Consider the following 576716-nt stretch of genomic DNA (forward strand, 5'->3'; position numbering starts at 1 on the left):
GAGGGTATTGAATGTGGTTATGGCACCGGCGGAGGGAAGGAAACAGAGGTGATTGTGGCATTGGAGTCCAAGAAAGCGTTTGACCGGGAAGAAGGGGGGTACTTGATGGCAGTTCTGGAGCGGTTTGGGATTGGACCAAGATTTGTGGACTGGGTAAAGCTCCTGTATAAGGAGCCAAGGGCAAGTGTCCACACAAATACCATCAGCTCGGAATACTTTTCTCTCCACCGTGGGACTAGGTAGGGATGTCCTATGTTCCCCCTGCTGTTTGCGCTCTCGATTGAGCCATTGGCCATCGCATTAAGAAGTTCGGAGGTATGGAAAGGGATAGTGTGTGTGTGTGGGGGGGGGGAGGGGGGGGTGGATATAGCATAGGGTGTCCTTTTATGCCGATGACTTATTATACGTGTCGGAACCGAGTGTGTCAATGCGGGGAATACTGGAGCTGCTTCGGGTATTTGGATCTTTCTCATGGTACAAATTAAATCTAGGCAACAAAGAATATTTTGTAGTATCTCGGCGGGTGTTGGGGGCAGGGATGGGGGGAGGCTGCCATTCTGTAGGGCAGGGAGTCACATTAGATATCTGGGGGTGCAGGATGCTTGGGATTGGGGGTGGCTCCGTGGGTACAACATTTCTGGTTTAGTGGGGAGGATGAAAACTGATCTGGCAAGACGGGATGGTCTCCCTCTGTCATTGGTGGGTCGGGTACAAGTGGTTAAAATGAACGTGCTGCTGCGATTTCTGTTTATTGTCCAATGCCTGCCGATTTTCCTGCCAAAGGCATTTTTTAGAGAGATTGAAGGGATGAATACTTCGTTCATATGGGGAGAGAAGGTGGCCAGAATTAGAAAGGTGCTACTAGAGAGAGTAAGACAGGCAGGGGATTTGGGTCTTCCCAACCTGATGTATTATTACTGGGCGGCGAATGTGGAGAAGGTGCGGAGCTGGGTCAGGGGGGTTGACTCCCAGTGGGTCAGAATGGAGGAGAGTTTGTGTAGGGGGTCGGGATTGAAAGCACTAGCAACAAAAAGCCGCTCCCGATGGCCCTGGGGAAATACTCAGGGAGTTTGGTAGTAGAATTTGGAGGCAGTTTCGCCAGCACTTCGGGTTGGGGAAAGGTCAAGAGAAATGCCGATTCAGGGGAACCATAGATTGGAGCCAAGGAAATGAGATGGAAATTTTCAGAGATGGGAAGGGAAAGGAATTAGGACACTAAAAGATTTGTTTCTTGGGGGTCGGTTTGCAGGATTGAAGGAGCTGGGAGCGACGTACGGGCTGGAACAAGGGGAAATATTTAGATACATGCAGGTTTGAGTCTTTGCCAGAAAGGAGATGCAGAGCTGCCCGGTAGAGCTGGCTTCAACATTGCTGGAGGAGGTGCTGACTACAGGGGGACTGGAGAAGGGGTTGGTGTCGGCGGTTTACGGAGCTATTTTGGAAGAGAAGCGCTGGAAGGGATGAAGACAAAGTGGGAAGAAGAGTTTTGAGAGGCTATGGAGGAGGGGTTCTGGTGTGAGGTGCTCCGGAGGGTGAATGTTTCCACCTCGTGTGAGAGGTTGGGGCTGATACAGCAGAAGATGGTATATGGAGCACACCTCACAAGGGCGAGGATGAGCCGGCTCTTTGACGGGGTAGAAGATGTATGCGAACGTTGCGGGGGGTGGGGGGGTTCCCTGCAAACCACGTTCATATGTTTTGGTCCTGTCCAAAGCTGGAGGATTATTGGAAGGAGGTTTTGAGGTTTTTCGGGTAATCTGTAAAGTGGTGCACATGAAACTGGATCCAAGCCCTCGGAAGGCCATATTTGGGGTGTCAGACCAGCCGGATTTGGAAACGGGTGCGGAGTCAGATGTTGTAGCCTTCGCCTCGCTAATCACCCGAAGGCAGATCCTGTTTGGGTGGAGATCAACCTCTCCACCCTGTGCCCTGGCGTGGAGGGGGGACCTGCTGGAATTCTTGAATCTTGAGACGGTCAAATTTGAACTGAGGGGAAGGATGGTGGGTGAAGGGACCTGGCTATTTCTGATATGTAAAAGGGTAATTGATTCGGCCATTTTAATGTAAATACTAAAACCCAGTTTAAAATCCATTTTAAAATGGATTTCATCATATAACTTCAAGCATAACTTAGATTACAATTACACACAGCTTGCAGAATTTGCAGTGGCAAAGCACAGAATTTGAAATATCTAAAAAGCTAGCTCAAGTTTATGCAACAATATACTGAAGGTCAAATTGACATAGTGAGCTCTGCCATTGTTCAAATTAACAGAATCGCAGAGTTCAGCACATACCAGTTTAATGATAAGAGCAGAGTTTGCATTGCAACAAACATTTAAGAATTCCACATGCAACATTTATATTAATTTTAAAAGTTCAACTAGTTAATGTTGCACATTGATGATTGACAACTAGCCATCCAACCAAATGTATTTGAGACCCATCCAAGCCAATCAGCAATTTGCAGGGGTAGGGGTAGGGGCAGATGGAGTCAGACTGATAACATTCTCCTCATACATAGAGGTTCGGGAAACCATTTTCTATCCAGGATCACTCTATACTTTTCACTTAACTACTCGCTATCCTTATTTCGTATTTTTATTTTTCCACTCTAACTCTTGAAGTTTGCGTAAGCTGTTTTGCTTTAAGCAAAGAACCATTACTGTATTTTTGAAAGTTAATTCTATTGTAAACCATTAAGCCAATTATATCTCTCAAAGTCTTTTGCTGGCAAGGGCTTTTTGAGAACACTTGATTTGTAACCACAAGAAGATCTTAGTCTCTCAATTATAATCAATAGATACAATAAAAGATTTTTATTTCGCATCCGAGAAGTGTAACTTAAATTCTTCTGAGTTTTGAAGTGTATATGAGACTATGCTTAAACTGCACAATAGATTCCTACAGGGGGGTTCTACAATTCATGGGCGTTATTTATTATGCACTTTCGAGAATTGGATTACATCAAACATGGGGGGGGAAAGAGTTTTCGCGGAGGGAGACTGTATATGTTAATGGTGACTATGAGTGATTCCTGATTCCTTTTGGCCATTTGTTTATGTTAACATGCGGGCTAATGTTTGGGGGTTTGGTGGGAGGATGGGATTGTTGTTATTGATATGGGGATTGACGTTACTGGTGATTGTTTATTGTTGGGTGTAAATTTGGGAGAAAATGTGAAAAAGGAGAATAAAAATATTTAAGGAAAAAAAGAAAGGAGCGAGGATTGGGGAAGGCAGGTGAGAATTTAAAAAAGGAGAACAGACAGGCAACGGACATAGGAAGGGGCTAGACCAGCCCAGCGAGGAGGGTCTGGTGGGCGTGCCCCTGCACTCCGGAATTTCCCTTTGTTAGGGAAGGCAGAAAGCAAGGGGCACCACAGCACGCCTCCCGGCTGGGAGGGAGTGCTAAGTCGGGGGGGGGGGGGGCTTAGGGACCGGAAAAGGGCGACACAGGGAGGGGTGGAACGTGGGGTGGGATACGACGGGGAAAGGGGCACAAAAGGAACAGAGAAGGAACAACGAGCTGAGTATCGTACAGTCCTTGGCATGGGAGGAACTGGCTGAGGAAACAAGGTTATAACCTGCCTGCTTACCACTGGCTGGGGTCTAATGGGAATCCCACAATCCTATAGGAGTATGAGCTTCCCCAGTGAGGGGAGCGGTGAAATCATTAACAGATTCCCTGCATAAATAAAGCTGGCCAGTTTGGAACCGGCTAGAGGAGAGTGAGCAGCATGGGAAGTTGCTGCTGCTGCATATATATATTATTGTAAATAAATGTTATTTCTTTCTATCCTTCAACTTGTGCTGAATTCTTCGTGGACCTCACAAAACAGGCGACGAGGGTTAAAGTGGGTAGCTGTCTACACTGCTGAAGCCACCTCCCTGGATTTTTGTTGAATACAGGTTGGAAGTTGTTTTCTATTACACCATGCTTCTGTGTGGACGTTTGGATGACAGGATGAGGAAGTCTTGTGCCAATCTCCAGACGCAATTCTGCAACTCATCCGCTTCATTCTAGATCACAACGTCTTCACCTTTGACAACAAATTCTTCATCCAGACGCATGGAACAGCCATGGGGACCAAATTCGCGCCTCAATATGCCAACATCTTCATGCACAAGTTTGAACAAGACTTCCTCACCGCACAGGACCTTCAACCGACGTTATACACCAGATACATCGATGACATTTTTTTCCTTTGGACCCACAGCGAAGAATCACTGAAACGACTACACGATGAAATCAATAAATTCCATCCCACCATCAGACTCACCATGGACTATTCTCCAAATTCTGTTGCATTCTTGGACACGCTCATCTCCATCAAGGACGGTCACCTCAGCACTTCACTTTACCGCAAGCCCACAACCTCACGATGCTCCACTTCTCCAGCTTTCACCCAAAACACATTAAAGAAGCCATCCCCTATGGACAAGCCCTCTGTATACACAGGATCTGCTCAGACGAGGAGGAGCGTAACAGACACCTACAGATGCTGAAAGATGCCCTCGTACGAACGGGATATGGCGCTCGACTCATCGATCGACAGTTCCAACGCGCCACAGCAAAACACCGCACCGACCTTCTCAGAAGACAAACACAGGACACCACTGACAGAGTACCCTTCGTCGTCTAGTACTTTCCTGGGGCGGAGAAACTACGACATCTTCTTCGCAGCCTTCAATACATCATCAATGAAGATGAACATCTTGCCAAGGTCATCCCCACACCCCCACTACTGGCCTTCAAACAACCGCGCAACCTCAAACAAACCATTGTTTGCAGAAAATTACCTAGCCTTCAGAACAGCGACCACGACACCACACAACCCTGCCAGGGCAATCTCTGCAAGACATGCCAGATCATCGACTTGGATACCACCATTACACGTGGAAACACCACCCACCAGGTACGCGGCACATACTCGTGCGACTCGACCAATGTAGTCTACCTCATACGCTGCAGGAAAGGATGCCCCGAAGCGTGGTACATTGGCGAGACCATGCAGACACTGCGACAACGAATGAACGGGCACCGTGCGACAATCACCAGGCAGGAATGTTCCCTTCCAGTCGGGGAACACTTCAGCAGTCAAGGGCATTCAGCCTCTGATCTCCGGGTAAGCGTTCTTCAAGGCAGCCTTCAGGACACGCGACAACGCAGAATTGCCGAACAAAAACTTATAGCTATGATCCGCACGCATGAGTGCGGCCTCAACCGGGATCTTGGATTCATGTCGCATTACATCCACCCCCTACCATCTGGCCTGGACTTGCAAAATTCCACCAACTGTTCTGGCTTGAGACAATTCACACCTCTTTAACCTGTGATTATCCCTCTCTCTGGATCTGTAAGGACTTGATTACCTGCAAATTCTCGCATTCCAAGCATTGTCCGGCATCGCTCACTTTGTCTATATAAATGTTTCTGGATCATACCTCTCCAGTCACCTGAAGAAGGAGCTGCGCTCTGAAAGCTTGTGTTTGAAACAAACCTGTTGGACTTTAACCTGGTGTTGTAAGGCTTCTTACTGTGCTCACCCCAGTCCAACGCCGGCATCTCCACATCAGGATTTAGTGTGGAAGACGGCATCCTCTTGCGGGAGACACATGTAATTGTCCCGGAAAAAGGACAGGAGCTGATACTAAGAGACTTGCACAATGGGCATCCGGGTGTGACCAAAATGAAAATGTTGGCCCGGAGTTATGTCTGGTGGCCAGGCCACGACACCGACATTGAGAAGGTCGCCCAAAACTGTTCCATTTGCCAGGAGCATCCGAAGCTTCCGCTGGTCGCGCCCCAACATCACTGGGAATGGCCAGGGCAGCCTTGGGCGTGCTTGCATGCGGATTTCAGTGGCCCTTTTCAAGGATCTATGTTCCTGCTATTAATCGATGCCCAGTCTAAATGGCTGGCTAGAGGTGCATAAGATGGCAGGCACAACGTCCTGCACAACAATCGAGAAGATGCGTTTGTCTTGCAGTACGCATGGCCTCCCCAAGGTGCTGGTCACGGACAACGGCACTCCGTTCACAAGTGAGGAGTTTGCAAGGTTCATGAAGATGAACGGCATACGCCATATCCACACAGCTCCATACCACCTGGCTTCCAATGGGTTGGCGGAGCGCGCAGTGCAGACATTCAAACGAGGCTTAAAGAAGCAGCCTTACGAGTCAATGGACACAAGACTGGCTCGGTTTTTGTTTTCAGATAGGACCACCCCACATGCAGTGACTGGGGTAGCTTCCACAGAACTCCTAATGGGCCGGAGACTTCGCACCCGCCTCAGCATGGTTTTCCCGGACATTGGCGCAAACGTATGCCGCACCCAAGAACGGCAGGGACATGGTTTTTCTCGGCATCGTCCGATTCGGCAGTTTGCGCCCGGTGACCCAGTGTTCGTTTGGAATTTTGCTGGTGGTGCCCAGTGGATCCCTGGCGTAATCTTTCGCCAAACAGGCCCTATCTCTTACCAGGTGCAAGCCCAGGGTCGTCTCCAGCGCAAGCATGTAGGCCACGTTCTGTCCAGAAGACCATCCCTTCCAAAGGTTCCCCGCCTCCGGAGCTCATTTCTACAGCCACAGAGACCAGACACAGTGGAAAGTATTCCTCACAATCTTCCTCTGGTGCCGCACTCAAAGTCTGCGAAGGTCGTGACAGAACCGTGTGGAGATAGAGACGCCAAGATGACGGAGGCAGCAGCCTCCAACTCTGAGATGGAGACATAGCACGCCTCAGAGGGGGAATCTTCGGGCCCACAGGCCGTGAATGTACAACCGTTACGCCATTCATCATGGAAGCGCCGTTCTCCGTCTCATTACACGCGGCCCGATCCAGCACCCCGTGCAAATGGTGTCCGGCCTGCGGCAAAACGAGTCCAACGCCCTCCTTTGCCAGGGTCTTTGTGGATTCCTTGGACTTTTGGGGGGAGGGATGTTATAACCTGCCTGCTTACCACTGGCTGGGGACTAATGACAATCCCACAATCCTTTGGGAGTCTGAGCTTCCCCAATGAGGGGGCGGAGAAATCATTAGCAGATTCCCTGCAGAAATAAAGCTGGCCAGTTTGGAACCGGCTGGAGGCGAGTTAGCAGCAAGGGAAGTTGCTGCTGCTGTTGTGTATATATATGTTATTGTAAATAAATGTTATTTCTTTCTATCCTTCAACTTGTGCTGGATTCTTCGTGGCCCTCACAAAAGCGCCCCAAGCAGTCACTTTGGAAGGTCCCTGGGCAAAGGGAAGCTCCTGAGTGCAGGGGCGTATCCACGTGGCATACACACAGTTGGCAGCTATGTTGGGTGCCCCCTGGACAAAGGAAAAGCCCAGAGCGCTGGGGCCCACCCTTATGGTGAGAACGGTGACTGTGGCCATTTTGGATGACCCCCTAACAAAGGGAAACTCCGGAGTGCAGGGTCATGTCCACCAGGTAAGTAGGATCGATCCCGCAAGAACGGGGGGAACAAAAAACCTCCAACAGGATTATCACATTGTATGTCGGGGCCCGATGAAAAATCCAGATTCTTCGCCCATCTGAAAGCCGACATTGTCTTCCTGCAGGAAACACACCTGAGGGAAAAGGACCATCTGCAGGTAAGAAAGGGTTGGGTGGGACAGACGTACCAGTCATGCTATGGGACAAAGGTTAGGAGAGTAGCCATATTGATCAGTAAGAGGACGAGGTTCAGGGCGACAAGGATGGTTACGTACCATGGGGCGGTGTTACGTCACTGTCAGCGGTGTCCTAGACAGACACCAGTAGTCCTGGTTAATGTGTACTCGCCCAACTTGGACGACACAGGCATCATAAAGAAGACCATGGCGGAATTCATTGACATTGACATGCACCGACTGATCAGGGGGGGAGACTTCAACTGTGTACAAGATCTATTGACACACCGTTCAAACCCCAGATCGGGGAAAAAGACGGGCACTGCCAGGGAGTTTGGTGAATTGATGAAGCAGATGGGGCGGTGGACCCACGGCAGTTCCTACACCCCAGTGAGAATGAATGCTTTTTAAAAATAAATTTAGAGTACCCAATTCATTTTTTCCATTAAGGGGCAATTTAGCATGGCAAACCCAGCTACCCTGCACATCTTTGGGTTGTGGGGGTGAAACCCACGCAAACACGGGGAGAATGTGCAAACTCCACATGGACAGTGACCCAGGGCCGGGATCAAACCAGACCTGCCGCCGCGAGGCAGCAGTGCTAACCACTGCGCTACCATGCTGCCGGTGAGAAGGAATTTGTGTCTATTTGCCAGTCTACAAAGCATACTCGAGAATTGACGTCTTTGCAGTGGGGAAAGCGGTGCTTCTAGGAATAGCAAGAGCGGAATATTCCACAATAGTTATCTCTGCCCAAGCGCCAGATTACATGGATGGGAGGTTGGCGACGGGCCGTGCCCAGCGCCCCACGTGGAGGTTGGACACGGACCTACTGGCCGACAAGATCTTCTGTCAAAAAATATCAGATGCCATAGTTGAGTATGTTACAAATAACCAGAACGGGGAAGTCTGACCTTCCACGTTCTGGGAGGCACTGAAGGTGGTGATTAAGGGAGAGATTATAAGAACATAAGAACTAGGAGCAGGAGTAGGCCATCTGGCCCCTCGAGCCTGCTCCGCCATTCAATTAGATCATGGCTGATCTTTTGTGGACTCAGCTCCACTTTCCGGCCCGAACACCATAACCCTTAATCCCTTTATTCTACAAGGCACAAAGAGATAGGGAAGAGATGGCTGCAAGGTAGCAACTGATTGACTCCATCCAGGAGGTCGACAGAAAATACTCCGAGGTAGAGCTTCTGGCAGAGATAAAAAGCTACAAATGGACTTTAACCTGCTATCCACTCGGGAAGCAGTGCACCAATTCCGCCAGACACGGGGGACCTTCTACGAGCATGGGGGAAAGGCTGGCCGCCTTCTGGCTCACCAGCTGAGAAAGCAGGCAGCCACAAGGGAGATAGCGCAGGTGAAGGAAAGCAGAGGAAAACTAGTAATCGAGCAAAAGGAGATCAACCGAACATTTGACACCTACCGAGCGCTGTACACATCCGACCCCCCGACGGAGATGCGGAAATGAATCAGTTCCTCAATGGATGGACATGCCAGTCATGGGGGACGATAGGAAGGGGGAATGGAAAGCGCCAATAGGACTGGGAGAGATCATGGAGAGTATCAGTTCTGTGGTGAATGTGATTCACACAATATATAGTTGCCAATATCACTCCATGTATATATGTTCGTTATCTACCCATTGTAAGTGCAGTTGCACTATCCGACCACCAGGGGGAGTTGCTCTGGGAGTACGCGAGAGTTTGTACTGGGCTCCTCCCTTGGCTCCGCCCAGGACTCCTCCCCCTGGGACCGATGTATAAAGATCAGTGCCTTAGAGCCAGCCTGCCAGTTCACCTGAAGTTCAACGACGAATAGGCTGGCTCTATTGTAAGTGTATTAAAGCCTCTGTTCAGATCCAACTAGACCAGGGGTGGGCAAACTTTTCCGTGCAAGGGCCACATTCAGAAATTCACAATTTTAAAGGGCCGCATAGTATATTAAGTAAAATAATTATTTCACCCGGTTATGATTCTCGGCGCCTCATATAGAACATAGAACAGTACAGCACAAAACAGGCCCTTCGGCCCTCGATGTTGTGCCGAGCAATGATCAGCCTACTCAAGTCAACGTATCCACCCTATACCAGTAAGTAACCCAACTTTTAAAAAATGACTTGGTGGGCCGCATAAAGACCTTTGGCGGGCCGCATGCGGCCCGCGGGCCGTAGTTTGCCCACCCCTGAACTAGACGTATTCGCTGAATTGATGGTTCCATCAATTTAATATACTTAAGAAGCTGCCGAAGTAAGCATGGAATCGCTCTAAAACCAGGACGTCTAGAACTCGATCCGCAGGATGCAGAGGTGAAAGAAACCTTCTGCCACTGGCTAAAATATTTTAAGGCCTACCTGGCCGAAATCAGCACCGCTGAAACTACGGAGGAACAAAATCTCAGCCTACTGCATGCGAGGGTAAGCCACAGAATTTCTACACAATTAAATCCAGCCGGTTCCTACACCGCTGCGCTGGTGATTTTGGACAAAATGTATATTAGGCCCATGAACATAGAACATAGAACGATACAGCGCAGTACAGGCCCTTCGGCCCACGATATTGCACCGACATGGGAAGTCAAAAACTAAAGGCCATCTGACCTACACTATGCCATTATCATCCATATGCTTATCCAATAAACTTTTAAATGCCCTCAATGTTGGTGAGTTCACTACTGTTGCAGGTAGGGCATTCCACGGCCTTACCACTCTTTGCGTAGAAAACCTACCTCTGACGTCTGTCCTATATCTATTACCCCTCAATTTAAGGCTATGTCCCCTTGTGCTAGCCACCTCCATCTGCGGGAGAAGGCTCTCACTGTCCACCCTATCTAACCCTCTGATCATTTTGTATGCCTCTATTAAGTCACCTCTTAACCTTCTTCTCTCTAACGAAAAAAACCTCAAGTCCATCAGCCTTTCCTCATAAGATTTTCCCTCCATACCAGGCAACATCCTGGTAAATCTCCTCTGCACCCGTTCCAAAGCTTCCACGTCCTTCCTATAATGAGGCGACCAGAACTGTACGCAATACTCCAAATGCGGCCGTACCAGAGTTTTGTACAGCTGCAACATGACCTCATGGCTCCGGAACTCAATCCCTCTACCAATAAAGGCCAACACACCATAGGCCTTCTTCACAACCCTATCAACCTGGGTGGCAACTTTCAGGGATCTATGTACATGGACACTGAGATCCCTCTGCTCATCCACACTGCCAAGAATTTTACCATTAGCCAAATATTCCGCATTCCTGTTTTTCTTTCCAAAGTGAATCACCTCACACTTCTCTACATTGAACTCCATTTGCCACCTCTCAGCCCAGCTCTGCAGCTTATCTATGTCCCTCTGTAACCTGCAACATCCTTCCACACTGTCTACAACTCCTCCGACTTTAGTGTCGTCTGCAAATTTACTCGCCCAACCTTCTGTGCCCTCCTCTAGGTCATTTATAAAAATGACAAACAGCAACGGCCCCAGAACAGATCCTTGTGGTACGCCACTCGTAACTGAACTCCATTCTGAACATTTGCCATCAACCACCACCCTCTGTCTTCTTTCAACTAGCCAATTTCTGATCCACATCTCTAAATCACCCTCAATCCCCAGCCTCCGTTTTTTCTGAACGAGGTCTTTGCCCGCCATGTGTTCACGATTCGCCGACAACGGGCTACTGAAACTTTAGCTGAATTTGCACGCGAGTTGAACAATCTCTCAAATGACTGCAATTACCAGGCCGTAACCGTGGCCGAACATAGGGAGCTTGCTGTGCGGGATGTTTTTGTGGCGGGCCTTCGATCTCGCTATGTACGCCAGAGACTATTAGAAAATGGGGCCCAGGGCTTAGAGACTACCGTAGAGGCTGCTATCACAATGAAAGTTTCCTTCCGCAGCCTCAACTCGTTTCCCACGGACCCCGTTAACCCCGCATGGGCCCCCGACCTGAGGACCCCCCAAGCCTGTGCCGCAAGGCCCCCCAGCTATCGCGCTGCCACAGCCGGTCCTACTGCCCCAGTCAACTACTCAAACTATCCAGCTGCTCCAGCTAATAACTCAGCTCCCCCCACCAGCTACTCAGCTCGCCAAACCAGTTATTCAACTGCTCCAGCCTGCCACTAGTCAGCTCCCCAAACCAGTTATTCAACTGCTCCGGCCTGCCACTTCTGTGGACAAAGCCAGCACCCGCGGCAGCACTGCTTAGCCCGATCCGCGACCTGCAGCAGCTGCGGGAAGAAAGGCCACTATGCTAAAGTGTGCCTCGGCAGAAGGGCCCCAGCCCTCAACACCCCAACAGTCCAAAAACATCGCCCCCAGCACCAGCAGGCCCGCGGGGCCCGAAACGCTGCGGCCTATGCTCAGGCTCCGCCCCCTCCTGCCACGTGCGATGCATGGGGCCGCCATCTTGGCAAACCTCCACGTGGCCGGCCACGTGCGATTCATGGGGGCCGCCCTCTTGGACGCTATCTTCATCACCACCCTCCACGTGCTGCGATCCACGGGCCCTAGCTGCATCCCCAGACTCAAACAGCTCATCGGAGGAGTCACCACATGGCCCGCAACTCAGCGCAGTGTTCCTGCATCAAGCTCGGCAGAATGCAGCGGCATCTACTCGACAGGACGCCCGATTGGAAGAATTCGACTCCCCTGGGCACCCACCACGCGGCCCGCAACTCAACACGGTCACCCTCGACCAATCTCGCCCCAAGTATCTGAGAAATTCGATGACGGAGGTCCAGATCAATGGGTCCAACACGTCGTGCCTCTTCGACTCCGGGAGCACAGAGAGCTTCATACACCCAGAGCTGGTAAGACGCTGTTCCCTCCCTATTTATCCCGTCAACCAAACTATCGCCCTCGCTTCGGGCTCCCATTCCATCCAAATCCAAGGCCGCACTACAGCAACGCTAATGATTCGAGGCGCTAGCTATTCCAAATTTAAACTGTATGTCTTGCCCGACCTCTGAGCGCCACTCCTCTTAGGCTTGGATTTCCAATGTAATCTCAAGAGTCTCACCCTCAGCTTCGGCGGGCCCCTGCCCCCACTCACTATCTGCAGCCTCGCCACGCTGCACATCACCCCCCCCCCCTCCTCTCTTCGCCAACCTCACCCCGGATTGCAAACCGGTAGCCACACGCAGCAGGCGGTACAGCCTGCAGGATAGGGTATTTATCAGAATGGAGGTCCGAAGGCTGCTCAGTGAGGGGATCATAGAGGCCAGTAACAGTCCCTGGAGAGCTCAGGTGGTGGTCGTCAAGACCAGGGAAAAATTCCGCATGGTCGTCGATTATAGTCAGACCATCAATCGCTTTACGCTCCTAGACGCGTATCCCCTCCCCAGAATCGCAGACACGGTAAACCAGATCACCCAATATCGGGTATTTTCCACGGTGGATCTGAAGTCTGCATACCACCAGCTCCCAATCCGCCCGGAGGACCGCCACTACACGGCGTTCGAGGCCGATGGCCGCCTCTTCCATTTCCTCCGGGTTCCCATCGGCGTCACTAACGGGGTTTCGGTGTTCCAACGAGCAATGGACCGAATAGTAGACCAGTACGGGCTGCGGGCCACGTTTCCGTATCTGGATAATGTTACCATCTGCGGCCATGACCAGCAGGACCACGACGCCAACCTCCATTGTTTACTCCAGACGGCCCAAAAATTAAACCTTACATATAATAAGGAGAAATGCGTGTTCCGCACAAACAGACTAGCCATCCTCGGCTACGTCGTGGAGAACGGAGTCCTGGGCCCAGACCCGGACCGCATGCGCCCCCTCTAAGAACGCCCCCTCCCCCATGGCCCCAAGGCCCTCAAACGGTGCTTTGGGCTCTTTTCGTACTACGGCCAGTGGGTCCCCCAACATGCGGACAAAGCCCGCCCACTCTTCAAGGCCACACTATTTCCCCTGTCTGCGGAGGCGCGCCAAGCCTCCAGCTGCATCAGGGACGACATCGCCAAAGCAGCCATGCGGGCGGTGGATGAATCCACTCCCTTTCAGGTTGAGAGCGACGCCTCAGAGGTAGCGCTAGCAGCCACTTTAAACCAAGCAGGGCGGCCCGTTGCATTTTTCTCCCGTACCCTACCCACTTCAGAACTCCGACACTCCTCAGTCGAGAAGGAAGCACAAGCCATCGTGGAGGCTGTCCAACACTGGAGGCACTACCTTGCAGGTAGGAGGTTCACCCTCATTACCGACCAACGGTCGGTCGCCTTCATGTTCGACAACTCGCCAAGGGGCAAAATTAAAATGACAAATTCTTCGGTGGAGGATTGAACTCTCCACCTACAATTACGATATCAAATATCGACCGGGGAAGCTCAACAAGCCCTCGGATGCCCTATCCCGCGGGACATGCGCCAGCGCGCAAATCAGCTGCCTAAAAGCCATCCACGATGACCTCTGCCACCCAGGAGTCTCCCGGCTCGTCCACTACATCAGAGCCCGAAACCTGCCTTTCTCCAACGAGGAGGTCAAAGCGGTCTCCAGGGACTGCCCGATCTGTGCGGAGTGCAAACCGCACTTCTATAGGCCAGACAGGGCCCACCTGGTCAAGGCTTCTAGGCCCTTTGAACACCTTGTGATCGATTTCAAAGGGCCACTCCCCTCCACTAACATAAACATTTACTTCCTTAACATTATTGACGAGTTCTCCCAATTCCCCTTCGCCATCCCATGCCCCGATATGACCTCCCACACAGTCATTAGGGCCCTGCATAGTGTCTTCACCCTGTTCGGTTTCCCCAACTACGTGCACAGCGACCGGGGTGCGTCCTTTATGAGTGACGAGCTGCGTCAGTACCTGCTCAACAGGGGCATCGCCTCGAGCAGGACTACCAGTTACAACCCCAGGAGGAACGGACTTGTGGAGAGGGAGAACGCGACGGTCTGGAAGACCGTCCTACTGACCCTCAGGTCCAGGAAGCTCCAAGTTTCCCAATGGCAGAAGTCCTCCCTGACGCGCTCCACGCAATTAGATCCTCCCTGTGTACAGCTACCAACCAAACCCCCACGAGCGGCTCTTCATTTTTTCCAGGGGGCACTACCACAGGGGTCTCACTTCTGGCGTGGCTGAGGACGCCAGGCCCGGTTCTCCTAAGGAAGCACGTCAGGGCGCACAAGACCGACCCCATTGTTGAAAAGGTGCGCCTGCTTCATTCCAACCCACAGTACGCATTTGTTGAGTTCCCGGACGGTCACCAGGACACAGTATCCCTCCGGGACCTGGCACCCACTGGATCCAGCCCCCCATCTACCCCCACCGAGGAACTCCTTTCCCCGTTCCCTATGCGGCCGCCCCCTTGCGCCCCCGATTCTGCGAGCTCACCCCACCAGTCCCGAGCGCCAGCACCAGCCCGCCCCCAGTCTCTATTCGACCAGGAGGTGTATGAGGCTCGGTCAAGACTCGCCCCGGAGCTGGCAACCGTACCCCAGACCTCGACGCCCACCCAGCCACCGCAAGAGGCTGCAACACCGGTGCTCCGCAGATCAAAACGGACAATTCGTCCACCGGACAGACTGACTCTTTGAACCATCACCTCCGCCGGACTTGATTTTTTTAACAGGGGGCGAATGTGGTGAATGTGATTCACACTATATATAGTTGCCAATATCACTCCATGTATATATGTTCGTTATCTACCCATTGTAAGTGCAGTTGCACTATCCGACCACCAGGGGGAGTCGCTCTGGGAGTACGTGAGAGTTTGTACTGGGCTCCTCCCTTGGCTCCGCCCAGGACTCCTCCCCCTGGGACCGATGTATAAAGATCAGTGCCTTAGAGCCAGCCTGCCAGTTCACCTGAAGTTCAACGACGAATAGGCTGGCTCTATTGTAAGTGTATTAAAGCCTCTGTTCAGATCCAACTACACGTATTCGCTGAATTGATGGTTCCATCATGTTCCATGCAGACAGCGCAGGTGGCAGGACCCAGACTTCTAAAAGAAATTTGCATCAACCCTGGCCTCGCACTTATGAGATGTGTTCGTAGATTCACTGGCAAGGGGCACCCGGCCTCCAACGCAGGTCACGATATTGGTGACACCCAAAAAAGACAAGGACCCAACAGAATGTGGATCATACAGACCCATTTCATTGCTGAATGTAGACACAAGGGTATTCACAAAGGGCCTGGCCAAGAGATTGGAGAACTGCATACCAGATGTGGTCACAGAGGACCAGTCAGGCTTTGTCAAGGGTAGGCAACTAACTATGAATATCAAGGGGGGTGCTGAATGTAATAATGACCCCTTCCGAGGAGAGAACACCAGAGGTGATTTTCACAATAACTTCATTGCATTGTTAAGGTAAGCCTACTTGTGGCACTAATAAATAATAATGGTTATAGATTGTTATTATCATCTCCCTGGACCCAGAAAAGGCCTTTGACCGGGTCGAGTGGAAGTACCCTCATCGAGGAGTTTGGGCTAGGGACAGGATCCACCTCATGGGTGAAACTCTGAGCAACGGCCGAAGGCGAAGTGTTCAGACCAACACCACCAACTCTGAATAGATCCAGCTACACACAGGCACAAGGCAGGGATGCCCACTGTTCCTGCTCTTGTTCGCCTGACAATTGAACCATGGCGATCGACTGTGAGACGCAAATAGCTGGGAGGGTATACAAAGAGGGGAAGAGAGCACAGAGTGCCGCTCTTGGCGGATGACCTGCTCCTCTACGTCTTGGACCCACAGAACGCCTAAAAGCCAGGCACTCCCTGGACACAAACGGGGGAGGGACAGAGCTGGAGGGACTACCATTCAAAACTAGCCCAAAACAATTTCCGCTACCGGAGTCCAGATAGCCCATGACTGCACAACGGAGCACAAGTGGAACCTGACCAGTCTGGCAGAGGAAGTAAAAAAGGACCTACAGAGATGGGATGCACTCCCGCTGTCCCTGGCGGGGAGAGTGCAGACGATCAAATGAACGTACTGCCTAGGTTCCTCTTTCTGTGAGATCCATACCAATCTTCATCCCCAAGGCCTATGTCCACAAGGTAGACAAAATGATTATGGCGTTGTGTGTCTGTGTCTGTTGGGGGGGGGGGCGGTGGTGGTAAGAACCAGAGGACCCTAAGTCGACACTGTCAAAGGTGGAAAAACATGGGTGGTCTAGCTTACCAAATCTACAGTACTACCACTGGCAACCACAGCTGAGAGGGTGTGGCCGCCCATGATTGCCGAGAGGGACCATTGCCTGACATGACATGGATGGTATGGCATGCTGGACAAAGATCGATTTTACCTGCTGGATCACACAGCCAGCAGTTGCGTTGGGCAGAACTGCGCTACCCCTGCGTGGTAGTTTGAAAAGTAGTTGATGACATTCAGGTAGTCCTCCCTCAAAAGTGAAACAAGTCCATACCAACTTTGTACCACAGGCTGGCCAAAATGTCTTCCTTTTGCATGGGCTCCTTGCTGTTGGCCTGCGCAACATTTTTGACAGGTATCTGCTCCACCATGCCTGCTATGTCCAGGGTGATACCTGGCCAGTATACCGTTTCCCGGGCACTGCGTTTGCATTTTTCAATGCCCAAATAAATGTCCTTTGTAGAGCTTTTTAGAATGAGCGGCCGTAGCAAGTGGGGGATGACAATCCTGAGCTGGCTTAAAAGCAGACCATCCACCTCACTGAGCTCGGCACAAACATTGTAGTAGATGGGGCAGGAGCCTTTTGGCCAACCTCCCTTTGTAAAGCATCGGATCCTTGGCCGTATCTGCCTTGATGAGCTTCGATTTCAGATATCGGTAGTGACGTAGCTACCATGTTGACATGTACTTGAACTTTGTCCCCTCCTGGACAGACTTCATTTGCAGATTGCAGCTCGAGAGTACATCTGCGACTCGCTGTATGCGGATGACTTGCTGTTGTATGTAGCAGACCCGGTGGGGGGGAATGCCGGAGGTGAATGGAGATTCTTGCTGAGTTCGGGAGTTTCTCGGATATAAATTGAACCTGGGCAAGAGTGAGCTGTTTGTCGTGCACCCGGAGATCAGGAGGGGGGATTGGTAGACTCCCGCTAAAGAGGGCAGTGAGGAGTTTTATGTACCTGGGGGATCAGGTGGCTAGGAGCTGGGGGACTCTCCACAAGCTCCATTTACTAGGTGGTGGAGCAGATGGAGGAGGAATTTAAAAGGTGGGACATGCTGCTGTTGTCATGGCGGGTAGAGTACAGTCCGTTAAAATGACGGTGCTCCCGAGGTTTTGTTTTTGTTTCAGGCCTCCCCATTTTCGTTCCGAGGGCCTTTTTTAGGAGGGTGAACAGCAGCATTTCTGGGATTTGTTGGGCGCATGGGACTCCGAGGGTAGGAGGGTCTTTTTGGAGCGGGGCAGGAATAGAGGGGGGCTGGCGCTGCCCAACCTCTCTGGGTACTATTGGGTGGCTAACGTCTCAATGGTACACAAGGGTAATGGAGGGGGGGGGCCAGCATGGCAAAGGATGGAGATGGCGTCCTGCGGAGACACGAGCCTGAAGGCACTGGTAACGGCTCCGTTGCCGCTCCCTCCACGAGGTACACCACGAGCCCGGTAGTGGCGGCCACCCTCAAAATGTGGGGGCAGTGGAGGCGACACAGGGGGGAAGTGGGGGGCTTGGTGGAGGCCCCGCTGCGGGGGGAACCACCGGTTTGTCCCAGGGAACATGGATGGCGGGTTCCTGGGGTGGCACAGGGCGGCCATTAGGAAGTTGTGAGACCTGTTTATTGACGGGAGGTTCGCGAGCCTTGGTGAACTGGAGGAGAAGTTTGAGCTCCCCCCGGGGAATATGTTCAGGTACCTTCAGGTCAAGGCGTTTGCTAGGCGACAGGGTGAGGGGTTCCCTTTGCTGCCCCAGCGGGGGGTAATGGATAGGGTGCTTTCAGGGGTGTGGGTCGGGGATGGGAAGGTGTCTGACATCTACCAGGTATGCAGGGGGTGGGGGGAGGCGTCGGTAGAGGAGCTGAAGCTAAGTGGGAGGTGGAGCTGGGGGAGCAGATTGAGGAGGGGACATGGCGGACGCCCTGGAGAGGGTGAACTCCTCCTCTTCATGTGCAAGGCTTAGTCTCATCCAGTTCAAGGTGCTGCACCAGGCCCACATGTCCAGATCTAGGATGAGTAGGTTCTTTGGGGCGAAGACGGTGCGTCAGGTGTTCGGGGAGTCCAGCGAACCATGCCCATATGTTCTGGGGCATGCCCGGCACTGGAGGAGTTCTGGAAGGGGGTGGCGGGGGACGGTGTCGAGGGTGGTGGGATCCAGGGTCAAGCCAGGGTGGGGACTCGCGATATTTTGGGGTTGGGGTGGAGCCGCGGTGCAGGAGGCGAAAGAGGCCGATGTCTTGGCCTTTGCGTCCCTAGTAGCCCGGCGGAGGATCTTGCTGCAGTGGAAAGCTGCGAGACCTCAGAGTGTGGAGACCTGGATTAATGACATGGCGGGATTCATTAAGTTGGAGAGGGTTAAGTTCGCCTGAGGGGGTCGGTACAAGGGTTCTTTAGGAGGTGGCAGCCTTTCCTCGACTTTCTGGCTCAACGATAAGGTACTAGGTCAGCAGCAAGCAGCCACCTGGGGGGAGGGGGGGATAGGGGGGGGTTAGGGGATAGTGTTAAGTTAATTTGCTTATTGTTAATTTATTCTGTTGTTTATTGGGGTTGGGGGGGGTTTGTTATATGCATTGTTACGGGTGGGGGGGCTGTTTATTATTATTATTGTTTTGTTGATATATATTTTTCAAAAAGTCCAATAAAAATTATTTTTAAAAAAAGAGAGTACATCTGCGACAACCAGAAAATTTGTCTGGTGTGTAGGTCAAGTTGAAGTCATACCGCCGGAGTTTCGTTATGAGCAATTGTATCCACGGGGACATCTGACATAGGTTTTTGTGGACTATCGCAACCAGCGGCCTGTGGTCCATCTCAACTAAAAATGTGGGAAGTCCATGCACATAATCGTGAAACTTTTCAAGTCCCGTGACAAGTCCCAGATTTTCATTGTCAATTTGTGCATACCAGCGCTCTGTGTCCGTCATGGCCCTCGAAGCATCTGCTACCGGCAGCCAATCTCCACTCTGTTGCAACAGCACTGCTCCGATCCTATCCTGAGATGTATCCGTGGAGATTTTGGCCGGGTTGAAGAAGGCCAGGACGGCCGCCGTCATTAGGGAAACACAGAGAGCTCTCCATTCCACTCTTGTTTCGGTGACCAGCTGGGAAGACCACACCCTTCTTAACCGATTCCCCTGAGCTGGTGACATCTTGGAAGCAAGGTTGAGAATTAACTTTACCACAAAAGTTGATCATACCCAGAATTCACAGTACACCCATCTTTTATCTGTGGACTTCGGCATCTTAATGATGGCCTTAATTGTCTCATCATCCGGCTGCACCGCTTTGATGATATCCATCTCCTCGAAAAGTGATGGCATCCATGCCAACTTGGCATTTCGCCTGATTGAGTTTGAGGCCATTTTTACTGACCCTTTGGAGCACTATGCAAGAGCCGTACATCACGTTCCTCATGCTGGAATACCCAGATTATGATGTCATCAACACAGACACGGACACCTGGGCAGCCCTTCCACTATGTGCCCCAATGGACCCGATTAAATATTTCCGATGCAGAGATGATTCCCGAAGGACATTCGCTGAAAACAGGTTCCGGCCAAAGGGTTATTGGAAAAGTGCTGCAGTCTTGTACATTGCTCCATCAAGCTTGAGCTGCCAGAAGCCCTGCGACGCATCCAGCTTTCATAATGCATACCATCAAGTTCAGCCAGTCCGTGAGCTCTTCGCTGAGCCAACTGACCCCGAATTGTCATCTGCTGCAGCTCATATTTGAATTTCTCCCTCAGCGATGCAGCACCGGTCTCGTGTCCTCCTTCAGTAGAATGCGGCAGGTGAACGGTAGGGTGTCAAACCCATGAAATACCTCCGGATGTGTCTTGGAGATGGTCTTGGAGATGTGTCAGGGGGCCTGTCATGCAGTCTGCAGTATACACCGTTTTGACTAGCCGAGCTCTTCACAGGCCTGCACCCCAATGAGCAATTCACGCTCCACCTCTATCACAAAGAATCCATATTTTGTGCGTTACCCTCTTTGACAGTGACATCCAGCTCGCATTCTCCCATGATCGTGATCTGATGACCATTGTAGTCCTTGACAATCATTCCTGCTGGATCAATGTGAGGAACAATCTTGAGTTGCTGCACCACCAAGAGTGGAATCAGGTTAGCTCTTGCTCCCGTATCAAGCTTGCACTTGATGGGCTGGCACGGTGGTGCAGTGGTTATCCCTGCCCCGGGTCACTCCCCGTGTCTGCATGGATGTCACCCCCTTCAACCCCAAAAGGTATGTAGGGTAAGTGGATTGGTCACACCAAATTGCCCCTTAATTGGAAAAGAAATGTGATTGGGTAATCTAATTTTTAATAAAGCTTGCACTTGATGGCCATTCCATTGAGCATTACCAGGATCATCCATCTGTCCTCGATGGTTCCCACATTTGCCTCACTGTCACTGCAGACTGTAAGCATCACTTCTTTGTCCAGGCTGGCCGAATCGCTCGACTCATTTTTTAGAAACATATTCACAGTGGCCAGGTGATTGCCCCTTTTATCCTAGGCTCTTCTTCTCAGCCCGATCAACTGTGCACCGTCGAGCAAAGTGACCCTTCCTGCCACACTGGTAACAATTTCTTTTGAAAGCAGGACATCACCACAGCGAGTGGCTGTTGCCACAGCTTGGGCACAAAATGGCAGATGGGGCTTGCTGCCCATAATGGCCACCCCCAACGAGACCACGTGTCTTGTGATGTTCACAATGGCCTCCCCCATCAAGACCATGTTTTGTCTGATGTCTCATCGGTGTGTTGAAAATGGCTGCTCCCATTGCGAGCACATTTCTTTCGACACTGTGTAGCAGCGCGCTCAAAATGGCCATCTGTAACGGGACCACATGTGTGTTTCGCTGCATACCAGTGTGCTCAAAATGGCCGCCCACATCAAGTTCATGTTCTTACTAAACTGCGTCTCAGCATATGTGGTAGCAGAATCATTTCCCGGATTGGCACCGACACTTACTGTGTTGAAAGCCCCGATCCGCTGTGCAGAGAGCTCACTTGCCTGATGGCGGCATCCAGCATGAGGTTGTCTTCCCTTAACAACTGTTCTCGTAGCGCAACATCCGAGATCCCATAAAAGATTTGGGCTCGGATCATTGAGGATTGCAACTGTCCAAAATTGCACGACTGGGCCTTTAATCGCAGATTCTTGGCAAAATTGTCAAAAGAATTACTTGTCCTTCTTGGCGCGGGAATGGAACACATATAGTCCAAAAGTTTCATTTCTTTTAGGATAACAGTGGTAATCAACACATCGAATCACCTCCTCGTAGCTCTGCTCGTCGTTCTTCTCAAAGCCGAATGAATTGTACAGTTCAAGTCATTAGCAGCAATGCAATGCACCTTTCACAGGCAGTGCCTGTCGGCCAGGGGCCAAGAGTAAGAGTTCAAACTGCTGCTTAAGACCTCGCCAGTTTGAGTCGATTGCCGAGACTTGAAGCCAGTGGGGTACCTTCAAAACATCCATCTCGCACTTCATCGTCTTGCGTTGCGTGGAGTTGCAAATCCTTAGATCACCAGGTTGGTAGACTGGTTGTTTGTCTGGTTACTTCTATTCGACTGGATGGTTTGTCTTTCTGTGGTTATCTTTAGTTCTTCAGCATACCTGGTACCATGTTCGATGGATTCCCTGATTGCTATAAGTATTTATTCTTGACACGCAGGATGGTAACCATGCATTTCTATGTACAAACAATTCTGTCTATGTTACTGTGAAATTAAGGAGGAAGATGTCCCCTTGTCCGTCCCTCAGTATATAAATGTCGTATATAAATGCGACTCGACCAATGTAGTCTACCTTTTACGCTGCAGGAAAGGATGTCCCGAAGCGTGGTACATTGGCGAGACCATGCAGACACTGCGACAACGAATGAACGGGCATCATGTGACAATCACCAGGCAGGAATGTTCCCTTCCAGTCGGGGAACACTTCAGCAATCAAGGGCATTCAGCCTCTGATCTCCGGGTAAGCGTTCTCCAAGGCGGTCTTCAGGACACGCGACAACGCAGAATTGCCAAACAAAAACTTATAGCTAAGTTCCGCACGCATGAGTGCGGCCTCAACCGAGATCTTGGATTCATGTCGCATTACATCCACCCCCCACCATCTGGCCTGGATTTGCAAAATCCTACCAACTGTCCTGGCTTGAGACAATTCACACCTCTTTAACCTGTGATTATCCCTCTCCCTGGATCTGTAATGATTTGATTACCTGCAAATGCTCGCATTCCAAGCATTGTCTGGCATCTCTGACTTTGTCTATATAAATGTTTCTGGAACATACCTCTCCATTCACCTGAGGAAGGAGCTGCGCTCCGAAAGCTCGTGTTTGAAACAAACCTGTTGGACTTTAACCTGGTGTTGTAAGTCTTCTTACTGTGCTCACCCCAGTCCAACGCCGGCATCTCCACATCATATATAAATGTCTGTATGGGTGTCTGGTTCCACCTGCTGGCAGGAAGTCATAACTGTCCCTACATGTATTGGTGAGTGGCTAGGTACACTGGTGCTGTTATATACAAATATATATATTGGTGCAATTATGTGCAGTTATACATAGATATGCCTGTATGCATATCACCACATGATGGAGGACCTGGACCTAGCGATGGAACAGGAGCTCAAGCATGTCCAAATTAAACACTTTCTGCAATGTTCCCCAGGGCCCCAACTGACACCCTCCTGGAGGAGCTAATCAACACGGACAATAAGGAGTGGGGGGGGGGGGGGGGGGGAGTTGTGGGAACTTATATGGACAGTTGCTAGACAGGCTGCTACCACTGGACAAACACAGACGGAAATGGGAGGACGAATTGGGGACGGAAGCCGGTTGGGGACTCTGGAGTGAAGCACTGAGCAAGGCCAAATCCATCTCCTCCTGCGTTAGGCAGGAGACCTTATGCAGCTTAAAGTGGTGCATGGAGCCCACCTGACTAGAACCCGAATGAGCGGGTTCTTCCCGGAGGTGGAGGATAATTATGAACGGTGCCAGGGAGGCCTGGCACACAATGCCCACACATTCTGGGCCTGTTCCAGACTTGTCAGGTTCTGGACAACTTTGCTTGAGGCGATGTCCAAGGTTGTGGGGGTAAGGGCAGAGCTATGCTGCGAGTGGCAGTTTTCGGGGTATCGGACCAGCCAGAACCTCATATGGGGGATAGGGCTGACACCCTCGCTTTTGCATCCCTGATCACATGCCGGAGAATCCTGCTCAGCTGGCGATCGACAGCACCACCCACAGCTGCAGACTGGCTGGCAGACCTGGCAATATTTCTCCACCTGGAGAAGATCAATTACACCATCCGAGGGTCAGACGAGGGCTTCCACAAAGCATGGGGGGCATTCATCAGCCTGTTCCAAGACCTGTTTGAGGCAAACAGCGACTAGGAAGAGAGGGGGAGGGACGAGAGAGAGAAAGACAAGGGAGGGCACGCACAAGAGGCAGAAGCGGGGGCGGGGAGGGGAGGAGAAGGGATCCCAAAGAAGGCACAATGTGAACCACCGGGGGCAAGCGGAGGGAGCTTCCCCCCCCCCCTTCCCCAACACCGAACAACAAAGAATAAAACCCCCAGCGGGGGGGGAGGGGGGGGGGGGGAGCAGAACATGTCTCCAACAGGAGAAGAGGAGGTGGGGGGACCGCTTGTAAAAACCATTGTACTTAAGACACAAACTGGCTTGTAAATATCAGACACACTTGAGTTGCTACTTTGTAAATATAATGTGCTTTATATGTTAAACTGTTAAAGTTGGAAAATGCCATTAAAAATATTTTTTTTAAAAGATAAGGAAGTAAAAGAGTGCTTAACACAGGTGTCAGGTAGAAAATACAGTTGAGAACCAAGAAGGGTACAGAAGGTTCAGAGGGGAGGTGTAAAAGCACATTAGAGACGCAAAAAGGGATGAGAAAAGGCTGGCAGCCACATAAACAGGAATTTCAAAATCTTCTATAGGCATATAAATAGTAAGAAGGAGGTTTATTATTATTAGGGTAACCTGCCCCCCCCCCCCCCCTCCACATCCATCCTCACCAGCATGGTGTATCATCCCCCCCCCCCCAAATAAACGATACACCATTTATGGAAACGAGTAGTAATTCTCACTTGCAGGGGTGGTGAATCCCGGAAGCCATCCTGGAGACCCCTGCCTCGAATGGGCTGCAAATATATTTTTGGGAAATGTTTTTATTGTAATTTTTAACCATTTTTATACAAAGCATACAATAACACAAGGATAACAACCAAACAGTAAGAACCAACCCCCCCCCTCCCCCCCCATTCCCCTTACAACACTGTAACCTCACCACTAAACCCCACCCCGACTCTATCTCCCCAACCCCTAACAGCTAACATCAAGTTACGCAGCCATGCCAAGGGGCTTGGCTGTGTAGTCAACCTCCAGCCCAAGAGGATCTGCCTCCTTGTCACAAGCAAGGCAATGGCCAGGACATCGGCCCCTGACCCCATCCGGAGTTTCCGAAACTCCACTCACAAGTGGGCAAGGCTACAACCCAATGCCCAGAATTGACGACTTAGTATCAAAATAGGACCTCGAGAAGCCCACCAGCTTTGAGCATGACCAGAACATGTACACATGGTCACAAGCCCCCTCGAACACCAATCACATCTATCCTCCACCCCATCGAAAAACTGACTCATTCTAGCCTCGTGAGGTGCTCAAAACACTACCTTTAACTGGATGAGATTCAGCCTCCTCGGTGCCTCGCTCCAAACCTCCTCTTCCAAGACTGGCCCCAGTTCCTCTGCCCACTTTGCCTTCACACCCTCAACTGAGCATGTCTCCTCCCCCACTCTCTGCTGGTATATGCCCGACATACTACCACCTCTAACCTTGAGCAGGATTACGTCCGCTCGAGCAAGGTAGAAGGTTGCTTCACCGGGAAGGCTGGAAAATGCCTTTGACCCAGCTACGCACCCGAAGATACCTTAACCCATTAGTATAAAAGGTTCATATTTCTCCTTCAGTTCCCCCAGGCTAGTGAGCCAACCCTCTAAGAACTAATCGTCCCACCTTCTCTAAATTTGCAACGGAGCTACTACCACTGAATTAGCCGAATGTTTCTTCAGCACCATCAGGAGCGGAGCCATTACCAGCGCCCAGGCTTGCCCCTCTCACAGACTCCACTTAAACCGGGACCTATAGCTCCTCCGAATCACTCTAGCAGCTTTTCAGCATTGGCCGTCCAATAGTAATACTGAAAGTTTGGTAAGGCACAGTGGTTAACACTGCTGCCACACGGTGCCGAGGACCCAAGTTTGATCCTGGCCCCGGGGCACTATCTGTGGAGTTTCACCCCCACAACCCAAATCTGTACAGGTTAGGCCACACTAAATTACCCTTTAATTGGAAAAAAAGAAATGGGTACTCTAAATCTATAATAAAATAAATAAATAAGTCTAGTTCACATCCAATGATTGCATCAGATGCCGTGGGCCGAGAGCATCGCGTTCCGTTTGGCGCCTGCTCTAACCCAGTTTAGGGGCTCTCCCAATATTCTCCAGGAATAGCGGGAGGTGCGCAAGGGACAATGTGGGGGGGAGAGCTATGTAGAATTGCACCCAATAAGACTGAACAAGATGGAGATCTAGTAAACCACCTCTTACCACATACTCCAAGACCCTACAGTCACTATCAGCAACACACCCCTCCAATCAGTACAACATGTTGCTATCTTGGGAGTATCCTCTCCAATAGCACTACGCTGGATGATAAAATCAGCCACTGCCTGATAAAAACAAGCTCAGAGTTTGTCAGGCTTGGTTAGACTTTGGAAAGGGCGTTTGTCTCAGAATAAAGACCACAAAAGAACACTTGGATAACCTACCGGAGTCACATAAAGCAACTAGAAGCATTCCACCTTCGCTGCCGAGGTAGCTGCAAAATCAGGTAGCAGGACAAAATCCCCAACACTGCGTTTCTTACTAAGTGCTGCATGCCTAGCTTCAAGAGTATGCTCATCACAGCTCAGCTTCTTCATATGGTTCGCATGGAGGATTCCTTTATATCAAAGGCAGTATCTACAGGCAGGTGAGCAGTCACTATCACCTCATCTCTGAAATTTAACTGTTGACCTTATTGTTCTGATTGCATCATATGCTGTTTATGGCTGGAACATTGATATGTTGACAATGGAAAGTTGACACCATGGTCACATAATAAGGAAACAGAAAATAATGAAAGACACTTTATAACTGATTTTTTAAAAATCCATAATTTTTTTGGAGCGGCCAAAGAGTTAGTTGATCGAAGAAGACGACACTGACGGAAGAAATCCTTATCCAGCAAAAGAACACAAGAATTATATGGAGAAGTAGGCCACGAAGCCCTTCAAACCTGCCCCGCTATTCAGTATGATCATGGCTGATCTATGCTGGCCTCACTGATTTTCTGTGCCATTTCCTCATAGCCCTCTATTCCTCGATATATCAAATGTTTATCCAACTTCACTTTAAATACTTCTAATGATCCAGCCTCCACCACCCTCCGGGGCAGAGAATTCCAGAGATTCACCACCCTCTGCAAGAAGAAATTTCTACGCACCTCAGTTTTAAATGACTGTCCCTTTATCTTATAACTAGGACCTCTTGTTCGAGTGAAACATCTCACCATCTACCTTGTCAAGCCCCCTCAGGATCTTATATGTTAGAATAAGGTCACCCCTCACTCTTCTAAACTCCAAGGAATACAGATCCTGACAATTTAGTCTCTCTTGATCGGACAACCTTCTCATCCCAGTAAACCCAGACAGTAAAAGGGGCGAATATGTTTTACCTGCTATGACATTTCTTCACTAAACAGGCTCCACCACAATTTAGACTAAAAGCCAGACACCTCCAACCTCCATTTGTCTTCAAGAAACCAGAAGAAAATCTTTCAGACCTGCAACATTTCAACCATCATCTTAAAATACTGTTAAAGAAGTGATCTGTTTTTGTCTTACACTTTTAGTAATTTAAGTGCATGTTAATTTTCTAGAAATCACCTGGAGTGCATTCCTATGTGCTTGGGTGGTGAGTGTTTGTTGCATTGTGCTTTTCAGGTAAAAGACGGGCAGCTTGAAACACTCCTTCAGAAATACATCTTCTTGCATTCAGTTGAGAAGTGTCCATTAGGATGTTTGAACTAAAGTCAAAAATGAGCTCTGGAGCCAAGTGGCCCAAGAAGAATCCAAACTGAGCATGAGTTGATTATTGGTGAAGTGCCGCTGTCAGGCATACAGACAATGCCTTTAGTATTTGTTGACAAGAGAATTTTTAAAAATGTTTTTTATTGGATTTTCGAACATAGTATATTTACAGATGTGCACAAAAGAGAAAGAAAAAACTGAGAAGATATTATGCACAAGATAAAAACAACAACGCTGTATAGTTAGCAAAATCACATGATTAACAAGTAAAGAAAAACATGTAGTGGGTGGGGTAACTGGGCGGGTATATATACATCGAGGTACTGGGCAGACCATTCGAGTACATCTGTATGCCTGTCTTGTGCATTCTCTCATTTTTATACATTTTTTTTGTCCAGTACAGAGTGAACACACCCCGGCAATAAAAAAAATGGATCTGGGTAGTCGGGGGGGGGGGGGGTTGCTTACTTCTCCCGGCTGGCCTTCGCTGCCGTTGTTGCGCGTTCGCCTCTGCTTCGGCCGTTCGTCATTTCTTCCTCCTGTACATTCTTACTCTGTTACTGTGTTTGCCGTGGTTGTTGTCGTTTCCTGTTCTCTCCTTCCAGTTTGTGTTCCCTTATCTTCCTCCCCCCCCCCCCCCCCCCCCCCCCCCCCACCCCAACTGGCCTGGTTCCCCTCTATTGTTCTGTGCCTCCTCTTTTTCCTTCTTCTCCTCCTCCCCCACTCTCCTTCCCTGCAGTTCTTTTCTGCTATCCCCCTGCACTGCTCCCCCCCACTCCGCCTTCTCATGCCTTGGCTCCTTTCCCCTGGCTACTTGATTATTCTTCAGCTTATTCGTTGGCTACAAACAGGTCTTGGAACAGATGGGTGAATGGCTCCCACGTTCTGTGGAAGCTGTCGTCCGACCCTTGGATGGCGAATTTGATTTTCTCCATTTGGAGAGATTCTGATAGGTTGGACAGCCAGTCTGCAACTTTGGGTGGTGCTGCCGACCGCCAGCCAAGCAGGATTCTACAGTGGGCAATCAGGGAGGCAAAGGCAAGGACATCCACCCTTCTCTCCACGAATAGATCTGGCTGGTATGATACCCCAAAGGGCTCCATCTTTGGGGCTGGAGGGCTCCACCCTCATCCCCACCACTTTGGATATACCCTCAAAGAAGGCTGTCCAGTACCCAACAAGTCTGGGGCACGACCAGAACGTAGGCATAGTTAGCCGGGCCTTCTTGGCACCGTTCATATCTGTCCTCCACCTCCGGGAAGCAGCTACTCATTTAGGTTCTCACTAAGTGGGCTCTATGTACCACCTTTAGCGGTGTCAGGTTGAGCCTTGCGCACGTGGAGGTAGAGTTGACCCTATGCAGTGCTTCACTCCAGCGTCCCCACCCTATTTCGATCCCCAGATCTTCCTCCCATTTCTTTCTCATTGCGTCAAGTACAGCGTCGGCCCTCTCTACCAGTTGTTCATACATGTCTCTACAGTTTCCTTTATCTAGGATGTTCGTGTCAAGGAACTCCTCTAGTAGTGTCTGTCATGGGTACATCCTTGTCTCCTTCCGTAGGAAGTTTTTAAGTTGCAGGTACCTTATTTATCAATTAAGAGTCGATGGTTTGGGCAGTAACTGGCCTGACTGGATTTACAAAATATTAGATGACAGCATTTGCCCTACTTTTTCTGGTCAGCACATACCTGGGCAGATTTCCACAAGTACTTGTGTTATAGCTATACTGGAACTCTATTTGTTGAGAAGCATGGCTCATTCTAGCCACACAAGTCTTCAGCATTAGTTGGAATAGTGGGAACCTCAGGTAGTAGCCAAGACAGATCATCTACTCTCATACTCTGACTGCAGATGGTGGTTTATGCTGGATTCTGCCATTGTTAAGTCTGGAGATTGTTCATAGAGTCCCCTCATCCAATTAGTTTGTTGTTTGCCACCATTTGTAACTGGAGCTGCAGGACCGTGATCTGATCCATTGGTTGTGGGGTTGCTTATCATTGTCACAGCTTTCACTGTTCAGCATGTGTTGTGACTTCACCAAGTTGGTACCTCATTACTTGGCACATCTGATGCTGTCCTACACTGAACCAGAATTGGTCAGCTGGCTTGATGGTCATGGTAGAGTGAGGGATATTCAGGGCCACCAGATTATAGCTTGTGATGGTATATAATTTCACTGTTATCTGGCTCTGATCAATGCCATTGAACACGCTGGTAATGCCATTCAAAATGGATATCTTTTAATGTTATAATAATATTTTTTATTATTGTCACAAGTAGGCTTATATTAACACTGCAATTAAGTTAGTGAAAATCCCCAGTCGCCACACCTGTTCGAGAAGTAAACATGGAACTTCATCTCCATAAGGAATGTGCAGTAATCATTTATACCACTCCTGTCAAGGGTAAAAACATTGGTAAAGTTGAGGACCATTAGGTTTTTCTTCAAGTTTTTCTCTCACCACCCCCATGCCAGCACAGTCTGGCAACTGAGTCCTTCATTACTCAGCCCACTTGGTCAGTAATGGTGTATTAATGATGGACATTGAACTTCCCTATCCAGGGTAATTTTGTGCCATTCCAAGTGCTGTCAGTGTAGAACAACTGTTTGATCATCAGAAAGTGTGGTAACAAAGAGATTTTCTTACCCATGTTTGACCTGATACCACTGCACAGGGTTGATATTGATGACTTCAAAGCCATTCCATCTGGACTGTGTACTACTGTGCCACCACCTCTACTAGGTCCTGTCATTGGGGCAGGATATATCACAGATTACGAGGAGCAATGTTGGAAATTGGCTGCTCACATACCATCGAGAGTAGAAAGCTGTTGCTTTTGATATATTGGAAAGATTTCCCAGTTTTGGCACAAGTCTCCAAATATTACTGAAGATTTTTCTGTCGGGTCAAATGGACTGGCACCTTTTGTCATGTCAAAATCAGATACACAGTTCAAAGTTGAATGGTCCCTCCAGTGTTCTTATTATGTTTCTTTGACACAGCTGCGTGACTTGCTCAGCCCATTTTACAGGGCAGGTTTCCTTTCTTAAATGGAATCAGCTGGAATTTACATAAATCTGATACCTTCAGTGTCACCAAATGTGGAGACTTAATTTTAAAAACATTAAATTAAAATTCAAAAACTATCATGGCAATATCTGAACTCAGGATCCAAATTATTAGCCCAGACCTCTGGACTGCTGGTTCAGTATTATAACTCAGGGGCTATCATACTCACAGGTGATCAAATAAAAACTTTAAGCATGTATATATGAAGCTCAAAATGTTGATGAACTATTGACACTCGAATTGTCAATAAAAGCATTTATTCTACATATAAGGTCTTTTGGAAAATAATAGTATAAATGTATCTTCATATAAATAAATGCAGAGTTTGTACAATTCTATATAAAATAAATTGTTTTACACTTTACAGCAACTAGATAAACAAAGAAGCAGTTATTAAATACAATAGGATATATATAACAACCCTCAAAGATCAGAGATGCTCAAATTCTCATTAATTCCAACTGATCTGATGTATATGCCAGCCATTTGGACATTTTGCATGTAAAAGTAATCCCAACAGCTTGTTAAAAACAGCTGTACATCTTAATTAAAGTGTAGAAGTTAAGTGATTAGTGCTGTTATATATTTAACATCCCTGCCTGTGACATTTCTCTGGTGCTTTGTTCATCTATTTCCAAATTCAGAATTCTTTCCCCAAAATAACCCTTCAATTTTACAACACAAGGTTAGACAAAGGAAAATGGTATTTGACCGAGTTGAAATAATCCTCTATGCATATTAAATAAAACCTGAAGGGAAATGCATAGTAACTCACTGGTGCCTCACAATCCTCTTGCTTCATGATTCTGGACAGACTAGGAGCAGATGGTTGGTTTAGAAATGCCACTCCAATGACCCATAATAAAGGGCTGTAGCAAAGCGTTCAATTCATAATTTCATTAGAGGTGGGATTTAATTTGATATTCACAGCTCTCTAATAATAATCTTTATTATTGTCACAAGTAGGCTTACAGTAACACTGCAATGAAGTTACTGTGAAAATCCCTGAGTCGCCACACTCCGACACAGAGGGAGAATTCTGAATGTCCAAATTACCTAACAGCACGTCTTTCGAGACTTGTGGGAGGAAACCGGAGCACCCAGAGGAAACCCAGGCAGACAGAGGGAGAGCATGCAGACTCCACACAGACAGTGACCCAAACTGGGAATCAAACCTGGGACTCTGGCGCTTTGAAGGTACAGTGCTAACCACTGTGCTATTCCATTCATGTCATAAAAGGATATGCCTTCTAAAGTGGCATTATGAATATCTACAGTAGGGCGGCACAGTGGTTCGCATTGCTGCCTCATGGCGCTGAGGTCCCAGGGTCGAACCCGGCTCTGGGTCACTGTCCGTGTGGAGTTTGCACATTCTCCCCGTGTTTGCGTAGGTTTTGCCCCGATAACCCAAAGATGTACAGGGTAGGTGGAGTAGCCACACTAAATTGCCCCATAATTGGAAAAAATGAATTGGGTATTTTAACTTTATACAGAAAAGAATATCTACAGTGCTCGAGTATTGCTGAAAAAGAGACATGCTGTTCAAGCTTTTCAACTTGCACTCATCAGGGCAGATGCAAGAATGCTAAATTTCAAGGGGAACATGAATTTATACTGCATGAGAAATGGGATACTTCACAAATCAGTTCTGACTGGTTGAGGTGTTGCCATGGTGAATGAACCAGGAAACAATTGTTCTCCTCTACTTTTATTTATTCAGCAACGGTGCAATGACTGAACATATTTCTTTTGCCTGTAGGGGACAAGTCCTTGCATATGAATACATATAGCTTCTTGCAAGTGAGCCTGGCTGATCATTTTAAATTGGTTGTTAGTGCAATTCTTAGCACACTTGGGATTGTTCAGCAAGTGCTCCTGAAACGTGGAATCACATCCAATGTTAGACGTTAGGTTCTGCGTTTTGCATGCACGGGTTTGTGGAATATGGTCAGTACTCTGCCTGTTTCAAATAGTCAAACGGATATGCTGTTTTATATGATCCACCAGTTGTTGAGATATAGAACCCATGTAACTGGAATTATCCCAGCACTGAAATACATGTACCACATTAATCATTTGTATGGAGGCACAACATCTTTTTGATTTGATGGTAGCATCTTGTTAGTGGAAAACACCACTTGGCATGCCTCTGCATGATGGCAGAATGAAACAGCTAGCTTCACCTGTTACTCAACTTTGGTATTCTTGCATCTGTTCTGACAAAGGCAAGGTGAACAGCTTCGACAGCTTATCTCTTCTTTTCAGCAGTACTCAAGTTCTGTACCATCAAGCAACAAATAATACTGTGGACGCAGCCCGTCTTCTACAATACACATAACCAGAACAGACTTATATGAGAAATATATGGATCTTGTTCAGGGAAATAAATAATTTTCCTGTTATTTCTTCTCACATAGTACTTTTAAACTATAAATAAAACTTTCTTTAATTTACACATTTTAAATAATTTCCTGGAAGAAACATGATTTTCAAGCACAATGAAACATATTGGGCAATTCTTAAAATGAAAACAGAACTGAGAAAAGTGGTAATGCGGATTCACCTTTAAGCGACTTTTAAATAACGCATGTTCCACATACCATAGTTAGTTTAGGTAAACCAATCTGGAGAACATCTGTAATAAGCAACCATTTAGGTCTTGGCAACCCAATTACTATCCTGCAAGCTTTAATTCTTTTGACTACAAGAACCATTTACTATAAGCTTCCTCTAACTAACACTTTTCCACTTTCTTTATAATAGTTGTACGATTGTCTTAAATTTATGCACAAATATATGCTTAATTGTAAGATAGGACAGATGAGAACTTTATTCCTATCAAGAGGAAAATACAAAACTCAAAATTGGTACAGAACAGAAGGTCTGTCAGGTATATCTTAATTTAAAAGTGATTACTACACTTGAGTGTGAATTTGCAATTATACTTCACATATTCATGAATGCTAACTTCTTCTAAACTGTATCTTAATAAAAAGTGGGAGCACCCACCTGTCTTAACGTCTAGATAAAAACACAAATTTGCCAAGGGTACAGTTTATTCTCTACAGTGGCCACTTGTCTAGTAACCTGTTCCAATTGATAGCAAAGTATGATGCATTCATGTAATCTTTCAATGAATTTTGTTTGAAGGTTCAAAATGATAATCTCAGAGTGGAAGGTTTTTATGAACTGTTACATGCTGAAGCTGTTTTTACATTTATCTAATTGCTTTTCCATTTTAGGTGTTTGAAACAAAAAGGCACGTTTTATTACAAAGCAAGGGGAAATTAAACAAAGGATAGACAAAGTATCATTGATTACTTGAAACAGATTGTGTGATTATTTATGACATTGCTATTTGTGGTACATAAATTGGATACCGGGTTTCCTGCATTACAGAGGAGGATAAACATCAAAAGTACTTAACTGGCTATTAAGCATTTTGGAACGTCCCAAGGTTATTAAAGGCAAGATTAAAAATGCAAGTTCTTTGTTCATTTGATTAAATGAGGTATAGCAATCTCACCAAGGAGCTCAAAACTCTTGCAGCAAAACCATGTTTAATAGAACGGTTTTCGTAATTTAAAGGTTCTTCAAAGATTAGTCGATCTAGCTCAATTGCAAATGAAGAGCAGCTTGATTGCATCAGAATATTGAATAGTCATTCAGAATACGAGAAATTCCTGTCCAGCAAGGTAATGCATCAGCAAGGCTAAAGAGGTTAGTTTGTTTCTTTAATCTTTCCCTATATCCTGATTAATGGAAATTTTGAATGTGGATAGCAGTTTCTCAAAGATAGTAACACAAGGAAGGTCCATTCAAAGGATATTCCAGTCCAGGGTGCACTTGGTTTAAATAATAGATTCAAGTGAGAGTTATTTTCATGTGTCATTCTGAAATTTGTACAAACTTCACTTATGGGTGACCATGATTTTTGTTTTATTCGTTCTTGGGATGTGAACATCACTAACAAGGTCAGCATGTATAACGCATCCCTCATTACTCTTTAGAAGATGGTGACAAGCGTTCTTCAACGGCTGCTGTTTAAGTCGCAAATAATTAGTTTTCAATTAATGGAGAGAAAAGAAACCTGCATAAAATAGCAATACTGAAATGTGCAATGGGTTAATCAGAATCTTAATTTCTGTACCAAAACAAGTGGTGTGAATTTCAAGAAATAGATACCAGGCGTACAAGGTTAATTGAACTTAAAACATCTAGATCGGGGCAGATTTTGATTTGAGAGTTCTAACTCTAGACAGTGAGATGCAGATAATTTACCAAATATGACATGAAAAGTTTTGGAGAACTTGAAAGAAGCTTTGTTTGACCCATTCTTTAAAAAGGCGAACAAGAATTAACTACAGTCATCGGGAAATTACATGATAAAAGTTGGAAAGTGTATGTGTATGTGCGCTACAATTTTCCAAAGGAATGAGTCCCGTTGCTTTTTCATTTCTGTATTTAACTTGTAATCATATGCGGAATTAGTAATTTAAATCAGAAGTTTTGACAACTTTGCATTTGTATGGATGAAACCAGTTTTGTTCAGCTCTGACGTGCCTGTGTTCATTATTCATGGGTTATTCTGGTTCAAATAAATACCTAAAGCCAACACATTTGATGTACCAAAACCACTTCTGGTAAAATAATTAGTGAACGAGGTTATGAAGTAACAATCATAACCGAGTCTCTAATAAATATATGTAAAATAAAAAGGATAATTTTCTTTACCCATTGCAACTACGATGGTGGGTTAATTCTGCAGGTAGCTAATATGGACTGGCTAATTTATGATGTGGCTGAGCTACACGGTACTTTAAAATTCATAAAAAACATGAATCTAATTCAACATAAATGTAGGCCAGAGGTGTATGAGGCATTTTTTTTTCCTGTGAATTGTTTCCTGATTCTGCGTCAGTATCACATGAAACACTTACCTACAGTCTTCACTTGAAGGATTTTGCATGATGTCAACCTGACAATTGCAGCATAACAGCCCTTAGTGTGCGATGAAGATAGTTTAACATTTTTGATTTAAAACCATATTGTAAGATCATGAGTTTGAATAGAACACTAATGACTGAAATGTAAGTAGCTGGCCTAGCAGTATCTATTAAATTTCAATCTTGCTGTACAATCATGTGCCAATTTGATACAACTTGGTGATACATAGTTACAAGTGTCCATTTGCCATATTTAGACAATATTAAAAATGCATGCTCCTTTGAGATGCAAGTATATTTAAGAGAGTTTCTGGCCACAGCTAAGAGCTGATTTACTGGTGTCCAATATTTAGCCAGTGCTCGCTTCAGTCATTTTTATTAGAAGCATAGTTTCCACAATAATGTTTATGCTGGTGGTTACATGGTTCCTGGACACATTCACATTTATCAGAAGAAAGATATCAATATCACTTTTCCTATCTTGACATTTATGTTTTCTGAGTTGATATGGCAGAATTGATGAATTCTCACCGTCCATACCATTCTTATGTTTTCTTACAGTGAAGTCTCATTTGTTTGAGGTCTCGAGTTTTCCTCTTCAAGCAACGCAATTCTCTGTTTAAGCATTCTCACTTGTGTTTCATGTCTCTCCACCATGGCCATCATTTGTGCTTCCAGTTTTTTCAATTTGTTTTGATGTTTCTTCTTTGCTTTCTCATAGGCAGCTACTAAATTACTGCAATTAAAAAGTCAAAATAATTTACAAATTATAAGTGATGAAACCATATCAATCAATTTGATATACATATTTGTATGAAGGTTGAATTTTAGAAACCAATTCTTTTGGTCAAAAGTTATGAGGTCAACACATGGGTAATGGGGCAGCACGGTGGCATTGTGGATAGCACAATTGCTTCACAGCGCCAGGGTCCAGGTTCGATTCCGGCTTGGGTGACTGTCTGTGCGGAGTCTGCACGTCCTCCCCGTGTGCGCGTGGGTTTCCTCCGGATGTTCCGGTTTCCTCCTACAGTCCAAAGATGTGCAGGTTCGGTGGATTGGCCATGATAAATTTCCCTTAGTGACCAAAATTGCCCTAGTGTTGGGTGGGGTTACTGGATTATGCGGATAGGGTGGAGGTGTTGACCTTGGGTAGGGTGCTCTTTCCAAGAGCTGGTGCAGACTCGATGGGCCGAATGGCCTCCTTCTGCACTGTAAATTCTATGATAATCTATGTAATGTGGTAGAGTCTTTCCTTCTGATTTCCCTTTGTTCCCATTTCTATCGCTTTCTTTTATTATTTTTGGTCCGTGGACACATAATCGGAATGCGGACAAGCTGGCAGGGCAGTGTGTCCCACAATTTGATTTTTGGCGATGAGAAGACAGACTCATCGGCGCATGGGAATCTTAAGGACCAGCTTTGAAGGAAGTCAGTTCGATTGGCTGACTGGCAATCTGTGTGCTGGCCAGTGACAATGTTGTGGCTGACAACTATCAGTGATTCGTTCCTGCGGGATGCTTCTGAGAGAGAGCTGGGCAGAAGTGATTAGACCTTGAACGAAGAAGGAACTTTCTCACTTTCTCTGAAGTAAAAGACTGTTTTTCTCATTCTAAAACTGATGAGTGTCTGGCACATGTTTACTACATAGTTGATTCTTGCCAGAGAAAATCCTCTCAAGCTTAGAAAGAAGCAGCATTGAATCAAAAGCTGGAACTCCATTTTTGTCAGTTTAGTTATATTACTTTAGCATTTGTTTTCTTCCCTCTATGTTGCATGGTGGTATAATGATTAACATTGTTACTTCACAGCGCCAGGGACTTGGGTTCAATTCCTGGCTTGGGTTACTGTCTGTGCGGAGTCTGCACATTCTCCCCTCGTCTGCGTGGGTTTCGTCCGGGTGCTCCGGTTTCCTCCCACAGTCCAAAGATGTGCTGGTTAGGTGAATAGGCAATGCCAAATTGCCCTTAAGTGTCCAAAAAGATTAGGTGGGGCTACTGGGTTACGGGGATAGGGTGGAGATGTGGGCTTTAGTAGGGTGCTCTTTCAAAGGATGGTGCAGACCCGATGGGCTGAATGGCCTCCTTCTGTACTATCAATTCTATGATTCGATGATACTGTTAAATAATAAAAGGTTATTTATGTTAAACTTGCAAACCTGGTGATTACAGTTTATGGGCTCAGCCAAGGTCTTCGGGCTGTTTAGAATAACATCCAATTTCACTTGTGTTGCAACTCCGGGTCAAGTGGGGCTGGAATTGACCGCCCACTAGCCCAGGGTGTCGCGGTTATTCATGGTTGGTTTCACTTTTATCTTTTCAATTGTAGCCTGAGCATTGAAAACAATTGCTTTCCTCTTCCCAACTCCACTTACCTTTTGGTTCTGAAATTTTTGGACTGTGACCCCTGGAAAAACTGGGGTCATTTTATACGAGGTCTAGGAATGTCTCTTTTGGACAAAACATTATGCAGTCAATTTTAACATGAAAATTGACTTTTATCTGAGTATATATGGTAATTCCCTATTAAAATGTAGCACAATTCCCATATGAAGGGGCATTTGCCTTATGGACAGTGCTTTTATCACATACATGAAGCAGACTTTATAGAATAAATAGAAATCAAGACATCCAATTCATGTACCATTTATACAAAGAAATAAAAAAATGACTCATAGCTTTTTTTTTACTTGTACTGTCAGCACTACAATGCAACTGTATAGAGCTATAAAAACTGGAGAAGTGCAATCTAGTTTTAATTCTTTATTTAGTTCCCATTAACAAGAAATAATACTGCAATAAAATAAAGGTATTTTTTACAATATGCATTTGGATTTATTTTCAATTTGTTTTGCTGCCCTGTCTCAGCATCAATTGGGTAGAAGGTAAAACTCCTGTTTAACAACATGCTTTAATACAAATTACACAGGTTAATTTTCTGGGACTTTAGGTTGTGGGCAGGGTTAAGGAAAATGTCGATTTGAAGGAGTCATAGATTCGAACCAGGAAGGTGGGATGGGAATTTTCAGAGATGGGAGGAGAGGGGAGTTAGGATATTACAGGATTTGTTTCTGGGAGGCTGGCTTGCGAAGTTGGAGGAGCTGGGGGAGAAATATGGATTGTGGCAGGGGAGATGTTTAGGTATATTCAAGTCTGAAATTTTGCCAGGAAGGAGGTACAGAGCTTTCCGATGGCGCCGGCTCGCACATGTTGGAAGAGATATTGACGGCAGGGGGAATGGAGAAGGGGGTTGTGTCGGCCCATAGTGGGCTAGATCTCGAATAACGAGTCAGAATACAGGAGGGAGATAGAGAACCTAGTGGAGTGGTGCAGAGACAACAATCTCTCCCTCAATGCCAGCAAAACTTAAGAGCTGGTCATTGACTTCAGGAAGCAAAGTACTGTACACACCGTGTCAGCATTAACGGGGCCGAGGTGGAGATGGTTAGCAGTTTCAAATTCCGAGGGGTGCACATCTCCAAAAATCGGTCCTGGTCCACCCACGTCGACTCTACCACCAAGAAAGCACAACAGCGCTTATACTTCCTGAGGAAACTAAGGAAATTCGGCATGTCCACATTAACCCCTTACCAACTTTACAGATGCACCATAGAAAGCATCCTATCTGGCTGCATCACAGCCTGGTATGGCAAATGCTCGGCACAGGGCTGCAAGAAATTTCAGAGGAGTTGTGAACACAGCCCAGTCCATCACACAAACCTGTCTCCCATTCATTGGACTCCATCTACACCTCCCGCTGCCTGGGGAAAGCGGGCAGCATAATCAAAGACCCGTCCCACCCGACTTACTCACTCTTCCAACTTCTTCCATCGGGCAGGAGATCTGAGAACACACACAGACTCAAAAAGCTCTTCCCCGATGTTACCAGATTCCTAAATGACCCTCTTATGGACTGACCTCATTAACACTACACCCTGTATGCTTCATCCGATGCCGGTGCTTATGTAGTTACATTGTATACCTTGTGTTGCCCTATTATGTATTTTCTTTTATTCCCTTTTTTTCCCATGTACTTATTGATCTGTTGAGCTTCTCGCAGAAAGATACTTTTCACTGTACCTCTGTGACAATAAACAAAATTCAATCCAATTTATGTGGTGATTCTAGGGGAATCATAGAATCTACAGTGCAGAAGGAGGCCGTTCGGCCCATCAATTCTGCACCGGCCCTTGGAAAGACCACCCTATTTAAGCCCACCCCATCCCTGTAACCTCACCTAACCTTTTTAGACACTAAGGGCAATTTATCCTGGTCAATCCACCTAACCTGCACAACTTTCGACTGTGGGAGGAAACCGGAGCACCCAGAGGAAACCCACTCAGACACAGGGAGAACGTGCAGATTCCGCACAGACAGTGACCCAAGTCGGGAATTGAACCTGGATCTGCTGGAGTTCTTCACACTTGAGAAAGTAAAGTTTGAGTTGAGGGGGAGGATGGAAGGGTTCCACAACTCATGGGCCTTGCTCATCATGCATTTTCATGAATTGGATGACATTGAATATTAGGGGTGGGGTTTGGGGGGGGGTTAGAATTAATAAGTTATTGATGATTCTTTTGTTTTGGTGTTTTGTATTCAAAATGTTGGGAACTGTTTGAGAGTGGGTGGCATAAGGGGATTGTTGGCTGGGGGATTGCCATTGTATTTGTTGTTATTTCTGATTAGCTGTTATTGTAAATTTTGATGAAAATGTGAAAAAGGAGAATAAAAATATTTAGAAAAAAAGTTATTTTTATGGTGCACAGGACAGCCTTCTTTCAATCAGATTGAGATACATTAGGTCTCCAACTTTAAAGGACAATATTAATGCTCATTCTGACATATCGTTCCCCTAAATTGAAATTGGGAGAGTGATCTTAAAAAACAAAGTTTGACTTAGTGGGTAAAGGCACTGCTTAGTGTAGCATAAAGCCATACAGATCAAAAGGTCCAAGGTCCTATTTGTAGTCTGTGCCAAATTAACCAAACAACACCATGAGGATAGTTAGGGTACAAGAGACCTCAGCACCCTATGGAGAAAGAAACAGGTTAGAAAATCAGCTTCTCTTTACAGTCATCTTGACTGTGCCAGAAATTGTCTACACCATGTATGGACACGACCATGATTGGCCAAATAGGCTGTTGACACCATGGTCCAGGCACACACAAAGAGTAGCCCATGGACACAGTACCAGACAGCTATCAACATAGCGAACTATATCAGAGCACGATGCTGTGCCTTCAAGAAAGGAGGTGAGAAGAAAGTGTCTTTATATTAGGAAAAAGAAAATCACAAAATGATGTACATTAAAACAAGAAGCACAAGCGAAAGGTGCTTGTTTAGTTGGGATTCTGGGTCTGGCAGCCTTCTTCTTGTGCTTTAACCAGAGGGCTATCTCCTTGTTATTTACATTATTGTATTAAGTTTCATTATCACGGGGTAAAAATGTGGACCCACTAAGCATTGGATTTGGGCTGGTTTAGCTCACTCGGCTGAATCGCTGGCTTTTAAAGCAGACCAAGCAGGCCAGCAGCACGGTTCGATTCCCGTACCAGCCTCCCCGGACAGGCACCGGAATGTGGTGACTAGGGGCTTTTCACAGTAACTTCATTGAAGCCTACTCGTGACAATAAGCGATTTTCATTTCATTTTCTTTCATTTCATTGTATACAACTTTCATATTGCTACTGTGAAAATAAAAAGGCCATAAGGGGAAACTGTTGTGTGATTCTACTTGCCTTGCTGATAACCAATATCTAAACATTATATTTGATCACCCCAGTGCCAATCCCATTTGAAATCAGCTAATTTTGCAAGACCTAAACTAACACATCATCAACTATTTTGCTAGGATTAGTACTACATTCAAATATTAGTTCTGTTCTTTTGCAATTCCAAATCCCATACCTGTTTGCTCTTTTGAGGTCATTAACAAATTCTGCAGACTGTTGATGTCGCACTTCACTGCTTTTTGTCATTCTTTCTAAAGCAGTTACCAATTCCTGCACACGAGATTTCAATTTTTTCTCTCTGTGAACCAAAATACAGGAATAAATAAAGTATTGCAAATTTTAGTACAGGAATAGATCATTCAATCCATCATACCTAAGCTGATATTATCTCCCTGACTGGAAGCATCTACTCTAGCACTGTTACCCATGCTCTTTTTTCTTTATTTTACCTCAATGTTTACCTAATTTCCTGTTAAATACAATGATTGGGTATGGCTCCAACAAACACAATGTTACAATCCTAACTGATGTTATTTCTACTGCACAAGTCACATGCCAGAGTGAACCCCGAAAGATCCGAGCTTATATATATTTTTTAAGAAACTAAACAAATTCACAGGAGTCTGCTAATTAACTTTCAATAATAAGAATAAAATATTTCTTGGACAATAAAAAGGAACTCTATTACACGAGACAAATAGGTTGGAAAGATCTCAATACAAACAAGAAAATGATTCAAATATTCAAAATACTTTTACTCCAGCTATATCTTTATAGATGCATTAAAAAAATCAGGAAGATAAACAAATTTACCATATTTATCTTATAATTTAACGATTCAGAGTAAGTATTCTGTACATGTGAATCAACTGGCAAAATGTGGTCAGACACACCACACATCAAAGTAAATGACAGAAGTGACCCAAACAGATTCTGTGGATTTCTCAACAACACAGTCAAGACACTTGGATAGGGATGAGGGTAACCCTCGCGTTAAGGTGCTAAATTGGGGAAAGACAAGTTATGATAACATTGGACAGGAATCGAAGAATTTGGACTGGGTGCGGCTGTTGGAGGGTAAATCAACATCGGACATGTGGGGGTCTTTCAAGTGACAGTTGATTAGGATTTAGGAAAATCCTGAGAGAACGAAGGATAAGCACGAGAAGTTTAGGGAGCTTGGATAACAATGAATATTGTGAACCTCATCAAAAAGAAAAAGGAGGCTTTGTACGGTCTAGAAGGGTGGAGACAGTCAAAACCCTTGAGGAGTATAAAGAAAGTAGGAAGGTACTTAAGCAGGAAATTAGGAGGGCTAGGAAGGGTCATGAGAAGTCCTTGGCAAGTAGGATTAAGGTGAATCCAAAAGCTTTTTATTCATATGGTGGCCAGGGAAAGGATTGAACCACTTAAGGACAAAGGGGGAATCTATGTGTTGAGCCAGGGGAAACGGACAAGGTACTAAATGAGTACTTTGCATCAGTGTTCCCCAAAGACTTTGTGGAAGTTGATTCTTGGGTAGGGTGTGTGGACAGTCTGGGTCATGTTGACATTAAAAAGGAGGAAGTATTAGTTGTTTTAAGACATTAAGGTAGATAGGTCTCCTGGGATGGGATTTACCACAGAATACTGAGGGAAGCAAGGAAGGAAATTACTGGGGCCTTGACTGACATCTTTGTATCCCCATTGACTACAGATAAGATCCCAAGAGGACTGGAGAATAACTTATGTTGTACCGCTGTTTAAGAAAGGGAGCATGGATAATCCAGGAAACTATATGCCAGTGAGCCTCACGTCGGTAGTAGGTAAATTATTGGAGAGAATTCTCTGGGACAGGATTAATACCCATTTGGAAACAAATCGATTCATTAGCAATAGACAGCATTCTTTTGTGAAGGGAGGTCATGCTTCACTAACTTGATCATGTTTTTTGAGGAGGTGACAAAGATGATTGATATGGGGTGGGCGGTGGATGTTATTTACATGGACTTCAGTAAAGCTTTTGACAAGGTGCCTCATGGCAGACTGGTACAAAAGGTGAAGTCACATGGGATCAGAGGTGAGGTGGCAAGGTGGATACAGAACTGGCTTAGTCACAGAAGGCAAAGGGTAGCAGTAGAAGGATGTTTTTCTGAATGGAAGGTAGTGACTAGCTGTGTTCCACAGGGATCGGTACTGGGGCCTCTGTTGTTTGTAATACATATAAACCATTTGGAGGAAAATGTAGCTGATCTGATCAGTAAGTTCGCGGATGACACCAAGGTTAGTAGTGGCAGTTAGTGTTGAGGATTGTCAGAGGATAGAGCAGGACATATATAGGTTGGAGACTTGGGTAGAGAACTGCCAAATGGATTTTAATCCAGACAGATGTGAGGTAATGCATTTTGGTAGGTCTAACGTAAGAGGGGAAATATACCGGAAATGGCAGAATTCTTCCAAATAATAAAGTCAGAGAGATCAGGGTGTGCAGGTCCACAGATCTTTGAAAGTGGCAACACAAGTGGACAATGTAGCCAAGAAAGCGTACGGAATGCTTGCCTTCATCGGACACGGCATAGAGTATAAAAACTGCCAAGTCATGCTACAGTTGTATAGAACCTTGGTACTGCCGCACTTGTAATATTGAGCACAATTCTGGTCGCCACACTATTAGAAGGATGTGAAGGCTTTGGAGAGGGTGCAGAGGAGGTTTACCAGAATGTTGCCTGGTCTGGAGGGTGTTAGCTATGTGGAGAGGCTGAATAGACTTGGACTGTTGTCATTAGAGAGACAGGGGTTGAGGGACGACCTGATAGAGGTCTACAAGATTATGAAGGGCATGGAGAGTGTGGATGGGTAGGCACTCTTTCCTTGGGTGGAGGGATCAGTCACCAGGGGGCATAGGTTTAAGGTCCGTGGGGCAAAATTTAGAGGAGATGTGCGAATCAGATTTATTTTATTTTATTTGTTTTTTTAGCACAAATGGTAGTGAGTGCCTGGATCGCGCTGCCAAGGGATGTTGTGGAAGAGATATATTAACGGCGTTCAAAAGGCATTTCGACAAATACATGGATAGGATGGGTATAGAGGGATACAACAATAGGAAATGCTGAGGGTTTTGGCCTAGGGTGGTATCATAACCGGTACAGGCTTGGAGGGCCAAAGGGCCTGTTCTGTATTGTCCTTTGTATCACACCATTAGCCGACATGTCTCACTGAAACTCTGTCTTTCTCGCATGGGTTTCTGATCTCCACATTTGAACTTTTCTTGGAATTCTCTTAAAACACCGCTCCCACTTGGGTGGTTTCCACAAGGATTCACCTCCAGGGTTTCAATAAAGGTTGAGCATCCGATATCCGAAATTCCGAAAACCAAAAAGCTCGTAAATCCACACTTTTTTTTGAGCGCCGACGTAATGCCATGAGTGGGAAATCCCACAAGGCTCTAGGAAGGACCTCGGGTGATGCGCAGGTTCCAAAGCGCCGCAGATGCACGGATCCCAACATGCCTCCAGCCATGAGTGCATTAAATTTGTGTATTGACTGTGATTATTGTGTTGAAAATGTCCCCTTCGAACATTATATTCTGAAATCCATAAAATTTGAATCCGATACACCTCAGTCCCAATCATTTCAGATAAGGGATGCTCAACCTGTATCACCTTCTGAGATTCCTATCCTCCGGATTGCAAAGTACATTTAATCTTCACCTTCCAAGCATATACTCAGACTTTCGGCTATGTCAAGCAGAATACCACAGATTCAAAGGGGTATCTGTACCCTTACAGCCCGCAGCACAAGAGTCACAAACCTTTAGCTGCCCTCCCCAATCTTCTGGGCTTATAGTCAACGTTTATTCAAATCTTCTCCCCATTCTTTAAATTGGGAGATTTTTTCTCTGTTTTGTCATTTATCCTGACTCAGTGGGATCTATCAATTATCCCTGTATTCATCCCTACCAAGAACTGTCATCTGGGACCTCTTTCTGTCTCACTCCCTGATGTTGGACCTTCTCCGTGTCCTGCCCCTGGGACACCTTCCAATAACCTAAATGAACCCTTCATAATTTTAAAGCTTATTCATCTCCTCTTTGCCTTCTCTACTTGTGGAATAATTCCAACATCTTAAGTTCCTTCTCAAAACTATAATTTCTAGTCCTTGGTAATATCCTAGTATTTATGTTGAGTGCTGTTCAATGGCTTTGTTTTTCTCTAAAGGGCCATGTAAATCTGCACATAGTATTTTTACAAAGGCCTCATTCATTGCCCTGTGCAAATTTTGCTTTTTTTTTTTGCTCCATTACTCTACTCTCCTACTTACAAAATGCCAAATTGTTTTTTTATTGGCTTGGTCAAGTTGGATTCAAACTTCCAAAAAGATTCTGGGCGCGATTTAACAAATTGGGATGTTTCCTGGTAGTGGCAGCGCTGAGAAACACAACGCATTTAAACAGCACTCAGGTTCAATAGAGTGCCTCAGCGGGGAACACGCGGCCAAAGCTGCATATTGCCCCATTTTCTGCAGAGGAACTCTGCTTGCTGGAACCCCTCAGTGTAATGAGAAAATGGCGCCCGAACTCCAAAGCCCTTGACGCGACCCCTGACACCCCCCAAGCTCAACTATGGGAGGGTCCATGTTTGTGGGGACTAGTGCTGAACGACACTCACCTGAGGTGTTTGAAGCGAAGGGGATAGATCCCAATGCTTCGGGTTCCTCGGGAAACTGCATATTAAAGTGAGACGAGCTGTCTTGCTTTAATATGCAGATTTTCCAAAAAGTGATTTACATAGTAACATCTCACGAGATCGGGTTAGAACTTGTGAGCATTGTGAGCCGGGTAGATCCCTGGAACAGAGTCTCCCGGCTTCTGGCGGCTGTGCTGTGCCATGGCGAGCAGCTTTTCGGGCGCAGCGTGCGCACTCGATCACGGTCAATGTACTTTCACTCCTAGATTTACTGAGCTTGCCCTCACTGCTTTCCGCTCTTATTTATATAATTACAACCAAAGCATCTGCAGCAATGGCTTCTTTTCCCAACGTAATAAGTCCATGGAGGCAGAAGACCCTTCACCAGAATCCCTTTTATTAAACAAACCAACAGCTGTACGACCATGTGCATTCAGCTTGCTGTCTACACTGGGAGTGCAGAGAATCTGACACTCCCCGTTATATACAGAGAAGAGGTTCCCTGATTGGCCCACTAATCAGGGAACTCGTATTCCAATTGGCCAATCGCAGAGGCCTGGTCAAAGTCATTCCACCCAGCCTCACTTTACTTACCCCAAAAGATTCATGACTTTGTTTGGCCCCTTTCTCTTCTTTATCTACATTTCCATGCTAGCACATCATCTTCAGACATGGATTTAGCTTTCAAACGTATCCTGATAAAACCTAGTACTATGTCTGCACCACTTATTTTGAGCCCTTCACCTGTCTCTGTATTGTCAGATTGCTTATCTAATATTCAGCCTTGATTGAGTCACAATGGATTTCCGGTGGAGGCGATGCACTGAGCAGTCACACCTCAGGTTCACACCTCAGATGGTTCTCCTTTCATCCATCACTAAAAGGGAGAAGAGGAACAACAACATGCCAGCAAACGGGATCTGAAGAAGCATCAGGGATGGCAGGGGGGAGGCAAGGCCAAGAGCAACAGGTGGATGAGACTACGGACCCATGAGGCAAGGAATCCCCTGCCACCCCAGAGAGGGAGACCACCCCCCTCCCCCGCCCCACCTGGAGATGGATGGAAGACGTTCCTGACCAAGGAACTATAAGACCATAAGACATAGGAGTGGAAGTAAGGCCATTCGGCCCATCGAGTCCACTCCGCCATTCAATCATGGCTGATAGGCATTTCAACTCCACCTTCCAGCATTCTCCCCGTAGCCTTTAATTCCTTGCGACATCAAGAATTTATCTATCTCTGCCTTGAAGCCATTTAGCGTCCCGGCCTCCACTGCACTCCGCGGCAATGAATTCCACAGGCCCACCACTCTCTGGCTGAAGAAATGTCTCCGCATTTCTGTTCTGAATTTACCCCCTCTAATTCTAAGGCTGTGCCCACGGGTCCTCGTCTCCTCGCCTAACGGAAACAGTTTCTTTGCGTCCACCCTTTCTAAGCCATGTATTATCTTGTAAGTTTCTATTAGATCTCCCCTTAACCTTCTAAACTCCAATGAATACAATCCCAGGATCCTCAGCCGTTCATCATATGTTAGACCCGCCATTCCAGGGATCATCCGTGTGAATCTCCGCTGGACACGCTCCAGTGCCAGTATGTCCTTCCTGAGATGTGGGGCCCAAAACTGGACACAGTACTCCAAATGGGGCCTAACCAGAGCCTTATAAAGGCTCAGTAGCACATCGCTGCTTTTATATTCCAACCCTCTTGAGATAAATGACAACATTGCATTTGCTTTCTTAATTACGGATTCAACGTGCATGTTTACCTTTAGGGAATCCTCGACTAGCACTCCCAGATCCCTTTGTACTTTGGCATTATGAATTTTCTCACCGTTTAGAAAGTAGTCTATGCTTGGATTCTTTTTTCCAAAGTGCAAGACCTCACATTTTCTCACGTTGAATTGCATCTGCCATTTCCTGCACCACTCTCCCAAACTGTCTAGATCCTTCTGCAGCCTCCCCACTTCCTCAGCACTACCTGCCTGACCACCTAACTTCGTATCATCGGCAAACTTCGCTAGAATGCCCCCAGTCCCTTCATCCAGATCATTAATATATATGGTGAACAGCTGCGGCCCCAACACTGAACCCTGTGGGACACCGCTGGTCACCGGCTGCCATTCCGAAAAAGAACCTTTTATCCCAACTCTCTGCCTTCTGTCAGACAGCCAATCCTCAACCCATGCCAGTAGCTCACCTCGAACACCATGGGCCCTCACCTTACTCAGCAGCCTCCTGTGTGGCACCTTATCAAAGGCCTTTTGGAAATCCAGATAGACCACATCCACTGGGTTTCCCTGGTCTAACCTACTTGTCACCTCCTCAAAGAATTCTAACAGGTTCGTCAGGCACGACCTCCCCTTACTAAATCCATGTTGACTTGTTCTAATCCGACCCTGCTCTTCCAAGAATTTAGAAATCTCATCCTTAACGATCGATTCTAGAATTTTACCAACAACCGATGTTAGGCTAATTGGCCTATAATTTTCCATCTTTTGTCTTGATCCTTTCTTGAACAAGGGGGTTACAACAGCGATCTTCCAATCGTCCGGGACTTTCCCTGACTCCAGTGATTTTTGAAAGATCTCAACCAACGCTTCCGCTATTTCTTCAGCCACCTCCCTCAGAACTCTAGGATGTAGCCCATCGGGGCCAGGGGATTTGTCAATTTTAAGACCTTTTAGCACCATCTCTTTTGTAATGGCAACCATACTCAACTCAGCCCCCTGACCCTTTATAATTTTTGGGATATTACTCATGTCTTCCACTGTGAAGACAGACGCAAAGTACTTATTAAGTTCTCCAGCCATTTCCTCGTCTCCCATCACTAGCCTTCCAGAATCAGTTTGAATTGGCCCAATGTCTACTTTGGCCTGTCGTTTGTTTCTTATGTATTGAAAGAAACTTTTACTATCATTTCTTATATTACTGGCTAGCCTGCCTTCATATTTGATCCTCTCCTTCCTTATTTGTCTCTTTGTTAACCTCTGTTTGTTTTTGTAGCCTTCCCAATCTTCTGATTTCCCAGTGCTTTTGGCCACTTTATACAATCTCTCTTTTTCTTTGATACATTTCCTGACCTCCTTTGTCAGCCATGGCTGTCTAATCCCTCCCCGGATAATCTTTCTTTTCTTGGGGATGAACCTCTGTACAGTGTCCTCAATTATGCATACAAACTCCTGCCATTTTTGCTCTGCTGTCTTCCCCACTAGGGTCTGCTTCCAGTCGATTTTCGCCAGTTCCTCTCTCATGCCCTCGTAATTACCTTTATTTAACTGTAACACCATTACATCCGATTTTGCCTTCTCTCTTTCAAACTGCAGACTGAACTCAACCATATTATGATCGCTGCTTCCTAAGTGTTCCCTTACTTTAAGATCTTTTATAAAGTCTGGTTCATTACATAGCACTAGGTCCAGAATAGCCTGCTCCCTTGTGGGCTCCATGACAAGCTGTTCCAAAAAGCCATCTTGTAAGCATTCCATGAATTCCTTTTCTTTGGATCCACTGGCTACGTTATTTATCCAATCCACCTGCATATTGAAGTCCCCCATGATCACCGTGACCTTGCCTTTCTGACATGCCTTTTCTATTTCCCGGTACATGTTGCGCCCCTGGTCCTGACCACTGTTAGGAGGTCTGTACATAACTCCCATTGTGGTTTTTTTGCCTTTGTGGTTCCTCAATTCTACCCACACAGACTCCACATCATCCAACCCTATGTCGTTTAGTGCCATAGATTTAATTTTGTTCTTAACTAACAAGGCAACCCCACCCCCTCGGCCCACCTCCCTGTCTTTTCGATAGGTTGTATATCCTTGGATGTTTAACTGCCAGTCCTGAACACCCTGCAGCCATGTCTCTGTGATGCCTACCACATCATAATCATTCACGATGATCTGTGCCATTAGTTCATCTACTTTGTTACAAATGCTACAAGCATTCAGGTAAAGTAACTGTTGGTGATGAGAGGGGCAATAAAGGTGGAGATCCAGGTGGCAGTCATGGTGGCTGTGACAGAGGCGTGGCTGTCATGCGGACGGCGATCAACAGTCTGGGGAAGAAGCTGGAAGCTCAAGGGAAGACGATCCAGGAACTTGAGAAGGAGTTGACGGACCTAAGCGACAGGATTGTTGATCTGGAGGCTGAAATTAAAAGGTTGGTGATATCCCAGGGGAGCCGAAACAGGAAGGTCGAGGACTAGGAGAACCAGTCCCAGTGCCAGAATATACGGAACGTGGGCCTGCCAGAAGGGATTGAGGGCAGGGACCCGATGGACGATGTGGCCCAGACGCTAGGCAACCTGGTCAAGAGGGTAGCTTCCTCAAACCGCAACAGCTCGCTCCAACCGAAGCCCAAAGCAGGGAGCAGCCGAGGGCAATAAATGCCAAAGTGCATCGGTATCAGGACCAGGAGAGGATACTGTGTTTGGCTCGGCAGCCAAAGGTGAGCAAGTCGGAAAGACACAGGATCCGGTTCTACCAGGACATTGGGACAGACCTGGCAGGGTCGAATACAACCAGGCGAAATTGGCCCTGTTCAAGAGTGAAGTTAAGTTTGGAATGTTGTTTCCAGCCAGGCTCTGGGGTCATGTTCCAAAATAAAGAACATTATTTCAATACAATGGCGGAGGCGGACGAGTTCATGTGAGCGAACGGCCTAGACAAGAGGTAGGCGAGACAGTGCTGATGGCGAAACAGAGGGGGGAGAAAAGGAAAAAGAAAAATAACAATGATGGACCTATACCATGTTTGCGCAGGACAGTATTGCCTCACTGTGAACAGAAGTGTTAAAAACACAGGAAAGGGCAAGGGCAGCGGATTGCAGAAGAGGGTGAATAGGCAACAGCAATCTAGCATGCATAGAAAAGAGATAAGATCAGCCCCGGGAGAGTGGCCACCACATCAGCGGAGATAGCTAGCAGAGGAAGTAAGAGAACAAGGGGGCTGCGGCAGGGAGGGAGCATTTGGCTGGGGGGGGGGGGCGGGGGAACAAAGGGGCAGGAATGGGGAGTGCAAGGGGGGAAATAAGGAAAGGGGTCACGGGGTGGGGGGAAGAGGAGAAAGCGGGTGGTGGTGAGGGGGGGGGGAAGGGGAACACAAGGGAATTACAAGGATATGAAAGGTTTGATTTTCAGATTGGCTTCAGCAGGTCAGGTCCAGGTTGAGGGAACAAGATGGTGCCGCAAGCAGCCACTTTGGTGGGTCCTTAAACAAAGGGAAACCTTGGAGTGCAGGGGTGCGCCCAGATGACGTACACACAGTTGGCAGCCATGATGGGTGCCTCCTGGACAAAGAGAAACCCCGGAGCGCAGGGGCCCGGCCTCATGGTGAAAACGGTGACCGTGGCCATTTTGGACGGCTCCCCAACAAACTGAAATCCTGGAGTGTAGGGGCGTGTCTACAGATAAGTATGCTTCATCCCGCAGGAAGCGGGGGGGGGGGGGGGGGGGGGGGGGGGGGGGGGGGGCACAAAAACTCTCCCACCAGGATTATCACCTGGAATGTCAGGGGCATAACGGCCCAGTGAAAAGAGTCTTCGTACATCTGAGTTTGAAAGCCAACATAGTCTTCCTCCAAGAGACGCATTTGAGGGAGATTCACCAACAGAGGGTAAGGAAGGGCTGGGTGGGACAGACGCAGCATTCATGTTACGGGATGTGGGCTAGGGGTAGCTATCTGATTAGCAAGAGGACGGTGGTTATGTTGACAAGGAAGGTTACGGATCCAGGGGGACAGTACGTCATGGTCAGCAGTGTCCTAGACGGACCAGTAGTCCTGGTAAACTTGTTTGCTCCCAACTGGGACGACACGGATTTCATAAAGAAGACCATGGCAGAAATCCCCAACATCAACTGTAGCCACCTGGGGTGGCTATGTCCCGATTCAAAATGGGCACTCGCAAGGAGTGCAGGGAAAGTTGGACAACACCAGAGAAAAAAAGCAGGTGCAAGGTTTCCTGTGTATTAAGATTTGCAGAACCCAGACAGAACTGAAACCAATAGTCATTAACATATTAATGAGCTATCTCCAGGGTCAAAAAGAAACATTGAAACAATCGAGACCAGGACAGACTCCCCAGCACCAGTGGGAGCCAAAACAAAGGAAGGCCAACGGCCACATAGGGCCCGCCCAACGATCAGGGAACAACTCCGGTATTGGAGAAAATCAATAGGAACGATTGGGACATGGTCCAATTAATTGTCACCAAGTCCGGGGTCCGCCCAGAAGGGCGCGAAACCCCTGGGGACTATAAGATAGCGTCCCCAAGTTCAGTTCGCTCTCTTGGAAGCTCTTGGAAGAACTCTCACGTTGGTTTTGGCTCTCAGCACCGAGAGGCCCGCCAAGCACCAGCCAAGTAAGTCTAAGGTCAACGCACGCTACGAGATAGACGCTCCGAGCTACTATTCCGTACGAAGTTCGAAGCCAGCAGCATCAGAACCGGACAACGGCCATTGTTCCTCTGACTGGGTGGGCCACTCGAAGCTAAGTATAGGTTTTAGTAGCAGTTGTAGTTTAGCAAATAAGAGTTTATGCATGAGTAGTAATTGACTGTGTGTATAATAAATGTGTATTGATTTCAAACTTACTAACTGGTGTATTGAGTTATTGATCAGTACTTGGCTTTAAACCCTGTGGTGGTATCAGAAAGATACCTGGCGACTCTCGAGCAAAGGTAATTAAAACAGAGCAAATTAAGGGAAAGCATAAGGAGCAACACAACACACACCGACTGATCATTGGGGGTGCGGGGGGAGACTTTAACTGTGTACAGGCCCCATTGACAGATCAATCAAACCCCAGAACGTGGAAAAAGACAGGCATGGCTAGAGAATTGGGAGCATTCATGGAACAGATAGGGGCTGTAGACCCATAATAGTTCCTACACCCTGGTGAGAAGGAATTCTTGCTCTTTTCACCGGTGCAAAAGGTAAACAAGCAAATCGACTTCTTTGCAGTGAGGAAATCGGTGCTTCCAGAAATAGTCAGAACCGAATACTCCGAGATAGTCATCTCCAACCATGCTCCACATTACATGGATATGAGGTTGGAGACATGCCGCACCCAATGCTCCGCATGGAGGTTGGACACAGACCTCCTGGCCGATAAGGTCTTCTGCCAGAAAACATCACAGGTCATAGGCGATTATATATTTTTCCGCAAGGTGATGACGAGGTGCCCTAGGGCCCCGAGAGACACATTTGTGGAGGAACTGCTGGACGTGGACAGTAGGGAGAAGGGAACTGTGGGGGCATGTACGGACGACTTTTGGAAAGGGCAAGAACACCATTAGACGGGGCAAGTGAGAAATGGGAGGGCAAACTTGGGACGGAAGTAGGGCAGGGTCTCTGGCTAAAGGCACTAAGTAGTGTCATGTGAAAGTATATTTAAGAAATGGATGTTTATCAAATAGCTGTAATGGATGTACCTTTAAGAAATTGGTGTTTATCACATATCTGCAGTGATGTCAGTGTGTGGGTGGAGCTGAGCTGTACCTCTGCTTTTACTTTCACTGAGCAAAAAAAGCTGGTGTGGGTCTGTGTATTTTAGGTTTGTTTTGGAGGAGGAAGAAGCTGAAGTCACAGCAAGATGCATTGTTCTCTCTCTGCGATGTAAAGACTGTATCCAGATCATTTGAGGATTTCAAAGTAATACCTGTTTCTGTAGAAAAATTTAAACCTGCTGGCTTTCTGTAAATAGGGTCTTTTGCTCTTATGGATGTTGTTAGGAAAGTTATGACGGGTTACTTATAGAATATTGTATCTGTGGGAATCTGTGGTTTTGCTAGTTGTTAAGATGTTTACTGTGGGTTTATAAAGTGTTAACTGGATTCATAAATAAACATGGTTTTGTTTTAAAAGTGCTTTAGATCTCTGTTGCATCACATCTATAGAATAGCCCTTGTGCTCCCCATAACCACAATCTTAAAAGTCGTGCGTCAGGTGAATTCCATGATAAACTTTGGTGTTCTCTAAACCCTGACGCGTAACAGTAGGGAAACTCCACCTCCTCTTGCGCAAGGTTAAGCCTCATGCAGTTTAAAGTGGTGCACCAGAATCCAAATGAACAGGTTATTCCCAGAGGTGGAGAATAAATGTGAATGGTGACAGGGAGGCACGGCCAACCACGTCTACATGTTCTGGGCCTGCCCCAGGCTTGTTGGATTCCGGACAGCCTTCTTCGGGGTGATATCCAAGGTTGCAGGGGGTAGGGTGGAGCCGTGCGAGAGAGTGGCAGTCTTCAAGGTGTCGGACCAGCTAGAACTCCATATGGGGAAGGGGGCCGATGCGTTTGTTTGTGCTCCCTTAATCTGGGAATCCTGCTCAGCTGCCAATGAGCAGCTCACCCTCAGCTGCTGACTGGCTGGCAGACCTTTTGGAATTTCTCCACCCGGAGAAGATTAAATACACCATCCGAGGGTCGGACAAGGGCTTCCATAAAGCGTCGGGACTATTCGTCAGCCTGTTCCAAGAGCTGTTTGAAGCCAATAGTGATTCGGAAGAAAGGGGGAGGGAGAACCTATGAGGGCAGACAAAATTGCAGAGCAGAGGGACAAGGGGGAGGCAAGGAAGGAACCCAGGGAAATAACAGGAAGGGGCATAGCTGAGCGGTGGGGGAATGGTTGGTAAGAGAGAGTGAGCAGAGAGCCCCCCCCCAGTGAAGCCAAAGGGGTAACAGCAAAAATCACAAAATGAAGGAAACAATGCAACTCCCATGGCGAAAATTGGGCCAGGATGGAGCCCAACTATCAACAGGGGAGATGGGTAGCAAGTAAAGGGGGAGGGCTGATATAAGGGGCACATGTAAAATTGTACATAATAATGAATGTCTTATTCTTTAAATATTATGGGCGCGATTCTCCGCTGCCCACGCCGGTTGGGAGAATAGCGGGAGGGCCTCCCGACATTTTTCACGCCCTCCTGCTATTCTCCCCCCCCCCCCTACCCACGTCACGAATCGCCGCTCGCCATTTTTTACAGCGAGCGGCGATTTTCCGCGGCTGATGGGCCGAGCGGCCGGGCCTTTACGCCCGTTTTCTCACGGCAGCAAACACACCTGCTCGCTGCCGTCGTAAAAACGTGTGCTGGATGCCCATTTGGGGCATCCAGAGGCCCGTTTGGGGCGGGAGAGCCACCGTTGTGCTCGGGAGGGGACAGGCCCGCGATTGGTGCCCACCGATCGTCGGGCCTGCGTCCAAAAGGGACGCACTATTTCCCCTCCGCCGCCCGACAAGATCAAGCCGCCACATCTTGTCGGGCGGCGATGGAGTAATGCGGAACCGCGCATGCGCGGGTTCAGTCAATGGCGTGATGACGTCACCCGCGCATGCGCGGGTTGGAGCTGGCCGCGTGTCATCTTGGCGCGCGGCCTTAATGACGGTCGTGAAGGCCGCGACGCCATGATTCCCGGGGTCCCGCTCCTAGCCCCGATGTGGGGGTAGAATCGGGTCCCGGGAACAGGCGTGAAGGCTGCCGTGAAACACGGCCAGTTTCACGGCAGCCTTTACGACTCTCCGCATTTGCGGAGAATCTCGCCCTATGTTTTTTATATGTCTAATTGTTAAATTGTTAAAACTGGAAATGCCAAAAAAAAATTTGATTTGAGTCACAACAAATATTGGAAAGACCAAAGCTATTGTCTTTGGGCTGCTAATAAATGAAAGTCAGCAAAATTTGTTCTAGGCAAATGGTACCTGACTAACAACTGAATTAATTGAAGTAATGACGATGGTTGTATAGTTGATGCAAAGGGTATTTGATACGGTAGTACATTTTAAGACTCGTTAACAAAATGGAAACCTGTGACATTAAAGCAGTAAATGAACTGATACCAAATTTGCAATGCAACGGAAATCAGAGTCATGGTGAACAGCTGTTTTTCAGGTGGGAGAGACGTGCTTTCAGGTCAGTGTTGAGACCATTGCTATTTTCGATAAATATTGGATTTGTGTATACAGAGCATATGGGGGGGGGGGGGGGGCACAGCAGCACCGGGGTTAGCACAGTTGCTTCACAGCTCCAGGGTCCCAGGCTCGATTCCCGGCTGGTGTCGCTGTCTGCGCAGGGTTTGCACTTTCTTCCCGTGTCTGCCTGGGTTTCCTCCGGTGCTCCGGTTTTTTCCCCAGTCTAAACATGTGCAGTTTAGGCAGATTGGCCATGATAAATTGCCCTCAGTATCCAAAATGTTTAGGTGGGGTTACTGGGTTACAGGGATAGATGGAGGTGTGGGCTTAGGTAGCGCGCTCTTTCTGTAGGGCCGGTGCAGACTCGATCAGCCGAATGACCTCCTTCTGCACTGCAAATTCTACGATATTTTCCAAATTAGTAGATGACATGAAACACGGCAATGTGGTTGACAGTGACGAGGTTAGTAACAAACCTACAAGACTTAGACACAGTGGTGAAATGGTATAAAATCTAGCACAGAGATCTATGAAGTGATTCATTTTGGTACGATGAATGAGGAGGGCCAATATCAACAAAATGGTATAATTTTCATGGCGATGCAACAGGGAGACCTGGAGGTGTACATACACAAGTTTTTGAAAGATAAGTTGAGAAAGCTGTTGAAAGACATATGGCATCCTTGGCTTTATAAATAGGAGCAGAGTACAAAAACAAGGAATTTATGCTAAATCTTTGGAAGAATTGAGTAGGCCGCAGCTAGAGTATTGTGACCAATTTTGGGCACCACAATTTCAGAAAGCATTTTAGAGAGGGCACAAAACAGATTAATGGTATCAGGGATGAAAGACTTCAGTTATGTGGACAGTTGAGGCATTGGATTTTTCCCTCCAGAGCATAGAAAATTAAAGGCAAATTTGGTGGAGGTAGTCGAAATCTTGAAGAGTTTTGGTGAAGTAAAGAAGAAACTGTTTCCAGCAACAGAATTATTAACAATCAAAGGAAACAGATTTAAGGTAATTAGCAGAAGTACTCGAGTTGAAATGAGGAAACTTACTTTTACCTAGAAAGTTATGACTCAAATTCAACAATACTTTTCAAAATCAAATAGGATAAATGCTTAAAAAGAAAAAAGGTTTCAGGGCTATTGAAAAAGGGCTGAGGAGTGGGAATTATTGGATAGCTCAACTTCAAGAAGGCAACAATGGATCCAGACCAAATAAATTGGAGTCAAAGGTTGGTAGGAGAATAGTTGATGAACAACGTGCTTTTAAAAAAAATATTAGTTCACAGGATGTGGGCACGCTGGCTAGGCCAGCCGCCCACTTCTAATTGTCCCTGAGAAGTTGGTGGAGAATCGGGTTTTTGAACTGTTGCTGTCCCTGTGATAAAGGCACACCCACAGTGATAGAGATAGAGATAGAGAAATACAGCACAGAACAGGCCCTTCGGCCCACGATGTTCCGCCGAACTTTTGTCCTAGGTTAATAATAGAATTTTGGACAATTTTTCATGGCCAATCTACCCAACCTGCACATCTTTGGACTGTGGGAGGAAACCGGAGTACCCGGAGGAAACCCACGCAGTCACGGGGAGGATGTGCAGACTCCACACAGACAGCGACCCAAGTCGAAATCGAACTTGGGACCCTGGAGCTGTGAAGCAATTGTGCTAGCCACAATGCTACCGTGCTGCCCTTAAGAAGTTAACCTACACTCCATTATTCTACCCTAATCCATGTACCTATCCAATAGCCGCTTGAAGGTCCCAAACTTTTCCGACTCAACTACTTCCACAGGCAGTGCATTCCATGCCCCCAACTACTCTCTGGGTAAAGAACCTACCTCTGACATCCCCTCTATATCTTCCACCATTTATCTTAAATTTATGTCCCCTTGTAATGGTGTGTTCCACCCGGGGAAAAAGTCTCTGACTGTCTACTCTATCTATTCCCCTAATCATCTTATAAACCTCTATCAAGTCGCCCCTCATCCTTCTCCGTTCTATTGAGAAAAGGCCTAGCACCCTCAACCTTTCCTCGTATGACCTACTCTCCATTCCAGGCAACATCCTGGTAAATCTCCTTTGCACCTTTTCCAAAGCTTCCACATCCTTCCTAAAATGAGGCGACCAGAACTGCACACAGTACTCCAAATGTGGCCTGACCAAGGTTTTGTACAGCTGCATCATCACCTCACGGCTCTTAAATTCAATCCCTCTGCTAATGAACGCTAGCACACCATAGGCCTTCTTCACAGCTCTATCCACTTGAGTGGCAACTTTCAAAGATCTATGAACATAGACCCCAAGATCTCTCTGCTCCTCCACATTGCCAAGAACCCTACCATTAACCCTGTATTCCACATTCATATTTGTCCTTCCAAAATGGACAACCTCACACTTGTCAGGGTTAAACTCCATCTGCCACTTCTCAGCCCAGCTCTGCATTCTATCTATGTCTCTTTGAAGCCGACAACAGCCCTCCTCACTATCCACAACTCCACCAATCTTCGTATCATCTGCAAATTTACTGACCCACCCTTCAACTCCCTCATCCAAGTCGTTAATGAAAATCACAAACAGCAGAGGACCCAGAACTGATCCCTGCGGTACGCCACTGATAACTGGGCTCCAGGCTGAATATTTGCCATCCACCAGCACTCTCTGTCTTCTATCAGTTAGCCAGTTTGTTATCCAACTGGCCAAATTTCCCACTATCCCATGCCTCCTTACTTTCTGCATAAGCCTACCATGGGGAACCTTATCAAATGCCTTACTAAAATCCATGTAAGTAAACTACATCCACTGCTTTACCTTTATCCACATGCTTGGTCACCTCCTCAAAGAAGTCAATAAGACTTGTAAGGCAAGACCTACCCCTCACAAATCCGTGCTGACTATCCCTAATCAAGCAATGCCTTTCCAGATGCTCAGAAATCCTATCCCTCAGTACCCTTTCCATTACTTTGCCTACCACCGAAGTAAGACTAACTGGCCTGTAATTCCCAGGGTTATCCCTATTCCCTTTTTTGAACAGGGGCACGACTCAGGGGCAGTGCTCTTAGGAAGGTCTAGGATTTTGATAAAGCAACAGTGATATAGTTGCAAGTCAGGATGGTGTATGATGTGGAAAGGAACTTGCGGGTATTGGTGTCCCTATGCGTCTACTACCCTTGTACTTCGAAGATAAGAGGTTGTAGGTTTGGAAGGTGTCAAAGAAGCCTTCGTGTGTTGTTGCAGTACATGATGCAACAGGGAGACCTGGATGTGTACATACACAAGTAAATATTTACAGTGGTGGATGAGGTACCAATAAAGCGATTGCTTTGATCTGGATGGTGTCGAGCTTCTGAAGTATTTACAGAACTATTCCCGTCTAGGTAAGTGCACAGGATTCCATCACAGGCCTGACGTGTAGATGGTCGACAAGCTTTGGGGTGTCAGGATGAAAGTTACACGCAGTAGAATTCATGGCCTCTGACGTGCTCTTGCTGCTCTGCATGGCTGGTCTAATTCAGTTTCTGGACAATAGTACCCCCCCCTCCCCCCCAACTTCCAGGATGTTGATTTGGGGAAGGGGGGAGGATTCAACGGTTGTAATGCCATTGAATGTCAAAGAGAGATGTTTAGATTCTCTCAGATAGATGACTTAGATAGTCATTGCCTGCCACTTGTGTGGCACGAATGTTACTCGCCACTTATTAGCTCAAGCCTGAATGCAGTTAGGTCTTGCTACATATGAACATCGAATGCTTCAGTATCTGAGTTATTGCAAATACTGTTGATCATTGTACAATCATCAGTAAACATTCATACATCTGAGCTTATGATGAAGAAAGGCCACTGATGAAGCAGCTGAAGATGGTTTGAATCAGAACACTATTCTGAGGATCTCCTGCAATGATGTCCTGGAATTGAGATGATTGATCTCCAACAACCACAACCATCTTCCTTCGTCCTAGGTATGACTCCAACCAGTGGAGTCTTCCACTTGATTCTTAGTGACTTCAGTTTTGCTAGGCCTCCTTTATGCCACACTTGATCAACTGCTGCCTTGAAGTCAAGGGCAGACATTTTCAACTCTGGAGTTCAGTTATTTTCTCAATGTTTGGACCAAGGCTGTCTTAACGTCAGGTGCTGAGTGGCCTTGGTAAAACACAAACTGAGTGCAGTGAGCAGGTAATTGTTCAACAAGTGCCACTTGACAGTGCTGTTGAGGAGCTCTTCCATCACTTTGCTAATGATAGAGAGTAGACTGATGAGGCAGTAATATGCCAGGTTTGCTTTGTCCAGCTTTTTGTGGGGCAGGACATACCTAGGCAATTTTCCACATTGTTGGTTCGTGTCAATTTTGTAGTTGTACTTAGCCAAAAAAATTCAAACAAGTTGAACATGATATGGTCTTCAACTAATCCGTGCTGGATTTCATTATCCAGCATTTGCTGAACTGGCTATTAAGTTTGTCCCGAATTATCGTTTTTAGAAGCTTCTCCACCACCTGGAGTTAATCTGACTGGCCTGTAGTTGCTGGGCTTGTCTTTGCACCCTCTTTTGAAGAAGGGTACCACCCAAGTCTAAGGAAGATTGGAAAATTAGGGCTAATGCCTTTGCAAATTTCCACTCTCACTTCCCTCAGTATCCTAGGATGCATCACATCTGTTTCTCGTGCTGTATCAACCTTTGAGTACAGATAACCTATCCAATACGTCCTCTGCAATTTTAAGACCTTCAAGTGTCTTGATAACCTCCTCTCTTTCCATGAGCTATGCAGAATCTTCTTTCTCAGTAAAGACAGATGCAAAGTATTCATTTAATATCTGAGCTATGTGTAAATCTCCAATGGGCCCCATTGCTCCCTTTAGAACACAGAACATTACAGCGCAGTACAGGCCCTTCAGCCCTCGATGTTATGCCGACCTGTGAAACCAATCTAAAACCCATCCACAGTATTCCATTATCATCCATATATTTATCCAATGACTATTTAAATGCCCTTAATATTCGCTAGTCCACTACTGTTGCAGGCAGGGCATTCCACGCCCTTACTACTCTCTGAGCAAAAGAACCTACCTCTGACATCTGTCCTATATCTATCTCCTCTTAATTTAAAGCTATGTCCCCTCGTGCTAGCCATCATCATCCGAGGAAAAAGGCTCTCACTGTCCACCCTATCTAATCCTCTGATCATCTTGTATGCCTCTATTAAGTCACCTCTTAATCTTCTTCTGTCTATAACAAAAACAGCCTCAAGTCCCTCAGCCTTTCCTCATAAGATCTTCCCTCCATACCAGGCAACATCCTGGTAAATCTCTTCGGCACCCTTTCCAATACTTCCACATCCTTCCTATAATGCGGCGAACAGACTGCACGCAATACTCCAAATGCGGCCACATAGAGTTTTGTACAGCTGCAACATGACCTCATTTATTACCGTATAACCATTTATATGCCAATGGAAGATTTTTGGATCCACGGTTATGTTATCTGCTGGTCTCTTCAGAATATCTCTTGGCTTATCTTATTTGCATTTTCAATTCCCCTCTGAATGTTCAATGGTTCTCGATTGTATTATTTACTTGACATTGATTTTCATCTGCCAGCCTCGATCAATTTCTGCTCCTCCAAAATCGTGCTGTATGAATCACATCCCACATTGAATCCTGCTGCTCCCTGGCCCTTCCTACGTGACTTACATTAACTCCTCATGCCCCAATATCTCAAATATGATATCTTCATTTAGTTTATTTTTATTTGATTTCAATCCCTTAACTATATTGGTAATCTCATAGACTTTACAGTGTGGAAGGAGGCCATTTGGCCCATCGAGTCGACACCGACCCTTGAAAAAACATCCTGTGCCCGTAACCCACCTAACCTTTTTGGACACAAAAGGGTAATTTAGTGGCCAATCCACCAAACCTACACATCTTTGGACAGTGGGAGGAAACCGGAGCACCCGGACAAAACCCACGTAAACACGGGGAGAAAGTGGAAACTCCACACAGACAGTCACCCGAGGCCTGGAGCTGTGACTCAGCAGTGCTAACCACTGTGCCGCACGTGTACTAACCAGGCCGGAGTCTGCTTAGCTTCCGAGATCAGATGAGATCGGGCGTTTTCAGACTAATATGGCCGTAGGCCGTCGCCTCCATACTTCACCCCTTTCCTATGTACCAAACAGTCCTTGGCACAATTTATATATTTGAGGATTGAAATATCACGGTCATTTCTATTAGTATTTTCCGGAATCAAATTCCTTTCTATAACTACTTCCAGCAATAATTTCAAACATAGCATTTCTCAGAGACAGTGGGCGCGATTCTCTGGCCTCAATGCAAACAGCCCGTTCCCGTAGGCAAAATTGGTATCCTGCTGTAGCGTAGCGAGAATCTAATTCTTACCACTGAAGCCCTATTTCCATACAATTAATCAGAGCGACCCCATATCCTACGGCCTCATGTGATTCAAGTGGTCAGGCTGGCGCCGATTAGTACTCCTGGTGGAAGGGCTTCTGTGGAGAACCAAGGAGGTGAAGGCAAAGAGCCCGCGGATGCTGGGCGTACCGCTGGGCATGCTGGGGACCCTCGGCCAGGGGTGGGGGGGCAGCCTCCGTAGGGGTGACCGCTATGCGAAGGTGGAGGCAACCGAGCGTGGCACCTTCATGCCAACCCCTGGATCATGTGCACCCGTTCCTGGGGCAACCCTTGTCCTTGCGCGTCTGCCCCACCGACCACCCATAACCCCTACCGATTGCCGAGGCCTCTGGCCGTGTGGCTGAAGGCTATGGCTAATAGGGGATTCGCAATTGTGGTTAACTGAGCACCACACAATCCAAGTGGATTCTCGTCGGTGGACGGGCCATGTAGCATGTGGGAATTATTGCCTAGCATCCCAATCAGACCGCGATGCATCACCACCGTGCCTGGGCACTGCAGGAAGCAACACCCACACACAGCAGCCAACATCCTAACACCCAGGGGATGGGACACAGCTCCAGGAATATGTCTACAGCCGGACGTGTGCGAGTGCAACAGGGACGGGACCTGCACCCGGTCGAGATTACTTTATCTGCGAGTGTCTAGGGTGCATAGTCTGGGGACCGTTGATGGGGGGCACGCCGAAACCGGGAATGCGTGGGGGAAGGGGAGAGGGGAATCAATGGGAGTATGTGGGTCCCAGTGTGGGAGCCAGTCATACACCCTCTCCCAATTCCTTACAGATATTGAACACTACGGACGGTATTTTGGATCCCGTAGAATAGGCCCTCGTGGTGCTACTGATAGGCCAGGCAGGCAGACGCCGGCAGCAGCAGCGTCTGCAGATGCTCGAGGCAGCAGCCCATGTGCGGACCCCACTCCACCAGCTGACGACTTGGCGACCCATCAGGACAGGGAGGGACCCAGAGAGGGAGGACTCAATGGCCCATGGTGTCCAGGCGTCGCTGGTCGTTTAAACAGATGACGGACAGCGTGTGCGGCAGGATGCTCCACCTTAACAATGAGACAGTACAGCATCTATGTCATGTCCTTGCGGATGTGGCACCACATGGAGGAGGAGGACACCTGCTCCCGGTGGCCGTCAAGGTCACTGCAGTCCTAAACTTTTACACTTCGGGATCATCCCAGGGCCTGAGTGGGGACCTGTGTGGCATCTCGCAGGCCACAGCCCACAGGTGCATCCGGCAGTTCACGGATGCCATTTCCCCATGCGGAAAACGATACTAACTTTAACACGGATAAAGCCCAAAAAGGTGTCCGGGCAGCAGGAATGTCCGAGTGTCCGCCACTGCCGGGATGCCTCAGGTCCAGGGGAACAGGACATCATTTCTGGCCTCCACTTTAAGGAGCCTCCACAGGTCTGCATCCCCGAATCTTGGGAGCAGGTCATCTTGGTGCCATGCCTGCTGTTTAAATGCTGCTCGATCTTCTTAGCGGGTGGGCTGGCAAGCGTGGCCCAGGCGAATTGGCTGGCGAGCCTTCAATTGTGGCGAGAAGCCCATGGGGCCTCCTTAAGTGGACAAATTAATGTTGAATAGTATTTCTGGCCTCGTCGTGCTGAGCATTGGAAAGTTTGCGGCAATTCCCCCTCTCTACCACACTGAGAAACCTTTCTGGAAAATTTCAAAATTTCCTATGGAATGAAATGCCCTTCGAATCAAACAGTTCTATTACTTCAAACAATCTTTATTGTTTGCAACTGAACAGTATCTACCCCTTTTCTTGCCTGCCCATACAATATTTTCTTCCCCATGCACTTTAGAGATAGTTTTAAACAAAAATAAACAATGCATACTCTCAGATCAAAAGCAAGTCAATTTCTCTGATAAGATTGGATGTGGCTCAACCAAATCTAACTCATGAACACTCACTGAATTCAATTACTTTAGCATTCAAAACAATCATGCAAATCCAGCTTACATTTGGAACATTAAACCACATTAAATATTAAATATTCATGTAATTAGCTGGATTCGCATCATATCGCTGATTTATTAACCATTCTCTAAAACAATACCTAAAAACTGACCTATAAGAAATGAACAGAAATTAAAATATTGCATACTGCTTATTTAATTAAAGAAGTTTAAAATTTGCTGGCTCTGCACATAGACCTTGAAAAATGATACAAGCATTACTGCAATCTGGCATTACTGACACCTGACTGGCATCAGACTATTTTAAATGAGTTAAAAACTGCTTTAAGAATTTAAAACTAGTCATCAACAGCAAAGGAAAATTTATTGAGAAAGACAGCAACATGTGCAGACTGAAATCATAATCTAGTTCTGTTAAGAAAATTAATAATGCATTATTGAACCATTAAGTTAAATTCAAATCCATATTGTGATGAATGCATATATGAATATATACATATTGGATTATATGTATCGGGTGCTATTGGGTGCAGTAATGTTTCTTAAAATCCTGGTTTAAAAGACAGGCAAGCACTGTGGTTACAGACAGTACAATTAAGATGTTGCAGAAGTGAGATCATCGTTATTTTTGCTTAAAAGGAGAGATTAATGGGTTTCAGTTATGATTTCTGGGGAGTAGATAATTAGAAACATGGTGTGTAAAACTTAAGTAATCAGATTTGAGTAGGATAAAGATGATGTAGTAATGAGAGGGGCTAGGTCTATGGCAGAGAGTTTTAGTGTCAGTTCTGCCAGAAGCTGTGAACTGAGCAGCAGCATTTGCCAAATGTTGTGAGGTTAAGCAATAGTCGAACCAATCAAAAAGATATCTCTCTTCAAGCAGTCTTTCCAAGACATCTCTATACAGCAAGTATCTCTGTCCGCTAATTCGCTAATTTAATTTATAAGTGGCTTTTGACCTGTGATGGGCTTTGTTTAATTGAAGGTAAAGAAGATAAGATACAAGTTAGTAGTAAACAAGGTTTCATTTTATTGTTCAGAGTTGCTTAACTGTTAAGTGTAAACTATTTCTTTCACGGTTTTAAGATAGTTTAAAACTGTGGTAATAATAAAACTTGTTTTAATTCATCATATTGCAATGTGCATGTGGAATCATTCCTGGGGCGAAGTATTCTGTTCCTCACAATTTTACAAATGAAAGGAAATTGTTGGGGTTTCATCTGGTTTCCTAATATAAATTGGGGAGTGGTCCAGGATCGTAATAATGTCTAATACTGGACCATTTTCTGCCAGTATTCTCTGAGCAATCACGTTATTGGCCAAGTCTTTCTAATTAACCTAATTTGCATTTGTAATATGGCATAATTAGCAAAATAAATTATATTACTACGCTTAGCAAATATACCTTTCAAGGCATGGGGTGAAAGCATACATTCTATTGCCCAATATTAAGAACAGCAACAATTTGTACCCTAAAACAGAGGTAACACACCAAATAAATCCAAATGCACTGCAGTCAAATTGAGCTAAGGGAACACAAGTTTAGACATCGACACATTATGGCAGTTTGGCTGCACAAACTGATGCTTCCTATTTTTGTTAAATTATTTAAATGGAGTTCTCATGCAGTTTCAAGCAAGTAGGAAAGAATTCCAGGAGGAGTTTGTTGGAGAACATTACCTCACTTGGAGGAGCAAAATTGCTGCAGTGATTTCTCCTCCGTAGATGAAAAAATTTAATGGAAATAACAATAAAATTGAAAATATTATTTCGAATCAATATTTTGCTTTGATCTGTTTCTAACAATTCAACTTGTTTGATAAAATGCATTTTTAACAGTTAAACATGACCAATTTTCTGGTGTATTGTGTGGAAACATTTGCGTGCGCACCTGAAATGTTTCCTGAGAATAATGGTGACAAAGTATTTCATCAGCAACAGGATGATCTTATGACAAGGAACAACAGTTTACATGACTTAATTTTTCTGAAATCAGGATTCATCTCATGAAAACGCCACTCACCGTCTCAATGCATTGGTTAGCTCAACTGCAATTTCACTGTCATTGTACGTTTTGAGTTCAGTTAGTGCGACAGGATGTGCTACTCCATCACTGCATTCCTGATGGAAAGAAAGGAAGCGAGAACATAAATGAGAAATAATAACTCTTTGGAGTGAAATCATGACATCAATGACATCTTCAATTAAGGTTGTTTTGAATGAACCAATAAGGTTAGAACTTACCTTTATTTCAGGTTTTATTCAGTTTAATTTCAGTTTTAAAATTCAGATATCCGGCATCTGCATCTATTTTAAGGTTTACAACTGTTCTACAGAAAATCTTATGGAACAATGATGTTCAGCATCATTGTTCAGCATACTGCATCACCAGCTGCTTAAAAAATTAAATGTTTCACTTGCGATCAAATCATTTTTTGCTGCACCATATTCTGAATTGAGACATTTTTTCTTAATTAATTCATGTGATGTGCATGTCACTTGCGAGGCTTGCAATTATTACCCATCTCTAATTGCCCTTGGGTGGGTGTGAGTTGTCTTCTTGGACTGCTGCAGTTTATATGATGTAGGAGTAAGCTCAGTGCTGTTATGAAGGGAACTCCAGGATTTCGACCCGTAAATAGTGAAAGAATGGCGATATAGTTCCAAGTCAGGGTGGCATTTGACTTTGATGAAAACCTGCAGGTCGTGGTGTTCCCCTGCATTTGTTGCCCTATTCCTTCTAGTTGGTAGAGATTTGAAGGTGTTGTCGACGTTTTGGGGAGTTGCTGCCATAATGACAAACATACCCTAAATTCTTCAGACAATGCACCATTTTTAATGAAGAATTATACTTTTAACTGAAATAGTCACACATGAATCAACTCAAATGAAATGCACTGTTTTAAAGCTGACTTGATGCTGACAGTGGGTCCCTGAAATAGAAGAGTTTTGTTTCCCAGGATTAATATACATTATCTTAATGTACATAGAAATATAAAAAGAAATAAGCTACCATATTGTATGTTTGTCAAACCACAGATCACTTCAAGAATTGCCTTCCCTTTGGAAGCAAGGAACATATAGGTTTATATGGAAATCTCAGACTTCTAGCAAAATCATTGGTTCTTCTTCAGAGGTATTTTATAATCTAATCTGGCACTGTTTGACCTTGGTGCTCCTCTTCTAAATTATCAGCAACTTTTATTCATATTTTGCCATTAATACAAAATACACCCATGGGATACCTCATACTGACATAATCAGACATAATCAGCCAAAGGAGGAGACGGTAAGAGAGATAAAAGAAAGCTTGATTAAGATGGATTCTAAGGAGAGTGATTAATTGAGAAGCAAGATGAAGAAAGGGAGGTTGGAACACAGAATATGACAACATTTTTGTACCTGCATGTGACATTTTAATGATCGGTTATCTGGGCCCGTAAGCTTTTCAGACTTCTCCTGTTTCTAGCTTTTGGCCATATACAAAGTACTCTGTTCTATCCTCATCAGGTCCAGAGTGGATAACCTTACATTTGCCTGGACTGAAATCCATGGACCACAGTTTTACCTACTCAAGTAATCTATCAATATCTCCTTGCAGTATTACATTTCATTTGTATTGCTTACAATACCACTGATCTTTGTGTCATTGGCAAATTTAAGTATGTAGCTTTCTATCCCATCATCTTAGTCATTAATAATATGATGAATCGTTGAAGCTCTAACACATGGAACTTATGGGTCACCCTAGTCACATTCTGCCAACAAGTGAAGAGGGCACTCAGAGTGCATGATTACAATTATGTGTCTCTTAGCTTCAGATTTTTACAGGCTGGTCAATGCTCTGTAGCTACAAAGCTGAAGAAAAATCTTTTTATTGAGAGCTTCCATCTCACTGAGGAAGCTTCAGGCTAATCCATATCCAGCAATCTGCTCTGAAACTTCAGCTCACATTTCAACAGTTGTGGCAAATTGCAACACAGCAAGTGAGACAATCCACAATATTTTAAAACAAATAACTTCTAAATAAAACAGCATTCTTAAAAATTTGTCTTTCTCCCCTTTAAGAAATTCTAAGTCCGGATCTTCGCCAAAAACAAATTATTTCCTCCCAAGGCCACACTTAATCAGTGCACCATGTTTTGTTGAAATTTGTCCAGTTAGCCTGACATTAGTAGTGAGGAAGATGCTAGAGTCTATTATAAAACACGTGATAACAGACCATTTGGAATGCATGAATGGGATTGGACAAAGCTAGTATGGGTTTATGAAAGACAAATCATGCTCAACAAATCTACCAGGGTTTTTGGGTATGTAACTAGTAGAATAGATAAGGGAAAACCAGTGAATGTACTACATTTGAAGTATTTCAGAAGGCTTTTGGATAAGGTCCCTGATGAGAGGATAGTGGGCAAAATTAAAGCTCATGAGATAGGGGATAATGTATTGGCATGGATCGAGAATTAGTTGACAGGCAGGAAACAGAGAGTAGGAATGCTTTTCCAAGTGGTAGGCAGTGACTAATGGGGTACCGCAGGGATCAGTGTTTGACCCCAGACAAAACTGTGCGGAATTGTGGGTCGTGAGGCAGGTGCAAGGTAATTTAGGTAAGCTGAATGAGTGGGCAAATACATAGCAGACACAATACAACTTGCCCACTTGTGAAGTTATACACTTCAGTGTGAAAAACAGAAAGGAAAAATATTAAAGGGTGATGTAGTGGGAAGTGAGTATGTACAAAGGGATCTGGGTCTACTTGTACACCAGATACATGGAGGATGTTTTCCTGGTTGGGAAATCTAGAACCAGGGGACACAGTCTCAAGATACAGGGTAGAGCGAGGGATAGGTTGACGTATTTGAGGATTCAGATAGCGAAGGCGGCGAATGTGGACAAGGTGCGGTGGTGGTGGGAAGGAGAAGGGGTAGAATAGGTTAGGATGGTGGAGGAATCTTGTAAGGGGTCTAGTTTGAGGGCTATGGTGACGGTAACGTTGCCAATGGCTCGGAGGAGATATTCAGGTGGTGCAGTCCACGGTGAAGATATGAAATCAGTTGAGGAGGCATTTTAGGGTGGGACGGATGTCAGTGCTAACGTCGCTGTGCGAGAATCATGGGTTTGAGCCGGGGTGATGGATAGTGTATACAGGAGGTGGAGGGAAGTGGGGCTGGTCAAGGTGAGGGATTTGTATTTGGAGGTAGGGTCGGCCAGTCTGGAGGTACTAAGGGAGAGGGTAGAGCTCCCAAGGAGGAGTGAGTTCAGGTATCTATAGGTTAGGGAAATGGCGCAAAACGTCTGAAGAGAGTTCCCTAGGTTGCCAGGATACACCCTGCTGGAGTGACTGCAGCTATAGAAAGGGAGGGAAGAATTGGGGATATGTACAAGCGACTGGGGGACCAGGAAGGCGAGCGAGTGGTGAAGATCGAGGAGAAATCGGAAGCGGAGTTGGGAGGGGAGATCAATTGGGGAGTATGGAGTGAGGCACTGCATAGGGTAAATGGGACCTCCTCTTCTGCAAGGATGAGGCTGATAACAGTTTAAGCTGGTGCACAGGGTGCTTATGGCTTGGGCGAGAATTTTGGGGTTGCGAAAAATTGAGAAGATTCTGGGTGGGCGGTCTTGTCTTGGATGGTGGAGGACGAGGTGGACCCAGACTCTTTTGTGGTGATACTTGGGGTTTCAGAGAAGCCAGAGCTCGTGGAGAGGAGGAAGACTGATCTCTTGGTCTTTGCCTCTCTGATTGCACAGCAGTGAATTTTGCTGGAGTGGTGGCCGGCATCGCCACCGGGGATAGCGGCTTGATTGGGTGACCTGTACGATTTCCTGCGATTAGAGAAGATAAAGTACGAGTTATGGGGCTGTTCAGGGGTTTTGAGGAAAGGTGGGGGATGTTTGTGACCGTGTTTGAGGGGCTGTTCGTTGCGGGGGAGGAGGGGGTGAAAAAGGGGAAAAATCTGTACAGACTGTATAGTTGATTGTTGGGACATATGTTTCCCAGGGTGTTTATTCGCTGTGACTGGTTTTGATATATGTTTGTAATTTTTTTAAAAAAATGATACAGGGTAGACCATTTAGGACTGAGATGAGGAAAGATGTCTTCACTCAAAGGGTCGTGAATCTGTGGAATTCTCTACCTCAGAAGGCTATGAAAGCCAAATCAATGAATGTATTCAAGAAACAGGTACATAATTTTTTAAGATTCTAATAGCATCAAGATGTATGGAGAGAAAGCAGGAAGATGGCATTGAGATAAAGGATCAGCCATGATCATACTGAGCAGGTTCGAAGGGCTGAATGGCCTACTCCTGCTCCTAGTTTCTATGTCCATTTGTTTTTGAGGTATATTGTTTACAGGCAAAAAGGGTGAAAACATTACTTCCTCCTACCTGCATATTACGTTAACATAGGCAGAAGTGGAAGTGGATAGTAGGTAGTAAAGAACAAAAGGACGTTATTCGGCTCATTGAGTCTGCATCAGCTCATTCAAAGAAATAGCCAATTAGTCCCATTCCACTACTGTTTTCTCATACCCTTGCACTTTTTTTCCAAGTAGTTATTCAATTCCCTTTTGAAAACTTTTGTTGAATTTGTTAAGTAATGAATTGTAAATCCAAACCACCGGTTTTGCAGAAAAACTTTCTTAGGTCGACTCTGACGCTTTTGCCAATCACCTGTCCCCTCTCTTTATTGATCATTTTAAAACAATGATGACTTTAACATCTCCATCAAATTTATAACACAACTTCTCCAGTCTGTTCACACAGGTGTAATTTCTAATTCCTGGAACCATTCTAGGAACCTTTTCTGTGCACTCTCTAAAGCCTTCATGTCCTTCCTAAAATGTAATACCTAGAATTGGGCACAATATTCCAGCTGGGACTAAACAAGTGTTATATAGGTTCAGCACAATTCCTTGCTTTTGTACTCGATGCCTTTATTTACAAACACATTATCTTATATGCTTTACTTTTTTTTTTAAAATTTAGAGTACCCAATTCATTTTTTCCAATTAAGGGACAATTTAGCAGGCCAATCCAACTGCTCTGTACATCTTTTGGGTTGTGGGGCAAAACCCACGCAAACACGGAATGTGTAAACTCCACACGGACAGTGACCCAGAGCCGGGATCGAACCTGGGACCTCGGCACTGTAAGACAGCAGTGTTAACCACTGCGCCACCGTGCTGCCCAATCCTATGCTTTCCTAACCTATACTACCACCTTTTGAGGCTGTTGCACAAACAGCCGTAAACACTTTTATTTTTGCATCCCCGTTCTCAACCCCATTAAAATGCCAAAATTTTCTGTCTCCCTTCATTCTTCCTACAAAATACGATAGGTGTTGCCGGGTGGAGCGGGTGGGGAACGGCGAAGCAGTGGAGGACAGGGAAGGCCTGGGGAGGGGGGGGGGGGGGGGCGCAGTGGGAGGAGAGCCGCCAAGGTGGGGAAGGAGCATGGAGGGACGGGGAACGGGTGTGGGGGACGGAGAGCGGGCGCAGGGGAACGGGGAATGGGCACGGGGGGGGGGACAGGGAACGAGCCGCGGGGACGGGCTACAAGCGTGTTGGGACGGGCAGTGGCTGTTTTCCTGGTGAGCAGGCATACGCTTCCATGTGCTGTCGGCATCAAGATGATGGCTGCCATTGCGAATGATATTCTGGACGATGATCCCAGCTCCCTGGTGCTCACTTTGATGAACTGTGAAATATCCACGGGAGAATGGTAGAAGTGGAGAAGAGAATCCTGTTATTTGATAAACCAATTTCCCTGATTAGGGTTTGCCTTTGGTCCTTGGAAATCCTGCTGCATGGTATGTCCTCTATCTTGACTGACTCGGAAGAGGGAGCCAGACGATGAGTGTTTGTGAGCCTGGTCCCTTGTGAGGAATTCCTGACCAATTCTGAGAGTTGGCTGTCAGGCTTTCGTAACCTTGATTTGAAGGCTGGGATGTGGTATCCAGTCATTGAGGCCTGGGGTTGGTCAGCGATCAGACCACTGGACATCGGTTGTCCTGTCCTCGATGCTCGTCGTGAGGGGTTGGAGGCGACTGGTCGCGCAGAGTGATCCCCTCAGCCGTGGCCGAGGTTCCTTGCTGCCTGGGCATTGGGGCGAAGGCATGGCGGAGGTGAAGGCGCTTCATTCAATGGTGCTATGGAGGGATCCTGAATGCTGCTCGCTGATCCCAGCATGGCTTTGGCATTTCCAAGAAACATGGATTGTTCTATCATCCTGCAGTTCATCAATAATTCTGGACATTATTTCCGCACAATTATGCTGTTGATTTCACGTTATTGACTTTTTTTCCTGACAAGACCGTGAGATATATGAGCAAAGGCAAAGGTCGCCTGTTATCCTGTTTTGGCGAAAACCATACAGATTTGGTAATGTGACATGTGGTTTGTGCATATTCTTGCCTTTTTCGTTTTTTATTACATGTAACCCTTGCATTTGTTTTTTTTAAAAATCATTTTTATTGAGAAATGTTGATTTTATACAACATTGACGCACCTTAGTAAAATACCGAAAATAACAATAATATTAACAATCATATACATTCGCCCCATCCCCATGAACAACCCAGCATTTTAACAACAACGCATATTAACACACCATAAAGTTACAGAATAAACACTACAATAATGCAACCCCCCCCCCCCCCCCGGGTTGCTGCTGCTATTGACCCAGTTACCTATCTCTGAACCAGGAAGTCCAAAAAAGGCTGTCATCGTTTATAGAACCCTTGTATTGATCCTCTCAGGGCAAATTTGACCTTTTCCAATTTTATAAATCCCGCCATGTCACTGATCCAGGTCTCCACACTTGGGGGCCTTGCATCCTTCCATTGTAACAGAATCCTTCGACGGGCTACTAGGGACGCAAAGGCCAGGACACCGGCCTCTTTCGCCTCCTGCACTCCCGGCTCTACCGCAACTCCAAAAATCGCGAGTCCCCACCCTGGTTTGACCCTGGATCCAACCACCCTCGACACCGTCCCCGCCACCCCCTTCCAGAATTCTTCCAGTGCTGGGCATGCCCAGAACATATGGGCGTGGTTCGCAGGACTCCCCGAACATCTGGTGCACCTGTCCTCACCCCCAAAGAACCTACTCATCCTAGTCCCGGACATGTGGGCCCGGTGCAGCACCTTAAATTGGATGAGACTAAGCCTCGCACATGAGGAGGAAGAGTTGACTCTGTCCAAGGCATCCGCCCAAGTCCCGTCCTCTATCTGCTCCCCGAGTTCCTCCTCCCATTTAGCCTTCAGCTCCTCCACTGACGACTCCTCCACCTCCTGCATTACCTTATAGATGTCAGACACCTTCCCCTCTCCTACCCACACCCCCGAAAGCACTCTGTCCATCGCCCCCTGCGAGGGCAGCAAAGGGAATCCCTCTACCTGTCGCCTAGCAAACGCCTTTACCTGCAGGTATCTGAACATGTTCCCCTGGGGAAGGCCAAATTTATCTTCCAGTTCCCCCAGGCCCGCAAACCTCCCGCCAATAAACAGGTCCCTCAATTTGCTGATGCCCGCCCTTTGCCACCCCCTGAATCCCCCATCCGTGTTCCCCGGGATGAACCGATGGTTGCCACCCAGTGGAGCCTCCATCGAGGCCCCTGTTTCCCCCCAATGCCATCTCCATTGTTCCCAGATTCTTAGGGTCGCCGCCACCACCGGGCTCGTGGTAAACCTCTTAGGGGAGAGCGGCAACGGTGCTGTTACCATGGCACCCAGGCTCGTACCTCTACATGACGCCATCTCCATTCTTTTCCACGCCGCCCCTCCCCCCTCCATCACCCATTTACGCACCATTGACACATTGGCTGCCCAATAGTACCCCAGAAGGTTGGGCAGTGCCAGCCCACCTCCATCCCTTCCTCGCTCCAGGAACACCCTCCTCACTCTCGGAGTCCCATGTGCCCACACAAAACTCAGAGTACTGCTAGTCACTCTCCTAAAGAAGACCCTGGGGATGAATATGGGCAGGCACTGAAAAAGGAACAAGAACCTCGGAAGCACTGTCATTTTGACGGACTGCACCCTCCCCGCCAACGACAATGGCAGCATGTCCCACCTCCTGAACTCCTCCTCCATCTGATCTACCAGCCTGGTAAAGTTATGCTTGTGGAGAGTCCCCCAGTCCCTGGCCACTTGCACCCCCAGGTACCTAAAGCTCTCCCCTGCCCGCCTAAGCGGGAGCCTACCAATTCCTTCCTCCTGGTCTCCAGGGTGCACCACAAACACCTCGCTCTTGCCTAAGTTTAATTTATAACCTGAGAAGGTCCCAAACTCGGCTAGTAACTCCATCACTCCTGGCATCCCTCCCACCGGGTCCGCCACATACAGTAACAGGTCGTCGGCATACAACGACACCCTATGTTCCTCTCCACCTCGCACCAAGCCTCTCCACCTCTCTGAATCTCTCAATGCCATTGCCAGCGGCTCGATTGCCAGTGCAAACAACAAGGGGGACAAGGGGCAACCCTGCCTGGTCCCTCGGTAAAGCCGGAAGTACTCCGACCTCCTCCTATTCGTAGCCACGTACGCCATCGGGGCCTCATATAACAGCCTTACCCATCTAATGAACCCTTCACCAAATCCAAACCTCCCCAACACCTCCCATAGGTACCCCCACTCCACTCTATCGAAGGCCTTCTCCGCATCCAGTGCCACCACTATCTCTGCCTCCCCCTCAATCGCCGGCATCATAATGACATTCAGCAATCTCCGCACATTCGTGTTCAGCTGCCTTCCCTTCACAAAACCTGTCTGGTCCTCGTGCACAACCCCTGGCACACAGTCCTCTATCCTGGTGGCCAGGATTTTTGCCAGCACCTTAGCGTCCACGTTGAGGAGAAGTAGGGGCCTGTATGAACCACACTGCTGGGGGTCCTTGTCCTTCTTTAAAATTAACGAGATCAGCGCCCGTGACATCGTCGGGGGCAAAGTCCCCCCCTCCCACGCTTCATTTGAGTGTTCGCACCAGCAAGGGGCCCACTAGATCCACAAACTTTTTATAAAATTCCACCGGGAACCCATCCGGCCCCGGTGCCTTCCCTGACTGCATCTGCCCGATCCCCTTAACTAGCTCCTCCAGCTCAATCGGCGCACCCAACCCCTCCACCTTCTCCTCCTGCACCTTCGGGAAAGAAAGCCCGTCAAGGAACCTCTCCATTCCCCTCCTCTCCCCCGTTGGCTCCGACCGGTACAGTTCCCCGTAAAAATCCTTGAAGACCTCATTCACCTCTACCCCCTTCCGCACCACATTCCCACTCTTGTCTCTCACTCCAGCAATCTCCTTAGCCGCATCCCGCTTACGCAGCTGATGAGCCAGCATCCTACTCGCCTTTTCACCATGTTCGTACACTGCCCCTTGTGCCTTCCTCCACTGTGCCTCCGCCTTTCTAGTGGTCAGCAAATCAAATTTAGCCTGCAGGCTGCGCCTCTCCCCCAACAGTCCCTCCTCTGGTGCCTCTGCATACCTCCTGTCCACCTCCAGCATCTTTCCCACCAGTCTATCCCTCTCACTCCTCTCCCTGTGTGCCCGGATGGATATCAGCTCCCCACGAATTACTGCCTTCAGGGCTTCCCAGACCATCCCCACCTGAACCTCCCCCATATCATTCACCTCAAGGTACGCCTCAATACTTGCCCGGACCCTCCTACACACCTCCTCCTCCGCCAACAACCCCACATCCAACCGCCACAACGGACGTTGGTCTCGCACCTCTCCCATCTCCAACTCTATCCAATGCGGAGCGTGGTCGGAGATTGCAATGGTCGAATACTCGGCCTCCTCCACTCTCGGAATCAGTCCCCTACTCACCACAAAGAAATCTATCCGAGAGTAGACCCTATGTACTTGGGAGAAGAAAGAGTACTCGCGTGCCCTCGGCCTTACAAACCTCCATGGATCCACCCCACCCATCTGGTCCATAAACCCTCTCAGTACCTTGGCTGCCGCCGGCCTCCTACCCGTCCTACAGCTGGACCGATCCAGTGAAGGATCCAACACCGTATTAAAGTCCCCCCCTATGATCAGACCTCCCGCCTCCAGATCCGGGATCCGTCCCAACATACGCCTCATAAAGCCCGCATCGTCCCAATTTGGGGCATACACACTAGCCAGTACCACCTTCTCTCCTTGTAGCCTGCCCCTAACCATCACATACCTACCCCCCTTATCCGCCACCACCTCCGGTGCCTCAAACAACACATTTTTCCCCACCAGAATCGCCACTCCCCGGTTCCTCACATCCAACCCCGAGTGGAAAACCTGCCCCACCCATCCCTTCCTCAGGTGGACCTGGTCCGCCACCCTCAGGTGGGTCTCCTGAAGCATTGCCACATCCGCCTTTAGCCCCTTCAGGTGAGCCAGTACCCTCGACCGCTTCACCGGCCCATTCAACCCTCTCACATTCCAGGTGACCAACCGGATCAGAGGGCGTCCCGCCCCCCTCCCCCGTCGGCTAGCCATAGCCCGTTGACTGCCCGCCCCAGGCCAGCACCCCCTGCTCGACCCCGTCCCCATAGCGACAACCCCTCACCTCTGTCCCCCCAGCCCCCACCAGCTCCTTCTTGACCCTACCAGCAGCAACCCGGTATTCCCCTTTCCCCCCCTCCCTTCCCCCCCCAGGCTAGGAACCCTCCCAGCCGCGAACCGTCCTCCATTGTACTTCCGTGGGTCAGCTAACTTCTGCTGACCCCGGAAACTCCCGCCAATAGCCCGACCCCTCCCGAAGTGGGATCATCCCCCAATCTATCCCTCCTCCTGGCACCGCTCCAGCGCGGGGAAGAACCAGTTAAGGCCCCGCCTCCCCCGTCACCATCTCCACCCCCCAGCCCCGCAGCACGGGAAACCAGAGGAAAGCCCGCGCTTTTGCACTGCCCCACCACACCCTTCTGACGCAGCTCCCAAATATCAGCCCCACTCCATACCCCCACTCCGGCATAGAATACAACATACCCCCCCGACCCTCCCCTCAAGATACACAGCCCAGACAATGTCCCACAGCACAAAAACAAAAACATAGCAGAACAACCCCTCCGTAAATAACCATATCAAAATTGCAAAAGTACTAAAACAAGAAGAAAACAACAGAAGAAAAAGAGAACACAGCAACAGCAGAATCCAGCACTAATATCTTACAGCCGACCTCGCAACCCCCAACCCCTAGTTCAAGTCCAGTTTCTCCGTCCGCACGAAGGCCCACGCCTCCTCCGGGGAATCGAAATAATAATGCCGGTCCGAATAAGTTACCCACAGGCGCGCGGGCGGCAACATTCCGAACTTTATCTTTTTTCTATAAAGCACGTCTTTCGTCCGATGTAACCCTTGCATTTGTAAGGGGGGAAAGGATTTTTTGCATCCCTACCTCGTTTATAGAGAAGATGAATAGAGCTATGGTTGGGTGGTGGGTGGCCGGTTGGTAGGGTTGGATAAGTCCACACTTGGGATTGAGAAAATCCCCCAGTTAGAGCTCAGTGTATCGGATTTTTATTTTGCATTTATGTTACTTTGAGTCTTGTGAATCCATGTTTTATCTCTTATGAAAGCCCGGGCAGATAGTGCATCCGAGAGAGAACTGGGTTCCTTGTGATCCTTTTTTATGGTTGGCCTCTCCAGAGTTGTTGGGAGAGGAAGGAAATGAATGGTGGCACACGGTTGGGTATGGTCGGTTCGTCTTTGCTCGATTTGTTGGAGCTGAGAGTCTGTATGCTGTGCACCTGCGATTTTGCAGCTCTTCTTCGGTTTGAGAGTAGACTTAATGGGGAAGATAGGCACCCTTCTTTATGTGGTCTTTTCTGGTGACTTCCTGAGTAGCCCCTTCTTGTAGTTGTCCATTCCCTGGGAAGGCAGTGTTTTTGTTGTGGCAGTGCTGCTCCATCCCTCCTTGCAATGGCATCTGACATTATTTCTGTTAATTCAGGCGCTCCTCCCTTATGGGGATTTGTTCTCTTTAATTGAGTGGGCAGCCTATTGTTGTCTATCAGGTTGCAGGGGGTTTTCCTTATATCAGGGAGGGAGGGGGAACAGGGTATTCTTCTTCGCCTCGGTGATGGAGTCTCCTCGATTGAGGAATGTATCGGGCCAATTGTGTTACTATTCTTCTGTCCTCTGCATCTATGTATGTTGAGACATTTCTGCTGTGCTGCACCATTCCTGTGATTTTGTTGCGTTATTTGTTAAAATGGAAAACTTAAATTAAAATATTCTTTTAAAAAGTCAGGTTAAGGGGGGTCATTATCATAGATCAGAGAGGGTACACAGACAGATGAGAGAAACTAAAGACATAGCTGCCAGAGTTATGATGGGGGAAGACTCTGTGATGTTTAGCTCAGTGGACAAGGGAAAGGAAGAATCAGCAGAGACGGATAAATTAATGGTCTCAATCTTAACTGATTAAAACATCCACAAGCACATCACACTTATTATTGGAGGCAAGGCTGAATGATGCATTAAGAAGGAACATAAGGAGCTGGTTGATACTGAAGAAAAGCCAGAGGTTATCTATGCTTTCCTGAATAATCCTGAAGTAGTTTTGGCAGAATAGAGTACGGCCCAATAGTGCATGATATGGTCTAGCCAGATCTGGTGATGGATGGTTAAACCAGCTGTGCATCATATATGTTTAAGTCTGTGTCCCTTATTTGAGCATGCAAAGAGTGGGACCAAATGTGAAATCCAGAGATGGGAAGGTAAAGGTTTCCTTGGGACAAGGACATCCAAGGTAGATTGACGGTTTGATAGATCAACAGCTGCAGAAGCACTGGGGTGAATGAAGCATACAAGCCATGTAGTTATGATGTAGTAATTAGTGTTGTGACTTGGGAACGTGTTTTTCTAGCAATGGACTTACAAAAGAAGCGAGTTGGAAGGTGGTAGGGAGATACATTTAGTCAGAAATGGTCTTGTCTGTGACTAAGACATTATAGGAGTGGAAATGCAGGAAAACGGCAAAGTCAAAGAAGTGATCATGAATATAGGTTGGAGGGAGAGTTACCAGGGCTCCAGCAGTAGGCACACAAGGTAAGTGGTTAGTGAATTCAGTGAAGAAAAGGCGACGAGAGATGAAGCTTGAAATCATAGCCACTCTGCTGAGGCTGGGGGAGGAAACTAGGGAAAATATCTTGGGGAAAAACTCAGAATGGGGTTGGGAAGGGAAACAACGATTTTAGTGACGAGGTAAAAAGGAGGAAAAAGTTAGTGGTTAGAGGACAAGTGGAGTAGGAAGAGACTAGGGTGTGGTTTTTGTGATGGTGAACACACCACCACAATGGCAATTCAGGCGAGGGAAGACAGCACAAAGCAGAGGAAATGAAAAAATGAAAATGAAAAACGCTTACTGTCACGAGTAGGCTTCAATGAAGTTACTGTGAAAAGCCCCTAGTCGCCACATTCCGGCACCTGTCCAGGGAGGCTGGTACGGGAATCGAACCGTGCTGCTGGCCTGTTTGGTCTGCTTTAAAAGCCAGCGATTTAGCCCAGTGAGCTAAACCAGCCCCATGGAAGTGTGGAATGTTTCGATAATGGTCATGTTCCTGTTACCCAGGAGCCAGTTTCCATCAGAGCAATAAAGTCATGAATGGAAAAGGAATTGGTTGTGAATAAACTAGCTTTCTGGAAGGAAATTCAGTGGTAATGATTGGAAAGGTGGTGAGGCAAAATAATCAGGAGAAATGAAGGGTAGTATGACTGGGTGACAAAAAAAGAGGATAACATAGAAAAAGGTGGATGTAAGTAAGTAATGGGTTCTTACACAGCAACAGCCACAATGCACGCATGAATGGACTCAGTACACTTCGGATTACATTGGTAGAGTGCAGAGATTCGAAGAGGCAAGACCCAGTTCAAAGAGAACTTTCTGGAGACTTCATATAAATTTCACTTCCAATTCCCAATTATTTGAGAGCCATCTGCTGACAGTGTGTGGGTTTCTCCATTCAAGGATGCCCGGAAAGTGTTCTCCGATAGGACGGAGGATAAGGCGTCAGGAGAAAATTGGGATCGTGATCGGTATTGGTGCCAGGCGCCAACCCAATCGCAATGCTCCAACCCCCTGATGGCAGGGAAATGAGGAACATCTTAATAAAAGCAAATGGCTCTTAATTATCTATTTGCATCTATTTAACGGACACAGTGCCCTTTTGCTCCGGCCTCCCTTGATTATCCGGCCAGGAACCACGTGGGAGCAGATCACTTGTGGTCTGAACCAGCGTGGTCCTGGCATGGTGGATTCATGGTGGGTCTTTGGCCCAGCGAAAGGTCCACCACGCCAGGGCCATGCTGGTATGGACTGAGGGCCATGCCCCCCCCCCCCCCCCCCATGATGCACTGAGGGCCATGCCCCCCCCCCCCCCCCCCCCCCCCATGATGCACTGCCTTCCCACACCTCCTCTATCAGAGCCTCCCTCCATGCCCGGAACACCCCTACTCCCCAGAGACCCTGGTAACGGGAGACCCCTGTAATGGGAGGACCCCCCCCAAACAGGGACCCCTGTGATGGGCAGACCCCCTGCCCCAACAGGGACCCCCCAACAGGGCATCCCTGTAATGGGAGGACACCCAACAGGGACCCCTGTAATAGAGCAACCGCTCCCCCCCCCCCCCCCCCCCCCCCCCCCCACGCAGACCTCAAAGAGATTTAAGTGCAGAGATTGGAATACACTTAGTGCCTGGAACTCACTTCCATCTCTTCTATATGGTGAATGTTCACAAGCATTGGGGTTTCACCACCTAGACCACCGAACCGTGGTGAGAGATGAATGAATCAAACCTGCAGATGATTTGTAGAAGCGGTCAATCACAGACCACTACTAGAAAGCTATGAATGGCTTGCAGCTAATGGATCTGCGGGAATCAGATGCAGGTCACACCTGTTCTCCTTCCAGGAATCAACACCTTGTGCTACAAGGTAAGTGTTAACAGCTGTAATTCTTCTCACTGCCTGTCTGGACTCCGCTCTAGCTTCCAGACAGGGGTCTCATTTCTGTGGGGGACGGGGGAATCCCTAGGAGGGGGGGGGTAATCCCCTATCACAGGGGTTCCTATAGGGTGGCTTCTGCCTGCTGTTGCATTGTTGCATGCTGATGGGGCCTTGCGGCATGCCTGGAGCACTGGTATGCCATCCTGCCCCAAGGTGTCTGCTTCCAGGTACCTAAACTGGTCCCAAAAGTATGGAAAACTGGAGGTTGCCAGGAAAATCCCAGTCAATCTCCTCTGATTGATCTCAATTAAGTCCTTAATAATACTGAATAGCTGCTTGCGACATGCAGGGAATTAGCCCTGCCAACCCCAATGGCACCTCCCCAAAAATGGCCTGGAGGCAGAATGGAGCTGAGGAACTAATTTTCAACATCGGCCCATCCATCCTCCAGCCTCTGGGGCGTGCAGGGGGAGCATAAATTCAGCCGAGTTTTAAGTTGTTTAAAGCGGAATTTGAGTTGATAAGTGAAAGGAGAGTTTGTGAGATTTGTGAGAAAGAATTGGTGATGAAAGTGAGAAAAGTTTTCAGAAGCGCATAAAGGAAAAGAAAATCTTGACAATGTAGAGAGTATGGGTATGCAAGATCGAAGCAGTTGATCTTGAAGGAATGCAGTTGATTGTTCTAAAAGTACATATAACGGTTAAGGCCTTCCAGTAAAATCTCAAAGAAATATTATACCACAGCAATTATTTGTAATCTTGTGATGTTTCTCTACACCTTTTCTTCTGAGTTGGTACAAGTGAGACAGGGTGAAAATAAAGTTTAAAATAGCAAGGTTAATAAGTGCCAGTAGAAAACAGAACGAATGATTCAGAGAAAAGAAGATAATTAGAAGAAAATATTGTAGTTGGTATCAGCAGGTTGAGAGCAGCAGCACTTTTCCAGTTTTCTAAACAGCAATGTTATATTATCAGGATTTTTACACAGCTTTTATCAACTAGACTAATGGTGTTATTTACTTTAACTTGTTTATCCTTTCCTCCACTGCTGGTTGAGCTGAGAGATTGCATACGTTGCTCCTTTTGTTCTTCTACTTCCGATTTCAGGTGTTCAATATGTACTAAGTAAGCTTGTTCCTGGGCTTCACGAGTGCTCAGCTTCAATTCAAGTGCTTTCTTCTCCTTTTCCATCAAATAAAGCTGAGCTTTGAGTTCGGCCATTTCCTCCTTCAAACAGAAATATGTTTCAGATCATAAAAAGATGTACTAGCTTGTGTCAAATATATGTCAGAAATATTCAAGCTTTGGCTATAAATCAATATATCAAACTTGTCTGGTGTAGATTATAGCCACTAATAAAGGGACTTTGACCTCATTAATACCTTGGCTCCACATGCAAAAATATGGTAATTTGAGCTGTTGATCCACAGAATTCTAATGCCTTCCAGTGACATTTCGCATGGGAGCAAAACTCGACTATAGCATTGTGGTACATCTTTCTGAAGAAAAGTCATATTTGACTCAAAACGTTAAGTCTCTCTTTTCACAGATGCTGCCAGACCTTCTGAGTATTTCCAGCACTTGCTGTTTTTATTCGACAGACCTGTAGCTTTCACATGGCACTGCTCAAAATTAACATGAGGGAGAGACTGAAGTAGTTTGCCGGCAAGTACAGTATGGGGCCATGGAGCAGAGCAGTTACACAAAAGGTAACTAGAGTAGGGATGCAGCAAAATACAATACTTCAGTTGAAGCAGAGGTGAAAACAGACTGGTTTATTTTTACTCAGTATCTAGACACAGCAAAATTCAAAACCTGTGCGGGTAGAAACTTTGTTCCAATTGAGCATAATGTATCCCAGCTTAAAGTGGTCAAATTCAGACTGGTTGACAACTTTGGCCTGCATCTCTGGTCTGTACAAAACATGATTCTGAGCTCAATTTTCTACTTAATTGCCTTCCTCCCATGAAAATATTTCTACTCGAACCACTAAAGTAGTTAAAACAACAAATATTCTCCAGGTCTCCTGGTCAACAATCCTATCTCAACCATCTCAACTAAAACCAAAAACTGATCAGCTTGTCATCACCTGATTGTTGCTTAAGGATCTAGCTGTATAAAAAATGGATACTGGGGTTTGCATACAAATGTCACTGCATTTCAAAATAATGATTGCATTGGAAATATGTTAAAGGATTTGACAAATGTAATTCATATCTTACAGCTGTTTCAATCCTTTTTGCTTTACTGGTACTTTTTCAGCCTCGCAAGTTATTAAATCAAGCAATTGTTTCTTTGCGGTAGCAGTTAGCTTTCCAGATTAATGTCTACTTATTCTCTCCTCTTCATATTGTTCGGTCCTATAAATCATAGTTTCCAGTTATGACAAATCATCTACACCTAAAACATTAATCTATCATTTCCCTTTCAAGATGTTGCAGAACTCTTGAGCGTTGGGCATTTTCAGTCATTTCTTTATATCACTATTTAATCAAAGTATCCATTGTTTATTGGTATCACATAGCAAGGATGAAGCCCACCACTTTACTAAAATCAAGGTATTTGGAAAACAAATATGGATTGTAATATTTAAGATAAATGCATAAATTGTTAGCTTCAAGTTTCAGACACGATTCTGACTTAAAACATTTTTCAAAATAAGCTGTAATGATAAATTTGCGACTTGATCTGTTGAGTACTTCAGTACCTTCCATTTTTGTTTCATATTAGCCCGAGTTAACTTTAGGCAATGGTTTTTAAATGCAGTAAAAATTTCAGTAGATTTTGTAAAACAAGTTGTTACAAGGCTAAAAGTCAGTGATTCTTCACTCACCTTCATAGCCATGAGTTCCTGCATTAGAACTGCATTCTCCAAATCAAGTCGTTGACTATCTCCCCGAGGTTTAACATCATAACTCAGTGGATCAATATGAATACTTTCCAGCTCTAACATAGTTAGCTTGACTGCTGCTCTGTCATTCTTAAGCTGCTGAACATAATCCTTTAATCTCTGTTCATCTTCTTTTGTAAACTCTGTATCACAGCTACTAGCAGTTGAGCTTGTAGTACTGAAGAGACAATTATAATCAATGTATTATGGATACAGTATAATTTTTTAAAAAATACTGGTTAAATACTTAGTCTGGACTACTATCAAACATAATTGTATAATTGGTGAAAAAAGAGACATGCTTTTGAAGCTTAAATAAAAGCAAATGACTGCAGATACTAGAATCTGAAACATTAAAACAGAAAATGCTGGAAAATCTCAGCAGGTCTGATAGCATCTTTGGAGAGATAACAGAGCTAAAGTTCTGAATCTGGATGACTCTTCATCAGTCTAACGAAGAGTCATCCAGACTCGAAACATTAGCTCTGTTATCTCTCTACAGATGCTATCTGATCTGCTGACATTTGCCAGCATTTTCTGTTTTTGCCTTCAAAGCTTACTGTCTTTCATTCGTCAAGTCAGCCACAAGAATGCTTAATTTTAAAGGGAACAACATTTATGCTGCAAGAAAAAGGTATGCTGATTGCGTCACAAGTTGGCTCTGATTGGCTGTGATGTTGCCATGGTGAATGCACCAAACCCCATGCTTTTGTTTATTCAGAAAAGGCACAATGACTGAACATATCCTATGGCCTGCAGAGAACAGGTCCCTACATGTGAATATATGTAGCTTCCAGCAACCATCAGTGAACTACAGTGCGAGCCTGTCTGATAATCTTAAATTGGCTGTTAGTGTAATTTTTAGCACACCGTGCCAAATCATGGAATCACATACGATGTTAGATGTTTTGCGTTTTGAAAGCATGGGTTGGTTGAGTAGTCATAGAATACCTACAGTACAGAAGGCCATTCGACCCATCAAGTCTGCACCGATCATCTGAAGGAGCACCCTACTTAGGCCCATACCCCCGCAGCCCCACCTAACCGTTGGACATGAAGGGACAATTTAGCATGGCCAATCCACCTAACCTGCACATCTTTGGACTGTGGGAGGCAACTGGAGCACCGAGGAGGAAACCCATGCAGACATGGGGAGCAAACACAAACTCCACACAGTCACCCAAGGCTGGAATTTAACCTGGGCCCCTGGCGCTGTGAGGCAGCAGTGCTAACCATGTGCCAGTGAGTACTCTGCCTATTGTGATCAGCCAAAGGGCATGCTGTTTGACATGATCTGCCACCAATCATTGCAATGGAAGACCAACGTATCTCATATCACCGCAGCACTGAAATTCATATGCCACATTACTCATTTGAATGATGGGAAGAATGTATTTTTCACTTTATGGCAGCATCCAAAGCATTCAGGTCCAAAAGTGGCAGCTTTCTATCCATACGTGTATGCATGATACAAAGCAAGCAATGATTTGATTGGGACAGCCACACTTTCAGACCTGAAAAGTATCCAGTCTATCTCAAATTACTCTGGGAAGTTGAAGTATCTTAAAAATTCGAGCAATAGGTGAAGCCAGTGGTTTCATGCTGCAACTTTGTAGTGAGAACACGAGTAGTCATGTGAAAAAAGTTCTGCTGATCATATGAGTAACGTAATAAATTAATTTCAGTGCCAGATATGTAAGACAGGAAAAAAAGAAAATAAAGAGTAGTGCTAAAACTTGAATTAGAATTTGAGAGAAAATGGGAAGCCAAAATTCTTGAACTGGACAGAGAAAGACTTTGATTACACAGAGTGACTAGCTGGGAGATTTGACGATGAGTGAGCTTTAACTCTGGCTTTGATTTGGAAAGGAATATGTGCTCAGTGACTAAATTCAGGAAGACGAGACTTGAAATGTACTTAGTCTCACTGGAGAAAATCTTTCCAAAGTTACGACGGCCAACAGAAATCTGGTTAATTTTATTGGTGCGTTTTGGTAGAGAAAGCGTTGGAGACTTGTTTGACCCTTTTAGATGAATAGTATGTACAGTACAGTTAAGATTGCATACAAGTTCTAGAAGTTTACAGACAAAAGTTTAGAAACCCAAGGAAGAGACAGAATCTTACTTTTGTGGAATTTGCTAGAGAAAAAGAAATCGTATTTGATGCTAAGCTAAGAAGCTTGAGCAGCATTTTCAAAACTCGAGAGAGGTGGATGGAAGAATTTAAAAACAGGATTCCTTTTTGAATAAGGTCCTCCCTAGAAAACTATAAAGGCTCCAGATAAGAGAAAGTATTGTCATGGTTGATGGTTACAAACTATCCCATAAACATAAAGGTAAACCTTTGTTTGCAAACTCACAAAAAGCTGCAAAGATAAAAGAGATGTGTTGATGAACACAGAACACCAGTTACACTCAAGGGATAGGAGAAATGAGAAGACAGAGGCTCCTCAGAGCAGTACGGCGGATAACCGTGGTTTGAAGGGACAAGATTTTCTTTGTGATAAGAGGTCATGTGAAGTCAGATTACTGATGATTAAAACTCAAAACAGTATGAGCATAACAGTGTGCGTATGTATGGTGTGACTACAGAAAATGGTGCACCAATAGCTTTGAACATATTTACTGTTAGTAAGTCAAAAATTGTTCATATTTGGGTGAAGTTCCCACATCTTTGTCTGGTGAAGCATTCTAAGAGATACAGTGTCAACTCAATCACTAATCGTAGTCGGTGATGCAAAACTCCTCTAGAAGATGGGGCAGCATGGTAGCATGGTGGTTAGCATCAATGCTTCACAGCTCCAGGGTCCCAGGTTCGGTTCCCGGCTGGGTCACTGTCTGTGCGGAGTCTGCACGTCCTCCCCATGTGTGCGTGGGTTTCCTCCGGGTGCTCCGGTTTCCTCCCACAGTCCAAAGATGTGCGGGTTAGGTGGATTGGCCATGCTAAATTGCCCGTAGTGTCCTAAAAAGTAAGGTTAAGGGGGAGTTGTTGGGTTACGGGTATAGGGTGGATACGTGAGTTTGAGTAGGGTGATCATTGCTCGGCACAACATCGAGGGCCGAAGGGCCTGTTTTGTGCTGTACTGTTCTATGTTCTATGTTCTAAGATGCACTATTTAGGAATATAGTGATTAAATATATTAATCAAGGGTGTTTAACAGCTCCATTGCATAAAGTTAATTTAAAAGATGGTGTCATTTTTGACATTGTAACTGGGGTAATTGTGTCAAAGTTGCCTAATAATGGTGCTACTTTCATACTAGGAATTGACTTTGCTGGAGATAAAGTCCTACCATCTCCAATAAAGTCCAATTAAATGGACTTTAATTAAATGTATTTCATCAAATACATTCAGAGCTCTGGAACTATCTGTACTCCTACTATGAAAATGACAGTTCTAGCCAAGGATATGTCCAAAGGGTCAAAAGCTCAGATTCCCGAGATTAAAAAAAACACTGGGACATCAGACTGGCATGGAGTTACAAACAGCTAGAAATGAATTGAGGCTATCTGAATCTGGCCTGCAGGCAGGCACTAAGCCATATGTCTCAAAAAGAAACAAAGGAAGATGATGTTTTATAACAAAATGACCTGGCTGAAACAAATTAAGATACTGTGGAACTCCAAGGACGAATGAGAGTTTTGGACCATAAATTAAAACTTCAGAATGACAAAACTGCTACTCCATTGAGGGAATAATTGAGCAAAGTTTGTGCTGAGAGGAGAAAAGAAGTTAAAACGATTTGTGAAATGGGCTAAAAAAAAAATGAGTATCAAGATATTTTGACAGAGCATTAACATGACCTAAGGAAGTTCTTAGTGTAGTGAGTAAATATAGTGAATACAATGGCATGAAGTCACTTGTGGGGTTGATGTACAGGCCCTCTAACATGTAATCATACCCGAGGGCTGGGTATCAAAAGAAGAAATAGTGGGAGCTTGTCAGAAAGATACGGCAATTATCATGGGAGATCTTAATCTACATAGACTGGAATAATCAGATGGGCAAAGGTAGAACAGATTTGACATTACTATCAGATCATCCATGATCTTATTAAACCGTGGAGCAAGTCCGAATGGTGAATAACCTACTCCTGATCCTTTTTCAAATATTTATATAACTGTGGAAGCAGATTGTTGGTTGTTTTAAAAGTTAAATTTGGGTCCTTTTTGAATATATAGTGCAGAAGGAGGCCATTCGGCCCATCGAGTCTGCACCGACCCATTAAAGCCCTCATTTCCACTCTATCCCCGTAACCCAATAACCCCTCCTAACCTTTTCGGACACTAAGAGCAATTGAGCATGACCAATCCAACTAACCTGCCCGTCTTTGGACTGTGGGAGGAAACCAGAGCACCCGGAGGAAACCCACGCAGACATGGGGAGAACGTGTAAACTCCACACAGACAGTGACCCAGCAGGGAATCGAACCTGGGACCCTGGCGCTGTGAAGCCACAGTGCTATCCACTTGTGCTATCGTGCTGCCCACGGTAGTTTTCTGCAGTTTAGAGTATATGTTGCCTATTGAATAGTTGCTTAGGCAATGTTGTTTTTAGTTTGTTTGTTCCAGTAAAAGTCTTAAAACGTGGAATCATTTTGTATGATCCTTTAATCAGTCACAGGAAATGCAATTTGTTTTCAAAAATGTTATTGGTCTCGACAGGATAGCAAAACGATGGAGGTTGCTGTCCGGTTGACTCCGAATGAAGGCAAGTCTGATAGTTTCACTGATATTACTACAGCAACATCTGGGACAATCATGCAGATTGTCACAGTGCACTCCAGTAATTGTGTGTCCATAGAAAATGTCTGATAATTGTAACTCCTCTGGCTGCATGTCCTTTTTACATATAGAATAGGTCAACAGGAACAAGTATTCTTTATAAACAGATTGTTAAAAGTTCTAAAGAGGGGAATGAAGAAGAATTCAAACTATAACCCCAAGAGAGGACCTGAATTGTACAGGAAAACCTCTTGGACGCATTAATATTCTATAGCTAAATTTATGGTGAAGCTTCGTATTCTGCCTCCAGGAATTATGTAATAGTTGTCATATTTATGACAGCCAAGTTTCATTTTGGGGCGAGGAAATAGAATGAAGGGAATCAAGAGTCAATGAAAAAAAATTAAATTTCATTTGTGCTGGCTTATCAGAGGCTCTATTTTAATATAGGGAATGAGAACATCTTCATGATTTCTTTGGGAGTAACAGAGTTGAACCAATAAGAATGCCTTTAAAAAACGAACTGGCTGCAGTGTAACATTCTGAAATTATAGGTAGAATTTTATCAAAACAGATCTGCAGACAGTCAGAAGGCCAATAGTGGGTTGGGTACACGGTGGCACAGTGGGGTCAATTCCAGCCTTGGTTGACTGTCAGTGTGGAACATAAAACAGAGAACATCTAGTGCAGAAGGAGGCCATTTGGCCCATCGAGTCTGCACCAACCCACTTAAACCCTCACTTCCACCCCATCCCCATAACCCAATAACCCCTTCTAATCTTTTTGGACACTAAGGGTAATTTAGCATGGCCAATCCACCTAACTTGCACTTCTTTGGGCTGTGGGAGGATACCGGAGCACCTGGAGGAAACCCACGCAGACACAGGGAGACCGTGCAGACTCCGCACAGACAGTGACCCAGCGAGGAATCGAACCCGGAAGCCTGGCACTGTGAAGCCGCAGTGCTAGCCACTTGTGCTACCGCGCTGCCGTTATGTGAGCAGTACGGTAGCACAAGTGTAGAGTTTGCATGTTCTCCCAGTGTCTCTGTGGGTTTTCTGCTAGTGCTCCGGTTTCCTCCCACAGTCCAAAGATGTGCAGGTTAGGTGGACTGACCATGATAAAAATTGCCCGTTAGTGTCCAAAGATCTGTAGGTTAGGTGGGGGTATGGGGGTAGGGCAGGGGAGTGGGCCTAGGTGGGGCATTCTGTCAGAGGGTCAGTGCAGACTAGATGGGCTGAATAGCCTCCTTCTGCCCTGTATGGATTCTATGATTTTATGAGACAGGCTTTGCTGTGACTCTGGAGTTCAGCCAAGGTATTAGCATCTCTCTTCCAGGTTTTCTGATTAGAGGGGGCTTGGTGAAATGTAGAATTTGTAGTTAAAGGAATCCTGACAGGGGGCAGAATAACTGAACTGTACACTAATTTATTTGGCTTCGGTAACCATTAGAATGGAATAGAGATCTGGGAATGCTGCCCATCCCAACCCACGCCATCCTGGCCTCAGACCCTTAACCTGGGGGATCTTGCTGTGGGATCTGAAGGGTTATAATGTGGCAATGTTTGCCACGGATGGGAGGAAGAGGCTAGTCTCTCAACCAAACAAATGAGTAAGGGGTGTGGGCCTTGGAGACAGTGTCTCAAGGGTTTCAAGGACCTTAAGAGGGTAGGAAAGATGAGTGGCATAAGACTTTCAGGTACCAAGTCCCACACTCTGACTTTCCCAAGTTTCTTTACACAACACACCTCAGACCAACATAGGGCGCTGCACATTATCCAGGCACCTCTGCATAACCCCAGGTAAACAGCCAATATTGACATTCACCCTCATATTTGCCCGACTTACACCTATGTCTCACAGTCACTCTCCACAAATGTTGCCCTTCTTTCCTCCACACACATCTACTTTTTGCACTTCAAACTCTGCTTTCTCACCTTACAGAAGAGAGCACAAAACTTCAGGGATAGGCAAACTAACAGGATGGAGAGCTCCAGTGTTAGCCACTGGTAATGGATACCCAGCTAGTCAACTGAGAAGCAGGTGTTATTCCATGAGGCAGCACTGATATGGCATGAAAGCTTAAATCTTCAGAATCACTGGTGCTCACGTGTCGAGAGCTGATCCTCTGTAGACACACAAATGCTGCACATTTTCAAGTTAGATTTGTGTGACCAGTCCCCCTGATCTGTGGGGCAACATGTGACTAAGCAGAAAACAGCTGGTTCCATGAGGCTACAAGTGACAGCACTGATATGGCATGAAAGCTTAAATCTTCAGAATCACTGGTGCTCACGTGTCGAGAGCTGATCCTCTGTAGACACACAAATGCTGCACATTTTCAAGTTAGATTTGTGTGACCAGTCCCCCTGATCTGTGGGGCAACATGTGACTAAGCAGAAAACAGCTGGTTCTGCTGCTGCTGTGTTTCCTCTTGTTCCTCAGCAAAGGTACACAATGGAGCTTCATTAGCAGCTCTGAAGCCACAGCGAAGACTGTCAACAGGGAGTGAAGTTCAAGGAGTTGTCAAGCAGCACAAGCAGATTTACAGAAGCATGCTGTGAGCACCAGTCTCTCACCTAGGCATGGCTATTTAGTTTCACGGTTTGAAGGCTTCCCAGTCTGTTAGGTTAATTGGAAAAAGCAGCCCCCTCTGTCCTCTTGTGGGTTCCTCCGGGTGCCCCAGTTTCCTCCCACAGTCGAAAGATGCATGGGTTAGGTGGATTGGCCATGATAATTTGCCCCTTAGTGCTGCCCGTGATGTGCACAGGTTAGGTTATGGGGTTATGGGGATAGGGCAGGTGGATGGGTGAGTGGACATGGGTAGAGTGCTCTTTCAAAGGGTCGGTGCAAACACGATGGGCGGAATGGCCTCCTTCTATGCTATAGGGATTCTAAATCAGTGCACTAGCTGTTAAAGCTGGAATGTAAGCGTAAATCTAGAGTTAACCATCTCTTTGAATATTTAGACAACTTAACCAATGGGGATTCACTGCTTGTCTGCAGCCCAAGTTGGTTAAACTATTAAGCAAATGGGATCAGAAAGGGTTCCTGACCAGGGTCACTTTTCAGGATTTAACCTGCGTCTACAATCAAAACTTCCTCTCCTTGTCAGTTCAATTTTTGACCTATATTTCTCACCTGGTGTGGCTATGAGAAGATAGACTTTCCCATGGCTGTATATTACATCCTGTTACAGTGCACGCTCCACCACAGCTACCATCAAGTTTCATTAGTAGCGCTTTTGCAGCATTCTCTGCTGTCTTCCTGCAATCATGTGCTCTCTTTAACATCATTGTTATGTTTTCCTCGCCATTTTGATCACCTGTTCAGACGAGATGATCGTTATATTATGAATGACAATAAAGACAAAGTAGCAACAGTGTGCAGAATGACTGAAACTTCATTTTTTGAGTTTCATAAATTCAGCATCAGACAGATTGGGATAATTTTTCCAAATGGTCATTTGTAAAAATTGAACGTTTAACGATGCTACAGAACTAAGTTATGAATGCCAAAGTTGAGATTTAAACTGCATAACCACAACTAATTTAATTACTTTTAATTACTGGCGAGATGATAATGTTGTACTTCAGAACTTCAGTGTAATGCACCGCTATCTTACAGGTTGAACGTTGACACAAACAAATTTATAAAGTGAAAGGTGGGAAGATGTTGGTGGTGGCAGCCCAGGTTTTACTCACTCAGAAGTTACTGGCTTCACAGTAACAACGGTGAAAGCACAAGAGTAAGATTAACTATTGGATTGCATAAACACAGGTAAGATCTGACACTCCATACCATAACAGGTCAATTTCACTATTGATGGAAGGAAAACCAACTTTCTGTGGCAACATCAAGTCACAATTATGAGGATTGATGATTTCATATTTTTGGGAAATATTGGGTTAGTCTGCAAAAGTGTCCGTTTGAGTGTGTAAATCAGTTAATCATACTGGGGAATGATTAATAGGTACTTGTCGAAGAGAGTTGAGGGATACAAGGGGTAAAAGTGAGAACTGATAAGTGACAATTTGTAATAAAAGGGTATGGTGAAGTGGACTGAAGTAAAGGGTTGGGGGTTTAAACATTTGCATTAGAAGATAGATAGGGACTTGGCTTTCCAGCTGTTAAAATTCAAAAGGGAGCAAGGAACCTTTACAAATTACAAGGGTTTTGTAAGTAAACAAGAGAAGGTTATTAATTTTTAATTGACTCGAAAGGAGAAGCAATAAAAAAACATGAAGTATCTTTATATTTTGGAAAAGCTGAGTTCAAAGAGGTGCTGATGACAATGGAATCGAAGATGAAACTGGAATAGGATATTTAAAGAAAGATGTTGAGCTGAATTGGGTTGGCAGTGTGGTGGAGTGTAAAATTTGAAGCGGCCACCCAGAAACCAGGAAAGACTTTGTTTCAGAAAGGAGTATTGTTTCTGAGTTTTCTTGGATAGCCACAGAACGGGGGAAGCACCTGCGAAATTCTGTGGCATACCATTACTTAACATTACAGCAGCTTTGCCTCGAGTAATATTATGAGTAATATTACTAGAATTTTAGAGATAACAATCTATAAAAGAGTTTTGGCAAGAAGACGTCTAACTTGTGTGTTCTGACTAAGTGGGTTATTTTGGGAAGGTTTTGTAAGATTGTTCTAACCGTGTAACTTTAATCATGCATGCTTAAGCTTTCTTTTCTTGTCAATGAATCTTTTAGTTTTTAAAAGTTCCAAAGTGCTACTGGAGTTGCATGCTTCTAGGGGTCTATAGGCTTCTCCTCATTTTCAGAACACAAAAAAAAGGTAATCAGTAAGACAAGTTTCCCTGTCCAATTTGGATTGCTCAGCAAAGAACATCTTCTGCGGCCATAACACAATGTAGAGAATTACATACATTTACAGCACAGAAACAGGGCACTGAACTTAACTGGTCTGATACATGCCAAAACATCAAGATCTTCTGCAATATTTGGGGTGACTGGTCCCGTCAACTATTTCAGCAAGAACATGACAAATGAGTAATTCCATGAGTAATGGAATTTCAGCTTCCTTACCTCTCCCAAAAAAAAAGGTAGAGGGAAACTTAAAAAGTTAAACATCATTAGGCAACAAAATTAAAGATAGACATGACATCAACAAAAACCACACCCTCACCCACCCCACTTCCTGCAAGTACACTTTCCATTTTCCAACTTTGTCTGTTGCATCTGTTCTGCTTATGCTATCTTCCCAACCAAATATTCCCCTCATAGCTTGGGGCTTCTCTTTCATAGCCTGTGCTTCTGTTGTCCCAGCCCCAAGGAGCTTGGAACTCCTTGTTCTCACCTTCTGTTCAACCAGTCTCAATATTCAATGGATCACTTTTTGCCATCTCTAAACCCTCCTCTCCAAATTTGCATTTCAAAGCCTCATGTCATTCCCTACCACTGTAGTCCACTGCTCCGGCACTCCCAATATCTCCTATCCTTCCTATTAAAGTGAAGGAAATGCAACATCTCCAATTTTATACTCTCCCTTACTACCATGATAGGACCTGAAGGTCCCCCAGATTAAATAAAGCCATGCACAGGCTTCAACCACAGTCCATCTGCCAAGCCCTGTGGCAATAGAGGACTAGGGTCAGGGACAGGGCTGTGAACCTGGAGTTCTAGTCAAGGAACTTTACACAGGCAATAGATGTAAAGGTCGTCAGACCTGCTGACAGACAGAGATGTTCTTGGGCAGCAACATTTAAAAAAAATATATTTCATGGAATGTAAGCATTGCTGATAAGGCCAGCATTTGTTGCCCATCCCTAATTTCCCTTGAACCAAGAAGCTTACCACACCATTTCAGAGGGCAGTTAAAAGACAAACATAATGTTTTGGTAGTGGAGTCACATGTAGGTCAGGCCAGGTGAGGATGGTAGATTTCCTTTCCTAAATGAGATTAATTAATCAACTTTTTTGTTCACAACAATAGGTAATGATTCCATAGTTAGCATGACTGAGACTAGCTATTCAATTCCAGATTATTAATTGAATTTAAATTCCACCAGCTGCTGTGGTGGGATTTGAATCCTCGTCACCAGAACATTTAGCTTGGATCTTTGGATTACCAGTCCAATGACATTACTGCCACCATCTCCCCCTAATACTGAACAGTCCTCTTCAGTAAACCTCCTGTTCACCCCAAATGTGAAGGGGGCTGGAAAGGACGCCTTAAAAATAGACTGCCCCACTTTTTCCTGGTTAGGGTACACCTCCCAGCAGAATCACCATCATTTCAGTCAAAGAAAGGAAACTTTACATTTTTCTACTTGGAAATTTAGGACACACATGGATAATTTCAATTGTGACATCCAGAAAGCAGAACTGCAAATGTATCACATGAGCTATTAAGACTCGCCGATCTCAACAGGACCTGCCTTTCTGGGGAGGAACAGCTGAAGGGACATGCAAGGGGATGCACCTAGAGGAAAGGAAAGAATGACAGTGATTCCCATCTCCATGGAGTTGGTTTAGTCATTCGGAATAGGATCTTGGATGCATTTCAAGTACTCCCTAACGGCATAAAGGGAAGACTCATGGCACTTCACTTATAGCTCAGCCAAAATCATAAGAACATAAGAACTAGGAGCAGGAGTAGGCCATATGGCCCCTCGAGCTTGTTCCGCCATTCAATGAGATCATGGCTGATCTTTTGTGGACTCAGCTCCACTTTCCGGCCAGAACACCATAACCCTTAATCCCTTTATTCTTCAAAAAACTATCTATCTTTACCTTAAAAACATTTAATGAAGGAGCCTCAACTGCTTCACTGGGCAAGGAATTCCATAGATTCACAATCCTTTGGGTGAAGCAGTTCCTCCTAAACTCAGTCCTAAATCGACTTCCCCATATTTTGAGGCTATGCCCCCTAGTTCTGCTTTCACCCGCCAGTGGAAACAACCTGCCCTCATCTATCCTATCTATTCCCTTCATAATTTTAAATGTTTCTATAAGATCCCCCCTCATCCTTCTAAATTCCAACGAGTACAGTCGCAGTCTACTCAACCTCTCCTCAGAATCCAACCCCTTCAGCTCTGGGATTAACCTAGTGAATCTCCTCTGCACATCCTCCAGTGCCAATATGTCCTTTCTCAAGTAAGGAGACTAGAACTGAACACGATACTCCAGGTGTGGCCTCACTAACACCTTATACAATTGCAGCATAACCTCCCTAGTCTTAATTTCAAGTACTCCCTAACGGCATAAAGGGAAGACTCATGACACTTCACTTATAGCTCAGCCAAAATCAATGTGCACTGTCATCATTCAGCACATATGCCTCGGTTTTGATGAAGTGGTTGTATTCGGACCTTGAAAATGTCCTCTCTGCCATTCAAAAATAAGGAAAGAATCATCCTTCTATGGAAATTAATGACAGAGTTAATTGTGACTCCGAAATTTGGATTAAAACCATTCAAAAAAACGGAGTGGAAAACCCAATGCAAATGGTGTCCAAACACCCACTTCCACCAGAAGGACAAAACCACATGAAGGCATTCTAGGTCAAAGCATTGGCAACTTGAGGATGTCATTTATCGGGTCAAAGGTCTAAGTGATATCAGTATCACTCCGTACATGCAGAGAGGACTGATGCCTGTTGAATAAATCAACTTGGTTGGTGATAAACCTCCACCTCGCACTACAACAGCACAAAGTGCAAGAAGATGATCATCAATGCCTCAGCCATAAAACAGCCCGACCAAAGAGAGGAATTCCAAATTAATCTCATAACCATCTGGAAAATCTTCACAGAGCCAGCTCACTTTCAGAACATCTGGATCAAATAAAGCCAGACGTTCTAGACTCTTGTTCCCAGACAACTGGCTTCAAGCATTGTCATTACCAAGTCAAGTTCGGTAAAAAAATAATTTTTTATTGGAATTTTTTACAGAAAATATAAAACATAACGACAAACAATGCAATGCAACAAAATAACCCATAATAACTGTAACACTCCCCAGACTGTATCAACGCCTGTATCACATCCCCCCACCCCCCCAACCCCAATGAACAACAAAAGAACTTAAAAATAAGTTAAAATTAAATAAACAAACATAGTCATCGTTTCCCCCCCCCACCCCTTTTCCCTCCCCCTACCGGGTTTCTGCTGCTACTGTCCCCGTACCCTATCGTTGAGCCAGAAAGTCGAGGAAAGGTTTCCACCGTCTAAAGAACCCTTGCACCGACCCACTCAGGGCGAATTTGACCTTCTCTACCTTAATGAAACCAGCCATGTCATTGCTCCAGGTCTCCACGCTTGGGGGCCTCGCATCCTTCCATTGTAGCAAGATCCTTCGCCGGGCTACTAGGGACGCAAAGGCCAGCACACCGGCCTCTTTCGCCTCCTGCACTCCCGGCTCCACCCCCAACCACAAAAATCGTGAGTCCCCATCCTAGCTTGACCCTGGATCCCACCACCCTCGACACCGTCCTCGCCACCCCCTTCCAGAACTCCTCCAGTGCCGGGCATGCCCAGAACATATGGGCATGGTTCTCTGGACTCCCCGAGCACCTGACACACCTGTCTTCACCCCCAAAGAACCTACTCATCCTCGTCCCAGTCATGTGGGCCCGGTGCAGCCCCTTGAATTGGATGAGGCTAAGACGCGCACACGAGGAGGAAGAATTAACCCTCTCCAGGGCATCAGCCCATGTCCCGTCTTCGATCAGTTACCCCCAGTTCCCCCTCCCACTTAGCTTTCAGCTCCTCTACTGACGCCTCCTCTGCCTCCTGCATAACTTTGTAGATATCAGATATCTTCCCCTCTCCGACCCAGACCCCCAAAAGCACCCTGTCACTCACCGCCCTCGCGGGAAGCGAAAGGAATCCCTCCACCTGCCGTCTAGCAAATGCGTTAACCTGCAGATACCTGAACATGTTTCCCGGGGGGAGCCCAAATTTCTCCTCCAACTCCCCCAGGCTCGCAAACCTCCCATCAATAAACAGGTCCCTCAGCTGTCTGATGCCCGCTCTGTGCCAACCCTGAAATCCCCCATCAATGTTCCCCAGGACGAACCTATGGTTCCCCCTTAACGGAGCTTCCATCGAGCCCCCCACTTCTCCCCTTTGTCGCCTCCACTGCCCCCAAATCGTGAGGGTAGCCGCCACCACCGGACTCGTGGTATACCTCGTAGGAGGGAGCGGCCACGGTGCCGTCACCAGGGCCCCCAGGCTTGTATCTCCACAGGACGCCCTCTCCATCCGTTTCCATGCTGCCCCCTCCCCCTCCATTACCGACTTGCGCACCATCGACACATTGGCTGCCCAATAATACCCCGAGAGATTGGGTAACGCCAGCCCCCCCCCCCATCTCTACCCCGCTCTAAGAAGACCCTCTTCACCCTCGGGGTCCCATGCGCCCAAACAAAGCTCATGATGCTGCTAGTCACCCTTCTAAAAAAGGCCCGAGGGATAAAGATGGGCAAACACTGAAAAAGGAACAAGAACCTTGGGAGAACCGTCATTTTGACGGACTGCACTCTACCCGCCAACGATAGCGGCATAATGTCCCACCTTTTAAATTCCTCCTCCATTTGCTCCACCAGCCTGGTAAAATTAAGCTTATGGAGAGTCCCCCAGCTCCTGGCCACCTGCACCCCCAGGTATCTGAAACTCTTCACTGCCCTCTTAAACGGGAGTCTCCCAATTCCCTCCTCCTGATCACCCGGGTGTACTACAAATACCTCGCTCTTGCCCAAATTTAAATTATAGCCCGAGAAGCCCCCAAATTCCGCTAACAGCTCCATCACCCCCGGCATTCTCCCTTCTGGATCCGCCACAAACAACAGCAGGTCGTCCGTATACAGCTATACCCGATGTTCCTCCCCACCCCGCACCAGACCCCTCCATCTCCCTGACTCCCTCAACGCCATAGCCAAAGGTTCAATCGCCAGTGCAAAGAGCAAGGGGGACAGGGGGCACCCCTGCCTGGTTCCACGGTAGATCCTAAAGTACTCCGATCTCCTTCCATTGGTAACTACACTTGCCATCGGAGCTGCGTAGAGCAGCCTCACGCATTTGATGAATCCCTCCCCGAATCCGAACCGCTCCAGCACCTCCCACAGGTACCCCCACTCAACTCTATCAAACACTTTCTCCGCATCCAGCGCCACCACTATCTCCGCCTCCCCCTCCACTGCCGGCATCATAATAACTTTTAGCAGTCTCCGCACATTCATGTTGAGCTGCCGTCCCTTGACAACTCCTGTCTGATCCTCGTGTATCACCCCTGGCACACAGTCCTCTATCCTGGTGGCCAGGATCTTCGCCAGCAACTTAGCGTCAACATTGAGGAGCTAGATAGGCCTGTATGATCCACACTGCAAGGGGTCCTTATCCCGCTTCAGGATCAGAGAGATCAGTGCCCGCGACATCGTCAGGGGCAAAGCCCCCCCCCCCCCCCCCCCCCCCCCCCTCCCATGCCTCATTGAAGGCTCGCACGAACAGGGGGCCCACCAGATCCGCATACTTTTTATAAAATTCCACCGGAAACCCGTCCGGCCCCGGCGCCTTACCTGACTGCATTTGTCCAATCCCCCTGGCTAGCTCCTCCAACTCTATCGGCGCCCCCAGCCTCTCTACCAGCTCCTCTTGAACCCTTGGGAAACATAGCCTGTTCATGAAGCTCTCCATCCCCCCTCTCCCCATCGGAGGTTCCGACCGGTACAGTTCCTCGTAGAAGTCCCTAAAGACCCCATTTACTTCTGTCCCCTTCTGCACTACATTCCCACCCCTATCCGTCACTCCACCAATTTCCCTAGCCGCATCTTGCCTGCGGAGCTGATGCGCCAACATCCTGCTCACCTTCTCCCCATACTCATATACCACGCCCTGCTCCACTGTGTTTCCGCCTTTCTGGTGGTCAACAAGTCAAATTTGGCCTGCAAACTACGCCGTTCCCACAGCAACCCCTCCTCCGGTGCCTCCGCGTATCTCCTGTCCACATCCAGGAGCTCTCCCACCAGTCCCTCCCTCTCCTTCCTCTCTCCTTTCCCTGTGGGCCCGGATGGAGATCAGCTCCCCCCCGAATCACTGCTTTCAGAGCCTCCCAGACCATCCCCACCCGGACCTCCCCCGTGTCGTTGGTATCAAGATACCCCTCAATACTGCCCCGGACCCTCCTACACACCTCCTCATCAGCCAGCATCCCGACATCCAGGCGCCAGAGCGGGCGCTGGTCCCGCGCCTCCCCCATCTCCAGATCAACCCAGTGCAGAGCATGGTCTGAAATCGCTATGGCCGAATACTCAGCATCCTGCACCTTCGGGATCAATCCCCTCCTCAGGACGAAAAAATCAATTCAGGAATAGACGCTATGGACATGGGAGAAAAAGGAATACTCCCGCGCTCTCGGCCTCCCAAACCTCCTGGGATCCACCCCTCCCATCTGGTCCATAAACCCCCTCAGCACTTTGGCCGCCGCCGGTCTCCTACCCGTCCTTGAACTGGACCGGTCCAGTGGGGGATCCAGCACTGTGTTAAAGTCTCCCCCCATGATCAGGCCCCCTGCCTCCAGGTCCGGAATGCGGCCCAACAAGTTCCTCATGAAGCCAGCATCATCCCAATTCGGGGCATATACATTAACCAGCCACATCTTCTCTCCCTGCAGCCTACCCTTCACCATAATATATCTGCCCTCCTTGTCCGACACCACCTCAGCCGCCTCGAACGCCACCCTCTTCCCCACCAGAATCGCCACCCCCCGGTTCTTCACGTCCAATCCTGAGTGAAAAACCTGCCCCACCCACCCCTTCCTCAGACGAACCTGGTCCGCCACCTTCAAGGGGGTCTCCTGGAGCATAGCCACGTCCGCCTTCAGCCCCTTCAGATGAGAAAATACCCTAGTTCTCTTAACCGGCCCATTCAGCCCCCTCACGTTCCAGGTAATCAGCCGGATCAGAGGGCAACCCGCCCCTCTCCCCCGCCGGCTAGCCATAGCTTATCGACTGCTCGCCCCAGGCCAGCTCGCCCCGCCTGACCAGTTCCCCATGGCCTCTCCTCTACCCCCCCCGGCCCACACCAGCTCCTTCCTGGCCATTCCAGCATCAACCCGGTATTCCCCCCCCCACCAAGGCTAGGACCCCTCCTAGCCGTGACGCACCCTCCATGGTACTTCCGTGAGTCAGCTGACTTCTGCTGACCCCGGCAGCTCCCGCCAAAACCCATCCCCTCCCGGCATGGGGTCATCCCCCTCTTGCCACACCTCCTTGGCACCGCCAGCGGGAAAGAAAACCAGTAGAGGCCACGCCCCCACCTCCAGCTCCAGCCCCCCTGCCCCGCAGCGCGGGAAACCAGAGGAAAGCCCGCGCTTTCACACTGCCACACCCCACCCTTCTGACGCAGCTCCCCAAAATCCAGTTTCACCCAACCCCCAGCCCCGTACAGAAGAGAACATATAAAACACATACCCCCAACGTTCCCCACATACATACCCAACAGACAAACCCACCCGGAAACAGAGCAAAAAGAAAACCAGCATTAAAAAAACACGTGTCAAAATTGAAGAACAGCAACAGCGAAAACAGCAACGGCCATAATGTGTCCCCAGACCCTAGTTCGAGTCCAGCTTCTCCGCCTGTACAAAGGCCCACGCCTCCTCCGGGGACTCGAAGTAGTGGTGCCAGTCCTTATATGTCACCCACAGACGCGCAGGCTGCAGTATTCCAAATCTGACCTGCTTGCCATGCAGCACCGCCTTCGTCCGGTTGAACCCGACCCGCCGCTTTGCCACCTCCGCACACCAGTCCTGGTAGATTCGCACTACTGAATTCTCCCACTTGCTGCTCCTCTCTTTCTTGGCCCAGCGCAGCACACACTCCCGGTCACTAAATCAATGGAACCGCACCAGCACCGCCCGCGGGGGTTCATTTGCCTTAGGCCTCCTGGCCAGCACTCTATGAGCTCCCTCAAGCTCCAGGGGCAAATGGAAGGACCCCGCTCCCATCAACAAGCTCAACATCGTGGTCACGTACGACGGGAGATCCGACCCCTCCAGCCCCTCCGCCAGGCCCAGGATCCTCAAATTCTTTCGCCTCGTGCGAACGTCCAGCTCCTCCAAGCGGTCTTGCCACTTTTTGTGAAGTGCCTCGTGCAACTCCACTTTCCCCACGAGGACCACGGCCTCTTCCTCCCGCTCAGCGGCCTGCTGCTGCAACTCCCGAATGGGCGCCTCCTGGGCCGCCTGGGTCCCAAGCAGCCTGTTGGTAGTCGCATTCAGGGAGTCCAGCAACTCAGCCTTCAGCTCCGCAAAACAGCGCAGAAGAGAGGCCTGCTGCTCCTGCGCCCACTTCCACCAGTTCTCAGGTGTTCCGCCGGCCGCCATTTTGTCCTTCTTCCCCCGCTTTTTTTAGGGAGCTGCTGCAGCTTTTTCCTTTGCCCCACTCCGGGTGAGTACCATAACTTATGGGGAATGCTCCTCTAGACACCTTCCCCCTCCGGGATTCGTCGTGACAGCGCCGTTTGGGGCCCTCAAATCAGCCCAAAAGTCCTTAAGTAGCGGGAGCTGCCGAACGTGCGGCTTAGCTCCGCATAGCCGCAACCGGAAGTCCAAGTTCGGTAAAAATGATACTCAAACACAAACTTCCTGGAACAAAAAGCAGGAGACTTAACTGCCTGGCAGAACAATCTAAAGTCACACTCAAGGAGGCAGCATTCCAAAAGCTCAACTTTATACTGAAAGACAAATTCAGAATATAAAGGACATGTGGTGGAAAGAGAGAGATCACAATTTATGCCATCATCGTGACATACAGTTTTATTTGAAGTCACCAGGGCTATCGCTAGACTGAGGTCAAATGAACAAAGTCCTCTTCATTCACAGGATGGTTTCTCTTCTTTAACGATGATAATGGCATCAATATTGGAAAGAACATTTTGAACAACTCAATCCTGAATCCATAATGGTGGCTAACACCCTCCAGGCTGTTCCCTCAGTACCCCTTTGTAGACTACGTGGATGAACCACCATCCATTGAAAGATGCTTACACACACTCAAATAGATTAAAAAACAAAAAGGTCTATAGTTCCAATGGTATTCCAGCTAAGGTCTTCAAAGCTGGTGGACCTTTGCTTAGATGAAAACAATATGCACTCATCCTACCGTAGGTCAATCTTACATGAAAAGAAATCCAAAACTTGATTATTTTGCTACTTTTAAAATGACAAACCAAAGAAAGATCGCCAATACAAGCCACAGTACCACTCGATTGGCCCTTTGTTCTGAAAGATGTTATAGGAATAAAATAATTTCTCCCTCAGCTGGTGGAATCTCAAACCTCATTGTACAGAAACCTTGCAATCAACAAAAGCAGAGGAAATGCAGACAAACTGGCTCTCTAACCTGAACTACCACAAAAGAGAGAGATCAAAATTTGTTATATCAGAAGAGATGATAATAGCCACCTCAAATCGCTCCAAAGGGGAAAATGGAATTCCGGCCAGAAGCACAGAAACTGATTAAGCTGCAATTAACCCATTAATGAGCAATGTCACATGATCCAACCTTCTGGCCTTTTGGAGAGTTTTAACATCACATCTTTGGCCTCACAGGCAGAGTGCTATTTAACATCCAACCAGTAAACACCAAGAAGTAGAACTCCACACACAACAGCCTGCTCCTCATAGCCCGTCTCTGCTGGAAGATTTTCTACCATTCCCTGCAGACCTGATCCAGTCTCTGTATACCAATTTCATCTTGTGGTATGAACATCAAGTGTTGAAGAAAACTCTACAACTCCAGTCTTCAACCAGCTGAGCTCAAGCTCCTACGCAGAAGAACTCCTCACTGGACTCTGACTCTGGAAATCAAGTGAACTAATCTTCATTTGTGGTTCTTGTACTGTTAATACCCATAATTGCAACACTTTGTACCCCCTTTATGCGCATGTGTGTTGTGGAGCAGGAAGTTGCGAACACTTCTCTCTCCCTTTTTCTCTCTCTCCCCCCCCCCCCCCCCCGCCTCCGCCAACACGTTGGTTTTCAATGATAAATGAACGAACCATCTGAGCTAATCATAACTCTAGTTTGCTCTGAGTTATTCGTAAATTGAATCATACAAAATGAGGATTTGGGAAAACACGCCATAGCATACTTTAAAAACAATACAAACCACTTTTTGCTTTTGGACATTTGATGAGGAAAGAAAACAGTTTACCCATCTCTCTCCTGTCTGTAAGACGGAGAATAAAAGAGAAAAAGCTTTCTCCTGCAGCCCACCCCCAGGAATTCAACAAGGAAGACATGTCATGCTGTAGAAACTACCAAGGTGTTTTCCTCGTCCAAAGCAGGGAAAATCCAATTTCCTGTTGCTGAGTAAATCCTCAGAAACATAGTGGCTTTAGTCCAATCAGAGGAACCTCCCCCAACATGGTCTTTGTCCAAGAAAAATATCAAGAACACCACCAAGGAATTCCTGACTGCACTCATTGAACTGATCCGTGCATCTGACTCAGTAAATCATAAGGCCCCTGTGGATTATGCTCCAACAATTTGGATGTCCTGCAAATTTCATCACAATTCTGCAGTTGCTTCATGATGATATGACTGAAACTGTCGAGTGGGAAATCTGAAACACACATCTTAAAAATTTAGACTAGGGTCAAGCAAATCTGTGCAAAAGCCCCTGTATACCTCCAACCTACCTGCCAGACTATTCACCTCAAAGATCAACTGCCCTCTGGTATCAGTAACAAATACTATCTAGATGGAAAGCTGTAACCTCAGGTGCTTCCATGCTGGAACTAATGTGGCCACCATATATTATTCTCTTCGCCTAAGAATCATTCCAGAGCTCAAGCAGGGACTTGCGTGGCATCTTACAACTACAGCCCACAGTGCATCCATGAAGTCATGGATGCCCTGTTTGCCTGGGCAGCTAACTTAATAAACTTTAATCTGGACAAGGCCCAACAAGATGTCCAGGCAGCAGGATTCTCTGCCATCAATGGGATGCCTCAGGTTCAGGGCCTAACAGGTGGCACGCTCAACAGGCCGTCTGGGAATGTCCTACATCAACAGGAAGCGGTTCCAAATCCAGCTTGTGTGCAACTACCATATGAAGATCATGCCCATGTGTGCACGCTCCCAAGGGAGTGAGCACAGCAGATATATCCTGGGCGGTCGGATTTCTCCGGCTTCTTCGAGGACCCATCCCAGGATCGCCGGTGGGCTCTGGGGGGATAAGAGGTACCCGCTGAGGACCTGGCTAATGACGCCAATACCAAGGCCAGTGATCGTTGCGGAGGCCCGATACAACGAGGCCCATGCGTCCATCCGGGTTGTAATTGAGCCGTGCATTGGCCTCCTCAAGGTTCCGATACTTCGACCGCTCTGGTGGTGTTCTCCAGTACATTCTGCAAAGGGTCGAGCACTTTGTGGGTGGTCTGCTGTGTCCTCCACAACCTGGCACAGCAGTGGGCCGATGTGGAAGAGGAAGAACAAGTGGCCACCACCGAGGAGGTGCCAGACCAGGAGGGGCTGGAAGATGAGTCCGGGAGGACTGGCAGGACCAGCCAGTGGATTGAGTACAGGTGGCAGCAGCGAGGGCCCGACAAGCCTGGAGGGCGAGGGAGGCCCTCTTCCTCTTCACATAAGATGCGCTCTGGTCTGTCATTTCCCTGTGTAACTGCACTCCAGGGTTATGTGACTGTGTCGGCACTGTCAATGGGATCACTATAGAGGGCAAGGGGGTGATGATAACCTGCAGATAGTACTCAATCTATGGCATAGTCTGACACCTGATTGTCTGCTGAGTGCTCACTCACACCCATCACCTGCACATGGTGTGCTGCAGGGGGAGGGGGAGGGGGAAAGAGAGAGAGAATGCACCTTCGCCTACTACGATCCTCCCCCGCAGCGCCCACTCAGTGATCCTTGACCTGCTTAGCGTTCTCTGCTCTATCACTGCACCAAGGTGTGTCCCCAGAATGCACCTCAGAGGTGGAGGCAGCCTGATGCCTATTGTGTCCTTTGGTGTTTGGTGCCCCTGGCGAGCGTCCTCTGGAGCTGGAAGGCACCCGGCCATTTGTGCTGGCACATGCCTCACGTGCCACCCTGTCCCAGGTGCTGACTCCGAGAAGCGCCGTTGTCAGGGTGGTGGGTTTTGGGAGAACTGGTGGGCGCCATCGCCAATCAATAGGGTGGCTCTGGGTTGACACCCAGTGCCCCCTCCGGCTGGTCGGTGCCCATAGGGCCCTGGGGTTCACCTCGAGGCGGAGGGGCAGCTGGATTGAGCCCTGTGTTATCTGGCTCTGCCAGCCATGGCGGCTCCCCTGCAGTGTCTACACCCTCGGCGACGCTCCTCAGTGACTGGGACGTGCTTTGTAGCGTCCTGGCAATGCCCACCTGCAACTGGGTCATGCTCCGCAGCACCTCATCAAGGTCCAGCTGATACTGACCAGCTCCTTAGTTTTGCTGACACTGAGGGAGAGTTGTTGTTGCACCATGACGCTAGGTTCTCTATCTCCCTCCTGTACACACTGTTGTTTGAGATCCGACCCACTGTGGAGTTGGAGTCGAATTTTGCCACACAGTTGTGTATATAAGTATAGCAGGGGGCTAAGTACGCAGCCTTGCGGGGCTCCGGTATTGAGGACTATCATGGAGGAGGTGTCATTGTTTATCCTTTTTAAAAAAATATTTTTTATAAATTTAGAGTACCCAATTCATTTTTCCAATTAAGGTGCAATTTAACGTGGCCAATCCACCTACCCTGCACATCTTTGCACGGGGAGAATGTACAAACTCCACACGGACAGTGACCCAGAGCCGGGATCGAACCTGGGACCTCGGCGCCGTGAGGCTGCAGTGAACAGAAGAACATAAGAATTAGGAGCAGGAGTAGGCCATCTGGTCCCTCGAGCCTGCTCCGCCATTCAATGAGATCATGGCTGATCTTTTGTGAACTCAGCTCCAGTTTCCGGCCCGAACACCATAACCCTTAATTCCCTTTAGTCTTCAAAAAACTATCTATCTTTATCTTGAAATCATTTAATGAAGGAGCCTCAACTGCTTCACTGGGCAAGGAATTCCATAGATACACAACCCTTTGGGTGAAGAAGTTCCTCCTAAACTCAGTCCTAAATCTACTCCCCAGTATTTTGAGGCTATGCCCTCTAGTTCTGCTTTCGCCCACCAGTGGAAACAACATCTATCCTATCTATTCCCTTCATAATTTTAAATGTTTCTATAAGATCCCCCCCTCATCTTTCTGAATTCCAACGAGTACAGTCGCAGTCTACTCAACCTCTCCTCATAATCCAACCCCTTCAGCTCTGGGATTAACCTCGTGAATCTCCTCTGCACACCCTCCAGCGCCAGTACGTCCTTTCTCAGGTAAGGAGACCAAAACTGAACACAATACTCCAGGTGTGGCCTCACTAACACCTTATACAATTGCAGCATAACCTTCCTAGTCTTAAACTCCATCCCTCTGGCAATGAAGGACAAAATTCCATTTGTCGTCTTAATCACCTGTTGCACCTATAAACCAACTTCTTGCGACTCATGCACTAGCACACCCAGGTCTCTGCACAGCAGCATATTTTAATATTTTGCCATTTAAATAATGCTGCCCACTGCGCCACCATGCTGCCCTGTCGTTGTTTATCCTGACTGATTGTGGTCTGTGGGTCAGCAAGTCCAGGATCCTGTTGCAGAGGAAGGAGTCAAGTTCTAGGTTTTGGAGTTTGGATATGAGCTTGGCTGGGATTATGATGTTGAAGGCAGAGCTGTAGTCAATGAATAAGAGTCTGACATAGGAGTCCTTGTTGTCGAAATACTTTTAAGGCTGAGCGTTGGGCGAGTGAAATAGCATCTGCTGTGGACCGGTTCTGGCGGTATGCAAATTGTAGTGGATCAAGGCATTCTGGAAGTGAAGAAATTTCCCCTCATCTCAGTCCTAAAGGGCCTACTCCATATGCAGAGATTGTGACCCCTTGTTCTAGAACCCACCCAGCCAGAAGAAACATATTCCCTGCCTTTTGTCTGCCCAGCTGTGTCAAACTTTTACATGTTTCAATGAGATCTCCTCTCATTCTTCTTAATCCAATGAGTACAGGTCTAGTTGACCCAATCTTTCCTCATTTGACAATTCTGCCATCCCAATAATCAGTCTGGTGAACCTTCACTGCACTCCCTCTGTGTCAAGTATATCCATCTAAGGAAACAAAATTGCACACAACACTCCAGGTATGGTCTCACCAAGGCCCTATGTACCTGCAATTAAATATTCTTGCTCCTTTTAGCACAGTTGGCTGGATGGCTGGTTCTTGATGCAGAGCTAAGCCAACAGCACGAGTCCAATTGCCTTACCGACTGAAGTTATCCATGAAGGCTCTGCCTTCTCAGCCTCGACCCTGGCCCGAGGCATGGTGGCCCTCAAGTTAAATCACCACCAGTCAGCTTTCTCTCTCTCTCTCTCTCAACTGGGAGAGAATCCTATGGTCCTCTGGGACTTCGGTGACATCCATTTATTTATTTCAGTGTTATTTCATTTCAGTAATATTTTGGATGACCTCAATTCTACAAAGGATGGAATGTAGGAAACTGACCACGAGTGTGTTGAAATAGTCAATGTGGCAAAGGAATGAATGAGCGTTTTTCTAAATGCTTAAATGTAACCTCCTCCCTCCCACCCACCCCCCCCCCCCCTCCCCCCACCACCACCACCAAGCCTCCCTATCATTTACATGCTATCATTTTAGATAATGGAAACTTTCTTACGCCTTTTTAGAATCCAGCCCCAGCATAATAGCTAAAAATAGTTTCTGAATGATAGCGAAATAGAAACTATATTTATGTTTCCCTGTCCATCACATCTCTCATCTTTGCTCTCATTACCAGGTGCCTCAAACATTCTTTTCCTCCTACCGATCATATTTTCTCTTCTTCTACATGCACCACCCAAGTTTCCAACAGCCTATGCCTGCCTGCCATTTTCTCACTTTCCCTCCATGGTCAAGGAAGGAAAAAGTTTGTCCACCATAATTCCATCTGGATAGCATAAGGAGCCGAACTTGATCTAATTTACCAGTAAAGAAACAGTATTTTCATGGTGTGAAGCATGTACAACAGTTTATCATAGAATCGCTAGTGCAGAAGGAGACCATTCGACCCATCAAGTCTACACTGACCTTCCAAAAAGGTCCTATGTCCACTCCCACATCCACCCCAGCCTATCCTCATAACCTAACCTGCGCAATCCTGGACACCAAGAGGCAATTTAACATAGCCAATCTACCTAACCTGCACATCTTTGGACTGTGGGAGGAAACCAGGGCACTCGGAGCAAATCCACACTGACATGAAGAGAACATGCAAACTCCACAGACAGTGACCCAAGACCGGAATTGAAACCGGGTCCCTGGCGCTGTGAACCAAAAGTGCTAACCACTGTATCACTGTGCTGCCCTGGGACAGTGGATGCTGCACTCAATCATTTAAATATATGTCTTACACTCTGAACCTCCCTTGTCTTCTATTAGAGGCATAGTGCTTCCTAATCTCTCTTGCTGTCCAAGATCTGTAATTTACTTTGCATTTAACTGCTTTATTGTTTATTAGCTCAGGATTGAAAATGCAGTACAAAAAAAAGCCATCGGGTAAATGGTTTAGAGGTTGTGTGTGTGTGTATGTGGACAGGTGGGGGAGGGGGGGGGGGTGTAAGTAGTTAAGAATTGCAACACTGGGGTGGAAATACTGAGGTGGTGGGCTTGTTGCTTGATAACGATTACCAACAGGGATGGAACACCTAAGCAATGACCCAGGTTGGAGTTCATTTTTGCTGCCTGCTGGCAGGTGTTACCTCCAAATAGCAGGCAAGGGAATGTGTTGGAAATCTGGTAGGGGAGCAAGTTAAAACCTATGATCGGCAGAACTAGGAACAACAGACACTGTATTGCAGCCTAGTGTTAGGAAGCATGAAAGACATCCTGCGTTATCTGTATTAACATATAGGTTAAAGCACACGGTTGTGACTCAATATTACCATATAGTTTTGATATACAATACATGAATACGTGACATAAATATCATGCCAAGGGAAGCTCATATGCCCTGGAAGTGTGTACAGTACTGCATGCAAAACTTTTAATATATTCTATATGATAGAAAGATAGATAGAAATTGAACATGAATACTTTGTTACCCACCAACTGATCCAACACCTGCAGCCCTGAACTGACCCAGAATGAGTCCTTGTTCACTCTCAGCCAGGGCCAGCAGTAACTCATAGGCTTCTATGCACTGCTCACTGGAGATACAAACACACTCAGTATAAATGTGAGCAATTATATTTCACAATAAAAATTATACCATCATTATATTGTGTAATTGAATAGCAACCTGCAATTCTACCATTACATTACAGAGTGTATTCACAATGGCCACAATCTCATGGTAAATATGACAGAGACAATTTACAGGAAATTACAAAGAGCTGCATAAACTATAGAGCAGTGATGATGGGGGACATCACAGACCATAGAGGAGACCATGGCATAACACAGCAACCAGATAGCCTCATGGGAAGTGGAGCTGCTGATGGTGGAGGACAGGAACAAAGGCCTGAGGACTAAGGTCGAGGACTTGCAGAATGACTCAAACCTCAGGATCGTGGGGTTGCCAGAGGGGATGGAGGGCCCGAAGCTGACTGAATACTTTGCTGCAATGTTAGCAAAGTTGTTGGGAGGGGGGGGGGGGGGGGGGGGGGGGAGGAGAAAGGGGGGAGAGTAGGATTCCCCACACACCCTCCCTCCCTTAAGCCGCACAGGGATCACAGTGCTCCTGGTGAAACCACGGACAAACAAGCCACCACAAGCAGTGACAGTGTGCTTTTATAGCTATCGGATGAAGGAGGGGGTCCTGAAATAGGCCAAAGAAAATCGAGAGGTGCGGTGGGAAGGCAGCAGTATTTGTATATACCAAGACATTGGAGCACAGTTGGCGGAGAGGGGTACGGCCTTCAACAGGGTGAAGTCAGCACTGTATAAGAGTGGTGTACGTTTTGGTGTGGAGCATCTGGCAGGACTGAGAGTCACGCCATAATTCCAGGGCTCATTTGAGTCTGCAGAGGAAGTGGAGGCTTTTGTTAAAGCACAGGGACTTGGACTGAACTAAGGGGGTTTGAATGGGACTTTGATGGGGGTTGGGATGGAACTGTTTGGGGATGTTGTATCGTTTTTCTTCTTATATTGATATGTTTAATTGAAATTTATGATTCTGTATGGAAGTGGAAAGGGGGCTGGGGGGGGGGGGGGGGGGGGCGTGAGGGTGTTATGGATACGAATTAAGGAAGGAATCCGGGTAGTTTGTAGCCCAAAATGGAGGATGGGGATGTTAATGGGTTTGGGTTTTGGTTATTTGTTGGCAGAGGGAGGGGAGTGAGGTTGGTCATGTGGAATATGCGGGTTTGGGGGGGGGGGGGCAGTGAAGTCATCAAGAATTTTTTTCTCATTTGAGGGCTGATGTGGCCTTTTGCAGGACACCCATCTGAGGGTGAGAGACCAGTTAAGCTTTGGAAGGGATGAGTGAGTCATGTATTCCATTCGGGCTTTGATAGCAAGGCGGGGGGTTTGGTAGCATTCGATTTCAGATGGGGAAGGTGGTATCGGATCAGGGAGCTGGATATATGATAGTTATGGGACGTTGAAAGGCAAATTAGTGGTGCTGGGAAATGTTTACACTCCAAACTGGAACGACATGACATTTATGAAGAGGATGTTGGCCGCTATACCAGGCATGGAAGCGCATCAGTTGATCTTCGTGGAGGGGGGGATTTGAACTGTGTTTTGAATCCCAAATTGGACCGGTGTAAGCAAAGTCTTGTGCCCCTTTAGTGTTAGCGAAGGTATTCACAGTGTTTATGTCTGAGATGGGAGGAACAAATCCGTAGTTGTTTCTGTACCAGGGGGGCAGGGAATTTTCCTTCTTTTCTCTGGTGCATAAAGTCTATTCGCAGATTGACTTTTACTGAAGGGCAGGAGTGCCAGGAGTGAAGAATGCGGAATATTGCGTGATAGTGATTTCAGCTCATGCTCCAACCTGGGAGATACGATATTGGGGACTGGCCGACTGATCGGCTGACATGAAGTTTGGATATGGGGCTGCTGGCAGATTTGGAGTTTTGTGCTAGGATATCAAGGACGATCAATGAATATGTGGGGTTTATGAAGAATGGGGATATTTCACCCTCTTTTCTCTGGGAGGCATTGAAGGCGGGGGTGAGAGGGAGATAACGCCTATAAAGGGCAGATAGATAGAAAGGCAAGGGACGAACGCAAAAACATTGGTAGATGTGATCCTGTAGGTCAGGGGTGGGCAAACTTTTCCATGCAAGGGCCACATTCAGAAATTCACAATTTTAAAGGGCCGCATAGTATATTAAGTAAAATAATTACTTCACCCGGTTATGATTCTGGGCGCCTCATATAGAACATAGAACAGTACAGCACAGAACAGGCCCTTCGGCCCTCGATGTTGTGCCGAGCAATGATCACCCTACTCAAGTCAACGTATCCACCCTATACCAGTAAGTAACCCAACAGCCCCCATTTTTTTTTTAAATGACTTGGTGGGCCGCATAAAGACCTTTGGCGGGCCGTAGTTTGCCCACCCCTGCTGTAGGTCGATGGCAGGTACCCAAGGGATCCCATCCCAGAGCTCCTGGCAAGGAGGAAGAAGCTGCAGATGCAATTCGATTTGCTGTCCATAAATAAGGCGATGCGCCAATTGCGGCGCTCAAGGCGGGGGTAATGTACGAGTAGGGGGAGAAGGCCAATTGTCCCTTGGCTTGCCAGTTGAGGCGGCAGGTGGCCTCCCAAGAGATTGTTCAGATTCAAACTCAGGTGGAGGGTTGGTGTCTGCGGCAGATAAAGTTAATGGGGTATTTGAGGTGTTCAGTAAGAATCTTTATAGGTCGCCTGGAGAAGAGTCGGATATGGTGGAATGTTTGGAAGCTTTGGAGTGTTCTTAGGTGGAGGAGGAAGACCAGGAAGGGTTGGAAGAGCCTTTGGGTGCAGCAGAGATCCCGACAGCTATTGGGCGAATGCAAACTGGTAAGGCACTGGGTCATGATAGGTTCCCAGTTTGCAGGACGGTTTGTACCGTTACTAGTGGAGATGTTTGCGGACTTTAGTACAACAAGGTTCTCTTCCCAAGGCGCTGATGCAAGCACCCATGTTGTTTCTCTGAAAAAAGGATATGGGCCCGATGAAGCGTGGGTCTTAACACCCGATTTCCCTTTAGGGCCGCAGGGTGGCACAGTGGTTAGCACTGCCATCTCACAGCGGCAGAGACCCAGGTTCAATTCAGGCCTTCGGTGACTGTGTGGAGTTTGCACATTCTCCCAAAGTCTGCATGAGTTTCCTCCAGGTGTTCCAGTTCCCACCCCCCACAGTCCAGGTTAGGTGGATTGGCCACGTAAAAATTGCCCCTTAGTGTCCAAAAGGTGAGGTGGGTTATTGTGTTACGGGGCCAGAGTGGAGGCGTGAGCCGAGGTAGAGTGCTCTTTCAGAGAGTTGGTGAAGACTCGATGGGCCAAATAGCCTCCTTCGGCACTGTAAGAATTCTAATTATAGATGAAAAGATTTTGGCCAAGGTACGAGCATTAAGCCTGGAGCAGCGTCTCCCGCAAGTTATGGGGGAGGATCAGATGGGTTGAGTTAAGGCTCGGCGACTGTCATCTAATATGCGATGGTTGTTAAATGTGGTGTTATCCCTGGCGGAAGGGATGGAGGAGGCCATTGTTCCACTGGATGTTGAGAAGGCCTTCAACAAGGTAGAATGAGGGTATTTGTTTGCGGTACTGGACAAGTTTGAATAGGGCCTAAATTTGTGTCGTGAGTGCGGTTGTTATAAAAGGCTCCGAAATCCAGTGCCCACACGAAAAACTTGAGGTTGGGGTATTTTCAGTTGAACTTGGGTACGAGACAGGGGTACCATATGTCCTCCTTTTGTTTGTGTTGGCAACAGAACCTTTGGCCATTGCCCTGAGGGTTTCAGAGAGGTGGAGGGGAATAATGAGGTGGAGGGGTGGGGTATGGTATAACGGCAATGTTGAAGCGTTTGGCTCTTGTCCTTTTTTTTAATAGATTTAGAATATCCAATTAGTTTTTTTCCAATTAAGGGGCAATTTAGCATGGCCAATCCACCTACCCTGCACATCTTTGGGTTGTGGAGGGCGAAAGTGAGAAGCTTGGTAAGAAGGGTTAAGGCCAAATTGCAACGGTGGGATAGTCTCCCTTTGCCCTTGGGGGACAGAATTCAGTCGGTCAAGATGAATATTTTACCATAATTTCTGTTCCTATTCCAGTGTTTGTCAGCTTTTCTACCAAAGTCCTTTTTTTGAGGGAGTTGAGAAATTGATTTTATCCTTTATTTGTACAGGCAAAGTGGCGAGGATTCATAAGACACTCCTTCAGAGGGACTGGCAGTCAGGGGGCTTGTCAAACGTGATATACAATTACTGCCGGCAAATGTGGTGAAGGTACAGGGGTGGTGTGGGGATCCAAAGGCGACGTGGGTACGGATGGAGTCACAATCACGTATGGGGTTGGAGCTGCAGGCTCTAGTGTCGGCCTGGCTCCCATTCTCACCGGTGAAATATTCAACAAATCTGCGGGTCGTCTCCACGCTGAAGGTATGAGATAATTTTGGCAACATTTTTAACTGATCAGGGGTGAGCTGGCAAGATGGATACAGAACTGGCTAGGTCATAGAAGGCAGAGTAGCAGCAATGGAAGGGTGCTTTTCTGATCGGAGGGCTGTGACTAGTGGTGTTCCGCAGGGATCAGTGCTGGGACCTTTGCTGTTCGTAGTACATATAAATGATTTGGAGGAAAATGTAACTGGTCTGATTAGTACATTTGCAGACGACACAAAGGTTGGTGGAATTGTGGATAGCGATGAGGACTGTCAGAGGATACAGCAGGATTTTGATCATTTGGAGACTTGGGCGGAGTGATGGCAGATGGAGTTTAATACGGACAAATGTGAGGTGATGCATTTTGGAAGGTCTAATGCAGGTAGTGAATGGTAGAACCCTCAAGAGTATTGACAGTCAGAGAGATCTCGGTGTACAGGTCCACAGGTCACTAAAAGGGGCAACACAGATGGAGAAGGTAGTCAAAAAGGCATACGGCATGCTTGCCTTCATTGGCCGGGGCACTGAGTATAAGAATTGCCAAGTCATGTTGCAGCTGTATAGAACCTTAGTTAGGCCACACTTGGAGTATAGTGTTCAATTCTGGTCGCCACACTACCAGAAGGATGTGGAGGCTTTAGAAAGGGTGTAGAAGAGATTTACTGGATGTTGCCTGGTATGGAGGGCATTAGCTATGAGGAGCGATTGAAAAAACTCGGTTTGTTCTCACTGGAACCTCAGAGGTTGAGGGGCGACCTGATCGAGGTCTACAAAATTATGAGGGGCAAAGACAGAGTGGATAGTCAGAAGCTTTTTCCCAGGGTAGAGGTGTCAATTACTAGGGGCATAGGTTTAAGGTGCAAGGGGCAAGGTTTAGAGTTGTACGAGGCAGGTTTTTTTTTTTACACAGAGGGTAGTGGGTGCCTGGAACTCGCTGCCGGAGGAGGTGGTAGAAGCAGGGACGATAGTGACATTTAAGGGGCATCTTGACAAATACATGAATAAGATGGGAATAGAGGGATACGGACCTAGAAAGTGTAGAAGATTTTAGTTTAGACGGGCAGCATGGTCAGCACAGGCTTGGAGGGCCAAAGGGCCTGTTCCTGTGCTGTACTTTTCTTTGTCCTTTGAGCCGGTATCAAAGCTGGCTCCGAACTGTCGGAATCATATGTTTGAACCATAGAATTTACAGTGCTGAAGGAGGCCATTCAGCCCATCGAGTCTGCACTGGCCCTTGGAAAGAGCACCCCACCCAAGCCCACACCTCCACCCTATTCCCGCAACCTAGTAACCCCACCTAACCCTTTTGGACACCAAGGGCAATTTAGCATGGACAATTCACCTAACCCGCACATCTTTAGACTGTGGGAGGAACCCGGAGCACCTGGAGGAAACCCACGCACACACGGGGAGAACTTGCAGACTCCGCACAGACAGTGACCCAAGCCGGGAATCAAACCTGGGACCCTGGAGCTGTGAAGCAACTTTGGTAACCACTGTGCTACCGTGCTACTCACGTTTGAGCCTGCAAGGTTGGATTCTACGTTCGGGGGATGGAAAGAGAAAGGTTGGAAGGAATGGGGGATCTGTATTAGAGGGACGGTTTGCGAGTTTGGAAGAGTTTGAGTCATAGAGGTTTACAGCATGGAAACAGGCCCTTCGGCCCAACCTGTCCATGCCGCCGAGTTTTTACCACTAAGCTAGTCCCAATTGATGCATTTGGCCCATATCCCTCTATATCCATTTTACCCATATAACGGTCTATTGCTTTTTAAAAGACAAAATTGTACCTGCCTCTACTACCACCTCTGGTAGCTCATTCCAGTTGTCAAGAGAAATTTGGGTTCTCGCGGTCTGATGCATTCAGATACCTACAAGTTCGCTATTTTGCGAACTGGATCTTTCCGACATTCCCTGTGGCGCCGCCAGCCTCATTGGTGGGGAGGGTTCTTTCAATCACAGGATTGGAGGAAGGGAATACCCTCAGGTATTTATGGAAGGATTATGGCTGAAGACGAAGTATCGGTGGAGGGGTTTATGTTCTAAGCTCGTGAGGTTCTGGGTCTCCTTCTTTAGCATCATGTTGGCGATTCTGCAAAATGAAATAGAGTCCTGTCCCTTAGTGGCCATATTTGGGGTGTCAGACTTGCCAGAGCTCTATACGGGAGCAGGGGCCGATGTCCTGGCCTTCGCTTTGCTGATTGCTCAGAGGCAAGTGCTGATGGGATGGAAGCCAGCTGCTCCACCCAGTGCCTCAGTATGGCTAGGGGATCTTATGGAGTTTTCAATACCTCAAGAAGGTTTAAGTACAGTGTGAGGGGAGCAATTGAAGGGGGTTCTACCGATGATGGCAGCTGCTTATCCTCCCTAACTTTAAAGAGTTGGTCACTGTTAGTTGTTAGGGAGTGGGGTGGGATGGGGAGGTGGGGGGGGGGGGGGGGGGGGGGGGGATTCTGATCCTTTTGTTTTTCTTTCACTGGGAGGGTGGAGTTTTATGTTTTTATTATGTATAAATTGGAAAACATTTGAGTAAAAATATGTATTTTTTAAAAGTGCGAAAGGAGAGCGAGGAAATGTTTTAAAGCATGTTCATGAGAAATTTTATGACCAGTGTGCTTATGCCCTGCGAGGAAGGAGGTATTGCTGGATCGGCTTCTGAGGAACAGATAGGGCAACTGGATGAAGCATCTGTGAGGGAACAGTGATCATAGATCATAATGTACAGGTTTGCTATGGAAAAGAGCAAAGAGGAAGATTAATTTAACTGCGGAAAGAATGGATTTGTCCCAGGTAACCAACATCAAAGATGGCAGGTAGAGCCATAATAGTTCAAGGGACTGCCTTTAAAGAGACGATTGTTCAGGTACATTTGAAGTAAATTCTCACGAGGGGGAAAGGTGAGGAAAGCAAAGCCAGAGCCCCTTGATGAGGTGATGAAGAGTAAGATGAAGTAGCAAAATGGGACACATGAAAGCTTAAACTACAAGTGATAACCAGGTTAAATATAGAAAGTTCACAAGTTCATGAGGGAAGTACAAAATGAAGTACAAAAGCAAAGATGGCACTGGCTACTAATGTAAAATGGAATCCAAAAGTCTTCTGTAGACATTTAAAGAGAAATGGGGCAGAAGATGAAAGGCGTGACTAATGAGGTGTGAGAAAGGGGATCTGTACATGGAGGCAGGGGGCATGATTGAGGTATTTAATGGGTGCTTTGCTTCTATCTTTACCAAGAAAGATGCTGCTAATGTAACATTGAAAGAGGAAGTTGTCAAGATGATGGATAGACTAAAATTGATAGAGGAGTTATAAGCTGGTTGTGAGTTGATAAGCTACCATAACTGAATTTGAGGGAAGTAAGGGTAGAATTTGCAGAGGTGTTGGCCATAAAATTCAGAGGTGGTGCCAGAGTGCTGGAGAACTACCAATGTTACTCCCTTGTTCAAAAAAGGTTGCAAGGATAAACCTATCTATCCCACAACTCCATGTTTGAATCTTTCCATTTAGGTTTCCTGCCCTGTTAACAGCACTGAAACTGTCTTAAAGTCAAAAGTAGTTCTGTAACTACCACTGTGGTGGATTTTTTGTTAATGATTGGTTGGTTATGTTGATAAAGATAAACAATGCCCATCACCTGTGTAAGGGCTAAGAGAGAGCACAGAGTCATCTAGGACACTGAGCGGGTAGTTTGGAGGCAGAGATCTGTAATGATGTGAATAAACCTACTAACAAGGAAAATATCTGGGTCTTGTTTCACACTTGACCATCTGGATTGGGTCCATTTAATATTTCCCTCCTTGTCCTCCTCAACCTTTCCAAGCCTTTAAAAGCCACATCATCTTCCTCCAATACAACGCCTCTCCTGTCCAACTTAGCAGAATCGACCTCACTTGGTTACACTCTTGTCTATCAAACTGTAGTCAGAACATCCAACAGTAGGGTCTCTTCCTGCTCCCACACGCTTAACTTTGGAGATTCCAAGGATATACCCTTACCCTCATCCAGTTCCTGCTGCCCACTGTTAGCATTACCCAAGCACATAGGCCAGCTTCCATACATATGCTCACAGCACCACCGCACAACCTCTCAACTCTTCCAGTGCACGTGATGTCAACCATGCTTATGAGTTACAATTTCCACCAGTGAAACCATCATGAAGACTGTAGTCATCAATTTTGGATCCCCATAAAGTGGCTCCTGAGCCGAACCTCGAAACTTAAACCGTCGCCTTAACTAAGCATGTCTACATCCATTTCTACAACATCACCTGCCTCAGTTCACTCTGATCTATAATTCTGTCCCCTCCAGACTCATGATTCCAAAGCGTTGTTGGCCTGCCTTTCATCCTCTGAGTTAGTGGGACCGGTTTTGGCAAGGGTTTTTAATGAGGCAAGGGACAGAGGGACCCTGCTGCCGACGATGTCGCAGGCCACCATATCACTGATATTGAAGCGGGGTAAGGACCCGGAAGCGTGCGAGTCATACAGGCCAATCTCCCTGATCAATGTACATGCCAAGCTCCTGCCGATTAGAATTGAGGACTGCGTACCAGAGGTGATTGGGGATGACCAAACTGGGTTTGTGAAAGGCAGGCAGCTGTTGGCCAACTTGAGAAGATTACTCAATGTGATAATGATGCCCTCGACGGGCAAGGAGGTAGAGGTAGTGGTGACAATGGATGCCGAGAAGGCCTTTGAACGGGTGGAGTGGGGCTATCTATGGGAGTTGCTTGGACGGTTTGGGTTCGGGGAGGGACTGGTGAATTGGATCAGGCTATTGTACCAGGCCCCAAAGGCCAGCGTCAGGACAGACAGAGAAGTGTCAAAGTATTTTAGACTATACCGCGGGACCAGACAGGGCTGTCCACTCTCCCCGCTGCTGTTTGCGCTGGCCATAGAGCCGTTGGCGATTGCGCTGAGAGCCGCAAAGGGATGGAAGGGGATGGTTAGGGGCGGGGTGGAACATAGGGTCTCTCTCTATGCGGACGACCTGCTCCTGTATGTGTCGGACCCATTGGCCGGGATGGAAAGTATACTGAAAAACATTGAGGAATTTCGGCCAGTTCTCAGGGTACAAATTAAATATGGTCAAGAGTGAAATGTTTGTGGTGCAGGCAAGGGGCCAGGAGAACAGATTGTGAGGGCTACCATTTAGGCTGGTTGAGGAAAATATCCGGTACTTGGGGATCCAGGTGGCGCGAGACTGGGGCAGGCTGCAAAAGTTAAATTTGGCCAGGGTGGTGGAACAAATGAAGGGGGAGTTTCTGAGATGGGATGCACTCCCGCTGTCGTTGGCAGGGAGGGTGCAGACTGTAAAGATGACAATCCTCCCTAGATTCCTGTTCATTTTTCAGTGCCTCCCAATCTTTATCCCACAGTCCTTCTTCAAAAGGGTTAACAAGATGATCATGAGCTTTGTCTGGGCAGGAAAATCCCCGCGGGTGAAGAAGGCGATGCTTGAGAGGAGCTGCAGCGAGGGAGGGCTGGCATTGCCGAGTCTGATTAACTATTACTGGGCGGCTAATATCGCTATGATAAGGAAGTGGACGGTGGGTACGGGGTCTATCTGGGAGCAGATGGAGGCGGCTTCGTGCAGGGGCACCAGCTTGGCAGCCCTGGTCACGGCTCCTCTACCGCTGCCGCCAGCCAGGTACTCCACCAGTCCGGTAGTGGCGGCGACCCTGCGGATATGGGGCCAGTGGAGGAGGCATGTAGGAGAGGTGGGGGCGTCTGTCTGGGCGCCAATCTGCGACAACCATCGGTTTTCCCCCGGGAGTATGGATGGGGGGTTTCGAGCATGGCGGTGAGCGGGGGTGGGTGATATGTTCCTGGAGTGGAGCTTTGCGAGTTTGAGGAGCTTGGAGGAGAAATTTGGTCTGGTAAGGGGAAATGATTTCAGGTACCTGCAGTTGCGGGACTTTGTCCGTAGACAGGTCCCATTCTTCCCACGCCTCCCGCCAATGGGGATCCAAGGCAGAATAGTCTCTAGAGGGGAAGGAGGAGAGGGTAGAGTCTCTGATATTTATAAGGTGCTCATGAAGGGTGAAGGGTCCCAGACGGAGGAACTGAAACTCAAATGGGAGGAGGAGCTAGGCGGGGAAATGGAGGACGGGCTGTGGGCAGAGGCCCTGGGTAGGGTAAATTCGACCGCAACATGTGCCAGGCTCGTCCTGATTCAGTTTAAGGTCGTTCACCGGGCCCACATGACGGTGGCTCGGATGAGCAAATTCTTTGGGGTAGAGGACAAATGCGCTGGGTGCACAGGACCAGCGAACCACGTGCACATGTTATGGGCATGTCCAATGCTTAGGGGGTACTGGGAGGGATTTGCGGGCGTCATGTCCCGGGCGCTAAAAACAAGGGTGGCGATGGGTCCAGGGGTGGCAATTTTTGGGGTTTTGGAGGACCTGTGAGTCCAGGGTGAGAAAGAGGCCGATGTTTTGGCCTTTGCTTCCCTGATAGCCCGGCAACGAATATTATTGGCATGGAGGGACTCAAAACCCCCGAAGACTGAGTTGTGGCTTTCGGACATGTTGAGTTTTCTGGGTATGGAAAAAATTAAGTTTGCCTTGAGGGGATCTGTACAGGGGTTCGCCCGAAGGTAGCAACCATTCATTGACTTCTTTGCGGGAGGTTAGAGTAGAGTAGGAAGGATAAATTGGTGGGTAGTGCCGATGGGAGAGGAGCGGGCTTGTGCAGTATGGTACAATTGAAGTATTGATTGTACGTGGATGTTTGCACATTTTTGCCTTTTTTGCTTTCTTTTTGTTGATGTCTGTAACTGTTTACAATGCCGAAAAACTACCTCAATAAAATTGTTTGTTTAAAAAAAAAGAGGCCGTTTGGCCTGTTATGTCTGTGCTGCCTCTCTGTGAAAACAAGTCAGCGAGTCAGTCCCACTCCGTAAATCAGTGGTTTTCAACCACTGTGCAAGTGTGGCATATCTTCCACTCAGCCCAGCCTCTGACTTACATGCCCATATATGGAGCTCAGAAAGTCCATGTTTTGGCAGCTCCAAATTTTTAACCAAACTTGTTTCTAATTTACGGAAAGTAAAATATGAGCAGTGAACTACTTGAAAGTGAAGCAGGAAAGTAAATCAGAAACAAGTTTGGTAAAATTTTCCAGCACAGGACTGATTTAGGAAATGGCTCAACGCTCCAGAAAAGAGAACAAAAATATATTAATGGGAATCCTGGGCAGAATTGAAAGGACAAAATTCCAAGAAAGCGCACGAAGTAATAACCCATTTGGGGTTCCACAGCACCATCTTCTTAGTATGGAGATGTGCCAATGTTCGTACTAGAAGCACTGCGGGTATCAAAACGAGAAACTTGCAATAGTTTTCTTCCTCAGGCCAGCAATGGTGAAAGGGATAGGTGTTCCTAAAGTGACGTTAAATGGCAGGAACTGAACACACAAATTCCAAATGACTGTGTGGAGTTTATACTTTCTCCCCGTGTCTGCGTGGGTCCCCTCCAGGTGTTCCGGTTTCCTCCCACAGTCCAAAGATGTGCAGGTTAGGCGTGTTAGCCATGCTAAATTGTCCTGAAGTGTCCAAAAGGTAAGTGGGGTTACAGGGATAGGGTGGGGGATTGTGCCTAGGTAGATTGCCCTTTCGGAGGCTCGGTGTAGACCTGATGGGCCAAATGGCCTCCTCCTGCAATGTAGGGATTCTAGAAGACAAAGAGTTGCTAAACACACCCAGGGATTACCAAATTTATTAGTGGGATCTGGTGGAGGGAAATGGCCCAGACCACTGACTGCAGTTAGTCAGATAAGTCGAAGCTGCCCAAACATGGGCTTCCTGAGTTACATATACGCTATTCCACTTTTCAGTGCAATGAGAAACAACAATGGCTTTTTTTTTTGATTAGTTACATTATTTCTTGCCCATTGGTGTTTTACAATTTCTAAGATGTAACAATGAATTCCTCATAGGAATGTTTGGTATATGATATATGGCTAAACCAGAGCTACTGGAAGTAAAACAAATGTAGTTTGGTGTTTAGGTTGGTGATTTTCCCCTCTATGCAGGGGCGGCACTGTAGCACACTGCTTAGCATTGCTGCCTCACAGTGCCAGGAACCCGGTTTAGAGTCCGACTTCGGGTGACTGTGCGGAGTTTGCACTTTCTCCCCGTGTCTGCGTAGGTTCCTCCAGGTGCTCCGGTTTCCTCCCACAGTCCAAAGTCCAAAGATGTGCAGGTTAGGCGTATTAGCCATGCTAAATTGCCCCAAAGTGCCCAAAAGGCAAGTAGGGTTACAGGGATAGGGTGGGGGTTGTGCCTAGGTTGGGTGCCCTTTCAGGGGCTCGGTGCAGACCCGATGGGCCGAATGGCCTCCTCCTGCACTGTAGGGATTCTAGAAGACAATGAGTTTCTAAACACACCCAGGGATTGGACTTCCGGTGACGGCGGGCGGGAGGCAGCTGCGCGTTGGAGGGCTCCCGTTCGGGAACGGCATTGTCGGGGATTGACGCCCGGTCCTAGGGGCAGCGAAGGCGGTAAAGGTCAGGAGAAGGCACAGGGAAGGGATATGTTGAGGGCCAGTAAAAAAACGGCCGTGAAAACAGCTGAAATCCGTCGGGGAGTAGAAAGGTCACCGCGGGGTCGGTCAAGAAAATGGAGGCTGGAGCACCAGGGGAGGCCGCATTGCTTACGGCTGAAGAAATAACTACGGTGATGGCTGCGGAATTCGAAAGGTAGTTTACAAAATACATGGAGACAGTGAGGAAGGAGATGAGGGCGGTTTTGAGTGTGCTGGTGGAGGAGGCAATTTCCCCAGTGACAGCGATGGCGAGCGCAGTGGCGGAGGTGCGGAAGCAAGGGGAGGCGCTGAAGGAAGTGGAGGAGACATTATTGCAGCACGGTGATCAACTTAACCTCGATGGGGAAGGAGATGCGGAAGGTGATGGAGATTAACAAGGAACTGCGAGGAAAAATGGAAGACCTGGAAAACAGATCCAGGCGACAGAATTTGAGGATTGTGGGACTGCCCGAAGGAGTTGAAGGGCCGAGGCTGACTGAGTATTTTGCTGCGATGCTGGTGAAACTATTGAGGCCTGTACCAAAGGCCAGTGAGCCACCAAGGGTAGTGACTCTGTGCTTCCGTAGGTACAGTGTGAAGAAGAAGGTCCTTTGCTGGGCCAAGCAGAAGCGGATGGTGCAGTGGGCTGGAGCTGGTATCCGTGTATACCAGGACTTTACGGTGGAGCTGGCGAGGAGGCGGGCTGCTTTTAATCGGGTGAAGAGGGCACTCTACATTAGCAAGGTGCAGTGCGGCATTGTATATCCAGCGAAGCTGAGGGTGACTTACAAGCTCAAGGCGGAAACAGCGGAGGAGTTTGCGAAGGCAGAAGGACTGTGGCAGAACTGAGATATTGAGAAATGGCCATGTGCCGATGTAACCTCATGACTGTATTTTCTACCTTTTTTTGTTTCACTGCGTGCGGGTGTATGTGCTAAAGGAGTCAATGTTGTATATATTTGGACAAGGGAAGTGATGGGACTTTCACTCGAAGTGAGGGTTCTTTGGGGTGTAGGTGGATATGCGGGGTTTGTGTGCTGAAAGGGGATTTCTGGGCTTTCCTAGGGCCGGTAAGGGGGAAAGGGACCCGGGCGGGGGCCTCCACACTGGCCGGTCTATGCCGGCCAGTGAACGGGAGTGAGGTGGGGGGAGGGGCTGCGGCCATCGGAGCCTGGCAGAACAGGGTCCGAGTGTTCTAGCCGGGGTGGAAAGCTGGGGGGAAGGAACCGAGATTGGGGAGGGGAGGAGTTTCACAAGAGGCAGTGGACGGGAGGAGTTGGGGAGGAGGATGGGGGGTTTACAACTCTTGGGTATCATGTATGGTACTCTTTCAGAGGTTGGATGGCGGTGTGTGTGTGGTGGTGGTTGGGGGGGGGGGGGGGGGGGGGGGGGGGGGGGGGGAGACTCTATGGTGACCATGGGCGGTCCTGGACTCCTTTTTTCTTTTTCTCCATTGATTTTTGTTTCCACCGTAGGAGGGTTTGTTTTATTGGATGCATATATTGACAGGTGGGCCGTTGTTTGGGGTGGTGGGAGGATGGGATCGTTGTTATTGTTAAGGGGATTGATTTTGTATTTGTTACCGTTTGCTGTTTGTGAGTGGGGTGTAAATTTTGAAGGACAATGTGAAAATGGAGAATAAAAACATTTATTAAAAAAAACACACCCAGGGATTACCCACCTTTGTCTGTTACATTCCTGGACAATTGGAGCATTCTCCTTTTGGCAAGATTTCTCAATGACCTTTCCAATCTGTTAGTTCCCATTAAGTGTTCTGTCCCCCATATCCCACTTTTCTCTGGTTCAATAATTCGCTTAGCACTTTTAATATCTAATAGCATCCAGTTCTGAAGAAAGATTAGTACCCTGAAACATTTACTCTGCTGTTTCTTCTTTCACAGATGATGCTCATCCTGCTAGATATCTGCAGCATTGACTAATCTTTTTATCAGAGTTACATTGGATTAAGTATATTTTTCCTCAAATTATTTGTCAAGAATATGAAGGGTCTTAGACTGGGGTTGAAATTTCAGATTAGAAAGTTTTGTATCAGTGCATGAAGAATAGTTTCAATTCCTGAGTTCCTAATTTGTCCTCGAATATTCCTCTGATGGAAGCTTAGGCCACTTAACAATAAAGTCTTCCGGTGGGAAAGATTCTGGAACAGGCCGCAGGACTAGAGTGCTTCAAAACATGTCCAAATAACACTAGGGCTCTGTCCAATTCAAAGAATTTCCAATCTCTGACCCCAGATCAGCTAATTCCAAATTGTGGGTATTTCCAAACGCCAGAGGGTTTCTCCTCATCCCTGGTGGGATGGCCCACTGTTCAATACCCAACCTCGAAAGCGGGGAGACATGTCAAATCTGGTCTTGCCCAGGCGAAGTGACATCATGCAAATCTGGGTTATAAAATCTTCCCCGGATTAAGAGACTCTGCTCACAGAGGTGGACCGAGATGTCACATTACCATTATTGGTAAGATGCATTTTGGTAGATCAAATCAGGGCAGGGTCTACTCAGTTAATGGCAGAGAGTTGGGGAGAGTTACAGAACAAAGTGATCGAGGGGTACAGGTTCATAGCTCCTTGAAGGTGGAGTCGCAGGTGGACAGGTTGGTGAAGAAGACATTCAGCATGCTAGGTTTTATTGGTCAGAATATTGAATACAGGAGTTGTGACGTCTTGTTGAAGTTGTAAGACTACACATGAATACTGTGTTCAGTACTGGTCACCCTATTATAGAAAGGATGTTAAACTAGAAAGAGTGCAAGAAGAGATTTACGAGGATGCTACCAGGACTTGATGGTTTGAGGGACTGGATAGGCTGGATAAGGAGAGGCTGGATAGGCTGGGTCTTTTTTCCCTGGAGTGTAGGAGGCTTAGGGGTGATTTTATAGCGGTCTATAAAATAATGAGCATAGTTAAGGTAGATAGTCGACAATTTTTCCCAAAAGTAGAAGAGTCTAGAATTAGAGGGCATAGGTTTATAAAAGAGACCAGAGGAGAAATTTCTTCTTGCAGAGGGTGTTGATCGTCTGGAATGGGCTGCCAGAGGCAGTGGTAGAGGCGGGTACAATTTTGTCCTTTAAAAAGCCCACTGTTCAATGGGCAGTTAGACAGTTACATGGACAGGGGTGGGTATAGAGGCTTATGGGCCAAATGCAGGCAAGTGGGACTAGCTTAGTGATAGAAACTGGGCTGCATGGACAAGCTCGGCCGAAGGACCTGTTTCCATGCTGTAAACATCTATGACTCTGTGCTGCTCGCAGTAATCTTTATTAGTGGCACAAATAGGTTACATACTGTGAAAATCCCCTAGTCGCCACACTCCAGCACCTGTTCGGGTACACTGATGGGAGAATTCAGAATGTCTAATTCACCTAACGAGCACGTCTATCAGGACTAATTTTGTATTTCCTTCATTTATGAACTTTCACATTGAGAAATGTAGACTTAAAGGAATACTAAAAACAATTGAAACCTTTAATGGAAAACACCTTTGAATTGTGTACATTTTGAATAAAAACATTGCATTTTGCACATAAATGTTGATAATGCTTCCACTGAATACTTCATAAACTAATGAAAATTGCATTAAATGGTGCCTTAACATGTTTTGAGATTTTAGAGATACAAGGCTTGTGCACGACAGCAGCTAAGTTGGAGAATATCGGAGGTGTGCCTCAAGATTTTTATAGTATGAAGTTATACTGTGACAGATAAAAGGATGTGAACCACTGGCAAAACAATTTCCTGTCGCCTTGAAACTCTTTTCTCTTCAGAAAATTAACCAAATTCCCCTTTGAAAGCTGCGATTGAATCTGCCTTCATCACCTTCTCAGGCAATTCATTTCAGATCCTCACCACTTGCGTAACAATATTTTTGCCAATAACTTTATATCAATGTCCTCTAGATCTCAATCTTTCCACAAATGGAAAGAGTTTCCTCTCTATCTGCCCTGTTTGACCGCTCAGGACTACAGGAGGGAGAAAAAGTCAAAATATCCAAATTAACATTTAAAAACAAAACTGAATATGTTAATGAGCTAAGTGTATTAGTAAAACTGGTTTCAGTATTTTCTGTATTTACCTGTATTGCAGTGCAAGTCTTAATGCTGTACTATTGGATTCATATTTACCAACCAGCATACTCATTCTTTCAGCATTGCTTTTACATTCTTCCAGCGTTATAGTTAGAAGGTCATTCTGTGATTTTAGATGTTCAATTCGACTACAGAAGAAAAAGACAAAATTCAACATTATCCTGAATTTAATTAATTAGCTGTTTTAACCCAAGTTATTGAACAACTCCAAACCCATAACCACAATCATCTAGAAGGGCAGCAAACACATGGGAACATTACAACCTGGAATTTCCCCACAATGCTAACTTGAAAATATGTTATTGTTCTTTCACGGTCACTGGGTCAAAAACACTAACACCACATGGACCACAGGAGTTCAAGAAGGCAGCTCACCACCACCTTCTCAAGGGCAGCTACGGACAGGCAAATGCGGTCTAGCCTGCAACGGCAACATCCAAAGAATGAATTTTTAAAAACTATCATGGAACAATTAATGAAGCACAGAAGTTGTGATACCAAAAAAACAACAGTTTACATCTGTTAATTTTTTTTTCCAATTAAGAGGCAATTTAGCATGGCCAATCCACCTACCCTGCACATCTTTGGGTTGTGGGACTCATGCAGACACAGGGAGAATGTGCAAACTCCACACGGACAGTGACCAGAGGCCGGAATTAAACCCAGGTCCTCGGTGCCGTGAGGCAGCAGCACTAACCACTGTGCCTATCAATGCTGTCCAATAGCTTATGTTTCTAAAGTGCCGTTACATAGTAAGATAATCACGGTGCTTCAAAGAAGCATTAGTATTAAAATCTTGCAGCAAAAAAAAGGGGCCATTTGGCCAGTCTTGCCTATGCTGGCTCTTTGAAAGGTCTGTTCAACTTTGTCCCTAACAGCAAATTTCTCTCCAAACTCTGAAAATTACTTCCCATCAAATACATCTCCAACTTTTCAAAATTTCCTGTGGAATTTAATTCCATCACTCTTTCGATAGTGCAGATAACAACTCTTTGAAAATATGCTCACGTCCCTAGTTCTTTTATTTAACACTTACCAGAGGATACAGATTTTTCCAACTTGCTCTATCAAAACCCCATAATCTTGAAAACCTCTATTTAAGTATCCCCTTAACCTTTTCTGCTTTAAGGAGAACAATTCGAAAATCTCTATTCTCCGTTATAACCAAATTCCCTCGTTCTTGGAATCATCTTGGTAAACCTCTACTCTATCCTCTCAAGATCTTGACACGTGATGCCCATAATTGTTCACAATTCTCCAGTTGAGGTTTAGTCAGTGAATTGCAAACATTTAGCATGACTGTCTAGCTGTATATCCAATACCATTATTTACAAAGCCAAATATCCCATATCTGAGATATGATCCGAGATTGATCTGAGACTATTTAGCACAGGACTAAATCGCTGGCTTTGAAAGCAGACCAAGGCAGGCCTGTTCAATTCCCGTAACAGCCTCCCCGAACAGGCGGCAGAATGTGGCGACTAGGGGCTTTTCACAGTAACTTCATTTAAAGCCTACTTGTGACAATAAGCAATTTTCATTTTCATTCCATACACTTGTGTAACTGCCAATCAACTTACTTTGCCATCTGCAAGCATTTGTCAACATGCACCCACAGGTCCCCCCATTTTTTCATATCCCTCAAATTATTACCATCTAGGTTATACGGTATCTCTATGTTGTTTTCCAAAATGCATTACTTCATACTTATCCACTTTAAATTGCATCAACCAGGTGTCGATAAACATAAATATTGGTGGCGCTACACAGAACTCTCCAGAGACAGACAGCTCACAGTTGCCACCTGCACAGCCCATACAGCTTTTCTCAAGAAGATCGTGTAGGCTGTGCAGGTGGTGATCCACTCTTCTGGCTGACCGTGGGGAATTGAAAAAATCTGTGAAGTATTACTCCAATTACTGTGCAAATGAAATGTTCCCCCATTGTCTTTGTGCAAAGTTAATAATTACAACATCCATAGTGCACCATTTTGTTCAACATTGTTGGAAAGAAATCTACATTTCATTTAGCTTCCAGCCCTTCCCCATTTTGTCAGTCTTACATGCCCCCTTTGTCAATCAAGCAGATGGTAATCTATTCCTAAACCTTTGCTAATGGCAAACTGAACCAAGTGATCGAGATAGACATGCGTTATCCACTTCCCCACCTCAACCTTAAAGGAAGCAGGATCCAAGAATGCACAGCTAATTACAGGCATGATCATTTATGAAGTTGTGCATGGGGTCAGAGGAGCACTTTGTCAGTTGCAGCCAGATCATGTAGTATCAAGCTATACCATTGGCACTGCTTAACTAAAAATAACTATTTTCTTCACTGTTCCTCTTAAAACTAACTTCAAACAGTTGAGTGTTTTACCTGTTCAGTCTTTCAGTTTCCACTTCAAATTCACGGATCTTGCTTTCAGAGATAGCTGAACCATGCGAGTACAGAGTCTGAAAGATTTCTTGAATATTGGAGCAATCTTGCAAAGAATGCGCGAGATGTTCTGCCACACTACTGGACACCTGTGTAAGGCAGAACAAAAACTTTATCTGATCTTTGTGAAGTATGCCATTACATGCAGATGCATTAAATCTTAGTGAAATGTTACCAGGACAGCAGGCTGATTAAACAACAGCATTACGGAGGGATATTCTAGATTCTAATGGATTATCGAGCAATAATTATTAAGGCAGGAGGACAGAAAACAATAGACATAAGGTACTGGACATTTTTTTAAAACTCTTCGCTTTTTATTTTTCACACACTGAAAACCAAAATGCGATTTTGTTCTCTCTTTTGCCAACAACCAGGAAAAAACCTGAACTAATGCACACGATATCTTAACATTCATTTGTTGACTTGTTCGTTGATCTCTTGTGGCACTGCACAAAATAATCAAGACATAATCAAGAGGATGGAGTTGGATGGATTGGAAGTGGATACAGTAAACACAGGTAGGGGGACTGGGGAAGGGGGGGAGGGGGCGAGAGAAACAAAAGAGGTAGAAAGGATCATGGATGGAAGAGAGGCAAGGAGCAAAGTGGGCAACGGAGCAAAGTGGGCAAGGGAGCAAAGAAAGGTTATGAAGAAGAGAAGGCGAGAGGGGTGAGGGAGGAGAGAGGTATAGGAAGGTATTAGAGGTATTAGACAGCATCCCTATTAAGAAAATTCTTGAAGAGAAAGGGTGGGTCTGATGACAATGGTAAGAAAATGCAACCAGCTGTAATCTAACATTACATGGCATTCTGCTGTTTCCAACCGATCACCAAACATCGTGTTGACAGTACTCTTTCATAGATTATAGATTTTACAGTGCGGAAGGAGGTCATTTGGCCCATCGGGTCTGCACTGGGCCTTGGAAAGAGCCCCCAACTCAAGCCCATGCCTCTACCCTAACCCCACAACCCAGTAACCCCAACTTAACCTTTTTGGACACTAAGGGCAATTTAGCATGGGCAATCTACCTAACCCGCGCATCTTTGAACTGTGGGAGGAAACCGGACCACCCGGAGGAAACCCACGCAGACACTGACAGGACGTGCAGACTCTGCACAGACAGTGACCCAAGCTGGGAATCGAAGGAGCTGTGAAGAAACTCTGCTAACCACTGTGCTACCGTTAAAATATAGTATCTTAAAATTCTTAGCTCGCTCACTATTTAAAATATATTACAGACATCAGTAATTAACAAAACTGAGAGCCAATATAAATGTACCATTGAAAGCAGGATATGTACCACAGATATAGTCTACTTGTGACAATAAGCGATTTTCAATGGGATGCTGAATCTATTTTCTCAGTACTATAACTGATCCTGCTGCCCCAATGCAAAAGAGAGAAGGGTTGGAGGACTCAGCTTGTGTGGGCAAAAAAAAAAGCATGGTTTCCTCTACTGATTGCAATCCAGTGACCCTTACCAAAAGTGTGCATGTGGACATCAGATTGCACTTGTCTATAATGTCTTCCATGAGACAAAGCCTACTGACACTCGTTGACAAGCTCTATTGACATTGGGCTGACAAATCTTCTTGAATTTGTAATGGAAGTCACTTGCAAAAAATGCTTATAAAATAACAGTCTGCACCTTCAGGGGAGATGGAACAAATGAAAAAAGGGAGACGTGAGACATGCACTCTACTTAGTTTGATTTGCCCTTGGCTCACATTAATAAAATTACATGAGCAAACTGCCGCAGATGCTGTAAATCTGAAATTAAACACAAAATGTCAGAAATATTCAGCAGGTCTGGTAACATCCGTGGAGAAAGAACAGATGAAATGAAAGACCTGAAATGTTAACTCTCATTTCTCACTCCACAGTACTGCCAGATCAGATGAGTATTTACAACATTTTTCTAACTGTAACAAAATTACATGTTACATTTGTTTTTAATCAACTAGTCTGAATGGCCCTGAGAGTGGTGGTAAGGTGAGTTAGTGAGTTAGGGCACGACATAGACAAACATCTAATTCCAGGATATGTACAAACCAAACTTGTGAAGGGAGATAACCTTTTGTTCTTGTAGATAGATATTCATTAGTTACCCTATTTTACTTCACAGGTGTGCTCATTACCTGAACACAAACCTAATACTACTTTTCAAACCTGAAGCTGGAGTTGCTTTCCAACATGTCTGCAACCATCAACAGGGTTATCCATATATTCTGCTCCCTAAAACACTGCCCTTCAGAGATATTCCTGCTTTCCATGGAACCTACATGAAATAATTTGCCTTTACATCTGCACAATTCATTAAGCATTAATCATAGCAACATTTAATAAAACAATGCTTCAATTTGCAATAAACATTTTCCAATCAAAAATCCGAGATCCTAACACCGTTCCTGCTTAACAAAAAGCACCCACTGTAAAATTTCTAAGCTTCGACAATATGCTGTCACGATTGCTTTGATTAGCCTATGTAAATTGTGTTCAAAATGTAATATGTTTTCAATAGTCTCAATCATTCTGATTTGATTAAGTTTTATTCTAAGTTTGACTCTAAGTTTACCAAACTCCTTCCTGTGTTAAATTCCAACAGACCTGTTTAACATTCATTCTTTTCTGAAACAAAGTAATCCTTTCAGGCTGAAAATCCCTGTGTGGGGAGGACATAAGTCAGGTTACCAACAGCCAGGGGAGCAGAAATCTGGATAAAAGCAAAACCAACTGGCTTTTGAGTCAATTTGTTCTCTGGCTTAAGCTGGACAGTGAAGAGTTAGGTAAACTTCTCATCACCACTCCACATACAGCTACAGTTTCGGGAGCTGGAGGAAAAACAGCATGGTGTGGCGAGTTGCCAGGCTGCCACAGGAATTCTGCACAGTACAAAACTCAAGGTGTAGAAGTTTCAACAAATGCTGAAATTGAGCATGAACTGCGTGTGTACCTGCCAAGGACATATTACTGATGTTGCAGTGCTGGGGTACCGATTCCAAAGGGGACAGATTCTCTCCAACTACAGGTCAATATTTTCCTTAAAAGAAAAATAATGGACAATTTGATGGAAAAGTTTCTAAGCGTGGTAGCAAGCTGGAACAACCACAAGCTTTCCAATACTCAACCTGGCGAGGTCGTCACTGATACCAAATGCTAATTGGTCCACTTAACGAGGCTCCATGGGCCTCACACCGCAAATGATGGTCCTGCTGGCTGATTCACTGGGTCAGCATCCACAACTGCCCGCTAACAAGGGGGAGCTGCGCTGAAACCAATCCCACAGAGCAAACCCCACACAGAACGCAGTCAAGCCCCACAATTCGGTGATGCCAACCTGGCCAGCATGTTGGACGTGATCGAGTCCAGACAGGATGTCCTGTTGGCTTGAGGGGCTTGGAGGGTCAGCCACAGGGCAGGCAGTGTCACCTGGGAGGAAGTGGCAGCGGCCGTCAGCTCGGGGAGTATCACCAAGAGGACCGGCACCCAGTGCCGTAAGATGATCAAAGATTTCCATTGTGCCACACGGGTGAGTTGGCACCAGCCCTCAGGTATTGGCCCAACCTGCCAACCAACCCCCCACCCCCTATCAATGATGCACCTAGCACAGCAGACGACCATGCGCCTGGCACAGCCCCCAGCCAGCACTTTACCGTGCCCGGCCCACCTATGTCCAGCATTGTAGCCTGTGCCTGCACCCTCCCACGCACCCATTCACAGTGAACAAAGCGTGCAGCTCACGATGCCCTCTCTGTGTCTCTGAAGGAGATATTGGCCCACAACAGACAGGAGAGGGCCAAGATGGCTGGCAAAGTGCCGGACATCAGAGTCCTCAACTCCTATGAGGAATGGGCCCTGGAGAACAGAGGCGTGGCCGAGGACAGATCGACCACCGATGTTGAGGCTGGCGCAAGTCTCAGAGGTAAGGATCCACCAGCCACCACCCAAATGACCTGACACATGCGAGATGTCAACGCCAGACAGAATGATCCTTCCCTCCAAATGACCACATTCTCCCACAGGATCTTCAGTATCAACCCATCTGGGGTGGTCACCCCACCTGCCTCCCAAGAGAACACCTTGGAGGGTAGTGCCGAGGAGGCCACCATATATGCGGCACAGCTGTCATTCCCACCCTTCACCAATGCAGGAACACACACCTCGGTGGATGACAGTAGTAGACAGGCATTTGAGGTACATTCTGTTGAACACCACACAGTTGTTGGTGCACATTAGGTGGAGGCACAAATGCCCAGACGAGGCAGCAGTCGGAGGTCTGCTGGATCCCTGGACCCAGCTGGGTCCCAGTCAGATGCTGAGTCTCTGTACTAGGTTTACCTGGAACTGTTCCAGTCGATAGGATGCGAGCGTGAGATTCAGAGTGGAATGTCAGCAACACTCCAGCAAGTCCATAGCTGGCTGGAGGAGTCCCAGAGGCTACAGGCGCAAGAGATAGTGCAGGCAATGCATGGCACTGAGGCCAGTACTAGTAGGGTGGCGGCTGCAGTGGAGAGCCTGGTGCACGTCAAGAGAGCCCAAGGCATAACTCAGTCACTGACGGCCATGGCTGAGGGCCCCGGCAGAAACTCATGGGGACGTCTCCCAGTCCCAGTCGGACTTTTCTGAGGCACTGCGGAGCATGTCCCATTCTCAGCCTGAGAAATATTGCTCCCCTGGCATGTTATTCTGTAATGTGGGACAACCTCCAATCCCGTGGGCATGGTGGTCTGGATTTTGCACCCCCGCTAGACATACCATGTGCAGGTGATGGGTGTGAGCGAGCACTCAGCAAACATGCAGGAGTCAAACTATGGCACAGATTGAGGAGCACCAGCACTCAGTTCCCAGTGGGTTATTACCCCCTGCCTTCAACAATGACCCACTGTCAGTGCTGACAGTCCCATCACCCTGGAGCGATGTTACAGAGCTTGGGAGAATGGAACAGAGTAGCTGGGAGGGGGTAAGAGATGAGATGACAGACAAAGTCACGATCTATGAGCACAGGCCGAGGATGAAGGCCTCACTTCCCTGGCCCTCCGGGATTGCTGGACCTTTGCCGCTGCCGCCTGTGCTCCATCCTCCGGCTGGTCCTGAACGTCTTCCCCGGGCTCGTCCTCCAACCCCTCCTGTCCCAGCGCCTCCTCGTCCTCATCCTCTGAGGTGTAAGCATGTTCCTCCCCCTCCACCACATCATCCTGCTGCTGTTCCAGAGTACCACAAAGCAGGTGACTCTCTTGGAGGTGCACTGGAGTTCACCACCAGAACAGTCGAGGCATCGGAACCGCATTTTGAGCAGTATAATGCACCATTCATTGACAACTCGGGTGGCTGCATGGGCCTCGTTGTATCGGATCTCTGCATCGGTCACCATCTTTCGTACTGTTATCATCAACCAGGGCCTCAGCGGGTACCCCTTATCCCCCAAGAGCCACCCCGTCATCCTGGGGTGGGCCTCAAGGATGCAGCTGTCGTGCATTGTCCATGGGAAGTGTGCACACACGTGCATGATCTGCATGCGGTGGTCACACACAAACTGGATGTTCGGGGTGTGGAACCCCTTCCTGGTGATGCGAGGCACTCCCTGATGCCCAGTTCACACAAGGCGACATGCTTGCCATTTGTTACGCCCTGGACTTGGGACATCCCAAGCAATGGCGGAGAATCCTGCTGCCCGAGGTCAAAGTTTATATAGTTAGCTGCCTGGGCAAACAGTGGACCCCTGACCTCATGGATGCACTTGTGAGCTGTAGCTTGTGAGATGCCGCACAAATCCCCGCTCGAGCCCTGGAATGATCCTGAGGAGTAAATGTTCAGGGTTGCGATGATCTTGACAACCATCACGTGGAGCCAAGTCTGTGAGGACATGGCACAGGTGGCACACCGTGCCCTTGTGCGGCACACACTGTCCGCTATCTGTTCACAGGACCAGTGGCGCCTGCACACCTTGGACCGTTGCCAGTCTCTCCCTCTGGATCCCTCCCTGGCCTTTTGGGTGGCTGGGTCCTTCAGGTGTCGGGTGGGGCCCAGTACATGGGCCAACGCCTCAAGCATCTGTTGACCGCTGCTGCCTCTGCCTTCTCCGGCGTTTGGCCGCCTGGCCTGCCAGCAGCACTGCGATGGCAGCTTCCGCGGGGTCCAAAATATCATTGATCTTGTGTAACATCTGTAAGGAATTGGAGAGGGTAACAGAGAGACAATCAGCAGTGTCTTCCACCTCGGGACCCTCCAGTCCCCCATGGCTCTCCCCCCCCACACCCCCCTCAGGGTGCCATCGAACACGCCCTGCCCACTCACCCCCGGCCGCAGTGAGGGGCCCGGTCAGCGGACTCCAGACCCTGTATCCCTGATACCTGTTTGTAATGTTACCTGGACTGGGCACTGGTCCCCTCCACGGTGCACACACGCACCCTCTGGCTGCGAAAATGACCTTGGTGTTGGGGCCCAGTCCCTGGGTGTTTGGATGTTGGCTGCTGCGTCTATGGTGTAGCTTCCTGCAGTGTTCAGGTATAGTGTCCAGGCCTCACAGTCTGATTGCGATGCTAGGCAATAACTCCCACATGCCATGTCACGCCTACCCATGGGAATCCACTTGGGAGCTGTGAAGTGCTCACTTAACTACGATTACCAATTCCCTATTAGCAAATGCCTTTAGCTGCACGACCAGAGGCCTCTATGGTCAGTGTGAATTTTGGTTGGTCAGTGGGACAAATAGGCGAAGCTGGAGGTGCCTCCATTATGGCTACACATGACCCAGAGGATTGCATGGGGGACCCGCGCACCACCACCACTCCAGTCCAGGGCAGCGCCCCCCCCCCCCCCCCCCCCCAAACTGGCCTTTCCGCCAGCTTCACGTTTTTAAAAAGTAGTACTAATCGGTGCCCACATGACCACTTGCTAGGGAGGCGGATAGATCACAGGAGGTGGTTAGATAGGGGGTCGTCCCTGTTAATTGTATGGAGATTGGTTTTAATTGGTGATTATTGGTTTCCCACCACACCACGGCAGGATTCTGTTCTTGCCAAAGGTGACAGCTGGTTAGTGAACCAATCGGCGCTCAGCATGTTTCCTGACTTTGGCCTCTACCGCGATAAACAGCTGCATCGCGCTCTCGCTCATGCACAATGTGGCCATTAAATCGCACCAAATATATCTTTTTATTAACTTCTTCAGTCCAATAAGGACCTCTGTCATCTCATTCTCATTTTCCTGCCACCTCATGGAGGTGAACGCCCTTGTAAAAGCAAGGCTCAACCATATTGATAATATAAATAATCCTATCCCTGGGATTTGGGACAGGGCCAGTCATTTGCAGCAGGTGGGCATGAGTGCCACTCAATGGTACCTTCAATGTAAAGCACAGAATTTTAGCCTATCTAGGCTAATTCTTTTTTGTTTACCAATTTTGTTTTGGAACTTGTCCTCAAAATTAGTGGATTCAGATCTGCACCTTCAAACTCTTCAGTTATGGGAACCATGAATATATATAAAAATGATTTTATTTATTTAACCTGGCATTCAGGAAGAAATGTTCAGAAGTTTGTTCATGAATAAGAACATAAGAACTAGGAGCAGGAGTAGGCCATCTGACCCTTCGAGCCTCCTCCGCCATTCAATGAGTTCATGGCTGATCTTTTGTGGACTCAGCTCCATTTTCGGCCCGAACACCATAACCCTTTAGTCCTCTATTCTCCATCCGTGCCACTACTTTACCCGTAACTATCTATCTTTATCTTGAAAACATTTAATGAAGGAGCCTCAACTGGTTCACTGGGCAGAGAATTCCTTGATTCACAACCCTTTGGGTGAAGAAGTTCCTCCTAAACTCAATCCTAAATCTACTTCCCTTTATTTTGAGGCTAAGCCCCCTAGTTCTGCTTTCACCCGCCCGTGGAAACAACCTACCCGCATCTATCCTATCGATTCCCTTCATAATTTTATATGTTTCTATAAGATACTCCCGCATCCTTCTAAATTCCAACGAATACAGTCCCAGTCTACTCAACCTCTCCTAGTAATCCAACCCCTCAGCTCTGGGATTAACCTAGTGAATCTCCTCTGCACACCCTCCAGCGCCGGTATATCCTTTTCAGGTAAGGAGACCAAAACTGAACACAATACTCCAGGTGTGGCCTCACTAACACCTTATACAGTTGCAACATAACCTCCCTAGTCCCTCTAGTAATGAAGGACAAAACTCCATTCACCTTCTTAATCACCTGTTGCACCTGTAAACCAACTTTTTGCGACCCATGCACTAGCACACCCAGGTCCCTCTGCACAGCAGCATGCTTTAATATTTTATCATTTAAATAATAATCCCTTTTGCTGTTATTCCTCCCAAAATGGATAACCTCACATCTGTCAACATTGTATTCCATCTGTCAGACCCTTGCCCATTTACTTAAACTATCCAAATCCATTTGCAGACTTCCAGTATCCTCTGCACTTCTTGCTTTACCACTCATCTTAGTCTGCAAACATGGACACATTGCAGTTGGTCCCCAACTCCAAATCATCTATGTAAATTGTGAACAATTGTGGGCCCAACACTGATCCCTGAGGGACACCACTAGCTACTGATTGCCAACCAGAGAAACACCCATTAATCCCCACTCTTTGCTTTCTATTAAATAACCAATCCTCTATCCATGCTACTACTTTACCCTTAATGCCATGCATCTTTATCTTATGCAGCAACCTTTTGTGTGGCACCTTGTCCAAAGCTTTCTGGAAATCCAGATATACCACATCCATTGGCTCCCCGTAGTCTACCGCACTGGTAATGTCCTCAAAAAATTCCACTAAATTAGTTAGGCACGACCTGCCCTTTATGAACCCATGCTGCGTCTGCCCAATTGGACAATTTCCATCCAGATGCCTCGCTATTTCTTCCTTGATAATAGATTCCAGCATCTTCCCTACTACCGAAGTTAAGCTAACTGGCCTATAATTACCTGCTTTCTGCCTACCTCCTTTTTTAAATAGTGGTGTCATGTTTGCTAATTTCCAATAGGTTTTATAGGTAAAATTAGTACATAACCAGATATTTATAGACCATGCCCAGATAATTACAGACCATTGAGAACTGTTATCTCCATCACATTTCAAATACTTACTCCAATATTGCTGATTTCTGAACCCAGGACTGGTCGATCTGAAGATGAAGATTCTGACCTTGTCTTTGACAATTTTACTCGTTCAGCCACCTACCATCAAGAAATGATTCTTAGAATTATTAATTGATCAGTATATCATGCAAAAACTGTATCATATTACAAAATGAATTAATTCACTAATTAATACTGACATATACCTTTTAAATCTACCTTAAAGCCTCTAAATAAAGAGCAATAAAGATCTTCCTCCCCCTCCGGTGCAAAACCAAGAGCCTTCTCCATGACTACTCTAAAATGTTCCCAAGAGAAAGTAATAAAATGACCCTCTTATTGACTGACCTTATTAACACTACACCCTGTATGCTTCATCCGATGCCAATGCTTATGTAATTACATTGTATATCTTGTGTTGCCCTATTATGTATTTTCTTGAATTTTGTTTAATTCCCTTTTCTTCCCATGTACTGAATGATCTGTTGAGCTGCTTGCAGAAAAATACTTCTTACTGTACCTCGGTATAAACAATAAACAAATCCAATCCAATCCAAGTTATAAGATTTCCCAGCTAATAGTTAAGCCTCTGCAACAGCTGCAGAACGATTGTGAAAACGTCAGAAGCCAGAGACTCACCTTCGCAATAGGGATATCATTGCTGCTACTGCTGGTGCTGAGCTCACCAGTACTGGGGTTGATTGGTCGATTGGCTGCAGTCAAACGACTTGGACTAGCTGGACCAGATGCCTGTATGCTTTGTAAACGTGTCTGTAGCTCTCGAACCTGAATTAAAAAGAAAAATGATTGCAACCATTGTTAACAGCAGGAATAAATTATTCTAAGGACAGTACACATTATTTGAGGATAGTTATTTTATTTTTCAATTATTACGACATCCAGGAGAACAGACTGATTTTGTAGTGGATTTACAGAATTCACAGCACAATCGTTTAAAAAAAATAAATTTAGTGTACCCAATTCATTTTTTTTCCAATTAAGGGGCAATTTAGCGTGGCCAATCCACCTAGCCTGCACATCTTTGGGTTGTGGGGGCGAAACCCACACAAACACGGGGAGAATGTGCAAACTCCACACGGACAGTGACCCAGACAGCACAATCTTAAAAGCTGAGTTTACTTTTTTAATTTGAGCTTGATGTGCAGTTGTACTGTGAGACATGAGAGTCCTATCAACACTTGTTAAGTACAGACTTCATGTAGCGGCCATGGAGTATGGGGACGCACATTTGGTGGCTCCCATTCAAGGCAGATTTTTTTCAGACTTTCCCCTCCCGAAAGGCAAAATATTTGAGGGCAAATGGTACAGGAGTGTTTGGGGAAGGTAATACTCCTCTGGTGTGACTGGTGCACAGATCAGCGGATGAGGTATTCCACAAGAAAGAAAGTGCAGTTGGAGCAGGAGAGTGTCCATGATGCACCACAGGGAAAGATGGTGGAGGGCAAGGGAGCGCACTGCCCACCAAGTGGTTGATGGAGCAGCTGGTGGAGTTCTTGAATAACAAGTTTCAGCAGCAGAGGAAAGAGGCCCTGGAGTATCTGGACAAGATGGTGGAGCCGCTGAGATCTGGGATCGAGCAAGTTGAGCAGAGGCTGGAGTCCCAGGAGGAGGTGGGGGAGCACGAGGAGCAGTTGGCCTCATTGGTGGCCGAGGTGGAAGCTATGCGGGAGAGCCAGAAGCTGAGGGAGAAGGTGGAGGATTTGGAGGCAAAACCTAAGGACTGTCAGGATGCCTGAAGGAATTGAAGATGTGGCGGTCACGGTGTATGTGGCAAGGATGCTGGAGAGATTGATGGGGATGTGGGCCTTTCATCGGTCCCTGGAGGTGGACCGAACACACAGGGCACCGAGGAGGAGGCCACAGGTGGGCGAGCCGCCAAGGGCTCTAGTGGTGCAGTTGCACCACTTTCTGGACAAGGAGAAGATTCTTCGATGGGCGAGGCAGGCCAGGAAATGTACCTGGGAAGGGAACGAGCTGTACCAGGCCCTGGGTGTGGAGCTGGCAAAGAGGAGGGCCGGTTTAACTGGATTAAGACTGCCCTCTTCAAAATGGAGGTTTGGTTTGGGGAATTGTACTAGCCTGTTGGTGACTTTCCAGAAGCAAGAGTTTCATTTCGACATGCCAGAGGAGGCGATGAAATTTATGAGGGCTAATGGATTGGGAAGAGAGTGAGGACATTGAACTTTGGTTGAGTTTTGTGTGCTCTTTAAAGTGTTAGTGGTGGGTTATTGGGGGCAGGCGTGTGTTCACCCATCTGTGAAGTTTGAAGGCGGGCATGGCATTTTTACAGGAGAATCACCTGAAGTTGGGGAACCAGACAGGGCTGAGAAAATAATGGTGGGGCAGGTCTTTCATTCGGGGCTGGATATGAAGACAAGAGGGGTGGCACTGCTGGTCAACAAGAGGGTAGCATTCGAGGTGGGAGCATTGTGGCCGATCCGCAGGGGGGGGGGGGGGGGATATGTATGGTTATGGAAAGTTGGAGGGGATGACAGTGGTTCTGCTAAACACGTGGAGTAGTGTGAGCAGGTAAGGGCTGCTATTCGGGGCAACGTTGTGGAGATAAATGACACGGGGGAGATCACGACTGCCCCACTGTGGGTAGCACTCAAGGCAGTAGTCAAGGGGGAGTTATTTTTAAATTTAGAGTACCCGATTAATTTTTTCCAATTAAGGGGCAATTTGGCGTGACCAATCTGCCTACCCTGTAAATCTTTGGGTTGTGGGGGCGAAACCCACGTAAACACAGGGAGAACGTACAAATTCCACATGATGAGTGACCCAGAGCCAGGATCGAACTGGGACCTCAGCGCCTTGAGGCAGCAATGCTAACCACTGCGCCACCGTGATGTCCCGTCAAGGGGGAGTTTATATCAATCTGGGGGCGTGGGGAGAAATTGGAGCAGGAGGAGGGCTAGATTGGTGGACGAGATTTTGAGGGTGGACAGGAGATACACGGAAGGGCCGGAGCCAGGGCTGTTGAAGGAGAGGAGAGGCTCCAGAGGGAGTTTGGGCTAGTTTCTACTGGGAAGGTGTTGGAGCAGTTACGGAGTATTAGTGCATTAGTACGGGGAGACGGCCAGTAGGATATTGAGAATGCAAGAGGCGGCGAGGGAAATTGGCAGAGTTAGGAATGTTAGGGGCAGGGTGGTGATGGACCCGGAGGAGGTGAATGGCGTGTTTGAAGCGTTTCATAGCAGGCTCTACGAGTCGAAGCCCCCAGCTGAGGAGGAGGGGTTGCAACTGTTCCTGGATAGGTTAGAGTTTCCCAAAGTAGAGGAGGGGCTGGTTCAGGGACTGAGGGCCCCAATTGGGCTGAGGGAGGTGATGGAGCATATGGGAACAATGCAGGGTGGGAAGGCCCAGATGGTTCCCGGTAGAGTTGTATGGGATGAACCCAGAGCCACTGCTGTCGTACCACCCGATATCATTATTCAACATGGATGGCAAGTTATTGGCGAAGGTGTTGGCCTCATGAATTGAGGTCTGTGTCCCGGGGATGATAGGTGAAGATCAAATGGGTTTTGTGAAGAGCAGGCAGTTGTTGGTGAATGTGAGAAGGCTACTTAATGTAATCATGAAGCCTTCAGAGGGGCAGGAGATGGCGATATTAGTGGTGATAGATGCGGAGAATGCTTTTGATTGGGTGGAGTGGACGTATTTGTGCTGGGACAGTTCGGGCAGGAATTTGTTGATTGGATCCGGCTGCATGTGTGTTGAGAAACTGAGCGAGTTCGGAGTACTTCGGGCTGCACTGTGGAACGAGGCAGGGTTGCCCGCTCTGCCAATTGCTCTTCGCTTTGGCAATAGAGTTGCTGACAATGGCGCTTAGGGTACCAAGGGACTGGAGAGGGATTGAGCAGGGGTGGCGTCGAGCATAGGGTCTCAATGTATGCGGATGACCTGCTACTATATATTTCGGACCCAGTGGGCAGCATCTTGGGGACTGGGGTGTTTGGCCGGTTCTCGGGGTACAAACTGAATATGGGAAAAAGCGAGGTGTTCCCGATTGAGACTAAAGGGCAGGAAAGGAGGCGATGGGAGTTGCCGTCCGTTTAGGGTGGTAGGGGTGAGCTTTAGAAACTTGGGTATTCAGGTGGAATGCAACTGGGGGCAATTGCACAAGTTGAACCTGGCTCGGTTGACGGAGCAGATGAGGGCATACTTTAAGAGGTGGGGTGTGCTGCTGCTGTCGCTAGCAAGGTGGGTGCAGACGGTAAAAATGACGATACTGCCAAGGTTTCTGTTTCGGAGCAGGGACGAGGGGGGAGTGGGCTGGCGCTGCCGAATACGATGAATTACTACTGGCCGACAAATATTACCATGGTTAAGAAATGGGCCGTCGGGAAGGGGTCGGTGTGGGGACAAATGGAGGCGGCATTGTGCAGGGGTACGTGTTCAAGGGCTTTGATGATGACACCTCTACCATCTCACCAGCAAGTAGCCCGTGAGCCCAGTGGTGGTGTCGGCCCTAAGTGTGCAGGGCAGTAGTGGCAGCATGTGGGGCTGGAGTGTGCCTCAGTGTGGGTGCCGAATTGTAATAACCATAGGCATGCACCGGCTGGGCTGGACGTGAGGATTCGGAGGTGGCGCAGGCAGGGATTCAGCGCTTTGGCGATCTGTTAATAGGGAGCAAATTTGCAAAGTTGGGGGACCTGGAGGAAGTGTACAAGTTGTCCAAGGGGAATGATTTTAGGTCCCTGCAGGTTCGGGACTATGTAAGGTGGGAGGTTCAATCCTTTCATGGGCTGCCGCCCCTGGGGTTGCAGGACAAGGTGCTGTCGAAGGAGGAGGGGAAGGTGTGAAATGTCTATAAGGAGTTAATGGAGTGGGAGGGAGCTGTGGTGGGAGATGTTCAGCGTAAATGGGAAGAGGAACTGGGAGGGGAAAATGGGGAAGGTGGGATGTGCGGAGGAGTTGTGACAGGGGAGCAGGGGAAGGGGGTGAAGTGGATGTTGGTTCTTTATCTTGAGTTGTTTGGTCGCTCTTCTGATTCGGTTTGTACATATGAAAATGTCTCAAAGAAAAATATTTAAAAAAACATTTGAAAAGTACCTTCAATAACAACAATTTGTATTGTGAAGGTTATAGGTTATTCTCGACTTTACTCGACTAATACTTTATTAATAACCTATGCTCTAGGTTAACCCACCAAAAGAGGGAAACTGGTTTTCCTGCCAAGACTCAGAATAGATCTCATGAAGGGAGAATGCTTTTCCGGGTCTCAGACAGTTAAACAGGATTTCAGCTACTTTCTATGGGGAAAGTTCAGATGCGTCACTCATAACTAAATCTTTACCTCTTATCGTCGTGGGTCCTAGCCATTTAAGGCTTCCTAAATGAGTGTCTAGGAGTTTAAACTTTGAGAGTAATTCTTACACAGTATAATTTTAATCAAAGTATTTTTATTTTAAAAATACTCCCAATAGATACATACAAAATTGCAGAGTTAAAAATATAAATTGATTAACAGTCTTTAGCTATCTTATGCTATATTATGTTAATATCAAATCGTTAACAGTCCTAGGTTACCTGCTAACACACTAACTTCTCTCAATAGAATTAGATATCTGAAATATGGAAAATCCTAAAGTATCTCCTATCAATTTCTTAATACATTTCTAAGAAGTTAAACAAAAACATATTTACAAAACTTGAGGTTTTGTCTGACGAGGCAAGCTAGAAGAACAGAGCTTTGGCCCACACTCCTGCATGGGAGTGAGAAGGGTACCTCTCTGCTAAAATGCCCCTCTTTTTATGTACATAACATTCTCTTATCAGTCAAGGACTGCTTCTGTATTCTTGTCACTTATTGTTGGTTAATTACCTATAGCCAAATGGTTAATTGGATGTATTATCATCAATACATATTTTAATGATCGAAGAGTCTGTGTAAAGTTCAAATATCTTAAGGTATATTGGCAAAGGGGACTCGCATAGAGGCCTGTCTTTTTTCAGTGTTGTCATGTTTTTTAGATACCAAAACTGACACTTTTTGTGAGTGTGTTATTCTAAGTGTCAAGAGGTATAGTTGGGAAGGATTTGTGTGTTATTTATGGTAAGATTTTCCTGTCCTCATGGTTTGAATATTTATAGGTGGAGGGAGTGATCCCAAAGAATTCATGGTGTGTCAAAGGAAGGTCTTTCTTATCCTGTAATTGCTTGTATTAATGAGCCTTTGAAACCAGCTCAGAGTTTCTCCCAGCAGGTGGTAACGTCTACACGACCTTTAGCTGAAGTGGTTTTATTCCACTTTGAATTAAAATGTTGATATTATTAATTTCTGTTGCCTTATTTCAAACCGAATTCGGCGGCGAACGTGATATTCATCACAGAATTTATATATCAGGTTAAATACAATAAATGTTCCAAGGCACTTCACTGGATGTGTTATCAAGCAACAATTGACACCGACCCACACAAGGAAAATATAGGGAAAATGGTCAACGGTTTGATCAAAGAGACCGGTTATTATTAGGGGCAGCACGATAGCACAGTGGGTAGTACTGTTGCTTCACAGCTCCAGCAACAGGAGGATAAAAATTCAGATGAACAGAAGATCTGTAATAGTAATGCTGGCCATATACATGACTTAAGATTGTTTTTGGTGGGGACTTTTGGAAGGTCTTGCATGTATGCATGTATTTCATCTTGTAGGTTACTTGTTCACATGATTGCATAACCTGTTGCAGAACTGATACTTGCCCTCCTACGTAAACGGTCTCTTTCCTCCCGAATAGCATTCATGGTGACCTTTGTCCTGTTAAGGTCATCTTCTTTGCTACACAGCATTGCTGTGAGGCTTTCATTTTCTTCCCGAAGAGCTGCTAACTCCTTCTCCCATCGAGATCTCTCTTCAGCGAGGGTTGGATAGAAGTCACGACCCAGTACTCCCTCAATCTCCTCCACAGTCTTAATAATGTTAATAAAAGTACAAATGAAGCATTCTTCACATTTTGTATTTATTAAAATATAGTACTTTCAGTTACAGGAAAAAAATTGCTAAAGCAGTATGTAAAAGAAACCAAATTATTTGGTAGTTTATGGATGAAAGTTGACCAGGAGAACTACCTGCTTCTTTTTCCGTGCCATGAATTATTTTTATTTTTGCACACCCACCTGCAGGTCAGCCTAACCCTATTCTGAAAGACGTCACTTGACGATTTAAGAGTTTATTTTTTAAAAAATTTTGATCACCCAATTATTTTTTCCAATTAAGGGGCAATTTAGTGTGGCCAATCCACCTACACGGCACATTTTTGGGGTGTGGGGGCAAAACCCACACAGACACAGGGAGAATGTGCAAACCCCACACCGACAGTGACCCAGAGCTGGGATCGAACCTGGGACCTCAGCGCCGTGAGGCAGCTGTGCTGACCACTAGGCCACCGTGCTGCCCTTTAAGAGTTTATTATTGAGTGTTTCTGTTCAATAGGGTGGCACAGTGCTTAGCACTGCTGCCTCACGGCACCGAGGACCCGGGTTTGATCTGAGCCCCGGGTCACTGTCTGTGTGGAGTTTGCACATTCTCTCCATGTCTGCGTGGGTCTCACCCCCACAACCCAAGGATAGGTGGATTGGCCACGCTGAATTGCCCCATAATTGGGAGAAAAAAAAAATTGAAAAATTGAAAAACGTTTTCTGTTCATGCCTGGAGTGAGGTTTGAACCCACTGCCTAATTCTGAAGTGAAGATACTGCCAAAGTCAGGTCAACACATAGGCAATGAATAATTCAAATTTTAACCCTGTGAACATAGCAGGCCAAGAAACAGGGTAAGAAAGGGAAGATAGAAAATCAATGCCAACTAATAAGGAACATCCAGGAAGACTGTTAAAAGTTTCTTTAGGCAGTCCACAGTGAAGATATAGAATCAGTTAAGGAGGCATTTTAGGGTGGAAGGGATGTCGGTGCTAACTCTGTGCGAGAATCATGGGTTTGAGCCGGGGGGGATGGATAGTGTATACAGGAGGTGGAGGGAGGTGGGGCTGGCCAAGGTAAGGGATCTGTATTTGGAGGAAGGTCCGGAGAAGCTAAGGGAGAGGGTAAAGCTGCCGAGGGGGAGTGAGTTCAGGTCTGCAGGTTAAGGACTTTGCGTGAAAGGTCTGGAGGGGTTCCCTAGGTTGCTGGGATACACCCTGAGCGACTGCTGCTTCCAGATGTGGACGGGGAGGGAAGAATTGGGGATATATACAACTGACTGGGGGGCAGGGAGGAGAGCGGATATGAAGATCAAGGAGAAATGGGAAGGGGAGATCAATTGGGGAGCATGGAGTGAGGCACGGTGTAGGGTAAACGGGACTTCCTCTTGTGCAAGGATGAGTCTGATAGCATTTAAAGTGGTGCACAGGGTGCATATGACTCAGGCGAGAATGAGTGGGTAGCAGATGAGTGGGAGAGGTGTGGGTGGGGGCCAGCGAATCACGTGCACATGCTTTGAGGTTGCCAAAAATTGGGAAGATTCTAGGCGCGGTTTTAGCCAGGACAGTGGATGAGAAGGTGGAACTAGACCCTTTGATGGCGATATTTGGGGTTTCAGAGAAGTCAGAGCTCATGGAGAGGAGGAAGGCTGATGTCGTGGCCTTCACCTCTCTGATTGCACGGCGTATAATTTTACTGGAGTGGCGGTTGGCATCGCCACCGGAGGTAGCGGCTTGGTTGGGTGACCTGTACACTTCCTGCGTTGGAGAAGATAAAATATCATTTAAGGAGCTCCACAGAGGACTTTGAGAAAAGGTCTTTGAGAAAATGTCTGTGACCATTTTTGAGGAGCTGTGTTCGTTGCGTGGGAGGGGGGGGTGAAAAAGGGAAAATATTTGTACAGACTATATAGTTGATTGCTGGGAAGTATGTTTCCCGGGGTGTTTATGTGTTGTAACCTGTTTTATTCATGTTGGTAATAAAATATATTTTTTTAAAAAGCTTCTTTAGGTGCGTTAAAGGGAAAAGATTAGCTTGGACAAATGCGGGCACATTACAGGTGGCACAGGAGATTTTATAGTGGAGAACAGGGAAATGGCTGAAAACCTAAAACAGCTACTTTGCATGTCTTCACAAAGGATGATAGAAAATATCTCCCAGAAATGCGAGGCAACCAAGGGACTTATGAAACTGAAAATGAGGTAACACAGGAAACTAGTATTCCAACGAGGTAATGCTGAAAAATTAACTGGATTGAAGGCTGATAAATCCCCTGGATCAGATGAGCTTCAGCCTAGAGTATTAAAGAAGTGGCACGAGAGATAGTGGATGCATTGGTGACTACCTTTTAAAATTATTTAGATTCTGGAAAGGTTCTTACAGCCTGAAAATAGTAAACGTCCACTATATAAGAACAGATGAGATCTGATTGGCTGGTAGGGAATCTGCACTAAATTTCAAAAATACATTGAAAACATTAATTAACTAGAGGATTAACTAAACCGGACGGCAGAGATCAGTCTATTTAGCACTTAATATTTATATTGGAAATCTAGCACCAAGGATCATAGTCTTTTTTTAAAATGTTTTCATTAAGGTGTGTGTGTGTGTGTGTGTGTGTGTGTGTATGTATATATATATATATATATATTGTGTGTGTGTATAGTATATAATATACATACACATCAAACACAACCAAAAAGAGAACAAACAGGAATTCACATAACAAATAAATAACTAACACTCCACCGCCCCACCCTCTCTGCAGTTACCCTCCACCTACACTGCCTCCTTTTTTAAAATCCCAGAATCGCCCCCAACCCCATCCCCCTCCCTCCCTCCCCCGCTAACATTTCAACTATCCTTGCAGAAGTCGATAAACGGTTTTCAGCTCTTCCTCCCACTTTCCTCCCCAGCTCTTCCTCCCACTTTCGCTTAACTTCGGGATGCCCTCCCAGTCCATCAATTCCTTCTAGATCTCTGAAACGCTACCCTCACCAGCCCCGGTTTTCGGAACCTCCTCGACTGCAACCTCAAGGGTGAAAGTCGGGAAATGTTTCCTCACATAGTCCCGCATCTGTAAGTACCGCAACTCATTCCCGCTGGGCAGCTCATACTCCTCCACCAATCCCTCAAAGCTCAAAAAGCTGCCCCCCACAAATAGGCCTCCAAACCGCTCATCCCTGCACTCGGCCACCCCCGGAACCCTGCGTCTACCCTGGAGAAAACCTGTGATTCCCGCAAATCGGTGCCCAAACCAAGGCACCCTCGGCCTCAGGTGCTGCCGCCACTGTCCCCACACCCTCAGGACTGCCGCCACCACCAGACCTGTGGAGTACCTGGCCAGCAGAGGAGCCGTCACCAGTGCCCCGAAGTTAGTGTCCTTGCAAGAGGCTGCCTCCATCTGCTCCCACACTACCCACTTCCTGACCATGGCTACCTATATTCGCTGCCCAGTAGTAGTTCATCAAATTTGGCAATGCCAGCCTGCCCACCCCACATCCCCACTCCAGCAGCATATTCTTCACCAGTGAGGCTTTCCTCGCCCACACAAACCTTGAGATCAATGCATTAATCGTCTGAAAAAAAGCCTCCAGAATAAAAATCGGAAGGTTCTGCAACACGAGTAAAAACATCGGGAGAATGGTCATGGAACATAGAACGGTAGAGCACAGTACAGGCCCTTCGGCCCACGGTGTTGTGCCGACGATTGATCCTAATCTAAGATCAACCTAACCTACACCCCTTCAATTTACTGCTGTCCATGTGCATGTCCAAGAGTCGCTTAAATGCCCCTAATGACTCTGACTCCACCACCTCTGCTGGCAGTGCATTCCACACACCCACCACTCTCTATGTAAAGAACCTACTCCAACATCTCCCCATACCTTCCTCCAATCACCTTAAAATTATGTCCCCTTGTGACAGCCATTTCCGCCCTGGGGAAAAGTCTCTGGCTATCTACTCTATCCATGCCTCTCATCACCTTGTATACCTCTATCAAGTCACCTCTCTTTCTTCTTCACTCCAGTGAGAAAAGCCCTTGCTCCCTCAGCCTTTCTTCATAAGACATGCCCTCCAGTCCAGGCAGCATCTGGTAAATCTCCTCTGCACCCTCTCCAAAGTATCCACATCCTTCCTATAATGAGGCAACCAGAACTGGACACAATATTTTATAAAGGTTTTATAAAGCTGCAGCAAAACCTCACGGCTCTTAAACTCAATCCCCGTTAATGAAAGCCAACACACCATACGTCTTCTTAACAACCCTATTAACCTGCGTGGCAACTTTGAGGAATCCCTCTGTTCCTCCACACTTCCAAGAATCCTGTCTTTAACCCTGTATTCAGCATTCAAATTTGACCTTCCAAAATGAATCACTTCACATTAATCTAGGTTGAATTCCATCTGCCACTTCTCAGTCCAGCTCTGCATCCTGTCAATGTCCTGTTGTAACCTGCAACAGCCTTCGACACTGTCCACAAACTCCACCAATCTTCGTGTCATCAGCAAACTTGCTAACCCACCCTTCCACTTCTTCATCCAAGTCATGTATGAAAACAACAAAGAGCAGAGGCCCCAGAACAAATCCCTACAGGACACCACTGGTTACCGACCTCCAGACGGAATACTTTCCATCCACTATCATTCGCTGTCGTCTTTCGGCCAGCCAATTCAGTATCCAGACAGCCATATTTCCCTGTATCCCATGCCCCCTAACTTTCTGAATGAGCCTACCATGGGGAACCTTATCAAATGCCTTACTGAAATCCATATACACAACATCCACTGCCCGACCTTCATCAATGTGTCTCGTCACATCCTCAAAGAATTTAATGAGGCTTGTGAGGCATGACCTGCCCCTCACAAAGCCATGCTGACTATCTTTAATCAAACGATGTTATTTGTAAATAATCATAAATCCTATCTCTCAGAATCCTTTCCAATATTTTGCTCACCACAGGCGTAAGACTGACTTAGTCTGTAATTCCCAGGGATTTCCCTATTCCCTTTCTTGAACAGGTGAACATTCGCCTCCCTCCAATCATCAGGTACTACTCCAGTGGCGAGTGAGGACGCAAAGATCATCGCCAATGGCGCAGCAATCTCCTCCCTCGCTTCCCGTGGTAACCTTGGGTATATCCCATCAGGCCCAGGAGATTTATCTATCATGATGCTTTTCAAAACTTCCAGCACATCCTCCTTCTAAAGATCAACCTGTTTGAGTCTATTAACCTGGTTCACGCTGTTCTCATGAGCAACAAGCTCCCTCTCACTCTTGAATACTGAAGCAAAATATTCATTTTGGGCCTCCCCCATCTCTTCAGACTCTAGGCACAAGTTCCCTCCACTATCCCTGATCGGCCCTACTCTCACTCTCATCATCCTCTTATTTCTCACAAAAGTGCAGAACGCCTTGGAGTTTCCCCTAATCCTTCCCAGCAGGGCTCCCTTCTAGCTCTCCTAAATCCATTTTTGAGTTCCTTCCTGGCTACCTTGTCAGATCCTTGCTTCCTCAACCTTATGTACGGTTCCTTCCTCCTCTTGACTAGAAGCTCCAGTTCTCGTGTCATCCAAGGTTACTTCACCTTACCATTCCTTCCTCGTCTCAGAGAGACAAAACTATCCAGCACTCGCAGCAAGTGCTCCTTAAACAACTCCCACATTACTGTTCTGCATTTCCCCAAGAACAACTGTTCCCACTTTATGCTCCTCAGCCACTGAGTGCAACTTTGCCCGATCAACTGTCTATCCTTCCTCACAGACTTGCTGCATACTATTTCTACCTGTTCAACAGCTACCCTAACCTCTGATCCATAGCTCTGGTTCCCATCCCCCTACCAAACTAGTTTAAACCCTCCCAAAGAGCTCTAGCAAATCTCGCACCCAGGATATTGGTACCCCTCCAGTTTAAGTGCAATCCATCCTTCATGTACAGGTCCCACCTTCCCCAGAAGGTATCCCAATGATCCACATATCTGAAGTCTTCCCTCCTGCACCAGCCCTGTAGCCACGTGTTCAGCTGCACTCGCTCTCTGTTCCTTGTCTCACTTGTACGTGGCACCGGTAGCAATCCTGAGATTACTACTCTGCTTGTCCTGCTCTTTAGCTTCCAACCTGACTCCCTAAAATCACTTTTTAGATCTGATGTGGAGATGCTGGCGTTGGACTGGGGTGAGCACATTAAGAAGTCTTACAACACCAGGTTAAAGTCCAACAGGTTTGTTTCAAACACTAGCTTTCGGAGCACTGCAACTTCCTCACTTGAGCTCCCCCTCCCCCTTAAGAATCCTATAGACATCGCTGACCCTGGCACCCGGGAAGCAACATACCCTCCGGGAGTCTCGTTCGCGACCACAGAATTTCCTATCCGTTCCCCTAACCCTCGAGTCTCCTATCACTATTGCTTTCCCATTCTCCCCCCTTCCCTTATGAGCTACAGAGCCAGGCTCAGTGCCAGAGGCCTGGCTGCTAGGCACCCCCCCTCCCCTCCCCCCGAAAAAAAACAGTATACTTGTTTTGAAGGGAAACGGCCACGGGGGATCCCTGCACTATCTGCCCATTCCTTTTCCTTCCCTTGACTGTAACCCAGCTACTCTTGTCCTGCACCTTGGTATGGCTACCTCCCTGTAACTCCTCTATCACCCCCTCTGCCTCCAGCATGATCCGAAGTTCATCCAGCTCCAGTTCTCTAACAGGAGCTCCAGTCATCTTCAAGGACTGCACCCGCCCCGCCAACGGCAGCTTCTCCAGCCGTGTCAAATTCAATTTATGTACCTGCTCCCACCCCCTCACCACCTGAATGCCCAGATACCTGAAACTCCCCCCACTACTTTAAGCAGCTGCTCATCCTGCCCCCTCACCTGAATCGGAAAGACCTCACACTTCCACATGCTTAACTTTTACCCAAAGAACTGGCCGGCCAGGCATCATAGTTAATTATAACTTAATTTAATAAGTATTTATTTTTAAATTCATTAATTAGTGCGAGAAATGACAGTCAGCAGGGTAACATTCTTCACCTATGAGACGTGGGAAATCCATGATGCATCCAGCGTTCCAGACAATTTCTTCTGCAGGAAATGTACCCAATTACAACTCATGAGACTACATGAATCGGTTGGAGCAGCAGTTGGATGCACTTGGGAGCATGCAGTGGTGGAATGCATAATGGACAGGAGTTTTAGAGACGTGGTCATACCAAGGTGCAGGCAGATAGAAGGGGCAGGCAATTATCAATCCCCTGTGGCCGTTCCCCCTCACTGACAAGTATACTGTTTCGGATACTGTTTTGGGGAGGTGGCCTATGAGGGGAAAACAACAACAGCAGCCAGAGCAGTGGCACCACCGCTAGCTCAGCTGTTCAGCAGGGAGGGTCAAAGTGAATGAGAGCAATAGTTATAGGGGACTCTATGGCCAGGGCATGGATAGGCATTTCTGTCGATGTAAAAGAGACTCCAAGGTGGTATGTTGCCTCTCTGGTGCCAGGATCCAGGATGATTCTGCACGGACATAAAGCATTCTGAAGGGAGCAGGTGAACAGCCAGAGGTCGGGGAACATATTGGTATGAACGACATAGGCAGGAAGAGTGACGAGGTCCTGCAGGGGGAGTTCAGGGAGTTTAACTTTTAATTAAAATTTTATTTGTTTTCTAAATTTAGAGTACCAATTTTTTTCCCAATTAAGGGGCACTTTAGCATGGCCAATCCACCTACCCTGCACATCTTTTTGGGTTGCGGAGGTGAGACTCACGCAGACACGGGGAGAATGTGCAAACTCCTCACAGACAAGGTCCTCGGTGCCATGAGGCAGCAGTGCTAACCACTGCACAACATGCTGCCCTAGGAGTTCAGGGAGTTAAGTAGTAGTGAGTTAAAAAACAGGACTTCGAGGATTGGAATGTAGGGATTATTCCCTTATGCCACGTGCCAGTGAGGCTAGGAATAGGAAGATAGTGCAGCTAAACATGTGGCTAAATAGCTGATGCAGGAGGGAGGGTTTCAGATACCTAGATCATTGGGATCTCTTCCGGGGCAGGTAGGACCTGTAGAAGGACAGGATGCACTTAAACTGGGGGGGCATAAATATCCTGGCTGGGAGGTTTGTTGGCGTCACTCGGGAGGGTTTAAACTAGTGTGGCGGGGGTAGGAACCAGAATAGAAGGCCAGCAGGTGAAGTAACTAAGGGGGACCTAGAGAATAAGGCTAAGGGGAAGAGCACGCTAGAGATAGGTTGCTGAAGACAGCAGGGCTGGTAGTCTGAAGTGCATTTTGATCAATGTGAGAAGTGTAACAGGTAAGGCAGATTAACTTAAGAGCTTGGGTTAGTGTTTGGAACTATGATGTTGCTGCTATTACCGAGACTTGGTTGAGGGAGGAACAGCATTGGCAGCTAAACATTCCAGTATTTAGATGCTTCAGGCGGGATAAAGTGGGATGTAAAAGCGGTGTGGTAGTTGCATTGCTAGTAAGGAGACTATCATAGCTGTACTGAAGGAGGACACCTCGGACAGCTCATGCTGTGAGGCACTATGTGTACAGCTCAGGAATAGGAAGGGTGCAATCACAATCTTGGGGGTTTACTACAGGCCTCCCTACACCCCACAGGAGATAGAAGATCGGATATGTTGACAGAATTTGGATAGATGTAAAAGCAATAGGGTTGGTGGGGTGGGTGATTTTAACTTCTCCTATATTGATTGGGACTCGCTCAGTGCTGGAGGCTTGCATTCGGCAGAATTAGTAAGGAGCATTCAGGATGCTTTCTTGAAACATTATGTAAATAGTATAACGAGGGAAGGGGCCATACTGGACCTGGTATTGGGAAATGAGCCCGGCTAGGGGCCGAAGTTTCAGTAGGGGAGCATTTTGGGAACAGTGATCATAATTACGTATGTTTTAAGATACTCATAGATAAGGATAAGAGTTCGAGGGTGAGGGTGCTAAATTGGGGAAAGGCTGATTACAACAATATTAGGCAGGTACTGAAGAGTTTAAATTGGGGCGGCAATATGAGGGTAAATAAACCTCTGAGACATGGGAATCTTTGAAACGTCAGTTGATTAGAATTCAGGACCGACATGTTCCTGTGAGGATGAAGGATAAGTATGGCAAGTTTTGGAAACCTTGAATAATGAGGCTGTCTGTGATAATAGAACATAGAACAGTACAGCACAGAACAGGCCCTTCAGCCCTCGATGTTGTGCCGAGCCATGATCACCCTTCTCAAACCCACGTATCCATCCTATACCCGCAACCCCCCCCCCCCCCCACCCCCCCCCCCCCCCCCCCCCCCCCCCCCCAACCTTACTTTTTAGGACACTACGGGCAATTTAACATGGCCAATCCACCTAACCCGCACATCTTTGGACTGTGGGAGGAAACCGGAGCACCCGGAGGAAACCCACGCACACACGGGGAGGACGTGCAGACTCCGCACAGACAGTGACCCAGCCGGGAATCGAACCTGGGATCCTGGAGCTGTGAAGCATTTATGCTAACCACCATGCTACCCCTTCTAGTCAAAAAGAAAAAGGAAGCATTTGTAAGGTCCAGAAGACTGAGAACAGAAGATGCACTTGAAGAATATAAAGAAAGTAGGAAGGAGGGCTAAAAGGGGTCGTGCAAAGTCCTTGGCAAATAGGACTAAGGAGAATCCCATGGCATTTTATACATATATAGAGCAAGAGGTTAGCCAGGGAAAAGTTTGGCCCATTTGCGGACATGCATTTTGGAATACAGATGGGAATTAGACAATAAATGGCAGAACCTTTAGGAGTATTGACAAGCAGAGAGATCTGGGCATACAGGTCCACACATCACTGAAAATGGCAACTCAGGTGGCTAAGATAATCAAGGAGGCATACGGCATGCATTCCTTCTGTCAATTGGGGTATCGAGTATAAAAATTGGCAAGTTATGCTGCAGCTGTACAGAACCTTAGTTCGGCCACATTTGGAATATTGCGTACAATTCTGATTGCCACAATACCAGAAGAATGTGGATACTTTGGAGAGGGCACAGAAGAGGTTTATCAAGATGTTACCGATTCGGGGGAACCACAGATTTGAGCCAGGAAAGTGGGACGGAAATTTTCAGAAATGGGGGGAGAAGGGGATTAAGACACTAAAAGATTTGTTTCTTGGGAGTCGGTTTTCAAGATTGAAGGAGCTGGAAGCGAAGTATGGGCTGGAGCAGGGGGAAATGTTTAGATACATGCAGGTTTGAGATTTTGCCAGGAATTAGATACAGAGCTTCCCGGTGGAGCCAGCCTCCACATTGCTGGAGGAGGTGCTGACAAGGGGACTGGAGAAGGGGGTTGTGTCGTTGGAGGATTACTGGAAGGAGGTTTTTAGGGTAATTTCTAAAGTGGTGCACTTGAAACTGGACCCGGGCCCTCGGGAGGCCAGATTTGGGGTGTCGGACCAGCGGGGGTCGGAAACGGGTGCGAAGGCTGATGTTCGTCCTCGTCATCCTGCTGGGATGGAGCAACCTCTCCATCCTGTTCCCTGACGTGGCAGGGGGACCTGCTGGAATTCTTGACTCTTGAGAAGGTTAAGTTTGAACTGAGGGGAAGGTTGGAGGGGTTCTGCAATTCAAGGGCATTATTCATTATGCACTTTCAAGAACTGGATAACATCAAACATTAGTGAGGGGGGGGGGGGGGTTGGCAGGGTTAGGGGGAGGGGGACTGTATGTGTTAATGGTGACTATGGGTGATTCCTTTTTGTTATTTGTTTATGTTAACATGCGGGCAGTTGTTTTGAGGTTGGTGGGAGGATGGGATTGTTGTTGTTGATATTGGGATTGACATTACATTCATTACTCCTTATTGTTTATTGTTGGTGGGTGAAAATTTGGGAGAAAATGTGAAAAAGGAGAATAAAAATATATTTTTTTAAAAAGGTGTGATAACTGGTCATTTTGAAATTAATGTAAAATTGGGCAAAGTCTCGATGGATTTATGAAAGGGAAAAAATGTTGGACAAAAGAGAGTTTTTTTTGAGAATGTTACTTGTAGCATAACTAAGGGAAAATCAGTGGATGTGGTGTGTTTGGATTTTCAGAAAGCTTTTGATAACAAAGAACAAAGAAAATTACAGTAAGAAGTCTTACAACACCAGGTTAAAGTCCAACAGGTTTGTTTCAAACACGAGCTTTCAGAGCGCAGCTCCTTCCTTCACCTGAGGAAGGAGCTGCGCTCCGAAAGCTCGTGTTTGAAACAAACCTGTTGGACTTTAACCTGGTGTTGTAAGACTTCTTACTGTGCTCACCCCAGTCCAACGCCGGCATCTCCACATCAAAGAAAATGACAGCACAGGAACAGGCCCTTCGGCCCTCCCAGCCTGCGCCGATCCAGATCCTTTATCTAAACCTGTCTCCTATTTCCAAGGTCTACTTCCCTCTGTTCCCGCCCATTCATATACCTGTCTAGATGCTTCTTAAATGATGCTATCGTGCCCGCCTCTACCACCTCCGCTGGTAAAGCATTCCAGGCACCCACCACCCTCTGCTTAAAAAACTTCCCACGCACATCTCCCTTAAACTTTCCCCCTCTCACTTTGAAATCGTGACCCCTTGTAACTGACACCCCACTCTTGGGAAAAGTTTGTTGCTATCCACCCTGTCCATACCTCTCATAATTTTGTAGACCTCAATCAAGTCCCCCCTCAACCTCCATCTTTCCAACGAAAACAATCCTAATCTACTCAACCTTTCTTCATAGCTAGCACCCTCCATACCAGGCAACATCCTGGTGAACCTCCTCTGCACCCTCTCCAAGGCATCCACATCCTTCTGGTAATGTGGCGACCAGAACTGCACGCAGTATTCCAAATGTGGCCGAACCAAAATCCTACACAACTGTAACATGACCTGCCAACTCTAGTACTCAATACCCCGTCCGATGAAGGCAAGCATGCTGTATGCCTTCTTGACCACTCTATCAACCTGCGTTGCCACCTTCAGGGTACAATGGACCTGAACTCCCAGATCTCTCTGCACATCAATTTTCCCCAAGGCCCTTCCATTGACCATATAGTCCGCTCTTGAATTTGGTCTTCCAAAATGCATCACCTCGCATTTGCCTGGATTGAACTCCATCTGCCATTTCTCTGCCCAACTTTCCAATCTATCTATATTTTGTTGTATTCTCTGACAGTCTTCCTCGCTATCTGCAACTCCACCAATCTTAGTATCATCTGCAAACTTGCTAATCAGACCACCTATACCTTCCTCCAGATCATTTATGTATATCACAAACAACAGTGGTCCGAGCACGGATCCCTGTGGAACACCACTAGTCACCCTTCTCCATTTTGAGACACTCCCTTGAACCACTACTCTCTGTCTCCTGTTGCCCAGCCAGTTCTTTATCCATCTAGCTAGTACACCCTGAACCCCATACAACTTCACTTTTTCCATCAACCTGCCATGGGAAACCTTATCAAATGCCTTACTAAAGTCCATGTATACGACATCTACAGCCCTTCCCTCATCAATTAACTTTGTCACTTCCTCAAAGAATTATATTAGGTTTGTAAGACATGACCTTCCCTGCACAAAACCATGCTGCCTATCACTGATAAGTCTGTTTTCTTCCAGATGTGAATAGATCCTATCCCTCAGTATCTTCTCCAACAGTTTGCCTACCACTGACGTCAAACTCACAGGTCTATAATTCCCTGGATTATCCCTGCTACCCTTCTTAAACAAAGGGACAACATTAGCAATTCTCCAGTCCTCCGGGACCTCACCCGTGCCCAAGGATGCTGCAAAGATATCCGTTAAGGCCCCAGCTATTTCGACCCTCGCTTCCCTCAGTAACCTGGGATAGATCCCATCCGGTCCTGGGGACTTGTCCACCTTTAATGTCTTTTAGAATACCCAAAACTTCCCCCTTCCATATGACAACTTGACCGAGAGTATTTAAACATCCATCCCTAGCCTCAACATCCGTCTTAACATAAGAACATAAGAACTAGGAGCAGGAGTCGGCCATCTGGCCCCTCGAGCCTGCTCCGCCATTCAATTAGATCATGGCTGATCTTTTGTGGACTCAGCTCCACTTTCCGGCCCGAACACCATAACCCTTAATCCCTTTATTCTTCAAAAAACTATCTATCTTTACCTTAAAAACATGTAATGAAGGAGCCTCAACTGCTTCACTGGGCAAGGAATTCCATAGATTCACAACCCTTTGGGTGAAGAAGTTCCTCCTAAACTCAGTCCTAAATCTACTTCCCCTTATTTTGAGGCTATGCCCCCTAGTTCTGCTGTCACCCGCCAGTGGAAACAACCTGCCCGCATCTATCCTATCTATTCCCTTCATAATTTTAAATGTTTCTATACGATCCCCCCTCATCCTTCTAAATTCCAACGAGTACAGTCCCAGTCTACTCAACCTCTCCTCATAATCCAACCCCTTCAGCTCTGGGATTAACCTAGTGAATCTCCTCTGCACACCCTCCAGCGCCAGTACGTCCTTTCTCAAGTAAGGAGACCAAAACTGAACACAATACTCCAGGTGTGGCCGCACTAACACCTTATACAATTGCAACATAACCTCCCTAGTCTTAAACTCCATCCCTCTAGCAATGAAGGACAAAATTCCATTTGCCTTCTTAATCACCTGTTGCACTTGTAAACCAACCTTCTGTGACTCATGCACTAGCACACCCAAATCTCTCTGAACAGCGGCATGCTTTAATATTTTATCGTTTAAATAATAATCCCATTTGCTGTTATTCCTACCAAAATGGATAACCTCACATTTGTCAACATTGTATTCCATCTGCCAGACCCGAGCCCATTCACTTAACCTATCCAAATCCCTCTGCAGGCTTCCAGTATCCTCTGCACTTTTCACTTTACCACTCATCTTAGTGTCACCTGCAAACTTGGACACATTGCCCTTGGTCCCCAACTCCAAATCATCAATGTAAATTGTGAACAATTGTGGGCCTAACACGGATCCCTGAGGGACACCACTAGCTACTGATTGCCAACCAGAGAAACACCCATTTATCCCAACTCTTTGCTTTCTATTAATTAACCAATCCTCTATCCATGCTACTACTTGACCCTTAATGCCATGCATCTTTATCTTATGCAGCAACCTTTTGTGTGGCACCTTGTCAAAGGCTTTCTGGAAATCCAGATATACCACATACATCGGCTCCCCGTTATCTACTGCACTGGTAATGTCCTCAAAAAATTCCACTAAATTAGTTAGGCATGACCTGCCTTTAACGAACCCATGCTGCTTCTGCCCAATGGGACAATTTCTATCCAGATGCCTCGCAATTTCGTCCTTAATGATAGATTCCAGCATCTTCCCTATTATCGAAGTTAAACTCACTGGCCTATCATTTCCTGCTTTCTGCCTACCTCCTTTTTTAAACAGTGGCGTCACGTTTGCTAATTTCCAATCCACCGGGACCACCCCAGAGTCTAGTGAATTTCGGTAAATTATCACTAGTGCATCTGCAATTTCCCTAGCCATCTCTTTTAGCACTCTGGGATGCATTCCATCAGGGCCAGGAGACTTGTCTACCTTAGCCCCATTAGCTTGCCCATCACTCCCTCCTTAGTGATAACAATCCTCTCAAGGTCCTCACCTGTCATAGCCTCATTTCTATCAGTCGCTGGCATGTTATTTGTGTCTTCCACTGTGAAGACCGACCCAAAAAACCTGTTCAGTTCCTCAGCCATTTCCTCATTTCCCATTATTAAAACTCCCTTCTTATCCTCTAAAGGACCAATATGTACCTTAGCCACTCTTTTTTGTCTTATTTGTAAAAACTTTTACTGTCTGTTTTTATATTCTGAGCAAGTTTACTCTCATACTCTATCTTACTCTTCTTTATAGCTTTTTTAGTAGCTTTCTGTTGCCCCCTAAAGATTTCCCAGTCCTCTAATCTCCCAGCAATCTTTGCCACTTTATATGCTTTTTCCTTCAATTTGATACTCTCCCTTATTTCCTGAGATATCCACGGTCGATTTTCCCTCTTTCTTCCGTCCTTCCTTTTTGTTGGTGTAAACCTTTGCTGAGCACTGTGAAAAATCGCTTGGAAGGTTCTCCACTGTTCCTCAACTGTTCCACCATAAAGTCTTTGCTCCCAGTCTACCTTAGCTAGTTCTTCTCTCATCCCCTTGTAATCTCCTTTGTTTAAACACAAAACACTAGTATTTGATTTTGCTTTCTCACCCTCCATCTGTATTTTAAATTCCACCATATTGTGATCGCTCCTTCCGAGAGGATCCCTAACTATGAGATCATGAATCAATCCTGTCTCATTACACAGGACAAGATCTAGGACCGCTTGTTCCCTCGTAGGTTCCATTACATACTGTTCTAGAAAACTATCGCGGATACATTCTATAAACTTCTCCTCACGGTTGCCTTGACCGACCTGGTTAAACCAATCGACATGTAGATTAAAATCCCCCATGATAACTGCTGTACCATTTCTACATGCATCAGTTATTTCTTTGTTTATTGCCTGCCCCACCATCTCGTTACTATTTGGTGGCCGATAGACTACTCCTATCAGTGACTTTTTCGCCTTACTATTCCTGATTTCCACCCAAATGGATTCAACCTTATCCTCCATAGCACCGATGTCATCCCTTACTATTGCCCGGATGTCATCCTTAAATAACAGAGCAACACCACCTCCCTTACCATCCACTCTGTCCTTCCGAATAGTGTTGATACCCTCGGATATTAACTCCCAGTCGTGACCATCCTTTAAACCATGTTTCAGTAATGGCCACTAAATCATAGTCATTTACGATGATTTGGTGCCACCACCTCATTTACTTTATTCCGAATACTACGAGCATTCAGGTAAAGTACACTTATGTTGGTTTTTTTACCTCTGTTTTGAATCTTAACATCTCCAGTTTTATTCCTTTTGTTTATTCTGGGCCTATCACTGTGCTCCCTCAGTCACTGTACCTTGTACTATCGCCCTTATGGATTTCTGACTATGTCTTCTCTGCCTTGCACTTTCCCCTTACTTCCTTTTGTTTCTGTCCCTGTTTTAACTACCTTCCAACTCCAGCATTGGTTTCACATCCCCCTGCCACCTTAGTTTTAAACCCTCCCCAACAGCTCTAGAAAACCACCCCCCCCTAGGACATCGGTTCCAGTCCTGCCCAAGTGCAGACCGTCCGGTTTGTACTGGTCACCACCTCCCCCAGAACCGGTCCCAATGCCCCAGGAATTTGAATCCCTCCCTCTTTGCACCATCTCTCGAGCCACGCATTCATCCTATCTATCCTGACATTCCTACTCTGACTAGCTCGTGGCACTGGTAACAATCCTGAGATTACTACCTTTGAGGTCCTACTTTTTAGTTTAACTCCTAACTCCCTGAATCCGCTTGTAGGACCTCACCCGTTTTTACCTATATCGTTGGTGCCTATGTGCACCACGACAGCTGGCTGTTCACCCCTCCCCCCCCCCCAGAATGTCCTGCAGCCGCTCCGAAACATCCTTGACCCTTGCACCAGGGAGGCAACATACCATCCTGGAGTCTCGATTGCGTCCACAGAACTGCCTGTCTATTCCCTTACGATCGAGTCCCCTATCACTATAGCCCTGCCATTTTTCTTCCTGCTCTGCTGTGCAGCAGAGCCAACCACAGTGCCATGAACCTGGCTGCTGCTGCCTTCCCCTGGTGAGCCATCTCCCTCAACAGTATCCAAGGCGGTATATCTGTTTTGCAGGGAGATGACCGCAGGGGACACCTGCACTGCCTTCCTACTCTTGCTCTTTCTTTTGGTCACCCATTTTCTATCTCCCTCAGTAACCTTCACCTGCGGTGTGACCAACTTGCTAAACGTGCTATCCACGACCTCCCTCAGCATCGCGGATGCTCCAAAGTGAGTCCATCCGCAGCTCCAGAGCCGTCAAGCGGTCTAACAAGAGCTGCAACTGAACACACTTCTTGCACGTGAAGGAGCCAGGGACAGTGGACGTGTCCTGAGCTCCCACATCGCACACGAGGAGCATGACACGGGTCTGGGATCTCCTGCCATGTCTTAAACCCTTGGTAAACTTAAACAACTAGAATTTCAAAATAAAAATAAATAAATTAGACAATGAAAAGAAAAAGAGAGACTACTTACCAGTCACTTACCAGGGTTAAAAGCACCTCCTCACACTCTGCACCGAATTACCTCACTGCACCAAATTACCAAGTTTAAATCTCCCACTCTGTATGAGTCTCACTCCGGATGTGTCTCCTGGAAAAGTGCTCGTTTTGTCCCTCTCCTTTGTGAATACCGATGCAAAGTACTCATTAAGAATCTCACCCATTTCCTCTGAGTCCATGCATAAATTTCCTCTTTTGTCTTTAAGTGGGCCAATCATTTCTCTAGTTACCCTCTTGCTCCTTACATACGAATAAAATGCTTTGGGATTTTCCTTAACCCTGTTAGCCAAAGATATTTCATGACCCCTTTTAGCCCTCTTTATTGCACGTTTGAGATTCGTCCTACTTTCCCGATATTCCTCCAAAGCTTCATCAGTTTTGAGTTGCCTCGATCCGATGTATGCTTCCTTTTTCATCTTAGCTAGTCTCACAATTTCACCCGTCATCCATAGTTCCCTAATCTTGCCATTTCTATCTTTCATTTTCACAGGAACATGTCTGTCCTGCACTCTAATCAACCTTTCCTTAAAAGACTTCCACATTTCAAATGTGGATTTACCCTTAAACAGCTGCTCCCAATCCACATTCCCTAGCTCCTGCCGAATTTTGTTATACTCTGCCTTTCCCCAATTTAGCACTCTTCCTTTCGGACCACTCTTGTCCTTGTCCCTGAGTATTCTAAAACTTACGGAATTGTGATCGCTATTCTCAAAGTAATCACCGACTGAAACATCAACCACCTGGCCGGGATCATTCCCCAATACCAGGTCCAGTATAGCCCCTTCCCGAGTTGGACTATTTACATACTGCTCTAAAAAACTCTCCTGGATGCTCCTTACAAACTCTGCTCCATCGACGCCTCCAACACTACACGAATCCCATTCAATGTTGGGGAAGTTAAAATCTCCCATCGCAACCACCCTATTGCTCCTACATTTTTCTATAATCTGTCTGCATATTTGTACCTCTACTTCATGCTCGCTTTTGGGAGGCCCGTAGTAAAGTCCCAACAATGTTACTGCACCCTTCCTATTTCTCAGCTCCACCCATATTGCCTCAGTGCTCGAATCCTCCATCGTACCCTCCTTAATCACAGCTGTGATATCATTTCTGACGAGTAACGCAACTCCTCCACCCCTTCTACCTCCCTCTCTATCCCTCCTGAAGCATATATACCTTGGGATATTCAGTTGCCAGTCCTGCCCTTCTCTCAACCAAGTCTCAGTAATACCAATAGCATCATATTCCCAGGTACTGATCCAAGTCCTAAATTCATCTGCCTTACCTGCTACACTTCTCGCATTAAAACAAATGCACCTCAGACCACCTTTGCGTTCATCATCTCTTCCCTGTCTACTCTTCCCCTTAGTCTCATTGAGTTTATTGTCGCGTACCTTACTGGCTTTAGTTGCTGCTTCTTTACCGGCCTCTAACTTCCTAATCTGGTTCCCATCCCCCTGCCACATTAGTTTAAAACCTCCCCAACAGTGTTAGCAAAAGCACCCCCAGGACATTGGTTCCAGTCCTGCCCAGGTGCAGACCATCCGGTTTGTAATGGTCCCACCGCCCCCAGAACCGGTTCCAATGTCCCAAAAATCTGAACCCCCTCCCTCCTGCACCGTCTCTCAAGCCACGTATTCATTCTGACTATTCTTGAATTTCTACTCTGACTTGTCCCGTGGCACTGGTAGCAATCCTGAGGTTACTACCTTTGAGGTCCTACTTTTTAAACTATTTCCTACACTCCCTAAAATTCTGATTATAGGACCTCATCCCTTTTTGTACCTATATCGTTGGTGCCTATATGCACCACGACAACTGGCTGTTCACCCTCCCCCTTCAGTATGTCCTGCAGCCGATCGGAGACATCCCTGACCCGAGCACCCGGGAGGCATACATACCATTCGGGAGTCTCGTTTTCGCACCACAGAGCGCCTCTGTCTACTCCCCTTACAATTGAATCCCCCCTAGGACTATAAGCCCTGCCAGTCTTTTATCCAGCCTTCTGTGCAGCAGAGCTAGCCACGGTGCCATGAGCCTGGCTACTACTGCCTTCCCCTGGTGAGTCATCTCCCCCAACAGTATCCAAAACGGTATACCTGTTTTGGAGGGAGATGACCGCAGGGGACACCTGCACTGCCTTCCTGCTCTTTCTCTGCCTTTTGGTCACCCATTCCGTCTCCGTCACCAATCCTAATCTGCGGTGTGACCAACTCACTGAACGTGCTATCCACGACCTCCTCAGCATCCCACACAAGTTCATAAATAAAATTAGAATGCAAGGGACTGTGGGGAAAAATACTGGTATGGACTGCGAATTGGTTATCAGACAGAAAACATGAGGAGGAATAACGAATCATTCTCAGGATGGCAGGGTGTTCACAATGGGGTATCACAAGGACCTGTGCTAGGTCCACAGCTGTCCACAATATACACAAATGACTTGGATGCGGGGGGACCAATTGTAATATTTCTAAATTTGCCGATGGCACCAAATTGGGTGGGAATGTAAGTTGTAAGGAGGATGTAAGGAGGTTTTAAAAGGACTTGGGCAGGCTAAGTGAATGGACTAGGACATGGTAGATGAAAGATGATGTGAATCAGTATGAAGTTATTCACTTTGTTAGGAGAAAGAAGACGACAGATTATTTTTCAAAACGTCAGAGGTTGGGAAATACTGATGTCCAAAGGGACCCGAGTGTCCTAGTTCATGAGTCACTAAAAGCTAAGATGCCGGTGCAGCAAGCAATTAGGAAGGCAAATGGCATGTTGCTCTTTATCATAAGGGGATTTGAGTAGAGGAGTAAGGATGTCATGCTGCAGTTATATAGAGCCTTGGCGAGACCTTACCTGGAGTCTTCTGCAGTTTTAGTCCGCTTATCCAAGGAAGGACATACTTGCCAAAGGGGCGCAACAGAGCTTCATCAGATTAATCCCTGGGAGGCGAGTAGATTTATGAGGAGAGATTGAGGAGACTGGACTTACATTTCCTAGAGTTTCAAAGATGGGGGAATGACCTCATTGAAATGTAGAAAATTCTTACAGGTGTGACAGGGTACAGATAAATAAGATGTTCCCTTTGGTTGGTGTGTCTAAAACCAGGGGCATAATTTCAGGATAACAGGTAGGCCATTTATGACTGAGATGAGGAGGAATTGTTTCACTTAGAGGATGGTGAATCTTTGGAATTCTGTACCCCAGAGGGCTATAGAAGCTCAATCATTGAGCATGTTCAAGACAGAAAAGAATAGATTTCTGGAGACTAATGACATCAAGGGATATGGAGATAGTAGAAAAAGTGGCACTGAGGTAGATAATCAACCGTGATCAAATTGAATAGTGAAGCAGGTTCAACGGGTTCAATCACCTAACTATCTTCCTATGTTCAACTGGCCAATCCAACCTGTCCCAAAATTCTCAGCTAATCTTTTGAAAAAGTTCTGTAAAAAGAAAAAAAACTATTTACTCAGCACTTTATTACCTCTAAACATCCTCAATGTGAGGGTTTTGCACACAGAAAATGTCCTGCAAATTACAGTAAGGTGGAATGACCAGTCAGTTTACTTCTGGTAACACTGGTCGAGAGGAAAATGTTTGCTAGAGTTCTGGAGAAATATATTTCTTTCTTTCCTGTATCCTGAGATCATTAGCATAATTATTCCGTTATTACAGAGATACACACTAGCATCAAAGTTCATATGCCCAAGCATGTAAATATTGTACGAGAGAGGAAGGAGGTTCTTCTTGGGGCATTGGTCAGATGTGACCAATATGAGGACCTGTCCCTGTTCTTGACGTGGCCTGCAAGTTGCACTGTGGCAGATGGTATAGCCGTCAGTGTCTGCAATAAAGCAGATGAGACATTCTGTACAAGAAAGGATTGTTGCACAAGTAAGAGAGCTCAAATTGCCAAATCAACTTCAGTAAATCTTTGCACTTCACTTGGTTGGTTGTTGCTTTGTGTCAGTCGGGGTATATGATTGATCACTTTTTCCTTGCCTAATTAATCTTTATTGTTCCTTATCCTACAGAGTTAAACTGATTTCAATTTTCTCCCATTTAGCAAGTGGAATATTTGAACAGCAACAATAGATAAATCTTCAGGTTAGGTGGATTGGCCATGATAAATTTCCCTGGGTCCAAAAAAAATAGCTGGGATTACTGGAATAGGGTGGAGGCATGGGTTGAAGTAGGATGCTCTTTCGAAGAGCCGATGCAGACTCGATGGGTCGAATGGCCTCCTTCTGCACTGCAAATTCTATGATTCAAATGATTCACTTAAGCCATCACTAATTTTTGTCCTAAAATGTGATATAATGAGCACTCACGAAGCAGATAAAAGAGATTAGATCAGGGGTGGGCAAACTACAGCCCGCGGGCCGCATGCGGCCCGCCAAAGGTATTTCTGCGGCCCACCAAGTCATTAAAAAAAAAAAAAAAAAATTTTGTTTTTAAAATTTTTTTTTTTTTTTTAAATTTTTTTTAAGGTTGATGGGGGGGGCTGTTGGGTTACTTACTGGTATAGGGTGGATACGTTGACTTGAGTAGGGTGATCATTGCTCGGCACAACGTCGAGGGCCGAAGGGCCTGTTCTGTGCTGTACTGTTCTATGTTCTATATGAGGCGCCCAGAATCATAACCGGGTGAAGTAATTATTTTACGTAATATACTATGCGGCCCTTTGTGAATTGTGAATTTCTGAATGTGGCCCTTGCACGGAAAAGTTTGCCCACCCCTGGATTAGATGGATGGTATAATTGGTAAACAAAACAAAAGTCCAACATTTCCTCAAAGCTGCTCTTGCTGGGATGCTGGAAGGTCATCAGTGAACAATCCTGCAAAGCTCAGGTGGCAACCTGGAAGCTGTTAGATGAAATGGAGTGCCAAAATATTTGATGAAACCAGTAAAGGAATACCTTTATAGCCAGGTCACAGTGTTCACTGGCTGTGGTAAGTTGTTCAATGTGTCTGTCCACTTCTGCCACTGATAGGCTGCAACTGCTCTTTTTCCTTCCACAGACTACATTCTCCAGTCAGTTAATACCCTCTGGAGCTCTGAGTTGAGGTCCACTACAGTTATCTAACATGAAAAAAAAACACGATGCATATTCAGTTTCTGCTGGTGCTGACAAAACACTTCATCAGAATTTCAGTCTCCTATACGATTTTACAAGCCTCAATGGAAACCTCAAGAAAGAGTATAACAGAGTTAGATCTCCTCACATTCAAGCCTTGATCCTGGGCCTATGATTTTGCAGCTCACGAGAGCTTCCTTTCTATTCAATTACTTATGTCAGCCTGCGTTTTTGACGAGAATAAACCTGATGGCAGTTACACCAGGTCGTATAAACATAAACTTAACGTAGATATTAGTGCCATTTAGGCTGGAACGGTTATTGGCAGATTATCGACACTCAAAAGGTGTGCTGTTCATATCCAATTTTTGTTCATGGGAGCCTGATTCCTTCAGGCTGAGGCAAAAGGAGCTAGGTAAAGACAGTGAGACTGGTTCCCAGTTGCATATGATGCAGAATGGGTGGCTGCTGAAAACTTCAGCCACTTCGGCAAGACATTGAGAGCTTTCATACTTTTTTTTATGCCTAACTCTTGATAAAACTGAATCAGAAAATCTAGACATTATACAACACTCATTAATGAAATGTATCTTCTATATTTTATATAAAGCATGCAAGATGGTATCAGCATTTGGAGGGGTCATGATGGAGTAACTTCAATTGATTTACAGATACATCACAACTCCCTGAACAGCAAATCCAAACAAAAGCTTGCATCAATAAAGCACTTTTAAAATAAATAAAAATGGCCCAACAGACTTCTCAAATAGAAACTGGCAGGAAAAGGAAAGCAAACAGCAGAGCGAGAGATTAGCAAGGGAGTATCCCAAAAAATTATTATCCTTTGGAGTCCAATTTACTGAGAAATTTATGACTCAAACTATAACTTACAACTTAAAGTATCATCTTTCACTCCTAATATTATGGCACACACTCAAACAAACTCATTTGTCATATTAATGGCGAGCATTGTTATCAAGACAACATTTTTGTTCATATGTATTATAATTTGTACAATTTTAGGCATTCATACAGTTAAAATATTAAACCTATAAAGTGGTGTTGGTATTTGGGTTGCTGCTAAATGTAGAATAGGATATATATTATGTGAATTTTAGGAATCCTCGTAATGAAACATCTTGAGGTGTTCAGATTATCGTACCAATATCAGCAGAGACCATCATTGACTGGTTCTCGGGCACAGAGATAGAGGTTTGATCCTGATCCATGCTTCGAGAATCATCGTTTGCCTCCTGTTGGCTGTGGCTAAGTTCGGAACGCAACTCTGAACACTCATCATCTTCTCTGTGGAAGAAACAAACCATTTGAACCACAAACCACCAAAATGGAGATAATTGCATTTGAGACTTTGAGACTAACTTTTCTGAACTTAAAATATTTCTTACTATTAAAATTAAATTAAAAACAAATGAAAAATTAAAATCGCTTATTGTCACAAGTAGGCTTCAAATGAAGTTACTGTGAAAAGCCCCTAGTCACCACATTCTGGTGCCTGTTCGGGGAGGCTGGTACGGGAATTGAACCATGCTGCTGGCCTGCCTTGGTCTGCTTTCAAAGCCAGCGATTTAGCCCTGTGCTAAACCAGCCCCTAATACTTTAAAGATGAAAACATAACTCTCAATATATATTTCAGTAACCATAAAGAATGAATACCGAGACTAACCATGTATATTTTAGGTAACTAAAAATGACTGAAAATGTGCAACGTTTTCCAAGGCAACACAAATTCACTTCCACCAAATTCTATTTCATTAGTTTTATATTCGGCCGATTTATTCCTTCCATCGAGCTAGCCGATTCGTCCCTAGTTAATCATAGAAAAATCATAGGATTGCTGCAGCAGAAGAGGCCACTTGTACTATATTGTGTAGAGGTTCTTTACAAGAGTAATTTAAAAAAAAATAATTTATAGGATGTGGGCGTCGCTTGTTAGGCCAGCATTTATTGCCCATCCCTCGTTGCCCTTCAGAAGGTAGTGGCGAGTTGCCCCAGTGAGAGTGAAGGAAAGGCAATATATTTCCAAGCCAGGATGGTGAGCGACTTGGAGGGGAACCTCCACGTGGTGGAGTTCCCAGGTATCTGCTGCTCTGGTCCTTCTAGATAGTAGTGGCTGTGGGTTTGGAAGATGTTGTCTGAGGAACCTTGGTGAGCTACTGCAGTGCATCTTGTAGATAGTACACATGGCTGCCACTGTTCGTCGGTGATGGAGGGTTTGAATGTTTGTGGAAGGGGAGCACTAAAGCGGGTTGCTTTGTCCTGGATGGTGTCAAGCTTCTTCAGTGTTCTAGGAGCTGCACTCATCCAGGCAAGTGGAGCGAATTCTATTACATTCCTGATTTGTGCCTTGTTGACGGTGGACAGGCTTCGAGGAGTCAGGAGGTGGGTTACTCGCCGTACAATTCCCAGCCATTGACCTGCCCTGGTAGCCACAGTATTAATATGGTTAGTCCAGATCAGTTTCTGATCATCGGTAACCCCCCAAAATGTTAATCGTGAGGGATTCAGCGATGGTAATGCCATTGAATTTCAAGGGTTGGTGGTTAGATCCTCGCTTGTAGGAGACGGTCATTGCCTCGCACTTGATAGCACTGTCGATGACTCCTACTGATAAGGCGGAAATTGGCTGGGTTCGATTTGTCCTGTTTCTTGTGCACAGGATACACCTGGGCAATTTTCCACATTGCCAGGTAGATGACAGTGTTGTAGCTGTGTTGGATCAGCTTGGCTAGGGGTGTGAGGAGTTCTGGAACACAAGTCTTCAGTACTATTGCTGGGTTATTGTCAGGGCCCATAGCCGTTGCAGTATCCAGTGTCTTCAGGCGTTTCTTGATATCACTTGGAGAGAATCGTTTTGGTTGAAGACTGACATCTGTGATGCTGGGGACCTCTAGAGGAGGCCGAGATGGATCATCCACTCGGCACTTCTGGCTGAAGTGGTTAGCACTGCTGCCTCATGGCGCCGAGGTCCCAGGTTCGATCCAGGCTCTGGGTCACTGTCCGTGTAGTTTGCACATTCTCCCCGTTTTTGCTGGGTTTCACCCCCACAACCCAAAGATGTGCAGAGTAGGTGGATTGGCCATGCTAAATTACCCCTTAATTGGAAAAAATGAATTGGGTACTCTAAAATTAAAAAACAACAGTACTAACCACTACCCAGCGTTCCGAACAGGCGGCCACCACACAATCTTGCCATAGCAATATCTGAAGGACGTGCCAGATCATCGACAAGGGTACCACCATTACACGGGAGAACACCACCCATCAGGTACGTGGTACATCCTCATGCAACTCGGCCAATGTTGTCTACCTCATACGCTGCAGGAAACGGTGTCCCAAAGCGTGGTACATTGGCGAGACCATGCAGACGCTGCGACAACGGATGAACGGACATCGCATGACAATCGGCAGGCAAGAATGTTCCCTTCCAGTCAGGGAACACTTCAGCAGTCAAGGGCATTCAGCCTCTGATCTTCAAGTAAGCATTCTCCAAGACTGCGTTCAGGTCGCGCAACAACGCAGAATCGCCAAGCAGAAACATATAGCCAAGTTCCGCACACGAGTACGGCCTCAACCGGGACCTTGGATTCATGTCGCATTACATTCACCCCCATTATCTGGCCTGGGCTTGCAAAATCCTACCAACTGTCCTGGCTTGAGACAATTCACTCCTCTTTAACCTGTGATTACCCTCTCTCCAGTTGCTCCGTCTGGATCTGTAAAAACTTAATTACCTGCAATGACTCGCATTCAAAATATCATCTTGCATCTTTGACTTTGTCGATATATATTTTTCTGGAATCCACCTCTTCATTCACCTGAGGAAGGAGCTGTGCTCCGAAAACTAGTGATTCGAAGCAAACCTGTTAGACTTTAACCTGGTGTTGTAAGACTTCTTACTGTGCACATCAACAAGATGCACTGAAGAAACTCACCAAATCTCCTTCAGCAGCACCTTCCACATCCATGGCCTCTACCAGCTGGAAGAACAAGGACAGCAGATGCATGGAAACACCACCACCTGCAAGTTCCATTCCAAGCTACAGAAATTCTGCCTTGGAACTATATTGCCTTTCCTTCACTATTGCTGGGTCAAAATTCTAGAATTCTCTGCCTAACAGCACTGTGGGTGCACCCACACAGCATGGACGACAGTGGTTCAAGAAGTCCACTCACCACTATCTTCTCAAGGGCAATTCGAGATCTGCAATACAAATGATGGCTTAGCCAGTGAGACCCACATCCCATAAAAGAACATTTTCAGTACAATAGCACGGATAAAGGACTGCTTAGCCAACAAAAAATAAAGTGTAGGCATTAATAGGTCATTTGGAATTTGCATGATGGGTCATTTTGGGTTTGCAAGATTTCACAAGTGAAGTGTCATAGTGCTCAGTGCTGGGAATTCAATTATTTATAATCTATGTCAATGATTTGGATGAACGGACCAAATGTATGGTTGCTAAATTTCCTGAGCTGAGTAACAAGAAAAATTGGGGGGAAAAATTGTCAATAACATCTTGCGATTCAGGCACCAGAATAACCCAATTCTTTTCTCCAAAGCATCACAGCCCCTTAACGTTAACAACCCACTCGCAATCTCTCAGCATAACTAAAGATGAACCATAAATGCAGCCTTACCTATATTGCTCACATTCCAAGAACAAATTAAAAATACTCCCATATTTTTACAAGTTATTCAAATTCAGCTCACCTTATTGTTATTCCCTGCAGCCTGTCAATCTTCTTATTTAACTCTGCAATTATACTGTGAAGTTCAGTGATACGTTCTTCATAGCGAAGAGTTGCCCTTTCCTGAGTCTCTTCATGTTCCCGCATTAAATGAGATTGCTCACACTGAAAAGATAATTATGGGGGAAAATTGAATTAAGGTTGCCTCTTTCCAGTCTTTAAAAAAAGAGATGCTGGATATACACAGCAGGAAAGGCAACATAGATGGAGAGAGAAACAGAATTAACATTGCAATTACGTTTTGAACAGGTGAAAGGGGGAGGATGAGAAGAACAACATAAAGGAAAGTCTGTGATAAGGTGGAAAGAAGAGATTACATGACAGAAGGCTTCATGATACAAGACTGAAGGGATTGGTAACGTGACAAGTAAACAAAAAATGTGCCCAGAAGGTGTGAGTAGCAGGATAGGCATCATCAAATGCAAAGTAAAGGAAGTAAGAGACCAATGAGACAAAAAGCAAACCAAGAAAGAAAAATAAAACACAATGGGGAGGTTGTGATCTCAAATTGAACTCAATATTAAGTCCAGAAAGTTAAATTAGATACTTAAAATGACAGGCAATTGGAAGCTCAGGACCACACTTTCAGATTAAATGGAGGTGTTCTACAAAGTGAGTCTTCCACATTGTACACAGGAGATGAAATAATTGTTTCACTTGGAATGAGTGTTTGAGGCCTTGGACAGTGAGAAGGAAGAAGGCGAAAGGGCACTGGTTGCATCTCCTGTGCTGGCATGTGGAGATGATTGGGGGAAGGGAGATTTTGTTTGGATGACTGAGGAGTGGACCAGGGTATCATAGAGAGAATGGTCCCTTTGGAATGTGAAAAGACAGGGAAGGGGAAGGGAAAACACGTTTGGTGGTGGCACCATGTTGGAGATAGCTAAAACTGTAGAGGATGTTCAACGAATACAGTGAGTGTATGGTGAGTGCAAGGGGAACTCTATATTGGTTCTGGGAGGGTGATGGAGAGTTAGAGAAGAGTGCACAAAATAGAATGGACAGTCGATACTGTCAACCATAGTGGAGGGCAGGGTGAGTGCGTGTGTGTGTGCTCGTGCGTGTGGGGGTTGTTCCCTCTTTGAGGCAAAAGAAAAATATATTGCTCATCACGCAGTCTGATGACCTATTTGTCCCTCAATGGAAGGTTAGTTTCATATGAATGGCATAAACTCTGTTCTTTTGTAGAAACGGGAGTGGGAAATCAGACAACCAAAATAACAATAATGGATTCAAGTCTGATCACCTCAGGGTTCAATGGATTCAAGTCTGACCCCCTTTGTTTGAGGGGCTGGGTGGAGATGAGAGAGAGAAGAAATGCTGTTTTGAATAGTTACAGGAGAATGTTGTGGAAATTGACCTGAGAGGTTATGAAAGTTACCACCGAGGCAGGCTTTGCAAATGAGTTCTGAACAAATGTTTCTTACAGGAAAAAAATTGCTTCATAAATGCAAGTATTGCCTTGGCCTGTCCATATAAATGAATGAGAGCAGCATGGGTTATTTAAAGTGATGTTTAATGGGAACGAGTATATTGAGGTTACAAAATTGCAAGTATTCTGTTAGAGTTAGAGCTGAAGTAAAAACCTAAAACGAAAGGGACAATGATGGAAAATCTCAGCAGGTCTGGCAGCATCTGTAGGGAGAGAAAAGAGCTAACGGTTAGAGTCCGATGATTCTTTGTCAAAGCTAACAGGCAGAGAGAGTGGGAAATATTTATACTGTGGAGTGAGAATGAAAGATGAGTCATAGCCACAGAAACCCAGGAAAACTTGGTGCTAATGGCAGTCCCCAGAGAGGACAAAAGATGTGCAAGGTCAAACAGCAGGGAAACTAACATCAGAGGATGAACTGTAGGTGTGGGGGGAGGGGAAGGGGGAAGCAAAGAGGAGAAAGGTGCAGGAAAGAAAGAAATGGTAAAAGACAGTTAAAATGAAATGAAAAAAAGTGGGTCGAGGTGGGGCTGATCATCTGAAGTTGTTGAATTCGATGTTCAGGCCGGAAGGCTGTAGCTTGCCTGACCGGAAGATGAGATGTTGTTCCTCCAGTTTGCATTGCGCTTCACTGGAACATTGCAGCAGGCCAAGAACAGACATATGGGCATGGGAGCAGGGTCTTTTGTTAAAATGGCAAGCAACAGGAAGGTCAGGATCCTGAATGCGCACAGACCGAAGATGCTCAGCAAAGCGATCACCCAGTCTGCGTTTGGTCTCTCCGATATAGAGACCACCACATTGGGAGCAGCGAATGCAATAGACCAGATTGAAAGAGGTGCAAGTGAAACGCTGCTTAACCTGGAATTAGTGTTTTGGGCCTGGAATGTTAAGCATGGACGAGGTAAAGGGGCAGGTGTTACACCTTCTGCGATTGCATGGGAAGGTGCCATGGGTGATGGGAGATGTACTGGGTATGGTGGAGGAGTGGACTAGATTGTTTCGGAGGGAATGATCTCTGCGGGATGCTGACAGAGGGAGTGAAGGGAAAATGTGTTTGGTGGTGGCATCACGCTGGAGTTGGCGAAAATTGTGGAAGATTATGCTTTGCATACGGAGGCTGGTGGGATGAAATGCGAGAACGAGGGGGACTCTATCCTTGTTCTGGGAGGGAGTGGAGGGGGCGAGGGTAGTGGCGCGGGAGATGGATCGCACGGAGCCTGGCACATTCCAGGCACAAAACACTCATTCCAGGTGAGTGCGTTTCACTTGCACCTCTTTCAATCTGGTCTATTGCATTCGCTGCTCCCAATGTGGTCTCCTTTATATCGGAGAGACCAAACACAGATTGGGTGATCGCTTTGCTGAGCATCTTCGGTCTGTGCGCATTCAGGATCCTGACCTTCCTGTTGCTTGCCATTTTAACAAAAGACCCTGCTTCCCATGCCCACATGTCTGTTCTTGGCCTGCTGTAATGTTCCAGTGAAGTGCAACGCAAACTGGAGGAACAACATCTCATCTTCCGGTTAAGCACGCTACAGCCTTCCGGCCTGAACATCGAATTCAACAACTTCAGATGATCAGCCCCACCTCGACCCACTTTTTTTCATTTCATTTTAACTGTCTTTTACCATTTCTTTCTCTCCTGCACCTTTCTCCTCTTTGCTTCCCCCCCCCCCCCCCCCCCCCCACCTACAGTTCATCCTCTGATGTTAGTTTCCCTGCTGTTTGACCTTGCACATAAGACCATAAGACATAGGAGTGGAAGTAAGGCCATTTGGCCCATCGAGTCCACTCCACCATTCAATCATGGTTGATTTCAACTCCATTTACCCGCTCTCTCCCCATAGCCCTTAATTCCTCGAGAAATCAAGAATTTATCAATTTCTGTCTTAAAGACACTCAATGTCCCGGCCTCCACCGCCCTCTGTGGCAATGAATTCCACAGACCTACCACTCTCTGGCTGAAGAAATTTCTCCTCATCTCTGTTCTAAAGTGACTCCCTTTTATTCTAAGGCTGTGCCCCCGCGTCCTAGTCTCCCCTGCTAATGGAAACAACTTCCCTACGTCCATCCTATCCAAGCCATTCATTGTCTTGTACGTTTCTATTAGATCTCTTTTGTCAATGACATCTTTTGTCCTCTCTGGGGACTGCCATTAGCACCAAGTTTTCCTGGGTTTCTGTGGCTATGACTCATCTTTCATTCTCACTCCACAGTATAAATATTTCCCACTCTCTCTGCCTGTTAGCTTTGACAAAGAATCATCGGACTCTAACCGTTAGCTCTTTTCTCTCCCTACAGATGCTGCCAGACTTGCTGAGATTTTCCAGCATTGTCCCTTTCGTTTTAGGTTTTTACTTCAGCTCTAACACTAACAGAATACTTGCAATTTTGTAACCTCAATATACTCGTTCCCATTAAACATCACTTTAAATAACCCATGCTGCTCTCATTCATTTACATGGACAGACCAAGGCAATACTTGCATTTATGAAGCAATTTTTTTCCTGAAAGAAACATTTGTTCAGAACTCTTTTGCAAAGCCTGCCTCGGTGGCAACTTTCATAACCTCTCAGGTCATCGGACTCGAAATGTTAGCTCTTTTCTCTCCCTACAGATGCTGCCAGACCTGCTGAGATTTTCCAGCATTGTCCCTTTCGTTTCAGATTCCAGCATCCGCAGTAATTTGCTTTTATCCAGTGTAAAGACCTAAACACCATTTTATTTTATTTTGTTTTAATAAAGTTTGTTTATAAAATAGCCACGCCCTATTTCTGATATTATCACTCCTGGAATGAATCGATATTTCCGCACCGTCTTAAAACTTAACAAAATTATGGCATCTGGTCCAGTCTCTTAGCCACTGTTGCGAGCTAACCAGGCGTATGTAACAGTGACATATATGAAGAGAATGAGAGAATGGAATTGAGTCCTTACAGGACACATGATATGAGGAAGTGTAGTCAAGGTAGCTATGGGAATCAGAAGAGTTACAGAGTGAACATTGGTCTTTGGTTAATAGTTTATCCCCAGAATTGGAGGTGGAAACGTCAAGGGAAAGGAAGTGAAGAGTCAGAGATGGCCAATGTGAGTCTGAGGAAAAAAGGAATTTAAAAAATGTATTTTTTTATTCAATTATTTTCATTTTATACATAATAAAAAAAAAAAACATAACCAATCAGAATAAAAGCCCCCAACCCCACCTACCACACCCTCATACCTCAGCCCCACCACTCCAAAAACACAACCTTCCCATCCCCTTTCATCCCCCCCTCCCCCTTTAACAACTAACGGTGACCAGCTCTGAAATATAAAATAAACAGCTGCCATCTCTGGTAAAACCCCTCAATTGTTCCCCTCACATTGTACTTGACTTGACGTACAGGAACTCCATCAGATCTCCCAGCCACACAGAGGCACTGAGTGGAGAAACTGACCTCCACCCCATCAGTACTCCCACCCAGCGAGCATACAGGCAATCAGCAAGGCGAAGGCTCGGACATTGACCCTACCACCTGTCTGCAGCTCCGGCGAATCTGACACCCCAAATCTAGCCACGAAGGGGCAAGGCTCTAGCTCAATTTTCAGCATAACTGACATAGTGCTAAAGGAGGAGACCGAGAATCCCATAAGCTTGGGACACGACCAGAATATATGCACATGGTTGGCCAGACCCCTGCAGTGCCTGCACTCGAAATGAAATGAAAAATGAAAATCGCTTATTGTCACGAGTAGGCTTCAATGAAGTTACTGTGAAAAGCCCCCAGTCGTCACATTCTGGCGCCTGTCCAGGGAGGCTGATACGGGAATCGAACCGTGCTGCTGGCCTGTTTGGTCTGCTTTAAAAGCCAGCGATTTAGCCCAGTGAGCTAAATCAGCCCCTTGTCCTCCACCCCTGCAAAGAACCGACTCATTTAAGTTGTATTAAGCCGAGCCTCACACACAAGCTGCAGGGCCTCAATCCACATCTGACACAGGCCTCAACTTCTCTTCGCACTTGGCCGTAACCCCCTCCATCAATACTATGTCCCCCAGCATAACCCACCCACAGATACCAGAAAGAACCCATTTCATTAGCGAGGTTGGCGCCGCCCGTCGGGAAAATCTGTTTCGCAAAATTTCGAACAAGTAAATATCTGAACGAGTCAGATCACGAGAAGTCAAACTTCTATGACATTTCCTCTAAACTCACAACCCGCCCCTCCAGAAACTGATCCCTCTTTCTTTCCAACCTCTTTCCCTTCTACCCCCGAACGTGGCATCCAACCTCGCAGGTTTAAACATATGATTCACACAAATCGGAGCCAGCTTCGATACAGCCCCAATTTAAAATGCTGCCGAAATTGTCTCCAGATCATCAAGGTGGAGGCAACCACTGGATTTGCATAATTTATCACCGGTGAGAACAGGAGCGAGGCCGTCAAGCCAGGCCTCTCCATGATTTTGATTTCATCTACGCCCGCATGGCTCCTGGATCACTATACCAATCCAACGCCTTCTCTGCATTCGCCATCCAAAAATAGTAAATCAGGCTCGGCAACGCCAAGCCCCCTGACTGCCTTTCCCTCTGAAGATCTGACCTTCGAATGCTCATGCACACCCATAAGGACGTGATCAAGTTTTTGACTGCTCAGAAAAACATTTAGGAAGAAAAAACAGCAAACACTGGGACAATAACAAAAATCTTGGCAAAATGTTCATCCTGACTGACTTAACTCTGCCCGCCAAGGACAAAGGAAGATTATCCCACCTCTGCTAATGGATGCTGACCATACCAACAAAGCTCATAACAGTTCAGCCTACAGAGCCGGGCCCAATCCCGGACCACCTGAACCCCCAAATACCTAAAGTTGGAACCAGCCAACCGGAACGGCAGCATCTCCAAATTCACTCCCCTCCCCGGGGGATTAACCGGGAAGCAGCCACTTTTTTCCAGGTTTAACTTATACCGTGGAAAAGAGCCAAAGCTCTTCAACAGCTTCATTATGTCATCGATAGTTGAAACCTGGTTCATTACACATGTTAAGAGATCATCAGCCTACAGGGACACCCAATGCTCCAACCCTCCGCTCATTATCCCCCTCCACCTAGCTGAAGACCTCAGGGCGATGACCAAAGGCTCTAAACACCAATGCAAACAAGGAGGAGGAGGGGCCATAGTGTGGCACGGTAGCACAGTGGGTGGCTCTGTTGCTTCACAGCTCCAGGGTCCTCGGTTCAATTCCTGGCTTGGGTCACTGTCTGTGTGGAGTCTGCATGTTCTCCCAGTGTCTGCGTGGGTTCCCTCCAGGTGCTCTGGTTTCCTCACACTAGTCCCGAAAGACGAGCTGTTAGGTAATTTGGACACTGAATTCTCCCTCAGTGTACTTGAACAGGCGCCGGAATGTGGCGACTAGGGGCTTTTCACAGTAACTTCATTGCAGTGTTAACGTAAGCCTACTTTTTAAAAAAAAATAATTTTTATTGGAATTTTTTACAGAAAATATAAAATATAACAAACAATGGAATGCAACAAAATAACCCATAACAACTGTAACACCCCCCAGACCGTATCAACGCATGTATCATATCCCCCCCCCCCAGCCCCCCAACCCCAACAAGAGAACTTAAAATAAATTAAAATTAAATAAACAAACATAGTCATCGTCGTCGTCCCCCCCCCTTTTCCCTCCCCCTTTTCCCTCCCCCTTTTCCCCGGGTTGCTACTGCTACTGTCCCAGTACCTTATCGTTGAGCCAGAAAGTCGAGGAAAGGTTACCACCGCCGGAAGAACCCTTGTACGGATCCTCTCAGGGCGAATTTGACCTTCTCTAGCTTAATAAAACCAGCCATGTCATTAATCCAGGTCTCCACGCTTGGGGGCCTCGCATCCTTCCATTGTAGCAAAATCCTTCGACGGGCTACGAGGGACGCAAAGGCCAGAACATCGGCCTCTTTCGCCTCCTGCACTCCCGGCTCCACCCCAACCCCAAAAATCGCGAGTCCCCATCCTGGCTTGACCCTGGATCCCACCACCCTTGACACCGTCCTCGCCACCCCCTTCCAGAACTCCTCCAGTACCGGGCATGCCCAGAACATATGGGCATGGTTCGCTGGACTCCCCGAGCACCTGACACACCTGTCTTCACCCCCAAAGAACCTACTCATCCTCGTCCCGGTCATGTGGGCCCGGTGCAGCACCTTGAATTGGATGAGGCTAAGTCGCGCACACGAGGAGGAAGAATTAACCCCGTCCAGGGCATCAGCCCATGTCCCGTCTTCGATCTGTTCCCCCAGTTCCCCCTCCCACTTAGTTTTCAGCTCCTCTACTGACGCCTCCTCCACCTCCTGCATAACCTTGTAGATATCGGATATCTTCCCCTCTCCGACCCAGACCCCCGAAAGCACCCTGTCACTCACCCCCCTCGCGGGAAGCGAAGGGAATCCCTCCACCTGCCGTCTAGCAAATGCCTTTACCTGCAGATCCCTGAACATGTTTCCCGGGGGAGCCCAAATTTCTCCTCCAACTCCCCCAGTCTCACAAACCTCCCATCATAAACAGGTCCCTCAGCTGTCTGATGCCCGCTCTGTGCCAACCCTGAAATCCCCCATCAATGTTCCCCGGGACGAACCTTTGGTTCCCCCTTAACGGAGCCTCCATCGAGCCCCCCACTTCTCCCCTATGTCACCTCCACTGCCCCCAAATCTTGAGGGTAGCCGCCACCACCGGACTCGTGGTATACCTCGTAGGAGGGAGCGGCCACGGCGCCGTTACCAGGGCCCCCAGGCTTGTATCTCCACAGGACGCCCTCTCCATCCGTTTCCATGCTGTCCCCTCCCCCTCCATCACCCACTTGAGCACCATCGACACATTGGCCGCCCAGTAGTACCCCGAGAGATTGGGTAACACCAGCCCCCCCCCATCTCTACCCCGCTCCAAGAATACCCTCTTCACCCTCGGGGTCCCATGCGCCCAAACAAAGCTCATGATGCTGCTGGTCACCTTTCTAAAAAAGGCCCTAGGGATAAAGATGGGCAAACACTGGAAGAGGAACAAGAACCTCGGGAGAACCGGCATTTTGACGGACTGCACTCTACCCGCCAATGATAGCGGCACCAGGTCCCACCTTTTAAATTCCTCCTCCATCTGCTCCACCAGCCTGGTAAAATTAAGCTTATGGAGTCCCCCAACTCCTGGCCACCTGCACCCCCAGATATCTGAAACTCTTCACTGGCCTCTTAAACGGGAGCCTCCCAATTCCCTCCTCCTGATCTCCCGGGTGTACTACAAATACCTCGCTCTTGCCTAAATTTAACTTATAGCACGAGAAGCCCCCAGATTCCGCCATCAGCTCCATCACCCCCGGCATTCCCCCTTCTGGGTCCGCCACATACAGCAGCAGGTCGTCCGCTTACAGCGATACCCGATGTTCCTCCCCACCCCACACCAGGCCCCTCCATCTCCCTGACTCCCTCAACGCCATAGCCAGAGGTTCAATCGCAAGTGCAAAGAGCAAGGGGGACAGGGGGCACCCCTGCCTGGTCCCACGGTAGAGCCCAAAGTACTCCGATCTCCTTCCATTTGTAACTACACTCGCCATAGGAGCCGCGTAGAGCAGCCTCACCCATTTGATGAATCCCTCCCCAAATCCGAACCGCTCCAGCACCTCCCACAGGTACCCCCGCTCAACTCTATCAAACGCTTTCTCTGCATCCAGCGCCACCACTATCTCCGCCTCCCCCTCCACTGCCAGCATCATGATAACATTTAGCAGTCTCCGCACATTCGTGTTGAGCTGCCGTCCCATGACAAATCCTGTCTGATCTTCGTGTATCACCCCTGGCACACAATCCTCTATCCTGGTGGCCAGGATCTTCGCCAGCAACTTGGCGTCAACATTGAGGAGCGAAATAGGCCTGTATGATCCACACTGCAAGGGGTCCTTATCCCGCTTTAGGATCAGAGAGACCAGTGCCCGCGACATCGTTCCCCCCCCCCCCCCCCCCCCCATGCCTAATTGAAGGCTCGCACCAACAGGGGGCCCACCAGATCCGCATACTTTTTATAAAATTCCACCGGGAACCCGTCCGGCCCCAGGGCCTTACCTGGCTGCATTTGTCCAATCCCCCTGACTAGCTCCTCCAACTCTATCTGCGCCCCCAGCCCCTCTACCAGCTCCTCCTGAACCCTTGGGAAACATAGCCTGTTCATGAAGCTCTCCATCCCCCCTCTCCCCATCGGAGGTTCCGACCGGTACAGTTCCTCGTAGAAGTCCCTAAAGACCCCATTTACTTCTGTCCCCTTCTGCACTACATTCCCACCCCTATCCGTCACTCCACCAATTTCCCTAGCCGCATCTTGCCTGCGGAGCTGATGCGCCAACATCCTGCTCGCCTTCTCCCCATACTCGTATACCGCGCCCTGCGCCCTCCTCCACTGTATCTCCGCCTTTCTGGTGGTCAACAAGTCAAATTTGGCCTGCAAACTACGCCGTTTCCCCAGCAACCCCTCCTCCGGTGCCTCCGCGTATCTCCTGTCCACATCCAGGAGCTCCCCCACCAGTCTCTCCCTCTCCTTCCTCTCCCTCCTTTCCCTGTGGGCCCGGATGGAGATCAGCTCCCCCCGGATCATTGCTTTCAGAGCCTCCCAGTCCTTCCCCACCCGGACCTCCCCCGTGTCATTGGCATCAAGATACCTCTCAATACTTCTCCGGACCCTCCTACACACCTCCTCATCAGCCAGCATCCCCACATCCAGGCGCCAGAGCGGGCGCTGGTCCCGCGACTCCACCATCTCCAGATCAACCCAGTGCGGGGCATGGTCTGAAATCGCTATGGCCGAACACTCGGCATCCTGCACCCTCGAGATCAATCCCCTGCTCAGGACGAAAAAATCCATTCGAGAATAAACCCTACGGACGTGAGAGAAAAAGGAATACTCTCGCGCTCTCGGTCTCCCAAACCCCCAGGGATCCACCCCTCCCATCTGGTCCATGAATCCCCTCAGTACTTTGGCCGCCGCCGGTCTCCTACCCGTCCTTGAACTGGACCGGTCCAGTGGGGGATCCAGCACTGTGTTAAAGTCTCCCCCCATGATCAGGCCCCCTGCCTCCAGGTCCGGGATGCGGCCCAACAATCGCCTCATGAAGCCAGCATCATCCCAATTCGGAGCATATACATTAAGCAGCACCACCTTCTCTCCCTGCAGCCTACCCTTCACCTTAATATATCTGCCCTCCTTGTCCGACACCACCTCAGCCGCCTCGAACGCCACCCTCTTCCCCACCAGAATCGCCACCCCCCGGTTCTTCGCATCCAATCCTGAGTATCCCCCCCCCCCCCCCCAAGGCTAGGACCCCTCCTAGCCGCGACGCACCCTCCATGGCACTTCCGCGAGCTCCCGCCAAAACCCATCCCCACCCAGCATGGGGTCATCCCCCTCTTGCCACACCTCCTTGGCACCGCTTCAGCGCGGGAAAGAAAACCAGTAGAGGCCACGCCCCCACCGCCAGCTCTGCCCACCCTGCCCCGCGGCGCGGGAAACCAGAGGAAAGCCCGCGCTTTCACACTGCCACACCCCACCCTTCTGACGCAGCTCCCCAAAATCCAGTTTCACCCCAACCCCCAGCCCCGTACAGAAGAGAACATATAAAATACAAACCCCCAACATTCCCCACATACCCCACACCCAACAAACAGACCCACCCAGAAACAGAGCAATAAGAAAACCAGCATAAAAAACACACGTCAAAGTTAAAGAACAGCAACAGCGAAAACAGCAACGGCCATAGTGTGTCCCCAGGCCCTAGTTCGAGTCCAGCTTCTCCGCCTGTACAAAGGCCCACGCTTCCTCCGGGGCTCGAAGTAGTGGTGCCGGTCCTTGTATGTCACCCACAGGCGCGCAGGCTGCAGTATTCCAAATCTGACCTGCTTGGCATGCAGCACCGCCTTCGTCCGGTTGAACCCGGCCCGCCGCTTAGCCACCTCCGCACTCCAGTCCTGGTAGATTCTCACTACCAAATTCTCCCACTTGCTGCTCCTCTCTTTCTTGGCCCAGCGCAGCACACACTCCTGGTCGCTGAATCGATGGAACCGCACCAGCACCGCCCTCGGGGGCTCATTTGCCTTAGGCCTCCTGGCCAGCACTCTATGTGCTCCCTCAAGCTCCAGGGGCAAATGGAAGGACCCCGCTCCCATCAACGAGCTCAACATCGTGGTCACATACGCCGGGAGTTCCGACCCCTCAAGCCCCTCCGCCAGGCCCAGGATCCTCAAATTCTTTCGTCTCGTGCGAACGTCCAGCTCCTCCAAGCAGTCTTGCCACTTTTTATGAAGTGCCTCGTGCAACTCCACTTTCCCCACGAGGACCACGGCCTCCTCCTCCCTCTCAGCGGCCTGCTGCTGCAACTCCCGAATGGATGCCTCCTGGGCCGCCTGGGTCCCAAGCAGCTTGTTGGTAGTCGCATTCAGGGAGTCCAGCAGCTCAGCCTTCAGCTCCGCAAAACAGCGCAGAAGAGAGGCCTGCTGCTCCTGCGCCCACTTCCACCAGTCCTCGAGTGTTCGGCCGGCCGCCATTTTGTTCTTCTTCCCCCGCTTTTCTTGGGGAGCTGCTGCAGCTTTTTCCTTTGCCCCACTCCGGGTGAGCACCATATATTATGGGGAATGCTCCTCTAGACACCTTCCCCCACCGGGATTCGTCGAAACAGCGCCGTTCGGGGCCCTCAAATCGGCCCAAAAGTCCTTAAGTAGCGGGAGCTGCCGAACGTGCGGCTTAGCTCCGCATAGCCGCAACCGGAAGTCCTCAACGTAAGCCTACTTGTGACAATAAAGATTATAAGAGAGTTTTCCCCGATTCCCATTGGCTACAGTTTAGCTAGGGCCCCTTGATGCCATACTGAGTCAAATGCTTGTCACGTCACCTCTGGCATTCAGCTCTTTTGTCCATGTTTGAACCAAGGCTACAATGAGGTCAGGAGCTGAGTGACCCTGGCGTAACTCAAACTGAGCATCCGTGAGCAGGTTATTGCTAAGTAAGTGTCGTTTGATAGTACTGTTGATGACTCCTTTCATCACTTTGCTGATGATGGAGATTAGACTGATAGGGCAGTAATTGATTGAGTTGGATTTGTCTTGCTTCTTGTGTACAGGACACACTTGGACAATTTTCCACATTGCCAGTATTGTAGCTATACTGGAACAGCTTGGCTAGGGGTTGTAGCAAGTTCCGGAGCACAAGTCTTCAGTACTACTTCTGGAATATCGTCGGGGTCCATAGCCTTTGTGGTATCCAGTGTCTTCAGCCGTTTCTTGATATCACGGGGAGTGAATTGTATTGGCTAAAGATTGACATCTGTGATGCTGGGGACCTCCGGAGGACATTGATCATCCATTCAGCAATTCTGGCTAAAGATTATTGGGAATGCCTCAGCCTTGTCTTTTGCATATATGTGCTGGGCTCCTCCATCACTGAGGTTGGCAATATTTGTGGAGCCTCCTCCGCCGGTGAGTTCTTTAATTGTACACCACCATTCATGGCTTGACATGGCAGGAATGCTGAGCTTAGGTCTAATGCGTTCGAAGTGGAATCATTTAGCTCCGCCTATAATTTGCTGCTTATGCTGTTTGGCACACAAGTAGTCCTGTGTTGTAGCTTCACCAGGTCGACACCTCATTTATTGGTATGCTGATATTGCTTCTGGCATGCTCTCCTTCACCCTTCACACAACCAGGCTGATCCCCGGCTTGGTGCTAATGGTAGAGTGGGATATATGTTGGGCCATGAGGTTGCAGATTTTGGTTGAATACAATTCTGCTGATGGCCCACAGCGCCTCATGGATGCCCAGTCTCGAGTTGGTACATCTGTTCAAAGTCTCTCACATTTCGCATGGAGGTAGTGCCACACAACACGATGGAGGGTATTCTCAGTGTGAAGACAGGACTTTGTCTCCACAAGGAATGTGCGGTGGTCACTTCTACCGATACTGTCATGGACAGATGCATCTGCAGCAGACAGATTGGGGAGGATGAGGTCAAGTATGTTTTTCATTCTTGTTGGATCCTTCACCACCTGCTAGAGTCCCAGTCGAGCAGCTATGTCCTTTAGGACAGCTTGGTTTGTGGTGGTACTACCAAGCCACTTTGGTGATGGACACTGAAGTCCCCCACCCAGAGTATATTCTGCACCCTTGCCACCCTCAGGCCTCCTCAAAGTGGTGCTCAACATGGAGGAGTACTGATTCATCAGCTGATGGTGGCCAGTAGTGATAATCAGCAGGAGGTTTCCTTGTCCATGGTTAACCTGAAGCCATGAGGCTTCATGGGCCCAGAGTCAATGCTGAGGACTCCCAGGGCAACTCCCCCTGACTTATACCACTGTGCTGCCACCTGTGCTGGGCCTGTCCTGCCAGTGAGACAGGACATACCCAGGAATGGTGATGTCTAGACATTGTCTGTAAGGTATGATTCTGTGAGTATGACTATTTCAGGTTGTTGCTTGACAAGTCTGTGAGAAAGCTCTCCCAACTTTGGCACAAGCCCCCAGATATTAGTAAGGAGGACTTTGCAGGGTCGACAGCGCTGGGTTTGCCGTTGTTATTTCCGGTGCCTGGTTCGATGACAGGTGGTCCGTCCGGTTTCATTACATTTTTGTGCTTTCGTAGTGGTTGAATACAAGGGAGTGGCTTGCAAGGCCATTTCAGAGGGCATTTAAGAGTCAACCACATTGCTGTGGGTCTGGAGTCACATGTACGCCAGACCAGGTAAGGATGGCAGATTTCCTTCCGTAAAGGACATTAGTGAACCAGATGGGTTTTTCTGACAATGGTTTCATGGACTTTTAGTTCCAGATATTTTATTGAGTTTACATTCCACCATCTGCCGTGGTGGGATTCGCACTTGGGTTCCCAGATCTTAACCTGGGTCTCTGGATAAGTAGTCCAGCAATAATACCACTAAGCCACCTCCCCATGTCACTCTGATCTTTTGATGGAAGGTGCTGAAACTGCAATAGAAGCTTGACTGTTGCTATCACAGGTATGGATGCTACTGTTCATAGAGGATCACAGAAATCTATCAATCTATTCTTCAACACGTTGCTGGGATTACCGAGGTGCCAACCCAGTAACTTTGCACGGTTTCATGAAGCACAAATTTACTTTTCTCTCACAGGAGAAAAGGTGCCCGTCATTCCACTACTGTTCTTATGGTTGTCTTTCAAGTAGCCAGGTTCAATTTAAGCAGCCCAGAAAATGAAAATGAAAATCGCTTATTGTCACAAGTAGGCTTCAAATGAAGTTACTGTGAAAAGCCCCTAGTCGCCGTTTCCTTAGGGGTGGCATGGTAACACCGTTGTTTCACAGCACCAGGGTCCCAGGTTCGATTCCCGGCTTGGGTCAAGGTCTGTGCGGAATCTCCACGTACACTGTGTCTGTGTGGGTTTCCTCCGGGTGCTCCAGTTTCCTCCCACAAGTACCGAACGACACGCTGTTAGGTGAATTGGACATTCTGAATTCTAGCTCAGTGTACCCGAACAGGGGCCGGAGTGTGGCGACAAGGGGCTTTTCACAGAAGGCTTTTCAGCAGACTTCCATTAACCATGCTGTGGCCACTGGTGAAGCACCTCACTGGAGCAGTAGTAGAGGAAGGGCATGAATAGATTACACATGAATGGTTAACTTATATTTGCATGTGTGGTCACAACTGAATTTTAAAAAAAAATTTAGAGTACCCAATTCATTTTTTTTTTTAAAGTGTGGCCAAACCACCCACCCTGCACATCTTTGGGTTGTGGGGGTGAAACCCACGCAAACACAGGGAGAATGTGCAAACTCCACACGTACAGTGACCCAGGGCCAGGATCGACCCTGGGATCTCAGTGCCATGAGACATTGCTGAACAACTGAATTGATAAATTTAGATTGAATTGTGGATTTTCTGGGTGTGTATATTTTTGCATCGTCAGAAAGAGAACAATGTGATGACCAGAAATGAAGGAAAGAAGAATATGGTGGGACTATTAGTGAATTGGGAGATGGGATTGATATTACTGGGATCACGACCATTGTTTCATCATGTAAAGTCCAGGCAGAAAGGGATGTTTATGATATTTGCCTTCTTGTATCTGGTCCTCCATTTTCTTTTCCCCGGTGTGTTTCTTCTGTTCATGAGGCACATGTAAACTGGAAATGCATTTCCCATGAGCGTTTCACCTAATTATTCTTGAATCCTTGGCTATATCAAACACATAAACATCTACCCCCTCCACCTCTGGCACAAATGCTGTGGTATATTAAAAATGCACTGCAGCAAGTAGTCAAGGCTCCTTTGACAGCACCTTCTGAATCCATAACCTCTATCCACCTACAAGCACAAGGGTAGCAGGTGCATGGTAACACCGTCAACTGCGAAGTTCCCCTCCAAGCCACACACCATCCTGAACTATATAGTTGATTCTCACAGTCACTGGGTCAAAATTGTAGAACCCCTCCTTAACAGCATTGGGGTATAGACATAACATGCATTGTACAACTTCAAGACGGCGGCTCACCACCATGTTATCAAGGGCAATAAGGGATGGATAATACATGCTCGCCTTGTCAGCGACATTGACATCAAGAATGAATAAGAAGAATGTGCAGGAGTCAATGGCACTCTGCAACATGGGATGACTAAAATCCGTGCAAACTCTTTTGCTTGTTCTGCCTGCTTCTCTTCAGTAAAAGGGAATACAATGAAATTCCCTGCCTTTGTGTGGAGCAATGCATTCAACACTATGCTGCAAACTGTTGCTTGTATCTCCAGCAACAGTCTGGAAGGAGTTAGACACATAACATTTGAGAGCTGCTTACCATGCTCTGCATGGAGGTCACAGTATTTTTTGTTCTTTTATGGGCCTTGCTGGTTTGGCCAGCATTTATCGTCCTCCCTAATTTCACTTGAGGATTGTGCTGAGCAGCCTTCTTGAATCGCTGCAATCCATGTGGTGTAGGTACACACTCAGTGCTGTTAGGAAGAGCATTCCAATGCTTTAATACAGTGACAAGTGAAAAAATTGTGATATAGTTGCAAGTCAGGATGGTGGATGTTTTGGGGGGGCATTTGTTGGGGCTGCAACTGTTGGCAAATTTCAATCACACCTCTTTAGTGACAAAGTTAATTGATGAGGGAAGGGCTTTTGATGTCACATACATGGACTTCAATAAGGCGTTTGATAAAGTTTCCCATGGCAGGTCGATGGAAAAAGTGAAGTCATCTGGGGTTCAGGGTGTACTAGCTAGATGGATAAAGAACTGGCTGGGCAACAGGAGACAGAGAGTAGTGGTGCAAGGGAGTGTCTCAAAATGGAGACGGGTGACTAGTAGTGTTCCAGAGGGATCCGTGCTCGGACCACTGTTGTTTGTGATATACATAAATGATCTGGAGGAAGGTATAGGTGGTCTGATTAGCAAGTTTGCAGATGATACTAAGATTGGTGGAGTTGCAGATAGCAAGGAGGACTGTCAGAGAATACAACAAAATATAGATAGATTGGAGAGTTGGGCAGAGACATGGCAGATGGAATTCAATCCAGGCAAATGCGAGGTGATGCATTTTGGAAGATCTACTTCAAGAGCGGACTATACGGTCAATGTACAGAGAGATCTGGGAGTTCAGGTCCATTGTACCCTGAAGGTGGCAACGCAGGTCGATAGAGTGGTCAAGAAGGTATACAGCATGCTTGCCTTCATTGGACGGGGTATTGAGTATAAGAGTCGGCAGGTCATGTTACAGTTATATATGACTTTGGTTTGGCAATATTTGGAATACTGCGTGCAGTTCTGGTCACCACATTACCAGAAGGATGTGGATGCTTTAGAGAGGGTGCAGAGGAGGTTCACCAGGATGTTGTCTGGTATGGAGGGTGCTAGCTATGAAGAAAGGTTGAGTAGATTAGGATTGTTTTCGTTGAAAAGACGGAGGTTGAGGGGGGACTTAATTGAGGTCTACAAAATTATGAGAGGTATGGGCAGGGTGGATAGCAACAAGCTTTTTCCAAGAGTGGGGGTGTCAATTACAAGGGGTCACGATTTCAAGGTGAGAGGGGGAAAGTTTAAGGGAGATGTGCGTGGGAAGTTTTTTTACGCAGAGGGTGGTGGGTGCCTGGAACGCTTTGCCAGCGGAGGTGGTAGAGGCGGCCACGATAGCATCATTTAAGATGCATCTAGACAGATATATGAACAGGCGGGGAACAGAGGGAAGTAGATCCTTTGAAAATAGGTGACAGGTTTAGATAAAGGATCTGGATTGGCGCAGGCTGGGAGGGCCGAAGGGCCTGTTCCTGTGCTGTCATTTTCTTTGTTCTTTGTTAGTGAAGGCCTTTCAAACATTGATCCCCGCTTCAGGTGAGGAAAAAGAATTGTTCCCTTCAAGGCCCTTAGTGGATGACGTCTGTTGAAAGTCCTTCCTCTCCTCCTTGTCCTCCCTCACCGAGCAACATTCACTTTCCCAGTTAAGTTCAATTCAACGAGGAAGACCTACCAGGCCACCCACCCACCTCTGGAAGCAACTTGCTTCAACACAAGTTTTTTAATGTACTTCAGCACAAACCAGCCATTCCCTCACTGAAGCAGTGCCCAGTTTTTCCACCTACATATTTTACTGTGCTTTTATAGTATATATACACAGACATCAATTTTACATGTTCAAAAACATGGTTTACAAAAAGTAACACTGAGATTCTCTTTAAATAGCCTTCATTTTATCAAAAGAAATTCTGAAGTTAAAAGTAACTGCATGTCATTTCATGAGGAAGGTCATATATATTCTCTGCAGAAATGTTGTAATCTACCACCTTGACTTGCAAAAGCTATTTCTTTAACCACACACTGAAAACAATTGAATATCTTCACATTTTATGCATGGTTGCCTCCATAATCTGGTTGATCTGAACAATAATCAATGTTATAGCATAAAGCCTCAAACTGTCCTTACTTACCTGGGATTTTGCCAACTTCTTTTCTAACACATCCCTCTCCCGTTCTGTATGTTGGAGTCTTTTATTGAGATCCACTATGTCTGTTTTTAGTGATGCCAGGGCTGCTAAGTGTAGCTGGTGAAGGAAAGCAAAACAAAATTACTCAAGAACTCGATTGAAGAAGTAACACATAAATCTGCTCATTCTCTATAGTGGCTTTTTTACTTTCAGGACTGCAAATTAGGAGTGGCTGTTCACTGGTTCAGACTGTTCCACATCCTTCATTAGAATGCCTCTCTTTCTTCATGTAGTGTAATTTGTTGACCAAGCATTGCTAATCATGGCTCATCCATGGTATCAGTATGAAGCAAGGTGAAGAAGCAGGCCCCAGAAACAGATCAACTGATACGTTGCACGGGGTGGCACGGTGGCACAGTGGTTAGCTCACGGCGCTGAGATCCCTGGCCCCGGATCACTGTCCGTGTGGTGTTTGCACATTCTCCCCGTGTCTGCGTGGGTCTCACATTCACAAAACCAAAAGATGTGCAGGGTAGGTGGATTGGTCACGCTAAATTACCCCTCAATTGGAAAAAAATAATTGATCACTCTTTTAAAAAAAAAATCCTACATCTGATACGCTGCACCACACTGTAGCTACCTCGCCAATGAACCAGCCGCCAAAAGCCTTAATGATATGTAAAACACAGATTCAACAAATTACTTTATCTTTCTTTAAATATACATTTAAAATGCCATTTATTCCAATTAAGGATCAATTTAGCGTGGCCAATTCACCCACCCTGCACATCATTGGGTTGTCGGGGTGAGACCCACACAGACACGGGGAGAATGTGCTAACTCCACACGGACAGTGATCCAGGGCCGGGATTGAACCCGGGTCCTCAGCGCTGTGAGGCAGCAGTGCTATCCAGAATGTGCAAACTCCATAGACAGTGTAAATTACTTTATCTAACTTCTCTCCTTTTGGCTGCTGAAGGCAAGAATTTGGCCCACGGGCCAATACCACATACGCCCAGGCAACGTAAGTGGTTGACCATTACGATTACCAACCACTTGATTACTATTGGTACTGAATATTTAATATATTGGTAGTTCTTGTCCAGAAAGCCTCAAAAGTTTTAATCAGGTAAAACTAGATAAAAATTAAATAATGAAAACTGTTGTTTCTTATTGGGAGTTCAAAATGCTATTTCTCAAATAGATGACAAAGAGGACACTTGATCACCTGCATGTCTTTTTTATAAACCTGGGAGTAGTGGAGGCTGGAATCGTTGAATACATTCAAGGCTGAGTTAGAAATACTTTTGGTCTGCAAGAGAGACAAAGGTTATGGGAGCAGGCAGAAAGTGGAGTTAAGGCCACAATAAGAGCAACCACGATCTTATTGAATGGAGGAGCAGACTTGAGGAACCAATTCATCTGCTTCCACTATTATGTTCTTATGTTTAAAATCTGAGTGGAACAATGGGCAGAGTTTTGAACTGGACATGTTCTATCTGATTATTTTTTTTAAAAGCAGCTGAACTGGATCATTTTGGCAGATAATTGTTTTCTGAGAACATCAATAAACATTTAATTATTACAAGCAGCTCAGGAAGCAAATGTTCCACAGCATTTAATCATCTCTTTCCAGAGACGACTGTTTAAACTATTAATCTTCCTAACCTGATATGAACATAGATTTTTAAATTCTTAATTGACAGATTTAACCACTATTGTAATACATGACATTCATTTTTAGCATTTTAATTTCACTATCCAATTTAAATAACTTTTATGCTTTTTAATTTGCTCTCAGGATATGAACCATGTTTATCACCCACTTTTAACTTCTCTGAGAAATTGGCAGCAGATAATTCTCCTTCAACAGCTGCAAGCCTTCTTCGAATAGAACATCCACAATTATCAGTTGGAATTACAAACTTTTAACCAATATACAGTAATACCCTAATTTTCAGCCACCCCACTTTAATCCTCGAACTCCCTCCGTAACACCTCTGGGTATACCTGCACAAATGGACTGCAGCGGTTCAAGAAGGCAGCTCATCGGGCAGCACGGTGGCCTAGTGGTTAGCACAGCTGCCTCATGGCCCTGAGGTCCCAGGTTCAATCCCGGCTCTGGGTCATTGTCCGTGTGGAGTTTGCACATTCTCCCCATGTCTGCGTGGGTTTTGCCCCCACAACCCAAAAATGTGCAGCGTAGGTGGATTGGCCACACTAAATTGCCCCTTAATTGGAAAAAATAATTGGGTAATCTAAATTTATAAAAAAAAAAGGCAGCTCATCACCACATTCTCAAGGGCAATTAAGGATGGCCAATAAATGCTGACCAAGCCGGGGACTTCCGGTTGCGGCTATGCGGAGCTCAGCCGCACATTCGGCAGCTCCCGCTACTTAAGGACTTTTGGGCCGATTTGAGGGCCCCGAACGGCGCTGTTTCGACAAATCCCGGTGGGGGAAGGTGTCTAGAGGAGCATTCCCCATAATATATGGTGCTCACCCGGAGTGGGGCAAAGGAAAAAGCTGCAGCAGCTCCCCAAGAAAAGCGGGGGAAGAAGGACAAAATGGCGGCCGGCCGAACACCCGAGGACTGGTGGAAGTGGGCGCAGGAGCAGCAGGCCTCTCTTCTGCGCTGTTTTGCGGAGCTGAAGGCTGAGCTGCTGGACTCCCTGAATGCGACTACCAACAAGCTGCTTGGGACCCAGGCGGCGTCCATTCGGGAGCTGCAGCAGCAGGCCACTGAGAGGGAGGAGGCCGTGGTCCTCGTGGGGAAAGTGGAGTTGCACGAGGCACTTCACAAAAAGTGGCAAGACCGCTTGGAGGAGCTGGACGTTCGCACGAGGCGAAAGAATTTGAGGATCCTGGGCCTGGCGGAGGGGCTGGAGGGGTCGGATCTCCCGGCGTATGGGACCACGATGTTGAGCTCGTTGATGGGAGCGGGGTCCTTCCATTTGCCCCTGGAGCTTGAGGGAGCACATAGAGTGCTGGCCAGGAGGCCTAAGGCAAATGAGCCCCCGAGGGCGGTGCTGGTGCGGTTCCATCGATTCAGCAACTGGGAGTGTGTGCTGCGCTGGGCCAAGAAAGAGAGGAGCAGCAAGTGGGAGAATTCGGTAGTGAGAATCTACCAGGACTGGAGTGCAGAGGTGGCTAAGCGGCGGGTCGGGTTCAACCGGACGAAGGCGGTGCTGCATGCCAAGCAGGTCAGATTTGGAATGCTGCAGCCTGCGCGCCTGTGGGTGACATACAAGGACCGGCACCACTATTTCGAGTCCCCGGAGGAGGCGTGGGCCTTTGTACAGGCGGAGAAGCTGGACTCGAGCTAGGGCCTGGGGGCACACTATGGCCGTTGCTGTTTTCGCTGTTGCTGTTCTTTAACTTTGACATGTGTGTTTTTTATGCTGGTTTTCTTTTTGCTCTGTTTCCGGGTGGGTCTGTTTGTTGGGTGTGGGGTATGTGGGGAATGTTGGGGGTTTGTATTTTATATGTTCTCTTCTGTACGGGGCTGGGGGTTGGGGTGAAACGGGATTTTGGGGAGCTGCGTCAGAAGGGTGGGGTGTGGCAGTGTGAAAGCGCGGGCTTTCCTCTGGTTAGAAGGACGTACAGTTAGAAGTACAGGCCCTTCGGCCCTCAATGTTGCACCGACATGAAAAAAAACTAAAGGCCATCTAACCTACACTATGCCCTTATCGCCCATATGCTTAAGGATAGAAGGATGAGGGGGGATCTTATAGAAACATTTAAAATTATGAAGGGAATAGATAGGATAGATGCGGGCAGGTTGTTTCCACTGGCGGGTGACAGCAGAACTAGGGGGCATAGCCTCAAAATAAGGGGAAGTAGATTTAGGACTGAGTTTAGGAGGAACTGCTTCACCCAAAGGGTTGTGAATCTATGGAATTCCTTGCCCAGTGAAGCAGTTGAGGCTCCTTCATTACATGTTTTTAAGGTAAAGATAGATAGTTTTTTGAAGAATAAAGGGATTAAGGGTTATGGTGTTCGGGCCGGAAAGTGGAGCTGAGTCCACAAAAGATCAGCCATGATCTAATTGAATGGCGGAGCAGGCTCGAGGGGCCAGATGGCCTACTCCTGCTCCTAGTTCTTATGTTCTTATGTTCCCGCACCGCGGGGCATGGGGGGGCGGAGCTGGCGGTGGGGGCGTGGCCTCTACTGGTTTTCTTTCCCGCGCTGAAGCGGTGCCAAGGAGGTGTGGCAAGAGGGGGATGACCCCATGCCGGGAGGGGATGGGTTTTGGCGGGAGCTGCCGGGGTCAGCAGAAGTCAGCTGACTCACGGAAGTACCATGGAGGGTGCGTCGCGGCTAGGAGGGGTCCTAGAGGAGGAGGAGATACCGGGTTGCTGCTGGAATGGTCAGGAAGGAGCTGGTGTGGGCCAGGCGGGTAGAGGAGAGGCGTCATCGCCATGGGGAACGGGTCGGGCGGGAAGAGCTGGACTGGGGCGAGCAGTCGATAAGCTATGGCGAGCCGGCGGGGGAGGGGGGCAGGTTGCCCTCTGATCCGGCTGATTACCTGGAACGTGAGGGGGCTGAATGGGCTGGTTAAGAGAACTAGGGTATTTTCTCATAGAACATAGAACGATACAGCGCAGTACAGGCCCTTCGGCCCTCAATGTTGCACCGACATAGAAAAAAACTAAAGGCCATCTAACCTGCACTATGCCCTTATCATCCATATGCTTATCCAATAAACTTTTAAATGCCCTCAATGTTGGCGAGTTCACTACTGTTGCAGGTAGGGCATTCCACGGCCTCACCACTCTTTGCGTAAAAAACCCACCTCTGACCTCTGTCCTATATCTATTACCCCTCAATTTAAGGCTATGTCCCCTCGTGATAGCCACCTCCATCCGCGGGAGAAGGCTCTCGCTGTCCACCCTATCTAACCCTCTGATCATTTTGTATGCCTCTATTAGGTCACCTCTTAACCTTCTTCTCTCTAACGAAAACAACCTCAAGTCCATCAGAAGGGGTTGAAGGCGGACGTGGCTATGCTCCAGGAGACCCACTTGAAGGTGGCGGACCAGGTTCGTCTGAGGAAGGGGTGGGTGGGGCAGGTTTTTCACTCAGGATTGGACGCGAAGAACCGGGGGAGTGGCGATTCTGGTGGGGAAGAGGGTGGCATTCGAGGCACTGAGGTGGTGTCGGACAAGGAGGGCAGATATATTATGGTGAAGGGTAGGCTGCAGGGAGAGAAGGTGGTGCTGGTTAATGTATATGCCCCGAATTGGGATGATGCTGGCTTCATGAGGCGCTTGTTGGGCCGCATTCCAGACCTGGAGGCAGGGGGCCTGATCATGGGGGGAGACTTTAACACAGTGCTGGATCCCCCACTGGACCGGTCCAGTTCAAGGACGGGTAGGAGACCGGCGGCGGCCAAAGTGCTGAGGGGGTTTATGGACCAGATGGGAGGGGTGGATCCCAGGAGGATTGGGAGACCGATGGCGCGGGAGTATTCCTTTTTCTCTCATGTCCATAGGGTTTATTCACGAATAGATTTTTTCGTCCTGAGCAGAAGATTGATCTCGAGGGTGCAGGATGCCGAGTACTCGGCCATAGCGATTTCAGACCATGCTCCGCACTGGGTTGATCTGGAAATGGCGGAGGCGCGGGACCAGCGCCCGCTCTGGCGCCTGGATGTGGGGATGCTGGCTGATGAGGAGGTGTGAAGGAGAGTCCGGAGAAGTATTGAGGGGTATCTTGATACCAATAACACGGGGGAGGTCCGGGAGACTCTGAAAGCAGTGATCCGGGGGGAGCTGATCTCCATCCGGGCCCACAGGGAAAAGAGGGAGAGGAAGGAGAGGGAGAGACTGGTGGGGGAGCTCCTGGATGTGGACAGGAGATACGCGGAGGCACCGGAGGAGGGGTTGCTGGGGGAACGGCGTAGTTTGCAGGCCAAATTTGACTTGTTGACCACCAGAAAGGCGGAGACACAGTGGAGGAGGGCGCAGGGCACGGTATATGAGTATGGGGAGAAGGCGAGCAGGATGTTGACGCATCAGCTCCGCAGGCGAGATGCTGCTAGGGAAATTGGTGGAGTGACGGATGGGGGTGAGAATGTAGTGCAGAAGGGGACAGAAGTAAATGGGGTCTTTAGGGATTTCTACGAGGAACTGTACCGGTCGGAACCTCCGATGGGGAGAGGGGGGATGGAGAGCTTCATGAACAGGCTATGTTTCCCAAGGGTTCAAGAGGAGCTGGTAGAGGGGCTGGGGGCGCCGATAGAGTTGGAGGAGCTAGTCAGGGGGATTGGACAAATGGAGTCAGGTAAGGCCCCGGGGCCGGACGGGTTCCCGGTGGAATTTTATAAAAAGTATGCGGATCTGGTGGGTCCCCTGTTGGTGCGAGCCTTCAATGAGGCATGGGAGGAGGGGGCTTTGCCCCAACGATGTCACAGGCACTGATCTCTCTGATCCTGAAGAAGGATAAGGACCCCTTGCAGTGTGGATCATACAGGCCTATTTCGCTCCTCAATGTTGACGCCAAGTTGCTGGCGAAGATCCTGGCCACCAGGATAGAGGATTGTGTGCCAGGGGTGATACACGAAGATCAGACAGGATTTGTCAAGGAATGGCAGCTCAACACGAATGTGCAGAGACTGCTAAATGTTATCATGATGTCGGCAGTGGAGGGGGAGGCGGAGATAGTGGTGGCGCTGGATGCAGCGAAAGCATTTGATAGAGTTGAGTGGGGGTACCTGTGGGAGGTGCTGGAGCAGTTTGGATTTGGGGAGGGATTCATCAAATGGGTGAGGCTGCTCTACGCGGCTCCTATGGCGAGTGTAGTTACAAATGGAAGGAGATCGGAGTACTTTAGGCTCTACCGTGGGACCAGGCAGGGGTGCCCCCTGTCCCCCTTGCTCTTTGCACTGGTGATTGAACCTCTGGCTATGGCATTGAGGGAGTCAGGGAGATGGAGGGGTCTGGTGCGGGGTGGGGAGGAACATCGTGTATCGCTGTATGCGGACGACCTGCTGTTGTATGTGGCAGACCCAGAAGGGGGAATGCCGGGGGTGATGGAGTTGTTGGCGGAATTTGGGGGCTTCTCGGGCTGTAAGTTAAATTTAGGCAAGGGCGAGGTATTTGTAGTACACCCGGGAGATCAGGAGGGGGGAATTGGGAGGCTCCCATTTAAGAGTTTCAGATACCTGGGGGTGCAGGTGGCCAGGAGTTGGGGGACTCCATTAGCTTAATTTTACCAGGCTGGGGGAGCAGATGGAGGAGGAATTTAAAAGGTGGGGCCTGGTGCCGCTACCGTTGACGGGTCGAGTGCAGTCCGTCAAAATGACGGTTCTTGTTCCTCTTCCAGTGTTTGCCCATCTTTATCCCTAGGGCCTTTTTTAGAAGGGTGACCAGCAGCATCATGAGCTGTGTTTGGGCGCATGGGACCCCGAGGGTGAAGAGGTTCTTCTTGGAGCGGGGTAGAGATGGGGGGGGGGGGGGCTGGCGTTACCCAATCTCTCGGGGTACTACTGGGCGGCCAATGTGTCGATGGTGCGCAAGTGGGTAATGGAGGGGGAGGGGACAGCATGGAAACGGATGGAGAGGGCGTCCTGTGGAGATACAAGCCTGGAGGCCCTGGTAACGGCGCAGTGGCCGCTCCCTCCTACGAGGTATACCACGAGTCCGGTGGTGGCGGCTACCCTCAAGATTTGGGGGCAGTGGAGGTGACATAGGGGAGAAGTGGGGGGATCGATGGAGGCTCCGTTAAGGGTGAACCATCGGTTCGTCCCGGGGAACACTGATGGTGGATTTCAGGGTTGGCACAGAGCGGGCATCAGACAGCTGAGGGACCTGTTTATTGATGGGAGGTTTGCGAGCCTGCGGGAGTTGGAGGAGAAATTTGGGCTCCCCCGGGAAACATGTTCAGGGATCTGCAGGTAAAGGCATTTGCTAGACGGCAGGTGGAGGGATTCCCTTCGCTTCCCGCGAGGGGGGTGAGTGACAGGGTGCTTTCGGGGGTCTGGGTCGGAGAGGGGAAGATATCCGATATCTACAAGGTTATGCAGGAGGTGGAGGAGGCGTCAGTAGAGGAGCTGAAAACTAAGTGGGAGGGGGAACTGGGGGAACAGATCGAAGACGGGACATGGGCTGATGCCCTGGAGGGGGTTAATTCTTCCTCCTCGTGTGCGCGACTTAGCCTCATCCAATTCAAGGTGCTGCACCGGGACCACATGACCGGGACGAGGATGAGTAGGTTCTTTGGGGGTGAAGACAGGTGTGTCAGGTGCTCGGGGAGTCCAGCGAACCATGCCCATCTGTTCTGGGCATGCCCGGTACTGGAGGAGTTCTGGAAGGGGGTGGCGAGGACGGTGTCAAGGGTGGTGGAATCCAAGGTCAAGCCAGGATGGGGACTCGCGATTTTTGGGGTTGGGGTGGAGCCGAGAGTGCAGGAGGCGAAAGAGGCTTGTGTTCTGGCCTTTGCGTCCCTAGTAGCCCGGCGAAGGATTTTGCTGCAATGGAAGGATGCGAGGCCCCCAAGCGTGGAGACCTGGATCAATGACATGGCGGGTTTTATTAAGCTAGAGAAGGTCAAATTCGCCCTGAGAGGATCGGTACAAGGGTTCTTCAGGCAGCGGCAACCTTTCCTCGACTTTCTGGCTCAACGATAGGGTACTGGGACAGTAGCAGCAGCAACCGGGGGGGGGGGGGGGGGGGGGGGGGGGGGGGGGGGGGGGGGGGGGGGGGGGGGGGGGGGGGGGGGGGGGGGGGGGGGGGGGGGGATGACTATGTTTGTTTATTTAATTTTCATTTATTTTTAAGTTCTCTTGTTGGGGTTGGGGGGGTGGGGGGGGGGATATGATACATGCGTTGATACGGTCTGGGGGGTGTTACAGTTGTTATGGGTTATTTTGTTGCAATTCATTGTTTGTTGTTATATTTTATATTTTCTGTAAAAAATTCCAATAAAAATTATTTTTTAAAAAAATGCTGACCAAGCCAACAGCACTCACATCCCATGAAAGTGAAGTGTCAGGCAGTTATGGGGCTAGCATTTGCGTTAGCATCAGAGGTTTTGTTGTAAAGTGTCTGGTGCTGGGTCTAAAGTAGGGTTGCCTAACCTGATCAGCATAATTTTGGAACGGCCTTTCCTACTCCCCAACCCTCCCTGTAACCAAACCTCCTGGTACCTGCCAACCTTCTCTTTTGCCACATCACAAGCTTGCAGCTCACTCTGCAACCCTGTAATTCAAAGCTGTTCTTCTTGCCCCTCACTGCTCATCTTGCAAGCTCTTGCTCAAAGCAAGGGTCTGAGAAATTCAGTGAGACACATGATTGACTGTGGTGAGCCCGAGAGGTTGAGAATCCGCGTATTTCCTTTATATTTTTAATTTATTTTAAAAGTGACCTCATTTACAAATATAGGAATTTTATATTGGAAAGTATTTTTACTTCCAGGATCTAATGTTTTAATGTGTGTTTTTTTTTATGATGAGAAAGGTCCTACAGAATCTAACTAGTTTTTATTGCTATCTTACTTTACGTAATAGATACATTATTCTTTGAACAAGCCAAGTTGATGAAATGAACAATAGTCTTCTTGTAAAGATGAACTAATTTATTGAATAATATAAATAATATTTGTCAGTCCCTTATACTTAATATTCAACTAGTAAAAGAAACAAAATACAGTAAAGATATCTAACTATACAATTTAATAATGAAATAACATAACCTCTCTCTCCAGCTATTCTATGTCTTGTCTGTTCACTCTCCTGAAGCGCACACTCTCGGAAAGAGCGGGAAAGTCTTTCTAATACCATCTGATAGTGAGACATCTAGTATTGAATTGACTGTACTAGTTTTACATACATTGATCATGTGTATTGATATTCAGAGATCACTACAGTTGTAATAAGAAATTTTGACTTGCTTAACAAAGCTTCTTTGAAGTTGCATTTTTCAAGAACACAATGAGAACTTTAAGCGAGGAACTACAGCACTTAAAGGACGGAAAATATATGTCCAGAGCAAAATATTGCAGAATATGTAAATCTGATCCAACAAGGAGCGGGAGAGCAAGCGCCAGGGTGGGGGGGGGAGCGGGAGAGCAAGCGCCGGGGGGGCGGCGGCGAGCGAACGCTGGGGCGGGGGGTGCGGGCGAGCAGTCGGGCGAGCGAACGCTGGGGCGGGGGGTGCGAGGGGGGGGGTGAGTGAGCGAGCATGGGGGCGGGGTGAGTGAGCGAGCGTGGGGGTAGGGGAACGAGCGAGCGAATATGGGGACAGAGGGAGCGAGCAAGCAGCGCATTCACAATAATGGATGAATTGAAAATGAAATGAAAACTGCTTATTGTCACAAGTAGGCTGCAAATGAAGTTACTGTGAAAAGCCCCTAGTCGCCACATTCCGGCGCCTGTTCGGGGAGGCTGGTACGGGAATCGAACCGTGCTGCTGGCCTGCCTTGGTCTGCTTTCAAAGCCAGCGATTTAGCCATGTGCTATTGTGTAAATAGATGTAAACTGGTGTGTATAATCGGAATGACAGAGACATTGCTGCAGGGTGACCAGGGATAGTAACTGAACATCAGTATTTAGGCAGGACCGACAAAACAGAAATGGCGGTGGAGCTCCATTGCTGGTTAAAGAGGAAATCAGCGCAATAGTGAGAATAGACATTAGATCAATGTGGAATCTGTATGGGTTAAACTGAGAAATACCAATAGGAAAAAAATGTTAATGGGTGTTGTATGTAGACCCCCAAACTGTAGGGTTGATGTCAGAAATGCCATCAAACAAGAAATTAGAGGCACACGATAAAGAAACATCTGTAAATAAGCGTGACTTTAATCTGCATATCGATTAGGCAAATCAAATTAGTCACAATACCATAAAGAAAAGGTCATCCTTCACTGGGTATTGTGCAATGAAAAAGGAACAGTTGGCAATCTAGTTGTGCGAGGTGCCTTGGGATGAGACACCATAATATGATAGAATTCTTCATCAAGACGGAGAGCGACGTCGTTGATTTTGACCCAGAATCTTATGAAGGAAACTCCGATGGTATGAGACACAAGTTGGCTATGGTGAATTGGGGAACATATTTAAAGGGATGACGGTGGATAAGCAATAGCAAACATTCAAAGACTGTATGGGTGAACTGCAACAATTGTTCATTCCTGTCTGATGCAAATGTCAAATGGGAAATGTGGCTTACAAAGGAAATTAGAGATAGTATTAAATCCAAGGGAGAGGCATACAAATTGGCTAAGAAAAAATAAGACCCGAAGATTGGTAGCAGTTTAGAATTCAGCAAAGGAAACCAAGAGATTGATTAAGAATGGGAAAATAGAAGAAGAGAGTAAACTTGTGGGGAACATAACAACTGATTGCAAATATTTCTGCAGATATGTGAAGAGAAAAAGATTGGTGAAGACAAAAGTAGGTCCCTTACAGACAGAAACAGGGTAATTTATAATGGGCAATAAAGAAATGGCTGAGCATACATACTTTGATTCTGTCTTCACAAAGGAGGACACAAATAACATACCAGAAATGTTGGGGAACAGAGTGAGGAAAGGAAGGAAATCAGTATTAGTTGAAAAAAGGTGTTGGGGAAATTGATGGGATTGAATCATAGAATTTACAGTGCAGAAGCACGCCATTTGGCCCATCAAGTCTGCACCGGCCCTTCGAAAGAGCACCCCATTTAGACCCACACTTCCAACCTATCCCCGTAATCCAGTCATCCCACTTAACCTTTTTGGACACCAAGGGCAATTTTGCATGGCCAATCCACCTAACCTGCACATCTTTGGACTGTGGGAGGAAACCGGAGCACCTGGAGGAAACCCACGCACACACGGGAAGAACGTGCAGACTCCACACAGACAGTGACCCAAGCCGGGAATCGAACCTGGGGTCATGGCGCGGCGAAGCCATAGTGCTAACCACTGCTATTGTGCTGCCCTTGAAGGCCCATAAATTCCCAGAATCTAAAAATCTACATCCCAAAGTACTTAAAGAAGTGGCTCTATAAATATTGAAATTAAAATCGCTTATTGTCACAAGGAGGCTTCAAATGAAGTTACTGTGAAAAGCCCATAGTTCCACATTGTGGCGCCTGTTCGGGGAGGTCGGTATGGGAATTGAACCGTGCTGCTGTCCTGCCTTGATCTGCTTTAAAAGCCAGCGATTTAGCCCAGTGTGCTAAACCAGCCATGTTGGATCCAAATATTGGATGCATTGATGGGCATCTTAAAAGTTCCTGTGTACTCTGGAACAGTTCCTACAGACTAGAGGGCAGCTAACGTAACCCCACTACTTAAAAAGGGAGGAAAAGAGAAAACACAGAATTATAGACCAGTCAGCCTGATGTCAGTAGTGGGAAGAGTCCATTATCAAAGATTTTATAGCAGAGCTTAGAAAGCTGTGGTAGAATCGGACAGAAGCAACATGGATTTACGAAAGGGAAGTGAAGCTTGGAAAATCTACTGGAATCTTTCAAGGGTTGATGAGGAGGAGGCCAGTAGATAGATTTATTTGGACTTTCAAAAGGCTTTTGACGAAGTCCCACATAAGAGATTAAAGCTCATAGGTTTGGGGTAGTGTATTGTAATGTACAGAAAACTGGTTAGCAGACAAGAAACAAAGAGTAGGAAAAAATGGATCTTTTTTCAGAATGGCAGAACAAAGAACAAAGAAAATTACCGCACAGGAACAGGCCCTTCGGCCCTCCCAGCCTGCGCCGATCCTGATCCTTTATCTAAACCTGTCGCCTATTTTCCAAGGATCTACTTCCCACTGTTCCCCGCCCGTTCATATATCTGTCTAGATGCATCTTAAATGATGCTATCGTGCCCACCTCTACCACCTCCGCTGGCAAAGCGTTCCAGGCACCCACCACTCTCTGCGTAAAAATCTTTCCACGCACATCTCCCTTAAACTTTCCCCCTCTCACCTTGAAATCGTGACCCCTTGTAATTGACACCCCCACTCTTGGAAAAAGCTTGTTGCTATCCACTCTGTCCATGCCTCTCAATTTTGTAGACCTCAATCAGGTCCCCCCTCAACCTCCATCTTTCCAACGAAAACAATCCTAATCTACTCAACCTTTCTTCATAGCTAGCACCCTCCATACCAGGCAACATCCTAGTGAACCTCCTCTGCACCCTCTCTAAAGCATCCACATCCTTGTGGTAATGTGGCGACCAGAACTGTACGCAGTATTCTAAATGTGGCCTAACCAATGCCCTATACAACTGTAACATGACCTGCCAACTCTTGTAATCAATACCCCGTCCAATGAAGGCAAGCATGCTGTCTGCCTTCTTGACCACTCTATCGACCTACGTTGCCACCTTTAGGGTACAATGGACCTGAACTCCCAGATCTCTCTGTACATCAATTTTCCCCAGGACTCTTCCATTGACCGTATAGTCCGCTCTTGAATTGGATCTTCCAAAATGCATCACCTCGCATTTGCCTGGATTGAACTCCATCTGCCATTTCTCTGCCTAACTCTCCAATCTATCTAGATGCAGGCAGTGACTATTGGGGTACCACAGGGATCGGTACCAGGACCCTAGCTATTCACAATGTATATTAATAATTTAGATGAGGGACCAAAATGTAATATCTCTAAATTTGAATGACACAAAGCTGGGTGAGCTGAGAGAAGGAAAAAAATGAAAAAATGAAAATCGCTTATTGTCACAAATAGGCTTCAAATGAAGTTACTGTGAAAAGCCCCTAAGTTGCCACATTCCGGCCCCTGTTCAGGGAGGCTGGTAGGGGAATTGAACCGTGCTGCTGGCCTGCCCTGGTCTGCTTTAAAAGCCAGCGATTTAGCCCAGTGTGCTAAACCAGAGATGCCAGGTTGCAGAGATGCTTAAGTGTGATTTGGACAGGCTGAGTGAGTGGGCCAATGCATGGCAGATGAAGTATGTGGATAAATGGGTTATCCACGTTGGGAGCAAAAACAAGATGGCAGATTATCTGAATAGCTATGAATTGCGAGAAGGGAATGTGCAATGAGACCTGGATGTCATCGTACATCAGTGGATGAAAGGAAGTATGCGAGTGCAGCAGGTGGCAAAGACAAATGGTACGTTGGCCTTCATTCCAAGAGGATAAAGTACAGGATCAGGGATGCCTTGCTGCATTTGTACAGGGCTTTGGTGAGGCCACACCTTGAATAGTGTGCAAAGATTTGGTCTCCTTATTTGGGGAAGGATGTTCTTGCTATAAAGGGATTCCAGACGTTTACCAGAATGATTCCTGGGATGGCGAGACGACGTATGAGGAGAGATTCAGTTAGTTCGCTGGAGATCAGAAGAATGAGGGGGGATCTCAGTGAAACCTATAAAATTCTAACAGGACTAGACAGGGTCGATGCAGGATGGTCCCGATGGTGCGGCTGTCCAAAACCAGGGAATGTAGTTTAAAGGATATGGGGGTAAACCTTTTAGAACTGAGATGAAAAGTATTTTCTTCAACCAGAGCATGGTAAGCCCGTGGAATTCGCTACTACAGACCGCAGTTGAGGCCAAAGCATTGTATGTTTTCAAGAAGGGCATAGATATAGCTCTTGGGGCTAAAGGCATCAATGGATATGGAGAAATCAGGCAATTGTGTTGGATTATCAGCCATGATCATAATGAATGGCAGAGCAGGTTCAAAAGGCCAAATGGTCTACAGCTGCTCCTATTTTCTATGTTTCTATCTTCAGCTGCTTCCAAAGTGGTCCCTCATCATAAGATCAGAAGAGGGGATGTTCGCAGATGATTGCACATTACATTTCTTATTTCATTCACACTTCCTCAGAGAATTAAGCAGTCCGCACCTGCATGATCTAAGACCCAGACAACATTTAGGATTGGGCTGCTAAGAGGCAAGTAACAGCTGCACTACACTCAACTGATTCCAGAGATGAGGAGTCTGTCTTATGAAGAGAGATTGAACTGTTAAGGCCTACACTCTCGAGTTTAGAAGAATGAGGGGAGATCAATTTGAGGTATACAAGACGATAAAAGGTATGGATAAAGTAGACGTTGAGCAGATGCAACTTCGAGGGGAATTTTAGAACAAGGGGTCATAGTCTCAGGATAAGGGGCAGCAAAATTAAAACAGAGATTAGGAGAACCTACTTCTCCCAAAGGTTCATAAATCTGTGGAATTCACTACCACAGTGCGGGGGAATGCTGGGTAGTGAGCAAATTCAAGGAGTTATCCAGATTTTTAATTAGTAATGGGTTGAAGAGTTATGGAGATCGGCTGGAAGTTGGAGTTGAGGCCATGATGAGATCAGCCAAGATCGTATTGAATGGTGGAGCAGGTTAGAGAGGCTAAATTGCCTACTCCTTCTCCTTGTTCATGTTCTAAGAAAGACCTATTCTGTCCAATTCCACCTTCCTCTTAGTCTGTGGCCCTGTATGTAAACAGCACCTCAAACACAAATCTGATGTTCTTGATTAATAAGGGGATTTCTTAATTAATAAAGGGATCAGTGATTATGGGGCGAAGGCAGGAGAATAGGAATGAGAGCATATCCGCCATGATCGAATGACGGAGCAGATTCAATGTGCTTAATAGCCTAATTCTGCTCCGACAATTTAAGGTCTGCACAAGTGTTGGGCAATGACCACTTCCAACATGTGTCTAAACAGCTCTCCTTGACACCAAACAGCATTACCACAGCTGAATCTCCTACCATCAACGTGCAGGTGGTTCCCACTGACCAGAAACTTAATTGGGCTAGCCACCTAAATGCTGTGCTTATAAGAGCAGTTTAGAGCATTCTGTGGCCTCCTGACTCCCCAAAGCCTGGCTACCATCAACTGGGCACAAGTCAGGAATGTGATAGAATGCCATAGCTTTGATAAGTGCATTGCCTACAACACAAGAAGTTCATCTTCCAGGATGAAGCAGCCCACCTAACTGGCACCCCTTTATTCACCTTAAACAACCAAACACTCCCTCAACTACCAACGCACGGTGATCATGTGTACTATGTACAGATTCACCAAGGTTTCTTCAACAACACATTCCAAATCAGGGACCACTATTACAAGAAACAAAGTATTCCCATACAACTGCTACCCAGCATCTGTAAGTTTCTTTTCAACTCATGCACCATCCTAACTTGAAATTGTATCATACATTAGCACTAGGTCAAAACTCTGGAACCCTCAATCTAACAGTATCGTGGTAAGACCTACACCACAGGGGCTTCAGTGGTTTGAGGCATTCTCAAAGGAAACTAAGGATATCAAGAACGAATTTAAAAAGAAACGCCCATCATTCTGCAAAAGTACATCAAACCTTAATGTGCATTTAATGTTTATTCAACGTTTTTAAAGCTGAGGATACAAGAGGGCATACAATATGCACCATAAAGAAGCAGATACCTACTGCAGAATTCTCTGTCGGCGGAATCCTGTTCCACCTGCAGCGCACCCACGCCCACTGATTTCCCAATGGCGTGGGGTGGCCACAATGGGAAACCCCATTGGCTGGCTGCGGAAACTGAGTCATCCTGGAGAAGGAGAATATGGTTTAGCTGCACTTTGGACTGTCATGTGTTTGGCTAGTGTTCTGGATTTTTGTAGCACTGTGTTATAATGGTCCTGGAGTTTGATGTTGCCATAATGAGGCCAATGACAGTTTGGCTTAATTAGGGGAATCACTTGATCTGGTATTGTGATGGAGAGCTCAAGATTTAACAGATGTATGAAAGGGGAATCAGAGGGTTTGAACGCAAGGTTTGTTTTATGAGTGGATTGCTGATAACTATCAGGAGTAAGATTGGGGCACGGCATGGGCTGCCAATATTGGTTTGCACTGGGGGTGAAGATGGGTAAGAATAGGAAAAGTCTCTCATGTCTGGCACTACTGATTTGTGATATCCCAGGAAATGTCTATAAACATTACATTGGATTTTGAGACTGCCTACTGGACACATGCCTCTGTGGCTCATTTTGCTGTAAAAAAATTACAATTACAACCAAAATAACAAGTGGAAAAGAAACCTTTTAAAAATTCAACACATTTGATTTCACTTTTTAAGACAGTAACAAATTAAATGAAAGACCGCCTTCCGCCTCCCTGTCGCCGTGGCTCTATATTGGACTGCTGTTCATAATTAGAATGATTACATTTCTTAATTTCCACAATGAGGGAACAAAACTGCACTCTTTAAAATTAAAACTTGTTTTTTGGACAAAATAATTAAGAGGAAAACCATCGCGGAGCACAATATATTTTCTGAAGTTTATAAAACACAAGTTACCATAGGCATGTCTAGTTTGTAATCTTTTTTTAAATATCTAATTCACACTCACATATATTTAAAAAACACACATCTCTTTAAAATTAATTCAATAGAAAATTCACCCGAGTAACGATTTTGAAATTAGTTCTCCAACTTAGGCTAACTTGAAAATAATAACACATGCTAGAGGGCTAGCATGGGCAAGATAGGCTGAATGGCCTCCTTCTGTGCTGTAACATTTCTATGATTCTAATGTACTATGAACACAGCTGATTGCACGATACTGATGCTTCCTGGGACATTAGACATATTTGTGTACTCAGTGTGCACAAAGCAAGTTCAGCTCAGACTCACATTCTGGGTAAAAGATCAGGACAAACCAAGGAATCTTCAATTGAATGAAAACTTGAAAGGAAGATAAATTATAACCAAGAAATAATCCAACGGATATTTAGTATTATAAAATATGCAATTTTGTCTTTTTAAAAAATGTTGGGCACTTAAAATTTCAGCTGAGAAAATAATGGCTGTTGAAAATAATTTTCAGAAAGCAACTGTGGAAACCACGATGCCAGATTGAGCTCAACATGCTATTGCCATACTCTACAAACACAATTACACTATACAATTATTGTACACAATACAGGCTGTGATAAGGAAGCACAACAGATTAAACTTTGAAATATCTATCACAGCATCACCAACAGAGGCCGCAAGGTAATTATCCATCATCATTAAACCGCATCACAAAACAAATGTAATAAACATGCCTGATATTTTATAATTTAATTCTCCTTTCACAGCACATTCCGGAAGGGCAAGAGTGGAAATAAACTGCACTAGCAAAAATATACCTTCACAAAACTTTAAATAAAGACAAGCTTTAAATTCAGTTTATGAAAAATGGAAGTTTCCTCCAAAAATTCAGGAACGCGTAGCTTTGAAATGGATCGATTTCAGAGAATGTAATTACATTTGTTGAGAAAAAGCATAGACAGTCTGCATTATTTTTTAAAAGGAAAATATCATCCCTTAATATAAAGAAACTCCATTATTTCCAACGGCCAACCATTTGCACTTGCTGCTGCAGTATCTTTGCTTTCCTGACAAATACTTAACTTTTTCCACAAAGGGCCACAGAAAAACATTATTCTACAAACGTTCAACTTGTGTATTAAAAAAAACAATGCACTTACTTTTACTTTATAATTTGTTCATATCAAACTTTTTTCCTATTCTGCAGATTACTCATTCATAAAGCACCAAGTCTAGCCACAATTTAAACCTCAATGCAGCTATTGACTTGCATGTTTCTCCTCCTGCTCAAATGTAGACTACTAGTTCTGAATGACTGCTTTGATAGTAGTCACAGCTGGTTCTTAACCACAAGCCTTTCTTTCGCCCCTCTTTTTTTTCCTGAGGGCCAGATTTTTTATCTGAATAACACAGAGCAGATGCAGCCTTCCTTGTCAAGATGAACACAAGTGTCTTTTTAAACCAGGAAATGGAATGCAGGAACTGAGATGAAACCATGCTCTCTCTATCGGAGGGAATTAGGTGCAGAGACAAGTGTACAGCAGGATTTCTTCTATTTTTAACAGTTTTTTTTTTAAAAGTCCGGGTGGAAAGTCACTAAGAATTGCAAAATTTTGTCAGAATTGGAGGGCATTTTCAACCAATCAGCATTTTATTTAGAAAAGCGAGATACTTAGTCCAACTACTTAAAACATCTATTAATTTGAACATACCAATTCATACATAGTTGCACAATATGCATTGCTCAAATGCAAGGAATTTCCTTGTCTTCACCTTCGGTTTGTTCATAATTTTTTCCATTCCTACTAGATCTTAAGCGAAGGACATTAATGAACCAGGTGGGTTTTACAACAATCGGTTTCATGATTATTACGGAAACTAGCTTTATGTTCCCAATGTATCAATTAATTGAATTTACAGTCCACAATTATCATGGTGTGATTGGAACTTCTGTCCCTAGAGCATTCATCTAGGTCTTTGGATCATTCATCTAGTTCTTTGGATCACCAGTCCAGTAACATTACTACTATGTTGCCATTTCCGTTGGTCTCAAGGTCTAGAAAGCAACATGTTGGTTAAAATTGGTTGTCACTGTCATTTAGGACAGAAAAGAACCAGAAAATGATTGAAGGTTACAAATCATCACGTTTTGCTAGCTGTCCAAAAGTAACCTCAGTCCCACTTTTCCTGTGGACTTGGCACATTCGTTTGCTTCAAACATGCACCAATGGCAGCACATTAGCAGTGGTTAGCAAAGTTGCTTCACAGCTCCAGGGTCACAGATTCGATTCCAGGCTTGGGTCGTTGTCTGTGTGGAGTCTGCACGTTCTTCCAGTGCCTGCATGGGTTTCCTCCGGGTGCTCCGGTTTCCTCCTACAGTCCAAAGACGTGCAGGTTAGGTGGATTGGCCATGATAAATTGCCCTTGGTGACCAAAAAGGTTAGGAGGGATTATTGGGTTACAGGGATAGGGTGGAAGTGAGGGCTTAAGTGGGTCGTTGCACTCGATGAGCCAAATGGCCTCCTTCTGCACTGTATGTTCTATGTTATGAAGTCTTTCGCAGCTGTTCTCACTATTTATCAGACACTGCTTTGCATCATCAAATTTTAAATTTCTATTGAAGATATGGAGTTAAAGTACAACGTTTTTAAAATAATTTTTAATCTTTACATTAACTTTTTTGAATAACAGCTTTGTGGACAGGAGGCAGCATCTGACCACTGGGAGTTTTCTGGGACCTGCAATGAGAATGGACTAACCTGCTCCCCAAAGGGAGAACAGTTCAGAGCTGAAATTGAAGTCTGAACACTCAGCACTGGTTGAGTTCACAGCTTTGTGCATGCAGTTCTATTTTTAAAAAATAAATTTAGAGAACCCAATTCATTTATCCAATTAAGGGGCAATTTGGCGTGGCCAATCCACCTACCCTGCACATCTTTGGGTTGTGAGGGCAAAACCCACACAAACACGGGAAGAATGTGCAAACTCCACAAGGACAGTAACTCAGGGCCGGGCCCGAACCTGGGACCTCGGTGCTGTGAGGCAGCAGTGCTAACCACTGCGCCACCGTGCTGCCCTGCATTGTGCAGTTCTAGTTGGCTAATAACCGTGGCTGTCTTGTCATCCTGTACCATCTGGAAAAGATCCAGGAGCACCAAGCATCTCCACACAGGAGAGAAATGTGTTTGCCACTGTACTCCAGTGGCTCCAGGATCATGCCAATGTCCTCCTCTGCGGAAAGTGGAATGCCTGTAGTTCAAAGCCATAACTCATTGTCTGACAGAACTGTGACTTCAAACTTTTAGATACAGGGTAATTGACAAAGATGCCTGCATCCCAGAATGAGAAATCATATGCCATGACCTCAACAAAGAAGCAGGGTTGTGTGCCATCTGGGTTTTTAGTCTTGACCTTTTAGATGACCTTTTATGCATTTTTAGTGTATTGACTTTGTACGGGTCCTTCCAGTTTACTCCCCTTATTTCCCCTTTCTTTTATTTTAACGTTATTATTTTGATCCGTGGTTGATGGATGGGCATGTCTCTTTAAGGCAAGTAACATGCGTCTTTAATTCAAGATGAAGAATCCAGAAGTTTAAGGAGAGATTACGTGCTAGTTTAAACAGGAGACCACAGACTTCCAGCACCAGTGAGAGAGATGGGCTGGGACTCAGTTTAATTAATTGGCTGGTGACCGATGAATTGGCCCAAACCGCTGTAGCAGGTAACAGGTGGTGATTTAGATCTAATCCCAGTGGGATGGTTCAGAGACCTGTAGGTTTCGGTTTGACTCCTGGCAGCTTAGAGAGAAGACCCACTCTTTCCTCTGTGTTTCTCTCCAGAAAGTTTGTGAGGGCTGTATTCCTGAAACCACAAAGAAACTGAATGAATGGATCTACAGAGAAGACGACCATTACAGGCTGCAGACCAAAGACTTTAATCTGCAATCTTCGCTGTGAAGACAGTAAGCTAAAAACCATCATCTGCAACAAAGACCCGATAAGATAGATATAGAATTTGCAGCGCAGAAGGAGGCCATTCGGCCCATCGAGTCTGCACCGGCTCTTGGAAAGAGCACCCTACCCAAGGTCAACACCTCCACCCTATCCCCATAACCCCACCCAACACTAAGGGCAATTTATCATGGCCAATCCACCTAACCTGCACATCTTTGGACTGTGGGAGGAAACCGGAGCACCCAGAGGAAACCCACGCACAAACGGGGAGGATGTGCAGACTCCGCACAGACAGTGACCCAAGCCGGAATCGAACCTGGGACCCTGGAGCTGTGAAGCGATTGTGCTATCCACAATGCTACCGTGCTGCCATGGATAAGATAGATAGATATAGATAGAGACAGAGAGAGGGGTAGAGACAGATAGAGAGAGATAGAGAGATAGGTAGAGATATATATATTAGGGAACAAGTTAGGTATTAGTTAATAGTTAACTAACTATCTGCTGTGTATTTCATTATATGTCTTATTATAAAGAAAGAGTAATTTTGTTTACATTTACAAACCTGGTGACTGTAATTATTGGGCAGCAAAAGGTCAAAGACGTGGGTATTTTTATAACATGATGTGGTGATGCCGGCGTTGGACTGGGGTGAGCACAGTAAGAAGTCTTACAACACCAGGTTAAAGTCCAACAGGTTTGTTTCAAACACGAGCTTTCGGAGCGCAGCTCCTTCGTCAGGTGAATGGAGAGGTATGATTTCTGGATCATACCTCTCCATTCACCTGAGGAAGGAGCTGCGCTCCGAAAGCTCATGTTTGAAACAAACCTGTTGGACTTTAACCTGGTGTTGTAAGACTTCTCACTGATTTTTATAACAATTATTGGTTAATCCACTTGTATTGTGACCCCGGAACTGTGGGACTGGAATTCACCACGCACTTGTCCAGGGTGTCAGAACATAATTTGGGGGCTTGGGTCTGGGTTCTTTGGAATGTTGGACAGTGAAGTTTCGGTTGCGGTGTAAATTAAAAAAAGACACCAGATTTGCAGTGGTATAAGAGGATGGCTCTGGAAGCTGCTAAGCGTTTTCTTCAGGACTTTTCTCTGGCTTATTTATGAGAGCTTCAAAAAGACAAGCTAGTCGAATTGGCAGGAGAATTAAAAATAGAGGTACCAGCTAGAGCTAGGAAGATGAAGATAATTGACACGATTGCTCAGCAGTTAGATTTGATAAAAATACCAGAAACACAGCCTAGGTCATGGCAGCAATCAGTAGAGAATTAGCTAAAATACGTCTACAAATTAAATAAATGGAAATGCAGCGAAGAGAAATGGGGCTGTGGCAAAAATAAAGAGAAAAAGAAATGGAGATGAAGCATAAGGAATCGAAAAAAGAAAAAGGAGATGGAAATGAGGACATTGGAATTGGAGAGACTTCCAGATTAAGGCACCAGAAATTAGTGGGGAGCTGCCAAAAAACATAAGAGGACTTAATCCTAGAACAACCTCAGCAGGTGACATGTTTAAATTGATACACATTCCGGCACCTGTTCAGGGAGGCTGGTACGGGAATTGAACCGTGCTGCTGGCCTGCCTTGGTCTGCTTTAAAAGCCAGCGATTTAGCCCAGTATGCTAAACCAGCCCCTTCCTGGACACGCCCAGCCATCAAGGCACCCGCCCCTTTCTGGGCCAAAATCGAAGGCAGTGATCGAAGCCTGTCGAATTATTGGGTCCAAAGCTAAGGACCACCCCAAAGAGCGCGAAACCCCAGAGAGATAAAAAGAGACAGCCATGTGTTCGGTCTCTCTTGGCCCCGGCCTACGCCTAAAACCAAGTGTAGCATTACAACCAAAAGACAGGTTCAAGACCAACAATCGCTACCAGACAGATGAGCCCAGCAGAAACGAAGCCACTTCTTCTACCTAACCACGCAAGATCCGAACAAGGGCCTTGTTCATCTGCAAAGAACCGGTTGCCCTGAAGTATAGGTTATTGTAGTTGTTAGGTGTAGTTTAACTTGTCGTGTTTTATGTTGCATGTCAAAGTAATCCTTGTGTGTAAATAAACTATCTTTGAATTTGAACTGACTAACTGGTTGGTTGGTCTTTGATCGATAGCCGGTAAAGCCTTGTGGTAGTATCATTTGATACCTGGCGACTCTGAAAAGCAATATTATCATTAATAACTGCCATATCTAGTTAATTTCGCAACATTATTGGTGCCAATTGGTGGGATAGTATTCCACTCATTAAAAAGAGCAATATTATTGGTGACTCCGGTGCCGATTGGCAACAAAGGGGTGGCCCAGAGGCCGGGGTGGAAAATAGTTGTGGGGCTGTTAGGGCACCGGAGTTTTTCCAATAAGATTAGAAAGGTGATCAAGGAATGTGGTGTTTAATTGCACAAGGGAAGTTTCGCAGTCAGTGGTTTGGGAGGCTCTGAAGGCAGTATTGAGGGGTGAGGTGATCTCATTTAAGGCTAAGTTGGGCAAAAAGGAGAGGGAGGATTGCCAAATTCTGATTGAGGAGATGCTGGAGATAGGTGGGAGGTATGCGGGGGACCCAGATCCAGCCCTTTTGGCCAGGAGAAAGAGCTTCAGGCAAAGTTTGACCGGTTATCCACAGGGCAAGCGGTGCAGCAGTTGAGAAGGGTGAGGGGACCAGCCAATGAACATGGGGAGAAGGCGTATGTTGGCTGCCCAGCTCCGGAGGGAGGCGGCGGCGAGAGAGGTAGACCAGGTGAAGGATAAGATGGGGAAGCTGGTGGTGGCCCCGGAGCAGATCATAAAGTTTTTGAAGAATTCTATGAGAAATTGTATAGGTCGGAGCCACCGGGAGAGGGGCCGGAAGTTCCTGGAAGGGTTGGAGTACCCGAGGTTGGGGGAAAAGGAGAGGGCAAGGCTGGATGGGCCGGTGGGAGAGCAGGAGGTAAAGGAAGCAATTGAGAGGGTGCAATCAGGGAAGACGACGGAACCAGATGGGTTACCAGTGCAATATGAAAAGAAGTCTAAGGAAAGTTGGCCACGTTGATGATGGGAATGTTTGAGGAGACAGTAGATAGGGGGGTTTTGCCACAGACATTGGAGCAGGCTTCGATTTCCCTGCTGTTAAAGAACATAGAACATCCAATACAGAAGGAGGCCATTCGGCCCATCGGGTCTGCACCGACCTACTTAAGCCCTCACTTCCACCCTATCCCCGTAACCCAGTAAACCCTCCTCACCTTTTTGGACACTAAGGGCAATTTAGCATGGCCTAACCTGCATGTCTTTGGACTGTGGGAGGAAACCGGAGCACCCGGAGGAAACCCACTCAGACACGGGGAGAACCTGCAGGCACCGCACAGACAGTGACCCAGCGGGGAATCGGACCTGGGACCCTGGCGCTGTGAAGCCACAGTGCCAGCCACGTGTGCTAACATGCTGCCCAATAAGGGGGATAAGGACCTGGTGGAGTGTGGGTCGTACAGGCCCATATCCCTACTGAATGTAGATGCCAAGATATTAGCACAGGTGCTGGTGGGCAAGGTAGGAGGGGTGTCTCGTGAAGGTGATAGAAGACTATCAGATGGGGTCCGTGAAGGTAAGGCAGCTGTTTCTGAATGCAAGAAGATTGTCAAATGTGATCATGTCGCTGGCGGAGGGAAAGGAGATGGAGGTGGTGGTGGCTCTGGAAGCAGAGAAGGTGTTTGCTCAGGTAGAGTGGGGTTATTTGATGGAGGTATTAGAAAGATTTGGAAGCGGGCTGAGGTTCACGGCATGGGTGCTGCTGTGTAGGGAGCCGATGGTGAGCATTCGTACTAATAATACGAATTTGGGGCACTTTGCTCTGCACCGGGATACAAGGAAGCGGTGTCCTATGTCCCCTCTGATTGGCTACAGAACCTTTGGCCATTGCGCCAAGGAGCTCAGGGTTGTGGAAGGGGATACTGAGGGAGGGGTGAAGCATAAGTATCCTTTTTTGCTGACAATCTGCTACCGTACATTTCTTGTTTTAAAATTTTTTTTATTCTCCTTTTGTCACATTTTCTCTCAAATTTACACCCAATAGTAAACAATAATCAGTAACGAATGTAATGTCAATCCCCATATCAATAACAACGATCCCATCCTCCCACCCAACCCCAGATATTGGCCTGCACGTTAACATTACAAAATGACAAAAAGGAATCAGGAATCACCCATAGTCACCATAAACACATCAGTCCCCCCCCCCCCCAAATATTTGATGTGATCCAATTCTCTAAAGTGCATAATGAATAATGCCCATGAATTGTAGAACCCCTCCATCCTTCCCCATCAGTTCAAATTTGACCTTTCAAGCGCCAAGAATTCCAGCCTAACAGGATCCGCCTTCGGGCGATCAACGAGGCAAAGGCTACAACATCTGCCTCTGCACCCATTTCCAAGCCCGGCTGATCTGACACCCCGAATATGGCCTCCCGAGGGCCCAGGTCCAGATTCACGTGCACCACTTTAGAGATTACCCTAAACACCTCCTCCAAGTAATCCTCCAGTTTTGGACAGGACCAAAACATATGAATGTGGTTTGCACCCCCCCCCCCCCCCCCCCACCCTGCAATGTTCACACGCATGTTCTACCCCCTCAAAAAGCCATCCCATCCTCACCCTTGTACGGTGCGCTCTATACACCACCTTCAGCTGTATGAGCCCCAACCTCGCACACAAGGTGGAGCCGTTCACTGTCCGGAGCACCTCACACCAGAACCCCTCTTCAATACCCTCAGACAACTCTTCCTCCCACTTTGCCTTGATCCCTTCTCGTGGCGCCATCTCGTTCTCCAAAATAGCCCCGTAAACCACCGATACTACCCCCTTCTCCAGTTCCCCTATCGTCAGCACCTCTTCCAGCAATCTGGAAGCCTGCTCTACTGGGAAGCTCTGTATCTCCTTTCTGGCAAAGTCTCGCAGCTGCATGTATCTAAATATTTCCCCCGCTCCAGCCCATACTTGCTCCCAGCTCCTTCAAACCTGCAAAACGACGCCCAAAAAACAAATCTTTTAGTGTCCTAATTCCTTTCTCCTCCCAGCTCCGAAAATTTATGGTTCTCCCAAATCGGCATTTCCCTTGACCCTGCCCCCAACCCGAAGTGCTGTCGAAACTGCCTCCAAATTCTCAACTTAGCTATTACTACCGGACTCCCAGAGTATTTTCCCGGGCCGTCGGGGTTACCGTATATTTATAATAGTAATAATAATCTTTATTATTGTCACAAGTCTTATATTAACACTGCAATGAAGTTACTGAGAAAATCCCTTGGTCGCCACACTCCGGCGCCTGTTTGGGTACACTGAGGGAGAATTCATAATGTTCAATTCACCTAACAAGCACGTCTTTCAAAACTTGTGGGAGGAAACCGGAGCACCCGGAAAAAACACATGCCGACATGGGAAGAACATGCAGACTCCACACAGACAGTGACCCAAGCCGCGAGTCGCACCCTAACCACTGTGACACCAAGCAGAGCTGAGCACGTCAGTGGGGAATATAATGGGGCTGCTCCAAGTTTTGGGTCGTTCTCGGAGTATAAATTGAACCTTGGCAAGAACGAGTATTTCATGGATTCCCAGCCAAGAGTGGGGCGGGGGTGGGCTGCCATTTCCTCTGGTGGTGCAGGTGGCACGAGATTGGGGTAGGCTCCGAAGGTATAATTTTACTAGTTTGGTGGGGGAGGGTGAAGGCTGATTTGGCAAGGTGGAACAATCGCCCTCTGTCGCTGGGTCAGGTGCATGCAGTTAACATGAATGTATTACCGCGATTTATGTTCTATTTCAGTGCCTGCCGATCTTTCTACCAAAATCTTTCTTCAAGGAGATGGGCAAATTGGTCACTTTGGTGCGGGGGAGGCTAGGCCTCCCAAACTTACTGCTTGCTGGGTGGCGAATGTGGAGAAGGGGCGGGCATGGGTTTTGGGGGGGGGGGGGGGGGGGGGGGAGAGAAGAGTCCTGATGGGTTAAGATGGAGTATGGCTCGTATAGGGTGTTGGGGTTGTGGGCGCTGGCAGTGGCGCGGCTCCCGATGGCACTGGCTAAGTATCTAGGAGAGTCGGGTGATGGTGGCCACCTTGAAGATCTGGAGGCAGTTTAGGCAGTAGTTTAAGCTGGGGGCCAGGTCAGGGGGGGAATGCCGATTAGGGGAAATCATGGGTTCAAGCCTGGGAGGCTGGATGAGAGGTTCCAGAGGTGGGGTGAGACGACGATTAAGAAAATGAAGGATCAGTTTCTTGGGGGACAATTTTCAAGGTGGGAGGAGCTGGGTGAGAAGTACGGGTTGGCGCAGGGGGAAGGGTTTAGGTACCTGCAGGTCCGAGATTTTGCAAGGAAGGTTTTCCCGACCTTCCCGATAACACCAGCCTCCTCGCTGTTGGAGGTGGTATTGTCAGCAGACAGGGGTTAGAGAAGGGGTTTGTATTGCCGATTTATGGGACGATCCTGGAGGAGGATAGGGTGTCCATGGAGGGGGTTATGGTGAAAAATGGAAGTGGGGGGGGGGGGGGGAAATGTTGGAAGGAGGACTGTGGTGTGAGGTGCTATGAAAGGCGAACACCTCAACCTCGGTTGGAGCTGATACAATTGAAGATTGTGTATAGGGTACACATCACAAAATCAAAGATGAGTCGACTGTTTGAGAAGGTGTAAGATGTTTGTGAGCAATGTGGGAGGGGCTCCGCAAACCCTGTTCATATGTTGGTCCTTCCCGAAGCTGGAAAGATTTGGAGGAAGGTATTTCACACCATCTTGGGGGTGTTGCATGTGGATGTGGAGCCTGGTCCACTGGAAGCCATTCTCAGGGTGTCGGACCAGCCCGAGCTGCAGGCGGGTGCAGGGGCAGATGTTTTAGCCATCGCCTCGCTGATTGCTCAGAGGCGGGTCTTGTTGGATTAGGCGTCAGCTTCTCCGCCCTGTGCCTCGGCATGGCAAGGGGACTTGCTGGCATTTTTGACCCTGGAGAAGGTGAAGTTTGAGCTAAGGGGGCACAAAGGAGGGGTTGTATATTTCTTTAGGTTTGTTATTCATGCACTTTCGGAAGTTGGTTTCCGTAGAATGCTGAGGGGGGGTGGGGGGTCTGGATATTGCCCATCATATTTGCCCTGAGTATTAGAACTCTCTCTCTCTCACTGGTGTCTTTGAATAACAACCTCATGCACATTTGAGCAGGAGTACACTATTTTGTTCCTTGGACCTATTCTTTCGTTGTTGTTCACCCAATCAGCTACAAATTAAATATCCATTGCTAAAAATACTTGCTTAATACTGCACACAACAATGAAGTGCTTGACTTCAGCAATCAAGGGCATTCAGCCTCTGATCTCCGGGTAAGCGTTCTCCAAGGCGGCCTTCAGGACGCGCGACAACGCAGAATCGCTGAGCAGAAACTTATAGCCAAGTTCCGCAGACGAGTGCGGCCTCAACCGGGACCTGGGATTCATGTCGCATTACATTCATCCCCACCATCTGGCCTGGGCTTGCAAAATCTTACCAACTGTCCTGGCTTGAGACAATTCACACCTCTTTAACCTGGGTTTACCCCTATCTTTGGATCTGTAAAGATTTAATTACCTGCAAATGCTCGCATTCTAAGCATTGTCTGGCATCTTTGAATTTGTCTATATATATGTTTCTTGAACATACCTCTTCATTCACCTGAGGAAGGAGCAGTGCTCTGAAAGCTAGTGTTTGAAACAAACCTGTTGGACTTTAACCTGGTGTTGTAAGACTTCTTACTGTGCTCACCCCAGTCCAACGCCAGCATCTCCACATCATGAAAAGTACATTAACATAGATGTTGGCTCAAGACAGAATTAGGCTAGGTTGTGATGTCCTTTACAGCAGAATAGTTGATGAGATTCAACAGCCAAGCTCACTCAATGAAGTCACTTAGTTTTCCTCACAGAACAAGCATAAAGAACAACTGATTACCTGGGCACAAATCATTCAGAAGGCTAAAGCTCCATAAGTACTCTCATTCAATTTATCCGAGCAAGTAGTCAACTAGAAAATATTAACAAAGATTTTAGAACAACATACAATTGTCTATTTAACGTAAGAAAATAGCACAAATGGCACCATTGCATTTTAACTATTGATGTGTACGAACATCATTCACCACAAACTCCATGCTCAACCACTGACCAGAACTTTACAGCCCCTACAGCAGGACCAACAACTGAAATCTCCGTTCACCTCAGCACTACCATAAGACCATAAGACATAGGAGTGGAAGTAAGGCCATTCGGCCCATCGAGTCCACTCCACCATTCAATCATGGTTGATTTCAACTCCATTTACCTGCTCTCTCCCCATAGCCCTTAATTCCTCGAGAAATCAAGAATTTATCAATTTCTGTCTTAAAGACACTCAATGTCCCGGCCTCCACCGCCCTCTGTGGCAATGAATTCCACAGACCTACCACTCTCTGGCTGAAGAAATTTCTCCTCATCTCTGTTCTAAAGTGACTCCCTTTTATTCTAAGGCTGTGCCCCCGCGTCCTAGTCTCCCCTGCTAATGGAAACAACTTCCCTACGTCCATCCTATCCAAGCCATTCATTATCTTGTACGTTTCTATTAGATCTCCCCTCAACCTCCTAAACTCCAATGAATATAATCCCACGATCCTCAGACGTTCATCGTATGTTAGGCCTACCATTCCTGGGATCATCCGTGTGAATCTCCGCTGGACCCGCTCCAGTGCCAGTACGTCCTTCCTGAGGTATGGGGCCCAAAATTGCTCACAGTATTCTAAATGGGGCCTAACTAGTGCTTTATAAAGCCTCAGAAGTACATCCCTGCTTTTATATTCCAAGCAAGGTTCCACTGGTTGCAAACTTCAGGCCACCGTCTCAGACTCAAAACTCTGCTCCCATTATCCTATATTCCAAACCCCCCCCCAAAATCAGCTTTATCCTTATTGGCATACATTGTTCACCACTCTGGTAAAACCTCAAACCATGTTAAATTCCCTCTGTGGATTTTCTTCTCACTAGCTCTGTAAACCTCTTCTGACTCTGGCCCTCTTGTGCATCCAAACCCACTTCGTCATACTATGGGGAGCTATGTCTCCAGCCATCTAACCCTCATGCTCTGAATCCACTACCTAAACTCTTCCATCTCTCCACCACCCTTCCCCTCTTTCAAAAAATCACTTGAAAACCTATTTCTTTAACCAAACTTTTGGTTACTCTTGCCAGTATCTCCTCCTCTGACATATTTCTGATTTTTAAAAAAAATAAATTTAAATTGCCCAATTCTTTTTTTTACAAATTAAGGGGCAATTTAGTGTGCCCAATCCACCTACCCTGCACATCTTTTTGTGTTGTGGGGGTGAGACCATTGCAGACACAGGGAGAATGTGCAAACTACATAAGGACAGCGGCCCGGGGGTGGGATTGAACCCGGGTCTTCAGTGCTTTGAAACATAAATGATTTTTTACGTTACATAAAAGCAAGTTGTTATCCTGAAACAATACTTGAGGGGTATTTTCTGAAAAATTTCTTCAAAGTGATAACTGTGAAAAACATGTCCAATAGCTCATAATAACAAAACATGGGGAGGAATAGTAGCACCCTATTTTGTTCTGCTTATTGCTGTTTGTTAATGAAATAGTTGAACAATTCAGCACCTGAGATAAGTCAAATATCGTACTGGCTGAAATGGCTCAAACTGATATGATAGGGGTGCTCAGTGGTTCAGCCACAGAACGCAAAAGCTAACTATGGTTGAAGAATTCTTAGTTTGCTCAAATCTTGAGAAAACCAGGTCCAATTTCCAAATTAAAATCTGCATAGGCTCTAAATTGCCAGCATACATTCCCAATCTTCAGCATATTTAATTTAAAACTGATTTATCAGAAAGGAAATAAGTGCTTCTAATTTTCAAACAAAAGGTTGGCTGATAGCCTGACAAAAATAACATCTAAGTGATCCAGTCATGTCTATTCACAATTAATGAGTAAGAGTTTTCAAATCCTTTAACATAACCTTTTTAACTTCACTTTTACATTTTAAGGGCAGCACGGTTTTCCGACTTTTCCAGTGGCACCACCTTCCTCGCTGTTGGTTGGGTTGCTGTCGGTGATGGGGTTGGCCGGTGGGAGCATCTCGGAGATCTATAGGCAGATTTTGGAGGATATAGCTTTTCTGAAAGGGGGTTAAGGTCAAGTGGGAGGAGCTGTGGATGGTGCTAGAGGAGGGGTGTGGTGTCAGGTACTGTGGAGGGTGAATGCCTCAACCTCATGTGCGAGGCTAGGGTTGATACAGTCAAAGGTAGTACATAGAGCGCATCTGGCGAAGTCAAGGATGAGCAGGTTGTTGGAAAGAGTGGAGGATATTTGTCAGCAGTGTAGCTGGGGGCTGGCCAATCACGCGCATACGTTCTGGTCCTGCCCCAAGTTGGAGAAATTTTGGAGGACGTTCTTTGGCACGATGTCAGCCGCCTTGGACATGAATTTGGAGCCCAGTCCCCTGGGGGCCATATTTAGGGTGTCGAAATTGCCAGAGCTGCAGACAGGAGCGGGAGCAGGTGTGTTAGCCTTCGCCTTGCTGATTGCTCGCAGGCGGGTGCTATTGAGGTGGAGGTCAGTACCTCCATCCTGTTCCCCAGTGAGGTTGCGAGATCTATGGAGCTTTTGCATCTGGAATTTGCTTTGAGGTGGGCTAGTGATGGGTTCCACAAGAAATGAGGTTTCTTTGTACTACATTTCAAGGAGCTGGTTACCGTCAGCTGTAAAGGAGGGTGCAAAATTGGACTTCCGGTGGTGGACATGGAGGAATATGTCGCACATTTGAAAGCTCCTGCCTGTGACGGACATTTAGACCATTTTCTCCCCGGATTTTGTTGGATGAATCGGTGGAGAGTGAGACGGTGAGGCAAAGTCCCCCTCCGGTGCATAGAGAATTGGACCAGAAGAGGGCGTGTGAGAAGACAAAGTTTTACAAGAAAGACGCGAGCTGAGCCGGCAATGCGGGAAGACATGGTAGAGAAGCCAGGATGGCACAGTGGTCGACGGAGCAGTTGGTGAAGTTTTTTGAAGAATGCTTCGCCAAGCTTAAGGAGGACACGCTGGACCTGATCAAGGCTTCGATTGATCAGGTGGTGCAGAATCAAGAAACCCACGGACGTGCGATCCAGGAGGTAATGAAAAGATGTCCAAGCACGAGGAATATATAACCGTGGAAAATATCAGCAAGTCTGGCAGCATCTGTAGGGAGAGAAAAGAGCTAACGTTTCGAGTCCGATGACTGTCAGACTTGCTGAGATTTTCCAGTATTTTCTCTTTGGTTTCAGATTCCAGCATCCGCAGTAATTTGCTTTTATCTTATGAATATATAACCGTGTTGAAGACCATGAGAATTGTCGGCCTCCCTGAGGGTAGTGAGGGATCGGACTTCAGGGCCTATATGATGAACATGTCGGACAAGTTGATGGGGGCTGAGGTGTTCCCTCGGTCCCTGGAAGTGGATAGAGCGCATAGAGCCCTCGCAAAGTAGCCTGGAGCGAACGAGCCGCCGAGGGCGATGGTGGCACGTTTGCGCCGGTTCCTGGACATGGAACACATTCTTTTGTGGGCCAAGAAAGAGCGGAACAGCAGGCGGGTGAATTGAGAGCTGCGCATTTATCAAGACCCGGGCGTGGAGTTGGCCAAGAGGCGAGCCGGGTTTAATCGTCCCTCTTTAAGAAGGGGAAGTTCGGAATGCTGTACCCAGTGCGTCTGTGGGTCACATATGAGGACCGGGAATTCTACTTTGAAACACCGGACAATGCATTGACTTTCTTCAAGGAAAAAAAGACTGGATGGGAATTAAAGACACTGGAGCTTTGGGGAGAGTATTGTAATGGCAATTTGTTGATAATCTGGTGATAGGCTGGTTTGAATAAGTAGTGTTATGTGTCAGGTGGGGCTGTTTTGAGGTCTAAACATAGAAAATACAGCACAGAACAGGCCCTTCGGCCCACGATGTTGTGCCGAATTTTTGTCCTAGATTAAAAACAAATCAATCTACACCCCAGCACTCTACCTATCAAGTTAACTTTGTTTTACTGGGAGCTGGATGGAGTGGGGGGGGGGGGGGGGGGGGGGGGGGGGGGGGGGTTCTGTGGTTGTTCTCCCACTGTTTTTTCTACTGTTTGTTTACTCGGGAATGATGTGATTCTTTGAATATGTATGTCCAAGTTTTTTTTGGGGGGGGGGGGGGGGGGGGAAGAGAGAGAGAGAGAGAGAGAGAGAACAATGGGGAGACAGTATGCTACAGTTTTGGGGAGGTGCTATGGGTGGGAGCTATCAGGTCAGCTAGCTCACGGAGCACTGTGGGGGGGCGAGCAGGTGATGAGCTGGAGCTTGTTCTGGGAGGTTGGGTTTCTGGTACTGTTACCAGGGTGGAATGAGGGGGGAAGCTGCTTCGCTAACAGGGGAGGAACTGCTACTAGGGACAAATGGGGTGTTGAGGACGGCAGATGCCCGAGGGCGGGCTCGTGGAGGCTGTGGACGTGAGCTGGGGGCTGACCTAAAAAAGGCTGAAGGTTAGTCTGCGGGGGTGGGTGGGTGGGAGGGGGGCATCGAGTCCCCCGACCAGGCTGATTATTACATTAGAGGACTGAATGGGCCGGTCAAGGGGGCTCGTGTGTTTGCGCATCTGAGTGGGCTGAAGGCAGACGTGGCAATGGTACAAGAGACACACCTAAAGGTTACAGACCAGACTAGATTGAAGAAGGGGTGGGTTGGCCAAGTATTCCACTCAGGGCTGGACTCAAAGACCACGGGGTAGCGATTCGGATTAATAAACGGGTGGCATCAGAGGCAGAGAGAATCATGTCGGACATGGGGGGGGCAGGTACATTATGGTGAGTGGGAAGCTGGAGGGATGCGGGTGGTACTCATGACGTATATGCTCCGAACTGGGACGATGTGGAATTTATGAGGTGGGTGTTAGGTAAGATCCCAGACTTGGAGTCACATAACTTGATCATGGGGGGCGATTTTAACAGTCATTGATCCAGAATTGGACCGGTCAAAATCCAGGACAGGGAGGGTGCCAGCCGCGGCAAAGGAATTGAACGGGCTTATGGAAAAGATGGGAGGAATAGACCCATGGAGGTTTGGACGGCCAAGAGCAAGGGAGTTTTCTTTTTTCTCCCATGTCCTCAAATTATACTCTCGGATCAACTTTTGTGTTCTGAGCAGGGCTCAACTGAGTACTCGGCAATCGCAGTATCAGACCATGCCCCACATTGGGTGGACCTAGGGGTTAGTTTGGAGAGAGGACAACGCCCGCTGTGGAGGCTGGATGTGGGGTCGTCAGCAGATGAAGTGGTCTGTGGGCAGGCGAACAAATCCATCCAGAACTACCTGGAAACAAATGATGAGGGGGAAGTCTCTGCAACAACAGTCTGGGAAGCTTTGAAGGCAGTGTTCAGAGAGCAATTAATCTCGATACGGGCCCACAGAGAAAAATGTGGAACGGGCTGAGAGGGATAGATAGTTGGGGAGATACTCCAGGTGGGCAGGAGATACTTGGAAGCCCCGGACGCAGGATTACTGAAGGAGCGGCGGAGGTTACAGGTGGAATTTGGGCTTTTGACCACAGGGAAGTTGGCGGAACAGCTGAGGAAGGCAAGGGGGGCGATCTATGAGTATGGCGAAAAGACAAGCAGAATATTAGCACACCAGCTAAGAAAACGGGAAGCGGCCAAAGAGATAGGGAGAGTAAAGAGTAGAAGTGGCATCATGGCCCTGGACCCAGTGGGTGTGAATGAGGTGTTCAAGCACTTCTACAGCAAATTATATATGAGTCGGAGTCCCCGACTGGGGTGGAGGGGATGAGGCAGTTCTTGGATCAGTTGAGGTTCCCGAGGGTGTATGAGGATCTGGTGGAAGGGTCGGGAAGCCCAATTGAAATTGAAGAAATAATGTAGGGGTTGGAGGGCATGCAGTCAGGCAAGGCTCCGGGGCCGGATGGCTACCCGGTGGAATTCTATAAGAATTTTTCGGAGATACTGAGCCCACTGCTGGTGAGGGCATTTAATGAAGGAAGAGAGAAGGGAGTTCCCCCCCCCCCCCCCCCCCCAACCCCAACAATGTTGCAGGCCTCGATTTCATTGATCCTGAAATGAGAGAAGGATCTGGTGCAACGCGGGTCATAGAGGCCAATCTCCCAACTGAATGTGGACGCCAAACTGCTGGCTAAGATATTGGCCACAAGGATAGAGGATTGTGTCCCGTGGGTGACAGGGGAACACCAGACGGGGTTTGTAATGGGCAGACAACTCACGGCCAATGTTCGAAGGCTCCTAAATGTTATTATGATGCCCTCAGAAGGAGGGGAGATGGAGTTGGTGGTCGCAATGGATGCAGAAAAGGCTTTTGATCGAGTGGAGTAGGATTGAGACATGCTACCGCTATCACTGGCAGGGAGAGTACAGACCATGAAAATGACGGTCCTCCCCAGATTTCTATTTGTCTTTAAGTGGCTCCCCATCTTCATCCCGAGGGCCTTTTTTAAACGGGTGAATAAGGTGATTTCGGCCTTTGTGTGGGCGGGTAAAACCCAGCGGGTGAAGAAAGTGTTGCTGGGGCGCAGTCAGGGGGAGGGTGGGTTGGCGCTGCCGAACTTTTGTAATTACTACTGGGCGGCAAATATAGCCATGATCAGGAAGTGGGTAGTGGGGTGGGGTGTCGGAGCGGATGGAGGCGGTGTCATGTTAAGTCACAAGTTTGGGAGCACTGATAACGGCACCTCTCCCATTCTCGCCAGCCCGATACTCCACAAGTCCGGTGGTGGTGGCGGCTCCGAGAATCTGGGGGCAGTAGAGGAGATACAAGAGAGCGGAGGGAGCACGGTTTGGAGACCGATTTGTAATAACCATCGGTTTGTACCGGGTAGGCTGGATGGTGGGTTCCGGAAATGGCAGAGGACAGGAATTAGCAGGATGAGGGACCTATTTATAGACGGCAGCTTCCCCAGCTTGAAAGTCTTGGAGGATAAATTTGAATTGCCAGCAGGCATGGGTTTAGATATCTACAGGTACAAGACTTTTTGAGAAGGCAGATTCCAGTCTTCCAGCTCCTGCCGCCATGGGGGATACAGGACAGAGTAGTCTCCAGTACATGGGTAGGAGAGAAAGGTATCGGACATCTACCAAGAACTTATGGGATCAGAGGAAACTCCGGTGGAGGAGCTAAAAGGCAAGTGGGAAGACAAGCTGGGGGGAGAGATAGAGATTGGTCTGTGGGTGGATGCCCCAAGCAGGATTAACACATCCTCATCATGCGCCAGGCTCAGCCTGATACAATTTAAGATAGTCCACCGGGCACACATGATGGTGGCTCAGATGAGCGAGATTTTCAGGGTCGAGGACAGGTGTGCGAGGTGCAGCAAATCATATCCACATTTTATGGGCATGCCTGGAGCCTAGAGGGTTTTGGCAGGGTCTCGCTAAGGCGATGGCCACGGTACTCAAAACACGGATGGAGCTGAGTCCGGAGGTTGCGATCTTTGGAATGTTGGAAGAGCCGGGAGTTCAGGGGGTGAAAGAGGCTGACGTTTTGGCCTTTGCCTCCCTAGTAGCCCGGAGAAGAAACTTATTAATGTGGAGGGACTCGAAACCCCAGAATGTAGAGACCTGGGTTAGTGACATGGGTGGGTTTCTCAGTCTCGAGAATGTAAAGTTCGCCTTAAGAGGGTCAATGTTAGGATTCACCCAGAGGTGGCAGCCGTTCATCGACTTTCTCGGGGAAAATTAAAAGGTCAGCAGAAGCAGAATTCAAAAAAGTTGGGGGGGGCCAGACTGTTGTTTTATTGTTGGGGGGTGTGAAGTTTGTGATGGGGTAGAAATGTTTATTGTGCCATGTTTACGTCGCTGTTATTGTTACTATTATAAAAAATAGCAAATACCCTAATAAAAATATTTTTTAAAAAGTGGGGGTGCAAAGTTGGGTGTTTGGTTGAGGTCACGGGAGTGGGGGGGGGGGGGGGTGTTCTTTTTTCTTTGCTATGTTGTGTTTAAAATGTTGATATAATAAAAACTTGAATAAAAGGATTTTCAAAAAACAGAATCCCATCATCACTTAAGTATAAAGAAAATATTCCAAAAGAAAATCTAATCTGAGCATTCGCGTCACTAATTAAACTTTATGGAAAATATAAATTTTTAATAAAAATAATAATCTTTATTGTCACAAGTAGGCTTACATCAACACTGCAATGAAGTTACTGTGAAAATCCCCTCGTCACACTACGGCGCCTGTTCGGGTACGTAGAGGGAGAATTCAGAATATCCAATTCACCTCACAGCCCGTCTTTCGGGACGTGTGGGAAGAAACCAGAGCACCTGGAAGAAACTCATGCAGACATGGAGAGAACGTGCAGACTCCGCATATAGAATCATGGAATTTACAGTGCAGAGGGAGGCCATTCGGCCCTTTGAGTCTGCACCAGCCCTTGGAAAGAGCACCCTACTTAAGCCCACACCTCCACCCATCTCTGTAACTCAGTAACCCACCTAGCGTTTTTTTATTCGACACCAAGGGTAATTTAGCATGGCCAATCCACCTAACCTGCACATTTTTGGACTGTGGGAGGAAACTGGAGGAAACCCACGCAGACACAGGGAGAACGTGCAGACTCCGCACAGACAGTCACCCAAGCCGAGAATCAAACCTCGGACCCTGGTGCTGTGAAGCAACTGTGCTAACCACTGTGCTACTATGCCACCCTTATTCCCTACATATAAAACATGTTAAAGCCTAACTGGCATGTGAAACTTTTTGGAAAGTTACATTCAACTTCAAATCAGATTTGCATTTGATGGGCAGCACGGTGGTGCAGTGGTTAGCACTGCTGCCTCATGCCACCAAGGTCCCAGGTTCGATCCCAGCCCTGGATCACTGTCCGTGTGGAGTTTGTGCATTCTCTGTGTTTGCATGGGTTTCACCCCCACAACCCAAAGATGTGCAGGGTAGGATTGCGTGGCAGGATTGGCCATGCAAAATTGCCCCTTCATTAGAAAAAAAAGAGTTGGGTACTCTAAATTTATAAAAAAAAAGATTTGCACTTGATTATGATTTTATACCAAAGAGAAAGTGATTCATTCCTCCAATTCCACGAGTAGATTCTGCTATCAGTCTCAAGCTCCTGGTTTATAGAATCACAGAATTGTTATAGCACAGGAGGCAGTCATTTGGCCCACCATGTCTATGCCAATTCTGCAAATGAGCAATTCACCTGATGCCTTTTCTATGCCTTCTCCCCATAATCCCACATATTCTTCATTTTTGCATAACAATGCAAATCCCTCTTGAATACCTTGATGGAAGTGGCTTCCAAACTCTCAGGCAACACATGAAAATGTTTCTCACGCCTCCATTTCTCCTTGCCAATTGTTTTAAATCTGTGCTCTCTCGTTCTTGATTATTTCACCAGTGGGAAGAGTTTCTTTTCTATTCTGTCCTGACCCGAGAAGACTTTGAATACTCCCATTAAATCTGACTATCCACTCTGTCCACGCCCTTCATAACTTTGTAGCCTTCTATCGGGTCACCTTTCAACCTCCATCATTCCAGTGAGAACAAATTGAGTTTATTTATCCTCTCCTCAAACCAATTCCCTCCATACCAGGCAGCATCCTGGTAAATCTCTTCTGCACCCTCTCTGAAGCCTTCACATCCTTCTGGTAGTGTGGCGACCAAAACTGAACACTATATTCCAAGTATGGCCGAACTAAGGTTCAATACATCTGCAGCATGACTTGCCAATTTTTACACTCATTGCCCCGGCTGATGAAGACAAGCATGCCGTATGCCTTCTTGACTACCTTCTCCACCAGCATTGCCACTTTCAGTGACCTGCGGACCTGTACACCTAGATCTCTCTGACTGTCAATATTGTTAAGGATTCTGCCATTTACTGTATAGTTCCCACCTGCATTAGACCATCCAAAATGCATTACCTCACATTTATCCGGATTAAACTCTATCTGCAATCTCTCCGCTCAAGTCTCCAACCGATCTATATCCTGCTGTAACCTCTGACAGTCTTCATCACTATCTGCAATTCCACCATCTTTGTGTTGTCCTCAAACTTACCAATCAGACCACTTACATTTTCCTCCAAATCGTTTATATATACTACAAACAGCAAAGGTCTCAGCACTGATCCCTGTGGAACACCACTAGTCACAGCCCTCAATTCAGAAAAGCACCATCCCACTGCTATCCTCTGTCTTCTATGACCTAGCCAGTTCTGTATCCATCATGCCAGGTCACCTCTCATTCCGTGTGACTTCACCTTCTGTACCAGTCTGCCATGAGGGAGCTTGTCAAAGCCGTACGGAGGTCCATGCAGACAACAGCCACTGCCCTACCTTCAAGTTGGTCATGAAGCGTATCACCTCCATACTCACAGAACGCCTTGATCCACTGCAAATCGCACACCGCCACTAACGGTCCACAGCAGACACCATCTCCATGGCCCTGCACTCATCCCTAGAGCATCTCGACAAACAAGGACTCCTACATGAGACTCCTATTTATTGACTACAGCTCCGCCTTCAACACCATAATCCCGGCCAAGCTCCTATCAAAGCTCCAAAACCTAGGACTTGGCTCCTCACTCTGCAATTGGATCCTCAACTTTCTAACCCACAGACCACCATCAGTAAGAATAAATAACACCTCCTCCACAATAGTTCTCAATACCGGGGTCCTGCAAGACTGCGTACTTAGCCCGCTACTATACTCCCTGTATACTCGACTGGTGGCCAAATTTGGTCCCAACTCCATCTACAAGTTTGCTGATGATACGACCATAGTCAGCCGGATCTCGAATAACGTCAGAAAGAGTCAGAACACAGGAGGGAGATAGAGAATCGAGTGGAGTGGTGCAGCAACAACAATCTATCCCTCAATGCCAGGAAAACTAAAGAGCTGGTCATTGACTTCAGAAAGCAAAGTACTGTACACACCCCTGTCAGCATCAATGGGGCCGAGGTGGAGATGGTTAGCAGTTTCAAATTCCTAGGGGTACACATCTCCAAAAATCTGTCCTGGTCCACCCACTAAGGAAATTCGGCATGACCACATTAACTCTTACCAACTTTACAGATGCACCATAGAAAGCATCCTATCTGGCTGCATCACAGCCTGGTATGGCAACTGCTCGGCCCAAGACCGCAAGAAACTTCAGAGAGTTGTGAACACAGCCCAGTCCATCTAAACCTGCCTACTATCCATTGATTCCATCTACACCTCTCGCTGCATGGGGAAAGCGGGCAGCATAGTCAAAGATCCCTCCCACCTGGCTTACTCACTCTTCCAACTTCCTCCCATCAGGCAGGAGATACAAAAGTCTGAGAATACGCACAGACTCAAAAACAGCTTCTTCCCCGCTGTTACCAGACTCCTAAACGACCCTCTTATGGATTTACCTCATTAACACTACACCCTGTATGCTTCACCCAATGTTATGTAGTTACATTGTGCACCTTCTGTTGCCCTAGTCTGTATTTCTTTTATTTCCTTATCTTTTAATGTACTTAATGATCTGTTGAGCTGTTCGCAGAAAAATACTTCGCACTGTACCTTGGTACACATGACAATAAACAAAATCTAATCCAATCATCTTCATCACTCCCTCGAAAACTCAATCAAATTAGTGAGACATGACCCCCCTTCACAAAACCATGCTGCCTCTTGCTAATGCTTCCACTTGCTTCCAAATGGGAGTAAATCCTGTCTCGAAAGAATCCTCTCCAATAATTTCCTAACCACTGATGTAAGGCTCACCGGCCTGTAAATTCCTGGATTATCCTTGCTACCTTTCTCAAACAAAGAACAATATTAGCTATTCTCCAGTCATCTGGGACCTCACCTGTAGCCAGTGAAGATACAAAGATTTCTGTCAAGGCCCCAACAATTTCCTCCTTTGCCTCCTTCAGTATTCTGGGGTAGATCCGATAAGGATATGGGGACTTAGCTACCTGAATGTTCTTTGTTCTTGTGAAGAACAAATAAAAGTAGACGCCCAACACCTCTTCCTTTTTGATCTCAATGTGACCCAGATTATCTACACACCCTTCCCCAGACTCATCATCCATAAAGTCCTTTTCTTTGGTATTATGGAAGCGGTGTTTCCAGAACCCCAAAACATATCATGGAGTTCAACCAACCTCCCGCTTTAATGTATTGTTGCTTTTGAAGCATACGGCTTGTTCTCCAGGTATGGTATTACAATTATGGACACGTGGGTTTTTAAACACAAAACAATGTTTATTCCATGAATTCAACTTAATCTTTTAAATAAACATTCGATCACTCAACACCCTTTACTTCAAAGATAACTCCAAAAATAATACAACACTAAATAATCCTTCAATTGTTCCTTTAAACATCCAAGGGACTTAACACCTTTAAACAGAAACACATCAGGTTAAAGACATTACTATTATGAGTTTAAATCACCCAAATGATTCAGAGATAGTCTTTCATGGCAGAGATCACAGCAGATCCAGCTCACTACAAACACAGACACACCCAAGCTCTTTTTCTTCATGCAGCTCTCAGCAAACCAGCCAAGCACTTTTCAGCTGCTCTCTCAAACTGAAACTAAAATCAGAAGTGAGTTCAGCTACCCCCACCCTCTGACATCACTTCAGTAATATGAGCTGCTTCATTTCTTAAAGGTATATTGCTTAAACATCCATTTATTAAAGGTACTCTCACATGACACTGCTGAATACAGATGCAAAGTACTCATTTAGTACCTCACGCCCATTTCCTCTGACTCCACAGATAGATTCCCTCCCCTGTCCTCGAGTGGGCCAACCCTTTCCCTGGCTACCTTCTTGCTCTTTATACAAGTATAAAAATCCTAGCGATTTTCCTTAATCTTGCTTGTCAATTACTTTTTGTGACGCCTTTTAGCTCTCCTTACTCAAGTTCCTCCCTACTTTCCTTATATTCCTCAAGGACTTCGTCTGTTCCCAGCTTTCTAGCCCTTACAAATGCTTCCTTTTTCTTTTGGACCAGGCTCTCAATATCCCTCATTTCCAGAGTTCCTGAAACTTGCCATACTGCTCCTTCTTCCTCACAGGAACATACTGGTCCTGAATTCCTATCAAATGCATTTAAAAGCCTCCCACATGCCAGATGTTGATTTATCCTCAAACATCCACCCCCAATCTAGATTCTTCAGTCCCTGTCTAACATTCTTATTATTAGCCTGCCCCCAATTTAGCCGGGGACTACTCTCATCTTTACCCAACATACCTTAAAATTTACAGAATTATGGTCACTGTTCCCGAAATGCTCCCCTACTGGAACTTCGCCCACCTGGCCGGGCCCATTCCCCAATACCAGGTTCAGTACGGGCCCCTACCCTAGTTGGACTATCTACATATTGTTTCAAGAAGCCCTCCTGGATGCTCCTTCCAAACTCTGCCCCATCCAAGCCCCTAGCACTAAGTCTCCCGCTGGCTATTGTGAGGCCTATAGTAAACCCCTAACATTGTGATTGCACCCTTCCCATTCCTGCGCTCTACCCATATTTCCTCGCTGCATGAGCCCTCGGAGGTGTCCTCCCGCAGTACAGCTGCGATATTCTTCTTAACCAGTCATGCAACTCCCCCATCCCTTTAACACCCCCCTATATCCCACCTGCAACATCTAAATCCTGGAACGTTTAACTGCCAATCCTGTCCCTCCCCTTAACCAAGCTTCTGTAATGGCAGCAACATCATAGTTCCATGTACTAATCCAAGCTCTAAGTTCATCTGCATTAGCAGTTATACTTCTTGCATTGAAACAAATGCACTTCAGACCACCAGTCTTGCTGTGTTCAGCAGCATCTTCCTGCCTGCTCTTCCTCTTGAGTCTTACTGGCCATATTCTTTAGTTCCCCCTCAGTTATTTCACCTTCTGCCCTATTGCTCTGGTTTCCACCCTCCTGCCACACTATTTTAAACCCTCCCATTTGACATAGAAAATATCGCGGCCAGAATATTCAACTGCTCCGGAAGAGATCCCGATGGTCCAACTATCTGAAACCCTCCCTCCTGCACCAGCTTTTAGCCTGTTTTTATATTTTGTACCTTCTCCAATAAAAGAAAGCATATCATATGTGTTCTTTACCATCTTATCCACCTGTCCTGCCACCTTCAGGGGTCTGTGGGTATGCATTCCAATTTCTCTCACTTCCTACACCACTCCCAATATCCTCCAATTTATCATGCATTCCCTAGCTTTGCTTGCCCTCCCCAAATGCATGACTTCATACTTCTCTAGATCTGCCACTCAACCAAACCATTCTGGAGACAACAGCTATCCTTTTGACTATCAACTACAAGGGACCTAGCAATGAGCTCTGTGGTAACACCACAGGAAACCATTCACAATTTGCAAAAACATCCATCAACCATTACCTTTGTTTCCTGTCACTGAACCAATCTTGGACCAACATGCCAGATTCCTCTGTATCCCATGGGCTTTTATTTTTCTGACCGGTCTGCCATGTGGAACCTTGTGAAATACCATAGAAAAGCCACATAGGGAATTCCGGTGACGAGGATGTGCTGACAAGTTGCACATCAGCTGGACATTCCCCTTGAGAGCATTGAAGGAGCACAGAGACGTGACGACGTTGGACATCCAGGCTGTGGTGAAGGGCACAGTAGCTGTGGCGCACATGCAACTGGCCCTGGACAAAGCCGAAAAGCGACTGAAGGCCCAGGAAGCGATCTTGGCCTGGAAAGGACTGCAACGGACTAGAACAACCTAGAAAAAGAGGTGCAAGGCTGGTCACGACACAGGAGAGCCTGGTCACGACACAGGAGAGCCTGAAAGGAAAGGTCGAAGACAAAGAGAACTGGTCGAGGCGGCAGAACTTGCAAATCGTGGGGCAACCGGAGGGGATCGAAGGTAGGAACCTCAGAGATTACGTGGCCCAAATGCTGGGCAACCTGGTGGGAACCCACCAGAAATAGACAGAACACACAGGTTGCTCCGACCAAAGATGGGGACCAGCCAATGGTGATTATTGCGAAAATGCACGGGTACCAAGACTAGGAGAGAATCCTGCGCTGGGCCAGGCAGTCCAAAAACTGCATCTGGGAATGACATAAGATCCGGATGTACCAGGACATTGGGGCTGACCTGGCCAAGCACTGGACCAAATTCAACAAAGCAAAGGCATACAAGAATGGCGTAAGATTTGGAATGCTGTACCCAGCCATGCTCTGGGTCACATTATAGTCCCTGCAGAGGCGCAGAAGTTCGTCGCAGAGTGCGGGATGGAAAAGCGGCAACAGGAGAAGTGATGACAGTGCGAGACTGTAGCAATGCAATGTTCGAACATTTGGGGGGAGAAAAGAGCCACCCCCCCATAGCCTGTACAGCCAACACTAAACCACCGCCACAGGGACCGCTTTATGATGGGAGAGCATGGCCTAATTTTGAAAAACGATAGTAGCGAAAGAGGGAAAGATTAGCTGCATTCAGACAAGAGAACAGGTTAAGATAGGGGACAGAGCGGGCAAGGAGTTCAGAGAACGGGCGAGGGGATGCAGTACATTAACTCCCGGGAGCCCAGTCACCACACTAGTGAGATAGCTAGCACCGGGACACAAGGAGGAAAGAAGCTGCAGCGCACCCCCAGCAAGGGGGAAAGCGTCTGGCAGATAGGGGGGGTGGGGGGTGCAGATAACGAGGGATGGGGAGGCAAGCAGGGAAAGATTTGGAGAAGGAGGAAAATGGGGGAAAGGGCCAAGGGAAGGACCACCATAAGAGAGAAATAGGCAAGGAAAGATGGAAGACATTAGACTGGCTACAGCAGGCCACATGTGGCGACTTGGAACAAAATGGCGCTGTAAGCAACCACCTAGGCGGGTCCCTGGGCAAAGGGAAACCCCGGAGTGCAGGGGCTCATCCAGGTGGCAGACGCACAGTTGGCGGCCATGTTGAATGCCCCCTGGACAAAAGGAAACCCTGGAGCGCAGATGGGGGTGGTGGATCCATGGTGTTTTACCCAACCAGGAGAAGGAGTTCTCCTTCTCCCAAGAACACAACTTCTATTCCCAGATCAACGTCTTTGTAGCACTTCCAGGGCTGGTTAGGGCGGATTACTCTGCGATCGTAATCTTTGACCACGCTCCACACTACATAATATTTTGACAACTAGGCATACATTAACACTGCAATGAAGTTACTGTGAAAAGCGATGGATGAGAGACTAGAGACGGGCACTGCCCAACACCCCTCATGGAGGCTGGGCCCGGCCATACTAGCCGTCAAGGCTTTTTGAGAGAGGTTATCACAGGCCACAGACGAGTATACTACTAACAACCAGAATGGGGATGTCTCACACTCCACGTTCTGGAAGACTCTAAAGACTGTGATTTGGAGAGAAATTATCGCTTTTAAAGTACAAAGAGACAGGGAAGAGAGGGCTGCTTGGCGACAGTTAGTTTACCCCTTACTGATGGACCGGCGATATTCGAGGTCCTGACCGTAGAGCTCCTGGTGGAGAGGAAAAAGCTACAGATGGACTTTGACCTGTTCTCTACGAGGAGAGCGGTGCACCAACTCGGCCAGGCATGGGGTACTCTATATAAACATGGAGACCTCTATATAAACATGGAGACAAGGCCAGCTGCCTGCTGCCGCACCAGCTAAGACAGCAGGCAGCCACAAGGGAGATTGCACAAATTAGGGATAGTGGAGGAGCACTAGTAACGGATCCAGACATGGGCAACAAGGCCTTCAAGACCTTCTATCAGGGGCTGTGCACCTCAGAGCCCCCAGCAGGGGACTCGGGGACAAAGCAGTTTCTTGATGGACTGGACATGCTGGTCGTGGGGGAGGACAGGAAATGGGGTCTGGAAGCAACACTAGAACTGGGAGAAGTCATGCAGTGTATTAGCTTTGTGCAGGCAGGAAGGTGCCGGGATCAGACGTCTACAAATGTTTTGTGATAGCACTGGCCCCACATCTGCTGGAGATGTTCACATAGTTGGTATGGGGCACACTGCCACCTATGCTGGCACAAGCCTCAATTTCGCTTGTACCTAAAAATGACAAAGACCCAACAGAGTGCGGTTCCAACAGACCCATCTCGCTACTAAACGTAGATGCCACAATACTGGCCAAAATCCAAGTATGCCAGAGGTAGTCGCAGAGGACCAGATGGGCTTTGTCAAAGATAGACAGCTACCTTTAAATATCAGGCGCATGCTGAATGTGATCATGACGCCATCCGGGGAGAGAACATCTGAGGCGATTAGTCTCCCTGGACACAGAAACGGCCTTCGACAGAATCGAATAGAAGTACCTCAGAGGTACTGGAACGGTTCGGGCTTGAAACAGGGTTAACCATCTGGGTGAAACTCATATAGAACGCCTCCACAACGAACTTACAGGCAAACACCATTAGCTCTAAGTCCTTCCAGCTGCGCAGAGGCACGAGGCAGGGGTGCCCATTATCCCCGCTGTTGTTCGCCTTCGCAATAGAGCCACTAGTGATCGCGCTCAGAGCAGCAAAGAATTGGAAGGGGATCTGAAGAGCTGGCAGAGAGCAGAGAGTCCCGCTCTTTGTGAATGAACTGCTCCGCTACATCTCGGGCCCACGAAGCAGCATGGAAAGAATCATGACGCTCCTGAAAGAGTTTGGTGCCTTCTCAGACTACAAACTCAATGTGAGCAAAAGCGAGATCTTCCCGGTGAACCCGCAAAGGGGAAGGGCAGAACTGGAGGGGCAGTCGTTTAGGCAACACAAATTCTGCTACCTGGGGATCCAAATCGGCCATGGCTGGATAGGGGTCCACAATTGGAACCTGGCCAGCCTGACGGAGGAAGTACAAAAGGGCCTGCAAAGATAGAACACACTCCCACTCTCCCTGGCGGGAGGGCGCAGACGATCAAAATGAACGTACTGCCCAGGTACATCTGTTTCGATCCATCCTGATCTACATCCCCAAGGCTTTTTTCAACTCACTGGACAAACTGATTATGGCTTACGTTGGGTGGGGGGGTGGTGAAAGAATGCAAAGATCCCAAAGAAAGTTACTACAGAGAACAAAATCCATGGGGGGTTAGGACCACCCAAACCTGCAGTTCTACCATTAGGCAGCAACAGCAGAGAGAGTAAAGGGGTAAATAAAGGAGCCAGATGCCGAATGGATGCGGATGAGGACTCCTGTGAGAGGAACTCCCACCGGGCTCTCGCCACAGCGGCACTCCCAAGAAGCATTCAGCCAGCCCAGTGGTGGTGGCAACACTCTAGCCACGGGATCAATTGCGACAACATTTCGGCCTTTTGTCCGACAAAGCCCCCACCTGCAACAACCACATGTTCACGCCGGCATTCTTAGATGCCTCCTTCAAAAGGTGAAGACAGGACCGAGGGATGCTGACAGTTGGGGACCTGTACACGAACAATAGGGTAACAATGCTCAAAGAGCTGACAGAATGATTCCAACTAACAGGGGGCAATTAATTCAGGGACCTACAACTCAAAAACTTTCTGCGAGAAGAAACAAGGACATACCCATGACCGCCACGACAGTCACTACTAGAGGAACTGCTGGGTGCGGACATATTAGGGAAAGGGACTTGTAATGACATGTACGGAAGACTGCTAAGGGGGGCCGACACCCAACTGGATGAGACAAGGGAGGAAGATGTGGGGTTCGAAATAGGTTGGGGACTCTGGAGTGAAGCACTGCACAGGCTTAACTCCACTTCCACATGCGCAAGGCTCAACCTTACACAGCTAAAGGTGGTACACAGAGCCCACTTGACCAGAACCCAAATGAGCAATTTTTTCCTGGAGGTGGAGGACAGATGTGAATGGTGCCAAGGAGCCACGGCCAACCACACCCACATGTTCTGGTCTTGCTCCAGACTAGCTGGGTTTGAGGCAGCCTTCTTCGAAGCAATGTCCAAAGTAGTGGGGATGAGGATGCCCAATAGTGGCAATCTTCAGGGTATCAGAACAGCCATATCTCTTCATAGGGAGGAGGGCCGACACCATTGCCTTTACCCTCCCTGATCTTCTGTCGTGGAATCCTGCTCGACTGGCGGTCAGCAGCGTGCCTAAAGCCACAGACTGGCTGTCCAACCTATCGGAATCCTCCAAATGGAGCTGGTTTAGCACAGTTGGCTAAACAGCTGGCATGTAATGCTGAACAAGACCAGCAGTGCGGGTTCAATTCCCGTACCGGCCTCCCCGAACAGGCGCCAGAATGTGGCGACTAGGGGCTTTTCACAGTAACTTCATTGAAGCCAATTTGTGACAATAAGCGATTATCATTAATTATATTCACCATCCATGGGTTGGAAGAGGGCTTCCACAGAACGTGGGAGCCATTCATTCAGCTGTTCCAGGACTTGTTTGTCGCCAACAACTAGGTAATCAAAGATCAAAAAAGAATTGCCACGACACAGACGGGAAGAGATGCCCGGGGGGGGGGGGGACACCAGCTAAACAAGAAAATCAATGAAACCCAACAGGAGAGCCAGGGAACACGAGGGCGGGTAGGGGAGAGCAGGAATAACAACAATGTGAACCAGGGGGAAGAAAAGAGGGGGGAAAACCGGCAGGGAGCGATATACGAGGGACCACAGCTGTCACAGCAAACACTGTGAGGAATGGACAAAAGAACGGAAAGGGGAAACTGTGATGTATCCATGTAAATATGTACTCTCTTGTGTAACTCTCACTGTTCTGTTCGTATTTATGTACTCCAAAAAAACCCAATAAAAACATTTTTAAAAGAAATAAATAAAATCTACAGAGACAGCATCTGCTGCACTACCATAGTCAATCTCGTTACTTCCTCAAAACATTCAATTAAATTTGTGAAACATAAACCTAACAAAACTATACTGACTATCCCCGATTGATCCATCCCTTTTAAGTGACAGCTTATCCTGGGCGGTAAGGGAAGTTGTGTTTGGCGGTGGCATCAAACTAGTTGGATGGAAATTTGAAGGAAAACCTTCCTCCAAATAAAAAATGTGGCCTTGGGTACCCTCATGAGCTCCAGTTATGCCTGTCTTTCTGTGGGGTATATGGAATATTCCTTGTTCCAGTCTCACTCAAAGCCCTCCCTTGCACAACTGTTTTTCCGGTACATCGATGTTTGAGTTGGCACTACTTCATGTTCTCACATGGACTTGGAAAAATGTATCGATTTTGCTTCCAATATCCAACTCTCACTCACCCTCACATGGCCCATGGGTGACAATTCCCTTCCCTTTCCAAACTTCTCGGTCTCCATTTCTGGTGATATTACAAACCCACCGACTCCCACAGCTACCTTGACGATACGTCCTCATACACTGCTTCCTAAATGGATTTCATTCTATTCTCCTAGCTTCTCCACCTATGTTGCATCTGTTCCGATGATGCTCCCTTCCAAAACATGTTCTCCTTTCTCCCCCCCCCGAGCGAAGGCTTCCCCCCAACTATGGTTGACAACTTTGCCCAACTCAACTCCTGTACTTCTGCTCTCATCCCTTCCCGTCTCTCCCAGAACCATGAAACAGTTCCCCTTGTCCTCACTTTTCACCCCAGCAGCCTCTGCATTAAAAGAATCACCCTCTACCATTTCCACTAACTCCAGCATGATACCACCATACATCGTTCCCTCCCTCACCATGTCAGCTTTCTTTAGGGACCGTTCCTTTTGTGACACCCTAGTCCACTTTTCTATCACCCCCAACACCCCATCCTCTACCCACAGCACTTCCCATGCAATCCTAGAAGGTGCAACACCTACCCCTTTAACCTCCTACCTCCTCCCTCCTCACCATCCTAGGCCCCAAGCACTTCTTTAAGGTGAAGCAAAATTCTTATTGCTTTCCAAAACCCACTCTTTTATGTCAACAGCAAAGTGAGATTTTTATTATTACAATTATGCTCAAACCATGCATGGAAAGAAAGAACAACATGCAACCTAATACAAACTCATAAGAACACGCCCACCTCTTTGACCAAACTTTTGATGATTCCTCCCAATCTCTTTATCTTTAGCTTAGTTCCTATTTTGGCTCAAACCTCTGGGAAGCTCTTTTAATAATACTGTAATAACAATCTTTATTGTCACAAGTAGGCTTACATTAACACTGCAATGAAGTTACTGTGTAAAGCCCTTAGTCGCCACATTCCGGCGCCGGTTCGGGTACACAGAGGGAGAATTCAGAATGTCCAAATTATCTAACAGTACGTCTTTCTGGACTTCAGGGAGGAAACCAGAGCACCGGGAGGAAACCCACGCAGACACAGCGAGAACGTGCAGATTCCACGCAGAAAATGACCCAAGCCGGGATTCGAACCTGGGACCCTGGAGCTGTGAAGCAATGTGCTACCCACTCTGCTACCCTCATTGACAGGTTTCTCTAAATTAATAGTGCTGTAAGCACTCAGTCATTGTTCTTATGTATTCTTCATTCTTAGCTTTAAAAAAGTAGAGTTAAAATCAAATATGTAAATGAAATATTTAGATCATGTAGATTCCTGAAAAAAATAGATAGTGACATAATGTAGATTCCAAAGTGTCTATAAAAACTCAAGAAAACTAGATAATAAACTGGCTAATATATACATTTTTCAGCTAAATGCAAATTTAGCCAAACTGGATCATTTCCCAATTTGTTCATTTGAATAAACAAATTTTTTGAAATCACTCATACAAATTACCAGTTAACGAGACTCAAAACAGTCTGAAAATTTACATTTGTAATTCATGTCCTATATAATTCTACATGAACAAAATTCTCCTTGTAAAAGAAACAAGCTTTTGAGTTGTCAACAAAAGATTGCTAAACTCAATGCCTTAAAAATGTTTGTGTCAGTGGGAATATTTTTGTCAGTGGTTTTCAGTAGTTTTCTATTGAAGATGGAGTTTACAAATTGCAAGCCTTGGTAAGCCTCTTCATCTGCCAATAAGAGCTGGAAACTCAAGACTCAAACAGCACAGCGGCACAGGTTGGAAACCCAACTGCAGCATTTCAAACATAGAAAATAGTATATACTTGGAAAGTTGAGTCATTTTTCATTCTTTTGCGTTCCATTATTTAATATTCAGCTTATGAAAATGACCATACTAATTTATGCCATCTGGGCTTTTGCAAACAATGTTCCTCACGCCATAACTTTGCATAATGTTTTGTGATGAACTAACAATCAGGACTTGAAGTTGTTTCGTGAACAAGGTTGTTGGCCAATAAAAATTGCTGGACAAAAGAAGTTCCGAAAACATTAGGGGCAATTGGTTAGTTCGCCTTCATTTGTAATTAATTTTAAGTTTCGGGTAAGTTTTAATTTCAGCTTGGTACTAGACTAGTACATTACCCTGCCCTTAATATTGGATTTCTTGCTGTTCGTTTTTAATTTCACTGCAATTAATTTGGAAGAGGGCACAGCACCCAAAGTTTGACAGACAGGCTATGTCACACTAGTGGATTATAAGAATTAGTTTGTGCTACATTAATGTACTCTCCACTTTGCTAAGACAACAGTAACTTGCAATTCGGAAGGTTTATAAAGAGTGGAGAGAAAAGTGGACAACAAGAGTTTAAGGAAGGAATTCCACGGAGGGAGAGCATAGATCACTGAAGGCTCTGTTACCAACCGAGAGGTGAAAGAATAGCAGCTCATCTGGGTCTTCAAGGATGGGAGTCACAGCCAAGCATGGCTCCAAAAATACAGAAAAGGCTGCCATGTTCCCCTTGTCAAATGGAATACTACACCGGTAATTGGGTTTGCAAGTGGCCAGAATTGCTGCCAATCAAAATATTCTAGTGCTTTGAAGGCAGATTCCTATTCTCAGGTTGAACAAATTACCTTTTCCCTCAAATGTACATCAGATTGGGAATCAGATACAAAAAATTATCATCCCTCATGAGGTTTGGTGTTTGCTGTACCCTAGCCCTTATTTCTCACAGGCGACACTGATTTTTGTTCTAATATTTTTATTGAGTTTATTGTGGTATACAAAACAAGGATAAGTATGGGCAAACAGTCGGAGACAGAGGATAAAGAAAAATATTTACACATTGGTTAGTTTCAACTATTTACATATATACATGGTTGTTTTTTCTCTTGCATTATTCACAGAGGTGGTTCGGATTTCCTGTTTTTTGTTCCCCACTGTTTTTTTGGTTATGGCTGCTGCCCCTTCCCCCCCCCCCCCCCCTTCTTCTCATGCTTCTTTTGTTGGGCAATGTTGGGTTCCATGTCTCCCTGCCCCCTTCTCGCTCTCCTATCCCCCCCTCTTCCTTGCTGTGCCGTGGCTACCTCCTCCTGTTCTCTGGCTCCTTTGTTGGCTGCCAACAGTCTTAGAACAAGCCAGAAAATGGCTCCCACATTTTGAGGAAGCCCTCCTCTGACCCTAAGGTGGCAAATTTAATTTTCTTCATTTGGAGAAATTCTAATTGGTCGGACAGCTAGTCAGTCTGCAGCTTTGGGTGGGGCTGCTGACCGCCAGCCAAGCAGGATTCTCCGGCAAACGATTAGGGAGGCAAAGGCAAGATTGTCGGCCCTCCTCCCCATGAACACATCTAGATGTTGAGACCCTGAAGAATGCCACTCTTGGGCATGGCCACTGAATAGAATTTCAAAACATCCAGAATTTTAAGTGCACTGGCAGTCACGCCCCAATGTCTTTTTGCACATCAGAGCCTTTCCCAGCATGCATTTGACACTGGCTTCTCGTTAATTGGTTGGTCAGCAATAAATCATGCTCCAGGGCTGACCAGGGCAGAAACGCATTTTGCGATCATTTCCAGGTCCACCGATTGTCCTTAAGGACTCAGACCATCTATGTGTAACATCACAAGAGATAGTGCAATACATCGGGTATCACTGCATTTTGCTTTTCAAAAGTGTTTCAAATTATTTTACATCCAAGGATCATTCAGGTCAGCTTTTAAAATAAAAATTAGTTGCACAATTGGTCAATATACCAAAACCAGAGCTAGTGGTTAAATAGTTTGTCATACTGATAAATCACACAAGTAGGTGTTTACTCATGCTGCAAGGATCAGCAATGTGTTTATTTGTGCTATAACGGTTAACATTTGTAAAATATTATATAAACCTGAATATCTCCACAAGTCATTGTTAAAAATCTACATGAAAATAACCGCACTAAACATTCCAAACATGAGCGCAACTGTGGGGCAAGAGGGGAAAATAACAGCCCCCAACGTTTTGTGACATATGATGTGACCCATGTTCATAATCCTAGACTTGGGTGCCTTCATGCCACTCCACCCCACCAACAAACCACCACACACACACACACACGCACACACACATTACCCTTCCTTAGTGGTTCTGTCTCTGCCCAAACAGCTGGAAATATTTTAATATCACAGAGAAAGAACGGAATCCTTGCCAAATATTCACTGCAAAAACCTGGAGATCATTACTGTCATTGGTACTGACTCAGACATTTTGACCTTAATTTAATCAAAATAATTTACCAGAGCTCTTCTTTGCAGTACATGCTGCAACTAATCAATCCTATTTCATACAGCTCAGTAGTTAAAAAGCAAAATCATTTAAATTGTCTGTTTTAAGTGTGACAATGGCCACAGTGGAAACTCCCATTAGTAATTTTATCTACTAAAAGCATTGCAATACTAACCCTTCTATTGCACTTCTGGTATCAATTTGCTTTGCAATGATTTCATTTTTTTTTAATTCCAAAAATGATTCGGAAAAATAACCGTTTTTAAATCATTTGCAAATTATACAATAATCTAGAACTGCTGTTTTTGCCCCTGGATAGTTTCAAAGTTGACGCCATTGTCACTTGAAATCTTAAATCGTTTTCACAAGCAAAGAAATGGAGTTATAAATTCATGAAGATGCAGCAATACCATTAATATCATACAGGATTCTTTTTAAACCAAAAAGGTATTAGTTTGCTATGCTGAAGGGTTAGAATGAAGTTATATTTAAACACACGGATAGCAACTTCAGTCTATTTATTGGGCCAAATCGCATTAATTTATCCAATGTAAAAACACAATCCCATAATAATGGGGAAACATGGAAAATTACTTTTTTTCTCCCCAAACATAAATGCAGGATTTCACAGTTAAAAAGTGAAAAAAATGCAGAAAATTCATAATGATTGATTAGACATTAAATTCACAGAACAAAATCAAACTAAGTTTTCAAGACAAAGTCTTTACTTCAGGAAAACTGAAATATTTCTTGGGGGGGGGGGGGGGGGGCAGGGTGTTGGGTGATAGAGGGAGGGAGTGTTTATTAAAGAGACCAAATAAGGAAAATGAGTTCTATCTGGTCTTTGCTCAGAACATTAAACTCTCCAACTCTCCTAAAGCATCAACTTCCTGACCCTTCCCCCAGTTAAGAAAACAATCAACTCCATCCTGGCATCTGGAATATCACTGTCTGTTCAAAGCAAAGAGGAGAAAGACTAAAGCTGCTGCCGATATTTGTAATTTATTGCCAAATGTAACTGGAAATTTTGTAATTTGTATATTGAACTAAATGAATTTCTTTGACGAGCATACTCAAAATTTCTCCTGCAAAACACACTTAATAATGTTTCCTCAACCGCTTTTCCTGACCAACTGACATTCCTGACAAATCTAAACTGATGCTGTGCCAATGCAAAAGCATGCAGATCATTTCCTGACTAATGCTGTAAGCTTCAAAAGTCCAAAGATGCACAAAGTCCATTAAAGTTTCATCTTCCCCACAGCCCACTTTCAGTTAACCAGCACTCACCTCATTTTTCTCTGTAGTTGAATCTGTTCCACATTTAATAACTCCAGAGCTCATAGTGCTGGCTTTTAGTGTGCAGAATCAAAATGTCCCAGAATTTAAGCATATATACAGTGCCAACTGCTTCCAGCTTCTTCTGTCTGCTACTTTGCAGTAAAGCCAGCCATTTTCAACCCAAAACAGACTCACAGCCTGAATTAATGATGCAAGCCTGCTGACATCCTCTACAAGCCGAACATCCTCCACTTTGAAAATAATTAAACGTAGAGTAACACATTATCTCAAAGTGTGATAACAAGTTAAACAATTAGTCATCACTTGGTTAAAAAATTGCCCAGAAGTTGTCCAGTCCCTGCTGTTATGCTCTCTTAGAAGACAAGTCAGTCAAACAGTACTTCCCCCAGTTTGTGCGCTGTTTAGCTGCTAGATTGAAGGCACCTCCCAGAGGAACTGAAAGTACAGCCTATTCAGTGAGCTTGTCATAAATGCAGCAGCTCTAGTGGAAAACCATCCATCTCCTTCAGCGAAAGAATTGTTTGTTTGCAGAAATTAGATTTCTGTTGTGTTTAATCCCAGATTTGTAGCTTTTAAGCATTGCAGATGTATGTGATTTATATATTAAGCTGAGCTTTCTCTTGCTATGTGGGAGGAACTTTGTGGCAGAATCCTTTTCAACAATGGATTCTGCTTTCTTTGGAAATTTACCAGAAATTGCAGATACAAAAGGAGTATATACATAAATAAATCCATATGAGCTATCACTTTTTAAGAAATAATTTCTACATCTTTCATGAGGACTTATTTTGTTTCCCTCAGCAGTGCCTTTCACAATGCGCTCTTTAATTAAAAAGCAACATTTATTCTGGTATCAGCAAATGATCAGCAAGAAAACACAGCATAAATGAAGGAAGGGGTCATCAACGGTATTATCGAGTGCCATATTGGGGATCAAACCCCAAGACGTGGAAAACCTCAAAAATGGCAACAGAACTTGGTCACTTTATGGAACAGATGGGAGTGGTGGACCCCTGGAGGTTTACCCACCCAGGGGAGAAGTAGTTTTCCTTCTTCTCCCCAGTACACAACGTATACACCAGAATTGACGTCTTTGTGGTGGGGAAAATGGTGGTTCCGGGTATGGACAATGTGGAATACTCTGCAATTGTGATATCAGACCACGCTCCACACTACATGGATGTGAGACTGGAAACGGGCAGGGCCCAACCCCCTACATGGAGATTGGACGCTGCCCTACTAGCTAACAAGGCCTTCAACAAAAAGATATCGCAGGCCATAGCAGAGTACACGGAGAACAACCAGAACGGGGAGGTCTCACCATCGACGTTCTGAGAAGCGCTAAAGGCCGTACTAAGAGGGGAAATCATCGCTTTAAAAGCGCAATGAGATAGGGGGGAAAGGGCGGCTCGGCAGCAGCTGGTCGACTCCATACTGGAGGTAGACCGTAAATACTCCAAGGCCCCGATCTTAGAGCTCCTAGCGGAGAGTAAAGAGTTACAAAGGAACTTTCATCTGCTCTCCACCAGGAAAGCAGTGCTTCAACTCCGCCAAGCACGTGGGACCCTATACGAACAAGGAGACAAAGTCTGCCGCCTGCTAGCACACCAGCTAAGAAAGCAGGCAGCCACCAGAGAAATTGCACAAATCAGGGATATGAGAGGCGCATTACAAACAGAGCCAGAAAAGATCAACAAAGCATTGAGGGCCTTTTACCATGGGCTGTACACCTCAGAGTCCCAAATGGGGGAGTCAGGGATGAAACGGTTCCTTGATGGACTGGACATGCCAGTCGTGGGGGAGGGCAGCAAACGGGGCCTGGAAGCACCACTAGCACTGGGAGAGATCATGGACAGCATAAGCTCCATGCAGGCGGGGAAAGCACCGGGACCAGACGGATTCCTGGCGGACTTCTATAAAACATTTGCGACAGCACTGGCCCTGCACCTGCAGGAGATGTTCACAGACTCGCTGGCCAAGCGCACACTGCCACCCACGCTAGCACAGGCCTCAATCTCATTGATACCTAAGAAAGATAAAGACTTTTTTTTTTTAAATTTAGATTAGCCAATTATTTTTTCCAATTAAGGGGCAATTTAGCGTGGCCAGTCTAAAGTAGACTGAGAGCAAAGACTTTATGGTGGGACAATTGAGGAACAGTGGAGGACTTTCAAAGCAATTTTTCACAGTGCTCAGCAAAGTATATACCAATGAAAAGGAAGGACTGTAGAAAAAGGGATAATGAGCCATGGACATGTAAGGAAATAAAGGAGGGTATCAAATTGAAAGAACATGCATACAAAGTGGCAAAATATTAGTGGGGAAACTAGATGGTTGAGAAATCTTTAATGGTCAACAGAAAGCCACGAAAAATGTTATAAAGAAAAGTAAGATAGATTATGGGAGTAAACTATCTCTGAATATAAAAACAGATGGCAAAAGTTTCAACAAATATATAACACAAAAAAGAGAGGCTATGGTAAACATTGGTCCTTCAGAAGATTAGAAAAGGGATTTAATAATGGGAAATGAGAGTTGGTTGAGGCGTGTGAGGCGCGAACAACGCACGCGGAAATGGCGGACGGGCAGGATCCGGCCCTGTCGGCTCAGTGGCCAATGGACCCGTTGGTAAGCTTCCTCAATAAAAAGTTCACCCAACAGGGAAGGAAAGTTTGGGGGACCTGGCCCAGGCGGTGGACTCGATCACGGTGGTGGGACAAGACTGGCAGCCCAAGGTCAGGCGATCAGAGGTTGAAGGAGCTGGCAGGGGAGCATGAGGAACAGTCCACCTCGATGGCAGCAGAGATGGGACTGATGAGAGACCAGCAGAAGCGACTGCTGGAGAAAGTGGAGGACCTGGAGAACCGTTCTCTTAAGCTGAACATCCAGAGTGTGGGTTTGCCGGAGGGAGTTGAAGGAACGGATGCAGGCAGGTATGTTGGGAAGATGCTGGAGAAGCTGCTTGGGGAAGGTGCGTTTGACCGTCCGTTGGAGGTGGATCGGGCACTGATGCACAAGCCCCAGGGGGGCGAGTCGCCGAGGGCGATGGTGGTACGATTGCATCGGTTCCTGGATAAGGAACATATCATGAGGTGGGCCAGGCAGACGAGGTGATGCAACTGGGAAGGCGCTCAGATTCGACGTACGAAGACATGCGGATTCAAGTGGCAAGGGACTGGGGTCAGCTTCATAAATTGAATTTCGGCAAGTTGATTGTGCAAATGAAAGGGGACTTCAGTAGGTGGGACATGCTCCCGCTGTCATTGGCGGGGAGGGTACAGACTGTGAAAATGACAATCCTCCCGAGATTGCTGTTCGTGTTTCAGTGTCTTCCAACCTTCATCTCCAAGGCATTTTTTAGGAAGATGAATGCGGTGATCTTGGGTTTTATATGGGCCAGGAGAGCCCCGCGGGTGAAGAAGCTCCTTCTTGAGCAGGGGCACGGGGAGGAGGACTTAGCCCTTCCGAACTTTATTAATTACTACTGGGCGGCCAATATAGCGATGGTTAGGAAATGGGTCAGTACGGGAGCAAGTGGAGGCGGCATCTTGCAAGGGCACAAGTCTGAAGGCTTTGATAACGGCACCACTGCCGTTCTTGCCGGCTCGAAACTCCACAAGCCCAGTGGTAGTGGCAGCCCCGAGAGTGTGGGAGCAGTGGAGGCAGTACATGAGTCTGGAGGGGGGGTCGGTGTGATCACCAATCTGACAATCATCAGTTCGCTCCAGGGGGTGATGGACGGGGGCTTCAGGAGGTGGCAGCGGGCAGAAATTGAGAGCTTTGGGGCTCTTCATTGAAGAGGGTTTCCCAGGCATAGAGGAGCTAGTGGAGGGGTTTGAGTTGCCAGGGGGGAATGGGTTCTGGTAATTGCAAGTGCGGGATTTTGTCCGGAGGCAGGTCCCGGGCTTCCCTCGCCTCCCACGAAGGGGACTAAAGGATAAGATGATTTCAAAAACAGGGGTTGGGGAGGGGAGGGTCTCGGAAATATGTAGGAACTGATGGAGTGGGAAGGGGTTCCAATTGGGGAAGTGAAGAGGAAGAGCTGGGAGGGGAGTTGGAAGTCGGGTTATGGGAGAAGGCCCCGAGGAGAGTCAATGCATCCTCGTTGTGTGCCAGGCTGGACCTGGGTGCAATCCCGACTCCGTGTCACTGTCCGAGTGGAGTTTGCACATTCTCCCAATGTCTGCGTGGGTGTCACCCCCACAACCCAAAACGTTGTGCAGGTTGGTGTATTGGCCATTTTAAATTGCCCCTCAATAAGAAAAAACAATTGGGTACTCTAAATTTATTTTAAAAAATCACTAAGGAGGTAGTGTTGGGCAAGCTAATGGTGCTAATGGTAGACAAGTCTCCTGGCTCTGATGGAATGCATCCCAGGATACTAAAAGAGATGGCGGGGGAAATAACAAATGTGCTTGTGGTAATTTACCAAAATTAGCTGGACTCTGGGGCAACAGCAAATGTGACGCCACTGTTTAAAAAAAGGATATAGACAAACGGTAGGCAACTATAGTTTGGTTAGCTTAACTTCTGTAGTGAGGAAAATGCTTGAATCGATCAAGGAAGAAATAGCATGGATAGAAATTGACCCATTGGGCAGATCAGCATGGGTTCATGAAAGGCAGGCCGTGTTTAATTAATTTGCTGGAATTCTTTGAGGACATTACAAGCATGGTCGACAACAGGAACTGTGGATGTGGTGTATCGAGATTTCCAGAAGGCATCTGACAAGATGCCGCACAACGGCTACTGCATAAGATAAAGATGCATGGCATTACAGGTAATGTATTAGCATGGAGAGAGGATTGGTTAACAAACAGAAAGCAAAGAGTGGGGATAAATGGGTGTTTTTCTGGTTGGCGGTCAGTGGCTAGTAGTGTGCCTCAGGGATCAGTCTTGGGACCGCAATTTATATAACTGATTTGGAGTTGGGGACCAACTGTACTGTGTCAAAGTTCGTAGACGACACAAAAATGAGTTAGAGCAAAGTCTGCAGAGGGATAGTGATAGTTTAAATGAGTGGGCACGGGTCTGGCAGATCGAATACAATGTGAGGCCATCCATTTTGGTAGGAATAACAGCAAAATGGAGTATTATTTAAATGGTAAAAAAATTGCAGCATGCTGCTGTTCAGAGGGACCTGGGTGTCCTTGTGCATGAATTGAAAAAGTTGGTTTGCAGGTGCAGCAGAAAAAAAATGGAATTTTGTCCTTCATTGCGAGAGGGATGAAGTTTAAAAACAGGGAGGTTATGTTGCAGCTGTATAGGGTGCTGGTGAGGCCACACCTGGAGTACTGTGTACAGTTTTGCTCTACTTACTTGAGAAAGAATGTGCTAGCACTAGAGGGGGTGCAGAGGAGATTCACTAGGTTGATTCCGGAGTTGAGACAATTGGCTTACGAGGAGAGACTGAGTACACTGGGACTATACATATTGTAATTTAGAAAAATGAGGAGGAATCTTGTAGAAACATAAAATTATAAAGGGATAGATATAAAAATAGATAAGATAGAAGCAAGGAAGCTGTTTCCACTGGTGGGTGAAATCAAAACTAGGGGGCATAGCCTCAAAATAAGGGGGAGCAGATTTAGGACCGAGTTGAGGAGGAACTTTTTCACCCAAAGGGTTGTGAATCTGTGGAATTCCCTGCCCTGTAAAGCAGTTGAGGCTACCTAGTTAAATGTTTTTAAGCAAAAGATAGATACATTTTTGAACAGTCAATGAATTAAGGGTTATGGTTAGCAGGCGGAGAAGTGGAACTGAATCCACAAAAAGATTAGCCATGATCTTATTGAATGGCGGAGCAGGCTCAAGGGGATGGATGGCCTACTCCTGCTCCTAGTTCTATGAGTAGCTCTTTTGGGAGTCGGTGCAGACACGTAGCCTCGTTCTGTAATGCAAAAAAAAAATCCAGGTCCTGGTTTAATTTGGTAAACTCAAGCCTCGGTTCCTAAGTTTGAGTCATTCATCTTTACAATCTTTTGAGAATGAAAACCTCATGCAAGTAACGACGTGAAGCAGGCAGATATTCAAATTCAATTTACTGCAAGATGACTCAAGACAAAATTAAAATGTAACCGTCTTGATCAACTGTAAAAGTGAAAAATGGGAATCAAATAACCCGACAAATTTCCAAATGTTAACTCTCATTAATCTATATTATGTTCTCAGCTAAAGGGTTCACTTCATAAATTTCCAAACTGCATGTGTTTGTTTATGTAGCTACACAAATATTCCATCTCCAAGGCACTGAATTCTTTGAATACTTCAGAAATTATATTGTTCAAGATGGCTCGCCAGTCTTGCAAATGTCTTGTTTTCTGGTTTTCCATTATTACCACAATTCTACACGGAATACTGCAGCAGAACATCAAATGAAATAATCATGGAAATGTCATTAACTTCACAATCCTTCCTCGCTCATTTGCTTTCCTGCACCAAGCACGTGGTGGCTCAGAAAAGCTGCAACATACTAAAATCAATAATGTTAAAATTATACTATCAAAAAGGCTATCTATCATCCCTTTCAGTTATCATAAATTCTGCAATTCACTGCAGTGTCTGATTTTGCACAGGATTTTCCAGCAATCTGCAACGAGCTTTTGAAAGTTCAGTATTGAGTAACTTTTACTTGCTAAATGGTATGCGTTTTGACAACTCAGTCCAGGAATCCTTTTTTTTTTTATTTTTAAAATAAATTTAGCGTACCGAATTTTTTTTCCAATTAAGGGGTAATTTAGTGTGGCCAATTCACCTAACCTGCACATCTTTTTTGAGTTGCGAGGATGAAACCCACGCAGACACGGGGAGAATGTGCAAACTCCACACAGACAGTGACCCGGGACCGGGATCGAACCCGGGTCCTCAGCGCTATTATTGGGGATGCCTTTGACTTGTATAGAGTATGTGCTTAAGCAGGGCTGGTTTCGGGAAGTGGTATGGATGGGCCGGGGAGAGGGGAGCCAGGGAACAATGGGTGAGAGACGCGCTGGCACCGAAGCTGGGAGCCACCAGGCTAGCTGGGTGGGCTAATCAAAGGAAGCCAGGTGGGGGTCATATAGTTAGACTAGAGCAAGGGTTAGGTGGTAGGATGGTGTTACGGGGGAGGGGGGGGGGGGGGATGATCTGCTGATGTGCTTGGAAACTGGACATGGCAACAGTAGGGAGGTCATGGGTCGAGTCGGCCAGGAGGCGGGCCAGAGGAAGCGCGAAACATGGCTGGAGGGCTGGCCAAGAAAACGGGATGTCTGATCGGCAAAGGGGGGGACGAAGTGCCCCCCAACCAGGCTGATCACCTGGAATGTTAGACGGCTAAACGGGCCAGTGAAGAGGACGCGTGGATTCACGCATTTGCGGGTTCTGAAGGTGGACGTAGTCATGTTGCAGGAGACACACCTGAAAGTGGCAGACCAGGTTAGGTTAAGGAAGGGCTGGGTTAGTCAGGTCTTTCATTTGGGGCTCGACACAAGACTAGGGGGGTTGCGATCCTGATTAATAACAGGGTTCAATTTGAGGCAAAGGGTACAGTTGCGAATGGGGGCGGCAGATTTGTTATGTTTAGGGGTAAGCTCAAAGGGGTGAGAGTAGCCTTGGTCAGTGTGTATGCCCCTAATTGGGACAAAGTGGATTTTATCAGGAGGTTGCTAGGGAAGATCCCCGACTTGGACTCGCGCAAACCGATTATGGGTGGGGACTTTAACATAGTCCTGGACCCGAGCGTGGATCGGTTGTCTTCAAAAACAGGCAGGTTGCCTGCGATGGCAAAGGAACTGAGAGGGTTCATTGAGCAAATGGGGGGAGCTGATCCGTGGAGATGTAGCCGGCCATCAGCGAGGGAGTTTTCGTGCTACTCCCATGTCCATAAGGTGTATTCCGAATTGATTTCTTTGTCATGAGTAGGGATTTGCTGGCCAGGATGGTGGGGCAGAATATTCGGCAATTGCCATATCGGACCATGCTCCGCACTGGGTAGACATACGGATTTGTAAGAATAGCTTTCAGCGCCCACAATGGAGGTTGGAAGTTGGATTGCTTGCGGACGAGGCAGTGTGCGAGAGACTCAGGAGATGCATGCAGAATTACCTGCAGGTAAATGATACCGGAGAAGTCTCAGCAGCAATGCTCTGGGAGGCACTGAAGGCAGTGGTGAGAGGGGAGCTCATCTCAATCCGGGCTCTTAGGGACAGGACAGATGGGGCAGAAACGGACCGACTGGTTAAGGAAATTTTATGGACGGACAGGAGCTACGCGGAGTCCCTGAAGCCAGTTACTCAGGAAGCAACAGAGGCTGCAGGCCGGGTTTGGGGCGCTGACCACATGCAAGGCTGTAGAGCAGTTTAGAAAGGCAAAAGGCGTGATACGTGAGCATGGAGAGAAGGCCAGCAGAATGTTCGCGCAACAACTAATGAAGAGAGAAGCGGCTAGGGAGATAGGAAGGATAGCGGATGGGGAGGGAAATCTGGTGGGGGACCCGGCAGGGCTGAACAAGGTGTTTAGGGACGTTTATAGTAAGCTGTACACTTCAGATCCCCCCAGGGGACCGGAGGGGATGAGGCAATTCCTGTACGGACTGACATTCCCAAGAGTAGGGGGTTGGTAGACGGACTGGGGTCCCTGGTTAGGATCGAAGAGGTATTGGGGGGCCTGAAGGTCATGCAGTCGGGTAAAGCCCCGGGGCCTGGTGGGTATCCATCCGGTGGAGTTTTACAAAAAGTTTGCCAAGATAGTGGGGCCGGTGCTGGTCAGGGTTTTCAACGAGGCAAGAGACAGAGGAGTCCTACCCCCAACCATGTCGTGGGTCACTAGTTCACATATTTTGAAATGGGATAAAGACCCGGAGGCTTGTGGGTCTTACAGGCCGATTTCTTTGATCAACGCAGACGCTAAGTTACTGGCCAAGATCTTGCCGACTAGAATTGAGGACTGTGTACGGACGGAATTGTGGAAGACCAAACTGGGTTCGTAAAGGGCCAATCTAAGAAGGCTGCTTAATGTGATCATGATGCCCCCGGAGAGCAGGGAGGCAGAGATAGTGGTAGCTATTGATGCGGAAAAGGCTTTTGACTGGGTCAAGTGGGACTATCTGTGGGAGATGCTGGGAAGATTTGGGTTCGGCGAGGGGTTCAATGACTGGGTTAGGCTGTTATATCAGGCCGCAGAGGCTAGTGTAAAGACGAACAGGACGACATCAGATTACTTCAGACTGCACCGTGGGACAAGACAGGGTTGCCCTCTGTCCCAACTGCTGTTCACGCTGGCCATAGAACCGCTGGCAATTGCTCGGAGAGCTTCAAGGGACTGGAAAGGGCTGGTCTGCGGGGGTAGAACATAAAGTCTCGTTATACACGGATTACCTGCTTTTATACGTGTCAGACCCAATGGCGGGGATGGACGGTATCATGGAAATCCTGAGGGAATTTGGCCGATTTTCAGGATATAAATTGAACAAGGCTAAGAGCACGATGTTCGTAATTCAGGCGAGGGGGCAGGAGAGTTGGGTGATGGGGTTGCAGTTCAGGCTGACAGGAAAGCTTTAGATACTTGGGGATGCAGGTGGCACGGGACTGGGGCAAGTTGCATAAGCTCAACCTGTCCCGATTGGTGGAACGAGTGAGGGAGGAGGTTCGGAGTTGGGATGCGCTCCCACTGTCACGAGCGGAGAGGGTGCAGACTGTTAAGGTGACGATTCTCCCGAGATTCTTGTTCATATTTCAGTGTCTCACCATTTTCATCTCGAGGTCCTTCTTTAAGAGGCTGAATAAAATTATTCTGGGATTTGTCTGGGCGGGGAAGTCCCCGCGGGTGAGGAAGGTGATGCTCGAAAGGAACAGAGGGGAGGGGACGCTGGCGTTGCCGAACTTTAGCAAATACTGGGCGGCCAACGTAGCGATGATAAGGAAATGGATGGTGGGCATGGCGTCAGTTTAGGAGCGGGTGGAGGCTGCTTCATGCAGGGGCACCAGTTTGGCAGCCCTGGTTACGGCGCCTCTGCCGCCCCCGCCGGCGCAGTACCCCATCAGCCCTATAGTGGTCGCAGCTCTGCGGATCTGGGGCCAGTGGAGGAGGCATATAGGGAAGTGAGAGCATCGGTGTGGACCCCAATCTGCGATCCGATTTGCCCCGGGGAACATGGACGGTGGGTATAGACTGTGGCGGAGGGCGGGGATTGTGAGGGTGGGCGATCTGTTCCTGGAAGGGAGCTTTCCGAGCACGAGGGCGTTGGAGGAGAAGTTTGGGCTGGCGAGAGGGAATGACTTTAGATACTTACAGGTGCGGGATTTCCTGTGCAGACTGGTGCCGTCCTTCCCACGCCTCCCGCCAAAGGGGAGGCAGGACAGGGTGGTATCGAGGGGAGCAGTAGGTGAGGGTAGAGTCTCAGATATTTACAAAGAACTAATGGGAGCAGAGGATACACAGACTGAGGACCGGAAGCTTAAGTGCGAAGAGGAGCTCGGGAGCAGGGAGATGGAGGACGGTATTTGGGCAGAAGCTTGGGTAGAGTAAACACGACCGCAACATGCACCAGGCTCAATCTGATCCAATTTAAGGTTGTGCACCGGGCGCACATGATGGTGGCCGGGATGAGTAAATTCTTCGGGCTGGAGGACAAGTGTGCCAGATGCGTCGGTGGGCTGACTAATCACATGTTCTGATCGTGCCCTAACTCAGGGGTACTGGCAGGGATTCGCGGACATCATGTCCCAGATTTTGAAAACTGGGGTGGTAATGAGTCCTGAGGTAGCAATCTTTGGGGTGTCAGAGGACCCGGGAGTCCAGGAGGAGAAGGAGGCCGACGTCTAGGCCTTTGCTTCTCTGGTAGCCCGGCGACGAATACTGTTGGCATGGAGGGACTCAAAGCCCCCGAAGACCGATGCATGGCTATCGGACATGGCGAACTTTCTCGGTCTAGAAAAGGTTAAGTTCGCCTTTAGAGGTTCACTATCGGGGTTCGCCCGGAGGTGGCAGCCATTCATTGACTTCTTCGCGGAGAATTAATCGTCAGCAGGGTGTGGGGGCTAGGGTAGAGCAGAGTAGGGGGTTGTCTCGGCAGGTCCTTGCGAGAACAGTTGTGTTTTGTATTATGCTTATTTGCTTTTCCTTTTGTACGGTACTATACAATGTCATTGTTTTATGTGCCAAAAGTACCTCAATATAATTGTCTTTATAAAAAAATAATTCTCATCCTTATTTTCAAATCCCTTGGTAGCCTTGTTCCTCCCCATCTCTATAATCTCCCCCTCGGAGTGGTGTACACACTTTATTCTAGTTTATTATGCATTCCCAACTTTGATTTTCAATCAGTAGCGGCCATGTTTTAAGTTGGCTAGGCCCCAAGCTCCAGAATTGCCTTTCTACCTTGCTTTTCTCCTTTAAGAAGCTCCGTAAAAAGAATCTCTTTGACCAACATCCGTGTAGTGATCGGTATATCTGCTGGTATGTAATGGGTTAACATCTGTATTATAGTGCTAGACAACCACTAGATAACAGCACCAGATCCATGCATATAAACTGCACTCAGAAGAGATTCCCACCTCTTCATATCAGTAGTGACTTGTGAGCAGAGTGTTAGAGATATAGCTTAGTTGGCATGTGTAATTAAACATTATTTATACTTCTTACTTAATTAATAATCAGTTCTAGTTGTAGAAGAGTGAATTAACTCAGATATTTACATTCATTATTCAATAAATGTTATTTGCTTAATTTGAAGACTGATAATTTTTCTGAACTACAACCATCAGGCCATTCTGGAAGTAAGCAAAAAGTAACATATTACGATGACGTAATATAACAATCTGAACAAACATATTATGTTCCTCAGTATCATATTTTCTTTTATAATGCTTCTGTGAAGTGTCTTGGAATGTTTGATGATATTAAACGTGCTGTATAAATAGAAGCTGTTGTTCTGAATTATGGTAATATGAAATCACGGTCGATGAACCCCGGTCCCCTTAATGCCCCTTTAATTTGATAATAGTTCAATCAAAGAACCAATCATTTCCAAATATGGTCTATAAAGCTGGCAGGTTTGGAACACATTGCTAAGATTTATTTGCATTATTTTCTTCTATTAAGTCTAATCGTCAGCACTTGTCAAGTGTAAAACCCAAAGCTAATTAAGAAGAAATAATTTAGGCAATTTGTCACCATCCTTAAAGTGTGTTCAAATTGAATTCCAGGAAGCCAATAACCAGAAGGTATATCACTCAATAACCTATCATTGTACCTTTTAAATGCTGTGATTTCAGCCACAGTGAGAAATCTATCCCATTTCCTTTTGAATGATTGCATCAAATTCACACTTATTGTACCAACCATCGACAATGGCTGACTAAATTAAGCTCACTTGACCTCACTAACCTAAATACCCATATAATAGTCCTTAATAAAGACATCTACACTATCTCCTTTGAACCTTGTCCAAGCCTCGATGTGAGGTGACCAAAGCAATTGGGTTCTAGATGAGACCGAATACCAGCAATAGTGTTTGTCTGTTTTATAATTAATTATCCTGGTAATAAATCTTAATACTCCATTTGCTTTTGCTATAAGCTCACAACATAAGTGGTGAACCGTTAGATATTCATGTACAATAAAACCAACTGCACTATTCTGCCCAACAGAACCTTGCATGGTGTACACATGGCTTTGCAACTACGTGCATGGATTTTTACTATTTCTTGAATTGCTTCACACTTTGCCCCCACCCCCTCTCACACACACCGATGCCCCATTATAAATGAGCACCATGAGGGGTGGCACAGTGGCTAGCACTGCTGCCGCACAGTGTTAGGGACTCGAGTTCAATTCCGACCTTGGGTGACTGTACGAAGTTTGCATGTTCTCCTCGTGTCTGCATTGGTTTTCTTCAGGTGTTCTGGCTTCCTGTCACAGTCCAAAGATGTGCAGCTTAGATGGATTGGCCATGCTAAAATTGCCCCTTAGTGTCCAGGAATGTTCAGGTTAGCTAGGTTATGGCAGGGTTTTTCAAACTTTTTTTCCGGGGACCAATTTTTACCAACCGGTCAACCTTCGGGACCCACACAGGCCGACCTTTGGGACCCACACCGGCTGACCTTCGGGACCCACACCGGCTGACCTTCGGGACCCACACCGGCCGACCTTCGCGACCCACCATTTCCTCTTACCTTGTTTGCTGCGGACAAAATGGAGGAATCGCAATTGCGCCCAAAGTACTTGATGTCGACGTTCGGGGGCCGTGACCTGCTCTCCGTCTCCCTTCAGGCACGAAGATTACATTGAATTAAAAGAAAATCTTCTCCTGCGTCTTCGATTGCGCAAATTCGCGACCAACAGTTGCAGCAGCCGGTTTTTAACAATGCCGGCTGCAAGCGGCCAACAAAATGACGGTCACAACCATATAAAAAATGCACTGTGCATGTGCACCAATGAGAGGGCATGCATGCACAGTGCGCCCGCATTTTTTTTTATATGGTCGCAGTGGTCATTTTGAAGGCCACTGCAGCCGGCATTGTTAAAAGCCTGCTGTTGCACGCGAATATGCGCAATCGGTAGCGCCGTGACGGATGGCACCGCGACTCTCCCGACAGCCGCCCGCGACCCACCTGCGGGTCGCGACCCCCACTTTGAAAATGCCTGGGTAATGGGGATAGGGCAGAGGAGTAGGTGCTCTTTCACAGGGTCGGTGCAGACTCAGTGGGCTGAATAGCCTCCTTTCACACTGTAGGGATTCTATGGTTCAATGGTATTCAGCATTGAAGGTAGAGTGCTATAAATCATGCCCAAGATTCCTCCGTTTCAATTAAGACAATATGGCTGTCAGTGAAATGTCCCTTTTTCTGAAGCAAGAGAGCCACGTTCAACCAATTCCTAAAGATTTATAGCTTGTTAGATGTGCATAAGTCAGCTGAATTGGTGCTTTCATGACAGAGAAAAAGTTGACTGAAGTCAGTTTAACATTAAAAAAAACTTTTGCTTCCAAGTTCAACCACCCTAATTTTTTCCGAAATGTTTATGAAGTTTAGTAGGGTGGGTCCGCTAACAGCCCACATCGCTTCCTGCCATTGTTTCAAAAATTGTCAACTACCGGTATGTAAAATCTATGTTCCAATCAATTTGGATTGGTATTGTCTGCATGAATGTAAGCATGAAATGTTTATTAAGTGATATAATGGTTCTTGTGCATTGCTATTTTTTCAAGTAAGAGATTGTAAGTAAGAGTACGTACAGTGTTAATGTAATATGTACAATCAAAAAAAAAATATTTAGAACCCATAGGTCCATTTAACATAATGCACCAATATAAAATATATTTGTATATTCTACCTAAGGAAATATGGGAGTCATTATTGGAAATAAGTGGACCATTCAGCCCATCGAGCCTGCAATGACCCTGTGAAAGAGCACGCTACCTAGGCCTGCTCCTCTGCACAATCCCGATAACCCCACCTAACCTGCAAACCCCTGGACACAAATCTAATTTACTTTACTGGCTAATAATAAAAAGGCAAACTCAGGATTGTCACTGGTATATGAAAGTGAGGTTAGAAGAAATATTTTTCCGAGAGTTATTAAAATCTGGACCACTTTACTACAAGTTGACACTGAAGCAAAGTATGAACGTAAAAACAAATCAGAAATATTTTGTAATAAAGAATATGAACAGAAAGGTTAAAGAAATGAGATTACAGTAGATTGTTCCAGTCGAAATACTTGGACTGACAAATGTAATAGGCAGATTTATAATCCCAGAATTCTTGCTCTCTTCCTCCAGTCTTTACACTGCTCATCCTTCTCCATGGATTTCCACCTTTACATGTTAAAGAGATTTGCACATTCTATCCATAGATATACATGACCAACAGTTTGTGGATGACTACTCTGCATCGGATTTGCAAGCCAGTCTCAATCTTTCTAATTCTACCTACAGGAAATCTGGCCTGCCCTGGAGTGTCTGTAGAAAACTCATATCAACCCCATACTTAGTCAGCCAAATATTTCATCTGCCATATATGTTGAAGGAGAGCCTCTACAATGTTGAACAATTCCCAATTCTTGGCAGCCACTTCTTTCAAAAGGCTAATATTGATTATGAAATCTAACACCGGATCAGCTGTGCCAGCTCAGCCTCTACAAACGACAGTACTGACTGATTTAGAACGAAGCCTTTTGCATGCTAACAAAAATCCTTGTGAACAGAGTAGTTGTCTTCATCAACTCCTCTCCTGCAATCAGACCTGAACTGTGCATCAACGACACAAAAGAGCACGAGAGAAATTCACAAAGTTATACAGTACAGAATAAGTCCTTCAGCCCATCGAGGCTGCACTGACAAAACTACATTAAATCTACAATAATCCCACATTCCAGTTTGTTCTTGAAAATACAGAAAAATGTGTAATTTGAAACATGGAAGTCTGGCAATATCTGGTCTGAGAGGGTACAGGGAAAGATCCCACAAAAGGTTAATAGCAGCTGCAAAGAGCAGGATTGTAAAATGCAGATCATCAAACACACAGGTTTCATGTGGTAAGCTAAAACAATGGCTCACACCTTCATGGAATGTAACTATCTCAGGAAGTATCTGGAAAGGCATGAATGAGAGTTTCAATTGACGAATGTTTAAAACAGGCAGGTCTTTCAGTTAAATTTTAGCATACAGCTAAAAGCAAAGTCTCACACCATAATAGAAATAAACTCTTAGTAAACAGCTGGAAAGGATGGAAGATGCTCAGTCGAATTTGGTGTAAATTCTAAAGTGTAAAATTCTATGGACATCAAGTCAATTAAAAGAAAATTGGAGACATAATTTGAAGTCAAAATCAAAGGCAAAGTTATGAGCTGGGGACAATTGGAAAATTAATCGATTCAAAAGCAGGAAGTGGAGGTAACACCTATTGAAACCGGGGTGCTTTTTAATCAGATCTGAGAGGTGACGTTACGCGCAAAGTGAATAGTTGGTTGTATTTGGATGTTTGCATCAAGGATACTTTTTGACAATCAAAATGAAACAAGCTAATTTACAATAAAGTCGTTAAAACTTGGTGACTCTTCGAAAGAGAATATAAACCTGAAGAAAGGGGACAGCCAGCAGAGCCAGCTCTCACAGTTCGGTGCATGGGAAGGATAGGACACAGCAACCGAGTTCACCAGCGAATACAACTCAAGAAGACCAGATTTTAAGAAGATCGATTGTCAAGGCCAGGACCTGAAGGTCCCTTCAACCAACAAGAAGGATCCCGAAGCAAGATCTTTTTTCCTTTCTGTAAAGAAAGTGTTTGCAGCTTTTAAAAGAAAAAATATAATAATAAAATAACTTAACTTAACCTGTAAAAGTGGTTATTAGCCTACTTTACTTCCTTAACAACGCAGGACCCAGGTCATCGATGCTACTAAGGGGTAAGTAGGTAAAATTCTTCGGTGAAGGTATGGGTTATACTGGGGGATAACTTGAAAATATAGTTTGACCTAAATAGCACCCACCGAAGCCTGCATCGGAGTCAGGGAGTGAGAATCCCTGTTCACCATTTAGAATATCGACCTTTTTTTGGTATAGGGGGAATTCTAAGAATAGTGGTGAGTTTAAAATTCAAGTTCTTGGCCCATAGCCTTGAAGGTTTCCAAGTGCTCACCCACATACTTCTTAAAGATTGTGACGTTTCCCACTTCTACTACCCTCGGCCGTGCATTCCAGACTCCCACCACTCCCTGGGTGAAAACCCTTTTCCTCAAATCCCCTCTAAATCTTCTGCCTCTCATCTTAAAATTATGCCCCCACGTTATTGACCTTCAACTGAAGGAAACAGCTGCTTCCTATCCACCCTGTCCATACCCCTCAATTTTGTACACTTCAATCAGGTTCCCCCTCAGCCTTCTCTGCTCTAGGAAAACAACCCTAACCTATCCAGTCCCTCCTCATAGCTCAAATGCTCCAACTCAGGGAACATCTTGGCCAATCTCTTCCGCACCCTCTCCAGTGAAATCACATCATTTCTATAGTGAGGCGACCAGACTGCACACAGTACTCCAGCTGTGGCCTAACCAAAGTTTTGTACAGCTCCAACATAACATCCCTGCTCTTATAATCTATGTCACAAATCTATGCCTTCATCAATGTCTCCACCACATCCTCCAGATTCAATGGGAGGACCGCCAACCAAATATTAGTGTCCTTTTTAAAGACAGCTCTGCAAGTCTTCAAAGCCCCAACAAAATCAACTCCAATGAACCGTACATACACTGCCCAGGTGGTCAAAAAGAACCTCCCCCTCTAGCTCTTGTTTACTCAACTCTCAAATGACCAATGTTGAAAGAAATGTTTCAAAGATACTCTGGATCTCTCCTTGAAGTGCAACAGCACGGACTTCAATGATTGGAGGAACTAGCAATGAATCATTCAGAACGGTGGCAACTCGTCCATCTAGCTGCATCATGCTTTGAGTCAAATGTCTTAACGAAGGGGCAGAGCAGTGGTCACGAAAGAAAAGGACTCGGATAGGGGGTTGGTTTCTGCCCCAGAGAAGGTCAATGAGGTGTTTGAGACATCTTACCGTGGGCTCCATCAGTCTCAGCCTCCGGAGGAGGAATCGGCAATAGTATGATTTTTTTAGATGAGTTGACCTTTCTGGAGGTAGGATGGGATAGAAGGCAGGAGTTGGAGGCGATAAATTGGGCAGGAGGAGATCTTGAGCTATATTTGTCTAATGCAGACGGGTTAGTTCTGGGTCCAATGATCCCGTCGAGTTTTATAAACAGTTTTCTGGACTGCTGGTTCCTATTCTGTTGGAAATGTTCAGTGGGGGTACTGCCGGTCTCGCTGGCGCATGCATTGATCTCTTTGATCTTGAAAAAGGACAAGGATCTAACGCAGTCTGGGTCGTACACACCCATTTCTCTGCTAAATGTTGATGTGAAACTGTTGGCTAAGGTGCCGGCAACCCGTTTGGAGCGTTGTCAGCCAGGTGTGGTTTTGGAGGAACAGACAGCGTTTGTTAATGGACGGCAACTGTCAGCCAACATTAGGAGACTCTTGAATATGGTGCTGTCACCCTCCTCGGTGGCTGAGCCAGAAGTGATTATCTAGATGGATGTGGAGAAGGCATTTGAGGAACCATCTCACTCATCAGTATTAAAAATGGAGAAGTGTCACAGCCCTCGGAGAGATCTGCGGATCTCTAATTCTCACCTCTTGTATCACCCCCCCCCCCCCCCCCCTCCCAACCCCACCCTCGTAGATGGTGGGCAGGCTTTGGAGGGCAAGGAGGTGAGTTACTCGCTGTAGGATTCCTTGCCTTTGACCTGTCCTGGTAGCAACAGCATTAATATGGCTAGTCCAGTTCAGTTTCTGATCAATGGTATGGATTGGATATGGATTGTGGGGGTAATGGCATTGAATGTCAAGGGGTGTTTGATCCTCTCTTGTAGGAGATGGCCATTGCCTGGCACTTATGTGGCAAGAATGTAACTTGCCATTTGTTAGCCCAAGCCTGGATATTATCCAGAGCTTCCTGCATTTGGATATGGACTGCTTCATTATCTGAGGAGTCGCAATGGTGATGAACATTGCGCAGTCACCGGCAAACATCCTCATTTCTGACCTCATGATGGAAGGCAGGTAATTGATGAAGCAGCTGAAGATGGTTAGGCCTAGGACACTATGCTGAGGACCTCCTGTAGTGACGTCCTGGAGCTGAGAAGATTGACCTCCAATAATCACAACCATCTCCCTTTGTGCCAGGTATGATGCCAACCAGCGGCGAGTTTTCCCCCTGATTCTCATTGGTTCCAGTTTAGCTAGGGCTCCTTGATGACATACTCGGTCAAATGCTGCCTTGATGTCAAGGGCTGTCACACTCACCTCACCTCTGGCATTCAGCTCTGTTGTCCATGTTTGAATGGCTGGAATGAGATCAGGAGCTGAGTGACCCTGACGGAACACAAACTGGGAGTCCATGAGCAGGTTATTGCTGAGTAAGTGCCACTTGATAGCACTGTTAATGACTCTTTCCATCACTTTACTGATGGCGAGTAGACTGACAGGGTGGTAATTGGCTGGGTTGGATTTGTCTTGTTCCTTGTGTACAGACACAATTTTCTACATTGTCGGGTAGATGCCAGTGTTGTAGCTGTACTGGAACAGCTTGGCTAGGAGCGCAGCAAGTTCTGGAACACATCCTGACCCCTCCAAAGCATGTCAACCATCTTCAAGGCACAAGTCTCCACAAGAATGCAGCTCCAACAACACTCAATAAGCTCAACAACATCCAAGGCAAAGCAGCCCGCTTGATGGCTCCTCCTTCCACAAACATTCAAACCTTCCACCACGATGAACAGTGGCACCATCTACAAGATGCACTGCAGTAACTCACCAAGAGTCCTTCGACAGCACCTTCGAAACCCATCTAGAAGGACAAGAGCAGCAAATATCTGGAACCCCACCACCTGGAGGTTCCCCTCCGAGTCACTCACCACCCTGACATGAGATATACACTGCCGTTTCTTCGCTGTCGCTGGGACAAAAGCCTGGAACTCCCTTCCTAAAAGCACAGTGGGTGTACCTATACATGAAGGACTACAGCGGTTCAAGAAGGCAACTCATGACCACCTTCTGAAGGGCAAATAAGGATGGCCAATAAATGCCAGCCTAACCAGCGACGCCTACATCCCGTAAGTGAATTTTCTTTACAAGTGTGCGAGTGATTCACGGCCCCCTCGAACAACACTCACATCTATCCTTTACACCTGGGAAGAACCAACCCATACGGGTGTTGGTCAAGTGCGTCCTATGTATCATTTTTAACTGAATCAAACTCCGCCTCATACGTGAGGAAGTAAAATTGACCCTATGCAGATCCTCGCTCCATGCACCCCCCTCCAAAACCAAACCCAACTCTTCCTCCCATTTCCCCTTTACTTCCTCCATCAAAGCCTTCGCCATTACTATCATCTTCCCATATGTATCCAATATCCTCCCTTCCCCATCTCGTCAAGAGACAGCATCTTATCACTTCTCGGCCTTTTGGCTAAGGCAGGGGTGGGCAAACTTTTCCGTGCAAGGGCCACATTCAGAAATTCACAATTCACAAAGGGCCGCATAGTATATTAAGTAAAATAATTACTTCACCCGGTTATGATTCTGGGCGCCTCATATAGAACATAGAACAGCACAGAACAGGCCCTTCGGCCCTCGACGTTGTGCCGAGCAATGATCACCCTACTCAAGTCAACGTATCCACCCTATACCAGTAAGTAACCCAACAGCCCCCCCGCATTAACCTTAAAAAAAATTTAAAAAAAAAAAAAAAAAAATTTTTTTTTAAAAAAATTTTTGTTTTTTTTTTAATGACTTGGTGGGCCGCAGAAATACCTTTGGCGGGCCGCATGCGGCCCGCGGGCCGTAGTTTGCCCACCCCTGGGCTAAGGTGAGCGTGAGGTCAGGTGCAATGCCTGGATCTGGTATGTCTCGCTTGTGGGGACCACAAATTGGATTCAATTTGAATTGTTTTTTTGGAGCAGACAAGGAGCTGGATTAGGAGTTTGCCCCTGTCCGCAAGTTCTGGCTTTGTAACTCGGATAAAAGTTTTTAAAAAGAGACAGCACCTTATCCATAAGTAATGGCGGCATCAATCGAGAAAATGAATAAAGTTCCTTACGCACAAAATTCCATACCTGCAAATAGCTAGGAGTTGGAACTTATCCACCAACTCCTCCAGCCAAGCAAATCTACCCTCCACGAACAAATTTCTTAACCTCTCGGCCCCCTCCCTCTCACAGATCTTATATGACAAATTCATTCCAGCCGGTATAAAATTCTAGTTCCCAAAGATCGACGCTTGTAGCGACATAGACCCTAAAGTGCTGTCTGAATTGATTCCATATTCTCAAAGAGGCTATTACCACTGGGCCAGAAGAAAACTTAGCCGAAGAGAATGGGAGAGGAGCAGTAACAAGTGCCCTCAAGCTCGAACCTACAAAAGTTTCTTCCATCCGTCGACATACTTATCCCAGCTTCTTAATAATATAATAATAATCGCTTATTGTCAGAAGTAGGCTTCAATTAAGTTACTGTGGGTTCCGGTGGCGGCGATGACGTAGGAAGCCGCACATTTGGGAGCTCCCGTTTTAAACGGACTTTTCTGCTCCTTTTAGAGCCCAAAACGGAAATTTTTCGACGTCTCCCGGTGGGAGAAGGTGTGCTGATCGACTTTCCCCGCAGTCCATGACTCGAACTCGGAGTGGAAAGGGGGAAAAAACGGCAGCAGCTCCCCAGAAAAAAGGGGGGCAGGAATCCAAGATGGCGGCTGGCGGAGCTCCAGAGGAGTGGAAGCAGTGGGCCCTGGAGCAACAAGCTGCTCTCCTGCGCTGTTTTGCAGACTTCAAGGCTGAGGTACTGAGCTCTCTGCAGGAAATGAACAAAAGGCTCTCGGAGATTCAGACGACCCAGGGTGCTGTCATTAAGGAGTTGCAGACGCAGGCCACTGAACGAGAGGAGGAGGCCGGGATCCTCGTGAGTAAGGTGGAGGGACACGCCACAAGAAGTGGCAGGAACGCTTCGAGGAGCTTGATCACCGCATGAGGCGGAAAAATCTGTGGATCTTGGGCCTTGAGGAGGGGCTGGAGGGGTCGGACCTGACAACCTACGTGGCTACAATGCTGAACTCGCTAGTGGGGGCCGGGTCTTTCCATCTGCCCTTGGAGCGGGAGGGAGCACACAGAGTACTGGACAGGAGGCCTAAGGAGAATGAACCCCCGCGTGCGGTGCTGGTGAGGTTCCACCGGTTCAGTGATCGGGAGTGTGTGCTGTGCTGGGCCAAGAAGGTGAAGAGCAGCAATTGGGAGAATGGGGTAGTAAGGATCTACCAGGATTGGAGTGCGGAGGTGGCTAAGCGGCGGTCCGGCTTTAATCGGATGAAAGAGGTGCTTTACAAGAAAAAGATAAAGTTTGGAATGTTGCAGCCTGCGCGCCTGTGGGTAACTTATTCGGACCGGCATTATTATTTTGATTCCCCGGAGGAGGCGTGGGCCTTTGTGCGGACGGAGAAACTGGACTTGAACTAGGGGTTGGGGGGTCGGTTGTAATTCTTTATTGCTGGATTCTGCTGTTGCTGTGTTCTCTTTTTCTGTACTTTTGCAATTTTGATATGGTTATTTATGGGGGTGTTGTTCTGTTATGTTTTTCTTGCTGTGGGGCATTGTTTGAGTTATGTATCTTGCGGGGAGGGTTGGGGAGGTTTGTTGAATTCTATGTCGGGTTGGGGGTATGGAGTGGGGCTGGTATTTGGGAGCTGCGTCAGAAGGGTGTGGTGGGGCAGTGCGAAAGCGCGGGCTTTCCTCTGGTTTTCCGTGCTGCGGGGCTGGGGGGTGGAGACGATGACGGGGGGAGGCGGGGCCTTAACTGGTTCTTCCCCGCGCTGGAGCGGTGCCTGGAGGAGGGATAGATTGGGGGATGATCCCACTTTGGGAGAGGTCGGGTTATTGACGGGAGTTTCCGGGGTCAGAAGTTAGCTGACCCACGGAAGTACAATGGAGGATGGTTCGCGGCTAGGAGGGTTCCTAGACGGGGGGGGGGGGGGGGGGGGGGGGGGGGGGGGTACCGGGTTGCTGTGGTAGGGTCAGGAAGGAGTGGTGGGGCCGGGGGGACAGAGGTGAGGTGATGTCGCCTGTGGGACGGGTCGGGGCAGGGGGTGCTGGACTGGGGCAGGCAGTCGACGGGCTATGGCTAGTCGACGGGGGTGGGGGTGGGGGGGGGGGGACGCCCTCTGATTCGGTGGTTCACTGGAATGCGAGAGGATTGAATGGGCCGGTGAAGCGGCGAGGGTACTGCTCTTCTGAAGGGGCTAAAGGCAGATGTGGCACTGCTTCAGGAGACCCACCTGAAGGTGGCGGACCAGGTCCGTCTGAAGAAGGGATGGGTGGGGCAGGTTTTCCACTCTGGGTTGGATGTGAAGAACCGGGGAGTGGCGATTCTGGTGGGGAAAAATGTGTCGTTTGAGGCATTGGAGGTGGTGGCGGATAAGGGGGTAGGTATGTTATGGTTAGGGGCAGGCTACAAGGAGAGAAGGTGGTACTTGCTAGTGTGTAGGCCCCAAATTGGGACGATGCGGGCTTTATGAGGCGTATGTTCGGACGGGTCCCGGATCTGGAGGCAGGAGGTCTGATCATGGGGGGGGGGGGACTTCAATACGGTGTTGGATCCTTCACTGGATCGGTCCAGCTCTAGGACGGGTAGGAGGCCGGCGGCGGCCAAAGTACTGAGAGGGTTTATGGACCAGATGGGTGGGGTGGATCCATGGAGATTTGTGAGGCCGAGGGCACGGGAGTACTCTTTATTCTCCCACGTACATAGGGTCTTCTTGGTGGTGAGTAGGGGACTGATTCTGAGAGTGGGGGAGGCCGAGTATTCGGCCATTGCAATCTCCGACCACGCTCCGCATTGGATAGAGTTGGAGATGGGGGAGGTGCGGGACCAGCGCCCATTGTGGCGGTTGGATGTGGGGTTGTTGGCGGAGGAGGAGGTGTGTAGGAGGGTCCTGGCAAGCATTGAGGGGTACCTCGAGGAGAATGATAAGGGGGAGGTTCAGGTGGGGGTGTTCTGGGAAGCCCTGAAGGCAGTGATTCGTGGGGAGCTGATATCCATCCGGGCACACAGGGAGAGGAGCGAGAGGAGTGAGATGGATAGACTGGTGGGAAAGATGCTGGAGGTAGACAGGAGGTGCGCAGAGGCACCAGAGGAGGGACTGTTGGGGAAGAGGCGCAGCCTGCAGGCTAAATTTGATTTGCTGACCACTAGAAAGGCGCAGGCACAGTGGAGGAAGGCACAAGGGGCAGTGTACGAACATGGTGAAAAGGCGAGTAGGATGCTGGCTCATCAGCTCCGCAAGCGGAATGCGGATAAGGAAATTGCTGGAGTGAGAGACAAGAGTGGGAATGTGGTGCGGAAGAGGGTTGAGGTGAATGAGGTCTTCAAGGACTTTTACGGGGAACTGTACTGGTCGGAGCCAACGGGGGAGAGGAGGGGAATGGAGAGGTTCCTCGACGGGCTTTCTTTCCCGAAGGTGCAGGAGGAGCAGGTGGAGGGGTTGGGTGCGCCGATTGAGCTGGGGGAGCTAGTTAAGGGGATCGGGCAGATGCAGTCAGGGAAGGCACCGGGGCCGGATGGGTTCCCGGTGGAATTTTATTAAACGTTTGTGGACCTAGTGGGCCCCTTGCTGGTGCGGACACTTAATGAAGCGTGGGAAGGGGGGACTTTGCCCCCGACGATGGCCCGGGCGCTGATCTCGTTAATTTTAAAGAGGGACAAGGACCCCCAGCAGTGTGGTTCATACCGGCCCATACCTCTCCTCAACGTAGATGCCAAGGTGCTGGCAGAAATCCTGGCCACCAGGATAGAGGACTGTGTGCCAGGGGTGGTACACGAGGACCAGACAGGTTTTGTGAAGGGAAGGCAGCTGAACACGAATGTGCAGAGATTGTTGAATGTCATCATGATGCCGGCGATTGAGGGGGAGGCAGAGATAGTGGTGGCGCTGGATGCGGAGAAGGCCTTCGATAGAGTGGAGTGGGGGTACTTATGGGAGGTGTTGGGGAGGTTTGGATTTGGTGAAGGGTTTATTAGATGGGTGAGGCTGCTATATGAGGCCCCGATGGCGTGCGTGGCCACGAATGGGAGGAGGTCGGAGTACTTCCGGCTTTACCGAGGGACCAGGCAGGGTTGCACCCTGTCCCCCTTGTTGTTTGCACTGGCAATCAAGCCGCTGGCGATGGCGTTGAGGCATTCAGAGAGGTGGAGAGGTTTGGTGCGAGGTGGGGAGGAACATAGGGTGTCGTTGTATGCCGATGACCTGTTACTGTATGTGGCGGACCCGGTGGGAGGGATGCCGGGGGTGATGGAGCTGCTAGCTGAGTTTGGGATCTTTTCAGGTTATAAACTAAATTTAGGCAAGAGTGAGGTGTTTGTGGTGCACCCTGGACACCAGGAGGAAGGAATTGGTAGGCTCCCGCTTAGGCGGGCAGGGGAGAGCTTTAGGTACCTGGGGGTGCAGGTGGCCAGGGACTGGGGGACTCTTCACAAACATAATTTCACCAGACTTGTAGATCGGATGGAGGAGGAGTTCAAGAGGTGGAACATGCTGCCATTGTCATTGGCGGGGAGGGTGCAGTCCGTCAAAATGACGGTGCTTCCGAGGTTCTTGTTCCTCTTTCAGTGCCTGCCCATCTTCATCCCCAGGGCCTTCTTTAGGAGAGTGTCTAGCAGTATCTTGAGCTTTGTGTGGGCACATGGGACTCCGAGAGTGAAGAGGATGTTCCTGGAGCGAGGGAGGGATAGAGGCGGGCTGGCGCTGCCCAACCTTTTGGGGTACTATTGGGCGGTCAATGGTGCGTAAATGGGTGATGGAGGGGGGAGGGGCGGCGTGGAAAAGAATGGAGATGGCGTCATGTAGAGGTACGAGCCTGGGTGCCATGGTAACGGCGCTGTTGCCGCTCTCCCCTAAGAGGTTTACCACGAGCCCGGTGGTGGCGGCGACCCTAAGAATCTGGGGACAGTGGAGACGGCATAGGGGGGAAACAGGGGGCTCGATGGAGGCTCCATTGGGTGGCAATCATCGGTTCATCCCAGGGAACAGGGATGGGGGATTTAGGGGGTGGCAAAAGGTGGGCATCAGTAAATTGAGGGACCTGTTTATTGGCGGAAGGTTTGCGGGCCTGGGGGAACTGGAAGATAAATTTGGGCTTCCCCAAGGGAACATGTTCAGATACTTACAGGTAAAGGTGTTTGCTAGGCGACAGGTAGAGGGATGCCCTTTGCTGCCCTTGCGGGGGACGATGGACAGAGTGCTTTCGGGGGTGTGGGTCGGAGAAGGGAAGGTGTCTGACATCTATAAGGTAATGCAGGAGGTGGAGGAGTCGTCAGTGAAGGAGCTGAAGGCTAAATGGGAGGAGGAACTCGGGGAGCAGATAGAGGACGGGACTTGGGCGGATGCCTTGGACAGAGTCAACTCTTCCTCCTCATGTGCAAGGCTTAGTCTCATCCAATTTAAGGTGCTGCACCGGGCCCACATGTCCGGGACTAGGATGAGTAGGTTCTTTGGGGGTGAGGACAGGTGCACCAGATGTTCGGGGAGTCCAGCGAACCACGCCCATATGTTCTGGGCATGCCCAGCACTGGAAGAATTCTGGAAGGGGGTGGCGGAGACGGTGTCGAGGGTGGTTGGATCCAGGGTCAAACCAGGGTGGGGACTCGCGAATTCTGGAGTTGCGGTAGAGCCGGGAGTGCAGGAGGCGAAAGAGGCTGGTGTCCTGGCCTTTGCGTCCCTAGTAGCCCGACGAAAGATCTTGCTGCAGTGGAAGGATGCGAGGCCCCCAAGTGTGGAGACCGGGATCAGTGATATGGTGGGATTTATAAAATTGGAAAGGGTCAAATTTGCCCTAAGAGGATCAATACAAGGGTTCAATAAACGGTGGCAGCCTTTTCTGGACTTCCTGGCTCAAAGATAGGTATCTTGGTCAGTATGCTGTGCTGTTCATGGAGGTGGGGCGAATGTTTATGATTGCTATTATTATTGTTATTTTTGGTATTTTATTATGGTCCGTTGTTGTATAAATTCAAAATTTTTCAATAAAAATTATTTTTTTTTAAAAATTAAGTTACTGTGAAAAGCCCCCAGTCGCCACATTCCGGCGCCTGTTCGGGGAGGCCGGTACGGGGATTGAACCCGCGCTGCTGGCCTTGTTCTGCATTACAAGCGAGCTGTTCAGCCCAGTGTTCTAAACCCCCCCTCCCCCAAGTGCCTTTTCCTCTGCAAGAAAGCCCATCTGAACACTTCCCACCAAGGACAACGGAAGGGCATCCCACCTCTTCAAATCCACCATCATGCCCTCTACCAGACTGGCCAGGTTCAAGTTATGTAATGAGGCCCAGAGGCCCAATCATGAGCCACCCATATTCTCAAGTACCTAAAACTAGTCCTGGCCAGCTGAAACAGTAGCCTCTCTCGGTCAACTCCCTGTATGAAAGCCTAACTCAAGAAATGAATTTAGGCCCCAAGCCAAACAGCCCCAATTGCTCAAAAAGGTAGGCCCACTCCACCTGGTCGAACGCTTTTTCCACGTCCATGCAGATTCAGAAGTTTCCTATTGTTAGCCGACAACTGCTGGCCCTTAACAAAACTAGTCTGACCCTCAGAAATTACCACGGCAGTCACCCCTCCAAACAGGTTGCCAGCACCTTAACCAACAGCTCTGCATCAGCATTCAATGGAGAGATGGCCCAATATGATCCATACTATGAGATCATTATCCTTTTTCAAGATGAAGGAGATTGATGCCTGCACCAGTGTGGTCATTAACAAATCATTCAACGTGTCCAACAGGTGTGATGCCAACACAGTCGCAAACTGTTCTTAAAATACCACATGGAATCAGTCACCCCCCTCATACTAGTACATAAACTAACAAACCCTCACCGTCAGTAATCTCACCCCCCAGCCACCCAACAAACAACCCATCTAACGCCATCAACCCATCCAATGTCAACAACCGATCCCCCCCAAACAAAGAAGATCTAGCCAACCTAGGTTTGTTACCTTAAAGTACACAAAGTTAGCAACTGCAACTCTCTTCCTCCATTTCGCTCCCGTTAGCTAGCATAACTTCAGGAACCTTCAGTGACATCATGCAAGAGCAAGTTACATAAAAAACTGTTTCCCAGCAGGGTCTTTGTTTTGGATCCCTTTTATCCATTTTATTGGGGGATTTTGGTGTCCAAACCCTGTTAGTTGATCTGATGGACACTTGCCTGATGGAGGCATGTGGAAAACGTCAACAAAGACCTCATGCAAAAAAAGCTCAGGAGGGTAGCCCATCAAAAGAACTTGGAGAAAAGATGGCTGCCATGCCATTGGCGGTGGTGATGACGCAGGGGATGGAAAAATCCGGTAAACAGATGGATATGCAGTTCAAGTGGTAAGGCAAAGAGATAAAGGAATCATTTAAAGCCATTGTTGAGGCGGCTTTGGGCCCGATTCGTGAACGGTTGGTAAAGACCTCGAATGTGGTGAAAGCACAAGATGAGACATTGAAGGGTGTGGAGAACGCTTTGTCGCAGCTTGAGGATCAGTTTGCCTCACTGGAAGAGGAGTTATTGCTCATAGCAGACAGCAATGAGCTGGTTTAGCACAGGCCAAATCGCTGGCTTTGAAAGCACACTAAGCACACAATTCCCGTACTAGCCTCCCCGAACAGGTGCCGGAATGTGGCGACTACTTGTGACAATAAGCGATTTTCATTTTATTTCAACAAAGGCCTGAGGTTGAAAGTGGAGGATCTTGAGAACAGGCCAAGGCAGTTGAACCTCAGGTTGATTGAGCCTGCCGGAGAGGGTGGAGGACTCAAAACCAACTGAGCATTTTTCAGTGATGTTCTCTCGACTGGAAGGGGATGAGGTGTTCTCCTCTCCGGAGTTGGATAGAGCTCATCAGGTGCTCAGGCAGAAGGCAAGGCAGAACGAAACCACTGCGGGCGGTGATCATCCGCTTTCACAGCCATCAAAAGAAGGAGAGGATCTTGGACTGGGTGACAATATCCGGAGAATTGAATGGGACAGGCACATGGTGCGGATAGATATCAGAACATTGGAACTGAGCTAGTGAAGTCATGTATGGCCTTCAACAAGACGAGGACAGTGTTTTTTAGTAAGGGTGTGCGCTTTGGGATGGTATACCCGGTGCGTTTGCTGGTCACAAAAGATTGCTTTTTCGACAAGCCAGAGATGGCAGAGGCCTTAATCAGAGAGAAGAAATTTTGGGACTCCGTGTACGAACCGTATTGGGGACGACACCAGCAAGGAGAGGGAATGGCTGGCAAATGGGAGTGGAGTGGGTGTTTGGGGGGGGGGGGGGGGGGGGGGGGGGGGGGGGGGGGTGAGGCTGTGACTCATTGGGCAAGGTTGGGTAGGGCACAATGGGTCCAGTCGTTTGTTTATTTAGTGGCGGAATGGAGGAGCTTGTTGCACCAGGCAGTCTGCGAGCCTGGAAGTGGGAGATGGTTGCCATCTTAGATGGGCCTGGGACCCAGGAACCGCTGTAGGAGTTGCGGAATGCTTGTGTGAGCCAGGTTTTCCCACAGTAGGGCCCAGGGTGGCGATTCTGGTCAGCAAGAGGGTTTGTCTTTAGGTGAGGTCTGTTTTGGCCGATCGGGGGGTCGTTACGTGATGGTTACCGGTATACTGGAGGGGAAGGTCATGGTGATGATAAACGTGTAGGCCCCGAATTGGGGTGATGTTAAGTTTATGGCATGGTTGCTAGCTGCAATTCCGGAATTTAGTTATTTATTAAAAAATATTTTTATTCTCCTCATTTTCTACATTTTCATCAAATATACACCCAACAAAAAATAACCAACAATAACAAATACAATAGCAATCCCCCAACCAACATTCCATTCATCATACAAACCCAAACCTCCCCCCTACAGCCCAAATACAGAAGAAAGAAAAAGAGAATCCACGGACATTCCATACATGGTAAACAATAAACCGTACACTCAACAACCACCCCCACCCGCCCCCAGCATCCCCCTAATGATCGATGGCATCCAATTCTTGAAAGTGCAGGATAAACAATGCCCATGAATTGTAGAACACTTGCATCCTCCCCCTCAGCTCAAACTTTACCTTCTCGAGCGTCAAAAAATTCCAGCAGGTCCCCCCGCCACACCGAGGCACAAGGTGGAGAAGCTGACTTCCACCCCAACAGGTCCCGCCTTCAGGCAATCTACGAGGCGGAGGCTAGGACATCCACCCGCCTGCAGTCCGACATCCCGAAAATGACTTCATGGGGCCCTGGTTCGAACCTCACATGCACCACCCCTGAGACGACCTTAAAGACTTCTGTCCAATACTCCTCCAGTTTCGGACAGGACCAAAACATGTGAACATGGTTTGCGGAGCTCCTCCCACAGCGCCCACACACATCCTCCACCCCCTCAAAGAGTCGGCTCATCCTCGCCCTTGAGGTGCGCCAACTTCAACTGTATCAGCCACAGCCTCACGCATGAGGTTGAGGCATTCACCCTCTAAAGCACCTCACACCACAGCCCTTCCTCCATACCATCCCAAACACTTCCTTTCACTTTGTTTTAATCACCTCCAATGATACCTTGTCCCCCAGAACCTTCCCATAAATCACCAACACTACCACCCCTCTCCATTCACCACTACTGTTGGCATGGAGGGACTCAAGGCGATGACCGAAGTATGGCTATCGGACATGACGAGGTTTCTCGGTCTAGAAAAGGTTAAGTTCGTCTTGAGAGGTTCACTATCGGGGTTCGGCCGGAGGTGGCAGCCATTCATTGACTTCTTTGCGTAGAATTAATCGTCAGCAGGGTGTGGGGGCTAGGGTAGAGTAGCATCAATACCTCCTCCAACAACGTGGAGGCCAGTGCTATCAGGTAGCTCTAAACCTTCTTCCTGGTAAAATCTCGGACCTGCAGATATCTAAATACCTCTCCTTGGCCCAACCCATATTTCTCCCCCAACTCCTCCAGCCTCGCAATACGACCGCCCAGAAACAATCCTTTAATACCCTGAATCCCCTCTCCTCCCAACTCTGAAAGCTCCCATCCCAGTCCCCTGGCTCAAACCTATGGTTACCCCTAATCGGCATCTCTCCTGGCCCCGCCCACAACTTCAAAGTGCTGCCTCAACTGTCTCCAGATCTTCAATGTCACCACCACCACCAGACTTCCCGAATATTTAAGCAGTGGTTATTTCTTTTTTTTCTAATAAACAAATTAATTGAGGTATTTTTGGCCTATAAAACAATGACATTGTATAGTACTGTACAAAAAGAAAAGCAAATAACGCATAGTACAAATTACAACTCCATTCTCGCAAGGACCTGCCTAGACCACCTCCTACTCTACTCTACCCTAGCCCCCACACCCTGCTGACGATTAATTCTACCTCTCAAGGCGAACTTAACCTTTTCTAGACCGAGAAAGCTCGTCATGTCCGATAGCCACACTTCGGTCATCGCCTTGAGTCCCTCCATGCCAACAGTATTCGTCGCCGGGCTACCAGGGAAGCAAAGGCCAAGACTTCGGCCTCCTTCTCCTCCTGGACTCCCGGGTCCTCCGACACCCCAAAGATTGCCACCTCAGGACTCCTTACAACCCCAGTTTTCAAAACCCGGGATGGCACCAGTCTGCGCAGGAAATCCCGCACCTGTAAGTATCTAAAGTCATTCCCTCCCGCCAGCCCAAACTTCTCCTCCAATGCCCTCATGCTCGGGAAGCTCCCTTCCAGGAACCGATCGCCCAGCCTCACAATCCCCACCCTCCGCCACAGTCGATACCCACCGTTCATGTTCCCCGGGGCAAATCGGTGATTGCTCTCACGTCCACTATATGCCTCCTCCACTGGCCCCAGATCCGAAGAGCTGCGACCACTATAGGCTGGTGGAGTGCCACGCTGGCAGGAGCGGCAGAGGCGCCGTAACCAGGGTTGCCAAACTGGTCCCCCTGCACGAAGCAGCCTCCATCCACTCCCAAACCGACCCCGTACCCACTATCCATTTCCTTATCATCGCTATGTTGGACGCCCAGCAGTAGTTGGTAAAGTTCGGCAATGGCAGCCCCCCTTCCCCTCTGTTCGTTTTGAGCATCTGCTTCCTCACCCGTGGGGACTTCCTCACCCAGACAAATCCCAGGATAATTTTATTCAGCCTCTTAAAGGAGGACCTTGCGATGAAAATGTGCAGACACTGAAATATGAACGAGAATCTCGGGAGAATCGTCATCTTAACAGTCTGCAGCCTCCCCGCTAGTGACAGCGGGAGCGGGTCCCAACTCCGAACCTCCTCCCTCACTCGTTCCACCAGTCGGGACAGGTTGAGCTTCTGCAACTTGCCCCAATCCCGTGCCACCTGTATCCCCAAGTATCTGAAGCTTTCTCCTACTAGCCTGAACGGCAACCCCTTCAGCCTACTCTCCTGACCCCTCGCCTGAATTACGAACAACTCGCTCTTAGCCATGTTCAATTTATATCCTGAAAACCGGCCAAATTCCCTCAGGATTTCCATGATACCGTGCAACCCCGCCATTGGGTCCGATACGTATAACAGCAGGTCATCCGTGTATAACGAGACTTTATGTCGTCGTCGTCTCCCCCCCCCCCAACCAGGACCAGCTCTTTCCAGTCCCTTGAAGCTCTCAGATAAATTGCCAGGGGCTCTATGGCCAGCGCGAACAGCAAAGGGGAGAGAGGGCAACCCTGTCTTGTCCCGCGGTGCAGTCTGAAGTAATCTGATGTCGTCTTGTTCGTCCTTACACTAGCCTCTGGGGCCTGATATAACAGCCTAACCCAGTCAACGAACCCCTCCCCAAACCCAAACCATCCCAGCACCTCCCACAGATAGTCCCACTCGACCCGGTCAAAAGCCTTTTCCGGATCCATAGCTACCACTATCTCTGACTCCATGCTCTCCATAATCACATTAAGCAGCCTTCTTAGATTGGCCACCAGTTGCCTACCCTTTACGAACCCAGTTTGGTCCTCCGCAATTACATCCGGTACACTGTCCACAATTCGAATTACCAAGATCTTGGCCAGTAATTTAGCGTCTACGTTGATCAAAGAGATCGGCCTGTAAGACCCAAAAGCCTCCGGGTCTTTATCCCGTTTCAGTATAAGCGAAACAGTGGCCTGCAACATCGTCAGGGGTAGAACCCCTCTGTCTCTTGCCTCATTAAAAACCCTGACCAGCACCAGCCCCACTATCTCGACAAGCTTTTTATAAAACTCAGCTGGATACCCATCCGGCCCCGAGGCTTTACCCAACTGCATGACCTTCAGGCCCCCCAATACCTCTTCAATCCTGACCAGGGCCCCCAGTCCGTCTACCAACCCCCTGCCCACTCTTGGGAAGGTCAGTCCGTCCAGGAATCGCCTCATCCCCTCCAGTCCAGTGGGGGTTCTAAAGTGTACAGGTTACTATAAAAGTCCCTAAACACCTTGTTCAGCCCTGCCGGGTCTCCCACCAGATTTCCCTCCCCATCCGCTATCCTTCCTATCTCCCTAGCCGCTTCTCTCTTCCTTAGTTGTTGCGCGAACATTCTGCTGGCCTTCTCTCCATGCTCATGTTTCGCACCTTATGCCTTTTTAAGCTGCTCTACGGCCTTGCCTGTAGTCAGCACCCAAAGCTCGGCATGCAGCCTCTGTCGTTGCCTGAGTAACTCTGGCCTCGGGGATCCCTCGTAGCACCTGTCCGTCTGTAAAACTTCCTTAACCAGTCGGTCCGTTTCTGCCCCATCTGTCCTGTCCCTATGAGCCCGGATTGAGATCAGCTCCCCTCTCACCACTGCCTTCAGTACCTCCCAGAGCACCGCTCCCGAGACTTCTCCGGTATCATTTACCTGCAGGTAATTCTGCATGCATCTCCTGAGTCTCTCACACACCGCCTCATCCACTAGCAATCCAACTTCCAGCCTCCATTGTGGGCGCTGAAAGCTATCCTTACAAATCTGTAGATCTATCCAGTGCGGAGCATGGTCCGACATGGCAATGCCAAATATTCTGCCTCCAGCATCCCGGCCAGCAAGTCCCTACTCATGACAAAGAAATCAATTCGGGAATACACCTTGTGTATGTGGGAGTAGTACGAAAACTCCCTCGCCGATGGCCGGCTAAATCCCCATGGATCAGCTCCCCCCCATTTGTTCCATGAACCCTCTCAGTTCCTTTGCCATCACTGGCAACCTGCCCGTTTTTGAACACGACCGATCCAGGCTCGGGTCCAGGACTGTGTTAAAGTCCCACCCATAATCAGCTTGCGCGAGTCCAAGTCGGGGATCTTTCCGAGCAACCTCCTGAATAGTGGTTATTCCTGACCATGCACTGCACTTGATGGACTGGAAGTTGGAGGCGGGTTGAGCGCAGCGTCCAGAATGGAGGCTGGATGTCAAATTGTTATCCGATAGCCGGTTTTGCGGGAAGGTTTCTAGGGCCATAAAGCAGTACATTGAATTGAATAAAATGGGATGGTTTCACCCTCTACTTTGTGGGAGGCATTAAGGCAGTGATTAGGGAGGAGATCATCTCGTACAAAGCATACATAGACAGGGATGCCTGGAAGGAGCATCAGGAGCTGTTGGATAAGATTCTGGGTGTGGATCAGGAGTATGCGAGTGACCCAAAGCCAGAGTTTTGGGCACGCAGGAAGCTGCAAATTCAGTTTGATTTGTTGCCCATGGGCCAGGCGATGCGGCACCTGAAGCTCTTAAAACGATTTGTGTATGAGCATGGTGGGAAGGCTTGCCGCCTTTTGCTCATCAGTTACGGCAACGGGAGGCTACTAGGGAGAACTTGCAGATGAGGGAGGAGTGTGGGATTGGTCTCTGACACAGAAAAGGAGAATGAGGTGTTTAGGATCTTTATGAGGTGGGTTATTCTTTTTTTTGTTTATTCATTTATTTATTTTTAAAAATAAATTTAGAGTACCCAATTATTTTTTCCAATTAAGGGACAATTTAGCGTGGCCAATCCGCCTACCCTGCACATCTTTGGATTGTGGGGGTGAAACCCACGCAGACACGGGGGGAATGTGCAAACTCCACACGGACAGTGACCCAGGGCCGGGATTCAAACCCAGGTCCTCAGCGCCGTAGGCAGCAATGCTAACCACGAGGTGGGATATTCTTAGGACCTTCTATCTATGACCTTGTCCTGTACCGATCACAATAAAGCCATGATGTGGAGATGCCGGCGTTTGACTGGGGTGAGCACAGTAAGAAGTCTTACAACACCAGATTAAAGTCCAACAGGAGTTGGCTAGGGAAATTGCAAATGCACTAGTGATAATTTACCAAATTTCACTAGGCTCTGGGGTGGTCCCGATGGATTGGAAATTAGCAACGTGACACCACTGTTTAAAAAACGAGGGGTAGGCAGAGAGCGGGTAATTATAGGCCAGTGAGCTTAACTTCGGTCGTGGGGAAGATGCTGGAATCTATCATCAAGGAAGAAATAGCGAGGCATCTGGATAGAAATTGTCCCATTGGGCAGACGCAGCATGGGTTCATAAAGGGCAGGTCGTGCCTAACTAATTTAGTGGAATTTTTTTGAGGACATTACCGGTGCAGTAGATAACGGGGAGCCAATGGATGTGGTATATCTGGATTTCCAGAAAGCCTTTGACAAGGTGCCACACAAAAGGTTGCTGCATAAGATAAAGATGCATGGCATTAAGGGTAAAGTAGTAGCATGGCTAGAGGATTGGTTAATTAATAGAAACCAAAGAGTGGGGATTAATGGGTGTTTCTCAGGTTGGCAATCAGTAGCTAGTGGTGTCCCTCAGGGATCTGTGTTGGGCCCACAATTGTTCACAATTTACATGGATGATTTGGAGTTGGGGACCAAGGGCAATGTGTCCAAGTTTGCAGATGACACTAAGATGAGTGGTAAAGCGAAAAGTGTAGAGAATACTGGAAGTCTGCAGAGGGATTTGGATAGGTTAAGTGAATGGGCTAGGGTCTGGCAGATGGAATACAATGTTGACAAATGTGAGGTTATCCATTTTGGTAGGAATAACAGCAAATGGGATTATTATTTAAACGATAAAATATTAAAGCATGCCGCTGTGCAGAGAGACCTGGGTGTGCTAGTGCATGAGTCACAGAAAGTTGGTTTAGAGGTGCAACAGGTGATTAAGGCGGCAAATGGAATTTTGTCCTTCATTGCTAGAGGGATGGAGTTTAAGACGAGGGAGGTTATGTTGCAATTGTATAAGGTGTTAGTGAGGCCACACCTGGAGTATTGTGTTCAGTTTTGGTCTCCTGACTTCCGGTTGCGGCTATGACCAGCTAAGTCGCACGTTTGGCTGCTCCTGCGAGGAAGGTGTTTTCGGGCCGATTGGAGGGCCCCTAACGGCGCTGGAACGACGATTCCCGGTGGGGGAAGGTTCCCAGAGGAGAACCCTGCAAAACTTATGGTCGTCACCCGAAGTGGGGCAGAAAAAAAAGCGGCAGCACCTCCCCGAAAAAAGCGGGGGAAGAAACCAAAATGGCGGCCGGCGGCGCACCCGAGGACTGGAGGAAATGGGCTGAGGAGCAGCAGGCCGTTCTCCTGCGCTTCTTCACGGAGCTGAAAGTGGAGCTGCTGGAGTCGATGAACGCGACGACCACCAGGCTGATGGGAGCCCAGGCGACCCAAGAGGCGTCAATTCGGGAGCTGCAGCAGGAGATGGCTGTGAGGGAGGAGGAGGCCACGGTCCTCGTGGGAAAGGTGGAGGTGCACGAGGCACTCCACCTGAAATGGCAAAACCGACTGGAGGAGATGGATACCCGCATGAGGCGGAAAAACCTGAGGATCCTGGGCCTGGCAGAAGGGCTGGAGGGGTCGGACCTCCCGAGGTATGTGGCAGAAATGCTGGGCCTCACTGATGGGGGCAGGGGCCGTCCTTCGCCCCTGGAACTGGAGGAGGCCTACAGAGTAATGGCCAGGAAGCCAAGAGCAAACGAACCCCCGAGGGCGGTGCTGGTTCGGTTCCAGCGATTCAGTGACCGGGAGAGGGTGCTGAGGTGGGCCAAGAGAGAGAGGAGCAGCAAATGGGAGAACTCGACGGTGAGGATCTACCAGGACTGGAGTGCGGAGGTGGCAAAGCGGCGGGCCCGGTTCAACCAGACGAAGGCGGTGCTGCATGCCAAGAGAATCAGATTCGGGATGCTGCAGCCAGCGCGCTTGTGGGTGACCTATAAGGACCAGCACCACTATTTCGAGTCCCCGGAGGAGGCGTGGGCCTTTGTCCAGGAAGAAAAGCTGGACTCGAACTAGAACCAGGGGATACTTGGCGGTCGTTGCCGCTCTGGTACTTTAAGCTGGACACGTGGCTTTCTTTGGTTGGATTTTCACTTGGCTGTATTTTTGGACCCTTTTTTTTCTCTCTACCAGTTTTTTTCTTTTTTCTGTTATTTATAATGTTATGTTGGGGGGGCGGGGTGGGGGGGGGAGTGCCGGGGGTATGTGTTCTTGTGGGGTTTTTTTTTATCGGTGTGGGATCGGGGACGGGGGTGGAACTGAAGATGGAGGGGTGGGGAGTGGCAGGGCGAAAGCGCGGGCTTTCCTCTGGTTTCCCGCGCGCGGGGCAGAGGAGGGAGGAGGGTGGGAGGAAGGGGCGTGGTCAGCAATGGCTCCCTTTCCCGCGCTGGAGCGGGGTCAAGGAGGGTGGTAAGGGGGGGGGGATGTCCCCCATGCCGGGAGGAGGCGGATTGTGGCAGGGGCAGCCGGGTCAGCGTAAACCAGCTGACTTACGGAAGTACTATGGAGGGTGCATCGCGGCTAGGAAGGGTCCTAGCCTGGGGGGGGGAGGGGGGGAGGGGGAGGGGGGAAGGGGGGCTACCGGGTTGCTGCTGAAAAGGCCAGGGAGGAGAAGTTGAGGACCGGAGTGGTGGGGGGAGGGCGCCATCGCCATGGGGAGCGGGTCAGAAGGGGAGGGCTGACTCGGGGCGAGCAGGTGACAGGATATGGCTAGTCGGCAGGGGAGAGGGGCGGGCTGCCCTTCGACCCGGCTGATCACTTGGAATGTGAGGGGGGCTGAATGGGCCGGTCAAGAGAACGAGAGTAATCTCGCATTTGAAGGGACTGAAGGCGGATGTAGCAATGCTACAGAGACCCATTTGAAGGTGGCGGACCAGGTCCGCCTGAGAAGGGGGTGGGTGGGACAGGTGTTCCACTCAGGACTGGACGCAAAGAACCGGGGGGTGGCGATCCTGGTAGGGAAGAGGGTGTCGTTCGTGGCGGCGGAGGTGGTGGCGGATAAAGAGGGTAGATATGTCATGGTGAAGGGTAGGCTACAGGGGGAGAAAGTGGTGATGGTTAATGTGTATGCCCCGAATTGGGACGACGCTGGCTTCATGAGGCGCCTACTGGGCCTCATTCCGGACCTGGAGGCAGGGGGCCTGATCATGGGGGGGGGACTTCAACACAGTGCTGGACCCCGTGCTGGACAGATCGAGTTCAAGGACGAGTAGGAGGCCGGCAGCGGCAGAAGTGTTAAAGGGGTTTATGGAGCAGATGGGAGGGGTAGATCCCTGGAGGTTTGGGAGGCCGAGGGCGAGGGAGTATTCCTTTTTCTCCCATGTCCACAGAGTCTATTCTAGAATTGACTTTTTTGTATTGAGCAGGGGACTGATCCCGAAAGTACGGGAAGTGGAGTACTCGGCCATAGCGGATGAGGAGGTGTGTAAGAGGGTCCGGAAGAGCATTGAAAGATATCTGGACACTAATGACACGGGGGAGGTGCAGGTGGTCTGGGAGGCCCTGAAGGCGGTGATCCGGGGGGAGCTGATCTCCATACGGGCACATAGGGAAAGGAGGGAGAGACAGGAGAGGGAGAGGCTGGTGGGGGAGCTTTTGGACGTGGATAGGAGATATGCGGAGGCACCAGAGGAGGGGCTGTTGGGGGAACGGCGCAGTTTGCAGGCTAAGTTCGACCTGTTGACCACCAGAAAGGCGGAGACACAGTGGAGAAGGGCGCAGGGCGCGATTTATGAATATGGGGAGAAGGCGAGTAGGATGTTGGCGCATCAGCTCCGCAAGCGGGATGCGGCTACAGAAATTGGGGGAGTGAGGGAGAGGGGTGGGAACGTAGTGCAGAAGGGGCCAGAGGTAAATGGGGTCTTCAGAGACTTCTATAAGGAGCTGTATCGGTCAGAGCCGCCGACGAGGGGAGGGGGGATGGAGGGCTTCTTGAACAAATTGAGGTTCCCCAAGGTCCAAGAGGAGCTGGTAGAGGGGCTGGGGGCGCCGATAGGGTTAGAGGAGCTAGTCAAGGGGATTGGGCATATGCAGACGGGGAAGGCGCCGGGGCCAGACGGGTTCCCGGTGGAATTTTACAAAAAATATGCGGATTTGGTGGGCCCTGTGCTGGTACGAGCCTTCAACGAGGCATGGGAGGGGGGGGGCTCTGCCCCCGACAATGTCGCAGGCACTGATCTCTCTGATCTTGAAGCGGGACAAGGACCCCGTGCAGTGTGGGTCATATAGGCCTATCTCGCTCCTGAATGTGGATGCCAAGTTGCTGGCAAAGATCCTGGCTACCAGGATAGAGGATTGTGTGCCAGGGGTGATACACGAGGACCAGACGGGTTTTGTGAAAGGGCGGCAGCTTAATACGAACGTGCGGAGACTGCTAAACGTCATCATGATGCCGGCAGTGGAGGGTGAGGCGGAGATAGTGGTGGCATTGGACGCGGAGAAAGCATTTGATAGGGTGGAGTGGAAGTACCTGTGGGAGACGCTGGAACGGTTTGGATTTGGGGAGGGATTTATTAAATGGGTGAAGCTGCTCTATTCGGCCCCGACGGCAAGTGTAGTGACGAATGGTAGGAGATCGGAGTATTTTGGGCTCCACCGGGGGACCAGACAGGGGTGCCCCTTGTCCCCCCTGCTCTTCGCACTGGCAATTGAACCGTTGGCGATGGCACTGAGGGGCTCAGGGGGGTGGAGAGGGCTGACAAGGGGCGGGGAGGAGCACCGGGTATCGCTATACGCGGACGACCTGCTGCAATACATGGCAGACCCAGAAGGGGGAATGCCGGAGGTGATGGAACTGCTAGCAGAATTTGGGGACTTTTCGGGGTACAAGCTAAACTTGGGCAAGAGTGAGGTATTTGTGATACACCCAGGGGACCAGGAAGAGGGAATCGGGAGACTCCCGTTTAAGAGAGCAGGAAAGAGTTTTAGATATTTAGGGGTGCAGGTGGCAAGGAACTGGGGGACTCTCCACAAGCTGAACTTCTCCAGGCTGGTGGAACAGATGGAGGAGGAATTTAAAAGGTGGGACATGGTGCCGCTGTCGCTGGCGGGCAGAGTGCAGTCCGTTAAAATGACGGTCCTCCCGAGGTTTTTGTTTTTATTTCAGTGCTTGCCCATCTTCCTCCCTAGGGCCTTCTTCAAAAAGGTAACGAGTAGTGTCATGAGCTACGTGTGGACGCACGGCACCCCAAGGGTGAGGAGGGTCTTCTTGGAGCGGAGTAGGGATAGTGGAGGGCTGGCATTACCCAATCTGTCGGGGTATTACTGGGCGGCAAATGTATCGATGGTGCGCAAGTGGATGATGGAAGGGGAGGGGGCAGCTTGGAAACGAATGGAGAGGGCGTCCTGTGGCAACATAAGCCTGGGGGCCCTAGTAACGGCGCCATGGCCGCTCCCTCCCACGAGGTACACCACGAGCCCGGTGGTGGCGGCCACCCTCAAGATCTGGGGGCAGTGGAGGCGACACAGGGGGGAAGTGGGAGGTCTGATGGAGGCACCGTTAAGAGGGAACCATAGATTCATCCCGGGGAACATGGACGGGGGATTTCAGAGTTGGCACAGGGTGGGCATCAGGCAGCTGAAGGATCTGTTTGTAGATGGGAGGTTTGCGAGCCTGAGAGAGCTGGAGGAGAAATTCGGGCTCCCCCCGGGAAACATGTTTAGACATTTGCAGGTGAAGACATTTGCTAGACGCCAGGTGGAAGGGTTTCCCTTGCTCCCCAGTAGGGGGGCGAGTAATAGGGTGCTCTCGGGGGTCTGGGTCGGAGGGGGGGAGGATATCGGACATCTACAAAGTAATGCAGGAGGCGGAGGAGGCATCAGTAGAGGAGCTGAAAGCCAAGTGGGAGGGGGAGCTGGGAGAACAGATAGAGGATGGGACATGGGCTGATGCCCTGGAGAGGGTTAATTCTTCCTCCTCGTGTGCGAGGCTTAGCCTCATTCAATTTAAGGTGCTACATAGAGCCCATATTACGGGGACAAGGATGAGTCGGTTCTTTGGGGGTGAGGACAGATGTGTCAGGTGTTCGGGAAGTCCAGCGAACCATGTCCATATGTTTTGGGCATGTCCGGCACTGGAGGAGTTCTGGAAGGGGGTGGCAAGGACGGTGTCGAGGGTGGTGGGGTCCAGGGTCAAACCAGGATGGGGACTTGCGATCTTTGGGGTTGGGGTGGAGCCGGGGGTACAGGAGGCGAGAGAGGCCGGAGTACTGGCCTTTGCGTCCCTAGTTGCTCGAAGAAGGATACTAATGCAGTGGAAGGACGCGAGGCCTCCAAGCGTGGAAACTTGGATTAATGACATGGCAAGCTTTATTCAGTTGGAAAGGGTCAAATTCGCCCTGAGAGGGTCGGTACAAGGGTTCTTCAGGCGGTGGCAGCCTTTCCTCGACTTTTTGGCTCAGAGATAGGGTACAGAGGTCGCAGCAGCAGCAACCCGGGGGGGAGGGGAGGGAGGGGGGGGGGGGGGGGGGGGGGCAACAACGGTTGTGGTGGGTTATTTACGGTTGAAATGCGGGCAAATTTGCTCGCAGTTCATGTTTGATGTTGATTGTTGCTTTGTTTGTTTTTGGGGGAGGGGGGAGGGGGGGGAGGGACAACGCGCGCGCGAGTTCGGGCGGGGGGGATATTTGTTAAGAGGGAATATTTTGTAATATTTTATAGTTAGTTGGGGTAAATATCTTCATGTAAAAAATTCTTTCAATAAAAATTATTTTTTTAAAAATAAATAAATAAATAAAAAAAAAAGTTTTGGTCTCCTTACTTGAGAAAGGACGTACTGGCACTGGAGGGTGTGCAGAGGAGATTCACTAGGTTAATCCCAGAGCTGAAGGGGTTGGATTACGAGGAGAGGTTGAGTAGACTGGGACTGCACTCGTTGGAATTTAGAAGGATGAGGGGGGATCTTATAGAAACATATAAAATGATGAAGGGAATAGATAGGATAGATGCGGGCAGGTTGTTTCCACTGGCGGGTGAAAGCAGAACTAGGGGGCATAGCCTCAAAATAAGGGGAAGTAGATTTAGGACTGAGTTTAGGAGGAACTTCTTCACCCAAAGGGTTGTGAATCTATGGAATTCCTTGCCCAGTGAAGCAGTTGAGGCACCTTCATTAAATGTTTTTAAGGTAAAGATAGATAGTTTTTTGAAGAATAAAGGGATTAAGGATTATGGTGTTCGGGCCGGAAAGTGGAGCTGAGTCCACAAAAGATCAGCCATGATCTCATTGAATGGTGGAGCAAGCTCGAGGGGCCAGATGGCCTACTCCTGATCCTAGTTCTTATGTTCTTTCTTCAAGATCACTCAGAATTGAGATGTTACTGTAGACAAGAGGGGGCTCAGACTGATGCAAAGTTCAATTTGTTTTTAATTGCCTAATTTGTACCCACGAGAGACAACTGAAAATATTTAAGTGCCTTCTATGTAATAGCAATGAACTACTGCCCCCTTTCGTTCAAATTAATTAAGATACACTGGTATAAGAATTCTGCTGACAATTTTAAGACTACCCACGCACGGGTAACTATGACGTAACCTGATTTATACCATTTCTAAAGAGATTATTCGCAATATATCAACCCATCATTCATCTGTGCACGGATCCATTAGTGTATCAGTTCAGGTAATCCAGAAGCCTGTGCTAATAACCCAAAAAGGATGAACTCAAATGCCACCATGGAAGTTTGAAAATTTGACTCTAGCTAAAAAAAAATGATTTAAAATACAAAGCTGGTATATATGCGCATGAAGCGGTCAAAAAACCTCAAATGATTCAAGAACGTCCATTGTGATTTACCAATGTGGCTGATTCTTATGTTTCAACTGAAATGGCCTAGTAAGGCATCGAGATACCAGGGGTAGCAATAAATGGCAGCCTTGTCACCGATACCTGAATCAAGCAATTAATAATTCTAAAACCCTGCACAAACCAAGGCACTCAATTTCCCATTTGGTGATCACCTAAACTCACATCACGTATCTTTGTCCACGCTTTACTACATGGCCTTTTATGGATAGCAAAACACAAATTCCTACCATTTAAAAGCAACAAACAATACTGACGAGACGTGGTTAATAATAGAAACTCTTCTGGACCAGAAAGGCAAAATACTTCAATTATGTGAAAAGTTGTTACAATTATGATGTTAATAATGTGTTTTGGGACTGTGTCTTTCAAAGTAATCAGCATTTCTATCTGAATACAAGGTCCATGCGACTTCTGTTGCCATGGAGATAGGCTTTGAGAGCGGATTTGTTTCAGAGATACCCTGAAAACTCTTGAGACACAGGCAGTCGGCCAGGATCCGGAGGCAAGGGAGCAGCTCGAGGCTGAAAGTTTCTATCGTTCACTACACAAGAATGCAGCTAAGAACTTGCGCTCAGATTGGAAAAAAAAATTTTTTATATTAGAGGGAGAATCTCCAGGTAAAATGCTCATAAAGAAAGACAGTTCTGGAGACCAGACCAAGCTGGGAAAGGAAAGGAAAGGAAGTAATCCCTTAGAAGCTAGGAATTATTTTGAATGGGACCGGGAAAATCAAATGACCACTTAAGGGACAATGTATAAAATATTTGGGAAGGAGGGGTTTTGATTGTGTTAACAGAAAAAAGTTCTGTTCTGCAGTTTAAACACAAAAAAGTGTTTAGTCAACAATGCTTTTAGACTGGTTGTTACAGTAAAGGTCTTGCGCAATCTTGTCATCTCATCCTTTCAGCTACCAACCAGAAGTGCAAATGTCTTTTTTTAAGTCATCGGTTTCTGTGGGGATCATAACAGAAGTATAGTAGTTTCATTTTGGATCTTTGCAACCAGTAAAGAGAGACTGGTCAGAGACATTGACTGTATTTAAACTCAATGTCACAGATGCTAATGTCATAAACCTTTATTCTTCATAGCTTTTCAGATCAGCAAAAATCTGTTCTTCCAGCAGTGATTTAATCATGGCAATAATGTATTCCTGTGACACAGTGCATACTTCCCTGACAGAGATGCATGTGATAAAGGAGCATCTGTGATTATGGGTGATTTTAATCTGCATGTAGATTGGGTGAGTCAAATCAGTCACAGTACAATAAAGGAGGATTTCTGGAGTGCATATGGGATGGTTTTCTGGAACAATATGTTGAGGAACTCACATGGGAATCTTGGACTGTGTGTTGTGCAATGAGAAAGGATTAGTTTGCAATGAGACTGTCTGTTGTGGGAAAATCCTTGGGGATGAGTGACCATTGATAGAATTCTTTATCAAGGTGAATAGTGAGTTAGTTAATTCTGAGACCAGGACCCTGAAACTCAATAAAGAAAACTATGATGGTATGGGGCATGAGGGGGCTATGATGGACTGGGAAACATTATTGAAAGGAAGGACAGTGGACAAGCAATGGTAGGCATTCAAGGAACAAATAGGTAAACTCCAAAGCTTGTTTATTCCTATTTGGCACAGAGTAGAAAGGGAACTGTGGCCAAACCCTGGATTACAAGGGAGATTAGGGATAGTATTAGATTCAAAGAAGAGGCATATAAATTATCAAGAAAAGGCAATAGATCTCAGGATTGGGAACAGTTTCATATTCAGGAAAGGCAGAATCAAAGGGATTGATTAAGAAGGGGAAAATACAATTTGAAAGCAAGCTCGTGGGGAACATAAAAACAGATTGTAAAAGTTTCTATAGGTATGTAAAGGGGAAAAGATTGATAAAAACTAATGTAGGCCTCTTACAGTCAGAAATGGGGGAATTCATAATAGGGTACAAAGAAAAGGCTGTGGAACTAAATTCATACATTGCTTCTGTCTTCACAAAAGAAGACATGACTAATGTACCGGAAGTTCTGAGAAACGCACGTTTTAGTGAGGAGGTGCAGGAAATTAGTATTAGTAAAGAAATGGTTTGGGAGAAATTAATGGTTAATGGGATTAAAGGCAGACAAATATTCAGGTCTTAATAATCTTCATCCCAAACTCATTAAGGAAGTGGCCCTAGAAATAGTAGATCCATTGATGGTCATTTTCCAAAATTCTTTGGACTCTGGAATGGTTCCTCCAGATTGGAGGGTAGCAAATATAAGTCCGCTAATCAAAAAGGGAGGTAGAGAGAAAACATGGGACTATAGACCAGTGAGCCTAACATCGGTAGTAGGGAAGTTGATGCAGTCCATTATCAAGGATTTCATAGCATAGCATTAGGAAAGCAGTAGTGTAATCAGTCAAAGTCAGCATGGGTTTATGAAATGAAAATTATGCTTAACAAACCGACTAGAATTCTTTGAAGATGTAACTAGTAGAGTTGACCAGGGAGAGGATGTGGTCTATTTAGACTTTCAGAAGGCTTTCAACAAGGTCTCACATAGCGGATTACTATGTAAAATTAAAGCACATGGGATTACAGCAGTGTCTTCAGATGGATAAAAACCTAGTTAGCAAACAGGAAGCAAAAAGTTGGAATAAATGGGTCTTTTTCTGATTGGCAGGCAGTACTATTGGAGTATACAGGGATCTGTGCTAGGAGCCCAACAGTTCACATGATTTGGATGAGGGATTAAATGTATTATCTCCAAATTTGCAGATGATACAAAGTTGTGTGGTAGGGTGAACTGTGAGGAGGATGCAGATTACTGCTTCAGCAGGATTTGGGCAGGCTGAGTGAATGGGCATATGCATGGCAGATGCAATGCAAAACAATGTGGATAAATGTGAGGTTATCTGCTTTGGTAGCAAAAATAGGAATGCATATTATTATTTGAATGAGGGTAAATTGAGAGAGGTGGATACTCAGCGAGACCTTGGTGTTCTCATGCCTCAGTCATTGAAAGTAAGCGTGCAGGTACAGCCGACAGTAAAGAAGGCAAATGGTATGTTGACCTTCATAGTGAGAGGATTTGAATATAGGAATAGAGATGTTTTACTGTAATTGTGAGGCCACACCTGGAGTATTGTGTGCAGTTTTGGTGCCCTTATCTGAGGAAGGATGTTCTTGCTATGGAGGGAGTGCAGCAAACGTTTACCAGGCTGATTCCTGGGATGACGGAATTGTCATAAAAGAGACTAAATCGGTTAGGATTATATTCATCGGCACATTCTCCGTGTTTGCGTGGGTTTCGTCCCCACAACCAAAGATGTGCAGGGTAGGTGGATTAGCCATGCTAAATTGTCCCTTAATTGGAAAAAATGAATTGGGTACGCTAAATTTATTTTTTAAAAAGGATAATATTCATTGAAGTTTAGAATTAGAAAATCCGATCAGGATTAGACATGGTAGATTCAGAAAGAATGTTCCCGATGGGGGAATCCAGAACTAGGGGCCATGGTTTAAGGATAAGGGGTAAACCTTTTAACACTGAGGTGAGGAGAAATTCCTTCACCCAGAGAGTGGTGAATCTGTGGAATTTACTGCCGGAGAAAGTAGTTGAGGCCAAAACATTGTGCAATTTCAAAAATAAATTAGATATAGTTCTTCGGGATAAAGGGATCAAGGGATATGGGAGGTGGGGGAGGGGGAAATCAGGGTATTGAACTTCATGATCAGCCATGGTCATAATGAATGGCGGAGCAGGCTCGAAGGACCGAATGGCCTCCTTCTGCTTCTATTTTCTGTGTATCCATCCAAGTACACCATGTTATACGGAGTAAATTAAAGTCAGCCACCACCAATAAATCAATCCAACCTGAACTACTAATACGCTAAATTAACCGGTTCTTTATAAAACGATACATACATATATCAGCTAGTTAATTTGCTCGCCCAGTCTTAAAGGTGCATGCTAAGGAGCATACTAGTACTGTCTACAAGATGCAATGCCGGGAACTCACCGAGGCTCCTGAGACAGTACCTTCAAAACCCAAGATTGCTAACATATAGAAGGACAAGGGCTGAGAATGCAGAGGAATGCAACCATTGGAACTTTCCTTCCAAGCCACACACCATCCTGATTTGGAAATATATTGGCATTCTTTCACTGTCACTGGGTCAAAATCCTGGAACTCCCTCCCCAACATCACTGTGGGTGTACCAACATGACATTGACTGCAACGGTTCAAAGTGGCCGCTCACAACCACCTTTTCAATGGCAATTAGGGATGGGCAATAAATGCTGGCTTAGCCACCAAAGCTTATATCCTATGAATGAATTTTAAAAAACACTTTAGATTAGATACTAAACTAAGAGGAGTAATAAACTCAAGGTAGCAACCCAGAAATTACAGAATAAACTATCCAAAACATGCAGTGGGCAGAAAATTCAGACAATTGTTACACACCTTGAAAACAAAAAATAAGCAACACATACCGCACAAATGATGCTGAAATTGCAATGGGTGCAATTGAATGAGATCAAGGAATTATGAGTTTTAAAACTCAAGGTTAAACATGATCAAACAACAAAGCCAACATCAAGATGAACTATACAGCTAAATCATAGAACATGTCATTATTAAGCCATCCAATGTCAGACCACAGATTGAGTATTATGCCTAGTTCTGGCCACTAACACACATGGAAAATTGTATCCTGGTAGAAAGCCCGAGTGTTACAAGTGGAGGAAGGGTGGAGAAATTTGGAGCTTTCAGCCTGGAAAAAAAGTGGTCTGAAAGGTGATCCGATTGTGATACAAGATAGTCTAAAGAATGGAAAAGTGAAAGTGGAAAATTACTTTAAAATAAATTGTAAGGGGCAAAAGAAGACAAATTCAAATGTAACAAGTAAAGTAAGCACTAGCATCAGGAAATTTTCCTTCAAAATCATAGAACATAGAACACTACAGCGCAGTACGGGCCCTTCGGCCCTCGATGTTGCGCCGACCTGTGAAACCATCTGAAGCCTATCTGACCTACACTATTCCATTTTCATCCATATGTCTATCCAGTGACCACTTAAATGCCCTTAAAGTTGGCGAGTCTACTACTGTTGCAGGCAGGGCGTTCCACACCCCTACTACTCTCTGAGTAAAGAAACTGTCTCTGATATCTGTCCTATATCTATCACCCCTCATTTTAAAGCTATGTCCCCTCATGTTGGTCATCACCATCTGAGGAAAAAGACTCTCACTGTCCACCCTATCTAACCCTCTGACTATCTGATATGTCTCTATTAAGTCACCTCTCAGCCTTCTCCTCTCTAACGAAAACAACCTCAATTCCCTGAGCCTTTCCTCATAATACCTTCCCTCCATACCAGGCAACATCCTAGTAAATCTCCTCTGAACCCTTTCCAAAGCTTCCACATCCTTCCTATAATGTGGTGACCAGAACTGCACGCAGTACTCCAGGTGCGGCCGCACCAGAGTTATGTACAGCTGCAGCATGACCTTGTGGTTCCGAAACTCAATCCCCCTGCTTATAAAGGCTAGCACACCATATGCCTTCTTAACAGCCCTATTAACCTGGGTGGCAATTTTCAGGGATTTATGTACCTGGATGCCGAGATCTCTCTGTTCATCAACACTACCAAGAATCTTGCCATTAGCCCAGTACTCTGCATTCCTGTTACTCCTTCCAAAGTGAACCACCTCACATTTTTCCGCATTAAACTCCCTCTGCCACCTCTCAGCCCAGCTCTGCAGCTTATCTATGTCCCTATGTATCCTATAACATCCTTCAGCACTATCCACAACTCCACCGACCTTTGTGTCATCTGCAAATTTACTAACCCATCCTTCTACACCCTCTTCCAGGTCATTTATAAAAATGATAAACAGCAGTGGCCCCAAAACAGATCCTTGCAGTACACCACTAGTAACTGAACTCCAGGATGAACATTTGCCATCAACCACCACCCTCTGTCTTCTTTCAGCTAGCCAATTACTGATCCAAACTGCTACATCACCTTCAATTCCATACTTCCTTATTTTCTGCAATAGCCTACCGTGGGGAACCTTATCAAACGCCTTACTGAAATCCATATACACCACATCAACAGCTTTACCCTGATCCACCTGTTTGGTCACCTTCTCAAAAAACTCTAAGGTTTGTGAGGCATGACCTACCCTTCACAAAACCGTGTTGACTATCGCTAATCAACTTGTTCTTTTCAAGATGATTATAAACCCTATCTCTTATAACCTTTTCCAACATTTTACCCACAACCGAAGTAAGGCTCACAGGTCTATAATTACCAGGGTTGTCTCTACTCCCCTTCTTGAACAAGGGGACAACATTTGCTATCCTCCAGCCTTCCGGCACTATTCCTGTCGACAAAGACGACATAAAGATCAAGGACAAAGGCTCTGCAATCTCCTCCCTAGCTTCCCAGAGAATCCTAGGATAAATCCCATCTGGCCCAGGGGACTTATCTATTTTGACATTTTCCAAAATTGCTAACACCTCTTCCTTTTGAACCTCAATTCCATCTAGCCTGGTCGACTGAACCTGCGTGTTCTCCTCGACAACATTGTCTTTCTCCAGTGTAAACACTGACAAAAAATATCCATTTAACGCTTCCCCTATCTCCTCTGATTCCACACACAACTTTCCACTACTATCCTTGATTGGCCCTAATCTTATTCTAATCATTCTTTTGTTCCTCATATACCTATAGAAAGCCTTAGGGTTTTCCTTGATCCTATCCGCCAACGACTTTTCGTGTCCTCTCCTCGCTCTTAACTCTCCCTTTAGGTCCTTCCTGGCTAACTTGTAACTCTCAAGTGCCCTAACTGAGCCTTCATGTCTCATCCTAACCTAAGCCTTCTTCTTCCTCTTGACAAGTGCTTCAACTTCCTTAGTAAACCACGGTTCCCTTGCTCGACAACTTCCTCCCTGCCTGACAGGTACATACTTATCAAGGACACGCAGTAGCTGTTCCTTGAATAAGCTCCACATTTCGATTGTACCCATACCCTGCAGTTTCCTTCCCCATCCTATACATCCTAAATCTTGCCGAATAGCATCATAATTGCCTTTCCCCCAGCTATAATTCTTGCCTTGCGGTATATACCTATCCCTGCCCATTGCTAAAGTAAGCATAACTGAGTTGTGATCACTATCACCAAAGTGCTCACCTACATCTAAATCTAACACCTGGCCGGGTTCATTACCCAGTACCAAATCCAATGTGGCCTCGCCCCATGTTGGCCTGTCTACATACTGTGTCAGAAAACCCTCCTGCACACACTCCACAAAAACTGACCCATCTATAGTACTCGAACTATAGTATTTCCAGTCAATATTTGGAAAGTTAAAGTCCCCCATAACAACTACCCTGTTACTCTCGCTCCTGTCGAGAATCATCTTTGCAATCCTTTCCTCTACATCTCTGGAACTATTCGGAGGTCTATAGACAACTCCCAACAGGGTGACCTCTCCTCTACTGTTCCTAACCTCGGCCCATACTACCTCAGTAGACGAGTCCTCAAGCATCCTTTCTACCGCCGTAATACTTTCCTTGATTAACAATGCCACACCCCCCCTCTTTTACCATCTTCTCTGTTCTTTCAGAAACATCTAAACATCAGACATCCTGTTTCCTTCCTCCAGTTAAACACGAGAAGACTGAAGCAACTGATGTCAGCCCCTGCCACAAATTCCCATCCCTGCTTTGGTTCCAGTTTGTACCAGACCATTCACCATCTTAGTCAAGGACCTATTCAATTCCAACCTGAACTTTTGATACCGCATGTTCACCATAACCTTCATCCAGCTCTGAGGCAGGAAGTAGGTGAAGCACCTTTATCTGAGCCCATCTGCTGTTGAAATTGCCACTCCTTCACTGCCACTGGGTCAAAATCTTGGAGTTTCCTCCTGACACCACCAATGAACATCAAATAGACTACAGCAGTTCAAGGTGACAGCTCACAACCACCTTCGCAAGGGTGGTTAGAGATGAGCAACAAATTATGCCTACACGCCATAAATGAGTCTGATTTTTTTCTCGCACAAATTAATAATGAGTGAAAGCAGATGCAGTTTTCAAACACCATTCTTCAGAGAAAGGGTGTTACAAACAACATTTTGTGAGTTCCATATACTTTCATTTTATCTTTCTAAAGTGGAAGTCATCGAAATTTAGGTTTCAGGAATACCACAAATCTTCAATGTTTTCAAGGCAGAACATCACAAAAAAAAGAATGAACTTGTATTTGACAACAAAGACCATTGATCCAATCTTCAGGTCTTGGTAACACAATGGTTATGATAGTAGATGAGTGATCAACTAGTAGTGGACCCACAGTCCGTAGAATTTGAATTCTACCATGGTGGCTAGGGAATCTAAATTCAGTTTATTAACAATTGGAATAAAAAGACAGCATTGGCAGGTGACCATGACATGACTAGACTGTCATAAAAACCCATCTGATTCACTGATGATCTTCAGAGAAAGGAATCTACCATTCATACCTAATCTGGCCTGAGACACACCAGGCCCACAGCACGTGTTAACTCCCCTCTTAATTGTAATGAAACAATCCAAAAACGTTGACTATCTGGCATCAAGAAAGCAGCTCATCACCACTTTCTCAGGAGCAATTAGGGTGAGCAATAAATGCTCATCTAGCCAGTAACACCCACATCTTGCAAATGAATTGAAGAAACCAACGGATACAATACAAGGGCACACCTTGCCAGTCGATCTTGCGAAATCTTCCATGCCAACATCTGTGACTTGTGCAAAAACTGAGTGTTCTATCCTACAGACAAGACAAGCAACAACCCGCCATTGTCACATTCACAGAATCATGCCTTTTGGCCAAAATTAGACTTCTCCATCATCCTCGGGTAATATCCTGTCCCATCAGAAGAATAAACCATGAGAGGTGGCAGCACAGTGGGTTTACAGCAGGAGGATGTGGTTCTTGGAGCTGTCAACATTTTTTTTTAATTATTTTTTTTAAAATTTAGATTAGCCAATTATTTTTTCTAATTAAGGGGCAATTTTAGCGTGGCCAATCCACCTACTCTGCACATTTTTGGGTTGTGGGGGCAAAACCCACGCAGACACGGGGAGAATGTGAAAACTCCACACGGACAGTGACCCAGAGCCGGGATCGAACCTGGGACCTCAGCGCCGTGAGGCGGTTGTGCTAACCACTAGGCCACCGTGCTGCCCTGGAGCTGTCAACATTGATTTCAAACCCCACAAAGTCTCACAGCATCAGGTCAAACATAGACAACTATGTACCTTCAGCTCATGAATCAGTTCTCCTCCATTTTGAAAATTACTTGGGAGAAGCACTGAGGGTAGCAAGTGGACAAAATGCTTTAAATTCTTTATCATGGCCAGTATTTCTCCCACTTCACCAGTACCTTCAAACCAGGGGACCAATCATGGTTCAATTAGGAATGTAGAAGAGCATGTCAGGAGCTGCATCAGGTGCACCTAAAAATGAAATGCCAATCTGCTGAAATTACAACACAGGGCATGCTATTGGCAGAGCTCATGGGGATATGGTGGCCCAGTGATAATGACACTGGGCTGGTAATCCAAAGGGCCAGAAATTTTAATTCAATTAATAAATCTGGAATTGAAAGCTAGCCTCAGTAATGGTAACCATGAAACTATTATCAATTGTTGCAAAAGCACATCTGGTTCGCAAGTGTCCTTAAAGGAAGCAAATCTGCCGACCTTACCTGATCTTGCCCACATGCGACTCTAGTCCTACAGCAATTTTGTTGACTCTTAACTGCTTTCTGAAATAGCCTAGCAAGCCACTCAGTTCAAAGACAATTCGGAATGGGCAACACATACTTGTCTTGTCACCAACACCCACATCTCATAAAATAATTTTTTAAAAGCTAAGTCACCCAAAACCAAGAGAACAGATCAAAGTTTTGTCTTGCCAGAGGTGAACAACTAACAGGAGGAAAAGACTCAACAAACATTGGTCTCACCTTCAAGGGCTGGGCTCTGCTGCCATTATGTGCAAAAGACAAGTAGAAAGCATTTGCAACTATCTTCAGTCAGAGACCACAATGGGTAATCCAATTCAGCCTCCTGATGTCTTATCACAGAAGCCACTGTTCAGCTAATTCAATTCACTCCATGCTGTACATCCCTGCTGTAGTGCCTAAAATCTGCGCTCCAAAATGAGCCACGTTTTTAGCGAAGCTGTTCCAGAACAGTTACAACATTGGCACATCCCAACAAAATGGAAAGTTGCCCAGTATGTCGGGTCTACAAAAGGATAAATCCAATTCAGCCAATTATCACCCTATCAATATAGTCCCATTCACCAACAATGTGAGGCAAAGTCACTTTGGCTCAGAGTTGTCAGGCTGAAGTCCAAGCTGCAGATATTACAGGACATCAGGGAGATGGAAGAGTCACCTGGACACTTTATTTCAGGAGGCACTAAAGCCACTGAAATGGAACTTTGGAATTGCTTAATTGTTAGAAACAAAAGATTGCGACCAAAGTCAAGCAAATATGGTATTCAGGATGTACTGATGAATGGGCCTTGGCTTTGGACTTTTTCCAAAAGCATGCAGTAGTTGCTACCTGTGTGAGTGAAAACGTGGACTAATAGGTGGATAGGTAAACTGATCATAAAACCCTGATGCAGGATGCCATTCAAAAGGGGTTGGGGAAGAGTGAAAGAAAAAGCTGTAGTGATTTGAGATATATAGTCAGGGGGAGCGAGAGAGAGAGAGAGAGAGTAGGTAGAACTAGAATTAAGTTATTGAACGAGTTCAAGGAATTAGGTCCACCTTAATAATGCAGAACCGCAAAACTAATAATTTTTTGCATTGTTACCATAGACGTGCCAATTGGCATAGGGTCGAGCAGAACAGAAAATTAAATGTGCGACTCAAAAGGTGGTACAAGAAGGGTTTCAATTCATGGGGTACTGGCACCAGTATTAGGGGAAGTGGGAGCTGTTTCATTGGGATGGGTGCCAGTAAAACTCAGCTGGGATTGCAAAACTGGTATTGCATAACTATAGAGGTTTGAATAGGGCACTAAATTAAAAGTTCAGGCTAGGTAAAGAGAAATTTAGAAATCTGAAGAGAAAAATCGCCTAACGGAGCAGTGGGTTTGGGTAAAAAACGTGCAGAGCGGGATGGGAAGAGACAGAGAGTTCAGTAAGTGCAGTGTATAAAAGTATGTAGAGTGGTAAAAAAAAAGTTCTTTATTACAAATACTTTGCACAGATAAAATAGAGGAGTTAAAAGTGCAAACCGGTGTGGATGTATGAGATCCAATCGTCATTTCAGAGACAAGGTTACAAAGTGACGAAAGGTGAGAAACAAAATATTCAAATGTTACACAACGTTTTTAAAAGATGTAATGGAAAACGATGAATAGCCCTGATCATAAATGATGACATAAGAACAGTAGTGAAAAATGATATTGGCTGAGAAGATCAAGAAGTAGAATCAGTAAGTGAGGAAGTTAGGGATAACAAGCAAATTAGGAACAGAAAAGGTCCCCGAAGAGTAATTATACTACTGAACAGAGCATTAAACAAGAGATAATTCAAGCTTGGAGCATAGGCAATATATTAATTCCAGGGGACTTCAATCATCACACGGACTTGACAAATCAAACTGGCTAAGGTGCTCTGGAAGATGAGTTTCTAGAATACTTTTGCAACATTTTCCAGGAACAATATGCAGTGGAACCAACTATGAATAAAGGTACCTTAAATTTAGTATTCTCAACTGAGGCACGGTTAATTAGCAATCTTATAGTTAAAAACTTCTGGGAAAAATTGATCATAATACAACTTAAATCCATGTTAAGGTGGAGAGCACCATACTCCAGTACCAAACAAATATCTTCAACATAAGCAAAGCCAACTACAAAGGTAGGAGAGGAGAACTGCCTGACATCGATTGGGTAGATAAACTAAAAATGTATAGTGGTAAACGAAGAGTGATAAACATTGAAAGAAACAATTCACAATGCTGAATGACAACATTTTTCATTAAATAATAAAAACTCAGCAAGAAAAATCCATCTGTGGTTTACAAGGAAAGTTAATGATCGTATTAAGTTAAAATGCAATAAAAATTGGAGCGGAGGTGTTCAGGGTGCGCACAGTCCAGTAGCAATCTGCAACTTTCTACTCCCCCAAAAAGCTGTGGAGGCAGGGGCTCAATTGAAAATTTCAAGTCTGGGGCGGCGCAGTGGTCAGCACTGCTGCCTCACGGCACCGAGGACCCGGGTCACTGTCCGTGTGGTGTTTGCACAATCTCTCCATGTCAGCATGGGTCTCTTCCCCCACAACCCAAAAAGATGTGCAGGATAGGTGGATTCACCACGCTAAATTGCTCCTTAATTGGAAAAAAAAAAATAATTGCGTACTCTAAATTTATTTTTTTTTTAAATGGCAAGTCTGACTCTGTTTTTTTGGGGGGTAAAGGTGTTGAGGGTTATGGGACAGCAAGATGGGTTGGCTGGAGTTGAAGTGCTCGCTGGCCATGATCTATGCGAATGGAGGAAGGGGTTCAAGGGGCCGAATGGGCCTCCTCCCTGTTCCTACGGCCCGAACCTGCAAATCGGATTCTTGCAGGTTCCCGGAGTGTGACATCGATTGGGTAGATAAACTATTCGGTGAACCGTTATACGCCAAGGTTAGGGCACCGACAGGTCAGCCACCTGGGGCCAAGGATGTGCGTAACCTTGATACAGTGTTGCCTGAGGGAGTAACGACCATTTACTGAGCCCAGCCACTTGCCTTTTCTGGGCTGAGAGTGGGTTGGCCGCTCCGATGTGGCTTGTAGCAAGTTGCTGCCAGTTTCAAAACCTGTTCGACTAATCTCTGTGGTGAGTTACCCACACCTGAGCCAATTGAAAGCAACTTGAGAATGAGAGGGAATTATGAAACCGGATGTCTCTTTTTGTTTCGGAAGAAAGCAAAATTTACGAAATTGCCTTTCCTCTCCCTGCTTAACCCAGGTTAAGGGGAGGGATTCCAAGCCATTTCACTCATTGCCGCTATTGAATGGCAAATTAGCCAGTTCCAAAAATTTATGTTGGGTCATGCCAATGAAGTATTAGCTGACGGCAGGCGGGAGTTTTGAAACTGCTATTCTAAAAATTAAAATAGTACATTTCTCCCTCCAAAAAAAACCGGAGCTAACGTTAACCCAGGTCAAGGTGAGGTTTTGGAGTCCTTCATGTAGAGATTCCAATTGCCAATTCCAAACATGTATCTTTTTCAGAAGACTTGTGAAGCGGGGGAGTAGCTCATGCAGGCGAACCCCCGCTGGTATTACACCCCTCCAGCCCTTGGAAATTTCTGGGCCCCTTCAGATTTGGCCTCACGAACACCCCACATTTGCTCAATCGTTCATGGTTGTGTCTTTAGCTGCCAAGTTCCTGAACACTGGAATTCCCTCCTACCTGCCTCTACTTCTCTCTCCATCTTTTGATGCTCCTTTGATCCAAGCTTTTGGTCACCTATCCACAATGGCTCTACATGTGAATCACCGTCAAATATTGTTTGATAAATAATTGCATCCCTATAGTGCAAAAGGAGGCCATTTGGCCCTTCGGGTCTGCACCGACCCTCTAAAATAGCGCAACCCCCCCCCCCCCCCCCCCCCCACGCCCCATCCCCATAAGCTCCAAGGTGAGAATCAAACCCGGGTCCCTGCTGAGGTAGCAGTGCTAACCACTGTGCCGCCATGCCGCCCCATGAATTGCCTCAACTACTCCCTATAGGTAACGAGCACCATGTTCTCGCTACTCTCTGTTGATTAATTAAAATTATTAATTAGTTCATGGGATGCGAGCGATGCTGGCTGGACCAGCATTTGCTACCCATCCCTAATTGCCCTTGAGAAGGTGGTGGTGTTGAACAGCTGCAGTCCTTGTGTTATTGGAACACCCATTGTGCTGTTGGGGAAGGAGTTCAAAGATTTTGACCCAGCGACAGTGAAGGCAACAGAATGCAGCTCCAAGTCAGGACTATGTGAGGCGTGGCAAGCAGGCTTGGAGGTGGCGGTGGTGTTCCCATGCATCTGCTACTCTTGTCCTTCCGAATTCCTTTTTTAATTTCATGATGACTACCTTAAACTGATGGTCTCGATTTCTGTCTTTCCCCTTTGTCTCCTTACCAGCAAGAGGCACAGGTGGAGATCTGAGTGGGTGTTTTCAACCTTGCTCCTGACCCAGCATGGGCAGCACGGTAGCACAGTGGTTAGCACAGTTGCTTCACAGCTCCAGGGCCCCAGGTTCGATTCCCGGCTTGGATCACTGTCTGTTTGGAGTCTGCACGTTCTCCACGTGTCTACATGGGTTTCCTCCAGGTGCTCTGGTTTCTTCCCACAGTCCAAAGATGTGCAGGTTAAGTGAATTGGCCATGATAAATTGCCCTTAGTGGCCAAAAAACGTAAGTGGGGCTATTGGTTTACGGTGATAGGGTGGAAGCATGGGCTCGCTTAGGGTGCTCTTTCCAAGGGCCGCTGCAGACTCTGAATCAGACCAGCCAAATTGCATAATTGGGAGGATGGCAGACGCCCTTACCTTTGCCTCCCTGATCGTCCGCCGTAGAATCCTGCTCGGCTGGCGGTCAGACTCGCTGTCCGACCTATCGAAATTTCTCCAAATGGAGAAAATCAGATTCGCCCTCTGTGGCTTCCTCAAAACTTGGGAGCCATTCACCCAACTGTTCCGGGACTCGTCTGTGGCCAACACCTAAATAAATAAGTAGCCATGACCCAAGGCAAGTAGATAAGATAGAAGAGAGGAAAGTGAGGGAGGACTGCGGGGGGGTGCAAGATGATGTAGCAAAACCCAGCAGGAAAGAATGGGAGGCAGCGAAGAAGAGGGGAGTGGGGAGAACAAAAAAAGGGGCGGAACCAGAAGGGGGAAGAGATAAGAGAACTCAAATTGGGGGGTGGGGGGTTGGGGAGAGCACAGGGGAAGACAACAGCGGCAGCAACCACAGCATGGCAAGTGAATGTGAGAAAAAATGGGAAGGAGAAACAAGCAATGGACGATGCCGTGGCAATGGCGCAATGGCGTAAAAGAATGTAAAAAGCATTCGGGGGCCCTAGTTAGATGACCCCCCCCCCTGTTAAATTTCTTGAGGTTATGCACTAGGGAAGGAGGATTGGAGGCATAGACTATTTTCCAAATGGGGAAATGCTGAAGAAATCAGAAGCACAAAGGGACTTACTTGGGAGTCCTTGTTCACGATTCTCTTACGGTTAACGTGCAGGTTCAGTCGGCAGTTCGGAAGGCAAATGCAATGTTAGCATTCATGCCAAGAGGGCTAGAATACGAGACCTAGAATACGAGACCAGGGATGTATTTCTGAAGCTGTCTCATGCTCTAGTCAGGCCCCATTTGGTGAGCAGTTTTGGGCCCTGTATCTAAGGAAGGATGTTGGCTGGAGTACCCAAGTTTAGGGGAGGGGGCAGAGCTACATTAGAAGGGGTGATAGTGGAGCAGGAGATCAAAGGTGCGATTGGGAGGATGCAGTCGGAGAAGGTGGCAGGGCTGGATGGATTTCCAGTGGAATATTATAAAAAATTCAAAGATAAGCTGGTACCGCTGATGGTGGGGATGTTTGAGGAGGTGATAGGGAAGGGGGTGTTACCGCAAACTTTGGGGCAGACATCGATTTCCCTGTTGCTTAAAAGCAATAAGGATCCAACGGAGTATGGGTCATATAGGCCCATATCAATTTTAAACGTGGACGCAAAGTTATTGGCGAAGATACTGGCAGGTAGGCTGGAGGAGTGCCTCCCGAAGATGATAGGTGAAGATCAGACGGGGTTTGTGAGAGGGAGGCAGCTCTTTTCAAACATTAGGAGGGTATTGAAAGTGGTTATGGCACTGGCGTAGGGGAAGGAAATAGGGGAGTCGAGGGCAAGTGTCCGCACAAATAACACCAGCTCGGAATACTTTTCCCTCCACCGTGGAACTAGGCAGGGATATCCTATGTCCCCCCCTAAGGTGTCCTTATATGCTGATGACTTGTTATTATATGTGCGTAACCGATGTGTCAATGGGGGGAATAAGAGAGCTGCTTCGGGTGTTTGGGTCTTTCTCGGGTTACAAATTAAATCTAGACAAGAGTGAATATTTTGTGATGTCTCGGCTGATGGTGGGGGCAGGGGGGGCGGGGGGGGGGGGGGGGGGGGGCACTACTGCCATTCCGTAGAGCAGGGACTCACTTTAGATACCTGGGGGAGCAGGTTGCTCAGGATTGGGGGGGGCTCCGTAGATACAACATTTCTAGTTAGGTAGGGAGGGTGAAAGCTGATCTGGCACGGTGGCATGGTCTCATTCTGTCATTGGCGATTAAAATGAATGTGTTGGACTTCCAGTGGAGACCATGGAGTGAACGGTTGCACATTTGGCTGCTCCCGCTCATGGTGGTCTTTGTGTGGCTTTTAAGCTGGATTGTTGCAGGAAATTTGTAGAGAAAGGATGTAGAAGCAAGAACAGATGAAAGGTACCCCCAGTTTATGGAGCTACAGCCCAGAAGTCATCGGAAAAGAACGAACCAGGCGGGGTGGCGAGCGAGGAGCGGACAATGCAAGTGGAGATGGCAGACGAACAGGGTCGGAGCCCATCAGCTCGGTGCTCGATGGACCAGTTGGTGAGCTTCTTAAATGAGACGTTCACCCAACAACAGAAGGAGAGTGCGGGGGACCTGACCCGGGCGGTGAACTCGATCAAGGCAGTGGTTGACCACATGGAGACGAAACTGGCAGCCCAGGGTCAGGCGATGCAGAGGTGGAGACGTTGGTGGGGAGCAGGAGGACCAGTCTAACCCGATGGCAGCAGAGATTGGGATACTGCGTAACCAGCAAAAGAATCTGCTGGAGTAAGTGGAGGCCCTGGAAAATCGTTCTCGGAGGCAGAACATTTGGATTGTGGGTCTGCCGGAAGGAATCAAGGATCAGACGCTGGTGCGTATGTGGGGAAGTTGTTGGAGAAGCTGCTTGGGGAAGGTGCATCTGATCAACCGCTGGAGGATTACTGGCAGGAGGTGTTTAGGGCAATCTCTAAAGTGGTGCACGCGAAACTGGACCCGGGCCCTTGGGAGGCCATATTCGGGGTGTCCGAGCAGCCGGGGTTGGAAATGGGTGTGGAGGCAAATGTTGTGGCTTCGCCTCGTTGATCGCCGGAAGGCGGATCCTGTTGGGATGGAGATCAACCTCTCCATCAAGCATTCCATTAGCCTTTTTTATTATTTTCTGCACTTGTTCCTGGCATTTTAAGGATCTATGCATCTGAACCCTGTAGCCACCTAAGATGGACACTGGGCTAACAAGATGGAGAACTGCTAAGACTGCAGGGAAAAGCAGTTTAGCCAAGACAAGCAGTCTGCAAAGACTGATTAGCATTTTGCAAGCAGCAAAACTAGTTTCTGGCCAGGTGGAAGATCTCAAACCAAAGGTGTTAATAGCAAAACGCTTTGCATATTAATGAGGCAATCCAGATCTGGGCACACACAATGGCAAAATTTGGGTTTGAATAGATACTTTAAGTGGATGTCCAGACAGAGCGGCACCAGAAGTATCCACCATAGAGACCGCCCCCTCCATCGAGGAGAGACCCTCACATTGGGGGAATTCAAAAGATATCGATTAGGATCTGATCCAATCGATACCTGAAGGTGAAAGCCCGCCCCAAAAAAGGCACGGACATTGGGGCCCTATAAAGATAGACCCCCACACATGGTCCTGTCTGTTTGTGCTCCGGCTTGAGCTGTTGTTTTCGTGCTCCGGCTTTGACTTCGACCCAGAACTTCGACTTGTATCCTGACTCCAGCCGTTGAGCAACAGCCGCCGAACCATAAGTGACAATATGACGCTCGCTACGCGAACCAGCCCCACTAGACCCCCAGCGACCAGCACATTCTCTGAAGGTTACAGACCAAGATCGAAACGAAGACCTCGCTCCCTGACCTTGCCTGTTCCTGTTTAGTTAAGTATTCTGATCGCTTAGTTTAGTTGTAGCTTAGTCCCTTAGCGTGTGCATGCGTATTTATTATATTTGTAATAATAAATACTAATCGTTTGGAACTTACTAATCGGTGTATCGTTTTATTACTTTGAACCTGACCTTGGAATATCTGTGAGGTGTCTAGATACGGCGCCTGGCGACTCCCGAGCTGAAAATACACATATAGAGCCTAGCAGTGTTAAGCACACGGCCTTTAAACGGAGGCGTGTTAATACACTCCAATAAACGCGAATTACACTCAAGTAAAACGTGCAACAACCCCAAGTCTCTTTGGACATTCAATGTACCTAACCTCTTTCCATTTGGAAAGTGCTCTGCTCTATCCTTTTTTGGTGCAAAATGGATAACCTCACACTTGCTACATTGAATTCTATCTGCCATTAATCTGGCAAATCGCCTCATCGTCAATATGTCCTTGCAATTTTATGCTGTCATCTAGGATGTCTACAATGCCAGCTAACTTTGGATCATCTGCAAATTTGGATATATGACTTTCTCTGCGATCACCCAAGTCTTTAATAAATAGTGTGAATAATTGAAGCCCCAACAGGGAATAACAGAAGCCCCAACCCTTGGGGCAGCAGGGTAGCATGGTGGTTAGCATAAATGCTTCACAGCTCCAGGGTCCCAGGTTCGATTCCCGGCTGGGTCACTGTCTGTGTGGAGTCTGCACGTCCTCCCCCTGTGTGCGTGGGTTTCCTCCGGGTGCTCCGGTTTCCTCCCACAGTCCAAAGATGTGCAGGTTAGGTGGATTGGCCATGCTAAATTGCCCGTAGTGTCCTAATAAAAGTAAGGTTAAGGGGGGGGGGGGGGTTGTTGGGTTACGGGTATAGGGTGGATACGTGGGTTTGAGTAGGGTGATCATGGCTCGGCACAACATTGAGGGCCGTAGGGCCTGTTCTGTGCTGTTCTATGTAACACAGATCTCTGTGGTGCACCACTAGTCGCGCCTGCTAATTGAGTAAGTACCCATTATCCCCACTCTCTGTCACCTGCCACTCAACCAATTTCCTAACCATGTCAATAATTTGCCCTCAACTCCAAGGGCTTCCACTTTAGTTAACAGTTTCTCATGCGGAACTTTGTTAAATGCCTTCTGGAAGTCCATATAAAAAAACATCCAAAATTAATTTCCCTGTCCAATACTTTAGTCACCTCTTCAAAAACTTCAATAAGATTAGTCAGGCATGACCTTCCCTTCATCAATACATGCTGGCTCTCCCTGATCAACCAAACTTTTCCGAAGTGTTCAGTTACCTCATCCCTGATTATAGGCTCCAGCAAAGCTGACCCCACAGATGTTAGGTTAACTGGTCTGTAATTCCCTGGTTTCCGCCTTCTTAAAAAGTGGAGTGATATGTGCAATTTTCCAATCCAGAGGGACTACTCCTGAATCTAGGGAACTCTGAAAGGTTATAGTTGGCACATCTACAATGTGCTCCCCTACTCCCTTTAACACCCTCAGATGGAAACCATCAGGTCCTGGGGATTTGCCACTACTTAGTTCCATTAATTTCCTAATTACTGATGCTGTACTTACATTAAATGCATCAAGTCCCTGTCCTCTATTGACTGTTGATTTTTTTGGGACTTCCAGCAAGATATCCTCTTTTTAAACTGTAAACACTGAGGCAAAGTAATTGTTCAACATGTCTGCCATTTTCCCATTATCACAATATCTCTATTTTCATCTTTTCGTGGGCCTACATTCCTCTTGACTACCCGCTTTCCCTTTATATAACTGTACCTTATTGATTTTGATGTCCCCTGCAGATTTCCATTCATAATCCCTTTTAGAAGGTCTTATAAGCTGCTGTGACCTTTTCCTAGACTTGTATCTATCCCATTCGTCTAGATTTGTGCTAGGTTTTGCAATTTGTAAGCCCTTTCTTTTAGTTTTACGCCGTCCCTAACCTCTTCAGTTGCCCGTGGCTGTTTTTTTGTGAAGCGGAATCTTTTCCTCTATGGGGTATATACTAGCTCTGTATCTTGTCAAATGTTTCTTTAAATATTCTCCACTGATCTTCAGTCGTTTGACCCATTAACAAAACTTCCCAGTTTGCCGGTGACAGTCTTAGTCTCATCCCATTAGTCAGCCTTACCCAAGTCTAAAATTGCTCTTTGCTTTCAAACACCACACTGAATTCAATGTTGTGATCCCTATTTGATCAATGTTTGCACGCAGTTGGGCTAATTAAATTTGGGTAATTATTCATAACTAAATATAATATTGCTCGTCCCCTTCTTGCATTTAGAACATGTTCATTTAATTTTATTGCTGCAGGAAACTATCCCAGGGACATTCCAGAAATTTACCATCTTTGACAGATTCTTGTCTGCATCTCCCAATCTATGTGCAAGTTAATATCCCCAATTAATACTATTCTACCTTTGCTGCACACTTGTTTAATTTCTGCATTTATACAATATAACACCTCAGAACTGCTACTAGAGGGTCGATACACAATACCCATTACAGTTTTAGGTCATTTTTTGGTCCTCAATTCCACCCGTGTGGTCTCCACTGGATGCTATCCCCTCATTATATCCTCCCTAATCATTGAGGTGATAGTATTTCTAATTAGTATTGCTACTCCACTACCTCTGCCATCTTCCCCGACACTCCTGTAAATTTTATAACCAGGTATGGAATTCATATATCTGGGCACGAACGACACGGGCGAGGTGAAGGTGGGGGTAGTCTGGGAGGCCCTGAAAGCAGTGATCAGAGGAGAGTTGATCTCCATAAGGGCACACAGAGAAAGGAAGGAGAGGCAGGAGAGGGAGAGACTGGTGGGGGAACTTATAGAAGTGGACAGGAGATATGCGGAGACACCAGAGGAGGGGCTGTTGAGGGAGCGGCGCAGTTTACAGGCCCAGTTTGACCTACTGACCACTAGGAAGGCGGAGACGCAATGGAGAAGGGCACAGGGCGCGGTCTATGAGTACGGGGAAAAGGCGAGCAGGATGCTAGCACACCAGCTGCGCAAGCGAGATGCAGCCAGAGAGATTGGGGGAGTGAGAGAGAAGGGAGGGAACGTAGTGCAGAAGGGGCAAGAGGTGAACGGGGTCTTCAGGGATTTCTACAGGGAATTGTACCGGTCTGAGCCGCCCAGGAGGAGGGGGGGAATGGAGAACTTCCTCGATAGATTGAGGTTCCCAAAGGTCCAGGAGGAACGGGTGGAGGGGCTGGGGGCGCCGATAGAGCTGCAGGAGCTAGTTAAAGGGATAGGCCAGATGCAGGCGGGGAAGGCGCCGGGGCCGGATGGGTTCCCGGTGGAATTTTATAAGAAGTATGTGGACTTGGTGGGTCCAGTGCTGGTGCGAGCCTTCAATGAGGCGCGAGAGGGGGGGGTTCTGCCCCCGACAATGTCACAGGCCCTGATCTCCTTGATCCTGAAGCGGGACAAAGACCCTGTACAGTGCGGGTCCTACAGGCCTATCTCCCTCTTGAATGTAGATGCCAAACTGTTGGCAAAGGTCCTGGCAACCAGAATAGAGGATTGTGTGCCAGGGGTAATCCATGAGGACCAGACGGGGTTCGTAAAGGGACGACAACTTAACACAAATGTCCGGAGACTGTTGAATGTGATTATGATGCCAGCAGTGGAGGGGGAGGCTGAGATAGTGGTAGCACTGGATGCGGAGAAGGCATTCGATAGGGTGGAGTGGGAATACCTGTGGGAGACGCTGGAACGGTTTGGGTTTGGGGAGGGATTTATCAAGTGGGTGAAGCTGCTGTATTCGGCCCTGATGGCGAGTGTGGTTACAAACGGGAGGAGGTCAGAGTATTTTGGGCTCCATCGAGGTACCAGGCAGGGATGCCCCCTATCCCCCTTACTATTTGCATTAGCGATCGAACCGTTGGCGATGGCACTGAGGGGTTCAGGGGGGTGGAGAGGACTGACAAGGGGAGGGGAGGAACATCGGGTATCACTCTATGCGGATGATTTGTTGTTATATGTGGCGGACCCGGAAGGGGGAATGCCGGAGGTAATGGAAATACTAGCGGAGTTTGGGGACTTTTCGGGATATAAATTAAATGTGGGTAAAAGTGAGGTCTTTGTGATACACCCAGGAGATCAGGGGGAGGGAATTGGGCGGCTCCCCTTTAAGAGAGCAGTAAAGAGCTTCAGGTACTTGGGGGTGCAGGTGGCAAGGAACTGGGGGACCCTCCACAAGCTGAACTTTTCAAGGCTGGTGGAGCAGATGGAGGAGGAGTTCAAGAGGTGGGACATGGTACCGCTGTCGCTAGCAGGGAGGGTGCAGTCAGTCAAAATGACGGTCCTCCCGAGGTTCTTGTTTCTGTTCCAGTGCTTGCCCATCTTTCTCCCCAGGGCCTTCTTCAAGAAGGTAACTAGCAGCATTATGGGCTATGTGTGGGCACATGGCACCCCTAGAGTGAGAAGGATTTTCTTGGAACGGAGTAGGGACAGTGGAGGATTAGCGCTACCCAATCTTTCCGGATACTACTGGGCGGCGAACGCATCGATGGTGCGCAAGTGGGTGATGGAGGGGGAGGGGGCAGCTTGGAAACGTATGGAGAGGGCGTCCTGCGGCAATACAAGCCTGGGGGCGCTAGTAACGGCACCATGGCCGCTCCCCCCCACAAGGTATACCACGAGTCCGGTAGTGGCGGCCACCCTTAAAATCTGGGGGCAGTGGAGGCGACACAGGGGGGAAGTGGGGGGTCTGATGGCGGCGCCACTGAGAGGGAACCACAGATTTGTCCCGGGGAACACTGGCGGGGGATTCCAGAGCTGGCACAGGGCGGGCATCAGGCAACTGAGGGACATGTTCATAGAGGGGAGGTTTGCGAGCCTGGGAGAGCTGGAGGAGAAATTTGAGCTCCCCCCGGGGAACACGTTTAGATACCTGCAGGTGAAGGCATTTGCCAGACGACAGGTGGAAGGATTTCCCTTGCTTCCCGATAGAGGGGTGAGTGATAGGGTGCTGTCAGGGGTCTGGGTCGGAGAAGGGAAGGTCTCGGACATCTACAAAATAATGCAGGAGGTGGAGGAGGTATCGATAGAGGAGCTGAAAGACAAGTGGGAAGCGGAGCTGGGAGAGCAGATAGAAGATGGGACATGGGCGGATGCCTTAGAGAGGGTCAATTCGTCGTCGTCGTGCGCAAGGTTGGGCCTCATCCAATTTAAGGTGCTGCACAGAGCCCATATGACGGGGACTAGGATGAGTCGGTTCTTCGGGGGTGAGGACAGGTGTGTTAGGTGTTCGGGAAGCCCTGCGAACCATGTACATATGTTCTGGATGTGCCCGGCACTGGAAGAGTTCTGGGAGGGGGTGGCGGGGACGGTATCGAGAGTGGTGGGAACCAGGGTCAAACCAGGGTGGGGGCTAGCGATTTTTGGGGTTGGGGTGGAGCCAGGAGTACAGGAGGCAGGGGAGGCCGGAATATTGGCCTTTGCGTCCTTGGTAGCTCGGAGAAGGATCTTGATTCAGTGGAGGGACACAAGGCCACCAAGTGTTAACACCTGGTTAAACGACATGGCAAGCTTCATCCAATTGGAAAGAATCAAATTCGCCCTGAGGGGGTCGGTACAGGGGTTCTTCCGGCGGTGGCAGCCCTTCCTTGACTTTCTGGATCAGAGATAGGAACTGGAGGCCGAAACAGCAGCAACCCGGGGAGAAAGGGGGGGGGGGGGGAAGGGAGGGGGGGGGGATAGCAACGAAGGGAGCACGTCAGCGGGGGGGTCGCGGGCAATGACTGCCCGAGGCCATCGGCAGAAAGGGAAAAACGGTTTGGTTGCTAGACTGGTAGCGCGGGGGGGGGGGGGGGGGGGGGGGGGGGGGGGGGGAGGAGAGGGTGGGGGGGTTGCGCGCGGGGGAGGGCGTGGTGAGGATTTTCCAGGGGGGATTTGTTGTGTTATAATTTAAAATGTAGTAGGGGTAAATGTTTGTATCGAAAAATTTCAATAAAAATTATTTTTAAAAAAAAAAGGTATGGAATTCATTATCTAATATTTTACAGCTGGGCACTTAGAAAAAGGTGGCAGGATTAGACAATCTCAGCATGGTTTTCTACAGGAGAAAATATGCTTGATAATTCTACTGGAATTCTTCGAGGATGTAACTAGTAGAGTTGATGATGGGGAGCCAGTAGATGTGGTATATTTGGACTTTCAGAAGGCTTTTGACAAAGTCCCGTATAAGAGATTATCGTGTAAAATTAAAGCACATAGAATTAGGGATAGTGTATTGAGGTGGATAGAAAAATGGTCGGCAGACAGAAAACAAAGCCGGAATTAACGGGTCTTTTTCCAAATGGTAGGCAATGACGCGTGAGGTGCCGCAGGGATCGGTGCTAGGACCCCAGCTATTCACAATATGTATTAATGATTTAGATGAAGGAACAAAATGTAATATCTCCAAATTTTCAGATGGCACCAAGTTGGGTGGGAGGGTAAGCTGTAAGTAGGATTCGGAGATCCTTCAGTGTGATTTGGACAAGTTGAGTTAGTGGGCAAATGAATTTGATCAGTATAAGTTGGATAAATGCGAGATTATCCACTCTGATAGCAAAAACAAGAAGGCAGACTATTATCTGAATGGCCATAAAGTTGGAGAGGAGAATGTGCAACAAGACCTGCGTGTCCTCGTACACCAGTCACTGAAGGTAAGCATACAGGTACAGCAGGCGGTAAAGTAGGCAACTGGTATGCTGGCCTTCATTGTGAGAGGACTCAAGTACAGGAGCAGGGATGGCTTGCTGCAATTATGCAGGGCCTTGGTGAGGCCACACCTGGAATAGTGGAGTTTTGGTCCCCTGATCTAGAGGGAGTGCAACAAAGGTTTAGCAAACTGATTATTGGATGGCAGGACTGACATATGAGGAGAGATTGAATTGGTTAGGGTTTTATTCACTGGAGTTCAGAGGAATGAAGGGGATCTCACAGAAACCTATAAAATTCTAACAGGACTAGACAGGGCATGAATGATGTTTCCGATGATGGGCGTGTCCAGAACCAGGGGTCACAGTCTGAGGATATGGGGAAGACCATTTAGGACAGAGATGAGAACATTTTTCACCCAGAGTGGTGAGCCTGTGAAACGCGTCACCACAGGAAATAGTTGGAAGTCAAAACATTGTATGTTTTCAAAAAGCAATAAGAAATAGCACTACGGGTGATAGGGATCAAAGGAATATGGGTGGAAAGCGGGATTAGGCCATTGAGTTCGATTGTCAGCCATGATCATAATGAATGGCGGAGCAGGCTTGAAGGGCTGAATGGCCTCCACCTGCTCCTATTTTCTATGTTTCTTCGTATACTTAGTTCCCGGTCCAACCATCCTGCAGTCATGTCTCCATAATAGCTGCTACATCATACTCTTCAATTTGCATTTGCACTTGCAGCTAATCTAGTTTTTTTCCTTACACTTCGTGCATTAGCATATAGATCTCTTAATTGGGCTCTTCCCGATGTGTCCCTCAGTACTGATGCTTTATTTGCTTGTTTATTATTTTTCTCCTTTGGTTTATTCAGCCATTAGCTGCAGTTCCTGAGTTGAATTCCTGACTATTTATCTACTCTCAGCCTTGCTACTTGTTTTTTGGAACTGTATTAACTTCACTTGAGGCCTCCCCCTCCCCCCACATTTGAAGTCCTTGTGAACACACTATTTATCCTTTCCTCTCGGATACTGGTTCCAGATCGGTTCAAGTGGAGACCATCACAATGGTACAGATCCCTCCTGTCCCAATACTGATGCCAGTGCACCATGAAATGGAACCCCTCTTTCCCACACCACTCCTTTAGCCATGTATTTACTTTCCCAAATTTCTCATCCGAATGCCAATTTGCATGTGGCTCAGGTATAATCCAGCGATTATAACTGTTGAGGACCTGTTCTTTAATTTTGTTCCTAGTTCCTGATAATCCCCCAACAGGTCCTCTTTCCTAGTCTTGCCCATGTTGTTTGTCCCAATGTGGACTACAACAACTGGATCCTCCCCATCTCTCACAAATATGCTTTCCAGCCTGTCAGAGGTGCCCCTCACCCTGGGACCGGGTGGGCAACATACCATGCGGGACTCTTGGTCCTGTTGGTACAGGATGCTATCAGTTCCCCTAATTAGTTCCCCACCACTACCACTCGTCTTTTTGCTCCCTCAACTTGAGTGGCCTCCTGCAATGCTCATCCTTCATACAGTCAAAGAACAAAGAAAAGTACAGCACCAGAACAGGCCTTTCTGCCTCCAAGCCTGCGCCGACCATGCTGCCCATCTAACCTAAAACCTTCTACACTTTTGGGGTCCGTAACCATCTATTCCCATCCTATTCATGTATTTGCAAAGGCGCCCCTTAAATGTCACTTTCGTACCTGCTCCCATCACCTCCTCCGGCAGCGAGTTCCAGGCACCCACTACCCTCTCTGTAAAAAAAATCCCTCGCATTACTCCTCTAAACTTTGCCCCTCGCACCTTAAACATATGTCCCCTAGCTATTGACTCTTTCACCCCGAGGGTGGCACAGTGGTTAGCACTGCTGCTTCATGGTGGTAAGGACCCAGGTTCGATCCCGGCCCCAGGTCACTGTCTGTGTGGAGTTTGCACATTGTTCTGGTGTCTGCATGGGTCTCACCCCGATGTGCAGGGTAGGTGGATTGGCCACGCTAGATTGCTCCTTAATTGGAAAAAAAAACTGGTACTCTAAATTTATTCATTTTTTTTTTTAAACGTGACTCTTCCACCCTGGGAAAAAGCTTCTGACTATCCACTCTGTCCATGCCCCTCAACCTCCATCGTTCCTGTATGAACAAACCAAGTTTATCCAACCTCTCCTCATCCACACAGGGAGCAAGTACCTCATATCTGTTGGACAAGGTCAAGAGCTGAGGCTACTTCATTTTAAAATTCAGGATTCCTCTACCTGTCTCACTTGCAGTCACACCCTGCTGTCCCTGGCCATTGGCTGAGATACTTAATCTACAGGGTGTGACCGGCTCCTGAAACAAAATGTCCAGGTAACTCTTTCCCCTCCTGATGTGCTGCAGTGTCCGAAGCTCAGACTCAATGCCGAAATTCCTTGAGTTGCGAACACTTGCTGCAAATGCGGTCACTGCAGCTCGCAATGGGATCTACCATCTCCCACATCATACAGTTACAGTACATTATCTGCCCAGCCGTCTCTACTTAATTTATTTTTCAAATATTTTTTCAAATTTAGTGCGGATTCCCTTCCCAGCCAATCAGGTCACAGCTTTCCTGTAACGTCACTTTTTTCAATTTGTTTTAGTGGCCATCTCCAAGATCCAAGTGTCACCGCCTGACATTCAATGGCATTACCAGCACTGAATCCCTTCCCACCAACATCCCGAGAGTCACCATTAAACAGAAAATGAACTGGACCAACCATCTAAAAACTATGGCCTCAAGTACAGGTCAGGCTGGAAATTCTACGGTCAACAACACCTCGCGATTCCCAAAGCCTTTTCACCATCTACAAGGTACAAACCAGGAGTGCGACGGAATAGTTTGCACTTGCCTGGATGAATGCAGCTCCAACAATGTTCAAAAAACTTGACGCCATCCAAGACAAAGCATCCCACTTGACTGGCATCCATCCACCCCTTTAACATTCATTCCCTTAACCACTGGTGCACCATGACTGCAATATGTACAATCTTCAAGACGCACTGTAGCAAAGCGTCAAGGCATATTTGACAGACAGCGCCGTTGCTGCTCCCCCGACAAGATATACCACGAGTCCGGTGGTGGTGGTTACCCTCATAATTTTGGGGCAGTGGAGGCGACATAGGGGGGAGGTGAAGGCTTCAGTCTGGTCCCCGATAAGGGGGAACCATCGTTTTGTACCAGGTAGGATGGACGGAGGGTTTCTGAGCTGGCACAGGGCAGGTATCAGGCAGATGGGGGATCTCTTTCCCGATGGGAAGTTTGCGACCCTAGAGGAGTTGGAGGGAAGGCTGGGCCTTCCCCCAGGGAACACCTTCAGATACATGCAGGTAATGGCGTTTGTCAGGCGGCAGGTGGCGGAGTTTCCACTGTTACCCCCAAGGAGAGTTCAGGACAGGGTGCTGTCTGGGATGTGGGTTGGTGAGGGGAAGATTTCGGCAATCTACCAAGTGATGCAGGAGGGAGAGGAGGCCTCGGTGGAAGAGCTGAAAGATAAGTGGGAGGAGCTGGGAGAGGAGATTGACGAGGGGACGTGGGCGGATGCCCTGGGGAGGGTGAATTCCTCCTCCTACTGCGCGAGGCTTAGTTTAATTCAATTAAAGGTGCTGCATAGGGCGCACATGACTGGGACTAGGCTGAACCGGTTCTTTGGAAGAGAGGACAGGTGTGTCAGGTGTTCTGGGGGCCCAGCAAACCACACCCACATGTTCTGGGCATGCCCTGCTCTGGAGGGGTGTCGCTGAGACGCTGTCAAGGGTGGTTGGTTCCAGGGTTGAGCCGGGCGGGGGGCTCGCAATTTTTGGGGTAGCAGCGGAGGTGGGAGTGCAGGAGGTGAAAGAGGCCGGTATTCTGGCCTTTGCGTCCCTGGTAGCCCGGTGCAGGATTCTTTTGCAGTGGAAGGATGCAAGGCCCCCGGGAATGGAATCCTGGATCAATGATATGGCTGGGTTTATCAAACTGGAGAGGGCATATTTGACAGTGCTTCCTAAGCTCATGATCCTCGATCACCTAGAAGGGCAAGGAAACACCACCAACTGCAAGTTCCCTCCAGATCGCACACCATCCTGACTTGCAAATGTATCACTATTGGTTCATAGTCACCGGTGAAAATTTCTATCACTCTGAAGGCACCTTCAAATCAGCTGTTTAGTCAAAAAAATCCAGGGATTCCTAGAGTGATGCATTCTAACTAGCAATGAGTTTAAGGTATTACCTTAACAAATAGGTTAACCTATGCTGCAAAGGTCTGGCCAACAGCATCAATAAAAAAGCTGACAGCTGGAAAAAAAAAATACAACAAACCAATGATACGTGATGATTTATAGGTACTTCCTAACAAGTTCTGGGTGTACCTACTGGATTTAGAGCATATGAAAGTCTGAAAGGGTACATTCAAATAATGACACTTTCTCAACAAAAGGAAACATATTGACCCAGTATATATTTTCATTTGCGAATTTAAAATTTTGCATTCTGGTCCATTTGAAACACTGCGAAGATAAATATTAAACAAGAAACTTTTTGATTTTCAACAGACAAAGCATTACTCCCCCAAAAGTTCTCAAAACACACAAATTAATTTATCCCATTCTAGTTCAGAGAAACTGTACCTTAATCAATTCTCAACACTTTCAGAGATACTCCCACTTCCGCAAATCCTTTCACTTCATTCTCACTACTCTCAATTCAATGCCCATTTTCCTTGTTCAATCTCCTACTGGTCCCTCTAAATTCAACATAGCATTTTCAATCACTGCAACTCACCTCAAATTATTAATTTACTTCCACTTTTATTCAAATTGGAAATCTTCACACCTCCTTCTGTACAATGACATTGCCCTCTAATTAATGTCAATTAATTTCTCCACCTTTCATTGTTTTCTCTCAGATGTACACTAAAACCAGGCTGTGTACATATTTGAACAATTTGCTTTGTGAGGCGAGGGAGGGAGAAGATAGATACATACAACTAATGATATTTGCAGCACTCACTGTGTTGGCGAGCTCCAAGTAACTGCCACTCTTTGGATGGCTCATGTGTGAAGCCTGTACCAAGAGTTTCTGCAGAGCGACTTGTTGATCCAGACTAGCTCCTCCACATTCTAAAAGTTTCTGAAACATTGGATGACTATTATGTAGTTCTGGGCTCTGAAGGTCTCGAGCTCCAGAATCATACTCCCAGCTCTCTCTGGCTCCTGACATTGCACCTAGAGGAAAAAAAGCACCTTATAAACTTTGAAATTAAAAGTACACTTAAGTCATATTGAGCCAAAGCAACTAAATATATTTGATCTCTTAGGGATGGAAACAGCAACAGACACAAATAAATTTGATATTAATTTAGAGATGAAGGAAGAGCCACAAACAATGTTTTAGATTGCCACAAAACCTACTTCAAACCTATTTCCAGTGGTGGCATGTGAGGAAAATTCACACAGAAGACAGCTACCGCCAGGGTACTTGTTTTAAGCTCATTTTGCCTATTTTTTGGGGGGGCAGATTCCTAGAGAAAAACTAACCAATTTGGAGACACAAGATACCTTTACTAGAACAATGTAGAAAAGGATGTAAGAAGCCTGCAGATGGTAATTCATCGATGGACTGAGGCTTCGTGTAGCTCCTCTGTGGAGAAAATGATGGAGGTTTCTTGTGCAGTTGACCCAATAATGGTGAACATGCTTGCCGGTGTGCTGTCGAAGGAATTTGACAAGCAATTTGAGAAACAGTGGAAGACGATGTGGGAGAGCCTTCGAAAGTAGATCGGGGATGTCATGGGTCCCGTCCAATCGAGACTGGTGAAGACCGTTGAGATGGTGAAGTGACATGGCAAGGTTTTAGAGGGCGTGGAGAAGGCTCTGTGAAGAAATGGTGCGCAAACTGCCACGTTGGAGGCTGAGGTGGCCATGGTAGCTGATGGGAACAAGAGATTGAGGGCCAAAGTCAATGATCTCGAGAATCATTCAAGAAGGCAGAACCTCAGCCTTGTGGAGCTGTTGGAGGATGGAGGGCCCGAATCTCTGTGTATTTCTCACAGCTGTTTGGGAAGATGATAGGGGATGGTGGACTTGTGTCCCATTCAGAGCTGGATAGGGCCTATTGGAACTCCATCAGAAGCCCCAGCTGAACAAACCACCACAAGCAGTTATCGTTCATTTCCATAGCTTTGAGGAGAAGGAACGGGTCCGAAGTGGGAGGGGAGGGCAATCTCGTTATCTAAACTCAGACTTCAATGGAAGGGCCCGGGGGATGGCAATTTTAGTTAACCAACGGGTTCTTTCCTCAGCCACCAGGACCGTGGCAATCCCAGCAGAAGATTTGTGATGGCCAACAGGTCTTTGACAGGCATGCTGGTGGCATTGGTAAACACCTATGTGCCAAATTGGGACAATGCAGCACTTGTTAGGAGACTACTGGCTTCCATTCTTGATCAGGACACGCACCGACTGGTTCGGGGGTAGCGAGGGCACTGTTGACCTTTATGGAACAGGCAAGGGGGGGGTGGGCAGACCTGTGGTGGCTCTTACACTCGGGGATAAGGAATTACTGATTTCTCCCAAAGGTTTTTTCCAGGATAGACTTCTTTCTGCTGGGCAAGTCTCTTCTCCTTCGGGTGAGGAAAGCGGAGTACTCAGTGATATTAATCTCAGACCATGCTCCACGCCCTTATGGACTTGGCTCTGGAGTCAGGTCCTGCTCAGTGTTCACCGTGGAGGTTGGATGCATCGCTGCTCGTGATAAGGAATTTTGAGGGTACACGGTTATTGCCATTGAGGAATACATTAGGTTCAACAAAAAGGAGTCTGTCTCGCCCTCCACATTGTGGGAAACCCTGAAAAGCGGTTATCGGAGGGGAGATAATCTCCTATAAGGCACAGACAGGTAGGGCGGTGAGGAAGGAGCAGCAGAGACTGGTGGATGTTATTCTGGAAGTAGACTACCAGTATTCACGTGACCCTACACTGGAGTTACCGGCAAGCAGGAAAAAGCTGCAGATGCAATTTGATCTGCTATCCATTGGGCAAGGCGGTGAGCCAGCTGTGGCGCTCAAGGGGTTTTTTGTCAAACCAGTATAGGCAGAAGGCCAATCATTTTTTGGCAAACCAGCTGAGGTGGCAGGCGGCTTCCAGGGAGATCATACAGGTAAGGGATTAGAGAGTGAATTTGGTCTCCACCCCTGTCAAAGTGAATGCAGCTTTTGAAGCATTCTAGAAAGATCTTTACAGGTCGAAGCCCCCAGAGGAGAGTTCGGACATGGTGAGGTTCTTGGATGGCTTGGCCTTTCCGGTGGGCGATAAAGAGATGGGAGGAGTTGGAGGCCCCATTAAGCCGAAGGAGATCCTAAAAGTGCTCCCAGCCCTGATGGATTTCCCATCAGGTTTCAGAAGAAGTTTGCAGACCAACTGATTCCATTGGTGGTGGACATGTTTAATGACTCCTGGTCATTAAACACGCTGTCCGCCACGTTTTTGCAGGCTTCTAATTCTCTGATATTAAAAAAGGATAAGGAACCCACGGAGTGTGTGTCGTATCGACCCATATTATTAATGAATACTGATGTCAAATTACTTGTTAAGATGCTGGCTTTGCGTTTGGAGCCCTGCCTTCAGGAGGTGATTGAGGAAGACCAGACAGGCTTTGTTAAGGGGCCGGCAGTTGTCGGCCAATATACCAATATACATAGGTTGCCGAGTGTGGTTCTTTCCACCTCTTTCGTGCCCGAGCTAGAGGTGATCGTATCCATGGATGCTGAGAAAGCATTTGATAGGGTGGTTCAAAGTAAATTACTGCAGATGCTGGAATCTGAAACATCCTTTGATAGAATGGAGTGGGGGTACCTTTTTGAGATTCTGGGGAGGTCCAGTGTGGGGCAAGGGTTCATTTCTAGGGTCCTGTTATTGTATAAGGCCCCCATGGTGAGTGTGCGTACTAATACCTTGAGCTCAGGGTACTTTTTATTGAATAGTACAACAGGGGTGTCCATCGTCTCCCCTACTGTTTGCCCTCGCGTTTGAACTTTTGGCTATTGCTCCGAGATACTCTGGAAGTAGAGGAGGATAAGAAAGTGAGGGGGGGGGGGGGGGCTGCTGCATTATGTCACGCACCATGTGTCCTAATAAAAGTAAGGTTAAGGGGGGGTTGTTGGGTTACGGGTATAGGGTGGATACGTGGGTTTGAGTAGGGTGATCATGGCTCGGCACAACATTGAGGGCCGAAGGGCCTGTTCTGTGCTGTACTGTTCTATGTTCTATGTCACCACTTTGGATGAAATAATGAAGCTACTGAAGAGCTTTGGCTTCTTCTCAGGGTACGAGTTTAATCTGATGAGTTTAAAGAAAAGTGAATCCCCGGGGAGAGATGCCAACCTGGGTGCTACCTTTTTCAGCTTGCCAGATCTAGCTTTGGCTATTTGGGTAAGCAGGTGGCCCGTGATTGGGCCCTTCCCCACAAATTGAATTGCGTTAGTCTGTTGGGCAAGGTTAAGTCAGATTTGCAATAGTGGAATAACCTTCCTCTGTCCTCAGAGAACAGGGTCCAGGCTATTAAAATGTGCATCCTCCTTAGGTTTTTCTTTATTTTTCAGTGACTCCTTACTTTTCTCCTGAAATCCTTTTTTGTTAGGATTAATAAGTTGATAGCCTCCATTATATGGACGGGAAGACCCCAAGGATGCATAGAGTAGTTCTTCAGAGGGAAAGGCGGGTGGGTCTAGCATTGCCGAATTTGATTTTCTACTTTTGGGCGGCCAATATTGAGAAGGTGTTGAGATGCTTCAGTGATCAGGCCTCCATATGGGTACAGATGGAGGCGACTTTGCATAGGGGTTCTTAGGTGCATTATTTACGGCCCTATTTCCATAGGCAAGGTAGCTTACCTGGCGAGGTATTCACCAAACCTGGTGTCCACCCTGAGGATATGAAAGCAATTTACAAAAAAAGAGGTGCGATTCGGAATGGTGTATCCAGCTCGACTGTGGGTCATGTTTAAAAACAAGAACCATTACTTTAATACGCCCGAGGAGGCGAATGACTGAGAGAAGGAGCAGACTAGGAGAGATTTGATTGTGGTTATGTTCTTTTGGAGTTTTTCGAAATTTGCATGTTTGTGTATATAGTTCCTGTCACTGTTTGTCTTTTAGCTATTTGGGGTTTTGTGTTCTCCATTTTACCATGTGTGAGAAGAAATAGTTTGATTGGTCAATTAGGGGTGTGTATTTGCTAAATGTGTACTTTTGGTTTGGATGACAGACTGGGGTGTCTGGCTCTTTCTGGTTGGGATTTCTCTTTGTTTTTTCCTCTTTTGAACTTGCTGGACGGGGGACGCTGACTAGCGGTTTTGCTAATGGGGGCTGTGGCTAGAGGCTTGAGGTGGGAATGGTTACTATGTTGCTTGATGGGTGAGGTAATGGGTTTAGATTGGTTGGGTTTTGTGTTGGGGTTGGGATGGGAAGGGATTGGGTGTCTATTTGAGCTCGGAGGAACGGTTAGCAGATGTTTGGAAGGGTGAGGGAAGGGGGGGAAAAGGGTGTTGGGTGGGCAGGGGGGGTAGATAAAATGCTGGCGACGAGGGTCTCTTCATGTATGGACCGACGCAGGGGTGGAGGCGGCATCCATCTTGGGTGAGCCTGGACTCGAAATTAGTTGAGGGTTCTCACAGAGGAGATATGGGTGACTCTACTAGAGGAAGGGTCCCCACTAGGTTGGTGACGTGGGATGTTAGGGGATTTAATTGTCCGGTTAAAAGGTCTTGGGTGTTTACTCATTTGAGGACATTGAACACGGAGGGAGTCCTCTTGCAGGAGAAACATTTGTGAATTTGGGACCAGACGAGACTAAGGCTGGGTGGGACAGATGTTCCACTCAAATTTTGCTTCAAGGTCGAGGGGAGTTGCGATCTTGATCATTTTAAGAGGTTGGCATTTTGGCATTTATGGCTACTAGAATTCTGAAAGACCCTTGTGCATGTGTGGGTGTGGGTGTGGGGGGGGGGGGGGGGGGGGGGGGGGGGGAGGAGGAGAGATATGTTATGGTGAGTGGGGTGCTGGCGGGTGGACCAGTGGCATTAGTGAATGGGGGGAGGGAGGGAGCGAGAGCGAAGGGAAGAGGAGGATCCATGGAGATTTAGTCACCCAAAAGAGAGGGAGTTTTCCTTCTTCTCCCATGTGCACCAGGTCTAACTCCTGAACACATTTTTTCATAGTGGGAAAGGCATTACTCTCGGGGGTGGTGATAGCTGGGTTCTCGGTGATAGTAATATCGGGCCATGCTCCACACTATGTGGATTACCGATTAGAGACAGGCTGAGTCCAGCACAAACCATGGAGGCTGGACACATCACTCCTGGCAGATAAGGGGTTTTGTGAATGGGTGACTTTGGCCATAGGGAATTGCGTAGATTCCAACCAGAATGGGGAGGTCTCAACTTCCAAGTTCTGGGAAGCGTTGAAGGCAGTGATCAGAGGAGAAATAATTTTGTACATGGCCCACAAGATTAAGGCTGGCAGGGTTGAAAGCAGAGGTTGGTAGACTCAATCTTGGAGGTGGATTGGCAGTACTCCACGGCCCCTGTGGCAGAATTGTTGGCAGAGAGAAAGAGGCTACAAATGATGTTTGAGCTTGAATCAAGGCGGTGATCCAGCTTCGCGGTTGGCGAGAGTGGAGTATGGGGATAAAGCCAGTTGATAATTGGCTCACCAATTGAAACGACAGGCAGCCACACATGAAATATCTCTGGTTAAAGATGGGGGGGGGGGGGCTGGTTACTGCCCCAGATGAGATTAATGGAACTTTTTAGGGGTTTTTGAAAATATTTTACGGCATATATGATTTTTAACAACAATTTTCAAGAGGAAAATAGCCAACAGAACAGAGAACACCCACCCAACCACCAACCAAACACAGCCAACATGGCTTACATATACAGTTCCTCAGTCTCCCCTTAGATCGTTGACAGCTTAGTTTTCTCCAAAGAATTCAATAATGGCTGCCACCTTCGGGCAAACCCTAGCATTGATCCTCTTGGGGTGAACTTGATCTTCTCAAGCCTGAGAAACCCGCCATGTCACTGACCCGTATCCCCAATTTCGGGTTTTCCAAGTCCCTCCACGCCAATAAGATTCGTCTCCGGGCTACCAGGGAGGAAAAGGCCAAAACATCAGCCTCTCTCACCCCCTGGACTCCCAGGTCTTCTGACACACCAAAAATCGCCATCTCTGGACTCAGAACCATCCATATCTTCAATACCTGGACATGACATTGGCAAATCCTTGCCAGAATCCCCTAAGCTTTGGACATTCCCAAAACATGTGGACATGATTTGCGGGGCCCCCCCGCACACCCCTATCCTCCACCCCTTCAAAGAACCTGCTAATTTCAGGCCACAAATGAACCACCTTGAATTGTATCAGGTTAAGCCTGACACACAACGAGGACGCGTTAACTCTACTCAGGGCATCGTCCCACCTCTAATTCCTTGCTCAACTCTCCCTCTTATTTGCGCTTTAACTCCTCTATCGGGATTCCCTCCCAATCCATGAGTTCTTTATAAATTGCTGAGACCTTCCCCTCTCCCACCTCCGTTCTCGCCAGTACCTTGTCCTGTATCCCCCTGGGGCGGTAGGTGCGGAAAGGTCGAAACCTGCCTCCGTGCACGTCTCTCACCTGCAGGTAGCAGAGCCCATTGCCCCCGGGCTGCTCAAACTCCTCCTCCAAGCACAGAAAGCTGCCGTCAATAAACAGGTCCCCAAACTGCTCGATCCCAGCTCGGTGCCACCTCTGAAACCCCCCCATCCAGCCCCCCCGGTGCAAACCAGTGGTTGCCACAAATAAGTGTCCATACCGACGCCACCCGCTCGCCCACCAACTCCTCCCCCACTACCCACTTCCTGACCATTGCTATGTTCGCCCAGTAATAGTTCCTGAAATTCGCTAGGGCCAGTCCCCCCTCCCCTCGACCCCGCTCCAGCAGCACCCTCTTTACCCACTGAGTCTTACCCGCCCACACAAACCCAAAGAACGTCTAGATGATAGTCTGCTCTGTCCAGTGCTCATAGCATCGTGACATGGAATGAGTTTGCCCCACGGCAGCCCACATGGCCTTACAGCACAGAACTGTGACTCAGGTGAGGGAAGCTGTAATAAAGGCTGGTGTGGGAAATGGAAAAATCAAACCATTATCACTGGGAAGCTCTTTAAAAGTTTGAATGAACAAGTATTGTTGGAGCCATGCTGAACCTGGGAGTGTGTAGAGATGATTTTATAGGTTCCCACTCCTGCTATGAAACTTCACAGGTCGAAAATGGATATTGGGAAATTTGAACAACAATCCAGAATTTGAGCACATAATCTAGTCAGATACTTCAGTGCAGCACCAAGGGAGTGTTGCATTGTTGAAGGCACTGTCCTTTGGGTAAAATGTTAAAGCCGTGAACCTGTCTGCTCTGTCAGATGGCCTAAAAAGATCCTATGGCATTACTATAAGAGCCAATTTTTATCTGGACGTTATCAGATTGCTGCTTGTGGGAACTTGCTGTGTGCAAACTGGTTGCTGTGTTTCCTGCATAATGATAATAATTATATCCAAGCTCATTTGTAAAGATCTTGAAATGTCCTGAGGTCATGAATGGTACAATATAGATGGAAGTCTTCTTTAAATTTGGCTGTCTGGATACAGAATTGGCTGGCCGAAAGAAGACAGCGAGTGGTAGTGGATGGAAAGTATTCCGCCTGGAGGTCGGTGACCATTGGTATCCAGCAAGGATCTGTTCTGGAACCTCTGCTCTTTGTGGTTTTTATAAATGACTTGGATGAGGAAGTGGAAGGGTGGGTTAGCAAGTTTGCTGATGACACAAAGGTTGGGGAGTTGTAGATAGTGTTGAGGGTTGTTGCAGATTACAACAGGACATTGACAGGATGCTGAGCTGGGCTAAGTGGCAGATGGAGTACAACCTTGATAAATGTGCAGTGATTCATTTTGGAAGGTCGAATTTGAATGCTGAATACAAGGTTAAAGGCAGGATTCTTGGATGTGTGGAGGAACAGAGGGATCTTGGGGTGCACATGCATAGATCCCTCAAAGTTGCCATCCAGGTTGATAGGGTTATTAAGAAGGTGTATGGTGTGTTGGCTTTCATTAACAGGGGGATTGAGGTTAAGAGCCGCGAGGTTTTGCTGCAGCTTTATAAAACTAGAGTTAGACCACACTTGGAATAGTGCATCCAGTTCTGGGCGCCTCATTATAGGAAGGATGTGGATGCTTTGGAGAGGGTGCAGAGGAGATTTACCAGGATGCTGCCTGGACTGGAGGGCATGTCTTATGAAGAAAGATTGGGGGAGCTAGGGCTTTTTTCACTGGAGCGAAGAAGGCAGAGGGGTGACTTTATAGAGGTGTACAAGGTGATGAGAGGCATGGATAGAGTGGATAGCCAGAGACTTTTCCCCAGGGTGGAAATGGCTGTCACAAGGGGAGATAATTTTCAGGTGATTGGAGGAAGGTATAGAACATAGAACAGTACAGCACAGAACAGGCCCTTCGGCCCTCGATGTTGTGCCGAGCAATGATCACCCTACTCAAACCCACATATCCACCCTATACCCGTAACCCAGCAACCTTACTTTTAAGGACACTACGGGCAATTTAGCATGGCCAATCCACCTAACCCGCACATCTTTGGACTGTGGGAGGAAACCGGAGCGCCCGGAGGAAACCCATGAACACACAGGGAGGACATGCAGACTCCGCACAGACAGTGACCCAGCCAGGAACCGAACCTGGGACCCTGGAGCTGTGAAGCATTTATGCTAACTGCCATGCTACCGTGCTGCCCCAAATGGAGGAAGGTTCTTTGCACAGAGTGATGGGTGTGTGGAATGCAGCGCCAGCAGAGGTGGTGGAGTCAGAATGGTTAGGGACATTTAAGCCACTCTTGGACAGGTACATGGACAGCAGTAAATTGAAGGGGTGTAGGTTAGGTTAATCTGAGATTAGGATAAATGGTCGGCACAACATGGTGGGCTGAAGGGCCTGTACTGTGCTGTAATATTCTATGTTCTATATTCACCCTCTTAAAAAATAGCTTACGGGATAAAAATAGGCAGCCACTGAAATACAAACAAAAACTTTGGGAGAACCGTCATCTTCACCGTCTGCACCCTCCCCGCCAGTGACAACGGGAGCAGATCCCACCTTCGGATGTCCACCTTCATCTGCTCCTCTTATCGAGCCAAACCCTGAAAACCAGCCAAATTCCCCTAGGATCCCTATAACCTCTCCATCCCGCCCCCCGCAGCGGGTCTGAAATATACAAAAGTATGTCATCCGAAAATAACGAGACCCTGTGCGCCACCTACCCCATCCCCCACCAGTCCTTTGACGCTCTCAGTGGCTCTATAGCCAAGGCAAACAACAGTGGGGAGAGTGAACATCCCTGCCTCGTCCCCCGGTGCAGCCTGAAATAATCCAAGCTCACTAGGTTCATCCGCACGCTCACCACCGGTGCCTGGTACAGCAACCGGACCCAGTCCACAAAACCTTGCCCAAACCAAAACTGCTCCAGGACCTCTGACAGATACTCCCACTCCACCCGATCAAAGGCCTTCTCGGCATCCATCGACATCATTAGGGGGGAGCACCACTCGCTCCCGTGGCTCGTTAAACACCCTGACCAGCAGGGACCCCAGCACTCCTGACATCTTTTTATAAAACTTCACTGGGTACCCATCCGGCCTCATTGCCTTGCCCGACTGCATCGCCTCGGCCCTCCACCAGCTCTTCTTCCATCCTTCCACCCCCCCCCCCCCCCCCAGCTCTTCTTCCATCCTTCCCCCCGACTCATATAGCCTGCTATAAAAGTCCCTAAACATCCCCGTTCACACCCAATGGGTCCAAGATCATATTCCCCCCTCTATCCTTCACTTTCCCAATGTCCCTTACCGTCTCCCGTTTCCTTAGCTGGTGTGCTAGCATCCTACTGGCCTTCTCCCCATATTCATACACCGCCCCTCTCGCCTTTCTCAACTGTCTCACTACCTTCCCTGTAGATAGCAACCCAAACTCCATCTGCAGCTTTTGCCGCTCCTTCAACAACCCCGCCTTCGGGGCCTCCGAATACCTCCGGTCTACCTGGAGGATCTCCCTCACTAATCTATTCATCTCTGCCCGCTCCGCCTTCTCTGTGTGCCAAACATAGAGATAAACTCCCCTCACCAGTGCCTTCAGCGCCTCCCATACCATAGCTTCCAAGATCTCCGCATATCGTTTATCTTCACATATCTCCAAATGGCCTCCCTCACCTGCACACAGACCTCCTACTCCGCTAATAGTCCTACATCTAACCTCCAGTGCGGGCGCTGTCCCCCCTCCTTGCTCACCCGTACGTCCACCCAGTGCGGGGCATGATCCGGCATTACTATCGCCGAGTACTCAACATCAACCACCCCCGGCAAAATCTGTTCTATAAACCCTTTTAATTCCTTCGCAGCCGCTGACACCCTCCCAGTCCTCGAACTCAATCGATCCAGCCTTGGATCCATAAGCACTTTTATCCTCCCGCTTTTTAGTTTTTTTAAAATTCGAGGACTATACAAGTCTGAACCGCCGGAGGATAGCTCAGAGATGGAGCGATTTTTGGGCAGATTGGACTTCCCAATGGTAGAAAGGGTGAAGAGGGAGAGGTTGGAGGCACCGTTGGGGTTGGAGGAAGTTATAGACTGTATTGGTTCTATGCAATTGGGGAAAGCACGGGGGCCAGATGGTTTTCCGGCCGAATTTTACGAACAGTTCGCGGCCTTGTTAGCACTGCACTTACTGGGAACGTTCAACGACTCTCTGCTGAAAGGAATGCTGCCTGCCACACTGATGCAGGCCTTGATTTTTTTAATCCCGAAAAAGGACAAAGATCCCTGAAAGTGTGGGTCTTATAGGCCTATTTCACTATTAAACACTGACGCAAAAATACTAGCTACAGTTCTGGCGAAACATTTGGCGCGTGCCCACCAGAAGTGATCTCTGAAGACCAGACAGGATTTGTCAGGGGCTAACAGCTGTCCAACATCAGGAGGCTTTTGAATGTGGTCATGTCACCCTCTATGGAGCAGGTGCCAGAGATAATTATCTCCGTGGATGCGAAGAAGGCATTTGACTGTGTGGAGTGGAGCTACCTCTTCGAGATCTTGAGGCGATTTGGGTTTGGTCCTACTTTTATTTCTTGAGTGTAACTGCTATTTAATGTCCCCACGACTAGTGTCCGGACCAATGTTGTGAGTTCAGGATATTTCAGAATACACAGGGGTCCGCTGTCTCCACTATTGTTCGCGCGACCGATTGAACCATTGGCCATTGCACTTAGATCGTCAGGGGAATGGAAAGGTATTGAGAGGTGTGGGGGGGCAAGGTACATAGAGCGTTGATTAACACGGATAATCTGTTGTACATTTCTAATTTGCTCACAGTTATGGGAGAAGTTATGGAACTGTTGAAAGAATTTGGATCTTTTTCAGGGTATAGATTGAATATGAGCAAGAGTGAGATGTTCCCGGTAAATTCCCTGGGGAAGAGGACAGATCTGATGCTCTATTACTGGGCGCCGAACATTGGGAATGGCGGTTCGAGGAGCCGAGTGCGGGTTGGGGTCGGATGGAGGAGGCCTCTTGCGTAGGGTCACGTCTAAGAGCGTTGGTTACGGCCCCTCTTCCGTTCTCCCCGGCCAAACTCTCAATGAGACCGGTGGTAGTGGCAACTTTAAGAATTTGGAACCAGTAGGCGGGAACAGTGGTAGATGGAGGGATGTGTTACGCACTGAACTATGTTTACATTTGTATATTTTACTGTTATTAAACCATAAATGCCTTACTAAAATGTTCGTAAAAAACAAAAAAAGAATTTGGAACCAGTTTAAACAACATTTTGGACTGGGGGACATGTCTTTACCATCACCAATCTGTGATAATCATGTTTGCACCATCAGGGCTGGAAGCAATGGAGGAGAAGACTGGTTGAGAGGTTCAAAGATTTGTTTGTGGAAGGTAGGTTTGTGATAGAGGAGATGGAGGAGAACTTTCAAATCCTGATGGAGAGTGCATTCAGATATTTGCAGGTGAGGAATTTTATTCATAAATATTTGTCCTCGTTCCTCCAGTTGCTGAGACGCACACTAATAGATAGGATGCTATCATGGGTTGCGATGGGGCAAGGGAAGATCTCCAACATATGTGAGTGTTTGCTGGAGACAGGGAAACCATCACGACAAGAGGCAAGGGGAAAGTGGGAACTAGAGCTGGACCCAGGGTCTGAGGGAGAGGAGTGGAGTGAGATCCTGCTTAGGGTGAACTTTATCTCCTCCTGCACTAGTTTGAGCCTGATACAATTTATAGTACAGAATCATAGAATTTACAGTATAGAAGATGGCCATTGGGCCCATCAACTCTGCACTGGCCCTTGGAAAGAGCACCCTGCCGATGCCCACACCTCCACCCTATCTCCGGAATCCAGTAACGCCACCTAACATTTTTGGACACCAAAGACAATTTAACATGGCCAATCCACCAAACCTGCACATCTTTTGACTGTGGGAGGAAAGCAGAGCACCCGCAGAAACCCACGCAGACATGAGGAGAACATGCAGACTCTGCACAGACAGTGACCCAAGCCAGGAATCGAACCTGGGACCCTGGAGCTTTGAGAGTGCACTTAACTAAGACACGTATGAGTGGGTTCTTCCCTTAGGTAGTGGACAGGTGCAAGTGTTGTTCAGGGGGCCTGCAATTCACACACACTCATGTTCTGGTCCTGCCCCAAGCTAGTTGGATTCTGGGTGTCATTTACTGAGATCATGGGTTGGATTCTCCGCCCCGCCACACCACTTTTCAACCTCATCCCACCGGCGGGATTCTCCGTTACGCCAGCCGGCCAACGGTGTTCCCCATTGTGGGGCAGCCCCTCGCCGTCGGGAAACCCCCAGGCACCAGCAAAAACGGAGCATCCCGCCGGCGGAGAATCCCGCCCTATGTCAGAGATCGTTGGGGTCAAACTAGAGCCATGTCTGCTGGTGGCGATCTTTGGGGTGTCAGCCTCCCCGGAGCTCCTCGAGTATGTGGGGGGGGGTATTTTAAAATGGATTACAGCAAGTTTCCCAATGACAAATGTTAGGCTCAATACTTTTTAGTTCTTCGTTCTCCCTCCTTTCTTTTTTTTTTTAAAATAATTTTATTGGAATTTTTTTACAGAAAATATAAAATATAACAACAATGAAATGCAACAAAATAACCCATAACACCTGTACCACCCCTCAGACCGTATCAACGCATGTATCATATCCCCCCCACCCCCAACAAGAGAACTTAAAAATAAATTAAAATTAAATAAACAAACATAGTCATCCCTTTTCCCTCCCCCTTCCCCCCGGGTTGCTGCTGCTACTGTCCCAGTACCCTATCGTTGAGCCAGAAAGTCGAGGAAAGGTTGCCACCGCCTAAAGAACCCTTGTACCGATCCTCTCAGGGCGAATTTGACCTTCTCTAGCTTAATAAAACCCGCCATGTCATTGATCCAGGTCTCCAAGCTTGGGGGCCTCACATCCTTCCATTGTAGCAAAATCCTTCGCTGGGCTACTAGGGACGCAAAGGCCAGCACACCGGCCTCTTTCGCCTCCTGCACTCCCGGCTCCACCCCAACCCCAAAAATCGCAAGTCCCCATCCTTGCTCGACCCTGGATCCCACCACCCTTGACACCGTCCTCGCCACCCCCTTCCAGAACTCCTCCAGTACCGGGCATGCCCAGAACAGATGGGCATGGTTTGCTGGACTCCCCAAGCATCTGACACACCTGTCTTCACCCCCATAGAACCTACTCATCCTCATCCCGGTCATGTGGGCCCGGTGCAGCACCTTGAATTGGATGACGCTAAGCCGCGCACACGAGGAGGAAGAATTAACCCTCTCCAGGGCATCAGCCCATGTCCCGTCCTCGATCTGTTCCCCCAGTTCCCCCTCCCACTTAGTTATCAGTTCCTCTACTGACGCCTCCTCCACCTCCTGCATAACCTTGTAGATATCAGATATCTTCCCCTCTCCGACCCAGACCCCCGAAAGCACTCGTAGGAGGGAGCAGCCACGGCGCCGTTACCAGGGCCCCCAGGCTTGTATCTCCACAGGACGCCCTCTCCATCCGTTTCCATGCTGCTCCCTCCCCCTCCATCACCCACTTGCGCACCATCGACACATTGGCCGCCCAGTAGTACCCCGAGAGATTGGGTAACGCCAGCCCCCCCCATCTCTACCCCGCTCCAAGAAGACCCTCTTCACCCTCGGGGTCCCATGCGCCCAAACAAAGCTCATGATGCTGCTGGTCACCTTTCTAAAAAAGGCCCTGGGGATAAAGATGGGCAAACACTGGAAGAGGAACAAGAACCTCGGGAGAACCGTCATTTTGACGGACTGCACTCTACCCGCCAACGGTAGCGGCACCAGGTCCCACCTTTTAAATTCCTCCTCCATCTGCTCCACCAGCCTGGTAAAATTAAGCTTATGGAGAGTCCCCCAACTCCTGGCCACCTGCACCCCCAGATATCTGAAACTCTTCACTGCCCTCTTAAACGGGAGCCTCCCAATTCCCTCCTCCTGATCTCCCGGGTGTACTACAAATACCTCGCTCTTGCCTAAATTTAACTTATAGCCCGAGAAGCCCCCAAATTCCGCTAACAGCTCCATCACCCCCATCATTCCCCTTTCTGGGTCCGCCACATTCAACAGCAGATCGTCCGCATACAGCGATACCCGATGTTCCTCCCCACCCCGCACCAGACCCCTCCATCTCCCTGACTCCCTCAACGCCATAGCCAGAGGTTCAATCGCCAGTGCAAAGAGCAAGGGGGACAGGGGGCACCCCTGCCTGGTCCCACGGTAGAGGCTAAAGTACTCCGATCTCCTTCCATTTGTAACTACACTCGCCATAGAAGCCGCGTAGAGCAGCCTCACCCATTTGATGAATTCCTCCCCAAATCCGAACTGCTCCAACACCTCCCACAGGTACCCCCACTCAACTCATCAAACGCTTTCTCTGCATCCAGCGCCACCACTATCTCCGCCTCCCCCTCCACTGCCAGCATCATGGTGACATTTAGCAGTCTCCGAAAATTCGTGTTGAGCTGCCGTCCCTTGACAAATCCTGTCTGATCTTCGTGCATCACCCCTGGCACACAATCCTCTATCCTGGTGGCCAGGATCTTTGCCAGCAACTTGGCGTCAACATTGAGAAGCGAGATAGGCCTGTATGATCCACACTGCAAGGGGTCCTTATCCCGCTTTAGGATCAGAGAGATCAGTGCCCGCAACATCGTCGGGGGCAAAGCCCTCCCCTCCCATGCCTCATTGAAGGCTCGCACCAACAGGGGGCCCACCAGATCCGCATACTTTTTATAAAATTCAACCGGGAACCCATCCGGCCCCGGGGCCTTACCTTTTTTTTTATAAATTTAGAGTGCCCAATTATTTTTTCCAATTAAGGGGCAATTTAGTGTGGCCAATCCACCTACTCTGCACATTTTTGGGTTGTGGGGGTGAAACCCACGCTGACACGGGGAGAATGTGCAAACTCCACACAGACAGTGACCCAGAGCCGGGATCGAACCTGGGACCTCAGCGCCGTGAGGCGGTTGTGCTAACCACTAGGCCACCATGCTGCCCTCCCGGGGCCTTACCTGTCTGCATTTGTCCAATCCCCCTGACTAGCTCCTCCAACTCTATCGGCGCCCCCAGACCCTCTACCAGCTCCTCTTGAAACCTTGGGAAACATAGCCTGTTCATGAAGCTCTCCATCCCCCCTCTCCCCATCGAAGGTTCCGACCGGTACAGTTCCTCGTAGAAGTCCCTAAAGACCCCATTTACTTCTGTCCCCTTCTGCACTACATTCCCACCCCCATCCGTCACTCCACCAATTTCCCTAGCCACATCTCGCCTACGGAGCTGATGCGCCAACATCCTGCTCGCTTTCTCCCCATACCCATATACCGCGCCCGATGCCCTCCTCCACTGTGTCTCCGCCTTTCTGGTGGTCAAGTCAAATTTGGCCTGCAAACTACGCCGTTCCCCCCAGCAACCCCTCCTGTGGTGCCTCCGCGTATCTCCTGTCCACATCCAGGAGCTCCCCCACAAGTCTCTCCCTCTCCTTCCTCTCCCTCCTTTCCCTATGGGCCCGGATGGAGATCAGCTCCCCCCGGATCACTGCTTTCAAAGCCTCCCGGACCTCCCCTTTGTCATTGGTATCAAGATACCCCTCAATACTTCTCCGGACCCTCCTACACACCTCATCAGCCAGCATCCCCACATCCAGGCGCCAGAGCGGGCGCTGGTCCCGCGCCTCCCCCATCTCCAGATCAACCCAGTGCGGTGCGTGGTCTGAAATCACTATGGCCGAATACATGGCATCCTGCACCCTCGGGATCAATCCCCTGCTCAGGACGAAAAAATCTATTCGGGAATAAACCCTATGGACATGGAGAAAAAGGAATACTCCCGCGCTCTCGGTCTCCCAAACCCCCAGGGATCCACCCCTCCCATCTGGGCCATGAATCCCCTCAGTACTTTGGCCGCCGCCGGTCTCCTACCCGTCCTTGAACTGGACCGGTCCAGTGGGGGATCCAGCACTGTGTTAAAGTCTCCCCCCATGATCAGGCCCCCTGCCTCCAGGTCCGGAATGCGGCCCATGAAGCCAGCATCATCCCAATTCGGGGCATATACATTAACCAGCACCACCTTCTCTCCCTGCAGCCTACCCTTCACCATAATATATCTGCCCTCCTTGTCCGACACCACCTCAGCCGCCTCGAACGCCACCCTCTACCCCACCAGAATCGCCACCCCCCGGTTAGAACATAGAACAGTACAGCACAGAACAGGCCCTTCAGCCCTCGATGTTGTGCCGAGCAATGATCACCCTCCTCAAACCCACGTATCCACCCTATACCCATAACCCAACACCCCCCCCCAACCTTACTTTTTTTAGGACACTACGGGCAATTTAGCATGGCCAATCCACCTAACCAGCACATCTTTGGACTGTGGGAGGAAACCGGAGCACCCGGAGGAAACCCACGCACACACGGGGAGGACGTGCAGACTCCGCACAGACAGTGACCCAGCCGGGAACCGAACCTGGGACCCTGGAACTTTGAAGCATTTATGCTAACCACCATGCTACAGTGCTACCGTGTTGGTTCTTCGCGTCCAATCCTGAGTGAAAAACCTGCTCCACCCACCCCTTCCTCAGACCAACCTGGTCCGCCACCTTCAAGTGGGTTTCCTGGAGCATAGCCACGTCCGCCTACAACCCCTTCAGATGAGAAAATACCCTAGTTCTCTTAACCGGCCCATTCAGCCACCTCACGTTCCAGGTAATCAGCCGGATCAGAAGGTAATCAGCCGGATCAGAGGGCAACCCGCCCCCCTCCCCCGCCGGCTAGCCATAGCTTACCGACTGCTCGCCCCAGGCCTGCTCGCCCCGCCCGACCCGTTCCCCATGGCGATAATGCCTCTCCTCTACCCCCCCGGCCCACACCAGCTCCTTCCTGGCCATTCCAGTAGCAACCCGGTATCCCCCCCCCCCCCCCCCCCCCCCCCCAACCAAGGCTAGGACTCCTCCTAGCCGCGACGCACCCTCCATGGTACTTCCGTGAGTCAGCTGACTTCTGCTGACCCCGGCAGCTCCCGCCAAAACCCATCCCCTCCCGGCATGGGGTCATCCCCCTCTTGCCACACCTCCTTGGCACCGCTTCAGCGCGGGAAAGAAAACCAGTAGAGGCCACACCCCCACCGCCAGCTCCGCCCCCCCTGCCCGCGGCGCAGGAAACCAGAGGAAAGCCCGCGCTTTCACACTGCCACACCCCACCCTTCTGACGCAGCTCCCCAAAATCCAGTTTCACCCCAACCCCCAGCCCCGTACAGAAGAGAACATATAAAATACAAACCCCCAACATTCCCCACATACCCCACACCCATACCCAACAGACAAACCCACCCGGAAACAGAGCAAAAAGAAAACCAGTATAAAAAACACACATGCCAAAGTTAAAGAACAGCAACAGCGAAAACAGCAACGGCCAGTGTGTCCCCAGGCCCTAGTTCGAGTCCCCGGAGGAAGCGTGGGCCTTTGTACAGGCGGAGAACCAGAGTAGTGATGCCGGTCCTTGTATGTCACCCACAGGCACGCAGGCTGCAGCATTCCAAATCTGACCTGCTTGGCATGCAGCACCGCCTTCGTCCAGTTGAACCCGGCCCGCCGCTTAGCCACCTCCGCACTCCAGTCCTGGTAGATTCTCACTACCGAATTCTCCCACTTGCTGCTCCTCTCTTTCTTGGCCCAGCGCAGCACACACTCCCGGTCACTGAATCGATGGAACCGCACCAGCACCGCCCTCGGGGGCTCATTTGCCTTAGGCCTCCTGGCCAGCACTCTATGTGCTCCCTCAAGCTCCAGGGGCAAATGGAAGGACCCCGCTCCCATCAACGAGCTCAACATCATGGTCACATACGCCGGGAGATCCGATCCCTCCAGCCCCTCCGCCAGGCCCAGGAGCCTCAAATTCTTTCGCCTCATGCGAACGTCCAGCTCCTCCAAGCGGTCTTGCCACTTTTTGTGAAGTGCCTCGTGCAACTCCACTTTCCCCACGAGGACCACGGCCTCCTCCTCCCTCTCAGCAGCCTGCTGCTGCAACTCCCGAATGGACGCCTCCTGGGCCGCTTGGGTCCCAAGCAGCTTGTTGGTAGTCGCATTCAGGGAGTCCAGCAGCAAAACAGCGCAGAAGAGAGGCCTGCTGCTCCTGCGCTCACTTCCACCAGTCCTCGGGTGTTCCGCCGGCCGCCATTTTGTCCTTCTTCCCCCGCTTTTCTTGGGGAGCTGCTGCAGCTTTTTCCTTTGCCCCACTCCGGGTGAGCACCATAAATTATGGGGAATGCTCCTCTAGACACCTTCCCCCACCGGGATTCGTCGAAACAGCGCCGTTTGGGGCCCTCAAATCGGCCCAAAAGTCCTTAAGTAGCGGGAGCTGCCGAACGTGCGGCTTAGCTCCACATAGCCGCAACCGGAAGTCCTCCCTCCTTTCTTGAATAGTGATGTTAACATTTGCTGTTTTCCAATCCGATGGGATATTTCCAAAAACTAGGGATTTTTCTAAGATTACGATCAATTCACACAGCCACTTCTTTTAAGATCCATCTACCCACTTGTTTCTAATCCTTTGATAACTTATCAAATAAGAAATCTATTGACTGCATTCTTTCTTGAAAATTTCATCCAACCAAGAACCCACAGCCTTTTGGGGAAGCAAATTCAAGATTTCCATTAAAAAAACGTTCTCCCATGTGTCTGTGTGGGTTTCCTCCGGATGCTCCGTTTCCTCCCACAAATCCCGAAAGGCATGCTGTAGGGTGAATTGGACATTCGGAGTTCTCCCTCAGTGTACCTGAACAGGCGCTGGAGTGTGTCGACTAGGGGCTTTTCACAGTAACTTCATTGCAGTGTTAATGTAAGCCTACTTGTGACACTAATAAAGATCATATTACATTTCCCTTTCATAAAGGAATAAAGTTTCTCTATCCAGCCTATTCAATCTTTTTAAAATGCATCAATTAAGTAATTCTTCGACCTTCTAAACACAAGGGAATACACACCAAATTTATGCAACTTGCCCTGATGAAATACCATCGACTTGAACTGGTGACTGTTTCTCTCTGCACAGACGCCGAGGCCTGAGTATTTTCAGCATTTCCTGCCTATTTCATTTCAAAATTTTACGGCCTGAAATAATTCTAGTGATTTTGTACTCTCATCCCTCCCAAGGCAAATATATTTTTCCAGGGGTTCAGTGGCCAAAACTGAAGCATTGTTCCAGATGGTTCTGATCAACACACTATAGCATAACCTCCTCACTTTTAAGTTAACCTTCCTCACCCGAGACTTGTAACAGAATTTAATATAAATTAATGTAAAAAAATCTTTACACCATTCAATTTCTAATCAAGATATCAGCTATTTCAGTTTATACAGTTTATATTTACCATTTCCAAGCATATAGATTATATGATATAAAACTGCATTTAATCCAATAAGCAAGTGGTAACTGTCAGTCTGGCAGGTGCATATTTCTGCAAGGATAGAAGGATAAAATTCACTATGGGAACTACAATTGGATCCTTGAAGAATGTTCTATTAAAATTAGAAATACTGATCTTAGTGAAATAATCATCTGCTTTACAAAATTAATACTAAGTCACAAACCATGACAGCTAGTCAACTGAAATAATTTAAGAATTTACATTGAAATTAGGAGAACTGTTTTATTCCATATATACTTTCCTTTGCGTCACTGATGACTATCGCGACAAACATAGCCAACCTAAGTAAAGCACTGCAAGCAATTAATGTTTAAAGACATCTTCCCATTGAAGAAATTCTTTTTGTGCATTCAATACAAGTTTAGAATGAGAATCTGAAGTGTAGCAATATACGTTACAGCCACCACCATTCAACTGTGACATTGTCAAATACATTATGACACATTCAGAGGCATACTACTAAAAGAGCAATTAATCGAGAGTGGAATATTTTCATGCTGCACCAAAGAGTGAACTAGGGATTACACAAAAGTAAAAATTCATCTTTTTCATTTTTACAAGCTACATACCAAGGCTGTTATCGCTGCTGGTTGGCCACGAAGCTATCCGATCACGTAATTTTCTTTTTTTGCAAGATTCTTGTGACTTCACTGAAAGTTCACCTTCTTCCTTCCTTATTTCAGAAACCAACTGCATACGACAGCGAGCAAAATCCTCAAAGGAGATTTTCCCATTCTCATCTGCTCCCAACTGATGCATAATCTCTGCTACTGATTCCTCCATGTTCAATTGCCGACACACCATAAGCAAGTCATTCCTGAAGAGCGATAAAGAAATATCACCACATTAAGCACATCTTTGCACATTTATGGGAACTATATTCCCTATTAATGCCACACTTGACAAAGTTTAAATAGGATTTTGGTATATATTTAGAGTACCCAATTCATTTTTTCCAATTAAGGGGCAATTTAGCGTGGCCAATCTACCTACCCGGCACATCTTTGGAATGTGGGGGCGAAACCCACGCAACATGGAGTGTGCAAACTCCACATTGACAGTGACCCAGAGCCAGGATTGAACCTGGGACCTCAGCGCCGTGAGGCAGCAGTACTATCCACTGCGCTATTGTGCTGCCCTAAAGTTGAAATAGTTAACACAAGGTACCAGTCACATACAACACAAAGGAGTCAAGGGTAATGGGGTCCAGGCAGCAAAGTGAAGTGGATGCCAAGATCAGATCAACCATGATGGCGGTGACAAGGCAGGCTGAGGAAGTGGTTAAAAAAGCATACGGGATCCTGGGTTTCATAAATAAAGCCATAGATTACAAAAGCAAGGAAGTTATGTTGAATCTTGATAAACACTGGTTTAGCACAGGGCTAAATCGCTGGCTTTGAAAGCAGACCAAGGCAGGCCAGCAGCATGGTTCAATTCCCGTACCAGCCTCCCCAAACAGGTGCCGGAAAGTGGCGACTAGGGGCTTTTCACAGTAACTTCATTTGAAGCCTACTTGTGACAATAAGCGATTTTCATTTGGCCTCAACTGCAGTATTGTGTCCTATTGTGGTCATTAGGAAGGGTAAGAGAGGGTGCAGAAAAGATTTACAAGAATAATTACATGGATGAAGGACTTCCGTTATGTGAATGAATTGAAGAAGCTGGGGCTGTTCTCCTCCGAGATGGTTCTGGGAGATTTGATAGTGGTGTTGAAAACCATGTAGAGTCTAGACAGCAAGGAGAAACTATTCCCATTGTGAGAAGGGTCAAGAACTAAAGGATTTACGATTGGCAAAAGAGCCAAAAGCAACAAGCAGATAAACCTTTTTTATGTAGCAATTAGTTCCGACCAGGAATGCATGGAGGGGGTGGTGGAGGCAGATTCAATTATGGCTTTCAAAAGAGAATCGAATGAGCACCTGAGAAAACAAATTGCAGAGACAGAAAGATCAAGGAAATGGGATTAACTGCTCTTGCAGAGGGCCAGCAAAAACTAGATAAGCCAAGTGGCCTCCTGTGTTATAACCATTCTACGATTTTCAGCATGGCTGTTGCTCAATTACTTACACACGTGTTCTGCTAGCTGTTCAAACTCATTCTGTTCTCTTCAGTGAATTACATTTATTCCTTGCAACCAGTGTGGAACGTATTAAACCATCAATTGTGTTAACAGTTTTACAAAAAAAATTTCAACGACATGATTTAAACAAATGTGTAAACGTCATGTCGTGATTGTTGCTTTGGAGTCATTTTATTTTTTTTTCATCCAATTGCACTTTTTCAGATGTGCACTTTGGTCTGAATACTTTTTTTAAAAAGTCATCCAGACAAGAAACGTTAGTTTAGTTCCCTCTCCACAGACTTGCTGAGATTGTCCAGCATTTTCTGTTTTTGTTTCAGATGCCAGCATCCGCAGTAATTTGCTTTTATTCTACTGAGTAGTTCGGCATCTTTGGACACCCACAGGCTTTTAAAACAAGTAGAAACAGCACCCTAGTTGACTTATTTGTTGATTTCCCGATAGTTATTTATAACTTACTTATTATTTGACTTCTTCACGTCAACCAATCAATAAATCCAACTTTTTCAATCAAATCGACAATTTTTAAAACTTCGTCAACCACCCAGTTCAGGTTATTTACATTCGCGCGTTACTTCAAACGCTGACATCGGGATTCTCCAAAAATTCGTATGAAGCGCAATCTACCAGCATTTAAATGGCCTTGTCTTTTAAGTCTGTAAAGACTTTGGTTTTGAAAGATTTGATGCCCGGTTAACAATTTATTTTATGTCATTCACTAGTAATTTTCGAACCAAAACTAATCTGTGTAAATTTCAATTTAGACAAAACGAGAAAGATCTCCCTCTGTTGCACACGATACAAGATAGATGGTTTGATATTGTTGCAACTTGTGCCAGGGTCAATCTTTCCAGGTTATTCACAGCTGCATTTTAGTTCATGCGATTTAAAACGCATCGACTTCTGAAAAGTTTCTTCACCCGTCCCCCAAACTGCTGCAGCAAATTGGGTTAAAGTTTATCACAATGCACAAAAGCAATGCAGCTGGCCCCAGCTCCCTCCTCAACATTTTAAACTATTGTTTGCAGCATTTAAGATTTGCCGGTCATCTCACCAAACCTAAGACAGTGTTCTCTCTCTTCTCCCTGTCCCAAGACAATTGTTGGAGAAAGAGCACACGCACGAGCCCTACCGGCTGATGTAGCCGTCGCCATCCCCATCACAAGTCTGAAAGAGCCGCTTCATCCTCTCCTCCTCGCCGGTGCTCGAAGTGTCACTGCTGCCACTGCTCGCACTCACTGCCGCCGCCGCCATCTTCTCCTCACCCAGCCCCTAACTCCCGACGTCACATTCAGCCAGCCCGCGCGCGCACCCGCACGAGAGCCGGGCTCCAAACGGCAACTGCACGCGCCAGCCGCCGCCTTGCTCCACAAACAAGCTCCCAAAACCAACTGACCGGAGCCATCACGCTGAGGGCATTGCTGATGGTGAGCCGCGCACGCCGAGGAAATCCGTAAACTGTTGTCAGGCGGGGAAAAGAAACGTCTCACCTTTCCCGACACTGACATCTGGATGCAAACTAGGGCAGACCGGACCAACTCTTACCCCAGAACCACAGATCTAATGTTCCTGACTCAGAATGATTTCGTTGTCATGTTTTGTACGCCCCCGCCATCCCATGCAGATCTCTCGCATTCCATGGGTCTAATTTTGACAGTGAATTACCTAATCTACCCTTCCGTTTATTCCCTGCAGATATGTTCTTTACTAATTGCAACCTCTGCATGTCAGTGATTCTTTCCTGGTCTGGTGTGAATCTGTTGTCATCCTTTCTCTGTTCCATTGCTGGGTTAATCTGTGGTTTCCCAATATGCTGATTTCTTCCAACCCACACAGCATCATTAAATCCAGATGATTCCGCATTCGAACTTTTACTTAAATAGTAACAGAATTGAAACAAGAATAGTATGCAATCAAGTAAATTCTACGAAGGGAATGATGTTCACGAGTGAATGAGGAAATTACAGCAACATTTAAACGTAAAGAAACACATTGAATGCTGAACAGGATTGACAACGAAAAACGGCCAAAATGAATAGAAAAATACAGGAAATATATAAAAACGGAGGCTAGACGTGAGGTGAAAAAAATTAACAAGACAACAAAGGGCAATAGAAAAGTGCTTGATAACCACTTAACAAGATTGGAACCAAGAAAGAATGAAGGCAAGCTTGGAGGCTAGAAAGAGAGACTGACAGCACAGTGATAATAAGTGCCAACTTTATATAGCACTATTAACATAATAAAACATCCCATGGCACTTAATAGAAACGTGATGAAGCAAATTTGGCATCAAAAGCTTTGATGTGGAGATGCCGCGTGGGAGGGGGATGAGCACAGTAAGACGGCTTACAACACCAGGTTAAAGTCCAACAGTTTGTTTCAAATTACGAGCTTTCGGAGCACTGCTCTTTCCTCAGGTGAATAAAGAGGTAGGTTCCAGAAACATATATATGGACAAAGTCAAAGATGCAAGACAATGCTTTAAATGCCAGTATTTGCAGGTAATTAAGTCTTTACAGATCCAGAGAGAGGGGTAATCCCAGGTTAAAGAGGTGTGAATTGTCTCAAACCAGGACAGTTGGTAGGATTTTGTAAGTCCAGGCCAGATGGGGGGGGGGGGGGGGGGGGTCAATGTAATGCGACATGAATCCAAGGTCCCTGTTGAGGCCGTACTTATGTGTGCGGAACTTGGCTATAAGTTTCTGCTCAGCGATTCTGCATTGTTGCACGTCCTGAAGGCTACCTTGGAAAATGCTTTCCTGGAGATCAGAGGCTGAATGCCCTTGACTGCTGAAGTGTTCCCCGACTGGAAGGGAACATTCCTGCCTGGCGATTGTCGTTCATCCGTTGTCGCAGCAATCAAAAGCTTGGTCAATTGGTAAGTAATGAGGAGGAAGGAGAGCAGAGAATTTTAGAAAGGGTTTTCCAGACCTGAAGGCCCAGCAGCTCAAGCCTCAATTACTACAGGTGCAAGAGCTTAATTCTGGCCTCTTGGACATCCCCAAATTCAGAGAAACACAGATATTTTGGGGGGCTGTGGGCTGGAGGAGATACATACAGGGGAGTGGCCTTGGAAGGATTTGGTAACAACAATAAGAATTTTAAAATCAAGGCATTGCTTAACTAGGAGCGAATGTAGTTCAGCGAGCGCAGGGTTGTTGGGTGAGCAGAATTTGCAACTCAAGACATGGACAGCAGAGCTTAGGATAACCTCAAGTTTAGGGAGGGTAGAATATGGAATACCAACGAAGCACGTATTGGAATAATCAAGTCCATAAATAACAGAAATATATGTGCAGTTTTCAGCAGCAGCTGAGCTGAGACTGGGGCAAAGTTGGGCAATGTTAAGGAGTTATAAATAATAACAATAATAATCTATATTGTCAAAAGTAGGCTTACATTAACACCGCAATTAAGTTACTGTGAAAAGCATCTGGTTGCCAGAGTCCGGCGCCTGTTCAGGTACAGAGAGGGAGAATTCAGAATGCCCAAATTACCTAACAGCACATCTTTCAGGACTTGTGGGAAGAAACCAGAGCACCCAGAGAAAACCCATGCAGACAAGGGGGAATGTGCAGACTCCACACTGAGAGTGACCCAAGCCGTGAATTGAACCTGGCTCTAGCTGTGAAGCAACAGTACTAACCACTGTGCTACCATGCCGTCCACAATATGATCAGAGGTTTTGCTTATTTGGAAGTCACAAACAATCTGGTTCAACCTCATAGTTCCCAAGGAGGGGAAGGGAATTGGTGGTTAGGAAGAGTTGTAGCAGGGACCGATGACAATAGCTGACGTAGAAACATACATGGAAAATAGGAACAGGAGAGGGCCCTTCAAGCCGGCTCCGGCGTTCATTATGATCATGGCTGCTCATCAAGTTCCTGATTCTGCTTTCCCCCAATATCTCTTGATCCCTTTAGCCCCAAGAGCTATATCTAATTCTTTCTTAAAATTACAATGTTTTTACCTCAACTACTATCTGTAGTAGCGAATTCCACAGATTCACCACTCTCTGGATGAAGACATTTATGCTCAAACTATGACCCCTAGTTGTGGACTCCACTTCCATCGTGAATATTCTTTCTGAATCTACCCTGTCTAATCCTGTTAGAATTTTATAAATTTCTCTGAGATCCCTCCTCACTTTTCAAAACTCCAATAAATATAATCCTAACTGATTCAGTCTCTCCTCATGTGACAGTCACATCATTCTAGGAATCAGCTTGGTAAACCCTTGCTGCATTCCCTCTATAGCAAGAACATCCTTCCTCAGATAAGATCAAAACTGCACACAATGCTCCAGATGTGGCCTCATCAATGCTCTATACAATTGTAGTAAAATACAGTATTCCTATACTGCCACTGATCTACTATATCTAGGGCTACTTCCTTAACTACTCTGGAATGAAGATTATCAGGCCCTGGAAATTTATCCACCTTCAGTCTCATTAATTTCCTTCAATCTTCCTAATATTTAATTCATTCAAGGACATTTCTGTTCATCCAGTATTGGATGTCAGACAGTCTGATGATTTCGAGATAATGGCAGGTTCGAAAGAGATGGTGGTTCGGTAGAGCTGTGTGAGACCAGGGTAAACATAGAAACTGATATTGTATTTTCAGATTATAGCACCAAGGATCAGCATTTAGTTAAGAAATTGGCGTGAGCTATGCATAGATTATTTGAAGACCAGTAAATAAATAAATAAATACAGAAACTGTGAGAAGCACTTCACAGGTTACCCAACAAAACATCTTATAGAGAGAGGCATAATATTTCAGGTCAATTCTTATGGTCATTATCCTGAAACCTTAACTTACACTTCTGTTTTTATTTCAGATTACAGTTCATTTTGGGTTTTTTTAAATAACACATTAAACCTTGTTTCAGTTTTCATATTGGAGATAGATACTATCAGAAGTAGCAGAACAAATAGTGGAGATTATTATTCAAAAAGAACTTGTATTCAAGAAATACTGAACTTAAGATAAACAAAACACTCACATTTGGTTTACAACTGTGCAGATCTCAAAGAAAGGAAAGGAAGAAATAGAAGTTTCACTATAATTTTGAAAAAATCTTTGGAAAGGAAAATTGTGCAAGGGAACTGCAGAGTGGCATTCTTCTGATTAGATTAGTTTGAAATTCTAGGTAAATCAGTTTTACCTCAGTTATTGGTGAACTACCAGAGTCTATGATATAGAAATTTAAAGCACAGATGCCAACACTGACTCTTTGAAAGAGCAGTTGTGTCCCCACTTTTGTCTATAATTCTGTGAGATCCTTATCCTGAAATACCTGTGCAACTCCCTTTAGAAATTGTTTTTGGAATTAACTTTCACCAACTTGTCAGTAGAGGATTTTAGATCCCAACAATTGTCCTGAATATTTTTCCTGAACTCCCCTTTTAAATCTATGACCACGAGCTGTTGACCCTTGCATAAAGTGAATAACTTACTCTATACAGTCTATTAAAGCCCTCAGATCTTGAAAATCCATCTTAGATTACCTCTTAAATTTCTCTTCCAAGGAGAACAGTGCTAACTTATCCAAACTCTCTGCATAACTGAAATCCCTCATCCCTGGTAACATCCCAGTAAACCTCCTCTGTACCCTTTCTATAGCCTTTCCAACTTTTGTGAAGCATGATGCCGAGTGTAAAGGGGTAATGTTGAATATATAAGAGGACTGTCTACACCTCTGATGCACAGCATGCTGAAAGATAGTCCTATGTGAAGCCTCGTGCTAAGTCTTATCCTGTACATAGTTAGAAGGTTTCATAATAGTTCAAATTTACCAACAGTCTTGCCTCCAGCAGTTTATGTGGTGATATGCATATGCATAGCAATGCGTATAGTTGGAAGTACGACCTCTGACCAGCAGGTGGGGACGGTGATCCACCATGTGACTCCACAGTTCGGTAGTTGGTAGTAAGTCTTACTAGAGGACAGTTGCATTAGAAGTAGCTCCTAGAATTCACTTATTCATGACTGTTTGTATTATAGTTCGTTAGTTATCTTTCCACGTGTTCAGTTTGTTAATAAACTATCTTACTAGTCAAAGAACTAGATATTCGGTGTACATCTTTACCACAGCCACAACACAGAACATAACATGGTATCAAGAGTGTTGAACAATTGAAGATAACTACAGAGAAGACTGGACTAAACAGACCGAAGAAATAAAAAAGAAAATTCTTCCACCTACCTGGTAAACTACGGCCAACTGGAACTCAACACATGGAAAGACTGTGAAGTTAGAAGTGGAAGATCTGAAGGCACCTCACCAGCTTTAAGTCACCGGTAACATAGATGAGACTTGGCAAAATGGTGGCTTAGTGGTTAGCACTGCAGCCTCACGGCACCGAGGTCCCAGGTTCAATCCCAGCTCTGGGTCACTGTCCGTGTGGAGTTTGCACATTTTCCCCGTGTTTGCGTGGGTTTCACCCCCACACCCCAAAAAGATGTCCAGGGTAGGTGGATTGACCATGTTAAATTTCCTCTTAATTGGAAAAAATTAATTGGGTACTCTAAATTAAAAAAAGAAATGTAGATGAGACTTGCAGTGTTTTTAAAAAATATATATTTTATTAGGGTATTTGCAATTTTTAGAATAATAACAATAACAGTGACATAACATGGCACGATAAACATTTCCACCCCCATCACAATCTTCACACCCCCCTACAATAAAACAACAGTCTGGCCCCCCCCCCCCCCCCCCCCCCCTTTTTTGAATTCTGCTTCTGCTGACATTTTAATTTTCTCCGAGAAAGCCGACGAACGACTGCCACCTCCGACTAACCCTAGTATTGACCCTCTTAAGGCGAACTTTATTTTCTCGAGACTAAGAAATCCAACCATTTCACTAACCCAGGTCTCTACACTCGGGGGCTTTGAGTCCCTCCACATTAATAAGATTTGTCTCCGGGGCTATCAGGGAGGCAAAGGCCTAAACAACAGCCTCTTTCACCCCCTGAACTCGCGGCTCTTCCGACACTCCAAAGATCGCCACCTCCAGACTCGGCACCACCCGTGTTTTGAGCACCGTCGACACTATCTCAGCGAAACCCTGCCAAAACCCTCTAAGCTCCGGGCATGCCCAAAACATGTGGACATGATTTGCTGGACTTCCCGCTCACCTCGCACAGCTGTCCTCTACCCCGAAAAACTTGCTCATCCGGGCTACTGTCATGTGTGCCCAATGGACTACCTTGAATTGTATCAGGCTAAGCGTGGCACATGATTAGGATATGTTAATCCTGTTTAGGACATCCGCCCACAGACCCGCCTATATCTTTCCCCCCAGCTTGTCTTCCCACTTGCCCTTTAGCTCTTCTACCGGAGTTTCCTCCGATTCAATAAGTTCTTGGTAGATATCTGATACCTTCCCCTTTCCCACCTATGTACTGGAGACTACTCTGTCCTGAATCCCCCATGGCGGCAGAAATAAAAACAGTGGGAAGGTCGGAAACTGCCTTCTCAAAAAGTCTCGTACCTGCAGATACCTAAACCTGCTGCCAACTGAAATTTATCCTCCAAGGCTTTCCAGCTGGGGAAGCTCCCGTCTATAAATAGATCCCCCAGCCTCCTAATTCCTGCCCTCTGCCATCTCCAGAACCCACCATCCAGCCTACCCGGTACAAAAAATGGTTATAACAAATCGGGGTCCGAACCGATGCTCCCTCCACTCCCTTATATCTCCTCCACTGCCCCCAGATGCTCAGAGCCGCCACCACCACCGGACTTGTGCAGTATTGGGCGTGCGAGAACGGGAGAGGTGTCGTTATCAGTGCTCCCAAACTTGTGTCTATACATGACGCCACCTCCATTCGCTCCAACACCAACCCCTTCCCCACTACCCACTTCCTAATCACGGTTATGTTTGCCTCCCAGTAGTAATTACAAAAGTTCGGCAGCGCCAACACACCCTCCCCCCGACTGCGCTCCAGCAACACTTTCTTCACTCGCGGGGTTTTACTCGCCCATACAAAGGCTGAAATAACCTTATTCACCCATTTAAAAAGGCCCTCGGGATGAAGATGGGGAGGCACTGAAAGACAACCAGAAATCTGGGGAGGACCGTCATTTTCACGGTCTGTACCCTCCCCGCCAGTGATAGCGGGAACATATCCCATCACTTAAAGTCCTCTTTCATTTGTTCCACGAGATGGGATAGGTTTAACTTGTGCAGTGCTTCCCATTCCCGAGCCACCTGGATTCCCAAATATCGAAAGCTCCCTCCTACTGTTCTAAACGGCAGCTCTCGTGGTCTCTTCTCCTGCCCTCTGGCCTGGATCACGAACACCTCACTTTTCCCCATGTTCAATTTATACCCCGAAAAATTACCAAATTCCCCAAAGATCCGCATAACTTCCCCCATCCCCTCCAACGGGTCTGAGATAGGCAAGAGCAAGTCATCTGAGTAAAGCGAAACCTGGTGTTCCACCCCCCTCCCCCAAACCAGCCATTTCCAGTACCGAGAGGCTCTTAACATCATGGCCAGTGGCTCTATAGCTGGAGCAAACAGTAGGGAGAGGGGACACCCTTTCCTCGTCCCTCGGTGTAGTTTAAAATAACCCAACCTCAACCTGTTCGTACGCACAGTAGCCGCTGGTGCCTGATAGAGCAACCGCACCCAGTCAATGAAGCTCTCACCAAACCCAAACCTTCCCAGCACCTTCCACAGGTAATCCCACTCCACCCAATCAAAGGCCTTCTCCGCATCCATCGTAACCACCACCTCCATCTCCCCTCCTTCTGAAGGCATCATAATAACATTTAGGAGCCTTCGAACATTGGTCGTGAGTTGCCTGCCCTTTACAAACCCCGTCTGGTCTTCCCCTATCACCCCCGGGACACAATCCTCTATCCTTGTGGCCAATATCTTAGCCAGCAGTTTGGCGTCAACATTCAGAAGAGACATTGGTCTGTACCCGCATTGCTCCGGATCCTTCTCCCGTTTCAGGATCAATGACATCGAGGCCTGCAACATTGTTGGGGGGAGGACACCCTTCTCTATTGATTCATTAAATGCCCTCACCAGCAGTGGGCTCAATACCTCGGAAAACGTCTCATAGAATTCCACCAGGTAGCCGTCCGGCCCCAGGGCCTTGCCAGATTGCATGCCCTCCAACCCCCCCCCCCCCCCCCCCACTATTTCTTCAATTTCAATTGGGGCTCACAGCCTTTCCAACAGATCCTTATTCACCCTCTGGAACCTCAACTGACCCAAGAACTGCCTCATCCCCCTCCACCCCAGCCGGGGATTCCGACTCATATAATTTGCTGTAAAAGTCCTGAAACACCTTATTCACCCCCGCTAGGTCCAGGACCGTGATCCCACCTCTACTCTTTACTCTCCCTATCTTCCTGGCTGCCTCCCTTTTTCTGAGCTGGTGCACTAACATTCTGCTTGCCTTTTCGCCATACTCATAGATCCCCTTGTCTTCCTCAGCTGTTCCATCGCCTTCCCTGTAGTCAACAGCCCAAATTTCACATGTAACCTCCGCCGCTCCTTCAGTAACCCCGCGTCCGGGGCTTCCGAGTATCTACTGCTCACCTGGAGCATCTCCCCAACTAGCCTATCCCTCTCAGCTCGTTCCACCTTTTCTCTGTGGGCCCATATCAAAATTAATTCCCCTCTGACCACTGCTTTCAAAGCTTCCCAGACCATTGCTGCAGAGATCTCCCCCGTATCATTTGTTTCCAGGTAGTTCTGGATGGACTTGTTCACCTGCCCACAGACCACTTTGTCTGCTAACAACCCCACATCAGCCTCCATAGCAGGCGTTGTCCTCCCTCCAAACTAACCCCTAGGTCCACCCAATGTGGGGCATGATCCGATACTGCGATTGCTGAGTACTCAGTATCTGCCACCCCCGGTAGTAGAGCCCTGCTCAGAACAAAAAAGTCGATCCGAGAATATACCTTGTGGACATGGGAGAAAAAGAAAACTCCCTCGCTCATGGCCGTCCAAACCTCCATGTGTTCCATAAATCTCTTCAGTTCCTTTGCCGAGGCTGGCACCCTCCCTGTCCTGCATTTTGACCGGTCCAATTCCAGATCAATGACTGTTAAAATCTCCCCCCATGATCAAATTACTTGACTCCAAGTCTAGGATCTTACCTAACACCCGCCTCATAACTTCCACATCGTCCCAGTTCGGAACATATACGTTCACGAGTACCACCCACAGCCCCTCCAGCTTCCCACTCACCATTATGTACCTGCCCCCCCCCCCCCCCCCACCGTGTCTGACACGATTCTCTCTGCCTCAGATGCCACCCGTTTATTAATCAGAATCGCTGCCCCCTGGTCTTTGAGTCCAGCCCTGTGTGGAATACTTGGCCAACCCACCCCTTCCTCAATCTAGTCAGGTCTGTAATTTTTAGGTGTGTCTCTTGTAACCGCCACGTCCGCCTTCAGCCCCCCCAGATGCACGAACATACGAGCCCTCTTGACCGGCCCATTCAGCCCTCTAACGTTCCATGTAAGCAGCCTGTTCGGGGGACTCCACGCACCCCCACCCCACACACACATGCCAACTGGCCTTCAGCCTTTTTAAGCCAGCCTCCAGCTCGGGTCCCCGGCCTCCTGGAGCCCGCCCTCGGGCATCCGCCATCCCCGTCCTCCCATTTGTTCCTAGTAGCAGTTCCTCCCCTGTCAGCAAAGCAGCTCCCCTCCGCTCCCTGGTAACAGTACCAGAAACCCAACTCCCCATATCAAGCTGCTCGCCCCCCACTGTGAATCCAGTCTTTTTTCCCTGATGAAAGTCAATGCATTGTCCGGTGTTTCAAAATAGAATTCCCAGTCCTCATATGTGACCCACAGACGCACTGGGTACAGCATCCCAAACTTAACCCCCTTCTTGAGGAGGGCCGATTTTGTCCGATTAAACCCGGCTCGCCTCTTGGCCAACTCCACGCCCAGGTCTTGATAAATGCGCAGCTCACAATTCTCCCTCCTGCTGCTCCGCTTTTTCTTGGCCAACTGCAGAATGTGTTCCGTGTCCAGGAACCGGTGCATACGTACCACCATCTCCCTTGGCTCGTTCGCTTGGGGCTTCTTCGCGAGGGCTCTATGCACTCTATCCACTTCCAGGGGCCGAGGGAACGCCTCAGCCCCCATGAACTTCTCCAACATGTTCATCACATAGGGATCGGACGCGAGGGCCTCACTCACCTCAGGGAGGCCAACGATTCTCAGGTTCTGCCTCCTGGACCTGTTCTTCAAGTCCTCCAGCTTCTCCTGCATTCTTTTCTGGAATTTCATTCATCATCTCCACATTGGTCTCCAACACGGTTATGTATTCCTCGTGCTCGGACACCTTTTTCTTCACCTCCTCGATCGCACACCCATGGGTTTCTTGATTCTGCACCACCTGATCATTCAAAGCCTTGATCGGGTCCATGGTGTCCTTAAGCTTGGCGAAGCATTCCTCACAAACTTCACTAGCTGCTCCGTCGACCACTGTGTCATCACAGCCCTGCTTCTCCGCCATGTCTTCCCACGTTGTCGGCTCTGCTCACGTTTTTCTTGTAAAATTTTGTCTTCTCATATGGCCACTTCTGGTCCAATTCTCTGTGCACTGAACGGGGACTTCTCACCGTCTCACTCTCCACCGATTCATCCAATAAAATCCGGGGACAAAAGGGAGAAAAAGGTCCAAAAAACGTCCGTCACAGGCGGGAGCTATCAAATGTGCGAGCTACTCCTCCATGGCCGCCACCGGAAGTCGACTTGGCATGTTTTTAACCAGCAATTCAGACTCTATGCTGCAGCCCTTGGCCTGCAGACGTAACCCGATAAGAGGCTTATTGCATTGGTGCTCACAGTAGCAGGTCCTCATGTCATCAAAATTTCTGGTATCTTTGCTTTCGACAGCGAAGCAGAAAGCAAGAGCTTCGATGAAGTAATAAAATACATTGATTGGCATTGCTCCCAGAAAAAAAATGTAACATTCGAGCGTTATATTTTTTGCATGCTTACTCAGAAGGCAGGCAAATCTTTCTATAGTTTTCTAACTTGCTTGCGGATGAAGGTGCAGTCCTGATGCTGAATGGCACCTTAATTAAATGCAAGTTTGACACGGGAGCGAAGGCCAACCTTATCAGTTGCTCAGATTTGAACAGGCTGAGAGTCAAACTGACAGTCGTAAATCAAACAAGTCTGCTTAGAGATTACAATGGGACGGAGATTGTGACATTAGATGCATGTGAGCTTAAAGCATGGGTACACAACAGAAGTCACACCATAACATTTTCCATTGTGGACACAGAATGGGAGTCCATCACAGGAGCAGAAGCGTGTGAGGTACTGAACCTAGTTGAGCGGCTGTACATTCCAGACAGGTGGAGGAAGATAAACCAGATTAACAGATGGAGGAGCCAAATGGAATTCCAGAATTCTGGTTGACAGTCTTCAAAAATGTGGATTTGCTCAGTGACATGATACAGGTGCATGATGAGACTATCTTAAAGTATTTACAAGATTTACAGGTGAAATTTCAGATCCTAGAACAGCCAATGAGTTTTACTCTAGAGTTGAACTTTGAGCCAAATGAGTATTTCACAAGTGAAGCAGTGACAAGAACTTACCAGATGGAGTCACAGCCTGATAAGTCCTACTTTTTCTTCTTTGATGAACCAGAAATTATAGGATGCCAGATTGGATTGGATTGAATTGGATTTGTTTATTGTCATGTGTATCGAGTGAAAAGTAATTTGCTGCTTGCAGCTCAAACAGATCATTTAGTTAATGAAAAGAAAATAAGCCTCGTCAGGCGGAGCAGACTCGATGGGCCGAGTGGCCTAATTCTGCTCCTATGTCTTATCGTCTAAAATACGTAATAGGGCAACACAAGGTACACAATTTAAATACATAGACACCGGCATCGAGTGAAGCATAGTATTAATCAGATCAGTCCATAAGAGGGTCATTTAGGAGTCTATTAACAGTGGGGAAGAAGCTGTTTTTGAATCTGTTCATGTTTGTTCTCAGACTTTTGTATCTCCTGCCCGCTGGAAGAAGTTGGAAGAATGAATAAGCCAGGTGGGAGGGATCTTTGATTATGCTGCCCGCTTACCCCAGGCAGCGGGAGATGTAGATAGCGTCAATGGATGAGAGGCGGGTTGTGTGATGGACTGGGCTGTGTTCACGATTCTCTGAAATTTCTTGTGGTCTTGGGCCTAGCAGTTGCCATACCAGGCTGTGATGCAGCCAGATAGGATGCTTTCCATTGTGCACCTGTAAAGGTTGGTCAGAGTCAGTGTGAACATGTCACATTTCCTTAGTTTCCTGAGGAAGTATAGCCGCTGTTGTGCTTTCTTGGTGGTAGCATCAACGTAGGTGGTCCAGGACAGATTTTTGATGGGTCAACTGTGTAGCCACCTGGGGTGACCACTGCCCAAACACAAAATGGAAGATTGCAAGGAATGCAGGGAAAATGGACATGTTGTAAAAAGCAAGCAGCTTGCAGAGCGCTTGTATATCTGGACTGCTGCAGAAACCAGTTTTGGCTGTTGCCGAAACCAGACAACGCTATGAAAATAAACAGTTAGCATATTAATGAGGTGATACCGGGCGATCCCCAGGCACAAAAGAAACAAGTTAACACTAATCGATACATTCAATGGAAGGCGAGACTTTTCGGCGCCAAAGAAGCCCAAAACAATGAGTCCCAAGAACCGCCCCAGTGATCGAGATACTGTCCCGTTATTGGGGAATTCAAATCAATCGATTGGAAAGAGACCCAATCGATTGCGAGAGTATAAAGGGTCCGCCCAGGTTGGCGCAAGACCCTGAGAGAAGTATAAAACAGAGACCCCGATCCCAGCTCGCTCTCTCTGCCAGCCTCTCCTTGACCAGCCAGCCCTCCCAGCAGAACACCGTTGCAGCAGAAGAACCTTGAGGAGGAGAGGTCTGGACAGCAGCTGCCAACAAGTAAGTCACAATGCACGCTACGAGAGTAGACACTCCTGACCCCCTTTAGTCCATAACTACTGGAAGCCTGCGGACCCAGGACAAGCTAGAGGTCGTTGTTCCCTGATCCGGCAGTCCCCTTATCCAGATAAGTATTTGGCCTATTAGTGGTAGGATTAGCCTAGTCTTATAGTTTTATATGCATGATTAGTAGATTACTGTAATATAATAAACGTGTCTTGTTTGAACTTACTAACTGGTGTATGGATTTATTACTTTGAACTTGAACTTGAAACTTGTGGCGGTATCTTAACGATACCTGGCGACTCTAGAGCTAAGGAACGAAACAGAGCCAAATTGAATGTTAAGCACACGCACCCAGAACGAGCAACAACTGGAAGGAAAGGAAAAAACATCACAATGAAGACCGCATAAAATGAAGCAGACGCATAAGGGTCGGCATACTGGTGAAAAAGTTATGAAAACTGTACTAAGGGTAGCACACAGGAATCCTGGCCCTGTGTCACTGTCCGTGTAAAGTTTGCACATTCTCCTCGTGTCTGTGTGGGTTTCACACACACAACCCAAAGATGTGCAGGTTAGCTGGATTGGCTATGCTAAATTGCCATAATTGGGAAAAAAATAATTGGGTAAAAAAAAATAATTGGGTATCCTAATTTTATTGTAAACTGTACCAAATGACTCTTTCTTCAATTTGTTTAGTCCTCCTGCAGTTCCAGAGAATGGGGGACTGGATGAAGGTTCTGCGGCAAGACTCACTGTTGACTTTGAAATAGTTAATTTCTTGCATGAACACATAATTCCATGAGCAGTGTTATACTTCACAAGAGACGTTATTGCAGATGACGATGACAATTGCAATGATGATGATTACGATGAGGAAAGTGAAGAATCAGATGATGAGCCAGAAGACTATGAAAGTTTATTTGGCATTCGTGATAAGGTGATAACAAGTAACATCCAATCTGTGTAGGGCAACGATGAGTGGTGCTAGTTCTCGGATGGAGTTGCAGAGGCTGAAAGTGAGAATGCAACAGCAGACAAATTGGCTGCGAGCAAATCAACTGTGAACAGTGATGAGCCATCAATTGAATGCGAGACGAGTTGCTGTACAAAAGTTAGGCTTTAATAAGCTAGAACTTAGCCCTGCGGTCGACTACAATAAATGGACGACTGCCGGGCTTTCTGACTATTTATACCTCAGTATGGAGGCGTGGTTAACTCAGCCTCTCAACCAATCGGAGAGCCGTCACATGAAGGGGGGGGGGAAAGCCGCACGCCGGCGGGTGCCAGGTCCCGGAGGGAGACCGTGTCCTGCCGACCGTCGGGGTACTCCACAGACGCATACTGCGGGTTAGCGTGGAGTAACTGGACTTGTTCAGCACATGCTTCCGGAGCAAGATGGGTCCGAGGGCGGCCAGCCACGTCGGGAGAAGGGATCTGGAGGACGACTTCCTGGGGAAGACCAGAAGACGTTCATGAGGTGTCTGATTTGTTGCAGTACAGAGGAGTGAGTGGATAGAATGTAGGGCATCGGGGATAACCTCTTGCCATCGGGAAATAGGGAGATCTCTGGACCGGAGGGCCAGTAGTATGGTCTTCCAGATGGTACCATTCTCCCGCTCGACCTGTCCATTACCCTGGGGGTTATAGCTGGTCGTCCTGCTAGAGGCAATGCCCCTGTTGAGCAGGAATTGACTCAGCTCATCGCTCATAAAGGAGGACCCTCGATCGCTGTGTATGTATGCGGGGTAGCCGAACAGGGAGAAGATGGAGAGGAGGGCCTTAATGACGGTCGATGTGGTCATGTCGGGGCAGGGAATGGTGAAGGGGAAGCGGGAGAATTCGTCGATTACCGGCAGGAAGTAAATGTTGCGGTTGTTAGAGGGAAGGGGCCCCTTGAAGTCAATGCTGAGACGTTCGAAGGGGCGGGATGCTTTGATCAGGTGTGCGCACTCGGGGCGGTAGAAGTGCGGTTTGCACTCTGCGCAGATGTGGCAGTCATGGGTTACTGTCCTGACTTCCGCGATGGAGAAAGGCAGGTTGCGGGCCTTAATGAAATGGTAGAGACGGGTCACCCATGGATGGCAGAGGTCCACGTGGAGGGAGCGGAGGCGGTCTATCTGCGCGCTGGCGCAGGTACCGCGGGACAGGGCATCAGGAGGCTCATTGAGCTTCCCAGGACGATACAAGATCTCATAGTTGTACGTGGACAACTCGATCCGCCACCGTAAGATCGTGTCGTTCTTAATCTTGCCCTTTTGTGCATTATCAAACATGAAGGCTACTGACCGTTGGTCTGTGAGGAGAGTAAACCTCCTGCCGGCCAAATAGTGCCTCCAATGTCGCACCGCTTCGACTATGGCCTGGGCTTCCTTTTCCACAGAGGGGTGGCGGAGTTCGGAAGCCTGGAGAGTTCTGGAGAAGAAGGCCACGGGTCTGTCCACTTGGTTCAGGGTGGCCGCCAGAGCCACTTCTGATGCGTCGCTCTCGACCTGGAAGGGGAGGGACTCGTCGATGGCGCGAATCGTGGCCTTTGCGATGTCCGCTTTGATGCGGCTAAAGGCCTGGCAGGCCTCTGTCGACGGCGGGAAGGTCATGGTTTGAATGAGGGGACGGGCCTTGTCAGCGTAGTTGGGAACCCATTAGGCGTAGTAAGCGAAGAAACCCAGGCAGCGTTTGAGGGATTTGAGGGTATTGGGGAGAGGGAGTTCCATCAGGGGGCGCATGCGTTCAGGGTCGGGGCCTATCACTCCTTTACGCACCACGTAGCCGAGGATGGCTAGACGGTTGGTGCTAAACACGCACTTATCCTTATTGTGAGGTTAAGGAGTTTTGCGGTTTGGAGAAATTTCTGGAGGTTGGTGTCATGGTCCTGCTGATCGTGGCCGCAGATGGTGACATTATCAAGATACGGGAAGGTAGCCCGTAATCCGTACTTGTCGACCATTCGGTCCATCTCCCGTTAGAAGACCGAGACCCGATTTGTCACACCAAATGGAACCCTAAGGAAGTGGTAGAGGCGCCCATCTGCCTCAAACGCGGTGTATTTGCGGCCACTCGCGCGGAGGGGGAGCTGGTGGTAAGCGGACTTAAGGTCCACAGTGGAGAAGACTTTGTATTTCGCGATATCGTTTACCATGGCGGAAATACGGGGGAGAGGATACGCGTCCAGTTGCGTAAACCGGTTGATGGTCTGGCTATAGTCGATGACCATCCGGTTTTACTCCCCAGTCCGGACCACCAGCACTTGGGCTCGCCAGGGACTGTTGCTGCCCTCGATGACCCCTTCCGTCAGCGACCTGATGAAGGACCGGTCCTGGGCGCTGTACTGTCTGCTCCGTGTCGCGACGGGTTTGCAATCGGGGGTGAGATTAGCAAACAAGGAGGGGGGGTCCACTTTGAGGGACGTAAGGCTGCAGACAGTGAGGGGGGGGTATAGGACCGCCGAATTGGAAGGTCAAGCTCTGCAGGTTGCACTGGAAGTCCAGTCCTAGGAGTGCCGGTGCGCAAAGGTCAGGGAGGACAAGGAGTTCATAATTTTAAAAAACCTTCCTTTGGACCGTGAGGTCCGCGATGCAGCACCCGGTGATGCGGACGGAGTGCGAACCTGAGGCTAACCCGATTTTGTGTTTTACAGGATGGACAGGGAGCGCGCAGTGTCTTACCGTGGCAGGGTGAACGAAGCTTTCCGTGCTCCCGGAGTCCAGCAGGCAGCCCGTCTCGTGGCCATTGAGGTAGATCAGCGTTGTCGTTTTGGCGAGCGTGCGTGGACGTGACTGGTCGAGCTGAATGGCCGCGAGCCGTGGAGAAAATCCATATTCGTCGTCGTCCGAGTAGATGCTGGAAGAACCTTGCGTGCCAGTCCCGGAAGGTGGTGCCCAGGATCCGCATGTGGAGTCGGGATCCCAAGATGGCGGCGCCCAGGACCCGCACGTGGAGTCGGGGCCCCAAGATGGCGGCGCCCAGGATCCGCACGTGGGGTCGGCGCCCCAAGATGGCGGCGCCCAGGACCCGCACGTGGAGTCGGCGCCCCAAGACGGCGGCGCCCGTGGGGCCCTCGCGGTTGAGGGGGGCGGAGTTAGCGGTGCCGGCAAGCCGACCGGAGCGGCTGGGAGCGGGGGCAGAGAGGCGCGCAGGCCAGGCGCAGGGGTGGCGAGTGGAGAGTTTTTGCGGTGCTCTGGAGGGGCCCGGAAGGGCCCGGAGGAGAGAGAGAAGCGCGCAGGCTGGGCGCAGGGGCCCGGGGGGAGAGATCGGCGCGGCGTCCTGGAGGGGCCCGGGAGGGCCCGGAGGGGAGAGAGAGGCGCGCAGGCCGGGCGCAGTGGCCTGGGGGCGGGAGGGGGAGAGATTGGCGCGGCGTACTGGAGGGGCCAGCAAGGGCCCGGAGGGGGGGATCCCTGGTCACTGCGCGGAACAGCAGCGACCGTTTTGGCCTGGCAGACGGAGGAGAAGTGGCCCTTCTTCCCGCAGCTCTTACAAAAGGCGGAGCGGGCTGGGCAACGCGGGCGAGGGTGTTTCGTGAACCCACAAAAATAGCAGCGGGGCCCCGTGGACTTGTCGGGGTGTCCCGCGGCGGAGGCCTGAGGGAGGTCGGGAGTGGCGGATGGCGGTGGGGAAGCGTGCCAGGATGACCAGGGTGGTGCAGGACGGCTGGGGACATAGGCGCGGGCGTTTAAATCGGCGACCTCCAGGGAGGTGGAGAGAGACCGTGCCTCAGTTAAGCTGAGGTCGTCTTTCTCCAGCATCCGCTGGCGGATAGCAAGGGACTGCATCCCAACCACGTAAGCATCTCTGATCAGCAGTTCCATGTGCTCCGTAGCTCAAACTTGGAGGCAGGAGCAATTCCTCCCCAGGATAGCGAGGGCCTGGTAAAATTGGTCTAACGACTCACCGGGGAGCTGTTGTCTGGTGGCCAGCAGATGTCGGGCGAATACTCTGTTGACTGGTTTACGAAATTGTCCATTCAGCTTAAGCATGGCGGCATCGTAATCTTTCTCTTCCTTGATCATCGCGTAGGCTGCTGTGCCCACGCTGGAGTGGAGGATGTGAAGCTTCTGTGCCATGGTGGGGGGGCTGGTTGCAGACTCCAGGTATCCTTCGAGACATGCCAGCCAATGTTGAAAAATTTCTGCTGCGTTCTGAGTTTGCGGGCTGATGCGGAGCCATTCGGGCTTGAATTGGAACTCCATCTTCAAAAATCTAGCTTATTAAATTGATGAGCCATCAATTGAACGCGAGACGAGTTGCTGTACAAAAGTTAGGCTTTAATAAGCTAGAACTTAACCCTGCGGTCGACTACAATAAATGGACGACCGCCGGGCGTTCTGACTATTTATACCTCGGTATGGAGGCGTGGTTAACTCAGCCTCTCGACCAATCGGAGAGCCGTCACATGACTGGTCTCAACCAATCGGTCGAGAGGCACATGACCGACCAGGGCCAATGGTAAGCCGGTGTTCTGCACCAATGGCAGACAGCTATGCAAATCATACCACCACAAACAGCCAACTGGTAACTGAAGAAATGATCCCCATTTTGGAGAAATTGGCTCCAGAGAAGTACGATGAACATCTTCTTGTTGGTCTCCTGAACCCTGACCGAATACGTGATCTTGTTTCATTTTTTGACAGACCGGTTTTCTGACTGGTCTTTGAATAATCAACTCTTTCAGTCTTTTGAAGCAATGCCTCCTACTCTGTGTGTGTTCTTGTATATTGGCCTTATTGCCGATGCTTGTGTCTCCACTGTCTCAGCTGCTGCCCGGTCGACCAACTGTGTCCTCGACTCTTCTCTTACCCTTCCTTCTCTTTTTTATAATCAACTCTTTTGTTCTCCTTTTCTTCTAAAGTGGCTCTTAAGTATTTCAAACATTTGGAAGGCCGGATCAAGCCAAGAAGTGGCAGAACTGGTGTCATAGGCTTACCAGATACAGAATTGCTTCAGGACTAGCAAAAAATCCTACAAGGACCAGGTCAGTGCCCTCCTCTTTGCCATCTGCAGTAGTGCAGATAATAAAATTATTAGGTAGGGTATAAATGAAGTCAGGTGACTGTGTGTGGAGCAGCTTTATCTCCTTTGGCCCACTGGAGGTACCCCTCCCTCTTTGGCCTCTCAAACCCAGCCCCCAATGCCTCCTTGGGGTCTGCCAGCCAGAACGATCCAAAATCCCAGACACAAGTGCAGGTTCTTCCTCAGGGGCTACCTATAGTCCCAGCAGTGGCCACCTGGTGCTGCTGACCAGTCAAATTGACTGACAGATCTCTCGGGCAGGGTCTCTTCCCACATAAGGGAGTAAAAGTTGCACTCAAACAAGTAAGGCTGCTGCTAGCATAGTATTGCTGCAGGGTAACTATATGTTTGGGTGGGCAGGCTGACGACAGACATAATAGTAATAATAATCTTTATTGTCACAAGTAGGTTTACGTTAACACTGCAATGAGGTTACTGTGAAAAGCCCCTAGTCGCCACATTCCGGAGCCTGTTCGGGTACACCGAGGGAGAATTCAGAATGTCCAATTCACCTAACAGTATGTCTTTAGTGACTTGAGAGAAAACCGGAGCACCCGGAGGAAGCCCACGCAGACAGAGGGAGAACATGCAGACAGTGACCCATGCCAGGAATCGGACCTGGGATGCTGGCGCTGTGAAGCAACAGTGCGCTATGGTCAGGGGTGTAGGGAATAGATTACTTGTAAATGCAGCCCATGGTGACAAAGATTGGAAAATAAATATTCCAAGTTACACAGCATTTCAATAAGACAGGAGTGGAAAATGAGGAGTAGGGCAGCACGGTGGTGCAGTGGGTTAGCCCTGTTGCCTCACGACGCCGAGGTCCCAGGTTCAATCCCGGGTCACTGTCCATGTGGAGTTTGCACATTCTCCCCATGTTTGCGTGGGTTTCACCCCCACAACCCAAAAGAGGTGCAGGGTAGGTGGATTGGCGACACTAAATTGCCCCTTAATCGGAAAAAATGAATTGGGTACTCTAAATTTATATTTTTTTTAAAATGGCTCTGGGTCACTGTCCATGTGGAGTTTGCATATTCTCCCCATGTTTGTGTGGGTTTCACCCCCACAACCCAAAGATGTGCAGGGTAGGTTGATTGGTCACACTAAATTGCCCCTATATTGGAAAAATGAATTGGGTACTCTAAATTTATATTAAAAATAAGAAAATGAGGAGTAGTCTTGATAATAAAGGTTAGCATAAGGACAATAGCTGACACAAAAGGTGCAAACATGGGAGAACAGAGGGAGAGTCGGAGAAGGGGCCTCCAATGGGAGGGCTCGAATAAGCGGGGGACGTGGGCTCGTGGCTGGCCGAAAAAGGAAGATGGCTAGTCAGCGGGGGAGGGGGGGGGGGGGGGTGTTGCCCCCCATCCAGGCTGATCACGTGGAATGTGCGGGGCCTGAATGGGCCAGTTAGGAGGGCTCGCGTGTTCTCGCGCCTAAAGGGGTTAAAGGCAGACGTAGCCATGCTACAGGAGATGCACCTAAAACTTGTGGACCAAACAAGATTGAGAAAAGGGTGCGTGGGCCAGTTGTTCCATTCGGGGCTGGATTCAAAGACCAGAGTAGTAGCAATCCTGGTCAGCAAACGGGTGGCTTTTGAGGCAGGGAATATTGTAGCTGACAAGGGGGGCAGATACATAATGATCAGCGGGAAACTGCAGGGGACTCAGGTGGTGCTAGTGAACTTTTACGCCCCGAACTGGGACGACGTGGAATTTATGAGACGCACGCTGGGTAAAATTCCGGACTTAGACTCACACAATCTGATTATGGGGGTGACTTTAACACAGCTGTACTGGACCGGTCAAACCCCAGGTCGGGGAAGCAACCAGTGGCGGCTAAAGAACTGAGGGGATTCATGGAACAGGTGGGAGGGGGGGGGGGGGGGGGGGGGTGTAGAACTGTGGACATTCGCCCGACCAAGGGCAAAAGAGTTCTCTTTCTTTTCCCATGTCCACAAAGTCTACTCCCGTATAGATTTCTTTGTGATGAGCAGGGCGTTGATCCAGAGGCTGGAGGGGGCAGAATACTCAGTCATTGCAGTCTCCGATCATGCTCCACACTGGGTGGGTTTGCGGCTTGGGGAGGAGAGAGGTCAGCCCCTACTATGGAGGCTAGATGTGGGGCTGCAGGCAGATGACGAGGTTTGTGGGCGGATAAGGAGGAACATCAAGAATTACTTGGAAACTAATGATATGGGGGATGTAGCGGCGTCCACAGTGTGGGAGGCCCTGAAGTCAGTTATCAGAGGGGGATCTCTATCAGATCCCATAGAGAGAAGAGCAGAGGGAGAAAGGCTAGTCGGGGAGATACTCAGAGTAGACAGGAGCTACGCGGAGAACCCCGAGACGGGGCTACTGAAAGAGCCCTGGAGGTTGCAGGCGGAATTTGACCTGCTAACCACTGGGAAGGCGATAGCACAGCTGAGCAAGGCCAAAGGGGCTGTCTACGAATACGGAGAGTGTGATGATCGGTATTTACCTTTAATACCTTGCCTCTTTAAGAGGCTTGGAACCCTGGGGGACTCCGCCTCTGGCTACGCCCCCAGGAAACAGTATATAGGATAAGGCTCCATGTGGCGAGCACACTTCTCTCGAATGCAGTCCTGTTCTCTGTATATTAAAGCCTCTGATTACTGACCTCGCTCTCGCGTCGTAATTGAGAGTGCCTCAGGGAGAAAGCGAGTAGAATGCTGGCGCACCAACTTCGCAAGAGGGAGGCGGTCAGGGAAATTGGGGAAGTACGGGATAAGGAGGGCAACACCGTCATAGACCCAGAGGGGGTGAACAAAGTCTTTAGGGCATTTTACGGTAAATTGTATGAGTCAGAGCCCCTGTTGGGGGGGGGGGGGGGGATGAAGCAATTCAAGGACCAACTGAGGTTCCCAAAGGTGGAAGAGGATCTGGTGGAGGGACTTGGGGCCCCGATAGAGCTGGAGGAGATGGTAAAGGGGTTAGGGAACATGAAGTCGGGCAAAGCCCCGGGGCCGGATGGCTACCCTGTAGAATTCTATAAGAAATTTTCAGAACTGCTGTGCCCACTCCTACTAAGGACCTTTAATGAGGCCAAAGAGAGAGGGACCCTCCCCCCAACAATGTCACAGGCTTCGATTTCACTCATCCTCAAGTGAGAGAAAGATCCGCTACAGTGTGGATCTTATAGACCGATATCGCTCCTGAACGTAGATGCCAAACTGCTGGCCAAGATCTCACTGCTAGGATTGAGGACTGTGTCCCTGGGGTGATAGGGGAGGATCAGACATTCTTCATCAAGGGCAGGCGTACGGAGGCTCCTAAACGTCATCATGATGCCCTCAGAGGGAGGGGAGGCAGAAGTGGTGGTGGCAATGGACGCGGAGAAAGCCTTTGACCGGGTAGAATGGGAGTACCTGTGGGAAGCGCTAAGAAGGTTTGGATTCGGTGAGGTTGGTTGAGCATAGGTTGGGTCCAGCTACTCTACCAGGCCTCTGACAAGTGTGTGCACGAACAGGGTGAGGTCGAAATACTTTAGGATCCACCGGGGGACGAGGCAAGGGTGCCCCCTCTCCCCGTTATTAATCGCCCTTGTGATAGAGCCGCTGGCAATAGCGCTGCAAACCTCAAAGAACTGGCGGGGGTTGTTCGGGGGGGGAGAATCAGATCTCGCTTTATGCGGATGATCTGCTCCTGTACATTTCGGACCCACTAGAGGGGATGGGAGAGGTCATGCCGATTCTGAGGGACTTCGGCAATTTCTTGGGGTACAAACTAAATGAGAAGAAAAGCGAGATGTTTGTGATCCAAGCTGAGGGGGAGGAAAAGGGACTGGGAGAGCTTCCGCTGAAGTTGGTCGAGAAGAGCTTTCGGTACAGGTGGCTTGAAAGTGGGATGCTCTCCACAAGCTTAATCTATCTCGGCTGGTAGAGCAGATGGAGAGGGACTTCAAAAGGTGGGACATGCTCCCGCTATCTCTAGCGGGGAGGGTGCAGACCATTAAGATGACGGTCCTCCCCAGATTTCTGTTCATCGCTGGCTTTGAAAGCAGACCAAGGCAGGCCAGCAGCACGGTTCAATTCCCGTACGAGCATCCCCGAACAGGCGCCGGAATGTGGTGACTAGGGGCTTTTCACAGTGACTTCATTTGATGCCTACTTGTGCCAATAAGCGATTTTCATTTCATTTCATTTCTTCCAGTGCCTTCCCATCTTCATCCCCAAGTCCTTCTTCAGCGGGTGAACAAGATCATCTCGAGATTCGTATGGGCAAATAAGACCCGCGAGTAAAGAGACTGTACCTAGAGCACAGTCCGGAGGGGGGGGGGGGGCAGAGCTGGTGCTGCCGAACTTTTGCAGCTACTATTGGACGGCTAACATGGCCATGATTAGGAAATGGGTATTGGGGGAGGGGTTGGCGTGGGAGCGGCTAGAGACGGCCTCATGTAAAGGTACCAGCCTCGGGGCACTTGTGATGGCACCTCTGCTGTTCTCGCCGGCCCGTTACTCCTCTAGTCCGGTGGCAGCAGCGGCATTAAAGATCTGAGGTCAGTGGAAAAGACGCAGGGGGCGGAGGGAGCCTCAGTCTGGACCCCGATACGTAATAATCACAGATTTGTCCTGGACAAGATAGACGGAGGGTTTCAAAGCTGGCATAGAGCAGGCATTAAAAGGATGGGGGACCTGTTCATAGACGGGACCTTTCCCAGCGTGAAAGCGCGAGAGGAGAAATTCAGTTTGCCCCCTGGAAACGCTTTCGGATACCTTCAAGTACACGTTTTTCTGAAAAAACAGGTGGTATCATTCCCACTGCTACCCCCATGCAGGATACAGGATAGCGTGGTCTCCGGCACCTGGGTAGGGGAGGGCTAGGTCATCTACCGGGAACTTCAGGAGGCGGAGGAAGCCCCAGTAGAGGAGCTTAAGGGCAAATGGGAGGAGGAACTAGGTGGGGATGTGGGCCTGTGGGCGGACGCCCTAAATAGGGTCAATTCCTCTTCATCATGTGCTAGGCTTAGCTTAATTCAGTTTAAGGTGGTCCACCGGGTGCATATGACGGCAACCAGGATGAGCAAGCTCTTTGGGGTTGAGGATAAATGTGCGAGGTGTGCGGGAAGCCCTGCAGATCATGTCTATATGTTCTGGACATGCCCGGCTCTTAAGGAGCTCTGGCGTGGTTTTGCTGAGACAATGTCCAAGATCTTACACACGCGGGTGGTGCCGAGTCCAGAGATAGCGATCTTTGGTGTGTAAGACGATCCGGGAGTTCAGGAAGCGAAAAAGGCTGACGTGTTGGCCTTTGCCTCCCTGGTGGTCCGAAGACGGATCCTTTTAATGTGGAGGGACTCGAAGCCCCCGAGTGTAGAGACCTGGGATAGTGACATGGCTGGGTTTCTCAGTTGAGAAAAGAAAGTTTGCCTTGAGAGGGTCCATGGCAGGGTTCTCTCGGAGGTGGCAGCCATTCCTCGACTTTCTCGGAGAGCAGTAAAGGTCAGCAGCAGCAGCATCCGGCGGAGGGGGGGGGGGGTGAATTGCTACATTGTATTGTTCTTTTCTTTGTATAAACGGTTAACATTTAGTTTGTTTTGCTAATTGTTGCGAACGGTTATGGAAAAATTATGTTTTTGACAAAAATTTGAATTAAAATAATTTTTTTAAAATAAATGCTAACACGCTATAGGCTTTATTCACTGCTCTATCCTCTTGGGTGGCAACTTTCAGAGATCTATGGACATGAACTCCGAGATTGCCCTGCTCCTCCACATTCTTCAACACCCTGCCGTTAACCATTTAATCCGCATTCAAATTTGTCCCACTAAAATTAATCACCTCACACTTATCAGAGCTAAAGTCCATCTGCCACTTTTCAGCCCAGCTCTGTATCCTATCAATGTCTCTTTGCAGCCTACAACAGCCCTCCACATTATCCACTACTCCACCAATCTTGGTGTCATCGTCAAATTTACGAACCCAATCTTCAAATCCATCATCCAAGTCATTGATAAAAAAACACAAATAGCAGAGGACCGTGTGGTACACGCTGGTGTCTGGGCTCCAGGATGAAAATTTATCATATACCACCACCTAAGAGTCTTCGATGTGATAGCCAGTTACTAATCCAATTGTCCAAATTTCCCTCTGTGCCATGCCTTCTTACTTTCTGCATGAGCCCACCATGGGGCACCTTATCAAACGCCTTACTAAAATCCATGTATACATCAACTGCTCTACCTTCATCTTTGTACTTAGCTACCTCCTCAAAGAATACAATCAAACTTGCGAGGCAAGATGTACCCCTCACAAATCCGTGATGACTATCCTGGATTAAGCTGTATCTTTCCTAATGATCATAAATCTGTGGTGATTGTACATCTGTGTAGATGCAATACAACTGAGCAAGCACTAGAGGGAGCACGGAAGAGGTATAAATACACACGAACAGGAAGTCAGGACACACTTCACAGGAACGGGAGTTGGTAGCAAGACAGACTAGCAGCACAGATGTAACATTAAGTTAAGCACTGAAGAGAGAACAAACTCACAATAAAGCATCTACTTCAACTTTAAGACTACAAGCTTCATTAAGACAAAGGAACAACACATGGTACCAGGACTGGCTTCAGAACGCTTACTATAAGATTACACAAGCTGCAGAGACAGAAAGACCAAAATGGCAAGAAAGACGTTGGAAGACTTCGCTGATTTACTGCAATTTGGACTCCCACCGCAGCTGGAAACAACCGTTAATTTGAGTAATAACTGGAAAAGCTTTAAACAAATGTTCGAGATATGTATCGTAGCAAATGATATGAAAGCAGTCTCTGATGCAACAAAAATAGCGCTGCTACTCGCAACAGCGGGACAGAAAGCTAGAAAAATCTATAATTGCTTTAAATGCTTGAAAGGTGAAGACAGCACCAAGTAATACTGAAAAAATTTGAAGACTACTATAACATCAGTAACAATGTTGCTTTAAAACATTCAATGCCCAGAGACCAAATTGCACAGGGAATGAGTGATGCAGAACCCAAACAATCAAAACCAGACAGAAAGGGTTAACTCTGAAAATCGCGATTGAAAAGTCCAGATCAAAAGAAAAAAGTAACTTGAACTTTTTACAACGAAAAAAAGCTGAAATCCACTGTAAAATGGCGTCTGAGCACATTTTACAGTCTCTGGGGAACAAAAGATGAAAATCTGCGTCTATGTATACGTAGGGAACAGAAGCCGCACATGCGCTGTTAAAATCAGCTGTTTTGCCTTCTGCGCATGCGCAAGCCGCGCCTGTGCAGTGTACAAAAAGCCACAGAGTAAAGGAAGATCGATTTGCGCATGCGCAATCAATTCCTACGCATGATGTCACGAGCGTCATGATGTCAGAGGTCCCGGACCACGCCCAATTAAAAGGGAAATGCCCGAAAATTGAAAACAAGAAACTTAAAGCTGTAAAACCCAATTTTCTTACCTCAAAATACAGAATAATGCTGAATTAACACTAGCAGTTGAAATTAACTTTCACAACACCCTGGAACAACCAGTCTGCACCACCCAAAGTGAAGAGAACAAAAACAAATTTGAAACAAAAAATGATGATTTGTTTTTCGAACAATACTACTCAGACATGGCTGAGTTGGCGGAGTTATTTGGATATGCTGACCAGAGCATCAGCACCACGGTTGCAAACCTCAACACGACTCTACTCATGGTAGATTAATCCAATACCATGATGCCATGGCAGATCGTCGAGACATTGGATGACAGTAATATCCAAGAAGAAGACAACGCCACACAAAGAGCACAGAACAACTCCATTGAGAGAGCACAGATTGACTCCACAGAGAGAACACTGCACGACTCCACAGAGAGAGCGATGAAAGACTCCACAGGGGGAGCGACGCAAGCCTCTACGGACAGCTCGTTGACAGACTCCAAAATGGAAGCAAACAAACACTCCATTGCGTACGCCATGCATGAGCAAGACCATGAAGGTCTACCCACCGCATCTGAGCAACCATAAGCAGACTATGAAAGTCTACCAAGCTCACGTAATCAAGAAGACGACAATGTAAGTCTACCCACTGCATGCGAAAACAGTGACAATGTGATCACACTCGACATACAGGAGGTGCAGGATCACAGCGAGACTGACAGATCTCAGCTCGTCTGTACAGAAGCACAGAGTAGGGCTACCCAAGAGTCCAGAGAGACCACGTCAATTGAAATCGTTAAGAATTTGACTCCAGAAGAGGAGCACCAAGAGTCCAGAGAGACCACGTCAATTGAAATCGTTAAGATTTTGACTCCAGAAGAGGAGCACGAAGACCAACAAGAAAATAAAATCGTGAAGATTTTGACTCCAGAGGAAGAGTACCAAGGAAGCAAAGAAGAGGAATCAAATCCACCACAAATGGCTGATGTCACCAACATCAATGCAACATCAGACCATGCTCTAGACGAAACACTCAATGTAACAGATACCACAAAGGTATCTGTTATAAGTAACCAACAACTGTGACAATTACGCAAATTATCCACACGGAACACTCATTGAGCGCAACAAGAAAAACAAAAACCACAAGAAGCACAGCAGAAACAAGAACAACAGCAAGAACAAAAACAACATGAAGTGCAACAAGAACAAAAACCACAAGAAGCACTGCAGAAAGAACAAAAACTACAAGCATAACAAAAACTACAAGAAAAACAAAAACAACAGCAAGCACGACAGGAACAACTACAAAAGCAACAAGAACGACAATGAAAACAACAAAGACAGAAACGACAGAAACAACAACAATGAAATAACGACTTGTACAAAATGGTACAACTCTGCACATGAAGGACAATGCCACAGCACACTGCAAAACAATGACAAGACTACAAACATGCCATGGCATGACAACGAATCTCACAAATTCACATCTGCTTCACAACAAGCAAGCACACCAGCTTTCAAAGCAGATGACACACTAAATCGATACCACAAGCACAGAAAAAAAGTCCCTGTCAGTCAACATCAGTGGTTCAACCATTCAGACACCTCGGGATGACTTGTTGGTTACTTAAAAACAAGAACACCGACAACATTTACAACGGAGTTGCAATATCAATATCACCACATCAACAACGAAAAAGAAAAAACTCAACGAACAAATTCATCAAGTTTGGACTCATAAATGTTTTTATTAAGATTGGACTCAAAAATATTAATTGGCTTTGTAAAATATCCAATATCATAATCACTTGTACAGATATACATATCATAAGTAATCTAACTGTTTTGTACAATTTTCTTTAACACTGTACAGAAAATATGTAAAGAAAAAAGAGGGGACGTGGTGATTGTATATCTGTGTAGATGCAATACAACTGAGCAAGCACTAGAGGGAGCACGGGAGAGGTATGAATACACACAAACAGGAAGTCAGGACACACTTCACAGGAAAGGGAGCTGGTAGCAAGACAGACTAGCAGCACAGATGTAACATTAAGTTAAGCACCGAAGAGAGAACAAACTCACAGTAAAGCATCTACTTCAACTTTAAGACTACGAGCTTTATTAAGACACAAGGAACAACACAAAATCCTATCCCTCAGGTTCCTTTCCAATAATTTACCGATGACCAAAGTGAGACTAACCGGCATATAATTCCCAGGGTTATACCTATTCCCTTTTTTGAACAAGGGGACAACATTTGACTCTCTCCAGTCTTCTGGCACTATTCCTGTAGACAGTGAGGACATAAAGATCAAAGCCAAAGGCTCTGCAATCTCATCCCTCGCCTCCCAGCATCGTTGTCGTGTCCCAGGCTGAGCCTTGTACGGATGAGCAGGTTCTTCAAGGGGGTGGAGGGCAGGCGTGGACATTGTGGGGGGGGGGGGGGGGGGCTGCGAATCATGTCCATATGTTCTGGGCGTGTCCGAGGCTAAGGGGTTTCTGGCAGGGGTTTGCTGACATCATGTCAAAAGTATTAAGGCTAAGGGTGGTACCGAGTCCAGAGGTGGTCTGTCAGAAGATCCGGGAGCCCAAGGGGTGAGAGATGGCAATGTCTTGGCCTTTGCCTCCCTGGTGGCCCGGAGACGGATCTTACTAAGCTGGAGGGACTCAGAACCCCCAAAGTCAGGTGTATGGGTTAGTGAAATGACGGGGTTTCTCAGACTTGAGAAAATTAAATTCGCTTTAAGGGGATCCCTGCAGGGGTTTGCCCAGAGGTGGCAGCCTTTCATCGACTTATTCAAGAAAAATTAGGATGTCAGCAGGGAGGAGGGCAAGGGAGGCATGGGAGGCTGGGGAGTATGGGGAGGAGAACCAGTAGAAGGGGCGCTGGGGAAAGTGGTACTAACAAAGATCAAAGAACAAAGAAAAGTACAGCAGAGGAACAGGCCCTTCGGCCCTCCAAGCCTGTGCCGACCATGCTGCCCGTCTAAAGTAAAATCTTCTGCACTTCCGGGGTCCGTATCCCTCTATTCCCATCCTATTCATGTATTTGTCAAGATGCCCCTTAAACGTCACTATCATCCCTGCTTCCACCACCTCCTCCGGCAGCGAGTTCCAGGCACCCACTACCACCCTCTGTGTAAAAAAAACTTGTCTCGTACATTTCCTCTAAACCTTGCCCCTCACACCTTAAACCTATGCCCCTAGTAATTGACCTCGCTACCCTGGGAAAAAGCCTCTGACTATCCACTCTGTCTATGCCCCTCATAATTTTGGAGACCTCTATCAGGTCGCCCCTCAACCTCCGTTGTTTCAGTGAGAAGAAACCACTCTGTTTTTTCAACCTCTCTGTTTGTGTAAGCCTGGGGTTTGTCATGGTGGGGGGAGTGGGGGGGGGGGAGCATATTGGTTATACTGTTTTGATCTTATTGAAACCTGATGTTTAAAATTATAAATGCCTCATTAAAATATTTTCGGAAAAAAAAGGAAAGCAAATGCAATGTTAGCATTCATGTCAAGAGGGCTAGAATACAAGGCCAGGGATGTACTTCTGGAGCTGTATAAGGCTCTGGTCAGACCCCATTTGGAGTATTGTGAGCAGTTTTGGCCCTGTATCTAAGGAAGGGTGTACCAGCCTTGGAAAGGATCCAGAGGAGGTTCACAAGAATGATCCCTGGAATGAAGAGCTTGTCGTATGAGGAACGGTTGAGGACTCTGGGTCTGGACTCGTTGGAGTTTAGAAGGATGAGGGGGATCTTACTGAAACTTACAGGATACGGCGAGGCCTGGATAGAGTGGACACGGAGAGGATGTTTCTACTTGTGGGAAAAACTAGAAGCAGAGGACACCATCTCAGACTAAAGGGACGATCCTTTGAAACAGAGATGAGAAGGATTCACAGAGGGAGGTGAATCTGTGGAACTCTTTGCCACAGAAGGCTGTGGAGGCCAAATCACTGAGTATCTTTAAGACAGAGATAGATAGGTTCTTGATTAATAGGCGGATCAGGGGTTATGGGGAGAAGGCAGGAGTGTGGGGATGAGAAAAATATCATCCCTGATTGAATGGCGGAGCAGACTCGAGGGGCTGAGTGGCCTAATTCTGCACCTATATCTTATGATCTTATGACTTAGTTGTGAAGTTAAGGGTGATTAGATTAAAATATTTTTAAAGGACTTCTGGTGGCGGCCATGAAGGGGTAGGTCGCACATTCGATTGCTCCCACCTGTAACGAACCTTTGGACCTTTTCCCCCTGGTTTTTTTACGGATTTTATGGGATAAAACAGTGAAGAGTGAGCACTGAAGAGTGAGACAGTAAGGAGAAATCCCCCTCCGGTGTATGGAGAATTGGACCAGAAGTGGATGTGTGAGATGACAAAGTCTTATAAGGGAGACGCAAGCAGAGCTGGTAACACGGGACAGCATGGTCGAGGGCAAAGGCCGCGGGGAGACGGCACAGTGGTCGACGGAGCAGCTGGTGAAGTTTTTCGAGGATTGCTTCGCCAAGATGAAGGAGGACACGCAGGACCCGATTAAGGCTTCAATTGATCAAGTAGTTCAGAATCATGAAACCCATGCGAGATCGATCCAGGAGGTCGAACAAAAGGTGTCTGAGCACGAGGAGTACATAACCGTGCTGGAAAGCAAGGTGGGGATGATGAACTACTGCCAGAAAAGAATGCAGGAGAAGCTGGAGGACCTGGAGAATAGGTCCAGGAGGCAGAATCTCAGAATTGTTGGCCTCCCTGAAGGCAGTGAGGGATCGGAGGCGAGGGCCTATGTGACGGACATGTTGGAGAAGTTGATGAGGGCTGGGGTGTTCCCTTGGCCCCTGGAATTGGACACAGTGCACAGAGCCCTCGCGAGGAAGCCCAGAGCGAACGAACCACGGAGGGCCATGGTGGTACGTTTTCACCGTTTCATGGACAAGGAACACGTTTTGAGGTGGGCCAAGAAAGAACGGAGCAGCAAGTGGGAGAACTGTGAGTTGCGCATCTATCAGGACCTGGTAGCGGATTTGGCTAAGAGGCGAGCTGGGTTCAATCGAGCAAAAACGACCCTCTTTAAGAAGGGGGTGAAGTTTGGGATGCTGTACCCAGCCCGTCTGTGGGTCACACATGAGGAACGGGACTTCTACTTTGAAACGCCAGACGAAGTATGGACCTTTATTAAAGAAATGAAGCTGGAGGGGAATTAAAAGACACTTAAGTCTTGGAGAAGTACTGTGGCAGCGATTTGCGGCGCTGGATTGTAAAAATTTAAGTAGCTTTATGTGAAATAATGAGCTGTGTGGATGATTAAAGGTTGATCTGTATTGCAGGGACCTTGTTAGAGGGGGGGATGGGCTTTGAATTTAGTTCTGCTTTTTGGGTGACTATCTTTCTAAAGTGATTGTTGCTTCACTGTTTTTTTTCTGTTGTTTATTTACTAGGGAATGTGATGCTTTTAAAATGTATATTGATGTGGGGGGGGGGGGGGGGGGGGGGAGAGAGGAGAGTACGATAGGGAGACAGACTGCTTGGTGCCGGGGCGGGAGCTATTGAGTCAGCATGGGTCAGCTGACTCTCGGAAGCGCAGTGGGGTGTGGACAGGTGTTAAGCTGGAGCTTGACTTGGAGGATTGGGTTTTTAGTGTTGGTGCTGGGGGGGGGGGGGGGGGGGCTGCTTGCTGCTTTGATGACGGGGAGGAACTGTTACTGGGGGACAAATGGGAGGTCGGGAACGGCGACAGCCCAAGTGGGGACACGGGGAAGCAAGCGAGGCTGGCCTAAAAAGGGTGATGGTCGGCGGGGGGGGGGTTGGAAGCCGCCCGTCCAGGCTGATCACATGGAACGTGAGAGGACTGAATGGGCCGGTCAAGAGGGCTCGTGTGTTCACGCACTTGAGGGAACTGAAGCCGGTCATGGCAATGCTACAAGAGACACACCTAAAGGTTACAGACCAGACGAGATTGAGGAAGGGGTGGGATAGCCAAGTGTTCCACTCAGTACTGGACTCAAAGACCAGGGGGGTAGCGATCTTGATCAGCAAACGAGTGGCATTCGAGGCAGGGAGAATCATGTCAGACAAGGGGGTAGGTGCATAATGGTGAGTGGGAAGCTGAAGGGGGTGCGAGTGGTACTTGTGAACATATATGCTCCGAATTGGGACGACGTGGAATTGGAGGCGGGTGTTAGGTAAGATCCCAGCCCTAGAGTCACATAACCTGATCATGGAAGGGGACTTCAACACGGTCACTGATCCAGAATTGGACTGGTCAAAATCAAGGACAGGGAAGAGGTCGGCTGCGGCAAAGGAATTGATGGGTTTTATGGAACAGATGGGGGGAGTAGACCCATGGAGGTTTTCACGGCCGAGGACGAAGCAGTTTTCCTTTTTTTCACATGTCCACAAGGTATACTCTCGCATCAACTTTTTTGTTCTGAGCAGGGCGCTAGTACCGAAGATGGTGGATACGGAGTACTCAGCAATTGCAGTGTCGGATCATGCCCCGCACTGGGTGGATCTATGGGTTAGTGTGGAGAGGGGGCAACGCCCGCTGTGGAGACTGGATGTGGGGTTGCTAGCGGACGAGCTTGTCTGTGGCCGGGTTAACAAGTCCATCCAGAACTACCTGGAAACAAATGATATGGGGGGGGGGTCTCTGCAGCGACGGTCTGGGAAGCTTTGAAGTCAGTAGGGAATTAATCTCAATACGGGGAAAAGGTGGAATGGGCAGAGAGGGATAGATTAGAGGAGGAGATACTCCAGGTGGACAGGAGACACTCGGAGGCCCCGGACGTGGGGCTACTGAGGGAGCGGCGAAGGTACAGGTGGAGTTTGGGCTCTTGACCTCAGGGAAAGCAGTGGAACAGTTGAGGAAGGCAGGGGTCTTATCTATTTTCACATTTTCCAGAATTGCTAACATCCTCCTCCTTATGAACCTCAAGCCCTTTTAGTCTAGTAGCCTGAAGCTCAGTGATTAATCACTTTTATTAATAAGTGAAGGGCTTGAGGTTCATAAGGAGGAGGTGTTAGCAATTCTGGAAAGTGTGAAAATAGATAAGTGTCCTGGGCCGGATGGGATTTATCCTAGGATTCTCTGGGAAGCTCGGCAGGAGATTGCTGAGCCTTTGATCTTTATGTCATCATTGTCTACAGGAATAGTGCCAGAAGACTGGAGGATAGAAAATGTTGTCCCCTTGTTTAAGAAGGGGAGTAGAGACAACCCCGGTAACTATAGACCAGTGAGCCTTACTTCTGTTGTGGGCAAAGTCTTGGAAAGGTTTATGAGAGATAGGATGTATAATCATCTGGAAAGGAGTAATTTGATTAGAGATAGTCAACACGGTTTTGTGAAGGGTAGGTCGTGCTTCACAAACCTTATTGAGTTCTTTGAGAAGGTGACCAAACAGGTGGACGAGGTTAAAGCAGTTGATGTAGTGTATATGGATTTCAGTAAAGCGTTTGATAAGGTTCCCCACGGTAGGCTATTGCAGAAAATACGGAGGCATGGGATTTAGCAGTTTGGATCAGAAATTGGCTCGCTGCAAGGCAGAAGGTGGTGGTTGATGGGAAATGTTCAGCCTGGAGTTCAATTACTAGTGGTGTACCACAAGTATCTGTTTTGGGGCCACTGCTGTTTGTCATTTTTATAAATGACCTGGAGGAGGGTGTAGAAGGATCGGTGAGTAAATTTGCAGATGACACTAAAGTCGGTGGAGTTGTGGACAGTGCGGAAGGATGTTGCAGGTTACAGAGGGACATAGATAAGCTGCAGAGCCGGGCTGAGAGGTGGCAAATGGAGTTTAATGCCGAAAAATGTGAGGTGATTCATTTTGGAAGGAGTAATAGGAAGACAGAGTACTGGGCTAATGGTAAGATTCTTGGTAGTGTGGATGAGCAGAGAGATCTCGGTTTCCATGTTCATAGATCCCTGAAAGTTGCCACCCAGGTTGATAGGAAGGTGTACAGTGTGTTAGCTTTTATTGGTAGAGGGATTGAGTTTCGGAGCCATGAGGTCATGTTGCAGCTGTACAAAACTCTGGTGCGGCCGCATTTGGAGTATTACGTGCAGTTCTGGTCGCCGTATTATAGGAAGGATGTGGAAGCATTGGAAAGGGTGCAGAGGAGATTTACCAGGATGTTGCCTGGTATGGAGGGATGATCTTATGAGGAAAGGCTCAGGGACTTGAGGCTGTTTTCGTTAGAGAGAAGGTTAAGAGGTGACTTAATTGAGGCATACAAGATGATCAGAGGATTAGATAGGGTGGACTGCGAGAGCCTTTTTCCTCAGATGGTGATGGCTAGCACAAGAGAACATTGCTTTAAATTGAGGGGAGATAGATATAGGACAGACGTCAGAGGTAGGTTCTTTACTCAGAGTAGTAAGGGCGTGGAATGCCCTGCCGGCAACATTAAGGGCATTTAAATGGTCATTGGATAAACATATGAATGATAAGGGAATAGTGTAGATGGGCTTTAGTGGTTTCACAGGTCGGCTGAACATTGAGGGCCGAAGGGCCTGTACTGTAATGTTCTATATGTTAATGTGGTTAATTCTGATGGTATACAAATCTACTGCCACATGGATGTCCAATCGTGTGCTTTTCAATCTGCCGTTAGTTATTCTTGACTATGTCCGTGGGAATACATTCTTGGCTGGTTCTGCGTTACATGAAGTGCAGTGACATCAGTATTTGTGCAGGGTTTGGGGAGATCACCACCTTCATTGTATGCGCAACACCCTTAATAAACTTCTCCAAGTGTTTCACAAGAATCCAGTGCAGGCACCTCCATATCGTTTCTGTTTGCAGCAACAAAGAAATAGAACATTCCTATTTTACAAGTGCTATATTACATAATATTTAAGTTTGAAGACTTTCTTCAATACTGTACATTTGGGAGTCAGCCTAATAGACATAGACATAGAACAGTACAGCACAGAACAGGCCCTTCGGCCCTCGATGTTGTGCTGAACAATGATCACCCCACTTAAACCCACGTAACCCGTATACCAGTAACCCAACAATCCCCCCATTAACCTTACACTACGGGCAATTTAGCATGGCCAATCCACCTAACCCGCACATCTTTGGACTGTGGGAGGAAACCAGAGCACCCGGAGGAAACCCACGCGCACACGGGGAGGACGTGCAGACTCCACACAGACAGTGACCCAGCCGGGAATCGAACCTGGGACCCTGGAGCTGTGAAGCATTGATGCTAACCACCATGCTACCGTGAGGCCCCTAATGGAGGGCACCATCACTTCGAGGTCAGAAGTGGGTTCAAGGTCCACTTTAGGACTTGAGCAAATAATCCATGCCAACTCTTCAGTGCCATATTGAGGGATAACTAATCTGGTATACAAGTTATCTTACAGTTGAAATGCTTAACAGAGGCCCAATCTTCTCCCTCAGATGGACATAAAAGGATACTACTGCACTATTCTGAAAAATTAGGAGTCTTGGTTAATGTCACAAAAAAACTGATCAGTCTATGGAAACCTGTGCGCATTTTAGCTGTCACATTCCCTACATTACAGCAGTGACTACACCTCATAGGCTCTAAAGCACTTTAGGATGTCCTGCGGAAGACATTTGTGAGCATTAGAGACCAAACATCTCTGCCGCAAGAGTTCTTCAAACTAGTGTCCTAGGTTGAAGCATCTTCAGCTGCTTCAAATGACTCTGCTATTGTAAGATCGGAAGTGGGGATGTAACACTGATAACTGATACTGCTCAGTTTCATTCACAACTCCCAAGATAACAAAGCTGTATGCCCACATGCACAAGACCTGGACAACAGTCGGGCATGGGCTGATAAGTGGAAAATAGCATTCTTGCCAGGAAGTGGTCATTCCTAACAAGAGAGTAATTACCTCGCCGACATTCAACAGCATTAACAGTCAAATACCCCACAATCAACATGCTAGACCAGAATGGACCAGCCACAAAAGGTCAGAGGCTGAGAATTCTGCAATGTGACTCAGCTCCCAACTCCCTGAAGCCTTTCCCCTCTACCAGGCACGAGTCAGATTTGTGACAGTATAGTCTGCACCTGCCTGGATAACCGCAGCTCCAATACTCAATGAGGCCACCCACATCCAGGACAAAGCAGCCCAGTGAATGGCATCCCATCCACCACCTTACATTCATTCCTTCCACCATCAGCACATCATGGCTGCAGTGTGCATCATTTGATTAATCAGTTGACCACAACTATGATTGGGCAGCACGGTAGCATAGTGGTTAGCACAATTGCTTCACAGCTCCAGGGTCCCAGGTTCGATTCCCGGCTTGGGTCACCGTCTGTGCGGAGTCTGCACGTTCTCCCCATGTGTGCGTGGGTTTCCTCCGGGTTCTCCAGTTTCCTCCCACAGTCCAAAGATGTGCAGGTTAGGTGGATTGGCCATGATAAATTGCCCTTAGTGCCCAAAATTGCCCTTAGTGTTGGGTGGGGTTACTGGGTTATGGGGATAGGGTGAGGTGTGGGTTTGGATAGGGTGCTCTTTCCAAGAGCGGGTGCAGACTCGATGGGCCGAATGGCCTCCTTCTGCACTGTAAATTCTATGAAATGATGAACTACAGCAACTTATTAATGCTTCTTTGACAGCATTTTTCAAACTCAAACTTTACTGCCCAGAGCAAAGGTGCATTACCCTCAAGAACATTACCATCTTAAGTAATTCACCATCCTGACAGCGGCAATAAAGGAACAGCTAGCATGGGAACCAGATATGGATGTTGGGAAATCAGCAGTTTAGTAGGAATGTAGTCAGGGAGCAGAAGGACCGAATGGAGTAAGATGAGCTCAGAGACATGATGGACACAGGAAAGAAACTAGAGAAACATGCCAGTTCAGATGAGGGATAGTGTGGGGGAAAGATGCAATAGAGACAATAGAGATTGTACAAGTCCATGAGCTCCTCACCATTTAAAAAAATATATAAATTTAGAGTACCAAATTCATGTTTTTCTAATTAAGGGGAATTTAGCACGGCCAATTAATCTACCCTGCACATCTTTGGGTTGTGGGGGTGAGACCCACGCAGACATGGGAGAATGTGCAAACTCCACAAGGACAGTGACCCGGCGCCAGGATCGAACCTGGGTCCTCAGCGCAGTGAGGCAGCAGTGCTAACCACCGTGCCACAGTGCTGCCCATTCCTCAGTTCTTAAGAGAAAAGAGTGAGCAAGGAGAGGTTAAAAAGACAGCTAATAGTGGAGAAAATAAGCCTCTGGTGTTATTTTTGCTTGCGAGGATGATCCGGGAAGCAGTGTGCAGGTTGGCTAGATAAGACCCACTAGAGTTCTACGAACCAATTAAATAGTTCCTTTACACCAGGTGCTTAGCATATGGAATTGACTTCCATAAACTTTTGCGTAACAGTGTCCATTTAAACAGGGGGCTGGATTCTACGCCCTTCCACATCACTTTACAGCCTTGATCCGCCGGCGGGATTCTCCATTTCACCGGCCAGTGAATGTGGTTTCCCATTGTGGGAAACCCCCGGGCGTCGGCAAAATGGCAAATCCCGCCCAGGGAATTGGACAGTCACTTGAAAGGAGAATATTTAAATATTTGGGGAATGAGCAGTAGAGTAGTGACTTACATGGGGAAAAACTGGGCAAACCTCGTGGGCCAAATTTGTGCAAGAATATGCAAATTATTGATCTCGTTATCTTCAGTTTTCCGTAGCAACTTAATGCAATCACTAAAACCTAGAACGTCAATTATGAAAATAAAAATTACACTGCTCCCCTCATCCTAAATGCACACGTGATCTTGGGCCGAATGGAAATATTTTATTTAAGTCATATTGTTAGAACATTTAGATTCGTTGCATTTTTTAAAAACACAATTTCAAATAGTTGTGATTTAGAAGACAAAAATCAGGCTCAAAGTAAGACAACTGACAGAACAAATTGATTCTTATTAATTTTTATATCCTCAATACTTTCATTAATGTTGAAAATATGGAAACTAAATTTTTAAAATATTCCATTCATAGTTACTACACATGACACTCTAATGCAGTTTAAAAAAAAAAGTGGCTTAGGTGCACTGTGTTTCTCTACAGATCTAGGTTTATTACTTTGCTCTCATAACACTTGAACAGGTAAAAGTGATTAATACAAATTCTGCAGTACTAAAGCGATTTCCCAAAACAAAAGATATGACCATAAACTGTAAAATCATGTTACACAATACTTTAGTTAAGTGTAATTCAAAATGACTTACGTTAACTCAAAACAATTTAGCATAAACGTAAACTACCAGCAAATAGTAACTAATCGAGATATCACTCAATCATTTACACAATATAACATGAAATGCAAAACTAAAAAACTTTCAACACTGTCTATTACACAAAAGGGACCAAAGAAAGCACAATCTGAAAATAAACCAAATAAAATGTGGTTTTAAAAATAATTTTAGCCAACACTGTGGTCTGAGTTTTGATAGGATTATAATGTACTCATGTGCTAATCCCATCATGATCCTTCCCTCCTGCATCAAAAACAAAATAAAAGCTTCAAAAAGTCATTTAAAAAAGCAGCACCAAAAGATGGCTTACTTCCCAAAAAGTGGACATGGGTTTACGATAATTCCTCCAAGTGCGAACGTATTCTTTTTAAATATAATGATTATCTCAAGAATACCACTTTGTATAATGACTTCTTAATATATTTTATAAATATAGAGTATTGCATCTCTGCGCTGCAAATATCTACTGTTTTCCATTACTACAAACAAAAACGTAATGTGACATTTCAGAACAAAAATTGTGTTTTCGGAATCACATTCGGAACTAATTGCTAAAAGTTAAGCTAATGAATACACAAAGCTATTAATAAACTACACGGTATATTTTAGGGGGTATTCAATACACAGGCTTTCAAGCACTCGTGAGGAAAAATGTCATTCAATCTAGTTTAAAAAGTCAATTTCTTTTCTCCAACTAAAATCAGATGAACTATCTAATTTTATCACAAATAGAATACCAATATTATAATTTTGAAAAATTGAGTAAATAGGTCTCAAGTTTTGCAACAAACATATACTTTACTGTGCATATTTTAAAGCTATGCATATTTAATCCAATTGGTGTAATCCAAGTGCTCCAGTTTTTAAAAAGAAATCTAGGCATTTCCATACAATTGTTGAAAAAAAAAGAGACATGGTCGAGTAACTGGCCACTTTCGGACTTGGAAAGTACCAAGGTTTACCTTGGAAGGATAAAGTATGTCAAAAATTTGAGCGATAGATTAATCTGGTCAATTCACACTGTGAGAAGGCAACAGCAATACAAGTGGTGCTTTCCACTAACAGGATGCTGCCGTCAGGCTAAAAAGCCTACCTTACAAATCAGAAACATAATAGTGCCGGTCTGATGCCAGGTACATAGGTCATATGTCCCAATGTCTGGCGGTTCATATTGCTGTTCGCAATTGGCAGAGTATTGACCATACTGAACCAACCCATGCCTGCACAACGTTGAACATAATGTTTCATGTTAAATGCAAATTTGCAATTAGGCACTCTGATCAATCTTGAGGATGCTAGGAATTACACAAACAACCAGGCTCACAATGTAGCTCACTAATACTTGCTTGAGGATAGATCTATTCACATGCAAAGACATATCCTCTGCAGGCGAATGGAAGATGTTCAGACATTGCATCCTGAATAAGGAAAAGTATGGGAGACAATCGCTCCTGACTGCATTCAACATGGCAACATCTTGACTCATTTGAGCCAATCATTTGCCAACCAATCAATATCCCTTTTCTCAAGCAGTATCAACTGTTGTTCCCTTTGAAATTTGGTATTCTTCCATCTGTCCTGATAAATGCAAGACAAAAAAATTCTGACAACATGTCTCTTTCTTCAGCAATACTCATGTTCGGTTATACCAAACAAATATTTCCATATCTCTACAAGTTCTTATATTCTGGACAAGCAGTTTTGCTCTTCATAGTTTAACGACTGGAATTAGAACACTTGTGTATCCACAGAAAACAGAGACAGTATTTAAAATAGAACAAAATTACCATGGAAAGTTGCTTGATCAGATAGGTATGCTGATGCTGTATTACTCATTTATCACTTATAATTGCAGTTTTTAAAATTGTAGTAAATACATCCATATCTCATTGGACTAATTGATAAAACGGACATTAGTCTTTAGTTGCATTTGTTGTTACGAGAACAGTTACATGTATTGGGCTCAGCTTGCAATTCAGTTTCTTCACTTCCATTTGACAGCAGTCCATCCTGAACTGCATCCGAATTACACTTCTGTGATACCGTTCTTACCGCAAATACTATATAAACAATGTACTGGACGTCTGCAGCACAATCTACATCATCTTCAAAAACAGTCATTATTTTAAGCATTTGAATTAGTGATTGAAACTGTTTTTCTCCTTCTCATCGGATATGATTCTCAATTACAACACAGATATTGCATATTATTGGAGCATTCTTTCGTCTTTGAACTTGGTCACAAAATAGATAATATATTATTGATCTGTTTTCCAACAAGAGAGAATCTAACCAGCTCCTCTTGACATTCAATTCTAATAACATTGCTGAGTTCCTCACTATCAGCATCCTGGGCTTTACCATTGACTAGAAACTGAACTGGACCAGCCATATAAATACTGTGGCTACAAGAGCACATCAGAGATTGGGAATTCTGAGGTAAATGCTGTACACTATCATCAAGGCACAAGTCAGGGGTATGATGGAATATTCTCCATTCGCCTGGATGAGTACAGCTCCAACAACGCGCAAGAAGCTCAACACCATCCAGGACAAAGCTGCACATTTGATTGGCACCCCATTCAGCACCTTAAACATTCACTCCCTCCATCACCAACGTACAGTGGCAGCATTGTGTACCATCTGTAATATGCACTACAGCAACACACCAAGGCACTTTGACAGCACCTTCCAAACCTGCGACTGCCTACCACCTAGAAAGACAAGGGCAGCAGATTCATTGGAACTCTTGTCAGTTCCCTTTCAAACCTAACACACCAGCCTGGCACGTAACTATTTTATAATTCTTTCTCTGTTAGAAGCCTAGAATCCCTACAGTATAGGAGGCCATTCAGCCCATTGAATCTGCACCAACCCTTCGAAAGAGCCACCCTACCTAGCCCACTACTCTCCTCCAACCCCCTATCCTTACAACCCCACCTGCAGATCTCTGGACACAAAGGGACAATTTAGCATAGCCAATCCACATAACCTGCACATCTTTGGAAACCCACACAGACACTGGGTGAAAGTGTGAACTCCACACAGTCACTCAAGGCCGGAATTGACACTGTCCTTGGTGCTGTGAGGCAGTAGTGCTAACCACTGTGCCGTCACCAGATCAAAATCTTGGAACTCCTTTCCCAAAGCACTATGGCCTTATCTGCACTGCACAGATTCCAGAAGTTCAAGGTGGCAGCTCACCTCCATCTTAAGGGTAATTTGTGTTGGGCAACAAATGCTGGCCTTGTCAGCGACACCAACATCCTGTTGAAGATGGCTAAAAAAAAACCAAAAGCCACTCATTTTTCAAGTACATGAAGATATTGTGTCAAGTCCACGATTAAAGACAAAAAAAAAATTTGGACCACAAAATCCTTGCGCTGGATTCTCCGCACTCCGACACTGAAATCGTGGCCGGCACCGGGGCAGAAAATCCATTTCCCTGCATGGAATCGGGACCGGCTCTGGTTCCCAGATTCTCCGGACCCCTGAAAAGTGGCGTGCCGCATATCATCTACCTGCAGCCATTGCTGGAGGCCCGCCCCGCCATTCTCTGCCTCCAACTGGCCGAAATCCCGACAGCGGATATCTAACATGGTCCTGCCGGTCGGGATACTAGCGTGGCAGCTGCAGACTTAGTCTGCGGCCGCCCTGGTCGTGGCGGGCAGATCGGAAGGCAGGGGGCAGCCTTATACGCGGCCAGGCAATGTTTGGGGGTGTGGTCGATCGGGGGATCTATTTTTAATGTCCAGATCCACGGTCTGAGTCCGCCATGGAGCACAGAGTGACTGCTGGAGGCCGCCGCCGTGTGCACGCGCGGCCTCTGACCCGGAAGTGCGGGGTCCCATATCTGCAGCAAATGCTCCTAGTTTTATGCCGAGTAGCTGCTAGCCCCCTGCAGAGCTTGGAATATGTGGCCCTTTCACGCCAGTTTTTCTGGCGTGAAAGTCCACAGTTTTTACAATGGCGTGGGGACATAGTCCCAAAAACAGAGAACATTCCTAACCTTTTGAATTAAAAAAACACCAAATTCCAAATGAAGCAAAAGTTATTCCCTGAATTTGTGCTTTCCACTAGGTGTGAGACCATCAATTAAAAGTACACAACTGTAAAGTGAAAAGTAACGATTTAAAAAATAAATTTAGAGTACCTAATTTATTTTTTCCAATTAAGGGGCAATTTAGCGTGGCCAACCTGCACATCTTTGGGTTTTGGGGGCGAAATCCATGCAGACACGGGAAGAATGTGCAAACTCCATACAGACAGTGACCGGGGCTGGGATCGAACGCGGGTCCTCTGCGTCATAGGCAGCAATGCTAACCACTGCGCCCCCGTTCCGAAAAGTAAAGTTGCAATAGTCCCAGGTGACTATTGGCTGATTTCCCCTTGAGAGGGAGAGCTGACTGATGGTGATTTAACCTGACGAGGTGCAAGGTTGAGAAGGCGGAGCCTTCATGAATACTCACAGCCGGAATTTAACCCATGCTGTTGGTCTCGCTCTGCATCACAAACCAGCTGTCCAGCCAACTGAGCTAAACCGGCACCCAAAAACAAACAACCTCACTGCAAATCTGCAGTGACCAACTAACCAGTTTTGTTTGCATTCGGATAGCATCATAACATATTTACACAGTAAGGGTGGTTTTAACGTAAGTAAATATCACTGTCTTTAATTAACACAACACTTAGAAAGCAAAATCCACAAGTAATCGTTCTTCTACTCTCTGGCAATAATAAAACATTTATTATTGCCAGAGATGTTACATTGGTAAGTTGCAGCTGTACAATGTAGCACAAAAAAAATTGATATTGGTTTAGTTCTTTAAAAATGGTCTTTCACAAATTACAAGGACTTTTAAAAATAATGTTGCATCACTACAACAAACAAAACTCAAGTAACATATTTATTGCACAAAACAAGAAAAAATTTCATCACTCACTGTTTTTCATTAGTCAGGGCTTCAAGATAGGCAACATGATATCTCAAACAAATTTGAAAAAACTACTTCTGCACTGAAAATATAAATTCGTCTGACCACCTTGCAAACTGTCAGACAAGATTATGCAAAATAAGGCATAAAATGACATAAGGCAAAGAGCAAGGATTAAAAAAATCAGTCTGGAAACTAATCTAAATTAGACAGGGTGGTCCTGTCACCCATACAGGACCTTCAAGTTCTGTTATCTAGTCATTTTCGTTTTGAGGTGTGAACCAATGGGACAGTGTTAACAGGTTTCTGTAAAAACTGCGCTCCATTTAAGTCCCATTTTATGAAAGCAGTTATGCCACAATAACCTCTTAAAATTGTTCCATAATTTGCAAAGACTCAATTTTACTTCTATCATGTGTCTTGATCCAATTTTGAAACCTTCACAAGTCTGTTTAAGATATACAACCACAGCAGTTTCAGAATAGCAGTTACGTCATTGCACGTCTCTTTTAATATAGATGATTAAAATTTACAAAAGAGTAAATTTTGTTGCTATCCTCACTCCCAAGATTTTGAATATTTTTGCACATTAACTGCCGATTAAAATCCTCTGCTTACTACTCAACGACCTGAAATGTTAGCTTAATTCACACCTGGGACCTGAGTTAACCTATTTCATAGGTAGGCATACTATATTTAGCCACAGTGAGATCAAAGTACCTGTACATTTGTGACTGAACAAATAAATCTTTACTTTTTATAACGCCCATGATGGATGTGTTTTGTTCCAAATGGTGGTTGCTAGAGAAGAGAGTGAGGAAAAACAAAAAGACTAAAACGTGTTTTCCATTCCTCTACATCACCATCCTTCAACTACAATTGGCATTTATATAACACCGTCAACGTAATAAAAATGTCCCAAGCTACATCACAGGAGCTTTATCAAACATTTGACAACAAGCCACGTGAGACAACATTAAGGCAGATGATAAGCTTGACCAGGTTTTAAATGAGCATAGAGAGGTAAAGGGTTTAGAAAAGGAATTCCAGAGCTTAGGGGCCAGGCACTCAAGGCATGGTCAGCATCTGTGAAGGGACAAATTTGGGGATGTGCAAGCAGCCAGAATTGGAAGACTGTAAGACTGGAGTAAGTTGCACAGAGGTAAGGAATGGGTTGGTAATGGAGGGGCTAAAAACAAGGGTAAGAATTTTACTACCAAATCATGATTGGATCAGGAGCCAATGTAGGACAGCAAACAAGTGATGGGTAAATCATACTTGATGCAAGTTGAGACATGGATAATGGAGTTTTGGTTGAGTTCAAGTTAAATGAGCGTATAACGCTGGAGGCCAGCCATGAGAGCATTGCAATAGTTGAGCCTAGAGGTAATAAAGGAATGGATAAAGATGTCAGCAACAGGTGAGCTGAAGGCCCAAGGGTCACTGTCGCACTAGTGGAAGTAGGCAGTCTTGGTGATGAAGTAGTGTTAGAGCTTAATTCTGGGTCAAATCATTCTCCCCGTGTTTGCGTGGGTTTCGCCCCCACAACCCAAAGATGTGCAGGGTAGGTGGATTGGCCACGCTAAATTGTCCCTTAATTGGAAAAAATGAATTGGGTACTCTAAATTTATAAAAAATAAATTAAAAAATAAAATAAAATTCTGGGTCAAATAGGATAGAAAGGTTGTGAATAGTTTGGTTCAGCCTCAGAGTGGCTAGTGAATTAACTTTTTGGCAGTGACCAAAGATGATGGCTTTAGTCTTCCCAATGTATAGCTGGAGAAAATTTCTGCTCATTCAGAACTTGATGTCAGACAGGCAGTATGCAAAATGAGAGGCAGTGAAGGGGTTAGAGAATGAGGTAGAGCTGGGAGCAATTACACTAGAGAAGCACAAACAAGGAAGTCTGTTTCCTTTTGGGCACTTAAAAGCAGCGAGACACAAGCATGGGATCAGACCACCACTTTATGATAATATAGAATTATAGAATCTACAGTGCAGAAGGAGGCCATTCGGCCCATCGAGTCTGCACCGGCCCTTGGAAAGAGCACACCACTTAAGCCCACACCTCCATCCTGACCCTGTAACCCAATCTAACTTTTTGGACACTAAGAGCAATTTAACATGGCCAATCCACCTAACCTGCACATCTTTGGACTGTGGGAGGAAACCGGAGCACCTGCAGGAAACCCACGCAGACACAGGGAGGAAACTCCACACTGACAGTGAGCCATGCCAGGATTCAAACCTGGGACCCTGGAGCTGTGAAGCAACAGTGCTAAATCACTGTGCTACCGTGCCGCTAACTTCCAATCTGCTCGGACTCTTCCAGAATGCAGAGAATTTTGAAAAATCATCATGTGGGCATCCACCATCTCTTTAGCTACATCTTTAGAACCCTAGAATGTAGGCCAACGGATCCCGAGGAATTGTTGGATTTTAATCCCTTGTGTTTTTCCAATACTTTTTCTCTGCAGATAATTATTAGCTTAATTTCTTCACTGTGGGGGAAGGGAGAGCAAGAGACCTTCTTTGCATCTCAGTAATAGAGCTACATGTTAATTGTCATTATTAGCAACGGCGATGACAACAAAATGGTATGAATTGTGCAGGCAGATCTCAATATGTAGGAGACAGAGCTCTAAAATCTTCCACTTTATCTTGTATGAAATTAATTAATAATCCCAAAACACAATTAATTAGAGTACTTTACATTATTCCAATTTAGCATTTTCCCCAATTATAAATATGCAAAGATAGGTTTTTTCAAATGGCTAATCATTACTCATACCTGCACAGCCTGTGTAATAACTTGAAGCAATACTGAGCCAATACATTTTTCAATGTGAACCGCTAGAAGCTAGCTAAAACATTACAAAAATGTTACTGCATAATAATTTTGACATATCCAATGTTAATTCTGTTATGTCAAATCCCATAATCTGTACTGAGAAGATCCACAGTAAAATTTTATTGCGCGTTAACCAAAGTGAAATGAATTGGAGAAGGCAGTGGGATCAAGTCTTTTTATTAAAAAAAACTTAACAGGTGTTTTATTTTGTCTTTTGAATAGTTAATGTTTGAATAAAACAGCATTTGACAGATTTCTAATTTAGTGCTGTTATATTTCTGGGAAAATCTTTGGATAAACTGTTTTAGGCATGCAGCTTTAAAAAAATCAGTGCATTCCAAAACACTGTCCCATTGCACTGGTTCCTGGAGAATTTGTATTTGCCAACATGCAGATGAACTTTGGCAGAAACTTGAGAAAAAACCTCAAAAATAGTACAATTGTGGGGATAATTTTTTCCAATTAAGGGGCAATTTAGCATGGCCAATCCGCCTATCCTGCACATCTTTTGGGTTGTGGGGGTGAAACCCACGCAGACACGGGGAGAACGTGCAAACTCCACACGGACAGTGACCCAGGGCCGGGATTCAAACCCAGGTCATCAGCGCCGTAGGCAGCAATGCTAACCACTGTGCCACCGTGCTGCCCATTGTGGGCATAATTGACCAAATTGTTGATTATGTCCAAAGCCTAAAACTTTACCACCAGACTTCGAGAGACTTGTAAGATTGCACTCATGAAACAAACTCCCACCCAAAGATTCTATTCTAATGCAAATTGATTTTATTTTCAATAAAAGCTCAAAACACTCTTATCTCACAAAATGTTATCATCCTCTTCATCAAAACTCTTTCACTGGGTAAATGATGAAAATGGGACAAACAAAATAAGTGTATTCCTTATTACAACAATATTGTCACTGTTTTAAATTGCTAATGTATTTAAACAGTTATAAAACTTAACAAAGGATTAGTTGGATGCTGCTTCTGCACTAACTGCTTATACTGTAATGTTAAATAGAGAAGTGGAGTAGGATTAGCATACATTGAAAATAAATTCAATTTAGCAATCTTTTATATTTCTCGAAATAAAAAAATCAATTATAATAAACTAGAACTTCTGTGAAGCGACTGGTTTTGGAGTGTCCAACTGACTTCAACAGAAGAACGAGGTCATGGTTTTTGAGGTTTCTTCTGCAGTAGGATTGCAGTCAAGGTTGCATGTCAATTAAGTAGGCGCATTAGCTGGAAAGAGACGCAAAATTACTCTTTTTTTAAAAAAGTGTCCTTCATCTCACTAAGTCTATTTCCAAAATGAATTCAGGCAACTTTGTGTAGTGGAGCAAAATTCAATAATGATTAAGGCTGATGGAATTTTAACCAGTCACTGTCCATGCTTCAGATCTCCAATGTACAGGGTCAAGATGTGATTTATCACCTAGCCAAGAGTTTATTTTTTAATACAACCCTTAAACTTAGTCAAGGGAATCAAAGGATTCAATAAAAGGAATTGCTGTTAATCACGCGTAATATTAAATCAATAGATTATTGGAACTTACAAACCAAGGAATTCTATGCAATCAAACCATTGATTTAATAATGGACTGAATGACTAATATGACAAGATAGTAATCTCAACAATGAGCTTGAGAAAGTTTTTAAACTCAACATTTCCCATTTTCACAATGAACTTCTAGAGCGTTAATATATCTAATCTATGTATATGAGGAGTTTCCCTGAAACTGTACCAGAGGTACTGAATACACTGAAGAAAAAAAACATTTAATACCACCATCAGAAATGAACAGCCAATTAGCTGAAAACACGGGTGATTATCCTGTAACTACAGCAACAATGAAGACCATTCTAAACATCCAACAATAGAAAGGAACAATAAATACCCACAATCTGGTTAGTTCATGAATACCACTATAAACAGAATCAGCATTCTTTGATGATTCTATGATTTATGAATACCACTATAAACGTGATTCATTAAACTGCATTAAATAGAAATATAATGCTGCAACAATCCATTCTGTCCAGTCTATCTAAATACCCACTCAAAAAACCGGATATCTTTCATCTGCACTTGCACATTCAGCAGAAAGTATCACATCCAAGCTGAAGTCATGGGTGTGGAGGAGGTAACAAGAGAAACAAGGAAGGAAATATTGCTTAGAAAAAACAAAAACATTCTCCACTCCAGTATTGCACTTATCACCCAAAAAGGAAACCAATGGCCAATTCCAAGTACTAAATAGGTAGCCCCGTGTACAAAGGCTAAATTGCATTAAACATGACCTCATTACATTTATTTCTGCTCACTTTTTAAAAACCCCACTCTCTACTTTTTAAAATCCTTAGGGCTCTGGAACACACATGGGCCAAAAGGACAGTTTTTCATTGATCTTGTAACTTGTTCCATACAACCTTCTGATCTCTTCACGTCAAAGCCCAACCTTCTGTCATAGATCAAAGCATTTCATAATTGCAACTTGATCAAACTTGAAGCTGAGAAAGGCCCTGGATGAAAAACTAAAATTGGAGTGTCCGCTGCAGGAATCAGAGAGATCAGAAGTCGATATGCATGTCCCAGTATATTCCAAGAGCCGAGTAGAGATGCACAGTTCACAGACCGTATCTAAGTAAAAAAATATCAGTATACTTTTATAACCACAGACAAAATGTCTTTTAAAATATCTATATGCATTAACATAACAGAATTTTAGTGTTACATATTTACAATACTGGAGGATATTTTCCACAGATATCGTACCCATTTCAAAATTGTCTTGTAATCGTCTTGGCTGAAGCTTTTTATCAGATTTCTAAAAGATTTAAAAAAGGAACAAGCAAAAGTTTATTTACAAATAGCTGTAAAGGCATTGTGGACATAGCACTTTCAATTCAGGAATGAACATGGGTATTATCGCTAGTTCTACAAGTTACATACAGAAGCACATGCCAGAAATAGTGACCAGTTAATGGAAGGGATGTCAGTTAACAGAGGCTGTGTATTGGGATTATTTGTTTATAATAAAATGCCATCACTAAATAAGCCTCTAAAGAAGCAATGTGAAATAACCTTTTTGTACTTTGCTTAAAAATGTATATCAATTTACTGGACTGTGTGTTTTAACTTCTGACCACTTTCTAAAAGAACAAATAACAAAGAACAAATGACAATTAACAAAGAACAATACAGCACAGGAACAGGCCCTTTGGCCCTCCAAGCCTGTACCGGTCATGATACCAACCGTTGCCGAAACCCTCAGCATTTCCTTGTGCCATATACCTCTATACCCATCCTATCCAGATGTTTGTCAAGATGCCTTTTGAACACCGTTAATGTATCTGCTTCCACAACCTCCCCTGACAACGCGTTCCAGGCACTCACCGACCGAGAGGTTGGCTTGCGCCTCAGAGATGAGAATGCACTGCCCCTTCACCCAGATGACATACTTCAATTGAGTTGTTCATGTCAGACAAAAAGATTCTTCTCCCTCACCTTCCACATGTCCATTTTCTCGCAGGATGTCCATCTGATGGGGACAGACTATCCATAGTCATTCTTTCCCCGGCCACCCAAAAACACCTCGGAGGAAAGCTCCGAGGAGATCACCATCGAGGCACCACTGCTATCACCACCAATTCCCGCCAGCGCAGAGACACACACCTTGGTGGGTGACATAAGTGGTCAGGCTTCTGATGCACAATCTGGTGAATATGACACAGATGTTGATGCACATCAGAAAGGGAGGGGGGAAGGAACATTCAAGGAGGTCCGCTGGTTCCCAGAACTCAACTGGGTCCCAGTCACATGTCGAGCCTCTGGACAAGGTTATCCCAGAGCTAATGCACAGCCACGAGATTCAGGAGTGGATGTCAGCGACATTTTGGCGAGCGCATAGCCGTTTGGAGGAGTCTCAGACAGGAGATGATGCCGACAATGCGTGGCACCAAGGCCAACACAGCTAGAGTGGTGACTGCAGTGGACAACCTGCAGCATGAGGTCAGCATCTTCAGACTCCTCTTCAGAGCCCAGAGGGGCGGGGAATGGGACAGCTGATGGACAAAAGCCTTGTCCTATGAAAATCGAGCGATGATGAAAGCTTCCTGGTCTCTTGGGGATGCAAGACCCTTTCCGTCGCCTGTCCTTCATCCTCCGGCTTCTCCTGCAAGTCCTCCCCCGGCTCGTGCATCATCTCCTCTTGGTCTGCCTCCTCCTCAATGATGCCGCATGACCCTTCTGCTTCTCCTCCAGCACGTTGCCCTGCTGCTGTGCCAAGTTGTGGAGGGCACAGCAGACCCCACAAAGCAGGAGCCTCTAGTTGGGCGGGATGCGGGGGTGGAAGAGGAGAAGATGAGGTGTACTGTGATACACCACCAGAGGGGTCCAGGCATCGGACCCTCATTTGAGAAGTTTGATGCACCCAACAAGGATGACAGCACAGGTGCCACCATGGGCCCCGTTACATTAGTTCTCCAGCCTCCGCACTAACATCATCAGCCAGGACCTCAGTGGGTACCCTTTAACCTCAAAGAGCTGTGGAGGCGAGGCAGGGCATCTCCTCCCAACTCCGTTCCACCTCGGCCTGATGGGCGACCAGACTTTCAGGGTATGCGGCGCCCTTTGCACAAGGCTGCGTCAGCACTATTGCCTCCTCTGGCCTCTAACTGCCTGGGCTGCCTCCAGCACCGAGAGGGCGTCCTCTGCGGGTTCGATACTGCCATTCATTTTGATATCTGCAAGGAATTGGCTACCAACAATCAGTTTGGGCTTCCATCCCAAGACCCTCAAATCCCCTATGCCCTCCCAACCTTATGTGTCCCGCCTTCTCCCGCCATCCAATGAGCCAGCTGTGGTGGAAAACCTTGTCCTGCACACTAACCCACAGCCACAGCAGGAGCCCCTAGATCCCAGCCGGGAACATTAAGGACACCATGCTCAGGCGCCCTTCCGTGATCCACACACTTGCCCTTTGGTCGCGAGGATATCCCCAGTGTTGAAGCCCAGCACTTGAGTGTTTGATGGTTGGCTGCTGGCTCTATGGTGCTGGTGCTTCTAGACGTCAGGGAAACTGTTCAAACTTCAAAGTTTGATTGCAATGCTATGCCCGTGCACCCATGAGAATACACAGACTATTTTATTTATTGAATGTTTTATTAAAGGTAAAAACAAACCACTTAACACTCCATATAGCACATGAACCGACTAGAAAAAGGCACCGTGCCATACACACACACACACACACACACACAAGTTTCACTGTGGAATATCAGTACAAACACAGATCAATAGCGCATTTATCCAAAAGAAAACCGTGGCAGGGTCGGGCGGGTGGTCTGTTTGGCCGGGGGGGGGGGGGGGGGGGGGGGGGTTCCAACCCTGGGGAGGGGCCTCCGATGTGGCCTGGCCTCTCTGGCTGGCTGCCTCCTTTCTTCCTGCACAGGGCTAAATCGCTGGCTTTGAAAACAGACCATGGCAGGCCAGCAGCACAATTCAATTCCCGTACCAGACTCCCCGAACAGGCGCTGGAATGTGGCGACTAGGGGCTTTTCACAGTAACTTCATTTGAAGCCTACGCGTGACAATAAGTGATTTTCATTTCATTTCAGATCCCACGACGCCCAGTTGATGCCGGGATCAACAGCTGGAGTGGCGTGAACCGCTCCAGTGCCGTGCTGATTTGCTGATCCTGAGGCCGTGTTGACGCCATCGAGAAACACAACGTTGCCCACAATACATGGTATCATCCCTCAGGTTTCTCAACAAGATAAGCCTGAGAATGTGTTATCATGTCTGGAACTTTGTCGTAAAAGTGATCTGTCCATCAATGTGTGACTTGTTCCATGTATCAGTGCCATTCTCCGTCCAGGAGGCGCAGCTGTGCAGACCCTCCCACACAGCCCAATCTCACCGGAACCAAATCCTGGCATCCACATATTCCACTGGCGCTCAAGGTGCAGTTGAACATCATGGACTTCCAGTGTGTTTAACCCACGTTGACGTGTCAGTTACATGTAGCACTCACCACACCAAGAGAAGCATCAGCAATCTGCAAAAGCATTTCTATAACAAAGTCATCAGTTGGCCCATTTCAATCGTGCACCAGGTCCCACAGCGCCTTCTTGCTTAAACCGGACAGCTCCCATAACAGGAGCAACAGATGGCTACGGAACATAAAAAGTCACCTGCAGTCCATTAAAGTGTCCTGACACAACCTCCAGGCTGCGCAGTCAAGCTGGGCCATCGCCTCTTCTCTTCTACAGTATCGGCATCTGTTCTTCCATCACCACCCTGTCCGAGGACAGGGCCATAGGAAGATAGGGGACATTATTAACCAGGTGACTCAAGTCCAGAACAGAATACAGAGTCAACGCACAAAACAGACCTTTAAAAACATCCACAGACTTCTCGAGCAAGTCGTCCTGCATTTTCAACGGTGGTAGGCCCGCCAAAATCCTCCACTTGCCACACTCCAGGTAAAAGAGAGCGAAAGGCAACTATTTTCTTCCTTTTCTTCATCCAGAAAGAGTAAGCCCAAGGGGAAGAGGCAACAGGCAAGCAGCAAACAAACTCTCAGCTACAGCAGCCTCCAGGAGTTAAAGCTAAACAGCAGCAAACACAACTTGCAGCTGGGACGTGCTCTCACAACTAAATAAGCCAATTTCTTATCAGCAATAGCCTTCAGCTGTGAAGCTAGAGGTTGCTCATAGTCAAAGGGAGTTAAAATGACCGTCAGCAAGAACAGGGCTCTGTCCTGGAAGTGTTTGGTAGGACTGACAGAGTATCCACAATATTTAAAGATGGCTTGAAGGCCCCACAGATAAGAGGCCCCTCAACACCACCCTCCCCCAAAGCACTGGGGCAGTAGCTCCAGAGCCCTTGAGCTGCATGTTCGAAAATGGAAACAGCTACTCATCTCCTCCGAACCCCTCAGCAGTCATAGTGCCAGCTTCACGTTTTTAAAGCAATAAACGACACCCGCATGATTTCTCGCTAGGGATCCGGCTAATTCCCAGGATACTGTTACATTCGACTTCATTCCTTCTCAGGAGATGGAAATTGGTGCTAATTGGGATCAATGATACGGGCTCCATATTTGGCAGTGATCCAGAACTCACCCATTAGGAGTAGGCCGGTTAGATGGCAAAGTGAGTCACGCTTGGCACGAAAGTCAATTTTGGCCTTTCCCACCTGGTGCCCAAATCCGTTCCAGATGCAACGCAGTTGTTAAATCCCACCCTAAATCTTGGCTAGCCATAAAAATGTCACAACCAGAGCTATTAAACTTGTTTCCATACTTGCAGGAGCAATATAAATTGGTCACTGTTAGCAAAGGACAACCATAAGGACTCTAGCACACAATCTAAAATCATATAATTGTACAACTGTTAAGTGCTGAAACATCCTACCAATTTACTAAAATGTAATGTGGACCTAAAAGTCTCTCAGATAATGTTTTTTAAATCTTCACACTATACCTCGATGTGAGTTTTTTCTTTAATTATTAACAACACTATGACTGATGTTGGAATTATAATTTTTACAATTGCACAAGAACAATTCCAATTTTTGACTAAATCTATAGCAAAAACTCACCAATATCTGATATTGTTTCACTTGCTGATTATTTACTCCATTAGTCTTCTTCTTCTGGTTTGGAGCATCTTGGTACTGCTTTCTGCCATTACTTCTGACATTTTGTGACTAATATAAAATTAACAAAAGTTCAAATGTGCAATGTAAATAAACCAGAAATCACTTGGCTTGCTCTAACAGCATTGCCCACCAGTAAAGCAAATTTCCTACAAATGAAAATACCTGCATCTCATTTATTTCAGAAATATTAAATGATTACTTTGCATCAGTCTCCACTTTTAAAAATGATACTTGACAGTTAGATGGTCGTTAAAACCATTAACATAAATGAACATATTGTTTTAGGTAGAATAAAGAACTTGAAAATAGATAAGGCAGGTGAGCCAGATGATAACTATCTGAAAGCGCTCAAGGAGATTGGACACCTTTTGTGCAAGCCCCTTGTCCAAATTTTCAAAAAGCTCACTATACTTCCCTTGGATTTAAAGATCATCATCTTTAAAAAAGAATTGCAATTATATAACAACATTCATGACCAGTGTACATATGAAAGAGCTTTACGGCCAATGAAGTACTTTTTGAAGTGCTGTCACTGTTGTAATGTTGGAAACAGTAGCGTGATTATGACCAGATTTTTATATGTGGTGTTGATTGAGAAAAGAATATTGGCCAGGACACCACGGCTAACTCTCTTGCCCTTCGAGATAATTCCATGGGATCCTTATGTTCACCCAAGAGGGCAAGAAGAGCCTTAGTCTAATGTCACGTCACAGACAATGCAGCATTCAATCAGTACGGCATTGCAGTGGCAGCCTGGATTGTTGGGCTCAGTCCTTGAGTGGGGTTCCGAGTCACAACCTTCTGATTGGTCAGTAATACGCTTGCCTCTCAAAAAAGTAGATTGTGTTTGAGTATGCACTTCCCATTAAGTAAGTTTAGGAGCACCAGTGGTCAGAATTTTAGATTGGCCAAGGCCATCTCTAGGTTCTTTTCCCAGAGAATAGTGGCTGCTGACTTGTACAGTGGATGTCAATTTACTGATTTAGATCAATTGAAAGCTGGACCCATTTCTGGGCGGGGAGGAAATCACATTGTATAAAAGAGGCACTGCATAGAATTCTCAGGGCCAGAATAAATCTTCTGAACTAATTTTAATTACCCAAGTGGAGGATAAAGAAAATTCCCAGATTGGCCTGGGTTTTTAAAACTTGGCTTTTTGCCTCACCCAGTAGATCATATGATTTTCCCTGCCGATTACATGGTTTTGGGCGGAGTGGGAAGTGCAAATATTGTGATGCACAAGATTTCAATTGTGTGGAATGGAATGAATTGACCAGAGGATTTTTTCCTGTCCATTATTACTCCAAATTTTGGAGCGAACACATTACAAGGATTTAAGATTATGAATATTTCTTGAAGATGTTGGGGGGGGGGAAAAAATTGAAAACAAAGTTAATAAAAAACTTCAGATGGCATGTGGCTTATTCTGATAAAGATACACTTGGTATACAACTTAATGCCTCCCAGGGATACAGCAGATGGTGTTGCACCAATATTTTACTCTCCCAGTGGTATCTTTCAAACAGATTAAATATAATGCATGTTTTTCCCAATTTGCATTTTGTTGGTTCTCCATTTCAGCTTATTTTTTTTAATTAAAATTTCTATATCATTTATCTTTGTGATTATTTCTACCGTTTTAAAGTAATTATGCAAAATTATGATTCATTATTTTCAACATGCATATTTGTGTGCCTTGCCATTAAAGAGCACAAATACTTGATAACAAAAACTCAATCTAATGTCCACTGTGTTTAAAAAAAGGATAGATTGATTTTTGTCACATGTACCGAAGTACAGTGAAAAGTATTTTTCTGCTGCCACAGTACAGACATAATAGGCAAAAGAATAATTATTACTGTGCGGAACATGGTTGCAGCGCATGCGGAACAAGGCCAAACAAGAGCAACATAAGGCTTCGTGAATAGTGTTCTTACAGAAAACAGATCAATCCAAGGGAGAGTCGTTGAGGAGTCTAGTAACTGTGGGGAAGAAGCTGTTCCTTTGTCTGGATGTGCGGGTCTTCAGACTTCTGTATCTTATGCCTGATGGAAGAGTCTGGAAGAGGGCAAAGCCTGGGTGTGAGAGGTCTCTAACAATGCTGTCTGCCTTTCTGAAACAGTGGGAGGTGTATACAGAATCAATGGGAGGATGTGAGATGCGCTGGGCCGAGTTCACCACACTCTGTAGTTTCTTGCAATCTTGGGCCGAGCAGTTGCCATACCAAGCTGTGATGCAGCCGGATAGGATGCTCTCTATGGCACATCTGTAGAAGTGTGAGAGAGTCGATGCAGACATGCTGAATTTCTTTAGCTTCTGTAGGAAGTAGAGACGTTGTTGAGCTTTCTTGACTGTTCCATCAACGTGAGTGGACCAGGACTGTTGGTGATGGTGACCCCCAGGAACTTAAAGCTATCGACCATCTCAACTTCGGAGCCATTGATGCAGACGCGGATGGGGGGGGGGGGGGGGGGGGGGGCCTCGTGCTACGCTTACTGAAGTCGATGGTTAGTTCCTTGGTTTTTCCAGCATTTACAGAGAGGTTGCTTTCGGTACACCATGCAACCAAGTGATCCATCTCCCTTCTGTAGTCTGAATCGTCGTTGTTTGAGATCCAACCCAGTACAGTCGTATCATCTGCAAACTTATAGATTGAATTGGCATTGAATCTCGCCACATAGTCGTGTGTGTACAGCGAGTACAGTAGAGGACTGAGCACACATCCTTGCGGGGTTGAGGAGGTGGTATTGTTACCTATCCTGACAGACTGCAGTCTGCTGGTGCACAGGGAGGGGTTAAGTCCAAGGTTGCAGTGTTTGGTTATTAGTCTTGTTGGGATAATGGTGTTGAATGAGGAGTTGTAGTCGATGAACAGCAGTCTGACGTAGGTGTCCTTGTTGTCGGGATGTTCGAGAGTTGATTGTAGGGCTGGAGAGATAGCATCTGCTGTGGATCGGTTGCCGCGTAGGCAAACTGCAATGGATCGAGACCATCTAGGAGGCTGGCATTGATGTCTTGTGTCTAGCTGCTCGAAACATTTCAAGGCAACAGATGTCAGGGCCACAGGCCAGTAGTCGTTGAGGCTGGCTACCTTGTTCTTGTTTGGTCCTGGGATTATGGTGGTCTTCTTGAAGCAGGTAGGATACCTCGGGAGTGGAGAAGTGAGGTATTGAAGATATCTGTGAATGCACTCGCCAGCTGGTCAGCGCAGGCACTGAGTGCTCGCCCAGGGACTCGGTCGGGGCCCATCGCTTTGCACGGGTTTACTTGCAAGAAGGCAGCTCTTACCTCCGAGGCTGTAATAGTGGGTATGGATGTGTCCAAGGCTGTAGTGGCGGGTGGCATTCATGTATTGGCTCACTGTTCAAACCAGGCATAGAACTTGTTCAGTTCATCGGGGAGAGATGCTCCAGCCCCAGAGATTCCGCTGACCTTGCTTTGTAGCCTGTGATGTCATATAAGCCCTGCCATGGACGACTTGGGTTTGTGTCATTGGCCTGGGACTCTAGTTTGATGCGGTATTTTCCTTTTGCGTCCCTGATGGCTTTCCGTACGTCGTACCTGGATTTTTTATATAGGTCTGGGTCGTCAGACTTGAACGCCTCCATCTGGGACTTTAGAAGGGAGTGGATCTTTTGGTTGAGCCAGGGTTTCTGATTGAGGAACACCCTATTGTCTTCTTTGGTACACAGTCCTCGACACACTTACTGATGAATTCTGTGACGGAGGTAGAATACGTGTCCAGGTTAATTGCCACAGCCTTGAATATGGGCCAGTCCACAGACTCAAGCAATCGCAGAGAGTGTCCTCTCATGCCTTGGACCAGCACTGCACGATTTTCTTGACTGGTTCAGCACGCTGGAGTTGCTGTTTGTAAGCTGGAAGTAGGAGTACTGACTTGTGATCGGATTTGCCAAAGTGCGGTCGTTGAATGATGCGGTAGGCACCTTTGATGCTCGTGTAGCAGTGGTCCAGGGTGTTTGCACCTCTGGTGGGGCAGGAGGTATGTTAATGGGGTTTGGGTAGAACCTTCCTGAGATTGGCCTGGTTGATGTCTCCAGCCACGATTGTCAGGGCTTCAGCGTGATTTGTTTCTTGGTTGTCGATGGTGGAGTGTTGCGCGTCAAGCGCTTTCTTCACTTCCGCCTGGGGTAGGACGAAGACTGCTGTAATGAGTACACAGGTGAATTCACGTTGAAGGTAGAAAGGGCGACACTTCAGTCAAGTATTCTAGGTCTGGGAAGCAGTGGCATGCTAGGGACACCATAGCCGAGCACCAGGTGGTGTTGATAAGGAGGCAAACATCCCTGCCCTTCAACTTGCCTGAGGCCATCGTGCGGTCCATCCAGTGGATCGAGAAGCCTTTGAGTTGGATGGTGCAGTCTGGTGTGGCCGGAGTAAGCCATGCCTCGGTGAAGCAGAGCACATAGCAGTTCCTCATTTCCCTCTGGAAGGCAAGTCTAGCGTTGAGGTCATCCAGCTTGTTCCCAATCGCTTGAACGTTCACCAGTATGCTGGGGAGAGGGGTCTTAAAGCCACGTAATTTAAGTCTCACCTTCAGACCGGCGCACTTTCCCCGCTTCCTGGGTCGGCGTCTGCCCTTAGATGGGAGGGCTGGATTTCCATAAGGTAGGTGGTTACGTTCGGATGGGTCGTGGATAATGGTGGCGGTGGCAGGTTCACTGGAGGGGTTTGTACGTGGGTTGGTCTGGTCACATGGGGCAGCGAGGTCGGCAAGCATCGAGCAGGATGCAGGGTGACTATTAAGGCCAGGTCAGGTTGGCACGGAAAGGGGGGATGAATCAGCACATCAAGTTTCCGCTGGTTAGATAAAGGGAATACATTTGCAAGCAAGAAAGAAACTTGCCTAAAATAATGATAAATGATAACTGTTCCTGTATTACATTACATGATTACATGTATTATCTGATTAAATATTCAAATTCTATTAACAATTACATATCCAAAATATTTGCCAGAGCTCATTACCTTATATTTCTCGAATGTTTGCAAGAAAAAAAAGCTACAAACACACAACAAATGCAAGAATGCTAGAAAACTATCCCAGCGTCTGAAAAGCTTTAGTACTATGCTATATTTAACAGACTTTTTTTGTTTTACTCGGCTTGTACCCCACAGAAGTGCACATTTTATTTGTCAGTTATTACCTTTGTCTTTGTGGTCTCAGAAATATCACAGAGATTGCTTTGAATGAAAATCTTCTGCTGTGGTTTGTGTTTATTGGAGCATCCTAACTGCTCTCCTAGGCCCTCAATTAACTGTGGATTTTGCCGTACTCTTGATCTATGAAACACAAAAACACACAAATTTTAAGGAAGATTTTTCAGTTTGATATCCAATTCTCAATCCTTTCCAAACCTAACCACGTCCCCATGAAAGCTATTAGGTCATATCCATTTATTGTATTAATGCCTCCAGGTCTCCAATTTTGGTTCAAATGCTTTGTGCATTCACATACTCTAAATCCTGAATCTGATGTTGTTTGAAGCACATACATTTTTTCCCAGGTTTATTCATTGATTTTTGAGGATCTTTGCCCCTTCTACAATATTTATTATTTATTTATCCTACCCTTGCTCTTTTTCATTGAGCATTATGTTCCATTTGCTTCAGCTATGCCTCCCGACTATGTCAAGACTGCTTTATTAATGGTCGCACTTCAATTTACCCATAGCCATCTCCAAATTAGATCAAATCGTAATCCAATGCTCTATTTACCCTTTTTGCAAGGGCAATAGCGTCATTTCGATTCAGGCGAAGGTCATATCTTCAATTTAGCCTTCCTCCATTCAAAAATTCACCGTCTAATAACTTTCTCAGCCTATGATCTGGGAATAATCACTGTATTATTACCTAATGTGTAATATGAGTCAAAATTTATGTGATAAATGTCCCTCAATATTATACACCTTTATTTCATTGTTGGAACATTTGCTAGATAACAAATCTAGTGTTCTTTTTAAATAAAATGTAGTCGAGTTCCCACTTCAAAGCCGAAGGGGAACAGACGGAGCTTATTTCAGGGTGTCACCTTTAAAAAAAATCTTTTTATTGACATTTTCAAAATTATATACATTGCCGTTAGTTTTCATTTATTGTACAGTCACAAAGGTCTCTCTATTTACAGTCTGTCACCGTCTGGCTCAAAAACAATCCTCTCTATCCATCTCCCCTCTCCCTTCCCCCCCTTTTCACTGCTGCTCCCCATTATTTCTTGCTGGATTTCACTACCTCACCCACGGATGGTGAATGTGAATTTGATTTTCTCCATTTGGAGAAATTCTGATATGGAGGTCAGACAGCCAGTCTGCAGCTTTAGGTGGTGCTGTTGACCGCCAACCGAACAGGATTCTACGGCAGGCGATCAGGGAGGCAAAGGCAAGGGCGTCCACTCTCCTCCCCATGAAGAGATCTGGCTAATCTGATACCCCGAAGACCACCACCTTCAGGCATGGCTCCACTCATCCCCACCACTTTGGACAGTGCCTCGAAAAAGGCTGTCCAGTACCCAGGAAATCTGGGGCAAGACCAGAACATGTGGGCGTGGTTGGCACCATTCACATCTATCCTCCACCTCCAGGAAGTACCTGCTCATTCCGGTTCTGGTCAAGTGGGCTCTTTGTACCACTTTTAGCTGCGTTAGCATTAGCCTCGCAGATGTGGAGGTAGAGTTGAACCTGTGCAGTGCTTCGCTCCAGAATCCCCACCCCATTCTGAACCCAAAGTCTTCCTCCCATCTCCTCCTCATTGTGTCCTGTTTGGTGTCGGCCTTTTCTAGCAGGCGTTCGTACATGTCACTACAGTTCCCTCTGCCTCGGATGTCTGCGTCCAGTAGTTCCTGTAATACTGTCTGTCGTATTGGTCGCAGGTGTGTCCTTGTCTCCTTCCATAGGAAGTTTTTAAGCTGTAGGTATCGGAGTTTGTTGCCTTTAGCTAGTTGGAATCTCTGCATCAGTTCTTCCAGTGTTGTGAGCCTACCATCACTGTATAGGTCCCTGACTGTCAACATCCCCCCATCCTGTCTCCACCTTTAAAAAAAATAAATTTAGAGAACCCAATTCATTTTTTCCAATTAAGGGGGAATTTAGCGTGGCCAATCCACCTATCCTACACATCTTTGGGTTGTGGGGGCGAAACCCATGCAAACACGGGGAGAATGTGCAAACTCCACACGGACAGCGACTAGAGCCGGGATCGAACCTGGGACCTCGGTGCCGTGAGGCAGCAGTGATAACCACTGCGCCACCGTGCTGCCCTGTCTCCAACTTTTGAAGGAAGGTGGTGTCGGTGAGTGCTGGTGCGAGCCGGTGGTTATTGCAGGTGGGGGCTTTGGCGAACATTTTGAATTGCTGCCGTAGTTGGTTCCATGTCTGGAGGGTGGCTATCACCACTGGGCTGCTGGAGTGCTTCTTGGGCGGGCTTAGGAGTGCTGCCGTGGTGAGGGGCAAAGAGAGGTCCCCTTGCAGGCCACCTCCGCGCGCACCCACTCGACCTCTGGATCCTTTACGCATCCCATCACTCTTTCTGCTATCGCAGCCCAATGGTAGAATTGTAGTTTTGGGAGGGCTAGCCCTCCCCGAGATTTTGTTTTCTGTAGGACCTTCTTTGTGATCCTAGCATTCTTTCCCCCCCATACAAACACCATGATAAATTTGTCCAGTGAGTTGAAAAAGGCCTTGAGGATGGATCTTAGTAGGAAGAGGTATCTGGGCAGCACGTTCATTTTGATTGTCTGTAATCTCCCTGCCAGTTCCCTCCCTGTTCCAGCTCTGCATGTCTTTTTTTGACTTCCCCTGTCAGACTGATCAGGTTCCATTTGTGGATCCCCGTCCAGTCATGAGCGATTTGGATCCCCAGGTAACGGAATTTGTGTTGGGCTTGTTTAAACGCAGTCCCACAAGTGCTGCTCCTCCCCCTTTCGGGTTCAACAAGAAAATCGCACTTTTGCTGATGTTGAGTTTGTGGCCTGAGAAGGCACCAAACACTTTCAGGAGCGTGATGATTCCTTCCATGCTGCTTTGTGGGTCCGAGATGCAGAGGAGCAGGGCATCCACGTAGAGCGACACTCTATGCTCTCAGCCTCGTCTTTGGATCCCCCTCCAGTCCTTTGCTGTTCTGAGAGCGATCGCTAATGGTTTGATCACGAGGGCGAACATCAGCGGCGACAGCGGGCATCCCTGCATGGTGCTTTTGTGCAGCTGGAAGTACTGGGAGCTGGTGTTGTTTATCCGTACGATTGCCATGGAAGCATTGAACAGGAGTTTCATCCGTGAGGTGAATCCTTTTCTGAACCGAACCGCTCCAGCTCCTCCATAAGGTACTTCCACTCGACTCTGTCGAAGGCCTTTACTGCGTCCAGGGAGACGATCACCTCAGATGCTCTGTCCCCTGATGGGGGTCATGATCACGTTCAGCAGGCGCCTGATGTTCGGTGTCAGCTGTCTACCTTTGACAAAGCCCATTTGATCCTCTGCGACCACCTCTGGCACGTCAGGTGTCATCTTGGGGATGTGTCATGGATCTTTTCCATAAAAATCCACTATCATGTTCTAGTATTGCCATACCTATGCAGAACAAAACTGCAAGGCTACATTCTATACCAATATGAAAGCTATAAATACTGCATCACTACATTTATTGGATGTGAATGATATTACAAAAGACAGTGCGATACAGAAGGTAACTGACAGAGAGTGGTCACAGGTGCTCAGGCAGGGACGGCATTATATTGACAAAGAGATGGTATTCAGTGCATCCAGGTTTTAAAACATAGCACTCCCCAGTTTAATACAAAGCATCTCTCCAATTGTCCCAGCAAAAAACAAATTGTTGAATAGAACAGTACCGCACAGAACAGGCCCTTTGGCCCTCGATGTTGTGCCGAGCATTGTCCGAAACCAAGATCAAGCTATCCCACTCCCTGTCATTCTGGTGTGCTCCATGTGCTTATCCAATAACCGCTTGAAAGTTCCTAAAGTGTCCGACTCACTATCACAGCAGGCAGTCCATTCCACATCCTGACCACTCTCTGAGTAAAGAACCTACCTCGGACATCCCTCCTATATCTCCCACCCTGAACCTTATAGTTATAGAACATAGAACAGTACAGCACAGAACAGGCCCTTTTATGCCCCCTTGCAACTGCTACATCCACCCGAGGAAATAGTCTCTGACCATCCACTCTATCTATTCCCCTCATCTTATAAACCTCTATTAAGCCGCCTCTCGTGCTCCTCCGCTCCAAAGAGAAAAGCCCTAGCTCCCTCAGCCTTTCCTCATTAGACCTATCCTGCAAACCAGGCAGCATCCTGGTAAATCTCCTTTGCACTCTTTCCAATACTTCCACATCCTTCCTACAGTGAGGTGACCAGAACTGCACACAATACTCCAAATGTGGTCTCACCAGGGTCATGTACAGTTGCAGCATAACCCCGCGGCTCTTAAACTCAAGTTCCCTGTTAATAAACGCTAACACACGATAGGCCTTCTTCACGGCTCTATCCACTTGAGTGACAACCTTCAGAGATCTGTGGACATGAACCCCAAGATCTCTCTGTTCCTCCACATTCCTCAGAACCCTGCCGTTGACCCTGTAATCCAGGCATTATCAAACTCGGGGGCGTGATCCGCGGGTGGGTCGCGGGCGGGTGTCGGGAGGGTTGCGGAGCCGTCCGTCGCGGCACTGCCGATCGCGCAATTCTGCACGCGACAGCCGCAGAAGCCAGCTGTTAATACGGCGGCTGCAAGCAGCCTTCAAAATGGGCCCGAACATGTAAAAAAAAACTGCAGCCATACTGAGCATACGTGCCAGATCATTGGCACACATGCACAAAACTATGCGCATGTGCGGCGATGATCGGCACGCATGCGCAGTGTGGCCGTTTTTTTTCTAAACGGTGGCAGCTTTTTGTTTTACAGGTTCATTTTATTCATTTAATTTTTAGTTTTTCATTTATTTTAATCATTTTACTTTTTTTTTTACAAGTTGAGGGGGGTTTTATTTCATAAAATTTTACAGGAAACAAATGCAGAACTTTGGGCAGATGGAGACTTTACAACACCTGAAGGCTTCACCTTCATCCAACAGGTTCCATTGGAGGAGGGTGTACGAGGGCCAAAGGGACCCAAAACCATTTCGTCCATTTTTATCAGCAGCAAACAAGGTAAGAGAAAATGGTGGGTCGCAAAGGTCGGCCGGCGTGGGTCGCTAAGGTCGGCTGGTTGGTAAAAATGGGTCCCCAGAAGAAAAGTTTGAAGAACACTGCTGTAATCCGCATTCAAATATTTTCTACCAAAATGAATCACCTCGCACTTATCAGGGTTAAACTCTATCTGCCATTTTTTGGCCCAACTCTGCATCCTCTCAAATGTTTCTTTGCAGCCTACAACAGCCCTCCATCTCATCCACTACTCTACCAATCTTGGTGTCATCACCAAATTTACTGACCCATCCTTCAGCCCCCTCCTCCAAGTCACTGATAAAAATCACAAATAGCAGAGGACCCAGCACTGATCCCTGTGGTACACCGCTGGTAACTGGTCTCCTGGTCTCCACCACCACCCTCTATCTTCTATGTGATAGCCAGTTACTTATCCAATTGGCCAAATTTCCCTCTATCCCACACCTCCTTACTTTCTTCATACTAGACAAGAAGTCATAAGCTTTCAAATGTCAGTCATATCTATAACCCAAGATACACTTACCTTGCATTTACTTTTTCCAATAAAGTTTTGGATGGAGTTGTGCTATTTGAAACAAAGCCATCACTATCTGAAGAATCTGCATAGTTTTTGGATATCCAGTCTCTCAGTGGCCTGTAACAATAACAGAAGCATACTTAAAACTCTTAGTAACTTCTGAATATAAAGTTGCTTCTATGATAAGCTGCTGGGTTTATATCAACAAGATTTACTAAACTTATAAACTTATAAATGAACCACCTAGCACCAGCTTGGTACAGTGTGATGATCTTGTCATTTTCTCACCCAATAATCAAAAAATAATTTTATATAATGAAATATGCTTCTGGATTTGTAGTGTTCAGTTTGAATGTGAACCCACCTTAAAGAGGAAGCAGAATGCATTAATTAGGTTTTGTGAGTAAAAAAAGCTTGAGTATCACACATTCAATCATACCTTATAAATGGAATAGCCATGAAAAACTTATTTGGTGCTAAACCCAGTTTTGACTTGGGAGTCATGTCATTCCTGTGGGATGGCAGCTTCTCGATGGAAAACCATTCAATATTCTAAAAACAAAATGTATAGCTGGATTAAAAACCTGCATTTATATAGCACTTCAAAATCCGTAGGCTGACACCTCAGAGCACTTTACAAAACACAGAAGGAATGGGTTGAGTGGACACTGCTTAAGGAAAAAGGGAAGCAGTAGGGTCAGAACTTAAGGACATGATTTAAAATAAAAACTTTTGTGAAATAACAGACAACAAAGCAGAGAATCCAAGTACAGCTGCAGAGTATGGCAGTGACTGCAGAGGTTATCAGAGGTGAAGCAGCAATATTCGGGCAAGGAGAATTCCTGTAGTCAGGTTAGCAAAGTACATATAGTGAAGTTATGATGTGGAGATGCCGGCGTTGGACTGGGGTGAGCACAGTAAGAAGTCTTACAACACCAGGTTAAAGTCCAACAGGTTTGTTTCAAACACGAGCTTTCGGAGCACGGCTCCTTCTTCAGGTGAATGGTGTGGAGATGCCGCCGTTGGACTGGGGTGAGCACAGTAAGAAGTCTTACAACACCAGGTTAAAGTCCAACAGGTTTGTTTCAAACACGAGCTTTCGGAGCACGGCTCCTTCTTCAGGTGAATGGTTCACCATTCACCTGAAGAAGGAGCCGTGCTCCGAAAGCTCGTGTTTGAAACAAACCTGTTGGACTTTAACCTGGTGTTGTAAGACTTCTTACTATAGTGAAGTTAGGCAGGGTAAAGGCATGGAAACATTTGGAAATGAGATGACAATTTTAAAATTGACACAACTGGGATACAAAAGACTAGAGAAAATGGGTTGGGAACACACTTACTTTGGGTGAAAGGTTTGGCTGTAAGCAAGCTGTGTGGAAGATTGATGCAGGAAGGCCAGATAGCAGGTTGACAACATCAAACCTCGAAATGAAGGTATGGAGCAGGAAAAGAGGAGAATAGCGAGGAGGAGTAAGACAGTCATTTTGGTAATGGAGGAGTGGAGAAGAAAGCTCAACTTTATTCTTGAAGGTTTACATTACTTTTGTTAAATTTGCACTTCATATAAGCATGATTCGATTACCGAAGAGAACTTTTGATTACAAGAGATCAGAGGCCAAAATGCATATCCTCTTCAGAACACCATTCAGTGCAACAAAGCAGTCTTTTGACTCTATTGCACTGGAACTACTGCTTGACATGATTCCTGGGAAATCTTTAAAAATGCAACAAGTTTGAATTTACAAGTTCAAATACCCGGATTTCTCTTCTGGTTTTCGGGTTAAACTTTGTATCCTTTGGAACACCTGGGATTATATACAGTCGAGCTAATTGATCATTTATTCTTTGTTCAATGAAGTCATCTTTACAAATGCGATCTCTTATGTCGAACCCAGTTTCTTCAAGAACCTGAAACAAGCATACAAAGCTTTTCACGGAATGTCAAATATACATAACAGAAAACTAAGTGCAGAAATTTAATCAGTCTCCATACAATTCTATGCTAATTACTTTTTAAACTACTGTACAATATTTAGAATCATCAAGTGAGGAAAGGAAGCACCTTTCCCTGTGTCACCATTTACCCCCTCATTCTGTATAGCATTACGCGTGGTTTTGGGGGGGGGGGGTGGCAGAGAGAAAAAAAATTTAAAAAGAGAGGTGCTCCATTGAACACCACTTCTCATCAATAATCACCAACAGAACAATCCCAAACTATAGCGAAGACATTTAATAATGAATCATTTCTGGATTTACAGATATAAAGCATCCTATCTGGCTGCATCACAGCCTGGTATGGCAACTGCCCAGCCAAAGACTGTAACAAACTACAGAGAGTCTTGAACACAGCCCAGTCCATCACACAAACCCGCCTCCCATCCATTGACTCCGTCTACGTCTCCCGCTTCCTTGGGGAAGCAGGCAGCAGAATCAAAGACCCCTTCCACCCTGTTATTTTCTCTACCAACCTCTCCCATTGGGCAGGAGATACAAAAGTCTGAGAGCACACATTAACAGATTCAGAAACAGCTTCTTCCCCGCTGTTACCAGACTCCTGAATGATGTTCTTATGGACTAAACTGATCTCTCCTCGCATCTTCTCTACTGTGTAGCACTACACTCCGTATGCTTCACCCGGTGTCTGTGTCTATGTATTTATATTGCGTATCTATCATATGTCCTATGTTTTTTCATGTATGGAATAATCCATCTAGACTGTATGCAGAACAATATTTTTCACTGTACCTCGGTACACATGTCAATAAACCCAAATCCAAGTTCTGTATTAGGATAGAGAGATTAAATATTATATGCTAGATTCTGTGTCAGCTTTGTCACTTGGAACCATAGAACAATAGAACTCCTTACAATACAGGAGATTGCCATTTGGGCCATCAAGTCTGCACCGATCCTCCGAAAGAGCACCATATCTAAGCCCACAGCCCCACCCTATCACCTGTGGTAAAATGGACAGTGGCCTGAATTTTGGTCCCTATATAAAATTGGACACTCTAAATTAAGAATTGGACATTATAAATCAAATCACAGTCAGCTCCAGGATTGGCCTGATAGGCATACAATTGTGGCCAAGTTTGAATACACTGAACACAGACAAACTGCCAACACATGTCTGGACCTTCCCTGTTAATCACCCATCAGGAGATAATCGGTCCTTTTCATACGCATCGATTGTTTTGGGTTGCTCAGATAAAGCTAGACATTCTGGCACCCTGTTTTCCCACCATTGCCATATATGGAGAGAGGTTACTTGCAAACACTACACCTAGAAATAGACCCATGGGGCCCTGCAGAGTTGCAAACGGCAACACCATTGGGTATTGCGACTTCCGCCCCTCACTGGCTGAGGACCAGAGAACCTTCTGGCAAGGCATGCAGACGGGTATAAAAATTGACCACCAGGACCCTCCCCGGCGAAGAAGTCGAAAAAATTGAACGACCGACCAGAGACGGAAGGAAGCAGCATGCAAGGCACACCTTCGCTGATGAAGGCCCTGAGGAATCGTTCTCAGAGAATCGGATCCGCAGCTCGACTGAGTCCATTGCTTCGGGTAATATTAAGAATCTTGGGATCATTTAGTATTGCTTGGGATAATTTAGAAGGGATAACTCTTTGACTGTTTGATAAATAAATTTGGTATTTGTCCTTTGCTCATCTTGCAAAGAAAGGCACCTAGGTGAGTAATAAACTGATCGAAGTGTCTGAGGATTTACAGACACCCCACCTAAACTGCACATCTTTGGACTGTGGGAGGGAAACGGAGCCCCTGGAGGAAACCCACGCAGACACAGGGAGAAAGTGCAAACTCCACACCCTGACCCACGGCCAGAATTGAATCAGAGTCCCTGGTGCTTGTGAGGCAGCAGTGCTAATCATTGTGCCGCTCCTTGGATACTTGAATGGAAACCTGCCCAAAAGCTCTTTAAAAACATTTTTCGGGACTTCTGGTGGCGGCAATGCGGAGCTAAGCCGCACGTTCGGCAGCTCCCGCTTTTTTTGGAACTTCGGGCTCTTTTAGAACATTACAGCGCAGTACAAGCCCTTTGGCCCACGATGTTGCGCCGTCCTGTGAAACCCCTCTAAAGTCCCTCTACACTATTCCCTTATCGTCCATATGCCTATCCAATGACCATTTGAATGCGTTTAGTGTTGGCGAGTCCATTACTGTTGCAGGCAGGGCATTCCACGCCCTTACTACTCTCTGAGTAAAGAACCTACCTCTGACATCTGTCCTATAACTATCTCCCCTCAATTTAAAGCTATGTCCCCTCGTGCTGGACATCACCATCCGAGGAAAAAGGCTCTCACTATCCACCCTATCTAATCCTCTGATCATCTTGTATGCCTCAATCAAGTCACCTCTTAACCTTCTTCTCTCTAACGAAAACAGCCTCAAGTCCTTCAGCCTTTCCTCATATGATCTTCCCTCCATACCAGGCAACATTCTTGTAAATCTCCTTTGCACCCTTTCCAATGCTTCCACATCCTTCCTATAATGTGGTGACCAGAACTGCACACAATACTCCAAATGCGGCCGCACCAGAGTTTTGTACAACTGCAACATGACCTCATGGCTCCGAAACACAATTCCTCTACCAATAAAAGCTAACACACCGTACGCCTTCTTAACAACCCTCTCAACCTGGGTGGCAACTTTCAGGGACTTTAAGAGCCCGCAATGGCGCTGTTTCGACTTTCCCCCGGGGGGGAAACACAGCCAGTGTGCCCAGCGGCCGGTGGATGGACTGGACTCGCAGTGGAGCGGTCCAGAAGTCGGTATTACCACAGAGAAAGGCGAGAGGCAGAAAAAGCAGGATGGCGGCAGGCAGGGAAGCAGCAGCAGCGTAGCAGCAGGAGCTGCTTCAGCGCTCCTTCAAGGAGCTCAAAGCTGAGATTTTGGAGCCGTTTAAGGCCTCGCTGGACAAGCTGGTGGCGACTCAGACGGCTGAGGGCGTGGAGATTCGGGAGCTGCGGCACAAGGCTTCGAAGAATGAGGATGAGCTTTTGGGCCTGGCAGTGAAAGTGGAGTTGCACGAGGCACTGCACAAGAAATGGCAGGCGAGGAAGGAGGAGATAGAGAACCGCTCCCGCCGGAAGAATCTACGGATTTTGGGCCTCTCGGAGGGGCTGGAAGGTTCGGATTTGGCGGCCTATGTGGTCCTAATGTTAAACTCGCTGATGGGTGCGGGGTCGTTTTGTGGTCCCCTGGAGCTGGAAGGCGCCCATCGAGTGCTGCAGCGGAAGCCCAGGCCGAATGAACCGCCCAGGGTGGTGCTGGTCCGTTTCCACCGCTTGGTTGACCGGGAGTGCGTGTTGAGGTGGGCAAAGAAGGAGAGGAGCAGCAGGTGGGAGAACATGGACGTTCGGATTTTTCAGGGCTGGAGCGCGGAGTAGGCGAGGAGAAGAGCGAAGGGAGTGCTCCACAGGAAGGGGGTGAAGTTTGGCCTTCTACAGCCGGCTCACCTCTGGGTCACGTACAAGGACCGCCAGCTCTATTTTGACTCTCCGGTGGAGGCCTGGGCTTTTGTCCAGGCTGAGAAATTGGATTCGGACTGAGGACTGGGGGGAAATGTACTTTGTTTGGAGGCTTTGCCCTCTTAGGTATCCTTTCGCCTATATTGGCTGTGTTTGCTGATGGTTGTTTCCTGTTTGTTTTCGCTATTTTAGTTATGGTTATTTGGGTTCTTTCGGGGTTTCTTTGGGGCTGTTGGTTATTTATTGTGGTGCTTTTTTTGTTTTTTCCACTGGTGGGTTGGGGAGTAGTTTGGGGTCCCGATGGGTCATGTGTCCGTCTTTTTCCCGCGTGTTGGGTCGAGGGGCGGGACTCGGGTTGGAAGCGCGGGCTTAACCGGAGGAATTGGGGGCGGGGCCAGCGCTGATAGGGAGGGATTGATGGCTGTGTTGCATCGGGGGGGGGGGGGGGGGGGGGGGGGGGGGGGGGTGGGTGTCATGGCTATGGTGGGAGTAGCCGGGGTCAGCAGAAGTCAGCTGATTCACGGAGGCATAATGTTGGGGGTAACGCAGCTGGGGGGGCCCTAGCTTTGGGAGGGGGGGGGGAAGGAGTGGGGGCGGGTTGTTGCTGCAGGGACTGTGAGGGAATGGATGGTGAAGGGGGGGGGGGGGTTGGCCACCGTGGGGAGAGGGCTTGGGGGGATTCCCTGGGCATGTGGTGGGTTGAGGAAGGGCTATGGCTGATCGGCATAGAGGGAAGGGGACAGCCCCTCGGGTTCGGTTGGTCACATAGAACGTGAGGGGGCTGAATGGTCCAGTGAAGCGATCCCGGATCTTGGCTCACTTGAGGTGGCTGGGAGCGGATGTGGCTATGCTCCAGGAGACGCACCTCAGGGTTACGGATCAGGTGAGGCTAAGAAAAGGTTGGGTGGGACAGGTGTTTCACTCGGGGCTTGATGCAAAGAACCATGGGGTGGCAATGTTGGTGGGTAAGAGCCTGTTGTTCGTCGCGTCCAAAGTGGTGGCTGATAGTTCAGGTCGATATGTGATGGTGAGTGGGAGACTTCAGGGGGAGCGGGTGGTCTTGGTTAATGTTTATGCCCCCAACTGGGATGATGCGGGCTTCATGCGGCGTGTGCTGGGCCTGATCCCGGACCTGGAGACAGGGGGATTGATTCTGGGTGGGGACTTTAACACGGTGCTGGATCCGGCTCTGGACCGCTCGAAGTCTTGGATGGGCAGGAGGCCGGCAGCAGCCTCGGTGCTGAGAAGGTTCATGGATCAGATGGGAGGGGTGGACCCATGGAGGTTTTTGAAGCCGGGGGGGTAGGGAGTTCTCCTTTTTCTCCCATGTTCATAAGACGTACTCCCGGATTGACCTTTTCGTGCTTAGCAGGGCGCTGATCCCGGGAGTGGTGGGGGCAGAGTATTTGGCGATAGCCATTTCTAATCATGCTCCACATTTGGTGGACCTGGAGCTGGGGGAGGGGAAGGATCGGCGCCCGCTGCGGAGGTTGGATGTGGGGCTTTTGGCAGAGGAGGAAGTGTGCGGGCGGATCCATAGGGGTATAGAGGGGTATCTGGAAACCAATGACAACGGGGAGGTGCAGGTTGGGATGGTTTGGGAAGCGCTAAAGGCAGTAGTTAGAGGGGAGCTGATATCTATTCGGGTGCACAGGGAGAGGGTCGAGAGGGAGAGGCTGGTGGAGGAGATGGTCAGGGTGGATAGGAGATATGCAGACACCCGGAGGGGCTTCTGAGGGAGCGGCGCAGTCTCCAGGCGGAGTTTGACATTTTAACCACCTGTAAGGCGGAGGCGCAGTGGAGGAGGGCACAGGGGGCGGTGTATGAGTACGGGGAGAAGGCAAGGCGGATGTTGGCTCACCAGCTCCGGAAGCGGGTGGCAGCTAGAGAAATTGGGGGAGCCACAGATGCAGGTGGGAACTTAGTGCGGGGTGGAAAGGATATCAATGGGGTGTTCAGATCCTTTTATAATGGGCTGTACCGGGCGGTACCCCCCAGGGAAGCAGGCGGAATGGACCGTTTTTTGGATAAGCTGGAGTTCCCAAGGGTAGGGGACGAGCGGGTGGAGGGTTTGGGGGCCCCAGTTGAGTTGGAGGAGCTGGTGGAAGCGTTGGGAAGCATGCAGACAGGGAAAGCGCCGGGGCCTGACGGGTTCCCGGTGGAATTTTACAAGAAATTTTCAGATTTGCTGGGCCCGCTGCTGGTGAGGACCCTGAATAAGGCTAGGGGGGCTCTCTCTGCCCCCGACGATGTCCAGGGCAATTATCTCTTTGCTCCTGAAGCGGGACAAGGACCCCCTTCAGTGTGGGTCTTATAGGCCGATCTCGCTCCTTAACGTAGATGTCAAGTTGTTGGCAAAGGTGCTGTCCAGGAGGGTGGAGGATGTGGTCCCGACGGTGATTCACGAGGACCAAACGGGGTTTGGAAAGGGGAGACAATTGAATGCCAACGTGCGGAGGCTCCGGAATGTTATGATGATGGCGCCGGTGGCTGGGGAGTCAGAAATAGTGGCATCCATGGATGCGGAGAAAGCTTTTGATAGGGTGGAGTGGAGTTACCTGTGGGAGGTGTTGCGGAGGTTTGGGTTTGGTGAGGGGTTCATTAGCTGGGTGAGGTTGCTGTACAGCTCCCCGGTGGCGAGTGTGGTGACGGATGGGAGGAGGTCAGAGGACTTTCAGCTTTCCAGAGGGACGAGGCAGGTGTTCCCCTTGTCTCCCCTGCTCTTCGCGTTAGCAATTGAGCCCCTGGCCATGGTGCTGTATGCAGATGATCTGCTGCTGTATGTCGCGGACCCGGCTGAGGGGATGCCAGAGGTGCTGAGGATACTTGGGACTTTTCGGGATATAAGCTCAATGTGGGGAAAAGCGAGCTGTTTGTCCTGCACCCGGGGGGTCAGGAGAGGGAGATAGGGGAACTCCCGTTGAGGAGGGCTGAGGGGAGCTTTAGGTATCTTGGGGTCCACGTGGCTAGGACCTGGCCATTGGGATCTGCATAGCCCCTATGCATAGGCTTAAGTTTTTGCGGCTGGTGGGGCAGATGGAGGAGGAGTTCAGGAGGTGGGATGCGCTGCCGCTCTCGTTGGCGGGCAGGGTCCAGTCGGGGGGTTTGTTTTTGCGGCGGTGGGTTTGTTATGTTATTTTCTTCTTTCTTGTATTGCTATTTGTTATTATTTATTTTGGGGGGGGAAAAGAGTTATTTTCTTGTTTTGGTGTGGAAACACGCCTTGTTTGTTTTAAATTGCGGGGAGAAAATTTGTTATTGTTATTAAAAAACTTGAATAAAAATTATTTTTTAAAAAACAACATTTTTGAAATAACGATGCCACAAATTACTTCAAGATTACAGAGGAGGGATACAAAAGCTTTGCATAAAGATTTCCAATAATCCAAATAAAAATGGATTTTCTTTTAACCGCACATCTTACTTTACCTCTCTCACAGCACAGTCATGTGGGGCCTCCTCTTTGTTCACTTTGCCCTTTGGAAACCCCCATCCAGACTTTGCCAAATAACCTTGGACAAGCAGTACCTGTATAAATAGGAACAGAAACAAATTTTACCCGGTTTGCAAAGTATTTAACATTTTAATACCATTTAGTTTTTAAATTGGCACTTGGAAAGGCAAGGGGTTGACAAAAGAAGACAACATTCCTCAGATTATTTACCTCTTTGCATTTATGTTGTCACTGAAAGTTGTTACCTATGTCTTAACTTGCAGCAAGTCCCATTTCTCCATGTGCTCACTGACCTACGATGGCCGCTGATCAAGCAACGCCAGGAAGACATTTTAAAATTTTAATTCTTGCTTTCAAATCCCCCACTGGCGTTGATCGTCTGTCACTCTGTGATGTGCTAAAGCTTCTGAGATATCAGCACTCATCCAACTCTGGCCTCTTGTTCATCGCTAATTATAACTGCTTCACCATCGGTAGCTGTACCTTTGGTTACCTAGGCCCCAAGCTATGCAATTCCTTCCCTACTTCACTTTTCACTCAAAACCTCTGAGCACATTTTCTACAAGGTCCCACATAAAAGATTGGCATGCAAAATTAAAGTGCATGTGTTTGGGCGTAGTGTATCGAGATGGATAGAAAACTGGTGGGAGGGCAGCACGGTGGTGCAGTGGTTAGCACTGCTGCCCCCTGCCGAGGACCCAGGTTTGATCCCAGCTCTGGGTCACTGTCTGTATGGAGTTTGTACATTTCCCGTGTTCGCGCGGGTTTCACCCCACAACCCAAAGATGTGTAGGGTAGGTGGATTGGCCATGCTAAATTGCCCCTTAATTGGAAAAAATGGATTGGGTACTCTAAATTTATGAAAAAAAGAAAACTGGTGGGAGAAAGGAAATAAAGAGTGGGAATAAACCGGTCTTTTTCCAAGTGGCAGGTATTGACTGGTGGGGTACCGCAGGGATCAGTAACAGGACCTCAACTATTCACAATGTATATTAATGATGTGGATGTAAACAAGTGTCAGCCTTCCCGCTCCTACCACTAAGGGGGATTCAGGACAGGGTAGTTTCCAGAGGGTGGGTAGGATAAGGGAGCGTCTCTGACATTTACAAGGAACTTATGGGGTCAGAGGAGACTCAGACCGTGGAGCTGAAGCGCAAGTGGGAGGAGGAGCTGGGAGGAGAGATAGAGGATGGTCTATGGGTGGACGCGTTGAGTAGACAACGCGTCCGCAACATGTGCCAGGCTCAGCCTGATACAATTCAAGGTCGTTCATAGGGCTCACATGACAAGGCCTGGATGAGCAGATTCTTTGGGGTGGAGGGCAGGCGTACAAGATGTGCGGGAGGACCAGTGAACAATGTCCATGTTTTGGACATCTCCGAAGTTTGGGAGACTTTGGCAGGGGTTTGCAGATGCCATGTCCACGGTGTTAAAAACAAGGGTGGCACTGAGTCCACAGGTGGCGATTTTCGGGGTGTCAGAAGACCCGGGAATCCAGGAGCAGAAAGAGGCAGATGTTCTAGCCTTTGCTTCCCTGGTAGCCTGGAGATGGATACTATTCGCTTGAAGGGACTCAAGCCCCCAAAGTCAGAGACCTGGCTATCAGACATGGCTAGCTTTCTCTGTTTGGAGAAAATCAAGTTCGCCTTGAGGTGGTCACTGTTGGGGTTCGCCCGCAGGTGGCAACCGTTTGTTGACTTTTGTGGAAAATTAATCGTCAGCAGAAGGGGGGGGGGGGGGGGGGGGGGGGGGGGGGGTTAGTTTAGCTTAGAGTAGGGAGTTAATAAAGGCAGGACCTGTAAGGAAGGGAGACGCATTTTGCACTGTGTTTATAGTTTCATGTACATTGTTTATTTTGTTGTTACAATATCAAAAATACCTCAATAAAATGTTCATTAAAAAAAAATTAATGATGTGGATGATGAACCTAAATGTAATACCTCCAAATTTTTTGACACAGAGCTGGTCGGGAGGGTGAGCTGTGAGGAAGATACAGAGATGTTTCAGTGTGATTTGAACACGTTGAATTAGTGGGCAAATGCATGGCAGATGCACGTTCCACCATATCCTCATGGAGGAGTAGCTTCTCCACTTCATTCTCCAGCCGGTCAGAAGCGACAAAGCGAGCCCAGGAACTGCACGTCCTCCAACAGCAGGTTGCTAAAGTGCCAGTAAGCGGACCATGACTAAGTGTGAGACAGGGCAAACCCCACCCACACCAGACAGTGGTCTGAGCATGGCACCTGCTGCACAGAGGCCGTCGGTATGCTGGGCAAGTAATGCCCTGGAAATGTAGAGGCGGTCAATTCTGGACATTCCGACCCTGAGGCCTCACAAAGGTGGAGTCAGGAGGGAGAGCCCACCAGACGTCCACCAAGACAAAGAACCTGGCCAGGTTCTTTAACTTCACCACCGAACAAGAGCTGCTCTGGGTACCAAGATGGTCCTTTGTCCTGAGGGTGCAATTAAAATTCCCCCCCCCCCCCCCCCCCCCCAGGACAATGGTGCCAAGATGAGTGGACACTTGCTCGAAGAAAGTCGTCTGCTGCTGGCTAGCCTGGGGAGTGTAGGCATTCACAAGGTACGTTAACCCCCTCAGGTGCAGCAACCAGCCTGGCACTGGCTCCTTGACCACAAAGTTCTCCAGCTGAAAATGTGGGGCCAACATGATAGCCACCCTGCCTAAACGCGAGATTAGGTGACTCATAGCGACCCCCTCCATTTCACTCCAGGAGCCACATGGCTTTGTCTCCTGGAGCGGTGTGGATTTCATGCAGAAAGCATGCTGCATACTTCCCCACCCGGAGGACCGAGAAGTTCTGGAACCTGCAGTGCGCGTCCCTTCTATCATTGATGTTGAGGCTGGCTCTGGTCACCTCCATGTCAGCAGTAATGTGCCACCTTCATCATCACAATTTTAGTGTTTGGAGAGAGCAGAGGAGCGTGCGCCCCTCCGTTCCCTCTGGAGCCTGGCGAGGAAAGATTCCATCCAGTGCTGGTCAATCGCGTCCGTGTCTCCCACCTCTTTAACAACAGCAAAGGAAGACTTAATGACCAGCGCCATGTCCGACCACCAGTCGAGGGCTAGCTACACTCTGTTTCGGCGACTGCGGTTGGCATATCGAAAATCCTGGAGTTCCTCTCGGGGCTAAGGGGCGAACTGGTATCAGGCACGATGTAGTTCACTGCCTCGCAACAGATGGACTCAAAATCATCCCCGTGCCACCCACCGAGCAGCTATCCTCCTCCGGGCAGTCGCCTTCTGGGACCGCGTCTCCCGCCACATTGAGTGTGGCAGACGGCACTGACCCACCAACTAGCCCTGGGTCTGCCTCGGTCCCATCCCCCAGATTATCGACAGATGTTTCCTCACGGGCTCCTCTTGGGAAACTGGGCCAGAGGGAAGCGGTGGCTCAGACCCCAAATTCCTCTCGCGACATGGGCCACTGGACAGATGCGGTAATAACTCCTGGAGAAGCTTTGGAATGGGGTTGGAAGTGCCCGGCGTCAGAGACTGAGGTGGAGAGGGGGGCCCCCTACGCCACCACCGCCAAATGACCCAGAGGTCAGGAAGCGGGGCGTGATGTCAAGGGGCTGGGGTGCCACCGTCTCCACACTGGGGGGGGGGGGATGATTTAAAAAAAAACTCCTCCCTCCAACGAGTGGCGCTGCTTAAAAGGGGGGGTCTGCGCCAGAAGGAGTAGATGTGCCTATGGGGGGTCTCCTTTAGGCCAAAAAGGAGTGACGCCACCTCGGAACATACGTCTCCCAGTAGTTGGGTGGTGGTGAGGAGGAGCTCCATAGGGAGGTAGGGCGGGACATTGGAAAGGATAACCCTCTCGCCGATGTCCTCAAGAGGGTCCAACACCGCGTAGGTCACGCCAACCGTGAGCCCCTTTTCAAGGGTGAGGTAGACAGCCCTCTCGGCCCTCAGGAAGAACACGACCTTCCTGTTCATACGAGGTGCGGTGGAGATTGGAAATAGACAGTGGGGGGGAAAGTGAGGTGGATCAATGTACCCTCCCCATAGGAAGGTATTCGGAGAAACACGAGGGATGGAAGGGGAGAAACAGAAAGGGACACAGTGTGAGGAGGAGGATGGCGACACAGGATGGTGGGGCACCGTAGATGGAATGGTGCTGGAGATGGGAGACTCCAAGTCTCCTGTGAAACTGGAGATTGGGAGGACAGGGGAGCAAAGGCAGATGTCCAGCTCGGGAGGGGGCCCAGCAAAAGCACAGGGCGTGGTCCCACCCTAGGTTGGGCACAATGATTTAAGTGGCGCTGATTCGCAAGGTCTTTGGTGAGAGTAGGGCTCAGCAAAAACACAGTCCGTGCTCCCACCCTGGAAACACCACCCAATGGAATTGACCTTCTCCCTGCAGAAAGAAGCCACTGTATGGGGTGTTCAGTGCGGGAAGGGCTCAGCTACTACACTGTCCACTGGATCCCCCTGACTTGGAACAAGCACACCTAATGGAAAATGAAGGTTTTTTTCCTTGCCTAAGGCAGTTGACGACAGTTGGGAGAACCGGGCGGGCAGGACAGGCCCCTCAGCCCGGGAATGTTGAAGTCATCTACTTGTTGTCTTTCTCCCCTACCTTCACCTCTCCTTCCTCCAGGCGGCTGAGAGTAAGAGTGAGTGAGTTGTCCCTTAGTGTCCAAAGGTTTGGTGGGGCTACAGGGACAGGGCCGAGGTAGGGTGCTTTCGGAGAGTCAGTGCAGACTCGATGGGCCAAATGGCCTCCTTCTGCATTGTAGGGATTCTATTCTATGACATGTTTAGAAAATACTGTCCTTTATAACCTCATATTTCTCAGTATCCACAAGACATCTCACCTCTCGACATAGTGTTTACGAATAGTACAGTTGCAGTTTGCTAATCTTTCTGTTAGTCATGCATAAACTCAAGAGTAATTAATTAGTGACAGATTGTGATGGGTATCATAGTTAATCCAGATTATGCCCTCACCCAACCTCGTCAACTATTCCGATCATAGTATTTTAGAACACAAGAGGCTCATTTAGTTCAGCATGCTTAGGCCAATTCTGCAAGAACTCTCTATTTAGCCCTTTTCCTCTTTTCGCTCTCATGTTTTTCCAATATTTATTCACTTGTCTTTGTAAGCACTGTTATTATTTCTGCTTTGAGCACAGTTTCTGGCAGGCCTTTCCACTTTCTAACAACTCTTCATGAAAAAACATATTCTTTTTATTTTCATCTTTGCAACACAGCCATAGTGCCTGCTTGATCAATTGTGGCCAGTTGACAAGGTATCAGGAAGTAAAATAAGCATTTGTGGGATGGAAAATTGAGGTTGATGATGAATCTGAGTACATCATGTTACAGCTGTAAGCTGTGGGGGGGGGGGGGGGGGGGGGGGGGATGCAGCAGAGGAGAAATCATGGTTTCTGGAGCTGAAAATGGAGTGGTCATAATTGACCTGACATATAGTAGATGATTGTACAAAGGTTTTAGAACATAGAACATAGAACAGTACAGCACAGAACAGGCCCTTCGGCCCTCAATGTTGTGCCGAACAATGATCACCCCACTTTAAACCCACGTAACCCGTATACCCGTAACCCAACAATCCCCCCATTAACCTTACACTACGGGCAATTTAGCATGGCCAATCCACCTAACCCGCACATCTTTGGACTGTGGGAGGAAACCGGAGCACCCGGAGGAAACCCACGCACACACAGGGAGGACGTGCAGACTCCACACAGACAGTGACCCAGCCGGGAATCGAACCTGGGACCCTGGAGCTGTGAAGCATTGATGCTAACCACCATGCTACTGTGAGGCCCCATGTGCTCACACGAGACGTATGTTCCGAGGTGGCGTCACTCCTTTTTGGCCTAAAGGAGACCCCCCATAGGCACATCTACTCCTTCTGGCGCAGACCCCCCCTTTTAAGCAGCGCCACTCGTTGGAGGGAGGAGTTTTTTTTTTAAATCATCCCCCCCCCCCCCCCCCCCCCAGTGTGGAGACGGTGGCACCCCAGCCCCTTGACATCACGCCCCGCTTCCTGACCTCTGGGTCATTTGGCGGTGGTGGCGTAGGGGGCCCCCCTCTCCACCTCAGTCTCTGACGCCGGGCACTTCCAACCCCATTCCAAAGCTTCTCCAGGAGTTATTACCGCATCTGTCCAGTGGCCCATGTCGCGAGAGGAATTTGGGGTCTGAGCCACCGCTTCCCTCTGGCCCAGTTTCCCAAGAGGAGCCCGTGAGGAAACATCTGTCGATAATCTGGGGGATGGGACCGAGGCAGACCCAGGGCTAGTTGGTGGGTCAGTGCCGTCTGCCACACTCAATGTGGCGGGAGACGCGGTCCCAGAAGGCGACTGCCCGGAGGAGGATAGCTGCTTGAGCAAGTGATTCAGGGGAATGCGTGAAAGAACATTTTTTTTTTTACAATGGAGTGAGTGGTAACGATCGGGAACACACTGCCCACGAGGATGATGGATGCGAAACAATCAAGGATTTCAGAAGAAAACTGGATGGGCACTTGAACAAACTAAACTTGCAGCAGTATGTGGACCACGTGCAGGAATGGGACCAACTGGATTGCTCCATGGGGAGCCAGAACAGATTGGATAGGGCATATGGCCAATGTGATTCTTTGACTCACTGGCCATTGGAAATAGCGTTACCATATTAGCTTTTTCAAATTATCCAGTGTCCTACCATAAACACATGGCAAAGACCTGACATTTGTTTTATTTAACATAAACCTTGACTTTTGCAGACATTTCCCAAACATGAAATCATATGGAGCATCTGATGCCACAAACATCAGTCATTCTAGGTTATTACTTACATTTTCCAGTGTTTCATCTAGTATAATTGCACCGTATGTCGGCACTCCCATCTTGTACTCCTTCCATTCATCCAAAATCTTTTCCACATCATCCCCTTTTCGCAGTAAAAATGAACAGTGACTGAAGAGTGCAAACAGCAGTTAAGGAATAAGCGTTTAGGTTACATGACTTTTCAGCCAGGCAGATTTTCTTGCCATGTGAGCAGGATTTTAATCCAGATGGCGCAAGATTCCACAGTAAGATCAGGTAACTGAAGTGCTGATTAGAAGGTTCTCAGCTTGGTTTTTAAATATGGAATGGAAGGGAAAATAAATATGGGATGAGTGAGCTGGGGCTTTGCACAATTTTGGAGTCCCAGGAAAGAATCAGTCGAGTATGACAGAAAATACACAATTTTAATCAGGCGTGGGAGGGGTAGATAAATCAACGTATTTGGAGCTTAGAAAGGACAGGGAAATGCAGAGAAGCAAATCACACTGTCAAAAACTAACCTGCTATTTCCAAAGGCTACAATATAGTGCTACATATCTAGTGATCAGCTCACGACATCTCTGCAAGGAAAATATTTTGCAGATGTTAACAAAATGTACTTCAGATGTAGTAAAAAGGATATCTGATTTGGCAAAATCTCTTATCCCACACTGAGGCAATCCTGGTGTGTTCTGCAAGTAGAAGTCCAAGTAAAACCAATGGGCCAGCTCAATTTGAAAGCACACTCTGATCGCATTGTCCCTTTCTTCGCTTGGAATATGCAAAATGAATCGGCTGTTTAATAAATAAGCCACATAGTTACAATATTAAATTGTTTGGGTCATTATCATTCATAAAAGGATTCAAACGCTTGTGATGTAGATCCCACCATACAGCTATACATGTCCACAGTGACAAATCATCCAACAGTCAAAACAGAGAATCAACAAGAGGCCTAGAAGCAGATTTGGTACCCAGAGGACAGCAAAATTGCACATGTTGCATCCTTGTTCAGAAAGGGTGCAAGACACCTGCATTATTCTGTGATTCTGTCAACTGGGATTAGGTGGGCAGGTCAGGTTTTTCATGCGTCGGTGCAGACTCGATGGGCCTCTTCTGCACTGTGTTATTCTGTAATTCTGTGAATAAATCCAGCAACCACAGGCCAATCAGTTTAACTTAATGGTTAGAAACAAATCATGTTTAACTTGATTGGGGTTTTTCGATGAGGCTAATGCAATTGGTGTACATGGTCTGTACTTCAAAAAGACATTTGATAAAATGCCACATAACATGCTTGTCAGATGAGTTAAAGCCCATGGAATAAAAAGGGGCAGTTACAGCACTAGCACACAACTGCTGATCGACAGGGAACGAAGAATAATTTTGAGGGGTTATTCTTTGGACTGCAGGAAGGTGGGATTCCCTGTGGTCCACTGTTTTTCCTGATATTTATAGGAAAGAAGGTCCTACAGACCCTTGCAAAGGGGGGAAAAACATTCCTTTGTTTTTAGCTGGAAGCTACAGCAGTTGGTGACAGGCGGCGGGAGAGGGGACATCTCTCTCAGCTTTGCTAGAAGAAAAGCCATACAATTAAATCATGGTTCATAAAGCCAGTGCTAAAAAGCTAAAGGATAGCTACTTAAGAAACTAGAGAAATGAAGGGGAATTTCCAGGGAGCTTGAAGTTAAAGGAACAAAGGAGGACTGGGAGCCGAACAAGATACTGTTCATTTCAAGTCACAGAATTGTAAAGAAGTTGGCTAGTGAGAAATCAGCAAGATATCTGATATGGTTCTAAAGTTTGTGATATCTTACTACAGTTTGTGAGGCATGAATTGAAATAATTGTGGAGTAATTGGTAGCTGGATATCGGAATGTATGTAAAAAAGCAGTCAAGACAAAGAAATCCTAAAAAGGATTGGTATAAAATCTGGTTCATAGAAGTGAAGTGGAAGATCTGTTCACAAGGGTCTTTTGGAAAATGTAAACTGGATTTCTGAATGCAAATCGTTAATGGAAGCATGATTATGAGAAAAGGTTTAAAGTATGTTTTGGGATTGGAGTTTAGAAACTCTCATATGAAAATTACCTGGAGGGCTTCTCGGAGGAAGAAATCCACAGACACTAACCAAAAGAGAAACTGCTGGAAAATCTCAGCAGGTCTGGCAGCATCTGTAGGGAGAGAAAAGAGCTAATATTTCAAGTCCAGATAACCCTTTGTCAAAGCCGAGTGGAATGCGTGTTTGACCATAGCCGATCTATGTGTTTTTAAAAAGTACTTTGTATGCTAATGAGACCACTGTTGTTTCAAATGTGCTGTGTCATCTGAGTTAATCGTAAAACCTGTGCGTAACTGTTAACCCAAGTAGTTGGGGGGGGGGGGGGAAAGAGTAAAAATGTATTGTATTATAATGCAATTTTTCCATGTTTATTAATTGATTAACTAATTAACAGTCCTGGGACAAGTTGGAGGAATGGCAAAGATGAAATGTAATGCAGAGAAGTGTGAAGTGGTAAATAGTGAGGAGAGTGAGGCCCTGGGGTGGGTCAATGCACCCTCGTTGTGTACCAGGCTGAGCCTGATACAATTTAAGGTGGTCCACAGAGCACACGTGGTGGTGGCCCGGGTTCTTCGAGGGGATGGAGGATCCATGTTGACGCTGTGCGGGGTGTTCTGCGAACCATGTCCATATGTTTTCGTCATGTCCGAGGCTGAAGGGCTTCTGGCAGAGATTTGCTGATGTCATATCAGAAGTTTTAAAGACGAGGGTGGTGCTGAGTCCAGAAGTGCCGATCTTTGGTGTGTTGGAAGATCTAGACCAGGAAGTGCGAGAGGACTATGTTCTGGCCTTTGCCTCCCCGGTGGCCCGGAGACGGATCTTACTAGGTTGGAGTGACTCGGAACCCCCGAAGATGGGGGTATGGGTTAGTGACACAGCGGGGTTTCTCAGTTTCGAGAAAATTAAATTTGCCTTGAGGGGATCGCTGCAGGGGCTTGCTGGGGGGGGGGGACGCGCAAGGGCAGGAGAACCAGTGGAAAGGGGGCTGGGGAAGACGGTCCTGTTTGTGCAAGCTATGTTTACTGGGGGGGGAAGGTTGGTTGGTTGGTGAAATAGTTATGTTCTTGTTGAAACCTGATGTTTACATTTTTTTCAATTATAAATGCCTCAATAAAATATTTTCTTTTTAAAAAAATGAGGAGCGGCAATATAAAATAAAGCACAATTCTAAAGGGTGATCAGGAGGTATATGTGCACAAATCATTGAAGGTAGCAGAGCAGGATGAAAAAATGGTTAATAAGCTCTGAATGCTTTATAAATAAAGACATAGAATTCCAAAGCAAGGGAACTACAGTGAACCTCTTAGCACTGGTTTGGCCTCAGCTGGAGTACGGTGTTCAATTCTGGGCATTGCTCTTTAGGACGATGCAATGGCATTAGCGAGGGTGCAGAAAAGAATTACGAACATGGCTCCAGAGAAAACTCAAGTTATTTGGACAGATTACAGAAGTGGGTTGGATATCCTTAGAAAAGAAAATGGTGAGGGGAGATTGACTGACAACTTCAAAAGCATGAAGGGTCTGGAAAGGGTAGAGAGGAAGAAACTGTTCCCAGTGATGGAGTTTGGAAACCAGAAGACACCAATTTAAGGTGAATGGCAAGAAAACCAAAAGCAAAAATAGTGATTAGGAAATAGAATGCACTGCCTGGTTGTGAGGTGGAAGCAGAATCAATTGAGACTTTGAAAAGGAAATTGGATAATTATCTGAACAAAGGTGTGAATTCAACATATTTCAATAACTAACAAGAATCTTAAACAAAAGTGAATTACATCAGAGAAGAGTTACACGAGGAGAGAACTGGCTCAGGTTAATTGGGATAAAGGACTGATCAATTAGGGCTGAGATTAGGAGAATTGCTTCATTCAAAAGGGTTGCAAACTTTTGGAATTCTCGACCTCAAAAGGTTATGGATGTTCCAACATTGAATGTACTTATGGCTGGGAATGGAAAGAGTTTTGGTCTCTCAGGGAATCAAAGCGGCAGGCTGGAAAGTGGAGTTAAAACCCTTGATCAGACCGAATGGCGGAGCAGGCTCAACGAGGCACGTGGTTTACTCTTGCATCTTGTGAAGAATGATAGGACTACGTGAAAGGGTAGGGGATTGGACTGACTAAATTGCTCCTGCAGAGAGTTGGCATGGATTTAATGGACCGAATGGCCTCATTCCATGCTGTAACTATTCTATGATTGCTTTTACGTTTTTGCCACAAAACATGGATGTTAAATTGGGAAAGAAAATTAGTAACGTAATCTATTTGTACAATAATTAGCTGAACTAGTAATAGGCAAGATATACAACAGGCTACATCATTGCTAACTAAATCTGACTTGACACTGACATGTGCACAATCTCCCAAACAAGTTTAGGTAATGGCACAGGAAAACATTTTCAGAGAAAATATCACTGCAGTCTCTTCCTGCAGCCGTACATTCCAACAAGAAAAATTTCAAGGGGAGGATCCACCATCCATGGTTAACTAAGAGTTATAGATAGTGTCAAGCGTGAAGAAAAAGCATATAACTGCACAAGGATGGGCAGGTCAGAAAATTGGACAGAATATAAAAAACAGCCAAGAATGACAAAGATTAATAAGGAAGGAGTATGAGAAAGCTAATTTAAAAAAGTTAACAAAAAGTGAGCACTGGTCCTACAAAAAGCGAGTCTCAGGAATTAATAATGGAAATTAAGGAGATCGCAGTTGAACTGAACAGGTATTTTGCATCAGTCTTCATTATAGAGGATGCAAGTAACATTCCAGAAATAGCTTCAAATCAGGAAAGGGAAGGGAGGAACTCAAGCAGATTACAATCGCCAGGGAAATGGTACTGAGCAAAATGTTGGAGCTGTGGGCTGACAAATGCCTGGGTCCTGATGGACTTCATTCGAAGATCTTAAGAGAGATCACTGATGCGTTGGGTTTAATCTTTCAAAATTCCCCAGATTTGGGGAAGATTCCATTTGATTGGAAAATAGTAAATGCACCTCCTTTATTCAAAAATGGAGGGAGCAGAAAGCAGGAGGCGACAGGCCAGTTAGCTTAACATTTGCCAAAGAGAAAATGTTGGAAGCTATTATTAAAGACATTTTTGCAGGGCACTTAGATAGATTCATGGCAATCAGAGTCATGCAGTCAGACAAGTCAATATGGGTTTGATAAGTAAATTATGTTTAACCAATTTATTGGAGTTCTTTGAAGTAACATATGCTATGGATAATGGAGAACTGGCACTTACTATTCTTAGATATCCAGAATGCATTTGATAAGGTGCCACATCAAAGGTTCCTGTGGAAAATAGTGCCTCATGGTGTATGGAGTAACATATTGACATGGATAGAAGATCAGCTGGCTCGCTCACACAATGAAATGAAATGAAAATAGTTCATTGTCACGAGTAGGCTTCAAATGAAGTTACTGTGAAAAGCCCCTAGTCGCCACATTCCGGCGCCTGTTCGAGGAGGCTGGAATTGAACCGTGCTGCTGGCCTGCTTTCAAAGCCAGCAATTTAGCCCTGTGCTAAACCAGCCCCTTACCCAATGGGTTACCATTACCCAATGGGTAATTTTCCGGTTGGCAAGATGTAATGAATGGTGTGCCACAAGGATCAGTGCTGGGCCTCAATATCTTTAGTTTGTATAAAGAACACAGATGAAGGAAACAAAGGGTATTGTTGATAAACTTGATGATACAACACAATAGGTCGTAAAAGAAGTTGGGAAGAGGACATAAGGAGGCTATAAAGGGACAGATAGGTTAAGTGATCTGGAAAATTCGAAATTGTTCATTTTTGCAGGAAGAATAACAAAAGACGCATATTATCTAAATGCTGAGATTGCAGAGCTCTGAGATGCCGAAGGATCTGGGTGCCCCAGTTCATGAATTGCAAATTATTATTTTGCAAGTAATTCGGAAAGTTCATCGAAATTTTATTGTTTATGTTGAAGGGAATGAAATACAAAAGCAACGGGGTTAGGTTTCAGTTATACTTAGTATTGGTGAGACCACATCTGGAGTACTGCGTACAGTATTGGTCTCTTCATTCAAAGAAAGATATAAATGGGTTAGCAGTTCAGAGGTTTACTAAACTAATACCTGGAATGGTCAGGTCGTCTTATGAGGGAAGATTGGAGAGGCTAAGCTTGTATCTGCTCGAGTTTAGAAGCGTAATAAGCAGCTTGATTGAAACAAGATCCAGAGGAGTCTTAAACAGGTTGAATGTGGAAATAAATGCTTCCTCTTGTGGGAGAATCTAGAATTAGGGATCACTGTTTAAAAATAAAGTGTCGTCCATTTAAGACACAAATATGGAGAATTGTTTTTCTTAAGAGTCGGGAGGCTTTGGAATTCTCTTCTTCAAAAGACAATAGTAGAAGTAAAATGTGAAAATGTTTAAGGCAGAGCTAGATAGATTGTGGTGGGGGGGGGGGAAGTTTATTGGGGTATATGCGAATAGGGAGTGGAGGTTAAAATCAGATCAACTATGATCTCATTAAATGACGGAGCAGGTCAAAGGGTCCAGTAGGCCTACTCCTGCCACTAATTAGTATGTTCACATATGCAAAGGAATTTTTAGCATTTTTCATCCTTCACAAAAGTAAAAGCATTACTGATGCATTTTACACTTTCTGATAGTGTAGATTCAGATTTAGTGTGTGGCTTTAGTGGTGAAGCCAGAGGCAGGCTTACACATTTGGGGGCTCCATGCTCTCCCTCTTTGCATGGGCCCCAGATAACCCCTCCCACCCCCCCAAGCCACATGGCAGTTCACACCCCCAATGATGTTGAGCCCCACAGCAAAAAGGCAGCAAATACAACAGGCAAAAACAACAAGATGTTGGTTGCTCTTCAGCCTCCTTGTTCTCAGCTCTGCCATGCTGGCCTCTGGTTAAATCACCGCGCTGCTCTGAGACACTATGATGGAACTTGCTTGGCCGTCTTTGCCCTCCAAACTGCTGCTCTGCTCACCATTCACTCAGGTGGTAGGGCCTTGAACCGTGATGCCTACATGTGTTCCTGGTTATCTGGTCTTGTGGCATTTTCCTTTTGGTTGGTTGGCCACCCACCCTGCTCAGCCTGGCCTGGAGTCTTCCGCTACTCTCCTCGATGGTCGTTGGACAGCATCACCTCCTCAACTCGCTCGAGACTTTGCAAGCTCGCATTTGCCTCTGGCTGCTTACCAGACTGAATGCCAGAAATCTGGCTGCTACCTTGCACCTTTACTCAATGACAGTTCAGCAACTTCACACCAATTTAGGAGATGGGACTGAACTGCTCTACGTCTCCACCACCTGCCAAACAGTTCTCCTGATCTAAAGGAGAGTCCACCAATTAGAATCCAATGTTGTTCTGCATTGCATGATGGGCTCATTCAAATTTGTTGAGCCTATCAGGAAATCTAGAGCCATGAAGGCTCCGATTGTCGTGTTGCGAGCACCAGTCATCTTTCAGTGTGGGATCCCCTCCCCACACTGGCTGGGGCCTTGCACTGCGGCGCTGTTTCATGGAAAGTATGCCTCTTGAGGGGAGCTAAGCACTTTGATGCAAACATGCAGTGTTATCTTTCTTCTTGGTGACCTTTGACTTGAAGGTCGAACATGGTCACCATCTGAGGTCTTTGGTGGTCCTGGTGGATATCCAAGTGACTGCCAAACCCAATCTGTGCCCAGAAGGTTCTGCTGCAAATAGGATAGGATACAGACGACTTGAGTGTTGACGAGCTGCTGGCTCGGGTTTTCCTCACCACTTAATTTCTTTCTGCCTTTGATATGCCCTTGCTTTCAAAATCAGTGATCCTGCGGCTTCTCCCAGGACTTGAAATCAACATCATAAGAGTTCCAAAGTATCACTGCAGCAATTCATTTGACTGTCATAAGTATACCCCAAGTTCTCCAAAGAAGGTTCACTTTACTGAGCGAGGCATTCCGGCTACATGGCCTGCCCAACTCAGTCGTGACTATCTCAGTGGGGTATTGCAAATACATCCTAAAATACTGACTCTGTGCATCTGAAAGTCATGCACCAAAACTGGACAGACGACATAAATAGCATATAAATCTGGTCAGGTCCTACATATGTGCAAGTTTAGCAGGAAAAGTATGTACTGCCCAAGATGCTGATTGTTTTTTTTTAATGTTGTGGAGTGCATGTTAAATTTTGCATTGCGAAGCAATCTACAAAATAAATCTCCACAGATTAAAAATAGCCACCCAGTTCCTCCCTGCAACTTGAAGTAATAAACTATTTACTAATCCAGCACGTTTTGTTTCAAAGATTAAGCTTTGCAAGTAAATTCAAAAATGTTAAACTACAAACTATAGATACTGTGAATATGAATTTATACTTTAATCAAGCAATGTCACAAAATGTCCTCTCGTTTTACAACATTTCGCATCGTGCAATTTCGTTTCGAAACAAAATGAAACTCGATTTACACGCTCTCCTGGTTTTATGAAAAATATCGAAGGATCCCCAAACTCCCTTTGCTTTGAATTAAATTCCATTTTAACTTTGGCCCTTGGTTGTGTCGGGTTCTTCGCTCGGAGCGCATTTCCTCCTCCTGGACCCTCCACTTCCTTCTTTCCAGCCCACCCCGTCCCCCCAGCCACTGGACAATCCGACCTTTTGTGTTTTCCCACGCTGCTTCCTGTGTGTTTACCTGCAGAGATCGTCCAGCACCCCGATTGGAATGTCCACTTTCTTCCCCTCCATAGTGTCCACATACCGCGGCTGCTACTCCCAGAGCCCGTCACCGCTTCCGGGAATGAGAATGCAGCCACCCGCTCCATTCGACCCGGCCTTTGTGACGTCGCCATGATTGACAGCAACCCTGCAGAGCTCAGGGGGCTTGGCCACTGAGGCAGCCATTAGCTAAGAGGAGGAAACTATAAAAATATTTAACAGCAGTTTTATTACCCACACATTTAAAATCTCTCCCCTCCCCCTCCCCTCCCTCTCCACCTCGAGAACATTCCGAAAATCCTGTGTTCCTCCAACTCTGGGTTCCTTGTGCAAGCCCGCCTTCCTTTACCCCGCCCTTGGATCGTTGCGCCGTCAGCCCATCTATGCCCAAACCCATTCCCGAAAATGTTCTGCTCCTCCACCTTTCCCACATTGAGGCACTCCTTCATAGCGAAGGAAAAATTACGTGGCTGGAAACCTGAAAAGAAAACAAAAGTAGGTCCGTATTTGAGCGGGATGAAGCTTGTACTCCATTTGGTATGGCTCCTACTTCAGAGATGCAGGCAGGTAGAAGTGTGATGGGTCTCGTACTGGGGGGGGGATGACAGGGCCTTTAAGTGACAAATATGTCATGGAACAAAATACAACGGGCCGTGGCTACCACATTAGGCAAACTAGACTGTCTCAGCCACCAAAATGAGGATTGGGGAAGGTTTTTTAAAAAACTGCCGGCTTTTTAAAATCAAATCGGAACCGGAAACCCAAGGGCAACACTCCCATAATCCATCAGCAGCAGCCAAGCGGATAGAAACTACAACTCCCAGCAGCATAGCGAGACGGTGACGTCAGATCGAGCCTAGCCCAATCACATTGAAGCGTAATTCAACGGCAAAACAAAGTTCGCAGCACCGAGTTTGGCGGGTGCGGTTTGAATTTCAAACCGGGCGGGCGGGCGGGAGCAGTGAGAATGACAAGCACCAGTGGGCTGGGGTGGAAGTAGAGTGGGGGTGGGGTGGAGTGGATGGGTGACACCAATCATTCCAGTCAAAACGGTAGTTAACAAGTACTGTGCTTTGAATCAGCTAGAATTTGCCCACCAGTAGCTCCTCCTGCCAGATCGATGGGTTATATACCTTCCCAGAGGGGCGGAGCCAACATCAACACAACAACAGTAACAGTGAGTAAATACAATAATATATAAAACTGCCATATGTGGCTCACCACATTCACCCCCTGTTTAAAAAACAGTCCAGCAGGGGTCAAGTGGATTCGCAGGTGAAAGCAGACCAAGGCAGGCCAGCAGCACGGTTCAATTCCAGTAACAGCCTCCCCGAACAGGCAGCAGAATATGGCGACAAGGGGCTTTTCACTGTAACTTCATTTGAAGCCTACTTGTGACAATAAGTGATTTTAATTTCATTTTCATTCATTTCACAGGAGGATGTATTGTCTGCTGTGAACGTCGCAGTGTAGGCGCTGGCGTCGAGAACTTTGACTCCGGGAGCACGTCGTCCTCACAACAGGGTCCCGGACAGGGGCAGAGGCGGTGCTCATGGACCCCGGATGAGTTGATGGGTAGATGGGGAGGTACAAGGAAGCGGTGAGGTGATGGTGGGTACCCGTGGGGGCCAGGTCCCTGAGGGAGACTGTGTCCTGCCGCCCGTCGCAGTGTGTCACGTATGCGTACTGAGGGTTTGCATGAATGAGGTGAACCCTCTCGACCAAGGGGTCGGCCTTGTGGCTCCTCACGTGCTTCCGGAGGAGTACCGGCCCAGGAGTCGTGAGGCAGGTAGGAAGCGAGACCCCGGAGATCGACGCCCTAGGAAAGACAAATAGATTGTCGTGGCGGGTCTTGTTAGTGGCAGTACACAACAGTGACCGGATGGAGTGGAGCTCGTCAGGGTGGACCGCCTGCCAGCTGGCGACTGGGAGACCTCTAGACCGTAGGGCCAGAAGGACAACCTTCCAGACCGTAGCATTCTCCCTCTCCACCTGCCCGTTTCCCCTGGGGTTGTAGCTGGTAGTCCTGCTCGAGGCGATGCCCTTACTGAGCAGGTACTGATGCAGCTCATCGCTCATGAATGAGGATCCCCGATTGCTGTGAATATAAGTGGGGAAACTGAACAGGGTGAAGATGCTGCTCAGGGCCTTGATGACTGTGGCAGAGGTCATGTCAGGGCATGGGATGGCGAAAGGAAAACGTGAGTACTCATCAACAACGTTGAGAAAGTACACGTTATAATCAGTGGAGGGGAGTGGCCCTTTGAATTCCATACTGAGGCATTCAAAAGGGCAGGAGGCCTTCACCAGGTGGGCCTTGTCTGACCGATAGAAGTGCGGCTTGCACTCCGCACAGACTTGGCAGTCCCTGGTCATGGCCTTGACCTCCTCTGTGGAGTAGGGCTGGTTGTGGGCCTTGACAAAGTGGAGAAGCCGGGTGACCCCTGGGTGACAGAGCTTGTTGTGGATAGCCCGTAACCGGTCAGCCTACGCATTGGCGCAGGTGCTACAGGACAGGGCATCTGGAGGCTCATTGAGCTTCTCAGGACTATACAAGATGTCGTAGTTATAGGTGGAGAGCTCGATCTTCCATCACAAAATCTTATCGTTCTTAATTTTACCCCGCTGGATTTGTTGATCATGAAGGCAACCGACCGTTGGCCTGTGAGGCGAGTGAATCTCCTGCCGGCCAGGTAATGCCTCCAGTGCCGCACAGCTTCTACAATGGCTTGCGCCTCCTTTTCAACAGAGTAGTGTCGAATTTCGGAGGTATGGAGGGTACGGGGAAAAAAGGCGACAGGCCTCCCTGTCTGGTTAAGAATGACTGCCAGGGCAAAGTCAGACGCATCGCTTTCCACCTGGAACGGGATGGATTTGGCCATGTCGTGCATCGTGGCCTTGGCAATTTTGAATCTGATGCGGTTGAAGACCAGGCGGGCCTCAGCCGTCAGGGGAAAAGTGGTGGACTTAATGAGTGGGCGGGCTTTGTCCGCGTAGTTGGGGACCCACTGGGCATAGTCGGAGAAGAACCCCAAGCACTTTTTCAGGGCCTTGGGGCAGCAGGGGAAGGAGAGTTGCAGGAGGGGGCGCATGCGTTCGGGGTCAGGCCCTAGGACTCCGTTTTCCACGACATAGCCGCGGATGGCTAGCCGGGTTTTGTGGAAAACGCATTTCTCCTTATATGTCAAGTTAAGGAGTCGGGCGGTGCGGAGGAATTTTTGAAGGTTGGCGTCGTGGTCCTGCAGGTCATGGTCGCAGATGGTAACATTGTCCAAGTACGGGAACGTGGCCCGCAGCCCGTACTGGTCGACCATTCGGTCCATCTCGTTGGAAGACCGAAACCCCGTTGGTGACGTCGAAGGGGACCCTGAGGAAATGGAAGAGACGGCCATCTGCCTCAAAGGCAGTGTATTGGCGGACCTCCCGCCAGATAGGGAGCTGGTGGTACGCGGACTTCAAGTCTACCGTAGAGAAGACTCGATACTGCGCAATCTAATTGACCATGTCGGAAAAGCGCAGGAGGAGGTACACATCGAGCTGTGTGTACCGGTTGATCGTCTGACTGTCGCCGACTACCATCCGGTTCTTCTTCCCGATCCTGACGACCACCACTTGTGCTCTCCGGGGCTATTACTGGCTTCAATGATCCCTTCCCTCAGGAGTCGCTGGACCTCTGACCTGATGAACGCCTTGCCATGAGCACTGTGCTGTCTGCTCCGGGTGGCGAAGGGCTTACAGTCTGGGGTGAGGTTCGCGAAGAGCCAGGGAGGGGCGACCTTCAGGGTCACGAGGCTACAGACGGTGAGAGGGGGCAGGGGTCCCCCGAACTTCAGGGTTAGACTACGGAGGTTGCACTGAAAGTCTAAACCCAGTAGGAGAGGGGCGCAGAGATAGGGGAGGACGTAGAGTTTGAAATTGGCGTATTCGACACCCTGTATTGCCAGGTTGGCAGTGCAGTACCCCAAGATCTGCACGGAGTGTGATCCGGAAGCTTGGGATATGACTTGTGAGACGGGGAGGACCTGGAGGGAACAACGCCTTACAATGTCCGGATGGAAAAAGCTATCCGTGCTCCCGGAGTCGAAGAGGCAGGACATCTCCTGCCCGTTGAGGCTGATGGCCATCATCGAGCTTTGAAGATGGCAAGGCCGGGACTGGTCAAGTTGAATGGAGCTGAGTTGATGGCGATGTCGTTCTGGTCGCAAAATGGCAGCGTCGACGAAGTCAGACAAAATGCCTGCCCGTATGGATTGCACACGGCGTTCAACATTGATGATGTCAGACAAGATGGCTGCCCCCATCGATTGCACACGGCAAGGGCTTTCCATGCTGCGGGGTCTGTGAGGCTCAGACTGGGCTTGACAGGCTTTTGGTTTTTGATTTTGATTTTTAGGCTTAGCTGAGCATACGTTAGCCTAGTGCCCCTTCTTGCCACACTTGTTACACGTGGAGTTGCGAGCTGGGCAATGCTGCCTGGGGTGCTGGCCCTGACTGCAGAAGTAACAGCATGGTCCTCCGGAGCTGGACGGCTGCCGCGTGGCGCAGGAATGAGGCACGCCTGGGTCGGGTGACGGCTGCGCCTCCGACGTCCCCGAGGATGTCGCGTGGTTGGATGGGAAGGCATCCAAGCTCTGGAAGGCCACTTCCAGCGAGGTAGCCAGCTTCACAGTCTCCTCGAGGTCGAGGGCCCCCTTTTCTAGAAGCCGCTGTCGGATGTAGCTGGACCGGACACCAACCGCATAGGTGTCCGAGACCATCAGCTCCGCGTGCTCGCAGCTGTGACAGTCTTGCAGTTACAACTGCGGACAAGTACTCTCAGTTCACGTAGGTATTCAGCCAGTGACTCATCCTGGCGCTGACGCTGTGGGGTCAGGAGGTATTGAGCGAGTACCTCGTTCACCGGCCTCACAAACTGTCGTTTGAGCAGCTCCACTGCCACTGTGGCTTACCCGGGCATTGAGGAGACGCTGTTTAATTTCCGGGGAGATCTCGGCAGCGAAGGAGCTGAGGTAGGCCTCAAAGCAATTGAGCCAATGCTCAAATATTGCCCTGCCTCCGGTGCCTGCGGGTCAAGATCGAGGCGTTCTCGTTTTAATACTGCTTCCAGTTAAAAAAAATTCTAGCTGATTAAATTGATACCAATCAATCCAGTCGAAACGGTAGTTAACAAGAACTGTGGTTTTAATCTGCTAGAATGTGCCCATCAGTAGCTGCTCCCGCACTGAGAGGCTGTCCCGGATCGATGGGTTATATACCTTTTCAAAGGGGCGGAGCCACAGGCAGAGCCAACAACAACATTAACAGAACAACAGTAACAGTGAGTAAATACAATAATATATACAACAGCCATACGTGGCTCACCACAATGGGATAGTTTGGGTCACTCCATTTGTGATCAGGTCAGTGATTTGTTTTTAAATTTTCTGCAATGACCTTGTACTGTTTCTATTAATGACAGTAACTGGGAATTAAACTGCAGACCTTTAACCCCCAGCCGACTTATTCACACATCATAGATGCCGGCGTTGGACTGGGGTGGGCACAGTAAGAAATCTTATGGCACCAGGTTAAAGTCCAACAGGTTTGTTTCGAATCACTAGCTTTCGGAGCGGGGTTCCTTCCTCAGGTGAATGAAGAGGTAATTAAGTCTTTACAGATCTAGACAGAGTGACTGGAGAGGGAAAATCACAGGTTAAAGAGGTGTGAATTGTCTCAAGCCAGGACAGTTGGTAGGATTTCGCAAGCCCAGGCCAGATGGTGTGGGGTGACTGTAATGCAACATGAATCCAAGGTCCCAGTTGAGGCCGTACTCCTGTGTGTAGAACTTGGCTCAGCAAAGACTTAATTACTTGCAAAGACTCATTCAAAGTATCGTCTTCCCTCACTGACTTTGTCTATTTGTGTTTCTGGAACCCACCTCTTCATTCACCTGAGGAAGGAGCTGCGCTCTGAAAGCTAGTGATTCGAAACAAACCTGTTGGACTTTAACCTGGTGTTGTGATACATCAGAGAGTTTGAGGTCCCAAGTGAAGGCAGCCATCTACTATTTAAATAATTTCAATTCCACAGAAGACCGACTTCGCTACATGTAAACGGCTCCTAAGTGTTGAAAGTTGGCACTTTTTCCAGTACAAACATTAACTGCACCATCTTGTAAAATTCAGAATCAGAATAGAGGAGAGAGATAGGGAGCTTAGTGGTGTGTAACAACAACAATCTCTCCGTCAGTGTTAGCAAAACTAAGGAGCTGGTCATTGACCAGGAAGAGAAGTATCGTACACACCCCTGTCCGCATCAATGGTGCCGAGGTGGAGATGGTCGACAGCTTCAAGTTCCTCGGTGTAAACATCAGCAACAATCTCCTGGTCCATCCATGTTGACGCTATGGCCAAGAAAGCACAGCAGCTCCTTTACTTCCTCCGGAAACTAAGGAAATTTGGCATGTCCACAACGACTCTTACCAATCTTTATAGATTTATCATAGAAAGCATCCTATTTGGCAACATCATAGTTTGGTATTGAAACTGCTTGGCCCAAGACCATTAGAAACTACAGAGAGTTGTGAACACTGTCCGGTCCAACACGCAAGCCCGCCTCCCATCCATTGACTCTGTCTACACCTCCCTCTGCCTTGGGAAAGCAGGCAGCATAATTAAAGACCCCTCCTATCTGAGTTATTCTCTCTTCCGAGCAGAAGATACAAAAAATTGAGAACATGCAGCAATAGATTCAAAAACAGCTTCTTCCCAGGCCTTACTTGGTGTTTATGCTCCACAACAATCTCATTCACCATACTTAATTTTCCCCATCAACATATTCTTCTGTACTGTTCTTCCCCTAAATGTATCCATGTATTTTCTTCAACCACTCAATTTGGCAAAGCTGCACATTTCCACAACTCTGAGGAAAAGGTTAGGTCGATTGGCCATATTAAATTGACCCTTAATTGGAAAAAAAAAATTGGGTACTCTAAATTTATTTTTAAAAGGATCTTTTCACCCTCTCTTAGATAGATAGAGAAATACAGCACAGAACAGGCCCTTCGGCCCACGATGTTGCGCCGAACTTTTGTCCTAGGTTAATCATAGAATTTTGGACAATTTGTCATGGCCAATCCACCCAACCTGCACATCTTTGGACTGTGGGAGGAAACCGGAGTACCCGGAGGAAACCCACGCAGTCACGGGGAGGATGTGCAGACTCCACACAGACAGTGACCCAAGTCGAAATCGAACTTGGGACCCTGGAGCTGTGAAGCAATTGTGCTATCCACAATGCTACCGTGCTGCCCTTAAGAAGTTAACCTACACTCCCTTATTCTACCCTAATCCAAGTACCTATCCAATAGCCGTTTGAAGGTCCATAAATTTTCCGACTCAACTACTACCACAGGCAGTGCATTCCATGCCCCCACTACTCTCTGGGTAAAGAACCTACCTCTGACATCCCCTCTATATCTTCCACCATTTATCTTAAATTTATGTCCCCTTGTAATGGTGTGTTCCACCCGGGGAAAAAGTCTCTGACTATCTACTCTATCTATTCCCCTGATCATCTTATAAACCTCTATCAAGTCACCCCTCATCCTTCTCCGTTCCAATGAGAAAAGGCCCAGCACCCTCAATCTTTCCTCGTATGACCTACTCTCCATTCCAGGCAACATCCTGGTAAATCTCCTCTGCACCTTTTCCAAAGCTTCCACATCCTTCCTAAAATGAGGTGACCAGAACCTCTTCTTGGTAATCAGCATGTTGGTCTCCTCAACATTAGCTGAAAACACATCACCTTCCAACAGTAGACTGACACCCAGCTCTACCTCACCATCAATATTCTTGACCCCTCCACTAGTCTGACATCCAGTTCTGGATGAGGAGAAATTTCATCCAGATAAGTACAGTGAAGGCCAAAGTTTCTGGGCGAGATTCTCCGCAAATGCAGAGAGTCGTAAAGGCTGCTGTGAAACTGGCCGTGTTTCACGGCAGCCTTCACGCCCGTTCCCGGGACCTGATTTCCCCCCCCCACCCCCCAACCGGGAATCACGGCGTCGCGGCCTTAACGACCGTCGTTAAGGCCGCGCGCCAAGATGACGCGCGGCTGGCTCCAACCCACGCATGCGCGGGTGACGTCATCACGCCATTGACGGAACCCGCGCATGCGCGGTTCCGCATTTCTCCACTGCCGCCCGACAAGATGTGGCGGCTTAATCTTGTCGGGCGGCGGAGGGGAAATAGTGCGTCCCTTTTGGACGCAGGACCGACGATCGGTGGGCACCGATCGCGGGCCTGTCCCCTTCCGAGCACAACGGTGGTGCTCCTGCCCCAAACGGGCCTCTGGATGCCCCAAACAGACATCCAGCGCCCGTTTTTACGACGGTAGCGAGCAGGTGTGTTTGCTGGCATGAAAAAACGGGCGTAAAGGCCCGGCCGCTCGGCGCATCGGCCGCGGAGATTTGGCGCTCGCCGTAAAAAACGGCGAGCGCCGATTCGTGACGTGGGTCGGACGAGGGGAGGGGAGAGAATAGCGGGAGGGCGTGAAAAATGTCGGGAGGCCCTCCCGCTATTCTCCCAACCGGCGTGGGGGGGGGCGGAGAATCGCGCCCATTGTTTTCAGTCCCTGCCGTGAACTCTGCTCCCTAGCCATCTCCATCTCCTTGACAACTCTAGGGTTGAGTTTTGACTATTTACAACATTGTTGTATTAGTCTTCCAATCCAGGTGCCCATACCATCGCTAAAATTGCCCAAAGGTTATCTGACTCTTCCCTGGACCAAGATAAAATGCCGCTGAAACCTCAAATGCACCTTTTTTTCTCCTTGAGACACTCTCCACAAACTTAAGCTTATCCAAATACAAGTTGCCTATATTTTAACATGTGCCAAGTCCCAATTGCTGAATCACATCTAACAGTGAGATGCTTTGTTTTGGTTTTGTAAGCACGGTTTAAGGGCGGCACGTTGGCACAGTGGTTAGCACTGCTGCCTCACGCCTCCGAGGAAATAGAAACATAGAAGATAGGAGCATGAGGAAGCCATTCGGCTCTTCGAGCCTACTCCGCCATTCATCATGATCATGGCTGATCATCCAACTCAATAGCCTAATCCTGCTTTCTCCCCATAACCCTTGATCCCACTTGCCTCAAGTGCCATATCTAGCTGCCTCTTGAATGTATTCAATGTCCAGCAAAAACAATCCAAACCCAGTTTGTTTCTCCTCGTACGACAGTCCTGCCGTCCCCGGAATCAACCTGGTAAATCTTTGCTGCACTTCCTCAAGAGCAAGAATATCCTTCCTCAGAAAAGGAGACCAAAACTGCAAACAATATTGTAGGTGTGGCCTCACCAAGGACCTGTATAATTGCAACAACACATCCTTGCTCCTGTACTCGAAACCTCTTGCCGTGAAAGTCAACATATCGTTTGCCTTCTTTACCACCTGTTGCACCTCCATGCTTCCCTTCAGCGACTGGTGCGCAAGGACACCCAGCTCTCGCTACACACTCCCCTCTCCCAATTTACAGCCATTCAGGTAGTAATCTGCCGCCTTGTTTTTGCTCACATTTGTACAAGTTATACTGCAACTGCCATTGATTTGCCTACTCACCCAACCTATCCAGATCATGCTGAAGGAACTCTGCATCCTCGTCACAGTTCACCCTCCCACCCAACTTGGTATCATCTGCAAACTTTGAGATGTTACATTTTGTTCCCTCGTCCAAATTATTAATATATGTAGCAGGATCTCAGCACCAATCCCTGTGGCACCCCACTAGTTATTGCCTGCCAATTTGAAACTGACCCGTTAATTCCAACTCATTGTTTCCTTTTGACAGCCAGTTTTCTATCCATCTCAATACACTTCCCCAATCTCATGCGCTTTAACCTTGCACAATAATCTCTTATGCAGGACTTTGTCAAACGTTTTCTGAAAGTCCAAATATACCTGGGTTCGATCCTGGCCATGTGAAGTTTGCACATTCTTCCCGTGACTGTGTGCAGGGTAGGTGAATTGGCCACGCAAAAATTGCCCCTTAATTGGAAAAAAAAAGAATTGGGCACTTTAAATTTAAAAAATAAAATGCAAGCACGGCTTAGAATCCCTACAGTGCAGAGGGAGACCATTCGGCCCATCAGGTCTGCACCGAACCTCTGAAAGAGTACCCTACCTGGGCTCACCCCCCTGCCCAAATCCCACCTAACCTGCATATCCCTGAAGGGGCAATTTTAGCATGGCCAATCCACGTGACCTGCACATAGAACATACAGTGCAGGAGGCCATTCGCCCCATCGAGTCTGCACCACTTTAAGCCCTCGCTTCCACCCTATCCCCGTAACCCAATAAACTTTTTGGACACTTAAGGACAATTTAGCATGTTCAACCCACCTAACCTGCACGTCTTTGGACTTTGGGAGGAAACCGGAGCACCCGGAGGAAACCCACGCAGCACGGGGAGAATGCAGACTCCACACAGACAGTGACCCAGCGGGGAATCGAACCTGGGACCCTGGAGCTGTGAAGCCACAGTGCTAATCACTGTGCTACCGTGCTGCCCTTCGGGAGGAAACCCACGCAGACACTGGGAAAAAGTGCAAACTCCACTCAGACAGTCACCCAATGCTGGAATTGATCCGAAGTCGTGGCGCTGTGAGGCAGCAGTGCTAACTGTTGTGTTCTTTGTTTTAGTTCTTTCAGGATGTGAAGGTTGTAGTGCTAACAAAGAACAGCAAGCTTGGGCAGACGTGTTGAGTAGAGTCAACGCGTCTACAACATGTGCCAGGCTCAGCCTGATACAATTTAAGGTTGTTCACCGGGCTCACATGACAGTGGCCCGGATGAGCAGATTCTTTGGGGTGGAGGACAGGTGTGCAAAATGTGTGGGAAGACCGGCAAACCATGTCCACATGTTTTAGACATGTCCAAAGCTCAGGGGATTTTGGCAGGGGTTTGCGGACGTCATGTCCACGGTGTTAAAAATAAGGGTGGCGCTGAGTCCAGGGTGGCTATTTTCAGGGTGTCAGAAGACCGGGAATCCAGTCGGAGAAAGAGGCAGACGTTCTGGCCTTTGCTTCCCTGGTAGCCCGGAGACGGATATAATTAGCATGGAGGGACTCAAAGCCTCCGAAGTCAGAGACCTGGCTATCGGACATGGCTAGCTTTCTGTTTGGAGAAAATCAAGTTTGCCTTGAGAGGGTCACTGTAAGGGTTCACCCGGAGGTGGCAACCGTTTGTCGATTTCTTTGCGGGGGAATGAATCGTCAGCAGACGGGGGGGGGGGGGGGGGGGGGGGGGGGGGGGGCGGGAGGAGTAGTTTAGATAAGGGTGGGATCTGTACGAGAGGTAAATGGCTTTTGCACTATGTGGTTTCATGTATATTGTTTCTTTTGTTGTCACTATACCAAAAATACCTCAATAAAATGTTTATTAAAAAAAAAGAACAGCAAGCTGAGTTTAATAACAAAGCTAATTTATTACACGGCGCTGAATTAGATTCAAACATTTAACTAAAGAATTAGTTAAATAAAGATTACACTATACATCTACACTATTAACTATACTATCAGTCCAACTATCACAACTACTCTGTCTTGCTCTCTTCCACTCCCTCCATTTCTCTCCGTGCATCTCTATCTATCTCCCAGGAGTCAAGGAGGCATGTAATACTTTTTTTAATTGTTTTTATTAACGCTTTTTTTCAACCGGAATTTCTACATGACAGAAAAATAAACGAAAAATAGTTACCAAAACTAGGTGGCTGTTATCATTATATAAAACTCAAATATACATTAAGTAGACAATTCCCCCCACCTGAACTCCCCAACCCCTCCCCCCCGCTGCTGCTGACATTTTACCGCTCCCCTAGAAAGTCAAGGAAAGGTTGCCACCGCCTGGAGAACCCCAGCAAGGACCCCCTCAAGGCAAACTTTATTTGCTCCAGGCTGAGGAACCCAGCCATATCACTAACCCTGGTCTCCACGTTTGGGGCTTTCGAGTCCCTCCACATTAACAAGATCCGTCTCCGGGCTAACAGGGAGGCAAAGGCCAACACTTCGGCCTCTTTCGCTTCCTGCACTCCCGGATCCTCCGACACTCCAAAGATCGCTATTGTTGGACTCTGCTTCACCCGCGAGTCCAAAATCCTGGACATTGCCCTCGCAAAGCCCTACCAGAATTCTCTAAGCGCCGGGCATGTCCAAAACATATGGACATGGTCCCTCGGACTACCTGCACATCTCGCGCACCTGTCCTCCACCCGAAATAACTTGCTCATTCTCGCCGTCGTCATGTGAGCCCGGTGCACCACATTAAACTGAATTAAACTGAGCCTGGCACATGATGCGGACGAATTCACCCTTCCCAGGGCATCAGCCCACAGGCCCTCATCCAGCACCACACCTAGCTCCTCCTCCCACTTGCCCTTCAACTCCTCCACTGAGGCTTCCTCCGCCTCCTGCAGCTCCTGGTATATGTCTGACACCTTCCCCTCTCCTACCCAGATGCCAGACACTACCCTGTCCCGTATCCTACGAGGGGGTGGCCGCGGAAATGTCTCCACCTGTTTTTTAAGAAAGTCCCGGACCTGGAGGTATCTGAAAGCATTTCACGGGGGAGGCCGAACTTCTCCAGCGCCTTCAAGCTAGGGAAAGTCCCATCTATAAACAGGTCTCCCATCCTTCTAATGCCTGCCCTATACCAGCCTTGGGAACCCCCCGTCTATCTTGCCCAGAGCAAATCTATGGTTGTTCCGTATCGGGGTCCAAACTGAAGCCCCCTCCTCCTTCCTGTGCCTCCTCCACTGACCCCAGACCCCCAGTGCTGCCGACACCACTGGGCTTGTGGTGTATCGCGCCGGCGAGAACGGCAGCAGTGCTGTTACTAGTGCCGCTAGGCTGGTGCCTTTGCATTACGCCACCTCTAGCTGCCCCCACGCCGACCCCTCCTCCATTACCCATTTCCTAATCATGGCCACATTAGCCACCCAATAGTAGCGACAGAAGTTCAGCAGTGCCAACCCCCCCCCCCCCCCCCCCCCCGGCAACGCTCCAAAAGCAGTCTTTTGACCCACGGGTCTTGTTTGCCCACACAAATCCCGTGATAATCCTGTTCACCCACTTGAAGAAGGATTTGGGGATGAAAATGGGGAGGCACTGAAAAACGAACAGGAATCTGGGAAGAACCATCACCTTCACAGTCTGAACTCTTCCTGCCAGTGAAAGCGGGAGCATGTCCCACCTTTTAATGTCTCCCTCCATCTCTACAAGCCGAGATAAGTTTTTTTTCTTTTTTCTTTTTTTTTAAGCCGAGGTAAGTTGAGCCTGTGTAGGACATCCCAGTTCCAGGCCACCTGTATACCTAAATAACGAAAGCTCCTCTCCACCATCTTGAGCGGGAGCTCCCCTAGTCTCTCCTCCTGACCCCTAGCATGGATTACAAACGGCTCACTTTTCCCCATTTTCAACTTGTACCCCGAGAAGCTTCCAAAGTCCCCCAGGATCCGCATGACCTCCCCCATCCCCTCTAGCGGGTCCGGAATATACAATAGCAGGTCATCCATGTAGAGGGAAACCCGGTGCTCCTCCTCTTCTCCACCCCCCACCCCCCGGACCAGCCAAAGTACTCCGACCTCAGCCGGTTCATGGACACACTCGCTACGGGGGCCTGATATAGTAGCTTGACCCACCCTATGAATCCCTCCCCAAATCCAAACCTACCTAACACTTCCCACAGGTACTCCCACTCCACCCTGTCAAAGGCCTTCTCTGCATCCATTGCAGCCACTACTTCTGCATCCCCTCCCTCCGAGGGCATCATAATAATATTCAGGAGCCTCCTCACGTTTGTATTCAGTTGCCTGCCCTTAACGAAACCTGTCTGGTCCTCCTCGATCACTCCCGGGACGCAGTCCTCTATTCTGGTAGCCAGAACTTTTGCCAACAATTTGGCATCTACATTCAGGAGCGATATCGGCCTGTAAGACCCACAATGGAGTGGATCCTTCTCCCACTTCAAAATGAGTGAGATCAATGCCTGCGACATCGTTGGGGGGAAGAGTTCCTCTCTCCTTTGCCTCGTTAAAGGTTCTCAGCTCTGATAACTTCTTATAAAATTCTACAGGAAAGCCGTCCAGACCCGGGGCCTTGCCCGACTGCATACTTGCCAGTCCCTTAACTATCTCCTCCAACTCATTCGGGGCCCCCAGTCCCTCCACCCGATCCTCGTCCACCCTTGGGAACCTCAATCGATCCATAAAATGCTTCATCCCTTCACTCCCCTTCGGGGGTTCTGACTCGTACAGCTTCCCATAAAACTCCTTGAAAATTTAATTGATCCTCTCTGGGCTCAACACCGTATTACTCTCCTTATCCCTCGCTCCCCGATCTCCCTGTCCGCCTCCTGCGAAGTTGGTGCGCCAGCATCCTACTTGCTTTCTCCCCATACTCGTTGACTGCCCCTTTCACTTTCCTCAACTGCGCTCCGCCTTCCCCGTGGTCAGCAAATCGAACTCTGCCTGTAATCTCAGGCGCTCCTTTAGCAGCCCCCCCTCGGGGGCCTCCGGGTACTTCATGTCTACCCTGAGCCTCCCACCAGCTTCTCCCTCTCCGCCCTCTGCCTCTTCTCTCTGTGGAACCTAATAGAGATTAACTCCCCTCTGATGACCGCCTTCATAGCCTCCCAAACCGCTGCTGCTGTTACCTCTCCTGTGTCATTCATTATCACATAGTTCTGAATGCTCCTCCTTATCCGCCCACACACCTCTTCACCGCCAGCAGCCCCACATCCAATCTCCAGAGAGGGCGCTGCCCCTGTTCCGCCCCCAGTCGCAGGTCCACCCAGTGCGGGGCATGGTCCGAGACCGCAATGGCCGAATACTCAACCCCCTCCACCCTCGGGATTAACGCCCTGCTCAATACAAAAAAGCCAATCCGCGAGTAGACTTTGTGGACGTGAGAGAAAAAGGAGAACTCCTTCGCCCTAGGCCGCACGAATCTCCACGGGTCCACGACCCCCATCTGATCCATGAACTCCCCAGGGCCCTGGCCGCAGCCGGTCTCTTTCCCGACCTGGACTTAGACCGGTCCAGCGCCGGATCCAAGACCGTATTAAAGTTACTTGACTCCAAGTCCAGGACTCCCCAACATGCGCCTCATGAATTCCACATCATCCCAGTTCGGGGCATATACGTTCACCAACACCACCCGTGCCCCCTGTAACCTGCCACTCGCCATTATGTACCTGCCCCCCCCCTTGTCCGCCACGATGCTCCCTGCCTCATACGTCACCCATTTACTAACCAGAATTGCCACCTCTCTGATCTTTGAGTCTAGCCCCGAGTGGAACACCTGGCCCACCCATCCCCTCCTTAACCTCATGTGGTCAACGAGTTTTAAGTGTGTCTCATGTAGCATGGCCACGTCCGCCTTTAATCCCTTTAAGTGCGAGAACACACGGGACCTCTTGACCGGCCCATTCAGGCTCCTCACATTCCATGTGATCAGCCTGGAGGGGGGGGTTGACCACCCCCCCCCACCCCCTGCCGACTAGCCATCTCCCTTTTTTGGCCAGCTATGTCCCCCCCCCCTGCTCGCTCCAGCCGGAGGTCCCCCAACCCGAATCTCCATCTGTCCCCAACAGTTGGCACCCCTTCAGTCAGCAAAGGAGCACCCCATGCCAAGCACCCACTTAGCAGTGATTCTCCCCCCATTGCGCTTCCGTAAGTCAGCTGACCCCGGCTGCTCCCGCCTCTATCTCCAGCCTTATTATTGTCTCCTCCTTCAGGCCCCCCCCCCCCCCCCCCCCCCCCCCCCGGGCAGGGTAAGAGGGCAAGTGCCATCCGGATCCTTTCCGCGCACCGGACAACACAACCTGGGCGTTACCCCGCCCCACTGAAACAAAAAAACAGGAAAAGAAAAGCGCTAGCTATGAAGAAAGGTTGAGTAGATTAGGATTGCTTTCGTTGGAAAGACGGAGGTTGAGGGGGGACCTGATTGAGGTCTACAAAATTATGAGAGGTATGGACAGGGTGGATAGCAACAAGCTTTTTCCAAGAGTGGGGGTGTCAATTACAAGGGGTCACGATTTCAAGGCGAGAGGGGGAAAGTTTAAAGGAGATGTGCCTGGAATGTTTTTTACGCAGAGGGTTGTGGGTGCCAGGAACGCTTTGCCAGCGGAGGTGGTAGAGGCGGGCACGATAGCATCATTTAAGATGCATCTAGACAGATATATGAACGGGCGGGGAACAGAGGGAAGTAGATCCTTGGAAAAAAGTGACAGGTTTAGATAAAGGATCTGGATCGGCGCAGGCTGGGAGGGCCGAAGGGCCTGTTTCTGTGCTGTAATTTTCTTTGTTCTTTGTTCAAACAAACTTAAATTCTCATAACAAACGTACACCAGGCCAACACCCGGTTACACAACTCCGCCAGCGCATTTCACCCACGTGCAGCTGCCCCTTAGCTCAAGTCCAACTTTTCGTGCTTAATGAATGTCCACGCCTAATCCGGCGTATCAAAATAGTGGTGCTGTCCTTGTACGTTACCCAAAGTCTCGCCGAATGCAGGAGCCCAAATTTCACCCCTTTGCTGTGGAGGACTGCCTTAGCCCGGTTGAAACCCGCACGCCTCCTCGCCAGTTCAGCTCCCAAGTCCTGGTATATGCGAATCTCGCCGTTCTCCCACTTACTGCTCCGCTCCTTCTTTGCCCAACGCAGGACACTCTCCCTGTCTGTAAAGCGGTGGAACCTTATCACCAACACCGTCAGTGGTTCATGGTCCCTAGGTTTCCTCGCAAAGACTCTATGTGCCCCGTCCAGTTCCAGGGGCCGCGGGAAGGCCCCCACGCCCATCAGCGTCCCCAGCATTGTAGTCACACACGTGCTCGCGTCCGCCCCCTCCACACCTTCAGGAAGGCCCAGGATCCGCAGGTTGGGACTCCGAGACCTATATTCGAGGTCATCCAGTCTCTCCTGACATCTCTTGTGTAGGGCCTCGTGCGCCTCCACCCTGACCGCTAGGCCCAGGATCTCGTCCTCAATCTCGCATACCATCCTCCCCACCTCTTTAATCGCCTTCTCCTGTACCTTCTGAACCTCCACCATCTTTTCCATGGAGGCCTGCATAGGGACCAGCATCTTCAGCTCTGCGAAGCAGCTCCTCAGAAACTCTTGCTGCTCTCTCGACCACTGGGCCCACGCTTCATGGTCTGCGCCGGCCACCATTTTGTCCCCCCGGACCCGCCCCGCTCTCTTCCCCGCAATCGCGCGTTTCACGGCCCCACTCCTGGTCCCCTCCATACAGCAGTGAGGGGAACCTCTCCAGCGTCCTTTCCCACACCAGTATTTGCCTTTGAAGTGCCGATGCCGTCCCTTTTAAAGGCCCAAATTCCTGATCCCGGCAGGAGCTGTCGTGTATGCAACCTAGTTGGACATGGCTGCTACCGGAAGTCGGCATATGATATTTATATGGTTGCTCTATAGCACCATCTAGTGACTAGAGTAGTAACATTGCATTAACCCTTTATGTACTTTGTATTGCCACATATTTTGACATCCCCCTTCCTTTGAAAAATTTGAAGTTGCGTTCAAATATACATGGGAATTGTACAGTAATTAACATCATTGAATGTTACACGAGTTAAATCAGTGTTTTACAGTTGATAAATTGAGACGATCAGGTTTCTTTCTTGATCTCGTTGATCATCTCAATGCAACTGCCAGTGAGTCAGAATTTTCTGACTTCTGATAGGTATTTGTGTCAGGACGTTGAGTATCAGACATCTGAAAAAATGTGTTATTTTTCTTGCGTTGTGATGTTGATGGTCTCCTTTACCCGATCTCTGGTCTTTGAGCAAGTACCTACTCTGCTAATTTGTCGGAATGATGCTTTTTTCTGCTCTTTTTCTTCCTGGCATTAGCACCATCATTCGTGAACTTGGTATGACCTACACACACATCTGTCTGTGCTATCACAAATGGTATATTTTCTTCAAACAATGCCCTGCAGTCCCTTGTTTGGTTGCTATCTGGATTGCTTTCCATGCTGCATAGTTTTTCAAGTGTGACTGCAAGTCCCAACACTTTATGGTCATTGAATTGCAGTGCGTTGGTTTGTTCTTTGGTTTCAAAGTCGTACCTTTTGCCAAGTTATGTTGTTCTGCAGTTACTCTTTATGTTCTCAAGATCAGTTCCATTTGGCTTATCTGATTGACCTTTGCGTTTTTAAATATTATTTCCCTTTGGATTATCTGATGTGTCTTTGAGCTTTGTGCTTCTCATCTGGAGTCAGCTTCTCCAAGATGTCTTCATTTTCATGTTGGCTGTTCACAATGATGTGCTCTCAACTGATTTGGTCACTGTTGCACTCTCATTAACGGCCTCTGCACAGTCCAGCTGAGAACTGTCAGTCTCGCTGTCGTCCTGCACAGCTTGTATGCTAGTTGTGATCACATCGTCACTAGTTGCAAATAAAGTGGATAGATCTTCATAGCTTGGCTCATCGTTTGATTCTTCACTTGTATCCGATGTGGCACCCATGTGCAATTTCATCTGGTTATCGGTTGTGTCACTCTTCAGTGAACCAATACATGGATTGGTGCTGTGAATCCTTTCCACAAGATTCAGCATTAAACAAGTATCAATGCCTAGAAGAGACAATTTATTGGCATTGACAATTTCAAATTACACTGGCAGGTGGATATCATTGTTGCTTACTGTTAGAAAACACAATCCTCTTGTGCTGATAATTTTGCCATTGTAGTCCTCAACTGGCATTTAGTAGCTTTAATTCGAGGAGGACACAGTACTTTAGAGAGGTCTGATTCCGTGATCAAATTAACCTGAGCTCCAGTATCCAACTTAACATTTTTTTGACCCATTTACTCTTAATGGTACATTCCAATCTTTCTTTATATGAACAGATGATATCTGCTTTAAATGTTGTGTTTCAGCATTATCGATCTTGTTGACTGCATCAACAAAGAATGTATCTTCTAAATCATATTGTTGTGCTTCAACATTGGAATGAGAAATTTATTCTTCTTTTGATCCGTTTTACACATTTCGAACCTTCATGGCATTGTTAAAAGAGCTTTTTGTTTTAACCTGAGGTATTTCTTTACTAGAACGGCACTGTGAAGCATAAAGATTATGTTTGCCACAGTTCGTGCATACTTTCCTGATTGCATGTCATGACATCATGCGCAAAACGGTCGACTTCCGGACTGCGCTGATTCTTCAACTGCATGTGTGAAATGGACTTCAGGCAGTGCAATTTTTCGCTGGTCACTGGCTGACTCTAGAGCTGAAACAGAGAGATACAACTGAAACTGTTGCTTAAAGCTTCTCCAATTTACATCTATTTCCCAGAGGTTTTGAAGTGTTGAGAGTCTGCAGACCTATCTCTTCCTGTTTCACTCTGCTTCTAGATGCAACTGGCTTGTAGACTGCGATGTTCTTTTTTTATGAAGAGTTTTTTTCTACAATCTTCTTGCTAATCTAACTAAACGTAACTAAAAACCTTCAGCAATCACTCCTAGTACCATGTTGTGTTCTTTGTTTTAGTTCTTTCAGGATAGTGAAGGTTGTAGCGCGAACAAAGAATAGCAAGCTGTGTTTAATAAACAAAGCTAATTTATTACACTACACTGAATTATATTCAAACATATTACGAAGGAATTAGTTAAGTAAAGATTACACTGCACATCTACACTTTTTTTTAATAAACAATTTTATTGAGGTAGTTTTTGGCTTTATAAACAGTTACAGACATCATCAGAAAGAAAGCAAAAAAGGCAAAAATGTGCAAACATCCACGTACTTTCAATACTTCCATCGTAACATATTGCACAAGCCCGCTCCCCTCCCACCGGTACTACCCGCCATATTTTCCCCTCTACTCTACTCCCCCCCCCACCCCCCTGCTGACGCTCACTCTCCCGCAAAGAAATCAATAAATGGTTGCCACCTCTGGGTGAACCCCTGCACAGATCCCCTCAAGGTGAACTTAATTTTTTCCATCCCCAGGAAACTCTACATGTCCGCAAGCCACCACTCAGTCTTCGGGGGCTTTGAGTCCCTCCACGCCAATAATATTCGTCGCCGGGCTATCAGGGAAGCAAAGGCCAACACATCGGCCTCTTTCTCCCCCTGGACGCCCGGGTCTTCCGAAACCCCAAAAATTGCCACCCCTGGACTCATCACCACCCTTGTTTTTAGCACCTGGGACATGCCCCCCGCAAATCCCTCCCAGTACCCCCTCAGCTTAGGGCATGCCCAAAACATGTGAACATGGTTCGCTGGTCCTCCCGCGCACCTAGCGCATTTGTCCTCTATCCCGAAAAATTTGCTCATCCGAGCCACCGTCATATGGGCCCGGTGAACGACCTTAAATTGGATCAGCCCGAGCCTAGCACATGTCGCGGTCGAATTTACCCTACTCAGGGCCTCTGCCCACAGCCCATCCCCCATTTCCCCGCCTAGCTCCTCCTCCCATTTAAGTTTCAGTTCCTCTGTCGGGGACCCTTCCTCCCTTATGAGCACCTTATATATACCCGAGACTCTGCCCTCCCCTTCTTCCCTCCTAGAGACTATTCTGTCGAGGATCCCCATTGGCGGGAGGCGCGGGAAAGATGGGACGTGTCTACGAACAAAGTCCCGCAACTGTAGGTATCTAAAATCATTTCCCCTTACCAACCCAAATTTCTCCTCCAAGCTCCTCAAACTCGCGAAGCTCCCTTCCAGGAACATATCACCCACCCTTCCCGCCCCTGCTCGCCGCCATACTCTGAACACCCCATCCATACTGCCGGGGGCAAACCGATGGTTGTCGCAGATTGGCGCCCAGACAGACGCCCCCATCTCCCCCACATGCCTCCTCCACTGGCCCCATATCCGCAGGGCCGCCACCACTACCGGGCTGGTGGTGTACTTGGCCGGCGGCAGCGGTAGAGGAGCCGTGACCAGGGCTTCCAAGCTGGAGCCCCTGCACGAAGCCGCCTCCACCCGCTCCCAAATAGACCCCGTACCCACCATCCACTTCCTTATCATAGCGATGTTGGCCGCCCAGTAATAATTGACCAGACTCGGCAAAGCCAGCCCTCCCTCGCTGCGATTCCTCTCCAACATCGCCTTCTTCACCCGCGGGGATTTTCCCGCCCAGACAAAGCTCATGATCAGCCCGTTAACTCTTTTGAAGGACTGTGGGATAAAGATCGGGAGGCACTGAAAAATAAACAAAAATCGAGGGAGGATTGTCATCTTTACAGTCTACACCCTCCCTGCCAGCGACAGCGGGAGTGCATCCCATCTCCGAAACTCTCCCTTCATTTGCTCCACCACCCTGGCCAAATTTAACTTATGCAGCCTGCCCCAGTCTCGTGCCACCTGGATTCCCAAATACCGGAAATTTTCCTCAACCAGCCTAAACGGTAGCCCTCTCAATCTGTTCTCCTGGCCCCCTGCCTGGACCACAAACATTTCACTCTTGACCGTATTTAATTTGTATCCTGAGAACTGGCCGAACTTCCTCAGCATTCCCAGTATAGTTCCCATCCCGGCCACTATGTCCGACACGTACAGGAGCAGGTCGTCTGCATAAAGAGAAACCCTGTGTTCAACCCCACCCCTCACCATCCCCTTCCAACCCTCTGCGGCTCTCAGCGCAATCGCCAGCGGCTCTATGGCCAGCGCAAACAGCAGCGGGGAGAGCGGGCAGCCCTGTCTGGTCCCTCGGTACAACCTAAAGTACTCCGACACTTCTCTGCTGGTTCTGACGCTGGCCCTCGGGGCCTGATATAATAATTTGATCCAATCCACCAATCCCTCCCCGAACCCAAACCGTCCGAGCACCTCCCATAGATAGTCCCACTCCACCCGGTCAAAGGCCTTCTCGGCGTCCATTGCCACCACTACCTCCACCTCTCTACCCGCCGGGGGCATCATTATCACATTGAGCAATCTCCTCAGATTGGCCGCCAGCTGCCTACCTTTCACGAACCCCGTTTGATCCTCCCCAATCACCTCCGGTACACAGTCCTCCATTCTACCCGCCAGTACCTTTGCCAGGAGCTTGGCGTCTACATTAATCAGGGAGATTGGCCTGTAGGACCTGCACGCCTCCGGGTCTTTACCCCGCTTCAATATCAGAGATATGGTGGCTTGTGACATTGTCGGCGGCAGGGTCCCTCTGTCCCTTGCCTCATTTAAAACCCTCGCCAAAACCGGGCCCACCAGCTCAGAGAACTTCCTATAAAACTCTACTGGGTATCCATCCGGCCCCGGGGACTTCCCCGACTGTATAGCCTTAAGGCCCCCCAATACCTCCTCTACTCTAATCGGGGCTCCCAGCTCTTCCACTCGCCCCCCCCCACCAACTGTTGGGAATGTTAACCCGTCCAGAAACCTTTTCATCCCCTCCGGTTCTTCCGGCGGCTCCGAAGTATACAGCTTACGATAGAAGTCCCGGAATACCCTATTCAATTCTGCCGGGTCCTCCACTTTGCGCCCCCCCTCATCCCTCACTCTACCTATTTCCCTGGCCGCCTAACCTCCTCCTGAGTTGCTGCGCTAACAGTCTGCTAGCCTTTTCCCCATGCTCGTACACCACTCCCCTCGCCTTCCTAGGCTGTTCCACGGCCCTGCTCGTGGATAGTGCCCCACATCTACACTATTAACTATACTATTAGTCCAACTATCTCACAACTATTCTGTCTTGCTCTCTTCCATTCTCTTCCACTCTCTCCATGTATCTCCATCTGTTTCTATCTATCTCCCAGAAGTCAAGGCGGCATGTGATAATTATATGGTTGCTCTATTGCACCATCTAGTGACTAGAGTAGTAACATTACATTAACCTTTTATGTACTTTACAATGTCCACATATTGTGACACTAACCACTGTGCCATTTCATTGAGTATGGCCTACACTTCCCCTATTATGAACAACTGAAGTTACATGCTGTTCAATCAGCTAATCGCTGGGACATACGGCCTACGTACCTGACATTGTACAGGAACTGAAATTCGTACACAACACTCAATTGTGTGGTAGGCTCAACACCCAATTGGAAGTAATATACATTCATCTACAGCAGGGGTGGGAAAACTACGGCCCGCGGGCCGCATGCGGCCCGACAAAGGTTTTTATGCGGCCCGCCAATGAGGTGCCCGAAATCATAACCGGCATTTTTGAAAAGCCGCCGGGCAAAAGCCGGTGAAGTAAATGCGCTTATTCAATAAGCGCATTTACTTCAGCGGCTTTTCCCCGGCGACTTTTCAAAAATGCCGGTTATGATTCCGGGCACCTCATTGGCGGGCCGCATAAAAACGCGCGTAGTGGGGTGGATGAGTGGGGCGGTCTCATTGGTCGTTTAGTTGGGTGTGCGACCAATAGGAGTCCAGGTTACAAACAATAGAGCCTTATTATTGTTTGTAACCTGGACTCCTATTGGTCGCACACCCAACTAAACCGACCAATAAGGCAGCCCCACTCATCCACCCCACTACGCGCGTTTTTATCATTGACTCGGCTAGGCTGTGCTTCTGTCAGTGTTAAGGATCAGCACAAGCAACTTGACACCTGATTTCAACAAACTGGTAAATGACTGCATTCTCATTGACATTGTTCTGTTACTTACTGAGTTACTTTGTTTTTCAAATAAATGTTCTTTTTTTTTCTTTAAAGACCTTTTATTTTGGCTATTTAAAATATTAATTATTTTACTTAATATACTATGCGGCCCTTTAAAATTGTGAATTTCTGAATGTGGCCCTTGCACGGAAACGTTTGCCCACCCCTGATCTACAGGGATCCATTCTCTGCAAACAAAGGAATATTTTAAAACCTTGCACCTTTTTTGAATTGCCAGGAAGCCTGTAGTTCTCTGCCAGTTTCTCCGTGGCAGCGCCTCAGCCAATCAGAGTCAACATGGCAACCAATCAGTGCCCTTTTCCTTTATAGTGTAAATTTTTGTGATTGTTTAAAATTTTACATTCTTGCATTTTTCCTGGAGGGTGCAAGATGAAAAGCTTCATATACATATCTGTGTTTTCAGCAATACTCACGGTATTAGTTAGGTAACTTGTAGAAATGGCAATTGTTACACCAACTGGTGAGTTGACATGCTGCATAGCCAATATTGTGTTTAATGCTTCTAGTGTTGTAGGAGTCGTGTTTGATGCCTCTAATGTTGTGTTACATGCTGGTGATGTTGATGTTGCACCATTTTATTAATGATGCTGTTCATGTCTCGCTGGTTGATGATGTCAATAGTCTAAATGATCTTTTCTGCTTCCTGTCTTTGGGGTCTAGATGGGGTTTATTTAAGGTTTGCCTATTACCCAAAGAATGCTATCATAAATTGTTATTCGTAAAATCATTCTTTATTTACAAATCTACGTACATCTTAGTACTCTACACTAGGTTATACTTCTGCTTCCCATCAGAATTCAGTTATTTAATCATGAGACATTACATCATAGTAACACCAGTATCAGATGCTCCTGATGTTTACCTTATATTTCTCCCCCCCCCCCCCCCCAGTCTTTATCCCAACTATATACATCATCTTACATCTTCCCCAAAGTCTCAGATGGCAGCGGGGTAGCATAGTGATTAGCACTGTGACTTCACAGCGCCAGGGTCCCAGGTTCGATTCCCTGCTGGATCACTGTTTGTGCGGAGTCTGCACATTCTCCCCTGATCTGCGTGGGTTTCCTCTGGGTGCTCCGGTTTCCTCCCACAGTCCAAAGATGTTCAGGTTAGGTGGATTGGCCACGCTAAATTGTCCTTCGTGTCCAAAAAAGATTAGATGGGGTTATTGGGTTACGGGGATAGGGTGGAAGTGAGGGCTTAAGCGGGTCGGTGCAAACTAGAGGGGCCGAATGGCCTTCTTCTGCACTGTATGTTCTATGTTCACAGGGTTAGCCTCTGTGGTGCCTTGATGAATCTCCCTAATCTGGACCTGATTCCATTGTGAGGTTGCGGACCGACTACACTCCTGTCGTTCGATGGGAGTACCTTCCACCAGGCTGGTTGTAGAATTTCTACTTATTTCTGGTTCCATGTCTCCGTCCAGACTTAAATATAGTGAGGGGCATTTAGCACCTGCAAATGGTGACATGGGCATAAAATCCCGTGAGACCTGGAAAACAAAAATCCCGTTGGCGAGATGTTGTTTTCCAATCCCCCTCACCCCCGCCAGTGATGTGACAGGTTTTCCCCCTAATTTGAGATGGGAACCTAATTTCATGACTTTTTGTCATGATCTCTGGTGAGCCTATGTTGCCAGTTCTATCAGACCCTGCTCGGCCACCATGACATCGTGAGATGTACCTCCAGCATTTTGCTTTTACTAAGTTTTGAAAAATATGGGGTGACAAGCTGCCGCGCACGCCTACGCCCTCACCGGTGGCACCGGGAAACATGGTGCTGGCCATGCTGGACTGAGTACCCGCCCACCCCGACCCCACCCTCCCCCCGGCTATCCCCATCACTCATCACAGACCTAGCTGAACCCCACGGCCAGAGGCGCGGATCCCGGCCGAGTGTGGCGGCGCTGGATACTGTCCGCAGCCGGCACGCCAGGTTCTCAGCCGCTGGGACCACATGTGGCCCGCATCATCAGGAACTCAGGCCATCGGTGGCAGAACATCGCGGGTGGGCCAACTGATGATGTGGCAAAGGCATTGAGACTGCGTGCGCCGTGCATCCCAATGATGTTGATTTGGAGGGGGCGGAGCATCGCCAACCAGCGGCAAACCGGTGCCTGCCCTGATTCTGGCATCGGAAATCATTCACCACCCGATCCCGATTTAGGCATCGGCTACGCAGAATCCCGAGAAATGCGTTTGAAAATTTATTTTTAATGGTGTAATAACTGCCTCCACTGTAATATGCAGTCATTTCAAACCATCTGAAGTAGACTGAAATAAATCTATTCCCAGGCACTGCTATGGCCTCTAAGGAAAAGTAGAGGGTGCCAGTGGTTTGCTCTGCTGTTGGCAGTTCACTGCACTTGCAAGGTAATTTGTGATTAACTCTTCAATTGAGAGATTGATGTCTGGCCACCAAACTGACTGCTATTATTCCCAAGTGACTTTCACGTATTCTTTGGTGAATTAGGACTCAGTGTTTTCAGGATGACTAGTCTGTTCAGCTAAGAAATCAAGAATAGTTGTGAGGTGTTTTTTTCTGTTTGAAGTGTTAGGAGTATAATCTAGCCATCCCTTCTGGCAATACTCTACTAATCATTGTACTCATCATCTTGTTTAATCTCCTCTAACCTGTTTTCCATGGCTGCTAAGCGTTTAATATTGAATTAATATATGCTTCCAATTCCTCAATAAAATCTAAATCGTCCAATTTGACTCCTTCCACTGGTATTCTTGACAATGCATCTGCTGACTTCTGGTTGCGGTGATGCGGAGCTAAGCCGCACATTCGGATGCTCCCGCTATTTTCGGACTTTTGGGCTCTTGAGGGCCCGTAACGGCGCTGGTCGGACTTTTCCCGGTGTGGGAAGACATCAGCTGTGCCTCTCTGCCGGTGGATGGACTGGACCAGGAGCGGGGCGGTCAAAAAATCGGCTTTGGAGCAGAGAAAGGTGCGAGGGAGGAAGACCAAGATGGCGGCGGGCGGGAAATCGGCAGAGTGGGCGCAGGGGCTGCTCCATCGCTGCTTCAGGGAGCTGAAAGCTGAGCTGCTGGAACCGCTAAAGGCCTCACTTGACAAGCTCACGGCGACTCAGACGGCCCAGGGGGCAGAGATCCGCAAGGTCCGGCAAAAGGCCTCGGAGAATGAGGACAAAATTCTAGGCCTGGCAGTGAAGGTGGAGTCGCCCGAGGCGCTCCACAAGAAATGGCAGGCGAGGCTGGAGGAAATGGAGAACCGCTTGCGGCGGAAGAATTTGCGGATCCTGGGCCTCCCGGAGGGGCTAGAGGGATCGGACTTGGGGGCCTACGTGGTCACAATGCTGAACTCGCTAATGGGAGCGGGGTCCTTCCAAGGGCCCTTGGAGCTGGAGGGGGCCCATCGAGTGTTGGTGAGAAGGCCTAAGCCGAACGAGCCGCCAAGGGCGGTGCTGGTGCGGTTTCACCGGTTCGTCGACCGAGAAAGTGTGCTGAGGTGGGCCAAGAAGGAGAGGAGCAGCAGGTGGGAGAATGCAGGGGTCCAAATTTACCAGGACTGGAGTGCGGAGGTGGCGAAAAAGAGGGCTGGTTATAATCGGTCGAAAGCAGTGCTGCACAAGAGAGGGGTGAAGTTTGGCCTGTTACAGCCAGCGCTCCTCTGGGTCACTTATAAAGACCGCCAGTACTACTTTGACTCCCCGGAAGAGGCCTGGGCCTTTGTCCAGGCAGAGAAGCTGGACTCGGACTGAGGATTGAGGGGGGGTTGGGGACTGATGTATAGTGTTCGGAGGCTCTGTTCTCCCTTGCTCTTTTCTGTTGGTTTTGGCGTTTTTTTTCTTGTGGGAAAGCTTGGGGGATGTTTTGTAGGCCCGTTGTGGCGCGGGTCTTCTCTTCCTGTGTTTTGGGTCGAGGGGTGGGGTTTGAGCTGGAGGCGCGGGCTTTTTCCTGCGCTGGAGTTGGAATGGGAGGGGACTGCCGGTCGGGGGGAATGTTTGGGTGGCGGGAGCAGCCGGGGTCAGTATGAGTCGGCTGACTTACGGAAGTACAACGAGAGGGGCAACGCAGCTAGGGGGGGCCCTAGCTAGGGGGAGGGGGGTGTTGGGGGGGTACCGGGTTGCTGCTGGAAGGGCCGAAGGGGAACTGATGGTATTAGGAGGGGTCGGGATGTGGATCTGCCACTGTGGGGAACTGGCCGTGCGGGGACTGCGGGCAGGTGGTTGGCCGAGGAAGAGTTATGTCTGACCGGCGGAGAGGGAGGGTGAATAGCCCCCCCGATTTGGCTGGTCACGTGGAATGTAAGGGGGCTGAATGGGCCGGTCAAGCGGGCCCGGGTGGTTGCACATTTGAAGGGGCTGGGGGCGGATGTGGCTATGCTCCAGGAGACGCACCTTAGGGTGGCGGATCAGGTAAGGTTGAGAAAGGGGTGGGTTGGGCAAGTGTTCCATTCGGGGTTGGAGGCGGGGGGTGGCGATTTTGGTGGGGAAGAGTATGTCGTTTGTGGCGTCGAGTGTGGTGGCGGATAGTTGTGGCAGATATGCGATGGTGAGCAGTGGGCTCCAGGGAGAGCGGGTGGTGCTGGTTAATGTGTACGCCCCAAATTGGGACGATGCAGGCTTTATGCGGCATATGCTGGGCCGGATTCCAGACCTTGAGACGGGGGGCTTGATAATGGGAGGAGATTTCAATACAGTGCTGGACCCAGCACTGGATCTCTCCAGGTCCAGGACGGGTAAGAGGCCGGCGGCGGCCACAGTGCTGAGGGGGTTCATGGACCAGATGGGAGGTGTGGATCCTTGGAGGTTTATGAGGCCGGGGGGTAGGGAATTCTCGTTCTTCTCCCATGTCCACAAGGCTTACTCCCGGATTGACTTTTTTGTCTTTAGCAGGGCGTTGATTCCGAGGGTGGTAGGGGCGGAATATTCGGCGATAGCCATCTCGGATCACGCCCCGCATTGGGTGGATCTAGAGCTGGAGGAGGGGAGGGACCAACGCCCGCTGTGGAGGTTAGAGGTGGGGCTGCTGTCGGACGACTAGGTATGCGGGCGGGTCCGGAGGTGCATAGGGAGGTATTTAGAAACGAATGATAATGGGGAGGTGCAGGTGGGGGTGGTCTGGGAGGCGCTGAAGGCGGTGGTTAGGGGGGAGCTGATTTCCATCAGGGCATATAGGGAGAGGGGTGAGAAAAGGGAGAGGTTGGTGGAAGAGATGGTGAGGGTGGACAGGAGGTACACGGAGGTCCTGGAAGAAGGGCTATTGAGGGAGCGTCGTAGTCTCCAAGCGGAGTTTGATATATTGACCACCAGGAAGGCGAAGGCGCAGTGGAGGAGGGCGCAAGGGGCGGTATATGAATACGGGGAGAAGGCGAGTCGGATGCTGGCACACCAGCTCTGGAAGCGGGAGGCAGTGAGGGAGATCGGGGGAGTTAGGGATGGAGGAGGGAGTCTGATGCGGTGTGCAAGGGACCTTAACGGAGTGTTTAGGACCTTCTATGAGGAGTTATACCGGTCAGTGCCCCCTGTGGAGGGGGGAGGAATGGACTGCTTTTTGGGCAAGCTGGAGTTCCCGAGAGTGGGGGAGGAGCAGGTGGAGGGTCTGGGGGCACCAGTTAAGCTGGAGGAGCTGGTCAATGCGATGGGGAGTATGCAATCAGGGAAGGCACCGGGGCCCGATGGGTTCCCGGTGGAATTTTATAAGAAGTTTTCAGACCTGCTGGGCCCGCTGCTAGTGAGGCAAGGAAGGGGGGGGCTTTGCCCCCGACGATGTCCAGGGCGTTAATTTCATTGATTCTGAAGCGAGATAAGGACCCCCTTCAGTGTGGATCATACAGGCCGATTTTGCTCCTCAATGTGGATGCGAAACTGCTGGCCACGATAGGGGGGGGGGGATGGATGGGGGGGGCTACTTGTTTGCTATGGGGTGTGGTTTCATGGTTTTATGCTCATTCTTTTTGTTAATTTATTGCTTTTGTATTTGAGGGGGGTTACTGTTTTTCTTTGTTTTGTTGGTTAAAATTTGTTGAAAATTTGAATAAACATTTTTTTTAAAAAGACAATGCATCTGCTGTATACCATGAACCTGAGTCTAAAACATTGAATTCTAGGTGGCATTTGTGCAATTTTCTTTAGGTTAAACAGAGTAACTAACTGGTCGGTTTCACTTTTAAACCTTAATCCTATGACATGCTAAGAGAACTTTTCTCAGGTCTATGTGGCTGCTCGTTCTTCTTTTTTAATGGTTGTATATATTTTTTCAGTATCCCTGAGAGATCTTGAGATGTAGGAAGCTGCCCATCTTTGTCCATCGCTTTGAACTTGAAACAATAGTGACCTAAGCCTTTAGATGATTTGTCTGCAGCTACAATTGTTGGCAGTTCTGGATTGTAGTGTGTTAGAATTTTAATTGAAATTAGATTTTAAAAATCTTGTCAAAAGTATTTTCCTGGTCCACCTTCAACTGCAGCTGTTGACCTTGTCTCAATAGCTGTCATAATGGCTCTTTCATTTCCACCAAATTTTGTAGGATATTTTTAGTATGGACTTACCTATGTGGTTGACCATCCCAAGGAATCTTTGCAATTATGTGATGGTTCTAGGCTGTGGGAACTCTCTAATCACCTTGGTTTTCTATGAGTTGGCAGTAATTCCAAAAGCTTGCAAGGTGAGTGTGCTTAACACTCAATTTGGCTCTGTTTCGTTACTTAGCTTTGGAGTCGCCAGGTATCGTTAAGATACCGCCACAAGTTTCAAGGTCAAGTTCAAAGCAATAAAACCCTACACCAATTAGTAAGTTCAAACAAGACACGTTTATTATATTACAGTAATCTACTAATCATGCATATAACTACAAGACTAGGCTAATCCTACCACTACTAGGCCAAATACTTATCTGGATAAGGGCACTGCCAGATCAGGGAACAACGGCTTCTAGCTTTGTCCAGGGTCCGCAAGCTTCCAGTGGTTATGGTCTAAAGGGGTCAGGAGTGTCTATTCCCGTAGCGTGCGTTGTGACTTACTTGCTGGCGGCTGCTTTTCCAGACCTCTCCTGCACAAGGTTCTTCTGCTGCAAGGGTATTCTGCTGGGAGAGCTAGCTGGTCAAGGAGAGGCTGGCAGAGAGCTGGTCGAGGAGAGGCTGGTAGAGAGAGCTGGTCGAGGAGAGGCTGGCAGAGAGAGCGAGCTGGGTTCGCGTACTCTGTCTTATACTCCTCTGAGGGTCTTGCGCCCACCTGGGCAGACCCTCTATACTCTTGTAATCGATTGGGTCTCTTCCCAATCGATTGATTTGAATTCCCCAATAGCGGGGCAGTTGCTCGATCACTGGAGCGGTTCTTGGGACTTATTGTTTTGGGCTTCTTTGGCGCCGAAAAGTCTGGCCTTCCATTCAATGTATCGATTAGTGTTAACTTGTGTCTTTTGTGCCTGGGGATCACCTGGCATCGCCTCATTAATATGCTAACTGTTTCTTTTCATACTGCTGTCTGGTTTCAGCAACAGCCAAACTGGTTTCTGTAGCAGTCCAAATATACAAGCACTCTGCAAGCTGCTTGCTTTTTACAACATGTCCAATTTTCCCTGCATTCCCTGCAATCTTCCATTTTGTGTTTGGGCAGTGGTCACCCCAGGTGGCTACACTGTTCAACTCCATCTACAAGTTTGCTGACGATACGACCATAGTGGGCCGGATCTCGAATAACGACGAGTCAGAATACAGGAGGGAGATTGAGAACCCAGTAGAGTGGTGCAGCGACAACAATTTATACTTCGGGCAGTGTGGTGGCGCAGTGGGTTAGCCCTGCAATCTCACGGCGCCGAGGTCCCAGGTTCGATCCCAGCTCTAGGTCACTGTCTGTGTGGAGTTTGCACATTCTCCCCGTGTTTGCGTGGGTTTCGCCCCCACAACCTAAAGGTGTGTAAGTAGGTGGATTGAACATGCTAAATTGCCCCTTAATTGGAGAAAAATGAATTGTGTACACTAAATTTAAAAAAAAAAAATATCCTTCAATGCTAGCAAAACCAAAGAGCTGGTCATTGACTTCAGAAAGCAAAGTACTGTCCACACCCCTGTCAGCATCAACGGGGCCGAGGTGGAGATGGTTGGTAGTTTCAAATTCCTTGCAGACAGCACCATATCGCTATTGAGAGACTGGCAAGTCCCTATCTACCAGACCAGCAGTAGGCAGGGGTGGCATTTAATATATTGTAGGCAAGGCCTCCACTGAGGAAAGGGGTTGTCAGGAAACAAGAGGGTGATTCTCCGAGCGCCGGGCTGAAGAATCGGCGCAATCGCGCCGAGGTGCGGAAAATAGGTGCCATTTGCGTCGGCGTGTTTGATGCGGCACCGGCTGCGGGCCGCTGGAATTGGCGGGGCCGCCGATTCTCCGGCCCAAGATGGGCTGAGCGGCTACGCGGATATGACAGAGTCCCGCCAGCGCCGTTCACTTGTGGTCGATGCCGGCGGGAACTCTGCGCGAAGGGTCGGGGGGCAGCCTGTGGGGGGGCCTCCGATGGAGTCTGGCCCGCGATCGGGGCACACCGATCAGCGGGCCGGCCTCTCCTCCCGGGCCTACTTTCCTGCGCGGCCGGCCCCTGAACACCAACGCCATGTTGAGTAGAGGCCGCCGGGTTGGCACGGCGCCCATTTGGTGCCGGGAAAGGAGGCTGGAGCGGCGTGAACTGCTCCAGGGCCGTGCTGGCTGCCTGTGGGGCCCGAATCGGTCGTCCCCATGCCTGCTTCACAACGGCGTTCTCGACAATGCGAACACGGGCTCCATTTTGGAGAACTCCCCCCCCCCCCCCCCAGTGTTTTAAGTAATCTCTCTTTGTTTTTTTGGATAATAGCAATAAGGGTATAGATTTAGGTGAGTTTAATTGTGTGTTCCTGTGTAAGAAAGGTACAACTCTAGTTAGATTCATGTTTAAACAAAGGTGTTTGCATGAATGGTAGTTTTGGTTTCATTTCAAACTTTGCCTGCATTGAGATAGCGAGTGTACGGCATGAAAACAGAGTTTAAAGAAAGACTAGGCTGTCGCTTGGTAAATGTGAGGTCATCCATTTTGGTAGGAATAACAGCAAAATGGATTATTATTTAAATGGTAAAAAATTGCAGCATGCATCTCTGGAGAGGGACCTGGGTGTCATTGTGCATGAATCGCAAAAAGTTGGTTTGCAGGTAAAGCAGGTAATTGAGAAGGCAAATGGATGGGAGGAGAGATAGAGGATGGTCTATGGGCGGACGCGTTGAGTAGAGTCAACACATCCGCAATATGTGCCAGGCTCAGCCTGATACAATTCAAGGTCGTTCATCAGGCTCACATGACAGTGGCCCAGATGAGCAGATTCTTTGGGGTGGTGGGGTGGAAGACAGGTGTGCAAATTGTGGGGGAGGACCAGCGAACCATGTCCACATGTTTTGGACATGCCCGAAGCTTAGTGGATTTTGGCAGGGGTTTGCAGATGTCATGTTCACGATGTTAAAAACAAGGGTGGCACTGAGTCCAGAGGTGGCGATTCTCGGGGTATCAGAAGACCCGGGAAACCAGGCGGAGAAAGAGGCAGATGTCCTGGCCTTTGCTTCCCTGGTAGCCCGGAGATGGATACTATTCACTTGGAGGGACTCAAAGCCCCCGAAGTCGGAGACCTGGCTATCTGACATGGCTAGCTTTCTCTGTTTGGAGAAAATCAAGTTCGCCTTGGTCACTGTTGGGGTTCGCCCACAGGTGGCAACCATTCGTCGACTTCTTTATGGAAAATTAATCGTCAGCAGAAGGGGGGAGGGGGGTGGTTAATAAAGGTGGGACCTATAAGGGAGGGAGACGGCTTTTGCACTATGTTTATAGTTTCATTGTTGTTATAATACCAAAAATACCTCAATGAAATGTTTATTTTTAAAAAAGACGGCAAATGGAATTGTGTCCCTCATTGCGAGAGGGATGGAGTTTAAAAGCAGGGAGGTTATGTTGCAGCTGTATAGGGTGCTGGTGAAGCCACACCTGGAGTACTGAGTGCAGTCTTGGTCTCCTTACTTGAGAAAGGATGTACTGACACTGGAAAGGGTGCAGAGAAAACCCACTAGCTTGATTCTGAAGTTGAGAGGATTGGCTTATGAGGAGAGACTGAGTACACTCGGACTATAGTCATTAGAATTTAGAAGAATGAGGGGGGGCTTTATAGAAACATATAAAAAGTAAATTAAACATTCTGAATTCTCCCTCTGTGTACCCGAACAGGCACTGGAATGTGGCTACTGGGGGCTTTTCACAGTAAACTCTTTGCAGTGTTAATGTAAGCCTACTCGTGATGATAAAGATCATTAAATTAAAATTATGAAGGGAACAGATAAGATAGAAGCAGGGAGGTTGTTTCCACTGGTGGGTGAAACTAGAACGAGGAGGATAGCCTCAAAATAAGGGGGAGCAGATTTAGGACTGAGTTGAGGAGGAACTTGTTCACTCAAAGCGTTGTGAATCTGTGGAATTCCCTGCTCAGTGAAGCAGTTGAGGCTACCTCGTTGAATGTTTTTAAGGCAAAGGTAGATAGATTTTTCAACAGTAGATTAAATAAGGGTTATGTTGAGTAGGCGGGTAAGTGGAGCTGAGTACACAAAAAGATCAGCAATAATCTTATTTAATGGCGGAGCAGGTTCGAGGGGCCAGGTAGCCTACTCCTGCTCCTAGTTCTTATGTTCTGAGCAGCTAGGGGCCACTTCAAGTTAGAAAGACTTTTTTGAGTTACTTTAAGCGGATCCAGTCGCAGGTTGGAGCCAGATAGCTGGAGAGGAAGGGAGAGAAAGCTGATGTGTTATGTACTCTGGGATAACACAGGCTGCAACTGGATGCAGCTTTAACCAAAAGATACTCCAGACCTTGAAGTTAGTTCAATTTGATTTATTGAACTAGTAGCACAGTTAGCACAGTTCACTATGAGTTTGACTCTCTGCTAACCTAAGTGTGGTTACTCTGTCTGACTGAACCAGACTAGCTCTTAGCCACGTCCTGGAGGTGTGATACTGTACATACACCCAGACTCCCTCTGTAGATGTCAATCAGTGAAAAGAGACGGAGTGTTCGTGCCTCGTGCCTTTTATAGTGAGATACCACCCCTGAGTGTCCTGCCTGCTCATTGGTCATGTCCTGTTCTCTGTGTCAATTAGCTACCTGTCTGTGCCTGTCTGTATATCATTATCTGCATGTCTGCATATCATGACAAAAGCTCTTACAGAACCTGCTCTAAACCGAAAAGCAGAACATTGAAGTAAGATGCAGAAAGCTAGTCTCAGAAGCTAAAGAATAGATAGTTCTAGAAACGTGGGAATGAAAGAGAAGTCCCGGGAAGACTGAAGTCAAAATGACAAGAGGAATTAGAAATCAAACATGGTACTGTTCCACACATCTCAATTGAATAAGGTTGATGACCTTAAAGCAGCCTGTGAAACAGTGGTGTTCTGTTAGCATGACTGGGTACCTGAGAGATTATGTGGCAGCTTGAATGCACATTGCAATTAAAGACAGAGGAATACTGAAAGGAGACACTAAAATTTTGGAAGTGGATCCGTGGTAAAGCATCTGAGAGAAAGCACTGCGTAGGAGAAGATTCTAAGGCGTGTTTTGTCAAGATGGAATTTGGAAATCGTGAGGCCACTTGGCTCACAGTGATAAGCACCTGGGGGTATTTGATGGGAAATATACTATTTGGTTTCAGAGTCTTGTGTGTCTGATCACAGTTGGCCTGTGGGTTTACAGGGACTGTGTACTTCCTGAGAACACGATAGTGTCATGTGAGAGTACCTTTAAGAAATGGATGTTTAAGAAATGTACCTTTAAGAAATGGGTGTTTATCAGTAATGTCAGAGTGTGGGTGGAGCTGGGCTGTCTGCCAACATTTTACTTTCGTTTTAGGCTGTCTGCTGTAGGGTGTGTTTTAGTTTTGTTTTCAGTGCTGGAGCTGAAGCCAGACCAAGCAGGTGTACTGTTCTCTCTGCCATCAAAAGACTTTTGATCATTTGGTGAATTCAGAATTATAAATGTTCTCAGTAGTGAATGTAAACCTAATGTGCTTCTGTTAAAAGGTGTTTTCTTTGTCTTCTGGATGGTGTTTGGGAAGTTATTAAGGATTACTTAGTGTATTCTTTGGGGGTTGTATTTGAATTGATGGTAGCTAAGAAGTTCACTATGTTTAGAAAGGTTAACTTGAGTTCATAGAATAAACATTGTTTTGCTTTAAAAAATAATTTTCCATTTCTGCTCTACCACACCTGTAGAGTGGGCCATGTGCTCCCCATACCACAATCTATTAAAAGTTGTGGATCAGGTGAACTCCATGATACACCCTGGTCCATAACAATAGCATAAGATGGTTGTGCCTAGGGCACTACTCTGAGGAACTCCTGCAGTGATGTGCTGGAGCTGAGATGATTTACCTCCAATCACCACAACCATCTTCCTTTGTGCCAGGAATGACTCCAATCAGCAGAGAGTTTTCGTCCTGATTCCCATTGACTCCAGTTTTGATAGGGCTTCTTGATGCCATACTTGGTCAAATGCTGACTTGATGTCAAGGGCAGTCACTTGCACCTCACCCCTGGCATTCCGCTCTTTTAGTATGTTTGAACCAAGACTGTAATGAGGTCAGGAGCTAACTGTCTTATAATTTCATGCCTTCTGCCTCCCTCCCTTCATAAAGAGTGGTGTTACATTAGCCATTTTCCAGTCCTCTCGGATCTTCCCTGACTCCAGTGATTCTTGAAAGATCACCAATGTCTCCACAGCTATCTCCTTCAGATAGACCTGGGGTGTAGCCCATCCGGTCCAGGTGATTTATCCACCTTCAGATCTTTCAGCTTTCCCAGCACCTTCTACATAGTGATGGCCGCTACACTGACCTCTGCCCTCTGATTCTTGAAGTTCTGGTATGCCACTGGTATCTTCCACTGTGAAGACTGATACAAAGTCCTTAAAAATCTGTCAAGATAGAGGTGGGGTGAAGGAGTATTGTGTTATAATCAATCTTTTCATGTTTAATAAATGTTTTACTTTGTAAAAAGCTAATTGGCAGTCCTGTGACTCTGTTCACCCATGTTTTTAAAAAGAGTGAGAATTGCAGTCTGCTGAGCCAAGGTTCCATTCTGGGACCTTCCCATCCAGTGGTAACATCAGCTGGGATCTTAACAGGAGAAACTGGCCTGAAGCATGGGGAGGGGCGAGGACAATGGTTCCACTGAGGAAGAGGGAAACTGGCCTGAGGCAGGGCAAGGGAGGAGCAATGCTAATCAGACCAAGGGTCAGCAGTTCTCCCTTCTAACACAGAAGATGAGGATCAGAGGATCAAGGCTGAGAATATGCATATCTTATCTGCAGATGAGCAAGAGACGGTGGCCACGATTTAGCAATCATGCGAGTCGCAGGCACAAATCCCCTAATGGCTGCTAAGTCTCGCGAAAAGCCAAAAACAGGATTCGGGCGAGAGAGATTTCCAGAGATTTCCAAACGCGATCTACCCAGCCCCTTCTGATGGTGCATCAAGTTCATACTTGGGTGCGAGCCTGATTAGCATATATTTAAACAAAATTAGCAGACTCTACGCCGCTATTTCCGCACTCAATGTATCATTGGAACCCTACAGTGCGGAAGGAGGCCACTCGGCCCAGTGAGTCCCCATCGATAGACCACCCTACCTAAGCCCAGTCCCCCGCCCTTTCCCCGTAACCCAACCTCACCTTTTTTTCCACTATTGGGGCAATTTAGCACGGCCAATCCACCTAACCTGCACATCTTTGGACTGTGGGAGGAAACCAGAGCACCCGGAGAAAACCCACACAGACACAGGGAAAATGTACAAACTCCATACAGTCAGAGTTTGGAATCGAACCCGGATGTCTGGTGCTGTGAGGTAGCAGTGCTCACCACTGACACCATGCCTCCACTGGCATCCTAATATTGCGCCCCGAGCCTGTGCCTGCAATCTACACAATTATAGATTGAGAAACGCTCAATGTTGTAGATTAGGGTGGCAGGGCAATGGACTTCCGATGTGCACCATGGAGTGAGTGATCACACCCACGGCAGCTCCTGCTAAGATCACAGAAAAGAGCTCTTTTTTAAGCAATATAGAACATAGAACATAGAACAGTACAGCACAGAACAGGCCCTTCGGCCCTCGATGTTGTGCCGAGCAATGATCACCCTACTTAAACCCACGTAACCCGTAACCCAACAATCCCCCCATTAACCTTACACTATGGGCAATTTAGCATGGCCAATCCACCTAACCCGCACATCTCTGGACTGTGGGAGGAAACCGGAGCACCCGGAGGAAACCCACGCACACACGGGGAGGACGTGCAGACTCCACACAGACAGTGACCCAGCCGGGAATCGAACTTGGGACCACTGGAGCTGTGAAGCATTGATGCTAACCACCATGCTACCGTGAGGCCCCAAAAAGGTGAGGCCCCCAATATGGAGTGGAATTTTTATGAAAAAGTATAGGTGAATGTTGGAGGAGTACTTTCCCCCAGGAATGATATGTTTCTTGGTTTCCAGTCCCGCAGAAACAGTGTAGGATTTGGCTGGGGCTGCAGCAGAGAGACAAAAGCATATTCAGCATGCAGGCGGGGGAAGGGCTGTGTTAGGGGGGGCCCTAGCTTGGTGGGGGGGGGGGGGGGGGGGGGGGGGGGGGGGAAGAGGGGGGGGATACCGGGTTGCTGCTGGAATGGCCAAACGGTCCCGCGTGTTCGCGCAGCTTAGGGGGCTAAAAGCGGACGTGGCTATGCTTCAGGAGACGCACCAGAAGGTGGTGGATCAGGTTAGGTTGAGGAAGGGGTGGGTGGGCCAAGTGCTTCATTCGGGGCTGGATGCAAAGAACCGGGGGGTGGCGATCCTGGTGGGGAAGAGGGTATCGTTTGAGGCGTTGAGTGTGGTGGCAGACAGTGGCAGGAGGTATGTGATGGTGAGCGGCAAGCTGCAAGGGGAGCAGGTGGTGCTGGCCAATGTATATGCCCCGAATTGGGATGATGCGGGTTTCATGCGGCGCATGTTGGGCCGGATTCCAGATTTGAATGGGGGGGGATTTCAACACAGTGCTGGATCCGCCACTGGATCGATCCAGTTCCAGGACGGGTAGGAGACCTGCGGCAGCTAAGGTGCTGAGGGGGTTTATGGACCAGATGGGAGGGGTGGCTCCTTGGAGGTTCGCAAGGCCGAGGGCCAGGGAATTTTCATACTTCTCCCATGTGCAGAAGGCCTACCCCCGGATCGACTTCTTTTTTTGAGGCGGGCGCTGATTGCGTGGGTAGTAGACGCTCAGTACTCGGCGATAGCCATTTCTGACCATGCCCCGCTTGGGTGGACCTTGAGCTGGGGGAGGAGAGGGACTAGCGCCTGTTGTGGCGCTTTGAGGTGGGGCTGCTGGCGGACGAGGATGTGAGGGGGTTCGAGGGTGCGTCGAGAGGTACCTGAAGGCCAACGATAATGGGGAGGTCCGAGTGGGGACGGTCTGGGAGGCGCTGAAGGCGGTGGTTCGGGGGGAGTTGATCTCCATTCGGGCCCACAGGGAGAGAGGGGAGTAGAGAGAAAGGGAGAGATTGGTGGCGGAGATGGTGAGGGTGGACAGGAGGTACGCGGAGGCTCCGGAGGAGGGATTGCTGAGGGAGCGGCACAGCCTTCGTGCTGAGTTCGACTTGTTGACCACCAGAAAGGCAGAGGCTCAATGGAGAAAGGCTCGGGGTGCGGTGTACGAGTATGGAGAGAAGGCGAGTAGGATGCTGGCACACCAGCTCCGTAAGCAGGATGCGGCTAGGGAGATTGGTGGAGTTAAGGACCGGGGAGGAAATGTGGTGCGGAGGGGGGTAGACATTAATGGGGTCTTCAGGGACTTTTATGAGAGACTATATTGGTCCGAACCTCCGGCAGAGAAGAGGGGAATGGGGTGCTTTTTGGACCGGCTGAGATTCCCGAGGATGGAGGAGGGACGGGTGGAGGGTCTGGGGGCGCCAGTTGAGCTTGAGGAGCTGGTTACAGGGATAGGGAACATGCAGTCGGGGAAGGCGCCGGGGCCGGATGGGTTCCCGGTTGAATTTTACAAGGCGTATGCAGACCTGCTAGGCCCCTCTGTTGGTTAGGACCTTCAACGAGGTGAGGGAGGGGGGCTTTGCCCCTGATGATGTCTCGGGCGCTGATCTCCTTGACCCTTAAGCGAGACAGGGATCCCCTGCAGTGTGGGTCATACAGGCCGATCTCACTCCTGAACATGGACGCCAAGTTGTTGGCAAAGATCTTCGCCACGAGGATAGAAGATTGTGTGCCACAGGTTATCCACTAGGATCAAACAGGGTTTGTGAAGGGGAGGCAGCTGAACACTAATATACGGAGGCTCTTGAATGTTATTATGATGCCAGCGGTGGAAGGGGAGGCGGAGATATTGGTGGCGCTAGATGCGGAGAAGGCCTTTGATAGGGTCGAGTGCGGGTACTTGTGGGAGGTCCTGGAAAGGTTCGGGTTTGGGGAGGGGTTTGTCAGTTGGGTGAGGCTGCTGTATGAGGCCCCGATGGCGAGTGTGGCCACGAATAAGAGGAGGTAGGAGTATTTTTGACTATACTGAGGGTTGAGGCAGGGGTGTCCCCTGTCCCCCCTACTTTTTGCGCTGGCAATTGAACCCCTAGCTATGGCGCTGACAGAGTCAGGGGATTGGAGGGGGCTGGTCCGGGGTGGGGAGAATGGGGAGAGTGGGAGTGTCGCTCTATGCGGATGACCTATTGTTGTATGTGGCGGACCCGGTGGGGGGAATGCCGGTGGTGATGGGGATTCTCCGGGAATTTGGGGATATCTCAGGGTATAAGCTTAACTTTGGGAAAAGCGAGCTGTTTGTGGTACACCCGGGGGTCCAGGAGGGGGGGATTAGGAGGCTCCCACTGAAAAGGGCGGAGAGGAGCTTCAGGTACTTGGGGGTTCAGGTGGCCAGGAGCTGGGGGGCCTTGAATAAACTAATCCTCACAAGGCTGGTGGAGCAAATAGAGGAGGAGTTTAAGAGGTGGGACATGCTGCCGCTGTCTTTGGCGGGTAGGGTGCAGTCAGTCAAGATGACGGTGCTCCCGAGGTTTCTGTTCCTGTTCCAGTGCCTCCCCATCCTTATCCCGAAGGCCTTTTTCAGGCGGGTTAACAGGAGCATTTCGGGGTTTGTGTGGGCACACGGGACTCCAAGGGTGAGTCGGGTGTTCTTGGAGCGGGGGGGGGGGGGGGCTGCCATTGCCCCAGCTCTGTGGGTATTATTGGGCTGCCAACGCAGCGATGGTGCGTAAGTGGGTAATGGACGGGGAGGGGGTGGCATGGAAGAGGCTGGAAATGGCATCCTGTGTGGGTACGAGCCTGGAAGCGCTTGCAACGGTGCAGCTGCCGCTCCCTCCGACGAGGTATACCACGAGCCCGGTGGTGGCAGCTACCCTCAAGATTTGGGGGCAATGGAGGCGGCACAGGGGGGAGGTGGGGGCCTCGATGGGGTCCCCGATTTTGGGGACCACCGGTTTGTCCCGGGGAGAATTGACGGCGGGTTCCTGAGTTGGCACAGGGCAGGTGTTAGGAGGCTGGGGGACCTGTTTGTAGACGGGAAGTTTGCAAGCCTGGGTGAGCTGGAAGGGAAGTTCAGGCTCCCCCCGGGGAACACCTTTAGGTACATGCAAGTAAGGGCGTTTGTCAGGCGGCAGGTGGCGGGGTTCCCCCTGCTGCCCCCACGTGGGGTCCAGGACAGGGTGCTCTCGGGGGTGTGGGTTGGAGGGGGGAGGATTTCGGACATGTACCGAGTGATGCAGGAGGTAGACGAAGCCTCGGTGGAGGCGCTGAAAGATAAATGGGAGGAGGAACTGGGTGAGGAGATTGAGGAGGGGACGTGGGCGGATGCCCTAGAAAGGGTGAACTCCTCCTCTTCGTGTGCGAGGCTTAGCCTCATACAGTTTAAGGTACTGCATAGGGCTCATATGACCGGGACAAGGATTAGCCGGTTTTTTGGGACCGAGGACAGATGTATTAGGTGCCCAGGGAGCCCAGCAAACCATGTCCACATGTTCTGGGCATGCCCAGCGCTGGGGGAATTTTGGAAGGGTGTAGCAAGGACGGTATCGAGGGTGGTAGGATCTAGGGTCAATCCAGGCTGGGGACTCGCAATATTTGGGGTTGCAGTGGAGCCGGGAGTGCAGGAGGCGAAAGAGGCAGGTGTTCTGGCCTTTGCGTCCCTAGTAGATGCGAGACCCCCAAGCGTGGAGGCCTGGGTCAACGATATGGCGGGGTTTATTAAATTGGAGAGGGTGAAATTTGCCCTAATGGAGTCAGTGCAGGGGTTTTTCAGGAGATGGCAACCATTCCTAGATCTCCTGGCAGAACGGTAAAAACAAAAGGTCAGAAGCAGCAGCAACCCGTGGGGGGAGGGGGGTTGTCTCTTTGTTTTTGTTTTGGGTTGAATATCTGTTTTTCGCCAACGACGGGCGTTAATTTATTGTTTCTATTTTGTATTTACGGGGGGGGGGGGGGGGTTCTGTTTTTTTTTGTCCTTAGAATTTTCTGTTATTATTTTCTTTTTTGTGAAAATGTGAAAATTTGAATTAAAATTATTTTTTTTTAAAAGGGTGGCAGGGCAATAATGTGGCAGAGAGGGACAGAGCTTCAGCACCTTGAAGTGGTGAGGGCAGCACGGTAGATCAGTGGTTAGCATTGTTGCTTCACAGCAGCAGGGTCCTAGGTTCGATTCCTGGCATGGGTCACTCTGTGCAGAGTCTGCACGTTCTCCCAGTGTCTGCGTGGGTTTCCTCCGGTGCTCCGGTTTCCTCCCATGTGTCCCGAAAAGACGAACAGGCAACTTTTCACAATAATTTCACTGCAGTGTTAATGTAAGCCTACTTGTGACATTGATAAAGATTAATATTATATTATTATTATAAGGTATTCCGACTCATTGGTGAAATTAGCAGATGTGCACTCGGAAAGTCAGAAACGCGGTTGGCAGACAGGAATTCATACGAGCTCTGTTTATGGGCTCATAGTATGAAACCCCTGCTGGATGACAGAGAGCACATGGAGTTCCATGACATATGACCTTTCTCCATATGTAAACGCATCTCTCCTACACTTCACCTTTCAAGAGTGCAGGTGAGATAAGAGAACATCTCTGCCTCAATCTTAAACAGCCAGGAATAAACATGACAGTACACTGAAAAGCATGTGAACCAGGTTCCTTCCACAAGAACACTTAACATTAGGTTTAGGCTTCACCAATGTCCAGAATAATCTGAAAATGGGTACACACTGTGCTGATATGGATGCAGACTATCTAGAAGAGAGGCCTTGTGATAGCTCTGAGTAACAGGAGGGATCGTGGACTTGAATTTCATGCTTGATGTGATTCAAAGCTGGAAGAGGCTGCAATTTCCCCTGCCAGCTGAAAATGTTGAAACAACGCAGTTTTACCCTGGCTGGCCAAATATGGACCAGCCAGCACAAAACGCACCCCAGATTGGAGAAGGGCTGCCAGTAGGTGCTGGGTCCAATTGGGACCTGGTCGGGGATTTCAAATTGCATGAAGCAGCACCTAAAGGTTGCCAGGAGTTCCAGAGGAGGCATCCAGAGCTGTTCAAATATAAGTCACAGTTATGGCATCAGCACCCATTCGACATACCAGGTGGGAGGACAATGTCGGTAGACGCTCTTTCCCCCTCCTTCTCAGATGAGTACCTGCACACTCTTGTGGAAGCAGTGAGTGTCAGGCAGGACATCCTAATGCCTCAGGAAGGCAAGAGGAGACCACCCCACCAAACAAAGAAGACCTGGGTAGAGGTGGCAGCCCAGGTCAGCAAGCACAATATGGTGCATGCACCTGGATAGATGCCAAGAAAGGTTTTATTATCTTCTGTCCTTGGCAAGAGTGAGTACCAGTTGTGTGTGGAGAAGTCTCAAAGGATGGTTGTCTTTCGTGGCGCTCCGTTGTGTAACACAAGGCACATATACCTCGGCCTGCTGAGGATGGACAGTCAGACAGTTAGCCCTGGGTGCATACAAGTGTCAGGTGTGCAAGTGTGACAAGCACTTCAACCTGATTCTGGGTGTGGTGGCAAGTAGAAAACCCATCATGGTGTTGTAGGTAGAGGATGGACTAATGGACCTTTGTCCTCCCAGAAGAAGAGAAGTCACAACACTGCTGAGTGCAAAAGAACACTGGTGGGGTGGCCAACCTGCTTATCCTGAGCAAACGTGTTATGGGTGCTCTAGAGCTTGAGTGTGAGTGTGTACAAAGGTCACAAGGTTATGGAGAGGCAAGCACCTCCGAGGAAGGTAAGAGTCCAGTGGACAAATGAGTGACAGGTGGAGGCTGCAAACTGTATGGTCCTCGCAGCTCAGAAATAGATTCCAAGCAAAAGTCACCAGTGATCCAGCAATGATGCTCTTATCCATAGACATACAATATGTTATGATTGGTACCATTGACATCTTGTTCTTCTCCCTCAGATGCTCCATCCTCCCGAGACATCTGGGGTCCTGACGACCCTCGATTGACAGCAGAGGAGGAGACCCACACAGATCCACCTGTGTCATACCCTCTCGCCATATCGGACACCAGCTCGGATACAAGTACATCAGCGGGCTTTAGTTAGTCAGTGCAGACAGTTGTGCACTGTGGATAGGGCACGGCACACTCTCATGAGGAGTTGGCAGAGACAGAGAGTGCTCAGGGTGCCAGCTATTGGCAGTTGGCGAGAAAGACAATGCAGATGATGAGTCTCTGGAATGGTCCATCAGGTGGCAGATACTGGATGTCCAACGGGATGCATGGGAAGATCTGACAAAGAGCCCTGAGTGTCTGCTTGCCAGGGTTCTGCCATGGAGGTCCATGAGGAGCTTGAGCGCTGCGTTGACCCTGAGCACCAAGCACACAACCCCTCCACAGAGAGTGGCGACTCCCATGGAGTGGCAGTGCTAAGAAATCATTCAAGGGTTCCAGTGGTCGCACTTGGACCTGCAAGCCCACATATTGGCTGTCACCTCAGGAGGTCATTGTCAGTGTGAGAGATGGATGAGGCACCTAGAGTCTCTGCTAGATGCCCATCCAGCAGGGAAGTCCAGACATACCTCACAGGCAGATAAGCAAAATGTTGTCTCTGTGGGCTCCTCTTTCAGTGCCCCGGACAATGATGGCAGCTCTCCCGTCCCTTTGCCAGTAACTGTGGCATCTTTTGAGGACATGACGACTGAGCAGTGCCCAGCCATGGCGGAGGTTGCTCAGGTCTCTCTGGGCAGAGGACAATAACCACAGTTATCAGGGCTGACACGACAACACAGCTTGCAATCCGCCTCCAATGCCGCCACGGTTGTACTTCTGCTTCCCATGAGATATTTAATCCCATCAGGGGCTGGATTCTCTGACCCCCCCGCCGGGTCGGAGAATCACCGGGGGCCGGCGTGAATCCCGCCGGCCGCCGAATTCTCTGGCACCGAATACTCGGCAGGGGCGGGAATCACGCCATGCCTGTTGGTGGGCTCCCCCCCCCCCCCCCCCCGGCGATTCTCCGGCCCGCGATGGGCCGAAGTCCCGCTGCTGTCATGCCGGTCCAGCCGGCATGAATCAAACCACCTACCTTACCAGCAGGACCAGGCGGCGCGAGCGGGCTCTGGGGGGGGGGGGGGCACGGGGCAATCTGGCCCGAGGGGGTGCCCCCATGGTGGCCTGGCCTGCGATCAGGGCCCACCGATCGGCGGGTGGGCCTGTGCCGTGGGGGCAATCTTTTCCTTCCGCATTGGCCGTAGCTTTCACGATGGCGGACGCGGAAGTGACCCCCTCTCCAGCGCATGCGCGGGGATGACGTCATCAGCCGCTGACGCTCCGGCGTATGTGCGGACTTCCGCTGGCCAGCGAAGTCCTTTCAGCCCTGGCTGGCGTGGCGCCAAAGGCCTTTCCCGCCGATCGGAGGGGCGCCACGCACTCCGGCGCGGGCCTAGCCCCTCAAGGTTCGGGCTTGGCCCCTAAAGGTGCGGAGAAATCCGCACCTTTGGGGCGGCCCGACGCCGGAGTGGTTCACGCCATCCCGCTGGGACCCCCCGCCCCGCCGGGTAGGGGAGAATCGCGGCCCACTTATTTAACCATGTGACATGACATAATAATAATCTTTATTAGCGTCACAAGTAGGCTTACATTAACACTGCAATGAAGTTACTGTTAAAATCTCCTAGTCGCCACACTACGGCGCCTCTTTGGGTACACTGTGGGAAAATTCAGAATCTCCAATTCACCTAACAGCATGTCTTTGGACTGTGGGAGGAAACCGGAGCACCCAGAGGGAACCCACACAGACACGGGAAAACATGTAAACTCGCACAGACAGTGACCCAGCTAGGAATCGAACCTGGGTCCCTGGCGCTGTGAAGTAACTGCTAACCACCGTGCTACCGTGCCACCTCACATAGTTACATCAGTATCTTTAAATTTCGTTAAGAAATTGTCAATAAGATCACCTGTTTCGTGCCTCAGTCTTTGAAACTCTAATCAGTGGACCCAATCTTTTGACTTTGGCTCAAGATAGATGCTTAATTTTTCAAAAGAAATGTCTGGATTTTTGCTGTCATCTTCACTCACCTAGCTATGAAATAAATGTAACCCTCTCTCCCCTGCCCACAATGAGATGAAGCTGACCCTTTACTCTTCATTAGTGCCTTTTCGAAGGCTGCTAAATGTCAGTTTGCATTTTCAAATGCCTCTGCAACTTCATCAGTTTCCGAAAGTAATTGTACATTCGTTGCTACAATGGCAACTACTTTGTTTTCACACAATGCAGTTAGTTTTCCCTGCTTTCTCTGGCACTGATTTGAAGTGATCTTTCACAATCATATTCATCATTGAATCAATTTAAAATGTTTTGGTCTTACTCACAAGACACCCGCTTCACTACATTATGACTTCTGGTTCCCTTAAGTTTAAAAAAAATCACACTTTTAGACTTAAAATGCTAGAGATTCATCGAGTGTATTTCTAGCAATTCTCTAGGACTGATACATTATTGCTCAACACCAGACTGCACTGTAATAGTAAACGTGGCATCCTAAATTACATCCACAGATCAATTAGTTCCTATTTATTTATGGGTAATATAACAGTCTACTTCTGTTCATGTCACTTTTTAAAAAAAATAATTTTTATTCAGATTTTCACAAAATATCAATAACAGAAAATATTAACAAAAAAAAATATTAACAACTAAGAAAAACATGAAAGAACCCCCCCCCCCCCCGTTAAATACAAAAATAAGAAATAGATTAACACCCGTCATAACCAAAGAACACATGTACACGCCCCTTCAGCCCAACCCATCAAAACGATCCCCCCCCCCCCACCCACCCGGGCTGCTGCTGTTGCAGGCCTTTTTTCCCTACCGTTCTGCCAGGAAATCTAGGAAAGGCTGCCACCACCTGAAAAACCCCTGTACTGATCCCCTCAGGGCAAATTTCACCCTCTCCAATTTGATGAACCCCGCCATATCATTGATCTAGGCCTCCACGCTTGGGGGCCTCGCATCCTTCCACTGAAGAAGAATCCTCCGCCGGGCTACTAGGGACGCAAAGGCAAGAACACCGGCCTCTTTCGCCTCCTGCACTCCAGGCTCCACTGCAACCCTAAATATCGCGAGTCCCCAGCCTGCCTTGACCCTGGATCCTACCACCCTCGACACCGTGCTTGCTACCCCCTTCCAAAATTCCCCCAGCGCTGGGCATGCCCAGAACATATGGACATGGTTCGCTGGGCTCCCCGAGCACCTAGTACACCTGTCTTCGCCCCCAAAGAACCTACTCATCCTCGTCCCGGTCATATGAGCCCTATGCAGCACCTTGAATTGTATGAGGCCAAGCCTCGCACATGAAGAGGAGGAGTTCACTCTTTCCAGAGCATCCGCCCACATCCCCTCCTCAATCTCCTCACCTAGCTCCTCTTCCCACTTACCCTTCAGCTCCTCCACCGAGGCTTCGTCTACCTCCTGCATCACTTGGTACATGTCCAAAATCCTCCCCCCTCCAACCCACACCCCCGAGAGCACCCTGTCCTGGACCCCACGTGGGGGCAACAGAGGGAACCCCGCCACCTGCCGCCTGGCAAACGCCCTTACCTACATATACCTAAAAATGTTCCCCGGGGGGAGCCTGAAATTCTCCTCTAACTCACCTAGGCTCGCAAACTTCCCATCTACAAACTGGTCCCACAACCTCCTAACACCTGCCCTGTTCCAACTCAGGAACCCGCCATTGATTCTCCCTGGAACAAACTGGTGGTTCCCCCGTATCGGGGACCCCATTGAGATCCCCACCTCCCTCCTGTGCCGTCTCCATTGCCCCCAAATTTTGAGGGTAGCCGCCACCACCGGGCTCGTGGTACACCTCGATGGAGGGAGCGGCAACGGCGCCGTTACAAGCGCCTCCAGGCTCGTGTCCACACAGGACGCCATCTCCATCCTCTTCCATGCTGCCCCTTCCCCGTCCATTACCCACTTGCGCACCATCGCTGCGTTGGCAGCCCAATAGTACCCACAGAGGTTGGGCAGCGCCAGCCCCCCCTATCCCTGCCCCGCTCCAAAAACACCCTTCTCACCCTCGGGGTTCCGTGCGCCCATACAAATCCCGTAATACTCCTGTTGACCCTCCTAAAAAAGGCCTTCGGGATAAGGATGGGAGGCACTGGAACAGGAACAAAAACCTCGGGAGCACCATCATCTTGACTGACTGCACCCTGCCCGCCAGCGACAGCGGCAACATGTCCCATCTTTTAAACTCCTCCTCCATTTGCTCCACCAGCCTTGTAAGGTTAAATTTGTGTAGGGCCCCCCAGCTCCTGGCCACCTGGACTCCCAGGTACCTAAAGCTCCTCTCCGCCCTTTTTAGTGGGAGCCTACCAAACCCCTCCTCCTGGTCCCCCGGGTGCACGACGAACAGCTCGCTCTTACCCAGGTTGAGCTTTTACCCTGAGAAGTCCCCAAATTCCCTGAGAATCTTCATCACCTCCGGCATTCCCCCCACTGGATCCGCCACATATAGCAATAAGTCATCCACTTAAAGCGACACTCGGTGCTCCTCCCCACCCCGCACCAGTCCCCTCTAGTTCCTCGACTCCCTCAACGCCATGGCCAGGGGTTCGATCGCCAACGCAAAGAGCAAGGGGGACAAGGGACACCCCTGTCTCGTCCCTCGGTATAACCGAAAGTACTCCGATCTCCTCCTATTCGTGGCCATGCTCGCCATCGGGGCCTCATATAACAACCTCACCCATCTGACAAACCCCTCCCCAAACCCAAACCTTTCCAGCACCTTCCACAAGTACCGGCGCCTTCCCCGACTGCATGCTCCCTATCCATTTGACCAGCTCAATCGGCGCCCCCCAGTCCCTCCACTTGCCCCTCCTCCACCTTCGGGAATCTCAGCCGGTCCAAGAAGCGCCCCATTCTCCCCCCCCCCCCCCCCCCCCCGCTGGGAGTTCAGACCGATACAATTCCCCGTAAAAGTCCTTAAAGACCCCATTGATGTCTGCCCCCCTTCGCACCACATTCCCTCCCCTATCCTTAACTCCACCAATCTCCCTGGCCGCATCCCGCTTACGGAGCTGATGCGCCAGCATCCTACTCGCCTTCTCCCCATATTCATAAACCGCTCCCTGTGCCTTCCTCCACTGAGCTTCCGATTTCTGGTGGTCAGTAAGTCGAACTTGGCCTGAAGACTACGCCGCTCGGCCACCAGTCCCGCCTCCGGAGCCTCCGCGTATCTCCTATCCACCCTCACCAACTCCCCCACTAGCCTCTCCCTCTCTCTCTGCTCTCTCCTCTCCCAATGGGCTCGGATGGAGATCAACTCCCCTCTAATCACCGCCTTCAATGTCTCCCAGACCGTCCCCACTCGAATCTCCCATTATCATTGGCCTCCAGGTACCTCTTGATACATCCTCGAACCCGCCCGCCCACCTCCTTATCTGCCAACAGCCCCACCTCCAAGCGCCAGAGCGGGCGCTGGTCTCTCTCCTCCCCCAGCTCGAGGTCCACCCAGTGTGGGGCATGATCCGAAATGACTATCGCCGAATATTCGGCATCCTCCACCCTCGAAACCAGCCCTCTGCTCATAATTTAAAAATCGATCCGGGAGTAGGCCTTATGCACATGGGAGAAGAATGAAAGCTCCCTGGCCCTCGGCCTCTCAAACCTCCAAGGATCCACCCCTCCCATCTGGTCCATAAACCCCCTCAACACCTTAGCCGCCGCTGGCCTCCTCCCCGTCCTGGACCTGGATCGATCCAATGGGGGATCCAGCACTTTATTGAAGTGTCCCCCCCCCATTATCAGGCCCCCCTGTCTCCAGATCTGGAATGCGGCCCAACATGCATAAAACCCGCAGTTCGGGGCGTATACGTTCACCAGCACCACCCGCTCCCCCTGCAGCTTGCCGCTCACCATCACATACTGTCCGCCACCACATTTGACGCCTCAAACGACACCCTCTTTCCCACCAGGATCGCCACCCCCCGATTTTTTGCAGCCAGCCCCGAATGAAACACTTGGCCTACCCATCCCTTCCTCAGTCTAACCTGGTCCGCCACCTTCAGGTGCGTCTCCTGAAGCAGGGCTACGTCCGCCTTCAGCCCCTTCAGGTGCGTAAACACACAGGCCCGTTTGACCGGCCCATTCAGTCCCCTCACATTCCAAGTTATCAGCCGGATCAGGGGGCTCCCTGCCCCCCTCCCCCGCTGACTAGCCATAACCCTTCCCCTGCCCGCCACTGGCCAGCGCCCCCCGCTCGGCCCGTTCCCCACGGTGGCAAACCCCCATCCCAACCCCCCCTGCATACTCCAGCTCCTTCCTGGCCATTCCAGCAGCAACCCCCGCCCCCCCCAAGCTAGGACCTCTCCTAACCGCATTACTCCCTCCATAGTACTCCCGTAAGCCAGCTGACCCCGGCAACTCCCGCCACTCCTCTGACCCCTCCCAGCGTGGGGCTACCCCTCCTCCCCAGTGCCCACCAGCAGGCTCTCCTCCTCCCCCTCCCGCTCTCACGCGGTGAAAAAAAAAGCCTGCACTTCTCAGCTGCAACCCCGCCCCCATCAACCCTCAGCGCAGGAAAAAGCCCACGCTTTCCACCTGCCCGACCCCGCCTCCTCTAAGGCAGCTCCCATTGTCGGCCCAAGCCCCTCGCAGGGCCCCAGCCCTCTTCCCACCATCAGCTCCCCACACTGCAAGTCTACCCCCCACCTCGAGCCCATCCACCGAACCCACGCCTTGAAAACAACACAGAACCAGCATTAAACAGAAAGAACCCCTCAGAAAATAACAGTTACATACAGACCCCCGCATCCAACTTCTCGGCCTCCACAAAGGCCTACGCCTCCACCGGGGAGTCGAAGTAAAAGTGTCGGTCCTTGTAGGTGACCCACAAACGCGCCGGCTGCAACATGCCAAACTTCACTCCTTTGCTATGTAGCACCGCCTTCGTCCGGTTGTACCCGGCCCTCCGCTTAGCCACCTCCGCACTCCAGTCCTAGTAGATCCGAACCACCGTGTTCTCCCACCTGCTACTCCACTCCTTCTTGGCCCACCTGAGCACACACTCCCGGTCAACGAACCGGTGGAACCGCACCAGCACCGCCCATGGAGGCTCATTTGGCTTGGCCCTCCTTGCCAGTATTCTGTGGGCCCCCTCCAGCTCTAGGGGCCCCTGGAAGGACCCAGCTCCCATCAGCGAATTCAGCAGAACGACCACGTAGGCCCCCAGGTCCGGCCCCTCCGGGAGGCCCAGGATCCGCAAATTTTTCCGCCTTGACCAGTTCTCCATCTCCTCGAACCGCTCCTGCCACTTTTTATGGAGCGCCTCATGCATCTCCACCTTTACCGCGAGGGCTGTGGCCTCATCCTCTCTTTCAGAGGCCTGCTGTTGGATCTCCCGGATTGCCACCCCCTGGGCTGAGTCTCCTGCAGCTTGTCGATGGAAGCCTTCAACGGCTCTAGCAGCTCCACTTTGAGCTCCCGAAAGCAGCGCTGGAGAGTCTCCTGCTGCTCCTGCGCCCACTGCCTCCATTCCTCTAGGTCTCTGCTGGCCACCATCTTGTGCTTCTTCCCTCGCTTTTTCTTTGGCGCTGCCACCGCTATCTTGCTTGCCCCACTCCTGGTCCAGGCCATATGCCGACGGGGAATTGCTGTTGACTTCTTACCACGTCGGGAATCGTCGAATAAGTGCCGCTGGGGGCCCTAAAAAGAGCCCAAAAGTCTGTTCCTGGCGGCAGCTGCCGAATGTGAGGCTTAGCTCCGCCTAGCCACAACCAGAAGTCCGTTTATGCCCCTTTTTAAGCTTGGCCTACACAACTTGGGCTGGATTCTCCCAAAATGGGACTATGTCCCCACACTGGCATAAAAACGCTGTAGATTCCTGTAAAAAAAAAGTAGAGCTAATTCAATGCCCTGCAGGGGGCTAGCAGGGAACCGGAGTAAATCATTGAATCATAGAATTTAGAGTGCAGAAGGAGTCCATTCGGCCCATCGAGTCTGCACCAACTCTTGGAAAGAGCACCCTACCCAGGCCCACATCTCCACTCTATCCCCATAACCCAGTAAACCCACCCAACGTTACAGGAATTTTGGACACTAAGGGGAATTTAGCATGGCCATTCCACATAACCTGCACATCTTTGGACTGTGGGAGGAAACCGGAGCACCCGAAGGAAACCCACGCACACACGGGAGAACGTGCAGACTCCATACAGGCAGTGACCCAGGTCGGGAATCGAACCTGGGACCCGGGAGCTGTGGAGCAATTGTGTTAACCACTATGCTAGCGTGCTGGCCACAATCTTGCAGCTTTAGCTGCGGATAGGGGCCCCCGCACTTCCAGTTTGGAGGCCGCACATGCCTACAGCCCCATGGCGGATTCGGACCGTGGAGCCAGACGCAAAGCTTAGACTCCCCTCCATCGGCCGCATGCCGAGCATCTAACCGTGCGGATCTAAGCCCCGGCCGCCTGTTAGGCCCCCTTCCCCCAGTGTCCCATCCCACCGCACCCCACCAGGGTGGCCATGGACTGAGTCCGCAGCCGCCACGCAAGCATCCCGACCGGCAATAGCAGGTTAGTTCCACGCCATGGGAACTCGGCCAGTCAGTAGCGGAGGATCGCTGGGCGGGCCTCTGGCAATGGGCCCCCAGCCATGCGGCGTACTCCGTGATCACGCCGATTTTCGGGTCCCGGAGAATCGCCGGACTGGCGCCGGGCCCAATTTCAGTGTGAAAGTGGCTTCTCTCCGCCCCCCTGCTGAACGCGATTTCAGCGCGGGGCTGTGGAGAATCCAACCCCTTATCTCTCCGATCTTAGCGTTATCTGTAAACTTGGATATACAACTTCTTTATTCCTTCCTCTAAGTAATATATATGTCACTCATTTAGAGAACATTCCCTTTATCTCTATCCCCTGTTGCTTAATACCCAACCAATTACCCACATGAGTCACAAGGTTATCTCTAATTCTGGCAACTTAATTTTTGCTTGTAACCTCTCACAACTCACATACCTTATCAAAAGGCTTTTTGACAACCTTTTAATATTGCTTTTCAAAATAGCAATATATTTGGTGGGTGGATTAGAGTGATCATCATCTAACTTTAATATGTAAGGCCATTAAGTCACAAAGTTATTATTATTTTGAATTTCAATTGTGCAATTTCTTTCTCATTTCCAACTTTTGAGTGCACAATTCCTTGTTGGGTTACCTTACATAAATCATTCCTAAAATCTGACATATCAACGCCCGAATCATTACATGAAAACCGAGATTATCAGCAATCTGTTGTTGAGACAATAATAAATCTTTAATTTGGATATTGGGAATGGATTTGAGCCTTACTGATACTAAACCTTCTAAAAGGCACTAGCCTGAAATAATCATTGCAATTTTTCTATACTACTCAATCTGTTACTACTGTTGCCAAAATTTAAATTTAAAAAAATAGAGACCCAATTCATTTAATCTAATTAATGGGCAATTTAGCATGGCCAATCCACCTAGCTACCCTGCACATCTTTTGGGTTGTGGGGGCGAAACCCACGCAAACACGGGAAGAATGTGCAAATTCCACACTGACAGTGACCCAGAGCCGGGATTGAACCTGGGACCTCGGCGACGTGAGGCAGCAGTGCTAACCACTGCACCACTGTTTTCCAAAATTTTAACTTAATTGAATAAAATCCTCTTAATAAATATGATCAGTGTTTCAGCATTAAAGTTCTATATGAAGCCTGTTTGACTTATTTTTTAAAAATGCATTTACTCGCATAACAAAGCATCTCTGTTATAAAGAGAGATGTGAGGAGACCAGCTGAGTGAATACTATTTTGATTGTACTAGTAACTGGTTGAGTACTAAATTATATATATATTGACTAATTGCTGTGTCTACAAATATTTCTCAGGATTGTTTGACTGCCAAGCTGACTGTTTGTTAAGTGTGAAAAATACGAGTGACTGGGTCTGATTTTGGTTGTGTTTGAATTGCTTTAGTACAGGAAGCTAATAAAGTAAGAATAGGTTGAGTTTGGCCTCAACTGTAGGTACTTTCTTTGAAACATAGAAAATAGGAGTAGGAGAGGACCATTCGGCCCTTAAAGCCTCCTCCGCCATTCTGATCATCCAAATCAATAGCGTAATCTCACTTTCACCTCATATCCTTTGATCCCCTTCACCTCAGTGCTATATTTAACTGCTTCTTGAAAACAATGTTTTGGCCTCAACTACTTCCTGTGGTAACAAATTCTACAGGCGCACCACTCTCTGAGTGAAGAAATTTCTCCTCATCTCTGTCCTAAATAGCCTACCTCATATCCTCAGACTGTGACCCCTGCTTCTGGACATACTCACCAATGGTAATATCCTTTCTGCATCATCCCTGTCTAGTCCTGTTAGAATTTTCTAGGTTTCTGTGAGGTCCCCCCTCATTCTTCTGAACTCCAGCGAATATAATCTTTTTAAAAATAAATTTAGAGTACCCAATTCATCTTTTTCTAATTAAGGGGCAATTTAGCGTGGCCAATCCACCTAGCTTACACATTTTTGGGTTGTGGGGGTGAAACCTACGCAAACACGAGGAGAATGTGCAAACTCCACACGGACAGTGACCCAGCGCCAGGATCGAACCTAGGACCTCGGCGCCGTGAGGCCACAGTGCTAATCCACTGCGTCACCGTGCTGCCCTGCGAATATAATCTTAATCGATTCAATCTCTCCTCATGCATCAGTCCCATCATCCCAGGAATCAGTCTGGTATTCCTTTGTTGCACACCCTCCAAATCAAGAACATCCTTCCTCAGATAAGGAGATCAAAACGGCGCACAATATTCCAGGTGTGGCCTCATCAAGGCCCTGCTTAATTGCAGCAAGACCTCCCTGCTCCTGTACTCAAATCCTCTTGCAATGAAGGCCAGCATACCATTTATCTTCTTTACCGCCTGCTGCACCTGTATCCTTACCTTCAGTGACTGGTGTAGGAGGACACCAGGTCTCGTTGCACATTCCTCTCTCCTAATTTATTACCATACAGATAAGAGTCTGCCTTATAATTTTTGCTACCAAAGTGGATAACCTCACATTTTTCTAAATTGTACCGTACCTGCCAATCAACTTGTCCAAATCACACTGAATGACCTCTGCATCCTCCTCACAGCTCACCCTCCCATCTAACTTGGTGCCACAGGTGAATTTGGGGATATTACATTTTATCCGCCTTCTAAATCATTAATATAAAATGTAAATAGCTGGGGTCCTAGCACTGATCCATGCGGTACCGCACCAGTTAATTCCTACTCCTTGTTTCTTGTCTGCCAACCCGTTTTCTATCCATCTCAATACAATACCCCTAATCCCATGCGCTTATTTGCATGTCTAAATCCATATAGTAGAGGACGGTGGAAGCCGGAGTTATGCAGCACTTAAATTACATGGGAGTTTCAAGAAATCATGCAGTCCATTACAACCGCAGACGTGTGACATTTTTCTTGGCAGGCTCATTCATGGTTAAATTTACTGATCTTGAGATGAAACACATTGTAAATTCACAGGAAGGTGCTTCAGAATATCTGATAGCAGACCAGCTCTCCAGAACTCTTCGTTTAGCTTTGTAGCACATGCAAACCTAGGTATGTTACACCCTGACTCTTCATCTAAGTCATTAACATGGAATAGAAGAATCTTCAGGGTTATAGGGAGAACGCAGGGGAAAGAGTTTGAATGTATGAATAAACAAAATTTCTGATTTAATCTGATTTAGGGTGATCATGGCTCGGCACAACATTGAGGGCCGAAGGGCCTGTTCTGTGCTGTACTGTTCTATGTTCTATAATCCCAAGAGAGTTTGCTGCCAGTTACTTTAAAAATTAACTACACAAACAAAGGCTTTTGGGAATAGGTGCCAAAGGCTATGTTTAAAGTAAAAACACCTCTGCATACAGACAAATGATGAGAGAATAAAGGAGTTCAGTTTTGTCTTTTTCTTCTGTTCATAATGGTCTGCATCAAAGGTCCACCTTTGTTCGTTCTGCAGTTTGGTCAATTTGTTTTTGAAAACCTTCTTAAACAACTTCTTACATTTATCCTACTTCACTTCCTACTTATTAAAATCGATAGCCCTGGGAATACCCACCTCCCCAATTAATCCAAGCCTTTTACAATTATAATTCAAGATGTCAGAGCAAATAAACCAGCCCCTTGGGGTTCAACAATGCCTCCCTGTGCATTCTCTTCCAAGCCTTCAGGAAATGCTGTCCCTGAGGTATGGCAAGACTGACCCGTCTTAGATGGAGTTCATAGAGATGGTTAGTAAACTTGGGATCCAGACAAAATCATGAGTGAAATGCCAGAAAAATGTCAATGACACCCTTTTCAATTGTCCCTGTATGTAGCATACAATTGTTTCTGATCTATCCGGTGGGTGAGACTGCTCTACGAGGCCCCGATGGCGAGTGTAGCCACAAACAGGAGGAGGTTGGAGTACTTTTGGCTGTACCGGGGGACGAGACAGGGGTGCCCCCTGTCCCCCTTGCTCTTCGCGTTGGCGATTGAGCCCCTGGCCATGGCATTGAGGGAGTCAGGGAACTGGAGGGGCCTGGTGCGGGGTGAGGAGGAGCATCGAGTGTCGCTGTATGTGGTGGACCCAGTGGGGGGGATGCTGGAGGTGATGAGGATACTGTTGCTCGTTTTACTGGAGGGTGATTAAATTAACACGCCTCCGTTTAAAGGCCGTGTGCTTAACACTACTATGGCTCTATGTGTAATTACGCTCGGTGTCGCTAGGTGCCATATTGAGACACCGTCACAAATATATCAAGGTCAGGTTCAAAGTAATAAATCCATACACCGATTAGTAAGTCCAAACGATTGGTGTTTATTATAACAAATATAATAAATACGCATGCATACGCTAAAGAGACTAACTTACTTCTAATACTAAACAACTAAATACTTATCTAGACAGGAACAGGCAAGGTCAGGGAACAAGGCCTTCGTCCCGTTCTTGGTCTGCAACTTTCTGATTCGTAAAGTTGTCAAGATCTAGCAAGGTCTGGATCACGTAGCGATCGTTGTATTGGCACTTACAGTTCGATGGCTGAGGCTCAACGGCCGGTGATGAAACTGGAGTCAGGATGCGATGTAACAGGTCTGGGCCGGAGCAAGCAGACCGAACCATGTGTGGGACCTACTCTTATAGGTCCTAGAAGTCCGTGCCCCCTTGGGGCGGTTCTTTCACCTGCCAGGTATCGATTGGGCCTCTCCCAATCGATATCATCCAAACCCCCCAATCTGAGGGTCGTTCCTCGATGGGTGGGGCGGTCCCTACGGCTCTTTGTGTTGGTTGCTGTGGCGCCATTCCGTCTGGGCGTCTACGGAAAAGTATCCATTGATACTTAAATGTTTCTATTGTGCTGGATCTGGATCACCTCATTACTATGCAGATCTGTTTCCCATTTGCACCTTTGGCTGAAACTCTGCACCTGGCCAGAAACTGGTTTCTGTACGTGCAGAATGCAAATTAGTCTTCTGCAAGCTGCTTGTCCTCACTAAGACTGTTTTTCCCTGCAGCCTTAGCAGTTCTCCATTTTGTAGCCCAGTGTCCATCTTAGATGGCTACATTCCCTCCTTGTGATCCTCACAAGAAATTGTGACGGATCACCTATGCACGTTTCTTTGGGTGCCCTCTTTGGGTTCCCTGACCTTAGCAAGTTCCTGGGCGTCTACGCTGTCTTTAACTATGGCAAGAAAAATTTTATCTCACATTTCTACTTGGCGCTATGTCAAAGGGGACATGCATTACCAATAACCGGGAACCTCTACCTATCACAACAACTATCCTTATCTCATTTTAAACATTTTATTACAGTCTAAAAACCTTATCCATTCACACCACATTACACATCACTTTCTGACTCAGCAGTCGAGTTCAGAACAATATAATACATTAGTGCCTTCTTTATTGACATATTGCTTTATTCATTTCCTAGGCATCAAGGGGTTGGGGGGATTGGTGAAAACCGAAAATAGGGGATTGAACTCCGTAAATGGTTGAGGGGCAGGAACGGGAGGCTCTCCTTTTCCATTTCCTCAGCCTGAGGGTCTGTACAATGATGCAGAGAATTGCAATCACCAACAGTGATTCAATCACGTACGACATTGAGTACCATGTCATGAATTTTTTGCACCAGGTCTGAACTTCGCTGATCAGAGCTGAGCACGGGGAAGTTGGTGTGAGGGAAACATTAACGGCGGGGGTTGTGGGGGAAACGTGACTTGCTTCCACATATACAAATACAACAACGTTTAAAACTAATAGGTAGGCTTCCATCATGGTCTTCTCTTCATTCTCTTTGTCCTCTTCCTTCTGTATGGCCGATCCTTGCCGTGAACCCTCTTTCGTCTTTCGAAAGCTATGGGATCAAGCACAGTATCTGTCAATACACAGTTTAATCTCCGTACTTGTTAGTGTATCTGTCCTCTCATTCCAATTGACCCTTAAATGACTGGCCAAGTCACACCCAGTGACTCCCCTCATTTTTTTTCAAATGCGAATTTAGGAGCAGATATACACCTAACAACGTTCCTCCTGCGTGCCGTCTCGCAGGTTTTGCAAATTTACCATCCGAATGTTCCTGGATGTAAATAGCATGTGGGATGGTGGCCTAAGGGCTACCTAACGAAAAATGAAAGCAAATTTTGAACCGAAAAAGTCGAATGTGTTGCGTATGGGCCGCTACGGGTAAGATTTGGATGGAATCCCCGGGTAAGGCGTGCTGTGCCGTACCCGAACTTGGCTGACCAAAGTGGGTTCTCAGACAGGGCGGGTCCTCAGTGCCGTTTCTCCACTGCCTGAGTAACCTGGAATGAACGGGCATGCGAGGCGGTCACAAGCTTTTCAGCTGAAAAGACAGTGATCGAACTCCAACTGAACCATTAGCATTAAAAGACAAACGAACGCAAATTTACAAACAAAACATATGTGCAGGTTCCATCAGAAAGGATATCGCTTCCCTCAAGCGGTTCCTATTTTACATCATCTGGACACCTCACTTTTCCTCTGCCTCTGTGAACAGGGTCACAAAGGGGTTGCCGTATCGGGAGTCAGACACCGTGTCGTCCTGCTCTCCCGGATCCCACACCCTTGTGTGGATCAGGCATGCAATCTTAGAGTTATGTGACCGGGGGTCACTTTCATCATTACGGACAAGTCTGCATGAGTTGTCCCTGTGCCAAAGTGTGGGGTCTAAACTTGAAGGGGCATTGTCGGGGTCGGGTGGTGGGTCTGGGTATTTAACGTAGGTGACCTCCATGGGGTCACTGGAGTCGGGGTCGTAGTCGCTAAAGTGTGGGCTGTAGGGTTGAGTGCTGTGGCTGTCCTCATTGTCAGAGTCAGTGTCGCTGTCTCTGCTGTGGCAGCTTGTGGGCGTTTCGGGGCGTGGTCTGAAGTCAGTGGGCGGAGTCGTGGGCGAGTCCGATGATGAACTGGTCTGTGAGGGGGATGGTGGCAACGTGTCTCTAGTGGGCGGGGCGAGATGTTCTGCTGCGTCTAGCAGGACATGGTGTGCGTGGTTAGACTGTGTTCCATATGCCTTCAGTTGGTTAATATGGAACCACGCAGTCTTTCCATTGGGGTATTTTATCCTGTAAACTGAGGGGCTAATTTTGTCCGAAATTGAATACGGGCCTGAAATTTTGGTGCCAAAAAACTGCTGGGGTTATACACAGATAGCATTATCTGTTGCCCAACCTGAAATTCTGTGAGGTGTACGTACTTATTAAAGCAAGCTGTGCTTTGCTTTCGTCGTTTTCCCAGTTGAACTGCGGCTGCGATCTGTGCAGACCTTACAGTCTCAACTAGATCTTTAACAGCTTTCTCATGCGTGAGGGCCGTCACTTCGGGGCTAGTCATGTCCAGTCCTAAAAGGAATTCTGTACCTTTCATAGGGCGTCCGGTCATGAGTGTGTGTGGGGTGAATCCTGTGGATGTTGAAACCGTGTTGCGGATAAACATTAGTGCAAATGGGAGTACTGAATCCCATGTTGAATTGTTTTCCTGAACCATTTTTCTAAGGGTCGATTTTAGGGTCCGATTCATGCGCTCTACAATCCCGCTTGACTGTGGGTGATACGCAATGTGGAAATTTTGTTTAATGCCGAATATGGTCAGGACGTTCTTCATGACACGTCCTGTGAAGTGAGATCCCTGGTCCGAATCTATACTTCTGGGTAAACCCCATCTCGTGAAGATGTGGTGGGTCAGGATCTTTGCAGCTGTCTTAGCTGTATTCGTTCGTGAGGGAAATGCCTCTACCCATTTGGTAAAGGTATCAATTACAACCAGCACGTATTTATAGCCATTCCTACAAGGGGGCAATGGTCCTATAAAGTCGATCTGCAGGTTTGTCCAGGGGCCATTAACTGGTCGAGTATGCCGAAGCTGTGCCTTTTTGGAATACCTCTCCGGGTTATTCTGGGCGCAAATAAGGCAATTCTCGATGTAATGGGTAACATCGGTCCTTAAATTAGGCCACCAACAGAGTTGCCTGAGGTGCCTCGTGGTCGGGTCGATCCCTTGGTGTCCATGACCATCATGGAACAAGGCAATCATTTGATTTCTATCCTGTTGCGGGACCACATAAAGCTGGTCCTTGATGATCACACCCTCATGTGTGGTCAGAGCGTGTCGGAACTTATCGTACTGTGGCACAAAAGTCCCTTTAAAAATCTCCCTGAGATCTTCATCCTGCTTCTGTGCCTCGGCTAAATCTTTAATGTCCGTCTGTGAGACTTGAACTGCACTCACAGGGGCGCTAGCTGGTGCGCTAGCTGGGGGTGTCCAAAGGTGTCCTTGCCTGGAACCTGCTTTAGCCAGTGCGTCGGCTTTTACATTTCCAGGGGGGGATGACCTATGGTGGCTTCTAACTTTGATAATTCCAAAGGTCCTATCCTTCGCTTTGTCTAAGATGTGGCGGAGTAAAGGGGCTGATGGAAGGGGTTTCCCGTCTGCGGAGACAAAACCGCGTGTCCTCCACAGGGGTAGAAAATCCGTTAAACTGTTGCAAACGTATAGACTGTCCGAATATATGTCTGCCGGGCTGGGGAAAGAATCGGGGTGGTCCACTATGTAAGCTATGGCCGCGAGCTCTGCTGCCTGCGCGCCTAAGTGACCTGGCAATTTTAATGCAATCTCCCCTAAAGCACGACCCTGCGCGTCCTCGACATAGATGCCGCATCCAGTGATACGCTCACCATCTAAAACTGTGGATGAACCGTCCACGTATATCTTCAGTGGGCCACACGTGTCTGTGTGTTGGGGGCTTTGTCTTGGGTTCCCTATCTTCCTGGGGAGTGTCTTCGCTATGAAGGGTCCTGTGTTGTGTCGGGGTGCTACAATTTCGTATTCATGGGGCTGTCCTGGATATTGGAGGTTGTCGGCTAAAAATGTGTGTGTCCGGGTCCGTTTAACCGTAATGTCCCGTCCTTGTAAAAGTAATGTCCACCTAGCTGCCCTAATCTGGCTAACTGAACCGTCCTTCAGTCGACCGTCTAGGAGTAACTGTGTGGGGGTGTGCTCGGTCAAAATGGTGATGGGGTTGAGTCCGGTAATGTAGGAAAAGTATTGAACTGCCCAGAAAACTGCTAGAAGGTGCATCTCGCAGGCAGAAAATCCTTGTTCTACTGGGTCTAAAAGTCTTGAGGCATAAGCCACGGGTCGTAGCTGCTCGTGCCGTTCCTGGAGTAGTACGGCCGAGAGGGTTAGATCAGTGCTCGCTACCTCTATTGCATAGGGGGAGAGTTGGTCTGGGACTTGTAGCGTGGGTGCTGTGCTAAGGGCTTTCTTTAAATCTTCCACAGCCTCTGTATGCTGCGGAAGCCATTCCCATGGGGCTCCTTTCTTAAGGAGGTCTGAGAGTGGGGCTGCCTTTGTCGCGAATCCATCGATATGATTCCGACAGTACCCAACCAGTCCTAAGAACGACCAGAGGGCTGAAACATTCTGGGGAAGGGGTAATTTGACAATCGAATCAATTCCTTTGAACTCGATCTCGCGTTTGCCGTGCGTGATGACTGTACCCAAATACATCACTTGATTCTCTAATATTTGGGCCTTTCTGGGGTTAACTTTACATCCAATCGTGGTTAAAAGTTCCAGGAGTTCGGCCAGAAGCGTAATGTGCTCTGCCTTTGTGTCTGTCTGCAGTAATAGGTCGTCCACATACTGTACCAGACATTCGGGGCGGGAAAATTTTACTAAACCATTTGCCAGCTGTCGGTGGAAAATGGAGGGTGAATTGTGGAATCCTTGTGGGAGGCATGTCCACGTATACTGCTGTGCTTTGAATGTGAAGGCAAATTTGTACTGGCACGCCTTTGCCAATGGGATTGACCAGAAGTCATTGCTAATGTCCAATACCGTGAAATATTTGGAGTGGAGTCCCTGTTTGAGCATGGTCTCGGGACTTGTTGCTATCGTGGGGGCTACTGCTGGGGTTACTTTGTTGAGCTCCCGATAATCAATGGTCAGACGCCATGATCCGTCGGGCTTTCTCACTGGCCAAATAGGAGCATTATTGGTCGAGGCTACTGTTCTAAGTACACCTTGCTCCAATAAGCTATCTATTACTTTCCCAATCTCTCCCTCTGCTTCTAGGGGAAATCTGTACTGTTTCTGTGGTCGGGGGTCAGGCCCGGTAACTTGAACTTGTCCAGTCATTCTGCCGCAGTCGTGCCGGTGACTGGCAAATGCTGTCCTGTGTTTGTTTAAAACTGCTCTCACTTGTTTGTCCATGTTTAGTGTAGTCAGGTCGAAAGAATATTCGCCTACTGCGCTAATCCGATTTGCATACTCTCCTACTGTGAGAGTAGCGGGTGCTCTGTCTGACCTTGCCATTCGCCAGACACACTGGTTTACTGGGTCGAACGACAGGCTATGGGCATTCATAAAGTCTATACCCAATATGTGTTCTGCTGAACAGGGAAGATTTACTAAAACGACGGGGTGTTTGGTAGAGATGTTCCCTAGCTGGATTGCTACGGGGGCGGTAATGTGTCCCTGCTGCGAGTGTCCTGTAAATCCGCTAAGTGTGATGGTGGAGGTGATCGGCCACGTGTCTGCCTGTGCCGTGGTGGTGGAATTAATTGTGGTGCGGGACCCTCCTGTGTCCCAAAGTAACTCTATGGGCTTCCCTCTAACCTTTGCTGTGACTACCGTTCTTCCGGATTGATCCCAAAGAGTGTCACAGACCCAAGTGGGGGAGCCCGAACACCGTCAGTCCGTTCCGTCCACATTGGTCTGTCCTGACTGTATCCCTATACTATGGATAGGCTTTGCTCTATTTCTGTTCAGAGTGCCTGTCTGCTGGCCTCTCTGTGATCTTTGGGGTGCATTGCATTCCTTTGCAAAATGTCCTAATTGGCCACAGTTGTAGCATTCGAGCGACTTCTGTGGAGGGCTGTTCTTCCCTTCATTTACCCATGCGGGGCTTTGGTGTGCTCTCACTGCCTGAATGTCCGCTGCAGCCTGAGCTTCCTCTGGGGTCTTTATTTTACTTTTGCCCTGAACCGATTGTTCCCAAGCGCGGGACAATCTTTTCAGAACCCATTTCTCGTTATGGGCCTCCTCTGAGGGGTCGTAACTATTGCAAGCACTCTGGCCTGCATCTGTGGCGTGGGTGATTATGGTGCGCGTCCATTTAACCATGTTGTCACGGTTCAAATGCGCTCGGTTTAAATCGCCGAAAACTGCGTTGAAATGGATCCACAGCCTTCCTGCGAATGCTGTGGGATGCTCTGTTTTCTTTTGTCTGCATTTATTTAGTCCTTCAACTGGGTCTCCTCGGTTATACCCTATGGCATCTAAAATGGAGGTGTGCATTTCCTCTAGTGTGCCTCCTCCAACGTTCTGTGGGTCGGGGAGGGCTGCTACTACAGACGGGTCTAAGCTCAGAACCGTGAGCTTAACCTGCTCTCTCTCGTCCAGGCCGTACATGGTTGCCTGTTGTTTCACTTTCGCGAAAAATTGATGGGGGTCTGCGGTGGGGAGAAACGGAGTGATTTTCTCACACGCGTCCCTGAGTTGGGTTACAGTTAAGTTGTAGGTGATATCGGGTGCGCCTTCTGTGGTCGCTTTCCTTTGGGTGGTGACTGGATTCATAGGTGCGGTAGCTATTTGATCTGTGGGGGGTTGGGGTGCTTTCCTTTTCTGCTGCGCTGCTGGCGCACATGTTCCTTGAACATAGTGCTGCGCTGTCTCACTTAATTCCTGCCAGTCTGGGGCATTCTCCTCATCTAGCTGTGTTCCAAAAGTACTTTGGAACCCATTCTGCACTGAAAGCAAAGATTGCAGCTCCGCAATCTGCTTCCTACACTTGGCATGATCCACTGTGCTTTGTCTTTGTTCTGTGGTGGCAGCATGGAGCGCTCTTAAAGCTGCTTTTAGGTCTGCGCATTGCCTTTGCAATGTCTCTACCTGTTTTTCTGATTCTTCTCTTATCAGGACTGCACGTTGCACATCCTGATAGGCTTTTTCATACTGGGTCTGGGAACTGCTCAGATGGGCTAGACATGACTGATGTGCCCTCTTGGCATCATCCACCTCTCTACCCTTCTCTGCCAGCTTCCCTCTTAGTTCTAAGTTTTCCTTCTCGATGTCCCTGACATGTATCCACTTTGCTCATCCTATTTCTCTCTTCTAATTCTGCTCGGAGCGTCTGAACTGTGTTGTTCCTCGTGTCTTAATAAAGCTCGTAGTCTCAAATGTGGAGAAGATGCTTTATTGTGAATTCGTTCTCTCTTCAGAGCTTAACATACGGCTACCTCAAATGCTGCCTGTCTGTGTCCTGCTATCAGTTCTGCCTTCTGTGAAGTGTGTCCTCACTTCCTGTCCCGGTGTATTTATAGCTCTCCCGTGCTCCCTCTAGTGTTTGCTCAGTTGTATTGTATCTAGTCAATCTACGATCACCACATCCCCCTTTTTCTCTTTACATATTTTCTGTACATCGTTAAAGAAAATTGTACATCCTGTCCCGGTGTATTTATAGCTCTCCCGTGCTCCCTCTAGTGTTTGCTCAGTTGTATTGTATCTAGTCAATCTACGATCACCACATCCCCCTTTTTCTCTTTACATATTTTCTGTACATCGTTAAAGAAAATTATACAAAACAGTTACTTATGATATGCGTATCTATACAAGTGATGGTGCTATTGCATATTTTACAAAGCCAATGTATTTATGTGTCCAATCTTAATAAAAACATTTATGAGTCCAAACTTGATGAATTTGTTCAGAGTTTTTTTTTCTTTTTGTTGTTGATGACGTGGTGATATTGATATTGCAACTCCGTTGTGAATGTTGTTGGTGTTCTTTGTTATTTTAAGTAACCAATGCGTCATCCCGAGGTGTTTGCATGGTCGAACCACTGATATTGACTGACATGGACTTTTTTCTGTGCTTGTGGTATCGATGTATTATCTCATCTGCCTTGAAAGCTGGTGTGCTTGCTTGTTCTAGAGCAGATGTGAGTTTGTGCGATTCGTTGTCATCCCATGGCATGTTTGTAGTCTTGTCATTGTTTTGCAGTGTGCTGTGGCATTGTCCTTCATGTGCCGAGTAGTACCATTGTGTACAAGTCGTTGTTTCATTGCTGTTGTTTCTGTCGTTCCTGTCTTTGTTGTTTTCGTTGCCGTTCTTGTTGCTGTTTTTGTCGTTTCTGTCTTTGGTGTTGTCGCTATCTTTGTTCCTGACTTTGTTGTTTTCGTTGCCGTTCTTGGTGCTGTTTTTGTCGTCGTTATCTTTGTTATGCTTCTTGTTGGTTTTGTTGTTCTTCTTGTCGCGCTTCATGTTGCTTTTGTTCTTGCTGTTGTTGTTCTCGTTTCTGCTGTGCTTCTTGCTATTGTTGTTGTTCTTGTCGCGCTTCATGTTGTTTTTTTCTTGCTGTTGTTGTTCTCGTTTCTGCTGTGCTTCTTTTGGCTTTTGTTTTTCTTGTTATGCTCTATGAGTGTCCCGTGTGGATAATTTGAGTCATTGAACATTTCGTCTCGAGAATGGTGAGAATGATCTGATGTTGCATCGGTGCTGGTGACATTAATCATTTGTGGAGGATTTGATTCCTCATCTTTGCTTTCTTGGTGCTCCTCTTCTGGAGTCAACTTCTTCTCGATTTCATTTGACGCGGTCTCTCTGGATTCTTGGCGCTCCTCGTCTGGAGTCAAAAACTTCATGATTACAATTGACGTGGTGTCTGTGGACTCTTGGCGCTCCTCTTCTGGAGTCAAAATCTGCATGATTTCAGTTGACGTGGTGTCTTTGGACTCGGCGCTCCTTTTCTGGAGTCCAAATCTGCATGATTTCACTTGACGTGGTCTCTCTGGACTCTTGGTGCTCCTCTTCTGGAGTTAAAATCTTCATGATTTCTGTTGATGTTGTCTCACTGGACTCTTGGTGCTCCTCTTCTGGAGTCAAAATCTGCATGGTTTCTGTTGGCGTGGTCTCTCTGGACTCCAGGTGCTCCTCTTCTGGAGTCAAAATCTGCATGGTTTCTGTTGGCGTGGTCTCTCTGGACTTCAGGTGCTCCTCTTCTGGAGTCAAAATCTGCATGTTTTCTTTCGGCGTTGTCTCTCTGGACTGTTGGGTGGCCCGACTCTGTGCTTCTGTACAGACAAGCTGAGAACTGTCAGTCTCGCTGTGATCCTGTACGTCGAGTGTGATCACCTTGTCACTGTTTTCGCATGCAGTGGGTAGAGGTACATTGTCTTCTTCTTGTGCATGTGAGCTTGGTAGACTTTCATAGTCTGCTTGTGGTTGCTCAGATACGGCGGGTTGACCTTCATGGTCTTGTTCATGCATGGTGTCAGTGGTTAGATATACGTTGTCTTCTTCTTGTTCATGTGAGCTTGGTAGACTTTCATAGTCTGCTTGCGGTTGCTCAGATACAGCGGGTTTACCTTCATGGTCTTGTTCATGCATGGTGTTCGCCAGGGAGTGTTTGCTTGCGTCCCTTTTGGAGTCTTGCATCACTCGCACTGTGGAGCCTGTCATCGCTCGCTCTGTGGAGTTTTTGCTGTGCTCTCTGTGTGGCGTCGTCTTCGTCTTGGGTATTGCTGTCATCCAATGTATCGACGAGCTGCCATGGCATCATGGTGTTGGATTCATCTACCACGAGTAGATTCGTGTTGAGCTTTGCGACCGTGTCGCTGATGCTGTGATCAGCATATCCGAATAACTCAGCCATGTCTGAGCAGTATTCTTTGAAAACCAAATCATCTTGGTTGGATTCTTCTACCACGAGTTGATTCGTGTTGAACTTTGCGACCGTGTCGCTGATGCTGTGATTAGCATATCCGACTAACTCAGCTATGTCTGAGTAGTATTCTTCGAAAACCAAATCATCTTGGTTGGATTCATCTACCATGAGTTGATTCATGTTGAACTTTGCGACCGTGTCGCTGATGCTGTGATTAGCATATCCGACTAACTCAGCCATGTCTGAGTAGTAATCTTCGAAAAACAAATCATCTTTTGTTGTTTCGGAATTCTTTTTGTTCTCTTCACTTTGAGTGGTGCAGACTGCTTTTTTCAGGGTGTTGTGCAAGTTGTTTTTAACTGTTGGTTTAAGTTCAGGCGTTTTTCTGTGTTCTGAGGCAAGAAAATTTGGTTTTACCACTTTAAGTGTCTTGTTTTCAATTTTCGGGCATTTCCCTTTTAAGTAGGCGTGGTCGGGATGCTCAGACGTCATGACGTCACGCGTAGGAATGAATTGCGCATGCGCAAATCGGCCTTCCTCCTTCACTGTGCGGTTTTGTGTCCATTGCGCCTGCGCGGCTTGCGCATGCGCATAACGATCCGCGACCAAAACTTTTCGAGACTGCGCATGCGCGGCTTGCGCTTAACGATCGGCAACGCGACCTTTTTTAAACTGCGCATGTGCGGCTTCCGGTTCCGGCGCATGCACAGACACAATTTGTAGTTCTTTGCTTGCCCGAGACTGCAAAATGTGCTCCGACGCCATTTTATCACGGATTTCAGCGTTTTTTCTTTCTAAAAGTTGTAAGTTACCTTTTCTTTCCGATCTGGACTGGATTTCAGCGTTTTGGCTTTGTGAAAAATTCATGTTATTTCTTCTTTTTGATCTGTACTTTTCATTCGCGATTTCTTGTTCTTTTCGTGATTTTTTAAGTTTTGCATCACTCAGCCTCTCTGCAGTTTGGCCTCTGAGCATGCCTTGCTGTTCAAATTCCTTACAGTACTCTTCGAATTTGTTTAGTATCGTTTGTAAGCTGTTTCTGTCTTCACCTTTTGAGTATTTAAATCCATTATAAACTTTCCTAGCTTCATGTCCTTCGATGAGCATTGCTATTTTAATTTCGTCTGAGGCTGCTGCTGCATCATTTGCTACGATACCTAAATCAAACCATTGTTTAAACATTTTCCAGACATTTCTTACATTTCCAGTCGTGTCCAGCTGAAGTGGGTATCCAAGGCACATCCTCCCATCAGCGATGTCTTCCCAAGTCGAATGTCCAGTAGGAGATTTCCATGCCATTTTGTTCTTTCTGTGTCTGCAGCTGAGTTGTCCTGTAGTAAGCGTCTGAAGCCACTCCTGGGACCATGTGTTGTTCCTCGTGTCTTAATAAAGCTCGTAGTCTCAAATGCGGAGAAGATGCTTTATTGTGACACATGTATCCACTTTGCTCATCCTATTTCTTTCTTCTAATTCTGCTCGGAGCGTCTAAACGACCTCCTCAGTGCCTCGCAACTGTGCCAAACAGGACACGATTGCCATCGGCTTGCGTGCTTTACTTAAGTTCTTTTTATGAATCTGAGAGAGGTTCTCCCACCAAGTATGTCCTATACTTCCGGGACCTGTCTCCTCATTCAAACAGAATTTGTTCCAAAGGGGCCATCCCTTTCCTTGCAGATACTTGCGGAGTTCCAGCTCCCACACGGGACACTGACCTACTCTGCTACTGCTGGTCGCTGCGACCACAAACCGTTCTGGGTTCATGAGGCGTTCCATTGCCTGCATGGCCATTTTCTCTTTCTTACTTAAATTTGGAACAGGGGGTGTTGAGGTAATGTTTTACAAGACGGGTAAGGCTTTCGCTATGTTCCGCTTAAAAACTCCCGACAGTTCGTCGCAACAAAAAGCTCTCAGGTTTACCTTATAACCCTGTTAGTACCTATGCACAAAACACACTTCCGAATTATCTTTATTCGTTTGAACACCTTGATTACTTGTGATTTTTCCTTTTTCTTTACTCAGATTTCTAATTCAAATTTCCGGGTCCTCGACGGAGTGGGGGTGCCACTTGCAACCGCGTCCTGTCAGGAAGTCGCCACTAAATGTTGCTTGTTTTACTGGAGTGTGATTAACACGCCTCCGTTTAAAGGCCGTGTGCTTAACACTACTATGGCTCTGTATGTGTAATTATGCTCGGAGTCGCCAGGTGCCGTATTGAGACACCGTCACAAGTATATCAAGGTCAGGTTCAAAGTAATAAATCCGTACACCGATTAGTAAGTCCAAACGATTGGTGTTTATTATAACAAATATAATAAATACACATGCATACGCTAAAGAGACTAACTTACTTCTAATACTAAACAACTAAATACTTATCTAGACAGGAACAGGCAAGGTCAGGGAACAAGGCCTTCGTCCCGTTCTTGGTCTGCAACTTTCTGATTTGTAAAGTTGTCAAGATCTAGCAAGGTCTGGATCACGTAGCGATTGTTGTATTGGCACTTACAGTTCGATGGCTGAAGCTCAACGGCCGGTGATGAAACTGGAGTCAGGATGCGATGTAACAGGTCTGGGCCGGAGCAAGCAGACCGAACCATGTGTGGGACCTACTCTTATAGGTCCTAGAAGTCCGTGCCCCCTTGGGGCGGTTCTTTCACCTGCCAGGTATCGATTGGGCCTCTCCCAAACGATATCTTCCAAACCCCCCAATCTGAGGGTTGTTCCTCGATGGGTGGGGCGGTCCCTACGGCTCTTTGTGTTGGTTGCTGTGGCGCCATTCTGTCTGGGCGTCTACGGAAAAGTATCCATTGATACTTAAATGTTTCTATTGTGCGGGGTCTGGATCTGGATCACCTCATTACTATGCAGATCTGTTTCCCATTTGCACCTTTGGCTGAAACTCTGCACCTGGCCAGAAACTGGTTTCTGTATGTGCAGAATGCAAATTAGTCTTCTGCAAGCTGCTTGTCCTCACTAAGACTGTTTTTCCCTGCAGCCTTAGCAGTTCTCCATTTTGTAGCCCAGTGTCCATCTTAGATGGCTACAATACTTAGTGAATTCGGGGGTTTCTCAGGGTATAAGTTGAACCTGGGCAAGAGTGAGTTGTTTGTGGTGTATCCGGGGGATCAAGAGGAGGGGATTGGTAGGCTCCCATTGAAGCAGGCAGGGAAGAGCTTCAGGTACCTAGCGGTCCAGGTGGCTGGGAGCTGGGGGGCCGGCGGCTACCCTCAAAATTTGGGGGCAATGGAGACGGCACAGGGGAGAAGTGGGGGGCTCGATGGAGGCCCCGATACGGGGGAACCATCGGTTTGTCCCAGGGAGCATTGATGGCGGATTTCTCGGCTGGCACAGGGCAGGGGTTAGGAGGTTGAGGGACCTGTTTGTGGAGGGGAGGTTCGCGAGCTTGGGGGAGTTAGAGGGGAAGTTTGGGCTCCCCCGGGGAACATGTTTAGGTACATGCAGGTGACAGCGTTTGCCAACCAGGAGGTGGAGGGGTTCCCCTTGCTGCCCCCACGAGGGGTGCAGGATCGGTTGCTCTCGGGGGTGTGGGTTGGAGGAGGGAGGATTTCGGACATATACCGGGTAATGCAGGAGGTAGACGAGGCCTCGGTGGAGGAACTGAAGGGTAAATGGGAAGAGGAGCTGGGTGAGGAGATTGAGGAGGGAACGTGGGCGGATGCCCTGGAGAGAGTGAATTCCTCCTCTTCCTGTGCAAGGCTTAGCCTCATACAGTTCAAGGTGCTGCATAGGGCCCACATGACTGGGACGAGGATGAGTAGGTTTTTTGGGGGCGAGGACAGGTGTGCTAGGTGCTCAGGGAGCCCAGCGAACCACGCCCATATGTTTTGGGCGTGCCCAGCACTGGGGGAGTTTTGGAAGGGGGTAGCAAGGACGGTGTCGAGGGTGGTGGGATCCAGGGTCAAGCCAGGCTGGGGACTCGCAATTTTTGGGGTTGCAGTGGAGCCGGGAGTGCAGGAGGCAAAAGAGGCCGGTGTTCTGGCCTTTGCGTCCCTAGTAGCCCGGCGGAGGATTCTTCTTCAGTGGAAGGATGCGAGGCCCCCAAGCGTGGAGGCCTCGATCAATGATATGGCGGGGTTCATCAAATTGGAGAAGGTGAAATTTGCCCTGAGGGGATCAGTACAGGGGTTCTTTAGGCGGTGGCAGCCTTTCCTGGCGGAACGGTAGGGAAATAGACCGGCAGCAGCAGCAACCCGGGGGGGGAGGGAGGGAGGGGGGGGAACTGTGTACATGGGTCTGTGGGATGTGGCGGGTGCTATCTCTTTCCCTTTTGTTGTTGGGTGTTCTTTTGTCTTTTTGTTTTTCTTTTGTTTGTAGTTGCTTTTGAAGTTGGGTGGGAATTGTTCTTGGGGTGTTACCGCGGTTGTTTTGTTAATAGAGTTGAGTTGTTTATATTTTGTAAAAATTTCAATAAAAATTATTTTTTTTAAAAAAACGATTGTTTCTGATGTGAACATCAGGCTATGTATTTGTGCGAGTGTACAGCAAGACTAGGCAGATGAATGCATGATTGGTCTCAGAACTTCCTGGCACTTGAGGCCAAAGTGTATGACAGTTTGCTTGAGTAAATGATTCTATATAATCTTAACATATTGAAGAGGCAGTCTGTATGATATGGCTGCATGCAGGCAAGAGGGTCAGTGGCATTTATTATCTGAAATTTCAACCTTCTGTTTCAAAGCAAACAGCCTCAATCAAAAGGAAAGGGCAAAGACAGATGGGGAGGAGGTGCCTGATCTTAAGATACTCACCCTTGCTAAGGAAGTCACCCTGCAGATTTCTAGGGAAAAGGGATGCCAATCCGCTTCTGACAGCAAGGCAGCAGAATGAGAATGCATGCAACCTGGTGCTGCAATAATGGATGCTCAGATCCACGTGAGAAATTGTGCTCATCGACTCTAGGAAACTTGTTCTCCTTTAAAGGTGTCTCCAATTCAGACCTCAGTCATTTCAGGAGACTGAAGACTCCATGTCTGGGGAAAATGACACTCGAAATTTGTCCTCTAGCGCCTTCAAACTGGGAAAGCTTCCGTCTATGAACAGATCTCCCATCCTTCTGATGCCTACGCTCTGCCAGCTCTGGAACCCACCATCCATCCTACCCGGGACAAACCTGTGGTTGTTGCATATCGGGGTCCAGACCGACGCCCCCTCCACCTTCTTGTACCTCCTCCACTGTCTCCAGATCTGCAGTGTCGCTACCACCACCAGACTTGTGGAGTAACGGATCGGCGAGAATGGCAAAGGAGCCATTATCAAAGCTCCCAGACTAGTACCTTTACATGACGCCGCCTCCAGCTGCTCCCACACCGCCCCCCCACCGCCCACTTCCTAATCATAGCTATATTGCCCGCCCAGTAGCAGTTGCGAACGTTCGGCAGCACCAACCCCCCCCCCCCCCCCGACTGCGCTCCAACAGCGATCTCCTTACTCGCGGGGTCTTATTCTCCCACACAAAGTCCGTAATGATCCTACTCACCCGCTTAAAAAAGGCCGTGGGGTTGAAGATGGGGAGGCACTGAAAGATAAACAATATCTGGGGAGGACAGTCATTTTCACGGTCTGCACCCTCCCTGCCAGTGACAGGGGGGCATGTCCCACCTTTTAAAGTCCCCTTCCATTTGCTCCACCAACCGGGTCAGGTTGAGCCTGTGCAGGGCATCCCATTTCCTGGCCACCTGTATACCCAGGTAACAAAAACTTTTCTCTACCATCCTGAGCGGCAGCTCTTTCAGTCTCTCCTCCTGCACCTTGGCCTGGACCAGAAACAACTCGCTCTTTCCCATGTTCAGTTTGTACCCTGAAAAACTACCAAAATTCCTCAGGATCCACAGAACCTCCCCCATCCCCTCCACAGGGTCCGAAATGTATAGGAGCAAATCATCCGCGTATAGCGAGACCCGATGTTCCACACCCCCCCTCCGAATCAGTCCCTGCCAGTCCCTCAAGGCTGTCAGCATCATAGCTAGTGGTTCTATAGCTAGGGCAAATAGTAACAGGGAGACGGGACACCCCTGCCTCGTTCCCCAGTGAAGCTTGAAGTACCCCGACCTCAGCCGGTTTATACATACACTTGCTACAGGCGCCTGGTACAGCAATTTCACCCAGCCAATAAAGCCCTCACCAAATCCAAACCTCCCCAGCGTTTCCCACAGGTACTCCCACTCCATCTGGTCAAAGGCTTTCTCTGCATCCATCGCTGTTACCACCTCTGCATCCCCTCCCTCGTTTAAGAATGAGTGAGATCAAGGCCTGTGACATTGTTGAGGGGAGTGTTTCTTTCTCTCTAGCCTCATTGAAGGTCCTCATCAGGAGTGAATTTAATATTTCCGAAAATCTCTTATAGAATTCTATCTGGTAACCGTCTGGCCCCGGGGCTTTACCCGATTGCAAGCCCTCTGTACCCTTGACAATCTCCTCCAATTCAATCGGGGCCCCCAGCCCCTCCACCAGGTCCTCTTCCACCTTTGGACACCTCAACTGGTCCAAAAATCCCTTCCGCTCCCGTTGGGGGCTCCAACTTGTATAGTTTACTATAGAACTCGTGAAAGACTCCGTTTACCCCCCCTGGATCCAAGACCGTGTTACCCTCCTTATTCTTTACTCCCCCGATTTCCCTGGCTGCCTCCCTCTTTCGCAGTTGGTGTGCCAGCATTCTACTCGCTTTCTCCCCGTACTCATAGACTGCCCCCCTTGCCTTCCTCAGCTGTGCTACCGCTTGCCCTGTGGTCAGCAGTTCAAACTCCGCCTGCAGACTCCGCCACTCCCTCAGTAGCCCCGCCTCGGGGGGGGCCCGCGTATCTCCTGTCCACTCGGAGTATCTCCTCCACCAGTCTCTCCCTCTCTTCTCTTTCTCTCTTTTCCCTATGGGATCAAATTGAGATGAGTTCCCCTCTGACAACTGCCTTCAGACCGTTGCCGCTGCTACCTCACCCGTATCGTTTGTTTCCAGGTAATGTTCCTGCTAATCCGCCCGCAAACCTCTTCGTCCGCCAGCAGCCCCACATCCAGTCTCTCAACTGAGAGCTGCCCTCTTTCCTCACTAAGCCGCAGGTCCACCCAGTGCGGGGCATGGTATGAGACTGTGATTGCTGAGTATTCTGTCCCCGCCACCTTTGGGATTAACGCCCTGCACAAGACAAAGAAGTATATGCGGGAATAAACCTTCTGAACGTGGGAGAAAAAAGAGAACTCCTTCGCTCTCGGCCGCGCGATCCTCCAGGGATCCACCCCCCTCATCTGCTCCATAAAACCCTTCAGTTCCTTAGCCACTGCAAGTCGCTTTGTTTAAGTGCAAGACATATTGTCTACAGAGCCCTAGAAACAGCCAGTGGTGATAAAATTTGAGCATCACAGTCACTTTGAGGGCTACTGGCATGGGGTTGCTGTCAAATCCATTTGGTTTCAGTTCTTGCTGCTGGAACCAGCAGATTCTGATGATCGCTTTCATGGGGATCTGGTATTGTCTCTTGCACATCTGAAGATAGTTTGTTTGCATCCTGAAGATGCATTGCCATGCCAATGACCTTCTTCACCACTGCCTTCCCTGGATGGCTCCTTCCTGACCACTCTCCCTCACTGATGCTGCTAGCCTGGCTTCTGTTGACCGGCTAGAGCAGTGTTTTTCAAAGTGGGGGGTCTCGACCCGCGGGTGGGTGGTGGAATGATGTAAAATGGGTCGTCAAAAGGTCCCCAAAAATGATCTCCGAGGATCGTCTGACTTTTTTCCCAATTTTCTCCCTGGGTGAATTCTGGTTACAGTGCAGTGTGGCGACATTAGGCTGAGGTAGAGGCCGGTACTTTCTGCCTCACTCTTATAGTCACCGCCACCGATACAGCCTCCAGCCGCCACTTCCATTTCTGCAGCAGCTGATCAGCCAGGTTAGTCAGCACCTGCACATACAACTGAAGAGTTATTTCCTGCCAATACTCCTTCTGCACAAGGTTAATTTCCAGCAGAGCTTCACACTTTTTCTTCCAGGCCTGCACCCTCACCCAAAAACAACTGACTGCCGACCGGAATATCTATTCACAAGTACCCCAGTCAGTAACTCATAGCCAGAGTACTCCCTTATACAAGATCTAGCTCTAGCAGATAATTCCTGTGTCAAACGTAGGGTTCACCCCGCCTTTCAGTTGGTCCATTTTCACAAAGCTGATTTATATTTGCCCCATTCTGAACCCGCTCTGGGGCAATGGGTGTGGGTTTGGGAACTCCAACCATCCCAGTCAGGGGGGATATACAAGTGCAGATCATAGGAAACACAGAGTCAATGATCACACAAAGAGACCGACTTCAGTGTTAACGTTCTGAATCGGATGCATGATTAATGTCTTGCCATTGTTACCATTGTCAATGAATCTTGAATTTCTGTTGCTATTAACGTTGTCAGTGTTGGTTCAATTTCTGTGACAGTTAATGTTGTGGATGTCTGTTGAGTTTCAGTTACTCTTAACCTTGACAATCAGATCTATGTTTGAAATTGTGCTGTGTGTGCATAAAAGGTTTGATGTATATTTAAAATGGGGAACCACTGTCCACTCACTTTCTGAGATCAGTCACTCTCTCAGTGAGACTAACTTTGCAATCAATAGTGAGTCTCCTTCCTTCCACATCAGCCAAAATCCAGGCGTGTTTCCAAGAATTTCCTCATTCCCCATTCGAACATCTCAGGAGTCTCTCACCTTATCTTAAATATCTCTGCTGAGCCCCTTAGCTCATACTTTATCTTTTCCAGCTGCAAGAAGTCGTAGGTCACACAACCAAGCAGCTACCCCCGGTGACGATGCAGACTGCCACTCCAGTAAGATTAGTTGCTGGATAATCAGGCGAAGGCCACGACATTGGCCTTCCTCCTGGGCTCCAGCTTTTCTGAAACTGCAAATTATGCCACCAAAGGATCCAGTTCCACCTCCTCCCCCACTATCCTTGCTAGGACTGTGAACACTCCCGCCCAGAATCTCCTCCAACTTTTCACAACCCCAGAACATGTGTGCATGATTCGCTGGCCTCGCCCACATCTTTCACACTCATCTGCCACCCCCTGCAAGAACCCACTCATTATTGCCCGAGTCATATGTACCATGTGTACAACTTTAAACTGTATCAGGCTCATCCTTGCGCACGAGGAGGTTGTGTTTACTCTGCGCAGTGCCTCACTCCATACTCACCAATTGATCTCCCCTCCGAACTCCACTTAGGGCAGCAGCTTAGGGCAGCATGGTAGCATTGTGGATAGCACAATTGCTTCACAGCTCCAGGGTCCCAGGTTCGATTCCGGCTTGAGTCACTGTCTGTGCGGAGTCTGCACATCCTTCCCGTTTGTGCGTGGGTTTCCTCCGGGTGCTCCGGTTTCCTCCCACAGTCCAAAGATGTGCAGGTTAGGTCGATTGGTCATGCTAAATTGCCCTTAATGTCCAAAATTGCCCTTCGTGTTGGGTGGGGTTACTGGGTTATGGGGATAGGGTGGAGGTGTGGACCTTGGGTGGGGTGCTCTTTCCAAGAGCTGGTGCAGACTCGATGGGCCGGATGGCCTCCTTCTGCACTGTGAATTCTATGTCTATGCGATCAAAAGCCTTGCTCGCTGATCTGTGCAGATATTTTTATTGCAAGTTATTTAGATCACCAAATCACCAGCAGTTTAAAGTATAACGTACCAGCAGTTCACATCTCTAGTTGGTACCACACTGGCCAACTCTATTGATACAGCGGCATTTCTAACGATTGCACTCCCCCCCTCCCCCCCCCCCCCCCCCCCCCCCCCCCGCATTGGGGAAGCTCTCATTCCTCAAGGAACATGGAGGTAACCAATTGTCCCCAGCCAATAGGATCCAGGCAGGTTATAACACATACCAAAGCCAACTCCCCCGTAACTGAACGTTCCCTCTGCCAGCCAGCACTGTTGAGCTCTACCCACAGGACCCACATGAGAGCAGTACTGACCCCACCCTTTAGACCCTTCATTTTCTTTCTGCCTCAGCTCATCTGCTGCTTAAGCTCTCATCCAAGTCTTTGTTGTCTCTCGATTTGACTATTCCAATGATCTCTGGGATAACCTCCCATCTCCACCCGACATAAACTTCTCCGCATCCAAAACACTATTTCCCGTATTTTAACTTGTACCGAGTCCTATCGATCCATCACCTCTGTGCTCAGTGATCTACATTGGCTCCTAGTTCAACAATACCTCAATTTTAAAATCATTATCTTTGTTTTAAAATCCCCTCTATTTATGCCCACAGAAATAGAGTGGGAAAAGAGAAGGAGAGAGCCAGAGTGGGAAAGCCTCACCCACACCTACTTCTGAAACTTCTTCCAACCGATAAACCTTTTAGATCCTTCTACTCCTCCAATTTTGACATCTTGTGGATTATTGATTTGAATTACTGCAGCATTTATGACTGTGCCTTCAACAGTCTTAGTCCTAAAGTCTGGAATTCTTCCCTAAATCTCTCCACCTCTCTCTTCCTTTAAGATGCTTCTTAAAATCTACTTCCATGACCAGTGATCACCTGTCCTCATTCCTCAGTCACTAGCTGGATATAAAATTTGCTTGAGTCCTCTCTTGTGATGTGCTATTAATAGTACTATATAAATGTAAATAGTTGATGCTTTTGTTGTTATGTAGCATAAATGTTACCTTCCACTTGTCGACCTATGTGTGAATGGAGATGAACTTCTAGTTTCATCATTAAATATTCCCATCCCTGACTTTAGGACATGGGGAAAGTCATTGAGGAAGCAGCTGAAGATGGTGGAACCAAGGAGATTTCCCTGAGGAACTTGAGTAGTCGGGTTCTGGGGCTACAATGATTGCTTTCTGAAAACCACAACAATCTTCCCATGTGTGAAGTATGATACTAAGCACCGAGATATGTTTCCATAGATCCTTATTGACCTTAGTTTTATTAAGGCCATTCTTGGTTACATGCTGCCTTGATATTGAGGGCAGCTAATAACAGTCTTTGTAACCAGCAGACAAGGTGAAGGGGAAATTCAATTGAGGTATTCAGTATTATGAGGGTTTTGATAAAGTAAATGAGAAATTGCTTCCACTGGCAGAACGGTTGATAACTAGAGGACACAGGGTTAAACTAGTTTGTAAACAAACCAAAGGAATATAAAGAGAGTGGCACAACTTGAGGGAGTTGTGGACACAGATTCGAGAATAACTTTCAAAATCGAATTGGAATATATACTCGACAATGAGAAAAATGGAGGACTATAAGAAAAATGTAGGGAAATGTGAATAATTGTAAAGCATTTTCAATGAGGCAGGACAGGCACAGTGGGCCAAATGACCTGCTTCTGTGTTTTAAAATCCTTTGATGTCTGGAGCAAGGTCAGCAAGCAGGTTATTATTGAGCAGATGGCACAATCTATTACTTCTTCCATCACTTGCTAGTGACTGGGAGGCTAACAGGGGACTGATTGAAAGAGTTGGATTTGTGCTGTGTTTTTATGTGTTCTGTAACAAAGTGCCAAATGCCTTTTGTGAATGCTGATTTTACATATGAAAAAGGAGCTTGAGTGCCCTCATGAGGTTAAAGCAAAACTTTTTGCACCTTATCAACTAATATGATCACTCACATTGAGAAGGTTAAAGAATATAAACCAGATAAATATTTGTATTGCCGGGAAATAGTTGATCACTGGATAGCAAATATGTGACTATCCTACAAAGAGCTCTAATTTACAGCTATGGGTGTACAAACCTACAGCTCTTCTTACTATATTCTGAATTGTAATATGAAGAATACTCATGCTCTGTTAATACCCAGCCTAATCCAACATCCGCCCATTCTCTCTCCTCCCCCCGCGCCCACTCTCTGGCCAGCCCAGACCAGCCCACCCCTCACACCCTTCTGACAGAGCACCGAGGCAGGTTGTAACATTGTGAACAGGTGTTTAATGTGAACAAATATATACAGATCATGGAGCACAGGGAGTGGACCACCGCGGTCTGGAACTGGGCAACATAACGCTGCGACTGTGCCATGACCTTCTGGGTTTATGCCACATCAGCCAGTGACTGGCCATCTCCCTGGACTGGGCCACCTCATTCTGCGTCTGTGCTACATCGGCCACACCTGGGCAATGCTGCTGACACTTCCAGCTATGGAGCATTGGCACATTCATCCTCAGCCTCCCAGTTGTTGCCCACCTCCAAGCAATTAAACAGCAGTCTATTGTGTTGGGAAACGGGTGATCACCCGGAAAGTCCCAGTTGACCTTCTTCAGCTTCCCCTTGTGAGGAGTGGGGTAGCCCTGCTGAGCCCTGAACCTGCCTCCCCTAAATTTGGTGGTGCCAGGAACGGTGTCGGGCACGCCAACTGCCATGGACATTTTCAGGCCCTGTCTATCTCCATTTCAAACATGACATGGCCTGAAAATTCAGCCCTCCCTGTCTATTGCAGAACTTCCACTTTTATTCCACAACATTCTTGATTGTGAAATCAGTTGTTCCACCTAATGAGGAATTCAGCAAACATTGCCATGTATATATAGCTAACATTAAATTTTTATGGTTTGTAACTGAGAGTAGGGAGAACTATTAATGATGTTCAATACGGTGTAATGATTTGGCAATTTCATGGGTGTCTACATATGTATTAATATGCAACTGAATAAGATTTTTCATAGAAAATGAATTCACTGCCCTGCCTAAGCATGCACTTATAGAACAAACAATAGAGAGCAAAATTAGCTAACAGTTTAACTAGACCCCTCAGGGGGAAATTCAACTTTGGCAGGGGTACAAAACAAGCAGTATTAAATAGACAGCAAACAGTACACCCCTTCCAATGTTCCTTTCCGTTTAATTGTATCACCTTATAATCTGTTGAACCTAATTTGAACAAAATGTAAGAAAATTCCTCCAAAACCCCAAAGGCAAATCTGGATTTGTCACAGAGTAAGCCATAGTGGAATTGCCAGGTAAATTCACTCCCATTCACATTCTTTACTATATCCTTGCTGGCAGAAATTTAAAACGTAGCTTTTTAAATGTCTCTTTAACCAGCAAATTGTCAATCTGTGAAATTATTTTCAAAACGTTTTGCTGCTAAACTGGACTGCAACATAACCAGGAGGTGAAGTACAGACAACAAAGGGGAAGTTGTTCACAAAGGAAGGAACGCTCTCAACTGAAGGCTGTATGCATCAAGCATATTCAGAGAGCACTTTTCCTTACACCATCTCAGTTAGGAATAGCATCTATAATTCAAAGACATGGATAGTGAACTGTACTACCCGCTGCTGTAAAATAAAGGATTAATTTGTACGGTGTCATATGCTAATGAAATGAAATAAAAATCGCTTATTGTCACAAGTAGGCTTCAAATGAAGTTACTGTGAAAAGCCCTTAGTCACCACATTCCGGCGCCTGTTCAGGGAGGCTGGTACGGGAATTGAACCGTGCTGTTGGCCTGCCTTGGTCTGCTTTCAAAGCCAGCAATTTAGCCCTGTGCTAAACAGCACCTGGTCATGCAATGTCTCATAGTCTTGCTCTCTCGTACAACCTCACGGTTAAGATTTAGCCACTGTTAGAGATGCACCAATAAAGTTAACATTTTCTTTATATTTTCAGACTCTAAATATCTTGTGTTAGCACAATGAGACCAAAAATATTATATGGTGGCAGCGAGTAAAAGAACAAGCATAGAAAAGTTTCTGCCATTACCGGAAAGCTACCAGGTTATAGACCCCAATCAAGCAGAACTGTGACTGAATGGGTGCCAAAGATTGACCAGATATCTCATTGGGCCCCCCTACAAGGCCAAGCAAGGCAATATGCAATTATAAGCAACGGATGACTGTGCAGATGATATCCTGGTCAGGAAAGAGATTGACAAAGAAAAATCTATGTAAGGTGAAGTAATAAAAGCACTGTGCCAACTTCAAGTTCTTGGAGGAAGCATTGTCTGACCACTTGCAGTTGAGAAATAATTTAACCTTAATTAAGACAATTCAACTTAGCAGACAAGCTGAGATGATTTGGGGTGTTGGTGAGAACCGTGGCCGGGATTCTCCCCTACCCGGCAGGGCGGGGGCCCCGGCGTGATGGAGTGGCGTGAACCACTCCGGCGCCGGGCCGCCCCAAAGGTGCGGAAATTTTGTGGGGCCAAGCCCTCACATTGAGGGGCTAGCCCTGCGCCGGAGTGGTTGGCGCTCCGCCGGCTGGCGTGGATGGCCTTTGGCGCCACGCCAGCCAGGGCCGAAAGGACTTCGCCAGCTAGCGTAAGTCCGTGCATGCGCCGGGGCGTCAGTGGCTGCTGACGTCGTCCCGGCGCATGCGCATGGGAGGGGGTCACTTCCACCTCTGCCATGGTGAAGACCATGACGAAGGCGGAAGGAAACGAGTGCTCCCACGGCACAGACCCGCCCGCCGATTGGTGGGCCCCGATCGCGGGCCAGGCCACCGTGGGGGAGATCGCCCCGCCAGTCAGGTAGGTGTTTTGATTCCCGCCGGCGGGAGAGGCTTGACAGCGGCGGGACTTCGGCCCATCACGGGGCGGACAATCGCTGGGGGGGGGGGGGGGGGGCAACCGACCGGCGTGGCGCGATTCCCACCCCCGCCGAATTTCTGGTGGCGGAGAATTCAGGACACGGCGGGGGCGGGATTGACGCCGGCCCCCAGTGATTCTCCGACCCGACAGGGGGTCGGAGAATCCCGCCCCATACCTCTAAAACGACTGACTCACTGGTGTATGATAAATTTAAAATGAGAGAAGGGCAGCATGGTAGCACAAGTGGATAGCACTGTGGCTTCACAGTGCCAGGGTCCCAGGTTCGATTCCCTGCTGGGTCACTGTCTGTGAGGAGTCTGCACGTTCTCCCCGTGTCTGCGTGGGTTTCCTTCGGGTACTCCGGTTTCCTCCCACAGTTCAAAGATGTGCAGGTTAGGTGGATTGGCCATGATAAATTGCCCTTAGTGTCCAAAACAGTTAGGAGGGGGTTACGGGGGTAGGGTGGAAGTGAGGGTTTAAGTCGGTCTGTGCAGACTCGATGGGCTGAATGGCCTCCTGCACTGTATGTTCTATGGTCACACAAAAGCAGGAGAGGCAGGAGGAGCATCCATCAACTCCGCCAGCTAACCAGTGTGGTGGTGTCAGGAATTTTTTTGGCATTGTAAACAGTTACAGATTACAGAAATATGCAAACAACAACGCAAAACCAACACTTCAACCAAACCATAGTGCACATAACCGCTCCTCTCCCATAAACACCACCCGCCTATTTATCCCTCCTACTCTACTCTAACACCCCCCCCCCCCCCCAACCCTCCTGATGTTCAATCTCCTGCGAAGAAGTCAATAAATGGTTGCCCCTTCGGGCGAACCCCAATACAGATCCCCTCAAGGCAAACTTGATTTTTTTCCAAACCCAGAAAACTCGACATGTCCGAAAGCCATAGTTCGGTCTTCGGGGGTTTTGAGTCCCTCCATGCCAGCAGTACTCGTCGCCGGGCTATCAGGGAAGCAAAGGCCAGAACATCGGCCTCGTTCTCCGCCTGGACTCTCGGGTCTTCCGAAACCCCGAAAATTGCCACCTCTGGACACATCACTACCCTTGTTTTCAGTACCCGGGACATGACACCCGCAAATCCCTCCCAGTACCCCCTAAACTTATGACATGCCCAAAACATGTGTACGTGGTTCGCTGGTCCTCCCCCGCATCTAGCGCACTTGTCCTCTACCCCGAAGAATTTGCTCATCAGAGCCATCGTCATGTGGGCCCAGTGAACGACCTTAAACTGAATCAGGCTGAGCCTGGCACATGTTGCGGTTGAGTGTACCCTACTCAGGGCTTCCGCCCATACCCCGTCCTCCATCTCCCCGCTGAGTTCCTCCTCCCATTTCAGTTTCAGTTCCTCCATCTGGGACTCTTCCCCCTTCATGAGCACCTTGTAGACGGAATTTGGGAAATTAACGAAGTGAACTTGAGGGGAAAACAAAATAACATGAGTAACAAGACTAGCAGGTGTTTCGAGGAATAATGATATGCGGTTTACCCACCAACATGATGAGCCAGTGTCTAGAGCCATTGAGGTGCAAATGGCCATATCAGAAACATTGTTAACCAGAGATCAATGGAAATATACAAATGAAAGTCCTGCCTTCTCTTCCTTGCCCCTTGCCTGAGGTGTGGAGATGCTCTTGTTAAATCACCACTAGTCAGCTCTTCCCCCTCAACGGGGAAAGCAGCCTCGGGTCATTTGAGACTATGGCGATTTTACTTCCAAAGTAAACTTTTAAAGGCAAAGCATTTAAGAGATGTAGACAGCCTAATCCACAGGATGGGATATCAAAGACACTGAACAGTATAACTGCGAGGAGACTAGTTCACCATCCAACATCTATGAACTGAACCACAGAAGTCTGTTCCATCTAATGTTTTGAGCCATGGCATATTGCAGATAGACTCCTCCAAGAGACGCAGTTTTGTGTCTTCACTGAACCAGGAAGAGAGGTTTTCAGAGACTTGATCACCTAAGTGGTGTATTGTAACTGTTAGCTGGATTTGTCCTATACCAAGTTAATAAAATTGGATGTTGTTTGAGAAAAGAGGTGTCTCAGTGAGTTCAGGAAATGTGGGTATATTTTGAGAACCAGAGGTAACTTCAGGTAAAATGGTGTGTTTAGTTATCAATATACTTCAGTGTCATGATGTATATTGATCTTTTGTTGTTTTTTTCTTTAAAATTTTAAAAAACTTTAATGAATATTCTATATTAATTGTTTACACGATGACTGGTTCCTCACATTATTCCAAACAAATGTACATCAAGAAGAAGCAGGGCTTCAAGTTATTCTTCGGGGTTTTGAGACACTCTCAAAGATAACATCAGTGGGGTTCTTAACAGCAGTGAAAATTGTCCCACCAAAAAGGCAAAATGCCATTTTTTCAGAAAGAAGGATTACTTTCAGGCTCTGGGTTGCAGCTGGAACCTTCAAACGTGGCACGATCCATGGAACACAAGATATAAATTGTATTGAGAAGCCTTTCCTTCGAGAGATCCACGAACCAAGTGGAAGCTACTGGAATGCAGATATCTTCAGAGAAACAAGGCAAGCTTTAATTTCGACCAGGGTTTTTCAAAGTGCGGGTCACTAATGGCATTTAAATTAAAATTAGTGGCTGCTACTGGCTTTAAATTGAGGACGAAATGAGGCTGTATGCAGTCGTCCAACCATAAGTGGCAGCAGTGACCAGGTCATCACACCCTCACATACACTTGTCATCAAGCATCGTGTAAGTATGTGCTTTTGGCATGAAATCATGAGGAGAGCTTCTTCCATTTTCAAGCTGCGAGCAAGCAAGGCAAGAGGACTGTGAAGATGGATTCTTTTGATCCAAGGAAGAGATGGCCAGGCGCACATAGGCAGTGTACCTGCTGGCCAAAATCTCACATCAGAATCTGCTGGAGAGAGCTGCGCAGGAGAGTCCATGGTAGAACAGAGCAGTGCTAGTGTTAGCTCTGTACAAAGGTCCAGGCCCTCTTGTGAGCAGCCTACAAAGAAGAACCGTAACTCAGGAACAAAGCAGTATAAAGATGATTTCTTGAGGTATGGTTTTGTCAATTATGCTGATGCAAAGCTCATGTGTTATCTGCAGGGAAGAACTCAGAGCAGTTTCAGATTTTGAAAGAGAAGTAGTGGGTGAAAAATTCCTTTTGAGGTTGTGACCCCAGAGCCAATAATTAACTTACAGCTGACTCCAAATGAAAAGACTATGCTGCTGAACCTGACCTGTGACAGCGCATTAAAAGCCCCGCAAAAGTTTATGAAATGAAAATCACTTATTGTCACGAGTAGGATATGGCTGTCAGCATTCTGGAGAGGCATCTCCCAGGAGTATTCAGGGCTGAGTAAAACAAGTGTTTTGTTGCTCTTGCCTTTCACGACGACCTACATGTGCGAGGTTGGATTTTCCGTTCTCACAAAGATGAAGTTGGCACAAAAGAGCTAGCTGAACTATGCATCTGATATGCGCATTGCCCTCGCCTCCTGTGAACTTGTTTTAAGTGAGATTGTACGGACCGAAGAAGCTCCGCTTTCGCATTAAAGGTAAGCGAATGTAGCATGTGCCTCAAAGGTTTGCCAGCGTGGGTTGCGATGGTCGGCCGGTGTGTGTCCTGAATGTCGACCAGTTGGCAAAAGTGGATCTTGGGGAATAAATGTTTGAAAAACACTGTTGTAAACAGTGCTCCCAGCATTGATCCCTTTTGAACCTCACTTATTACAGGTCGTTAATCTCCACTCGCTGTTTTCAGCCCATTAGCCAATTCTCTATCCATGCCAATATACTACCTTCAACACCATCGGTGTTGACTTAAACTTTTGTGTGGTACTTTGTTGAACATCTTCTGGAAGTCTAAGTACAACACATCTACTGGTTCCCCTATATTCACTCTGGTTGAGACTTCCTTGAAAAATGAATAAATTAATCGACACAATTTCCCGTTCGTGAAGCCATGTTGAGTTTGCTTGATTAGATAATGATTTTCAAAATGTGCTGATATTATTTCCTTAATAATTGATGGAGAGTTGTGTTGTGAAAGATTTTTAAAACGTGTTTTCTCGGAGTGAGTTTGGTAACTGTGTGACAATCATCTCGGGGAATTATAAGGAGAAATCCACAGACGTTTACTTGAGGTTCAGAGTAGAGTGTATTTGACCTCAGCCATCTTGTGTGTTTAAAGGGATGTTGTGTTACTGAGCGCATTTTAGTTTAAGATATACCTTGTAACCTGTGTTAATCTTAAAATCTTTGTATTTGTTAAACTATGGGGGGGGGGGGGGGGGTAAAGGAGTATTGTATCATAACCCAATTTTTTCATGCTTAATAAATGTTTTTTGTTGTTAATACTAATTAGCGATCCTGTGACTGTGTTCCTCCATGTTTTAGAAAAAAAAGTACAAGTTACTGTCTTTTGAGCAGGGTTTCATTCTGGAATCTTCCTGCCCAGTTATAGCATCAAAGCTAGAATCATAACGCTGCAACAAGTTAGCAACTGAACAAAATCAAAGAGGCACAGAAGTCTGATGAAGAATGTGTTCAGGTCAGAGAATACTGCATCAAAGGATGGCCAGTATACATGACACACAATCCCATTCTCAGACAGTACTATGAGTGGATACCTTATTTTAGCTGATTATTTATTCATCTAAGATGAGTGAGTAGTCATTTTGAGACTTGATATACTGCAACAATTACAGTTTACGTCTGAACAAGGACATTTGGGCATCACAAAATGTCGAGCCAGAGCAAGATATCTAGTTTGACAATGTTTTTCAAAGTCGTTGGAAGAAATTATACTTGTGCCATTCATCATCATGTCATCTTCCTTATATACCATGGGAATGTCTCAGGGTGAACCTTTTGAACACAGAAGTAAGAGGTTCTTGACTCCATATGGACAGAAGTCAAGCAACCTCAGGGCCACACTTATCAAGCTGTGATTGCATCGCTGAGAAGATATTTACAACACATGCAATTCCAGGCCTTGTAATCTCAAACAATTATTGCAGTTCACCAAGCAATACTTTAAAGAGTTCTTGACATCATATGGATTCGTCCATACTAGCAGTTCAAAAGATTCCTTCAAGCCAACTGTGAAGCTGAAAGAGGAGTGCATGTCTAAAGAACAATGAGATCCAACATGCACTTTTGAGCTATCATTTAACTCCACTCCAAAATAATTTAGCACCATGTGAACTCATGGGCATTTTTTGATTTGATTTATTATTGTCACATGTATTAGTATATGGTGAAAAGTATTGTTTCTTGCAAGCTGTACAAACAATGCATACCGTACATAGGGAAGGAAGGAGAGACTGCAGAATATAATGTTACAGTTATAGCAAGGTGTAGAGAAAAGATCAACTTAATACGAGGTAGGTCCATTCACAAGTCTGATGGCAGTAGGGAAGAAGCTGTTCTTGAGTCGGTTGGTACGGGACCTCAAACTTCGGTATCTTTTTCCTGATGGAAGAAGGTGGAAGAGAGTATGTCCAGGGTGCGTGGGGTCCTTAATTATGTTGGCTGCCTTTCCGAGGCAGCGGGAATTGTCGACAGAGTAGATGGATGGGAGGCTGGTTTGCGTGATGGATTGGGCTACATTCACGTCCTTTTGTAATTTCCTGCGGTCTTGGCAGAGCAGGATCCATACCAAGCTGTGATACAACCAGAAAAAATACTTTCTATGGTTCATCTGTAGAAGTTGATGAGAGTCGTAGGTGACATGCCAAATTTCCTTAGTCTTCTGAGAAAGTAGAGTAGTTTATGGGCTTTCCTAACTATAGTTTTGGCATGGGGGGGACCAGGACAGGTTGTTGGTGATCTGGACACCTAAAAACTTTAAGCTCTCGACCCTTTCTACTTCATTCCCATTGATGTAGACAGGGGCATGTTCTCCACTACTCTTCCTGAAGTTGATGACAATCTCCTTCGTTTTGTTGGCATTGAGGGAGAGATTATTGTCGTTGCACCAGTTCACCAGATTCTCTATCTCATTCCTGTACTCTGTCTCGTCATGGAATGACTGCGGACTCAGCTTACCACTTATGGCATGAGTACAAGCTGATAACATGGATAAGGTGATGGAGAAAGAAGATGAGTGTTCCATCCAGATGGGGAACTATGACATTACAAAGGCATCACATAGCGTCACAAAGCACACAACCTGCTTGTCATGTATTGCAGCATCAAGCATGCAACAGAAACCCTGTACAGGAGAGAGGACTTCATAATCTCAAAGAGAGAAGCAGGAGTAAGGGCATGTGGCTCTGATATAGTAGAATTCCCGACAGTGTAAAATGCCATTGACTGCACACACATTGCTCTGTGTACGCTATATCTCAATGGGGAGATGTATCAAAACTGCAAGGGGTATGTACCATTTTCTTAACGTGCGGTTTGCGTGCAACAGAGCATCATGCCATAAATGTTCACTATCGTAGCAGCCACGCTGCTTATGTCCTCCACAAGTCAGCCATTATTGGGGTAGCACGGTGACACAGTGGTTAGCACTGCTGCTCACAGCACCAGGACTGGGTTCGCTCCCGACCTCGGGTGACTGTCTATGTGGAGTTTGTATGTTCTCTCCGTGTCTGCATGGGTTTCCTCAGAGTGCTCCAGTTTCCTCCCACAGTCCAAAGATGTGCGGGTTAGGTGGATAAGCTTTGCTAAATTGCCCTGAAGTGTCCAAAGGTTAGGTGGGGTTACAGGGCTAGGGCGGGGATTGGATCTTTATAGGGTGGTCTTTCAAATGGTCGGTGCAGATTCGATGGGCTGAATGACCTCCTTCTGCACTGTAGGGATTCTATGATCTTCATGCGATCACAACAAACCAGAGAAGCTGCTTGGTGAAAAGGGCTACACTTTCAGGTTTTTTGTAAATATTTTTATTGGCATTATTGCACTTAATATCAAAACTTTGCAGACAATATAAAAATAATAATAACGAAAACAATAACCACACAAACAAAGTATCAGAAGTTGCCACCACGTCTGTGACAGTAGACCAAGTAATATAATTTTCTACATTATGATACATACTAAAGTATTCTTATTGGGACTTTTAACGTTTAGTAATAAGAATTTTACACAATTTTACATAGGTATTTACAATTACTGCCAGAACTCTTTACATTGTTTATAATTACATTCATTTTGCTGGGGAGGGAAGACCTGATCCCCCCTTGAGTTCTTAAGGGAGGTCAGGATGGTTCGCCTTCCCGGTTTGATGCATGTGAGAGGGATCCATGTCCCCACCTGTAAGTGAACTTACTCCCCGTTTCTCCTCTGCTATAGGTGAGCTCCCTTTCATCCAGGCGGTGCTCCCGGTCCTCCCCTCCTACCCTCCATTCCTATCCCTCCCCCCTTCCTATCTGCTCTTCTTCACCACCTCCAAGTTAGTTGCTGGTTTCGAACAGGTCTGCAAAGAAGAACTCGGCCAGGTCTGAGAGCTACTCCAAGGCCCCGAGTGGCGCTGCCGACTTACAACTTAGCAGACGTCTCTGCCTGCCAATCAGTGAGGCGAAGGCCAAAGTGTCTGCCCCCCTCCCAGTCCAGAGCTCTGGATACACTGACAACCCGAAAATCGCCACAGTCGGGCAGTGCACAATCTGAACCCCACAACTCTGGACATGGCCTCAAAAAAGGCCGTTAAGAACTCCCCGAGTCTGGGGCAGGATCAGAACATGAGGTTGTGACATCGCTCGCACTTATCTTCCATCTCGGGGAAGAACCCGCTCATGCATGCCTTCGTAAGGTGCACTCTGTGCACGACCTTGAGCTGCATCAGGCTTAGACTGGTGCAAGAGGTGGTGGAGTTGATCCTGTGCAGCTCCTCGATCCAGAGTCTTCCCCCTATCTCCATGTCCAGCTGCTCCTCCCATTTCCGCCTGGTCTTGTCTAGTGGCGTCCTGACCTTTTCTTTGAGTTGTCCGTAGATGTCTCCACATTTGTCATCCCCTAACCAGTCCAGAAATGTGTTTGGGTCTCTGGGGGAACCTTGTCTCCTTGTGGAGGAAATTGTGCAGCTGCAGGTACCTGAGTTTGTTCTCTTTCGGGAGTTGAAGCCTCTGAATGTTCCTCCAGAGTCACCAGTATATCATCCAGGTACATGTCCTCTACTGTGCCCCTCTTTCTTCCATCCACGTTCCAAATGTGGTGTCTATCCTTGTCAGTGTGAACCTCTGGTTGTTGCAGATGGGAGCCTCTTTGGACACCTCGCCAAGCTTGAAATGACACCTGAAATGGTTCCATGTCCTTTGTGTGGCCACTGCCACCGGTCTCCTGGAGTGTGTGTATGTGGGAGGGCCAAGAGTGGTGTGGTGGCAAGCACTCGGAGAGACGTCCCCGTACAGGAGGCCCCCTCCCTCCATTTGAACCCTGTCCGCCTCCAGTTTCCCTTAGCCATCCCCTCACCCTCTCTGCGTTTGCAGCCCAATGGAATAAGGAGGTTCGGTAGGGTCAGGTGTCCCACATGTCCTCACTGTAAGATTCTGTGTATGCTAGTGACTCCCCCCGCCGCCCCCAGACGAAGGTGATGATTAACTTGATGAAGAAGGATTTGGGAATGAAGATCGTGAATGATCCGAATACGAAGAGGAACCTCGACAGCATGTTCATTTTGACCGTCTGTACCCTTCCCGCTCGTGGAAAAGAGGGGGTGAGTCCCATCTTTGCAGGTCCCTCTTCCCCTTCTCCACCAAGCTGGAGAGCCTCGTCCACTGTGGACCTCTTGGATCCCCAACTTGGTTTGGGTCACTTTAAATGGTGTTTCTTCCAGCTCCACTCCTCCTTCTCGGGGGTTCACTGGGAAGATTTTGCTCTTTGCCAGGTTTAGTTTGTAACCTAAGAAGGCACCGAACTCCCTAAGGAGTCCTGTTATCTTTTCATGCTGGCTAGGGGGTTCAACATGTAGTGGAGCAGGTCATATAGAGTAAGTCTCTATGCTCTTTGCCCCTTCTCAGAATGCCCATCCAACACGCCGCTGATCTAAGGGTCAGTGGTTTGATTGCCAGTGCGAACAGGAGAGGGGATAACGGGAGCCCTGCCTCATTCCCCTGTGCAGCTGAAAGTAATCGGAACTGGTGGCATTCATCTGTACGCTCGCCGAATGTGCGCTGTACAGGAGCTTCACCCACGTGGTGAACCCCGCTCCAAACCCAAACCATTCAAGCATCTCCATGAGATACCTCCATTCTACTGGCTTTCAGCGACAAAGGAGATGATCACCTCTGGTGTCCTCTCCCTGGATGGGGTCATTATTACATTCAGCAGGCATCTGATGTTCGCTGTTAGTTGTCTGCCCTTGTTAAACCCGGTCTGACCTTCCGCGACCACTTCTGGCAGGCAGATCTCCAGGCGCCTCACCAGGGCTTTCGTGAGAACTTTTGCATTTAAGAGAGAGATGGGTCTTGTTTTGTCGGGTCTTTGTCCTTTTTGAGGATCAATGAGATCGAGGCCTGGGCGGCAGGGAGTCGTTGAACTTCTCCCACAAATGCGGAGCCAGTGCTTCTGCAAATATTTTGTAAATGTCTACCGGGACCCTATCCGGTCCCGGCACTTTCCCTGACTGCATGGAACTAATGCATTCCACAATTTTGCCCAGCTTAAGCGGTGCTTCCAGCCCGTGTTCCCTGTCCTCCCCACCACTGGTATATTCAGTCTGTCGAGGAACTGTTTATCACCGAGTCCCCCTGCGGGGGTTCTGAGGTGTATTGCCCTTGGTAAAAGTTTGCAAAAGCCTCGGTAACCCCGTTTGGGTCTGCTTCTGTCCTACCATTTCGGTCCCTAACTTGCGCTCTCTCTTTTGCAGAGCTGCTTGCTCTCCGCCAGCAGTTCTGCAGTTGGGGCCATGGAGTACCGCCGATCCACCTCCAATATGGAGTCAATCAGCCGCTGCTTGGCTATCCTTTTTTCCTGCCCCTGAAAGCTACGATTTCGCCCTGATCGCTGCCTTCAGTGCCGCCCAGAACGCGAAGGGGGAGACCTCACTGTTCTGGTTGCAGGTTACACGAACATCGATGGCTTTGGATATCTTTGTACAGAATTCCTTATTGGCGAAGAGAGCTGCACCCAACCTCCCTGGGAGGCATTGGGCCCAGCCCTTCAACCTCACGTCCATGTAATGTGGTGCAAGGTCGGAGATTACAATCGCAGAGTATTCCGCCTTTGCTACCCTTGGAAGCACCCTTTTCTCTATGACAAAAAAGTCTATATGTGAGTAGGCCTTGTGCAAGTGGGAGAGGAGAATTCTTTCTTGGGTGATTGCACCTCCATGGGTCTACCCCCATCATCTGCTCCATAAAACCGTTCAATTTTCATGTTACACTAGACATGGTTCCTTTCTTGGGGTTTGATCTGTCCATCGTCAGGTCCTGTATGAAGTTTTTTTTTAAAATTTAGTGTACCCAATCATTTTTCCAATTAAGGGGCAATTTAGAGTGGCCAATCCACCTAGCTTGCACGTTTTTGGATTGTGGGGGCGAAACCCACGCAAACACGGGGAGAATGTGCAAACTCCACACGGATAGTGACCCAGAGCCGGGATCGAACCTGGGACCTCAGCGCCGTGAGGCCGCAGTGCTAACCCACTGCGCCACAGTGCTGCCTCTGTATGAAGTTAAAGCCCTCTCCCTATCTGGATTGGGGGCTGCCCTACTGTGGGGTCAACCATACTCACCCTGTGGGCCTGGCCCTGTTCGTCCGGGCCCGCCCTTACTCACACACCATTCAAGGTGGGCTGCTGACTACTTCCTCATTTTCACCATCCCCATGTGTTGTCTGCTGCAACCAGCACCCTCCCCTCCCCTCCCGTCACGTTACACCCTCTCTGGTCCCCCCCCCCCCCCCCCCCCCCCCCCCCCCCCCCGGTATCCCCTACCCTTGTGTTTCACAATCCTGGCTCCCCTTTCCTTTGTTTCCCATGAAGTTCAGTTTTTCCCTTCCGCTCTGTCAGGCGCTCTTCCCTCTCGGGAGGCGTGCTTCGGCTTCCGCCTTCGCTGTACCATACACCAGCCTGCTTGCTAGTGTAGTGGTTCCCCAAACTGTAGGATTCCCTATTTAAGCCCTGTCAACCTCTCTTCCAACTGCCCCCCCCCCCCCCCCCACTCCCTCCCCCCCACTCCCTCCCTCCGCACCATCGCCTGTGGTCATCCCTGCCCCTCTCGATTTCTTGCAGCCGTATTCTGGCCATTGCCCTCTATTGTTAGTTACCCAGTCCATTTTCCTGGACAAACTTGTTGGCATCTTCCGGGGCATCAAAGTAGTGTTCTTTACCCGGATACGTAACCCATAGCATGGCAGGGTACAGCATGCTAACCTGCACCCTACTTTTGTTCAGCATGGATTTGGCACCGTTGAATTCTGCCCGTGCCTGGCCAGGTCAGCACCAATGTTCTGGCACAAGCAGGTAGGATGTCCTTCCCACTTGCACTCTCTCGTGCTCTTTGCCCACCTCAGTATCTGCTCTTTATCCTGGTACTTGTGCAGCCTCATGATTGGCGCCCGCGCATTTTGTTGAGCATAACTATCTTCGATTGTTTCAGCCCTCGCCCTGGTCATGGCTATAGCCATTGCCTTTGTTGTTACCACCTGTACCCCCTCCTCCGTGGGGGTTAGGACATGCAAGTGTGCCTACTATCCCTCTCTTGTTAGCTTCTGTTACCTCCAGTTGTGATGCGCAGAACTGGGAACTGGCATTCCACCAGCAGTGGACAGGATTCCTGCGTCGAAGAGCTGCACAGTGGTTAGCACTGCTGCCTCACGGCGCTGAGGACTCGGGGTTCGATCCCGGCCCTGGGTCACTGTATGTGTGGAGTTTCCACATTCTCCCCATGTCTGCTGGTGTCTGACCCCCACAACCCAAAGCTTAGGTGGATTGGCCTCAGTAAATTGCCCATTAATTGGGAAAAAAGATTGGGTACTCTAAATTTATTTTAGAAAACGAATATCACCTGCGGTGGTATCCCAGCCCTGGGTCGCTGTCGAAGTGACCTGTGGGCATAGTCTACCTCCGCGAGCTTGGTGAAACTGTTCTCGCCGACCAGCTTCCCAAGCATTGCTGCTACGTATTCCATGGGGTTTCTCCCCTCCGTTTCCTCTGACAGCCCCACGTCGAGGCTTCAACCCCTTCTGGATCTTGACCAGGCTCGCTACCTCGGCCTCAAGTACTGCGATCCGGTCCCCTTGGTCCTTGGCGTTTTTTTCACGGTCCCATGTCGTCTTTACCCAGGCTTCTAGTCTCTGCTCCAAATTGCCCATTGCCTTGTGGGGGACGTTGCGGCCTCCAAGCCGCCTCGATGGCTGCCAGGAGGTCTTTTCTCTTCTCCTACCTATGTCTCTGGAGCTCGAGGGACTTTGCACGAAAGGTCTGGAGGGGGTTCCCTAGGTTGCCAGGAAACCCTGCTGGAGTGACTGCTGTTCCCAGATGTGGAAGGGGAGGAAATAATTGGGGATAGATACAAGTGGCTGGAGGAGCAGGGAGGTGAGCGGGTGGTGAAGATCAAGGAGAAATGGAAGCGGAGTTCGGAGGGAAGAGTAATTGGGGACTATGGAGTGAGGCACTGCTTAGGGGAAACGGGACCTCCTCTTGTGCAAGGATGAGCCTGATACAGTTTAAGGTGGTGCACAGGGGGCATATGACTCGGGCAAGAATGGGTTCTTTCAGGGGGTAGCAGATGAGTGTGAGAGGTGTGGGCGGGGGCCAGTGAATCACGCGCCCATGGTTTGGGATTGCGAAAAATTGGGAAAATTCTGGGCAGGAGTGTTTGCGGTTTTAGCCAGGATTGTGGAGGAGGAGGTGGACCCGGACACTTTGGCGGCGATATTTGGGGTTTCAGAGAAGCCGGAACTCATGGAGAGGAGGAAGGCCGATGTCTTGGCCTTTGCCTCTCTGATTGCACGGTGGCAAATTTTGCTGGAGTGGCGGACGGCATCACCACCGGGGGTAGCGGCTTGGTTGGGTGACCTGTATGACTTCCTGCGATTAGAGAAGATAAAGTATAAGTTGAGGGACTCTTTAGGGGGGTTTGAGGAAAAGTGGGGGATGTTTGTGACCGTGATTGAGGGGCTGTTCGTCGCGAGGGAGGGTGAGTGAAAAAGGGGAAAAATCTGTACAAACTGTATAGATGATTGTTGGGAAGTATGTTTCCTGGGGTGTTTATTCGCTGTAACCTGTTTTGATACATGTTTGTAATAAAATACATTTTATTTTAAATGTCTCTGGAGCTCGGACATGATGAAGCACATCAATTTGTCCATCAGCGCCTGGGTCTGTGCTGGGACCTCTGCGGGGTCGACCATCACTGGTTCTGTGCCTCCACATGTGGTTCCCTGTTCAGAGACTGAGGTTTCCCTCCCCTCGTCTTTACTGGCTTTACGGTTATGTGGCTGATTTCCATCCTGCTTGGCAGTGTGGTCGATGGAGGGGTTAGTCTGGGGGATTATGAGTAGTTTTGGCACCTGTTTGTTGGGGTTAGGTTCTTAGATGAGAGCTGCCTTTCGTGCGACTGCTCAGCTCATGGCACCACTGGATGTCTACACTTTCTACACATATCTAATGGCTCCCTTCTACAATACAACCAGACATGAATGAGCTATCATTAGGAACATCGTAGACCAAACCATGAGCATTCTAAAACAACGGCTCCACTGCTGAGATTTTTTGGGGAGCCCTACAATATTTGCAGGAGTGTGTCCCCAAAGTTATGGTGGTCTACTATGTGCCACACAACATTGCTCTCAGAAGGACGGACCCCTTGCCACCAGACCTTCCTTTAAACACCTTGAGAGGAAAGAGGAGCAAAGGAGAAGGTATGCAGGATACCATCATTCCAGAGTGCTCCAATTCAGATAGCCAGGTGGTGAACCATGTAACAACTACAGCCTTTATATCCTTACAAGCTTTTATTTACAGAGACACACAGTTCAACCAAACTATTTCAATTTGCCACTGGAACACAAAAATTAGAAACAGGAGTAGGCCATGAGGTCCCTTGAGTTTTCTAAAAAAAATATTTGGCATAGAATTAGCAGTCACATGGGAAAATGTGGGTTGATGATGATCCTGCATTTATTTCTGAAGGGGAACCCGTGTTTAACTAACTTGGTGGAGTTTTTTCAAGAGGTAACAGAAAGGGTTGATGAGACTGATGTTGTGATGTAGATGAACTTTCCAAAGACATTTAATACTGGACCATGCAGCAGACTTGAGGAAATGTTTTAACTCATGGAATAAAAAAGGGGCAGTAGCAATGAGGATACAAATTTGGTTGAGTAATAGGAAACAGAGTAATGGCCAATGGATATTTTTTTGGGCTAGAGGAAGGTTTGGAGTGGTGTTGCCCAGAGTTTGGTATTGGTGATAATACTAAATTTTGCAGTCCGGAGGTAATCAGCAGTCGAACACCAGATAACTTCAAAGAGCTGTTTATTTACCACGGGACTGTAGCACAAGTGTAACTGAGTTACAGCAAGTGAAAAAGCAAATTTCTCTTAGTTACAGTTGACTATATATTCTTACAAAACCCATCAAGCCTTTCAATCATTAGTCATACAATTAGCTCATTATGCCCCTCCTTTATGTAATTATTTTCTTCCCATCATTAGTAATACAGTTAGTTTCATAGCATAGTAATTCTTTATCAAAAGTCCTGTGGAGTGACTCTTCCCCCGGCTGTGTTTCGTTCCCACCACAGATTCTCACAGACAGTCAAGGTTGTGATAACGCCTTCTCACAGGAACAATTCATTTCACAAAGCTGGTATACAAACTTGACATTCCATTTCCCATCAAGCTCTGATTTTAACTTGACCAAACTCTCATTCCATTTCCCATCATGCTCTGATTCTAACTTGAGCCAAACTCTCATTGGGACCCTTGTTTTTCCATATATATATATATATCAATGATCTGGATCTTGGTGTGCAGATGACAATTTCAACCTTTGTGGATGACATGAAACTTGGAAGCATTGTAAGCTGTGAGGAGGACAGGGTAGAACTGCAAAAGGACATAGACAAGTTGGTGAAGCGGGCAGGTAGGTGGCAAATGAAGTTCATTGCGGAGAAGTGTGAGGTGATGCATTTTGGTGGGACAAATATGACAGACAAATGAAATGAGGGGTACATTTTTAAGGGATTGCAGGAGTAGGGAAAGCTGAATGTAGATATGCATAGATCACTGAAGGTGGCAGAGCAGGTGGAGAGAGCATTTAAAGCATACAGTAGTCTGGGCTTTATCAACTGGTGCATTAAGTGCAAGAGAATGAAGGTTATGCTGAACCTATACAAGACAATATTTGGATCTCTGGAGTATTGTGTACAGTCGTGGGTGCTACACAATATGAAGGATGTGAACACATTGGAGAGAGTGCAGAAGACGTTTACAAGAATGGTTCCAGGGATGAGAAATTTCAGATAGGAGGATAGATTGGAGAGGTTGGGGCTGTTCTTCTGGGGTGAAGACAGGTGAGAAGATTTGATAGAAGTGTTCAAAGTCATGAGGGGGCTGGACAGAGTAGCTAGCGGACAATTGTTGCCACTATAAAAGGATCAAGAACTAGAGGGCACAAATTTAAAATGATTTACAAAAGGCAACAAATGTGATGTGAGAACAAAAACATTTTCACACAAGTGGTTTGATCTGGAATGCACTGTCTGGAAGTGTGGTGGAGGCTTGCATCCGCTGGAGTTTAAGAGCAAGAGGCCAGATTCTAAGGGATCTTGACAGGGTGGATGTGGAAAGGATGTTTCCATGTGAGAAAAATCTGTTTAAAATTAAGGGCTTGCCCGACATGCGCGCAGGTTGCAGCGGGATGCTGCGGGTTTGAGGACATGGCGTCCAGCAGTCTGGCAAAAGGGGATCAGCCCTCAGCACACTGCAACGACTAGTGACACTTCTGATATGCCAATAAAGTTAGAAAACCCTTACAAAGAACCACCCAAGAGATGCGTTCTGTGTGGTATTCCAGTGGACTACAGGAACACACAGCTTTTGTCCCAGTTTATATCTCCATATATAGGTCACATTTTTGGGAGACACATAACAGGCTTGTATGGAAAAAAAACAAAGAGAAATTTCCAAGGCCATCAAAAGATCCCAGCAAATGGAATTTATGTCAGTCACATTGAAAGACGCTGCTTTCATAAACGATCCAAACATTTGCGATTTCAGACTTCGAGAATAAACTTCAACCTGTGACTATTTATGGTACAGTGCTGTGGAGCTTCTCAATTATATTCCAAGAATCAATAAAGTGGATTAAATGCTAAATTAAAAAAATAAGGTCTTGCCTATTTAAAACAGGGATGAGGCAAAAAGATTTCTCTGTGATGTAATACTCTTGAATTTTCAAAAAGCGTTCAATAAAGTACCACACACAAGGCTATTTATTAAGATAAGAGCCCATGGTGTTGAGGGTAGTATATTTGCATGGATGCAGGATTGGCTAACTGATAGAAGACAGAGTTGGGAGAAGTATTTTCAGAATGGCAACAAGTAACTAGTGGAGTACCACAATTGCTGCTGGGGCCACAATTATTTACAATATATATTAATAACTTGGACGAGGGAAGTGAATGCACTATTGCCAAAGTTGCAGATGACACAAAAATAGGGAAGGCAAGTGGTGCGGATGATACAAAGAATCTACAGAGGGATATAGATAGGTTAGGTGAGTGGGCGAAAACTTGGCAGATAAAATATATTGTCGGAAAATGTGAAGTTATGCACTTTGGTAGGAATAATAAAGGAGCTGAATATTATTTAAAAGACAGCACAGAGTGATTTGGGGGTCATCATGCATAAATCGCAAAACGCTGTCATGCAGGTTCGGAAGCTGACTAGGATGTCAAATGGAAAATTGGCCTTTATTTAAAACAGGAATGGAGCATAAAATAGGGAAGTCCTACTGAAACTATACAAGGTACCACACCTGGAAGAGGGTGAACAGTTTTGACCCCCTTATCTAAGGAAAAATATACTGGCATTGGAGGCATTCCCAAGAAGGTTCACTTGGTTGATTCCAAGTAGGGGCTTTCTTAGGAGTAGAGGTTGATTAGATTGGGCCTGTATGAATTGGAATAGAAGAATGAGAGGTGACCTTATTGAGACATGTACGGCAGAATTTGCTGTCCCTGATACTAAGTGTTGACCCCGGGGCAGGATTCGTGGACTTCCACAACAGGAAAACTGACGCCACACCTGGACCGATTCAGCAACCAGCGCCATGTGGAACACGAGCGATTCCAATGAAAACCGGTGTCTAATTTGCCGGATTTGTGATTGACATTCATGAGGCTAACAAGCTGTAGTCGCATATATACATTTCACTCCCCAAATACTCATCCCAGCTGACAAGAAGGCACTGGTTACGTTGGTGCGTGCCCATCCCGTTGATGGGTCGGCTGGGGCCAGAGAGCACCTGGGGGGAGGGCAGAAGTGAACCTCGCTGTCGGGGATTCGCCTCAGTGGAGGCGTAAATCGCGGAGGCCCCGGAGAATACCGGGTCAGGCCTGCTAATGATATGCCAATCGCATTTATTGTACGTGCGGAGTGGAACGCATTGATGCCACTGTCGAGGCAACGGAGAATTGTGATTTGGCATGAAACCAGCACCCGCCATGTTTTCAACATCAAAACCGATTCTCCCACCAATCGCTTTTCCTGATTCCGTCGTCGGCTGAGAATCTGGTCCATAGGATTCTGAGGGCTTGACAGAATGAATGCTGAGAGGATGTTTCCTCATGTGGGAGTGTCTAGGACCATAGTGCATGATCTCAGAGTGAGGGGTTGCCCATTTAAGATAGAGATGAGGAGGAATTTTTTCTCACAGAAGGTAGTAAATCTGTGGAATTCTTTACTGCAGAGAGCTGTAGAAGCTGCATCATTAATACGTTTAAGGCTGACTTCCGGTGGTGGCCATGGAGAGCGATTGCACATTTGGTGGCTCCCGCTCAAGGTGGATTTTTTTGGTCTTTCCCCTGCCCGCAGGGTGAAGTATTTGAGTGCAAGAGGTGGAGGAGTGCCCGGGGAAGGTTTTACTCCTCTGGTATGGCTAGTGGATGGATCCACGAACTAGGAGTGGGGCAAGAAGAAAAGAGCTGCTGGAACAGGAGAGTCTTTGTGATACACCACAGGATAAGATGGCGGAGGGCAAATGAGCTGCCCTGCTCACCCTGTGGTCAACATAGCAGTTCATAGAGTTCTCAGATGGAACGTTCTGTCAGCAGAGGCAGGAGGACCTGGCCAAGGTGCTGGAACCGCTTAAATCGAGGATCGTGAGAGTGGAGCAGAGGTTGGAGACCCAGGGCCAGGCGATCCAGAAAATGGAGGAGGTGGTTGGGGGAGCATGAGGGGCTGGTGGCCTTGCTGGTGGCCGAGGTGGGGGTGATGCAGGAGACCCAAAAGGGGCTGAAGGAGAAAGTAAAGGATCTGGAGAATCGCTCCAGAAGAGAAAATCTGAAGATCGTGGGGATGACTGAAGGCATCGAAGGTGCAGAGGCCGTCATGTACCTGGCCAAAATGTTGGAGTAGTTGATGGGAGAGTGGGCGGGGCCTATGACCGGCCCCTGGAGGTCATCCGAGCTCACAGGGCGCCGATGAGGCCACAGGCAGGTGAGTCGCCATGGGCGAGTGCTGCGATTGCACATTTTTGAAAAATGTTTGTGATTGGATTTTGCACATAATATGAATGCAGGCATATACGCAGAAAAGCAAAACACAAAAGAACTACGAAATATGGAACAGTACAGGGTTCTCCCCCCCCCCCCCCCCCCCCCCCCCCCCACCCCGACCCTCAATTTTCTCTTTATTTTTACAGAACATCAAACTGGGGTGGAGGGGGACCTGGGTGGTGCCCCCTAATGCTATTTACATTCTCCGGTGCAGTTGTCTCAGCATCGGCTCTTGCCTGTTTCTCTTTGCCGTTTTTCCTTACATTCTCTCGCCGCGCTGTGGTAGTTGCTGCCGTTGTTTTCATCTATGCTCTCCGCCCTGTTTTTGCTTTCTTATCTCTTCCCCTTTCTAGCTCCTCCTTTTATTCCCTCCTCCCTTCCCTGCTGCTGCCTCCCTTTCTTTCCTGCCGGATTTGGCGACCTCAACTTGCTGCTACCCCCACCCCCCACCCCGGATCCTCCCTCACTTTTCCTCTCTTCTATCTTGTCCTGGGCTATTTATCCCTAACTTCTGGCTACTTATTTATTTATATGTTGGCCACAAACAGGTCCCGGAACAGTCAGGTACATGGCTCCCATGTTTTGTGGAAGCCCTCTTCCGACCCACGGACGGCGAATTTGATTTTCTCCATTAGGAGAATCAGTCTGCAAATTTGAATGGTGCTGCTGACTACCAGCCGAGCATGATTCTAAGGCGGGTGATCAGGGAGGCAAAGGCAAGGGTGTCCGCCCTCCTCCCCATGAAGAGACCTGGCTGGTCCGATGCCTCGAAGACCGTCACCTTCGGGCATGGCTCCACCCTCCTCCCCACCACTTTGGACATTGCCTTGAAGAAGGCTGTCCAGGACCCAGCTAGTCTAGAGCAAGACCAGAACATGTGGGCGTGGTTGACCGGGTCTTTTTGGCACTATTCACATGTATCCTCCACCACCGGTGGAAGAACCTATTCATTCGGGTTCTGGTCAAGTGGGTTCTATGTACCACTTTTAGCTGCGTTGGGTTGAGCCTCGCGATGTGGAGGTGGAGTTGACCTTGTGCAGTGCTTCACTCCAGAATCCCCATCCTATTTCAAACCCCAGCAGTGGTAACTGAATGTGGGGGGCAGCCCCAGCAGTGGCGGCTGGATGTGGGGCTGTTGGCAGATGAGGTGGTGTGTGTGGGTGAGGGCTGCCATTCTATGGTACGTCGAGTTAAACGACACAGAGGAGGTCACAGCCGCCACGTGTGGGAGGTGCTCAAGGCGATGGTCAGGGGGAGTGTATTTCATTCGGGCGCATAGGGAGAAAGCGGAGCGGACGGAGATGGCATGGCTGGTAGATGAGGGAGGGATAATAATCTTTATTGTCACAAGTAGGCTTACATTAACACTGCAATGAAGTTACTGTGAAAATCCCCTAGTTGCCACATTCCGGCGCCTGGTTGTGTACAGTAAGGGAGAATTCAGAATGTCCAATTCACCTAACAAGCAGGTCTGACGGGACTTGTGGGAAGAAACCAGACACCCAGAGGAAACCCACCCAGACACGGGTAAAACATTCAGACTCCACACAGAGAGTGGCCCAAGCAGGAATCGAACCTGGGACTCTGGCACTGTGAAGCGACAGTGCTAACCACTGTGCTACCGTGCTGCCCATAGCCTAGGAGGTGGTCGGAGGCCCTAGAGGCAGGGCCGTTGAAGGAGAGGCAGGGGGTCCATATAGAGTTTGGGTTAGTGGGAAAGACGGTGGGGCAATTATGTAGGGCCAGAGGGGCATTGTACGAGTACGAGGAGAAGGCAAGCAGGATTCTGGCCTACCGGCAAGAGACGGCATGGGAAATTGGCAGAATAAAGGACGATAAGGGCCGGGTGGGGTTGGACCCGGAGGATGCTGTGTTGGTTTTGGGGGGGGGGGGGGGGGGGGGGTTGGAATGCGGCAGGTTTTTGGACGGGTTGGAGTTTCCCACGTTACAGGAGGAGCTGGTTCAGAGATTGGGGGCCCAATTGGGTTGAGGGGGGTGATGGATAGTATGGGGGTGATGCAGGCAGGCAAGGCCAGAGTCCAGATGGGTTCCCAGAGGATTTTTATAAAAGATTTGGTGGGGAGGGGACCGTGGGCCACTGTTGGTGAGGGAGTATAATGAGAAAAGGGAGAGGGGGTATCTACCCCCTACACTGTCGCAAGCTTCCTTCTTCCTGATATCGAAAAAGGGTAAGGATCCGGAGCAGTGTGGGTTGTACCGCCCAATATCATTACTGAAAGTAGATGGCAAGTTGTTGGTGAAGGTGCTAGCCTCGTGAATCGAGGACTGCGTCCCAGGGGTGATAGGCGGTTTTTGTGAAGGGGAGGCATCTGTCAGTGAATGTGAGGAGGCTGCTCAAAGTAATTATGATTCCTTTGGAGGGGCAGGAGGTGGAGATAGTGGTGGCGATGGACGCGGAGAAGGTTTTGATGAGGTGGAGTGGGAGTATTTGTGGGAGGTGTTGGGGCGGTTTTGGTTCGGACAGGGGTTTGTGAACTGGGTACGGTTGCTATGCAAGGCGGCAGTCGCAAGTGGAACATAGAACATACAGTGCAGAAGGAGGCCATTCGGCCCATCGAGTCTGCACCGACCCACTTAAACCCTCACTTCCACCCTGTCCCCGTAACCCAATAACCCTCCCAACCTTTCTTTGGTCACTAAGGGCAATTTAGCATGGCCGATCCACCTAACCTGCACATCTTTGGACTGTGGGAGGAAACTGGAGCACCCGGAGGAAACCCACGCAGACACAGGGAGAACGTGCAGACTCCACACAGACAGTGACCCAGCGGGGAATCGAACCTGGGACCCTGGCGCTGTGAAGCCACAGTGCTATCCGCTTGTGCTACCGTGCTGCCCATTGCAGACAAACCAAGTAAATTCGGAATATTTGGGGCTGCATCAGGGGATGAGACAGGGGTATCCGCTCTCCCTGTTTCTCTTTGCTTTGACAATAGAGCCGCTGGCAATGGTGCTTAGGGCATTGAGGAACTGGATGCGGGAGGGTGGTGTTGCCAATTTGCACAGGAGACGCCAATAATTTTGCTCTTTTTAATGAGTGTAATACTTTCCCACCAATTGGCACCAATAATGTTGCCAAATTAACTAGATATGGCAGTTATTAATGATAATATTGCTTTTCAGAATCGCCAGGTATCAAATGATACCACCACAACGATTTGACCTTCGCCTCCTTGATAGCCCAGAGATGGATTTTGCTCGTATGGATGGACTTGGAGCCACCGAAAGTGAGCGACCTTGCGGAATTCCTGAGTCTGGAGAAGGTCAAGTTCGTCTTGACGGAGTCGGTCAATGGGTTCTCTCAGAAGTGGAAGCCGCTCATTGACTTCTTTAAGGTGGTTTGAGGGGTCATCAAGAGGGGGGACGGGGGGGGGGGGGGGGGGTTGTTGTAGTGGGTGTTGGTTGTTTATAATGGATGCTCATAATGGTTGTTCTGCTTTTATGTGTTTGGCTGAAAATGCCTTGAATAATATATATATATTTTTTAAAAGTATGTTCAAGGCTGAGAGACAGATTTTAATAGTAAGGGAATGAAGGGTTATGGAGATACGACAGGAAAGTAGAGTTGAGGAGTAGATCAGATCAGCCATGATCTCATTGAATTGCGGAGCAGACTGGATAGGCTGAGTGCTTACTTCTGCTGTTACATCTTGTGGTCGTGAGGCTTTGGAACCCTCTTCCAGAAAATCAGTGGAAACAGAATCCGAATATTTTAAAGGCAAAGCTGGATAGATTATTGATAAGCAAGAGGGTGTGGGTCATTGGGGGCTGCAGCTTAAAGGTTACTATCATATCAGCCATGATCTTATTAAATGGCAGAGCAGGCTCGAGGGGCTGATTCCCTACTCTTTATCCTTGTTGGTATGTTCGTAATTGCAACTCAAACTTACTGCAAGTGAGCAAAACAAAAATGTGAAGATGAGGATTTCTAATATTTTTCAGAGAATCACTGAAGGTGGTTACAAATTGGGCAGAGAAATACTGTGTAAATTACTAGCACAATCTGTTTCCAGCAGCAACGTTCTGGGTAACAATCAGCTGTGATTAAGTGGGTGCAGTTCCATTAGTTTGTGATAAGTTGAAGGCAGCAGGCATTGTGACGCAGGCGCTGTGACGCGTTGAGAAGGGCGGTGCCCCGTGCTTCTCCCTCCTGGGCCGCATTCGGGCTTCTGCAGACATTCCAGTCGGAGTGCTACAGAGACACACAGCAAACGGCACATTTACTGCATCATTGTTACTAATACAAGTCATGGCGGAGTCGCTGATGCAGCGTCTGGATAAGTTCCTCAAGGGGAAGAACGTACTGACGGATGTCTTGGGGAAAATTGAGAGCAAAACAGGAGTGAATCGACGTTACATTGCGCTGGGTGAGTCAGCGCAGGGTGGGGACAGCCCGGGGCACGCGATCGCTGCCAGCATTTCTAACTTATTAATGCCGATCACATTTATCTGTATAGATTTCTGCACTGGGTCCTTTAAGCTAAGACATATCTCCACCTCCATAAAATTGGTGTGCGCTTGTTGTGGCTGTTGATGGTTTTTGTAACCTGATATAATACGTCACACACAAGTGTAACTAAATTTACAACACTGCACGGGGGTTAGGCTTTATGTATTTATAAATGAGCCCTTTTACTCGATCAGATTTTAGTTTAACCTGGCATGATGAGTTGGCCACTTCGTATGAATACTTAATACGAATGTCCATCAGATGCCAACATTCCCCATACATGCCGAAGTACAATATCACTAATGTCAAAACTTGGCTTTTACACAGTAAATTAGAGAGTTAGATTATAAACGTAATACGGAAATTTGCTGTAGTACTTCCACAATTGAACGCACAATATCAGCTGAAAACGGAATTGGACGGGCCTTTAGTATTCTGCTTCCTTCTACCCTTTTGTTGCTGAATTGCTTCACTCTGATATACGAAACAAAGAGTCATTGATATTTCTTTTATGTAATGTTTTTTAACAGCTGTCATTCTAATCATTTCGGTTTACCTTGTGATCGGCTATGCAGCATCTCTACTTTGCAATTTGATCGGATTCGTTTACCCTGCTTATATCTCGTAAGTGGCATCCGCTTTATTTTAATCCAAAATTGCGTGCGATCAATGATGGAGATTTAATCCTGTTATGTGTAGCGAACAGATACCTCCTAATTTAATCGTTTGGGATTAATGCGGAAGACTTAATCTGGTTGTATATGGGAAACAGGCACGTTCTTCATTTAATAGTTCTAATCAATTGCCTTATAAATGAATGTTTTCTGCAGAATGGTAATGGTTCATTATTATTAAATACCAAGAAACGGTGCCTATGAACTGGGGGGTAAATATACACGTTAGTTTTTAGTGATTCATTTAAATTGATGTCTTTAATCTTATGGAAGGATTTTTCAAATACTTCAAAAACATTAATTTCACCACCCCTAATTTCTTGTTCTTTACCAAGGTGTTGAAATTGTGCTGGTGTGCCATTGCACAAGTGTCCATCAGTACTTGACTCAAATGAGGAATGGTCACGTGAGCACAGATGGTATTGCATCATGACGACCATTGAAGCTGACTCCAATTCTAGCCTGATGTTTCCAGAAAGTATCACTCTGTAATGGTCAAAAAGACCCTCTCTCCTTCTCTCACTTGGGGTCACTGAAGTTGATTCTAATTCCCCACTGTCATAAACTGAATTCAGCAGGGATTTAATAATTGTACTTGGGATTTTCTTAGTTTTAATGGTTCAGTTTAATATTAGATTATATTTAGCAATTAGCTGTGTGGAAAGCTTGACGCATTTAAACAAAAATCTACAGGGAGAGAACGCGATAGATAATTACCATAATTTCTGCGGCAGCTTTTTTCTATCACAGGATGTGGGCGTTGCTGGCTAGGCCAACATTTATTGCCCATCCCTAATTGCCCTTGAAAAGTAGGTACACCCATTGTGTTGTTCGGAAGGGAGTTCCAAGATTTTGACCCACCAACATGGAAGGAACAGTGTGACAGTAAGTCAGGGTGGTGTGTAGCTTGGAGGAGAACTTGAAGGCAGTGCTGTTCGCATCTCGCTGTAGGTTGTAGATTCACAGGTTTAGAAGATGCATCTTGTAGCTCGTACATACACCAGCCACTGGTAGTAGCAGTGGCTGTTTAAGGTGGTGAATGGGGTGCTTTGTCCTGGATGGTGTCATCTTATTTAGTGTTGTTAGAGTTGCACTCATCCAGGGGAGTGAAAAATATTCCATCACAGTCTAATGTAGGTTGCATTAAACGTGGTATGTTAGATGTTGTTTTTCATTTCTGACTTTTCATTTCAGATTGCCTTTTTGGCAATCTTTGCCAAATATGCTTTTGCCTTTTTTGTACAGATTTAATATTGATACTTTTTAATCCTCTAAGCTTTCTTCATTTCTTTATAGAAAATGGAAAATAAATTCCATGCATAATTTTTTTTCCTATGGGCAAGAATCCAATGTATTTTATTAATAAATGGCCATTTAGCATTTACACATTTCATAAGCATTTGGCTTCAATGATGAGGTGTTCTAAGAGTCACAGTGTCATGTAATTCCATGTTTACATTGAATTTGCCAAAAATGGATCCCTTCAAATACTTTTTAAATGGTTATTCCTGATTTTTATGTGCAAAAGAGAAAGAATCATAAACTCCCTGATGTTTCTATGAAGCAAAATTGAATGCAACAATATATTAGATTTTTCAAAATCAATTCTGGCAGTTAAGCTCTTATTGAAATGAGCTGCTTTTGTTTGGGAGCTGGTTTAAAAAATATTTAAAATCCGAATATCAGCAGCACAGTGTGCTCTTATAAATAAGGGGTGTTTGTGATGTTGCTATCAGTTTTATTTATCCTTTTCCATAAATATTTCCCCTCTTTTTTTTTTCCCCCCCTTCATTGTCCATGTACCCACATGCAATCTCCTTATTCTGCAAGGGCTTGGTAGCTTTCACATGAATTTTATCAAGGTCATTTGGCAATCCAGCAGGGATACAGGAATGTTTGCTTATTCATGTTTTCAGCATTACCTATTTAGCTACCACAAAGCTGTTTGACTGAAATGTACAAAATTTGTAACCGCTTAAAATAACACATCCAAACTTGCTCGTGCATGTTTGTACTGTACTATCTTATTCACATAACCAATTTTGTGATTTTGAGTATTGGCTGATTGTTTGACTGTTGAGTAAATTCAACCTCCACTGTGCTCACCTGACATTTAAATATAAGCACCTTTTCAGCAGAAGCTGTGGTTAGCAGGTAACACTGGAAACTCCTAACTTTTTCTCCTCCCTAGCTCCAGGGTGCTGAGTCTAATTGTGACATATTTTGCAGCATCAGCTAATTCGGCAGAAGCCAAAATCAAACTTAGTGTTTTGTCTGAATGCCTTGAGAATTCATGGGTGGGATTCTCCAACCCCCCGCCCCGTCGCCCCAACACCGGCTGCCGTATTCTCCTGCGCCAGTCGGGGGCCGTTGGTCGCGGCCCCCCGGCAATTCTCCGGGCCCCGATCGGCCGAGCAGCTGTCTGTTCGTGGCCAGTCTTGCTGGCGTGGGTTACGCACGGCCCCAAACGGCGGGACCTGACGGGTAAGTCGGCTGCGGCGGTCCTCGGAGGGGGGCACGGTGGCCTCCACGCTGGCCTGCCATCAGGGCCCACCAATTGGGTGGGCCTGTGCCGTGGGGGCATTCCTTCCTTCCCTGCCGGCCCCTGTGGGGCTCCGCCATGGCCGGCGCGGAGAAGAGAACCTCATGAGCATGCACCAAAATACGCCAGCTCGTCTGTGCATGCGCGAGATCACGCCAGCCCTTCGGCGCTTGTGCAAACTTGCGCAGTCCCTTTGGTGCCGGCTGGAGCACCGCCAACCCCTCTGGTGTCCACCTAGCTCCCGGAAGTGCGGAGAATTCTGCATCGTTTTCCTGCCGGCGTGGGGACTTAGTCCTCAGAAGGGAGAATCCCGCTGCATATGTTTGTGGTCCACAGTAGATGTTGATTTTTCAGCAGCAAATGTATATGGTTGTATGTAACTTACTTTAGGCAAGCACCTGACAGATGAGGGATGGGCTTATTACATCCTAATTGTCATAGATTCCAAAAAATTTTTAGTTTGTAAAATGGATATTTTACTTCAATGAAACCCTCTAGTGATCTGAATATAGAAGCAATTTTACACTGGTTTGGTAAATGGGCCATTTCTGGCATGTGAGATTTTGAACAAGGGGTCTAATGTCAATGCTGCACCAGATCATTTCTGCTGGTTGACCTTGATTTGAAGTGATATTGTTGTGAAAAACTGCCCATATGTGTTTTTATAAATATTAATTTACAGGATGTGGGCATCGCTGGTTAAGCCAGCATTCATAGCCCTTTCCTAGTTGCCCTTCAGAAGGTGGTGAATTGCCCTCCTAAAGCGCTGCAGTCCATGAGGTGTAGGCGCACCCACTGAGGTGTTATTGACGGGGTTCAAGGATTTTGCCCCAGCGACAGTGAAGGAGCGGCGATATATTTCCAAGTCAGGGTAGTGAGTTACTTGGAGGGGAACCTCCAGGTGGTGGTGTTCCCAGGTATCTGCTCCTCTTGTCCTTCTAGGTGATAGTGGTCGTGGGTTTGGAAGGTGTGTCTAAAGGACCTTGTTGAGTTACTGCAGTGCATCTTGTAGATGGTGCACATGACTGCTACTGTTCATCAGTAGTGGAGGGTTTGAATGTTAGTGGAAGCAATCAAGCGGGCTGCTTTGTCCTGGATGGTGTCCAGCTTTATTTTATTTTTTTAATTTAGAGTACCCAATTCATTTTTTTCAAATTAAGGGGAAGTTTTAGCATGGTCAATCCACCTACCCTGCTCATCTTTGGGTTGTGGGGGTGAAACCCATGTAACACGGGGAGAATGTGCAAACTCCACACGGATAGTGACCCAGTGCCGGGATCGAACCTGGAACCTCGGTGCCATGAGGCAGCAGTGCTAATCGCTGCACCACCATGCTGCCCTGGTGTCGAGCTTCTTGAGTGTTGTTGGAGTTGTGCCCATCCAGTCAAGTGGAGTGTCTTCCATTACACTCCTGACTTGTGCCTTGTAGATGGTGGACAGCGTTTGCGGGGTCAGGAGGTGAGTTGCTCGCTGTAGGATTCGTAGTCTTATCGTTTTTTTTTAAATTTAGAGTACCCAATTCTTTTTTCCAATTAAGGGCAATTTATTTTGTGTGGCCAATTCACCAACCCTGCACATTGTTTTTGATTATGGGGGTGAGACCCACGCAGACACCGGGAGAATGTGCAAAACTCCACACGGAGAGTGACCCGGGGCCAGGATCAAACCCGGGTCCTCGGCACAAAGAGGCAGCAGTACTAGCTACTATGCCACTGTGCCGCCCTGATTCAAGTCTTAGCTGGTGAATCATAAATCTCGCAAAAACATTTTTGAAAAAAATTATGGGCTGCATTCTCTACTACCTGGCCCGGTAGTGGAGTTGCAGATGCACTGGACAATCGAACCGCAGGCAAAAAAACAGGATTGGCGCCTTTTCCGATGCTCCGGTTCCCCGCTGCCGTTGGGATCGGGATTTGCGCCCCACTCTAGTGGAAGGGTGTAAATGCGTCATTGGAAAGAGACAATGAATCAGCTGGGTTTAAACCCCCTCCGATCTTTGATCTGCAAGCCAGTAATTCATGTTGATATTGATTTTATTCAGCTGTGATTGACCGCTTCCACCACACCCAGCTGTCAGCATTGTTCCATCCATCTCCTTTCAGGCTTGAATGTCTTTGAAGTGGTCAGCTATGAAACTAGGTGCAATGTTATAAACATCCAAGCTTTGATTGACAGCTCCTGGATGACATCAAGAGAGTCAAGTGCTTTCTGTTAATTTCACTGCTGACTACTTCAAAGTCACTCAAGCGTGAAGGGAGATGACTGCAATGCACTTAATTCTCTTTGATGCATCGGGGTGGGGGCCAGGCTGCCGACCTTGCTATCGGGCCGCCCACAAAAATGGCAGCCCAGTAGCGGGATTCCCTCAGGAATCCCTCGCAATCATCGCCGTGCAAAAATTTGCATGGCTAAGGATTGGGAGTCTCTTCTTTTTTTTTTAATCAACATTTTATCGAGGTATTTTTGGTATAGTAACAACAATAAAATAGACAATATAGATGAAACCATAAACATAGTGCAAGAGCCGTTTATCTTTCGTACAGGTCCCACCCTTATTACCCTCCTACTCTAACCTAAACTACCCCACCCCTCCACGCCCGTCTGCTGATGGTTAATTTTCCGCGAAGAAGTCGACGACGGTTGCCACCTCCGGTTGAACCCTAACTGTGAACCTCTCGAGACAAACTTAATTTTCTCCATACAGAGAAACTAACCATGTCCGATAGCCAGGTCTCCAACTTCGGGGTCTTTGAGTCCCTCCCTGCCAATAATATCCGTCTCCGGGCTACCAGGGAAGCAAAGGCCAGAACGTCTGCCTCTTTCTCCTCCTGGATTCCCGGATCCTCCGACACCCTGAAAATCACCACCTCCGGACTGAGCACCACCCTTGTTTTTAGAACCTTGGACATGACGTCCACAAACCCCTGTCAAAATTCCCTCGGCTTTGGACATGTCCAAAACCTGTGGACATGGTTTGCTGGACCTCCCACACATTTTGTGCACCTGTCCTCCACCCCAAAGAATCTGCTCATCCGGGCCACTGTCGTGTGAGCCTGGTGAACAACCTTAAATTGTATCAGGCTGAGCCTGCCACATGTTGCAGATGCGTTAACTCTACTCAACGCGTCTGCCCATAGACCATCCTCTATCTCACCTCCCAACTCCTCCTTCCAATTGTGCTTCAGCTCCTCGGTCTGCATCTCCTCCGACCCCATAAGCTCCTTATAGATGTCCAAGACGCTCCCCTGCCCTACCCACCCTCTGGAAATTGCACTGCGGTAGGGGTAGGAAGGTTGACACCTGTTTACAAGGGAAATCACATAGCTGCAGGTACCTGAATTCGTTTCCCCTTGCCAGCCCAAACGTTTCCTCCAACGCTCTCATACTCAAAGTTCCCCCCTTATGAACACATCCCCCATCCTCTCAATCCCTGCTCTCTGCCATAACCGGAACCCCCATCCATACTCCCAGGGGAAAACCGGTGATTATCACAGATTGGGGCCCAGACCAATGCTCCCACTGCTCCCACATGCAACCTCCACTGGCCCCAAACCCTCAGGGCTGCCACCACAACGGGGATGGTTGAGTACCATGCCAGCAGGCGCGGCAGAGGCGCAGTTACCAATGCCCCCAGACTGGTGCCCTTACAAGAAGCTGCCTCCATACGCACCTACGCCAACCCCTCCCCCACCGCCCACTTCCTGATCATGGCTATATTAGCCACCCAGTAATAGTTGCTAAAATTTGGCAGCGCCAGCCTGCCCTCTCCCCGACTCCGCTCAAGCATTACCTTCCTTTGGGAATCTCTTCTTGATTTTCACACTTTGCTTGAGCCCAAATCCGCTCCGGCAGTAAAAGAGTGCCCATAGAGAATCCTGCCCAATGTATTTCGGGCCAGTTATGGTGAACGTGAAAAAACCCCTATGTAAAACCATAAAATTAAATGATAAGTTTACAGTTGGGATATGCTCACAGCTGTAACAAACTACAGGTTGGATGATTGGGAGCAGCTCTTGCTTCACTCTTGTGGGTTGTGGTGTAATCAAAATCCCTGAGGCACAGGTTTTACACCCGAGTAGCCATGTTTTGTTCAATGAAAATAGTGAGAACGTCTAATCTTTACTGTCTTTTGGTAATAGCAGAAACAAAGTATTAAAATAGTTTCTGTATCTTATAAAAATATGAATGCAATTTGTAAAGTTGATCTGTTCTAACTTGAATACCTTTATTGTATATGGCATGTAAACTGGATAAGAATAATTCTAGCTCCATCCTTAAACATGATAAATTATGAACAAATGTTGAAATAAGTGGCAGGGAAAAAGGAAGAGGAAACCACTACAGATATAGGTGCAAGAGTCTGTTCAGTTGCTATAGTCTACCTTTTGGTCAGGTCCTAACTAAAGTCTCGCCCACAAGACTCTTGAACCACCTACTAGGGAAGAGTAGCTGAATTGGATTCTTATTCCCTTCCTACATTTTTATCTTTGGAATACATTTCCCCCATGTGGGCTGCAACCAAGGCTAAAGGGCCCAATCCGCTCTCCATGGTCGGAAGTGTCATCTGCATTTATCAGAACCTGTAATAAAACATATTTTTTATTATGACCCCTTTAAGACCCTGCCATCTTGCAGCATTTTTAAAATCATGGGTGCTTTATTTACCTTGTACAAACAGTAATCTCCAGAAACAAATGTTTGCAATTGCTTTAAAAAAAATCTATTGCGTCTCATTGTTCACTACTCTGTTAACTATTTTACTCTCTAAATATTTTGGGCATTTACATTTTCTATTTTTTAGCGAGATTCTGCAGTGGTTTGTAGGAAAAGGTTTCTCATATTCTTAATGTAAAACATTTCATGACTAATCCATTGGCAGCTGTTCAAAAAGCCTATGTGAGTGCACTGTTGTTTCACTTTTACTTGGCCAGAACATGAAAGCAAACTGAAATGTCACTTGTTGTTTATATCTAGAAGAGCTGATATTTTAAGAAAGATTTACCCTTTAAAGTTTAATTGGGCTGCATGATGGTGCAGTGGTTAATACTGTTGCCTCTCAACCCCGAGGACCCAGGGTCGATCCCGACCCTGGATTGCTGTCCGTGTGGAGTTTGCACCTTCTCCCAGTGAGTGTCTGTGTGGGTCTCACCCCCGCAACCCAAGGTCGTGCTGGGTAAGTGGATTGGCCATGCTAAATTGCTCCTTAATTGGAAAAAAAAGTAGAAAACAAATGTAATTAAAGATGGTTTGCATTGAATTTATTTGTTGCATGCCATATATGCGTCAATATAAAATACATGTTTTAAAATTGTCTGTTTCCCTTCCCTGGATATGCGTTTAATAGTGCTCTTGTTAACATGCCAATTTAAAATTTGTTTTGTGTCCTTTTCTTTAATGTGTCCAGTCTAAGTCATTTGCCTCCGTAATACACCCGGACATCCAACTACTGTATGCTAGAGAATGCACATTTCTCCACATTGCATTGCTGCTGTTTTCCTTGAGACTTTTACTGTCCTCCTCACTGTTTGCTAGACCTGAACTTTAGTGGCATCAGCAAACGTTGACAGCGTGATACGTATATACAAGTCTAAGTCATCTATAAACAAAAGGAAAGTCAGCACCAGCCTCTCTGACACACCACTTGTAAACTTTAGAGAAACAAAACAACATCCATTAGATGGAATCCCTTCTTATCTAACTATCACCCAACTTTCTATTTATATTGATATATTCCTTCTTAAAACTAGATGCTTGAGTTTCTATTACAAGCTTTCTTTGAGACAGTTTAATAAATTCCGCACATGTTTTAATAGTTCATAATCTAACCTAATTTTATTCTGAAACTGCAGAGGAGATTTGATAGAATGGTGCCAGGGATGAAAGACCTTGGTTATGCAGAGAGATATGGGGCTGTTCTCCGTGCAGTAGAGCAAGTTAAGAGGAGATTTGATGGCGGTGTTCAATATAATAAATGGTTTTGAAAGAGTAAATGAGGCTAAACTGTTTTTCGTGACAGAAGGGTTAGCAACCAGAAGAGAGATTCAAGGTATTTGATAAAAGAATCACGGACAATATGAAGAAATATCTTTTCACATAGCAAATTGTTGCAAAATGGAATCCATTTCCTCAAACAATGGTGGAAGCAGATTCAATGATGATTTCCAGAAGTGTTTTAGATTATTATTTGCAAAGGACAATTTTGAAGGATTATGAGAAAAGAATGGAGAAGTGGGACTAATTGAATAGCTATTTCAAAGAGACAACAAAGACACAATGGACAAAACGGTCTCTAATGCTGTATTGATTTAGGATTCCATTTTTTAAAAAAATCTGTACAATTTAAATTTTTTCAATTAATTTTACCTGGGTCTATGCACCCTTTCTGTACATCGATTTGACAATTTATATTTATATTCTCTACTTCAATGTTCCTTATCGATATTAGGTGCAAATATGAGTATATTTTTGGATTTCGTGCTTGAAAATATAACAAACTAATGTAATTTGAGCTATGTTTTTATTGCTCATTTATAAATTTGTAGTCCTAGGGTGGCATGGTGGCACAGTGGTTAGAGCTGCTGCCTCAGGGCACTAAGGGCCCGGGTTCGATCCCAGCCCCGGATCACTGTCTGGAGTTTGCACATTCTCCACGTGTCTGCGTGGGTCTCAAAATATGTGCGCAGGGTAGGTGGATTGGCCATGCCACATTGCCCCTTAATTGGAAAAAAACTCAATAAATTTGTAGTCCTGATTGCATATTATGTACTGAATGGTGCAAAGCATAGTATACTTCAATAACAGTGAGCAAAGCCATGGGAAATCTGCAAATATAGATATTGCATTTAACCAAGCTCTGCTAGAATTGTTTTTTATTCATTCACAGAATGTGGGTGTCACTGGCTAGGCCAGCAATTTTTCATCCCTAGTTGACCTTGAGAAGGTGGTGGTGAGCTGCCTTCCTGAACTACTGCAGTCCCTGCGGCGTAGATCCACCCAATATGCTGTTAGGGAGAGAATTCCAGGATCTTGACCCAGTAACAATGAAGGAACTGTGATATATTTCCAAGTCAGGGTGGTGAGTGACATGGAAGGGAGCCTCCAGGTGGTGGTGTCCCAGATATCTGCTGCGCTTGTCTTTTTGGTTGTTAACAGTCGTGGGTTTGGAAGATCCTGCCTAAGGTGCCTTGGTGAGTTTCTGCAATAGATCCCTTGTAGGTGGTGCACACTGCTGCCACCATTCACTGGTGGTGGAGGCTGTAAATGGGGTGCCAATCAAGTGGGTTGTTTTATTTTCTATCGTGTTGAGTTTCTATTGAGTTCTAGCCTCTGACCTGCTCTTGCAGCCATAATATTTATATGGCTAGTCCACTGAGTTTCTGGTCCGTGGTAACCCCCAGGAAGTTGAAGTTGGCTGATGACTTGCACAATGTTCAGCACCTTGGTAGTGGGGGATTCAGCGATGATATTGCTATTGAATGTCATGGGGTGATGGTTAGATCCTCTCTTGTTGGAGATAGTCTTGCCTGACACTTGTGTAACGCAAATGTTACTTGCCACATGTCAGCTCAAGCCAGGATATTATCCAGTTTTTGCTGCATTTAGATATGGCCTGCTTCAGTGTCTGAGTCGTCGCGAAAGGTGCTGAACATTGTAAGTCATCAGCAAACACCCCTACGTCAGACATTATGATGGAAGAAAGGTCATTGATGAAGCAGTTGAAGATGATTGGGCTTGGAACACCTAACTTGAGGAACTCTGTACTTGTGGTTTATAATGAACTTTAGTCACAATTTAATTCTAAAATCTGAGGTAAAGTTTCAATCTCCACACTAGCCATAAAACGTCCATCCATGTGTTCATTTCAAATGGATAGAATTCATGGTCTTGTAAAACCAAGTGCAATTTTATTCAAGGATTTCAATTAAAATTTCCTAATAATAAGTACTGGGTGTCTGGTATAGGCTGATATATGTAGAATAAAGTTCCTCTCGTTTAACAATTTTCGGAGTGGCAGTTAGCAGCAGATTGCCACTGCATAGTGATTTACATGAGTTTAAAATGTAAAGTGCATCCTCAGCTCCGGCAGCAAAGTGCAAAAGGAGTGGAGCGAAGGAGGATATGTCCCACTTTATGGCACTAGCTGCTGTAAAGCAGATGAATTTAAAGGTCCCATTGAAAGGAAGAAGGTAAATGAATGGGATGTTGGGGTTATGGCCCAATGTTTTGCTCATGGTTTGGAAGAACATCCTTATTGTACCACTGCATTTTTTTCTGTCTCTCACATCAATTCTTTGTATGAGCTTGCACATTAGTGTTCAGTGGGGGGAAATAAACTGCATGTTGAAACTTATAGATCCTTTGTAGCCAATTAACAGACAAAATAATGTTCATATCAGAGGTCCAAAATGCTGATCAACTAGAGATTTACCCATCTTTTCTTAACTACGCTCCTTTTAATCCTTTCCCAGTGGATAATATGGAAATATTTAGTTTATGATTTTCACTTATTTCTGTTGTCCAATTCTTCTAGCCTGATGATACATAAAATATATCTGCAACATCAATTCCTTACATATCTAAGATAAAAAGGATATGATCCCATCTTTTTAAATCTTTTATGGAACTGTGAAAATAAATTCTATTCTTGGGGCGCGATCCTCTGTCCACGCTGTGTCAGGAAAGCACCTCGCCACAGCGCAGCTTGGCTGTTGAAAGCTGGGCGACCCTGCCTTCGGGATCTACACGGCTCGCAACGCCTTGCGAGATTCAATGTAATCATGTGAGATGTTGCAAGGTGAATGGGCGGGATCCCTTTTTAGCGATTCTGCATATTAGAGTGAGGCCGTAAGCCTTACTCTAATGTGCAGATTCTCTCAGTTTTGGGATTAGTGCGTGTGCGATCGGGCTGGGGTTGCCCGCCGTGGGTGCTGGGTGGGGGGAGGAGGTCAGGGATTCCTTTTCTACGCCTTGGAGATCAGGACACCCTTTAAAAAGGGCAACCCGATCTCTTACTACATCGGGGAGTTACAGTGAGCAGAGCTCCCCATTGTAAAAAACAGGGCTATGTGCGGCCTCGGCCACGCATTCGCATTCAGGCCCCTTAGTCAAAGCGAGTCGTGTTGAATAGCCATTTATTTCTCGGCACTGAGTTGTGGGAAACACGAGGCTGAACGTGCTCATTTGGGGACTTTGTTTCATTTTGGGAAGATTGTGCCTTTAGCATAATGATTTGAAACCAGGGGCAAGATTTTCGATGCAAGCTTTCAGGACTGTCAGATTCAAAAGCAGGTCAAAATCCCACGGAGATAGGGAACAGTCGCCGTGCTGTGAATTTCCCTGAAGTAGTCAATTAGTGATCAAAAGGGAAATTCAATTTCAATTAGCAATAGTGGAAAAGCTCTCAAAGCTGGTGGGTCAATAAGATCAAGCGTTTTTTTCCCCAAGATCATAGCGACTCTCTCAGCCTGACCCTTTTCTTTTATCTCTTGTCACCGTTCTGACTTACTATAAAACTTTTCCACTTCATACATAATTACTAATGTTCTCATGCATTTGCTTTGTTTGGCCCCTTGTTCCGCATTGTAACCAATCACTGCTTTTTAAAAAAAAATAATTTTTATTGAAATTTTTACAAAATATAAACATCTTAACTCTATTAACAAACAACCGCGGTAACACCCCAAGAACAATACCCCCCCAACTTCAAGAGCAACTTCAAACAAAAGGAAGAAGAAAAAAAACTAAAAGATCACCCAAACAACAAAAGGGAAAGAGATAGCACCCGCCACATCCCACAGACCCATGTACACAGTTTTCCCTCCCCCCAATCGCTGCCACCGCCTGAAAAACACTTGTACTGATCCTCTCAGGGCAAATTTCACCCTCTCCAATTTAATGAACCCCGCCATATCATTGATCCAGGTCTCCACGCTTGGGGGCCTCGCATCCTTCCATTGGAGCAAGATCCTCCGCCGGGCTACTAGGGACGCAAAGGCCAGAACACCGGCCTCTATCGCCTCCTGCACTCACGGCTCCACTGCCACCCCAAAAATTGCGAGTCCCCAGCCTGGCTCGACCCTGGATCCCACTACCCTCGACACCGTCCTTGCTATCCCCTTCCAAAACTCCCCCAACGCTGGGCACGCCCAAAACATATGGGCGTGGTTCGCTGGGCTCCCCGAGCACCTAGCACACCTGTCCTCGCCCCCGAAAAACCTACTCATCCTCGACCCAGTCATGTGGGCCCTATGCAGCACCTTGAACTGTGTGAGGCTAAGCCTCGCACAGGAAGAGGAGGAATTCACTCTCTCCAGGGCATCCGCCCACGTCCCCTCAATCTCCTCACCAGCTCCTCTTCCCATTTACCCTTCAGTTCCTCCACCGAGGCCTCGTCTACCTCCTGCATTACCCGGTATATGTCCGAAATCCTCCCTCCTCCAACCCACACCCCCGAGAGCACCTTGTCCTGTACCCCACGTGGGGGCAACAAGGGGAACCCCTCCATCTGCCGCCTGGCAAATGCCCTAACCTGCATGTACCGAAACATGTTCCCCGGGGGGAGCCCAAACTTCCCCTCTAACTCCCCCAAGCTTGCGAACCTCCCCTCCACAATAACCAATCACTGTTTGTGTACTCAGTTGATTATTCTTTTTTTGTCTACTGTGTACGTTCCCTTTGGTACATGTGACAAATTCAATCAAATCATAGGTTTAAGCCCAAAATCAGGTGTAATGCTTGTTCTTGTCAGCTTGCATCTAGTACGTCCCTCTTGTGGGGATAATGAATTGGATTCAATTCAAATCTGCATTGTTTTTTGGAGCAAGCAAGGAGATGATTATGGGTGTGCCCTATCCACTCTGCATTGGCTTTGCATTCCTTTCTCAAAGTTGCAATTTTTAAAAATTGGAGGCCGTCCAGCTTTGAAGGAGCAGAAGCTGGCATTTCAAGCTAAGTGGAGTTCGGTGTAAGTTTGAAGTTGGGCAAGTTGAAGTTTAGGCAAGGTGGTGCTCTTAAGATTAAATTTAAAAAATAGATCTACCCTGTAGCCTAGCTACTATGAATGCGATTGGAGCCAAGCAGGCAGGGAGGGCCTCCAAGCCTACCTGGAGCACTGGACCCCAGATCTGCCACCAGGAGACCATCTACAGCTACACTGTTACCCAAAGCCTCTAAAGACCTGGAGACAGTCGGGCTTAATAGGCCCTAAAATGAATTGGCTACCCGCTACTTGTGGGCAGGCACCTTTGTTGTCTGCTCCCACTCTCCTGTCTTGGAGAAAATGTCTTTGGGTAGCTTGGTGCCAGGGAATCAACACAGGCTGGCAGAGTGAAATTTTGCACCCGGCCACCTCTGTGCCAGCCTCAATTGGGGGTAAAAACTCAGCTCCAGGAATTTTTATTATTGACTCTGTTGGTTTCTTTCCTACTGCACCTATTTTCCATACAAACCATAAATAGCTGGAGTCAGTATTTCTCATGGGGTCTGACTAATACCTCGGGGCATCTGTAAAACTTAATTGGACTTGAGATCAATCTTTTGCACTTGCGACTTATGCTGTATATCATAACAGCAATTTCTGCTCACTTTGGCTTATTCCTCTTTTTGTCCCCTTAATTTTATCTTGTTTGCTACTCTTAGTAATAAATAGCCATGCCTTTCAGCTGCTGTCCTCCAACTTGCACTTGATCTTGCACTTTTTCTTTTAAAGGGGAAGAGGAATATTTTTACTCTTTTTAATAATTGTTTCACTATACATTTCTTTAATTTCTTTTCCTTAAATCATTCAGTTTCTTTTCCATAAAGGCCCTTGTGTAGAATTTTACCTCTTAGGATGTTTGCGCGACATCAATTAGGGAAAGTATCCGTTGCACTCTGGGGAGCTTCCATTGTAAATTATAGGAGCACACCTAAAATCCATAGTAAGCTGTGCCATAAACTGGGGTTTCAGAAGATCATAGTGTACTTTTCAGTGGTGACTTTTCATTCTTGTTATTTGCAATGGAGCTTCTCCAGGCTGCTTCCTCTATTTGAGGCTAGATTGGTGGCCCGGCTGGGGAAGAAACCCTTGAGGGTTTATGTGGTTGACATTTAAAAAAAATAAAATTACCCAAATAACAGTACATTGTTCTTGTTTTAAAAACAGGAAGTGTTATCTACAAAATGTACTAGACTTCCTGTCCCCTTCCATGAACATTTTATTATAAATCTCTAATTTCTTTACACTTTGAGTTCTGTACATACAGGAAAGGTTGAACTTTGATTTCTTATACAGCTCAGTTTGATGTGGTGGTCTCAGTTTAAAATGGTTCTACTTAACATTAATTTATTTTTTCTCTCCATGGATAAAGATGGAATCCCTACCTTTGTTACAGCACTTTCTTTTTTTTGAATTGCAGCATTTTTTTTTTGCTTTTCGTTGGTGTTTAACAAATGTTTAACTTGTTCACCTGATCTTACCAACTCTTGTCCTGCATCCAAATATTGATTGCTGGACACTTCTCGGCCTCTATTCATTGATTGTCAATTGAAGTATTGACAACTCGAGAATCCTTTTACATTTGCTATTATAATCACAACTTTCTTCACTGAATATTAAATCACTGTTTCCAGGACTGTCATTGACTTCATCTCCTGGAGATCTTCCCTCCAACCTCATCGTCCCCACCCCATGCAACCAGCTTCTACTTCCTTCCCAAAATCCACAAAGAGGACTGTCCTGATAGACCCACGTTTTAGCCCCACTGAACTTGTTTCTTCCCATCTTGACTATATTTTCTCTCCCCTTGTCCAGTCTCTTCCCACCTACATTTATGATTCCTCCGTTACTCTGTCATTTCAACCTCCTCTTTACAATAGGTGTCCCATTTCCCTGCACTTCCATCCCCCACCAGGACAGTCTAAGGGCTCTCCATTCCCTTGAATGGAGGCCCGAACAATTCCCATCCATCCCCAACCCCCTCCGCTTGGTTGAATTTGTGTTCTCATTTTAACTGGTGTCTCTTCCTCAAAGTAAAAGGTGATTTATTGGGTACCCAGATTAGTCTTAGTTATGCCTGTCATTTTGTGGGGAACATTCCTTGTTCCAGTCCTAAACAAGCCCCTCCCGCAACCCTTTTTTTTTTCTGGTACATCGATGACTATCAGTGTGGCTTTTGTGCTCTCGTCTGAAACTCGAGACGAGGAAAGAGTTGCAAATAAGAGTCTTATTGGACCAGAAACGTTAACTCTGTTTCTATCTCCACAGACGCTGTTAGACCTATTACGTTTTTCCAGCATTTTCTGTTTTTGTATGCGAGAATTCTTGTCCTGCTTTGCACAGTTCTATCTCTTTATTCCCCCTATTTATTTCTAAAATTCTTCAGTGTTGTCCTACAGTTATTTAAGGAACACCTGATATTATCTATTCTTCAAGTTACTTCCTGTCATATTTCCCATTTGTGGATCTGCAATTTCCACAATATGCAGCTCTTTTTTTTAAAAAATCAAATGCTGATCAGGTATATCTATTTATACATGTGTGCACAGATATTAGAAAGCATCCATTTAGATCCTGGTTTTAAGGTGTTAAGTTACTTTTTTTTTGGGGGGGCGGGAGAAGGATGTTAACTTCAGTGAGGGTGGAAAACTGGCTATTGGATTGGGCTCTTGCACATCCTGCCAAATTATCCTTTCCATCAAATTAAGTCATCCTTCATGTTGGAAAACAGAACCCCCTACAGTGCAGTAGGATATAACATTTCCTACATTTACTAGAGAACTGCCAGGAGTCTTCCAGATGAAGCTCATGACACTTCAGTCAGACCTGTTCGAGATATGAGGCCAAATGTTCAAAGCATTTTGGGGCGGAGCATGGGTACGGATTGAAAATTGTGTTTTCGAAAAAGCATCTCTGGATTCAAATACTGCAGGATGCAATCCAATTTTAAAAGTTGGGAGGGTGCTGTTAGGAACCTGCTTGCTTCCAGTTAATGACCTGTTCAATTCATTGAGCCCATTGGGCCAGTGAGGGTGAAAATGTAATTTTTAATTTGCAAATCAGTGAACTTGAATAGTCTGGTACACAATTGTCTGGTTCAATGCAGGCAGAAGTTATAGATTTTTTTTCTATAGTGGAATATGCTGAGACCTGGGGATCCTGTGCCAGAACTTGCCAAGTGAGGGAGTGATGTAGTCATAATGTCCCTGGACTAGTAATCCAGGGACCCATGCTAATGGTCCAGGGATATTTTTAAATCTCGCCATGACAGCTGGTAGAATTTAAATTCAAATAATGAATCTGCAACTTGAAGCTAGTCATGAAACCATTATCAATTATCATAAAACCCCATCTGGTTCACTGATGTCCTTTAGGGAAGGGAATCCCCCATCCTTACCTAATCTGGTCTACACATGACTCCAGACCCAAAATAATATAGTTGACGCTATGCCCTCTGAAATGGCCTCGCAAGCCACTCAGTTGTATCAAAATGCTACAAAATTGGAAAGAATGAAACCAGACAAACCATCTGACCTAGGCACCAGTGACGACACCAGCAAACCCAGCTCTGTCAACCCTGAAAAGCCCTCCATACTAATATAATGAGAGCTTGTGCCAAAATTGGGAGAGCCGTTCCACAGACTAGCCAAGCAACAGCCTGACCTAGTCATACTTGCTGAATCTTATTTTGCACCCAGTGTCTCAGACATCACTATCTCTGGGTGTGTTCTGTCCTGCTGGGAGGACAGACCTACCAGAGGTGGCGGGCACAGTGGTATGCAATCAGAAGTAAGCATTTGTTGCCCATTACTAATTGGCCCTGAAGGCGCTGTGGTTAGCCACTACCTTAAACCACTGCAGTCCGCCTGGTGTATAGAGTGCTGTTAGGAAGGGATTTTGTCCTTGTGATAGTGAAGGAACAGTGATATAGTTCTAACTCGGGATGTTGTGTGGCTTTGAGGTGAACATGTAAGTGATGGTGTTCCCATGCTCCTGTTGTCTATAGCCTTCTAGGTGGTAGAGGTTGCAGGTTTGAAAGGTGCAAATTGTAGATGGTACATACTACAGCCACTGTGCTGTCATTGGTGGAAGGAGTGAATGTTTGCATGTTGGATGAGGTGCTGAGCAGGCAGGCTGTGTTGAGAATCTTGAGTGTTGTTGCAGCTGCATTCATCCAGGCAATGGAGCATAAGCCACCACATTCCTGACTTGTGCTTGCAGATGGTGGACATGCTTTGGGGAGTCAGGAGGTAGGTTACTCGCTATAGGATTACTAGCTTCTTACCTGCCCTTGTAGCTACAAATTGAAATGGCTGGTCCAGTTCAGTTTTTTGTTCAATGGTAATCACAAGGATGTTGACAGTAGGGGATTCGGTGATAGTAATGCCATTGGATGCCATAGGGAGATTATTAGATTCTCTGTTGTTGAAGATGGTCATAGCCTGGCACTAGTATGGCACAAATCTTACTTTTCACTTATTAACCTCAGCCTGAATATTGCCCAGGTTTGCTACATGTGTGGACAGTCTGCTTCAGTATCTGGGGAATTGTGAATGATACTGAATACTGTGAAATCATCGGCGAGTATTCCCACTTCTGACCTTGTAATTGAGGGAATGAGTCGTGTCCCGCTCCCCCCACGAAGAACGCGCGCCCGGGTGTGTGAGCCAGGCCGACTGGGAGCATGGCGGGAGCAAAGGAAGAGGAGCAACCCGGTCCCTGAGGCGGAGGGGGGCCGGAGACCCGGGCGCTCTGAGCGAGCGGCAGGAGAGGCACGTGGGGGGAGAGAGAGCCCCCCCCCGGGGCAACCACCATGAGGCAGGCAGCGGCGGAACTCCCGACCTGAGAAGCCTTTCTCTCTCTCTCACCCTGGTTTCCGGGTGAGTGAGGAGGAGGAGGGGGGAAAAAAGAGAAAACGAAAACTCCCTCTTTTTGAAGGGGGAAAGGAAAGGGGGGGGGGGGGGGAAAAGGTAAAAAAAAACAAAAGATATGAAACACTTAGAAAAATAAAACTGTTACAGGGACAGAACACACACTCTCTCCTTCCACGCTTCTCAAAAATGAAAACCAAACTTACCTGAAAAGAGCCTCCTCAGAAGGGAGGGGGGGGGGGAGAGAAAAAGAGGGGAAGGGGGAAAGGGGGAAAAAAATGCCAGAAGTGAGCCAAAGCAGAGGGAGAAAGGGCACCAAGAGCAAACGGGGCAATACACGAGCCCACTTGGGCGAGCTAATTGGCACACAAAGCGGCGGAATGGAAGCCTCACTGCAACTAAAAGAACTGGGCAGACAGGAGCTTCTACCCCCTGGGCCAGAGGGGAACTAGAAGGCAGCCTTTGCTGAGGCGCTGAGGGAACACCAGCAAGAAAGCAAGGCAGGGACGAAAACAGACATAGATGCCGCAGTACAGACAGCAATGGCCAAGGCCCTGGCGGAGGTGCAGCTCGCCCTGGGCAGAGCAGAGAAGAAACTGGAAGCCCAGGAGGAGAAGCTGGAAACCCAAAAGGTGACAATTAAGGAGCTGGGGAGGGCTGCGACTGACATGAGCGACCGGATCACGGCCCTGGAGAAGGAGGTGGCGAGACTGGGCACAAGGCAGGGGAGCCTGAAAGGCAGGGTGGACGACCAGGAAAACCGCTCAAGAAGACAAAATGTCAGGGTAGTGGGCCTACCAGAGGGGATCGAGGGTAGAAACCCCACGGCCTACGTGGCCGAGATGCTGGCCAACTTAGTGGGGAGGGAAACTTTTCCCAACCCACCAGAAATGGACAGAGCACACTGATCGCTGCGCCCGAAATCCAGGGCGGGAGAAACACCGGAGGGCAGTTATAGCCAAACTGCACCGGTACAAAGACAGGGAAACAATCCTGCGCTGGGCCAGGCAAAACAGAACCGGCAGGTGGGAAGGGCACCAGAGTGTAAGACATTGGGCAGACCTCGCCAGGAGATGGGCCAAATTCAATAGAGCAAAAGCAGCCCTTCACAGGAACAAGGTGCAATTTGGTATGCTGTACCCAGTGAAACTCTGGGTCACATACCAAGAAAGAGAGTATTTCTTCACATCCCCTGCCGACGCAAACAAATTTATCGAAGAACATGGGCTGGAAAACCAACAGCGAGGGTATAAACATGAGGCCCCTGGTAAGGGGCAACAATGTGGCGGGGGGGGGGGGGGGCGGTGAAGCAATGCCAGGTCCCCCACCCCCAACATGGCAAGTGCACCCTGAACAAAAAGCCAACCGCTACCCAACGAACCGACATAGGTGGGAAACCAGGCACAAGGGTATGAGAGTAGCGGATAAGGGGGAGCAAACAGTGGGAGTGCAGGGTAGGGCGGGGGAAGAGTGGGCAAAAAAACGCAGAGGCTGGGGAGGGTAGAAGCAAGACAGTAACTTCCCAGAGGGGGGGTCGCCGCACTAGCAAAAAAGCTAGCACCGGGGATATGCAAAAAAGCAGGGCCGCAGTGTGCCCCCAACGGAGGGGACGGCACCAGGCAGAGGGTGGGTGGGACCACTCAACAGGGGCGGGAGGGCGAATGGGGACAGAAGCAGGGGAAGGAGGGACATACGGGAGAGGGGGAGGAAAGGGAGGGACGGGGGGAGGGACAAGCAAGGCTAGAAAAGGAACAGCAATAGGGCTACAGAGTGCTGCAACCAAGGGCTTGGAACAAGGAATCACTGCAAGCATCCACCCAGTACGGCCTCTGGGCGAAGGGAAACCCCAAAGTGAAGGGGGCTACCTGCGAAATCCAAAGCGCGAAGAGATAGAGGAAAAACCTGCTCGACTCCATACTGGAGGTAGACCGTAAATACTCCAAGGCCCCAAACGTAGAGCTGCTGGCGGAGAGGAAAGAGTTGTAAAGGAACTTTGATATGCTCTCCACCAGGAATGATGTGGAGATGTCGGCGTTGGTGATTCACCTGAGGAAGGAGCAGTGCTCCGAAAGCTAGTGTTTGAAACAAACAAGTTGGACTTTAACCTGGTGTTGTAAGACTTTTTACTGTCTCCACCAGGAAAGCAGTGCTTCAACTTGGGCAGCACGGTAGCATTGTGGATAGCACAAATGCTTCACGGCTCCAGGGTCCCAGGTTCGATTCCGGCTTGGGTCACTGTCTGTGCGGAGTCTGCACATTCTCCCCGTGTGTGCGTGGGTTTCCTCCGGTTTCCTCCCACAGTCCAAAGATGTGCAGGTTAGATGGATTGGCCATGCTAAATTGCCCTTAGTGTCCAAAATTGCCCTTAGTGTTGGGTAGGGTTACTGGGTTATGGGAATAGGGTGGAGGTGTTGACCTTGGGTAGGGTGCTCTTTCCAAGAGCCGGTGCAGACTCGATGGGCCGAATGGCCTCCTTCTGCACTGTAAATTCTATGAAACTCCACCACGCACGTGGGACCTATACAAACACTGAGACAAAGCCAGCTGCCTGCTGGCACACCAGCTGAGAAAGCAGGCAGCCACCAGAGAAATTGCGCAAATCAGGGATACTAGGGGTGCATTGCAAACAGAGCCAGAAAAGATCATCAAGGCATTCGGGGCCTTTTACCAAGGGCTGTACACCTCCGAGCCCCCAACGGGGAAGGCTGGGATGAAAGGGTTCTTTGATGAACTGGACATACCAGTCGTGGGGGAGGGCAGAAAACAGGGCCTGGAAGCACCACTAGCATTGAGAGAGATCATGTACAGCATAAGCTCCATGCACGCGGGGAAGGCACAGGGACCGGACGAATTCCCGGCAGACCTCTACAAAAATTTGCGACAGCACTGGCCCTGCACCTGCGGGAGATGTTCACAGACTCGCTGGCCAAGGGCACACTGCCACCCACGCTAGCACAGGCCTCAATCTCGCTGATGCCTAAGAAAGATAAAGACCCAACGGAATGTGGGTCATACAGACCCATCTCACTGCTGAACGCAGATGCCAAAGATGGAACACACTCCCACTCTCCCTTATGGGAGAGTACAGACGATCAAAATGAACTGCTGCCCAGGTACCTCTTCCTATTCAGAGCTATCCCGATCTACATTCCTAAGGCCTTTTTCCAAGCAGTAGACAAACTAATCATGGCGTTCATATGTCGGGGGGGTGGGGGGGGGGAAATGCTAGGATCACAAAGAAGGTCATACAAAATCAAGGGGAGGGCTAGCCCTCCCAAACCTACAATTCTACCACTGGGCGGCGATGGCCGAGCGAGTCGGGGGATGGATCAAGGAACCAGAAGTTGAGTGGGTGCGCGCGGAGGAGGCCACCCAAAAAACACTCCAGCAGCCCGGTGGTGATAGCCACCCTCCAGTCCTGGAACCAGCTATGGCAGCAATTTGGCCTGACTAAAATGTCAGACAAAGCTCCCATCTAATTACCAAAGGTTCCCACCAGCACTGACTGACACCACCTTCAAAAGGTGAAGACAGGACGAGGGGACACTGACAGTCAGGGACCTATACACCGATGGCAGGGTCGCAACACTGGACGAACTGACGGTGAAATTCCAGCTGGCCCGGGGAAGCGAGCTAAGGTACCTGCAGCTCAGAAACTTCCTACAAAAGGAGACAAGGACTTACCCACAATCGCCACGACAGACATTACTGGAAAAGTTACTGGCGCAAGCATATTAGAGAAAGAAAACTAGCAACGTGTACGACCGACTGATAGGAAGGGCTGACACCGTACTGGATACAACAAGAAGGAAATGGGAGGAGGACCTGGGGATCGAGATAGGGTGGGGACTCTGGAGCGAAGCACTGCATAGGGTCAACTCCACCTCCACCTGACGCAGCTAAAAGTGGTACATAGAGCCCATTTAACAAGAACCTGTATGAGTAAGTTCTTCCCGGAGGTGGAGGACAGATGTGAACGGTGCCAAGGAGGCCCGGCCAACCACGCCCACCTGTTCTGGTCTTGCCCCAGACTTGTGGAGTACTGGACAGCCTTCTTCGAGGCAATGTCCAAAGTGGTGGGGATGTGGGTGGAGCCATGCCCGAAAGTGGCAGTCTTCGGGGTTTCAGACCAGCCAGATCTATTTCTGGGGAGGAGGGCAAACGCCCTTGCCTTTGCCTCCCTGATCGCCTGACGTAGAATCCTGTTCGGCTGGCGATCAGCATCACCACCTAAAGCTGCAGATTGGCTGTCCGACCTCTCAGAATCCCTCCAAATGGAGAAAATTAAATTTGCCATTTAAGGGTCAGACGACTGCTTCCACAGAATGTGGGAGCCATTCACCCGATTGTTCCAGGACTTGTTTGTGGCCAACAAACAAGGAGAAGAATAGCCAGGATCCAGGGGAAAGCAGCCAACGGGTGAGATAGGGTGGGAGGGGACAACCCATTCTAAGAGGAAGGAAAGGCAAACCACGGGAGGGGGGGAAGAGACAGGGAGCAATAGAGGAGAGCCAGGGATAGGGGGGTTTGGTGGGGAGGCAGGGAAACGTTAACCAACCTGACATCCACAGGAACAGAGAAAAAGGAGAACACAGGCGGAGGATGGGAGGGCCGGATGAAGCAGCAGCACGCACGAGAAGACAACGGCGGCGAAATCCGACCGGGTGAAGCGAGGGGCAACACCGGCACCTGACCCACTCAAGGATTGCCCTCCGGAAGTGCCTCGCCAGCACGAACGGATGCTTACTTACGTATATATAGATATATCATATCCTGTGTAAATAACGGCAAAATATACAGCAGCCGAGATATTTAAATTCAGATAATTAAACAAATCTGGATTTTATTAAAAAGCTGGTATCAGTCATGGTGACCAAGTACTTATTGGATTGTTGTAAGTATGCAATTGCCTCAATAATACCCTTTTAAGGAAGAAAGCCTGTTTTGAAATGGTTTTGCTTGCATGTGACTCCAGACTCGCAATGTGTTTGACTCTCAACAGCCTTTGATATGGCTCACCACTACCATACCCAGGGCAATCAGGGAGGTGCAATGAAATTTGGCCTTAACAGTAATGCCAGATTCCATGAACAGACTGATACAAATTCTGGATATTTTACTTTAACCTTTTGCTGGTGTCAATTCCTGGGTTGGAGGTGGTGGGTGGGGTTTTCTTTAATGTCAGCCTTAGCTTAGTGGTGGCAATCTCATCGCTGAGTCAGACGGTTGAGTTAATGTCTCCTACCAGAAACATCAATGAAAATCTAGGCTAACACTAGTGCAGTACTGAGGGAGTGCTGCACCTTTGGAGATGCCGTCCTTTGGGTGATAAAGCCCTTCTGTCCTTCCAGGTAGATGTAAAAGATCCCATGGCACTATGTAGTAGGCAATGTAAGGGTTAAAAGCCTGGGGTTAGAATGTTTAAAAATAATTCTGTTTTGCAGGGGTGGATGGTTTTAGTAGCCAACAGATGAAATTGACAAAGTAATGTGTTTTTCAGTCTGGGCTAATGTATTGTGATTGCTTGTGGAAATCCCTGGCCAGGTGGGAGGGGGGGGGGGTTGCTTTGCAGCCTGCAGAGATGATTTGTTTTTTAGCTTGGGGCGATGAGATTGTTGCTGTGTGGAGCCAAGGAAGACGGAGACATATTTTGAAGAGGCAGTTGGTGGAGAAACTTTGGAAAAAGGAGTTGTACTCTGATCTGCCTGATGATGAGTTCACAATTCTCCCACAGTAAGAAAGATTGAGATCTGAAACCTTATTTTCTTTAGTTATTGAGAAATTGAATAGCAGGGTGCAATTCTCCCAGCCCCGTGCCGGGCTGGAGAATCGCCGCACCACGCCGCCCCAATGCTGGTGCGCGATTCCCCGAGGTGCGGAGAACCGGTGCCATTTGCGCCGGTGTGTTTGCCGCGGCCAGGGCTGCCAATTCTCCGGCCCGGATGAGCCAAGCAGCCGCGCGGAAACAGTAGAGTCCCACCGGTGCCGTTCATCCCTGGTCGCTGCCGGCGGCAACTCAGCGAGAAGCGTTGGGGGGCAGTCTGTGAGGAGGGAAAAAGTGCTCCTTCACGAGGGGGGAGGGGCCTCCAATGGAGTCTGGCCCGCGATCGTCTCCTCTCCCCCCCCCCCCCCCCCCCCCCCCCGGGGGCTTACTTTGTTCCGCTTCTGGCACCAGAACCCCCGTGCTATGTTGCGCGGGACCAGAGCGTTCCGCAAGTGTACCGCTCATGCGTCAGTTGGCGCTTCGCCACTGCGCATCCGCAGGTTGGCGCCGCCCCCAGTCCGCGCCAGGATGCAAGGCTGGAGCGACATGAACCGGTCCAGCGCCAGAATCGGTTGTCCCCTCGTCCGTTTCGCGCCGTCATGAAACACGACGGCATTCGCGACAGCGCAAACACTTAGTCTCCATTTTGAAGAATCGCGCCCGTAGTGTTTAAGGTGTAAATTGTAAGCTGTTCCTTTTGTTGTGAAGTTTAAAAAGTTTAATATTGTAGTTAGAATAAAGTTTAGTTTTAACAATAACCAAGCCCTATTTCTTCATGTAGTCACTCCTGGAGCGAATCATTCTTTCTGCACAGTCTTTCAAATAAACTAAAATATTGGAGTATCCTAGACACTATTGGGGATTTAGTCTGGGATCATAATACTACTTTTCAAAACAGTTCTGAATGGCTGCAAAGTGACTTTGATGCCATAAAAGGTGGTATTTAAACCTTTTCTTGATCTTGAATGCAACTAAAGAATTAGAAACTACTGGGTGGGGGCAAGGCCCCTTGGTGATGCCATGTTCCTAGATGGCAATAAACTTATTCAATTTCTAAACCAAGTGTCAATAAAACATAGGGAGGAATGAAAATGTAACATGATATCCATTTTATTCCTCGATTTCCTTTCATTACATTGCATTTTGTCATAAAGACTTTATTGGAGGTTGTTGGTTGCTGATCCATACAGCTGCTCCTTTCTTCGGCTATCTGTTATTAATAGTCACCATGGTTACTATTAGATGCAGTTACTTGACATTGAGCCGACTAAGATGGGTCAGGAAAATGGAACATCCATCTGCTACTCCCTAAAAATGGTAATAGAACTGCTACCTAATAGTGAAGGCTTGTATCATTTGCCAGTGATTCTGCTAGTGTAGGGAGAAAATATATCATCCAGCCTCCTGGAATCTACTCATGGCAAAGTCATTTTAAAAACCGTGTACTTGGCTCAATAGAGATTGAGAATTCATATTACATTTTTCTAGTTTTATTTATTTGCATAACCAAATTCAATTAAACAACGTTTATTTATGTTATAAAGACATTTGTTAGGCATATTACAAAATTTATCATATTTTTTTTAAAATTTGGAGTACCCAATTCATTTTTTCCAGTTAAGGGGAAATTATGTGTGGTCAATCCACCTACCTTGAACATCTTTGGGTTGTGGGGGCGAAACCCACGCAAACGCGGGAGAATGTACAAACTCCACACGGTCAGTGACCCATAGTTGGGATCGAACTTGGGACCTTGGCACTGTGAGGCAGCGGTGCTAACCACTGCACCACCTTGCTGCCCTCAAAATTTATCATATTGACCAATGACCTGCAATGGAGAATGAGAATAATGGTAATGGAATCTGCATCATTGGGGAGTGTTCTATGGAGGGAGGACCTGTAACACAGCAAAGGACTGTTACCACCCTGAGAGGTTGCAAGAGGAAAGGTACAGGGGAGATTGTGGATTTGGCAAGAACCACGCTGAACTGTCTACTAAAATTTTTGTTTGTAATTTTGTTTTTGAATTGTGTGCAGAGATGTGAGCGCGATCGAACCAAATGGGAACAATATTCCATAGTAAACGCGCTCAGTCACTTAGTCCAGTTCCCTGCACTGAGGAGCCCCGCACGCTGAAGCTCCTCAGAGCAGGGAATTGTGTCCTGATCTATTGATCCCCTGACGCAAGCCCTGAACCCACAACCCCCCCCCCCCCCCCCCCACAAAAGCCCCAACTCGCTGTAATAAGGTTCTCGGGCCCTCACACAGGGCATTCCCCCCCCCCAACCTGAACACCACCATGCACAATAAATGCCAACTTGGCACCTTGCCAGTGCCAGCCTTGCTATGGCACCAGCAGTGCCAGGGTGCTACCTTGCCCAGTGAGCACACACCCAGGGGCCTCCAATCCCCTGGGAGACCCTTGAGTGCCGTTGTGTTTGGTCCCTGTTTGTGGAGACCAGTACTGAACGGCGCTCACCTGAGGTCTCCAAGGCAAAGGGTATAGATCCCAACACCTTTGCTACCTCAGATTTGCCAAAAAGGGTTCCATCTCTTTCCCCCCCCCCCCCCCTCTGTTTTGAATCACTTCACAGAAGCCTCAACTTTGTAATACGAGTTACAATCTCTGATTTGATATGTGCCCAGGTTTTGATGCTCCATTGTAAAATGTGGAGCCATATTGTCAACAGAGCACTGAAGTGTATCAAGAATCAGGACATTTTTTATTGACCACCCTTGATATTAGTTCAATGTCTCGCAGTTTTGAAATTGTGGCTAGTGTTTTGAAGGTACCAGCTATTGGCAGGTGGCTTCTCATTTTCCCATGTGGTACAAAACCACAGTAAACCTATTCTGAATTTTTGTTTCCCAAACCAGTTTTGCATTTGAAACTAACAATCTTTTTTAAATCTAATTGTTTTCTATAGGGATTTGTTTTGACGATTGTCAGAGGTTGGGCAGCACGGTGCTGCAGTGGTTAGCACTGCTGCCTTACCGCGCTGAGGACCCAGGTTCAATTCCGGCCCCGGGTCACTGTCTGTGTGGAGTTTGCACATTCTCCCCCTACAAGCCAAAGATGTGCAGGGTAGGTGGATTGGCCACGCTAAATTGCCCCTTAATTGGGAAAAAAAAAGTACTGGGTCCTTTACATTTAAAAAAAAAAGATTGTCGGGGTGATTCAGAGAAATCCTCTTGTGGCTGCCGAAGGCCAAGCAAAGAACTTCTATCTGACACAAATATGGCTACTTTTGTAACTTAAATTATATTTCTGTTTATCAAATTGTTAGATAGCAGTTTTAAAGCAATATGGAAATAAAATAAATGGTTATGGAGATAATTGGCAACATTAATAAATTTTAATACTAACTTATTTTTCTGTTTCATTTTGTATGCTAGGCAAATTGGCCGCATTGACTTTCCTATAGGGAAAAGCAGGAGGATGCATCTTCAGTGACCTAGATTGACATTGACTGAGGCTCATTCATGACATGAGAAAAATAATTACTTGCATTTATATGGCACTTTTGACGTTCTCAGGACACCCCAAGGTGCTTCATTGCCAGTTGAACACCTTCTGAAGCGTAGACTCTATATCTGTAGGCAAACCTAGCAACCAGACTTGTGCACAGCAAAGACCCTCAAACAGAAGTGAGATAAGTACAGATTAATGTTGAAAAATAATGTTGGTGAGGACAAGGGGAGAACTCCCTGCTATTCACAAAAAATAATTGTCAATGGGATATTTTATATTCACCTGAACAGGTAAAAGGGGTTTTGGGTTAGTATCTCATTCGAAAAACAGCACCCCCCTTTCACCTAGAGTATGTGCTGAAGTTGTAGTGATCGGCAGGGGGAGGGGGGCAATGATTTCCCCCCCCCCCCCCCCCCCCCCCCCAAACTAGGCTGATCACCTGGAATGGTCGAGGGTTAAATGGGTCGGGTCGGTCAAAAGGGCACGTGTGTTCGCGCATCTTGGGGGACTGTAGGCGGATGTGGTAATGTTGCAGGAGATGCACCTTAGAGTAACGGACCAGGTTAGACTGAGGAAAGGATGGGTCAGCCAGGTCTAGATTCAAAGAGGGGTCGCGATCCTGATCAATAAGCGGGTGGTGTTTGAGGCGGGTAAGATAGTCTCGGACGTGGGAGGTCGGTATATTATGGTCAATGGGAAACTGGAGGGGCTGCAGGTGATATTAGTAAATGTGTATGCGCCAAATTGGGATGATATGGAGTTTATAAAGAGGATGCTGGGAAAGATACCGGACCTGGACACTCTCAGGTTGGTCGTGGGAGAAGACTTCAATATAGTTATGGACCCAGGCTTAGACCAGTCAAGCTCTAAAACAGGCAGAGTGCCAGCAATGGCAAAGGAACTAAGAGGGTTCATGGAGCAGATGGAGGGATCCATCTATGGATCATGGAGCAGATGGAGGGATCCATGGTGGATCCATGGAGATTTGGACAGCCGAGCGTGAAGGAGTTCTCCTTCTACTCGCGTGCATAAAGTGTACTCCCGGATTGAGTTCTTTATTTTGAGCAGGGCCTTTCTGGCTGGGGTAGTGGACACGGGGTATTCAGCGATTACCGTGCATCGCACTGGGTTGACCTGTAGGTTCGATAAGACTTTAACTAGCACCCGCACTGGAGGTTGGATGTGGGATTTCTGACGGATGAAAGGGAGTGCGATCGGCTGAGGAAATGCATTCAGAGCTACCTGCAGGTCAATGACACGGGAAATTTCAGCAGCGGTGGTTTGGGAAGCACTGCAGGCGGTGGTCAGAGGGGAGCTGATCTCGATCCGGGCTCATAGGGAGAAGGTTGACAGGGCAGAGACGGACCACAGGGAGGGCGGTGGAGCAGCTGAGAAAGGCAAGGGGGGGCGATTTATGAACATGGAAAGAAGGCCAGCAGAATGCTTGCACAGCAGCTTACGGAGAGGGAGGCAGCTGGGGAGATGGGGAAAGTAAAGGACAGTGAGGGGAACCTCGTTGGTGACTCGGTAGGGGTGAATAAGGTGTTTAGGGATTTCTACAGCAGGCTGTACAGGTCGGAACCCCCTACAAGGCCCGAGGGGATGAGGCACTTCTTGGAGGGGCTGAATTTCCCAACAGGGAGTGGGTAGAAGGGCTGGGGGCCCCAATTGGGCTTGGAAGACATAGTGGAGGGCTTGAAGGCCATGCAGGCGGGTAAGGCCCAGGGTCAGGATGGGTACCCAGTGGAGTTTTATAAAACGTTCTCGGGGATACTGGGGCCAGTGTTGTTGAGGATGTTCAATGAGGCAAGGGAAAGAGGGGTACTGCCGCCGACCATGTCACAGGCCACAATTTCGCTGATTCTTAAGCAGGACAAGAACTCTGAGCTGTGTGGGTCCTACAGGCCTATCTCCCTGCTGAATGTGGATGCCAAGCTGCTGGCCAAAATCTTGTCCTACAGGATTGAGGATTGTGTTCCGGACGTTATTGGGGAGGACCAGACAGGGTTTGTTAAGGGTAGGCAGTTGGTGGCCAATGTAAGAACGCTGTTAAATGTGATCATGATGCCCCCGGAAGGTAGGGAGGTGGAGGTAGTGATCGCAATGGATGCAGAAAACGCTTTTGATCGGGTAGAATGGGATTATCTGTGGGAGGTACTGGGGACGGTTCGGATTCGGGCGGGGCTTTATTGACTGGGTCAGGTTACTGTATCAGGCTCCTGTGGCAAGTGTACGAACAGGACAACTTCGGACTATTTTAGACTGCAACGGGGGACGAAACAGGGATGCCCCCTCTCCCCACTATTGTTTGCTGAGAGCGTCAAGGGGCTGAAGGGGACTGGTCTGGGGGGGGGGGGGGGGGGGGGGGGGGGGGCACAGGGTTTCACTCTCTGCGGATGATCTGCTTCTGTATGTTTCGGACCCAGTAAAGGGGATGGAAGAAATCATGAAGATTTTAGGGGAATTCGGCCGGTTTTCGGAAGACTGAGATGTTTGTGGTTCAGGCAAGGGGACAGGAGGGGCGACTGGGAGAGCTGCCGTTTCGGTCAGTAGGGGGTAGTTTTAGGCACCTGGGCATCCAAGTGGCACGGGAATGGAACCAGTTGCAGAAATTAAATCTGGCCCGGCTAGTGGACCAAATGAAGGACGATTTTCGGAGATGGGACGCGCTTCCGTTATCTCTGGCGGGGAGGGTGCAGACGGTGAAAATGACGGTCCTCCCGAGATTCTGTTTGTATTTGAATGTCTCCCCATCTTTATTCCGCGGTCCTTTTTTAAGCGGGTCAACAGAGTGATCACGGGCTTCGTCTGGGTGGGCAAGACCCTGTGGGCAAGGAAGGAAATGCTTGAGCGGAGTCGGGAAGAGGGCGGGCGGGCACTGCCAAATTTTAGCAACTATTACTGGGCGGCTAATATAGCCATAAAAAGGAAGTGGGTGGTGGAAGGGGGGGCAGCATGTGTGCGTATGGAGGCAGCTTCTTGTAAGGGCACCAGTCTAAGGGTGTTGGTAACTGCGCTTCTGCCGGCGCGGTACTCCACCAGCCCCGTAGTGGTGGCGGGCCTGAGAGTTTGGGGCCAGTGGAGGCAGCATGTGGGAGCATCGGTCTGGGCCCCAATTTGTGATAATCGCTGGTTTGCTCCGGGGAGGATGGATGGGGGGGGTTACAGTTATGGTGGAGGATGGGGGACATGTTCACAGAGGGGAGCTTTCCGAGAATGAGGACGCTGGAGGAAAAGTTTGGGCTGGCGAGGGGAAACAAATTCAGGTAGTTGCAGGTGCGGGACTTCCTTTGTAAACCGGTGTCAACCTTCCCGCTCCTACCGCTAAGGGGGATTCTGGACGGTAATTTCCAGAGGGTGGGTGGGGGAGGGGAGCGTCTCGGACATCTATAAGGAGCTTATGGGGTCGGAGGAGACGCAGATTGAGGAGCTCAAGCGCAAGTGGGAGGAGGAGCTGGGAGGAGAGATAGAGGATGGTCTATGGGCGGATGCATTGAGTAGAGTCAACGTGTCCGCAACATGTGCCAGGCTCAGCCTGATACAATTTAAGGTTGTTCACCGGGCTCACATGACAGTGGCCCGGATGAGCAGATTCTTTGGGGTGGAAGACAGGTGCACAAAATGTGCGGGAGGACCAGGGAACCATGTCCACATGATCTGGACATGTCCGAAGCTTAGGGGATTTTGGCAGGGGTTTGCGGATGTCATGTCCAAGGTTTTAAAAACCAGGGTGGCGCTGAGTCCAGAAATGCCGATTTTCAGCGTGTCAGAAGACCCGGGAATCCAGGAGCAGAAAGAGGCAGACGTTCTGGCCTTTGCATCCCTGGTAGCCAGGAGACGGATACTATTACCATGGAGGGACCCAAAGCCCCCAAAGTCAGAGACCTGGCTATCGGACATGGCTAGCTTTCTCTGTATGGAGAAAATTAAGTTTGCCTCGGGAGGTTCACTGTTCGGGTTCACCCGGAGTTGGCAACTGTTCGTCGACTTCTTCGCGGAAAATTAAGTTCGTCAGCAGATGGGGGGGGGGGGGGGGGTGTAGTTTAGGTTAGAGTGTGGGGGGGTAATAAGGGTGGTACCTGTACAAAAGGTAAACGGCTTTTGCACTATGTTTATGGTTTCATGTATATTGTTTATTTTGTTGTTACTATACCAAAAATACCTCAATAAAATATTTATTTATTTTTTTTAAAAAGTCTCATTTGGAAAACCTGGTCCAGATTTCTGAATACAAACCGCTATGGGAAAGCATAATTATGAGTGAAGACTGTGCCCTGGGACTGCAGTTTGGGGTTGAGTGTTTTTGCCCACCGTTATCTTGTATGCTTACGGTTATTTGTGTTAATGAGACCATTGTAGATTAATATGCACTTTGTAATACATGTTAATCTTTAAACCTGTGTTTATTTGTTAATCTAAGGAAGGAGTAAAGGAGTATTGTATTATAATCCAAATTTTTCATGTTTGGTACATTTTTCTTCTTCTTAAAACAAACTGGTGGTCCTGTGACTCTGTTACTCTGCATATCTTTTAAGCCAGTGTTCCATTCTGGGATCTTCCTGTCAAGTTATAACATCAATTGGAATCATCATTATTTTTCTAAAATTTAAAAACTAACTTGTTTAGTCAATTGCAAGTTGGCATTTAAATTCTATTCATGAAATAGCAAAACATCTGGCCCTTGGCCAGATACCATGTTGCTTACTTTTTCAAGGGGGTCAGTCAGCTCAGTTGGCTGGACAGCTGATATGTGATGCAAAACGATGCCAATAGCACACATTCAATTCAAATACCAGCCAAGGTTATTTTTGGAGGCCCTACCTTCTCAATCTTGCCCCTTGCCTGAGGAGTGATTACCCTCAGGTTAAATCACCAGCAGTCAGCTCTCAAAGGGGAGAGCAGCATTTGGTCCTCTGGGACTGTGTAATAAAATCTAAGCAGCCTTCTGGGAGAAGAATAAATAAAATGCTTTAAAATTATGCTATTTGTTGAACAGATTAATTAAACATAATTTTGCTTTTTAATAGTAATGCCGGAAAGAGGTTGTGCCAGATAGAATCTTAAGATTGCATTATAATTTGCTGCAGTGATCAAATTTGATTGCCAATATCACCAGTCAAGATTTTGTCAAGATTTTTCCAAAAGTGCTCTGTGAATTGCATTTAATGCAGTTCATTCAACACGTGTAGAAAACAATTCTTGAACGCAAGGTTGAAAAAACAAAATGCATTTTATTTTCTGAAGTCACTAGCTGGTGTTTCCAGCACAAGCCACAGGTACTGGAAAAGAGCAGTGAGGATAATTTTTTTTAAATCACAGATTTCAATACTACACCATAAAATGATTGTTTTCTGCTGAACAAACAAAAAAAGCAATCTTAATTGAGTTCTGTACAAATTACTAGAGAATCCAGCAATTCCAATTATTCATCGGAGAAAACAGCTTTTAATTAACGGGGTGGAATTGGGCCACGTATTTTCTAGTTACAATTTCCACATTAGAACGGTGCAGTTTTTGACCCTGGTTTATTTTCTACCTTCCAGTTGCTTGCATAAGTATACATGTATAATATAAAGGTGTGTTCCCCGATCATCATTGCCTGCAGAAGAGGTAGAGATTGTTTTCCCCCAATTATGGGGCAATTTAGCATGGACATCTTTAGGTTGTGAGGGTGAGACCCATGCAGACACCAGGAGAACAGAAGGGGTAGAGATTACGACTGCAGGTGATCGGTAGGTTTTAAAAGTAGTTGTGTGATTGCATAACTCTAGATTGTTTACACTTGTTCGTAGATTACACATATTGTCCTGTATGAGGATAATTAGGTCCTTACAGCTAAGGAAATGCCGAATATAAAATTCAATTCCTGCCTGCCCTTGCTCCACTGAAAATTGACAGAGGGTCAGTGAGATGAACTAGCCCTTCATGTTCTATAGACATCAGCCTAGTTGAGTAATTGTTATGGCAATTTGTCCTCTAGACTCTGGCTTGCTAAATGTTAAACAAGTGAATAAGGCATCCATTGTGGTTGTACAACTAATAAACATTTGATTATGTAAGGAATAGACCTAGTATTGGCCCTAAGTTTAAGGTTGCATTACAATGAAGAGTCATGAAATAGACTGGCTTGGTAATAAACCACTGTTTTATTTTAGCCATAATTTTCAAAACTGAGCACGTCATGCTCAGAAAATGGACTGAATGCAGAGTAAAGCTCTGCTCCCTCTAGCCCAGTGTTCTTCAAACTCGGGGCGCGACCCGCAGGCGGGTGTCGGGAGAGTCGCAGAGCCTCCTTCGCGGCACTCTCAATCGCGTGAATCAGCTGTAGCAGCCGGCGTTATTGGCCTTCAAAATGGCCACGAACATATTTTTTAAAATCGGCTGCATTATACTTTTGCACATGCGCACCAATGATCCGGCGCACATACGCAGTACGGCCAATTTTTTTTTTTAAGTATGTTCGCGGCCATTTTGAAGGCCACTTGCTGCCAGCGTTATTAAAACCCGGCTGCTGCAGAGACACAGTTTTTTTTTTTTACCTAATCTATCTGATCTTCCTGCCTAAAGAGAGGCAGCGGGCACGTTCTCCCCCCCCCCCCCCCCCCCCCCCCCCCCCCCCCGAACGTTGGTGTCACGTGCTTTAGGCGCGATTGCAATTCCTCCATTTTTTTAGCAGCAAACAAGCAACAGGACAGTAAAATTTAAAATGGATCGGTTTGTTATAAGGAAGAGAGGACCAGAGACACAAACAGGCCAGGATCTCACAACTAAACCTGCTGAAGAGAGTGGCTCAGGAGAATCCACAACAGGACAAAGCAGTGCTCGTGTGAGCTGTTCAGGAGGGTCCACAGCAGGACAAAGCAGTGGTGGTGTGAGCTGTTCAGGAGGGTCCACACCAGGGCCTCTGGTGAACAGCCCATGAAGAAGAAACTGAAATTGGGCACGAAGCAGGTGATTTTCTACAGTATGGATTTATTAATTGTGCCAATGTAAATCAGGATGCAAGGCCCGTGTACATTATATGCAGGGAAGTGCTGGCAAATGAAAGTTTAAAACCCTCAAAACTTCAAAGGCATTTGAAGACATGGCGAGTTCGAGGACAAACCTCTTGATTTTTTCAAAGGATGCAATGAGAACTTAAATCGTCGGCTGAAGTCCTCAGCAGAAATGTTACATTGAACGACAAAGTACAATTAGCCTCTTACATAGCTTACCATGTAGCTAAAGAGAAAATGCCCCACACTATAGCAGAGAGATTAATTCTCCCTGCAGCATTAGATATAGTTCGTACGGTCATAGATGAGACGTTCGTTGAAAAAGTGAAATGCATCCCACTTAGTGATAGCACAGTGGCTCACCGAATTTCTGATATTGGTGAAAACATAAAAGCCCGGCTTATTTCTCGTTTAAAATCAGCGCAGGTATTCTCAATACAACTGGATGAAAGTACAGACATTTCAGATTGTGCAACCTTGCTAGTATACGTTAGGTATGTTTAGCACAATGAATTTCCTGTGCAACCTGACTTTAGCAAACCACACGACTGGTGCAGAAATTTTTGAAGTTTTGAGTAGTTTTGTGGTTGGAAAGTGCGGCTCGACTGGGGTCATTGCAGAGGAATCACAAGTGATGGAGCAGCCAACATGACTGGGAAAAACAGCGGAGTTATAGTAAGGATTAAGGAGGCAGCTGGTCAGGACATTGTTTGGAATCATTGTTTTATTCACCTTGAGGCACTGGCATTGAAAGGAATTCCATCCAATCTTGAAGTGGTGTTGAAAGTAATAGTGAAAGTTGTGAATTTCATTAAACGCAGCCCACTCAATACCAGACTTTTTGACACTCTTGTGTTCCGATATGGGGGCTGAGCAAACACATTTATTGTTCCACACAGCAGTACGTTGGCTGTCAAAGGGTCGGATGCTACTCAGTTTGCGAACTGAGGTATGAAATCCACACTTTCCTCCTCGACAAATTGTCCCCTCTGGCTGATTCGTTTGCTGATGAAACTTGGATGCTAGCAATGTCTTACCTTGCAGACATCTTTTCAATTCTAAATGAACTGAACTTCAAATTGCAAGGTAAGGATGATGATTATTTCCGGCACTCTGAAGAAATTGAAGCTTTCTAAAAGATAGTGAAAGTTTGGCATTTGTGAGTGCGAAGCCAAAACTACTACATGTTTCCCACACTGCTGCGACACATTGAAGAAAACAGCATTAGTAAGGAAACTGTAGGGCAGCACGGTGGCCTAGTGGTTAGCATAACCGCCTCACGGCGCTGAGGTCCCAGGTTCGATCCCGGCTCTGGGTCACTGTCCGTGTGGAGTTTGCACATTCTCCCTGTGTCTGCGTGGGTTTCGCCCCCACAACCCAAAAATGTGCAGAGTAGGTGGATTGGCCACTCTAAATTGCCCCGTAATAGAAAAAAAAAAATAATTGGGTAATCTAAAATTTAAAAAAAAAAAAGTAAGGAAACTGTAAATGGATTGGCAAGTCTTCTTGAGTTGCATCTGGCTCCCTGATCGACAATTTTGGCCGCTACTTTCCAGTGGAGAATTTTACGATTCTGAGAGAGAGGAGGTAGGTGAAAAATCCCTTTTGAGTTTGAGACCCCAGAATCAGTTCTTAACTTACAGCTGACTCCAAAAGAAGAAATTGAGCTTGTGCGTCTCAGCTGTGACAGCATATTAAAAACACAGCACAAGTCAATGAGGCTGTTAGCATTTCTGAGGAGTAGCATTTCTGAGGAGTAGCATTTCTGAGGAGTAGCATTTCTGAGGAGTAGCATTTCTGAGGAGTAGCATTTCTGAGGAGTAGCATTTCTGAGGAGTAGCATTTCTGAGGAGTAGCATTTCTGAGGAGTAGCATTTCTGAGGAGTAGCATTTCTGAGGAGTAGCATTTCTGAGGAGTATCCGAAGCCGAGTAAAACAAGCATTTTGTTGCTCTTGCCCTTCACAACGACCTACATGTGAGGTTGGATTTTCTGTCCTCACAAAGATGGAGACGCCACAAAGGAACCGGCTGAATCCTTCACCCAATATGTGCATAGCCCTCTCTTTCTGTGAACCTGATTGGAGTGCGATTGTGAAGACCAAGCAGGCTCACCTCTCTCATTAACTGTAAGAGAAAATGATGGGTCGCAATGGTCGGCCGCGTTGGGTCCCGAAGGTTGGCCGGTTGGTAAAAATGGGTCCCCGGAAAAATGGTTTGAAGAACACTGCTCTAGCCTGCCACAAGACAAGTCCTCATCCCCAAAGTGTACTACTGCTCATTCATGAATTATTGAAGTTTGCCAAGCATTCAGAAGTTAGTACCAACTTTGAAAATTAATTTTGTATTCATTTTTGTAAAATCAGGAATTCTTAAATAGACAGGTTGGTCGAGCCGGCAAATAGGTGGCAGATGAAGTTCAATAAAGTGTGAGTTGATGCATTTTGGTTGGAAGAACATGAATAAGCAATATAAAATAAGGGGTAAAATTCTAAAAGGAGTGCAGGAGCAGACAAACTAAGGAGTATATATGCATAGATCATTGAAGGTGGCAAGATAGTGGAGAGAGCAGTTTATAGTATGTAGTATTCTAGGTGGTATTAATAGGGGCATAGAGGTAGGGGGGAAGAATAGGCGGGTCTATCTGCGAGACTGGTTCTGTTATTTGCACTATGTATTTTGTAATTGGTATCTGCACACTAATGTATATTGTTACTGTTTACAATGCCAAAAATACCTCAATAAAATTGTCTGTTTATTTAAAAAAAAAAGTAGGGGCATAGAGTACAAGAGCAAGGAGATTTTTCTAAACTTTTACGAAGTACTAGTTAGACCTTAGCTGGAATATTGTGTGCAGATCTGGATGCCACACTAGGACGAATATGAACATGTTGGAGAGAGTGCAGTTGAGGTTTACAAGAATGGTTCCAGGAATGTGAAACTTTACTTATGAGGATAGATTGGCGAAGTTGGGACTGTTCTATTTGGAGAGAAGAATGCCAATGGGAGATTATGTTCAAAGAGGGTGCTGGACAGAGTATATAGTGAGAAACCATTCCCCTCTTAAAAGGATCAAGAACAAGAAGAAATAGATTTAAGGTGATTTGCAAAAGAAGCAAATGTGGTATGAGAAAAAAATTCATTCAAGTGGTTCGGGTCTGGCATGCACTGCCTGAAAGTGTGATGAAGGCAGGTTCAATTGAGGTGTTCAGAGTGCATTAAGTGATTACTTGCATAGAAACAACATGCAGGATAATGGTACTAAATCATGATGCTCGTTTGGCAAGCCACTGCAGACATAATATGCCAACTGACCATTTTTATGGGCAGCACGATAGCACAGTGGTTAGCACTGTTGCTTCACAGCGCTAGGGACCCGGGTTCAATTCCTGGCTTGGATCACTATCTGTGTGGAGTCTGCACGTTCTCCCCGTGTTGCATGAATTTCCTCCGAGTACTCCGGATTCCTCCCACAAGTCCTGAAAGATGCGCTTGTTAGGTGAATTGGACATTCTGAATTACCCGTACAGGTGCTGGAGTGTGGCGACTAGGGGATTTTCACAGTAACTTCAATGTAGTGTTAATGTAAGCCTACTTGTGACTAATGAAGATAATTATTATGACTCCCTTCTGTCCCATAACAATTGTGCATTTTGTAATTTTAAAAAATGTAACAATTATGCATTTTACATGTCTGCCTTCAAGCTCATCAAATGAACAACAGGAAGCATTTTGTGCTTTGTGTAAAAGGCACAGAGAATGATGGAGGAATTCTGGCATGAGCTAAATGGCCGCCTTCTCTGCTGTTATGACTCTTGATAAGTAGTTTGCCCAAGTGTTGATAGTTCTAAGCAGACAACGTGATGTTCTTCACAGTAAAATGAAAGTCGGACATAAAATTGGCCTCAATGGGCTGATTATCAATTGAAGTAATATAAAGGACATCTATTCAACAACTTACATGTGAAATTAATCTGCCTGTTTGTTTATATATGGTATCACATGGCCAAAAATAGAAATGTATTCAAATCACATGGTGACCATTCGTTGTTTTAAAAATGTTTTCAGTGGCATTTTCAATTTTACATAGTAAAACTTTTGTGTCCAATATTTACAATTTAAACAGTTACTTATGTACATGCATCTTTCTTGATACATCCTCTCTCTCTCTCTCTCTCTCTCTCTCTTCCAACAACCCCTCCCCCTCTCCCCCTCTCTCTCGCTCTCTCTCTCTTCCAACAACCCCTCTCCCCTCTCTCTCTCTCTCTCTCTCTCTCTCTCTCTCTCTCTCTCTCTCTCTCTCTCTCTCTCTCTCTCCCCACTGCCCCCCCCCCTCTCTCTCTTTCTCTTCCCCCCCCCTCCCCCTTCTGCCCTGGGTGTTTTGTCGCTGATCTCCTGTTGTCCCCTTTTCTCCCTTTTTGTTGCAGGCCTGCCTTGTGGGGTTTTTTTTTAGGGGGGCTTCCTGCCCCCTCTTTTCTATGTGTAGCTCTGGCTGTTCTGATACCTTGAAGATTGCCATTCTCGGGCACGGCTCCACCCTTTCCCCCACAACCTTGGACATTGCCTCGAAGGAGTCTGTCCAGAACCCTACCAGTCTGCGGCAAGCCCAGAATATGTGGCCGTGGTTGGCCGGGCCTCCCTGGCACCATTCACATTTATCTTCCACCTCCAGGAAGAACCTGCTAATTCGGGTCCTGGTCAGGTGCGCTCTGAGCACCACTTTAAACTGCATGAGGCTGAGCCTTGCCCAGGACGAGGTGGAGTTGGCCCTGCTCAGTCCTTCGCTCCAGAATCCCCAGCCCACTTCCGTCCCCAGTTCTACTCCCCCATCTTCGTCTGGCTTTGTCCAGTGGTAGTCTCGTCCTGTCCAGTAGCTGTCCTTGGATGTTTCCGCCGTTCTTCTCTCCCCCCCCCCCCCCCCCCCCCCCCCCCTTACTGTCCTTGCTTATCAGGTTCTATAATAGTGTGTTTCCCAGGGCCCTGGGGTATCCTACCATCTCTTTGTGGAGAACGTGCTTTACCTGAAGGTGCCTAAGTTCCTGTCCTGTTGGTAGTTCCAAGTCTTCCATCAGCTCGCTCAGTGTCGCTAGTCTGCCCCCCATGTAAAAGCCCCTAACTATTAGCGCCTATGCTTTCAAGGCCCGACTGGTCCCTGCGACCACCTCTGGCACGCAGCTGGGTCTGTATGATCCGCATCCCGCCAGGCTGGGTATCAGCGATATCGTGGTCTGTGTTAGCGTAGGGGGCAGCATGCCCCTCGCTAGCGAGTCTGCAAACCTATCCCTTAGGTGTGGGGCCAGGGCCGGCGCTCATTTTGTATAGAAGTCTGCCGGGAACCCGTCG

General features: G+C 47.4%; 3 protein-coding genes, 1 long non-coding RNA gene and 1 pseudogene across 4 annotated transcripts in view; 3 read left to right on the forward strand and 2 right to left on the reverse strand.

Annotated features, from left to right (window-relative positions):
- Positions 1–36025: 36025 nt before the first annotated feature.
- Positions 36026–342061, reverse strand: LOC119970453 (colorectal mutant cancer protein-like). The gene is given in 22 exon segments (XM_038805079.1): positions 36026–36612; positions 41781–41903; positions 66571–66668; positions 82492–82698; positions 84305–84539; positions 92228–92411; positions 110261–110361; positions 127369–127509; positions 129758–129906; positions 138937–139026; positions 139567–139713; positions 145654–145860; positions 167947–168065; positions 168068–168098; positions 168100–168110; positions 169268–169410; positions 172838–172980; positions 191263–191376; positions 318551–318765; positions 338603–338689; positions 339229–339476; positions 341872–342061. Coding segments are annotated over 22 exon segments (3096 nt in total). The 5' UTR covers positions 341994–342061; the 3' UTR covers positions 36026–36431.
- Positions 342062–353125: 11064 nt separating this feature from the next.
- LOC119969912 lies at positions 353126–360638 on the forward strand (annotated as a pseudogene).
- Positions 360639–388910: 28272 nt separating this feature from the next.
- dcp2 (decapping mRNA 2) lies at positions 388911–431611 on the reverse strand. Its single transcript, XM_038805080.1, has 11 exons — positions 430999–431611; positions 422923–423074; positions 422309–422436; positions 415458–415556; positions 408290–408442; positions 406974–407086; positions 406541–406651; positions 400984–401119; positions 395756–395863; positions 390926–390977; positions 388911–390790 (listed from the first exon to the last, which is right to left on the reverse strand). Exons 1-11 carry the CDS (start codon positions 431049–431051, stop codon positions 390615–390617), a joined length of 1281 nt encoding a protein of 426 aa, XP_038661008.1. The 5' UTR covers positions 431052–431611; the 3' UTR covers positions 388911–390614.
- Positions 431612–431979: 368 nt separating this feature from the next.
- On the forward strand, positions 431980–512352 carry LOC119970455. The gene is made up of 2 exons (XR_005461619.1): positions 431980–432198; positions 512009–512352. It is a non-coding gene; the product is annotated as an uncharacterized LOC119970455 (long non-coding RNA).
- A 23407-nt stretch (positions 512353–535759) lies between these two features.
- Positions 535760–576716, forward strand: part of reep5 (receptor accessory protein 5) — a 53433-nt gene continuing 12476 nt past the window's right edge. The window contains exons 1-2 of the mRNA XM_038805081.1: positions 535760–535999; positions 536613–536706. Of these exons, the coding sequence (XP_038661009.1) occupies positions 535882–535999; positions 536613–536706 (212 nt within the window). The 5' untranslated portion in view covers positions 535760–535881. The remainder of the gene's footprint in view (positions 536000–536612; positions 536707–576716) is intronic.

This window comes from Scyliorhinus canicula, chromosome 8, assembly GCF_902713615.1.
Source record: "Scyliorhinus canicula chromosome 8, sScyCan1.1, whole genome shotgun sequence".
NCBI lineage: Eukaryota > Metazoa > Chordata > Chondrichthyes > Carcharhiniformes > Scyliorhinidae > Scyliorhinus > Scyliorhinus canicula.

Excerpts from the sequence above, each read along its gene's own strand:
- dcp2 (XM_038805080.1), bottom strand. The coding sequence starts at position 431,051 with ATGGAGGGGAAGAAAGTGGACATTCCAATCGGGGTGCTGGACGATCTC. Across the intron at positions 406,652-406,973 it reads ATGGCTATTCCATTTATAAG|GCCACTGAGAGACTGGATAT; the intron begins GTATGATTGAAT and ends TTATTGTTACAG. Across the intron at positions 395,864-400,983 it reads CTGAGACCACAAAGACAAAG|TCACAAAATGTCAGAAGTAA; the intron begins GTAATAACTGAC and ends ATTTTATATTAG.